Source organism: Uloborus diversus, chromosome 6 (assembly GCF_026930045.1).
Source record: "Uloborus diversus isolate 005 chromosome 6, Udiv.v.3.1, whole genome shotgun sequence".
NCBI lineage: Eukaryota > Metazoa > Arthropoda > Arachnida > Araneae > Uloboridae > Uloborus > Uloborus diversus.
This window is the reverse complement of record NC_072736.1, coordinates 65,099,926-65,636,889: the sequence shown is the minus strand read 5'-3', so window position 1 is coordinate 65,636,889 and position 536,964 is coordinate 65,099,926. Positions and strand designations below refer to the sequence as shown.

Sequence of the window (536,964 nt, the reverse complement as noted above, 5' to 3'; positions counted from 1 at the left end):
AAAATAGTAAAAATATTTACTTATGCACACAACTCAATTTCAAATGATTTCATTATTAGTCGAAAAAAATATCTTTTTTAACAAACATTGAAATGTAAAAAAAAAACAATAATTAATTTCAAAATTTATAGTATATAACTTGGTTTTAAAATAAAAGGATTTTAAAGTCAAAAAAAAAAAAAAAAAATATATAAAAAATTTAAACCCTTCGTATAATCTAAAGCGACAGCGAATAATAAGATGACAAAAACAAAGTTGATTTTCATTTAACATTCAATTTTAGCAATTAAATCGAAAACGCCAAGTAAAATACCTTTTAAGCTCTTAACAGTATCAATTAAAAAAAAAAGAAAAAAAAATCTTGAAATCGTGATTACAGTGCGCTAGCTACTTCAAGACAATGAGCAAAGGCAATGGAGCTAAGTCTTTAATGGCAACTTCCTCTTTGCCTGCAGAAAATGAATAGGAAAAAAGGGTGTTTAATTTTGCAAACCAAAAAAAAAAAAATTCTTCATTTGATCAATTTTCCCTGAATTTTTATTATTTTTTCGAAATTCCCTGATATTTCCCTGATCAATAAAGTTCCCTGACTTTTCCCTGATCTCCCTGATCTGTCGCCACCCTGTGTGAAGTATAGCGGTGGCTCAATTATGGTATGGGTTGCGATATCTTGGCGTGGTCTTGGGCCACTTGTTATTCTGCATGGGCGTGTCAAACCTAATCACTATCTGAGCATTCTAGAGGATCATGTCCATCCGTTTGTCCAGACTGTGTTCCCTGGAGAGCGACCGCTCTTTCAAGACAACAACGCCCCCATACACACTGCCAGATGTGTCCAAGAATGGTTCGAAGAACATGGCAGTGAAGTTGAACATCTCGCCTGGCCCCCTCAGTCTCCGTACTTAAATATTATTGAACATTTATGGGGATATTTAGAGTCCAAACTTCGTTCCCGATTTCCACCTCCATCCGGACTTTTGGAATTAGAGATCATTCTGCAGGGAGGAATGGCTTAATATTCCTTTAAATGTTGTCCATGACTTTTATGCATCTATCCCCCGTCGCATTCAATCTGTTCTTCAATCAAAGGGTGGTCCAACCCCCTATTAATAAAGATTTTTCCTTATTTCACAGGTGTTCATATTATTTTGTCCCCCATCTGTAGACTTAAGATAATCTTCCATGGCCACAATGCAGGGTTGGCCGGATCGGACCCGATTGGGTTGGACCCAATGGGTTTTTTTGAAAAAACCCATTTAAAAAAACCCCATTATTTAGCCCACTTTTGGGTTTTTTAAATTTTCTGAGAAGTTTAAAAAAATTAATTAATTTAATTTTTTTCACAATTTAAACTTCTTTTTTATTTGTTCTTCACCACAGACAATGGACATAAAAATTGAATATTAAACTTTAATAGTATTTCTTAACCCTTAACGGCATTAAAAAAATGCTTCAAAGATTTTAAATAAATATATTTAACTTTTTTCTTTAACTGGTCAATAAATAACTCAAATTATCTTCACAGAGTTCGTACGGGTCATGGAAATCCTGGAAAGTCATGGGAAAAAAATAACAGAATTTCAGACCTGGAAAAGTCATGGAAAATTGAAATTTTCATTGAAAGTCATGGAAATTTATTTCAAGTCATGGAAAAATATCTTGGAAAAAGAGAAAGGAACAGTAACTAAAGGAGCATTAGAAATCTTGAGTGATTTAACAGTATAGCACATAAAAGCTATTAAAAGTGGAAAATTGAACGAATCAAAAATCAAATCTGAATTTTGAAATCTTATTGCATCCACTTCTGTTGCAGCCGCTTGCCGTTTTTTGCGATGTGATTTTACTGCCTGGCCATCACTTATTTTGAATTTTCTGTTATTTTCAACACTTCTATGTTTCATATTCTGTTGTAGCAAAATTTCACGTTCTTAGTTTTGCCACGCCCACTCAAAAAAAGCAATTCGATTGCATGCGAGTTCGATACCATCATTCGTAAGGACTTTATTACTAAATTTATCAGAGTTTATCTTAATTTGTTGAATGTTTTAGAAAGTAAAGATCTTAAGTCAGGCGATAGAATACAGAAGAAGAGGAATTCCAATGCTCTAAAACAGTAGTGCCCAACATACGGCACGCAAAACTAATCCATGCGACCTACTGCTACGTTCAATGTCGTGAATTAAACGTGTTCTGGAATTTCTGAACTTATTAATTTAAATGTGTTTGAAAATATGCAAATTTGTAAACAAAACAACAATACTTTTGAATCAGAAGATTGATTCATTACTGAATGGTTTTTTTTTTTTAAAGAGATCTGGTTTAGAAACATGAAGAGCTAAACTATGTGGCTTTACTTTAAAGAACCAAAATACTGTTAAGTTACGTGGATGATTAAAGGCACTGTTGACACTAAAAGGTAACTTTTGAAGCAAATTTATTGAAACTTAGTGATGACTCAAGCATCATCATATTCGCTTCACTGCATTTTGACTTTACTTAAAGTTATATGATGAAGACAAATAAGAATAGTTTAGTTTTTAAAGTGTGCACTTATATTTTTCCATTACGAGTAAGTGCTTCAATGAGGCTGTGGCATTCATGTAGACGTTTTGCTAATGCTCATTTCCAAATATTAATAAGTTTGAGATTAACTAGTGCTATTCTTTTCACGTGAAGAGGTCATGAAAATTTTCATTGAAGTCATGAAAAAGTCTTGGAAAAGTCATGAAATTTTTTCATCCAAACAGAGTATGAACCCTGTCTTCACTAAGTCCTGTCACGTCTGATTTTCTTAATATTTGTATATTGTACACAGGTAACTACTCTAGCTAAAAGGCTTTCATGTGAATTATTTTCTGCTAACCAACACGTCACAAATCTAGAATAAACAAGGTATATTTTTTAGAAATTAACAGGTTTTACAAACGGTCGGACAGAAAGCAGAATATTATGTACAGTATTTTCATTATCTTATGAAAAAGTTTAATATGTCTTACTCTGTACACAGAAATAGAAAAACAGGCAACATAAAATTCAAAAAAATGTCTTGATTAAGCTGGAATTCAGTAAAAAGGGATTTTTAAACTACCTGAGGTTCTACAGAAGTTTCGCATAAAAAATAAAATAAAATTAAAAAAAATCAAAAACGAACAAACAAACAATAGATTTTATCAACCGAGAAGTAACTTTGCCTTAACTGTTGGTAATCATGGGAACTAAAAAATCTGAAACTTCACCATCCTTGGATTTCGTTGTCTTTTATACTTTTCTTGAGAAAATGCTGAATTTTCCAGCTTTTTTTACCCGAAGACAATTTTTGTGCTTTATCCATATGCTTACGCTACAAGATGCTACAAGTACCCCACATTTTCCCTAAAAAAAAACATATTTCTTTTAAAAAACCCAGCTTTAGTTGGGTTTTATTTAAAAAAAACCCAAAAAACCCTGGGTCCATGGGCTTTTTTTAAAAAAACCCGGGTTTTTGCCAACCCTGCCACAATGAGAGGCAGAACTTGTGAAATGTCAAATATGATTGTTGGCCCCAGTATTGGGCCTCAGGCTCAATACTGGGAATCGCTTGGCTGCAATCAATGGAATGTGCCTTTATAGAGGATTCCCAAGGGCCACTTACTAGCATTTTCATGTTGAATCGAAGAAAATTATTTTTAGGTAACTCAGTGAAGGTAATCCAGATAAAACACCTATGAACACTAGAAGGTTAATCTAGATCTTTCAAATGCTTTTGTTTAGTACATTTTTAGTAAAGAAATTCATTTGCTTGAATACCCTGTGCAATGAGACAGATGAAATTTCAACCACTACCATTTCTTTTGTTTTGCAAAACTTCCAGATCTTTTTCACTGGCAGCTTTCTATGTGCAAGTTTTTGCGGAAGTATTGCAAAGCCATTAAGATATTGAGAATGCAATGCAACACCAGGTCTCGAATATTGCATAGGGTACCCAGGGCCCATGCCAAATTTTCTATTCCTTCTAAAATAGTTGTACCAGTGCTGTTTTTCTATAAAAATAAAACATACCAAATAAAAGTTTTTAAAAATGTACATTTTTTTGAAGTTCATCTCATTTCAGGCTAAATTTGCTGTATAGCTCATTTGTTATTATGCAGCACATTTAGAACTGGGCCTCCAAAAAAAAGATTTAAAGATTTTAGTAATTGTTCATTTATAATACTAATGTTTGTCTTGTATAATATGTATAGTTGCAACAATTACTATTTCAAAAAATTATGTATCTAAAACTTTTGTTCGAAATTAAAATTGATGCAACTAAGAAACGATTTTGGAGATATTAATGTGAAGCGGGGCGGCATTTCAGCATTTCATTTGGGGGGGTCGAGTTTTTAATTCTGAGTTACCTCAGTACGGGATAAAATACATTTTGGAAAACAGGATGGAATTAATAAAATTGATTTGATATTTATAAAATATAATGTTATTAAGAGAATTCAAATCTTAATTACTACAGTTTTAACTTATTTTTTTAATAAATTATATCACAAAATATTTGGATACTATACAGTTTTTACCATTAAGAAGTTTTAATGTACGATTTTTAGAATCTGGCAAGATTGTTACTTCATTCCATCAATATGCAGTGTCGTACGTTTTTGCCAGTTCAATTGGAGATGAAGGTCCTTTTTTGTCCCATTATGCTCTGAAGATAATTTTTATAACCTCTTAATACACACAAATCCTTAACAACTAGCTGAGCTAATTCGAATAGATGAAAAACAGTTGAAGCAACAAAGTTATGATAGAAAACACATCGCCTAGATTTTTCTTCTTAAAATAACCCAGGCAACTTTGAAAATTGTTCTAGTCTTCGTTTTTAAGCATTGAATAGTATAGTTTCTATTCGCAAAACGACTTTTCCTGCTTCGTGCTATGAATTTTACTTATAATTGAAATATTTTATTTCTCTTTTTCAGTAACCTATCACTAAAAATTTATCATAAGTTCGTGTTTTAATTTTGCTAAAAACTGAATCTATTATCTTATACAAAATTTTAATTCAATTTTATGACATCATATCATCATGTAGATTTTTGCTACTTGCTCTAAATTCCTTTGTTTTTTTTGTTTTTTTTTTTTTTTTTTTGTGCCTTTTTAAAATTGTTCTGCAGTAAGATTTTTTTTCACTCCTGTTAAGTTTCACTTCTGGTTAAAATATACATCAGCGCAAAAACCATGAATTGTTTTAATGTTAGATTTAGCTGAAGCTTGGACAGTCCGAAAATTCAGGTTAGCGGATCGAAGATGCTTTGATAGAGTAAAGCATTATCAAAAATTTTTCACAGTACAAACAAAGTGAATAAAAATTCAAACAAAGTCATGCATGCGATAGGGCATCAACTTTACCACCACTGAAAGAGTCTCTTTCAACTGTTCAAAAATTAACAAGGAGGGCGTTTTCCGCTTTAACTCTTGAAGACCATCTTGGGTCACTTACAGGTGACGAGGTTAAAGAGTACCCAGAAAATGCATTTGTTGATGTTGCGAGTTTTTTCAAAAAAAAAAGCGACTCTTTTGTCTATGAAAGTAAGCATTGTATTGAGTTGCTGAAATGTATTTCTAATTGGAGGAATTGGTTTCACTCACTAACTAGACATACATTTGAAATATGAGCGTAACTACGAATACAAAATACCAAAGAATTTCTTGTAAAATCGTGCATCCCACTCACATTGGATGCATTATCATGGCACTGAGCACACAAGTATGAAATATTTAGCCTACATGAAGAGATTACCTCTTTAATTTAAACAAACTTAGATCCTCCATCACTTTTTTTTTTTGTTATGGCTGCAAATTATTCACGATTTTCTAAGTTATCATTCAAATCTTAATATATAAAAATCTATGTCCTGAGATAACATATATATATATATACATATATATATATATATATATATATATATATATATATATATATATATATATATATATATATATATATATATATATCAAACAGCCGAAACCGCTGAAGCTTCAGACTTGAAATTTGGCAGGCATGTCCGCATGATTACGAAAGTAACCACTAAGAAAGGATTTTTCGAAATCTCAATTAGTTCGGGAGAAATTAATTAAAACCTTAATTTCTGCGAAATTAAAACCTGTCATTGAATTCAAATCTCTTATTTTCGAAGGCTTTCCTCCATTCAAATCATTATTCAGTACTTCATCTCAACTTTTGGTCGATAGCGAACTATAAATTTGATATTGTTTTTGTTTCTCACATGGTTCTTCGAGGTTTTTCTCAAGTCAAATCATAATGCCTATTGCTTTCATTTTTTCAAAACTAGAAACGAAGTTTTTAAGAACATCATCACAGGCGGACTATCCTTTTGAATTTAGAAGAGTGCAGTTTCCTGTTAAAGTAATTAATAAGTCACAAGGACAGACATTAAAAATAGCAGGGACCGATTTAAGAGAAGACTTTTTTTCACACGGCCAATGTTATGTAGCTTGCTCCAAAGTCAGTTCATCAAGCAACTTAATAAATTTAGCACCAGAAAAAAAAAACTAAAAATGTTGTATACAAAGAAGTTCTTGCTTAAACATAGGTATATCAATAAAATGTGGATGGCCTGTGTTTGCAAAGATAATCAATACTTTAAAAGGATCGTTAATAACAGTTAAAGATCGGTTAAGGACAAAGGCATATATGTAAGGAGTCCAGGGGCCCCGGGTCCTCCCCAAATTAGAAAAAGTTATGGGTAATAAGTAATTATTATAGGGGATTTTCGAAACTAGGTGCACCAAGCACTGTTAACCCCTGCTAATTCCATTACCCGAGCAATGCTGGGTACGGGAATGCTAGTAGTGAATAATACTTGCTTGTGTCTGGAAATGTTTCAAGTTTCATCATCTGTTATGGAGAATCCACAGCTGGCGTTTATTTATTTGTTATTGTTATTTCTGGTTGTAATTTCCTTTTGCATATGATTACTCATTTGCTATTTACATCAATTAAATTTGCCCATTTCTTATCATTCTGCATAAAACATTTGGGGGTGCAACCGCCCCCTCTCGCTCCCCCTATTTGCCGCCCCTGATGTGAAGGAGTGAAATAATTACAAATAGATGAGAAAGTGTATGACTTTAAATCTATACTAGTGTCATATTCCGGCATCTGCATTTAGAAGTAAATCACAGCTGTTGAAGATAGAGAAAGTGCTAGTAAGTTACTTCTTTTTTCTGCACTACATTTTCATATTATTCTCAGCTATAAAGAAAATTTAACAACATTAGAAAAATAACTTACAAAATAGAAAAGCAAAAACATTTGAATTTTTTTTAAATTTTTTTTATTTGTAGTGTGGGTATAACAATACTAAAGTAGTAAGTTGGGGTAATTTAGATTAAAAACAGAATATCTAATCAATAATCGGCAATTTATACTTATTATGTTTTGATTTGGGAACAACATAATCATAATTATGCCTAACTTGATAAGGCTCAAATGGATCATCAATGTAATATTTTCTTTTCTTATGATAATTGGTTATCATTTTGTCAAACATTATACACTGAGCTCTTGTACAAAAAACATGCTCCTTTCCATGATATTTTTGATAGTCGCTTTTGCGCCAAAGACGTTTATGACATCCAGCTCTACGACGAATCCAAAGACCCGAATTTAATCTGTAAAACCTTGTCAGGACTGCTTGAACAGACTTCCTTTTCCCAGTTTTCAAAGAAAATTTTGTCACGGTTCTAGAGCTATTGAAGTTATTGACAGCAACTGGCAAAAGTGACCTGTAATTATTTATATTTAACATTATTTTATGAACTGGAACATATATAAATATAATCCAAGTATTTTCAACAGATATGAATACCTAGACCTGTACCTAGTACAGTGGACGCCGGTTAATTGAATCAGTGGTTTATTGAATCAACCGCTTTACTGAATCAAACTGCCAAAAACAGAACAAAATCCAACTTTATTGAATTAGCCACTTTAAGGAATCAAAACTGTTTAGAACAAACGTGATTCATATAAGCAGCGACCACTGTAATACAGCAAAGATTGTGAGCACTTGTTTTTTAAATAAATTGCCAGATTTTAATCTTTAGCACAAAAGCAAAAAAAAGAAAGAAAAGAAAAAATATTCTAATTTTGACCTCTTGAATTCAAATTATGTTTTTCGCAATCTGTGTGTGTATGTAGGCGTGTGTTTATGTGTGTGTGTGTGTAGGCACGTGTCTGTGTGCAGGTATGAGCATGTAGGTAGTTGTGTGTATGAGTGTTTGTGTGTATGGGGGGGGGGAGAATGTGTATGTGTGTGTAGGCGTTTGTGTCTGTGTGCAGGCATGAGTGTGTGGGTGGGTAGTTGTGTGTAGGTGTGTGTTTGTGTAAGCATATATATATATATATATATATATATATGTGTGTGTAGGTGCGTGTCTGTATGTGTGAAAGTGTGGGATATTGACGCAACGTGGACGGTGGTGCTGCAGAGGGTGCTGGCAGGAAAATAAAATCATAGGACATCAAAACAGTCAAATGAAAGCAATAATCAATCGTGATTGCTCACAAAGTCAGTAAATGATTTTTTACTTCCTGGATCTTGAAAAACTACTAATTTCTTAAAGAAACTTTTGTGTCTTAAAAACAAGGTGAACTTGACTTAATTTGCCTTAAGAAAAGGAGTGATAGAAAAGCTGTTGAACCTCATCAATAGTTCAAGTTTAGGAGATCATTATGGGATTTTTGTAGTCTCATGCAAAATTTTGTTTTGGGGTGTTCTAGGTTTTGATCAATCAAATAGATTTTAGCTCAATGGTAGCTAGCAGCAATGGCGATTCAATTTTGACAGTAATTCGATTTTGCATTCCATCAATGTTTCTCAGTTAGAAACTTGCCAATTTTGATGAAAAAAGTCACCTCATAGGATTTATTCAGATCAAACATGTACACTGTACAGTTGACATTTGTTATAACGACCCTTAACAAAATTGGTCGCTATAACAAGAGGTCACTAAAACATTCCTTCAATGTTAAAAGAGAAACAAGAAACTTAACAAAATAATAAATAATTGCAAGTATTTTTTTTAATTACTTTTACATTTGAATATTGTCTTATTTAAAAAAAAAAATACTTATTGCGAAATAACACTGAACATTAATTGACAAAAATTAGTATTTTTTTTAAATTAGGAACCATTGTTGTCGTTTGAGATATATTGCTTCATACTGTCTGTTGTTAGTACACAACTCTGATAAAGCTTTCACCATTAAATAAGTCCTTTCAATCCAAATATTCAACCTTTACTTGAGAATTACAAAAAAGGATGAACTCAATTTTGGACATAATATTGGAATGTGCAGTTCACTTTGGATGCTCTAACGCATGTTAAAATAATATTACCTCTATGGAATCACAAACGGGACTTTATGTGTCAGCATAGGCGGATTTAGGACCGAGTTCCTGGGGAGGCAGGATTTTTTTTTGAGCAACATTTTAAATTGCCCCCCCCCCCCCCACCCATGTTTTTGGTCTGTTTTCCTGCGATGCATAAGGCCATGCTTTTACTCTTTTTTTCTTTGGTGTGTCGTTTTCATTAATATGTGTTTTCTTGCTGTCCTTTTTGAATTGACCTTAAGAGAGGTGCCTGGTACCAAGAGAGTGATGCAAGGCTCCCTTTTAATTGGGATAAAGAATATCTCCAAATTTAGGGGGTCCGGGGGTTTCTTCCCCGGTGGAAATTTTATAAAATGGATGTAAAATTGTGCATTTTGAAGCCTAATAATGGTTAACTGGAAAAACAAAAATCTCGGGAAAAAATAGACATTTTTTTTTTTTAAAGTTTTACGATTTAAATGTGCTTTGTGATGTAAGTTAATACTTTAAAAGAAATGCTGTACAGGATTAGAAAATATGTAACATGAGAGTAACATACTACTTATTAGAACAATTCATAATTTATACACTTGATAAGAAAGAAAATCGAAGCACACTTTGCTTAGGAGTTCCAAAGACTTGTCTAATTATTTTCAAGGTTTGGTTGGTTAGATTGGATGTTTTAGCCCAAGAGCCCTAGTAGGTTATACTGTGCCAATTTTTTTCAAGGATTTTAGAACATTTAATAATTTAAGGCACTTCATTTTCACTTTCCAATCTCTGAAATTAAGCACTAGATTATACAGTTGTACAGTATTATTCAAACTTCGGGGGGAAAAAAACCAGAAAAAAAAAATTAATTTGAATTTTGTCATCTTAAATTCAAATTATGTTTTTCGCAATCACGAATGTGTGTGTATATGTAAGCGTGTGTGTTTGTGTGTGGAGGGTATGTGTGTGTGTAGGCATGTGTGCTTGTGTCTGTGTGCAGGCATGAGTGTGTGGGTAGTTGCGTGTATGTGTGTGGGGGGTATGTGTATGTGTGTGTAGGCATATGTGTTTGTGTCTGTGTGCAGGCATGAGTGTGTGGGTAGTTGTGTGTATGTGTGTAGGTGTATATATGTATATGTGTGTAGGTGCGTGTATGTATGCGTGTAAGTGTAGGATATTGACAAAATGTGGAGACGGTTTTCGCTAGAGGTGCAGGGAAGCCTCAATTCGAAGGGAAGCCTCAAATGTTGACTGCCTCAATCAAATCAAAATTTAAACAGTTAGTCTCTGAATCAGAGACCTCCTCCAATGATATTAAAATATTTGAAGCTTGTCAGTTTTTGAAAAAAATCAAATAATGGGGACATCCCCACTAATATTGTATTAATTTCTGTTTTCGGGAAAAGCATACCGGACTACATTAGATTTTTTTTCATGAATATTAAAATAAATCTATTTATCGATAGACCTCGGCAATGCCAGAGGTGTTTCCAGTTCAATCACACAACTTTAAAGTGCAAAATGAGGTGTTGTGCTTAAATAGTGGAATTGCTCATAATGAAGAAATTTGTAGCAGACCACCAAACTGCACAAACTAACAAAGATCACCCAGCAAATTTTAACTCGTGTCCAATAAAAATTAAAGAAAATCAGATGTTAGTTTAAATGCAGAAACAATTTGACATTTGCAGAGGCGCGTTGCAGGTTTTAAGGAAAGTCATCCACTTCCACTTATGTTTCAATTGCTAGCGAAGCGGATGACTTCATAACAAGGAAGCAATTTGATGAGGGTCTCAAGATCGCTATTAATGTTATGGAGGCTAGACTCTGAGAGGAATTCTCAGGGCAACTCCAGGCCATGCAACTGTCTATTATAAGGCTATGAGTGACTGTTTAAATAAAGTCTGAGTTTTAGCTGACTGAGAGTAAAGTCTGACTGTTTAAATAAAGTGAATGAAAATATAACAAAAATCATTACGCCAGTGATAAGTGGCAAACTTGATGGATCTGAAGAGGACTTGGATAATAGTGACAAGAAGCATGTTAAAAAACATAAAGTCTTTGAATTCTTCTAACATTTGTTGTAATATCTCTGCCATGGAATGTGAGGGCACCTCCAAGGAGTTTTCTCATGGACAGCGGTGGTCAGGTTTGTTGGTTTCGGGTGCTGGCGCCCTTCAAACAATCTTAACAACATTATGGCAAAAGTTCTTGATAATAATAGCACAATGGTCAAGATAAGCTCGAATAAAGGAAATCTTTGGTGGGATAGCACCTGCAGTTTCGTGCTTGGCCAGAAAAGGAAGTTTTTTCGTATTGCTAAAAAAACCATAGAAAAAAATCATGGTTAAATTTGTTGGCATAAAATATTATTTTATTTTTATTCTCAGTCCACAGCCGATAATTTAGAGAAAATATTTTAAAGTTAATTGTTACCCACTTTAAGCCCAGTCTGGTAAAAGTAGAATTCAACTAGTTGGTGCCGACACTTCAATCGACAATTCCCCCACGCCATAATTAATGGCGACTGTTTACTAAAAACCATTGAAGATTGCATGTCTCGATGTGTCGATTCAGAAAAAGTTGAGTTGTCACCTGATTGATTCGAATTAATTCCACTTGTTGTCCGCACGTGCCATGGAGAGGAGTACGAATATTCGCGGCAGTGGAATAAACAAATGAGTGATAGTTGCAGTAGAAGTTAGTGTGGTGACGTCATCGAGGCATGAAATCTCATTGGCTGATGAAACATATATATTGAGGCGAGTGGCAACACTCTCTCTCTCTTCTCAACAATCCCCAGTTTTGTTTTGATCGTGAAGCCTAGTTCGGCTCACGTGTGGGGTCGGTCTTCCCCGCGGTGCTAGCGCGGTTTTTAGTGGTGTGTAACTGGTGATGAATATTCACCTTGCTTTTCAAGTATTGGAATTTTCCAAGTCCTGGAATTAGAATGAGTCCAGGTGAAGAAACACTTGTGTTGTGTCCGGCCAATTGATATTGCCGGGGAAGTGCATTCCGAAAATTCTACCGGGTATGTTCGCCGAATCTTCGAACTGTCTAAAGTTGCCTACCTGCTAAGGGCGTTCCTGAATTGTGATCCGGAAGACTTTTTGTGTTCCTGGATGAGAATCCTCCGGACTGGCCAGCGACTTCATCGACAGATTGGTGACATTTTTCTTTTGCTTATTGGAACAACTTTTGTTGTGATATTTTGGGGGTGTTCTTTTATGGGGATATTGTATTATAGTTCTAGTCATATTTAATAAATGTATTTTTCTGAAACATGTTTTTTACTTGTCTCCAACTTGACATTACACGGCCAGTTAATGTTGGCTTAGTTTAAATCTCTTAAACTTCGGATTTTTAAACTTAACTTTAATTATGCCAACAAAATTATAAGAGGAACGCAGCAAAGTTAAAAAAGGTATGCAACAAACTAAAAAGAAATTTTTGGAACAAAACCATAGAAATTGCAGGAAAGAAAAACTCAATCTATAAAATCCTAAATAGATTAAAAAATCGGAGTATGGATAGTCTGAACTCGAATCTCTCTCTCTCGACTGCTGGGGGGGGGGGGATTCTTTTACCGTCAGCTTAAGCCAATGCTTTTGCAACGTCCTTTAAAAGATTGACAGTGAAGGAGTTTGTTCCTTTAGATTTCAGTGGCAATAGCAAAGTCAACAGACCTTTTACCATCAGTGAACTTGAAGATGCAATCCACCATAATAGGGAGCCTTCTCTCGGCCCTGATAACATTTATCCAAAGGTCCTCAAAAAAATAATTTTTTTGAATTTATCTAAACTTTTAAACATCTTGAACAGATTATGGATAAACGGAGATGTGCCGGATGCATTCAAACGAGCACACATTATACCTATTCATAAAAGTGGAAAGGCACATAATAACATTAATTCCTATAGACCTTTTTCTCTAACTTCTGTCCTTTCGAAAACTATGGAGAGAATTATTTTAAGCAGGATTGTTACCTTATGTCTAAAGGCAAAGATTTTCCCTGATTATCAGTTTGGATTCTTGACATTCACAGGGGTCTGTAAAGGATTTTTCACAGGGTCCATTTTTTGTGACAAATTAAATAATTTTGTGAAAAATGAATAAATTTTGTGAAAAATAATTAATTTCGCAAAAAAAAAAAAAAAAAAAGAATTTTTTTGTTAAAACAAAATTTTATAATTTAGAGATGGCACAAACTGCATCAATTAAACTTAAAGTTGAGTGTTTTCCTCTTCTACGTCGAGAATATCATTCTGGAGTGTTTTTCTGATATTTGGCGGGGGGGGGGGGGGGGGCATCGCTCTCTCAAGTATCAATATTTATCTACCATTCTACATTTTGTTAAATTATACCATAAATATTTCTGTCCAGTATTTGAAATAATTGTAACAAAAAAATAAATAAATAAATAAAATTCAGAATGTGGTTCAGCATTTAACTTTGTGACCCAAGACACTCTTAAAAAACACAGAATTTCGTTTAAAACGTATAAATTCCGTGATTTTAACAAAAATAAAAAGTTAATTTAATTGTTTACCTCTTAACAAAGCGTAATAAACATCCAAATTCGAAAAATCGGATTCCGATAGCGGATGCAAAGAGATCACAATTCTCAAAGTGAAGGCATCAAAAGTATAAAAACGACTTGTAAAAGAAATATTTTTGATAAAATTATTTTAAAATTGCATTTTAGAGTGTGATAAACATTTCATTAACATCTGTGGACACAGTTGAAGCAAAAAAAAATAAATAAATAAATAAATGAAATAAAATAAACCATCTATTCAGCATTTTAATTTTTGACTCATAACAGAAAATGGAATTTTGCTTTAAAAACTTGAAATGAGAGTTCTAACAGAAATAAAGAGACTTTTCATTTATTTGCATCCTAATAAAGCGAAGTTAGCTCGAAAAAAGAACAAAATATGACTCTTATATCAGATTTAAAGGATTGCATTTTTCAAAATGTAGACATCTAAAGAAAAAAAACGGCAATTAAAAGAGTTTATTTAAAGTTAATCATCCTTGTTAGCATCGAAAAATCAAAACCCATATAATTTTCTCCCAAAATAACAATTAAACATCGCACCGCACTGTAAAAACGCAAATATTGACAAGCTAGTAAAATGAGAATATTTTCTAATCAAGTCATTATAAAGGTTCAACGCCAGATGCTAAGTGGTGATAATTTTGAAGTTGGTAACCCTATCTGAAGCGATCATATTTTTTCCCCACCCTTACTATCCTTTTGCAGTTCTAAGTTCATTTTGCAGATATATTTTATTATTGCTTATTAAATCATGGGCGGGGGGGGGAGAAAAGTGCTTACCAATGCCTTCTCAGAAAAGTTTATAACAACACCGCTGATAATTAGCTGTGATAAAACAAACAAACAACCATTATATTTATTTGGCAGTAGCAATTATTTATCCCTTGCAGGAGAATCGCAAGAGTGCCGATTTTTTTCTTTCAAAATTAGCCGATTTTGTATAAGCTGATCCCTCTAATTTGACTTCAAAAAAGGTTCCAAAAATTATCGGTTTAATACACAGAAATATGCATTGTTTTGCTTTCAGATTTGCTCTTTCAATTAACAATTTGTGAAAGATCCGATCTTGTTTATCAGAATTTTGTGAAGGGTCCGTTTTGTTTGATCGGGATTTTGTGAAAGGTCCGTTTTGTTTGATCGGGATTTTGTGAAAGGTCCGTTTTGGTTGATCGGATTTTTGTGAAGGGTCCGTTAACAGACCCAAATATCCTCTGGCCAGACCCCTGATTCAGAAGTTGCGATGTGGTGCTCTCTATTATCCATCATAAAATTTTTGAAGCTCGGTCTCAGAAAAAATTTGTAATTTTCATTGCACTGATTTAAAAGTTGCATATGACTCAGTATGGACAGATGGTCTTGGGTGGAAACTATTGCAGATGGGGATTAATGGGAATGTAGTTCTATGGATTTATAACTTCTATCTACTAATCTCCAATAGAATCTTTCAAGTCAAATGAAGGAAGATGCTGTCTACAGAGATGTGCATCAATAGAGGGGTCCCGCAGGGATCTGTGCTGAGTCCCTTCCTGTTTCAGGTTTATGTTAAAGATCTGTGAAACCTCAGCTCTAAAAAAGTCAACTGGTTAGTATACGCTGATGATATATTTTTTATTATTTTATATGACGATATATTTTAATGAGCTCGGGGACAACTTATCAGACATGTTCGAAGAGACCCAAAAAACACTTGGGAATATACAAAAATGGTGTAAAACCTGGCATATGGAAATTGTTCCAGAAAAATGTGTTGCATTAAATTTTTCTAACAAACGTCTTGAGCCCGATAGAAACTTTAGAAATCTTTGGTTCTCCAATCCACTGGAAGGACAAGATAAGGATTCTGGGAATTTATTTTAACCAAAATCTCACGTTCAAGTGCCATTTAAAATACCAATCTAAAAAGATCTTCAAAGTCACTAACGTTTTAAAAGTTGTAGCGTCTAAGAAGTGGGGTGCAAGAACTCAACATCTGTTAAATATTATGAAGTGCTGTGTCATAAGCGAAATGGATTATGGATGTCATCTTTTTATTGCTTCCTCGAAATCGGACAAGAAGCAACGTGAAATGATGTTCCATGAGACGCTAAGAGTAGCCGGAGGGCTTCCCCGTTTTACCCCCATTCCTATCCTCCTGAAAGAAGCTGGCAAGCTGCCTTGTTCGATTAGACACAAAATGAAAGCAGAATGTTTCTTTGTCAAACAAATCTTTCTCGCAAATTTCTCAGTGGCTAGGAAAATGATGCTAGCTTACGCTCTAGGTAGACTGCCAGTGATCTCTGAGAAATTACCTCTTGCGCCTCTTTGCAAAAGCTTGTGTAATGATCTCAATATTTTCCCCAGTCAATTCATTCCTTGTTATTTTCCTGTGGCACTAAATTCTGATGGTTTGAAAATTCATTGTAAGGATTTACCCTTTCAAGGGAAAAATATGACGACTCAAATGGTAAAAAGTATGTTTCAGTATTACAAGCACACTTTAATAGTGACTGATGCATCCAAGAACACGCATTCGGTGGTGATCGGGATCTATCATGTCACTCGGGACAAGAAGATTTTTGGAAAAATCCCTGATGCAAATTTTATCTTTACTGCAGAAGGTTTGGCGATTTGGGCAGTGGAGTGATTAAATTGTCATTCTCACTGATAGTCTTTCGATCTTGAAATCTCTTAAGAATATAAATCAGAAATCTCCTCGAATTAGTTAAATGATTGTGGATATGATTGCTTGTTGTATTCATTCAGGTAGAACGCTGGAGTTAGTTTGGACTCCCGCTCATAATGGAATCTATAAGAATGAGGAAGCAGATGAGTTGGCTGACAAGGGGCATAGGAGGAACAAAATACTCTATTGGGTATCTCCAGAAGACACAGTTAATAATATTAAAATCAAGTCCAAAAGAGATTACTCTCAAATTTGTAATTGTTTCCATTATGCAAAGGTTTATGGTCAGCTGTCTTCAGATACCAGGGAACCAGGAAACTTCCTTGAAATAGAAATGAGGATGTAATCATTTTAAGACCCCGCACAAAAACTTTAAGTACTAATTATAACTTACATCAAGTTAGAATTATTGCATCTCCTCCGCGTGGGGTGTGTAAGGTTCCTGACACGGTTGATCATATGATTTTGGATTGCCAAAAATATGAGTCTCAACGTGATGATTTTAGAGCAAGTTATGGCTGTTCCCCATATCTTTCAGTTCTGTGTTTCGGTTTTCCTCCATTTTCTGGACGATGGATTTCAGCGGTGATGAAGTTCCTTCATGTTACTGGGCTTGGTTTGATCTTCCCAGATGGATGCTTCGTTTCTCGGTTGCGTGCTTTGTGTTGTCTCTATACTTTGGTGAGTGACTAATTATTTCCTGATATGGATTATTGGGGCAAAGTCGCATTTTTCAGAGAAGCAAATGCCTCATACTCAATGAAATGAAATGTGTTTGACATCTTTGGCATGTTTCCTTGACATACGGCAGACATCACAGAGAATAAAGATTTGAGGGAGAAAATAGAAAGAATAAGAAAATGGGGATCGTTATAAGGCCTAAAAATAGCAAAAACGAGGAGAAATCTTAAAAACCAACAGAGCAAGCTGGAATTTCGGCAAAATCTCATCCTTGTAAATATAAGTGCTCATTTTAAGACTAATACCTTAAAAGTTACCCTAGTATTGCAAATTTACTCCTCTCATAAAAACTATTTATACGGAAGCACCTTAATTATTATTTATTTTGAAAAGCTGCTAATTAAAAAATTGTAACTTGATATCAGTTTTCACGATATCAAGTCAGTTTTGTTTCCCTTATACTTAACGTACATACAAAAAGGTTAACAATCAAAAGAAAATTTGATCTTTGCTAATTATATGATTTTTGTAGAGTAGCAATAAATATTCTACACAAAAAGCATAATTCCAATATCATGTAATTTTAGGCCAACAAACAAATGTATGAAAACTTAAACATGAACAGGGTTCATACTCATTTTTAAAAGTAAAAATTAAGGACTTTTTAAGGACTCTCTCTCAAAAAAAAGGACTTATCGGGAAAATAACTAGATAGCTTTGCGTATACCATTTTAAAGTTTTCCCGGGGGGGGGGGGGGCAAATTATATGATACACATATTATATATATACACATGCACAAGTGCATCAGTTTCCAAAAAGCAGGGAGAGGCCCAATCAACTGGGATGTCCCATTATCAGTGAATAAAATTTTAAAATTTCACATCATAGTGATCCAAGAGGAAAATGAAGAACCCCCCCCCCCCCCCCCCAAGAAAAAAAGAGTTCTTAAAATCAAGCAGAAATGAGATGAGATCATGAGTGCCCTTTGAGTCCATGACATTCCAAAATTCAACAAAAAATGGCGAATTAACCAGTTTCAAACATAATACGAAAGTTTTTCCTTATTAATTAGGCTTGAAATGATTGGGTAGTAATTAATATAATAGATAGCACATATTGTTCTTAAAAAATAACATTTAATTCTCAAATTTCAGTCATAAAAAAAGATTAGGAAAATGGGGATAGCTGTAGAAAATTAGTTGCATATTAAAGCATTATCATTTAGCATACATGATTAGAATGAGAGGCAAATTGAAGGAAAATAACTAAAATCTTTTTTCTTCAAGATATTTAAACTAGTGTTTTGTTATTATTGCTTTTGATCTGTTATTGTTACTAAAATCCTATTTCGAACAAATTTGCTATATCATACTATTTCTCGCAAGTTTGTTTATTTCTATATAAATTTAAATTTTGAAAGAGAGAAAGCAATTTCTAACTCCTGAGTCCTTGAATAAAGCGGTTGATGGAGCCAGAGTTCAATCTTGGCTGTATCACTCAATAATATAAATATTTTATATATATATATATATATATATATAATTGATTATCCTTTTTCCTTGCAATGGAACTCATAGTTTGGTTTAAAAAACTTCATATTATTTCACGATTTAAAAAAAAAAAAAATGAAGTTGCTTTATTTAATCTTTAAATTCCAAAAAATTTTACAGGCTGTAAAGCCTAACCAAAACCTTTAGAGATTCACCATAAATATATTGAAAGCTTTTTCAAATACATAAAAATAGTAACCATGACAAGTTTAAATACAATCAGAGACTGGGAGTTGGACCATATTTTTTCGATAGTCTTTTGCATTTTTTCTAAAATAAATTTAAGAAATAAAAATATTATTGAAATAATGAAAAAAATAAACAGATATAAAGTAGCATATTGTAAAAAAACCTTCCAACATTTAAAAAGATTGAAATATTTGCAGGATGCAAAAAGATTGCAATCTCAAACAAGGCAAGCAATTTTCGGCGAAGCACGTGTTTAACGTGGTCGGCATGTCTCCAAAACATATGTTTTCGGCACATATCGCGGATTATAAAGATTTGAAGGGGTAAAAACGAAAAAAATAAGAAAAAGGGGACCAAACTTGATACAGTGGTTAAAATATTAAGGAAATTTTCAGAAAATTAAGGACTTTTTAAGGGTTTTTTAGGGACCTTAATTTTGCTTGATGAAATTAAGGGTTTCTTAAGGGTTTTTTAAGGAAGTACGAACCCTGATGAATTCTTTGATCATGAAAAGTTCTACTCACTTTGAATCTAAATTAGAAAAAAGACTTCTTGGCTTCAATGGGATATTGTATTTATTCACACATTGTGAAAAATTCGTAAAGAGATATTTCTGGTGATTCAAAGGGTTGATTGCTGCTGCAACATCTGTAATTAAAGTGCAGAAACATTAGAACTTAGCTCATATTTGGTCAGTTAAGTAATGGTAACAGATCTTAAGAATATCAAAATTACCTACTTCATTGAAAAGTCACACATATAAGGTTAGTTTCTTTTATTTATTTTTTTTTCTTTCTTTCTTTTGCTTTTTTAATTTCACATGTTATAAATTAAAAAAATTAAATTGAAAATTGCAAAATAAATTCTTTCAACAAAGTAGAACATTAAATTAAGAAATAGCAATGTATGATAGCACAAATTTGCAGATTATTGCAGACACATGTTTTTGAGTTACAAGGAGCCCCTTTTTCACTAAAATAAGTGAGCTTATGAATGAAAGTGTTTTTATATATACTCTCACTTCCTATTAATAAACTGTTTGTCATTTTGTGCCATTTTTCAGCATTTTCAGCCTAAAATCTGTCTTAGCCACTGTGTTAGAGTGAAGCATATACCTCAAGATAGAAAAGAAGAAGATCTGTCTTACAAAAAGAGCAGGTAGTAAAAAGAAGAATAATAAAATTTTATTACCAATTATTTTGGTAAAACATACATTAGTAAGTAATATGAGATTCATACTATCTCATTATTTCTATTATACACTGTTAGAACCAGATATGCCTAATAGATGCAGATTTTCACTCTAGGGTGACAAAGCGGTGCCTCAGGGTTCAATACAGGTTAGGAAATGCATTAAAGAAACTTTTGGCACCTTGCTGGGTGAACAAGGCTAATAAAGATGCCAAAAGACTACCAAATATCTGGGTGACTTGTTTCAGTATGCGTTCTGACATTGTTCAACCACTTCAATGGCGGACAAAGGAAGTTGCTACAAAACTGCACTTTCACATTGTATGAAGTATAAAATTGGATTAAACTGAACATTTCTTGAATTACTCTTCAAAATCACATACAAGTACAGGCATTTGATCATAGTGTAGCTTTTAAGACTTTTGAACATATTTAAAAGCGTTTCAAAATACATTGACTACTTCTTGTTGTTCAGTTTACCATTATGAACACTGTAACGTCTTGCTATTTCTATCATACATAAAAGTTACGTAAAACTATCTATCAATACTTTCTAGAACATTGGATAAGCAACATTTAAACATTCTAGCAATCAACCCATTAATGCCGGTTTCGAAAAAAACAATAAACTGTGATAATTTTATTAGTATTTATTTATTTTATGTCTAGTAAGTGCATTATATACAAATTTAATTTTTCCCGTTAAATTTTCTATTTTTATTTTTATGGTAGATTTTTCTACCAACCGGCGTTTGTATGGTGTGAGCACATTTTGTTTGCAAATTTTACATTTATTGTTTGATTGCAATAATTGCATTGATTACCACTTATAATTATTATTACCACTTATAATTATTTATAATTGTAGAATATTACTTACACTTACATAAAAGAGTTTTCTAATTACAATTTCATTTATTTCAAAAAAAAAAAAAGAAATGTGTTTATTTTGTAAAATAAAATTTTATGAAATATGAACTTGAAAAAATCGATACTAAAAATGTAGTAAAATTTCGAATTGAATATATTTTTAACCGAATATTTATGCATCACAATCTTCTCGGAAAGAATAGTGAGTCCTCTTTTCAAAAAGTCTGGAACATTCGTCATTCTTTTACAGCACTTTGCAGAAATTGCCCCCCCCCCCCCCAAAAAAAGTGACCTCCACATTTTTTTTTTTTTTTTGCAACAATTTCTAATACCGTATTCTTTTACGGATCAAAAAGGTCTATCCGACAGATGCACTTGCTATGTGTTTCAATAACTACGATATCGGAATAATAAAATTATTTTTCTCAAAAGCATCTCATTTACTGCTTGATTCACATCATGTCCTGAATACTTTATTGCTTGTAATTGCTACTGCAGTACTGCCGTTCCATTTTACAGCATCATCTTTATTGCAGCATTACCACATGCTGTTCTTTGTTGTTTGTGTGTGTGTTTCTTCATTTCATTTCTTGAACCCAATGGAACATACATTTGTATACTCTTTCAATGTATAAGTTGAAAGAATATCATTTAGCACAGGAATAAAAGTAAAAAATTGCCCATAATGGCATGCGTTTCCTCTGGTACTTAGGTTCTTATTATTTTTCCATACTATACCAATATACTATACAAATACTATACCAATACTAATATTTTATGCTATACCAATTCGTCTAGGTGACGCAATATGGTACCGAAAAAAATAAAAGTCCGTATTACGAGAATAATACCCACAGCTTATATTCAAATCAAATCGAATTTCCTCTTATCAGCTTTTTGCGTCCATGACGTCCATAATAAATTAACAACAATACTAAAATACTTAAAAAATCTTTTAAAAATATCACTTATTTGTACAAATTTTAGATTAAACACTTCATTTGGCCGAAGCAAGACAGTGACTACATATTCGCCGGTTGGTACAATTTTCTACCATTGAAAGTAAAAGAGAATTCATAACACGAAACAAAGATAAAAACAACGTTTTAAAAGTATATCTGAATCAAATACACTGTTACAATTATGGTACAATTTTTAAACCTTTTTGAAATTACTAAAATACATGCAAAACTTGCATTTTACTTCTTGACGGAAGACGAATGCTTTTGGAGTTATGATTTATTCAAGTTTTAAGCCTACTGTTACGACCGTTTTTAACAAAGATACAGTAAACATATTTTTTTTCCCTTTTTGTGATTATTTGCTATGTAAAATGTACAGCTATTGGGGAGATAGCATCATGTGAGGACGAATTATAATTTTTTTCCCGGTTGGTATATTTTTGTACCAACCGGCATGAATGGGTTAAGAAGATTTAGAAATACACCATTGGTGTTCCAAATAGACATAATAAACAGAAAAGCAAAGGGAAAAAAAGTTTAAAAAGGAAATATTCTCTCTATGTCTTGCTTTTTTTTTTTGAATGTCATGACTTCCATATTGTGCTAAAACGTTAATATATTTCATTTGCATTATTGCATGAAGTGAATGTGGTATCCTTTTATTCATACTTTGCCTCACTTCGGCCAGCATTTTTGTTTCGTCAGTTGATCAGTTAGAATGAAGAGATCGTTAAAAATTTGTTTTGATTTTTAATCAGTAAAATAACTTCACATTGAAAAAAAAAAGTAGGACGTTCAAATGTTTAATCATATATATCAGTATTCATATGTTACTCTTGATTAAAATTTTGAATTTGATTTTTTTCCCTGTGACAGCCCCAGATATAATATAACTGAATATTTTTGATCATTCCTGTGAATGATTTAGAGACGTACCGAGTACTCGGTAACTACTCGGTACTCGGCCTACTCGGCCAATTTGCCGAGTACTCGGTACTCGGCCAAATTCTTATCAGATACTCGGCTAATACCGAGTAGTTGCAAAAAATTGAATATTGTCCAAGACAGATACTAAAATTTATAAAAAAGAGCAAGCATTATATTCTGCAATCATTTACAATTAAAATTTATAAGTCAAATTTAAATTTTGAGAATAATGAAGTTTGTAATGCTTTAATGGAATAAATCTTTATTTTAATGTCCCCAAAGTTAATAAAACTTATTCACTAAAAATTACGCAAAAAATGTAAGTATAGAAAATATGGAATTTTTATATTAAAAATGGATTTTTGCTACAAACAAAAATTAGTTATAAAAAATGTAAAAATACCTTTGCTTAAAAAATAAAACAACCTTAAAAGTACAGTGCAGGAACTCTGCAGACACGTGTTTTGGCATTACAAGGAATTCCTTTTTCAATGCAAAAAATGGGGGCTCGTAGATTTAAAGGCATCCGACAAAAGTCGTATTTTTTTGTTGAATATCTTTAGATTCTTTAGCTCACATGTTATGCACTGAAAAAGACGTTCCTTGTAACGGGGGGGGGGGGGGGGGCAGAAACACGTGTCTGGAGTGTTCCTGCACATTTGTTTTATTTGCTTTTAAAAATTATTTATGTTTGGCAGATTAGAACTATAATTGAATGGTATACAGTGAAACCCCTCCTAACGGACACCCCTCTTATGCAGACAATTTTTAATTCCCCAGTTCCAATGCAAATAACATTATTAAACCCCTGTCCTGCGTACACCTCTATATTGCAGAAAAAAAATTTGTCCTGTTAGTGTCCGCATTAGAGGGATTTTACTGTAATTTGTTTTAATTCCAACTTGATTAATCATACCTTTTATTTATTTATTTTTAATTTGAAAAATTATTTTTTTGTAAAATTTTTGACACAAATAAAATTGTATATATATAATGCGTAATTAAATTTCAGCAGGAATTTAGTTTTAAAAACTATTATATGGACAAGGAGGTTTATACTACTATTCCAATAAGTTCAAAATTCATCACATGTGTGTCGGTGGTTCTTCTTAAAACATAATTGGTACTTGGAACTCGGCCGAGTAGTGAAAGGCCGAGTACTCGGTAACTCGGTACTCGGCCGAGTAATAAAAGGCCGAGTACTCGGTACTCGGCCAAAGTGCTACTCGGTACATCTCTAGAATGATTCATAAATAATTTTCGGTACGGATCATGTCGTAGTAAATGTTAATAACATATTAAAATTACTGACCGATACAAGGGGATATACAAAAGTTAGTGTAGAAAAGACAAGTTTAAGTCATGAAAAATTCTAAACTATGTTGGAAAGTCTGAAATGTGATCAAATACCTTAAAGTACAAGTTTTATCAGAACGTAATTCAATGTGAAAATTGTACCAAGACTTTGATTATCACAAATCAAAATAATAAATAGAGTGCAATTAATTTCAGGATCAGAGGGGACATGATTCAGTTGTTTAAATTTATCAAAATGAATGATGTTAAAGGATTAAATTTTTGCACCGAAAGCAGGACGAGGGGTCATTGTTTTAAGCTATTCAAATCTCAGGCTAACCTGGAAATAAGGAAAAACTACTACTTTAGTACCGTTGTGGGCACTTAGAACAGCTTTTCGGAAGAGGTGGTTAAGAACAAAGTGGGGACTAATAAATTGACTAGGACCAGCATAGTTGAGCCAAGAGCCTATTGCTGGTCATCATTTGTATTTGTTGTATTTGTAATTCAAAGACACACACAACATGTTGGAAGTTGTTAGGATCTGTAATAGGAAGAAGTAAAGGTGTCATTTTTCTCTCCTACAGTTCCATCTTTCACCCCCGGTGGATGTTGGGTTGAGGGTCTGTTTCTCACTCCAGCTATGGGTGCAATTTTGGCTCTCGATTAGGAGCTGCTGGTGTGTACAAGCGTTTCACATCTATTTCGAAGACAGGTGAGGTATATTAAAAAAGGGGGGCAAAATCTATGTAGGACGTAAGTGTAAACAATATGAAGGGGGCCCGTAAAAGTCATTTGTGTCTGGCCCCAAAATCTCTGTGCACGCCACTGAATGCAACCTGTAGTTTTAACAGTGTACCTACATTTAACCTAAGTTTGCAAAATTGAGTAAGATTTCTATTAAAACCATACTTTGACTCTCTAACCATTACTATGCACGAATTTCCCCTCAAGGGGATAATTTGGGAATGTGAATCTTAAGTTTGCCCCTTTTATGCAAATGGGTCTATTAACATGAAATTTGTAGCAAACTATTACTTACAATGCTAAGCTAAAACAAGAAAGAGAAAAGTAAAGTTATTACAGGACTAGAGAGTTCAAAGAGCGTTTTTTTTTTTTTTTTTTTTTCACCCTACAGCATGAAAGTTTGAATTCGTCTACTATTACGGGCTTTTACTATCCCCCCAAGAATTCAACAGTGTATACGTACAATGCATATAAAACGCTATCGTAGCTTGAACTAAAACCGCTAGAAGCCTTCATTTTTACATCAGGTAAGTCGAAAAATAAAATCGAGTGCAAACGCAATAAATCATGCATCGAAACAAAATTTAATAATATGAAAATTATCTTACTCTTCACACAAGAAGAAGCTGCTTTTAACAAAGTAAGCATTTTTCAATCTCTAAATGAAATCACTATATCATGATTTAAAATAGTACATAATATATTTTCCGATTTTTGTAAGCAAAGCACGAAAACTACAGAGTGGAGCTTTGCTTTATTACATTACATTATACTAGACACTCAGGCTCAAGTGTTGAAAGTGATAAGAGTTCTAGAATCATAGTTGACAAGTTTCTTCTCTTCAATATTAAAAAAAGCATTACTTATGGACCATGGGCATAATCGAGTTCTCATAATCGAATCACTCGACTATTCAAGATCATTCGAGAACTCGATTACCACGAATTCTCGATTATCGTATCTCGAGTTCTCGATTATCACTTTCCGAGTTCTCGAGAGCGATGGACTGCTCGAGTTCTCGATTATCACTTTCCGAGTACTCGAGCGATCAGCTGCTCGAGTTCTCGCTTTGAACTTCTCGAGTTGTCAATCACTCGAGCAGTGTATTCTTCAATCGATTTGATAATCGAATGAGCCTCTTAATAGTTGACTTTGGACAGGGGTGTCCAACTTGGGAATGGCGCAGACTGCGCTATTGACATTTTAGGGGGGATGTTTTAAGGGGTATTTTTCTCATTATTTGGGGGTGGGAGGTCTGTGTGATATTGAGGGGGGGGGGTTGCCCTTGACCTCAAGGTGGGTGGGCACCCCTGAACTGAAAAGTGTTTCAGTTGCAGGGGCGGATCCGTCATTTAGGGGGTCAGAAGGCTGGTTTTGAAAAGTAAAAGATTTTACTTATGAAGGGGCATGGTTTTTGTTGTCTTCCGAACAAAATTGGTGCCCACAAAGGAGGTGGGTTATAGCGCAGATTGTGCCATTGAAATTCTTAATGGACGTTTCTCTTTTTTAGGGAGTATCCTACTAGGGGGGGGGGTCCTAATTTTAAAAGGTGTGCCAGCACACTTGTGGAATAGATACTCTTTTGCGATCTAAATTGTGTTATGGTCAAATAATTGCCTCTTGAATGATTCATTCGAATAGTGTAAAATTGAATGTATGCTGTTGAATGCTTGATTATCAAAGATTGTTTAGGATGCTTTGGTAGTCTAATGATATGTTTTGAGCGAAAAGTGTTAACCCCTTCCCGCTCGCTCCTGTGTCTATCCCAGTAAGCAAAATATCTTGCCTCAGTATTGCATAAAGGTTGACATGCAAGAAAAATCATCTTGCATTAATGCTGCCTCAATGTTGTTATGTTACTCCATTTATGCTGTCAGCAGGCTGCCACAATATTGACTGACAAGGTGTATCCCAAGTAACACTGAAACGTTACGTCATCGTTACATCACTTTGCAATTAGTTGAAACATCGTTACCGTTTCCCACGCAACGTGATATCACGTTGCTTTATCGATTCGTTACAAAAAATGTAATTTTGAAACGTTACATCACGTTGCAAATTTCTTAAATTTGTAACGTTGACAAACAGTTGCAAAAGAAACGTTACTTATCGTTACTTTTCGTTGCACCTTGCCTCGTCTTCGGCAACCTCCGAACCCTAGTGGCCATTTTCAGTAAACAACTTCTGGCTTGCTATGCCGCCATTGTTTTGCTGCTTCGCAATCGCGATCTCTCATCACTTTTAGCGGTAAGTACTTTGTATTATTGTTAGTGTATTATTGTTGATATACTTATTTAATTTAAAAAAAAGTGTTATCACATATTTTTGTGAAGTTAATGAACCGCCGTTGGTCGGAGTTTGAGTATTTTTCCCACCGTTACTTTTATTTATAATATTGTTTGAAAGAATAATGTTAGATGCTCTTATTTGAGTATTTATTCATTGATTTCCTAAAAAGATGCTGAAGCTTGGGGATATGTTCCATTAATAAGCTATAAAAGCGATAAATGGTACCATTTTTTACTCCTTTAATCGGCTTTTTGCAGAATGATTTTGACGAAATAATTATAACAATTTTTTGAGAAAAATTTTGTCATGTAACTGAAATTATCTTTAGTAATAATACTGCAAATTTTTGTTTCTAACACTGATGTAAGAGGATTTTTTTAAAACTTTCATGCCTTTCGAAAAATATTTCTGGAGTTCTTTAGTAATAATAATAATTATTTTTTCAAGGATTTATTTATGAAAGAAGTTTTTATTTAATTTGTAGTAATATCGTTAATTTTGACTATTAATAGAACTCCACTTGATGTAAATTCAGCTATGCTATGTTATGCTCTGTTTATTTTTAAATGTCAGGACTGCTCTTACAAAATATTGTAAATGAAGCAACAGTGTGAGAATACTCGAACGCCTTTAACGGCATGAGACATTCTATAAATTAAAAAAAAAATTTTTTGAAGATTTTATTAAAGTATATTAACAATAATTGCATTAACAAAAAATGCAGAATACTTACTGTATCAAAAATTTAGGGTTCAATGAACCCACCTCCACTCTCACCAAGAAAAAAAAAACATTTTTTTTTTTAAAAGCTTGAATAAAATTTTAATACAACGTTTAAAAGCAACGTGATGTAACGTGATAAATAAAGATTAATGTAACGTTTCTAAAATCGTTGATGTAACGTTACTGAAACCGTTGATGTAACGTTACTAAAAACCGTTGCATTTGCGTTTTGCAACGAGACATATTTTTGCTCTATCAACGTTACCAGTAACGTGATATCAACGCTTCAGAGCAACGTGATGTAACGTGATTTATGTTACTTGGGATGCAGCATAATATCAGGAAAATATCAAGGTAGGCTGCTTTTGTAATATTGCATACGGATTGATATGACAGGATAATATCAAGATGTTGTCATGACAGCATGAAATCAGGGTCTAGGCAAGATGATCTTGCTTTTGTAATATTGCATACGTATTGATATGTCAGGAAAATGTCAGGATACATTGACATGATAGTATGAAATCAGCACGTTTGCAAGGTGTTTTATCTATTTATTTATTTGTGTTATTTTCACTTTAAACTCGAGAATTAAATTTCATTCTTTAATTATTTCTGTTATTCTTCAAGATAGTTTTCTAGCCTAAGAATATTTTCTTAAAGCTGACATCTGATCGGAAATTCATATAAAATTATTAATAGTACTCGCAATTCAATTTAAAAAAATGAAAGTTTCTTCGTTTTGCATACTTGACTTATTTTTTAAATTCATGCTTCTAATTGTATTATGAAGACATAAAATGCCTAGTTAGGAATAATTGCGGAAGTTTTTATAACGCATTTAGGAGTAAAGAAAGCAAAATAATAAATAAGTAAATAAATACAATAAAGTACATTTCCAAATGGATGTCAGCATTGAAAATATCCCATTGACAAAACACATGAATTTATCTTAAAGAATAACATAAATAACCATTGAATAAAATTAATCTTACTCATGAGATTGAAGTGATAATACGAAATTTTGGGCTTCATGTCCTTTGTTTCAAAGTCTAGGGACGAAAAAAGTTATTTTCGGCCATTTTTAACATTGATCGCACATCGCTTGCGATAGGACTTGTTTAGTACTATATTAATAAATCAGTCATTCATAAGTTATTCCTAAAACAATACGATTCCACACTAATAACTACCCTACTAGCAAAATTTCTTGCATCAATCTTGACAGATCTTGATATTATGCTGACGGCGTCAATATTGACGTGTTTCATACTGCATAAAGCTTGCATAAAGATTAAAAAGCAATATTACAATAACAACACGTATGCAACATTGCATTCATCTTAAAATATCAATATTGATATTACCTTACAATAACAACACTGCATACATGTTGACGCCGTCAGAATGTATTGATTTCATGTTGTTGCCGTCAAGGTAATTAGTACACAATAGAACAGGTGGACCTTCGTTGATACTTGCGCATGCGCACAGTTCTTTCTACCCAGCGTCCCTTGCATTGCTGGCACATCGACCTACGATTCAGTCGGTTCAGAGGAGCTGCACGTGGCGTTGGCGTTGCGTTCTTAGGCTTCGTTAAGTTGGTTGTTTAGTTATTAGTGTGGAATAGTATTGTTTTAGAATAACTTATGAATGACTGATAACTGCATTTGTTTATTAATATAGTACTAAACAAGTCATATCGCAGACGATGTGCGAGCAATGTTAGAAATGGCCGAAAATAACTTTTTTCGTCCCTAGACTTTGAAACCAAGGACATGAAGCCCAGAATTTCGTATTATCACTTCAATCTCATGAGTAAGATTAATTTTATTCCATGGTTATTTATGTTATTCTTTAAGATAAATTTACTTATTTATTATTTTGCTTTCTTTACTCTTAAATGTGTTATAAAAACTTCCGCAATTATTCCCAACTAGGCATTTAATGTCTTTATAATACAATTAGAAGCATGAATTTAAAAAATAAGTCAAGTATTACGCAAAACGAAGAAACTTTCATTTTTTAAATTAAATTTCGAGTACTATTAATACCTTTATATGAATTTCCGATCAGATGTCAGCTTTAAGGAAATATTCTTAGGCTAGAAAACTATCTTGAAGAATAACAGAAATAATTAAAGAATGAAATTTAATTCTCGAGTTTAAAATGAAAATAATACAAATAAATAAATAGATAAAACACCTTGCAAACGTGCTGATTTCATACTGTCATGTCAATGTATCCTGACATTTTCCTGTCATATCAATACGTATGCAATATTACAAAAGCAAGATCATCTTGCCTAGACCTTGATTTCATGCTGTCATGACAACATCTTGATATTATCCTGTCATATCAATACGTATGCAAGATTACAAAAGCAAGATCATCTTGCCTAGACCTTGATTTCATGCTGTCATGACAACATCTTGATATTATCCAGTCATATCAATACGTATGCAATATTACAAAAGCAGCCTACCTTGATATTTTCCTGATATTATGCTGCATACACCTTGTCAGTCAATATTGTGGCAGCCTGCTGACAGCATAAATGGAGTAACATAACAACATTGAGGCAGCATTAATGCAAGATGATTTTTCTTGCATGTCAACCTTTATGCAATACTGTGGCAAGATATTTTGCTTAGGGGGTAAGCAACCAACTTAACGAAGCCTAAAGAAATGCAACGCCACGTGCAACTCCTAACCGACTGAATCGGAGGTCGAAGGAGAAAGATGTGCCAGCAAAGTGAGGGACGCTGGGTAGAAAGAACTGTGCGCATGCGCAAGTATCAACGAAGGTCCACCTGTTCTATTGTGTACTAATTACCTTGACGGCGACAGCATGAAATCAATATCATCTTGACAGCGTCAACATGTATGCAATGTTGTTATTGTAAGGTAATATCAATATTGATATTTTAAGATGAATGCAATGTTGCATACGTGTTGTTATTGTAATATTGCTTTTTAATCTTTATGCAAGCTTTATGCAGTATGAAACACGTCAATATTGACGCCGTCAGTATAATATCAAGATCTGTCCAGGTTGATGCAAGAAATTTTGCTAGTAGGGATGCCGTGCTGGGGTTTCGACCTCGATTTCCCGCTCCCGTGATAGCGCCGTGCTGGGGTGTGCAATATTAACGCGATGAAACTATTAAAACCAATTCATTTATTTAGCCCGGAATACATTTTATTTCTCTCTTTATACACTAAAAGGCAGTACCAGTCCATTTTAAATGTTGTTGCAGATTTTAAATGTAATTGCAGAGATGAAGAAAGGAAATTTGGTTCTAACTTACCAGATTGTGACGTTCGTATCTCAAGCTTTGAAATTTACCACACAAGAAAAATTGACTTATATTACACAAAATATTAAGAAAATTATTTTTTAATGTATAAAAGACGTATTTCTTAAATTTTCGCTGCTTGCTTGTTGACTTTTCACAAAATTTTATTTTTTTTTAAACTTTCAATCTAAAAAAATTGAAAATGAATGCACATGTTGTTCATACACTTATTTTTATATCATTTTCTTAAATAAAAAAATTGACACTTTTATGGCCGCTTTCTTGAAAATTATCCGATCGTTAAGGAGTTAATGGATGATCACATGGACGGGTCTGTGGGAGACATATGTTGTGTGTCCCGGTGGTGGAAGTAAAGGTTGGGAGCGCTAATAAGGTTCTAATTTGAGAGGCATTAAAATTATATTTCAGGTAAAAAGGGGGAGTACTTTAGCTGAAAACCTGAGGGAACATCTTCCCCCTTACGTCCACCTTCGACTATACCATTGGGTAATGATACAAGTGTAATAGGCAATAACAAACGCTTTAAAGCCCAAATATACAGATAACTACACATGTTTCGGGGTTTCAAGGAATCCTTTTTTCAATGCAAAATAGTGAGATTGTGGATGTAAGGACATTACTGGATGTCTTTAGGGACCATTCATTAAGTAAGGGTCCCGAAGGGGAGGGAGTTGGAAAAATGTCTACATGCTTTGGTGGGGGGGGGGGGGGGGGAGGGTCAAACCCATTCTTATGCAATATTTTCCAAGCCGATGTTTTACATCTGAAATCGCGCGGTCAAGTGGTTTGACAGGGATTGTATATTTCATTTGCGTCTAGAAAATAAAAAAAGGAATTAGGATGAGCTGTTTATTTTTTTTTAAAAGAATGAAGAATAAAATGTAATAAAAGTATTGCACTATTGTATGCCATGTTTTATTTTTAACTAGTATCGCATCATATACAAAAAAATGTTGAAATAACATTCAGTCTAGATTCCAACTTTTTAGTAAATATTTCACTACACAAAAAGGTTTAAGTGAATTTAATTTCGATTCCATTGATGCTAGATTCGTTATTTTATTATTTTGAAAAATGAAATGGAATCTTACGAAAGAATAGGGGGAGGGGTTTGAAAAACCTTACGTACCCTGACATGGAGGTAGGCGGTAGGGGGGGGGGTCACAAATTGCCAAAATCATCCTTACGTAACTAATGAATGGCCCCTTACATGCAAAAGCTTACTATATTTTGTTGTAAAAAGGGTACCTTAAAACTCCAAAACATGTTTCTGCAGTACTCTGTATATTTGGGATACAAAAAGTTTGTCAATTCATGTTACTTCTCAGCACAAAGGTATTTATTTATTTCTTAATATAAAACAAGTGGTTTACTTCTCTTGTAATTCATTCCTATGGGTGCAAATAGGGGGGGGGGTGACACAAACTGCAGGGTTGTAATTTTTAGGGGATTTTGTCTTTTTTGGGGGTATTGCTCTTGGGGAAGAGCTTCATAGGTGGTGCGCCTTCGTTAATGGGATAGATAGATTTGGAATGATTTTAAAATCGAATGATTGATTTTCGCTTGCTTTATTCGAATGGGGTTATAGTTGAATGTTTGGCATCGAATTTTCGATAATTGAGAGATTCCTTAGTAATTGAACAATATTTTTCGAACGAAAATTGTTAATTATTGTATGAGCGGATTTATGGAGGGGAATGTGTTGTGTGAGTGGCGGGTACAATGAGGGTCATGCCCCCTCCCCTCCAAACCGTCGACAACACTATCCGTACCCATTGTGTCTAAACAATTTATGCATAAAATGTAAACGATGACAGTATCTTTTTAATACGTTAATTATTTTTAAAGAAAATATTTGAACTTCTACTTCGTTACATTGCTTATGAAATTAATTTGCAAAGTTTATCCCCAATTTTATGCCTTATTCCTGACCGATTTGGGGCTTTTTTTTTAAATCCCTGAAGCAGTTTCAGACATTTTTCGCACCTAAAACTGGAATTTCGTTCATGGGGGAGGGCTTTTTTCAGCATTACCCCCACCCCCCTTCAAATGATTTTCTGTATCCACCCCTGGTGTATCTGGTGGTGAAATCTTGAAACAAAGGCTAGAGAAATGCTTTCATACTGTTTTGAACTTGACAGTTATTAACATTAAATATGTAAAATTTTTATCAAAAAGTGAGGGATAATGATAATATGGCCCGGTCTTTGGGCGAGACTAGCAGGTTTAAAATTGAGAATTGATAAACTTAAAAATATATTGAACCGGTATGGTACAAACCGTGTAATTGAAAATTTAAAGTGGTCTTAGCTCTTTTTTGGATTATAATTTCTTAGGGGGAGGGGGTATTGTCATAAGAGGCGCGCTATTGCGCACAGGGACGGACAAACACCCGTCATTCTCTTGAGAAACCGCGGTCTGCGCCACTGATCCCCCTCTCTTGTACTCTATCTCACGAGGACCCTTGTATAATATATTCTTGTTGTAGAATGTTCGGTTATGGAGCGCCTTGGATGATTTGAAAACCGAATACGTAATCTGATTTTCAGAGAAACTTGGTAATCAATTTCAACCCTTTTGAGGATCAGCGAACGGAAAATGAGACATAGCTACGAAACCTTAAGTTCCGAAATGGACCGTCGCGAGCCGAAGCATTTTCAGCAGTTTTGCCTCTCTCACATACAACTTTACCAAAAAAAAAAAAAACTCATAAAATCAGCAAATCCATTGACTCCAAATTTTTAAGTAATAAGGGTAAATATATATAAAGGGTAAATGTATAAAGGGTAAATAATATACCAATCAACATTTACAAAACTGTAAGGAATATGACATTGAAAATATAAGGAATATGACATAAACAGAAGTGGGTAAAACAAGCGAAACACTTAAATTTAATTACGCAGACGAAAATAAATGCTACGCACACAAGAAGTCACAAATATCTTGTGTATGGAATTAGAAAGAAAAAAAAAGACAATAACCTGTATAAAATGTAATTTTTATTAAAAAACTGGGCTGATGAGTGGAAGCAATTATAATTTCACACGACGGACTTCAGTATTTCTTTTTAATGCACTTAGAAACATTTCAACTTCGTTCCCTACACTTTTATTATTGTTATTGCATATTCCCTCAAGTCAGCGAATGAAAAAAAAAATAAATAAAAGAGAGCGAATCAAAAAAGAAAAAAAAAATCATGAACTTCAAGCCACACTTGTACACTTTTCAATGTGCCGGGAATCTCAATCCTCTGGAAAACGCAGCCAGAAATATTTTACCCTCCCTCCCCATGTATTAGTCAGATAAATATAATTCCACTACTCTCAACAAGAGCGCCGAAAAAAAAAAAAAAAGCAAAGCAATAAACAAGAAACAACGAGTTCTTTTGTGCAGATAGCAGCGATTCCCTTACTTGTTTACATTATTAACTTGGAGTTAGAGAGCCCGAAACCATTCGAAATAATCACGTGATTACTGAAAATCATTAGTTTAAATGCATAACCGTTTGAATAAATCACTCAGTCGCCCAAATGCCGAGCTCCTAGTTTCTGACAAGCTAACAGGGAATCTCTTCGAACCTGCATCCTCCAAGGATTGCGACCGCTAAATGAAGACTAAAATCTATCAAATCGGCCTCCTAAAACAGGCTTGCATTTCGAACTTTTCCAGAGGGTAAGGGGACAAAGGGTGTACATGCTCATTTTATCGGAAAACAGCAAAAAACTAGACCCACTTAAATGTAAAAACTAGAATTTATCAAGGAATTTGAGGGGGGGGGTATTGCCTCCCTCCAGACAACCATAAATTGAAGTTTCAATAGCTACCTATGCGTCATGAAACTCAAGCCCGTTATTTCGGACTTTACAAGAGAGGAGGAGAGGTTTAAAGAGTATCCTACGTTGCATATTATGCCGAATAACAGAAAAAACTTCACTTATATGATTACAATAACTTCTAAAAGCAGGGAGGATTTGCCCCTTATTATACCTCTAAATGATAGGCTAAATGGCACATTCCTATCTCGAGCACACCCCTGCCAAAACAATTCGGGAATTCGACTGTTCGAAAAGACGAGTGTCCACCTCCCCCCCTTTCGCAGGGCGATGGCACACCCTCTCAAATATTACGGAGCATCCATCTAGAAACAGCTCTCCCCCCCCCCTCCCGAAATGAGATTTTAAAAAAACCTCTAAAAAAACCACTTCTAAAAATTTCGGTTTCGCAGGCTGCGTCATGGACCACGCCCCTCTCAAAAATGAGATAAAAACACTCTGAAAAACCAGCCAATGGAGCAGGCTGCACCATGCCCCACCCCCTTTAGTGGGCAACCCTGTAGCAGTCAACTCAATTCTGGAAAAGCTCAGAAAATGAACTACTTGAGTACTCGATTCAAAAGATCTCGAGAAGTCAATCGCTCGAGTACTCAATTCCAAAGATCTCGAGAAGTCAATCGATTGAGTACTCGATTCCAAAGATCTCGTATATCAATCGCTCTAGTTCTCGATTTCAAAAGATCTCGATTATCAATCACTAGAGTGATTGACTTAAAAAGATCTCAATTATCAATCACTCTCGATTATCAGAAGTACTCGATTCCTGGGATCTCGATTATCAAAAGATCTCGATTATGCCCATCGGTATGGCAACGGTCAGTGTCAGGTGGGTGAAGGTAGAGTCCCCTATATAAAAACGTATAGCGACTCTAGTTGAAGGTGGGTATAAAATCTAAAATCTTTTTTTTCTTTTAGAAAAGGCTCTGAAATGAGACAATTAAGTTTATTTTAATGAAACTTTGATACATTTTGCATACATGGATTCAGCATATAGCATAACCATTCAATTTCAACAGTATTTTCTCTCACCCAAACAGCACCGGATTAACATCTATTTACGTTCCAAGGCCAAAAATTAGAGATTATGCCCCCCCCCCTCCCACATATCTGAACTGTATTGAAATCGTACCCCTCTCCCTCCCAAGGCTTAGCAGCGGGCCAGTGCCAAGTGAAGATTTCGCGCTCCGATGTGTGTTGACCAAATGAGGGATGGATTTCTTTCTTTGTTTTCGTTCGATGTTAAAATGGGCAAGGTGGGGGGGGGGGTTACCCAGGGAATTTTTAGAAATTGAAGCGTTGGAAATGTAGTTTTTAGACCACCTAAGGCAATTTAACGGGAAGTAATGGCATTCGAAATTCGCCCTGGAAAGTTTTCGAAACTGAAATACATAACATACGTAATTGCAGGGGAAGCTGCTGTACCCACGGAAGCTTGTACCTATGGATGTTGGTCGGGAAAGTCCGGGTATCGTCAAGAGAGATCCTAATTGGTGTTCAACGTATGTGTCACAGCCCTCTCCAGTACCCCAGGAAGTTTCAACACCATCAAACGAACATTTAAGATTTTATCGCATTTTTTCCGTTTTAGTAGGACCTAAGTAAAAAAAAAACATGAGCAATTTCTTTTTTTTTTCGTCCGTCGTGGATAGTATTAGTTACTTTTGTTGTAAGTATCATGTTTCCCTATATTTTGAAGGTTTTGTATCTGATTTTTAATGTTGTGAAACTGTTGTCCTGTTGATGTGACTGGCTTGCAAAATGAAAATGGCGTACCTTTGTACCCAAGGACAGACAACCATGTGTACCCATGGACGGCAATTTTTAGTCTGCTTGGGTCACACCTGAGTCTTATAGTGTGAAATACCTCAAATTGGTGCCTTGTAATCAACGTCCAAAATTTGCTTTCAACCATGATGATGAATTTGAACTAGAGCTTGAGGATATAGCGTTGAAGTAACCCACACCTGTTGTAGGATCTACAGACCACCAATCCCACCTGTTTTCATTTGAAGTGGACTTTTCTAGATTTTTGTTGGTTTAACCTAAACTGACTTTTTTTGTAATAGGTTAATTTCGTTAAAGGTTTCAATTTGCATATATATTGAAGTTATTACGTTAGGGAAATAGAGAGATACTAGTTGGCCCGTGCGGAACTCTGCACTGTGCTTCGAATCGTGTCTTAAGGCATTTCGCTCTTTAGAAACTTCAAAGAATGAACATTATGAAGAAGAATCAAAAAAAGTAAACATAAAAAAGTAAGCGCACAATAGAAGGCATGTAATTTGAAGACATGCGTAACAAAACCTCGTTAAATACAACATTGTGATAATTTGATCATCGCTCATCTTTTCGTTGTACGTATTTTCAATGCAAACATTGAAACTTTTTTACTTTTGTGGGAAAGTAGGCTAAAAATTATAACAGTAAATATAACTTCTTCTACCAACATTTTTTCTCAGCCCTTAAAAGTCAACTTTTTAACATTGATTCTGTCCAATATTCCATTTTAAACTTAACTCATTCAAAACTAAATTTATTTTTCCAAAAAAGTAAAGCAGTGTTTTGTTTCTACAGTTTGAAAAACTTGCAATATCTGTGCAGTACATCATCCAGGGGAATCCTCATTGGGTGGGTGTGTAGGGATTGCGGGGGGGGGGGAGTGACTTTCTCCACCCTCACATACTTGAAGTAATATTACACATTTATAAATTCCTGAGCATATATTAGCTTTGCTTAACATAATGATCTTAAGCTTTTCTCCTTCTACCTGGCAAATATTTTTGGTGGTTTGGCACATACACATAGGTCAGTTGGAAACAAAATAAAGTTGATAAAAATAATTTATTGTGGAAAATATCAAAAATGTACATTTGCTGCTAAATGTTTTAACTCATTAAGTTACATTTAGTTTTGTTTGTATTATATTTTGCTGCTGCATATTGAGTTTTCACCACTTGTCAACTTAGTGTGTCTTCTAAAAGTTGACATTGATTTTTTAATGTGGCACCACTGTAGGTGCTATTATCACTTGCATTTTGACACCTAAGTTTTTTTTACCATATGGAGGCACCTGGGCTCTTATCGAAGATGCGAAACTGCACTAGGATTCAAATTTTCTCAAAAGTATTTAAGTCCAAACGAATACTCACAGGATTTTTTATACGTTACATAATCATACGGCATGTATACTGAAGATTTTTCTGCATCTTGAAAATCCATTGACTGGAGCTGTTTTTGTACTTACAACTATGAGCACAAAAAAGAGGCCAATGCGTAACTATGCCACGCCACTCTGTTGGTAGTATGGCTTAGTTACATTTGACATAGCAATTAACTAGCAATAAATGTAACACAGCAATTGCTACTGGTCTTCCATAGTGTCATGGGTGTTTTTAATGAAATTTATGATTTAGCAATTTTGCAAACTTTACACTGTTTCACTACCTCCTGACAAATTCCCTTCCGGTTATCTGAATCAAAAGTTGGCACCTATTAATGCTTTTGTGCTATATGCTTGGAACATTTATTTTATGGAAATCTTTACATACTGAGCTGTCTTACTGAGGCTTTAGATTGTGGCTATTGGCCTAATATCATTGAAGCTTTTTATAATGGATTAATTTAGTTCCTTCCTTCAGAAAATGGTTCTGTCTCTACATCTGCTTACACTATTGTTTTGTCTTTTCATCCAAAAGTTAGTTAAAGTAGCTAAAATATTGAAAAAAAAGTTTGGTTTAGACATTGCATTTTCTTCTGTAAGACTAAGCTTACTAAATTGAAATGTCCTATTGATTGTCATAGCAACTAAGGTATTTAGAATATTGCTTGCAAATGTGGTTTAACTTACATTGGTCAGTCTAAGCATGCCCTCCCCTCAACCGCCATCTAACATTGCATGAAAACTATGTTAAGCATAAAGAACTCATAAACTCTTGGATGTCTCAGTATTGTTCAGATTTTTCTCTGCTAGAATTATACGTTAGTAAATGTTCCTTGGTCAGTGACTCTGATTTTCGGAAAATATATTCATATTTGGAAAAATCGTCATTCTCCGGGCATTTTTTCAGTAATCCATTTTTCCTAATATTTGAAAGCAATTTTTATAACTGCTTTTTCTGCAAGTCTTTCACTCCCCTTCTTTGCTCTTAGACTTTTTATTGGTTGTTTTTGTTCCTTGTTCTGTGCTCTCGGTTGATTTCTAAGTCGCAGGCTTTTTTGATCCTTGGTTTACAGCTTAGTTATTTTCATTCCCATGTCCTACATTCACACTGGGTAATATATAATTTGACCTATTCGGTAAAAATACTGTCCTTGAAACAGCTATTTGCTGCATTTTCAGACAATTTGCTTTATTTACGCTGCTATCATATTTTGTTCATACTTCTTTTATGGATTTTTTTGTGTTTCGACATTTTTTACTCTTCAACATTTTATCTTCAATCTAAACACTTTTCTTTCAACTTTCACATTCCATTTTTTCGTCATCTGTAGTGTCCTTAGATTCAAATACAGTTGAGGATTGTTTTAGTTCTGAACGTGGCAATGGTTTCACAAAAGTAGCAGTTCTTTTATTTTGATGAGAATAGTCGGATCTCCTAGTGGCTCTTCTACTGGAAACTCGTTGAGGATTCAAAGAAACCTTTGGAAACTTCTTCACCTTTTTAAACCTTAAAAAAAAAAAAAAAAAAAAAAAAAAAACATTAGAACCATGTTTTAATCTATGATTTTCATGGAAAGAAAATAAATAAAGCAGCCCTTAGCAGAACAAGTCAAATCAAAATTTTATACATAGTTACTTGGAGACATGCATAGGAGATTGTGATGATTTTAAAAATGTCGTGCTCATGGCTACGATTACAGTTAGAACAGCATATAGAAAAACTGCAAATGTTATTGGAATGATTGGTATGTGATGAAAATTACTGTCATAAATCATTTGTAAAGAAGAGAAGTATAGAGGACGGATGCCAACATGAGAGAAGAGGATTTTTGACTAACTTTGCATAATTCAGGATTAGGCAGCAGTAAGAAGCATTAATCACAGAACACATAAGCTAAGCATTACTCAAGATTTTTTTTTAATATGGAGTGTGGAAAGAGTGTTTTTCCAATCAGGTGCTTGAATGTGCCAAAAAGTACACCAATTGTTCCAAAGTCATTTGTGTTTTTTCAATATGCTGATCACTTTATGAGAAGAGATATTGGTTGTTGCCATTTAAAAATTTTTAAATTCTCTAACTGTAACATTAGGGCCGTTTCCATAGACACTTTCGACCCAGGAAAGAACCTGCTTTTCACCGCATTCCAGTTATTTGCGGGGCATATGTGGAATCTTTCTACTCCTGCTAGCTTCTGGAGTGAAAGCAGTGTTTTTACCCAGAATGCATTACCTGAAACAAGTTTGTCTAGTAGCTGCTAAGGATGCTGGGTAAAAACCGCTTTCTCTGGTATAATGGGAGAACCTCTTTTTACATGGAAATGGGGAATTTTTCAATCGGTTTTAGCCAGAGTGGGGATTTATCGGGTCGAAAAGTGTGTTATGAACGCGACTTGTGAGCGCTGTATTGTTTAAACTCATCACGATCACCAGCACACTCCTTGAAACAACTATGTGTGAAATTTTGGTTCGATCGGTTCAGCAGATAGAATGCAAGGGTTATTTAATTCATAATCTTCACATGTATGAGAATTGGTGGAATATACCTAAGGTTGAAATAATAAATCTGATTATTATCAATTATAATCTCTGATTTTTAATAATAACCAAGTATTTTGGTAAATATGGTAGAAAATGCACAATTTTGATGCATGTGGTTGGTAATCATATTTCATTGAAACTTTAATCCAAATGTGACGTTAATTTAGCTGTAAGCTGTGATAATGAATCTGTCATTGTAGACATTAGAAGATGTGGAATAAAATAATATAGCTACGTAAATTGAAGAATTCAGCTAAAAAGCAAAATACTAATCTGTAAACAAACATTAATTACATCAAGATTTTCATTAGGGAGACACACACAACTGGATATCATAACGAAAATGAGAGTTTTAATAAGGATTTTTTAAAAGCTAAGGAGGGATTTTTCATGTTAAGAAAATAAAATATATTTAAATTATATCCCACACAAAAAAGGATCAACAAAAACCAATTATAAAGAACAAAAGGAAAGTTTTTCAAGAAAGTAGCATTGGTGTTTATCAATATACATAAATATACCTTACAATTATTTCCATGATGATTTAACTTTTCTTTGAACAGTTGCTCCCAAAGTGGGCGCCGTGACACCCTGGGGTGCCATAGGGAAAGGCAGGGGTGTTTTGAAGTGCCCATGGTCTCAATATGCTTATATACAGTAGAGATAGGCTAGGGTGTCACGAGAAAATTTTAATTCTTCAAAGGGTGCCGTGAGTTGAAAAAGTTTTGGAACTGCAGCCCTAGAGACAAAATTTACAGAAACAATCCAGTATTATGGACGGGAGGGATTTTCAAACTTTTTACACATGTGCTCAACTTTTCTAACAAAAGTACATAAAAATTTCTACAATCACTGTTCAAATGCGTAATTCCAGTAAAAATAATAGTAATAATAATAATAATAAATAAATAAAACTTCAACTTTTCTTTCAATGAATATTTTCTAAATATCTTTCTTGCTTTTTAATTTATATGTACAGCTTTAAATTTTTTTACAAGAATTCATGGTTGAAGCAATATTGTTTTCATGTTTGCTTTTTCTGTTTTGTACAAATATACTTACTATAGCATTAGGCCTCGTTTGTCTGAACCTTCTCTTCAGTATCTTAATATTTTCTCATTGTTTTCATTACAGAAAAAAAAAAAGATCCTGAATGCAGTGGCTACTAATAAAAAAAGTTTCAACCAATTTCAAAATGTCCAACAACCATTAACTAAAAATTTGACTTTTCAGGTTGAGTGAAGTTGAAAAGATAGTAATGGTGGAGGAAGGATATAATAGGGACAAAATTAATATAAAAGGAAAGGTTTACTAACAAAGAAAAGGGCAGAACTAACAAATTTAGAATTTTCAAGAGGATTTCAAGGTTTAATTTAAAAAGAGATTTAAATCAATCATAAGGAAAATCATTCAATTTAAATGGTTGACACTCAGAATATGACTGCTGTAAACTTACTAAATTTAACAAATCTTACACAATTACAGAAAATAGTTGTTTAAAATAACCCATTAATGAAATATTACTACAATATTACTGCAATGAGTGGGCTTGTTTTTGAGCACAAATTTTCTCAAACCATGTTGTTCTGGAAAAGATATCTCTGTGAATAGTGCAGGTGCTCAAAACCCAATGCCATAGCGATGTTGTTTTGTAGCTTTTAATTTTCTGATGCCAATTTGACAGTTTTTGTTCAAAAATTTTGATAACAGCTGCATGCCTTCTAACAATAAGTGTAAGCCTCTGTAGTTTCATACAGATGTTATACGTTTTTGCTGGAAAGAAAAGGAAACACAATATGTATACTATATATACATACAGTGGTGTACCTAGCATGGGTGTCACCCGGGGCAGTAATTTGTAGTGTCGCCCCCCCCCCCCGCTACAAATGCAAAAAAAAAAAAAAAAAACAGGTTTTAACATTCTATGTTAATATGAAACCATGAAATTCATACAATTTCAGAAACAGCCATGCATTTGAGGCAGTGAGAAGCAAGGGGATGCAAGTGGCAAAATTACAAATTTGGAAACCAGTACACATGGTAGGTGAATCTCTCCTCTGTCTTGGGGGAAAGAGATGGTACTAGTAACCCTGGTAGTTGCTGCTATACAACATGATCTAGAAAAAAATTTAATGAAAGCCTACCTAGGATGTTATCTTCAAACGCATTTTACTCAAAACTTGAAAATGTCCACTTACATCCCTTTGCTTCTCACTGCCTCATTTGAGTTATACAAAATTTTAAGTGGGAGAATGTGCAAAAGACAAATAAAAACTTTGAATGCTTTTTATTTAACTTCCCCAAGGTGCATGCGTGCAGGCCATCGAGAGCTCAAAAGAGTAAAGGTGTGCAGGAATTTGAAGGCTTCTTAATTACTTCCTCAAACACAGGGAAATATAATTGAGTTCAGTTTTTTGGTATGATAGGAAGTCACTACTAGATTGACAATCTGAACCAAATCCTGAGTATAATATTCATTCCATGACGTGGGGTGGGAAAAAGGGGGGGGGGGGGGTCCAAGGTTAGCTCTCCAGGAATATTTTTGAATTTGTAGTCTTAAAAATACAATTTAGCTTAGTATTTTTCAAAAATTTGAAATTCCAATTTAGGTGTCATCCCCCGAACGGGGCGGATCACCCCCCTTGCCCTCTTGTAGTGACGCCACTGATATATCTTTACTAATAATAAAGCTGAAAGTCTCCCTGTCCGTCAGGATCTCTGTGACGCGCATAGCGCCTAGACAGTTTGGCCGATTTTCATGAAATTTGGCGCATAATTAGTTCGTAGCATGGGGGGTGAGCACCTGGAAGTGATTTTTTGAAAATTCGATTTTGTTCATTTTCTATTCAATTTTAAGAAAATTTCACCAAGCAAATTATCACAACATGGACGAGTAAATCTGGAATTTATCATAATGTGGAACCGTAACATGGGCAAGCAAATGAATATAGCAAATTTTCGAGAACTTTATCATTCATTATTTGTAAATATACAGGCGAATCAAATGATCTTTTAATTTTCTACCACAGGCAAAGCCGTGCGGGTACCACTAGTATACATATAAAAGACAAAAAAATCTTACCAGTATGTGGTATTTTTCTTTATAAACCTTCTATGTTTCAAAAACTTCCTATATCTTATGAAACATTCTCGGAAAATAACAGCATGTCTTTCAACTACTTCTGTTACATAAAAATCTCTCAAATCTTTTACACCCTTGATGCAACCCATTGCAACTGGTAATGCAGCATTTAAAGGATCCTAAAATTAAGAATAAGATAAATGCATTGCGTTTTAATTTATTACCTTTTCTATAAAATATTAAAATGGCTAAATATTTCACCTTTTCATTTTCATAGTGCTTAAGGCTCATACACAGATCAGTAAGAAATGTATCAAGTATAAGAGTCAAGAGTTCTTGTACCTCTGTAGTGGCAGCTAAAAATTTAAAACATTCATCAGTTTTTATGAACAAATTGCATAATTGATTTTACTTAACACCATTACAGACTAGATGTTAAGTCGTGGATTTCCCAAATTTCCCTCAGCAACTGAACTTGCATGCAGACACAGTTAATTGGATTTTCTGTTTTAAGATTCCACGTTGTTTGTTTATATTTAAGCTAACCAAAAAATCAATAAATACGAGTAGAATATTTTCACAGAGGAAAATATTCTACTTGTAGGTTAGGATCAAAGAATTTTTTTTACCGAACAATGTTTTTCAACTCATTCATTTGAAGCCATTGTTGAAGTCTTCAATATTAAACTACAGAATTCTTCTGTCCCCAACAAGACAACTAGTGATGTTCCCATCAATTTTTCTGAGGATATACTTCCTGTAATCCATTATGCACAATATGTGTATGTGATCATATACATATATGTCCAGAAATTCATGAGGGTATAACCCAATGGTAATAAGAGTTCAGGGTTTTCCAGGGAGAAGAAAAAAAAATGGCAAAATTAAAGTTTCATATTTTTCTTATATTTTGAAAATTAACTTTAATTAACTACTACTGTAATGATTAATAACTACTCTTTGTGTGCTGCTACAAGGGCGCTTTGGTAAAAATTGTAACCGGTAGCTATTGGCATTCTTAGCCGATCATCATTGCTTTAGGAAAATCTTAAAATGCGATGATAGAATCTGAATTTATAAATGAAAATTTTTGAAGCTTGAGGGTACACGCTATATGTCTAAAAAATGTTTGAGAGTATGCGGCGTATATGGAATATACCCTATGGGAACATCACTGAAGACAACAGTTTTAATCAGTATCCTGCTTTTGGAAAACTGGAAATATTGGAGACTTGAGAAGAAGTGACTGCCCATTTCTACTAGGCCAGTACAAAATGGACAATATGTAGGGCAAAATCCCAAACTTGCCTTCAAAGAGTTAGAAATCTGGTATCATAGACATTTAACATATAGAACTAATCACAGAGCTCTGAAGAAATTGAAATTTCACGCTTACCGTGTTTGGTGTTATTCAAGAATGGAAAACTCCTAATGAAATTAAACGATTAATTTAATGCCACAGGCTAAAGTCATTCTTGGATGAAGTAGTACTGAAAAACTTAATTTTGTGTTCTTTACAGATATAGAATATTTTCATCTTACAGAATTTGTAAATAGACAGAACACAAGAATTTGGTCCACCAAAACCCACATGTTTATCAAAAACCACTTTAAATTAACAATTACCCTTGTTATATCGCACTTGTCAGGAGGCAAAAAAAAAAGCGCGATGTATCCGAGAATGGCACATAACCGAGGTCATAAAGAGGAAAAATTCAATCAACGTAAAAAGTAATGAAATGTGCATCTTCAAAAATACTACTCTATCGTATAAGGATGATTTTCTTTAAAAAAAAAAAAAAAAAATTTGTCGACCAATTTTTATCTTTAAAAAAAATAAATAATTTAAAATACATATAGATTTTTTGTTAGTGGGGGATTGCAAATTGAAAGTAGTAACTTAAACTTCAACTAATTAACAGGGCCGGATTTGGAAGTGTGAAGGCCCCGGGGCAACGAAGGAGTGGAGGCCTCTAATCAGGGTTTAAAAAGATGATCATATTTTCGAAAATATTCGATACTTTGATATATATCCGAATAGTTTGATATATATATGCATATATCCAATATTTTCGATCAGCACTTTAATAGTAAATACATCCTGAAGTTACTATTTATTTTTTTATTATTATAATTTATAGGGGAGAAAAAACGTAAAATTTGCTGACCCGTGAAAGTTAGGATATTTTGCAAAAATTTTATTGTGGGGGCCCCTTTGTTGTGGAGGTCCCGGGGCAGTAGCCCCACCTGCCCTCCCCTAAATACGGCCCTGCTAATTAAGTGTATGAAAAACATGCCAGGTTTTTTCATTGATTAAAAAAAAAAGAAAATTATTTTTCTGAGAAAGATAACCTTTATTCCTTTGATGTCAAATGTAAAGATACATTTAAAAAAAATTTTTCGGGAGACAAGGAATAAGCGCAATACAATAAACTCCCGATTATTCGCGAGAGGATTATCCACAAATCAGTCGACTGTTGGAAACTTGTATTTTCGCAGTAAAAAGCAAACGTCAATAGCTGTTTTTTGGTCGAAAAATTGCAAAATTAAACTTGGTTGTTTTTGTTTTATTTCTCCATTTTTTGTGCTTTCTCCATCACACTTCTGTAGTTCAAAAATACAACAATTTTATTGCACTGTATATATTTTTACTGTTTGTAGAAAATACTATGCGTCAATACAGCTAATTTTTGGAGGAAAAAGAATTTTTACCTTATTTGTCCCTCATTTTAGCCCTTTCTGCAGTTTACCCACGATTTTTACTATCCGCGGCACTTGTGCCACCCGATTCCACGGATAATCGAGAATTTACTGTATATCTGAATGAGAGATATAGAAAGGCATAATGTAACAAGGGGTTACTATACTATTTTACATTTGTATTTTTGTCAACAAATAAAAAGATTAACCCACCCGCTCATGACAAGGTAAGTATGATAAAAGCTAATTATTAAAAAAATATGCACAACAAAAGTAATGACAGGTAAACATGCAACTTACTACAATCCTTCAAGTGAAGCATTGTTAAGATAGTGTTCCTCATCTCTTTTTCCCGTTCACGTTTTTCAAAAATATTTGGTTTAATTTCACTTGCTTGTTGAAGCTCGCTTACTGGGCATGGCGAATAAAGAACTTTAAAGTGAACTATCCCATCAGCAGTTTTTTTCTCAAAGTATCTTCTCAAGAAATCAACGTAGGAACGAGGGATGTCATGTGGAAATTTTGGAAAAGGAAGATTCTTCAGAGAGTTTAGCGCAGTAGCTAATTCCAGATCCTTTTTCTTAGCAAACTACATAAACAAAAGATTACAAAAATGTAAATATTTTTGCTGTGAACATTAAAGCATATTTTTTTTAATATCAAACATGACTCTTCATTTGGAAAAAACACATGCACACACGAAACCACAACACATCTTTTATTGTATCAATTAAAATAAATAGTGGCATGGAAAAGTAATATGCACTGAAGAAAAGAGAATTCCAATTTGAAACATGAAAAAGCAATCAACCTATATGAAATTGACAAAACATAATTATTATTTTTTAGCTATAACAATATAAATATGATGTTACAATGTTTTAAATACTGAACGTATAACTATTAAAAAAAAATTTATAGTCATTGACGATAATTTTGAGCCATTCCAGTGAACTTTGCTTCACTGCAAATTTTTTAGTAAATTTAACAAAAACAGAAAAAAAATGTAGAAGGCCCTGTGTTGTACTCAATTGATAAGGTTATAGAATAAGATTTCCACTATTTATTTTACAAAAAAAAAAAAAAAAGGTGATGAAAAATCAAGTGTCACTGATGGTCAAATTAGCCAAGTTATTCACTACACAAAATTTGTTTACAGTCACAGAACAATCCCCACAAATCCTGACAGACTTGTTACCTTCACTGTCAAGTTTGGGAACAACTACAATGGGTGTAGCCAATTTAAAATTCCTTTAGGAATTAAAGAGTCCAATTCTTTGTCAATTAGGCTTCTCAGCGCATAAGGAATTAGTCTGGATTTGCAAAACATTGGAACAGTCTTCTCCTTCATTGCAATATTTACAGGTTCCCCTAATATACCGCTATAATCATTAAAGTCAAAACAATCCGGAAACTTTGATTTGTACCATTTAAGAAAACTATCTTCATTAGAAAAATCAACTTCATTAGCATTAAAATTACATTCATTGCTTATATTACCCGTAAATGCAGGCTTGAAGTTATCAATATTTTTATATTAAGTTGTTCTATCCAAGAGCGACCCATTAAAGTCAGTCTATTTGGCGGCTTAGTGTTTCTTTTTGGTCTCGGTGTTTTGACAGTTGGAGGGTTTGGCGAATATGCATTTGTACCAACATCTATCTTTTCTGTTTTAGCTTCTGGCATGGGCGCCCATATAGGGGGGCAAGTGGGGGCTCGAGGCCCCCCTTAGAAAGTAGAACTTCTTTGCTTTTAGTACTTTTTCTTTTTAAAAATGTAAAAAACATTTCTTTTCCAGTTATTAATGGAATAAGTTATTAAAAATTTCTAATTTTAATGACTCTAATCTGTCCTGAAATCAGTTTCCATGGGGAAAATACCCAGATAAACCATGGGGAAAATATCTGAGCCCCCCCCCCCACCCCTACAATTTTGCATATGGGTGCCCTTAGCTTCTGGAGATTTAGGCGCGGTTGCTTTGTCTTCTGCAACTGAGACCGATTTTGGAGTTTTAGATATATCTTTTCCAATAACAGCATGCTTTAAATTAGTTGGCTCAGTAGGGATCGAAATAAAGGGTAATGGAGAATCTTCTGGCGCTTCTTTGGCTCTTCGGAATCCTCAGTAACATTTTTTTGCAGATGATCATCGTGAACAAATCGTATTTGCTTATTCACATCTGCTAAATATGCATTTGCACTAATAATTTTTATAATCTTTCCAGGAAACCATTTAATTTCATTATTTCTAACAGATTTTACCCAAACTTTGTCATAAATATTGAAATGTCATACAGCGGAATGCAAATTTGTACATGATTGCTGATGTTCTTGGTAGTCTCTTTCACGGGTCAAATGATCAAACCGTAGTTTTGTGATTTGAGGAGTAAATTTAAATAATAGTTCAGCAGGAGATTTTAAAGTGACAGAACATGGCGTGTTTCTGTAAGAAAATAAAGCACAATCAATCCCATGTTGAAAACTCCCATATCTTCGGTTTGAAAATGTTTGTTTTTTTAACATGTTTTTTGTAATATTTATTCTTCTCTGCTGCTTCATTTGAATTAGGATAATAAGGTGGAGAATTTCAAAATTTTATTTCATTCGATTTACAAATATTAAAGAATTCTTCTGACTTAAATTGACCTCTGTTATCTGAAACCATTTCACTTGATAAACCAAAACAAAAATATATTGATCGTAACTTTGTGATAGTAGAGTCCATACTTTTGACTACCGCAACTTCAGTCCATTGAGAATATGAATCTTTTACAATTAGAAGATTATGGTTTTCAAATTCTGCGTAGTCAATATGTATATGCTCGAAAGGTTTGCCAGTCAAAGGCCAATTGCTTGATGGAACTTTAACAGCACTTGGTCTTGTCATTTGGCAAGGAACACATTTGTTGACATAATTTTCAATTTCTTTATCCATGTGAGGAAACCAAAAATATCCTCGAGCAAGATATTTCATCTGAACTATACCAGGACGTTCTACATGTAAAAGAGCCAAGTACTTTACTTTGTAAACATTTGGGAATTACTAATCTGTTGTTAGTAATCCTCATGTGAAATGATGGTCTACTAGTATTGCTAAAAAAAATTTTAGTAATATTATCCACTTTTTCAATTCAAAAAATTTAAAATATTTCATTTTTTAAAAACCCTAAGTTTTTTTTCTTAGTTTTATTTTTACTTAGTTTCATTTATTTATTTAATTAGTTATTTATTTTTTGCACATATTACAAAACCGTCTTTTGCATATGTGCATATGAAATCGCTAATTTTGACGTTTAGTGCAAATAAACGGTATTTTAAAAAAAAAATGCATATTACTGCGTTTTTATTTTTTTTTTTCACTTCTTTCTTCATGTAAGTTATATAAAAAAAGGAAAAGAAAAAAAAAGAGCAAATATTTTTTTCGTTTTCAGCACATATTCTTTTTAGCTTTTAGTAAATATTTTAAGTATTTTTAGTGCATATATATGCATGCATTTCTTCATGATTTTTAGTGCACATAATCCAGGCTCTAATCACTTTCCTTGTCTTTTTTTCCTGTGAAACTTGGTGAGAGTTATTTTTCTTCACTGTTTGCAATTTTTATTTTATTACATGTTATTGTCAGTTTTAGGAATTGTAAGACAATCTGATGAAACAAATTTCGACTTCAGAAGGAGCAATTCAACGAATATTTGTTTCTGTAAATGTGCTCAATTTAAAATAATTTTTGTTTACATGATATTCATGCGTCCTTGCATGTTTTATAAATTTAAAAGTTTCTTATGCACTTACAGAGTGATGGAGGACTGTCAATATGAAACTTTATAATATTTTTCTTAGAGTGATTTTGTGTATATTTCAAAATTTAAGAAATGTTTTCATTACTTTTTTTTTTTGCATTTTCCAATCAAAATTTTTGTTTTTCCTAATATTGCAGTACTGTCATTATTTTGATCTGTTACATTTTTATGGGAGCGATATAAACCAGGAGTGTTTTTTAAAACTCATATCTTCCCACCGCTGTACGCATACGAGGATTTATTTGAGGAGGGGCGGGCAAGCCAAACATGAAGGTAACTTCGCAAATTGAAGTATAAAATTATTCAGCGTTGGTAGTTTTGAATTTATTTCTTGCGAGGAGGGGGGGGGGATCATGTGTCACTCCTTAAATACACCCTTGACCCCCCTCCGAATTCTTAAAGTTCCCCGCCCCCTTAAATACGCCCCTGCCCCCCCCCCAAACTTTCAAAGTGCTCCCCTGGAGCAAAAAGTCTGAAAGAAACACTAATTGCCCATGATGCCATTCCTTCGAGAATATCTGACCTTGTTCCTTCTAGAACACCTAACGATCACTTACACGTGCATTGGAATTGCCAGTCATGTTGACTGATCAGGTAAAGGTTGTATGCAAAGTCATTCAGAGATATAAACGTGGCTGTTGCCAGTTGATGCTTCACTTGCACAGCCAAAATATCTTTGCAGAGAAATCTGGCAAGCCAATTCTCTGTTAGTTGAGCAGGATTTGGCTGTTTGCCTTTTTGTTTTGCAAATGATGTTAAATTGTTAGTAACACCACGGCTGTTACTAACAAGTTATCACATAACTTGTTAGTGAAGACTTTGTTCTTTTAATGAACTAATGACAAGTCAATTTAAATATAACTTAACTATTTGAAAACTAGGTAAAAGAGATTTTAAAGAGGAAAAATTCAATTGATATACAATAATAAAAGTTTCAGCAATTTACAGAGGCAGATTCATGTATAGAAGGGCTCTTCGCAATGCATTTTTGGAGTCCCTTTTAACGTGTAAACATTTTTTCTTGTGCAGTTTTGGATTCTTTTTTGTAGCCCTAATGTTTTGTGGGCACGTTGCAATTTTGCAACATTTGCAACATGGAAAATCTGCCCCTGGCAATTTATTAAATATTTTGTGACATAACAATGATAAAATCAACAATATTAAAGCACAAAATTTTAACACTTCTTAGGCAAGTGATGCTCTCCAGGGAAGGTCCAAGGTTATTTCTGAATTAAGAAAAAAAGATTACTTGTAAGCACAAAACACATGAATGCAATGATTCTGTGACTTTTGTGTTTTAAGAATAATGATTTTATCACTACTTTTTCTGCACAAACATAGACGCCTCACTTCCAATGATGCAAGAAACTTTGATGTTAATGAGCAATATAAAAGCTTCTGGTACTTACCTAGATTGTGAAATTATTTGACAGAGAAAACATCAACTTCAGAGAATTCAAACAATTTCCTTCCATTAAGTTAACCAAATAACAAACACAAAACTAAAATTGAACATACCTAGTGGCTGATTGTTTCACACATAGCAACTGCCATCAAGTTACTAAATACTAACTAAGTACACAAGTTACTAAGACTAACGACACAAATGCACAAACGCACTTCGACCTGGTCAAAGCATGAGGTGTAATTTGACTGATTTGGCCAACAGTTTATGTAGTGAATATTTTTGATACAATTATAATTATATAAAATATTTTATTTTCAATTATGCACAATTGTATCTTATAATAAAACAGGGAAGAAATTATGTTTAGCATAAAAGTTTGTGTGTAGTGAACACTAGGAACTAGAAAACTGTGCAATAATAGTATATTCAATTTAACTGATATTTGCTAAGAAATAAATAAGCTAGATTACTTATATTTAGTTAGTTATTGTATGAAAAACTTTTATTTGCAAAATGAAACTATTAAAATTTATGCACCTTAGTGTAGATTTAAAAGTAGGTATGTAGAGCAGATCTAAGAATCAGTAAGTAGAGTAGATCTAAAGCTAAATATTTTAGGCCTTGTATCATAATTTCAGTTTGAAACTTAATTTACTAACCTAGTAGTCCTCTTTTCTAATAAGTTGATATTGTTCTTAAGATAAGGAAGAAGACCAAAACTAAATGTGATCATAATAAGAATCATAGATCTAATTTTGATAGTTTTTAGAAAACAAAAATATTAGAATAATTTCAATACCTTTTTTAAAAATTATCTCTACAAAGGTAGGCTTGCCAGACATCCCAGTTTGACATGGACAGTCCCAGATTTCAGACAAAACTCTGGGGTCCCGGCCGGTTTACTACATGTCCCAGAAAATGATAAATTTGATAAAATATGACCAAAAAAGTCAAAAAATAAGAAACTGAAGGATTATTTAGGATAGTTAATTTGTCATTTGTAAAATTGGCAGAAAAGTTTTTATTAGATTAGCTTTCAAAGGTTTTTGCAACAGGATTAAAAACATTCTAAAAGTTCGGGCCAATTGAAGTTACATGAAAATATATTAAAAATTTTCATTCCTCATTTAAATAGTTTCTACTAAGAAATAAAATGTTTGAATTTATTTGCTTGTTTCATGGGTTTGGGTTCACCTCCGGTTTTGATTCATTGTTAGTAACATTTATTCATAGTATTGAGAAGAAACTACTCACTAATATAATCTAAAAACGAACCAAGAAAGTGCACCCTTCTGAATACTTGCGAATGGAAAGGGGGGGGGGGGGGTCCCACTTCTGATGTCCCAATTGAACATTTCAGAAATCTGACAAGCCTATACGAAGGCAAATTTCAGAGACTTTGAAGATTTTTTGTCACAGGTTTGTTTTAATGTAAAGCTTCTTGGTGCATAGTGCCCTTAAGATGTGTAAACTCGCCCAAAATAGTAGCCTCTTTTGACTAACCTAATTGCAGGCTTGGGATTCGCTTAATAATGTTACATAAGGAGGCATTATTTGAAGTTAAATTGGATCAAATGTGTGTGTAAAAATTTCATATAGTACTTAATTTAATCAAGTTCTAAACCAAAAATATACAAGTGCAGCAAAAAAGTTCACTTACCTAGACCCTTATGTTTTTTTTTTTTTTTTTTGAGTGCAAATCGATGCTTTGAAGAATGTTTCTCAATATTAGCTCAAGTATAAAGTAGATTCTTGAAATAATTTCAATTACACTTGGCAGCAATTATTTGAAGCACTCAATAAGTGCAGCATAATTGGCAACTTATCAATATGAAGAGCTTAATCTTGGACAAAAGTGTAACTATGTAATACCTGTCAGATAGACTCACCCATGGTAAAAACAACTTAATGGCTATTCATATTAGAGAAAAAATTACTTTGAATTGCTCGGGTATTGTCGCAAACCCCATTTCTTCAGTTACATTAATTACATTTCTTTAAATGATGCATCATTCCTAATGATTCTATCACATCATGTCTCAAGTTTCTATGGCTTGGCGGTCAAAGTTGAGCTCAAAAAGCACCTTGGAAAAATTTATCTTGATAAAGATCATGATGAAAAAAATTATATGTACACTTTTAAAAATGAATTCAATTAGAAAATTAAAAACAAAATGCATACTAGGAATAGTCAGCATGATGGTAAAAAAAAAAAAAAAAAAAAAAAAAAAAAAAAAAAAAAAATCTAGAGTTAAAAGATAAAAGAAAAACCCTGTAAGGATAAAGAACAAATGAAAAATTTTGATGCAAAACCAATGCCAATTCCATGCCTAATGCCTTTGGAAGATTGTTCCTTGGAATCGGGAGCATTTAATGAATGGTTATTTAGCTTTATTGCATTTCCAACATTCAGGAAATGGCTTACAAAGTTACAGAATAGTTTAGTAATTCTCGGAGTCAGATTTTCTCTCCCTCTTCTCTTTTCTTTATTTGTCCAAATGCAAAATACAGTCAATTCGTGATAACTCGAAGTCTGATAACTCAAATATTACTATAACTCAAAGTTTTTATCATGTCTTGATCCCTTTGTCTTTAATTCCTTCCTAATTATTTTCAATATCTCAAAGGTAATTTCCTTTAACTTGAAGTTTTTTCAAAGATGATTTGAAATTTATGTCAAAAGAACAAAAAAAAAAAAGAAGAAAGAAAAAAAATAAAAGAAATACACTGCCAGCTCAGTCATTTCCAGCCAAAGACTGCAGTTTCGTGCTTATCAGTACTCATCAGCCCGTCATAGGAAAGTGACTGAGCTGGAGATGGGAAGGGGGGCTCTTAAGGAAGCCAAGAGTGCCAAAAAAAAACTGGTAGCTAATATAGAATTAGCACAGACCAGAAGAGTGCCCGAAGCAATGGTTCGGTTCAACTCGAAGATTGAAGGCAAGGCATGGCATATTCAGTAAATTACCACCCAGTAGCCAGGGCTAAAGCAGAAATACATGAAATACACCGCCAGCTTAGTCATTTCCAGCCGAGGACTGCAGTTTCGTGCTTATTAGCACTCATCAGCCCGGCATAGGAAAGTGACTGAGCTGGAGATGGAAAACCTCTTAAGGAAGCCAAGAGTGCCAAACAAACTGGTAGCTAATATAGAATTAGCACAGACCAGATGAGAAGCAATGGCTCGGTTCAACTCGAAGATTGAAGAAAAAGTAGTTCTATGAGAGAAAAGTTCCGTCACCTTCACTTGCAATTCCTGCACAATAGACCTCTAAAGCAAGGAGCCAATGTGCGATAAAGGAGTTATGCATGTGGAAATGAGTATAGCTTGTTTCCTTTTGTTGTACTGCACTGTTTACACTACACTTAGACATTGCTGGACTGAGAATCCGCTTTTAAGCTGTCAAGTAGTCAACTGATTGTACCTTTATTCAAAGGCTGATCTATGTTAAGATGTGTTCCCCTTCATTCTTTAGTTCAATCATTTGCTGATAAGTTCCCAAGAGATAAAGAAAGAGTTTTCTTTACTATTAAAGATGTCTGAGCGAAAGCTAAAAACTTTGGATTTGAGTAAAGTAAATCTTATTTATGACATTGAAAGGAATCCAACAATGAAAAAGAAAGATATTGCAATGAAATATGGAATACCTCCAAATTACTCGGTCAATAATATTAAAATAAAAAAGAGAAACTTCAAAAAACTGGATTAATCCCTGAAACCGAATTTGAACGAATGAAGATGTGCACCTTTCCTGATGTAGAATCAGCTCTATTCAAGTGGTTTCAGCAGTATTGAAATCAAGACCATGCCATTCCTATAAGTGGATTTTGCTGCGTGAGAAAGCAAGGAATTTTGCTATATTACTGAACATAGAAAATTTCTAAGTCAGTGCTGGATGGCTGGAGAAGTTCGAGACCAGATACAACTTCGTCTTCAGAACTTTCATGGAAAAACTGCTTATTGAATTTTAAAACTTTTAATTTCCGTAATTTTGCCTGTTATATTTACATATTAATTACAATATTTTACAGTTTTTAGTATTAAAATGTCGAAAAACCAAAACTAGCGGTAAGTTGAACTTCCAATAAGTCGAAGTTTTTCGTTGGTCCCTTTAGATTCGAGTTATTGTAAATCGACTGTATATTGAAAGATTTTTTTTTCAACTTATATTTTTTCTTAGATGTACTTTCATAACAGGTTAAGTTCTATACAAAGTTTAATTTAAAACCGCTTTTTTTAACCAAAAAACCCATTTTTTTAGTTTAAACCAGGTTTTTTTGGTTTAAACCGGGTTTATTTGGTTTTATCACTATTTGTAAGAAAAACAAATTTTAGGAAAATCATGAAGAATTCATGAGTTAAGGAATGTTTAATATTTATACTAATACCCAATTTCTTCGTAATTAATTAAATAATTAAGAGTAAAATCTTGTAATTTAATTTCCTCATACTTGGAGATTTCTACGGAAGAATATTGTTTGAAAATCTTTAACTATAATAAAAAATACAATACGTAAATGGATCTTGGTACAAATAATCAAAGAAATAATTTACTGTAATAGTTCAGACATTACTAATTACAAATAACCAAGAATAAATTCTTGCTAATTAATTTTTTAAAAAAGTAAAATTAAAATCAAGCATTCTTTAGCATCAAAAGTGTTTTGCAGTATCTACAAATGAATCATAAGTCTGATATACATTATACAACTTTAAAAATCAACAGATCAACGCATATTTTGTTTAAAGATTTAAAAAAAAAGTTACAAATCATGTAATTTATTTACCTTTTGTATCAGTGACAAAAATTATAGAAACAGGACAGGTAGGTTTTAAGAAAATCATTATGTTTTCCATTGTAGACATTAATTCTCCTGGTTTAATGCATTTAGGAATACAATTTTTTTTATGAAATAAAAAAAATCTTTTTAATTAAAAGCCTCAGTACAAACTTAAATGAAAATACTCTTTTAAAATATTTTAACAATGAAGACTGTCATAAAAATTTATGTTTATTGATTCTTCCACCATTCATACATGAGACTTTGTTTATTATATTAGGATAAAAAAAGTTCTTTGAAAGGTGTAAATTTGGAATTAAATTTCTTTCATAAAAGGGCAGAGTTTCGTGAATGTTTTCTGTTTTCATAATTTTATACATTTTCTTTTCTTGCTCTGACTGCATTGTCTATCAGGGATGCAAAAAGTGTGCAATTTTATGCCTAATCTAAGTGTTCTTGGACTTCTTTAGTTTTTTTTTTTTTTTTTTTTTTCCACTCTTATTTAAATATTCTAGTGTTAAGAAATTTTTTCTCTATGCATCACTTCAATGGTACATAATCTATTTCAATAAATCTTAACTAATCAAGTAAATTAGGTAGTATATGAAGGTTTGGTTGAAATATGCTTTTAAGACCATTTTGAAATGTAAAAGACTGAAAAATAATGATAATTAAAATTATAAAAAAGCTTCTTGGATTTTTTCCATGTAAAACTTAAGTTGGTCTGCCTTGTATATTTATGTACCTAATAGGAAAGCTGCATAGATGAAAAAAATAAATAAATAAAAACTATTTAGCAAACTTGCATCACCCAGGGTTGGCTTTCTGCCGGCAGAAACTAGTTTTTGCCGTGCCAGTGGCAGAAGCTGGTTATAACCGGTAAAAACCGGCAGAAACTGGCAAAAACTTAAAAATGTCTTTAATAAATCAAGTAATAAATAAATGATATTTGTTTAAGTAAACTAAAAAACTAAACATTATTTCATCATTTAAAAAAATAAAATCCCGTGCTAGTGCCCTTGATTTAGTTCAGAAAGGGAACTTTCCAATTGCAGATGCTTGTAGTATTTGGATTAATTTAATAAAGGACAAAAAATCATACAGGGGTGCTTAGGAAAGAGGAGTGACATGCAGAACTAAACAGGCATTACTGATTGTAATTTGCTCACTCATACGCTTCCTCTAAATTGTTTGTGATGAAATTATCATGTCATGTGCTTCAAGAAGAAGGTGCTAGAATTTTACTTGCCTAAATTTTGTACCTAATGTCACAGCTTTACAGAACAAATTGGCCCCATTTCTCAAAACTTATTTTTTCAGTCAAATGTTTACCACAATCCCAGTTACTACATGGTGGACCAGTTATACAATAGATAAAAGTTTCATGAACAGTGCTTGCTCCTTGATGCATTGTCTGCTAGCTTTTCTGTTTTCAGAATATTCTAAAATTTCTCATTTGTGCGTAGTATTGAGAACCTGTTTAGATTTTTGAAACCATCTTTTCTAAGAGGTAATTGCAGAGTCCTACAATGTAACATTTCATTTTGAATTGTGATAATTTCGTAATAAACTTACTGTACTTTGGTTAACAATTAATTATTTTTTCCATGTATTTTCTGTTGTATATCAAGAATTAATTTTTCATTTTGTGAGTTTTTGCCAGTTTCTGCCTCAAAGTGGCAGAACGTGGTTTTTGCCATGCCGGTTTAAACCGGTTTCTACCAGTGGTTTTAACCGCCTCGGCAGAAACTTGCCAACCCTGGATCACCTAAAAAAATATAACTTTATTAAATCTGTAATTTATCTACAAAGCTATGCTAGTTACTTTTCATTAATTAGATTTTACTCTTTGCAATAATATGTAAAATTTATGAAAACATTTAGGAGAAAACAATGAAATTTTTCAAAAAAAAAAAAAAACATTTTTGAAAAAAAAATCACATGATTTAAAAAAAAACACCTTGGTTTAAACCAGTTTAAACCAATGTGGTTTAAACCAAACAACCTATAGGTAAAAGTTCAACTAAAGAAGGAATAAAATCAGCAACAGATAAATAAATATTTGACCTGGGGAATAGAATAAGTTAAGCATTTTCTAAGAAAATACCTCCAAGAAAGATCTTTACCATTCTAAACATTAACAAGAACAGTATTAGCAAGTGAGAGGAAATGCAAATTGCTGGAAAAAACTCTGCAAGCTTTTTCTAGTTGATTCGTCTGATCAGGGTTCTTGGCATAATGGACAAAAAACTACACCACAGCTTTTTCTGGTATAGGGGAGGTAGGGCATGTTGGTTCGCTTTTTTCCTTATCATTTTTTATTTTATCCAAAAATTTAATGAGCAGTTCGATTTTCTACAATAAGTTTCACTAAACACTTCTCAACACCACAGATTTTTTGGGAGTGTTGAATTAATAAACTTTTTTTAGATTAATTTTTTAACCGAACCTTTTAAGTGGACCAACCTGCCCCACGGGTGGGGTACGTTGGTCCGCCTGGTGAGGCACATTGGATCGCATTAACTCAAACAACATTTGTTACAATTTTAGTGACAAATACTATCAAACTTTATAACTACTTTATTCTTTTTTGTGTGTAGAGTGAAAAATATAAAGTTAGAGATCAATATAACAAATTAAATTGAATTTTAATAGATAGATCATCTTTATTTAAAAACAGTAATAAGTATTCACCATTAGTACACAATTATTTTTTAAAAATCAAAAGAAAAAAGTTCTCTGACCTAGAAAAAAAATTCCACGTAACTAAAATATATGCAAAACTAATCACTGTGATGAACCATGACATGATCAATGAAAAAAAAATTTAAAAACTATATGGATATTTCACTTTTTGGAGAGTGACCCACTTACCCCAGTGTCCGACATCCCCCAATCAACCCTACTTTTGAATTTACTTGGTAAATTTTGTTTCAGTAAATGTAACCTATAATTTACATATTTATAACTGTAATCATTTAAGAGCAATAGTTTACGTCCAATATGAACAATTTACGTTTCACACCGAAAATTTACGTCCGACACCAAGCTAAAAAATATTTTTTAAATAATTTTATTCCATATAATATCATTTGAAAACTATGAAATATTATTCAATCATAAGTGTGCTTTAGAATTATGCTGTTTTTAAAATTAAAATGTAAGTCAATTCACAGACTTTTAATAGCTTTTAAGTGAACCATCAATTTTACAATTTGTGTGTTTACGTCCGACACCAACTCTTTAAATTTCTTTAATTTATAATTTAGGGATTTATTTTGAAAAACTAACATAATTTTTTATTCAGTGGGATGTAGTAAGTATCTTGTAAATAAATTTGATCATTTTGGAACAGTTTATATTTGGTAAATGAAATTAAAACTGAGAAGTTTTTCTTCATTTTTTTACGTCCGACACCATGGGATTGCTCTAAATTTAAAATTATGGTAGAAAATAATCGTCTTATTATGCTTTATCCTATTTGCTTTTATTTTATGAAGCAAAAAAAAAATCAACTAGCAGGAGAAAATTATCACTGAAACTCAATAAAATAACAATTAATTACATTTATAATATGCTTGATGAATATACTTTGATTTTATGAATAATATACAATCATAGTAGCACTGAAATAAAAAAAAATTTACCTGCAACATTAGTCGTATCTCATCTTTAGTATAGTTATCCAATTCACGTAGAAAATGCTTCAACAAAAATATATGTTTAATTATGCTATCTTTAGGTAAAGTAGATTTGGATGAGCTACAAAAAAGAAAAAAAAAACTATTTTAACAATATCGTACATTGGACAAAAATGAAATTTTTAGTTTTAGCTAGTTGATCATTACCTTGGTGGAAAACAATCCATGGAGAGTTCATTTTTATCATCACATAATTTATGTTTCTCTGTACAGTCGCTTTTCGTAAGAAACGGCTCCATTTCTTCAGACAAGCTCATTTCTTCAGCTTCTGATGGAGAAGGTATCTCACCCCACATAAGTGATTTCTTGTTTTCTTTGGACTCAAAATTTTGAATTTCATTAACTTTACTATTTGAAGGGTTAGAAATGCATTTCATTTCCTTTTTCTTCTTTTCAGAACCTAAATACATATGCCAATTCTTCTTAGCAGTAAGTTCTTGTTCTAAGCAAATATAATCAAAATTACTATCACAGTTCTCTTCAGTGTGTTTTCCTAAAGGTCTAAGGAGAATTTTCCTAAGAGGAAGAACGGCTCCTTCTTTTTTATGTTCTGAATATGATGAAAGCCTTGCCAAATCAGCATCTTTAGAATTATGATGAACTGACTGGGACCAGCAAAATATCTCTGAATCTTCAGCGGACGTTGTAATATTCTTATCAACCCCATCTCCAAAAATACCTCCAAGGACAAAGTTACCTTTTTTATTAGGCATGTCTGAACCACTTTCATTGGATTTAACAGAACTGGCTCCCTCAGCTAAGTTTGAACGATCCTCCTTAGTTCCACATTCAAGGTTAATGTTCACGGTCTGATCTTTATTAGAAATATTACCAGAACTAGTATGGACTTTCTTTAAATTTTTGACCAAGTTCACATTAGCATTATTAGGAACAATTTTGATAAATTTTTTTCCATCGGAAATTATACAAGGAACCCTTATACAAGGAATACTTCGACCAATGGGAAGAATGGCACCACCTGAATGCTTAACACAAATACCTACACCAGCATGTCCCTTTTCACCATTATTAATTTTAGTATTCTTATCCATACTAGAAGTATTGCTAGAAGAGATAACTAGATTAGCATGTTCTTGCTTACTACTATTATTTTTGACACTCTTATCCATGACAGAATTATTCGTAGAAGAAATATGTAGCATAGCACATTCTTGCTCTACGATACTCTTATCCGTACTAGGAGTACTGCTAGAAGGGACATCTAAATTAGCATGTTCTTGCTCACTACTATTATTTTTGACACTCTGATCCATGCTATTCGTAGAAGAAATGTCTAGTAGAGCATGTTCTTGCTGAGCACTAGTAGTTTTAATACTCTTATCTGTACTAGGAGTATTGCTAGCAGAGACATCTAGATTAGCATGTTCTCTCTCACTACTACTAGTTTCGACACTCTTACCCTTGCCAGAACTATTTGTAGAAGAAATGTGTAGTATAGCACGTTCTTGCTCACTATCATTAATTTTGATAGTCTTATCCGTACTAGAATTAGCACTAGAAGAGACATCTAGATTAGCATGTTTTTGCTCAATACTATTAGTTTTGACATTTTTATCCATTGTAGAACTACTAGTAGTAGAAATGCATACTCTGGCCTGCTGCTCAACACTATTAGTCTTGATATCCATGCTAAAATTACTGTATGAAGAGCCATCTGTATTAGTAAGGTTAAGTTCATTGTTATCGATTTTAGAGACGTTATCATCAAAAAGGGTCTGCTCCTTTTTAACACTGCCAGATGAGTTATGAGGAATACTATGTTGTTGGTCATTAAGAGTGTCAATATCAGCACTACTATCAAGTCTTGCCACAAAAGATTTATCAACAGCAATGCCACTATCATCTTTTAGAGAATTATCATGGCTAACAGAATCTTTTACAGCATGAGTAATGTCAGTTCCTGCAGCAGCAGAGACATTTCTATTATTAATATTGCAATACAATATCGCACAATCAGAATTACACTCATTTTGAGTTTGACTATCACTGTTTTTATACTGAGCAGCAGAGACATTTCTATTATTAATATTGCAATACAATATCGCACAATCAGAATCACACTCATTTTGAGTTTGACTATCACTGTTTTTATACTGAGCTACATTAACTGAATCATTTTTACTCACAATAGGGGAGTTTCCACTTTGCTCAATGCTACTCTTTAGATTTTCTATTTCTTCATCTAAAATGAAAACAATGTCTCCATTATAATTATCTGCATTACAAAGCACATTAAAAATAATAAACAAAAAATTGAAAAAATTTTAAAAGTTAATAAATGGAAGGAAAATGATCATGTTTAAGTAAAAGAAGCAGTCCAAAACTTTGTACGTGAGTAAAAATATGACAATGTGGATACGTGTATGAATAAAAGCATTTAAAAAGAGTTAAAAACTCTGCAAATAGCTGTTTTGGGGTTATAAAACCAAACCCCTTCTTCAGTGCATAAAAGAACGAAGGAACAAAAAGTCCAACAACTTTCAAGTGAACAGGGGAAAAATAAGACATGGATGAATAAATAGACTGAAAGTGGCATGGAACCTGAAACGTTTTGTCAGCAGAAAATATCATGTTTATTAAAATGCAAAAGAAGTTTTAGCTTGATTTTAGTTTCCTTTAAAATACTGATGGACAAAGATGCAAAACACAGAAGTTCGGGTCATTTTTTTCCCCTTCCTCTTCTTTTGATGGCACTGTCTGATGTACAGATACAGCCAGGAGAATACTAACCATGGTCTAAAAAGCAAGACAGCACCAATCATCATCTTCTAAATACTTCATAGTCACGATTATTCATAATTACTGTAAATACAGTGCTGTTATACATGTGCTGTACTTCATTAGTACAGGGCAGGTTTCAAAAATATCATTTTTTGAAAATATCGAAAATATCCGATATTTTGATATATATCCGATAGTTTCAATCAGTCAAAACTCAGTAAATGCATTTTCAAAACACTTTATTTTCTTATATTGTTATTGCAGTATGTAGACTTAAAACTAAGGTTTCTTTCATTCATTTCACATCAATTTTAATGGAATTGATTTAGCATTAGCCGTTTTACTCATTTTCCTTCTGTTAGCTAGTTTTACACAGTTATATGATTCAGAAATAAAAAATATACATATTAGTTGGTGCACAGTCATAAGACATTTTCTTTTTTTTTCTGGCTAATGTTTAATACAGTAGGCGGCGCTTAATGTGATCACGGTTAATGTTATCATTCGCTTAATGTTATCAGAATCACGAAGTCCCGGAACACTCGTATATCAACATGTGTCAAGAAAGTTGGATATTCTAATCAGCGTCTTCGTTTATTGCTATCACTTTCTCATAAACTTTCAATTTTTTTCCTGTTTTTGTTTTTCAATCAACAGAAATACAAAGGCAAACCCTGGCAACACTAACTTTCCCTGTGGCATTTTGTGGTGTTCAATAGCAATACAAACTTTTTCTAAGAAGAAAACAACAGAAAGTTATTTCTCAGTGACCACAGACTCCCCTCCTAAGATGCCTTTCATTTGCACATGCAAAACTTGTCACTGGACATGTCCGTGGTTGCAAGTGATGATATTCTCCCACTTTTAGAATTAATGTAGCTTCCGAGAAAACAAGTTCCCTTCTACCAGTTTCTACCAGTAAAGCAAAAGATTTTTTCTTCCTGTCCAGTCACCTTAAAAACTTCAATCTAAATGGTCAAACATTTTATCCGTAGAAGAAAAGTGCAAGGTTAAGGAAGAAATTAACATTTTAAAACGCTTTGACAATTTACTCATGCTGAGTCAAAGAAATGCTGCAGCAAAGCTAAAAATTTGTCAGACATTATTTGGTAAGGTCTAAAGAATCGCAATGAGATTGGAAACAAAGCAAAGCTAAATAAAAATTTAAATAACAAGCGAAACTGTGATGGAGAAGATGGTGAAGTTGAATCTGCTTCGAAACTGGTTTACGACCATCAGGGGAAAAGATGCAGCTGGGCAAACGGGCGTATTTTATTTTACCTATTACCAAGGTTTTAAAAATTGCATATTTTAATTTTCCCTTTCATGACTCAGCTATTTTCATTCTGCTAATTTAGTGACTTATAATTTAAAACAGCGTTATTTGAGTCATTGTAATTTTAATTTGTGGTCTAAAAGAGAAAAGCTCCTTAATTGGAAAAAAGAAGAGATTATTATTTTGTGTTTCCTGGATTCTTCTCAGTTATTGTTATCAAACTATATTTGTCCCAACATTGGGCAGCGTCTACTGTATTAAATTAGGCACTTTCAATCTGAATTAAAATTTTTACATTAATTACTAATAATGTTATGAATATAAAATAAAAAGAGGAATAATATATTACTTTGTTATATTAATGATGTATTAATTCATCATAAAAATATTGTACATAACTTTTTGGTTATTTTCAAAAATAAATGAACAATATTACACTATGATTAATAAAATTTTTATGTTGAAAATACCGTGGTTGAAAAATCAATTATCAAACATATCAATACATCATGATATTTTCAAAATAAATATCGGATATACACTATATGATCAAAAGTATTGGGACACTTTCAAAAACTCACATTTTTAGATTTCTCTTGCTCTAATTTTTTTCACTTAAAAAGTATACTTCAGCTATCATTTTCCAATAAAAATTAAGACTACTATTTATTTAAGGGGCTAGCAATAAGTTGAGGAAACAAAAAAAGTTTGTTGATTATTTTTCATTGGCTGGATTTTTCATAGCTTGGAATAAGGTATAAATTTCAGAAATAAGTTAAAAAACTATAAAAAATTTATAGTTTTTTAACTTATAATATTTTTGGGAAAGTATCTCTTATACCCACGGAGATCTAAGCATTTCTTTGAAAAATGCAAATTTTTTTTAAAGGTTTTCGGCTCCTATCGCACAGAGTTTTACGTCAAACGTTACAAAACTTTCAAAATATTTGTCAGCATATTAGAAAAACATAATAATACAATTTGAAGTTAAATATTGAAAATTTAATAAAATATGAACGTTTAAAGCATTTAATTTTTCACTGTGTATGCGCGAAAGATAGCTGTTTATAACTTTCATAATCCAAAGCTCAGATATATTCTACAACTTATAAAAAAAATTCCAACTCAATATTTTTAAAATTTAAAAAGTTATCTACATCTAATGAGCTGAATTTCTATAACTCTTGAATAGGCGACGAATGGTAATGGGTCGTTCTCAAACTGGCACTGTTTTCCTGTTGTTGTTGCAGAGTGATTCATGATAAGAATGGATTATTAGCGAACGATCCCTCACGATTCATCGTCTAGCCAAGAATTGTCAAAATCTGGCTCATTACATCGTTGATAACATTTTACATTTTAAAGATATCAAAGGTGGAATTTTTTAATGAGTTGTAGGAAATATCTGGACTTTTGACTAAGAGTTATAAATTGCTATCTTTCGCGCATGCACAGTAAAAAATTAATTGCTTTAAACGTTCATATTTCATTAAATTTTCAATATTTAAACTTCAAATTTTATTATTATTTTTCTCTAATGTGCTGTCAAATATTCTGAAAATTTAATAAGGTTTGTTGTCATAATTCTGCGTGATAGGAGCCGAAAACCTTTTTAAAAAAATTTGCATTTTTGAAAGAAATGCTTGATCTCCATGGGTATAAGAGATACTTTCACGAAAATATAAAATTAAATTCTAGATAGGTTTTTAACTTATTTCTGAAATTTATAGCTTTTTCCCAGTTATTTATGATGAAAAAATTATCAAAAACCTACTTTTGTTTCCTCAATTTGTTGCTCGTCCCGTAAATGAATAGTTAGACTTAATTTTTGTTGAAAAATGGCAACTAAAGTATACATTTTATGTGAAAAAAATTGCATAGCAATTAGTCTTTTATTTCTCGAGAAATTCGTAAAAATGTGAATTTTTGAAAGTGTCCCAATACTTTTGGACATATAGTGGTATTTGGTATGTCAGCTAACCTTGGTACAGGGAAATCTAAAAGTTGTACACTATTTAATTTAACAAACACTATCTATGTAATATATCTAAATTGTCCAACTTAAGAAGTAGAGGCTGGAAGCAGCTCCTCTATCTATGTAGAGAAGCTGTTTATCAGGCTCTACTTCCTAAGTTAGACAAATATCACCTAAAATGACATCTCTAGGGACTTCAATTCCAAACAATGTTTAATAGGAAAAACCCATCCTTTCTTTAGCCTAGCGTAGCCAAAAATTGATTTATACTGTCTCACAAAGCAAGACATTAAAACATGAAAAACAAAAAGCTTCAATCGGCACTAACTGAAGTTAGAAAACAAACTAAATCACACATATAATATTGTTAAAACTTTCATAATAATACTTCACTTGCAAGTAGATGATGAAAAGAAAACAAAATACTAGGGCAATTAGGGCTACCGTGAAGTGCAGCAATGAAAGATGCTTCAGTTAAATTTAATCGAGACTATTATTACTAAAATGTACACACTATATTATGTTGCAACCAAACATGGAAAGGAGTTCCAGTTACAACATCAGACCTAGATAAAATTTAAACTGTTTGCAAACTGAAAGGCGGGTCATGACAAACTCCCAAACCTTGGATAGTATTTTTGTCCATTGTAAGAAATTCTGCTGTAACGTCAGCTTAAGAAAAGAAATGACTTTTTCTTGCCAACGGAACCGTCAAGTTTAACAAAAAGATTTAAATACATTTTTTTCAATCAAAATTAATCGATTAGTAATTTGAAAATCAATTTTCAAAAGCTAATTTTCAAACTAATTTCATGCTAATTTTCAAAATTGATTGGTTTGATAATAAATTGGTTCAGTTCATGAATTATTTCTGGTCAATTCAAGGCTTTTGATTTATACTCAAAAAGTTCTAGAATAGTTTCACAACTTAAAATAAATGATTCCCCCCTTCTCCCACTAAAATGTTGGTCTGTATCTGCTCCTCCTAAGTTGCATATTGCCGCAAACAGAAAAAATGAGAAGCTGAAAGCAAGTAGAGAACTACTAAGCTACCAGCATGGTTTTTCCATTATATTTACACTTTAGTTTTTCAGGATTATTAAAATTGGGAGCACCTCAAAATTGACAACCAACATTGGTCTCTTGCCAACAATATTTGATCAAAAAAATATGTTTAAAAATATCAAAATTGTCTGCAAACTGAACATTTTGTATGAATAGCATTCGTTCATTCATCTATATTATTTAGGAATGCACAATACTAGTACAAAACTAATCAAAAATGATAATACAATGCAGATTTAGGAAAGAAAGCAAAATGCTGAAGCAACAAGGATTAATTGAAGCATAAAACACCACTCAGTTAAATATCATTTGGATACCAAAACAACATACAAGAAAAATATAGGGACCAAACTGAAAAAAAAAAGGTAGCTTTTAGGTACTTTTTGAAACAAGGTACTTATGGGACTGTGGTAGACCCAACAATATAAACCAGGGTTGGCCGGATTGGACCCAATTGGGTTGGACCCAATGGTTTTTTTTGAAAAAACCCATTTAAAAAAACCCATTATTTAGCCCACTTTTGGGTTTTTTTAAATTTTCTGAGAACTTTTTTTTTAAATAATTAATTTAAATACTTTTACAATTTAAACTTCTTTTTTATTTCTTCTTCACAATAGGCAATGGACATAAAAAAATAATTTTGAACTTTAATAGTATTTCTTAACTCTTAAGGGCATTAAAAAATGCTTCAAAGATTTTAAATAAATATATTTAACTTTTTTCCTTCAACTGGTGAATTAAGGAACTCAAATAACCTTGACTAAGTCCTGTCATGTCAGATTTTCTCAATATTTGCAGATTGTACAAAGGATACTACTTTAGCTAAAAGGCTCTCATGTGAATTATTTTCTGCAAACCAACATGTCACAAAACTCGAATAAACAAGGTATATTTTTTAGAAATTAACAGGTTTTACAAATGGTCGGACAGAAAACGGAATAGGATGTACAGTATTTTCATTATCTTACGATTTTCTTACTCTGTACACAAAAATAGAAAAACAGGCAACATAAAATTCAAAGAAATGTCTTGATTAAGCTGGAATTCAGTAAAAAGGGATTTAAACTACTTGAAGTTCTACAGTAGTTTTGCATAACAAAATGAAATACAATAAAGTAAAATACAAAAAAAAATGTCGAAATTAAAAACAAACAAATAAACAATAGATTTTATCACTCAAGAAGTAACTTTGCCTTAACTGTTGGTAATCATGGAACTGAAACTTCACCATTCTTGAATTTTGTCGTCTTTTATACCTTTCTTCAGAAAACGCTGAATTTTCCAGCTTTTTTTATCAAGACAATTTTTGTGCTTTGTTCATATACTTATGCTACAATATGCTACGAGTACCCCACCTTTCCCCTAAAAAAAAGACAAAAAACCCCACATTTCTTTTAAAAAACCCAGCTTTAGTTGGGTTTTTTGGGTTTTATTTAAAAAAACCCAAAAAACCCTGGGTCCATGGGCTTTTTTAAAAAAACCCGGGTTTTTGCCAACCCTGATATAAACTTTAACTTTCTGCTAAGAAATGAACTTTCACTTCCACCAAGAAATAAGAACTTTCACTTCCACCAGAAATACTAACTTTCACTCAGCAATGCGGCAGAAAAACAGCCACCATTAATGTGTCAATAGCAGTTCCTCTCAGCGCGTGTTAACTTGTGTCGTGTCCCTGCGCTCGTGCAGAGCGGCTGGTTGAATAGTTATGTTCGTGTTTACTATTTTAATTGTTCTTTAACATTTTAGCATTTACCAGTTATTAATAAATGTTTTAATGTTTAACCAAGAATGTTCATCGTCTCCGCCTGACAGTGCTCTACATGCAACCATCAAATTGATAAGTAAAGTCGCAACCAAAGAAGCAACTAAATAAGCGACCGGTGGGGTACAACCAAAGGACCAAACACAACTCTAGTAAAATTTTTGCTCACTTTATAGCTACCGGCCAAAAAAAAAAAAAAAAAGAAAGAAGAGCAAAACTTAGAGAAAAATAGAAAAAAGGAAAAATTAATTTGAATTCTGAAATTTTGAATTCAAATTCTATTCTATGCAGTCGCGAGTTGCGACAGGACCCTACCCCCATTGGTTACTACCCTACTCACTTGTTTCTAGACACGGCTCCTGTCCCTCCAAGTCTACCTCTCCTCTTGAACGGAGACGTGTGTATTAGTTGTGTATGCCTTTTTGTGTGATTAGACCTGTGTGTATGCACGTTGGCGTGTGTGTATGTGTGTGAGTGGGTATGTGTATGAGCATGCATGTGTGTAGGACGCAACCGACTAGGAGCGGCTACGGGGGGACGGAGTCGCACTTGCAGGAAATATGTTTCAAAGCAAAAATACTTGCCTGACGTGTGGGGGCTGAAAAAGGCATGGACACCAAAGACGGTCAAATGAGAACAGTAAGCAATTGTGATTGCTCGAAAAAAAGAGATTAACATGTTTTACAGCATGCCCACACAGATCTCGCATCCAAAATCAGGGAAATTTTAAAAGAAACAGCACTTTTCAAGTCAACAATAGTTACTACAAAAGATCAATAAAACTTGCATACAAATATATATGGCATTAAAAAAAATCTTATCCTCTTTGTTGTTCAAAATTTTTTATGCAACTTTTCAGCACTATAAAATGATTTTAAGTTTAAACCAGTATGTTATGATGTTCGTATTTAAATGATTTCAATCATTCAATTTAGTACAGTACCAACAAACCAAACCGAACAAATTAGACATGCATATAAATAAGAGAATATGCCTGAAATTGAAGAAACAGATGAAATACAAGCACTTAATATTCAGGAATAGAAATACTCTGAAACACTGAAACAATAGGTATTTAATGGCAAATTATTAAATACCAGACACATTATATAGTCATTTGTTGATAGAATGGAAACATTTGCGTAACAGGCAAAAAAAAAAAATACGGAGGTTTATATTTTTTACACTTTTATGCCAAATGAAGAAAATTGGAAAAAAAAAAAAATTTATTACATGCTTCAGTAAATTATTGCTTTTAATCAGATACACAATCTAAATCTTCCATGTTATGGATCAAAAATAGCACTTTCAAGTTGAATATCATAATTTTTTAAAAAATAATTCGGACAAATCAGAATGAGAGCTCAAACTTCCAGGACACAAAAACCTGCGTCTAAAAGTCAGGACAACTGGAACCCTATTTATAAATCTTCAAAAGATGCATTGGAAAAAAATTTACTAGGGACAAAATGATCTACTGTAAATGCCCTGCAACCCAGGGCTTGATTTTAAAACAATAGAAGGGAAGGAAACCTACAGCCTTCAGAAGTTATTTTAATGCCTGAATTGTGTCTAATGGGGAAAAATGTAGATAAATTGAAAAGTTCAGGAGCCAAGCTTCAGTAAATTACCCAAATTACGCCCTGCTGTACATAATTTGTATATATATATATATTTTTTTTTTTTGCATTGTAGTGTTTCCCTGAGACAAAAAAATAGGCAGGGTGCTTCCAGATGAAAAACTTAAATCCAACTATAATTCCCCTTTTGAATACAAATTTGGACCAGAATTTTTTTTTTTTTCATTTTATGTGTAAACAGTGGTCACTGGTTCATTGAATCAGTGTTTAATTGAATCAACTGCTTTAATGAATCAAATAGTCAAAAAAAAAAAAAAACAGCTTTATTGAATTTGCCACTCTACTGAATCAGCCACTTTATGGAATCAAAATCGTTTAGAACAAACATAATTAATTAAATGTATACAAAATCCAAGTATTTCTCAATAGTAATATTTTTTTTGGTTGCCATTGTAATTATTTTTAAAAATATTACAAAGAATCTTTTCAATGTTCAGTTTGAAAGATTATGTTAAAAACATATAGAAAACTCAGTCTTATATTCAAATCAAATTATAAGGACAATGAAGGAAATATGTTTCAAAGCAAAAATACTTGCCTATGTGGTGAAGTTTCGACAAAACTTCAAAGGGGCAAGGAGGGTGCAATGAGAAATGCAAAAAATAGGGCAAGGCATATGAAACTGGAAAAGCTGCAGTACTCACTAAAAAATACCTGGGAAAAGGGGAGGGACCCTTCTACTGTTGCTTTATCATAATCAGTGTGATAAAAAAGTTGCTATAACCTGATTTTTAAACAATGGTATTTGATTTTCCACAGTACAGAATGCACTTGAAGTTTCAATAATTTCTAATCCAATAGTTGCTCCACATAAAATTTGGCAAAAATTAAGGAACATAAGACAAAGTATATATTTTTAAAATCTTAAAAATAATAGCACATTCAGAAATATGTAAGATAAAGGTCCATTTGATGACCATTAAAGTTTAAATCATACTTTTGTATCATTCCAACCCAATCATCTCAAGCTCATTCTATGAGCTTTCAAAATATACCAAATTCAACTTTCTAATTTCATTAATTCCAAGTTTATGGTATGTCAACTACGATAAAGGGTTATTGTCAAATTGAACTAAGTCAAATCAAGCTGCTTTCCATTTATTTAACTGTGTATGTGCGATAAAGATGTCTAGAAATGATCTGTTTAATGAAGCAAACACTAATCCGAGTGAATATTGTCTGCAAGTTAGAATTAATGAAGAAATGAAAATGTTCAGAGAAATGACAACTTTTGGAAAAGCAGCTCTGATAATGTTTAAACTGAACACTGCAAAGTTTACATTGTAAAATATAGCTATCATTGCAATTCAAATGCTATGTCTTACTTCTAGTCAGATTATATTAACACTTTTATTTTTTTATTTCACTAACCACTCAAGGCAATGTAGTACAAACATTATTAAAGTATTATATTACTGTTTTACTCATTAATTTTAAAACGAAAAAATAATTTCAGATATTCAAGCTAATGGATGACCCGGTTGATTTTCCCCCGTAAAAGGTGATATTTAAAAAAAGAAATTGTTTCCAATTACCAAAAAAAGCTACACTTGACTTAATTTTGTTAGCGGCCATTAAAAAATGTGCTAAACTAAAGGTACACCCAGTCCAGTACTAGCTTTTTTTTTTCTTATGAAATGTAATTTATATTAACTATTGTCAAGTATGTCATCTGTACTGATCACTATTCTTTAAGAAATTGTTAATCCAAGTAGCCGATTTGAAGTGTCACACCCGTTGCAACAAAAAGAAAATTCCTGTTTAGTAAAAAAAATTTAATTCATCATAAATATCATGTATTACATTTCATTTTCTGAATGTCTTTTATTAGAAACAAAATTCTAGTCATGAAACATTGAAATATTCACAGGAATTTCTAAAAGTATGATTGCAGGTGAAAACGCATGTCTCGCCAACGTCACAAGATTTTAAAAATTTCTTTAAAAATAAATGAAAAGTTTTGCAGTTTTGCTTCAACTCAATTATTCAAGCAAATGCAATGTTAAACATGATTAAAATACTTTGTTTGTATTTATTAACTGATTTAGTGCTCAAAATAACCAGGAAAAATAGTATCTGAATGTCACACCCGTCACAATGGAATTGCCCGGAAGCAAAACAATAAAATGTCCGCAGTATATCCAGACAATTTCAGAAGATAGAGGGTTAGAATCTGATACGAAATAATATACCATCTGGTGAATCGGGATACACCTACAAAATAAGTAATAATTTATAGGACTCGACCGATGCATCGGCGCCGATGGTTCAGCAATTTAGACATCGGCATCGGCGGCCGATGCTAACTTGCAGGAAACATCGGCCCATCGGCCTTAAAAAAACATCGAAAAGCCGATGGAATTGGCCGATGTTTTTGAAAAAAAAAGGACCTTTGTTGTTTTACTTTTCAATACAAAGTAAATTGAGTTACCGTTTTCATATAAAATCGTTTACTTAAATTTCAGTATGAATTTCTATTTTAGTCCCCCCTGAAAGACTTTTTAATACTGCATTCAGGTACCGAACAAGTTAATTGTTGCGTTGTTTCTTGCAGCTGGATGTACGTATGTACCTCTCATAAGTCATAACTCAAAAATGGTAAGCTGTAGAATGCTAAATTTTCGCATGTGGGGTGTGCGTGCGTTCCAGTTGTGCACTTCCCTTTTTGTTTTCGATCGGGTGTTCTACAAAGCCTATTTACTTATTTTTGTGGCTATTAATTACTTATTCAATGCAAAACTAATTTAGCGTCTCAGACTGACGATCATTTGGTGATATTTTGCGGCATTGGAGACCATGGAAACAAATATGAGATGGCGGAACCGGTTTTGTTTCATTTGTTAGATTCCCGTTGAACCGATGGTAATTTTAATTTTTCGATATTTGTAATATGAATCAAAGTATTGCAATTTTTTCTGTATCACCTCGGCAGAGCTACAAGTTTGAGGCCCGTCGAAATACATTCTGGTGCCCTATTTCTCTATCACAGAAGTTGTAAAATATTTATCATAGGCATTTTTGTAATTCCTATGGTTCCCTTATGGTTATGGGGCCTCTCGCGCAATTGCAACATTTGCTATATTTTAAAACCGCCACTGCACATCAAAACAAACTCGGGTGCAAGTATTAAAAGGGTTTGTCTGCTCAATGTTTATGATTATTTTGAACTCTATTTTTACGACTATTTTTTGAATTTCCGAGAACACTTGCGTGCCACTCCTCCCACTCCCTCAATTTCTGAAACTTAACTCTAGTAGTACTTCTGAGTTGTTTAAAACTAACACCATTCATAAAATTAGAGATTTTTTTTTTCAATCTTTATCTATTGTCAGGGGTGATTGTGGTCCGGTATTTTACCGAATTTCCGGTATTTTCGGACGTATTTCGGGTATTTTCATGTCTGAAAATACCAGAATTATGTTCTTTTTTTCGTTATGCTTTTATCTCCCTACCTCCGCAATTTATTTTAAATTATATAATACTCATCAAATGTACCTGCAAGAGCCTTAAGGTGGACAACTATCCCTTAAGATATACAAATGTCAAGATAATTTGTATAACACCAGCTCAAAAGTAACTTTGTAATCCATTAAAAATTTAATTAAATGTGCCCATAATATTTTGACACAGAACTATTTAAAACTATGGCAAAGGTGCACTTAAGTAATAGGGGCTAAAGATACCCCCCCCCCCCCCCCCGTTCTGTTTTTGAAACTTTCAGGTATTTTTTGATGACCTCACAATCACCCCTGTAATTGTTTAGGAAGAATTTCGAGCATTGGTGTAAGAAATTGATTAAAGACGTTTTGAATGGTGACATAATTCGGAAATTAAAGGGATTTTTGAATTTTTTCTTCGGAAGTGCTGAAATAGATTTAGAAATTCTTCCGAGGCGTTGACGTTAGCGGTTCTGTACGATAAAAAGGGGGCCGAAGTTAGGGCCAAAGTTTAATGTTGTGAATTACTCCAAAATAAGAGGTTGACCCCCCTAACCCTCCCTCGTCGTTTCAAGCATTTCTTAAATATTTAACGATAATTTATTTTGATCGAGAAATGTCATTTTGCATATTTCTTATACTTGTTTCACCTATATTTCGTAATGAGCCATCCTTTTTGCATTATTAATAGCGATCGATTTTTTTTTCTGTTGTAAGTAACTATTGTTATGTATTTATGTAAAATCAATGAATAAGTTATTTTTGTTTTCATCATATTTTTAATAATATGTTGTAGAAAAGTTTCAAGGATTTTCTATCATGCATTTTTTTTAAATTTCAGAAAATTATTGTTAAATTGAAAAATTGAATTTGAACTTGTTTCTAGTGCTTCAAAAAAGATTAAACAATCAAATTGTTCAATATTACGTGTGCAAACATCAGATCAAGTAGTATATGTATTCAGTGATTAACTTGGTGTAAATATTGAGTTTGTTTATTTTGGTTGCATTTTAAGAACCTCGCTCTTTTCATGGCTATTTCTTTTTTCCGTAAAATTTGTGTCACTGTTATAGCTTTTATGAAAAATGCAAACTTTTCTGTTCATAAACTTTAAATAAGTATAAAAATATTCCTGTTAGGATTTAATATTGTAATTTATCTGTTACCTTTTTTGTTTAGTTTGATGACTAAAAAATGTCTACGTGCACTCTTTCCACTTTAATTGCGTAATTTTTTGACGGTTTCATAGTTTTATTCTTATTATTATTTTTTGAATGATTAAACAACATAATTTAATGTTTTTTAACTATCTTTAGTGTACCTAAATCCATGCATTATTACAATATTACTTAAATCTTAGTTATATGTTCGATTAAAAAAGAAAACAAATTAATTAGTTATTAAACAGTCTCGTTGTTTTTCTTTCTCTTTCTTTTTTTTTTTTGACTGTTGTTTTTTGTCTTCCATCATACAGCAGTCGGAAAAGGAGAAGCACAACTACACCCTGTACAGATTGTACGTAGTACGATCCAAAAGTTCGTGGGACAAGCTATACTATCAAACCTTACCCAGAATAGTTCACATTACCGAAGCACATCCACCTTCAAAAGGTCACCTTGAGGTACTATGTATTTCTGCCAGCGTTCATATAACTTTTAGAAACACTTCTGGAAGCCACTTTTTCGCTACCTTCTGTGATGCAGTTTTATCTTCTCCTTACGGAAGAAAGCGGCGCCCATGCAAATGTTTTTTTTTGCTGAGAACAGGTAAAAGTCACACAGAGCTAAGTCCGACGAAACGTTACGTTATTTGTTGGTCATATCAGAGTATTGACCAATCGAACAGTGCATCCTCAACATGAAAGTCGACTTCTTCCCCACGATGAAGTTAAAGCAGCAGCCCAAGATGCCTTGCAGAAGGTTGCGACAAATGTGTTCCAGGAGTCCTTCTAAAAGCTATATGAACGTTGGCATAAGTGCATAGTCGTTCAAGGTGACTATTTTGTAGATATATGTACTTCGGTAATGTGAACTATTCAGGGTAAGGTTTTATACAACTTGTCCTCGAACTCTTGGATCATACTACGTGCGTATGAGTTTTCAACTTACTATTTCATAACGTTTTTGAGTGATGCAAGTTTTCACGCATTAAGACATCACAAAAGAATTTGCGATAATTAACTAAGGAGGTGTTCAAAATGGATATTTTGGTCATCTATATGTTCCTATGTACATATGCATGTACACATGTGCCGAAAAAACTTGTGAAGTTTAAATTGGGTAATCGTAAAATAGAAATTTAGGTCGAAATCCGACTTTTTTTTTGTGATTACAATTCCTCATTCGGAGCAAGGAAGCAAAGTGAAAAGAATTAATGATCCTTTAAATCCCTGAAAATCTTATCAATTTATTTCTGTTAGGTTTTCTCTTTTTCTTTTTTTTTGCCATCGGCCTATGGCATCGGCCATCGGCAATCGGCCATTTGGAGGAAAACAATCGGCAATCGGCCATCTTTAAACAATCGGCATCGGCCCATCGGCCAAAAAATGCCATCGGTCGAGCCCTAATAATTTATGAGCAATCCCTTGTAAGGTGTGTGAGTTTGACATGAAATGACACCTAAAAGAAATGCCATTAGTGAATAAATAGACAAACAGGGTATAAAAAATCAAATACCTGACAGGAAATGCGTGGAACGTAAATGCGACTGCCAGGTGTTATGGGATTCAAATTCTTTTTCACAGTAAATACAAGTGTACCACGTATCAGTCATCTTAACCAGTTTTAGTGAAGAGTTGATTTCAATCCAAATTACTCAAGCTCAAAGCTTATATATAGTTTCGAGTTTGTGTACTTGGACAGCATGGCCAAAAACAATTCAAAATTCCTCTAAGCTTAAACCTTGCTTTAGCTCAAAATGTTTCGATTGTAAATGCATTATAGTACATTTGGCGCGACTGCGCAGAACAAACAAAGATAGGAAGGATAACAGATATAGGCTCGAGGCTTCTTCTCTTCATAGAGATAGGAATTAAGGAATAATAATGAAGGTGTGAATTCGCAACTCCAACGCTTGGCAACTCCAACAAACTATAGGGAGCGCTGCAGCCACTGTCTAATGGCCGATGAAAAAACTAAAACAAACTCACGCTGTAACATATAAATTGCTTCTAAACTTAGGAAATGATAGATATTTTTGTTCGCATGCATGATTTTTTGTTCTTTATTCATTTGAAAAGATTTTTCAAAGTCTTTTAGTTATTCTGACCCATGTAGAAAGAGATTAGAAATCAAAAAGTATTACGAAAGTAAAAAATTATGCAGAATACACAGTAAGTTGTTCTGAAGCAGCCATTTTCACGATGTTAATTTGGAATTCATAAATTTTTGGTTCGCTTCGAACGGCATTTTCATTTTGTACCGTTTTTTCTATACATTAGTACATATTAAGTTCAGTTTCGTGACATTTCCGGCATTTGTTGACATTTTTGTCACATAGTGCACATACGTGTCCTTTGATTAACCTGACTGTCAAGAGTAACGTTCAACACTAGATAATTTATTTCTATGACTATATGATTGGATATCAAAAGAAATCATGCATTTAATTCATTCGTCTTGGAAATGACTTGGAAATTTACCTGATATGCGAAATCTTGTCAAGATACATTATTCTTTCACACAATTTTCAAACCATAACCCTATAAAAAGATTTTTGGCGAACTTTTATTTTTTATTGTTCAAATTCTTAACGTTCTTTCTTGATTTTTCAATCTGTTCTGCGATAAATATTTTCAAGAAAATTTATTTGCATACTGTCTATTTCAGTAGGACAGGGGTGCCCACAGGAGGGGATTATGGCGCAAGTTGCGCCATCAAAATTTTTGGGGGGGATTTGTTTTAGTACGTATTTTTAAAAAAGTTTTTTTTTTTTTTGGAAGATGAAAAGGTGAAACCTTTTAAAGTTATTCAATAAGAAATAGTTATATGCTTAATTAATTACTTTTCGTCCTATTCTTTCCGAATACCTATATATATTTACCTATATCTCTCTTTCAATGAAGATAACTAGGACTTGATGAGCCAGAGTGTCTGCTACAAAAAGGTTCAGAGGATTTGACTCCTTTTTGATTTGCTATATTTTTTCTGAAGCTGATGTATGATGACTAATATACATGTGAGAGAGATGAAAGGGAGGGGGTCAGAAATGGCTAGAATATATGTTACTGTGAAAGACTTTCACCGACATTGAGCTTAACACTAAAAGAGGAGAGCGAACTAATCGGTCCGTTTTTTGTCCAAGCGAGTATGGCAAAAGAATCGCACTTTTAACATTTAAACTCAAGTTTTATCATGTAAAGCCTTTTGCCGTGCATTTTTCAAATCCTTAATATGTTCAAATCGTTGTGGCAAAAAAAGCGGTCTTTTTTGCCATTAAACAAGATGTTTTATAATACAATTGGTTTTGCCAAACTCGCTCGAAATTCAGACCGTGAGCCTCAGTGTAGAAGAATGGGAAGTTCTCTCTCCTCTTAGTGTTATAGCTCAATGTTCACCGATGATTTACCGGTAATATCCGGTCTTTCACTCCGTATCAGGGGCGGACGAGGTCCCTCAAGAGGGCGCCAACCTTAGCCTCCAAAGGGCGCATAAAAAAAGAAAAGTGTTCAGGCTTGAGGGCGCATAGGCGGGAGGGCACATCGGCCCGCGGGCCGATGGGTCAGTCCGCCCCTGTTCCACACTGTAAAATATTCGGAACTCGAGTCTTCGAATCGCTTGTATGCCTGTATGGGTTTTTGGCATCTTACTTTTCGATTTCGACGAATTTGAGGAACTGTAGGACGTCAGAAGAAATGCGTTTATATATGAGAACTGTAATTAATAAGAACTTGTTAAAGTGTAGAATAACCCTTTAGCAGAGATTTTAAAACAATAATATGAATGAATATTAAAAAATATTAACTTCATATCAAACGATTTGTATCTGAATTGTTGTTTTCACTAATAAGGTTATTAAGGGAGGAAAAGTAACAGCACCGAACAGTGTGTGCATTTTAGGAAATGCAGTCGCACAAATCAAGGTGCAAATGAAAAACAAGAACTCACTTCCAGCCTAAACAGAATTAATTAGTGGCGCCTAGAGCTCGCCATATGCGCGGAGTGTTTTGGCGCTTTTATTTCAACCTAATAATAGATATAGCAAAATGAAGTTTATCTTGCGTTTTTTAACTCCAAGAACATGCAGTTACTTTATGCTCTAAAACCAATAGCACCCAGTAAGCAAAATATCTTGCCTCAGTATTGCATAAAGGTTGACATGCAAGAAAAATCATCTTGCATTAATACTGCCTCAATGTTGTTATGTTACTCCCTTTATGCTGTCAGCAGGCTGCCACAATATTGACTGACAAGGTGTATGCAGCATAATATCAGGAAAATATCAAGGTAGGCTGCTTTTGTAACATTGCATACGTATTGATATGACAAGATAATATCAAGATGTTGTCATGACAGCATAAAATCAAGGTCTAGGCAAGATGATCTTGCTTTTGTAACATTGCATACGCATTGATATGACAAGATAATATCAAGATGTTGTCATGACAGCATAAAATCAAGGTCTAGGCAAGATGATCTTGCTTTTGTAATCTTGCATACGTATTGATATGACAGGATAATATCAAGATGTTGTTATGACAGCATGAAATCAAGGTCTAGGCAAGATGATCTTGCTTTTGTAATATTGCATACGTATTGATATGACAGGAAAATGTCAGGATACATTGACATGACAGTATGAAATCAGCATGTTTGCAAGGTGTTTTATCCATTTATTTATTTGTATTATTTTCACTTCAAACTCGAGAATTAAATTTCATTCTTTAATTATTTCTGTTATTCTTCAAGATAGTTTTATAGCCTGAGAATATTTTCTTAAAGCTGACATCTGATCGGAAATTCATATAAAGATATTAATAGTACTCGCGATTTAATTTAAAAAATGAAAGTTTCTTCGTTTTGCGTAATACTTGACTTATTTTTTAAATTCATGCTTCTAATTGTATTATAAAGACATAAAATGCTTAGTTAGGAATAATTGCGGAAGTTTTTATAGCACTAAAGGTAGCAAAATAATAAATAAATAAATAAATACAATAAATAAGTACATTTTCAAATGGATGTCAGCATTGAAAATATCCCATGAACAAAACATGTGAATTTATCTTAAAGAATAACATAAATACCATTGAATAAAATTAATCTTACGTGAGATTGAAGTGATAATACGAAATTCTGGGCTTCATGTCCTTTGTTTCAAAGTCTAGGGACGAAAAAAGTTATTTTCGCCATTTTTAACATTGATCGCACATCGTCTGCGATATGACTTGTTTAGTACTATATTAATAAACAAATATAGTTATCAGTCATTCATAAGTTTTTCCTAATACAATACTATTCCAGACTAATAACTAAGCAACCAACTTAACGAAGCCTAAAAGAATGCAACGCCACGTGCAGCACCTCTGAACCGATTGAGGTCGAAGCAGGAAGAATGTACCAGCAATGCGAGGGATGCTGGGTAGAAAGAACTGTGCGCATGCGCAAGTATCAACGAAGGTCCACCTGTTCTATTGTGTACTAATTACCTTGACGGCGACAGCATGAAATCATTATCATCTTGACGGCGACAACATGTATGCAATGTTGTTATTGTAAGGTAATATCAATATTGATATTTTAAGATGAATGCAATGTTGCATACGTGTTGTTATTGTAATATTGCTTTTTAATCTTTATGCAAGCTTTATGCAGTATGAAACACATCAATATTGACGCCGTCAGTATAATATCAAGATCTGTCAAGGTTGATGCAAGAAATTTTGCTAGTAGGGCATGAATATTCAGGCGTATGAAATTATTCTCAATTTCAGTCCAGTTTAATCCTAAAACTAATAACTATTTCTCAAGGCGGAGTGTCACAATTACTGTTTTTCGTAACACTGCCATCTCGAGAAGAGACGAACTTATAATCGACTATTTTGCAATTGTACGTCGCGTAGAGGGTATGGTAGATTAAATTCAGTGAAGTTTTTTTATTTTAAAAATGCTCTAAAGATGCCCAGAGCACTTAAAACCTTGTTAAAATATAAGTGTTTGGAAATACTGTGCAACACAGTTCATAGACAAGATAAATGGATTGAACATTGTCGTAAAAAGCATGCATATAAATTCAGAAACAATATTAATATCAAGTATAAAGTTGTGACTGTTAAGAAAGGCAATGGAAATTGGGAAAAAGTGACAGAAAGCACAGGTGCAGGTTCTATTGTTTCATCGGTGACAAACATACAAGGTGAACCATCAACGTCAAGGTAAGATTGATATTAAACATTCTTTATTACAGCATTTTAAAACTATCTTATTCTAACTAAAAATTTCTAACTTTTAATACTTTAAATATAATTTCTAGCTTAAATATTCTAACTTTTCTAAAATAAAAACATGATTTACTTACATACAAAAATATAAACTATTTTTCTAAAGAAATATACAAATCGCTTAACATCTTTATATTAATGACAGTTCATAACTTTACGTGAATAAAGAAGCATAATGTGGCATGGCTCGCAGCGAAGAAATATTATATTGTTATTACGCTTGCATTGAAATAGTGAAGCAAATCCTGTTTGATTAACAGCAAGCATAAAATGTTTCCAAAAACCTCAGAATAATAGTATGTCCAATGGCAAAACTGGAGAAGGAGTGGTTAATTTTCATAACAGAAGTTTTTCTAGTTTTCTCATATTCAGCAAGCAAATGTGAGGTAATAAGTTTGAAGAGTTTAAGGAACTTTTCAACCTCAAAGTGTATCCTAAAAATAACGCGCTATTGTTGCGGTATGTTGAAGATCCCTTGAGATCTTTTAAGACTATATAGTCTGTATATACGTCCATCCGCTGCCACTAGTTATTGGAATACCGATATAACAAATACCGGTATTTCGAGCTATTTTGAAATTTTATAATACCATTATTAGCTGAAGTAAAATACCATGTTTTCGGTTTTTGCTCAAAATGAAAAATGATTTTTGATTGAAAAGTTTTCAATTTAACTTAGTAACTATCTACTGTTATTTTAAATGTGCTTATTCTTTTCGATGAGACAGTACCAAACTCAGCGAATAGACGTTCATACAGATAATAGCATAATAAGAACTCAAAAGTCCTTTAACAGGCCGTGCAATTGACCTTAAAATTAAACTTTTTAGTTAACCTTCATTGACAGATTTGGTAGCTTTTTTCTTTTTTTTTTTGTCATTAAGTATATGCCATTTTATTGAGATCTTTTCTTTAATGAATACACTGACGCAGGCCCGTCATTTAAGGGGGTCATTAGGGGGCAACTGGCCCCCTCTGACTTTTAAAAGTTAGTGCATTTACAAATAAGTAGGTATGATTTATGATTTTGGTTGTTTTTTGGTTTTATTTGCATTGAGAATACACTCTTTGACCCCCCCCCGGAAAATGACGGGCCTACACTGACATATGATATTTAACTGAAATGTTATATATATATATATATACTATAATTTTTTCTTTAAAAACGAAGTGTGCAGATGATTTTTTTCATCGGCTAGGCGATGTGGAATACCATGTGAGAACTTTGGATCGTTTTTACTTCCTCAACCAAGTGCGACGAAATATAAATGACTTGTTATAATTTAGAAACACTTACGAAGTAATAACTAATAGAATAATAGGGTGTTTAGAAAGCGATCGGATGAATATTTTATTCATTTGCCAGGTGGCGACTGATAATTTGCACGATTAACGCGCAATCATACGTCATGACTGCTGGCGATTATCTGTTAGTTGATAGACAATCGGGCTGGCGATTTTTTCGTTAGTTGAAAGTAAACCAACTGGTGCCGGGTTTCAACCTGCCTCTTTGGGCGTAAAAGGTCTACATCAAAACACTAAAACACCCTGCTAGCTGATATCTACGAAGTGAGCACTGGCTATGATGTGCCCTATATTATTTTTCGAAAGGCTCGTTATTATTTTTCTCCACGAAAAGATTTGTTAATAAGATTTCTAAAAAGGGCTTAAGGTTTCTGAATAAGGATTCTTTGAAAGTAACATGCCGTATACACTGTATGAAATTTACAAAACGTCTGAGGTTGTTTACCAGCAACGTTCCGGAATATTACTTTTTTTCCACAAGATTACGAAACAGTTTCCTGAATTGTTGGCAAGTAGCCAGAATGCACGTTTTTAACTGTTGTGAAAAATACTTTTAGCTAGCAGTGTCGAATTATCAGCATTTTTTTAAGCGTTCCGCATTCAGCTCAAACATGATCCATCCAGAGAAATTGAGCTCCAAGTCTATGGATACTGAATCTTCGCCAGAATTGAAGCAATAAGCTGTTAGGTATTTGCTTGTAATTCTGGATTTGCTTTAGCCATATTTTCAAAAATGCTTAATGAGATTACCGGGTAAATCAGGATGGTGTTAAAGTTATTATAAACATACATAAGCTTTCTATAAAGGTTGCTGATTTCTTTCAAAAACGCGATTGGCTTTCATTGGAAAGGAAAGCAAGTTCTTCAGAAAGATACCAAGTTAATTACAGGAAGGTTAATGACTCTATGTGGAAACGTTCCTGTTTTTGCCAGTTACGTTACTGGCAAAACTTAGACACATTAACTGCTCATTATTTTCCAGGAACGTTTCCGATTTTTTTTTTAGTCTAGTAACATAAAACCATGTAATGATTGAGGTTGTTATCTTTTGACTATTATGATGCTGTCCTGGTCTTCATGTCTCACAAGCTGTGTCAACCATCCTTTGCAATTTAGCTTTGTTATGAAGAGGTGAAATTAATAGATTCAGGAACTACTTGGGGCTGAAAGATTTTCTGGCGCACATGTTACAAAATGTTGGTTGTTTTACTTACGAAGATGATAATGATATAGTTCACTTGAATGCTAATTTAATCTTGTGTTTTTAGTTATGTTCCCGAAAATGTTACTGAACATCTCGAAACGCAGTCATTTTCACCAAGTGTGGTTCAAGAGACAGATTTTGAAAATATCATTGAAGATGAAAGTCTGGAGGAAGTTATTGATGAAACTGCGCTAATATGCAACGAAAAATTACCATCTAGCAGTTTATCTGCAGATAACTTTTTAGTTTCTCCCACTAGTCAACAAATGAAATCCGTGATAACTACTGAAAATTATTCTTATGATACACTGAAAACTACAAATGATCCAGCTTCATATGCCAACATCAAACTGTCAGTCGAAGAAATTAATGTAGCTTTAAATTTGGAAAATCAAGATATTTCTTCTTTTACTTTTCCTTCAACAGGGGGAAGAAAATTTAACCCAATATGGAAAAATGAATTATTACCAAATAAAAGTGTGAAAAATAGAAAATGGCTGGTATATAGTCAAGAAAAAGATGCTATCTTTTGCTTACCATGTACTCTGTTTGCCTTCCCTCATGAACAGTCAATGTGGGGAACAACAGGTTATAGAGGATGGACAGAACATCGAGGGGATCGTGATATTATTTTACATGAAAAATCGAAAGGTCATTTAAATTCTCAAATTGCAAGAATACAATGGATCTCGAACAAAAGGATAGACTCGGGGTTAGCTGAGCAGTCAGATAAACTAGTGCGTCATAACAGAGAAGTGATGTCTGTTGTCATTGATTGCTGCCGATATTTAAGTGAAGGGATGCTTGGGTTTCGAAAAAAGCACGTAACCGAAGGAAAACTCATGGATCTGTTCCGACTCCTTAGTAAATACAGTCCAGATGCCAGGGTGTATCTTGAAAAAATTGACAGAGCGAGAACTGAAAAAGCAAAGCTGGGTTTTAATTTCTTGAGTTATAGAAATATTTATGATCTGGTAAACATCATGAGGGACATTGTTGTTTCTAAAATATTGAATAATGTAAAAAGTACAAACATTTATTCCATTATTTTGGATTCAACTAAAGATGTTAGTAAAAAAGAAGTATCAACGTTAGTGCTTCGTTACATTGAGCACACTGATCCACTTGGGGCCTTAAAGGAAAATGTCCATGCTGAAGAGCGGCTTATTAAAGTTTTCACTAGTTCAGATGCCACAGGACGTGCCCTTTTTCAAGAAGTAATGAGATGCCTGAACTTACTTGGACTTGATCCTAATGGAATTGTTGGTCAGAGTATGGATGGAGCGGGTAATATGCGAGGAAAACTCATTGGTGTAAAAACTCTTATCCAGAAAGAATTTCCCAAAGCACTCTATATATGGTGTTCTTCGCACAGATTTGCGTTAGTAATAGAGAAATGCATGAATATTTGCCCCCAAATGAAAAAACTTTTTTCTCTTTTAGAGGAAATATATGTCTTCATGTCCGGATATAAAAAGCATGATCTCTTTACTAAAAACTTAGAAGAGGGTCCCTCGAAAAAAATGCGACTGAAAAGAGTTTTCACTACAAGGTGGTCAAGCAGAAATGATTCACTGCAAACAGTCGTCACATGCTACGACACGTTAAAAGAGACCTTGAATGCGTTATCAAATGACACAAAATTTGATGATGACACAAAGGCATCAGCAACGGTCTTGTTAAAGCAATTGATGGATTTTGAAGTTATGTGCTCTATGCATATTGCCTCAGCAATTTTCAAAATTTTATCACCAATCACAATCATTCTAAAGTAATTGATTACGGTCAGGGGCGTAGCTAAGGGGGGGGGTTTGGGGACAAACCCCCCCCCCCCGAAACGTTAGTCTCAAAAAAAAGAGAGAAAAAGAGGGAAGAGAAAGAAAAAAAAAGAAGAAAAAGAAAAAAAAATCAAAACGACTTTTTCCTGAGTAACAAAGGTCAAAAATTCATTTCGCTCCCCCCCCCCCCCCAATGCCATTGAAAATCTGCTCCATGTGTGACCCTCAAGCATAAAGACGCCTTCCTCTGCTGCGACAATTTTTTGATAAATGAGTGAAAGTTGACACTTCGCTTTAGAAATGAGATTGATCTGTTAAATCCACGTATATGCAGCCTTTGTTTGTCATTGATTCTGCAAATTGTTAAATATGTTTAATTTTATGAGCCGCGCAGTGGGAATATTGCATACAGTCGAATCTGTATATTTCGAATTTCACATTAAAGAAAAAAATCGAGATAAAGACGTTTTGAAATACAAAGGCTTTAAGAGACTTTTTATAGAAATTTGAAATATGATGGTGAAAATTTGAAATCGATACTAAAGACAACGTGGGCTCTTGATTAAAATTCCTCTTTATTAGTTTTGTTAGGTATTTATTCTATTATTACATTATTTAGTGCTTTATTGAGAGTTTAAGGAATCATTTTGACAGTAAAAGAAACTTTAAGCATATCTTTTTCAAGAAGAAGTCTTTTATTGCTTTTTGGTCCCTGATTTTTTTTTTTTTTTTTGGATTCATTATTTATGCTCTTGAGGTTAGCAATTGCAGCAAATCTAACTTGGTCAGTATTCTACAATTTTTCTTTTTTCATCACTTGAAAAAAACTTATACTTTCTTTTCACTCCTATCATTTCGGTTTTCTAAGGAATCACAATTTTAAGAAAGAGAGCTACCAAAGAACAGTACTAATCCGGATAACAGAGCGAAATGGTTTTTAACTTGAATGATCTTTAAACATGAAATTGAAATGTTCATCTTAACATTTCAAACCTGTGAATTTCACCCCTTTACTCTTCTTCCAAGAAAGTGCGCGAAACGACTGTCCTTTGGTTAATATTCCTGGAAAGCCTATTCGTGGAACGCATTTCTCCCTTTTTTCCACTGCCTCCTCAGCTCTTGAAGACAATTCCTCTGTTTCTGAGTTGAAGAAAATGTTTTTGTTTGCTGCTTTAAAGATCATTGGGCTTTGAATCCGAAAAGGATAGCATAACCGGAATTCGAGACGATAGAGGTTTTTGTTGGTCTGATCTCGTGTGTGTCATAGGTCATAGTCAAAACGACCTTTGCTAACCAGAGTATCCATTGCAATCACATTGATTTTTCATCCAGTATTTACTGCATATTCTTTTAGAAACGTACAGTCTGTTTAAAATAGTACATTCTAAGTGAAAGTTGTTGCATAATGAAGCGAGCAAGACCGATAACAAGCTTTTTTCAACCAAACAAAAAATAATAATAATAATAATTAAAATGACGAAAAGGATTGCTCTAAAAAGAGAAAGTTAACGTCGTCTGAAGAAAACGAAGTACAATCTGCAAAGCAACATCAGTCCCATCGGACCCTTCTGAAGGTAATTTTATTTTAATTCAAAAGAAAAACTGCATAGCATTACATGAATAAAATGTTTAAAAACGAGATGAATCTAGATTATTTCTATTAGCTTGGTTCGGATTAAAAAGTAGAAAAAAAAAGACTTCTGTTTATAATACCCGAAAATTGCTGTTGCACTCTCAAATAGATAATATTTATGTAAATTCTAAAGCGGCTAATAAAATTAAAAGTAAAGACTGAGAGGAGAACAGATGGTATGCATTTGAGCGAATAACTTTCTACCGCCTATATTTCTTCCCTAACTTTTTTTACTCAAATTTTATTAACTGCTTTAGATTTAGCATAAATGTAAATACATAAAAAGCAACATATAAATATAACGATATGAAAAGCAATTTTATTTTTTGTGGGTTATAATTCAAGAAGTCTTTTTTTATTTTATTTCATACTTTTAGTGCAAACCAAGTTAGTAAAAATAGTCTATATATCTCATCGGTGGTCAGACTATATATATATATATATATATATATAGTCTGACCACCGATGAGATTGAAAGTCAAACATCCAATTTACAGGCAGAAATGGAAGTATCTATTAGCTTTCAGGGATGCCAGCTTTTGTAGATGTGTGTTAGCCTCTAAATTAATCAGTCACACTGAAATGAACGGAACACGCTCATCAGATATTTGATTTCCCTTTGATTTGGAAAGACTGGTTTTGACAAGAGAATGCTAGAAAATTTCACTTTAAATTAAAGGAAAAAGAAAAAAAAGTTGAATTTTCCACAACATTAAAAAAATAAAAAATTCCTTGCTTTTGTTTTGTTTGACACAAGTATCGGAATAGGGTCACCCCTTTCCAAAGTATGTAAGATACACCTCCCTCTCATTTCTTTAATACTAAAAAAATTTATATATATATATATATATATATATATATATATATATATATATATATATATATATATATATATATATATATATATATGTAAAAGAAGAAACCCCCCCCCGAAAGTCGGGTCTAGCTACGCCCCTGATTACGGTAGTGTAACAAAAATCTTTGCAGATACCAAAAGTAAGCTAGCAAAAATGAGATGTGATATGGAATGGAAAGAAGTAGTGATGGGCATAATCGAGTACTCATAATCGAATCACTCGATTATTCAAAATCATTCGAGAACTCGATTATCATGAGTTCTCGATTATCGTATCTCGAGTTCTCGATTATCACTTTTCGAGTTCTCGAGCGATGAACTTCTCGAGTTCTCGATTATCACTTTCCGAGTTCTCGAGCGATGGACTGCTCGAGTTCTCGATTATCACTTTCCGAGTACTCGAGCGATCAACTGTTCGAGTTCTCGTTTGTCCTTTCCGAGTGCTCGAGCGATCAACCGCTCGAGTTCTCGCTTTGAACTTCTCGAGATGTTGAGTTCTCGAGATCTCAATCACTCGAGCAGTGTAATTTTTGATCGATTTGAGAATCGAATGAACCTCTCAATATAGTTGACTTCTGACAGGGGTGCCCACCTTGGAAGGTGGGAATCGTGGCGCAGACTGCGCCATTGACATTTTTAGGGGGAAGGGGTGTTTTAAGGGGTATTTTTCTTATTTTTCGGGGGGCTCTGTGATATTGAGGGGGTGCGATCTTGACCTCAGGGGGCACCCCTGCTTCTGAAGTGATTTAATTGCAGGGGTGGATCCGTCATTTAGGGGGTCAGACGGCTGGCTTTGAAAAGTTAATGATTTTATTTATGAATGGTCATGGTTTTTGTTGCCTTCCGAAAAGATATGCATTGAGACCCTTTAACCCTTTCCCCAGAAAAATTTGGAGTGACGGGTTGAGCTGAGGTGCCCACAGGGGAGGTGGGTCATAGCGCAGACTGCGCCATTGAAATTCTCAATGGACGTTAATCTTTTTTAGGGAATGTCCTTTTTGAAGGGGGGGGGGTGTTTTGAGGGATATTTTTCGCTTTTTTTTGGCGATGGGGTAGTCTATGCGATATTGAGGGGGGTGCCCTTGTCCTCAGGGCGGGTGGGCACCTCTGCTTCTGAAGAGTTTCAGTTGCAGGGGCGGATCCGTCATTTAGGGGGGGTCAGAGGGCTAGCTTTGAAAAGTTAATGATGTTTCATTCGAATAGTGTTATAATTGAATGTATGCTGTCGAATGCTTGATTATCAAATGATTATTTGGGATGCTTTGGTAGTCTAATGATATGTTTGGTGGAAGTGTGTGCGCTAATAAGGTTCCAACTTGAGAGGCATTAAAATTAAAATTATATTTCAGGTAAAAAGGTGGAATACTTAAATTGAAAACCTGAGGGAAGTCTTTCCCCTTACGTCCACCTTCGACTATACCATTAGGTAATGATACAGGTGTAACAGGCAACAACAAACGTTTTAGAGCCCAACTATACAGATTACTGCAGACACGTGTTTTGGGGTTTCAAGGAACCCTTTTTTTTCAACGCAAAATAGTGAGATTGTGGATGTAAGGACATTACTGGATGTCTTTACGGACCATTCATTAATTACGTAAGGGTCTCGAGGGGATGAGGTTGGAAAAATGTCAACATACTTTGGGGGGGGGAAGAGGGGTTCAAACGCATTCTTACGCAGTATTTTCCAAGCCGATGTTTCATTTGCGTCTGAAAAATAAAAACGTATTAGGATGACTGTTTTTTATTTGTTTTACGAAGAATTAATTATGTAAAACATAATAAAAGAATTGCACTATGTATGGCACGTTTTATTTTTAACTACTATCGCATCATATACAAAAAAATGTCGAAAACACATTCAGTCTAGATTCCAATTTTTTAGTAAATATTTCATTACACAAAAAGGATTAATTTAATAATAGTGAATTTAATTTCGATTCCCAGTGATGTTAGATTCGTTATTTTATTGTTTTGAAAAACGGAATGGAATCAATCTTACCTAAGAATAGGGGGAGCGGTTTGAAAAATCTTACATACTTTTACATGGTGGGAGGGGGGTCAAAAAAATGCCAAAATCATTCTTACGTAACTAATGAATGGCTCCTTGCCCGCAAAAGCTTACTATTTTGTTCAAAAAAGGGTACCTTAAAAACTCCAAAGCACGTTTCAGCAGTACTCTGTATATTTGGGATACAAAACGTTTGTTATTTCATGTTACTTCTCGGCACTAAGGTATTTACTTATTCCTTAATAAAACAAGTGGTTTACTTCTTGTGTAATTCCTTCCTATGGGTGCAAATAAGAGGGGAGGGGGGGGGGGGAGTTTTGACGCAAACTGCGGGATTGTAATTTTTAGGGGATTTTGTCTCATTTGGGGTATTGCTCTTGGGGAAGAGCTTCATAGGTGGTGCGCCTTCGCTCTTGGGATGGATAGATTTGGAATGATTTTAAAATACAATGGATGCTTTTCGCTTGCTTCATTCGAATGGGGTTATAGTTGAATGTTTGGCGTCGAATTTTCGATAATTGAGAGATTCCTTAATAATCAAACGATATTTTTCGAACGAAAATTGTTAATTATCATATGAGCGGATTTATGGAGGGGTATGTGTTGTGTGAGTAGCGGATACAACGGGAAAATCATGGGGGTCATGTCCCCCACCCTAAACCGTCGACAACAGTATCCGTACACATTGTGTTCAAACACTTCATGCATAAAATGTCAACGATGACAGTATCTTTTCATCTCATTAATTATTTTTCAAAGTAAATATTTGAACTACTACTTCGTTTCATTGCTCATGAAATTAATTCGCAACGTTTATTCCCAATCAGGTGCCTTATTCCTGACCGATTTGGTGCTTTTTATTGACTCCCAAACAGATTCAGACATTTTTCGTACCAAAAACGGGAATTTCGTTCATGGGCGTGGGGGCTTTCTTCAACATGAGCCCCCTCTCCCCCTAAAAAATGGTTTTCTGTATCCGGCCCTTTAGTGATCCGGTAGTGAAATCTTGAAACAAAGGGTAGAGAAACGCTTTCCATACTGTTTTGAACTTGACAATTATTAAGATCAAATATGTACAATTTTTATTAAAAAGTGAGGGATAATGATAATATGGGCGGGTCTTTGGGCGACACTAGCAGGTTTAAACTTGAGAATTGTTAAACTTAAAAATATATTGAACCAGTAAGTAACCAGTAGTGTAATTGAAAATTTAAGGTGGTCTTAGGTCTTTTTCGGATTATTGTTTCTTAGGGGGAGGGTGGAGGGAGAAATTTTCATAAGATGCGTGCCATTGCTCACAGGAACGGACGAACACCCCTGTCGTTCTCTAAAGTTTCAGAATCAAATAATAGCTTCTCAAGTGCTTTTTTTCCGAATGGGGTTACTCAGAGAGCACACTTTGTCGAGATAAAGGTTTTAAAACGATTGTTAACGCTGTGGCAGTCATGTTAAAACGTTTGTGAAACGTTTAAACGCAATGTGTTTAAAATGCAGTGGCGCCCATCCCCCCCCCCCCTGGCGATGACATTCATCTCTCAAATGCGACGGAGAACCGAACGAGAGCCCCATAAAATAAGACTAAGTGCCCTCTCATAAGTTACCCTCTCCTCTTCAAAACTTCAATGGCATGGTCTGCGCCATGAACCCCCCCCCCCCCTCTGCCCTCTCAATCGTGATGGATCCTTGTTTAATATATTGCTTGTTGTCGAATGTTCGGTTATCGAGCGTCTGGGATGATTTGAAAACCGGATACGTAATCTGCTTTTTAGAGAAAGTTGGTAATCAATTTAAACCTTTTTGAGGACCAACGCACGGAAAATCAAGCGCAGCTATGAAACTAGGTTCCGAAATGGACCGTCGCGAGCCAAAGCATTTTCAGCAGTTTTGCCTCAACTTTACAATAAATAAATAAATAAATAAATCTCATAAAATCAGCACATCAATTGACTCCAAATTTTTAAGTTGAGTGAATAATATACTAATCAACATTTATGAAAATATAAGGAATATCACATTGAAAATATAAGGAATATGACTTAAATAGAAGCGAGTAAAACAAGAAAAACATTTAAATTCAACTACGCACGCGAAAATAAATGCTACGCACAAAAGTCATAAATATCTTACGTATGGAATTTGAAAGAAAAAAAAACTGTATAAAATGTTATTTTTATTTTTAAAAAAATGGACCAAAGAGTGGAAGCTAATATTAATTCCACACGACAAACTTCCATATTTCTTTTTAATGCACTCAGAAATATTTCGACTTTACTCCCTACACTTTTATACTGTTATTACATATTTCCCAAGTCAGCGAATGAAAAAGAAAAATAACAAAGAGCGAATCAAGAAAGAAAAAAAATAATCATGAACTTCAATGCAATTCAAGCCACACTTATAACTTTCAATGCGCCGGGAATCCCAATCTGCTGGAAAACGCAGCCAGAAATATTTTACCCGCCCTCCACAAGTATCAGTCAGATAAATATAATTCCACTAATAACAAGAACATAAAAAAAAAGCAAAGCAATAAATAAGAATAAATGAGTCCTTTTGCGCAGAGAGAGCAACGATTCCCCTACTTGTTTACATTATTAACTTTGTGTTTGAGTGCCCGAAACCATTTGAAATAACCACGTGATATCTGAGAATCATTAGTTTAAATACATGACCGTTCGAATAAATCACTCAAAATGAATGTAAAAAAAAAAAAAAAAAATCGATCTGTTACAGAAATTGAAATGAAAGGGGGAGGGGGTGATACCATTTCAATCGCTACGGGGCGTCCCCTGAGGGCTACCAACAGTCAAGGGCACATTGCCAGTTTTCTAGCCGCTATACCAATAAACCTATAAAAGTTTATACTAGTCCGAGCCGAGTCGCCCAAATGCCGAACTCCTAGTTTCTGACAAGCTAACAGGGAATCTCGTCGAACCATCATCCCCCAAGGATTGCGACCCCTAAATGAAGACTAAAATCTAACAAATTGACCCCCTAAAACAGTCTTGCGTTTCGAACTTTTCCGGAGGGTAGGGGGGCAAGAGTGTATCTGCTGATTTTATCGGAAAACAACAACAAAAAAAAAAAATAAATAAATAAAAATAAAAAAAAAAATAAAATAAAAAAAAAAATAAAAAAAAAATAAACCCACTGAAACGTAAAAACTAGATTTTTTCAAGGAATTGGGGGAGGGGGGCAGGCCCGTTATTTCGAACTTTACAAGAGAGGAGGAGGGATTAAAGAGTATCCTACGAGTTGCATATTATGCCGAATAAGAGTAAGAATTTCATTTATATGAGTACAATAACTTCTAAAAGCCAGGAGGGTTCGCCCCTTATTATACCCCTAAATGATAGGCTTGATGGCACATTCCTATTTCGAGCGCACCCCTGCCAATACAACTCGGGAATTCAACTGTTACAAAAGTCAAAGGTATCCACGCCCCTTCGCAGGGCGATGGTGCACCCTCTCAAATGTTACGGAGCATCCGTCTAGAAAGAGCTCCCCCCGCTCCCAAAATGCGATTTAAAAAACCCTCTCAAAAAATCACTTTTATAGAAATTTCGGTTTCGCAGGCAGCGCCATAGATCCCCCGCCCCCTCCCGAAAATGAGATTTAAAGAACCCTCTCAAAAACCCAGCCCTAAAAATTTTAATGGCACAGGGCTGCACCATGCCCCCACCCCACCCGAAAATGAGATAAAAAACACTCTGAAAAACCGGCCAATGGCGCAGGCCGCATCATGCCCCCTCCCCCTTATAGTGGGGTGCCCCTGTAGAAGTCTACTCAATTCTGGAAAAGCTCAGAAAATGAACTACTTGAGTACTCGATTCAAACGTCTCGAGATCTCGATTAAAAACATCTCGAGATCTCGATTTAAAACATCTCGAGATCTCGATTTAAAACATCTCGAGATCTCGATTTAAAAGATCTCGAGAAGTCCATTGCTCGAGTACTCGATTCCAAAGATCTCGAGAAGTCAATCGCTCGAGTACTCGATTCCAAAGATCTCGAGAAGTCAATCGCTCGAGTACTCGATTCCAAAGATCTCGAGAAGTCAATCGCTCGAGTTCTCGAATTCAAAAGATCTCGATTATCAATCACTCGAGTGATCGACTTGAAAAGATCTCGATTATCAATCACTCGATTATCAGAAGTACTCGATTCCCGAGATCTCGATTATCAAAAGATCTCGATTATGCCCATCACTAGAAAGAAGTAAAAGATTTAATTCTAGCCTTTGCTGATGAACATAATATTGAACAAGCATACCGTAGAAGCAGAAAGCGTAAAATGTTTGCTGACGAAACAGCTGTTGATGAAAACATAGAGGATCCTCTAATAAGAATGAAAGTGGAGGTTTATTTTTATGTGTTAGACTCACTTATTAATCAACTAAATGACAGATTCTCCGATGCTTCTTTGGCAATTATTTCGCAAATGGTGGTGTTCTCGCATGACGGAATTTTGAAAATTGCTAAAGAAAATGAAATACTAAACCAAAAATTCTTACCATCAGTAGAAAAGTTATGTGAATTTTACAATCTCGAGAGTGAACAAATAGCAGAAGAGCTTGAAACGTTTGCAAACGTTTATAAAGTAACTCACACAGAAATTGATGTTTCTGACTTGCTTATAGTAGAAAACAAGCATGACTGTGGACCACCAGACAGGGAATCGGACATTTCTGGAGCTGGAGAAAAAAATGTAACGGAAATCGGTAAAGATGCAGATGATGATGAGGACTCAGACTGTGACGAATGTCTTACGTCGACTGATCAGTGGATAAAAAAAGGTTTCATTAGGCCTTACAGGTGCCTCCAACATATGTCGGCATTTCCTCAACTCACTTTGTTGTACCGCATCCTGCTATCGTTACCTGTAACAAGCTGTTCCGCCGAGAGAAAAATGAGCCGTTTGAAAATTATAAAGAACAGATTAAGGAGTAGTTTAGGAGACGATTGGCTTTCAAGTTTATTAATACTGTCTTCTGAAAGTGACATTCTCAAAAAAATCACAAATGAAGAAATTATTTCTAAGTTTGCTATGTCAAATGCACAGAGAAAAAAGCTTCTTTTGCTAAAATGTTATACATAGTGCATTTCGTCCGTTTTAAAGAATTTATTTCTTAGTCTCAGTGAAGATTTTTCCTACCAAGAGGGCATACATATGTTCTGTATACTCTGAAAAAATTGCTGGTTTTTTAAAAGGCATTTAATATTAAAATATTATTCTAATTTTGCATAAAAGCTGCGCCTATTATTCCAAACATTACTATTAAAAATGTCTTAAGTTTTAAGCACTCAATTCATTTTTTCAACTTGTAATTATCAGATTAATGATGTTTAAGTATTTTAGTTCTTTATTTTTTAGGTTAATTTAACCAAATTTAAGTTTTTTTTTTTTACAATGAATGTAGAAGTTATTTGGATGTAAAAGTTTATGCATAAAAATGATTGTTAAAACACGGTATAACATTCAGAATTTCTTTAAAACTATGATTTTTACAATATTCAAGTTCTTTTCGTCTTCAAAGTGTATGTAAATAGTATATCATAGTCTATACCTGTGATTGCTGTTGTAAATATAAACTTCATTTTTCTATTCGTCATAACTCTGCTTGTTTCATTCAAATTTATAATCAAATTTCTGACATATTATAAAATATGCAATGAAAAGTTTTTTTGTCGATTCTTCGCAAAATAGATTAAAAAAACATTTTTTGATCAACTCTAGTAAATACTGTGATAATAATCATTTCATTCGGTTTTAAACATTTAGGTTGCTTTTCAGTGTCTAGGTAAGATAAAAAGAGTGTTTCATTCATGTAAGATTTATAATATCATATTGCTTCTTTTAATACTATGTTGGGAATTTTCATTTCTAACGTGTAAGTTATATTATATTATTAAGGTCCGGTGAAAACCTCCATTCAGTTTGATCGCCGGGCTCCCCTCTCCCCATAAAATTTATCTAATTTATCTCCAATTCCGAGCTGGACAACTTCAAAGGACAGGCCATTAGTTTCGGGCAAGGCTGATATGGTCTCTCGTTGGCCCTGATTCTATTATTCGTTGTTGTTTGTACATGTAATTTTTTTAAAAGTTTTAATTCTACTTATTTCATGCAAATTTATTTTTAAATTTTACTTGCTTCTTACTGCGTATAAAAAACGAAATGGACATTTCTTTTTTGTGGGTTCAGAGAAGAAAATATTCGAACCAAATTGATTAATTTTTCGACAGAAACAATTTGGTTGTTTTTTTACACATTTTTGTTGCTTTTCAATGTTAAACTGTAGTGCAAAAGTCAAATTAAAATTGTTTTATTCGTGCGAAATTCATAATCGCTTGAAGCACCGCTCTATCTCTCTCTGTTTGTACTATATTATAAATATTTTTATTTACAAAATATACGTAATGTCATCTTTAAATTTCTCGCTGTTGTTGTAAATACAAATTAATTATTTTTGTATAGCATCCAAATCCATGTCTTGATTTTATATCTGTTTAACTGTTTTTAAGTACGAAGCGTAGAACTGTTTTTTCCCAATTCAGTTTATAACTTTATAATCCAAAAAGGGATAAAATGTTAGTTTATTTATGTAACACTGATAACCATTGAAAGCGAATGTTTAACCATATTATAGTTTTCACAAAGTGTAAATAATATCGTTGAGTTAATTTCTTGCTCTTGTTTGGATATTTACTAATAATTTTATTCGTTATTTTATTCTTAGTTATTCTAATTCTGTTACTCTCATCCAGATTTATTTATCATCTGATTTTATTAATTTCTGTCGCATTATGAAATCCTAAATGCGAACATTTCAGGGAGTTCAATTTGGAAATTTAAGAAATCAACAAAAGTGACATCATTGAGTTAATTTCTTGTTGTTGTTAGAAATATCAACTAATAATTGTCTTAGCTACTCTTATTCTATTTATCTCATCCGAAATTATTACTTGATTTGATTAATTTCATCCCCATTATAACATGCCAAATGAGAACGTTTTCATGGATTCAGTAAAAAAAAAAAAAAAAAGTAACCAACAAATGTTTTTGGTTGGTTAACTCTTGTAAATATTACGATAGTATTTACCTTACGTTTTACATGCCGTCACCTCAGAGCAATAGTAAGACATCCAAACCCAGAATTAACAATAAAATATCTTACTGTTGCTTTGAGGCGTTTGAGGCGACGTGATGTGAGTTCTTAAAGCATTCAAGTTGTCTTTCAATGTTTAATTTTACAATAGAAGGTCGAGTTTAAATAATTGTTTTATTTATGTAACACTCATTGACCTGTGAAAGTAGTTGTTTATATCATATTGTAGTTATTTTTATTTGGCAAATAGCATAAGCAAGATCATTTACTTAATTTCTTGTTTTTTGTTGTAAATCTTAACGCATCATTTTTCTGATGCTATTTGTTCCATTCATCCAGAAAAGGATTATTGATCAGTGTAAATAAATATTGCGTGATAATCATGTGATTAGTATTATATTTAGTTGATTCTTTTAGTGTTTGTTATAAAATCATGAAAGGTAAACATTCATTGACGTAACGCAGCACTTTTATAAAACAATAATAATAATAATTTAAAAATAAATAAATAAATAAATAAATAAAAATGAATGGGAAAAAAAATTAAAAAAAAAGAGGGTGCCGAAAATTTTTGGGGGGGATTTTGCGCCATTGAGCTTGGGGGGCACCCCTGCAGTAGGATACTGTAGTAACAAAGGTTATTTAAATCATTTATGTGGAATTAGGCTAAGGAAAAGTGTCCAGTCAATGCTTTCATCGAATTGAAAAACTGATATTTATTCAAATTCACTCAGAACAAGATAAATAAAATGTGTACTCACATTTTATATCAGATATTTTTGATGTTACGCTGTTGCGGATGACGATTCCAAATGATGAATTACGCAAATAAAAAAAATACACATAACAAACTATTTGTTTTGCCCAAAATGAACACATGGAACGCAATGTTTTAGTTTTGTCGGCAGTTTTGTAAATCTCCGCAAGGTAGCGTATTCGAGCGCTGGAGTTGCGACTCGAATACGCTAATTTGCAACAAAATTACAGAAAAAGAAAAAACATTGCGTTTCACGTGTTTCTGTTGAGGCAAACATAGGCAATTTGTTATGGGTTTGGGTATTAACGTATTCCATGTGTCTTAGATTGCTTTCAGCAACAGAAATTGATTTGTCCCTCAATCAGTGGCGGATCCACAGGGGTGGGGGTAGGGGACGATAGTCCCCCAAAAGGTTTGTAAATTCAAAAAACTTTCGGGAAAAAGTAACTTAACTCTCCCCCACCCCCAATATGTCACAAAAAATCGCCTACAACTGTTTTTTTACAAATTTAATTCCAAAAATTTTCTAGGGGGGAGAGTCCCTCAACTCTCTCTCTGCAATGTCATCGAAGATCGTCAAAATTTTTGAATGTTTGGGGCTTTAATTTCGAAAAAATTGCAGGAATCAAAATTTTTTTCGAAAATGTCGTTGATGAGTGCCTTTAATTACGGTTTTAGAATTTCAATTCCGAAAAAGTTTCGGGGGAGAGCCCTCGATCTCGAGTCCTTCCTCGAACAACAATGAAGACCCACTATCATTACGTTTTTGAAGTTTCAATATTGAAAAGTTGAGGGATAACTCCTGACTCTATCCCTTCCCTTATAGCAACGAAAGATCAGTAGCGGATCCACGGCGAGAGGGGGCGATTGGGGCAATAGCCCCCCAGAAGGATTGTAAATTCAAAAAAAAATTCGGTCAAAAGGTCACTAAACTCTCTCCCCCCCCCCCAACACATCACAAAAATTGCCTACAACTATATTTTTACGAATTTAATTCCAAAAATTTTCCAGAGGAGAGTCTCTCAACTCCTTCTGCAATGTCATTAAAGTTCGTCAAAAATTTTGAATTTTTGGGGCTTCAATTTGGAAAAAATCGCTGGAATCGATTTTTTTTTTTTTGAAAATGTCGTTAATTACGTTTTTAGAACTTCAATATCGAAAACATTCCGGGGAGAGCCCTCGATATCGAGTCCTTCCTCTAAAATCAATGAAGACCTACTAACATTACGTTTTGGAAGTTTCAATATTCAAAAGTTGAAGGATAACTTCTGACTCTATCCCTTCTCTTATAGCTACCAAAGATGACTAACCATCGCATTTCAAGGCACCAATTTCGAACAATTTCCAATTTAAAGTTCCAAACCTGTTCCTCCTCCCTACGTCATAAAAGATGGCTAACAACTGCGTTTTTGAGACTTCAATTTCGAAAATTTTCTGGAGAGGAGCCCCCATGTCCTTTTTTCCTCATCTCTCAACATCATTCAAAGATCGTCTAAAACAGCGGTTTTGGAACTTCTACATCGAAAAGTTTCTGGAGAAAAGTTCTGAATCCCATTTCTTCTGCTACGTCATCAAAAATGGCCGACAACTGCGTTTTTAGGACTTCAATTCCAAAAAATGTTTTGGGGAAAACCCCCTCCCCCCTAACTTCCTGGTTTTTAGCATTACTTAAGATATCTAAAATTGCGTTTCTGAAGCTCTAATATCATAATTAACCACCAAAGTCTAAAAATGCGTTCCTAACAAAAATTTTCGGCGGAGAGCCTGCAAACACTCATACTTATGCGCGAGTATTAAACAACTCAATCCATAAACAAATCCACAACTATCTTCAAATTTTATTTACAAATGCAATTTTTGTATTTTATAACGTTCGGTACGAAAACTGGTAAAAAGAGGAATCAACTCTACAACCTTTCTTTTGTAAGGAAAAAAGTACAATTGAAGACCTGAATTGCTACTTAAAAAACTTCAGGAAATCACAAACGAATCAAAAGTTGAATGGTTTAATGTAGATTAATAGATCCAAAATATTTGAAGAAACTCCTTTTTTTTTTTTTTTTTTTCAATTTTTCATTCTCGGTATTCGAAATACTAATAATTTTCATTCAAACTCTTTGAATGCCGCTGCTCATGAATCAACACCATCAACACCCCAAAGCATGGCCCACACATTTATAACAGGGCCGGTTCCGCTTAGTCTAGTGGTGTAGGCTAATTGTTGCTAATAGAAGTACTAATATAAGATTTTGAAAGCTTTTTTTTTCGTCCCGGGCCCTTTTTCAGGCCGCGTCGAACCCTAATTTCTCTGGCCCCCTCCCGTTTCCTCAATGTGGGAGCCATGGACCCAGAGCTCTAAAACTAGAGAGAATGTTGACAAAGGTAGGAAAGCATTCGCACTTGTGGTTTTCGGCTATTTACTTTGGCCCTTGCTTATAATGGGAGAAAAAGTAACATGCTTCGAAACACTTTTTTTGCATAGAGTGAACAAATTCCATTTTTTCTTCTATTACTACGCTTAAAAAAAAATGTTAGATGTGAATTAAATGTATTAAGTTCAATAAGAAATTGCTTAAAGTGGCCCACTCGGCAGTTGGCCCAGTCGGGGATCCCCGACTAGCCGATCTGGCCAGTCCGCCCCTGTACATATACATATAGATACACATACACGCATAAAAATTAAGGGCGCCCATATGCAAAATTTTAAGGGGGGGGGCTCAAAAATTTCCCCATGGTTTAGCAGAATTTCCCCCCCCCCCATGGAAACCGATTTCAGTAAAGATTAGAGATATTAAAATTTGACATTTTTAATAACTTATTTATTAATGGCTTGCTATTTTATACGTTTTTGCAAAGAAAAAAGCACTAAAAGCAAGGAAGTTTTCATTTTCTAAGTAAGGGCTTGCCCCCCCCCCCACTTGCCCCACTATATGGGCTCCCTTGATAAAATATTAACATAGATGTTTTTTGTCTCGATTTTTACCGATTCCACTGTTGGACTGTTGTTATTTTTATTGATATTTATTATTATATTTTTTATTCAAATTGCAGTGATAAGGATAACAGAAGAATATCCCTTTAAGTCGGATGTAGAATATCCATAATTTCAGGGGATCCGGGGGTTTCTCCCCCGGGAATTTTTTTGAAAAAGAGATTTAAAAATCCGTATTTTGATTCCTTATATGGTGTAATTGAGGCTACAAAAATATGAAGTAAAAGAGGCGAACAAAGTCTTTTACAATTTATGCATTCTTTTGCAAATCAAGATCAATCAAAATAAAAATTGCTTGCCCGACAAATCGTTGACATTAATCGACACAGAGGGAAAACGAGAGAGGAGAAAAGAGACGCACGTCGTCATTTGCTCATATCTGCTTTTAGTGTAGTTTGTTTTTGATCACTTCCCCAACACCGCGCCCCCCTTTCATCAAATGCCCTACAGTAGAAAAATTGTACAAAATGGTTTAAAAGAAATAGTGTAGAGAATCACAAAATATAATAGTAGGGGAGATAGCGACCGAAATTTTACGACAATATATATAAGGCCAGAATTTTTTTAAATATTAGATTAGTTTACTTAAAAAAAGAAAACGAGTCTACCAAAAAGTTACCGTTGCAATAATTAATAAAAAATTTTGCAATATGTTGCAAAAACTTGTGAAATTGTCTTATATATATAAGGCTGAAACTCGGTAACATTATTGATTACGTATAAACATAACGAAAAATATATGTCTACCGCGCCCAAAGTGTTGCCGTGCCGTGTCTACCACCCACGCAAGGTGCGAAAAAATCAGTCAATTTTGACTTAAATATATAAGCCTAAAATTTTTTTAAATAATTGTTTATAATGTATAAAATATAAAAACAAAAGTCTACCAGTTGTGTTGTGTTGCAAAGGCATGATAGACGCCACGGAATGTCGACCTCGTACTTCTATGTACCGTTTATCGGGCCGCTAGCATTCGCTCAAAAAAGTTTGCTTATCGTCGCGAAATTTAAATAAATAAAGCTGATTTATTTCTTAATAAATAGTTTAAATCCTGTTTTTATTAAAATTTTTAATCTACCGTGACTAAGAGGTTGCTTAGTCTTTGGTAGACGTTGCTTAAATTATAAAGTAGTTGGAAAAGTATGAATGATTTAAACATATTAAAAAATAATTTTAACATTTAAACAAAATTAAAAAATATTTTATTAAAATTAAAATTATGTACAAAATTATAGTGAAATTTATTTTTCATTAATAATGTCTTGACCTTTTAAATTATGCCTCTTTTATTTATTTATTTTTTATGGTCAAGTACTTATGAAATAAAATTTTTTGCATCAATATTACATAACAATAAATAATTAAAAATAATCAAATAAACAGTACTTTACATATTAATTAATCTTTACTAATAATAAAGCTGAAAGTCTCTCTGTATGGATGTCCGGAGGATGTCTGGATCTCTGTGGCGCGCATACTGCCTAGACCGTTAGGCCGATTTTCATGAAATTTGGCACAAAGTTAGTTTGTAGCATGGGGGTGTGCACCTGGAAGCGATTTTTTGAAAATTCGATGTGATTCTTTTTCTATTCCAATTTTAAGAACAAAGTTATCATAAGATGGACGAGTAAATTACGAAATTATCCTAACGTGGAACCGTAACATGGGCACAAGCCATTTGGCGAGATACGAAATTATCATAACGTGGAACTGTAATATGGGTACAAGCCAATTGGTGAGAAAATTCACCATACATTCTTTGCAAATATACAGGAGAACCAAAAGACCTTTTAATTTTTCTATTACGGGCAAAGCTGTGCGGTTACCACTAGTAATCTATAAAACTGTAGCAAGGAACATAATTTTATTTAAACGAACTATTCATCAGGTGCATCGCCGCTCACGTCTGACTCCCCCAAATAATTTTCGTTTTCGCTTTCGTTGCTGAATTCATATTCAAAATGTCTTACGCTCAACTTAGCATCATTGTCAGTTCAATAATCATCATCAATCATTGTGAATGTCGGCACTATTATTAGCTGTCTCGGTAAAATCATCAATATCTGTAATAGAAAACAATTGATAAAAAAAAAGAAAGAATTTTATTAAATGCCAAGTCTGATTGAAAAAGAAAAAATGATTACCTGAGGCAAAAGGCTGTGCTTCGAATGTAACATCTTTTATTACTTGCGGTAATTGTTTTCAGTAAACCATTTAAAAACTTTTCAGTTGTCCTCAATTTTCCACCCACAATCAAGAAGTGATAAGCTTGTCAGATTTTTTAAATAGAATTTGTCCGAATTTCCGAAATGCAAGCTGTTCTGAGGAAATGTTCACGAAGTTCAGACTAACATAGGGTTAAGGATGACGGATCAAAACTCTTCACGTTTTCGAGAATTACTTTATCTTTTTTCAAAATTTTTATAAACTTTTAAAAACGTAATGGTTCTTGCATCATTATTTTTTTCCATTTTATTTTGTCTGTACATTCGACGCACAACTCTTCCGAAATTTCGAGTTGTATTCGAATTTGCGACATGCATTTTACATTGTGCAATGGCTTACTCAAATTTGCTAACGCTCCTGTGTATTCTTCCGATTTTGTAAGTAGAGGGAAGGCTGGACTTTTCCTTTTTGGAAAAAAGCCGGATTTTGATCGCAACCAGTCATTGCGTGTAAAGCAACCAAGGCGGAACAAACGGTTTCTCCTAAATTCTTGTAAAGTTCAGAGACATTGATACATCTTAATGATTTTCCAACGCTAACTTCCATCCAGACCTTTATTTAAGAATTCAAAAACTTCATGTTAGCCAATATTATAACTAATACATCAGTATCTGAACATCGTAGGTGGACGTCATATGGAGGCTGCAGCTCTTCAAAACTTACAAAGATGGTAAATCATTTTTGTGTCGGATTCTTCGCGGTCTGGGGCACGATTGAATATGATCTACTATTTTTACAACTTTTCTGTTGATGGTTTCAAATCTATAACACTGTTTGTAGTTAATATACACAAATTTATCTTCAAAATAAATCGCTTTGTTATCTCGTTCCCAGTTTTTTAGTAAATATTCTAGCAAATATTCTTTAAAAGTAATATTTTTTAATTGATTCAAAAAGTCAGAGGGACGTGTTGCAGAGTCTCTTATCTGAATTTTTTGACCTCTGTGAGTTCCGCTTAATATATCGTCGCCTCAGAACAACAGTAAAATATCTTAGTGTTATTTCTGGGATTAGATATCTTATTGTTGCTCTGAGGCGACGATATGTTCCTTATCCTTTTATGGAAGGAGACGAGGTACGTGTCAAAAACAATTACTACGAATACTGCTGAACATACTTAATAATTTTCTCATTATCATAGCATAAGATGATGGAATTTCTTTCATTAGCTGTAATAAAAAGAATCCATCATAGATGAGAAATTTGGGTGATTCAGAATTGATGTTTTTTTAACCACTTTTTTACACTTGGCCTGATTGTCATGGAGTAATCTGAGGCGTGCTTTTGCTTATATTTCAGCAACTAGATCACTAAGAGACTTCTGGATTTTACTAAATGATTTGCTTAATCTTAAAATACAACTTAAGGCTGAAAATTTAAAATTCTGAAATAACATCATTATTTCGGTTAGGATGGAAAATAGCAAATTTGATGTAATTTCCCCATTAAATGTTTAAGTATAAAATCCATTGTTACAAATTTTGTTGCCTTGCAAATGTAATGTTAATAGTAATCATAATGAAAATTTTGAATCAAGTCCTCTCTGAAGCAAGAATGAAATTTATTCACAGTCGTTGCTTTCTTAGGGTATTTATCCTCATCCATGCATCTATGCCAATAATCGATAACGGGGCTAAGTAAAAAGACGTATTAGGATCTTTATCCTAAGTTACTTATATGTTGTGAACCATTCTTTTGCGTATACTCAGCAACTAGACCACTTACAGACTTTCATTAAATGATTTGTTTAACCTTAAGGTACAACTTAACGCTAAAAAATCAAATTCTAAAGTAAAATTTTGTTTGAAAATGAAAAACTTTCAAATAACAGATTTTTTTTAAAAAAATACTAAGCACTTTTCATAATGCACTCAAAAGGACAAAATAATTTTCTGGATCAGAAGGGACAATTTAAGTATTCCTGCAGTTTTTAATTCTTTGAAGAAAAAGATTTCACAAACGAAGAAAAGTGCGCTCAAGTCATTTTAAACCAAACTTTCCCCATTAAGAAAAAGAAAAGAAAAAAAAAAACGTGTTTCAACACTCAAATTTAGGATTGAAAGCTAGATAATGATAAAACATTCTCTACATGACTAGAACCGCACTTTTCTTCGTTTGTGGTGTCATTTTCATGGAAATTTTTGAAAACTACAGGAATTCTTAAATTGTCCTTTCTAACCCAGAAAAGTTATTTTGTCCTTTTGAGTGCATTATGAAAAGTGCTTATTATTTTTTAAAAAATCTGTTATTTTCCAGTAAATGCAGTAAGGCAGATTTTTCAGTTCTGCAGATGGCTATTATCTGTTGACCCAATTTAACATATGCTAAAGAAATATAAACATCAGCAGCAATGCTATCGCCGCGAAGCACTGGATCAAGTTTGCTCCAAAATGGCGGATGCGTCGGCTCCTCCACTATAGGGGCCTTACTCAGGCCCAGTCCCCAGACCCAAGGTTATTATAGGCGTGTCCTTCCCCTTTCCCCTCTTCTTTCTTCGCAGTAGATGAATAAACAGCTTTACTTCCCCATTTAAGAAATGTATTTGAAAAGGTGGTGATTCAAAATATTTTTGAAGAAGTTAAAAATATATATATGAATAATGTAACAAAAGTATGAATATCAATTTAAATATGATAGAAAATTGTAATCATAAAAAAATAATAATAATTGAAAAATTTCCATTAATAAAGAATGAAAAGATAAAATAATCATACTTTTCCAACTACCTTATAGTTTAAGCAACGTCTACCAAAGACTATGCAACCTCTTAGTCACGGTAGACTAAAAATTTTAGTGAAAATAGGATTTAAACTAATTATTAAAAAATAAATCAGCTTTATTTATTTAAACGAAACGGGACGATAAGCAAACTTTTTTGAGCGAGTGCTAGCAGCCCGATTAACGGTACATAGAGGTACGAGGTCGACATTCCGTGGCGTCTATCATGCCTTTGCAACACAACACAACTGGTAGACTTTTGTTTTTATATTTTATACATTATAAACAATTATTTGAAAAAAATTTAGGCTTATATATTTAAGTCAAAATTGACTGATTTTTTTCGCACCTTGCGTGGGTGGTAGACACGGCACGGCAACGCTTCGGACGCGGTAGACATATATTTTTCGTTATGTTTATACGTAATCAATAATATTACCGAGTTTCAGCCTTATATATATATATAAGACAATTTCACAAGTTTTTGCAACATATTGCAAATTTTTTTATTAATTATTGCAAAGATATTTTTTTGGTAGACTCGCGTTTTCTTCTTTTAAGTAAACTAATCTAAGATTTTAAAAAATTCTGGCTTTATATAAATAATGTATTAAAAACTGTCGCTATCTCCCCTACTATAAGAACGAAGAGTAATATTTTGGCCATTTGGACAATTCATACTTTATTTTCTGGATAAGAGACAAAATTAAAGAACATTTCAAGGATTTTCAAAAACATAAATAATTTTCAAAGACTCTAGAATAGTTGAAATTATTAAAAGCATTTTATTTGCACTTTTCAGAAGTTGATTACACAGTCTTCAAAAATGATTATAACTTTGTAAGACACACCCGTTTTAAGTTAAAAATAATTGCAACGAAATATTTCCCAAAACAAACAATTTTTTTTTCGATCACAAGTAGTGCAGAAAATAAAATAGAGTAGAGTAAGTACTTTTTTTTCATGCTTAAGATATTAACAGAATGCAGTAGAAGTAAGATAAAAACAAGCAATTACAAAAGAACTTCCAAAATACTGAATTCGGTATTAAATAAATGGCAAGACATGGAACATGTCAGTCACAAAATTGATCTTGAAAATATGCTACAAAAACGCGAGAATCATGATTTTTGCATTTTTTACTCAGGATGTATCAAGGTGCTGAATTTGGCACATCTTGGTAACCAGATACTAGCCTAATCGGAAACTAGTTGCTCGGCCCTTGGGGAGTCCCCAGCTCGAAATCGGTGCAGTGTAAGTTTTATAAGAGTTTTAGGGGGAGGAGGGCAGGGGCGCAGTGGCAGATTGGTTGAAAAAATCGGACCTGGCATTAGGAGGTGTAGCGGCCCCATAGCTCTTATAGATATTAAATTTTACCTAACGATTGGGATATCGCTTAAATATGAGGAAATTATTCTTAGCAACTAAATATGTTTTATTTAAACAAAATTTAACAGATATGAGCACTTCTTCGCTTTAATGGTGAACAAATTGATACAGTATTAGCTAAACCTTATTTTGGGGGGAAGTTGTGATTGTAATTGTCCATTTTAGTATTTTTATAATGCCCGGAACTTGATTGAATATTTCCTTAATGACAATACTGCTTGACTAGTATGTCCTTTTCTGAAGTCATAACAAGTAACTTAATTGCCCTGTTATATGAAACTGATCTAGCGATGTGATGGGTGAAAGACTAGGGCCATCTTAGAACGTGATGGTTCCCTCGACACAAACATACATTACTGGGCCCTGTCATAAACATTCCCTTTTTATACTGCCATATCCTGGCGACCCCCAGACTCGATGCGAGGTCAAAAACTTGGTGTGGAGGGGTCGGGTACGAGTTTGGCAGACCCTTAACATTTTTTCAAACGCATGTATCAATACAAAGAGAGAGAGAGTGGACTTAGCTTTCTGGCTTCTGGGAGTCATTAAAGTATTAGCAATATAAACTTAATGGGAAGATTAACATTGAGTCTGAAATAGGCGGTCCGGGGGACCTCTCCCGGGAAATTTTTTGAAATTGCAGTCTTAAAAACTCAATTTTAGACAATACTTGTGATGTTAGGGGAGCGTAGGTTCAGAGTTTCTCCTGCTGCAATTTTTCTGAAGTGGAAAACCAGAATTTTAAATTATCTTCGAGTATATGGTAAGAAGAGCGGTTCCCGGGGCTCTCCTCTGAAATTTTTAACTTTGGTGATTTTAAGTCAAGATAGATTCCAAGGCCATCCTCCAGAAAATTTTTAAGTCTTAAAAGCCTTTTTTGGTAAAGACTAGGACACCGGCAGTTACTCGAAAATTAAGTTTCTAAAACGAAATTTTTGCTAACCTTCAGTGATGTTAGGAAAAGGAGTTTTCAGGAGGCTCATCCCGGAAAATTTTCGAAATTGAAGCAATAAAAACGAGATTTAAAACGTTCTTCATTGATGATGCCGAGAGAGAGGAGGGGAACGGGCACTTTCCCAGAACATTTTTGATACTGTTGATTTAAAAACACAGTTTTAGACCATCTTTGGGAATGTTAAAAAAAAAAAAAAAAAAAAAATGGGAGAGGTTCGAGTACTTTCCTCCAGCAAATTTTCGAAATTGTATGCTCCGCAATGGTATTTTAAAATTGCATAATTTTAAATAATTTTACAGGAAAAAATATTTTGTCACTTTTATTCCAATTGTTATATACAGGGTCGCCGAGAGCAAAAGCGGATCCGAGAAAAAATGACCCCCATAGGTCAATTTTTTCACAAGCCGTCTCCTACACCTTTTGCCATTAGGATATTTTACCCTCTTCACGAGTTCAGTTCCGAGCTGGGCCCCTATTCTCCAACTAAGCTGACATGACCTCACGTCGGCCCTTGTTGTAAGTTGCATTTTATAGCAGTAGTAAATTGTCATTTATAAATAAAAGCGTCAAAGAGACCAAAATAATTTTAACTTTTTACAACCGCTACGGTTTTTCTGTTTTTTTTTTTTTTTTTTTTTAATCTATTCATTTTTTATTTCTACCACTAAAAATATATTGGCAGCCCCAAAGCCCGACTAACCAAAAGTGAGGCCCTAGGCCCACATTAGTTTGGAGGCCCCCCTGAAGACTATGCAGTGTTTGATTTACATTTTTAAAGCACGAATGCGCTTTTGGAGGCCTCTTTGTCTAATCACACAACTATTATGTATAAATCACTTATGTGCATCCCCTTTGGGCCCCCTCATAATCGTGACCAAGTAAATTCGTTACTGGCAGAATGATTAAAAATTCTCCTTTAAAGAAGTTTTTTCTAATTAATAATTCATAATTTATTATTATTTTTAAAATATATGTATTTTTTACATCTGCTATGCAAAATTCTTTAAAAAAATGTGGGGTCCCTTAGGAACATGGGTCCCCAGGCCTAGGCCTAGTCAGCCTGTGTGGTAATCAGGCCCTGGGCAGCCCCATTTCCGAACCCTCCCCCCTTTTGGTGACGGCCCGCCTCCCTCCACCCGCAAACTTTAGCCAATGCGTAAGAAAAGCTGAGGCTGTGTTTTGCGGATTTGCGTTATCCTAACACATGCGTGCAACATTTACATTTTGCTGTTAGTAGACAGGCCCGAAAGATTTTGCTGTTAGTTGATCGGCCCCAAGCATGACCGGCCCACCGGGCAAACGCCCAGTTGCCCGCCGGCTGTATCCGCCGCTGCATGGGCGTGCACAAAGGGGGAGAAGGGATACCTGTTGACCCGGACCGCGCCAAATCTGGGCCCAATATTTTTAAAACTAGGGTTGAAAATAGGGGTAAACAATATGGAGGGGACCCGAAAAAATCATTTGTGTCGGCCCCCAAAATTTCTGTGCACGCCCCTGGAGGAGGGCAAGTCGACCAAACTGACAAGGTGCCTGCCTTGGCCATGGACGGCCCTGAATTAAATTGGGAAAGAGAGCAGGAAGTCCTAATTTTGGGTCTAAATTTCAATTATGCTTTTCAACAAATGAGAACTAAAATTCGCAACTCCAACGAACTATAGGGGGCACTGAAGTCACTGTCTAATGGCGGACTTAAAAACTAAAACAAACTCACATGGTAACGAAGAAAATGCTAAAAGTGTTGTGATTTTTGTTCGTACGTATGATTCTTTCGCTTTATTCTTTTTAAATTAATTTTCAAAGTCTTGTGGATATTCTGGCCCACGTAGAAAGAAATGAGAATTCAAGAAGCATTACTAAACGTCAAAGATTAATGCAAACTACGTAGTTCGTAATTCTAAGCAGCTATTTCCACGATGTTGAATTCGATATTTATCAATTCTTCATAAAACTAAATAATAATTGTGGTCTGACAAAAATAACAATTAATGCTAGAAAATTCAATATGACATTACAAATTATTATCGAAAGAAGATGATACTTTTTTGCCTTGCTTCGCTAGCGCTTATTGTTTTGCATTTGTAGCTGAGATATTTCTCTCGAATTCCCGAATCGGTTAATTTAAAAAATTTCTGTTTCGATTTTTCTGATTTCTGAGTTACGATTTAATTGTGTCATGTTATGCAAATCATCAACAAAATTCTCACGGATATATGGTGGTAGTTTTCTTTTCAGTTGATTGACCATTATTTCTTTTCACTTATCGAATTCTGTAATCTTACTACCATTTTATTCCACTCAAGATAAAAATTAAAAATGGTTTAACTAAAAACGCGAAATCTCGCCAAGGCTACTTTGCTCGCACTATACTAAAACTATAACCCTAAACAAATTTGGCGAAACCTTTCAGCTGAGAATAAAAGGAATAAAGAAAATTCTTTCTCGGTTATTCATTTTGTTCTACGATAATATATTCAAGAAAATATTTTGCATACTGTTCATTCCAACTAAATGCTGCTGTAAAATATGGTAAGTTTAATTAATTTAAGATTAAAAAAAACCCCATATTCTTACAAATTCATACAAAACAATAATTTTTTTTACCTTGTATAACGTTATCCAAGTTTGTTAATCCAGAATTTTCGCTTTCACCAATTATTAAGGAAATAATGAAAACTTACATTATTTTGAGAAGATCGAGAATACTACTAAGGGACGAATTAATTTCTGTAGCTGAAAGCAAACTAAGACACATCGATTGCGTTAATAAATACTCAGAACAAACTGCCTGTGTTTACGTCAACAGACACGCGTGGAACGCAACGTGGCAATGTTTTAGTTTCATTTGCAGTTTTGTAAATCACCGCAAGGTAGCGTATTCGAGCGCTGGAGTTCCGAATTGCTTTTTCTGTATTTCTTCAAATTTTCACTCGTTTACTAGTAACAAAATTAAAAAAAAATTGTTATTTTCCTTTTCTAAGATTAGAAATTAAAAAAAAAAAAAAAACTTGCTTCTGTTTTACGGTACAAAACATTTCGGGTTTCGGGGGGAGGGGGCCCGTCGGGCCACCCCTCCTCTGGATACGGTCCTGGTATGTGGCATTCATTGCCAATATTACAAAAAAGTGACTATTTAATTAAGAATGTATTAAAATACAAGTTGTTCAAAGCGCTGATCAGAAGTCGTTCACCAACAACTTTTGAGAAATCCTAAACTGTACTTTCAAAGATAAAATGATTTCGCATTGTACTTAAAAATAAAGCCTATATTTCTTTACACCATTTTTGTAACAGTGACTTATTCTTTTGTTTATCCATTAAATAACAACTGTTATAGGTTTTTTATTCAGCACCTGCAGGAATATGATGCTGGTACCTTAGCCTCAATTTAACTTCACTTCTCTTCAATACTTTTTCACTATCGTCTGCTTGCCTTTTGAGTTTGAGCAGCTGCTAATATTTGGAACGTTCCACAGCTGATAGGAATGACGTTCGCTGCTGTCACCTCAACTGATATTCATAGATGTTTCAAAAAACTGAAAGTGAAAATTTGAAATATGACGAATTAAATACCGATTGTTAAATACGGGCGGATCTTAGAAAATGAAGCTAATCGGTATTGAGTCACTCATTTATGTGTGTTAGTTTTCCTCACGTAGGTTGAAGCTTGAAGCATCTACACCCTGTGTTTTTATTTTTGAGGAAACTTCTGAAATCAGTTGGCTATGGATAATGTTAAGAAAAGGAGCTCGGGTTTGTTGATTTTTACTTTGGGTGATAAAGAATGACTTAAATATGAGGTAAGTAGTTAGCATATGACACTGTGTTTGTTTTTGTGTGATAATTTATATTAATGATAACGTTTGAGATAATCAGGGGGAAAAATCTTTATTGAAAAATATACACGGAGTTTATTATTAATCTTGTTGCTGTCAATTTGACAAATTCATGTTCAATAAACCTTCATTGCTCCGGACCCTTTTACACCGGACTTCATTTAATCTGGACAGCCATTTAGATGTACATACTGTATAAATAAAAGGCACAATAATGTATTTTTGTAGATTGTATATTATATTTTTGTTATTTTCTGTCATACAGTTTTGTATTTCATTCTCTTGAGTTTTAAGTACAATTTTTACAGTGCACAGTAGTTTTCTCATGAGCCTTGGCACAATTTATAGGTTATTTCGTTTTCTCCGCACTCTTAATAATTCGGACGTCCTGTATTCCCTATTAGTACGTATTAATGAGGTTCTACAGTATATGAAAAAATTATTCATTTAAAAGTCAAGTTGCGAGTTTCTAAAAAATTAAGAGCATGAACAATATAAATAAATACACTGAATAACGATTAATTGAAAGGGAAGTAAAACATATTAATTCATTTAGAACATAATTAAGCCATTAATATTGTAAAAAGGAAAAGAAAAAAAAAAGGAGGAAAATATCAGAAATGAAATAAAATAATTAGAAATTATTTCGTACTTTTTAATGTGGAGTGATGCTAAAGATAATAGCAAATCAGATACTCTCCGTTCAATTCAGTCAATTTCTTGATCCGAAAACTTTTTCATCACCAAATCGTTGCATTTTATGTCACTTAAACGCTTTGAAAATACTACTTTTGAACAAAACATGTAGTGTTACATAAGCGCAGCGAACGATTAAACTATAACAGTTTTGGGGAAACCTTTAAATAGAAATGTATTGGTTTAAAATACGATTCTGGGGGGGGAGGAAGATTTCGCCAAAACAAATCTTTTCATTTCTGCAATTAAAAATTTCATTCTTATTTTTTTTAACACGTAAAATCCAACTTTTACAAGTTTTCTTTGTGGTAAATTTAGAAATTTATCAGAAGAAAAAAAAAGTAAGTATTTCGAAACTAGAAAAAAAAAAAAGAAAAAAAAAAATAAATACCTAAATTTAAAAAAAAAAAGAAGAAAGAGAATGAAAGACATACACAGAAAGATATTTTAAGGACTTCAATTCGCTTTATATACTAGCGTGGTACCCGCATGGCTTTGCCGTAGTAGAAAATTAAAACTGCATTTGGTTCGCCTGTATATTTACAAATAATGGATGATGAATCTCTCGCCAATATGCTATGTCAACTTGTTCGTCCAAGTTATGGTAATTTGCTCGTACATGTTATGATAATTCGCTCGGTAAAATGGGCTTAAAATTGAAATAGAAAAAGAACAAAATCGAATTTTTGAAAAATCGCTTCGAAGTGCTCACCTCTATGCTACGAACTAATTTTGTACCAAATTTCATGAAAATCGGCTGAACGGTCTTGGCACCAAAACGGTCAAATGAACGGTCTAATGGAAACGCCTCTTTTAGTTATTATCATTCGAATAAATCCATGGAATATTTACTTATCAAGATGTCCGATGGTTTTACTCTGTTGCAGACCTTAATATGCAGATGATGTAACTAGGGGTTCCCTCCCCTCCCCCAACTGCGATAGCATCCCTCAATTTTTACCAAGCCCCTCTTTTTTCCCAAGAATTGCGACCCACTAATAAAAAGACTTAAATTCTTCTAAAGTAATTTCTCCAAAACTTTCTGTGGTATAACCTGCCTCATGACACACTTCGCCACCCCCGCACACACATATGAGCATCCTCAGGGGCGGCATTTCAGCTTTTCGTTTGGGGGGTCGAGTTTCTTGAACATGAAATTCCTCAGTACGGTATAAAATAAATATTGGTAAACAGGAAGAAATAATAAAATGGTTTTAATGTTAAGAATAATTAGGTTTGTTAAGAACAATCAAAATTTTTGCACGAATGCGCTTTTGGAGGCCTCTTTGTCTAATCACACAACTATTATGTATAAATCACTTATGTGCATCCCCTTTGGGCCCCCTCATAATCGTGACCAAGTAAATTCGTTACTGGCAGAATGATTAAAAATTCTCCTTTAAAGAAGTTTTTTCTAATTAATAATTCATAATTTATTATTATTTTTAAAATATATGTATTTTTTACATCTGCTATGCAAAATTCTTTAAAAAAATGTGGGGTCCCTTAGGAACATGGGTCCCCAGGCCTAGGCCTAGTCAGCCTGTGTGGTAATCAGGCCCTGGGCAGCCCCATTTCCGAACCCTCCCCCCTTTTGGTGACGGCCCGCCTCCCTCCACCCGCAAACTTTAGCCAATGCGTAAGAAAAGCTGAGGCTGTGTTTTGCGGATTTGCGTTATCCTAACACATGCGTGCAACATTTACATTTTGCTGTTAGTAGACAGGCCCGAAAGATTTTGCTGTTAGTTGATCGGCCCCAAGCATGACCGGCCCACCGGGCAAACGCCCAGTTGCCCGCCGGCTGTATCCGCCGCTGCATGGGCGTGCACAAAGGGGGAGAAGGGATACCTGTTGACCCGGACCGCGCCAAATCTGGGCCCAATATTTTTAAAACTAGGGTTGAAAATAGGGGTAAACAATATGGAGGGGACCCGAAAAAATCATTTGTGTCGGCCCCCAAAATTTCTGTGCACGCCCCTGGAGGAGGGCAAGTCGACCAAACTGACAAGGTGCCTGCCTTGGCCATGGACGGCCCTGAATTAAATTGGGAAAGAGAGCAGGAAGTCCTAATTTTGGGTCTAAATTTCAATTATGCTTTTCAACAAATGAGAACTAAAATTCGCAACTCCAACGAACTATAGGGGGCACTGAAGTCACTGTCTAATGGCGGACTTAAAAACTAAAACAAACTCACATGGTAACGAAGAAAATGCTAAAAGTGTTGTGATTTTTGTTCGTACGTATGATTCTTTCGCTTTATTCTTTTTAAATTAATTTTCAAAGTCTTGTGGATATTCTGGCCCACGTAGAAAGAAATGAGAATTCAAGAAGCATTACTAAACGTCAAAGATTAATGCAAACTACGTAGTTCGTAATTCTAAGCAGCTATTTCCACGATGTTGAATTCGATATTTATCAATTCTTCATAAAACTAAATAATAATTGTGGTCTGACAAAAATAACAATTAATGCTAGAAAATTCAATATGACATTACAAATTATTATCGAAAGAAGATGATACTTTTTTGCCTTGCTTCGCTAGCGCTTATTGTTTTGCATTTGTAGCTGAGATATTTCTCTCGAATTCCCGAATCGGTTAATTTAAAAAATTTCTGTTTCGATTTTTCTGATTTCTGAGTTACGATTTAATTGTGTCATGTTATGCAAATCATCAACAAAATTCTCACGGATATATGGTGGTAGTTTTCTTTTCAGTTGATTGACCATTATTTCTTTTCACTTATCGAATTCTGTAATCTTACTACCATTTTATTCCACTCAAGATAAAAATTAAAAATGGTTTAACTAAAAACGCGAAATCTCGCCAAGGCTACTTTGCTCGCACTATACTAAAACTATAACCCTAAACAAATTTGGCGAAACCTTTCAGCTGAGAATAAAAGGAATAAAGAAAATTCTTTCTCGGTTATTCATTTTGTTCTACGATAATATATTCAAGAAAATATTTTGCATACTGTTCATTCCAACTAAATGCTGCTGTAAAATATGGTAAGTTTAATTAATTTAAGATTAAAAAAAACCCCATATTCTTACAAATTCATACAAAACAATAATTTTTTTTACCTTGTATAACGTTATCCAAGTTTGTTAATCCAGAATTTTCGCTTTCACCAATTATTAAGGAAATAATGAAAACTTACATTATTTTGAGAAGATCGAGAATACTACTAAGGGACGAATTAATTTCTGTAGCTGAAAGCAAACTAAGACACATCGATTGCGTTAATAAATACTCAGAACAAACTGCCTGTGTTTACGTCAACAGACACGCGTGGAACGCAACGTGGCAATGTTTTAGTTTCATTTGCAGTTTTGTAAATCACCGCAAGGTAGCGTATTCGAGCGCTGGAGTTCCGAATTGCTTTTTCTGTATTTCTTCAAATTTTCACTCGTTTACTAGTAACAAAATTAAAAAAAAATTGTTATTTTCCTTTTCTAAGATTAGAAATTAAAAAAAAAAAAAAAAACTTGCTTCTGTTTTACGGTACAAAACATTTCGGGTTTCGGGGGGAGGGGGCCCGTCGGGCCACCCCTCCTCTGGATACGGTCCTGGTATGTGGCATTCATTGCCAATATTACAAAAAAGTGACTATTTAATTAAGAATGTATTAAAATACAAGTTGTTCAAAGCGCTGATCAGAAGTCGTTCACCAACAACTTTTGAGAAATCCTAAACTGTACTTTCAAAGATAAAATGATTTCGCATTGTACTTAAAAATAAAGCCTATATTTCTTTACACCATTTTTGTAACAGTGACTTATTCTTTTGTTTATCCATTAAATAACAACTGTTATAGGTTTTTTATTCAGCACCTGCAGGAATATGATGCTGGTACCTTAGCCTCAATTTAACTTCACTTCTCTTCAATACTTTTTCACTATCGTCTGCTTGCCTTTTGAGTTTGAGCAGCTGCTAATATTTGGAACGTTCCACAGCTGATAGGAATGACGTTCGCTGCTGTCACCTCAACTGATATTCATAGATGTTTCAAAAAACTGAAAGTGAAAATTTGAAATATGACGAATTAAATACCGATTGTTAAATACGGGCGGATCTTAGAAAATGAAGCTAATCGGTATTGAGTCACTCATTTATGTGTGTTAGTTTTCCTCACGTAGGTTGAAGCTTGAAGCATCTACACCCTGTGTTTTTATTTTTGAGGAAACTTCTGAAATCAGTTGGCTATGGATAATGTTAAGAAAAGGAGCTCGGGTTTGTTGATTTTTACTTTGGGTGATAAAGAATGACTTAAATATGAGGTAAGTAGTTAGCATATGACACTGTGTTTGTTTTTGTGTGATAATTTATATTAATGATAACGTTTGAGATAATCAGGGGGAAAAATCTTTATTGAAAAATATACACGGAGTTTATTATTAATCTTGTTGCTGTCAATTTGACAAATTCATGTTCAATAAACCTTCATTGCTCCGGACCCTTTTACACCGGACTTCATTTAATCTGGACAGCCATTTAGATGTACATACTGTATAAATAAAAGGCACAATAATGTATTTTTGTAGATTGTATATTATATTTTTGTTATTTTCTGTCATACAGTTTTGTATTTCATTCTCTTGAGTTTTAAGTACAATTTTTACAGTGCACAGTAGTTTTCTCATGAGCCTTGGCACAATTTATAGGTTATTTCGTTTTCTCCGCACTCTTAATAATTCGGACGTCCTGTATTCCCTATTAGTACGTATTAATGAGGTTCTACAGTATATGAAAAAATTATTCATTTAAAAGTCAAGTTGCGAGTTTCTAAAAAATTAAGAGCATGAACAATATAAATAAATACACTGAATAACGATTAATTGAAAGGGAAGTAAAACATATTAATTCATTTAGAACATAATTAAGCCATTAATATTGTAAAAAGGAAAAGAAAAAAAAAAGGAGGAAAATATCAGAAATGAAATAAAATAATTAGAAATTATTTCGTACTTTTTAATGTGGAGTGATGCTAAAGATAATAGCAAATCAGATACTCTCCGTTCAATTCAGTCAATTTCTTGATCCGAAAACTTTTTCATCACCAAATCGTTGCATTTTATGTCACTTAAACGCTTTGAAAATACTACTTTTGAACAAAACATGTAGTGTTACATAAGCGCAGCGAACGATTAAACTATAACAGTTTTGGGGAAACCTTTAAATAGAAATGTATTGGTTTAAAATACGATTCTGGGGGGGGGAGGAAGATTTCGCCAAAACAAATCTTTTCATTTCTGCAATTAAAAATTTCATTCTTATTTTTTTTAACACGTAAAATCCAACTTTTACAAGTTTTCTTTGTGGTAAATTTAGAAATTTATCAGAAGAAAAAAAAAGTAAGTATTTCGAAACTAGAAAAAAAAAAAGAAAAAAAAAATAAATACCTAAATTTAAAAAAAAAAAGAAGAAAGAGAATGAAAGACATACACAGAAAGATATTTTAAGGACTTCAATTCGCTTTATATACTAGCGTGGTACCCGCATGGCTTTGCCGTAGTAGAAAATTAAAACTGCATTTGGTTCGCCTGTATATTTACAAATAATGGATGATGAATCTCTCGCCAATATGCTATGTCAACTTGTTCGTCCAAGTTATGGTAATTTGCTCGTACATGTTATGATAATTCGCTCGGTAAAATGGGCTTAAAATTGAAATAGAAAAAGAACAAAATCGAATTTTTGAAAAATCGCTTCGAAGTGCTCACCTCTATGCTACGAACTAATTTTGTACCAAATTTCATGAAAATCGGCTGAACGGTCTTGGCACCAAAACGGTCAAATGAACGGTCTAATGGAAACGCCTCTTTTAGTTATTATCATTCGAATAAATCCATGGAATATTTACTTATCAAGATGTCCGATGGTTTTACTCTGTTGCAGACCTTAATATGCAGATGATGTAACTAGGGGTTCCCTCCCCTCCCCCAACTGCGATAGCATCCCTCAATTTTTACCAAGCCCCTCTTTTTTCCCAAGAATTGCGACCCACTAATAAAAAGACTTAAATTCTTCTAAAGTAATTTCTCCAAAACTTTCTGTGGTATAACCTGCCTCATGACACACTTCGCCACCCCCGCACACACATATGAGCATCCTCAGGGGCGGCATTTCAGCTTTTCGTTTGGGGGGTCGAGTTTCTTGAACATGAAATTCCTCAGTACGGTATAAAATAAATATTGGTAAACAGGAAGAAATAATAAAATGGTTTTAATGTTAAGAATAATTAGGTTTGTTAAGAACAATCAAAATTTTTGCGACCAAAGCTTTAAATTTATATTGTAACAAGTTATCTCAAAAATATATCGGTACTAGATTTTATTTTTTAGTAAAGTTTTAGTCTGCTATTCTTGGGGTCAGGAACAACAGAAAATTTTGTAACTATACTTAATCAATATCCAGTGTTTTGCCTCATTTCCAGTATAGCTAAAGATGAAGGTCTTGCTTGCCACATTGCACTTCGAAAGTAATTCTCTAACCACCTGAGACACAAAAGTCATCTTTTGCTTCATTAAAAAGTATAGTCGTAATTCACAAAACAATTTCTCTTCCCTCATGCTATAAATTTTTCTCATTGGTGCTGTGGCACAGAGAAGGGGGGGGGGGGCGTGACCCCCCCCCCCCCAGAGCCATTGGTTTTAACATAAACGCAAATTCTAATGCAGTAGTTTATGCATATGAAAGGGCTGTTTTGATCAAAAAAATCCCCTTCAGAAGGTATTTTTCATCAAAAACTCCCCTTCAGAAGGTAATTTTCATCAAAAACTCCCCTTCAGAAGGTAATTTTCATCAGAAAATCCCCTTCAGAAGGTATTTTTCACCAAATCCCCCCCTCCAGAAGGTATTTTTGATCGAAAACCCCTCCCAGAAGGAATTTATGGCTGCGCTAGTGTATAAGTGTAATATTTTCTTTCTCGTTTTCTATAACCAACTTACATAATATTGAACTTAAGACCAAAGATAAATGTATCTCATCAAATCCTGCTTCAATTTCTTGAGAAACTGAATTGATTGTTTTATTCAAAATATTAATTTAATATTTTGACTGCAACTTCACGTGAGTTGTGTCACCTCTTCTGCATTGGCATTCAGTAAAAATTGTTATAGAAAGCTCTGTCACAAAATTCCGCACTTGGTTCAAGTATGCATTAGTGCGAAAATTACTAAGTTTCAATTGTCAATCTAATAATTGAGATTGAAATTTTTAAAGAGCCTCAAAATATATTTATTGATATGAAGCTTTTTTGACGTGGGATGTTTTTCAAAAATAGCATATCTTTACAAAACGTTTCTATGAAAGCATATAATATATCAAGTTGCTAAAATGTGTTTCTAGTACAGGGAATTAAAACACTAACTTGCTAAACATTAAATTATAATATGAGTATTAAAATTATGTAAAATGACACGGAGTTTAAGTGTAAAAATGGCGCAGTCTCAACACAGTACGGGCATCTCATACAAGATGAACCATCATAACATAGATTACACAATTTTGAAATATTTAATCCATATGAAGAGATTACTTTAGTTAAGGCAAACCATTATTCTCTATCAGTTTTTTCTGTTCTAAAAATGCAGCAAATGATTTTCTAAGTTATCCAAATTGAATTTATCCATTTTTTTATTACTCTCAGGGGAAAATTTGGGGGTGCAACCGCCCCCTCTTGACCCCCTTATTTGCCGCCCCTGAGCATCCTTGCTGTCGCTATTATTAGTAGAATAAATTGCTGAAATATTTACTCACTAAGAGAGCCGATGACTTTTTTCTGTCGCAGATACTTATGTAATAGGTATTGTATTTATATGCCTTGCCCCCCCCCCATTAAATGTTAAATTTACCGACCTAAATATATCGATATATCGAAAATATCGATATATCAAAAATATCGATATTTGGAGAGCGATATATCGCGGTATTAAAATTCTAGTATCGCCCAGTCCTACACTACGCACTAGAAAATACTCGGATATTTTCATTTTGAGTGCATTGAAGGATTTTTTTTCTATTTAATTTCTTTTCCTTTTTCGTAATTATTCATTATTTCTGTTTGTTACTTGTCAATTTACCCTTTGAAAAACAGAATGTGCTTAATTTAGGAACAGAAACTCAGCATCTAGAGGGTCTTAAAGAATAATTAATTGGACATCATTCAGGTGCAATTGTAATCAAGAATATGAAAACGTAATTTCTTCAAAGTTTTATTGAATTTTCGGTAGCATCCGTAGTGGAAAACTGTGACCTTAACTGTGCTTTGGATTTGTGTCCACCTTTCGGAATTTCGTTAGCGCGTGACAGAAGATTGTTATTGTTGTTCTGCACTCAATGTATTCATAGCATTAGTCACGATGATGACGGAACAATCAGTCATGATGAATCGATTATACTTTCATAAATCACTAAATAATCTGTATCGTTCGTGATATCTTGATATTTATCACTTTCTATTTAATCATAATGCTTTAAATCTCACGCGAGATACATGGTAAGTTAGAATTGAAAGAGAAATCTTTTATAACCCTTCCGGGCTTTTTTTTTCTTTACATTTTAGTAATGTATGAATAGTGAGATCGAAATGTGAGGGTAAAAGGTTCAAAAGGAATGAGAGCAATGATGCAGATCATATAATTTCCGCTAGAACACATCGAGCTTACATTTCCATTTCATCAATAATAACCATTAGAAGAGATAAAATGAAGGGAGTGCGAAGACTTTTTTTCGTGAACCAAAGACCCCCAAGTCACGTGATAGATTTCAATGCAAAGCATTGAAAGAAATCAAGTTTCTTTTGCTAGTTTCATGAAAAACGTGTCCCCTATTCGTCCCTATTAGTCACGTAACTTGGAGTCGTAGCCTCAGCTTTTGCTAAGCCAATGATTGGTCTTGCTCCCTCTATTTACTAGTTCCTGCTCTGAGATAATAACCGTCTGAATGAAAGATGAGCGTTCACAAAAGTAAATGTTGTCTGAAAATGCAATATTTAAAAAAAAAAAAATGTTGATACAAAACTAGTCGTTCTGAATGAAACGAATAGTAAATTCATGTGGCCCTTTTGGAAAGACACTTAATGTTTCTAGAAAAGTTATTCAATAAAATGCGTGAAAACTTGCGGATAACAGCAAAGTTGAAGTTGCCTCAGTTGAAAAGGAAGAACTTCTGAAATATAATGGTGTCATTTCCAAAATTTTAAGAGTATTTTTTCTCTGATAGAGCATTCTTAAAAAACATAGAATCTGACCATTTTTCAAATAATTTGACTAAGTTTCATATTTTTTAAAAATTACTAGCGCTTTCATTGTTTACGTTTCTGTCGGATGACATCACAAATGATGAAATGCTATTCACTGCTGCCATTCACAGAGCAAAATATTTGATTTGCATCTTTACGCGCATGTATTGGCAACGATATGGTTGATAGCAAGCGTAGAGATCAATATTTAATTCGCTTCTTGATTATCAGATTATCATAACGTGTAAACGCGGTAGAACGATGCGCCAAAGTGCATCATTTGTGACGTTTTAACGACCACGCCTTGTTTGAAAACTCGGACATTTAAAAAAATTAATTAAAAAATAACTGTTGGGAAAAATAAAAGTACTATCTCGGTCCATGTTTTTTTTTGCTTATTCTATCAATCACAGTGACTTAAAGCAGTATTTTTGACTGAAGGAAACAACCCCATTCATACGACCTTTTCTAAAATTTCATCTACACTTTTCGTATTCGAACGAGATTTAGTGTAAGAGATAGCTCAGTTAATTTCCGAAAGGAATGAATGGAACAATTCTATCCGAGAGTTCGAATCGATTCTTTTATTTCCTACTAGCCGCCTGCGGCGACCAGCTGGTTCGCCTTTTTACGCCATTCAACTTTCTATGCAAGCAGCCACCTACGGCGGCTGTTTAGCCAACTTGTCATTTACCTTTTTACTTCAAGTTTGCCGCCTTCGGCGGCTGTTTAAATACATTTGGCAGCAGTATTAATCAATCCATCTCTATCTTTTTTTGTGCCATTCACATTTTTTACGCCAAGACTGCCGCCTTCGACGGCTATCTACCTTTATGATCTATCTCTAAATTTTCTTATCTATCTCTATTTATTTTAACCTTCCTGCTCATTTCGTAATAAAAACAATGATCACGCAAAAAAAACACTTTTTTTTATTCAAGTAGAACAAAAAAAAAGTTATCTCCAAAATTCCCCGTAGTGTGCAAAAAGTAACAAAGTAAAGTAAGTGACAAAGAAAAAAAAAACTCTCGCTGTCTTTCTTGAATTAAATGCGCACAACTATGAAGTGTAACGTAATATAGATACAGGAAAACGTCCGGTTCAGTGGAAGGGGGGGGGATAAAGAAATAAATGCAATCCCTAAATAAAACAAAACAAAAAGAAAAGAAAAAAAGCAAGCACTGCCGGAAAAACACGTAGTCATCACGTCATAAAATGTAGAAGTAAGCTATATAGTAAAAAAAATAACATTGTTTCCGATTAAGATTCCGAGGTGAATATCGAATCGAAATCAAAGTAGTGACGTCAGAGGCAGAAAAGATTGAAGAACGCTTTTTTCGACCGATGCTTGGAAAGACATGATGTGGTTAGCATTAAAAAAATTGTAAAAAAAAAAACTATTGCCTATTTTTAAGAACGTTTTTCTTCTGAAGAGGGCGAAATGTTTTTACTATCACCAGCTTAAATCTTAGAAATGAGGCTTTGATACTTCTCGCAGGATGATATTAGAAAAAAATAAAACCCAGAAAAAAATGTAAATTCAAGGTTTTTTTGAAAAATTCATAAAAAATACAAAAAATGCTCTAGCTTCAAAATTTTTTCATTCATCATATTTGAAATTAAATTTCCTACACTATAATACAAAAAATATTCGTGTGGTGCAATTGGTTCGGGGTCTGTGAGGTAAAAATTGCAAAAAAACACATAAAACATTAAATAACTTTTTTTCTAATTAAAATATCAAAAATCGAAGCCCGAGGTGCACTTCTTCGGCAGAAACTGTACCTGTATACCAAATTTCATCTTTCTAGGCCTTACCGTTTTCCCGGAAAGCGCGCCACACACACACACACAAACATCTTATTTTATTATATGTATAGAAGATATGTATAGATTACAAATATAAATACAAATGTGACGATCAGCAACAGGCTCTTGGCAAAACTAGGCAGGTCCTAGTCAATTTATTAGTCCTCAATGAAAATCAATGGCCCTCTTAAAGCTATCCTTCCCCTTGCTCATTATCACCTCTTCCGGAAAGCTGTTCCAAGTGCCCACATCCCTACTAAAGTAGTAGTTTTTCCTTATTTCCAGGTTAGACTGAGATTTGAATAGCTTAAAACAGTGACCCCTCGTCCAGCTTTCGGTGCAAAAATTAAATCCCTTAACATCATTCATTTTGATAAATGTAAACAACTGAATCATGCTCCCTCTGATCCTCCTTTGCTCAGGCTATACATACTAAGCCTATTAAGGCTGGTAGCATAATCTAAATCTGAAAGTCCCCTTACTAGTCTAGTTACCCTTCTTTGAACCCTTTCCAATACACAAATATCTTTCCTCAGATAAGGTGACCAAAGCTGCACAGCATACTCCAAATGAGGTCTTACTAAACTCCTATATAAAGGCAGAAGAACCTTCTTAGATTTGTTTGAAATAGATCTATTGATAATCCCAAGCATTTTGTTGACTGCCTGACTAATGATTGAATCCTGTAAAAGATAACTCGTACGCTTATTTCCATGACCTAAGTGTAGCACTTGACATTTCCCTACATTAACCGCCATACCCCTCCCACTTATCCTCCCACTTAGTAAGATAATCTAAATCCTCTTGAAGCTGTTTTACCTGTTCTTTATTTTCTACAATACCCATAACTTTTACATCATCAGCAAAACAATTCATACTTCCAGAAATATTATCATTGATGTCATTCATGAAAATAATAAACAAGAGAGACCCTAAAACTGAACCCTCAGGAACCCTGCTTAAAACATCACTCATTTAGAATGATTTCCCCTCGCAACTACTCTTTGTTTCCTTCCAGTCAGCCAATTTCGAAACCAAAATAAAGTTTTTCCTCCTATTAATATATCAGCTAATTTGCTGAGAAGAGCAACATGCGGTACCTTATTAAAAGCTTTTTGAAAATCAATATAAACAACATGCACACACTTTTTGCTATCTAAAGCACAGGTAACCTTGTCGTAGAAGTGCAATAAATTAGTAGCACACGATTTACCTTTCCTGAACCCATACTGCAAACTAGTCAACAGAGTATTAGTCTCTAAGAAATTCATGACATTAATTTTGATCAAAGTTTGGAAAATCTTACAAAACACTGAAGTCAGACTTACAGGTCTATAATTCCTAGCATTACTTTTAGACCCTTTCTTGAAGAGCGGCGGATCCTCTGTCACTGTCCCTGAGTTATAAGAAGCATTGAAAATATTTAAAATAACATCCACTAATTGCTCTGCACATTCAGCTAAAATTTTTTGGTAAATATTATCTGGTCCCGGAGCTTTAGTTGCTTTATTTTTTATTTTTTCAAATTAAATATAACCTAATCCTTGTTAAACACAAAATCCTCAAGCTGCATAATAGCTTGGGTCTGCTAGTGTCAACTCTTGAGATACAGTTATCGTTAAACACACTGGAAAAAAAGTTATTAAGAACATTTGCAATGTCCCTATCATTTTGGATTAAATTTCCATGCTCATTAACCAATGGCCCAATTTGACTATTTCGAGCTTTCCCAGAATTAGCTTAAGCAAAAAATCTTTTAGGATTCCCATCAATGTTATCAGCTAGTCTTTGCTCCAATTCCCTTTTCCGAAATCCGTACCAAATACTTAAAATTTCGTCTTGCCTTAACAATACTGGAGCCTATCTGCACTCTGACCAGTTTCCTTAAACTGAAGAAAAGCCGCTTTTTTATAATTTAGAACTTCTTTAATCTCCCTGGAGAACCACATAGGTCAAATTTTAGTACCAACACCTTTTCTCCTAAATGAAACATAATCCCCAACCGTTTTTGCCAGTTTTTCCTTAAATTCCGTCCACTGCTGATCTACGTCGCTATTTTCCAATCCTGACGAAAAAAAAACCTCTTTCAAGCTCTGTTTAAGTGCAACAAAATCAGTGTTTCTGAAATTGGGCACAAGCATAAAATTTTCAACTTTGTACCCTTCAAATTCAATCCAGAACCTAATGCTGTTATGATCGCTATCTCCAATATGGTCCCCTACACACAATCCCTGAACAGAACTTCCTACTTCACAGAAAACTAGATCCAAAATCGCTTCCTCTCGAGTCCCCTGAGTTACAACTTGATCTAAGAAACAATCACCAATTACTTTTAAAAATTCCTCTTCTTTGCCATTACCAGGATAAAAATTATTCCACTCAATACCCGGAAAATTAAAATCGTCCATTATGATGACGGATCCCTTACTGGACATGTCACAAATAATGCGAAGCATTTGTTCATTTTGTCCCTGGCTTGAACTAGGTGGCCTATAAATGTTTCCAAAGCGCAATTTTTTGCCCTTCTTGCTCATCAACTCCAGCCAAACCATATCAATATCAGTAGATTTATCATTTATGACCAATTTATTGCAAATGAAATTGTCTCCAATATAAAATAAAACACCACCACCTCTTTTGCCTACTCTATCTTGTCTAAACAAATTATATCCAGCAATATGTAATAAATCTACATCAAATTCGGTAGCCCGTGTCTCTGTAATTCCAATAACATCCAACTTCTCATCTATAATTATGCTTTTCAATTCTTCCATCTTGTTCCTAATACCGCGAGCATTGGTATAGTAAACTTTAAAACTGCAAAAATTGCTTTTATTTAACAACCTGAAATTTCCTAAATCACAATTGTTATAATTACTACTCTTGTTCGACACTTTATTTCCATTTCTGGTAATACTCAAAAAATTATCGTCCTCTCAATACCTGATGCTTGAACCATGCCCCCCCCCCCATTCAAACTTAGTTTTTTGACTCCGAAGCCCCTAAAATCAAACCACTAACCATTTTGACCACTGTAGAGCTTAGATGCAGGCCATCCCCGTATTGAAAAAAAAAAAAAAAAATCTCGCTGTTGGGGAAAAAAAGAGAAAGAAAAATAACTAAGGGGCGGTCCACAAAGATGTCACACTTTAAGGGGAGAGGGAGTTTCATGAAATTGTGACTGTTTGTGACAAGTGGAAGGCAAGGGGTAACGAAAAGTGTGACATCAAGTATTTTGTAAAAGAGTATGTTTTTGAAAACTGGCGTGTGATAAAGAGGGAGGGGATAATAAGGTTAAGTGTGACCGTGACACGCTGTGACAAAAGAGGTGTGGGGATCAAAAATTTTGAAAAAAAGTGTGACAGCATTTGTTGACAGCCTCTTTTTATATCATTTTAAAATAAAAAAAATGCGTAAGAAAAAATTTGTTCGAAATTAATCTGACGACTAAAATTCCTATAACAATTTTAAAAAAAAGCTTTGTTCTGAGGCAGTGCCCATAGCAAGTGAGGTTCTACTGAGGCGTGACTATTGCTGGTTGAAAACAATTTTGAAATAGAAATCATTCATATTTTTCTGCGGTCGGAAAATTAAGATAAAATATGCTTGTTATTTCACAAAAAAAAAGATAATAAAAACAAATTGTACTCTGAATGTGGGAAAATGAGCCTGAGAAATCTGTAAAAGAACAAAAGAGAGAGAGAGAAAAAAGTTCATCCAAAAACTTTAAAGTTGCATTTTAAAATTCCTAGGGGTTGTTTACTAAGTATTGCCAAGCCTGTTTTTTTTCCTTTTTCGATGCAATTTTTTTTTTTTTTTTTTGAATTTTTTATTGGAATAACTTAACGTTTCTCGACAAGGCTTTGCCTGTGGTAATAATTTGAAAAAAGTTACCTGCAAGCCGGTTTTCACTGCAACAACTTTCAGCGTAAGAAAAATTTTACGAAATACAAAAAAAAGTAAGTTTTAAAGCAGCAAGTATAACTTTAAACTAAAGCATTAAGCATGCTCGTACCAAATAACGCTAGAAGCGGTGTTGAAAAACAGATAAAATGAAATGTGTGAAAGTTAAAAAGCATAAAAATCTAAAACATACTAAAAAAAATCAGGATATTTTTCTACAGGATCGTCAAAAAGCTTTAAATTAAGATTTAGATAGTTTTTAAGTCGGATTTCGAAAATTTTTGGGCGGTCACAGTGACCTCCCATGACCTCTCTTCGGGGCACACCTGACAGCAAGTCTCTTTTTAATTTCCCAAAAAAGTGTTTTTTGGATTTCTTTCCTTTTTAAAACTGGTAATTCAGATTACTTCAAGCTTCATTTCCCCACTTCCGCGCATAGAAATTGAGACATTAAAGATAAAATAGGGTAATTTTTATACAACTATTTCTATCATTCGGAAAGTTGTTTTTCACTAGTCGGGAACGATTTATCTAAAATTGAATTTCCACGGTCTTTCATAATATTTAATCAAACTTTTATAGCTTGGAGCAAGATTTGACACAAATTCAATTCTTCTCTGGGAGGAATAAATAGCAAAAATCTATTCAAAAGTTCAAAATAGATTATTTTATTCCTGTTTTAAAAATACTATCGACATCTGAAAAAGGCAAATTAAACAAAATTTAAAAAAAAAGTAATTCTCAAATATCAACAAGTTTTGTAACATTTTGAAAAATAATGCATTGAATGAAATTTCTTCGAAGTTCCTTCAGCGATTAGAATTTTAATAATAGCTTTAAAACACTATATCCTTGAGTCGTTTTAAAAATCGAACGTTACTTGTTAGACGATGTTCTTGACTTGTCAGACGATGAACGCATCCCCGAAATCAACTAGTGAGAAAAGAAGATGGAAATTAGCTTTTTTTTTTATCTTTATGTAGTTTAAATCATATTTTGGTTAAGTCATCACAACTATAAGCTGCATAAACATTAACTAAAATCTTCGGTAGTTTTTCTATGGAAACAGAGCTAGAAAAAATCCAGACAAAGGAATGATTGTACTTTGAAAGTTTGCTTGTAATAGTAAAATATCGTTTCAAAGTATTTCTAGCATTTATTATATTAGTAAGAATACTTTAATCCAAGCTCGCATTACCCAATAGGTCAACCTAGGCCCTGGCCTAGTGGCGCAAGCCGAAAAGGACGCACGTCGCAGAGGGGGTAAAAATAAACAGCTTGCTGGGGGGGGGGGGAACCGACACGTTAGTATATGGAGAAGCAAAAAAATTTATCAAGAAAAGATTGCAACCAGCGCTACAGGCATAAAACAGCAATTGGAGGGGGAGGGGGGGGGTTGCTTAAGTCGAGGTCCTTTTTAGGTCAAAGCATATAAGTTTCAATGTCTCTGATTTGAACAATAATTTCTTAAAAATATAGCTTTGACAAGAGACGGACGGAGAGCTCTCCAACAGGGCGCCAACCTTGACTCCTAAAAGGCGCACAGTTTCGAAGGTGTAAAAAAAAAAAAAATGCACGCGTTCTTGGGCGAAATGGAAAAAAAAAAAAAAAAAAAAAAAAAATCCGAACTCGCACAGGTTTGAGGGCGCCAAAAGAAAGGAAAAAAAAAAAAAAAAAGAAAGAAACTGAAGGCGCACCGGCCCTCGGGCCGATACGCCGGTGGCGAGCTAGTTCGCCCCTGGCTTTGCCAAGGTAAAAAATTTATTAGAGGTAAGTCAGACACAGGAAATTTAGAAAAAAATACGACCTAGAAAATATTCAGTTATAAAACTCATTACTGAAACTATTTTTCTCTTGATTCTTAAAATGCGTGAGTAAGTATGTGTTTTGCAATTAATAATTAATTAATTCATATTTATTTATGAGTGCCAATCATCAGGGGCACCAGAAATTATTATTTTTTGGGGAGGAGGAGGGGGAATTGTCAGTTTAACAAATGAAACTTCAAATCTTACCGAATGACAAAATACGAGCATGCACAGCACGTATCAACATCTAACGAAAATAGAAATCAGAAATTAAGACATCCTTACAAACAAAAATAATATTATGTGGTCTCCGAATTTTCCGAACTGTCGGATATTTTTTGTTAAATAAGGAAAGTTTGGATGTAGGTAGCAGTGACCTCCCGTTAGCCCCCTTCGGAGCGCCTCTGGCAATCATATCACCTATTTTGCACAAAATTTTCACCTAAGACTGCTTTAATTCTTTACACGGACATGCATTGCATGCAAGTTCCTAATAAATATTTTTTGTAAATAACTTTTTATACTTTTATTTATAATTATATTGGTTATCGAGGCCAATAGAGTTCGGATATGTGAGGTGGGGCGTAAGTTTGGCCTGGGAGCGTAAATGAATCTTAATACGGCCCTGCTTTAATCTATTATTGCTATATTTAAATTACTTTTGCTTTGCCATTGGGTAAGGAAAAGAAATACAAGCAAGTATTTAGGTCAGCGTTTCTTAATTTCTTTGATCAGTGGAACCCTTTTAAATGTTCACCTTTTTCGTGGAACCCTTTTAGTTTTTACCCGACTGCGCGTGCGCGACGCAAAGGAGGGTAATGTGTTTATCAGTCTATGTATGTATGTATGTTCCTATGTGGCGTTCTACAGGCTAAACGCCTTGGCCAATTTTGGTAACTCTTACTTCAATCGATTTATCTTAACCTTGGGAGTGTCACTAAACACATGACAGTAATCAAAAATACCATTTCAAAAGCCAGTTGCCATTTTGTCAGTTTGGAATCGGCGCACGAAGGGTGTCGCACGCCGGTGGCGTGCGACAAATGCAGGTAGTTTTCGATGCCTGAATTTTTTTGTTTACTAAGTCTACTAATTGGGATCTCAATGGCCGAGTGGTCTAAGCAATTGCTTCTCCCACTTGAGGCGGTGAGTCAAGACACCCTCGCTTCGGATGAACTTTCCCCTCTTTCTGATGTAAATTCTTTCATGTGTTCCTTATATGTATTCTGAATTGTAATAAAAAATATATTATGCGTCACGAAGGCAAGACACTAAGATTGTTGTCCTCATCAAAATAAACCCATGCAATAAGCACCAAAAGTCTACTAATTGGATTTTCATCTCTAACATGTTGCATTTGTTTTTGCCTTGATTCAAGGGACTGAGTTTCGTGACGTGTACTTTCTTTTTAGTTTTACGGACGACGTTTCCGATTTCGCGTCATCATGAGTTATACAGACTGTTTATATAGCTTTGCTGTGGTTGACTTAAGTTCGCTCATTTTTGTCGAAGATCAAGCACATGTAGCTTTAAGCCAAGTTAGGTCCCTAGAGGGACTAATTATCAGTAGTTTAGAAGACTGCAAGTTACTTAATAAACCTCATGATACAAACAAACTCTCTCAATGAAATGACAAGATTAAGAAATGTACCGTCTTATAATCATAATGACTAAGTCAATGAAAATTAACTAAAAAGTGTAAAATAAAAAATTATTAAATAAAAACAAAAAACCCGACTGCGTAAACCCCCCCCCCCCCAAAAAAAAAAAAAAAAAAAAACTAAAAAGAATAATGTATAAGACCAGTAGTTTATTATGTTATTAGGTACTACTGAATAACTACACCGTTGAAATAGTTTTATAATCATACACAGGTAAGACAAATCATAAATTCAAAAGCAGAATAGAAGGATCAACAGTCGGGGCCCATTCCTTTCTAAATCAAGGAACCTCGTAAAATTTGAATGGGCCCCGACTGTTGATCCTTCTATTCTGCTTTTGAATTTATGATTTGTCTTACCTGTGTATGATTATAAAACTATTTCAACGGTGTAGTTATTCAGTAGTACTTAATAACATAATAAACTACTGGTCTTATACATTATTCTTTTTAGTTTTTTTGGTTTTTACGCAGTCGGGTTTTTTGTTTTATTTAATATATATATATATTTTTTTGTCAATAGTTTGCAGTGGCGTAGCCAAGGTTCTGTTTGAGAGGAAGCCCAGGTTCTTATCCCAAAGAGACTATCACATTAACTATTAGTCGTTAAAATTGATAATTAAATAAATTTCATTATAGACCATGGTAATTATTGCTAACTGCTAATTATTATGTTTTAATTTAAAACACCCAAACACTCCTGTTTGCATAGGCGGCAGATGCCCCAAAAAAGTGGTGGTCAAAGGAGGTGCGGGAGGGGGCAGGTTTGGTGGGCGACACACCCTTAAAACTAAATTGTTTCTTCAAAAATTGGGCTATTAAATTTTTGCGTCATTATAAATTCCTTCTTCCAAAAATTCGAGAAACGGACAAAAAAGCTGGACCAGATGGCCATAGAAGATTTCCTCATACAAAATAAAAGTTGAATTTCAATTTTTACGAAATAATAACATGAAAAACGCATAAAACAAGCACTTATTAAGTCAATTCTTTCATTAAACACGTAAATAAATCATCACTATAATTATTCATTCGACCCTTATTTTTGAACTTAGAAAAGTGGAGGGGCTAAGTCCCTAAACTGCTGAAAGTGAGAGGGCAATTGCGAACCTTGCCCCCCCCCCCCCTCGTACGAGCCGCCTATGCTTATTTGTGATTCTGAGTATCTTTAAAAGGGATAAATAACCTCAGAATTTATGCATGAGTTATATGATTAAAATATTTTCTTAGTTAGGAAAAGAAATACTAATGTGTGTTTTACCTACAGTAGTGTTAATAAATCACTGAAATTTATACAGAAACAGTTTGTTGAACTTAACAATCTCTTAATTTACAACATTTTAAAAAGTTATATATAAATCAGAGACTTTGATGTCACTGTATGTTATGTTGACTTAAATTTATCCTCACTCGTTAATTGTTAAAATTGTGCTTTCAACTGCTGCCATAGATACTGGGAGAGTGGCTAGTACTAATAGTAGAATATTTGAAATTTAAGTCAAAAATCGTAATTTCAGTCAATATTTGGTAATGATGGAGGAAAGGGAATTTGGGGTGTCCTTCAATAAGTTTTTCAACATTGAAGTCACTTTTATACTATCTTTGGTGATATTAGAGCGTCAGTAGCTTCTTCCGGAATACTTTCGAAATTGAATTGTTTAAAAGTGAGAAGGAGTTGCTTTATGACTGATCGTGCAAAAATTTCGAAGTTGAAAATTAAAGGCACAATTTCAGGCGACGAATAATATTATTCCTTTATTGGCTAACCCTGATGGGTAATAAATCTCAGATTAGTATACGAAAGTAAACGTATATTTGTTTTTATTTTTGGGAAAGCGTTTTTATCGATTTTTTAAGTGACAAATTCGAGAGATGTGGACATGAAAGTCTCATTGAACCCATGAGAGAACTTCGTGGAACCCTGGGGTTCCGCGGAACACAATTTAAGAAACACTGCTTGAGGTTATCCAAAACATGTTATTCACATTTGACACTACCTTTTTAAGGGTGGGAGGTAGAAGGAGTTTTTCTCTGGTATTTATACACTTGTATATATTATGCTTCCTTCAGTCTCAGAAAAGTATTGAATAATCAGAGATACTCATAGGCAATTATAGACAACGTTATTTCACAAGCCTGTTTTCAAACAATGTATTTCAAATTAAAACTTTTGATCCTGGAAAATGGAAAAAATAGCAATTGGAATTTTTGAAATATGTTTTGTAATTTTTTTAATACAAAATGTTTAGTAGTCTAAATGAAAAGAATCAAAATAATGTAGGTAAGCATCTCTTCTTTTCCTACCATTTTTTTATTTCCGCCATAGATTTGTTTTTAACGATTTGATTTTTCTCTCCCTTGTTTTTGTACTCCTTCAAAACAAATTTTACTCAATTAAAAATTTGAGGGAGCATTTTCATGCCTTGAAAATTTATCGAGCAATACCTGTGACGGACATTAACACTTGATGGACTAGGTGGGAAGTTTCCTCACTGTCGTGTAAAGGGTTAAACAAATTCTCAGCTTATATGAATGGTGTAATATTTTTCAAAGCTATGTAAGTCATCGGAATCACATTTCTACGACACGGTGCTTACCCAGTGTGTAATCGGTGGACGAAAGACAATGGACTGGAGCGCTGCAATTGTCTTTTTGGCTAATTGTTCACATATCGGTTCACTGTCATCAGGAAAGTTACACAAACGCTTCCACCATGATGAAAGCCCCTGATAACCGCTAAGGGGCCATTCATTAATTACATAAGGGTCCTGGGAAGGGAGGTCAGAAAAATCTATACATAAACCTTACTTTGGGGAGAGGGGGGAGTGGCTCAAACCTATTCTTACGTAATATTTTCCAAGTCGATATTTGATATTAAAATTCGCCAAATGGTTTGGCAGAGGTCATGTTTCTTTTGCACCTGGAAGGTAAAAAACGTATTAGGATGAGCTGTTTGTATTTGTTTTACTAAGAATAAATGGCCTTTATCTTTATCTTTACTAATAATAAATCTGAAAGTCTCTCTGTCCGGAGGATGTCTGGATGTCTGGATGTCTGTGACGCACATAGCGCCTAAACCGTTCGGCCGATTTTCATGAAATTTGGCACAAAGTTAGTATGTAGCATGGGGGTGTGCACCTCGAAGCGATTTTTCGAAAATTCGATGTGGTTCTTTTTCTACTCCAATTTTAAGAAAAAAAATATCATAAGATGGATGAGTAAATTACGAAATTATCATAACGTGGAACCGTAACATGGGCAGAAGCCAATTGGCGAGATACGAAATTATCATAACGTGGAACCGTAAGATGGGTACAAGCCAGCTGCCGAGAAAATTCACCATACATTTTTTGTAAATATACAGGCGAACCAAAAGACCTTTTGATTTTTCTATTACGGGCAAAGCCGTGCGGGTATCACTAGTGTAAAATGTAATAGAAGAATCGCACTATGTATGGCATGTTTTATTTTTAATTCGTATTGCATCATATTATATTTTTGAGCAATAAAACTTTTTGATTTACGTCAAACTGGGAATTTTAGTGTAACTGATCCTTTTCGGACAACATTTTATTATTTTAAAAAACAAAATGGAGTCTTATGTAAGAATAGGGGGGGGGGGGCGGGGGTTGAAAAATCATACATGCCCTTGCATAGGGCGAGGGGGGGGTCAAATTTTTTCAAAATCATCCTTACGTAATTAATGAATGGCCCCTAAGTGCTATCAAATCCACAACAAGCGTTCCCCATCGGGAATACAAACACGAAATCAGAAACCTTATCCCCCGTAATTAGATGCACTCTCTGAGGATGCTTGTTTGTGCCGTGAATGATGAACTTGTGAGGCATAGGGGGTCACCGGTTAATTTGGCTTGTTTTCTCTCTCTCTCTCGGCAGCCATCTCCGCGTGGAACTGCAGAGTCTGAAGCGACGTTTGGTCGGTGGATATGGGTTCGACCTGACCCGCTTCTGCGCCGGGTGCTGGGTGCAGTTCGGCAGGATCACGAGACGCGGCTACACGTGCAGCGTGTGCAAAACGAAGGTGTGCAAGACTTGCAGGCATTTCGTGGGGGCGAGGTATTGGATTTGCATCCTGTGCCACCGGAAAAAGTAAGTCAGTTTTTTAAATTGTCTTTTAACCTAAGAAATGGTACTTTTTTAATAGTAAGTTGGATGAGTATAACGTTTTTGCCATCAACTATCTACAGGGCGATCTGGCAGTTGGTGTCCCCCCCTCCCTTATAGTAAGTTGGATGAGTAAAAGTTTTTTCCATCAACTACCAACAGAGCAGTCTAGCAGTTAGTGTCCCCCCCTAGCAAGTCGGATGAGTATAGTGTATTTTCCATCAACTACCTACCGGATAGTCCGGTAGTTAATGTACTCCCCCCCCCCTTTTATTTTCAACATTATGCTACTTGCGGTTGAATGTTTGTTACACACAGTTACCTTGCTGTAAAGAGTCATAAACATCGGTATGAACATTATCCATGTCGTAACTCAGTTGAATTCTGCAACCATGTTCTCGCAGATGTTTTACGGAGAAACTCACACATGGTTGATTGTACTACCATGGAAAGGTGCAACGCTATATCTGCACGAATGAATTTTTGAGATTTTTGAAGAAATGGCTTTTTATTTCATACTAACAACAGGGAAATGTTGGAATTGAACGTCTTTTTCGTTCTTTATTTTCCGCGGAAACAAAACAATCAAGTTTGTGCAATAAAACCCCAATTGTTATAATTCAACCCCGCCCCCTCCCAAGGGAAAACTATGTTTGCCTCACTACCTCTGATCATTCCCATTTCAACCTTGTTGAGGACTGTGGACTGAGTTAGAATGCTGAGAAAAATAGAGTAATCTGCCTTTTGAGACAAACCTGGAATTTAATGTAGTATATCCAAAACTTCTTTTCAACATTTAAGTGCAATGTTTTCAGAATTCCATTCGTTATTCTCATACCTTGAGGCTCGAACCCAGTTTGCTTGGTTGAAAGGCAACGGTTCGAACCCCTTGATCACATGATGACGGCACCCATTGCAGAAGATGCGAGTGGGATAGCTCCTTTTTCATAATTCAAAGCGTAACCCTTAGGTGGTGACTCTCACCCTTTTATTCACAATCACGCGTTGTTTATCTCTTACCCTCCTATCGGAATTTACTCTCTGTTTTAAGATAAAATATATAATAGCATTGAGAAGATGACGGAGCGCTTCAAGAAGAAACAGGGGTGATTGTGAGTTCATCAAAAAATACCTGAAAGTTTCAAAACGAGACCGGGGGGGGGGACTTTGACCATTATTACTTAAGTACACCTTTGCCATAGTATTAAATAGTTCTGAGTCGAAATATTGTGTGTACATGTGATTAAATTTTTAATGGGTTACAAAGTTACTTTTGAGCTGGTGTTATACAAATTATCTTGATATTTATTTGTACATCTTAAGCGATAGGTGTCCATCTTAAGGCTCTTGCACGTATATTTGATGAGTATTATATAATTTAAAAAAACTGCGGAGGTAGGGAGATAAAGGCATAACAAAAAAAAAAAAAACCATAATTCCGGTATTTTCGGACATAAAAATACCGGAAATACGTCCGAAAATACCGGAAATTCGGTAAAATACCGGAACACAATCACCCCTGCAGAAAAGCTGACATATTCACACTCAGTGCATCACATACCATGAAAGCACAGTCACAGTTCATATTTCACTCCTCCAAAACAAGTTTTAATCTAAAAAAAAATTAATGGAGCATTTTCACGCCTTGAAAAATAATCTAGTGATACTTGTGATGGACGCTAACACTTGCTAAACTAGGTGGGAAGGTTCCTTACTGACGATATTGATATCAATATGTATTTATATTAATATCAATATGCAAGGCATATTGATATCAATATCGTCCGCGTTGTGATTCACATTACCAGCCTATCCAGTATTTTTACTGTTGCAGTACCAGTTATCCCACTCGTTCTACTGTGGTTGCTGGCTGTGCGATGACGCGCTTTTTGTCTATCGTCTCTGCTAGAACCCCTATAACTGGAGAGGCCGACACATCCGCCATGTTGGAGCAAGCGCACAACAGGGAAAGCTACCTTTATTGGCAATCATTCGCTAATCAGGTAACGAGAGAGTCGGAGAGCTAAGGTGAACATTGGCGAAATTTTGGAAACAGTTGGCGTCGTTTCCAGTCTGCCAGTCACTTTACAGACTATTAATTATCCATTTCTTTTTTTTTCTGCATCTGCTGGAAATCTGAAGAGCTGAAATCCTTTTTTGGAGCTGTTTGCACAATTAACAGTCGAACAACCGCCCATTTGAATCAATTTAACACATGCTAAAGGAATGTAAACATCAGCAGCAATGCTATCGCTACGAAGGACTTGATCAAGTTTGCTCCAAAATGGCGGATGCGTCGGCTCCTCTACTATAGGGGCCTCAGTCTCTCCTAGAGCCGCTCTATAGATAGGCCGACGCATCAGCTTAAGTTTAGCCATTTTGGATCGGATTTTTCATTGTTGCACTATTAGAGTTACTCATGGTTTACTACAGCAAAGTTTCGGATTTCTCCAAGTTTGACGAAAATAATATTTTAGTTAATGAACAATTCACGTGCTGCAAATAATTGCTCACAGTGAACAATCTCCAAACGCGATAACTTGCCAGAAAAACCATCACTCAAACACGCGCTCCGATCCAAAATAGCTGATCTTAAGCTAATGCGTCGACTCGTATATATAGGGGCCTTAGGTTGCATTATTTGGACATAACCTCATTTCTGACATTAAAATCTGGAACACGTGCTGCTTTGTGGTTAAGCTTTCAAATGAAAGTTGGGGTTAGGTTGAGAAAGGTACGATATGGGATAAAATTTAATTTTTTGTGTTTCCTCTGCATGTCAATACCAAGGCTAAGCTAAAAAGTAAAGTACAGGAAAGAAAAACACAGGAATTTTTCAAATTTTCAACGACTGTAAAAATTGTGGGATGCCATGTTCTGCACAATTTTTGCTTCTTTCAAAACTCCTACTGTGTCTGCAGTTGCTTCAAAGGAGTATGGATATAAGAAATCTGAACTTCGAATCAAAATGTTTAAAAAAAAAAAGTGAGATAAGAAAAAAAATCAATATAAAACGGTGAAATGGGGGAGAAAAAAATAATGTGATATGAGTAGAATATGTGGACCAATGAACAAGTTCTAGGGTGAATGCCTTATTTTATGGCTATTTCTGGAAAAATACAATGTTATCACTTATTTTAGATCCATTTCCGGAGAGCGAATAAAGATTGCATTGATTTTTTTGACAGTAATATCATCTGTATTAAAAGAAGCAGTTTGAAAAACTAAGTGTCTTAAAATCTGATCATTTCTCCATCATGAGGCTTTGCTTGCAATTTTTTAATTATAAAAATAAGTATGAAGAGATGTTAAGGAAAGTTATTTGTGCCGTATAACACATATTAAAGAGCAAAAAAAAAAGTTTCAAAATGGAATATAAAACCATATTCATAGCATTGTTTATTATAGAATTATGAGAGGCACTCTTACTTTTACAGGGCGGTCTTGATTAAAGTTACACTATTTAAGCTTATGCAGAGCTCGTTCTAATATACGTAGGAGGTTTGACTGCGATGGGGAGGTCCTGGGTTCGAATCTCGGCTCGGGCATGGGTGTACTTTCTCTCTCTCTTTCTCCTGCCCTTGTCTTTTCTTTGTGTGAATGTGTTGTTCCACTTTGAATGGTTGTCTACCCTATAAAAGGGTCCTTATGGAATGAGTGTGTACTAGAGCTGGGCGATATCAGAATTTTAATACCGCGATATATCGCTCTCTAAATATCGATATTTTCGATATATCGATATATTTAGGTCGTTAAATTCAACAGTTTATGGGGGGGGGGACTGCAAAGCCTATTACATAAGTATATGCAGCGGAGAAAAGCCATAGGCCATCTTGGTGAATAAATATTTTAGCAATTTATTCTAATAATATAGCTACAGCAAGGACTCTCATGTGTTTGTGTCAGGGGGGAGGGGGGGATTATGAAGCAGATTATACCACAAAAACGTTCGGAGAAATTACTTTAGAAGAATTTTAGTCTTTTTATTAGTGGGTCGCAATTCTTGAGGGAAAAGAGGACTTGGTAAAATTGAGGAGTGCCATCGCAGTCGGGGGGAATGGGCACCCCTAGTTACATCATCTGCATATTAAGATATGCTACAGAGAAACGCCATTGGACATCTTAAAAAGAAAATATTCCATCGGTTTATCCGAATAATAATAGCTAAAGCAGGCGTGCTCATAGAGGGCGGGGGGGGGGGGGGAGGTCTTGATGCTGGAGTATACAATTGAAATTATCAGAGAAGTTATTTTAAAAGGAGTTTAGCCTCTTCAATAAAAGGTCGCGTTTTGGGGGAAGCGCGATAAATTTGAAGGGGGGGGGGGGGATTTATGGGAATAACAATAGCAATAGCAATATATAAGAATAATAACAGCCCTTGCAAGGGGAAGGGAGGTCATGACGGAGACAATGCCATTAAATTTTTTACACAAGGATTTTAATCCATTAAAAAGATGGTGGCGTTTTTCTTTTGTTTGGGGGGGGTGATAAAATTGAGGGGAGGCACCACACTTGGGGAGGGAAATTAGCACCCCAGATACATCGCATACATTATAAGATCTGCAATATAGAAAAGTCATCGAACATCTTGATAAGCAAATGTTCCAGCAATTTAGTCGAATAATAATGCTTAGAGCAGGTATCCATTCGGTGGGGGGGGGGGGGGAGGAGGGGAAGGATCTTGAAGTTGACTATGACATTGAAATTAGCAGGGAACTTTTTTTAAAAGTATTTTATTCTCTCAAGTAGGAACTTTTTTTTTTGGGGGGGGGGGGGGGCTAGGTAAAAAAAAATGAGGGAGCCATCGCACTTATTGGGGATTGGCAGCCCTAGCATTATGTTCTATATACTAAGATCTGCAACAGAGAAACACCTACGAAAATCTTGAAATGTAGATATTCCAGCAATTTATTCTAATGATGAAGCTGGGATGCCCATTTGAATGGAGGGGGGCATGAGGCTGACAATACCACTAAAACTATCAGAGGAGTTATTTTTAAGGTTGTTAGTTAAGTCCGGTCAGACGATATATCGGACAGATTTAAATCTGAATATCGCTACCGCGGTAATAATATATATCGATACATTACGGTATATCGGTATATCGCTCAGCCCTGGTGTGTACTGTAGAAGTTGGACGTATACCAAATTACGGTACAATTTGAAAAGTGAAGCAGCGTACCCTAAACTACTAGTCTTGCTGGCATACGACAACAACAACTACAAGGGCGTATTTACCCAAGCTTAAATTTGGAAAAATCTCACAATATTACCTTTCCGAAATAAATTCCTTTATACGCTCTTGGAATGTTCAATGCTGTGGTTAGAAAAAAAAAAAATTGGGGGAACTCATTTTGAGTTTTATGTTGACTCACCAATATAAAAGGTGGTTTAAAACCAATTTACATTACATTTGCCATTAGTTTTACAATAAAAACCAAATGTTTCGGGAAGCGACGTTACATCGTGCTTCATAGAACGAGATTTTCTACCATGTGTCGGTATTTTCTGTACAAATTTCCATAGATAATGAAGACTTGTTTGCAGTTTACATTTCATTTTATGAGGCTTCTCTCCTTGTTCTACCAATCCTCAATTTCAAATTAAAGATCATCAAGTAATGGTTGGAAATTTTAAAGGGAAATTAACACCTTTAAAATGCAGCTGATTTCAGATGACTCAAGTCATCTAAGTTTTGTTCAAAGTCAGAAATCTTCAATGTGCCAATATTTTTGTCTTATTCATCTATTGCTATGTTCCGATTTTTACTGAAAATGTTTATGGGATTTCTGTTGATACGTAGTTATTACTAGTCTTCTGTAACTTATCGGCAATGGCGAAATAAAAGTTTTCTAATGATAACAATTTCATATTTTGTGCATTTAAATAGTGAAATATATCACGCAGTTAATATTTAAGCAATTCAGTTTATTTAGAAGTGAAATGTGAAGTAAGTTTCCAAGTTAAAATGCTTTACGTTTGAAAAAGCTGAGAATCCTTGGTGTGTTTTACAGATAGTTTGAACTTCCATATCCTTCTTTAAGAAATATTATTTAAGTAATAGAAAACTTTGCATCGTTATGTCGCACAAATTTGCAGAGCTGCGATTTGCAGAGTTGCTTTTGCGCTGTCTGCAAATTTGTGTGACTAACGTTGTACTATTTAGTTTTACTTCTCTTCGCAAAGTTTTTTATTTATTACTTATAGCATTTAAGTGCTTATTTATTAAATTTATTTTTAGTCATTATTATTGCTGTTCTTCTTTTATTTCCTATAACTATTTGCGTAAAATATTGTACATAGAAAAGCGGTTTAGTAATGTTGAAATCTGTTACTTAACACTTTAATTGGTTAGTCAAAAACTAAAAATGACCTAACTGAACTCATAAGACTGACTAAATAACGAATAAATACTTTTGTGCTTGAAAATTAAATGAATGAATTACCAAGGTTTTAATGCATAAGAATTGCAAATTACTGCAAAATGTGCAATTTTTGTGCATTAAAACGCTGGTAATTCATCATTTAATTCATAAGAGTGACGTTTACCATGCGTGTGTAGCGTATGTACGGTGCTGTACACGCAAGTTGTTTTCTTTGCACTAGCATTACATTATGAGTGAAACAACTTTTACAGAATAGAATGATGATATTTGGCACTAACTCTCGAACCCCATCAAGTTGTATAAAGTACAACAGCTCTATATATATTATCGTTCTGTTTTATTAGGTTTTAAATAACGTTCTTTTTTTATTCGATTTTGAAGTGAAATTTTCAGACAAATTTCCCATTTTGCTATATAAAAAAAAAAAGAAGAAGAAGAAGAAGAAATCCTCACGTGAGTTGAATTAAACCAGTCGAATGGTTTTACTTTTTTTTCTAAGATTAATTTGTTTAAGAGCTAATAAAATTGACGTTCCTTTTTTTTAAAGGACTAAACATTTCAATATTTCAATTCTCCCCTATGACAGAATAAACTCGTTTCATGGTTGCCAATATTTACACGACATTTCTTTTTGCACACTTAATGAAATTACAGGATGTCTGTGAAAGATCTCTACCATTATTACTTTTAATAACATAGCAAAAATACTGACAGGTGAAATGAAACACAGTTTTCTGTAAAAAAAAGGAAAAGCTGTAAACATTTTTCTGGAATTTATTCCCCGAAGTATAGGGAGCTAGTTGCTAGTCAATTAAGCTAAGAAAAGAAAATGGAAACTGCGGAGGAAAGGATGCAGTATTTGCACATAACATTGACAAGTTGCTCTGAAGAAATATGAGAAAATGCATTAACAAACTTATAATGTCCGGGAATAAAATGATATCTGGCCCACGTTTTGGTTTAAAGTCTTGAAACTAGATTTCAGACCCTAATAAAAGATTTTGACCATAATTTTAAATTTTTTGTTATTATAATTTTTTTTAGAAAACTTAATTTGTAAAATATTACATGAATCTGAAATTAACTTTTATAAGCTATCAATTTAACCTTTATATAATTAAATAAAATAGCTAAAATTGAAACAAATAATTAAATGAATAATAAATAAGTAAATAACGCATGAAGTTCAACGTGAAAATAGCGTGCAAAACATTTGAGAGTGCGAGAATAGGGACAATTATCTGAAAAGGATTTTTTTTCACCTTTACCAGTAAATAACTTAACAACAAAAAATGAGAACAATACTTCACTACATCCGGCACTGCAGGAAAGTTTTCAAAAAATAAATAATCATTTATTTGTTCTCAACACCCCCGGTTATTTCGAAAACAGTTATTGTTGCTACCTAGCTACATGGGATTTCTTTTCTCTTATCGTCAAATCTATGTTCCTTATAAACATTTAACCTCTTTAGTCAAACCCTCAAACAAGTGACTTGGAGGTTGAGTGAATACAGTGAAATAGAAACTACGTTTTAGATGATGTCGTTAGATTTATGTTAAGGAAAACACCATAGGAGGTCAACCGGCTCAATTTGACATCTACAGAAATGAATGCGAAAATTTAGGACAGCGACCCTCAAATGGAATTCGCTTTTGGTAAAAATTAAATTAATACTACTAGTTTGTTTTTATAAAACAAGGTAGGGTAACGGCATCAGTAACAGTTGCTTACTATCCTTACTTGACCAAAGTTGAAGTTGCTCTGATTTTTCAGCTTACCATGGAGAAGGTTGTTTTATAATATTTAGGGTAACGCGCGGGCACCAGTAACAGACGTGCTTAAGACATCGCTGGCTGTCAGGTTCACTCAATTTTCTGAGCCTTTTAATGTATTTAGACTTTTTAAACTATTTGCTCTCATGCAACTGCATCTCATCTAACGTTTGGCAGCTTCTGGATCCTCTGAATTAGTTAATTCTATTTTTATTTGCTCAATTTCGAAAAAAGGTACGACCCCCCAGTAACAGACACCGAAAAATCTGATGATACTCAAAAACATACAGAATGAGGAAAGGATGGGTAATGGAAAAAAATCCCTTTTTTTATTGAAAACGTGCAAAAATTTTTTATTTTTATAACTAAAGCTGTAGAACTTTATTCATTTCAAATGAACACGATACACCAGCTGACCTCATGGTGACTGTTCATAACCTTCCATCACTGCCTTGTAAACACCAACTGGTTCATAAAAGTCACTGTGATAACACTATGTGGTTGCACCATATTCATGGGATACAGCAATATCAATTTTACCCGCCTAAATTTCTTATTATTTAAATTCAAACTTATGACTGTCTGTTACTAAACTGACCCTTGTTTGTTACTGTTACCGTTGGCCTAAGGTAATAGTGTTAACAATTCTAAGTAATTTCACTTTGACAATGTATTGAAAATTTTCAGCTTTAAATATGTTCACTAAAAAACTGAACGATCAACTTTTATTTTATTTCGGAAAGTTTCAGTGCTATGAGTTGCTGCGATGACACTTTGTTAAATATTTAAAGATATTTGAAGCAATTGCATTTCTTAGTATACTAAAAAAACTGGCTCCTGTTAAACAGTTTTTACATCAGCATATAGTAGATTCTGCAGAGGGCAAGTAAACAGCAGTATCTGCAGAAATGAGTTTTCAAGATATTTGTAGAAACGCGTTTTGGATTCAATACTAACAGTAGGGAAATGCTGGAATGAGGCGTCTTTTTCGTGGACACGGAACCCCCTCCCCAACAAAAAAAAAAAAAAAAAAAAAATAATAATAATAATTTTGACATCTCGAATTCAAATTATGTTTTCCGCAATCACGAGTGTGTATGTAGGCGTGTGTGTTTATGTCTAGGCATGAGTGTGGGTATGTGTGTGTGTATGTATGCGTGTGTGTTTGTGTGCAGGCATGAGTGTATGGGTGTGTTTGTGTATGTTTGTGTGTGTGTACATCTGTCTGTGTGTGTGTGTGTGTATGCGTGTGTGTGCATGCATGAGTGTGTGGGTATATGTGCGTGTGTATGTATGCAGGCGCATGTGTATGTCTGCGTTTGTGTGTATGGGATATGGACGCAACCTGGAGACGGTTTTCGCTAGAGGAGCATCATCGTGAGGCTGGCCGACGGTGGTGCTGCAGACGGAGGCGGGGGGAAGATGAAATCATAGGACATCAAAAACGGTCAAGTGAAAACAATAAGCAATCGTGATTGCTCAAAAAAAAAAAAAAGAAAAGAAAACGTTTTTTCCCCCGTTCATTTTTTTATTCAGCGGAAACCAAACAAGCAAGCTTGTACAATAAAGCTAACGTAAAATACATGACAAAAAGGTACAAAAATGAAAAATGAAAAATTTGCATTTACGGCCCATTATCTGCCCACGGCAGCATTATTGTTTAAGTTCAATTTTTAGATGCATTACAGATTGCGGTATACAAAATAATTGGGGTAGAAATTTAGCTTAATAACAGAGGTATAATTCTTTGCTAAGTGATTGTACCGTTGTGATCGATTGGCGAGATTATTAACCAACCTCCAGGGTACTTATTGCTCGTCCTTCTTTTACAGCGTACATTTCAATATTGGCCGCCTGCCTTGTCTAGTGGTCAGAGAAGTCTGACTGTGACAGGAAGGTCCGGGTTCGAATCCCGGCTCGGGAATGGACGTACTTTCTCTCTCCTGTCCTTGTCCTTTCTTTGTGTGAATGTGTTGTGCGGTGAATAGTCGCCTACCCTATAAACGGGTCCTTATGGCATGCGTGTACTGTAGAAGTCGGACTTCACACCAAATTACGGTGCAGTTGGAAAAGTGAAGCAGCGCACCCCAAATTGCCAGCCTAGCTGGCACACAACAACAACAACATTTCAATATTGTTAGATTTGAATTAAATAGATGGGTTCCATCAAATCCGAAGTTTGAAGCATGAGTGCTGTAACATTTTGTTTTCACTTTTGCTTCTTCTTACCATGTTCTTATTGTTACTTTCTTTGTATTATTCCAAGTCAAGTTGAATTGCAAGAACTGAAGTCATTTGTTCTATTTAAACTAAAGTTTATGAGAAATGCTGTAGTTACATTCTTTTTAACTGCAACGGCTGACATAACGTTATCGCGTAGTTTCCTCTAATGAAAATCAAATATTTTACAATACAACTGATCTGATGCATTCCATTCATATGAAACTAAACATATTATTTTGTATTATTCTTGCCGCTAAGAATCTAAGTATGAACAGGAGAAACCTACACTCATTCCCCTTTAATAAAATATAAAACTCAATTCTTGCCATCTTTCTGTAGTCTCCGTATATTAAATAAAAGTAACGTCGAATAAATTCTGAAAGGAAGTCTGTGGCGGATCTGCGTCCAGGAGTCCCCATAGCACCTACAACCTTGAAATTTAGTACAAAATTACTTCAAGCCCCGGGGGTTTGCACTTGGAGTTTTTTATTTTAAATTTCGATATGTTTCGTTTTTATAATATTCTTTATGTATGTCGTTTTTATAATTAATTTTTAAGCTAAAATTTCATGTAACTTGTCTATTAAAGAGATGAACGATTTCCCACGCCATGTTTCCATTCTATGTTGTTCGAAAGAGACTTTTTCTCTGTATAAAATAAAGCTTGTTCCAACTTTCTCAATTAATTAGAACAGCATATATAAAGGTTTCTATTTTAACGGAAAACTCTAGGCTCAACTCAATTCAAGTCCTTAGCTTTAGAGCAAAATATATAACTAGAGATCACGAATTTGAAAGTAACTTTTCAAACGTGCAAAACTGCCGTTTTGCAGTGCTCAGGAGGCCCTTAGCACCAGTAGCTCGCAAGTCAGTACAATTCAGTATAAAACCCGTGAAATGGGTGCTTTTTGCTCCAAACGGAACACACTACGCGTTTTTAACTTGATTCTTTCTAATTGACGGTTTAAATCTTTGCGAATCAAATAAGATTGCGAAGCAATTTTCGGGGATTGGCGAGCGATGACGAACAGGGGGTTAAGCTCCATAGTTTATAAAATAAAAGTGGAAAGTTTTTCTCAAAGCTTCTTGAATAAGTGAATATGAGTAAAGACAGAAATCATACCATTTAAGGATTAGGGAAAAAATGAAATTCCTTTAGGAAGCAAATTACCTTCTTTTTCGTTTACGAATATAATCTAATATATCCCTCGAGTTTAAGTAAGCATGACAATAACCAATTTAGTTACTGACTCATTTCTCCTAAATGTAAAATTCCTTACAGGAATGGTGAGCAACGCATAAACTTCACTTAAGTGTTTGGATATGAAGCTTTCATGTAGCTTTGGGTCATCCATGTACCATTGTTTGTAATTGTCCGTGCAGAACGAATGGATGAGTAGAGAAAGAAAATAAATGGTATTCTCTCTCTAGTGAAAAGAAGCTATATAGGCGTAGAACATGAAACTTTTACTTAGAAACAAAACAGTATTTTTGGGTACTTAAATTTTATTTCCGTGAAGAGTCACCGGAAATTAGTATCCGTTGTATATGGAAAATCAAAGTTGTCTTCTTCAATGTATGGCAACATTATTTATGCTGATGCAACCCAGTTGAAATTTTGGAAGATATTTTCATAAGTTTAAAAACTTTCGTTACTGCGAGAAGATTTAACTCTAAACTCTCGAGGTGGGTTGTCTTACAGCCCAGGTGAATTGTTAGAATCGAACTTTTTATATTCAAAAGTTTTGTATTTTTACATGTAACATGGCCTTATATGTACTGGGGCCCCCGCACCTGTTCGCTTCGCAAGCCAAACCTCGTTCGCTACCTGCAGCGACTAACCCCGCTTGTGGTGAGTGACACTTGATGATTTTAAGGTTTTTAGTTGCATGTCCTCAGGAGATTCATGCGTGTCAAGACATCCCTTGATCTTCTCAGGCTATCCTCAAGACTGGATGTCTGGTCCGTTATCTTCGGTCCCTTAAGGTTTAGAAGGATGAGAATACAAAAAATTTTGAAGATGTTTTGGCTTTAGTTCACTAAATTTTGTGGAATGCTCAAGAAATGCCACATACCTCACCATTTATGTTACGAAAAAAAAAATCGCCTCACCAGTTCAGGGTTTAGAAAAAATTCTTCTAGATCATCTTCTAGAATATGATAATACTAACGTCTTAACGATGTTGTATTTACCTTGTTGAATCTCCATAATTTTTTATTTTAACGGTAGTACCTGGACGACCGAGCCTCGCTCGGCTGTAAAAGAATTATTTTTTGTCAAATTGTGTTTTTTTAAGGTTCAATACTTTTCCAAATATACTTGAAAAGCTTCACGTTAACGAAATATTATGTACTCGACCTTCTTATAACACTAAAGTACCAAACAAAGAAGATTCTGAATGTAATTAAATCAACATTTTGCTTTAAACTATCTGTTACGTTTGTTTCCATTATACAATTTTCTTGTCAGTAATTAAAATATTTTGACCTTAGTTTTGCTATGGTGAAATCGGTTTTTAACCGAATACTCCCTTTCATACTATGATGCGTTTCACAATTTTATCCCAATCGATTTTTTTTTTTGAATAAGTACTTTTAGTTTTTGCGCCAGAAAATGCTACATACAGCATGATATCCATCAAAACTGATGATCCACAAACCATTCCAACAAATGATAACAACTGTCTTAACAAAACATAAACAATCTCCAGACATACACTTCTTCGAAATAAAATTTAGATGCGTGATTTAAAAAACATGTTAAACTATTAGAAGTGTAAAAAGAAAATAAATGAATAAAATAAAATAAAATAGGATGGTCAAGCAATAGTTTCACTTAAAAAAGAAAAAAAGCCTTACATCGACTTACATAATGCTTTTGAATTTGTTTTTAGCCAAGTGTGTTTGAAATTAGCCAAAGTGGCCAATATCAGCCAAGCCTGGCAACCCTAAGCAGGTATAAAATTTTAAAGCGAGAAGAGACAAATTTTCATTGTTATGGTTGCAAATCGTCTGCCTGATGCGTCAACTCACAGTTTACTTCAAGGCTTAACTCAATTTGACTTTATATTAAAAAACTGTTTTTTTGTTAAAAAAATCGCGTTTTTACAGAAAAAACACTGATGTAGATAAACTTAGAATGCAAAACAACAATTAAATCCAAAATTTCATCCAAATCGTTAGAGCCGTTTCCGAGATAAGAAATATATATATACCCACAAGAATTGCTCGTTTAAAGATATAAGATGAGAGGAGAATTTGTAGCACAAGAAGATGATTGTAGGCATGGATAGTTAGCTAGATTGATTACTAGACAGTTAAATACAAGTAAATGTACCACATAACTTGTTCACATAATCCTGACCCGCCATTTTACACTTTTTAGTCTGGACACATAAATGTAGAATAGTCATAACAGACCTGGAGATAGTATGGTAGACCGGGGCACGTTTGCGCATTGAGTACGTTTACGCAGTGCCCTTTTTTCAAAACGAGTTATAAATGGAGAGCCAGCAGTCATACCAGATTGATGCTACTCCCTAGCAAATATTCTCACAAGTTTTTGAGCATCAGTCGAGCTTCGGTTAGGCATGCGGATAGAAAAATCTGTTTTCTACCGAGCCAAGTAAATTTTGTGTTGAACGTTTTGAGGCTTATTGTGAATAAATAATACTTTATTAAAAACAAATAAATACATAAAAAATAGCAGAATTTCATCATTTTTTTTTTGAGAATTGTATTTATATGGAGAGAAAAGTTATTAAATTTTGTTGCACGTTAAAAATAAATCCAAACTTCCAGACGGGGCATGTTTACGTATTTTCATCGGGGAACATTTACACATGTTCTCACTGTGTCTTACTACGCTATCAAACTTCTAAACCTGCCCCGACGCTTTTTTCGCTCTATACTGTCTCAAACCTTTAGTATTTTCAGGAAATTTAGTTTTGAAAATCACCATTCATGTTTAATTAAGTAACAGATTCGTATATTATTGCTTAACAATCATATAGTGTTGTCTTCATGCCTGTTCAGCTTTAACTTTATACACTATTTAGCATGTAATACGTTTTCTTTATTTTAAAGATGGTAAGACATTACGTTTAAAACACTAACAGAACCACATTCGGTGTCAAAATAATGAAAAGGCTTATCGATAATCCAAGTATTTATCCCACTAGGCCTTCCACATCGTCATATATGGACTACCCCAACTGAGACCATTTGAGAAAATAGGACCAAAGCTTAGGAACCAGGAAAGGATTGTGAGAATCCTCTTTTTTTCCTAACTGATACTCCGATTAAAGAAGCCCTCAGACAAGAGCAGTTAGAAGCTACAAAGAAAAAAAACTAAATGGGCAGAACAAAAAAGGGGGGGGGGGGGGGAATTACTTTAAAATTTACATCAAAGAAAAAAGTTTGAAACCAAAACCGGAGACAGGGAATACTGTGTAAAAAAGGAAATTCATGAAAGATGCTGTTTACGAAGTGGAAAATTGTGCTTTCATCTATTGTTTAAAAGCACACAACCAATCGAAAAAGGGACAAGACAGGGTTCAATGTCTTAGATGTCAAAACTCAGTCAAATGACAATTATGCGAAAAGAAATACTTTATTTTTATTGGTAAAACTAACAGTGATGAAGAAGATGATTAAATGGTTTCTGTTTTTAATTAGCAATAAACCGTATGATTTTAGTTTAGCCTATAAAATGCTCTTTAATTATTTGTGATTTTCTTATTTTCAGTGTTTTAAGAGAAATAAAACATTTCAATTTGGTTTTATATCTATATTACTTATTCCTTGGAATCATTTTTATTATGCGTAAACGTGCCCCACTCGATGCGTAAACTTGCCCCGTGTTCGAGGCAAGTTTACGCCGATTTGAACTGAAAAAAACTTTTTTTACGATTAAAAACACAAGCTGAGCAACAACTGAATATACAAATTTTGACTTCATTAACTGCTTTATGAAACCACAATGTCAAAAACTTCATAGGTTCAAACATACAAAATAGAAAATTCATTGAAAAAAATCCTCGTAAACCTTCCCCGGTCTACCCTAAACCTTTCATAGAAACTGAGTTAAAACAGCTAGATACCAATTGTACATAATCCATGAAATGACAAGTATGTATATAGAAACTCACAAATTAAGGAACCTTTATTTATACAAACGTTGGCAAAAACTAAAAAAGTATAGAGTGCAGTGATCGCTACTTAAGGGAAATGCTTCTTCAAAACGTTATCCTGCCTCCCTTTTAAAATTCGTATCGTATTGGCGGAAACAACAAAAGCACATATAAAAAAAACATCATATACAAAATCAAGGTTTTATAAAAACTACTTTTAACTGATTTATTCTCAAGCACTAAAATGCTAGCAAAACATTTATTACGTTACTCATACGGCTGCTTTTTGAAATATTTTTTTTCCTAAAGCATGAAATGTAAATAATTTGCCAATATTGATTATATACGTCACTACGCACTGGTATGTAAATTAGCTTTGTGCCAATATTGTGGCAAGACAGCATTAAATTCAGTTTTTGAATCAATGTATTAGGTTTTTCACATTTTTGAGATTTTAAACTTTTGCTACTGGTGATTGCAGGGCCGACGAGCCGCCATGTCAGCCTAGTCTGAAACTAGAGGCCATCCCTTGTGGGGGCAACTTGGTATCTGATTAGTATAAATTTTATAAGTGTTATGTGGGTCCCGGCCAGGTCCGACAGGAGGCCATCTCAGCCCGGGGGGGGGGGGGCGACACTGACGCGAAAAAAAGAAAGAAAAGGAAGAAAGAAAAAAAATGGGTGGGGGGGGGGGGGTTCTCCGAATAAGAGAAAACTTAAAGATTAAGTAAAATTTACTCTTTTGGTATTTACTGTTGTGGCACTTAAAATAGAGTTAATTATTTTCTAGTAAGCAGTTTTGATTTTTTTCTTTGCTATCCCCCTTTTTTTTTCTTTCCTACCCTCTTTTTTTCTTCTTTTCTCCCTTTTATTTTCTTTTCTTCTTCTCTTTTTTAGGGGGGGGGGGGAGCGGGCGGGAGGGGCCTGGTGACATAACTGACAAGGGGCCCGCCTTGGCTCTCTGCGGCCCCGGGCTCGGCGAACAAACTGACAACAGATTGCTTTGGCTCTCGGCGGCCCTGGGTGACTGATATATTTCCTAACCTTCTCAAGAGCAGCAATCCATAGGATTGGAGCTCCTGATCAAACATCACTCTTTTGTGTTCATACTATTTATACAGGTATTTTTTGAATTTCAATTTGGAAATTTTCTGCCAATAAGAGTACTTAAAATCGGTTCTGAGCTCGTTGCTCTTTCGTCAACGGAGTACTTATTTACTTTATACGTTACTTTTACTTCATATTCTATGCGCGTCACGTGATTCAGTCAATGAAAACGTTGTGCATTCTGTTTGACCCTGACAGTTCTTTATCGAATGACCTCCACCTTTTATTCGCGTTCCTTCGGAAGAGACAACGGAATGCCGGAAGTTTAAAAAACCCTCGAATTAGAAAGGCTGCTCGGTTAACAAGCCATACCGGCGAACACTGACATTTTTCTCTTTCGAAGAGGCTCCGGCTTTTTCTTCATTTTAAAGCCTTTGTCCTGTGTGGCCTTACAAACATAAGTCGTTCACTGATGTCTGACAAAACTTTGCATTCACATCATTTGGCGAAATAATATAGCTGTTTGTCTTTGTGAAAATAATGTGATTTTAATCGAAATAATGTCTTGAGCACCTTGAGGCACTGAAAATGTTAATGATAAGTTCAATTTCTTGAAGGAAAATATCGGTAGCATCGGATAGAATGTAAACTATCTTCAAAATTTCCAAACGCTTTGTACATACACTAGTTATTTGCATGAACTCATCAATTTTATCGTCTTCTTCTAAAAAACAATGTATGCTAAGAAATAAATAAATTATATGTGCAAGAAATTGGAATATAAGCTTGTATTGCAACGAAAACTTGATTTATCGTTTCAAATTTCAAAAGAAAAGTGTTTCCCGAAATTTATTTTGATCATCACCTTTTCTGCTCAATCTCGAGCGACATTCAGTATCGGGGTTAGTGCGTCGTCATACTAGCGATGAGAAGAACGGTTTGAATTTCTTCGCTGATATCTCGTCCTCATATATATATATATATATATATATATATATATATATATATATATATATATATATATATATATATATATATATATATATATATATATATATATATATATTTTATATATTAATAGCGAATGATCGAGTAACGCTCCTGACGTCACCAACAATGAAACTCGCTCCACGGCATGATAATTTGATAATATGTTTTGGTAATATTTGACATGCAAGGAAATGCTTTATTTAGAGGAGGCTGAAGTGGATCCGGTATCTTAACTGTTTTATTGGTAAGACTGTCATTTTATGAGAATGAAAAAACGGAAAGGTGGTCAACGATGAACGATATCTACTGGAGTTTAGGGTTCATCCACTAGAGTGAGAGTTAAAATTCCAACTATCAACATATCACCAAACGGGCAACAGCTTCGTTCAAATGTAGAAGCAATTTTCACCCGTCATACCTTGACTGTCGATTTTCTAGTTTTCTAACAAAAACTTTTTTTTGGGGGGGGGGAGGCGGAGAGAGAGAGATTTTCCTTATGTGTTAGTCAAATTCGTCATAAAATTGCCAGTCATTAATTATTTTTATTAGTTTATTTTTATTTCTCCCTATGCAACGTATTAATTATGATGGGGGACTTAGTACGGTAAGTAAGTAATTGCTAATGGAATTTGTGCAAGATTTGTACTGGGAAAAAAATTAATATCAAAAATAAGTAAATGGATGACAATAATATTTCAAACATTTCAAAAACAAAATTGAAAACAAAAATTTATCTTTATTAAATTATTCTTCCTAAATTGATTAATAATTATTTTGAAGGAATAATTTAATTTTTTAAACGTTTACATGTATTTTGTTCTTTTTCTTTCTTTCTTTCTTTTTTTTCAAACTGTTTTATTTTCATTGAGATATATAGTGATATTAAAAAAAAACAAAAAAAAAAAAAAAAAACGCTCTTTTAGGTCAGCAAACAAAATAATTTTTGATTTCTTTACCTCCCTTCGATGGGGAGTACGCTTTGTACGCCCATGTTGGTGGCAATTAGCTGCCCCCAAAACTTTAAGAATGTTTTATTTGATCACAGGTGGAGAAATCGTTTGCCATCGACATTGAAAAATTAATGAACTGGCTGTAACACCATAATTAAAACACACCACTGTCTGGAACACTTTGAAAAAAAAAAAAAAGATGAAGTTTAACGTTTAATTCTAATTTATTTTTGAAGAAAAGCTTGCATCGTTCTAAAGAATTTTTCCAGTGTCCACGGAAATGCAACTAAAAATATTAAAACTGAACTCAATCTAATCATTCAATTGAAATGTAAGACAAAAACAAGGTTCTGTTGTTCCACGGTTTTTATATTTAAGTCACGAAATGAGTTATTATTTCTAAATTCTTTTCCCATTTTGATTGATCTAATTTGCTTCAAACTCAAAGCAAGGAATAATAAGTTATTAACTTTCGGCAACACTGTATAGTGGAGTGAAAAAACCCTATTTTTTCCTGAAATTCATATTGCCCGAGTTACTGCCTTAGGTTCAGTTTTAAATTGCTTGAAAATTGCTATCGTTTTTGGTTCAAAGTATTATATTAACAAATTGAGGTTCTGAATACCAAACAAATGTTTACATTGAAAAAAAAAAGAAAATTGATTTTCCCATTCAATTGTATTTGATGTCAGGCCCATGTAATTTTCTGTATTGTTATAAATTTAGTGATATCTATATCGTTAAATAGATTGAATTAAACTTCAAGGTTTGTTCATCTTCTTCAATAATTGTGACTGAATTTCTCCACATACAGAACTCAGCAACAGCCAGTGAGTGTCAAGGCCTATCGTGCCCATCTCGGTTTTCTTTACCGAACGTTCCGGGGTGGAAGGCAGATGTTCCGGTTAGGTGGTCAACTGAACCTAAAACTGAACAGTAGTTTCAACGAAACTTCGAATAGCGACAACCCTATGATTGAACCACATTTGCTTGGGAAACCCTACACCATCGGTTTTCTAATATTTTTGCCTACGTTTTTTTATTTAACTTATGTGGAAACTCGATCAGGGCAAATTACTCATTTCTGGGCCCCTTTTATGCCCCTGACAACCCTGAGTAGAGACCGGAAAAGGGTAGGCCATCCTACTTTAACGCTTTCTTTACAGATTTTACTTTTCATTTGTGATAACAATTTTTGGAAACTCGATGAGGGCAACTTACTCATTTTTAAGCACTTTTTATCCCCTGGCAACCCTGATTAGTTCACACGCAAGAGGTAGGCAACCATACCTAAGCGTTTCGTTCCTTTATGACAACAGTTTCCGGAAACTTGGATAGGGGTAAATTATCTCCCTCTTTGGGCACCTTTTAGCCCCTGACTACCCTGATTAAGGACCCGAAAAAAGTAGGCAACCTTACTTAAGCGTTTTATTTCCATCTTTTACTCTTCATATATGATAACAATTTTTGGAAACTAGATGAGGGTAAATTACTCGTTTTTAGGCACCTTTCACCCCCTGGCAGCCCTGATTAGTTCACGTGAAAGAGGTAGAAATTCTTACTTTCGCATTTTATTTGCAACTTTTACTCTTCATCTATGGTAACAATTTTTGGAAACTTGATGACGGTAGGTCAAGCATAGTGGGATCTTATTAGACTAAAATTTGTTTGGAATTCGGCATTAACTTTTATTTCAATATCAAGTTATTAACCAGTACATAGTACATTTTAGTTATAACTAACACAGAAATTTTTTTTGTTCTTTCACGGTTGTTAAAGAGAGAAATTAAAGACAAAATTATGAAAGTACTTTTACTCATTTTTTGAATCCCTGAAGGGAGATTTTAAACAGTTCTCTTCATATTTGTTTTGAGAGTTTCTCAAATTTTTATAGTGTATAATCACTTGTAGTGTGTCATGAAGTTCAAATTCAAAAAATTTAAGAGATTTATTTAAAAACACAGTTTATTAAAATGAGGAAATAATTTATTTTGTCAAGAGAGAAAGAAAAAGTGTTTTTATTTTTTTATTATTTTTTTTAAGTTGATTTTCTTCCAATACTCCTTCTCCACGAGATTTAGGTTTGTTTTTTACCGATAGAGGGCAATAGTTGAGCAGCATGACTCACCTTTCATACCAAGGAACAAAATTCGTGAAACATATTAGCAGGTCACTAAAAAGTCCCTTCTTTTTCTTCTTCTTCATTGCGTGAAAATATTTAATGCAAACATAAACGAAAAGAAAGGAAACTCTTTTAAAAGTATTGTTCACATCCGATAGAAAACAGATGATAAAGCTAATTTTTCGAAATAAGAATTCGAAACTGCGTTAGTTGCGCGTATCATCAATTGTCCATAATTTACTTTTTGAACGTCGTTGGTGCAGTCATTCTCTTTTAGATATGAGAAACGTATTAAAAATAACATTTATTTAAAAAAAAACTATTCAAGGATAAATTTCAAATTATTTTTTCCAATTTCGGATATCTTTTCCAGCTTGAGTGAATTTGGTTAGTTTTATGTTGCATCACTAAAAGAGTCGCAACGAGCAGAGTTGATTTGTTTATCACGTCTAAAAATTCCATTTAAGTAAACAATCAGAATTTCATTACATTTTTGTAATTGATATTGATTGTATGGGAAACAACATAATTAACATAAAATGAAAAGAATTTTATTGCTCTAAAGTTCTCCAAATGTTTGAAAAACGCAATGAGGTAAAATATAAAATGAAATTTAACTACTTTCAGTTATTTAGAAATTTCAGTTTAGGAGACAAAACATTTCTTTTCTTTTTTTTTTAAATTTGTTTCTGACTTATTAATGTTTTCGCAGTCAAGGATTGAAGCGAGGTGTTTACCCCATGAACATAGTTTTGCTTAATACATTTCAGTTTACCTTTTCGTTTTTCAATTTTATATTCATAAAAAGAACATTGATGAATCATGATATTTGAAAAGTTATACCATCATACATTAAGCAATCGTCCAAAAACAAGCTATTTATGCCGTTAGAAATGTACGAAATTGTAATATCAAATATAATATACGATTAAAAAATAATAAGTAAAGAAAAAGAAAAAAAAAAATTATTTATTTTAGAGAGACAGAATGAAATTGAAAAACTTGCTTTAATTGAATTCATTCAAATGTCTTAGACGTAAGAAATTCTTAAGTTATATATGATTTAAAGAATAATCATTCCTAATTACTGTGTTATAGCGTTCAAACTGAAATAATAAATAACATTAATAAAATTTCCAATCTGAAAGAAATTGCAAATAAATAAATAACGGTATCATGTAAGCACAATTTTAGTGGAACACGAACAATGGATTAAATAAATAAAACACATCGTCTTCCCACTTTCTTTTCTTTACTTCTTTTGCTGATTTTGAGCATCGCTGCATAGTTTCTGCAAGCGATTTCTAAATTTTACTGTGGGAAATATCGTTAAAGGAAGGACTAGTTTTTAGTAATACTCTAGATGCTAAAAGAAAAATATTCAGTCACATCAAATGTAAATTTAATTTTTTATTCTTCTGAAAGTATGAAATAGTGCATTTAAGATGTTGCAGGATTAAAGGATTCAATCGGACTACACTAATTTTACTTAAGGGGTCTAAGGACCTTTAAACTTCAAAATTTTCGATTTTCCGGAAAAAATATATGTTATGCACAGTTTACTTCTTAACAATTTGATACCTTATTTATTACTATACGCCAAAAACTTTTCGAGTTATTGTAAAAATGCCTAAACTTTCTCCATAGAGATTTATGTTAACAGTAGCTGTTTAAGCCTCTTTTTCTCAGGAGCCGGTTTCTTCGGTTTTCTCGTTTTGCGCGCATGATATCTCAGAAAGTTTCTTATATATGTCCGTAAAACTTTTAATGTATGTTTATCTGGTTTATATTTATGACCTGAACCTAAATTTATTTATTTTTTGAAAATTATTTATTTATTTTTTTGAAATTTGGTAAGTTAATATCGAAAATTTCCAAAATTTTGGGTAAAAAATATTTATTTTTAAATATTAACTTTAATTTTTTAGTTGAAATTTAGGTTCAGATCGTTAAGATGTATCAGACAAACATGCATGAAAAGTTTTACGGAAATATATCAGAAACTTTCTGAAATATCATGCGCGCAAAACGAGAAAACCGAAGAAATCGGCACCTGAGAAAAAGAGGCTTAAACAGCTGCTGTTAACATAAATCTCTGTGGGGAAAGTTTACGCATTTTTACAATAACTCAAAAAGTTTTTGGCGTATGGTAATAAATAAGGTATCAAATTGTTCAGAATAAAATTATGCATAACATATGTTTTTTCCAGAAAATCGAAAATTCTGAAGATTAAAGGTCCTTAGACCCAATTCATTCTTCACCTCCTTTCAATGATTTGAGAATACGGATAGATCCGGATAACAAAAATCCGGGAAAGAGAGCTCAGTTGCAGTTTAAAAGTATTTTTGCATTAAATATACTTATTTTTTTTTAATCTAACTTCTTAAAAAAATTTAAAAAGTTTCTGCGTTAGCGGTGGCGAACATCCACGGAATAGATTTTTTTTTTCAATTAAAATTGGGATTTCACTAAAATGTTATTATCATTTCAAAATGTACATTCTGTAATGCAATTTTTTGCTTAAAAAGCAAGTCTTTGCAGATTTAAAAGTTAATTTTTTCTCAAAATCCTCCTTATCACTGAGATTATACAGCAATTTTCTTCCAATACTATCAATTTTTCGGACCTGAAAATCGATTGTTTTAAACGGAAGTCAAGAACGGGCTTGGATTTTCATTGATAGTGAAAAAGCAAAACATTTTATAATCAACTTAGCATGGTAGGTGGAGTAAGTCAGTCAGTCTTTAAAACTCATTACATGTAATTTAGTTTTGTTATTCAAGGCCATTCATTATTCTGCTACTGGTGACAATCGAGGTCAATACGATTAAATTAGATTCTTATAATCACAGCTACTTCTCGGTAACTTTTTTGTTGGTAAATATGAATGTCCTTAACTATTGTCTTTCTAAACATGTCTACAACTGGGAGATATAATTGAAGATAACATTTTACAAGCAGCAAAATAAATTGGTTTCTTATTCAGATTAACACTGGGGGCACTAGTTTGTAGTGACCGATTGCAGTTAGTTCGTTCAAGGTAAATTTTATAAATTCGAAATAAAATGCAAACAAGAAAAGATTGAATAGGGTTTTGTTTTATTTAGTTTTGATGGAGGGTCTAGAAGCTGCGTTTTTTGCCAATCAGAACGCCAACAGGTGTTATCTCAAAGCAATTTATTCTTTCATTGAAGCATTGATCCTGGAATATAATTATAACAGATGTCAACAAAATGACGATAAAATTATGAAAATAACTTTAAAAGATTAAAATAAATGTTCATTGATTTGTGAAACTTTAAAGGTTTTATTTCCTTTCTTTGCAAAGTCGATGCAAAAAGTTGGTTTATCCTATTTTTCGCCGACATTTAAAATTTCCTAACCTCCTTAAATGTATCAAAAGGTAAGGTTGAAACTGGAAAACGAGGGGGGGAGGGGAGAGAGAGAGAAATTTTGTGTCGGTAATAAGTAGGGAACACATAAAAGCTATTGTTCTCATACGCGGCGGTTTCCAAGTTTATTTGAGTTCCTATAAGCTCGTTTTAGAATTCAAAAAGCAATATAGAAAGAAGAAAAAAATATTTTGACCTTCCTCAAATTTTGCAACTAATGACATTTTGCAAATTCGCTCACCGGTGACAATTGTGACACGTCTCAAAATTTTGAAAGAAAAAAACCTTGATTACACTGTAAAACAAATACAGTAAAACCTGTCTACAACGATACTGTTGGGACCTTAAAAAAATCGTAATAGACAGGTTATCGTTATAGACAGTTTGATTATTCATGCTGACATTTTGCAAGGGAAAAAAAAAATTATTGTTATAGACAGGTTATCGTTATAGACAGTATCGTTAAGCGCAGGTTTCACCGTATTAACGAATTTTCTGTTCCCCAATGTACTTTGGGTGTTTCTCATAGATTTCAAGGTGCTAAAAAAGAATATGTTTGCAAAAAGTTTGTATCGCCCTCCAAATTAAGAAATTTCACTTTTTAAGTTTTTTAAGTTCTGGATTATATTGGCTATCTTATAGCAGTTAAAAGTTTACTGCACTTTTCTTTTAGATGCATTTTGTCCATAGACACATGGTTTTTCTTTACCCAGAACAGAGATAGAAAATGTAACAGAAAGTAAAAACCGAATTCACTTTGATAAGTTTTATTTTTGCGACTTTGAGGAGATGGCGCTAGGCGTTCCGTATCATTTCGGTTTCGCGCAAGATCACGGCAGTTGAAGTTGGCTTTCGGAGCGTGTAAATGCCCTGCCATCGGTTCCCATATCTTATTCTTGCCCATTGAAAGAATCTTACGAAAATATGAAGATATTGCTTCATGAAATTGGCAACTCACATCAGAATTGGAGCATTTGGGCAGTTTTTAAAGAGTGAACACCGTTTATACGTTTCTCTTTTATACGTTTTTATCAAATACAGTCGACTCCCGCTACAACGCGATCTGACTTACGCGAAATGGCTATAACGCGATTTTTTCACCAGTAAAGAATTTCAGACCTAAAGCGATATTCCTCACCCGCAACGCGAAATTTTTCGATGGGGAATCGTGGTGTGTAAGTATTGGCTTTGTAATTGGCTACTATAATTTTTTTATCATTTTTTTTTCGTGAATAGACCTTCATCTCTTTCGCATCACTGAGAGCGGAAATTCCCACAACGAACTAGTCTGAACATCGCTTATACAAATAACTACTCCTTATTTTCCATTTATTTTTTCATTCTAAATGAGAAAGTTGATCACATATAATGACATCTAAGAGCGCTGTTTCATCTAAAGTTTGTGAAGATAGGAAGGAAAAGAGAAAAATTTTTGACAAATAAAGGAAAACTTAAGCTTCTCGATGTTAAAGCTTCTTGAAAAGCTGAATCTCAACTAAAAAATGTGTCGAAGGTAGCACGACAATTAGGTATGAGTGAATCATCCATATTCCTTACATACACTTAAAAGTCAAAAAAAGGAAACCCGTAAAAGTTTACCGAGTAATATCTTAGTAATATGCAAAAATTTATGAAAATGGAAGCTGCTCTTGTATTGTGAATTAAAGAAACCCGGAAGAGGGGTGTTGCCATGGATGGAAACGTTATAAAGGAATTAGTGAAGCAACAATTTAAAAAATATATTAGAATAACGGTTTGATTACGCAGTATAAATCATTATCTTCATTTTTTTGAGTTACAAGTACCATTACTGGATCTACTGTTTAGTGCAATTATAGTGCATTTGCTTTTCTAACTGTATACTGTACGCACCGTATACTGGTTTATTTTATGTCTTTCTTTCCCATTGATTATTGATGTTGTGCATCGTAGCAGTATTTAATGTTAATTTTTTTTTTTTTTTTAATATAAGTAAACATTCAGTTCTTTATCTAAGAAACAGTAATGTATAGTTAAGAAATGGTTTTTAACAGTTGAGGGGGGTGTTTACAAGTGTCTAAAATAATTGGATACGTTTATAAAAGTTTTTACACATACCCTTTTCCACAACGCGAAATTTCGACTTACGCGAGGGGTCTTGGAACGCATCCGTCGCGTAAGTCGGAACTCGACTGTATACGTTTTTAAATTTGGTCCCTGCAGAGTTTAATGCATTTTAATGTGTCCTACTATACGTTTTTTTCATTTGTACGCTTTTTTCGTACAGTCCCTTCAGAAATGTATAAACGGTGCTTTACTTGCCATTCTCATTGGTCTGCAATTCGATTATACAAAATACTGCTATTTTCGTGCGAGTTGAACAGTAGAGCAAAATATGAAAATTATATTAAAAGAAATGGCCAGAGCGCAAACAATTACTGCAGGTGAAAAAAAATGCAAAACTTTTCTCTATATATATAATCGATTTAAAAAAAATAAAAAATCTCCCACCTTTGCACTTAAAGGAATTGATGAAGAATTTTGTTAAAGCAATGGATAAAAAAAGGGGATGGGTGGATTTCAATATTTGCAGGAACAGTTCCCATCACTCATTTATGCCAAAATTAAGGAGATGATTTTCATTGACCCATAAATAAGAAAGCTTATGAAGGAACAACATTTTGAAGCTAAGTGATTTAGAAAAAAAAAAAAAAAAGCATGGATTCCTTTTTAAAATGTTGCGATACAATTCTTAGGAAATAATAGAAGTCCTTACTATGAAAAAATAATTAAAAACATGATAACAAATTACAAAAAAAAAAAAAAAAAAGAGTGTTCAATGTCATTGAAAGTTTATTTTTTGGCATCTCACTTAAATGTTTTCCCTCAAAGTATATGGGAGCTGTGAGCGACGAACATGGGTAGCGCTTCCACCAGGATATTTCAGCAATTGAAGAGACGGTTTACAAGACGGTTATCAAGGACGGTTTACTTATATGCTTGGGAATACTGTTGGAATCTTATGAGAGAAGTTTCGAATAAGGCCAATAATAAGGCATTTATAGCTGCATAAGGAATGAAATTTTGGGCATTTTTCACGATTATCATTATTTTTTTCATCAAAAATCTCTTCCATTCTTCTACAACTTTTTAACAATATAGATTTTTGTGTTTTATATTAACTTTAAACTTTGTTATTATTTATATAAATGTAAAATGACAAGAATATTGTACACATGTTAAATAAATGTTATTAAATTCAGAATTTTAAATTTTGGATTTTTCGAAAATCTGTGGGTGATGGAATATTTTTACTGTCATATTCTTTTTCAGCACTCTCCAAAACATAAAAGTCACAACTTAGTTACTGAGGAACAGAAACCTTGTTTAACAGTGTAATTAGTGATTCAAAATCTAAATTTAATGCCCTTTCTTTCCACAAAATTCGCATGAAGTTAGTTTACATTAACTGATGCCTGGATACAGGGTTCCCATTAGAGGGGGGAAATGGTTAGAAAATCTCACCCTTTGTTGGAAATTAGAGTGAGAGTTTCAAACAGGTTTGGCAAGTTTCTGCCGAGGTGGTTAAAACCACTGGTAGAAACCGGTTAAAACCGGCATGGCAAAAACCCCTTTCTGCCACATTTGTGGCAGAAACTGGCAAAAACTGAGAAAATAAGAAAAAAGTAATTAATGATACACAATAGAAACTTAGCATAGGAAAATAAAGAAATGTTAACCGAAGCACAATTTAATTACAACATCATTCAAAATCAAATGTTACATTGTTTGCACTCTGCAGCTGTCTCCCAGAAAAGGTGGATAAAAAATATAAATGGTTTCTTACTTTAATGTGCATAAAGAAGAAATTTTAGAATACTCTAGCAATAGAAGAACTAGACTGCAAAGCCATCAAAGAGCAAGCAAGATTCAGGAAATTTCCATCAACTATATGCTTTTTTTAAACTGGTCCAGGGTCCACCATGTAGTAACTGGGGTAGTTTAAAAACTTGACTGGAACAATTTGGGAAATGGGGTCATTTTGTTTTGCAAAACTGTAATATTAGGTACAAAATCTAGGTTAGTACTGGCAAGTAAAATTTTGGCATTTTCTTCATGAGCACATGATAATTTCAATCCCAAGCATTTTAGATGAAGCATATAAGCTGATAAAAAATGACAGTATCTCCCTGTCTAAATCTGTGTGTCACTTCTTTTTCCTAAGCGCCCTTAAGATTCTCCTCCTTTGTTATATCAATCCAAATGTATTATTCATCTGTAATTAAACTGCCCTTTTTCTGAACTAAATCAAGGGCAATAGCAATAGGTATTATTTTTTTTAGATGATAAAAAAACAGGGAAATCCCTTTTTTGAGGAAAATGGGTTTGAAATGAATGGGCTCCTAAATTAAGAGCACACTTTTTGTTTGAATAGATGCTTGAATTAAGTTGTTCAGAGCTTGCCATATGATATATAAATCTTTTGAAAATGGTGCAATGCAAGTTTTGAGATTCTACTTCTTTGCAATTTATTCTTTGATGATCGGTGATTTTGGTTTAACCTTTAAATTCCAGATTCTTCAGTCACACCAGTAGGGAAAAATAATTATTTTTTTGAATTTATTTTTTGAATGGCGCGAAGTAGAAGAATGCTATTAGAAGTCGAATTTATTTCGATACGTTAACTCACATGTTGCTCTCGCTCACTAATTGCTTTAGTTTTGCTCGACTAGTAGTGTAGAAATTTCAAAAAAAAAAAAAAAAAGAACGAGTGCTGATTTTAAAATGAAAATTGTGGTACAAATGAAATTCCAATTAATTTAGTCAGAAAATTATTTTACTTTAAAAGCAGTACTTTGTTATTGTTATTAATTTTATCATTATTGTTATTATTATTACTATTATTATTATTATTATTGCTATTTTTGTTGTTATTATTATTATTATTTCTATTATTGTTATTATTATTATTATTATTGCTATTATTGTTATTATTATTATTATTACTATAGCTATTATTGTTATTATTCTCATTGTTCTTCTTATTGTTATTCTTCTTCTTATTATTATTATAATGTTTCATCTGCCCATTTTCTCCTAAAATTCTCAACGACATTTTCCTTGCGTGCAGCGGATGTTTTGTTTGAATCGCTTCGCTGCAAATTACACAAAGTGGTTTAGATTCTCACGCTTCCCCAGTAAAATTAAAGCCCATTTGTAAGCAACCCGTCGCATTTTCGCGTTTTCCTGCTAATTTTACCTTTTTTTTTCGTTTACTTTTATTCAAGTGAGAAGGTAGCGCACAAACAAACAACTTCAGGTATCAATAACCTGTGTTGTTTTCAAATCAGGTGCGTAGGTTGAAAAATTAACAGTTGGCTGAATATCACTTTGCCCTCTCGACTAAATGGCCGGTTTCTAACCATCGATCCATAGTGAAATTACCGTATAAAAGCTCTTGAAAGTCATTTACACCCGAAGAACTTCCCTAAACAAAGTCAGCGTCGCATATAACTAAGAGAAAATAAATTCATGCGGTTTTAAGTTTCTTTTTGAATGATTGTTAGTGCGAATCTGCTACTTTTTTTAACAGCCGCTTTTCCATTATACGTGTTTAATTTTCAATAAATAAAATTGTATAAAAATGCATCCATTTGCTCATTTACCAGGGTAAATTATAATTAAGAAAATGTATAACTAAATTATAATGAATGAACGCAGAGCCGACCTCGTCAAATCTTCTTTTTGGCAGTTTACGTCCCTTGGAGTTCGTGGAGAGAAGAGATAACGTGTACTCAGTATTTGGGGGATTAATAATAATTATAATAAAAAATATTAATGCGAAGATAATAATAATAATGTATTATTAGTAATATGGGCATGCGGTTCTCCGATAAAACCTCTTACAGGTTTCGAAGACCTCATTCTTAAAAGCTGTATGTCTTAAAAACTGTGCATTCAGTAAGCTCCCCTTCAAAAATCGCTTTTTTTTTTTTTTGCCTTTTGCTAAAGAGCTGAAGGACAGCCTAACGTGATTGCCTCCTATTATATATAAAACTTTGCCGCTTGCCAAAATGATGGTTTGAAGGGTGATAGCAAAAGCTACCTTCTTCTCACAGGAAGACTAGAAAAAGATCATTGCAAGCTGAATCGCTATTCATCAGTGAAGAGAACGGTATGTCCTTGCTGTGTTCAAGAATGACGTGCTAGGTTCTACGATAAACAGACTATAAAGTGCAAGGAGCTACGTTACTGCACACTACAAGCTTCATGATCCCGTGTGATATTCTCTGAGGGAGGCAAACCACTAGGGGTCCTCTTTGCTGGGTGTTTCTATACTATTTTCGTGAAAAAAGTTTTCATGAACAAAATAGCTTCTTGCGAAAAAATCTTGTAATTGTTGCTTTGCCTGTGTTTTCGTGCACTAATGGCAAGTAGTGATCGGCGCTTTTGGGCATCTTTTTCTAGTGTTTCTGGGGAAAGTACCACTTGCTTGGAATCAGTTCCATAACCTGGATACTGGATACATTCTGCGGTGCCATTTGTAGCTATCGAGTCACATCCAAGACTGACTAGCTTCAAGCCTTCCGAAGTCTCTCTATTTCATTTGATTATCAAAACTATTGCGTAAGCCACAATAACAGAGTTAACCAAACATACCAATAATACCATAAATAAACCAATAAACAACAACTTTTCGTTTATCAAAGCAAAGCGCAATGTGAGATTCTATTCCACCCGTTCAATCAACCGGGATTTTTTGATTCAGAGCCGAGAACGCGAAAATTTAGGCTAAATCAAAAATAAGCAAAAAACGGTCGTTTATGTAGAGGCAATATTTTTCAGCCTAAATAACGCAAATAAACTTCATACAATATACCGATAGCACGGTTATCCCACCCAGAGACTGCAGTTTCGTTTTTGTTGTGAACTCATGAGTCTGGGATAGTGAATGATCGAGCTGAAGGCAGATGTCATCTCATTGAAGCTGCCAGTGCCAGCAATTTGGTAGACAAAGTATACTTATCTCACCAACAAGAGTCCTTGGTCATTGGGCGGTTCAACTCGTGTAAATTGAAACCAAAACTTGGGAATAAACAGCAAGTTATACCGCCCTTAAGCCAGGGCTAAGGCAGAACTACATGCAATATACCAGCAGCATATATTACATCCAGAGACTGTAGTTATTTATATTTTTTAAAAACCATAAATATTTCACAAGAAGAATGATGCCATGCTCAAAAATCTGACATAAATGTTCACTGTTTTGTTTATTATTATTATTTCTTTTTTGCTTATTTTCTTACGTATGGAATCATCTTTTAAGTTTAACCTTCAGTTCATATAATTACTTTTGGAAAACAATACATATTGTAAAATGGTAATAGGTGTTGCTGATATTGTTACTGTAACAATGCTAGTAAGACTAGTTAGGCATACTCAAACAATGGCGAAACTAGATTTTGATTATTGATTGGCAGTACAAAAACTCGTTTTTTATCCATTGGAAGCTTATTAAAACCAACATATGGATTTACTTTGTGGAAAATGTTGCAAATTCGGTAAATTGTATTAATATTGAGAACGAATTTGATAATTCATGTTTGATAATTTATGTATGATATGTTACTTTATTAAAGGCAGCAAAAATATTTCTTAATAGCTCTTGCTTTGTCAGCATTTAATTTCCCAAAAACTGTACAAACAAAATATTCTCTATATACGAGATGGTCTATCTGCATTTTGGATGAGCGTCTACATTTGCTTCACTATTGAAATAGAACATGACTCAGGAACGGAAATACAGAATAACCAAAATTCCTTAACACATTCTAAAAAACCTAGAAAAACAACAAATTATCGTAAGACAATGAAATTTGCATCATAATACTCTGCAGGGTCAAGAATTTTTTATGATATCGTAAAAAAATTTTTTAGAAGAAATAAAAAGAAAAAAAGAAAATAATAATAAATGTATAGATAACTAGTGGTACCCGCACGGCTTTGCCCGTAATAGAAAATTAAAAGGTCTTTTGATTCCCCTGTATATTTACAAATAATGTATGGGGAATTTTCTCGCCAATTGGCTTGTGCCCATGTTACGGTTCCACGTTATGATAATTTTGTAATTTACTCGTCCATCTTATGATAATTTTGCTTTGGAAAATGTTCTTAAAATTGGAATAGAAAAAGAACCACATCGAATTTTCGAAAAATCGCTTCGAGGTGCACATCCCCATACTACAAAATAACTTTGTGCCAAATTTCATGAAAATCGGCAGAACGGTCTAGGCGCTATACGTGTCACAGAGATCCTGACACACAGAGACTTTCAGCGTTTTTATTAGTAAAAATTGCTGGTATCGTCATAGTAAGAAAAATAAACGTCATGTGAGGTGTTTAATAATTTGTTTGTCAGAAAGCCATATCTTTCATTACCAGAGTTCAATATGCGTACCATTTGTGTACAAGAGATGAACTTGAGTACTTTTCAAATGTTGGTTCGAGCAACATACAGCCTGAGTAAAAACTTTAGGGCCAGTAAATTTTTTTGTGAAAACTAGAAAATAAAACTAAATTAATTTTAATACTGTTGTATTATTAATGTTCATTTGTAAGAAATAACACAACAGACAGGATTTGTAAAGTATGCAATTACCAGAAAAACAGTTCTATATTCATAGTTAGTATTTTAGCTTGAGTAAAAACTTTAAGGACACTAGCTTTTTTTTAAACTACAGGCTTATATACTGGAATAAATATCACCGCAATTAACAATATTATGGAAACCCTTCAACTCGTAGTTTTGTCTTTAATTTCTTCAAAATTTTGGTTTTCTTTGGGAAGATATTGAAAGGTAAGAAGTTAACTGTTCATGCAAGAGAGACATTGAAGTTTTTTCTTTAGCGGGGATGATTAGGCGTACTATTGCGAAAAAAATTGGAAGATTTAAGATTGAAGTCAAAAACTTTTTTTAATTGAAACACAGTTATGGTAAGAAAAACACCGGGAAAAGACCTAAAGCTTTGTCTTCGCGTGATGGAGGAAGACTTTGCTAACTTTCCTCGTCTGGAAAGTACTCAATCAAGAAACTTATTCAAAAATTATGTTTGAATGTTTGTCAAAAACGATGCGTAACGCAATTAGAAAGTGTGAAGGTTTTATTTATGCAGCAAAATTGCCTAAGCCTCAGTTACTAATCAGACACAACATAGGGCATTTAAACTTGAGTCAGGAAATCAAGACATCGGGTAACCAATGGCTAAAAATAATTTTTTTTTTTTTTTTGACGAAAAGAAGTGAAATTTGGATGGACCAAACAGATGGAAGCACTAGTGGCATGATTTACGAAAAGAAAAGGAAATATTCTCCTAGCGCCAATTAGATGGAGGCTCTAGCATGACTTGAGATGGCTTTATTACAATGGTGTGGACTCAGTTATGTTTGTTTCATGTAAAATAAATTCACAAGCATATCAAGATGTCCTCACAAGCCATCATTTACCAAATGCTGAATTTATTGCTGGAGAAAATTTGAAATATCAGCAAAACAATGCATCCATCCATTAGAGCAGCGGTTCCCAACCTTTTTCTCTTTGCGAACCCCTTGGAACAAGCAAAAAAGTTCGCGAACCCCCTGATGTTGAAATTAGTAACATGTAAGAAACAATAAAAAAACAGCATGTTTGCTTTCCATTTTTTGCAGCATTTGATAGCAATAAACAAAAATATAATTGTGAAATATCATTAAGTGCAAACATTAATAAAAAGTTAAAACTACATCTACAAGAAAAATTATAAACAAGAAGTTTTATAAACCAACTATTTTTCTTAAGCATACTTTAAATTGGGGAAAAAATCCTTAATGCGATATTTGTGGCTGTTTGATGGAACAAAGAAACTGAAAGTTTGGTTCAATGTCTGACAGTTTGAGTCTTAAATCAGGCTCTGCATTCAATCTGCTTCGGTATTTATCTTTGAGAAAAGTATAGGAGGAAAATCCTTTCTCGCACAGATATGTCGTACAAAATGGTAATAAAATTCGAATTGCTTTTTTGGACAAAACGGTATAGTCATTTCTTACACTGAGCCAGAAGTCAATTAACGAGAGCTCTTTAAAGGTAGTTTTCAATGAATTATCACAGGATAACTCGATGAGCATTTCCTTTTCAGGTAATGTCAGGGTGTTCGCTAAGCATGGATTTCCTTCAAAAGGATTGCGTATCCAGTTGTTTGAGAGAGGGGCGTTACGCCTATTAGGAAAATACTCGTCAAAAGTTAGTTCAAGATGTTGCAGATGTTCACATACATTTCTTTTAACGCTTTCATCAAGTTTCATTGAGTTTTCTGATAAAAAACTACTAAGAGAAGTGAAACAAGAAAACTCACCCATTTCCAGGCATTGGATCCAGAAATTCAATTTTTTTACCATAGCTTCAATTTTATCATATACAACGAAAATATTAACAATTGCACCTTGCAAGGATAGATTTAATTCACTTAATTTTGAAAAGATGTCAGCTAAATATGCAAGCCTTTGCATCCAAAGAGGATCGAATATGCAAGTGGACAAGTGAAATGGATGATCAACAAAAAATGCTTGGACTTCTGACTTCAATTCAAATAAGCGTGTCAAAATTTTGCCACGGAAAAGCCATCTAACTTCTGTGTGAAGAAGTAAAGTAACATGAAGGCTTCTCAATTCCTCACAAAGCGCGTGAAATAGACGGCAGTTTGTGGCACGTGATTTTATAAAATTAACAATTTTTACCGCATCATTCAAAGTAGCCGATAATTCTGCGGGAATACGCTTACATGCTAATGCTTGTCTATGAATGCAGCAATGAGTCCATTCAATTTTCTCGTTAATCTTCTTTACTCGCACCACAAAGCCAACAAATTTTCCTGTCATTGATTTTGCACCATCCGTGCACACACCCCACACACAAAGACCAATCTATTCCATTTTCTTCAAAGTAACTGTTGACCAGTTCGAAAATTGCTTCTCCAGTTGTGTTGGTTTTCAAAGGTTTTGCAAATAGTACATCTTCTTTAATTGTATCGTTAAAAATATACCTAACATAGACAAGTAATATTGCAGCGTTTGCTACATCAGTCGACTCATCAAGCTGGATCGCAAAATTATTCTCTTTTATTCTATTCACAAGTTCTTTCTCCACATTACTTGCCAAATCAGTAATTCTGCGTGATACTGTGTTGTTTGATAGCGGAACCAGGTCAATTTTTTTTGCTGACTTTTCTCCCAGCATACACTTAGCAATATCTTTAGCACACGGTCCAATTAAATTTTCTGCAATTGTATGTGACTGTCCAGATCTTGCAATTCTATAACTGACTCGATATGAAGCTTCAATTGCCATTTTACTATCTTCGTTGAATTCTAACAGGAACGTAGAGACGCTACACTTTTTATTATATTCCAATTTTCTTTTAAAATATTCGATAGGTTTGTCCTTGTGTGTCGGATGCTTTGTTTCTAGGTGTCTTCTCAGAAGTGACGGTTTCAAACTGCTGTTCGCTAGAACTTCGTTGCAGAGAAGACAAAGCGGTCTAGGTTCAGACTCTTCTCCAGTAAAATATAAGCCCATTTGTAAATAGTCACTGTCATATTTTCGCTTTTTTCCTTTCTTCTCCCCTAGTTCACTTTTCTGTTTAGCCGGGGGAGGCGGCAGTTCATTACAGCTATCTATTTCAATATCCTGTGTTGATTCGAAAGTTACTGCTGAAGTTGAGGGTTGATCGATTGACTGCTTGTCCATTTGTCGCTCAACCAAACTACCAGTTTTCAACCATCGATCCATAACAGCAGAAAGTTATTAAATCATAAAAATTACCAACACGATTATAACTTCACAAACAGAGTAGCAAGTTCACGTAGCAAAACCAATTGCAAACAAAATCACTTGTTTTCAAGCATCTCTAAAGTATCTCTAAATACGTCTGTTAACAACTATTTCCCCAGAACTATGAGCATGCTGATGTTATAAATTTTTGAAAACGAACAGATGGGTAAAATCCAGTAATAAATTTTAAGTTTGGAGCCTTTTGCTGTCATGTCTGCTATTCGATGACTGAATTCGACGGAAATTCCCGAGTTATATTTCAACCAGATTAGAAATAATACCCCTATGATGCATTGTTTGAGAATTCTTTATTTTTTTCGACATATGTATATTATGTATATTGTTTGATTGACTCCACGCGATGGCGCCTTTTTAAGGTCATCGTGATCCCCGCCACAGCTTAATACCAACGTTTCTGCATGGCGCCTCGCAATAAAGAAGGAAGGATATCTCTTTTTGTTGTCTATCGAAAAAAAAAATGAGAAAATTTCTTTTTAACCAAGATTATAAAACGGCTGAAAGTTTTTTTTTTTTTTTTTTTTTTTTTTTTTTGAGCTTAATACAAGAGTCTGGCGCGTTTTCAAATTAAAAAAAAATTTAGTAACTATGTGTGCAAATTGAATATTTTATAATTTTTTACCAAACTAGGAAAAATCCGCCATTGCACCGAAATTTTCGCGAACCCCCTTCCTGCACCTCGCGAACCCCTGGGGGTTCGCGAACCACCGGTTGGGAACCTCTGCATTAGAGTAACAGTGAAAAAAAAAATGGTTCAAAGTCAACAATGTTGAAACTATGAAATGATCAACTAAGTCTCCAGATCTTAGCCCAATAGAGAACTTATGGGGTGACTTAGCAAGATCAGTTTATGCAAATGGAGACATTTTACTTCATCAAACAGAAATGAAATTTGCTATCTATGATGAATGGCATAAAATAGACCCCGAACGTTATCAAAAATAGTTTTATCAATGAAAACAAAAATACTTAAAGCAATTTCAAGAAATGCCTTCTAAACAAGCTCAAAAATATTTTTATTTTTGTCTTCATATGCTTTTCTCTTTGTTGGCCTTAAAGATTTTACTCAGGCTCAAATATTGATCGGTAATATTTTCTAATATAGAAATACTTACAAACGAAATTTTTTGACTTTTTTACTTGTATTTAAGGTTAATAATTGTCGCTCAAATGATTTTTTGATAATAAGTTTAAGATGTGTCCAATTTCTTAAAAAAGCTTACTGGCCTTAAAGTTTTTACTCAGACTATACGATACGAACTCTAGTAATGAAAGGTATTGCTCTCTGTTGGATAAAATGATTAAATACTTACGTTACGTTCTTTTTTCTTACTGTAGCGATACGGTGGGGGGTTTTTTTTTTACAATATAGTTACACTTTTTACTTTTTTCACCTTCTCTATTTTTTTTCTTTTTCCTTTCTTTTTTTTTAACGATGTTATAAAAATTCTTAACCTGTGAAATATTACGGATTTCGCAAGCATTGAAGTTTTTTTTTTTTTTTTTTCAATGGAAAATATAGGGTCAGCAGTGAATCAGGCACTAAAAATGGCATTAAAAGTGAGCTTTATTTAGTAAAAACATAATGTAGGACACACAATAAACCAAAAAGCGTTTACTTCTCAAACTCAAAAAACTCTCCTCCCCCTCCCCTCAAAAAATAACGTCTAAAAGAGGTCCACCATACTTTTTCTCGGGATGCACTGAGTAAGTCTTCTGCTAGCTTAGCTCATTATCTTCTGCGGCATCTCTAAATGAATCCACTGAATTTCTACCTGAATTCAATTTTACAGTTCCTGACTGATGTGTCGGATTCAGGAAGAAATTCAACAATTTTCTGTCGAGATGCTGAAACAGGTAAAGGGTGATGTTGTCCGAACTCTGACCCAGTGTTCACAGAAAGATCATTGACAGCTTAAAGACAGTATTTATGGAATGTACAAGTTTATTGAATATGAAAACTACGTGCTTTTTTATGTTTACCGTGTTTTCTTGCGCATTTTTAAGTAAACAAAAACAATCATTCGCTTTTAATGACTAATGAGGCTCTTAGAATCTCTCTATAAATTGCCGGTCCATGTATGTGAGCCCTTGAATAAAATAAACTGAAAATTATCCTTTAAAAAAAAAAAAATTGACCATGTAATTGAAATCATGATGAAATTGTAAATAAATTCAGTACGACCATAGACTAATAATAAGAGTAGACCGAGCTATGGCAACCCTTTTGCTGCTCATAAACCAAACCATGTGACTGGTGGATATCCTAGCAACAGCGGGCATTAATCGTAGCAGACGATCAACGCCAGCGCGAAATAAAATAAATAGAATTTATGGAACACGGAAGAATGATCTTTTATGGAGTCCGATTTGTAAATTTGTTATTCTAAGTTGTAAATATTTTGTTAATATAGTGAGTTTTTCGTTTAGATAGTATTGTGCATTTTCTTTAGTCAATTTCAATAACTCTCAAAGCAATAAAAGATGCAAGCGACCAAGAAGAATCAGCAAACGGTAAGATTTTTACCTACAGTTTCAATTTAAGATACCGATTAGTACATTTTTGCGTTAACGCAAAACGTTTACGCCATTTCGTTCACGCCAACGCTGACAGCTCCAAATGAAATAAAAGTTACCGAAAACTGATCGAAAATTATTACTAATGTCAAAATAATGCATAACTAAAAGAAAAACAGTTCAATCTCTGCACCTGGAAGTTTTTTTTAATGAAAACACATTGTCGTAAAATTCATGTCGAGTGCCAAATTGTAGATAATGCTGCCATCTAGCAACCATGCTGCCAAAGTCTTCGCCAAGCCCTTCCACTAGTCACATGATACATCTATGAACCAATTTTCTTCATCAGCAAGAATGAGAAAGCTCGGTCTACTCTTATTATTAGTCTATGAGTACGACTACCCGAGAATAGTTAAATCGCTCTCGAAACGGAAGCGCCATCAAAAATTCACGGTCAATGCTGATTCGCCGTTGTAAAGGCGAATCCTGCTTTCGTAATAGTTCATAAACGTATAAGCGTCATAAAGAGCTGTGTTTTCATTTGCGCAGCTGAAAGTGTCTCAGAGTGATGTATGCTTGGTACACACGTACTCTCGCACGCACATAGCGGCCCGTCAAAAACAACAGCGCGCTCTGTCGTGATTCTGAGCAGGTGAATGTTATAGCAGCCTGCACACGATTCAAAGGGCAAGGCGGCCCAAAAGACAGACGAGCCTTGAAAAGTTCTGATTCGGTTTTCTTTATTGAGTTCATAAATGGGAGGAATTTCTTTTCTACTTTAATGGATTAAGCAGCGATTTTATGGGCGAAGTGCAAGTACTTTTACTCTTTGTTCATATTTCCTTTTAAAGCGTATGATAAAGGTAGCGTCCGGTTATGACTGCTGATCCAGCTGGAAAGGAGAATTTATTTCATTCTAAAAAAAAATAATAATAATTTTGCTTTCTTTTTAACTATAACTTTCACTTTAATAACTTTATACAGTCGCATGATTTTTAGCAATTGGAGTTTACAAGAACAGAATAAGTAAATCCGCTATACTAAAGGGAGTGGTTCACCATTGGTTAGTGACTGATACAGTAAAACCTGTAAAGTTGAGAACCACTGTAAGTTGACCACTTTTATCAGGTACAAAAAGCCCTTTGTTTTTTATCATCACTCTCTCTCTAAGTTGACTACTAAAGTACTGTACCACAAGTGGTCAACTTACTCAGGTTTCACTGCATTATAATAGTGCTCATCCTCTCCAAGAACAATGGCACCCCGACTCCCAAATACCATATAGTCTCCACCGCCCCAAAAAAATAGCAAAATACTCATAAAAACAACCCCCACAAAAGAATCAATTTCGCACTATGGCACAAGAATCAATAAATAAGAACTAATCTCAATTTGCTGACTGGAACGCCAAATTGTGACGAATGATGACTATTTTACCGAATGGAGCTCCAAATTTCGCTGAGAGATGATAAATTTGCGGAATAAAATTCCAAAGTTGCCAGATGATGGTAATTTTGCCGAATCGTAAGACAAAATTTGCCGATTAAGGAAGTTTTTGGAAGGTCACCGTGACCGCTCCTGACCTCCCATCGTGGTGACCCTAAATGGCACAAGCATCAATAAGCAAAAAATAACTCTGTACCTCAGAACCAAACTGACCTAAGTCCAAAAATTGCGATTTTCAGTTTATTAGTCCATCGTATGTGGAATCCTATTCCAAATTGTATCCCATTGTATCTGGAATTCGAGTCATTTGAACGTAATACTTTAAAAAAAAAAAATAATAATAATAATTTGAATTTTGTCATCTTGAATTCAAATTATGTTTCAAATTATGTGTTTGTGTGTGTGTAGTTGTGTATGTATGCGCGTGTGTGTAGGATATGGATGCAACCTGGAGACGGTTTTCGCTATAGGAGCAGCATCGTGAGGAGCCGGTCGAGGGTGATGCTGCAGAGGGCGGCGGTGGGAAAATAAAATCATAGGACATCAAAACAGTCAAATGAAAGCAATAAGCAATCGTGATTGCTCAAAAAAAAAAAAAAATCTTTGTCATTATTTACCAGCATTAAAAGAGCTCGCGTAACCATCTTTTGCATACGCCATACAACCGTTTTTCCTTCCCCTTGTAAAGTCGCGATTATGTGATTTACGCTGTTCTAACTCTGAGGTACAGAACTAAACATTGAATAGGCTGCTAATTGAAGTTAGTATAAGAGTGTTAGTTTCTTTTGGCTATGGCTTCGTGACAATAAATGCCCTATTTGCGCACTTTTTCGTTGCCATGCCCACCGGTAGAACTGTTACATAACTAGTATCGTGAGCTCATCGCTTTGGCACCAAGGTGAGAATCGTGAAGAAACAATGCTTATGGCAAGAACTCACGCATCTTCAAGATCCTCTGCCTCCCACTGATGGGCGTCCACGGAAAGGAAAAGTGTGTCACTAATCTCAGCTCGAGTTCACAAATAACAGCACTCGGGCCACACTTGACAGATCTTTGGGAGGCACTTCTTTCTCTGTACTGTCACTTGGAAAGTCCCGCCAACCTCTTTCGGGCTTTGGAATTCTCAAAACAGCTGGTGATGCTCACTTCCTCTTATGAAAGTGGAATTCAAACACTGAACTGTGATCTATGGCGAGATAAAATCTGTTTTAAATCGGTCAATGGCGAGGGAAAATAAGGAACGGAAAGAAACTCTTGGGTGAAACCTTTACATATTTTGACCCTTTTTTTTTGGTTAATAACAAATGAAGTCACGAACTTTATCATTCATAATAATTATAATAAATTAAAGTCGATTGCGAAATACGTCAACAAAGAACATTTTTATTTTAGTTACTTTTTATGAAAAAATTGCAATTAGTATAATTGCGTAAATACATATGACGGAATCACAATATTAAGTGACAAAATAGAAAACCAAAGCGAATTTCCTTGCACACACGCACACAATTTTCCGTTTCTTTTTCAATCATTTAAGAGATTTCTTTTCTATCGTATAAAATTAAACCTAATTCATTTAATTTAATTAATGAATTAATATTTGAAAAAACTGTATTAACATCAAGTGTCATCCACTACTATATGTTCGACGTATTCTTTTTCAAGTTTAATGTTGCTACTGTTTTTTAGAATACGGTAATAGCTCAAAATATCGATGAAAATTGCGTACATGTACTTCGGGGTTATGAAGTACTTTTTTTTATTTGTGGCATGATAATTATTATCATGATAACTATATAAATATCATAATGTTGTAAAATGAATATAAGTTTCGTTCCTACTCATTGAAAACGGTAATTTAAAGCGCGGGCTCGTAATTTTAGTTAAGTAGCATTTATCCTTGAACGCGCTGCTTCGGTCGGACCTATGAACATGAATATCCAATCAAAATCTCCTTGATTTCATAGTTTCGCTCAGATAATTGAAATTTAATAGCAGTTTCATGTTAGCTGTTCGGAATAAAATTTTACGATGTCAATTTCCTTTGATTTTGAAACATGAACAAAAATATTTTCGAATGACCAGATTCTGATTTGTAAATTGTTCAAGGATTCACATTATTCACTCAATTTTTTAGAAATAAACATCATAAATGCCATCAAAATCGCTTAAATTTCATCATTTCTCACCATATGTTATGTGTCAAACAATTTCAGTAGGCATACATACGGCTTTGTTATTTTTCGTCTACCCACTCGGTGTAACTCGCGACCTTCGCATTACTTTCAGTTTCTTCCCAGTTTTATCTTTCTCCTCGCAGTTTTCTCCTAGAGTGGGCGCTGTTACCGAAAGTGTTGTATCTGTCCACCCTTTTAGCTAACGTGAGGTCCGTTAGGAAAGTTTATCTTCAGTTCTTGACACCGATTTTGATTGCTGTTTCTGGACGCCTCCCTTTAGAAAAGTGCTAGTGTGTTGTCTTGTATTTATCAGGACAGAGGAGAACGTTACCAAGGGGTGGGGCAAACCTTGTCGCCTGGACTGGGCAGCAAATGTCTGGAGCAAGGAGTTTAAGAATAAAAACTCAATAAATTCTTTTTGTCCTCACCCTTAGCATAAATATATATATACATCAGTGGCGTCGCTACAAGAGAGCGATCCGCATATATAGTTCAGATTTTTTTTTTTTTAATCTGGACACTTTTGATAGTTGATGTCTTCAATCTTCATAAAAATTTCAGGATGTGTTAGTTGTACTATGATAAGAAAAAGTGAAGTTTCTTTTTTTAAAAAACTGATTTGTTTGTCCTTAAGTAGGGGTCAAAATTTAAGGTTGTGAAAAAGAAAAAGCTAAATATATGATTGCTTTGCCATAAAATCTATGAGTGAACCAAGCCAATTCTTTTAAATGTGGATACAGATTGATACTAGGTACATGCTAGCATAAATATTTTGGTGGCTCACTCATGACTTTGAGGGCAAAGGTCAATTGAAACTGCTATTTTTTTTCCTTTTTTACCATTGTTTAGGTCCGGATATCTGCTAAAGTCGTGAGTAACCCTCGGAAATAAGTATATAATTAACTACTCACCACAGTATAGTATTAAGAAAAATATAAAATAGTTTTCGTTTCTCTTGGATTTAATAGTTAACCGGTCTCAAAGTCGATGTTTTCTTAAAAATGGCCAAGTTTAGAGATCAATGACTTTGTTCGCGACGGGTCACAGCTGTAGTTATAGTCTGAATGGTGTAGTTTAATGTCCATGTTAGTAAACCATGGCAACTAATCAACGTTTTTAATTACGGGGTCTCAAAGTTGATAATTTGAAACAAAAAAATCAAAGTTTTAGGTCATTTACTCTAAAACGTCTGAGTCAATAACTTTGAGCAAGAGCTGTAAGGGTGTACACTTATGCGGTCCTTTTTCTCCCCAACCGTAATTTTATGAGTACAACGCCAGGAAACACAGGAAATGCACATTAAATATACCTCTTAAATAAAAATAACCGTCAAACAAATTCCGAAAAAGCACCTCCAAAATACTATCAAAGCAAAATTTTGGTAACTTTGATAAAAAGTCTCTAAGCATCCCATAACCGAGTGGGTACATTTCGGTTACATTCACCGGCGTTCAAAATTTGTAAGCATATTGGTGCAACTCCAAATTTATTCTTGATGTAGATTGGTCACGAAAACTCGCTACGTGTGTAGCGGTTCTGTGATTTAAAAGAAAAAAAATTCAACTCTCTAATTTGTTTTAAGAAGCTGCCCTTTTAAACCTATTATATGAAAACAAAAACAAATGCATGAAAAATTGTGAAGATAAATATCTAAGCTAATTAAACATTACAATTACATTACATTAAACATAATAAAATTTACATTAGAACCACAGCTTCAAATTAAGAAAATTCAAAGTGACGATATTTTTTTCTTCTTTCTGAACGATTACATGTAGCACATTTTGAAGGCGCAAAAGGTTTTAAGAAAATTAAATAGATTCTGTAAAAGTTTTTTACTTGTCGGCACGCTGTCACTGCAGGAAAAATAACGTATTCTTTATACACTAGACTGGATGGTACCGAGGCATGATGGGGTGCCGTAGAAGAAGGAGGAGGAGTAGAGGTGTGCCGCGTGGTTTGAATAAACAGATCGAGTGAGATGCCGTGAGAAAATTCTAATTCTTCAAAGGGTGCAGCGAATCGTATAAGTTTGGGAACCCCTGTGTTACACTGACTTCTTCATAAAGACTGTAGTATATTTGGGCAGCTCCTAGTATTCGATTTCGATAAAAGTGTCAATTTGTCTATGTACACTCCCTTTGATTTGGTTCTTAGTAAGTGGCGACACCATTCAACCACATCATTATTGTGTAGGGTTCATCCCAATTGGGAGCAGGGGCGTAGCTAAGGGGGGGGTTTTGGGGACAAAACCCCCCCCGAAAAGTTAGTCTCAAAAAAAAAGAGAAAAAGAAGAGAGAAGAAAAAGAAAGAAAAAAAAGAAGAAAAGGAAAAAATTTCAAGCGATTATATATATATATATATATATATATATATATATATATATATATATATATATATATATATATATATATATATATATATACATACATACATACATACATACATACATACATACATACATACATACATACATACATATATATATATATATATATAAAAGAAGTAACCCCCCCCGAAAGTCGGGTCTAGCTACGCCACTGATTGGGAGTGTTCCGAAATTTTTAAATTATTTTTTTCTGAAAGAGTGGGGTGGACCGGGGCACGTTTACGAGGATTTTTTTCAATGAATTTTCTAAATTTTATGTTTTTACTCAGGAAATTTTCGAGATTGCAGTTTGATGAAGCAGTTAATGGAGTCACAATTGGTATATTCAGTTGTTGCTCAGTTTGTGTTTTTAACCGTTAAAAAAAAATCATTTTCGAGTCCAAGTCGGTTGCGTAAACTTGCCCCGGATACGGGGCACGTTTATGTATACTTATTTTGACACCTAACGTGGTTCTGTCAGTGTTTTGAACAATTTTGAGACAGTTCGGAGCAAAAAAAGCGTCAAGCACGTTGAGAAGTAAGACACAGTGAGAACGTGTGAAAGATGCTCAGACGTCAACGCGTAAGCTTGCCCCGTCGTCAAATTTGGATTTATTTTTAACGTGTAAAAAAATTTAATAACATTTCAGCTCATCCCCCTCTACATAGTATGAAATGAAGTTCCCCAAAAGCGTCTGTGTGTTTGAACTCGCAAAACTCGAGAACTACCCGGCCGATTGCGCTGAAAGTTTCTCAATTTGTTCCTTTAAGTCCTGAAAAGGTTTACAGACCAGTTCGAATAAAATTCGATGAATAGTTCTTCTTTTATTCCAACGTCCAATTTTCACATAAATTCTCAAATATGGGGGTGAAAAATTACTTGCATATATTAATATTACATATCGTTAGAAAGGGTAGAATTTTTCGCGTTCTATGCAATTTGTTTCAATGTTCTAACTTTATTACGGCGGGAGTTATTTGCGTTTTTAGCTGTAATATTTTTAGGCTTAACTGAAATTTAGGCACTACTTTCTTCATTAAATAAATCAATAACAAGTGAAGGAATTGTCCCACAGCTTTCTTTTTGACGCCATTGGAAAAAGCGACTTTTTTTACTCCAGATGTAACTCGACCTATGGTCGAAAAAATAAGCTTTTATCTCGAAAGGAAAAAAAGTTACAAGCCTTTTTAAATCAAGTTTAAGAAATCTCGATTCCATTCAAATTGTGAACCATTTTCTTTCGCATTTTAATTCCTTAAACTTATTTTATTTTGTGTTTCCATGGTTACGCATTTTAAAATCCATCTTTCTGGATTTAATTTCTTAAAAGTATTTTAATATCTTTCGTCATTGTTTGGAAGGGAAATCATGATGGTTTTTTATTTATTTTTTACGCCTGATTGTTGAATATACGTCACTTGACACAATTTTTACTTTCAAGGTAGACCGGGCAAAGCCGGGCAACGCAGCTAGTACAATTATAACTCTCAAAAAAGGATAAAATTATGATAATTTTTACATATTTGTTCTTTTTAACTAAGCATTATTTATTCACAATAAGCTTCAAAACGTTCAGCTCAAAATTTACTCGATTAGGTTGAAAACAGGTTATTCTTTCTGCATGTTAGACCGAAACTCGACTGATGCTCAAAAACTTGTAAGAATATTTGCTAGGGAGCAGCGTCAAGCTGTTATGACTGTTGACTCTCCAGTTATAATTTGTTTTGAAAAAAGGACACTGCGAAAGCGTGCCCCATACGTAAACGTACCTCGGTCTGCCCTATGCTTAAAAACATAGGATTTAGCCATTCTTTTTTTAAACGGCAAAGTTTAATATTTTTTAACAAGTACCTGGACGACCGAGCCTCGCTCGGCTTTAAAAGAATTATTTTTTGTCAAATTGTGTTTTTTTAAGGTTCAATACTTTTCCAAATATACTTGAAAAGCTTCACGTTAACGAAATATTATGTACTCGACCTTCTTATAACACTAAAGTACCAAACAAAGAAGATTCTGAATGTAATTGAATCAACATTTTGCTTTAAACTATCTGTTACGTTTGTTTCCACTATACAATTTTCTTGTCAGTAATTAAAATATTTTGACCTTAGTTTTGCTATGGTGAAATCAGTTTTTACCCGAATACTTCCTTTCATACTATGATGCGTGTCACGATTTTATCCCAATCTAGATTTTCTTTTTAAATAAATACTTTTAGTTTTTACGCCAGAAAATGCTACATACAACATGATATCCATCAACACTGATGATCCACAAACTATTCCAACAAATGATAACAACTGTCTTAACAAAGCATAAACAATCTCAAGGCATACACTTCTTCGAAATAAAATTTAGATGCGTGATTTAAAAAACATGTTAAACTATTTGAAGTGTAAAAGAAAATAAATAAATAAAAAATTTGAATTTTGAAATTTTGAATTCAAATTATGTTTTTCGCAATCACGAACTGAGACAGGACCCTACTCATTGGAGTTATTGTTTCTAGAAACGGCTCCTGTCCTCCCCCCCCCCAAGTCTGCCTCTCCTCCTGGGCGGTTACTTGTGCATAGTTGTGTGTGTGCGTAGACCTGTGTGAGTGTATGTGTGTGAAGTCGTGTGTGTGTATGTATGTGAAGTCGTGTGTGTGTATGTGTGTGTGTAGGACATGGACGCCTCCAACCAGGAGAAGCGGATAGCTCAAAACCGGAGCAGCCGCGCCGCGCCGCCAGCAGAGGACGGTGGGCGGTGGTGCTGCAGCGGCTTCTGGTCCAAGTTGAAAAAGACACGGACACCAGAAACCGTCAAATGAGAACAATAAGCAATCGTGATTGCTCAATAAAATAAAATAGGATGGTCAAGCAATAGAAAACTTAAAAAAGAAAAAAAGCCTTACATCGACTTACATAATGCTTTTGAATTTGTTTTCAGCCAAGTATGTTTGAAATTAGCCAAAGTGGCCAATATCAGCCAAGCCTGCCAACCCTAAGCAAGTATAAAATTTTAAAGCGAGAAGAGACAAATTTTCATTGTTATGGTTGCAAATCGTCTGCCTGATGCGTCAACTCACAGTTTACTTCAAGGCTTAACTCAATTTGACTTTATATTAAAAAACTGTTTTTTGTAAAAAAATCGCGTTTTTACAGAAAAAACACTGATGTAGATGAACTTAGAATGCAAAACTACAATTAAATCCAAAATTTCATCCAAATCGTTAGAGCCGTTTCCGAGATAAGAAATATATATATACCCACAAGAATTGCTCGTTTAAAGATATAAGATTATTTTAATCGGTGAGCAGATTGAAATTCATTTTTATGCTTCTGCACATGATATCGCAAGTGATGAAATGCCATTCACTGATGCCATTAGCTGCTATTATTAGCTACTATTAGCTAGTTTAATTGGTGAGCAGATTGAAATTCATTTTTACGCTTCTGTACATGATATCGCAAGCGATGAAATGCCATTCGCTGATGCCATTAGCGCACAGTGCAAATTATCATAATCTGGCAACGCGGTTGACAGCAAAGCGTAAACATTTAGCATGGCAATGTTAACGCTTTGGAGTAGCACACCAAAGTACATCACTTGAGACGCCATAAAGACCACGCCTTATTTACAAAATCGGACACTAAAAAAAAATTTAATAAAAAATAACTGTTGGAGAAATAAAAGTTTTTCCTGGCTCCATGTCTTTTTGAGCAGTCACAATGCTTATTGTTCTCACTTGACGGTTTTGAGTTCCTATGATCTGATTTTCTCCCGTCTTCCTTTGCAGCACCACCGTCGATCGGCCCCTCCCGATGTTGTTCCTCTAGCGAAAACCGTCTCCAGGTTGCGTCCATATCCTACACACATACGCATACATACACATACGCATACCTACACACACGCACACATACGTATACACACTCATGCCTGCAGACAGACGACACAAACACACACACACCTACACAGACATACACACGCCCACATACACTCACACACGCTCGCGATTGTGAAAAACATATAATTTGAATTCAAGACGTCAAAATTCAAATAATTTTTTTTCTTAATTTATCAATTTCAGTGACTAAAAGTAGTACTTTTAACTAAAGAAAACAACCATTTCCGTGAGTAGGTTGGGTGATAGACCCGACACTTACGGTTATGCAGCCAATACGCGATTTAGACGTAAAACTCTTAATGTCATATCTGATGTCAAGTTTCCTGAATCCCTTTCTAGCCTAATTAGCTCACTTTTAATTCTTTATTCCATGTTATCCGACTATCGACTATTTCCCACCAAATGATTTTTTTCTTGTTTTTAACTTTTTTGTGTGGAATTACTTCGAAGTATTACTTTTGATCAAATAAAAATACTTGAAACTTGGTAAATTATTCTTGAATTTTGCTTTTTAGATAAAACTCAGGAACAAAAATAATTGTCAACGATGGCCGAATTTCTAGCTTGTTATAATTAATGAAACGTGTGATACCGTTGGCTAAAAAATTACCAAAAGAGAGAAAATAATCTTAGAATATATTAATCAACCTAGTATTAGCATGATTAGTTAACTGATTTAAACTTATCAAAATAATATTATTGATACAAAGTTTGCTTTTGCATTTCAAATATACATTGATGAAAGAGTTACGTAAGACATCTTGGACAAATATCTTATTAAGAGGCAAAACTTACTATCTAAATTCTGAAACTTGATGTGTACTACACTCCCCGTTCATGTCTGAATTGCTATATTTTCTCCAAAATTTATTTTCCTAAAAGTTCGTTCTAGGACATAAAATTTTTTTGTCGTTAAGTTTAGCAGTTACCTTTGACCTAATTGGTTCTGAGAGAAAGCAATGATGAAGTCAACTGAAGTCAATTGAACTGATATTACGTTTAAAGTAGTAAAGAAGTACTTATGCATTACAACTGTTTTAAGGCTGAGCTTGTAGGTATTACTGATGAAAACCGACAATATCACGAAATATTTTATATGATGGATGTAAACTGATGGCTGCGAAGTATTATTTGCATAACTGATGCAAAATGATACCAAGGAAAAGAAAATGAAATAAAAAATTAACGGAATTTCTTTTCTCTCATAGTTCAGATAGTTTTTCTGTTTAATGCCGCATACCTATTTCTTGAATGGAAATATGATTATTATTATCAAACGTTGCAACGTTAAGACAAGAACTACACCATAAATGGATTCAAAAGACGATATCTGTGGTGTTCTCCCCTTCAACTAAGACTTCGCCATCTTTTACTGGCGTTCATTGTCCTCAACAAGTTCCATAACTGTGGGGGTTGAATACAAGGAGGGTTCACCACAGGGACATCCCACGATGACCCATTTCATTTGTTTTCAGATTATTCCACGTGGTCGCCTTGTCTTTCCATCAAGAACGAATGGATTGGATAAGCACCTTAAAGGTTAACTGCAAAGGTTGAAGAATGCATCAACCAGGATTATTGCAGAAACTCAGAAGAGATTTGAGGCCGTCAAGCAGGGCTGAAGAATTTTTCACAGAAAAGATAAGAAAACGTTTTGCCGAAAAAAAAAAAACTGCTTCGCTTGTGTCATCGGTTATCTTTTATCTTGCTGCAAACTAAAACTGCCTGAAAATTCATAACATGTTGCCCATTTGGCGAAACAAATGGCGTCCTTTTCGTGATTAATGTAATGATTACATGACAAGTTCATTAACTTTTTGGCCATTTTCGAGAGAAAAATTATCCATATAATAGATAAGGGAAAGGATTAGTTGTGGAAATAGAAGAAAGAAATTGCTTCAAAAAAGTTATTTTCGCTCGGTTGAATCACTTAACTTTTGAGCAATATCATACTTCAGAGTTGGAATTTTTAGTAATGCAAATAGTTTACCTCAAATCCGATTAGATTTTGCAAATGTCATACGCGACTGCAGAATAATTATGAAATTGAAATATTTAAATGAGACAAATACCGTGATAGAATACACAATGAAGTTTAAATTAAAACCATGACCTTGCTGAATAATGTATATCTGTAGGTTAATAGTCGGAATTTCTTCGTTTTTTAAAGCTCTCTGCTACATGTCACTATTTATCTTACCGGTAGACTTTCAACTTAATCCATACTTAACGGACTCTTTGTTTTTCAGTCTGTAAGATGATTTGTGACGATTATGTTTCTTAATCGTTAAAAAGTTAATACGATACAAATTTCTTACAACTGAGCCATTGTCCAAAGTTTGGGAACTGTAAAAGCACTTATTTTTGCGAAAAGGAAGATATCAGTGATTTCTAAGCTAAAATGTCACGAATTTTATGTGAACACGAAAATTAGCACAAAAAATATTTCATGAGGCTTAAATTTTTGCGATTGTAACGGACTCGCGAAAATCGCGAAAACAAGTGTTTTTAGAATATTCATATTGGGGGTTGTGCAGTGATATTCTTCAATGATGTGCCTTGTTTTGACAAATCTAAATTTACGGTTATTAAGCAAATTATTAATCACTTTTATAACTCAAAATAATCTATTTGAATGAAACAAAGAGTAAGTGTGTGCAAGCATTGTACTTTTGCAAATCTACATTTTAATCGGATCTTTACAAATTTTTGCTTTTTTGCGCAGACTAGTTGGGTATTAGCATATGCATTTTTAACGTAGATATGCACAGTTAAACGGAGAAAATGAATTCAAAACCAAATGTTGCGTCGAAGCATTACATCTAAAGAAATTCACAATTAAAAGGAACGTCGGAAATAACTATCAGTTCTTCAATCATGTTATCGAAAAAAATACATGCACTTTAGTTATCACACAGTTCAAGGCAGTAAAAATGCTAAATCAAAGAAGTATAGTTGTTGAAATGACGAAATGAAGATCATGCAGTAAAAATCAGGCCATTCCCAGGAATATTAGCAAGTAAATTGTAATTTTGAGAATTTAAAGCTTGTAAAGACATCTTCTAATTGTTCCTTCAAAAGATCGACGTACATTTAATATTCGACGAGGCAAAGTTTTTCGCACATTCTTTTTGCTTTAAAATTTTGAAAATAATTTAGAATAAAGTGGTTTTCACTCTACACATTTTTAAGCCAACTAGTAAATCGTAATGAATGTTTATATTATGTTTAACTGCCTTCGGCGGCTAGGTTGTTCGCCTTTTCGTGTAATTCGCTCTTATGTCATCGTGTATCGTTATGTATCATCTTGTAATTCGCTCTTATCTTCGCTTGCCTTCCACCTTTTTACGCTCAAAATGCCGTCTTCGGCGACTGCTTAAATAAATTTGGCCAGGGTAAAAGCATATTGCAACCAATATCATTACCTCTGCACGTCTATTTATCTTATTTATCGATATCTGTGTCTACTTTTCTCAAATATCTACCTGTGTATCCATCTATCTCTATATTTATCAATCTGTCTATACTTATCAATATATGTTCTATTATTTTTAAGAAAACATTTCCTAAACCTGCCTAGGTGCATTTATTTTTGTATCTATCTATCTCTGCAAGAGTGAAAACTTTAGCCTGTTTCAAAATAGTTGCAACCCATAACAGCGCACATTTTTTAAAAGAAGCTCGCCATATACCAACTCACAAACAAACATCTTATTTAATTAATATCCGTTTTTGGCGGCTAGATTATTTTTTGCAGCCCTCTTTAGTGCGATTTGATTTCTATGCCATTCACTTTTTACGCCAAGATTACCACTTTCGGTGGCTGCTTGAATAAATTTGTTAGAGGTGTAAAAACTATTTAAATCGACATCTATACACCAGTAGAGAAATGTTGGGCAAGGTAAAATAATTAAGACAACTTAAATTTTTCAAAATGAAAAAATTGGAAATTGTTTTTGAAAATTATAGTTCCTAAAGAAAACGCAATGTGTTTTATGATAAAGCTTGCATTGAAACATTATTTTTTATTTTTATTAGTAAAACTGTACCTTCAGAAAAAAAAAACATTAAAAACTTTCACTTTTTTTTCATGGGGCTAAGTGAAAAATAAAATATTTTGGAATTCATGATTCTTATGAAATATTTTGTATTTGATTATTGAAAATATATTTGATTTAAAGAATGAGTAAATACAAGAATGAAACAATAAACGAATAAATAAAAAAAATGAATGAATTGATGACAATATATGAGACAAAATAAACGAGCGACTAAAATAGTGAATAAATAAGAAAATAAGTGAATGAGCGAAGAAATAAGTGAATTATTAAAGACTGCTGTTTTCGGTGGCTAACTTGAATAAAGTTGGCGGTTGTAAAAAAATAATTTCGATATGCATCTATTTGTAGGTACATCTACTTTTATCTATATATCTCTGTATCTTCTTATCTGTGTCTCTATCTCTGTGTATATCTATCTCTATCTTAATTCTCCATCGATTCATTTCTATAGCCATCTCTCTAAATTTATCACGCTATATCATCGTCTATTAATTTCAAGAAAAATTCTCTTTATCCGTACATCTACGTATATCTATCTCTGTATACATATGTCTCCATGCTTATCTATCTTTATAAGATTGATCATCGTAAATTGTTTCAACAGTGTTGCAGCGCTAGTTATATTGCCTAACAATATTTTTATTCAAATGCTTGAAATCTCTAATTCCTTCTAGAAATTTTAAACGCAATACCAGCGAAGTTCACAACGTTAATAGTTGAATTAATTAGTTAAAATGATGAAAAAGAAATGAATGAATAAAAAGTAACTTAGAAAGGAGCAGTGGGTTCGAAAAAGAGAGCACAAAGAACTGCCAAATGAAACGAAGGCCGAAGTAATTTTTTTTCTTTTCTCATGACACATTTGTGTATATTTTTCCTGTAACTGGTTTGTGAGAAGTACGTACTTACTTACAACTAATTAAGAAGATGATTTTTGAATGAAAGGAACCTGAAAGTAAATCTCTTTTTTCAATTTCTGCTATTGGTGGACAATCTTCGTATATTTATACATCTCTTTGAAATCTTGCAACTCAATTTTCTGAATTCTTTAGAAATTTGGAATGCGACATCAGAACCGATGGGAATGCACATATTCTATAATCAAAATAATTAATTAACTATTAATTAATAGTTTATTTAAATTTTAAACAACATTTTTGCATAAATCCTCTAATATGAGGCCGAAAAATCCTCGCAAAAACAAAAATAAAATATCTATAAAAACCCCTCATTTTTCTGCATCAGATAACATTTGTTCAAATGTTCCGAAGTAATTAGAATGTGAATTATAATTGTTTTTGACTAATTTCAAGCTAAAATGTAGGTAAGCCTGCATGGGAATTCATTGTTGATCATGGTCATTGTTGAACAATGCTTTTGTTAAAATTTGCATTAAAGCTTTCTGATTAGCAGTATCTCTAACTTTTGCAGCAATATAAATACGCATTTTACTCACGGAGCAAACCTGACTATCGTAGGAAGTTACTTATTTTTGAGCAATCACGATTGCTTATTGCTTTCATTTGACTGTTTTGATGTCCTATGATTTTATTTTCTCACCAGCCCCCTCTGCAGCACCACCGTCAACCGGCCGCCTCACGATGCTGCTCCTCTAGCGAAAACCGTCTCCACGTTGCGTCCATATCCTGCACTTACACGCATACATAGACGTACGTACACACACACACACACACACACACACATACGCACACATACACAAACACATACACACACATGCATACACCTACACACACATACACAAACACATACAAACACATAGACACACTCAAACACATACACACGCATACGTACAGACAACTACACACATACACATTCCCCCCACACACACAAACACTCATACACACAACTACCCACACACTCATGCCTGCACACAGACACAAACAACATGCCTACACACACATACACATACCCCCTACACACAAACACACATCCCCCCCACACACATAAACACACACGCCTACATACACACATTCACTCGTGATTGCGAAAAACATAATTTGAATTCAAGAGGTCAAAATTCAAATTTTTTTTTTTTTTTTCATTTTTTAGTATATATTACTTGTTTCTTTTGCTGTTTATAAAAAATCAAGACATTCTATCAGAAACTAGGAGCTGCTGATGTGTGGCACTCAGGTTAACATATTCACTCATTTTTAATTTCTGTAATCCTATCTTGATAATTTTGCTTCCTAAGTTCATATACCCAGACTCTGCATAAAAAGCGGAACCCGAATGTAACGAATCGCTCTACTTCTAGTGCAGAATACTTTCGACCAGCTAGCATGCAAGCCGAGTTAACGGTGAATAACTGCTAGGACAATACCAAGATAATCGGCTGAGTGCACAAAAATTCCGACTGCATTTCTGCTCTATCTGTTTCCCCAAGGCACAATAATGTTTGATTGTTAAAGGAAATGTAACCGTAACGGTTCTGTTTTTAATGGAGTTTAGGCTTACCACAAAAGAATTCCCCATTTGATCGAACATAAATGCATACCGAGTCACAGGGTTATCAGGAAATTCTTTTATGTTAATTTTTTTTATTTTCATTTCCTCTATAAATTTATATCAATTATATTCAAAAATAATAAAACTTTTGTTGCGTTTTTGTGGGTTGTACTTAACAAAAAATTTTACATTGATGCCACGCCTTCTTTTTTCTGTTTCATCCAGGATAACCAACGATCAAAAACCGAATCAGGAGAAGTAGAGCAAATGAAGACCTCGGTGCAATAAGGGAACAGGTTCACTTTTCAAAAATTCTGAGTAATTAGGAAAAAAAATTAAAAATTCTTAAAAAACATCTGTCTTTATATTTAATACTAGTGGTACCCGCACAGCTTTGCCCGTAATAGAAAAAATTAAAAGGTGTTTTGGTTCGCTTGTATATTTACAAATAATGTATGTTGAATTTTCTCGCCAATTGGCTTGTACCCATGTTACGATTTCACGTTATAATAATTTCGTACCTCGCCAATTGGCTTGTGCCCATGTTACGGTTCCACGTTATGATAATTTCGTAATTTACTCGTTCATCTTATATTTTTGTTCTTAAAATTGGAATAGAAAAAGAACAAATTCGAATTTTCAAAAAATCGCTTTGAGGTGCACACCTCCATGCTACAAACTAACTTTGTTCCAAATTTCATGAAAATCGACCGAACGGTCTAGGCGCTATGCGCGTCACAGAGATCCAAACATTCATACAGAGAGACTTTCAAGTTTGTTATTTAAAAAGAAAAGAAAAGAAGAAAGATAAAGAAGTAAAGAAAAGAAAGATAAAGAAAGATAATTTTCAGAACAAATTCTTTCCCATTTTATTAAAGTTCTGCGAAAATTGGGCTTAAAATTGGAATAGAAAAAAAAGAAAATTGAATTTTCGAAAAATCGCTTCGAGGTGCACACCCCCATGCTACAAACTAACTTTGTGCCAAATTTCATGAAAATCGACCGAACGGTCTAGGCGCTATGCGCGTCACAGAGATCCAGACATCCTACAGACATTCAGACATCCTCCGGACAGAGAGACTTTCAGCTTTATTATTAGTAAATAAATAAAGAAGATAATGCTAGAATTTGCCTTTGCAAAACCCATTTCAATGATAGTTTAACGAAATTGGATGTTATTTATGTATAACTAGCTTTTACCCGCGGCTTCGCTCACGTTGATGTAGTATTTTTCAATCGATTCAAGTTAATGGTCAACACAGGGAGAGGTCAAATAGTTACCAAAAAATGGTTTCTCCCCAGTTTCGCCGACATTTAAAATGGCCTCCCCCTTTAATATATCAAAAGATATGTTGAAAACTGAAAATCAAGAGAGGGGAGGGGGGAGGGTAAATGAAATGTCAGCGAAACTGGGAAGACACCCAAAAAAATACACAACATAAATCAGGAAAACGTTCAGAAGTTATAAAGAAGTTAATTTGGGTAATTCTCAAAAAATTCCAATTCAAGTTAGATCAAAAATTCTTAAATAAAGTCAACCATTTCCGTTATAATCCCCATCCCCGTCAAATGGTGTCCAGCGCTACACCTGCTATCTAAATTATTGTATAGCTTCTTACCGGAGAAATCGTCTCAAAATGGGGTCAACAGTCACTACAAATCCAGATTCTAATAATGTCCCTTTAGAGTGAGAACATCAAACCTTTAAAATCCCCCACGTGAAGGAAATCAAATGTTTCCTAACAACGTAAACAGTCCTGATTAAAATACCAAAAAAGTTCAGAGTAAAAATACCATTAAAATCAGAGTAAGCATAACAGTTTTTTTTTTTTAAGTTCCCATTTAAATGAGGACAATAATACAAAAAACTTCTCATTTTGGAAAGAGAAACATTCCCTAAAGTCTCTATTAGAATGGTGATATCAGCGTTTTCAAATAACATCTCCCTCTGAAGATCTCCTTCATGATTAATTCCAAAAATCTTCATAAGTACAGGTCCGATAGCATCAGAAACAAATAAAAAAAAAATATTAATTTGAATTTTTGGCATCTTGAATTCAAATTATGTTTTTCGCAATCACGAGCGTGTGTATGCGCGTGTGTGTGTGTGTATGTAGGCATGTGTGTTTGTGTCTGTGTGCAGGCATGAGTGTGTGTATGTATGTGCGTAGGGGTGTGTGTAGGAGTGTGTGAAGTCGTGTGTTTATATGTGTGTGAGCATGCGTGTGTGTAGGATATGGACGCCTCCTACCAGGAGAAGCCGATAGCTCAGGACCGGGGGACAGCCGCGCCTGGAAGACGGCGGGCGGTGGTGTTGTAGAGGGCCTGGTTCAAGCTGAAAAAGGAACCGGAACATTAAGGACGGTCAAGTGAGAACAATAAGCAATCGTGATTGCTCAAAAAAAAAAGAAAGAAAGAAAGAAAGAACAATACTCCCTATTGTCGCTATTAAAGTAGGGATATTAATTCCACAAAATTCTAATTAGCGCCATTAATCCTTAAAAACACACACAAAAAAAAATTAAACAATTCATTAAAATTTTAAAAAATTCGCCAATGCGCTAACGTAGTCGCCTGGTGAGTCTGGAGATATAAAATGGATTTGGTGGATAACTCACATTTTAATAGCAGTTTTAATGTTATTTGAGCGTGTTGTTTCACTAATTTGGTGGATTAATTTTATCTGCAATACCCTATACATAGTATTTAATGATATTTTTGCCAAAATTAGGTTGCCGAAGATTTTACATTTTAATGCAAATATTGTAATGGCTGTAGCGCCAAGATTTTTGAACACTCGTCCCGACTGCGTTATCATAACTCTGTCTATCAAATAAGTTTTTAAAATGTCATTTTTTTTTGCAATTAAATTCATTTTCTTCAACGAATGCAATCTAATTCATTATCTATTTTTGCAATTAAAAGCAGCGTAAAAATGTAAAATAATCCAAATCCATTATTTATCGGAAAAAGGACCACACTGCCATACATTCGCCAGAGACTTGCCAAGTTTATAAAACTGCGTAAAATACTTGCTTAATCTACATTCATAAGATATAAAATTTAATTCCGAACAAAAGATGCAACACTAGAAAATGTCTTACATGTATTTGGCCTTTCCTGGTAAAAAATAAATATTTTTTCGACGGTAACTGGGGGTAGGGGGGCAGGCTCTATTTAATAACTTTCTTTATTTAGTTACCAGATCGTTGTACATAGCGAAAATACCCGGCGTTGCCTGGGTGTGTAATAATTGTGAGAAACAATCCCTAATTTTATTCGTTTTCTTCTGTAACTGAAATAACTCAAAACACACTGCTTTGACGTGATTAAAAATCAAGCTTTTTCCTTACCCAGAAAAGTAAAATGGCAATAAATACGAAGAACAAAATAGCACTCTTTTTTTTTAAACATATTCTAAAATCGTCTCTATATTGCTATTGAAGTACAAACTTAAAAAATGATGTAGCCGCCCGTAATCCCTTACTGCGATTTAAAATGTTACGAAATTTGCGGTAATCGTCTTGGGATGCCTTGGATAACTCTCCCCCCGCCTACTTTGTAAAACTGTGTGTTACTAATTTTATCGAAAAGATAGTGTCGCCAAATACTGACTAACTTGTGGTGACCATGAAATGATGCCATCCGAAATGTTTCCAAAATAGGTAGTAAAGTTTGGCAATTATGTTTGAAATTGTGCGCAAACTTGTGCTGTTTATGGATTTGATTAATTTAGTTGGCGGATCATTTTACATGTTAACAAATGCTATTCGCAACTCCAACGAACTATAGGGGGCACTGCAGTCACTGTCTAATGGCCGACTTAAAAACTAAAACAAACGCATGTGGTAACGAAGAAAATGCTAAAAGTGTTGTGATTTTTGTTCGTATGTATGATATTTTTCGCTTTATTCTTTTTAAATTAATTTTCAAAGTCTTGTGGATATTCTGGCCCACGTAGAAAGAAATGAGAATTCAAGAAGCATTACTAAGCGTCAAAGATTAATGCAAACTACGTAGTTCGTAGTTCTAAGCAGCTATTTCCACGATGTTGAATTCGATATTTATCAATTCTTGATAAAACTAAATAATAATTGTGGTCTGACAAGAACAACAATTAATGCTAGAAAATTCAATATGACATTACAAATTATTATCGAAAGAAGATGATACTTCTTAGCCTTGCATGGCCAGCGCTTATTGTTTTGCATTTGTTGCTGAGTTATTTCTCTCGAATTCCCGAATCGGTTCATTTAAAAATTTTCTGTTTCGATTTTTCTAATTTCTGAGTTACGATTTAATTGTGTCATGTTATGCAAATCATCTACAGAATTCTTACGGATATATGGTGGTAGTTTTCTTTTCAGTTGATTGACCATTATTTCTTTTTACTTATCGAATTCTGTAATCTTACTACCATTTTATTCCACTCATGATAAAAATTAAAAATGGTTTAACTAAAAACGCAAAATCTCGCCAAGGCTACTTTGCTCGCACAATACTAAAACTATAACCCTAAACAAATTTGGCGAAACCTTTCAGCTGAGAATAAAAGGAATAAAGTAAATTCTTTCTCGGTGAAACATTTTTCATTTTGTTCTACGATAATATATCCAAGAAAATATTTTGCATACTGTCCATTCCAACTAAATGCTGCTGTAAAAGATGGTTAGTTAAATTAATTTAAGATTGAAAAAAACTCATATTCTTACAAATTCATACAAAACAATAAACTTTTTTACCTTGTATAACGTTATCCAAGTTTGTTAATCCAGTTTTCGCTTTCACCATTTTCAATGAACTCATATTTTAGAAGGAAATAAGGAAAACTAACATTATTTTGAAAAGCTCGAGAATACTACTAAGGGACGAATTAATTTCTGTAGCTGAAAGCAAACTAAGACTCATCGATTGCGTTAATAAATACTCAGAACAAACTGCCTGTGTTTACGTCAACAGACACACGTGGAACGCAACGTGGCAATGTTTTAGTTTCATCGGCAGTTTTGTAAATCACCGCAAGGTAGCGTATTCGAGCGCTGGAGTTCCGAATAAAGAAAGAAATATTAAAAGAAATGGCGATATTTTGGTTACATGGGGAAAACCGAGAAACAGTATTCGCGTAGTTTTTAGCTTCAAAAACAGCGACAATTGAAATGATTCCGAAAAATAAGTTTGGCGAGATTCCTGCTAGTCGATCAAGCACCCAGTCAACACAAATAAATTTAAAAAAACCCATTAATTGCTTCAAAGTTGCGTAAAACTGGGAAATAATCAGCCAAATCCATGTATTATTTGCCTATCTTGTGCAAAAAATCTTACTTTAAAATTTGATTTGAGAAAAACCTTGAACAGTCAGACGAAAAGCAAAAATAGTCAACAATACAACAATTGTCGCTATCGACAGGGAGTTGAGAGTTGAGATGATACCCTAAATACTATATTGTGTTGAGGAAAACCTTCGAACATGGAACTAAAAAGCTCATAACTCGTTTTTTATTCTACTTAGAAATTTAGAACAGGTGCCATCTTCGGCAGAAAAATCAGAGCTATCGTTGGACATATAATGTTAATATGTGCAAGTATTTTCTCATCCTCATATTAGAGAATTTATACGAAAATATGGTTTTATCGCCCCATAGGGGGGTTTGCCTTTTATAACGGAGTGAAAACTACCCTATGTGTTATTCTGATGCATAAACTATTTTATTGTAAAGTTTCATCAAAATCCATTCAGTAGTTTTTGCGTGAAAGAGTAACAAACATCCATACATCCATACAGACAAACTTCCGCATATATAATAGTAGTAAGATTATTTGTTACGTTTTGGAGCTGTCCCGTTTTTGATCGGGGGAAAAATGCAAATAATATTTGCCTCTGATTTTTTTAAAGCTACTTTTGTGATGAATTAGTTTCAAAATTTTTCAAAAAAATCTTATGTGGACACCACACAATTAATCAAACTCTAAGAGTTGACCTTTTGTCTAAAATGACCACTAAGTTGACCGCAAGTGGTCAACTTACACAGGTTTCACTGAATCATGATGTATCAACAACACAGTGGCGCACGTTTTGGAGTTAAAGCCCCTTATAGAGCTCGAACACATTCATCTCTCCCGTACAAATCAAGGGAAAAAACACTATTTAAAATTTTTTTTCAACGGGATAGGTTTGAACAAAATATCTTTCTTATTTTGATGATCATGAAGCAGTCACAAATTACTTTCCAGTTCTTAAATATACAAGTAGTATTTCATGTTGAGTATCACTACCGGTATAAGAGAGCTAAAATAGCCTCAATAAAGCGTAGAGAATATCATGGTCACTCAGCATTTCCAGCACTGCACAAATCTTTTTTAGGGAAACCTAGAGAGAGAAGGCTTACTGTTTGTGTGTGTGTGGATTTTCTGAGGCTCTTTCCGAACTCACATCGAAAAAATGAAACCGTTATGGATCTAGCATTTGACATTCATAAAATAGAGTTTTCAAAGAGTAGAGTTCAAATAATCTCGCGAAAACTCCCATAAAAAATAAATATAAGATTAAAGTAAAACGAACGACAATAGCTTTTTTCCACTTTTTTTTGTTATGAAGTCATAGTGATATCAATATGAATTATCAATTATTTTTAAGCGAGTGTTATAATTACTAAAATGTTGGGAGGGGGGACGCGTTAAAATCTTTTAAATATATTAATTGATTTATTTTTAATTTAAATTATATTTTTTTTTCGGTTTATATTTCATTTCATTTATTTATTAAGGTGGTGTGTGTGTGTGTAGGTCATTGGTGTAGCACAGAACTTTTCAAATAAAGTAATAATAATAATTATAATAATTAAAAATAAATAAAAAAATATTCAAAAGAGTAAATAAAGTTTGAAAAAAAACCTAAAACATAAAAAAATAAATAAATAATGTTTTTAAAAAATAAATTAAAAAAAATAAAAAGAGCTAAAAAATAAATAAAAAAAGGGAAAGAGTGTTGAGAAAATTTTGGGGGTGGGGGGGGGAGGAATTTGCACCATTGAAATTGGGGGGTGGGGGGTGGCCATCCCTGATTAATGCATAGAAACTCTGTGATTAAATATGTTGAATATTTTCGCATTATAAATCAACGTCAAAGAAAGTGTAGCAGTATAATTTTCGATTTTGAAAACCTGCCATTTAGATTATTTTTTCAGTGGCGCAGCGAGAAAGCTTTTCTGACTTTGGCATTGCAACAACATAAGGGGAAAAAAATGTAGTTTACAAAATTTCTCGAATACGATCATTCATAAAATAAATCTTGAAATTAAAGGATTTGTATGTCCCGTACTTCTTAAATGGTTGACTGGAACTTAAAAACAATATATCATAATAGAAGAAGTTAGAGAAGGTTTATCCCGTCGTGGATTAACAATGGTTGACAATAAAGTAAATAAATATAAACTCAGTATCGTTTTCAAATACTTCATTACCAAGCATCAGTGGGTCTTCTTATCTCTCTTCCTCATAAAAAATGAAAGACCTACGCCATTTTTGAATGAAACAAAACGTGTCTCAGAGACAACCATTTGTTGTTGCAATGAGTAATGTTTTTCTGAAATTACATTCAAGACATTTTCAGCTTAATTTATGATTTGTAGAACATTCCACCTACGTACTACTGTCTTATCAGCATCAAGATTTCTGCAACAAGAAACTTATCTGAGGGGATTGGAATTGTGCTTTAGGGCTGTAGGTGTGGCGGTAGGCGGGAAATCCCACTAGAAATCGATAAAACCATATAATAGAGACGCCCTAGCTGTGACACCCCACAAATCAACTTCATTTAACTTCAGATAACAATATGACTTATCATAGGGATTTTTAAACATCTTGCATGACAGACTCCTCAATCCACATTCTTAACATTCAAAAATATTATTGATAGATCTAAATTCTAGAATTTAATCTACTATTATTGCTTATTTTAATATATACTAGAAAGTCGCCCGTCAAGGTATGACGGTTGAAAATTGCCTCTACATATTAACGAAGCAATGCTAGTTTGGTGATATTTTGATGGCTGAAATTTAAACTCCAGTGGATTAACCTTAAACTCCAGTAAATAGCGTTCATTGTTGACCACTTTTTCGTTTCCTCTTTCTCCTAGTATGACAATCTTACCAGTAAAACAGTGATGTTACCGGATCCAGTTCAGCCTCGTCAAAATAAAGCATTTCCCTGTATGGCAAACATTACCAAAAAATATTATCAAATTATCATGACGTGGCGCGAGTTTCATTGTTGATGACGTCAGGAACGTTACTCGATCAATGAATTCGCTATTTTATATATAATAGAAGTTTATTTATGTGTGTGAGTGTGTGTATGTATGTGTTCCTTATACAAATTCGCAGTTCAAGTCGGGTTTTGCCAAATTTCTACAGAGAACCTTTGACGCTAAGGAATTTACATAGGGTAATTTTCGTCCCGCTATGGGGCGCCTCTAAAGCGGGTTTTAACAATAAGAATCCACAGTTCATATTTGTCAAATTTCGCACAGAGGTTCTTTAATGCACAGGAATTGTCAAAGGAGAGTTTTCTTCTTCCTATGGGGGGGGGGGGGATACTCCACGCGAGTGTGTTCCTCGTGCAAATCTACTGTTTACGTCGGATGTTTGCCTAACTTGCCACAGAGGTCCTTTGATTCTCTGGAATTCGCTGAGAGGTTTTTTCGCCTCTATAAGGGGCGAAACCCCCTGAAGAATTGCTCCCCTTAGAGGGGATTTTTCTAGAAAATCTGTAAAACGGAATGTTTACGCTTGTTAATTACAATGACCGGATTTTTGGAATCAAAAAAATCCAAAGAGGTCTAAATTTAACCTTTGAGTCATAAATTTGCTTTTTTTTACCCGTTGATGGGACATTGTGTACACTATTTTTTACTTCCTTTTACAAAAAAGGATGTATTGTATTCGCGAAAAAAAAATCACTCAAAATTCGGCCTTAATTTCCATTTTGCTCACGCCCTAATTAATGTTGAGGTTTTTTTTTTCAACCCGACCACACGCGGATAAGTGCCTAAGAACGCATAAAAACTCGAAGTATCCATTTTGACATTCCCCGAGTTAATTGCAACGAGTTTTCTCGTGACGTCTGTATGTACGTGTATGTATGTGAGATGTGCGTATGTATGTCGCATAACTCAAGAACAGTATGTCCTAGAAAGTTGAAATTTGGTACGTGGATTCCTAGTGGGGTCTAGTTGTGCACCTCCCCTTTTGGTTGCATTCGGATGTTTCTAAAGGGGTCTTTTGCCTCTTTTGGGGGGGGGGGAACTATTGTTAATTTCGATGTATATTCAAGTGGTGGTATAATTTGGCGGACACTTGGCGATATATCGCCAGTCTTTTGGTCGCCAAGTTTTGTCGTGAACTTCACGACAAATTTGGCGATTTTTTTTAAAAATCTTGTTTTAATTTGGTCACTGGTGGTGATATTTAGAGAGTGAACTTTTGAATCACATTAAAATTGTCAACAATGGGAAAATTACATTAAAATTGAAGTAAAAGGAAGTCATGTGATGCACACATCAGCTCGGTTTTTTTCTTTTATCTAAACTTGATTGCTGAACATGCGTCACTTGAAACAACTTTTATTTTTGACGTGCAACGCAAGGACACGCAGCCAGCATTTAAATGAAAAAGCCAACAAGAACTGAGTGATGTGAAAGCAAGATCCTAAACTAATATTTTGGTTTCCTTCTTTTTTGAAATTGTGCTTCTTACTTTATTTATTTTTAATTTTTTGTTACTAAAGACAAACACGACAGCATTCAGAAAAAATGTTCGTTAACGCAGCTTCACATATAGGTCATACAGGATGCAGTGTTATATTTGTCTCTATTTATTTTGAAAAGACTATTTTTTGACGAGTATATACATTAGAAAACAAATATCGTTTGCAACCTACCCAACCACCAACCAGACTGCTTTTCATTCTGTGCACCAGCAGAAAAATGGCATGGTGGCTGATTGTTAAATAAATTCGCTCTCTGGAATTGCTATGTGTCTTATTCCTTAGGCAGATTAAATTATACAGGGTTTAGTTCTGCAGCTTTAAATATACATTCTAAATGTATAAGGAATCTGCCTAAGGAATTGAGCAAAACTTTTAGGGATGTTAGAGGGGAGGATAAGAAGTAAGAATCACATATGGAACATATGGTCGCAAACGCAACGCTGACGCGCTACATGCACACAAAGTCAGAAACTGATGGATGCAAAACAGGTCTCAAGTTTATTACACAAAGATGATTTTACGCAACACTTTGGATTTTAAGAAAGGTTTAGGGCAGTTGTTAAAAGTTGCGGCCTGTAATAGCTCTAATACACGCGTCGCAACAATGGCGCAGCGATAATGAAAGTTTGTCAAAATGGCTCAATCTTACAACAGCGAGTTCTTTGCCATTACGACACATGTATTACAGATGCAGGACGCAAACTCAACCAAACGGTTTAAACCTTTCTTAAAAACTGAATTGTTGTGTACAATTGTCTTTATGTTATAAATTTGCGATCTGTTTTGTATCCATTAGTTTTTGGCTTTGTGTGCTTCTAGAATTGCGTTTGCAACCATATCTTCCACATGATTCTTGCTTCTTATCCACCCCTCTAACACTCCTGAAAGTTTTGCCGAAGAGTTTAGATTTATCCTGTAAATATATAGTACGGTTGGAGATTGACTGCAATGCAAATTGAAACCGCTTTCCTACTACATATGTTTTTACAGGACTGGATTTACATCGGTTTTCTTGATATGCCGAAGTTTTCTAATCGTTCCAACTAGTTTCTCGTCTTCGTGCTCAACTAAACCAATCTTTGCAGTTAACTAGTCTCTTAACTAATTTCTCTATTTAAAGATATTTGATTTCAAAGTTGAAGTAAATGAGCTACAAGCTTCTGTTCCTAAGCTAGCACTTACTAAATTTTCCTGATTAAACCGAAGGTCTGTTACTCAGTCACTAAAATTTTACCTGAAAGGCATCACACTACAAGTTTTTCAGGAAAATTGTTTTCATATGAATGCATTTTGCTGAAAGGGAAGTTTTTTTTTTTTTTTTTTTAATAAATACTTTTAGAAGATTACAAATAAATCTGCAGAATTTTGCTCGTGGAAGAATGCTAATATTTCTCTATTTCTAATCCTTTTCTTATTCACGTTGAAACACCTACCGGTCTGTAACAGGAATCATTCCCGGTTGCAGTGAAGGGAAAGTCTTGTTGTTTCCGCATGTCTACGTATGGATCCGCCCCCAACTGCAAATTGCCTAACCGAAAACTGCTCGGTATAATTCGGATGCTATGATGGAGAAAATTATTATCTCCCTGCTTCAGCGGCTGAACTGATTGGCTGAAAATTGTTGGGTATGCTGGGAAAGAATACCTGGTGTCTGACAGATTGTTAGGAGGTAAAGAGTTGTTACGACGTCACACTTCCACTAGATGAACCTTAAGTAGCCAAATCTCTTGTAGATAAAAATGTAATTCGTTTTCTTTAGTTTTAAAGGTTGGAAATTGGCGGACTTTGTTTTTATTGCCTGGAAGTTGGTTTCATATTTGAAAAAATATGTTAATTAGAGGAACAAAGATTTACTAATTCAACAAGGGCATTATCAGTTTTAAAAGTTCGTTTAAAGCCAATTAGTTAATGTTTTAGTATTATTATTATTATATATTTATTTATTTATTTCGTGAGATGTAAACTATTTATTATTTTAATAGTCGTTTTCAAAACTGAGTTTTCCTTTATTTTTCAACTTACGTTAAGATTGACTTATTAAAGATACATACCTGTACCTCAGAGTCAGACTAGCGTAAGACCAAAAATTGTGGTTTTGTGTTTATTAGTGCATTGTATGTAGAATCTTATTCCGCACGGTGCAATGTGAACGTAATTCTAAAAAAATACTTCTTAATTTTTTATCAGTGTTAAAAGAGCGCTCGTTTCTTCCTTTGTATGAGTCAGACAAACGTTTTCCCTTTCTCCTGTAAAGTAGCGATTATGCGACTTGCGTTGTTCTGACTCTGAGTTACAGATATTTCAGTTAATGGCTACAAATCATTATTTGTACCATGTAGTCAAATTATGCAATTGAAGGGATACATTTTTATTTGCTTCAATATTCATAAAATTGCATACGATTGAATGTAAGTGAAGGGTTTGCAGCAACAAAGAGTTAACTCCATTTTTTGATGGTTGGGAGATTTCCTGGAGTTAACTCCATGTTGCCTCAAGCGACTGAAGCAGCTAACTCATTCTAACAAATAATTTGAGAACTATCAACCGGACATAACTCCTTGTTGAAGTAAAGGACCAAAAAATGGAGTTAACTCTTTGTTGCTGCAATCCCTTCAATTTTATGCCCCGTTTCCTAAACACGTTGTCCACAGTTAGAAGTTGCTCAAGACCTTGGATCTACTTTAATTTTAACCGCGTTACTGTAAACACAGAAGAAAATCTGATGAGACATTTCGAATATGCATTCATTATTGCGGATTTACATGTTTACATTAATCGCGCCACTTTGAGTAAAAAAAGTCATGGTGCTATTTAAAAATTGCAACTTGTGAAATTCTTAGTCGTAATCGTAACAACATTACAAAATTTCTCTTTTTTACATCCTTTTACAAAAAAGGAAATATTGTATTCGCGAAAAAAATTTCACTCAAAAATTGACCTTAACTTCCATTTTGCTCACCCCCGAATGAATGTTGAGTTTTTTTTTTTTTTTTTCGACTCGACCACACGTGGATAAGTGCCTAAGAACTTATAGACACGCGAAATATCCATTTTGACGATTCCCGAGTTAGTTACAACGAGTTTTCTCGTGACGTCTGTATGTACATATGGATGTACGTGCGTATGTGCGGATGTGCGGATGTATGTCGCAAAACTCAAGAACGGTATGTCCTAGAAAGTTGAAATTTGGTACGTGGAATCCTAATGGGGTCTAGGAGTGCACCTCCCCTTTTGGTTGCATTTTGGTGCTTTTAATAGGGTCTTTTGCCCTTTTTTTGGGGGGGGGGGAATCAGTGTTAATTTCGATGTAAACTCAAGTGGTGTTACAATTTGGCGGATACTTGGCGATATATCACCAGTCTTTTGTCGCCAAGTTTTGTCGCCAACTTGGTGACAAATTCGGCAATTTTTTTTATTTTTTTTCAATATCTGGTTTCAATTTGGCCACTGTTGGTGATATTTAGAGATTGAACTATTGAATCAGATTAAAATTACCAATAATGGGAAAATGACATTAAACTGGAGTAAAAGGAAGTCATGTGAGGCACACATCAGCTCTTTTTCTTTAGAATAGCTCAAACTTTATGTATTACAGCGAGCTCCATTCTTTAGACAGCTGGACAAATCGACAAACCAAAATCCGAGAGTCAAAATTGTGTTCTGGGTAAAATTTTTGATGTGATTACGTTTTTTATTGGCTTAAGCTTGAAAATATGACTGTTTTTCTTTAAGATGAAAAAGAGCGTTTTATAAATGTGTTTAATACATCTTTCGTGATGTACTTGAGTCAGCGTCTTTAAAGCTAATAAGTTACATCAATACCGCAGTTTACGATCGACTTGAGTTTTTAATATTAACTTATAAATTAAACTGCATTCATTTAAAAAATGTTTTCTATTTTTTTTTATCACGGTATGTTTAAAACAATGTGTTTTAAAACTGTTGCGAGATCTTGTGTGTGTGTTTTTTTTTACTTGTATTTGACTTATTTTATCGAAGTTGTTGATGGTTAAAGCTGTAGTTCTGTGTTACATTTAGACTTCGAAAATCGCGTTCTATATTAGTTTATATGTTCTCTCTCTCCTTCCTTGTTCAGACTATATTCATGCGAACAATGTTCTTCATTAAATCGATATTCTACTCAAATCCGTCATTTTGGGGGTAACCAATGGTGTGCACCCACTGTATATACTCCAGGCTTCAAGGATTCCCCCAGACGAACGCAGATATACCCTATGTCCTCATCAATTACGACTTTAGACACCATGGATTCAGGTATGAGATCTGGTAAGGTCTCATACCTACCCCATTGCCTACATAACGTACCACCCACTATACTCTGACGAAATACAAATCATAAATCAAGCCAAACATCCATGGTGGGTGGAACTTAGCGTGACTCAGGCTACACCACGTAAAGTTTCCCAGTATTATTGCTCTCTATTATTTAGGGTGTATGTATTTGCATATACAGTCTGAGTAAAAACTTTAAGGCCAGTATAATTTTCTTTGAAGAAAGAAAAATGAAATTAAAAGGATTTTAATATTATTGTATTATTAATTATTAATGTTCATTGGTAAGAAATAACGCAACAGACAGGATTTGTAAAGCATTCAATAACCAGAAAAGCAATGGTTTATTCAAAGTTAGCATTTCAGCTTGAGTAAAAACTTTAAGGCCACTAGCATTTTTAAAAAACTGCAAGTACTTATACTGTAATAAATGTCACCTCAGTTAACAAGATTGTGGAAACCCTTCAACTTGCAGTTTTGTGATTAATTTCTTCAAAGTTTTTGTCCTACTTGTGACGATATCGTAAGGTAAAAAGTTAACTGTTCAAGAAAGAGGGCAGATTGAAGCTTTTTCTTCAACAAGGATAAGTAAACGTAATATTGCGAAAAAATAGGAAGATCGAAGACTGAAGTCAACATTTTTGTTTGATTTAAACACAATTAGGGTTAAAAGAAAACCCGGGAAAACTAAAAGCTTTGTCCTCTTGTCATGGAAGAAGAGTTTCGAAATTATTACATTATCTGAAAAGTACTCAACCAGGAAACTTATTCAGACGATAGGTTTAAATGTTTGTCAAAAACGATATATAACACAATTAGAAGGTGTGAAAATTTTATTAATGCTGCAAAATTGCTTAAACCTCATTTTTTGGAAATGCACAATATAGAGCGTTTCAACTTTAGCTAGGAAATCATGACCTGGGATAACCAATGAATACAAATAAATTTTTCTAAGGAAAAGAAGTGAAGTTTGGATGGACCAAACGGACGGAAGTACTATTGGCATGATTTACGGAAAGAAAAAGAAATATCTTACAAGCGCCAATTAGATGGAGGCTCTGTCAGAACTTGAGAGTATTTTGCTTACAATGGTGTGTGCTCAGTTGCGTTTGTTTCATGTAAAATGAACTCACAAGCATATCAAAATTTCTTCCCAAGTCATCTTTTACCAAATGCTGAATTTTTTGCTGTGGAAAATTGAAAATATCAGCAAAACAATGCATCTATCCATACGAGTAACAGTGCCAGAAATAGGCTCCAAGTAAACAATGTTGAAACTTTGAAATGACCAACTAAGTCTCCAGATCTTAACATAATAGAGAACTTATTGGGTGACTTAGCAAGAAGAGTTTATGCAAAGGAGAGACATTTTACTTCATTAATGGAACTGAAATCTACCATCGAAGATGAATGGTAAAAAATACACCCCGAATTTTGTCAAAAACTAGTTTTATTCATGAAAACAAGAATATTTGAAGTAATTTGAAGGAATGACTCCCACCACAAGCTTATAAATATTTGAATTTTTGTCCTCATATGCTTTTTTCTATGTTGGCCTTAAAGATTTTACTCAGGTTCAAATATTGATCAGTAATATTTTCTGATAATGAAACACTTACAATTAATTTTTTTTGTCTTTTTTACATGTATTTAAGGTTAATAATTATCACTCATATGACTTTTTGATTCTAAGATTAAGGTGTGTCCAATTTCTCAAAAAAGTGCACTGGACTTGAAGTTTTTACTCAGACTGTATGTGAGTGATGTTTTTTTTTTTTTTTTTTTTTTGTTTAATGTGAAATATAAAGTGCTTTTAGTGCATATCCTTTTCGTCCCAGCCAGTGACTTAATTGTGGTGAATTAAGCAGAGATGGGCGCCACAGGACCAGGTTCTATACCTGAATCCACAGCATCTAGAGTCGTAAGTGGTTGTTAGCTGTTCCTTGAGAACAGAGGGGCGTTCACGCACCCCATCAATTGCAGGAAATCCGTGTAGCCCCAGTTAATGTGACACGGTACGTTCACTCCATAACGCAAGTCCTCCCTGTGTGCAAGGTCGTGCTCCACGACGGCGCCAGAGCCAAAAAGGCGCCGTGCTCTACCGTTCAAAAATGCTTCAAATGAAGGGAAAAAATTCTTTAGCCAAAAAAGCAAAATTGAATTCTTCATTTTATCTAGGGCCGGGGTGGAGTTATACTGCTCATTGAAACAATTAATCCTTCTCGCTGGGAATCTAAAAGGAAAAAATATTCTCTTGTTATGTCTTAACATGCTATTCAAGAGTACAATCTTTTATACTAAAAACAAGCGACTTTAATTAATGCATACATTAACGTTTTTCTTCCTTATGTGGAGCAGTGAATGCTATTTCGTTATGTCTATAGTACACAATGTTGAGCATACGAGGCGCAAGGAATTTGCTATGCCCCATTTTGGTTCTTGCGGTGAATATCTTGTATTATAATTTGTGCAATTACAGTCTTTTTATAATTTTTAACTCGTGGTAGTTCATTGCTTCGTCTTATCGTACATAAAAAATACAGTAAACATATTTGCCTATTATTTAGTTGGGCATAATATTTATATATTATATTGTAGACAATAATTTAGGTTAACTTCTTAGTTAAGAAAAGTAACGACTCGACCAGAATTACTCGATTCCCCCCTCCCCTCCATTTATTTCTTCAACTATTTGTGTATTAAATTTAAAAAAAAAACTTTGGAGAGGATATGCAGTTGTTTCAGACATTAAATTCAATGCCTTTTGTAAAGGTTCCGTATTTTAGAATTTTTGATTTTACCGGAAATGTGTGTGATTTCAGTTTCATATTTTAAGGGGCAATATCCTCCACTTCAATTTAGAAATATATTCAGTACTCTGTTGTCATGTTTTGACAGGTATAGAATTTTGAATAATCGATTAGAGATTAGAGAGATGTTTAGAGCCGCGTTAACTTAGATGTTTAAAATATTTTCTTTTTCCAAAAATGCATTAACATATCAAAGGCAGGGTTCTTCAAACCGGACCCAACCCGAAAAAATCTGCCGGTTTTTTTTCGGGCAGGCATACTTGAAAAAACCCACTATCTCGGTAAAGTAGGTTTTTCTCAATTTGCCACATTTTGAAACATTTACTTCAGAAACAAACTAAATAGTAATCAATATGAAGTCCAGAAAAAGACACCTTGTTTTCTGTACAGTATACCAAATATTAGAAATTTAAGCTGCATAATAGCCGTTTCCCATTTTTTTAGAATACTTATTAGAGTAAAATAAGCAATAATTATTTCAATCAAATTCCAAGATTTTCTTTCCTTTTTTTTAATTGTTGGGGGGAAAATGCTTTGATTAACTTTTTTTTTTTTTTTAACAGCAGCTCAATGCAAGGTTTCCAAGAAAAAAAAATAAGATTTTAAAAGTTAATTTCGATCGTCCCTCCCTTAGTCGAAATAACTTCGAGAAATCAAGTAAAAACGTACACTGTGTTCCAAAATTAAAAATATATACATTATTTTTCTTTTGATAAATTAAATGCCAAACGAATTTTTTCCCCTATTACATTTGTCTACAAAACCTCACCCCAGAAGACTATATTTTACTGGAACGTTACTGCATAAAGGCGCTCAAAACACATTTGCAGGACGGCGCCGATCAAGTTTGGAGCGGGCCTGCGTACCCTTTACCTGCCCCTCTTTTGGAAAGTTTCGAATTTACAAACCTAAATCTACTCAAAAAAAATCAACTTTCATTCTACGAAACAGAAATTGAAAAGCATACAGCAAGGTTAGTCAACTCGCATTGCTTTATATTTCATGTGGAAAAAATGAACATATTCTTTTTGCGATTACAACAGTAAAGCGTTCTTTACACCGCGATTCGCACCGTATCGCGATATCAGCAACAAGTAGTAATCACCTTCCAAAACGCCCGTAAATAGAGCTTTCCTGCGAGAGTGGGAGTATCTCATCAGGCCCACTTTCGCAGACAGAACCGTAATTACGGTGCAATGGCATCACTGAGGTGTGGGAGTTCCTGCTTCGTTGAGCTATGGCTCTCGGAGCGGGAATGTTAAACAGAAATTGATGAATTGAATTTCCTGCGACGGAAGAGGTCATTTTGATTTGTATTTGAATCGTTTTCTTCCATTTGAGGCTGTGAAGGGCGCAGATTTTATGAGGCGATATTGAGATATTTCCCAGAACTCGAATGGACAGTTTAAAAAAGAGAGAGGAAGAAAGTGATTTGGAAGATTTGTTATTAGCTCTCCAAGCCAGATACGAGATGATTTGATTTAATCAGATCTCGGAAAGGTTACGCGTAGGATTACATTTTGGCGAATGAAAAAGATCCGAAGTAGGAAAAAAAAGGAGTTATATTGAGTCAAAAATATGGATTGAAACTTGCAGATAATTGCGTTTCGTGAATGAAAGGAACACAACCTAATGTGGTAAATTCCACGCAATTGTAATTAAAGTATGAAAAAATATTTTTTGTTTATTCTTTCTTTCCAATTTATTTTCTGTGACGAAAGAAAGAATTAAGAATTTCCTTACATCGTTGAAATATGTATTTTCAATTTCAAATACTTCTGCACCGTTGCTCAGTTTTTTCTTGAACCTCAGTTAACTTCTTTTTTTTCTTTTTCATCAATCACGAATTGCTTATTATTTTTATTTGACCTTTGAATGACGTTCCTATGATTTTATTTCCCCCCCCCCTTCCTCTGCAGTACCACCGTCGACTGGCCCCTCCCAATGCTGCTGCTCTAGCAGCTTCTCCAGGTTGCGTCCATATCCTACAAGGGCGGATTCAGGGGAGGGTCAAAGGGTCAGCTGACCCCCTGTGAGAAGAATTTCATTATGATTATTATTAAATTTCTATTCTTTAGATCCGAAAAAATAGTACATGGAATCAATGTCAACATTTTTTTTTTTTTTTGCTCGGTTCTGTAAGGTAGTTCTTAAAAAGAGCGCGTGCGTCATAATTCAAAGAATTGACTGAATTTGTTTACTGAGGTATTGCTATTTTGATTTCTTTGTTCATTTTCAAAAGCACAAATTTCCCTAATGAGCTTAACTTTTTCCCCAATTCTCCTCCCCCTCAAACCATATGTTGTGCGCGTCATGTGTGCTTTTTCCTACTATTTATAGATGTAATCTCATATAACCTAAGCTTACGGTAACATGACCAGCATATCTGCCGAAAGAAATGTGACTTTTGATGAAAATTTGATGGAATATGATCCACGGCTCAGGCTGCGGCATTGAAAATTTAAGGGGAGGGGAGGAGAGGTAATTTGAATGGGTTTTGACTTGGAGCGGGGGGGGGGGAATACTCCGTAGCATATGAGGCGGTACGCTCTCCTGCATGGAATGATGGGCAACCCTGCTTAACTGCTCCTTTTTTACGTACGAATAATAACGATATTCATTGAAACTTGATCCCCCTTACAAAAATTTCTGGATTCGCCCCTGATAACCTACACACACCCACGCATAGTTACACACACGCATGCCTACACACATGAATGCCTACGCACTGTCGCATACATACACACACATGAATGCCTACGCACTGTCGCATACATACACACACATGAACGCCTACATACACACGTGCGCACATACACACACACGCACATACACAAAGACACACTCCTACATAGCACACACACACACACTCGTGATTGCGAAAAACATTATTTGAGTTTAAAATGCCAAAAATTCAAATTTTCTTTTTCTTATTTTAATTTCAACTCTTTTTGTTTTTTTCCTTCTTTGTTTCTTTTTCTTGTTTAATGATTAACGAAACTATTTTATCTCTCTGCCTCTAGATCACCCCCATTAACTATTTTCCTCATACATAATAAATTCCTCAAGTCGTTATAAATCCATATTTTATGCAAAACTGTACAAGGTATAAAGGGTCGAATATTATTAGTTCATATGAAGAAATAGGATAATATTGTGAAGTACTACAGTAGACTCCCGTTTTACGTGGGTTTATTTTGCGCGGTTTAGGATTTGACACCTTTATTTTGTTTTACGTGGATGAATTTCGGTTTTACGCGGATGCGGCAATGCAAACAGATAAAATTCTTCCGTCTTTCATAATCCTAACTCCTAAAGATTGCAGATTACACGTAATCAACTGCATTTTGGCGTGCTAATAATCAAACTTGGGTCACTGAAGACATTTTATGCGATCGGTTCCAGAGCTCTTTCCAGAAGTTAAGTCATTAAACTCACACAGTTCAGAATTCACTGGAAGAAGAGCTTTTAGGAGTGACAAAAGAGACTAAAACCAACTAGGATACCGACATAAGTGACGCAATATCAAAAACGTTCACATTGAAAATTTTGAGCCATTCCTAGACAATAGAAATGATGAGTAAAAATGACAACAACGAGTATAAAGTACAAATAGAGTAATAAAATAGTGTTAAAAACTCAGCAAACAGCTGTTTCGGAGCTGTCATATGCAAGAGCCCCTTCATCATTGCAAAAAATAAGAACGAAAAGGACACTGATGAAGGGGCTTGCATATGACAGCCCCGAAACAGCTGTTTGCTGAGTTTTTAACTCTATTTTATTACTCTATTTGTACTTTATACACGTTGCTGTCATTTTTACTCATTCCCTAGAACAAAGTTTTCGACTGCCTTTTTACAATAGAAATGATCTTTCTGATTTGTTATTGAAGGAAGATTCTTTCATGGAAATCACGCAAGTGCTCATGGATGCGTTAATGCTCTGCAAAGAATTACAGAGAAAAGTTCTTTATAAACAGAACATGAAATTAATTTATGTTTTTTTTTATGCAAGTTGTGCATAAATGTCGCTCATCACTAGAATGAAGTATTTTGTTGTTTATGGAACCAAACCCCTATTTTGCCACTAGTATTAGGTCTCAATTTACGCGGTTTCGATTTACGCGGCATTTCCGTGGAACGTAACCCCGCGTAAAACGAGGGTCTGCTGTGTTTAGAAAGTAGTACTGTATTTAGAAAGAATTTTTTTTTTTAAAGGAAGAACACATAAAAGGTGATCCGATTTGAGTTTCATAACATTAATATTTGAAAATGCGAAATTATCTTAGTCGTATGATTCGTTCGAAATAATTTTGCTTTTTTCGCTAGTTTCGGGAGTTATATCGGCTATAATTTGGCAGAAGTCAGTTTTTAGTCACTCCAACGTTACCGGTTTGTTGATATGAGAGCCATGTGGCTAGTTCTTTTGTCCAATTCGTTGTATGGTACATTTGCTATATTCTTTACCTATAGTCCACCCACTACATCATCAGGAGCGGAAAAAACTCTTTTTAAAAATGTTATTCTGAATTTCTATGAGTATCGTCATTTAAGGTAATGACTAACTTAAAAATGCTGCAATGAAATGAAAATATATTTCTCCTCTTTTCTTGAAATCTCTGATTTAAATTTTTATGCAGTATATTATTTTCCCAGAAAAGGCTACAAAAGTTGAGACTCTTAATTTTTGTTATTGTAATCAATGTAAATATTAGTTATATTCAAGATTTTACAAAACCCGGGCGCCAGGTCACAAAGGTGACTGAAAAATACCTTTTAATTAGTTCTTTCAGAACAAGAATCTTTCATAAGTCATGTTACTCTGAAATTTTCTTACAAACTGTAGAAATATGTTAATTTTTTTACGCCTAAAATGTTTTCCTGGCGTCTAAGATTCTACAGTTTACGTCGATATCTGGTTTTATTTTACTTTTGCCTGCAACACTATCGTTGACGTTTTTTATTTTCACTTTATGGATCTGCATTCTCTCAGTGGTAGCTCGTCTGAAAGCCCGCTTTTGATCGTGACTTTATTAGATAGTTTACTGAGCAGCAATCCTAGATAATGATGCAAAGTATGTTCAAATTTAAAAGCTCTCCGTCTCGTATTTTATTGCACATATAAATACCCACCAGTAAGCATATGCAATCTAAAAGCAGTTTTATTCCTGCTTCCGCGTGTTTTCAAGCATGAAAATAAACTGTAATCAAAACAAAGTTCAACAAGTAGTCTATTTGTCCGAAACGAACTCGATACGTGATATCTTCTAATTCGAAGTAAAAAAAGTAAAAATTGGGAACTCACCACGCATAAAAATTTATGTTTAAAGACGAAGAATTCGAGTCTGCGAAGGTCCGTGCTGGAACGTAGATGACACCTCTGTTTGAACTTGGCCATTGTTTATTTACATCGTACGCTCGGAACTCAGCTCTGTGTGTGTGTGTGTGCAGGTGAGCAAGGTTCGTCTTCATACCTAATGGCTGACGATTAGTGAATCTCGTGAAACATGCGGTCACATATGGAATGGTAACCAATATTGTGGCTGTCGTATTCTTTTGCTGGTAGCAGATCTCTTGTCAGCAAGTTTCCACGAATGCTATTTGGTGCTTGTAAGTACATTCAATTTCCTTCCTCTCTAGTTAATACTTTATTCGGGGTATCAATTTTGTATATCGTATGTAGAATTGGTCAAAACCGCTAAAAGAAGAATATTTAGTAGAAGTATATCCTAATACATGTCATTACCGTTACTTAAAAATGTAATGTTTTAAAAGATTTTCATCTTATTGAATATCATTCAAAAAAGCTCTCTGAACTTTTTAAATGTACGTTCCTTTGATATTGTGATTTTTTTTAATGATTATGAAATAATTGTGTAAAAGATTTCCGAAGTCTGTTGGACTTAGTATTTTCTAAAATGAAAAATGATCAAATAAGCTTTGTACTGCAATATAATAAAAGTGAAAAGCCAACGTACATAAAGCACAAAATCTTAAGAAAATACAGCATGTATTTTGAAGGCTGCAATGGAGCTTCTTCATCAGTGAAAATAACTGACCACATAACACGAAAGTCGTAAGATAACTGTATTTTCTTGAGAATTTGTGTTTTATTTACGTTGGTTTTTCACTTTAATCTTGGTATTTTCTTGCTGTTTTATGATCTCTGGTCCCAGATCAAAACAAGTGCAATGGTTATGTCACAAGGTCCTAAGACCTTCTGGAGGGGTTTTTCGGTCAATAGTACCTTCTGGAGGCGGGTTTCTTGATCAAAACAGTCCTTTCATATGCTTAAACTACTGTATTAAAATACGCATTATGTTAAAACCAATGCCTCTGGGGGGTGTTTTTACTCCCCACCCTTGCTGCACCACTTTGCACAGTTCATTTTCAAATAATCTCGTTTCCAAGAGTGGTTGTTTTAGGAATTTCTTAATTATTTCAGGCAGTTTTTAAAAAATGATTTGTTTTTTTCCGCCTTTGTTTTAACGTTTCAATTTGACAGTAGGGAGTAAGTTAAAAAGATTCGAAATAGATTCAAAGCTGTCATATTCCAAATTTATTTACTTTTGCAAAGTCGATGTTGTGTTATTTTACAACTTCTACATATTTTATTCTTATGCGTAATATCAAACAACCAGGTCTTTAAAATGTAGTATTCTCTGTCTGTTTCTACATTTATAGCATTTACATCGAACATAAAAATGTAGCCTTTTACCGGTGGCGTTCCTAGCATGGGTGTCGTCCCCCCCCCCCACACACACACGCAAACGCAAAAGAAAAAAAAATGAAATTTTATGTGAACATGAAAGGATGAAATTCATGAAATTTTTAGAAACAACTACATTTGTGTTATGACGAAATTTTAAATGGGCTAATATACAAAAGACTAATAAAAGGGCTGGGGGTTTTCAACCGGAATATTTTCATATTTGTAGTTTTAAAAATGCATTTTAGCTTCTTATTTTTCAAAAAGTTGCAATTGCACTTTGGGTGACACCCCCAGACTGGTGACACTCGGAGCGGACCGTCCCCCCCCCCTCGTAGCTACGCCACTGCTTTTACTAATCCAGTTCCTCCTTTGTTCTCCCTTTGTCTATGAGTGGATATTTTTTAACTACCTCGTTTATCCGGACTAACTAATCTTGAATCTGATGAAAAGGAAGAGGGAGGAAAGATGGCTTTGAAATTTAAAAGTTTACATTAGAAGCAGACAGTTTACCTCTTGTTTACCTCTGCAGTTTCTTAAATTTTTGATTAAGTTGCACTGCGATGCACTAAATTAGAAGTGAAGTTTTAGTTACTTTTCTAATACAGACTAAGGGTTAAAAAATCGTTTTAGGTTAACATTTTTATCTGGACATTACTTTCGAAATTGTACTTGAAAATTTTTTACAAGAAAAAATACAAGAAAATACCATCTACAGTTTGGTCAAACCTAACCTGGCAATATTTATAAAGCTACACAGAAACAGATTCTAATCACAGCATTACGACGCTACCAGGTTACGATTGCCCCAACTATAGTCAGTTTGTTTTACCGATTTTAACTGTAAAATCTTAAAGATGTGAAACAAAGCAACAGCTAGTTCTGATTAGTAGTACGATAATAAGAATAATAATTATCATAATTATTTCTGAAAAATCGCCCGTCAAGGTATGACGGTTGAAAGTTGCTTCTACATTGGAACGAAGCAATTGTTCGTTTGGTGATAGTTTGATGGTTGAAATTTTAACCCTAACTCCAGTGGATGAACCCTAAACTCCAATAGACAGCGTTCATTGTTGACCACTTTTTCGTTTCTCCATTCCCCTGAAATGACACATTATTATTAATAGTTCGAAATTCTAGCATTTAATCTACTATTATTGCTTATTTTAATATATACTAGAAAGTCGCCCGTCAAGGTATGACGGGTGAAAATTGCCTCTACATATTAACGAAGCAATGCTAGTTTGGTGATATTTTGAAGCTGAAATTGAAACTCAGTGGATTAACCTTAAACTCCAGTAAATAGCGTTCATTGTTGACCATTTTTTCGTTTCTTCTTTCTCCTAGTACGACAGTCTTACCAGTAAAACAGTTAAGTTACCGTATCCGGTTCAGCCTTCTCAAAATAAAACATTTTCCTGCATGTCAAACATTGCCAAAAAATATTATCAAATTATCATGCCGTGACTCGAGTTTCATTGTTGATGACCTCAGCGTTACTCGATCTGTGAATTCGCTATTATATATGAAGCAGTGAGAAGCAAAGGGATGTAAGTGACAAAATTAAAAATTGGGAGATAATCAGTGCAAATGATAGGAGAACCTCTCCTCTGTCTTGGCGCAAGAATATTACAAGTGGCCTTGGTAGGTGCTCAAGGACGGATACAAGGGAGGGGCGTTGGGGGCGATCGTCCCTCCCTTGAGAGACCCTGCACCGGAAATTTTTCCGAATTAAAGTCTTAAAATGCAAATGCATGTCCTTTTTAATGACGTTAAGAAAGGAAATATGGTTTGAATCAACCTTAAGCAAAGTTTTGGGAATTAAAGTTTCAAAAAGACTATTTTAAACCATATTTGGCGATGTTTGAAAAAGAAGTTTGGAAGCCTTCCAAGGGTCTTTTGCAAAATTTAACTCTTAAAGCGCATTTTAGACGATTTTTGACGATGTTAGGGGGAGGAAGGCTCGAAACTTTCCCTAGAAATTATTACGAAATTGAAGTTCTAAAACAGTTTTGGAGTACCTCTTTCAATAGTAAAGGAAAAGAATAATTTCGAGACTTCTTTGGCTAAATCTTTATATTTTAGTTGTTTTAGATAACTGTTCTCCCCCCCACCCACTTCGAAAAATGTATAAATCAGATTCGTAGTAAGAGGTCAGTCAAAAAATTAACCGCCCCCTCCTTGAAAACTTTCTGGATCCGCCCTTGTAGGTGCTGCTGTTCAGCATGTTTCAGAAAAAAAATTCTATGAAAGCCTACCTAGGATCTTATCTTTAAACGCGGTTTACTCAAAACTTGAAAATATCCACTTACATCCCTTTGCTTCTCACTGCCTTATGTGAGGATTACTATTTGTTTGTATAATTGGTATTGTTATTATTATTGTCATAGAAGCAAGAAGAAATAATAATTTAAAACTGGGATCGACCTCGATGTCACTATTTTTAAATTAACAAACCGACAAAATCCAAGAAATGCTTGACAATAAAGTGCGTTAGATCTGATAAATAAGTGTCATTGTTTCACATAGGTAATTTCTAACGCAACATCTATATATATAATTCTCTTACGTGCCGGCAAATGAAGGGGTGAATTTCTAAACCTCTGTTGGCAACACTTCGCCGATAAATCATGTAAACAAACTTCTACGTTGTTTTGAAATCTTGAATCACAGAATACTCAACGAACTTTTTTTTTTTTGAGATGAGTTTGAGTCGGGCTGTGGCCCATTTCAACCTTAATCAGCAAAGAAAAGCTCAAAGAAGGCAGGAAACCGTTCTTGAATCCAATTTAAGACGAGCCATTTCCAGAGTTGTATTCTCTGATTCGCTGCCGATAATTTTTAGCGGCTGGGGAATTTTCAGTCAGCAGTTCCTTCAACAGATCAGGTGCGTCACACAATGCCGGTAACCGCACCTTTCCGTCATGGCAACATTTAGTATATTTATTTGCAGTATTACGCTCTTTCTGCCAATAAAGAGCACCACAAAATTCGCATTCTTCACACATTGCTCCACAATCATGTTCATCGGCAATGTTGTTTTGAACGCGTAGGCGCTTTGAGCGTCGTCTATTCTCTGCTTCAGTACGACAGTTCAGTTCAAAATGAATAACCGAGAAAGAATTTACTTTATTCCTTTTATTCTCAGCTGAAAGGTTTCGCCAAATTTGTTTAGGGTTATAGTAGTTTTAGTATTGTGCAAGCAAAGTTGTGGCTCCCAAACGGGACATTTTTAATTGTGTATATGAGGAAGTTTTCTCAGATTAGAATATATAAGAGTGTAAATATGTAAATATATAAGAGTGTAAATAATGTAAATACATCCCTCGGGGGAGCCTGTAACCCCTAGAGGGCGCGTCCCCAGGTGGCGGATAGGGGAATGCCTTCATTGGTTTTCCAATGGGTGGTAGAAGGGAAATAAAATACCTTCCGCGGACCAACAGGTAGAAGTGCAATCTCTCCAAAGCAATGACAGACACTTTTGTATCTATAATGGTAAAGTTGTGCACATTGCCAAGGCAGTCATCTTACATACAGCAAAGTTAAACTGTCGAAAATCTGGCTAAAGCAGACAAATTAACATTATGAACGTAATTTTCATATTGGTTAAATGGATGGTGACCTAAATGCAATTACCAACTTTAATTTTTACGGAAAATTTTAGCTAGGCTAATGTATTGGCATACAGCGAGCGAGCGAAGCGAGCATGGATCGCGAAGCGATCCACAGGGAACTGCGTAAGCAGTTCCGGGGGTTGGCGAGCGATAGCGAGCAGGGGGCGATAGCCCCCTAGTACAATTTATTATATTTTTAGAAAGCACCGAATATGACATTTCGTTGTTTTTAACCTTGATCTTTGACATAATACAATCCACTGGGCTCTTTTAGCTACAGACACTGAATGAACTGAATCAAAAGATTGTTGTATGATATGAAGGATTGTTAGCGGGTTTAAGTTCCGATGCATCGCCTTTATGATGACCTAATGAGATACGAGAAAGTTGCAGAAGAGATATCTTCAAATCCTATGAATGATATATACTAACCTCGAGCTGTTCAGTCTTCGCGATGTATATGGGACATCCAAGAAGCGATAGTAATAAAATTTTTATTAGCTGTTTCCGGAAATATAAAAGTGTCCTCTTTTCTTCTTAAGTCAGTAAACTGTCGTATTATGGGGAGAATATGTTAGTATGATTACAGCATGTAAACCATGAAATGTATGTAAGTATTATCATTGACGATAATAAAATCCTTGGATAAATCTACAATGAGATGGAGGGGAACTCAAACCTGTAACTTTGCTACTTTATATTTTTACAGCATTTTTACTGCAATTCGTGAGTGAAAACTTCATTTTAAGATTCAAAATTGCTTGTGTTTACTCCCAGAAATCATCAATTTGCATCGCGCTCCCTGTTCCAGATTGAACTCTGATTTATTTACAAACTATGTCTTGTAGAAGAGTTTTGAGCAGTGTTAGAAACTTGGTGATATTCGGCGGGGTTACGATAACGTGGTCGACTTGGTAAGAAAAGATATAATGAAGTTGGAGGACTGTTTATAATTACTTAATGCCTTTTTTACTTATTTGGTCGATTATTTTACATTTGAATGGAACGGATTATGTTTTTTGTGGTCTGACTTATTTAGTTGGAGGAATTTTTACATCTTATCGGAACTTTTGTAGTTCGCTGTGACTCCAAAATTTTTGAAAAATCACCCCAAACACGTTGCCGCTACTCTCTCTCTCTCTCTCTGCCCGTGTTTCCTAACGTCGCCAAAAACTATCATAATCGAAAACCTCTGTCGGATTTCTAAAACGATGTTCTGTAATGTACGCTTCAACTTGTGCAAAGCCAATAGTTGAGAGATAACAGTTCGGTCGTTGCATTTCTGGCAATGATTGTTTAATTTTTGCTACATCGGCAAAGCCGATCGACATATTTTTTTTACTGTTGTTCATTTCCAACTAGAAAATCGCCCGTCAAGGTATGATGGGTGAAAATTGCTTCTACATTCAGGGCCAGATTAACACTCCGTCAGTCCGTGCCCCGGCACGGAGTAAAATATTTGAGGGGGCGCAAAATTACCAAATCAAGGTAAGAAAATATCACAACAAAGTTTCTGTAAAAATGAAAAATAAGGAAGGGAAAAAAAGGGGGGAAAAATTAATAAACAAAATTCTAAAAATAAAAACTATCTAATTCATATATGACTAAACAGTTTTCAAAGTTTCTTCAAAAAGAGAAGGAAAGAGGGGGGGGGGATGCGTTAAAGAAATGTAGGAAAACGCTTTATTAAGCGATCACGGGAAAGCATCCATAAAAACCTAGGTAAAAAATTGCTCATTTGAATTCATAAAAGTTGTTTTGACATCTATAAAACATATTTTTTTAATGCAAAAGAAAGCAACAGAAAAGCGCCTTTTATTCACAGATGAAGAGGGCGCACCGTGAAGCCTCCCTGTTATTGCCTGAATATTGAATGAACTAAAATATGTTAATTCTTTTTTATTTTTGACTAGTTGCATAGATTTAAAAACTATTTTATAGACGCAGAATTGTTGGCAGGGTTCTCACAAAAAGAAGGTGTAGGGGTGGTGTAATCCCACAGTTTTCAGAGGAGGAGTCTCCCTCATATAGTGCATATCTTTCAACATTGGCGCATATATGTTTTTATTTTGGAGGGCGCCAAGATTAGGGGCTTAGCCCCCTCACCAACTTTTTTTTTTGTCATAATTTGAATTTTTACAGGGGGGAAGCAACAGTGCCGGATCTTCAGTTTTTCTAAGGTGAGGCAAAGACTTGATACTTTTGTCTTATTTATGATTCTTTATTTTTTCTTTCTCACTTTATTTATTTTAACCGTAGGAAAGGGGAAAATTCAAAAAACTAAGATACGTTTGATACTGAGAAATTCTTTATGTGCAACAGTGCAACTTATTACTTTGAAGCAAAATATACTAAAAGTTTCTAGTCTTAAAACACATATTTTAATGCATCTCTGGCAACGTTAGAGGAAGAAAAGACGGAGGTAGAAGGGCCTCGGTGGAAATCCCTTGGAAATTTTTCGCAATTGAAATTGTAAAAGTGCCCTTATGGTCAGTCGTTCGGGGTATTTAGCGATGGAGGAGATGTCTGTATGGAAGAGAGGGGCAGGCTGGAAGAAATTTTCAAAATTGAAGTAAAACGTTGCAATTTTTGGTGCCTATAGGGAATAGGGGAGAGTTGGTTTTACTCCGGAACTTTTTTGAAAACTGAAGCTAATTTTAGGCTATCTTTAATGACGTTAGGGGATCAGGGCTCTTTTGGGAAGTTTGCTGAAACTATTCTAAATAAGCAATTTATTTAGGCTATATTAAGTGACGTTAAGGGAATTGGGAAGCCTCGAGGGAACTCTCCCGAAATATTTCGATACTGAAGCGCAACTCAGGAAACGTTTGTTAATGATAGAGCAGCATTTCTTAATTTTTTTTGATAAGTAGAACTCTTTTGAATGTCCATTTCTTCGTGGAACCTCTGTTATCCTTAATACTCGTAGTACAGTTTGCATGCAACATTCTCTAGGAATGGTTTATTTTCAAGAAAAGCGCATTTTTTGTTTTAAAAAAAATTTCGACTTAAAACACTAATTTAAAAGTAAACTCGAATTTCTTTGAAAAATATCTACAACTCGTTTCAAAAAAATTTTAAAGTATTTATTTGAATGATATGAGTAGTTCCTATTTTTACTATGATACATCCTTTAATATCAGGCTTTCTGGAAAAAAGTTGCATTCTCAGATCAAGTTCAGCACTTTGTCTGAGGTTTAGTTTTTGTTCACAGATAAGTTGAAAACATAAATTTAGTTGCAAGTAGTAAAAATATCAACAAGAAATTTTGTGACAATTGAGGACATTTATCTTTAAAATTGCACCAGAATTTCATTGGATGGTATTATTTTGAATTTCTGGTGAAAGGGAAGATCATTTGCCATTTCAATAAAAGAGTCGTTTTATAGAGCTGACATAATTGAAGGTCATACATTGACAATAAAATGGCTTTTTAATCCACTTTTAATATTTTCTCAGCGGAAAATACTCATTAGACACTTAACTCAAACCTAATCTTTAAGTGACTAATTCGACCGTTTTGTAAAAAAAATAATAAATAAAATATTGCAAGTTTTGTGGAACCTTTCAGTAATCTAAATGGAATCCTGGAGTTTCTCGGAACACAATTTAAGAAACGCAATTTTAATTTATCTTTAGAGACGTTAAGTAGTAAGGGGCGGTAAGGGATCTCCCTCCGAAATTTTTCAAAATTGAAATCTTAAAGACGCGATTTCAGACTATCTTTGGTAGTATCGTTAGAGAAAAAGGAGTGATTCATAGGCGGATTTACGGGGGTGCCAGGGGGTGCGCCGCACCCCCAAAATTTTTGGTTGGGTTTTGAAAAAAAATTAGTTTAGTATATTTCACTCAGAAACGCAGTTGGGGGAAACAAATTCATAGCTGCTATACTAGTAAATTTACTTGAATCCAGTGTATCACCACACGTCGCTTGTGCAAGAAAAACATAACTGTGCTCATATTAAGAATTAAATTAATTTTATCCATTTGGAAAAAAAACACTTAATAAATAATTTTATGCAAATAAAGAAACTTCTCAAACAATTTATTGTTCAGTGCTGTGTTATTGTATAGAATAATTGCATATTCTGTAATTGGGTATTTATTTGTATATCAATACAAATTCTTCTATTTTAAAGCAACAATGGCTAATAAGGTAAAAAAAAAAAAAAAAAAACGTGGCTATTGCAAGACTCTTGATCAATAAAATCTACACCGAAACCAACCGAAACCCAACAATTTTAAGGTAAATAATCAAAATTTTGAAGGAGGACTTCCGGACATTTTGCTGCAGTTGTGCATCCAAGGAGGAAGGGGCACAAGACTGGTGACCCTCCCCACAAAATGCTGAGTCGATGTTTTTAAAAAAATGTTCTTTATTATTGAAGAGAAGAAAAGATCTCATTTTGGAAAAACGCAGTTATTTTACAAAAAAAAAAAAAAAGAATGTTGGGAAAAAATCTTAATTTCTCTTTCAAAAAGAAACATTGACATAAATTTTTTCAACAGCTTCAGATTATTGGCGGCGAATTGTCTTTCATATCTCCCCCTCCTTTTTTTTTTCTATTTCTTTTTCATTTTTCCTATTAGTCCTCAAAATGTTTCTTCTCCAAAGTCCTTTCTCCAGTTAAAATTATTACAGAGTACCTCAAATTTCGTTTCTTGGGCTTCACTTTCGCAAAATTTCCAAGGAAGATCTTCTAATCACCTAAATACATCGAAAATCGTTTAAAATTGCGTTTTTGGCGCTTCAGTTTTGAAAAACTGCAGTGTCCCTAACGTTACCAAATATGGTCTTACACTCGTGTGTTTAAGACTTTAATTTTGGAAAATATTCGAACAAGGGCCTCTGACCCCCTTTCTCTATTATCATCAAAGAGTGTTAATATTTTGGTTTTGAAAACTACTATTTCGAAATATTTAAGTGGGAGAATCCTTTTTTTTTAATACCATGGATTATTGCAGAAGAACTTCATTTTTAGGACTTCAATTTCGAAAATTTTCCAGGGGAGAGCTCCAGAACACCCCGTCCGGTAACAGCATCAAAAATTGTCCTCCGTAGTATTTTTAAAACTTCAATTATGAAAAGTTAAAGAGGTAGCGTGGGGGAGGGGAGGGGGTTACGTATTTCTATCTGCTTTTCAAAAAATCGATTGGAGACAGTCTATGAGTCTCATTCATAACCCAGACTATAAATAAGGACTATAATCACATTTATAAGACTAAAATTTCTGAAAATAGCCTTGGAGCCACACGTACCTTTCTTGCCTCTAAAATATCACCAAGAACTGTAAAACTGCGTTTTCAAAACTACTATTTCAAATTTTTTCTGGGGCGTGAATCCCATTCCAAACCAGTAGCTAGATTCACCCTGTGCTTTTAACATCGACTTTCGTTTAAGACTTTTTCTGCAGTTTAAAATGTTAAGAATTGCCCATCCCCTAATCTTACTTAATATGGTTTACATCGCGTTTTTTAGACTTAAAAGTGTGTCCCGCCTTAAAATTATTTTCTGATTTCGCCACTGCCTTGTTATTCCGGGAATACCTCCCCCCCCCCTCCTCAGATCCCTGTTACTGTTGCACCCCCAAATATTTCGGCCTAAATCCGCCTATGGAGTGATTCGGAGACCCTCGTCCGAAATCGCTTCGAAACTGATGTCCTAAAAACGCATTTCTTTAGACGTTTTTACTATATCAATTTCCCATTGTTACTCCAACCGAATAATTAAACATTACTTTTAATTTCTTGTGTGTGAGGAGAGTTAAGGGACGTAGCATTTGGCAAACTCTTATTTTCAGACAGACTAGAAGAAAGGGGAAATGAAAGAACGATAGGGGAGCGTAATTTGCCACACAGTAATGGGCATCCTGAAAGTTTGTAGTTACTGCGAACTTCCTATTTCTGTACGAATAATTACTCTTATGAGTCATATTGAAAGTTATCTTTTTTAAGCATATTTAACGCAGTTCTCCTGATTTTCGAGCTTATATCAGACCTAGCTGTCTGATGAACTGAATATTAACTTGGTAACGCTTTAGCTGTTTTTGAGTAGTTGAAATACTGACTAAAAAAAATTTGTAAATTATTTTTTGTAAAATCCTCTAAATAACTTTTGCTGATCGTTTTTTGAAGCGAGACGCTTTCAGTCAGAAATTGTTATAAATATTTACGTTTAATTATCGAGTTACCGCTTGCCATTTTTTGCATGTTTGTTAAAAAATGTAAAAGTACTAGATCTCCTTTTATTTGAGGGGGGAACATTGTAGTTCAATAGGGGCGCAGTTTTTCACTTTAGCACGGAACGGTTCAAAAGCTTAATCCGGGCCTGCTACATTGGAACGAAACCATTGCTTGTTTGGTGATATTTTGATGGTTGAAATTTTAACCCTAACTCCAGTGGATTAACCCTATACTTCAGTAGATAGCGTTCATTGTTGACCACTTTTTTGTTCCTTCATCCTCCTATAATGACAGTCATACCAGTACAACAATTAACTTACCAGATCCAGTTCAGCCTTGTCAAAATAAAACATTTCCCTGCATGTCAAATATTAGCAAAAAATATTATCAAATTGTCATGCGCGTGGAGCGAGTTTCATTGTTGATGACGTCAGAGCGTTACTCAATCAGTAAATTCGCTATTATATGTATGAGGACTTCCAATAACACGTATTGCAAAAAACAGGCTTCATTCGCACTTTGCCGCAATAATGCTCTTGAATATTGTCCATAGGCAAGTCAGTACTAGTACTTAATTGCATTTGGCATTTTGGCGACGATTAAGCCTATCTTCGCGTTCAGCTGGGCTTTCTGTTAGACGACTTTTTCCTTCACTGGTAATATCTTTCATGTCTGCATTCCTCTGTCTGAGCAAAAGCGACCCTTGACCGAGCATTTCTAATTATATTTTCAGCTCTATTAAAAAGTTACTCGAAAGTTTAAAAGCAAACTAATTAAATCAAAATAAACTCTCCGAGTTTTCGATTGCGATTTGTTTGCATTCAATATTACCACTTGACAATAAGAAATAGGATCAAATCCTGTGTTACAAAGCTAGATAGATAGACAGATAAATGTATGTTTAGTTACAGAGAAATTATACTTCCTTTAATTACTTTGGTTAAACGGGTTTTTTAAATCTTACTTCTAATAGCCGCTTACAAAACAATAACGTAACATTGATTTTAAGTAGTGTTGCAAAGGAAAGGAAAAACCGAGTTTATTCCTTGAAATAAACCTGGTTTTATTAGAGAGGAAATTTTGAAAATGCCGGGAATTTTCAAGTTATTTAAAGAAAGGAAAATTTATCTATATTTTAACTTTTTACCTACACGATTTTAAAATTAAATTGCTTTTTACTGTTGTAAATGCAAATTACGTGACTTTTTCCTAAAACCTTTGTGCCAAAAAGACTATTACAAGCATTATAACTACCCTTAACTGACTAATATTTAGTTTGTTTGCAATTAATTATCTAATTGATTGATTTGAATGTTTAATACTTCTATGAACTCTACTAATCTGTAATTAAACATTTAAATGCTTCATTTATATATTTAGCACTCAATCATAGCACTGAGATAATTCATATCATTTATAAAGCTTATCACATCGGCAAATGTTGCTTCTGTAGTTATTTTTCGGCATCAACCAAAATTTGAATTCCTTCCCCCCCCCCCCCCCACACAAAAAAAAACTTCCTTAACAAGCATATTTTTAGGTTTAATTCGATTTCAATTTTCAATAGTTTGCTCTATACTGTGCACATAGAAAATTTTTTAGCAATATCATCTGAAAAAATCTTACACAATCGTATTTTGAGCGCAGAAGCATTGGTACTCATTTAGGAGGGGTTAAAATTTTAGAGGGAGAGTTTTTCACTTTTTTGGGGGGAGTCTTGCTTTAGGGGGGGGGGGTCTTTGCGATATTTAGGGGGTGCGCCATCGCTCTTTTGGGGGGGGGGGCACCTCTGGTAGTATCAACGTGGAAAACCTTAAATTTGTTTACGGTCTGGGTTTTTTTGCATCTTTAATTTTAAGTAAACTGGTGGTAGGTGTCAGTGAGCGACTGCGCGAAACTGCAACGGGTCCAAGCATTTCACAACAGTCTCACCCTTCCCTATGAACTCATTATGCGTCGCTCACGATCATAACCCACTAGTCTAAACAAAACGGGTTTACGAAAGGTTAATGATGACGACGGGAGGTCAATCTCGTCGTCGGGCGATCCATGCATCTGGTTTCTCACATCCCCGGGCGCCTTTTGATTGGCCACTGCCGCCTGGTTGCTCTTGGTGCTCTCTACGCGTTCATCAACTGAGGAGGATCGTCTGACGGTGAACACTCACGGCAAGTGTAGGACATCAATCACGGTGGAAGACTAAACTGATACATTAAATTAGGTATTTGGTAAGAATTTATGAGCGGAAGTGAAGTTTTTGATGTGAGATTTACACGCATGGTTTACATCAGATTTCCCAACTGGATAAATGTAAACTACGAAGGTGCCCAGTGGCGCAGCGAAGGGGGGGGGGGGGGTTGAAGATGACATTGGTTTTAACATAAATGCAAATTCTAATACAGTAGCTTATTCATATGAAAGGGTTGTTTTGATCAAAAAAACCCCCTTCCAGCAGGTATTTCTGGCTGCGCTAGTGAGGGTGCCCAACTAGGGGTTCATGGTGCTGCCTGCGTCATTTAAATTTTTAGGAGGGGATCTTGCGGATGTATTTTTCTCTTTTGGGAGGCTTTCGTTCTTGGAGGGTTTTTGTGGTATTTCGGTGGTTGCTCAGTTTTACACCTCCTCTCGCAAAAAACATGATTACGAACGATCGAGAAGCAATTATTAAGTCTCTTATTACACCTTAAAAATCTGATATTTTAGAATCAGAGTTTCCGGATTAATACCTTTTCCTTTTTCCTGGAAAGGAACTGAAAATATGATAATAATTCAAATGGGAAATATCAGATGACCTATGGATTTGGGCTAACCTTTCATTCGAGTTTCCTAATTGATTTCGTCCGTAATTCTTGTATCATGAAATCTAGCATTATGTTGCTGGTGGATTACTTTTGATTATTCGAATCATAATGTCAGAACAAGTTACGAGAGGATGGTTTTCTTAATGGATGCAGAAAACTGGTCAAGCTGATCGCAATTAACACATGTAGTAAAAACTACTTTACCTACAATAAGACGCTCAAATTGACCATATCACTAATGTTTATGCAAAGACATTAGAGAGTAAACCTTGTTTGCACAAAAGTTTCCATTTTCAGTTTTTCTAGTTGGTTTCTCAGTAAAAAGCCTTTTTCTTTTTTCCGGGGTGTACATTTTTCCAGAATTCATTAATCGTCTTTATTTTCATGGAGTTTTTATAGTGGTTTAGGAGACATGCTAATGAAGGCACTCTCTTGTTACTAATTATATGTTGAGTATCTGTATACGTTACGCCAATCGCTTAGTCATTAGACTTTTTTCATTCTATCAATTAAAATCACACCCAAAGGGCCGTGTGTTGTGCGCAGCTACACTTTTCCAACCGTACTGTAGTTACGTAGTTTGATGTGAAGTTCGACTTCCACAGTGCGCACATGCCATTAGGCTCTATTTTTAGGGTGGGCAACTATTCACAGCATCACAATACATTCACACGAAGAAAAGGACAAGGACAGAAGGGAGAAAGTACATCCATGCCGGAGCCGGGATTCGAACCTAGGGACCTCCTCTCTGACCTCTAGACAAGGTAGCCGACCCATGAGTTGTTGATTAAGACAGATAACGGCGTTTAGATCAATAAATCTTTGCTAGTAATGGCTATAGTCTGTTGCTACAGGTGTACTTTGCTGCTGTTATTTGGTGTGAATTCACCATCAAATATAAAAGAGCATAGAATGTAAAATAAGTTTCTCCAGATTTATGCTTATTTTTATTGAAAATGCTGTACATGGCACGTTTAAAAGAAAATGCATTGATTCAGCTTTAAGAAGGAAGTAAGGTTTTCTGCTATTACCTGTTTACACTTGAACTTACAATTGAGCCATACGACTGCTATACTACGCCGTTTCCCATCAAGTAAGGGGTATGTCAAGAATTCTAAATGTAATGTTCTGCTTTTATTCCCTGTATAGAGATTTTACTTGTCGCGGTTTGTAAAAACATGCAACGAGAAGGCTTTTTGGTTAATGTAAACAGGTCATCAGTGCTGTTTATTACTCACTGAAAATTTCCTTAAAAGCGTTGTAAGTGTATTTAGTTACGAAGAGCTCAATTTTAAGTCGAATCAAAGAAATCCACCTATGAATCAGCAATCGAAACGAGTTGTTGTCAAAGGTATATGCAATGTAAAAGTGAGCTTGCTTATAGTTTCGTATATCTCGGAAGTAAGCTTGAAAAATAATTTTCTGGCAGCAAGAACGAAAACAATTGTCCTTGCCTATGCTAAATAACCAATGCTAAGTACTAGTCTCTATTTAATGCATTTAAGTGCATCACCCATCGTACTAATTTCCATGTTTTTACAACGTGTTGGGTAAAAACCTTGATTTAATGATACTCCTCACGATATTATTGAGTACAGTCGGATCCCGCTACAACGCGATCCGACTTACGCGAAATGGCTATAACGCGAGTTTTTCATGAGTAATGAATTTTTTAGTGCGGACACAAATTACTCGCCTACAACATGAAATTTTTCGGAAAAGAGCGGTGGAGAGTAGCCTAAACAACGTTTTGCTTTAGTTTATACAAATAACCGCTCCAATTCTTACCCTTTTTTTTTTTTCAATTTTACATATGAACGTTGATAAAATACATTCTGAAAACATTCTGATCGCGCTGCATAAACACTTCTTCATTTTTTAATTATAAATATATTTACTATATCTGTACTGCTAAGCGCTATAATAATGCTGTAGTGTACATACTGTATGTACCATACTGCATTATTTTGAGTTTCTCTCCCCATTAATCATTGATTTTGTGCTAAATTACAGAATTTTGGGTCAAATAATAACGCTTATTTTAAAAATACAGAAAAAGTCGGTTCTTTGTAAAAAATACTGCAATATATAGTTAATAAATGGTTTGAAACAACATGAAGGGTGTTTACAAGCGTCTGAAACAATGGGGTATGCTTATAAAAAAATTACTAAACATACCTTGTTCCACAACGCGAAATTCCGACTTACGCGAGGTGTCTTGGAACGCATCCCTCGCGTAAGTCGGGACTCGACTGTATATCCAAGTTGAAATTAAACAGAAAATAACTTAAGTAAATCGCAAGAAAAAGCGCCACGCCTGAAAAAAAAAAAGCATCATTTGACACTCACCTTGTACAAGACTACTGGTAAGGCAGAAATACGTAAATTACACCGCCAGCTCAGTCATTTCCAGCCGAGGACTGCAGTTTCGTGCTTATTAGCACTCATCAGTCCGGCATAGGAAAGTGACTGAGCTGGAGATGGAAAATCTCTTAAGGAAGCCAAGAGTGCGAAACAAACTGGTAGCTAATATAGAATTAGCATACCAGACGAGTGACCGAAACAATGGTTCGGTTCAACTCGAAGATTGAACGCAAGGCAAGGTATATTCAGTAAATTACCGCCCATTAACCAGGGCTAAAGCAGAAATACGTAAATTACACCTCCAGCGCAGTCATTTCCAACCGAGGACTGCAGTTTCGTGCTTATTAGCACTCATCAGCCCGGCATAGGAAAGTGACTGAGCTGGAGATGGAAAATCTCTTAAGGAAGCCAAGAGTGCGAAACAAACTGGTAGCTAATATAGAATTAGCATACCAGGTAAGGCAGGGCCGTCATTTAGACGATCAAGGAGGGAAGGGGGGTCAATTGACTCCCCTCTAAATTTTAAAAACATAATGCAATTATGCATGTATTTTGATTTTTTTTTTTTAGTAAAATGCATTGAATGTGTACCCTTTGCCCTCCTTGAAAAATTTTGAAGTAATAGGCCTGCTAGTTGATAAGGAAAAACTTTTTAAAAATAAGGAATTGAGCAACTTTTGGAACCAAGCTGTTTGTTAACACACAAAAGAATCGTTATAAGAAAATGTTACATTACAAGTAAGCCTTTTTATCGTTGGTGACAGGTTTCCTGCGAAAATGTGAATGTATAATTTTTGACTCTAAGAATTTGTCTAAATAAATGACTTATTGGTTACGGCTTTTTGTTAATTTATCGTCAGCTGTGCATTTTTAAATTTAATGTGCTATTTCATTATCGTCTTTAATGTATAAAATTCTTCTTAATGTCTTTTTTATTTATCGTCTGCACTTTGTATTGTTTTTTGTAATGACAAGAGCTAACGAAATGTTACAGAACAGTTTAGTTACTGTGATGGAATTGCGAATGTGGCTTCTTTCTCGCCCTATGCTGGCGGAGAACATAATTTTTGCTGTTTACATAATTGTGCAATTAAAAGTCTTCTTTTATAAAAAGTGAAGAATTTCATTTATTTACTGAAGTAAAGAAATATATTTATTTATAGAATTTCCTGAAGTGAAAAGGAAGAACACTTACTGATGTAATAAAAATTATTTTCTAAATTTTTCATACATAATTCAAGCTGGGGATATAGACCTACGCGAATGCTTTCAGTCCAAAAGAACTGCAAAAACTTTCATCAAAAAGAATCCAAAAATAGTAAATGGGGCATCAACAAGGTTATCAAAAAGCTAAATTGGGTTGAACACAATGAAAGAATCAGCTCATCCACGAACATAAAATTTTTCACGGGACACGCTTTTCTCAAAATTCTTCACGAGGTGTAATATCCCAAGCAGTAAGGGGAAAACTGAGGTAGCGACAGCAGAATAGATTAGATTATTATAACGCAGAGTGGAACGAAATCAAATTGTTTTTCCTGGATAGCCGCGACCAAGTGATTGCCTTGCTTACACCGAGCGTAGCGCATGATTTGTTTTAAGGAAGACCAGAATCGTGCTTTCCACGTACATTTGCCCTTTCCGCGGTTCTTCAGATGCTGGAGTGTGACTATTAACCCGTGAAAGGATGTTTTTGGCTTAGTATGTAATAAGAGCTAATGTCTGTGCACTATCTGCCTGTAACACTTCGTCGGATAATAACAGTCATTTTCGAGATGTATTGTCTCAGCCTGGTTCATCTGCTTGATGGTCCATTACGGTTTGCAGTTAACAATATTCAATGACTTCATTATTTGATCGCGGCTTTGGACAATGTTCTCAAGTGTTTTCACTTCAAAGCAGCTGGGAGATCTCGATGTTGGGGGATATTTCGATAATTGGGAATCTGGCGATCTTTCTTCATTGGCGTTAATTTTTGGCTCCAGCGCCTGCGCGAGATGTATTTTTCTTTGCAAATATAAACAAAGAGATCGGAAACATCTATTCACATAGGGTTACTATAAAGCAGCAGGGTTACCAAAATAAAATTATTTACGCCAAAAATGAGACGACCGCACCAGATTCCAAATTATCGAAATATCCCCCGATGTCGGTTTTAATAGATGCTCGTAGCTGGAATTTCGCTAAGGAGGATCCAGTATTTTATTTCCCAAAATCGTTATTAACAAAGAAATAATAGAGCAAATCTCACATTTTCCCGACCTAGGATGCGACCTTACTTATGAAAGTGAGATTGACACCCAGAAAAAGCTACACAAAATTCACACTGTGAACAAGATCCTTAAGCAAAAGACAAGTAAAGAAACGCTGCTAAAATTCTACAAAGTTATGGCAATACCTGTTTTGCAATATGGGTCAGAGACCTGACCCTAAAGAACTAAGACTTGAACAGAATCCAAGCGTCAGAAATGAGGTATCTCCGATCAATAAAGGGATGCGCAATTGCTAACATAATATGCAATGAAGACATTAGAAAAGAATTTGGGATATTTAGCGTATGTGTGTGATAGAAGGAATACCACACCAAGGGGAAGAGTTATGTACAGCGCATGCCGAGTACAAAACTCCCTAAAGCTGCCCTCAGTTATGCTCCTAAAGGCAGACGAGACCGTGGCAAACCTAAAACAACGCGGATGGATTAATGAGACCGGAACAGGCACATTGCCTAATCCTTGGAGCTGATGATGATGATGAAATGTAAATAAGAAATTTAGCGTGGTTAGTTACCGAAACACAGATAAACTTCTTCGGAACGCCAGAGAATTGACAATCGAACCAGGTATCAATAGATTCGTAATTTTTCGGATATCATGTTTGGGCAGTTTTCTTTTTTTTACGACAAAAATTAGCGGATATAAATTAAAGGGTAAATTCTCAAGGAAGGCTCTATCGCGCAAAGGAAAGCACTGTGGTACGAAAGCTGGTACTTTGACAAAACCTACCTTCGGTTCTTCTTTCTTCATGGATATGTTTTTTCGTCTTTTAAAGCAAGGGCTCTTTTTGTGCGGCTTGTATTTTATTTCTATTCTTCTGGTCAAAGCAGAAGTGATTGAATGGTTTGATTTGATGGTATAGTGAAGGAGAGCTGTAGATTGGAAATTGAATGTTTCTAGAGGTGCACCGTACCTAGGGAATGTTTCTAGAGATGCACCGAAAATTAATGTACTGCTCCTCAATTAACGCACCTCCGCATTTGGTAAGAAAGGGTGAAGCCCCAAAAGTACACCGCCGAACGCGTTGTACACCAAATCACCGTAGGCGGCTAATCTAACCGTCCTGGAGGCTAGTCTACTATTAAAATTCGCAGTAGTCGTTCAACAAAAAAGCTACGAATAACAACCAATAGAATGTGTGCAGAGTGTTGAAACACTGATAAACTATGGACTACATCCACCAGTTAATCTGCTATTAAAATTCGCAATACTGCCTTGTTAAGCGCATAAGTCGTATCTGCATCTGAACTCAAGATGAGAAATTACCGTTTGAAGTTGTGTGCCACCATGTAGGGAAAAAGTGGGCACATGTGAACAATTTTTTTTTTATTTCTTTATTTCTCAGAAAATATTATCAATTTCTCACAGAAAAATGTCCCCATGATTAGTGTTTTCTTTGTACCACGGTTTTTTTTTTCAGATTTTTGAAAAGATTATTTCTATACTTAATGTAATTTTTAAAAAAAAGTTTACAATTGTTCATATGTGCCCCTACACGGGGGCACATGGGAACACGATTGAAAAATGCAAGACAAGTAGACAAGCATAATATTTCAACAAAAACTCGTAATAATGAAGCATATACGTATGTACCAATTACATTCAAGGGTTTGTAACCTATATTGTGTCAGTTTGAACTGTACAGTAACTGTCATTAAGATTTTTTTTTCCCCCGAAAACTAACTCTGCTCACTGTCAAATTTTAAAGTTTCATAGCATGTTCTAATCACTGGATCGGCAAGAAAAAAATCTTCTAAGACTAAACAATGCAAAGAATATTTTTTATGTAAAGTTTATTCTTGTTATATAGTTCGTTCGCTTCATACAGAATATGATGATGAATTTTAAAATTATTCTAAACTTTAGTTTTTAGTTAAAGAAAAATATTTTGTCTTTATTTTCCTTACAAATATTATATAACACTAAATTTTTGGCCAAGTATTTAGCAATTTAAGAATTAAAAAAATAAAAATGATAAAATAAATAACTAATAATTAAAGGAATAAATAATTAACAATAAATTTGCAAACTGCTGGCAGCAAAAAAATAATTTTAAATTTTTACATCGCTTTTAATACTTATAATAAGCGTACACCAATATTTATATTGCAGAGAGAACATGGAAACTGTTTACATGTACCTCTACATGTTATGCTCACAATTGGCCCCTCATCTACCTTAGAACTAATTTTAAAAAATAAAGAATTTTTAGTTTAATTACAAAATTTAAACATTGGCATAAAGTTACGAGATTGTTCATATAATGGTTTTCAATAATTAAATTTAGCTTATTAGTTAGTTTAAAATATTGTAACGGATTCGGTGCGACTTCCACTTTCTTGAAATGAAGACACAGTTCTTGATAAAAACACAGGAGCTTTATTTACACTATGTACAGGGGAAATCGTTAACAACTGCTAAAATAATCATCAGCAATTAAGCAAATATCACTCAACACCGTAAACTCAACGGTTACACTCGTATTTACTTCCAAATACGAAAACAACACAGCGAAATGCCTCGCTATAAACAGAGCTAATACACACTCTCAGTACAAATTCTCAATCGAAACTAAACTTCTTATCACGCGGGACCCTTTTATAAACATCGAAAGAAATCTCTCAAATATTCCAAACGCTTCTGGAAAATAGTAGACCGTTATCAAATTTTATCAATGAACAAAAAAAAGAAATAGGGGGATCGTATACTTTAGCCGAATGAAAAGGGGTTGTATATTCATTACGGGAAACTATTTACAGGCTACGTTACTACAATAATTACTATTTACAGAATTTGTAACAATATGCTTTTACACGAATAAGACAGTGATAAAAGTGCATCAGCATCTGCTGAAACAAAGAAGCTGTCACCACAGGAACATCAACTGGCACATTGCTCTGAAAGCTCGGTTAAAAAGTAGTGCTGGTACTGCCCTTACTTGAGAACTTTTTAAAGATTTTTGCTTGACGTTATCCTAGTAAAACATACCATGTTCACATGTGCACCCTGATCACATGTGCCCTTTTCCAACTCATTCGATACGGATGCAACTTTTTCAGATTTTTTTTAAAAAATACTTCCCGTTCACAAATGACCATAAAATATTGTATTTTGGTAAAATATGTGACAATATAACTTGGTGGTCGCAACTCAATTTTGATAAAAGTGCAGGTACGACTTTTGGGTTTAGCACGGCAGAATAGTAGTTTAACAAAATGATTTAAGAATACCAACCAATAGAATGTATTGAGTGTTGAAACACGTATGAAATGTGGACTACAGTCGTCGGTTAATCTGCTCTTTCAATTCGCAGTAGTACTTTTTAACAAAATAAATAGGAAAATCGTCAAATGGAATGTACAGAGTATTGAATGCTGCTGTTGTGATGTCTATCATTTTGTAATCATTTGTATTTTTTAATAGAGTTAGATCTTTGTATCACATACACGCAACTACAGTTTGCGAATGAAGTCTATACCAGCCTTTTAATTGCAGAATGGTTGCGGTTATAATTTTAAAGTATAAAATGTGTATGTGCTACTAAATGAGACTAATTACGATTGCTCCCGGTGAAAAACAGCGTGATTGGTTTGCTACTGACAGTACTTTGCAATCATGAACAAGAACAGACCTATCAAAACGTACATCTTTATTTTCGTTCATATTTCTTGACGTTATATTATAGGAAATTGCTGACAAACAAATGAGCATTGCAATCATTTTATCGTAAAATGTTACCTTGAGCAAATCTCTAGGAAGATTTATTAAACATCACAAGTCAAGAAAAAAAAATCAAGAAAAACTGAGAAATATCAAAATAGTCATAAAACAACACTAATTAACATCAACGTTAACCAACTTTTACGCTCATGAAGTTCTCTTACGTCTGTATTTTATGAAGTCGTATGGACGAAAGTATTTAGATGACAAATTACAGAAAAGTATCAAACTTTCCTGCAGAATTGAATCACAAACTTGAAAAACATTTTAAGTTGCAAAAATAGTGAGTTGAGGTTCTCATCTTTAGGTACACTTTTAGCATCACGGACTGAGCTGGTGAAATACTAGGGCAAGTTGTGTTAATCGTAACTATTTCTCTAACTTTCTTCTCTAACACGCGCGCAGCAGCAGAGGTCGATGAACGTAATCGACCGAATCTTCTTTTTAAAATTCAGTTTTGTTATTTCAACATTCATTTCGTAAATACGTTTGCAGTATTTCACCATCATTTATTCAAATGAAAAAAAGCTTCATTTCATGCGGCAGAGTTTTACTTTAGATCAACGTTTCTCAACCTTTTTTGACCCCCAGACCGGCAAAATCTTTGGAAAAAATATTTTCAGACCGGTAAGAGTTTTTTACTTTTCTTTTCTTTTCTTTATTTATTTTATTTTATTTTATTTATTTATTTATTTATTTTGTATAAAAAAAAAAAAACTTTTTTCTCAAAGTGTCAAAATTTTATGAAAAAAAAAAAACATTCACACCAGAGAAATTCCCCGCCTTTTTCATCTGTCCTTAAATTTTTTCGCAAATAAATAAATAAATAAATAAGCTTTTGACTCGCGATCCGCTGTGGAAAAAGTTAACGGGCCGCTGAGGTTTTTTTTCCATTTTTCAAAACAAATAAATAAATGAACAAATAATAATAAATGAATAGATAAATAAATAAAACTTTACTTGATATTAAAGATCTGTCACAAAACATTTAAATGTAAAGATTGCAGATAGCTAATTATTGTAACACATGAATAAGTTAGTAAGTATTTGAGAAAAATCACAAATAATTTTGAAAATTAATCACAAAACTCATGTAAAAAACGTCGTATAGGATTTTTTTTTTTTTTTTTTGTGGAGTAGAAAAGGACCGGAAAATTTTACTGTGGGCCGTTGCTGGTCCGTCGGAAGTCCTGTTGAGAATCGCTGTGCTCTAGATAGCTGAAAAAAATTCTTCATTCAAAAATTTTCAAAATTTCATTCAAAAAATTAAGTGTTTCCAATGTTCAGATAACCTATAATTCAAGAGAAGACCAGTTGATGATCCATCCTTTACGTTCCATGATTTTTAGTCCTTTAGCGTATGATTCAACAGCTCTATCTGCCATTAATATCTTTGAAGCAATGAATATTATTCCCATTTAAACTAATTACAGTCAAACTTGCTTATAACGAGCACAAAGGGACGCAATGTTTGCTCGTTATAACCAAGTTCTCGTAAAAAATGAGTTCGTAAAAAATCGTAAACATTCACCATAGTTGCTTTTTTCTTCTTCTTTTTAATCACTGTAGAGTTCTAAAGAAGTTGATTACTTTGCTTTGAACCGTCTGAATGACTCTTTCTTATGTCATTGTTCTTGGGGAATACACATACACATATACATAATTTTTAAATATTTCTTTACTCCACAGTTTAAAAAAAAAGTTCTGTCATCGGTTGTTCTCATTAGTTATGATTTATCACTAAGTTTGGTTGATTTTGGAATGATAAAGAAAATTTACCAAAAAAAAAAAAAAAAAAAAAGGATAAGCTGAGCTAGGCTTATCTTTTACAGCTGGGCTGGAAATAAATGGAAATTTTATGAATCTCAGAAATATTGCTCGCTTTAAGCGAGGTTTACTCGCTAAAAGCAAGTTATGCTCCCATTGAGCTAACATTGTACCAACCAAGTATTTCTGATTTTCTCGCTAAATCCGGGTTCTCGTTAAATCAGGGCTTATTAAAAGCGAGTTTCATTGTATATACATTCCATGTGTCTATGATATCAATTTAAACTAAGACTTGATTTCTAACACTTTTGCTTTAATGCCAACTTTAAACATAAAAATAATAATCCAAATCGACTTATAAAACACGTTAAAAGAGACAACAAATGCTTTCAATTGACTAAAAAATAGCGTGCTTGAGACAACATTCATATTTGATTTGAATCTGAAAGTTGTATGATAAAATAATAAGAGCTATTTAATTTATTTTCTTTTATGTTTGTCACTCTGTTATATCAGTATTAGGAGTCACGCGCATACTATTGTGCCGTTATCAAAGCATTAAATGCGTTGCTTCACAATTGCACGCAAGCTGATACTGACCTAAAAAAGCGATGTTTCTTTCTGTACTGTTAAACAGTCTGGAATTCATTGAGAACGCATTCAAATAGGAGTGTTAAATCACACACACACACACGTACATAAAAGGCGCACGAGACGAGACGGCTAGTTTCTGACTTTGAAATCTAAATTAATTAAAATTTAGCAGTCCGAAAACGAAATATAGGAAAAAACAGTGATGCTAAGTATGAATTTTAATTTTGAACCAGGCGAAATCCTTAAGTAAAAATCTTCAAAATAAATTAAAAATGCCACAGTAAATCAAAAACATTTATTGTAAATTCAGATACACAGGAGCTGCTTTTTACTTCATGTCACAGTAATAAAAAAAAAAAATCATCAATGAACAAAACTGGTATGTTTTCAATACATCTGAGTTCGTTGTAGTTACAGTTTTCGATTCGTAGTCCAAAGTAATTACAAATATTTTACATTATTCTTAATTTTATTTTAAAAGATATTTTACAATTTGTAAGCTATTTGTCTTTTGCTTTTATTTTAAAAAATCTTCCAAATATGATAATAAACTAATTTTTGCGCAAATGCACAAATCATTTATACGTTTACTGAATTGTTACTTTTAATGACCTCGGTTATATCGCGCTTTCAGATATATCGCGATTTTTTGTTGTTTCTCGACAAACGCTAGGAGTTAAGTAAGTATCATTAATTATATGTTTTTACAAAAAATAGAATCATAATGTAGCAAAAGCTCTCTTAGCCTAAAGCATCACCCCTTGTTCCATCGGATATTGGTTGCCAAATAGAGGTTTCTTCAAAACTGAACAAAAGGGAAAGGATATCTATTGTTTTAACAACTGAGTTTTTAACCTTACAAAAAGTCCAGTAAAGTCTGAGACATTTACCTCGTCTAACGGTAGATGTATTAGATATTATTAGACATTTCATTATTGAGGAAATTTCAAAAGCATGTACCCCATCTTATTACGTACGAACTTCCGATTGAACGGCAAACGGAAGTCATAATTTTTGTAAAAACGCGTCTCTGAAGGAAGTGATGTGAATCAAATGTCTAGAATTTAACGCTCGCTTGAACGGATTGCTTTTTCTGTTTACTTTTCAAAATTTTCAGGTGAAAACATGTAATTTTCTTCTTATGACTACTTCTTTTGAGAAAACAGAAATAGCCACACACAGCAATTAGTTTGGCCACGTCGATCAGAAAGATGAGCGGGAATAAAAACTATCGTATAAGCAATTATTTTCCTTTGAAGAGTTAATTTAAATGCATAGTTAAAACATTATTCATTTGAGTCGAAAACAGTTTGTTTTTTCTTAAGATCATAAATTCGTTATTAACGTTAAATATTTAATAAAGAAAAGAATAGGTTATTCTACCAATAAACAACCGCACAAAAGTGACTTGATTTCATTTATGAAATCAAAATTATTTATAAATGATTTTTAGATTATAACTTCGTTTTACGCATTATTTCTTTTTACATCCTTTTAATTTTTCATATTTAAAACTTTCCTTTAATAGTCGAAAGTTTTTAAATTGATTGGACAACATGGAAAATAGCATTTTTCTTACATACTATCGGTATTTTAATTAGACTTTATTCCTTGCAAGTATTTATAAAATAGCAATTCAAAGTAATCAAAGGTCAATTAATAAGTATAGAATATCAACGGATTAGCAAACAAATATGTTTATTTATTTATTTATTTTATTTTATTTTAGTTTATTTTATTTTGTTGCGGAAATAGGTTAACTGTATGAATCGTACGGTGGAAAGATAACCAGTTACAAATAATCATTACGATTTTTTTTCTCGAGTTTTAATAAACTCAACCGCAAGATTTTTGAATCAATCAATTACAAATTCGTATGTTTATGTATCACTAGTAGACTTTGAAAAATCACAACTGCAAAAATATGAAAAGTAGCCTTGTATAACGTAAGTAATGGCTTTGCACTATCTCATCGATATGTTTTTGTAAAATATTTGTAAAGCACACAAGATGAATTTTTCTGTTGAAAACATCTAATGCTACACCTAGTCTCAAAAATAGATATCGAGACAAAAACTATCGAAAACCAAATGGAGAAAAAAAAAAAACTGAGCTACATTAAGTCTTGTCTATCTCTGATCAAATTTGAAACCTGAAAAAACCGAATGAAAATTATGCTATCTTCCATTTAATTTTGACTTAGGAATTCGCTGATTAAATTTATTCTTTCGCTACGACAAAGAATTAAAAATTACAAAGCGAAGAAATTTTCAACACTTAGTAATGTTTATTTGTGTTGTTAGTGATTTTGCAAAGTAAAACGTTTCTAATAAACCTTTCGAGGCACAGAATGTTATCAATAAAATCTATATTGCGTTTGTTTTCTTCTCACTTAGGAAATTCTTCTTCCAAAATGGATTGAAACTTGAATTCCTAATACTCGCAATGATAATTTATTATCTTCGACAAGCTTAAGTTCTTTCTATTCGTTACGTAAGATTTTTTTTAATGATTTCTACACTCTTGTTTGTGAAAATTGCAACACCATGAAGGAAGTATCATAGTTGAATGTAATTTAATACACAATTTAGTGGTAATGGTACAAATAAATGATTACATTTTCAAAGTGGTTAAAATTTCAACTATCAAAATGTCACCAAACAGTAAATTGCTTCATTCAAATATAGAATCAATTTTCACCCCTCATACCTTGTCGGGAAATTTTCTAGTAATAAAATAAAATAAAACAGACACAAAGTCTCGATAAGAACGGCTTACGGTCATTAAACTCATCACTCGTAAGTAAACTTTAGCGTCTTTTTAAAGTGTCGCCGCATTTCTAAAATTAGTTTAGTATCTGATTTTAGCATCTACAAATCGAATTCTTCGACTGCAATTGACTCAAAAACTTCCCAGTTTTATCCTCTAGTGCATGGTGGTTGAAAGGTAACGTTAATGAAAGCGTCAACTAGAAAATTTTACACTGACCGGTTGCCCAGTTTAATTGCCGTCAAGGAATATGCTTCACTGCTCCTGGGAGCTTACAATGTGTTAATTAGCTGTTAAAACGTTGCTTTTTTTTTTTTTGCTGAGGTCGAGGATGATGTTCAGGGTTTTTATTTATTTTTTATTTTATTTATTTATTTTTAATATTATATTGTGAGTTCCACAATAACAAGCAAAATGACTATTCATTACTTTTTTTTAATTGAATGTCAGTCCTCCAAAAAGTACAAGAAAAGATTCTTTCACTTCGGTATCCTTATAAGTTTTACATAAACTAATTTTAAGAAAATGTTAAATCAAGTAATAGAGAACTCGGATATTTTGATTCAACATTTTAATGTAAAATAACTTCTAATTGTTACTATTTTTTACTGCATATGTTTCAAAGCATTGCTTTAACTGACATTGCAATTTTAGAAAAAAGGACTACAAAAGTAGCTTTCGTGTACAGTAAGGGCCGCCGAGAGCCAAGGTGGACCTTTTGTCAGTTTGATCACCGGGCCCCCCTACCGTCATAAAATTCGTCAAATTTATACTACTCTGATTCCGAGTCCACCCCCCTCCTTAATTTATCCCCCTTACAAAATTATCATCATTCGGCAAAATTTAGAGTTCTATTCGGCGATATTTGGAGTTCCATTTGGCAAAATTATCAGCATTTGGCGAAATTTAGAGTTCTATTCGACAAATTGAGAATTTCCACCTTCCCAAAAATTTGTTCGGGGCTCCCCTGAATCAGGGGCGGATGCGCTCTCCAGCTTGACGCCTTTTTTTTTAAATAGTTGTTGAAATTTCTCTAGCTTTTAATCCCCTACCCCTTTTCCCTTTTTGCACCTTTTTTTTTTTTCTCTTTGCACTTTTTTTTTTTTCGAGATTGGCGCCCTCTCGAGGGACCCACTCCGCCCCTGCCCCGAGCGTCCCGTTTTGAGGAAAAAAATCAATGGCCGTCCTAACTATGCAGTCTTTTGGGTACAATACGTGCATTACTAAGTTTTTAAGTAAGTGAACTACAGTACTGCAAATTCTGTAGTCAGTGTAGTATAGAGTCTTCTAGTAAGTGAACCACAATCTTCTATAGCTAGCCTGCGCCCCGTCTTTGAATAAGGAAACTATTCCGGATGCCGGCACTCATCCGAGCACTTCCGGCATGTTCCTTTCAAATATGATTGTCCCCTCCGTTTTTCCGGCATCTAAAACTTAAAAACTGCCGCGTCATCTTCGCGGCTTCTAGCTTTCTGTGTTCCTGCTATAAAGTCTTGCCTGTTAAGTCATCTTACTCACCGAACTAACGGAGTTAGGACTTAATACGGCATAAAATAAAAATGCGTATTTTAATTGAAGAAAAAAAGATAACAACATGAATTGCAAAGTCTAATCTTGCAAAGTAACAACATCTAATAAAAAACTTGTCCTAGTGTGTGTATGGTGTTTTTGTTGTATATAATGACACTTCCGATCGTAATGTTTTTTTGGCGACTAAAACCTAACAGGAAATAAATAGAATTTGAAATAGTAACAAAAGAACTATAAAAAAGAGCGTCAAAATGAGATGCAAATCAGTCAGTGCATACACCTGTAACTCTTAGTCTGTATTTATTTTTATTGTAATAAGCGTTTTCAAACTGAAAGTAAAGTGATGTACCTTAGCGATTAATGGTTCTTATGTATGATGTACATAACTCCAAAGCATTTTCGTTTAATTACGTCCACTTCATGCTGAAAACTACTGCTCATTGCACAGAGAGAAAATAATTTTATATTTTTTTTTAATCAAAAGCTTTATATTTATAGTTGACACTGTGCATGAAATTTAGGTACTTGAAACTGAAAATTTTGCGAGTTGAAAGTACCATTAAATTTAATGAAATAGATCTGCTTTTAAATGCAAAAAAAAAAAAAAAAATTAACTTGTGAATAATACGTACTAATGATTAAGAATCGTATTCTAATCACAAATTTTAGTTGTCAAAAATTTTACTTCAGCAGTGCATCAACCAACATTCAAGTCTATTGGTGCACAACTGAAGTCAACTACAAAAAGCCGCCTTTTTTTTTTTTTGTTTCTTTACCAAAAAGAGTGCGACAGCAATTCTGCAGACGGCATTTGTTAGCAAAAAATTCTCAAACCCATAAAGCAGATGTCTTCCGAAGAACCTCGTGCGTCTGGCGGGCACGCTCGCCCCATTGTTCGGCTTGCTTTCTATTGTGTAGTCGGTGGTCTTCACAGATTTCCGGTCGTCTTGCATAACTTGATGTATATGATTGCACTCGCAGGAAGTGCTCGGATCTTTCTTTTGCAGCTACCAAATGCTGCAAAAGGTGTTATTATCGAGTACGTATCTCATCGTGGGTCTCGATCTCATTCATTTCCTGCAGTATGCGAAACATCCCTAGTTCATGCAGTTTCCAGAAAGGTGTTTCTCTTAAAACAACATTTCTGGATAGTTTAATGCAGTTCCATATTGATTACTACCATGATGGACGCTCTAAACCCATAGAGAACGCAATTTTCTCGGGGATTTGTTGCATTGTTTCGACATTTATTTTGACACTATTAATGTTTTTGACACATTATATAATTTTGGCGCAATAAAAAAATAAAATGAACTTCTGTTTCTGGAGTTTTCGCAAAACTTAATTCGAAACTAACTTCCGCCATGCGGTGATAACAGATATATGGAACCAACATTAATTGCGGAACATTTATTAAAGCAAAAACATGAGCTAAATCAAAATTTAAATGAACGAACATAAGTTAGAATCATAACAGAACATAACAGAAATTTCTATATAAATTCACAGGATAGATGTACCGAATGGCTTGACCAACACTGTTGCCGTTTAAAATGCATTAAACTTTTTCCATGGGAGTCTACTACGTTTACAACATTAAATTTAGAATAAAAAATAATAAGTAGACTGATGTAACTTATGTGAAATACTTTCTGAATAGTTAGTTTTACTCGAAAGGGGAGGGAGGAATACTTTAAGGATCGATCACAATAAATGTATCTGCATCCAAACATGAGTGCGACTCCAATTTAATAATTACGTGATTTGTTGAAACGTGATTTGATCTGCAACAATATACAGATGTGAGTGCTTCTTAACTGCAGAAAATCTGTCATATGACTTAAAAATTAGCAAATATTTCACAAAAAGTTTGCTTATCACGGGTGTGAATGCTTTAACATTACAACCTACATTCCTTTTCTTGAGAATATTTTGCTCTTTAAAGACATAAAACAAATTACTTCCATGTCATATTTCAAAAGCTTCAAATATTGCAGTTTTAGACCTCAGTTAACGTTTCATTGAGTCAGCATTTACTTGCTAAAATGCAGTTTCTGCAAAATAACACAAAATTATAGATTGACATATAAAACTTTCCTAAACATGTTTTAGATTTGAAATTTTATGCACTATAAGAATGCTGAAACTTTTTTTTCTGCATTGTTTCATCACTTTGATTCATCACTTTACACATATATTTTCGCAATAAAGTTTGCTTCATTGTTAGTTTTAAGACTTACAGTTTAATTTTTATGTCTTGCAAAAGTGCTGAATTCGAACTGCTAAAATGAAATAGATAAATGCATGAGCAGGAGATGAACACGCGATATTTTTTTTCGATTGGAAAATGATCAATGAAATCTGTTCATTGCCTGAAAAGTTACGAAAGAGAATCGGATAGAGCCGATTGGGACACGCGTTTCGCATTACTATTTAACTGTTTTTTTTTTTAATAGACTATCGTGTATCCACTGAAATGACTTCTTGTCAAACAAAATTTAGAAACACCAGATAGTGACACAGCTTTTTTATACTCAATCCTGTTTTTATGTGGTAGATATTGACCGCATAAAAAAAATCGTTCAGAACTTCATGAGTAGCTATAAAATAGTTTTCGCCATAAAAATTACTGCTAAATTGCACAAAAAAAGAATTTAAAAAAAATCACACACACACACACAAAGAAAAAAAAAGACCGCACCAAAATAAGGCTTGAGTGTACATAAGTTTTCAAGGTGAATAACATTGGGGAAAAAATTATATAAAAGTAAGAACATCTAAGAAAAAAAGAAGAAAAATATGCTTTCACAAAAATACAATAACAAAAAGCTATCCATGCCGCCATTAAAGCTATCACTTTTTTAATTATTATTATTTTCAACTTATGAACATTTCTCAATTTTACTGATTCGTATATAAAGATGCTTGTTCTCAATAGCGCTCAATATAAAATACAATACAACAGCTCAACCAGTTTTCTTTTCTTTTTTTTTTTCCCCCAAGTACATTTTAAAATCAAAAGAGGTACGCTTGATTTGAATATTTTACAGGCTATAACAACGTTATTATTGTGAAAGAAATCATTTTTGTTCAAGAAGTTTTAATATTAAAATACAAATAAATTAATTAATTTAAAAAAAAAATCAGATGTTTCAATCAATTTATCAAAAGCTGTTTTTAAAGCGAAACTTTTACTTAGGTATTCACGAAAAACAGTAGATGATATGAAAATATTTTTAACCTCTCTACAAGCTGTTATCTCGCATTGAAAATCGGAAATAGGCGAAAGAAATTTAGTCAAGTGTATTCTCGGACTTTGTATTTCAAATAAAGATTTACCATTTTGGAAACTGAAAATAATAACAACAATAATATGTCATTTTTCAGATATCACATTTGAATATTTTGTTTTTTTAAATAAAAAAAAATCAACCATTTTAAATAGCAAACAACAAAACGGTACTCATCTTTTAATGTCCAGTAATTGTGCTTGTGCATTCACACACAATTAATTCTTTCCATATGAGAATTCGCGTCTCCTGAAACGATTATCAAGACACAGTATTGAAAACGTGAGCTATTTATCAAGTTAACTTCACATGTTTTGCATACAATTCCCTTTATGTAATTCATAGCCGAAAAAAAGGAACATTTGAATATTTTGTTATTTTTTTGATAAAAAAAATTCAACCATTCTAAATAGCAAACAACAAAATGGTACTCATCTTTTAACATAATATCCAATGTGCATTCACACATAATCAATTATTTCCATATGAGAATTCGAGTTTCCTTAAACGATTATCTAGGTACAGTATCAAAAAAGTGAGTTATTTATCAAGTTAACTTCACAAGGCTTTGGATACAATACCCTTTATGTAATTTATAACCAAAAAAAAAAAATAATAATAATAAGACCATCAATAGAAGACACAAAGATACTTTACAGCACATTTTATCTCTCGTTCATTCGCCTTTTCACGAATTTAATTACAATTTAAAAGGGAAACTACAGGAAATGAAAAAGAAAAAAAAAACAATTCTATACTTTCAGCTTCAAAGCAACAACTCTCTACTGTTCCTGCTTTATTAGCAGATTAAAAAAGAATGCGTTCGCTGGAATGGCATTATTATAGAGTATGTGGAACGCACTACGTAGCTTTCGTTTAACTCGGTGCTCAGCTTGATTGGGTTAATAGAGCGATGTCTTTAGTAATTAGCCTATATCTTTAGAAATCATATACTGAAGGATTGTGGCAGAAAGATTTTTATGGACTGCACAGCAGAAAAATTGTTCTTAGCTGCGCGTGCGTGTTGAGAATATCGTGCAGGGGGAAATTCTGTGATTCTCTCACGCTATATGACCGTGAATAAAGAGTTCTTTTAAGAAAGTTAGAGAATGTTTTAAGAGCGCACGCGCACAACAGAGAATAAGGTTGGACGCTAAAATAAATTTTTAAAGGGATAACTCATTTCGTAAAATAATCAGTAACAGCTATCCTTACGGGGGATTCTGAAAAGAGGAGACTTTTTTGAAAAATAGAATCTTAAAATATTATTGTTAGTAAAATTTTTGGAAAAAAATAGGATTTGCTCATAAAGTGTCCTGTAAACTTGTTGTCAGTAGAGCTAAATATTTTAATTTTCACTTAAGAAAAATGATAATAATTTTTCATGAGTCAATTATCATTGACATGGACAAGAAAATCCATGCTAATGAAAAATTGAAACTTAATGAGATTATAAACCACACAATAATTTCAAAACAAAATTCCTTTCTGTGACGCTTAAACATACCAAAGTTGTGTGCAAATCAATAAAATAAAAATCTTTAAAGAAAAATTTATAATAAAACTGATTATCCATTCTTACGACATAGGAAAAGCCATGCTAATGACAAATTGGAACTTAAATGCGATTATAAACCATATAATAATTGCTACACAAAATCCCTGTCTGTGGCATTTAAAAATACCAAAGTTGTATGTAAACAAGTAAAATAAAAAAAATTACGACAGATAAATTATAAAAATTATTATCCATTCTTATGTCATTAGAAAATCCATGCTAATGACAAATTGGAACTTAATTAAGATTATAAACCACACAATAATTGCAACACAAAAATTCTTTTTGCGGCATTTAAAGATACCAAAGTGTTATCCAAATCAGAAAAATAAAAATAATTAATTACAAATTTATTCTGAAAATTACTATCCATTCTAATGACAGATTTGGTGTGCTCGTCTAATGTTAAACTTTAGTTCCAAAAATACCGCAAGTGTTTTTATTTGCACATTAATCCAAAATGGCTGCCTGTTTCGAAAGCAAAACTTGTTTTTTTAGACTGTTGTGTGTAAAACTGAAATATGGAATAATTACCAGCTGTTGAAGCATGTACAAGCTTTAAAAACGAAAAATTGGGGACAAATTTTAGTTCTTTTGCTAAACGTTATACAGTAGACCCTCGTTTTACGCGGGTTTATTTTACGCGGTTTAAGATTTAACACCTTTATTTTATTTTACGCGGATGAGTTTCGGTTTTACGCGGATGCAGCAATGCAAGCAGATAAAGTTATCCCGCCTTTCAAAATCCGAACTCTTAAACATTGCAGATTACGCGTAATCAACTGCATTTTGGCGTGTTAATAATTAAGCTTGGGCCAATGGAGACATTTTATGCGATTGGTTCCACACTGAAAAAAATCTCGGAAAGCTTTTTGTTTATTACGGAAAGCTTTTTTGTATATTCAGAATCCAACCGCCATCCGCAGTTTTCTGCTCTTATCAAATACCTTTCCCGTTTAGCAAGAAAGTAAGTGTTGACGCCTGCTCAGCTCACACGGCAATTCCAGTCCTGCACCAAATCCAAACTGAAATTTGAATTGAATGCACGTAATGAAAACAAAGAATCTTATTGCACAAGAAAAAAAAATCGGTAATTTTTTTTTTGTCTGAAAGAAATTTTTTTTTGACAAAATCCTCCCGTCAAATGCATGTGTCTGATCTAAAACAGTTTTTTTCTTCTCTCTGGAATAGTAAGAGGAAGTGCTGACGTATGCGCGAAGTAACACTCACTAAGGCCATTAGTAGAATTTTTGTTCCTCGCATGAATTCACTGAAAGATAATTTTAAAGTCTTTTTTTTTTTGCTAAACTATCGTCATGAGATTGAAGCTGAAGCTATGTAATGGTTTTTACTTATTTTAAGTACGAAGTGCGACTTCTCGACGCAAGCTAGCGGAAGGAATACAAACTGAAATTAAAACCAAATAACTGTCGAGCGGACTTCATGTAAATTTGTTGCGTCGCATAACTTGTGTAAGTAATTTACTTTTTTCTTGGATATTTCTCTTCTTTCTACAAAATGGGTAATTTTTGTAGGCAGAATTTTATTCTGTCATATGAATTACCTTTTTGGTAACCAAAGCCTGCAAAAGTCCACCACCGACGAATAAGTAAGTCGCTTTGCAACTCTATTACCTTAAAGTGATTAAGTTCATATAAATCTCATTAAAAAACTAATTTCCTGGGTATCATTTCTTCGTTATGAACTGTTGCGATTTGAAAATATTTTACATTATATAGAACTCATATTTAAAGCGCATATGTGTCTAGTTTTATTCTTTAAAGTTTATGAATTGAAGAACATAATAAGTCTAAAATAAATGTTATTGAGTACTATGTTTTTATGTGTCAATCTCAGCTAATATTTGGCTAAACATTTATGTATTAAACATTATGAACTTTTACTCTGTTCTTTTAAAGCGTTTTTAATAGATAAGTGAGTAATTTTTCGGTTCAAATAAAGAATAATAATAAATCAAACACACATAAATTTACGAACATTCTAGAAAGTCAGCTAAATTATTTGCAATGCTAAAGCATGAAAGTTCTCCCTTATTTCGAGAATCACCCTTACCTGCATGGAACTAGTATGTTGTGGCCATCACGAAACTTTCTTCTATTTGCAACTCCAACGAACTATAGGGGGTACTGCAGTCACTGTCTAATGGCGGACGAAAAAACTAAAACAAACGCACGTGGTAACGAAGAAAATGCTAATAAACCTAGTAAATTTTGTTCGTATGCATGATTTTTTCGCTTTATTCTTTTTAAATTTTAATTTTCAAAGTCTTGTTGATATTCTGGCCCACGTAGAAAGAAATGAGAATTCAAGAAGCATTACTAAACGTCAAAGATTAATGCAAACTACGTAGTTCATAGTTCTAAGCTGCTATTTCCACGATGTTGAATTCGATATTTATCAATTCTTGATAAAACTAAATAATAATTGTGGCATCACAAGAATAACAATTAATGCTAGAAAATTTAATATGACATTACAAATTATTACCAAAAGAAGATGATACTTCTTTGCTTTGCTTGACTAGGGCTTATTGTTTTGCATTTGTAGCTGAGTTATTTCTCTCGAATTCCCAAATCAGTTATTTTAAAATTTTTCTGTTTCGATGTTTCTAATTTCTGAGTTACGATTTAATTGTGTCATGTTATGCAAATCATCTACAAAATTCTTACGGATATATGGTGGTAGTTTTCTTTTCAGTTTGATTGACCATTATTTCTTTTTACTTATCGAATTCTGTAATCTTACTACCATTTTATTCCACTCATGATAAAAATTAAAAATGGTTTAACTAAAAACGCGAAATCTCGCAGAGGCTACTTTGCTCGCACAATACTAAAACTATAACCCTAAACAAATTTGGCGAAACCTTTCAGCTGAGAATAAAAGGAATAAAGTAAATTCTTTCTCGATTAAAAATTTTTCATTTTGTTCTACGATAATATATTCAAGAAAATATTTTGCATACTGTCCATTCCAACTAAATGCTGCTGTAAAATATGGTTAGATAAATTAATTTAAGATTAAAAAAAACTCATATTATTACAAATTCATACAAAACAATTAAATGTTTTACTTTGTATAACGTTATCCAAGTTTGTTAATCCAGAGTTTTCGCTTTCACCATTTCTCAATCAACTCACATTTTAGAAGGAAATAAAGAAAACTAATATTATTTTGAGAAGCTCGAGAATACTACTAAGGGACGAATTAATTTCTGTAGCTGAAAGCAAACTAAGACACATCGATTGCGTTAATAAATACTCAGAACAAACTGCCTGTGTTTACGTCAACAGACACACGTGGAACGCAACGTGGCAATGTTTTAGTTTCTTCGGCAGTTTTGTAAATCACCGCAAGGTAGCTTATTGGAGCGCTGGAGTTGCGAATAGTTTTCTTTTTTTTTTTTTTCTGATCCCTCCCCATGCTTGACAATATGCAATATTCCCAACAAAAACAAAATTACACATGCAAAAACTGGACGACCATCCCAATGTCTGAATTATTGCATTATTTTATTTGTTAACAAACATAAGATGGCAACAGTTAAAAATTTTACATCATTGAGATAATATTTCCGATCATTTCCACACAATTAAAATCACGAGAAATACGCAGACGACAATCTGTTCGCAACTCCAACGAACTATAGGGGGCACTGAAGTCACTGTCTAATGGCGGACTTAAAAACTGAAACAAACGCACATGGTAACGAAGAAAATGCTAAAAGTGTTGTGATTTTTGTTCGTACGTATGATTTTTTCGCTTTATTCTTTTTAAATTAATTTTCAAAGTCTTGTGGATATTCTGGCCCACGTAGAAAGAAATGAGAATTCAAGAAGCATTACTAAACGTCAATTATTAATGCAAACTACGTAGTTCGTAGTTCTAAGCAGCTATTTCCACGATGTTGAATTCGATATTTATCAATTCTTGATAAAACTAAATAATAATTGTGGCCTGACAAGAATAACAATTAATGCTAGAAAATTCAATATGACATTACAAATTGTTATCGAAAGAAGATGATACTTTTTTGCCTTGCTTGGCTAGCGCTTATTGTTTTCCATTTGTAGCTGAGTTATTTCTCTCGAATTCCCGAATCGGTTAATTTAAAAATTTTCTGTTTCGATTTTTCAAATTTCTGAGTTACGATTTAATTGTGTCATGTTATGCAAATCATCAACAAAATTCTCACGGATATATGGTGGTAGTATTCTTTTCAGTTGATTGACCATTATTTCTTTTCACTTATCGAATTCTGTAATCTTACTACCATTTTATTCCACTCATGATAAAAATTAAAAATGGTTTAACTAAAAACGCGAAATCTCGCCAAGGCTACTTTGCTCGCACTATACTAAAATTATAACCCTAAACAAATTTGGCGAAACCTTTCAGCTGAGAATAAAAGGAATAAAGTAAATTCTTTCTCGGTTATTCATTTTGTTCTACGATAATATATTCAAGAAAATATTTTGCATACTGTCCATTCCAACTAAATGCTGCTGTAAAATATGGTAAGTTTAATTAATTTAAGATTAAAAAAACCCCATATTCTTACAAATTCATACAAAACAATAAAAATTTTTACCTTGTATAACGTTATCCAAGTTTGTTAATCCAGAATTTTCTCTTTCACCAATTATTAAGGAAATAATGAAAACTAACATTATTTTGAGAAGCTCGAGAATACTACTAAGGGACGAATTAATTTCTGTAGCTGAAAGCAAACTAAGACTCATCGATTGCGTTAATAAATACTCAGAACAAACTGCCTGTGTTTATGTCAACAGACACACGTGGAACGCAACGTGGCAATGTTTTAGTTTCATTTGCAGTTTTGTAAATCACCGCAAGGTAGCGTATTCGAGCGCTGGAGTTCCGAATTACGATTTATCTTTCTTATTGTTGCATTAATAAAACTATTTTTATTCGCAAAAAAAAAAAAAAAAAATCAACACCTCTTGGAGCGATTGGCGTCAAAATTGAACCAAAGCCTGTTTACATATGGATTAACATATATTCCAAATTTCAACCAGAACGTAGTATTACTTCTTGAGATACGGCACTCACAATGGAAAAAAAGAACGGGCGATTGCGCTACTCCCTTTCTATCTGTTGACACCAAAATAAAATCAGCTCTTATACCCACTAAGGGCTACTTGCCGATAAATTTTTCTTTCATTCCGATCATTATTTCTTGAGATACGGCAGTCACAATTGACGACAAAAAACGTTCTATAGCTCAACTCCCGTTTGAGTTATTGACACCAAAATTGAATCAGCACCTGTTCCTGTTGATGGCAACATATGGATCAAATTTTGTTTGATTCCGCCAGTTACTTCCTGAGGAATAGCAAGCACGCGTAACTCAAAAAACGTCCCATTGCTCCACCCCCCTTGGAGGAATTCGCGCCAAAAACCATTGGGCACAAGTTCACATAGGGGCACATATGTGTACCAAATTTCGCTTGATTTCATGCGGTAGTTTTTGCTGTAGAGCAGCCACAAAAAACTGGTCACACACAGACGTGACACACACACACATACACACACACACACACACACACACACACACACACACACATACACACAGTCAGACAGACATTTTCCGAAAATAGTCGAAATGGACTCAGCACACCTCAAAACGTTCGAATCCGTCAAAATTCGAAATTCGAAAATTTGCACGAATCCAATACTTTCTTCTATATATTAGATATAGAAGAAAGTAAACAGACGAACATTATCTCATCGATCTATCTATCTATCTACTATATATTAAAATCTGTTCGCGTCTGTCTGTCTGTCTGAAGATCGATCTTCTCGAGAACCGCTGCGAATCGAGAGTCAAACGAGATACCGATCAATTCGAAATTTTCCAAAGAAAACAATGGGACCAATCTCGTAACTGTGCGACTTTAATTAGCGGAGATATTAATTAAAACGTTAATTAACATAACATTATTCGGGAATTTTATTTCTTTCCTGTTGCCATTTTGAATTTGCATGAGCAAGTAAAATTCTAATAATTGTTTTAAAAGAGATTTTTTTGGCTGCTGTCCAAATCTTAAAACAACGTTTCCATCTAGAATTTCATTTTAAATTAGTTTGAAATTGGTTGCCCTATTCGGACATAGCTTTTATTTTATTGTCTGTCTTTTTTTTTTTTAATTCAACGTTCTTAGCTCTTTTCAGCATATGAAAGTTGTTTCTTTAGTTATGTTTATTGATTGTAGTGTAAGTTTATCATTCACCGGCCTCATATTTTGGTACATTTAGGATGTGTGACTAATTATTTTATTTTGTTGGACTTTTTCCCGTCACATGGGTGAGTTTTCGAATTGTAATAACTCTTTTTCCTTCCTGTTGAAACACAGTTAGTATCGTTAAAAGAATATGTTAAATTAAGATTGTTTGGATTTCTTTAAATGAAACAGAGTTGAACAAAAATTATTGTTTTTAAGGATTTTAACTAAAGCTAAATTGGAATCTGATGACTTGGTATTAAATTAATGCTTATTGGTAGTTATTTAGTCTTGGTGCTTTAGTTTCACGTAATCAACCAAAAAGTGTGTGTCATTTTATGTAAAAAGCTGATTGTAATTGTACATAAATTAGTTTATCAGATGTAATTCATTTTAACGTGAGTACAGATTATAGTTGATAATGCATATATTTTCTTCTTTTGTGCTAATTGAAAATACTCTTAATTTGTATCATTGATAACTATGATTAACGTTAAAGAGATTTCTGTCAAAAATATGCTCTACTGGTGTTTTGCAAACTTTGCATTACGCGTATTTATTTACTCCTTAGCGCTTTAGAAACTGATGTCAGAGTAATACAAAAACATCAATTGGACATCTCTTTCATTTTTTAAGTAACCCGTGCAACGCTGGGCACACAGCTAGTACATATGATAAAATAAGATGTTTAAGACGCTTAAATTTCATTAACATTTTGTCATATCCCTTAATATTTTAATTAAACAGGGGTAAGCACATTTTTTAATCTTTACATTTGATACAAAGATACTTCTGACACGGTTATATTTTTATTGAACAATTTTGCTATTCAAAATTTGATTCATTTGCATGCATCACGTGTGGGAAATCCAAAGTCAACCTGTTGCAACTTGCTTATGAATTAGTTCAAATTTTTGGTATATAAAAATAAAGTTAAAATAAATTGTAGTATTTTAAAAGCAAAGGTTCCGGTGTAAAAAAAATGTATCTCATTTTTTGAGAAAGAATAATTTAAACCATTGAAAAAAAATATGTACTGGACCATCCCACGAAAAAGTAGTCATTTTGTCCCGCACTTGAGGTTTTATATGCTTCATTAAAAAGTAATTATTTAAAAAAGTAAAGACGAAATCTTTTGTATAGGAAACCACACATTCGTTTGTAATTTGTTAAGCAATAAAATTTTTATCATTACCCTTTTAAATTATTATTTTTAACGAAATATACGAGCGGGACGAAATTACCGTTTTCCATGGAATGGACCTATAGGATTATTTCTAACTTTTTTTGCCATTTAAAACCTATTTTATACGCATATCTTATAAAATTATAACTTCAGCTCTTCTAACGTAAACTACGACACTTCCCGCATAATCATTGGCCAGGAATGCAATTCCATTTTTTTAAAAATAATTCCTACATTTTTAAAAACAATCAAAACGTTTTCACGTCTTTATCCCAGAAGACCATGGACACTACATACGCATCATTATCCATGCGTTTCCATCAATATTTGATCAATATTTTGTGGAGCACAAAATGCTAACATCATTTTGCAGTGTGGAGAGTTCTCTCTTAAAACTTTAAAAGATTTTCGTTTGCCTTCTACTTTGCTTCATCAAACCCGACCAGAGTAAACAAATTCAGAACATGAGAAGTTCATTGTTGTTTCTGAGAACAGAAAGAACAATGCACTGAGGCAGCGAGGGGAACACACATGCTTCGTTTCAATGTGTTTAACGAGCCCCTTCACGCGACCTTGTTCTTTCAAGGCTGACTCAAGGATCCTTATTTCGTGAGAATGCCGGAATGTTTCAGGGTGGAGCAGTCGTGATCCAACTGCATAAATGGACACATAATTGACGGAATTTAGGGAACGTTGAATAAGTGCCCTTCATTTGTTAGGTTCGTTCACAAAAAAATTCTCATTCCGTATAATTTTTCCTGCAAGAAACTATTGTTTCAGGCAGCATTTATGAAAGACTTTCCGGAAATTTGGAGGAATAAAATGAATTCTTCAATTTATGTTTCATTAAGAACTAATTTAACACACTCACTTAGGGCAGCGTTTCTTAATTTCTTTGATAAATAGAACCCTTTCAGTGTCCACGTTTTTCGTGGAACCCCTGGTTTTCTTCCGCTTAAATGCAGCGTTCTAAAAAACTTGCAATAACTTTGAAAATAATTTCAAATAACGTTTATTACAGGACTGCTCAACCCCCTAAGAACAACCCCCTACATAACGCGAAGAACCCCTCCAAAAAGGAAAAAATATCTCTCAAAGCACCGCTCCCCCTAAAAATTTTAATGAGTCAGTCTGCGCCATAACACCCCCAGGGTGAGCGCCCTTGTTTATTTCCATCAAAAAGCAACTTCGAAAGTTAACAATAGGCTGTATGTATGAAAGTAGATTCCTCATGTCTGGTTTAGAATAAAGTATGTTGAGATAGTGAATCACCGTTTATACGTTTCTCTTTCATACGTTTTTATCAATTATGCGTTTTTCAAATTGGTCCCTGCAGAGTAATACATACTAACGTACCCGTATTTTACGTCTTTTGAGCAATCATGATTGCTTATTGCTTTCATTTGACCGTCCTTGATGTCCGGTTCCTTTTTCAGAATGGACCAGGGGCCTCTGCAGCACCGCCGTCCACCGGAGGACGGAGCTGCTCCCCTGGTCCTTGCCTCCACTAGCAGCACTGTCCACTGGAATCCCCTCCTCTTAGGCGGTGGCGTCCATGTACTACATATACACACTCCTACATATACAGATATTAATATATATATATATATATATATATATATATATATATATATATATATATATATATATAATGATCAAAATTTGATGTAAAATATTCTACATTTAAACAGCGCAATGTTGCAGCTAAAGTAGTTAAATGTATTGAAAATATAGTAAAGTATGTAGTTTCACATACACGGGTAGCACAGAAATAAGTGTATGTAACAACGAAGATAAACAACAATAACAACAACAAAAATGAACATGGAACGTTAAAAATAAACTAGGAACATTGAAAACAAGAATTGATGAAATCATGGGTATTAAACTGCTGCTACGTTTACGAAGAGCTGGAGCAGCTGGCATATTAAATATTCTGCAAGGTTTCTGTGCGGGTCAGTACCATACATGCAGCAAAATTAATTAGAAGTAAAAATATATGTATTTGAATTGACGAACTTATATGTGTAGCTACTTATAAGGCTTAATATAGTAAGCAGGAAGATTATAAAACGTTATAGATGCTTATTTTTTGGATAAATGCAACTACTACGTAAAATTTATTGCATTTATCCAAAAAATAAGCATCTATAACGTTTTATAATCTTCCTGCTTACTATATTAAGCCTTATAAGTAGCTACACATATAAGTTCGTCAATTCAAATACATATATTTTTACTTCTAATTAATTTTGCTGCATGTATGGTACTGACCCGCACAGAAACCTTGCAGAATATTTAATATGCCAGCTGCTCCAGCTCTTCGTAAACGTAGCAGCAGTTTAATACCCATGATTTCATCAATTCTTGTTTTCAATGTTCCTAGTTTATTTTTAACGTTCCATGTTCATTTTTGTTGTTGTTATTGTTGTTTATCTTCGTTGTTACATACACTTATTTCTGTGCTACCCGTGTATGTGAAACTACATACTTTACTATATATATATATATATATATATATATATATATATATATATATATATATATATATATATATATATATATATTATATATATACATATAATATATATAAGATATTAATATCTTTTTTATTTATTCACTCTTTTCATGCAGTCCCTTCAAAAACGTTTAAATGGTGCTTCAATGTATTTGCTTTTGTTGATACAAAGTTCAGAACCAAGTTCCAACATTAGATGAAAATGGTGAAAGTGCCATTAAATATAAATTCATAAAAGTTTCGTTTAATGCACTGACATAATCGGAACGCCATACATTGACAAAAAAAAATGGATTTTTAATACACAATTCCTTTTGATATTTTCCCTACTGTTCATTCGAAAAGTGCTCATTTAAACCTTCACTAAAACCTCTATTTCCATGGATTTTTTAAGCGAGTAATTTCAATTTTACCAAAGTCGAAGTTTCATTTAGCCCTAGAAGGATATTCACGGAACTTCGAGGTTCAGTGGAACACAATTTAAGAAATGCTGACTTAAGGCAAAAGTTTTCAACATCTTTCCGTGGAGTCCTCGAGTTTCCTAGAACTTTAACAGGGATTAAGCAAAGGATCACTATTTGCCAAATCATAGAGCCAAAATTAAAAAAGGAAAAAAAATGAATTTTTATAAAAGGATATGCTTAAAGTCGGTTCGCTTGCAAAAACAAACATAAATAAAAATTTTATTTGTCGCATTAAACTCACTTTGACTTCTCGTTTTTTCTAACGTATACTATGCGCTTACGTTAAAAGTACATTAAGAAAATTACATACGTCAAATGTTGAAATACTTATCATTCACCCTAGTAAAAATAGTTAACTTTAAAAGTTGTAATGTAATTTTTAGTGTAATGTTTTTTATACTATATTGAAATTTTTGCTTTAGGACTCACACTTCTCCCTAAACAGTCGTTTTTATGGTCAAAAGCGAGCTTTTTTTTTCATTTAAGTAGTGGCTATTAATTAAAATTTAATATATTATGAAACAAACAAAACTGCTTTGTGAAAATTGCAAGTTTCTATCATTAAAACTTTTAGAGAAAAAGTTATATAAAGTTTCACACTTTAACGTCTCGCTAAAACAAGGTATCGACTAACCTTAAAATGATACAAATTGAGAAATATATATAGTCATAAATGGAAAAAAATTAAACTCTTAAATTATCATAGCTGGAAATCACATCATCAGAAGTATCTGAGAAAAAATCTTACTCTCCATATCTTTCAAACTATTTACCTTTGTTATTATTATTATTTATTATTATTATTCATGATACTTTCATACATTTCTTTTTAAAAATATAAACATACTTAACGCTCCCACGGGTTCTGATCTTGGAAGTGTCATGGCATAGCATTTTCCTTCAGAAATTAAACATAATTATATCTCATTGAGAGGTAATTAGAATCATAATTTTCTCCTCCGATCGTAAAGAATTAATCTCCGATCGTAACGCGGAGGCGAAATTCCCACTCATTGTTTTGATGCTGAAGGCTGAGTAATTCATGACAAACAGGATGAAGACCTTTTGTGGAGAACTGATGCTAAAAAGTAACTAAAAAGGGTCGATGATGTGAAGCATTGCCTAATGTATAAATAAACATAGGTATAGAATCCGTGATTAAGTAGAGGGTCGATGTGTTTTTTTTATGCTGATGAAGTTTTTATGAAAACAATTGCGTGGAAATCGAAAGTAATTATAGTGTACAGAAGTATGACTGGAGATGTTATTGTAAATTATTGCAATTACACGTGAGAGCGTGGTGTTTTTCTTCTGTCAAGTTATGAATTTAATGGATTAGAGCGCATATAATAATTAGACTGAGTTTATTTTTTGATCTTTCATCTTGATTTCTGTAAGAAATATGTTCTGTCAGACTTAGTAGTTGAGCATTACTATTACAGTAGATTCTCAATTGAATGAATATCAATAGACTTTTATTTACAGTAGAACCTCGTTTAACTGGGCCATAACCCCATGGCCCAGGAGTGCCCTGAACTTAAATTTTTGGGAGAGCGGAAATTCTCAATATCTTTACTAATAGTAAAGCTGAAAGTCTCTCTGTCTGGATGTCAGGAGGATGTCTGGATGTCAGGAGGATGTCTGGATGTCCGGAGGATGTCTGGATGTCCGGAGGATGTCTGGATGTCCGGAGGATGTCTGGATGTCTGGATCTCTGTGACGCGCATAGCCCCTAACCGTTCGGCCGATTTTCATGAAATTTGGCACAAAGTTAGTTTGTAGTATATAGCACCTCGAAGCGATCTTTTGAAAATTCGATGTGGTTCTTTTTCTATTCTAATTTTAAGAACAAAACAATCATAAGATGGACGAGTAAATTACGAAATTATCATAACGTGGAACCGTAACATGGGCACAAGCCAATTGGCGAGATACGAAATTATCATAACGTGGAACCGTAACATGGGTACAAGCCAATTGGCGAGAAAATTCACCATACATTATTTGTAAATATACAGGCGAACCAAAAGACCTTTTAATTTTTCTATTTCGGGCAAAGCCGGACGGATACCACTAGTGCTAAATAAAGCTCCAAATTCTGCCAAATGATGATAATTTTGCCAATCGTCATTAGATGAATAAGGGAAATTTTGGAAGGTCACAGTGACCTCCCATCGGAGCGCCCTTGTCTGGCCCCAGTTTATCTGGATCAAATTTCTAGAGTTAAAAAAAATATTCATTCAAATACAATAATTTTAAACTGTGACAACAAGAACGGAACTGTAAATATGCCAAATATGCCACTTTTTACTTTGATTAAAAGAAGAACTCCAGCATAGGTCATAAAATAAAGTAACTAATTTAGTTAAAAAGTAAGAAAATAAAGTAAGTAATTTAAAGTATAGTAATTTAGAAAGAACAGGGTGCACTTTGAATGTCATTCTGACGCCTCTGCAGCTGAGATATAAATGAAAGTTTGTGAGAAGCGATTCTATTTGATTTTATTACAAAGAATTTCTTTTCTTTTCTTTTTCTTTTTTTTTTTTTTTTTTTTTTGCTGTAATAATAAAAGTAACTAAAATTAGAAATTAAAAAAAATCCCGACTGAGGCGCAAATGTAGAATCAAGAGGGAAAATTGAAAATCCTTTTACAAGCCTTTTACTATATTAAACATCAATTACAAGTATTTTATTTGTTAACAAATAGAAACTGGAAGCAGATAAAAATTTTCAATCATTGCCATAGACAATAATAAGAGTTATTATTAGTCTATTACATTATTAGTCTATGATCATTGCGTTTAGTTTCCTTGTCGGCCAACAATGAATTCAGTTAATGAATTAAATGCCCTAGCAGCGCCGGTTACCCGGCTAGTAGTGAACTAAATTCATGCTTGCTCCAGAGAAACCTTGGTTCTAAACTTTCATTATGTCTTTATTGTAAACAAGTGGCACCCGCATGGCCCGTAGTAGAAAATTAGAAGGTCTTTTGATTCGCCTGTATATTTATAAATATAGTATGATGAATTTCTCGCCAATTGGTTAGCCCAAGTTACGGTTCCACGTTATGATAACTTGGTGATTTACTCGTCCATCTTATGATAATTTTGCTCCGGAAAATGTTCTTAAAATAGGAATAGAAAAAGAACAAAATCGAATTTTCGAAAAATTGCTTCGAGGTGCACACCCCATGCCACAAACTAATTCTGTGCCAAATTTCATGAAATTCAGCCGAACGGTCTAGGCGCTATGCGTGTCACAAAGATCCTGACTGACAGAGAGAGATCCGGACAGAGATCCAGACAGAGAGACTTTTTGCTTTATTATTAGTAAAGATAAAGAAAAGATAAAAGTAAGGTTTCAAAGAAATTCTGGAAGGGAGTCTGTGGCAGACCTGCGTTCAGGAGACCCCATAGCCACCTACAGCCTTGAAATTTTGTACAAAATTACTTCGAGCCCCGTGGGTGTGCACCTGGGGTTTTATTTTTTAAAATTCGAATTAGTTTTTTTTTGTAATTAATTTTTTAAGCTCACATTTCGCGTAAATTGCCTATTAATACCTATTAAAGGGGTGAAAAATTACTTGCATATATTAATATTATATATCGTTGGAAAGGGTAGAGTTTTCCGCCTTCTACGCAATTTGTTTTAATGCTCTAACTTAAATATGGCGGGAGTTATTTGCGGTCTTAGCTCGAACTTTTTTTAGGCTTAGCTAAAATTTAGGCGCTACTTTCTTCATTAAATCTATCAGTAAAAAGCGAAGGAATTGTCCCAGTTTTCTTTTTGACAAACATGGAAAGAGCGTCTTTTTTTTTAACTCGAGATTTAACTCGACCTTTGGTCGAAAAACTAAGCTTCTACCTCCAAAGGGAAAAAAGTTACAAGTCCTTAAAAATAAAGTTCGAATAATCTCATCTCCATTAAAGTTATTGATGTTTTATTTGGCGTTGCCATAGTTACGTCTTTTCGATTCGCGTGTTTCTTCTTCCTTGCTCACAAACTTTAAGGGTTTCGATTTTAACGGAAAATCTTTGGCTCAACTGAATTTAAGCCCCGAGCTGAAAAGCAAAATATATTACTACAGATTACGAATATGAAAGCGACTTTTCAAATGCACGAAACTGCAGTTTTGTAATTTTCAGGAACCCCTTAGCCTTTACGGCTCTGCAAGTTGGTACAAGTTATTTTGAAACCCGGGGAAGGGGTGCTTTTTGATCCAAAGGGAGCTCATACTGCTTTTTTAATCTGTTCCTCTCTAACTGACGATTTAAATATTTGCGAATCAAATAAGATTGCGAAACAATCTTCGGGGGTTGGTGAGCGTTAGCGAGCAGGGGGCAGAGCCCCCTAGTGATTACTATTAATATTGCTGTTGTATAGCAACAAATTTTTGTTACAATGGGTTTTATATTTGATCATTTAATGGGGAAGTTGCATGAAATTTACCGTTTTCCATAATAACTCTTTTTTACTACGTATTTTAGAAATAAATTATAGCCTGTATTTCTTCTTGAGAATTTAACTATCTATGGTGAAAAAATGGTCAAAATGGGTCAAGTAGTTTTGAAAATTACGCCGTACATACTTACATACAGAAGTAGCCATTTATGTATATAGATTTGTAGCGTGAAGAAAAGCATTGAGACAAAAGATCTGTTGCTATTGTTTTTCTACTTCTTTTTTTTTTTTTTTCTCGAATATGAAAAAGTAAAATTCTGTTTTTCTTTTTTAAGGCTTTTCTTGTAATCGGAGAATTTAAAATGTTTCTTTTTTGATTACTCTTTCGCAATATACCGCAAAATTTTGCTGATTTTTTTTTTCAAGCCTAGTTGTTGAACATGCGCCACTTGACATAACTTTTATTTTCGAGGTAGACCGTGCAAAGCCGGGTGACACAGCTAGTTATTTCATTAATTTTGTTTAATGAAAGGTTGAGAATTTATTATGACATTTAAAAGTGTTGAAAAAATTCATTGTTTGACATTTTATGAAGGTTAAAATTTCAGAAAATAAAATAATTCGCTCACATTGTTATAAATCGAATGTATTACTTTCATTCGCATGGCAGTAAATGTTCATATTTTTATTCTGAGCATTAACTTTCTACTTCTTATCTTTACAAGCACTGATCACTAAATTGCTTCGATTTTCACGGAGGAGGGTCACGGATTTAGACAGGATCCTAGATATAGGTCAATTCCTACTAGATATGATCCCAGGTAAAGCGGTTTGATTGCATAAGCCCTAGTCTGGAAGCAACGGGGGTCCAAAGTTGATAATTTTGGACCCAAAAATGCAATGGAATTTCCTTTGGAATTACACACATTTCGCCCCTTTTTCCTGGTACTGTACTGAGGTATGAGCCATTTTCAATCACTTACCTTTGAATTGATTACATTAAATACTAATTTTTAAAAAGTGGTTCTCAAATTTGAATTGGATAGTATTTTAAATTTCGGTAACTTGAATGCCAAAATAACATAGTTACAGGATATTCATCGTTTGCAAATGAAGATAATTATTTTCATTTCATATTAATACTCTGCTAGTAAATATTATTTGTCGTTTGCTAATGGAAACATGTACTTTAACTAGATATTTATCTTCTGTTATCAAAGATGTTCCACAATGATATTTGAAAAATGGGATAAGAACTCTAATTTATTGTGCATGGCACATAAAAAAACAAAACAGTATTACAAGATCGTTCCGACTTTTCAAGAAACTCAAATAATGCCCATAAAAAAATAGGTGGTTTCCCTTCCACTCGTTGTATGTACTAACAAAATATGCCAAATTTATTCGGATGTGGAACATATTGTTGAAGTCGGAAATTCCAACGGAAACGCCATTGTATTTCTGGGGCCAAACTAGCAACTTTAAACCGTCGTTGCAGCCAAACTAGAGCCTATGCAGTCAAACCGCTTTACCTGGGCTCATATCTAGTAGGAATGGACCTATATCTAGAATTTATCCAAATCTGTGACCCTCAAGGTCGTGCTGTTTAGTCGTGAGCTCACTAATTTAAGGGCTAAAGTAAAGAATAGGGGTTTCTCAAAGGTGCAATGGATTTATTAAGAACCGATGGCTGTTGAAAGCAGGTTCAAAAGTCCCATTTCTAGTTTTACAATTAATCCTTTGTGATTTTTTTTCTTTTTGTAATTAAGACATTTTTTTTCCTTTCCTCTATATTAGTGGTGCCCAAACGTTTAGTGCCTGCGGGCTGCATCTCAAATTAAAATCATTTCTGCGGGCCAGAACACAAATAAAATTGCAAAATATTTCAATATTAAATAACATGAGAAAGCATAAAATGAAAGAAGATTACAAACACCTATGATTGTTGTTATCAATTACTTCATGCCTGTTTTATTAAATGCATCTGTTTTTCAGAAACGAATTTCTGAATATTTTGCTCCAGATTTGTGACATTTTCACTAATCGTGCTTTTTGATTTGTAACAAGGAGCACAACAATGAACTACATCGATCAGATTCACGGGTTGTACACTGTAAACAAATTTGTGTAACCTTACTCCATAAAATCGGTGGCAGCTTAGCTGCCTCCACTACTCTGGAGTGACTTTATTGATACAACTGGTGTCAAAAGTTATACATCGCTGTGAAAGGTTACAGCATTGTAATGTAATTACAGCGTAACGTCTTACTCATTTCTGCGTAAGGTTACATCAGATGTTTCGGTACGTTTATTCAGAGAAATTGCTTGAAAGTTTACTCATTACCAAAAATTAAGCTTTCATCTGATTTTCTGGAGCGATTTAACAAAATCATGCTTTTTAACAACCAATGTAAACCAGATATTTTAATATACAATATTTTGTTATTTTAATATACAATATTTTGTTATTTTAATATACAATATTTTGTTATTTTAATATACAATATTTTGTTATTTTAATATACAAACGAGATATTTTTATTGCACTAAGAGAGGAAATGACCTGAGTGGTGTCAGCAATTGACTCTCATCGACTCTCAAAGCAAAACTTCTACCGCTCGGCTACCTAGGTCGGTTTACGTTCCGCTAATAAAAGTTTACCTGCTCTGCGCCGATTCTGATTTTTACACATGTGCTATGAGTTCTACTGAAACCATAGTGCAAGGTTCCTCCAACAATGGGGTCATTTCCAAAATTTTAAAAGTATTTTTTTCTGAAAGAGCATGTTTGAAAACATAGGATTTGACCATTTTTTAAATAATTTGTTTAAGTTTAATATTTAAAAAAATTACTTAAATCGGTGCGCTTTCACTGTTTATGCTTCTGCCGATGACATCACAAATGATGAAATGCCGTTCAGTGTTGCCATTCACAGAACAAAATATTTAATTCGCATCTTTACTCACTTGTATTGGCAAGGATATGGTTGATAGCAAGCGTAGAGCGCAATTTTAATTCGCTTCTTGATTATCATAACGTGGAAACGTGATAGAAAGATGCGCCAAGGAGCATCATTTGTGACGTCATCCTGACCACGCCTTGTTGTAAAAATCGGACATTTAAAAAAAATAATTTAAAAATAACTGTTGGAAAAATAAAAGTATTTTCTGGGTCCATGTTTTTTTTTTTTTTTTTGTGCTTATTCTATCAATTTCAGTGACAAAAAGTGCTACTTTTGACTGAAGGAAACAACCCCATTTTAGTTTTTTAAAAAATGATGCTACACACTTCAGAATTCGTGTAAAGTTACACCCATTAATATTGGTAACCTTACACATTTTTTTTACAGTGTAGATAGGGCACCAGTGCTCTATGTAAAAGATAAATCTTTTTCCTTTTTTTTTTTAACTTATAAAACTTAAAATCATTAATCATACAGTACCTACAGAGGTGAAAAAAATTACCCGCTAAAGGTAATTTATTTTATCTATTGTTAATAAATATAAATGACAATGTTTATTTATGGAATCCAATTTGCATCAGACTTCATTTTAAACGTAATAAATGACACATAATGTTGATGTAGTATTGTTTGAATAATTAGGAACAGTTGTTCGCTTAATGTCTTGCTCTCTGTATTCTTTAAAGACATAATACGAGTATGACATCATAATTATGCATAGATTGAATTCATGCCATCGAAATCACTCTGGAACAATGAAATCAGGACAAAGGAAATAAGATGGAATCCGTTAACGAAAAGGATTCTTCCTAACGCACTACTCTGCTTTTTAGGCCTGTGATAGCATCGTAATATTTTTCCTCCGCCCGTTGACGTCTTTCAAGATGTTAACTGCAACTTCAACTCTGCGAAAAGGAAGTACCCCATCACGTAATCATGTCAAAAAACATTTTGCTCACTGCAAGGTCAAACCAATGGTGTGAATTTAAATTGTTCACGAAATTTATAGTAAGTTGTCGTGCAGAGGATAGAAAACAATCTACACTGTAATGAAAAGATTATTTGATATACGTCAACGTCGTGGCGTGGAAGAAATAATCTCTTTAGCTCTGTTTAAGCTAGTAGACAGTTCCTGGAATTTATCCTTTCTCAACATCATTTATTCTCCAAGTTTCCTTGTAGGAAATCAAGGGTTCCACCGAAAGTGCTCCACCCTCTCAGTGGATATAAGATGTGTACAGGCTGTGCCGATAAAGATTGTGAAATTCTGAAAGCAGCAATATTTCAAAAACCAATTTAAAATATTAGCGAAAAAATATGCATATTTCGAGTGGTATTAAAATAATATGCTATTTTCGTAAAACTGTATGAAAACATTCAAAAATGAAAATGAGAGGCGATAATCTAAATTCGATGAAACTCTTCAAAACTTGGTTAGTCTGTGGTTTCTTGTTAGGTTCACGATATTTTCCAAAAAGGAAATCAAATATTTAAATGATTTTAATTATTTAATTTTTAAAGAAATTACCGCTCGCTGAAATTCAGCCTAAAAATGAGAAAAAAAATTAATTCATGATAACAGTATTAAAAAATAAAATGGATAAAAAAAAATTAACACAATTTCAACTGGTTCGACGGTTTTTTTAATCATTTTTTCTAGTTTTCTTGATATACACACAGAAAGAAATCGCGCTATCCTGTATATAACGAAATAACTGCTTTATAAATTGTTTGATGTAGAATCATTATCATCCGATTAGTACTGTCAATATTCAGCTGTCTGCACCAATGATTCCACAGGAAAATATTTGGTGGACTCACTCCCACTAAGGAGCCAAGTTAGAGGAACTCCCAAAATACGCCACAGTTATTTTCTGCTGGTGGAGTTTCATACGGGTGAGTGTTCATGGTTCCATGTTCTAATATTCGTTCGTGACTGAGAGGATACCCATAAAAAAGATGTAGCACAGTGTAGCAGTACATCAAAATTATTTTTTAAGGACATAGGTATTGGAAATGAGCTTTAAAAGGTCTTAACATGCAAACTAAGATGTATCCTTTCAAAACAATCGCTTTATATAGTTAAATCAATTTTTTAGTTAAATAACATAAAATGAGTGTGATGACTGACATAAGCCAATATTTTTCAAATCATTCAAACCCTTAAGTATCCCTTTAATAAAATTTCATCACTTAAAAAAGGAAGTGGCTCTTATACTTTCAGAAATATGAAATGAAACTCTCTGAGTCATGGTCATTTTAAATTCGAAATCCTCAGCTGTGTTCAAAATATTGCTATTCTAAACAATTAAACTAATAAACCAAAACAATTACATCCTAGACAAAACAAAAACAATCATAAGATAAAGCATAACACTTGTTTTGAGGCTTCATGTTTGTAATTTTCTCTTATCTTGTAGGGTGGAAAAGTTATCACCTTGGAAACAAATGTATGCCTTATCACTAACTTGAGCTTTGTGGCTCATTATTATTTTTTTCTTTTTGTCAGAAAAGAAAGTTTTCACCACTAGACTATTTTTTTATGAGAGCTTTCATTTTAAATTAGAACATTTAATTTAATACATAAATAGATATAGATATAAGTTGTAGTGTAAAAATTGTGCATTCATATATGCTTTGCTGAAGTAGTTAAAAACTGATTATTTTCATAATAAACAACTTCATTCTAAATTTTTGGGGGGAAAACAAAAATGTGTTAGTTTTAGTTTCTCTTAAGATGCTATTAGGAATCTGAATTCTTAATCTAAGGGCATTAACAAGGGGGAGGAGGGGTGCTGAGCAAAATTAGTGTTCTGAAAAGCTTTCTCGGAAGTTTTTTTGGTAATCTCTGTAGGAATAAAAATGTTTTTCAAAAACTGACGCACATCCTCTTTTGCTTTAGGAGAACAGAAATGCCATGTTTAAGTGTTGTGCTGGATAAATAAACAAATAAGTTGTTTCTCCTAATTCTTAATTCCTGCATAATTTGAGTTACACATGACTGCCTCACTGCTTTATTTGCTGGATAATTTATGCTGTTACTGCTTAATCTTCAACATCTTTACCAGCTATACACATGACCTGGAATGACGACACATTACAGCTTCTGGAAAGGTTTGTAATATAAGGCAGTGAAAAGCAAAGGGATGTAAGTGGGCATTTTAAAATTTTGAGTACAGCGTGTTTAAAGTTTTAGGTAGGTTTTCATTGAAATTCTTTTCTAAATCATACTGTGCAGCAGAACCTACCAGCAGGTACCCGGAGCTAGAGCAAAATCGCTCTGGAGAACTAATCTATGTTCTCGCTGGAGCTAAAAATCTTTTTTTGCTCCATGGATCCTCTAGTTTTCTAATATTCTTTTTCTTTCCCTTCATCTTTTAAATAAACCTGAAAATTACAATTTTGAGTTAGCACCAGGGGCCGGCTGACATTTAAAAATTAGTTGCCACTTTTTACTTCCTTTCACAAAAAAAGGAAGTATTGTATTCGCGAAACAATTTTCTCTCAAAATTCGGCCTTAATTTCCATTTTGCTCACCCACGAATTAATGTTGAGTTTTTTTTCAACCCGATCACACGCGGATAAGTGCCTAAGAACGTATAGACACCCGAAGTATCCATTTTGACATGCCCCGAGTTAATTACAACGACATTTCTCGTGACGTCCGTATGTGCGTATGTATGTCGCATAACTCAAGAACGGAATGTCCTAGAAAGTTGAAATTTGGTACGTAGACTCCTAATGGGGTCTATTTGCGCACCTCCCTTTTAGGTCGCATTCAGATGTTCCAAAGAGAGTCTTTTACACCTTTTTGGGGGGAAATCAATGTTAATTTCAATGCAAACTTAAGTGGGGTTATAATTTATGCAAACACTTGGCAATATATCGCCAAGCTTCTGCGACAAATTTGGCGATTTTTTTAAAAAAAATCTGGTTTTAATTTGGCTGTTGTTGGTGATATTTAGAGAGTTTACTATTGAATCACATTCAAATAGCCAATAATGGGGAAATAACTTTAAATTGGTGTAAAAGGAAGTCATGTGATACACACATCAGCTCGTTTATTATTAGTAATCATTTGATTCAGAAAATGAAAAAAGAAAATAATAAATGTTGCGTCAACATTCTCGTAAACGTAAATTTAAAGTATGCTCATATAATTTAAAGAGCAAAATATATTTAGTATAATGTTTAGTCAAGTGAAAAAGACTGGAAAGCAAAACCTTTTTCTTCAAATTCCTTACGTTTTTATTTATAAAATGTTCTTTTTTATGTTAAAAATTGCAAATCAAAATCTGAAACTCAATACCGCGCATGAGTATACAATAAAACTGCCTCAGTCATAGCATATCCGTAACTGCTGGAGCGAAGTCGGAGCCGCAGTTCACTTTCGAGAGGCAGAGTTAGAATGACGCAAATGACGTCACCCTTTGAGGGGGTTATTGAAATTGTGAGTTTGTGGTAAAGGGAAGAGGGTGGGGGGAGAAAGAAATGTGACATCACTCTTTTTTTTCATAACAATATGCTTATAAAAAAAAACAAGGTGACATGTGGCAAAGAGAGGGGATCAGGTGAAGTGTGACACTTTGGGACGAAGGATACAGGGGGTCCAATTGGTTAAAAGAAAGTGTGACATCATTTATGGATAGTCTCATATCATTGCTATGATTTCTTTGCTTGTTTAATACTTCTATTAGAAGCTCTGCAAACTGACCGCCTTGTCTAGTGATCAGAGAAGTCTGACTGCTGATGGAGAAGCTCAGGGTTCGAATCCCTGCTTGGGCATAGATATGCTGTCTCTCCCCTCTCCTTGTCCTTTCTTTGTGTGAATGTGTTGCTGCTCGGTGAATGGTTGCCTACCCTATAAACGGATCCTTATGGCATGTGGAAATCAGACTTCCTACCAAATTACGGTACAGTTGGAAAAATGAAGCTGCGGGCCCCAAATTGCCATCTGAAGCAATCAGAAGCTCCAATGGTTGCAGGTTTCAAATTGCTATACTAAATTCTACTTAAATAAAAATTGAAGTCTCAAAAAAAAAAAAAAAAAAACGATGACTATCATTAACGTAACAAAACATTTATTAACGTATAAAACAAAGTGAATTCTAACCATAAATGATTCTTGCTGGTATTAGGCGGCTCCTTTCGCAATTAAAAATTAAAATTATAATCCAGATCTGAACCTGAATTGAGGTTTTTTTGAGTTTTAAATTTGGGTTTGCCATACAACAGGCGAGATTTTTCATCACCAAAAGAAACTAAAAGGGACACTTAACACCAGCCTAGCAGGCACAAGACAAAAACACAAGTTCTTCAGCTTTCTATTCATGAGAAATTCACGATGTTTTTGAAAAGAGAGTGTAACTGAGAGGGAGAGAGAGAAAAGAAAAATAAAACTTGTAGCTTATTTAATTTTATATTTTACCATAATACGGGCATGAAATGGCTGATTATTTCTCATGCAGTTTTATTTTTAGTGATCGGTTCGACACACATCTGCGACTTCATCTCATCTACAGCCGACAATACTTGACCATCAAATTTGCATTCAATTGGCAAATAAAGAGAAAGATGTCCATTTCGATTTCGATTCTCAGGCTATTCGTGAAACGACGTTTCTCTACCTTTGTTCTACTTCTTTTCTTTTCTTGAAAAACTAAACTAAATTTTAATGGTCAGTGTTTTTTTCAGAAACGTAATGGATGAACGCATCTGAAATAAAACGCATTTAAAATTTCTTAATAGATATTACAACTTCCGTTAGTGACTTTATTGCTTCTATTTGCATAAAAGAAGAGACTTTCTCACGCGAACTGTTATTGTATTGTGTTTTATAACTGCTGCTTCTGAGTTTTAGAACTGCTGCTAAATGTCGAGAATGCATTTGGTATCAGGATTTACGGAAAGTAATGTGTCATGCTGTTCATGCAGAATTAGTTATATGGACACGAATGTACCACACAGGAACACTTAAAAGCACAGTGCTGTAGTTGGGGGGGGGGGGGGGGACGTGGGCGAGATATAGGCGGCTGGTGTGTCAAAACAGGAGCGAGGGTGTCAAAAGAAGTGTGAGGAACAGGAGGAAGCACGTCAAAAGTTGACCCCCCCCCCCTTTTTTGTGCAAAATTGAGCTGTATTTTATTGGATTTTCAAGGTACTGATTAAATGACCTCAAAAAAATGTGGCCTAGAAAATAGGGACGGATGACCGCCGTAGATTCCTCTCCCCCCCTCGCCAATTAAGAAATACCACTAGAAAAGTTTATTTATTTGGAATTTTTATTTTAAATTTTCGTGAAATAAATCAATCTGTAAAAAATTATTTTTTAAACAACGTTAATTTTTAACGTTGAAAAGGGAGAGGGCAATGCTCCTTTACTTTTTGGTAGTGAGGGGGCAGTAGCCCCTCTGTACGAGCCGCATATGGTGGGGAGCGGTGTTCCTTGAAAGATAAATTGGTTAAACAACCTTTTTTGAAGAAAGAAAAGCTGTTAAGTAATTTAAGCTGCCTTTTTTTGGTCTGACAAAAATTCCTGATTCACATCATAAAAGGGGGTGCATTACTCCAAATATTTTTTCCCAACAGCAACACTGCTTGAAAGCATCTTTATATTATAAAATATTTATTTCTCTGTTCTCAATTTGTCCGCTTTTGAGTTGGTACCAGTGGAACACTTAGAAGAAGCTTCTGGCCGAATCTAATAATCTTTCTGGAGTTGGAGACACTAAATGAAATTTGTACTATCATTAAAATCGTCTTTTTTGTTTTCACCAATCCGGGTTGTCACTACATTTGTGCAAGACATTGCCAAGTCCATCGCCAAATGCTAATTTCGTTACATGTAATCGTATTAAGTGATAAGTCTAAATGTTATCGATTTAATCTCTACCTGATTGAAGATATAACCGCAAAATCATGTGTTCTGAAATTATGCTCGTCTACTATCACCAGAAAACCTTGAATTAAAAGATTTGACCAGCAATATGGTAATTTCTTTTATTTCTTTCCTACAGCTACAAGTTTCTGACATAACGCCATGCCAGATTCATATTCATTTCTTTTCTTTCCCCTCCTGGTATTAAGCATTAAACGTGCCAAGACTGACAATTGTAGCCAAAAGTCAATGCCACACCTTCTGGCGTCACAATTTTTGTCTTCTCTCCGCATATCTTCCAAAGCTACTTATTTTCTTGATTTTCATGCTTGCTTACTTCTTGCGTTCAATCGAATGTTATTTCACTTTCAAGGCCGTAATCATGTTTGTTGTTGCGTTTAAAAAGATGCCGGATTTCGCTTGAACTGTAAAATGAAAAATATATAATGAATAGAACTGTCTTATTTCTGACATTATGGAAATACCTTAGAACTATCGACTCATTTGTTGTTGTTAACTTGTCGTTCAACTCGTACGTTGAAATGCAAATGTGCATGTCTTTCCAGCATGTTGCCATTTTTTAGAAAGTACTGTAGAATGAACAATACACACATTTAATAACACATAAAATCTTTAAATGTATTCACACGACATATGCATTTCAGGAATATCAAAACACTTTTTTTTTCTTAATTGTTTAATTGTGAGGTATTTTGTGATTTAAAAATAAATTTACAGTTGAGAAAACGGCAATGAACAGGACAGACTTTATTTTTACTTCCTTATAAGAAGTAAATTTCTGCTAAAAATATTATATTCAAGAATTTTTTTTAAAAATTACCAATCCTTGCCCTTAATTTCCAATTTAAACCCTCGTTACTAGTTCTGACTATTTTTTTTCTTCACGTTTGCATGCACCAGGGGCGGATCCAGAAAGTTTTGTAAGGGGGAGGGGGCATAGGCGCCCATATGCAAAATTGTAAGGAGGGAGGGCAGATATGTTAACCATGGTTTAGCATTATATTTTCTCCATGGAGGCAGATTTCAGGACAGATTAAGAGTCATTAAAATTTGACATTTTTAAATACTTATTCATTAATGACTGGAGAAGAAATATTTTTATATTTTTGCAAAGAAAAAAGTACTAAAAGCAAGAAAGTTCTAATTTCTAGGGGGGGGGGGGGGCTCGAGCCCCCTTGCCCCCTATATGGGCGCCCTTGGGGGGGGTCATGTTTCAGTGGCCAGTAAAGTGGAAGAAAAACAAAGAATAATTTGAACCTTCTGGAAAATGTAGGATAAGTTACATTTCATTTAACATTTTTTTTTTTTTGACATTCCATAGAATTACCTATATATGTCTTACCATTACCTACATATACATTCTAATAAAATAATAAAAGTAAAATATAAAATTAATAATCCATCAATTGAATGGATCCCTAGAAGAAAGGCATATGTTACAAATTAAAAACTTCATTTTTTAATGCGTAACATTTACTCTTCTTCTAGGACGGGAAGAACTAAATATTAATGAAGATCAAATGTAAAATATGTCTTTCTTCCAATGTAATTTGTAGTATATTCCCTTTTTCTATTCAACTGTATGATATGCTATTCGTATTTGAATCAGAAAATATTTCAAATATATGAAATGACGCATTTTTTGTGTTGAAAAAAATTCCGTTTCATCGAAAGCACGAAAGGCACAACATTGTTGCATTAAAATTTTTATACAACAACGTTGAAAGAACTACAAATATGCAAAACATTGCAGACACGCGTTTCGGTTGTGCATTGTAAAAGGAACCCTTTTACAATGCAAAACGACGTGAGCTTACGGAGAGCATCCATTTAAGCAACAAGTTCCGCTTTTCCTTTTATGTACTTGTACCCCTTTAAATATTCCAGCCAAATTTGAACTAAACCTTTTCCTTCCTTTCATTATTTCAATTTTGAAATCGAATTTCTTTTCCTTTTTTCCAATTACGTCCGCAAGGTCAATCACTACTTAAACTTCTAGTTTCTACAAAACCTACAAATCAGCTAAAAAAAAAAAAAAAGAAAAACTGCCTTTCTCTCACAGACTTACTTGTTCCGCTATCAATTCCTCGCAATTATGACTTTGTTTGTTTTACTAATAAAAGTTGACTAAAATAGGTCAACTGTAGATAATCGGCAATGTGACTGATAGAATTTGTTAAAGTAACAGCTACTTCAGGGGTTCACATCCTCGAAAAAAACAATGGTGGACCTCCCCCCTCCTGCCCAAAAAGAGAAAAAAAAACTCCTTGGAACGACGTCCTCTAAAAATTTCAGTACCGCAGTCTGCGACATGACCCCCCCCCCCCCCCCAACCTCAGTGTGTACACCTTACTACATTAAAATAATAAATTTAATCTAATTTATTGTTTTTCTGCATTTGAAAAAAGAAAGAAATCTAAATCTCTGTGCGCTTCTTTAAAGCAACCCACTTTAGGCTTTATGTATACATAATTCACCGTAACTTTCTGAGCTCAATATCAGATAACGTCCTTGGTTCAAAAACAGATCACCTCCATTAACCTTTTAAGCCACAATAAAGGACTTTTTTCCCTTTTTAAGAGCCTGGATTAATCCCACTTTCGTTGGTCGGTAGGAATATCTACAGGGATAAGATAAGAAAATATACATTCAATCTGTGCTCCAGACCTCGAAGAGCACTCATCCAGCATAACTTTTGTCTTCGTGAATGGATCTAAGATATGAAAAAAGGTCTTTCAGTGGGTGTTTTGATTTTTTGTGCTCTTTTGTTTGCAAAAGGCAGTTGTTCCTGTCGACTCAGAAAAAGCACAGAATTTCATCTGAGGTGGGGGCAACCACTCTTCTTAAATAAAAATTGAGACTTAAAAGAAAAAGGCGAAATGTTTGCCTGCAGATGTTTCGAAGCATGTGTTCATGAAGAATCCAAAAAAGCATGGTTCAGAATGGTTTCAAAAATAAAGTATCATTTAAAGTGTATGCAATAGTTTTCATTTTATTAATGATTAATCCTCTACAAAGCATTTTTTGGGAAGTCTGTATGTGTGTGTATACGTTTTTTGCATTTCGCATAACACAAGAGCAGCTACCCGAGGAATTTTGAAACTTCTGACGTAGTACCTGAACAACGTTTAGTTTCCCACCGTTCTTTTTGACAATAATTAGATGTTCCAAAACGATTTGTTACTCAGTTTTTATCTTTTTTTTCTTTTGTGGAAAATCAATGTGACTTTTATGTAGTTTTTCCTTCAAAAAATAGATTTGCTCCAAATTATCACTGAATCCATATTTATAGTTAAGTGAATGTTTCGTGCCATTTGACGTGTTGACGATGCATCTAGGAACGGAAAGCTATTTGAATTATGACACATCATTGAGTCTCTCAATGGTCTAAGATTTGAATATCAGGAGGACCGTAATGAAAGCATTATTTGGAATAACTTTTTAGTTTGTCATAACAAAAAGATGCCATCTTTAAAATTCGAGAAATTGTCATTGAAATTTGACAAAAAGTGTAATAAATTACTAAACATTAAAAATTTTATTGCTGAAGATTGATGAGGGAAATCTTGTTAAGTCGCAGAGTAAGTAGTTCCTAGAATGCGTTTCGTTAACAAAAACAACAGTCTAAAAGTTTTGGTTGTGAGGAAAGAGTAGGTTAAAATAGTTTTGTCCTAATCGACCTCTAATAAAATTACGTTAACCGTTGATTCACACTATCAAGCCGGAATTCTAAACTTAGACGGATAATTGTTTGGTTGCAAATATTCATATGACGGGTTTGATTTACCATTTAGCCTGACTAAGGGGCCCCCTAACTCTGGGGTGCCCCACAAATTGTGGACTATGTAGAAAATTATATCAGAATACGGTTTTTATTTGTTTGTCCCATTGCGGTGTCCCTCTATACGAGTACAATCGTTGGCTTGCTTTACTTCCAAAGTGAACATTCCATATTTTCATCGAGGAACTGTGCTATTAGGTTAGTTATGCTACGAATTATCATAACTCCATAATTATTTAACTTGATATTTGATTATTTTTAACGTGAATGGCTTGCTCTGACTCAAAACTTTAAATAATTTTTAATCGGTACACGTATCATTTTGTTGTGTCAATGCCATTTCATTGTTACGAAAAGTAAAAACTTGCAGGAGGAAAGCTTGTTCAGAATGTCTTGAATAGTTTTATTATTATTATCCAAAATCTGCAACATCTTATTTGCGCATTATTTCATACAAATCATTCTGTTCGAAGTTTTAATGATGAATAGCACATTCACGCCACGCATGGTGAAAGCAGTACAATGCGTGCATTGTTTTCCTCAATTTTGACGAAAAAATATTCGATTTATTTTTGTATATTCGTTCACTTTTGTTTTCAGAATTTATGATGCTGTTGTTCTTGGCATTTGCAAATTATGACTTGCCTTTCAAAATAATGAAATTTATTTCTGATTTTCCAAAAATTATTTTTCAAAGTACGTCTTGCTTTTTCCCTAACTTTTCATTACTTTCAAGTGGAGACCATCGCAAATGGAAGATTTAAAAATAGGCGGGAGTATTAGTTTTTGAAATACAAAGTAAAATGAATAATCATGAAAAATTGAAGTTTAATATTCAAGATTTAAAATTTCTATACTGAAGAATTGCAAGGGACTTAATCACTTACGCAAGGCTTAAGATCTCTACATAGTTCTAAATGCATGCAAAGTAAGATGCAGATTTAGGTGAGTCGTGTTTTTGATTTTGAGAACAGATTTAAAAATAAATATCAACCTTGTTTTTACTGCTGCATGAACATCGATTTGTATTAGAACTCGGAGCAACATAACTGTAACTAAAACTTCGGGACCTATTGTTCTGACCATCAGGCGACGAACACAAAACATATGCAAATTCTTCGGTTGTTTTTATTAAACAAACAAAAACAATTGGATGCAGCTTTATTCGGTTTCAAAATTAAACTGCATTATGGTCAAGTGTTATCAGCTGTTGCTGTTGTCGTTTTATTTTCTTCTTCTATTATTATTAACGCGTAATCGAACATTTTAAAGATTGTTATTCATGTGATTTATTTCGTTTTGTTGTTTTTTTAGATACAGTTGAAAACTTTGTTACATGCTACATGATGCACTATATGCCAACACATAGAGATACACGTACACGCACACATACGCACAACTAAATTAATGCATTATTATTATTGCAATTATTATTATCATCGCTATTATTATTAATTATTAATATTATTTTCATATCCACCCCTACCAAGTACCTTCTTTCAAGCATTTGTTCAGAAAAAAAACGTCTTTGTTAATATATAAAATGGAATTTTTTTTTTTTTTACTATCGACATTTCTTTTCCTTGTTGCATTCTCATTGATGATTTTTTTGCACGAACATCAAGGCTTCTATTACTCCACAATTCGAATGAAGAATCAGTCATTAAAACCTATCTTATCTTTCAGGTACTCTGCTTGACTTACATCTGTCTTCATATATTTCTCTCTTTTTTTTTTGGTTTTGTATTGTTAACCGTTAATGAAGAACTTTATGGTTCAAAGATTTTTCTTCCTGACCTTCAAATCTTTCCGTTGTTTCCTCACTTACGATTTGTCTAATAGACCCCTGTTTTTGATTAACTTTATCTGATCACGCAAGCTCAAATGGAAGATTTTATTTGAACAATATTTAGAAGATTTTTACTTCACAAATCAGTTTAAAATAGTTTTCAGGAGTAGTTTTCAGTATTCATTTTCAAACAAATCAATATATCTTTAAACAACAGCTAGTTGCCAGTGTCCCCCCCCCCCCTCCCTTTGGCGACACGCAACACAAGTTTTTGATTGCTAATGAAGTTTTGCAATAATTGTCTTTCAGACATTTCACGTGTCGAAATACAACGTTGACAGGCAGAATTTTACATTGAAAAATTTTTTAAGCCACGTTCGGTGTGCTAGTGTCTAGTAATTACCAATAAGTGTTTAAAAACCTAAGTAGCTTTAATTTAAAATAACATTTTATATATACATCCTCATAATAAAAACTGCACAGGACTGTTTAACTGAGTACTCAAACTGAATGGGTGCTTTTGTCAGGCCAAAGGCGAGAGAAGTTTTCTTAATCCTAAATTATTTTTGTTTCATGTTTCTAATGAATTCCATGTCTTAAACTAAAAATCTCTTAAAAGTACTTTAATGTACCACTTCTTGAAAAATTGGCCCTATAAACTGAATTTTACCACAGAGAATTAAATTGGTAACAACTGCAAGTTCTGGATAGGAAATATTTCTGCTGCAGGGATCCACTGCACTTCTCTTTTAAGTTCACTTTCAATAAATGTGAACGTAACTCGAACATAAAGCTCACTCCAACTGCTATCATATATTTGAAATCGACGTGGTCACCAAATTATGAGTAATAATCTTTTTATTTTGATCGATTAGGTAGAATAGTATCCATCATCAAGTTTTTGATGTCAATCTTTTCATTTTGAGCACATCCACAAGGTGGAATAATACTGGCGCCTTGTCAAAATTTTGCTACAGGCGAAAAAAATGCCAAATTTCTTTCTTATAGGAATTTTCTAATACTCGGCAATAGATTGCTTTAAAAAATAATATCTCGTCATGATGATTGTATTTTATCGTTCCCTTTTGTTCTTCTAGATACTGTCCAAACGATTCTTGGCATGATGATGCAAACCTCAAGAAATACAAGGCGAGCCAGGGAAAGAGTGGAACCTATCTGCTTCGCTTGACAGACTGGTGTAAGTAATGACAAAACCTCCAAATCATCTTTCAACTTCGAAGCTTAAAATTTCAGTCTCCCAGCGTTGAAGCCCCACGTTTTCTGTCGGAGTAGTGATTTAAAAAAACTTTCCAAGCGGGAAACCGTAAAATCAGGGCAGTGTTAAAAATATTGCCGGATATTGTTTGAAAAATGAAGCTTATCCAGTATCAGCAGGTCTAGTTGGGGCTAACCTAACCTGGCAGCATCGTAACACTGTGATTGGGATTTGTGCAGTAGGATGGGCCGAAAAAAGAATCATTTCGCGAATCAACTTCTAATAGCAAAAAAAAGTTGTGTATTGCCATCCTAAACGTGGGAAAAATAATGAAAAAAATTAATATTTATGTCTTCAGATGGCAGCAAAATTTGAAAAAAAGGTAAAAAATGCAGAATTTTCAAATATTTTTATAAAAAACCAAATGTTTAAAATTTGTGTTCTAATTTCATTTGACTGCTTCCTTTTAATAGTCTTTTAATACATCTTTGAAAATATTTACATTCCTTTAGTTTTTAGTTCGCGCATAAGCCGCAACGTTACGTGAAATTAACCAAAACTCGACGTTTGTAGCTTATTTTGTATATTGCAGTATTTCTTCTTTTAGATCCCAGGTATGTATTTTTTACTGTAAATGTGCACTGTACAGCTCTTTTCTGGAACTGCAATTATATTGTGTTGCATTAACAACCCAGAACCCATTCCAAGTAGGTGGTTGCACCTTGTAGTCCACACTGCAATTCTCAAGAAGACTGGGCTTATTGACAAGACTTATACATTTGTAAAGTAACTTTCATAATAACTATATGGTTTTAAACAAGCTTCTACATTTAGATCAAGATGTAAAGTTGGACTTACGACTCAGTTTTGGCAATCGTGTTTGAAAAATATAAAGGTTTTCATATAAATCCATCTCTTCTCCGTCTAATACCTGAAATGAATTTCTGCAGATTCAATGAACAGTTTCACAATCCATTTCACTGCCCGTGTGTGATATGGGAGTTTTAAGAATACATACTTAAGCAAATGTATAGTTTCTTGAAAGGATAAAATATCTTTGTTTTTCACATCATCATTGATGTGGAGGAAGTAAACACGTTGACCTGTCAAATAACTGCTGTAGTTCAAAGCTTCAAATCTTAAGGAAGACATTCACTTACTGCTATAGAAGTGTTTCTTGGTTGGTAACCTTTTACGTTGTACAGATATAGATACCCTACTGCAATCTAACTCCTTTATATTTCGCCTTTAGTGCTTTGTCATAACCAATAACAATTTCTCAGAAATAATAAAGTAAGCATTTCTTTGAATCACCGGATCCACGATGTTTGGAAGATTATCACACATCTGACTTGTAGATTTTGTAACTTTAAATAAGTGTACAGGTCACCGAAGGTTGTTCTTTTCTTTAAACATTTTAATTATATCAAAGCATAAAAGTATAATTTTTAAAGATATTATTTACGAGTGCTTTCATTCCACTAGTAGTTTAGTTCAAGTATTATACAGCCCCAGCACTCCGTTAGCACACGTTAACGAAAGCTAATGACTAAAACGTCTTAGTTTTGAGGGAGCGAGATCAAAGTCACATTTTCCTTTTTGTATTACATCTATACTAATAATATAAAGCTGTAGAGTTTGGTTGTTTGAACACGCTAATCCCGGGAACTACTGTTTCGAATTGAAAAATTATTTTTGTGTTGAATAGTCATTTCATTGTGGCTGGCTATAGGCTATATAATATCACGCTATAACTAATAAGATGGAGCAGCATTGAAAAATGTTATGAAAACAGGAAAATTTATGTTATAATATAAAACACTTGGAACACAGAATATGCGTACCCACGGTGGCTCGACCTGAAAGTGCGATCTGACTTCGTGATCCAGTGGGCTTAGGTTCGAGTCAGCCATGATGCAAATCTTGAGGGTACTTTTCAGAGAAAATCTTAAACAATGCTAAAAATGATTTTAAAAAAAATATACGTATCATTGTCTTATTTTTTTATTAGTTAACTGATCTTATTAGTTAACTGAAGAGTGTGTTTGTTTGAACGCGCTAATCTCGGGAACTACTGGTTCGAATGAAAAAATTCTTTTTTGTGTTGAACAGTCCATTCATTGAGGAAGGCTCTAGGCTATATAACATCACGCTATAACTAAGAGGAGTGCAGCAACAATAAAAATGTTATGAAAACGGGAAAATTTATATCTGCACTAATATTACAAAGCTGAAGAGTTTGTTTGTTTAAACGCGCTAATCTCAGGAACTACTGGTTCGAATTGAAAACTTCTTTTTGTGTTGAATAATCCATTTGTTGAGGAAGGCTATAGGCTATATTTTAAAATCAGATTGACCGAAATATTTGTAATTGCAAATAAAATGTTTAATCAATTGTTTAGTTCTATGGATTCCTAATAGATGGCGGGGTAAGTTAACTCTTCGAGAGGGCGCTGGCCGACAGTGTCGGTAGCTGCGAGGAACCATGCCCACGCTACGCTGTTGTGATCAGCGAACAGATTGTTGAATGCGGTTTTTTTCCCGATGTTTAGGTATATAATTTGATTTTGTAGGATTTTTCTATTGGGTTTTGTTTTCCTTATTTCTTCAACGTTTGTTTTTGTTCTTATAGTTGAAGATAGTTGCTTATCTAAGTAAATAATTTGATTTGACAATTGTGATTGTTCTTTACAACGTTTTTATTATAGTATTGTTTGTTTGGCGAAAGACTTTAAATTGCGGAGGGGGGGGGGGGGGGGGGGGGGGGGGGGGGGAACCGCTTCACTCGCCTAAAGGGCAGGGTTACGGTAGCGTTGTTTCTTGGCGCATTAAGCGAAAAACTATGTAGTTGAAGGATTATTTTGAGTTTTAAAGCTACTGTTAATATTTTTATGTGCTTTGGCGAATAATTTTAAATTCCAAAGAGAGTTTAATAGGTCTTTTGCAAAGGTGTGTACGCATTTTAGTTGAAGAAAAATGATCATTTTACATCAAAAAAGGGGTGGGCGGCGTGGATTTTTTTTTTTTTTTTTTTTTTTTTTGTTCAACGGATTCCCTTTAAGGGGCTGTGCACATATAACGTTATCAATTTTTCACATATTTTTGACCCCCCCCCCCCCCCCTCCCCTACGATATCAAACGTTATCATTACACGACCCCCCCCCCCCTCACTCTATGATATCGTTATCAGGTACAAAAAAATTAAGTTTTTAATTCTATATCCCACCCATTAATTTATAAAATTATTTGTGTACAGTCAATATCAATACCATAATTATCAGTAATGTTTTTATAAAATCGAGGTATAATTAACAAAGGTATTAAAAATAGAATAATTTTAATATTACGACTAATATGTGATAAATTAAAAAATGTATTTGTTATAATTATTTTATCACGTATAAATTGACATTTAAAAAAGGAAATTTAAGAATTTACAATAATTAAGATAAGGAAAAATGAACAAAAATTAAGTGGAATACAGTGATGAATAATGAAATAATGTCACAATTCTTCCCATGTTGGTTCCATTAGTTCTATTATAGGTATCTCGTCTGAAATGTTTGGAAGATCACTTTTCAAATCTGCACTGCAATCACACTCATCTTTATCAATCCACTGTAGATCATCATCATCCCTAAAACAAGCCAAAAGTTCTGTCCGCCTGCGAGCAGCAATACGCTTTGGTTTCATTTTCTCAATGATCATGGCTTTTCCGCATACTTTTGAATGATCTTTTAAAGCCTTTAAGGTGCAATGATATATATCACACTTCACACAAATGCGTTTTTTCAAGATTTCGTCGTTTATTGATGGCAAGAACAAATCATATGCAATTTCACTAACATTTGAAGATGTCTGCTTCAGCTTGGCAGCATCCTGCATCAATTGCGCGGCACACAAAGGAAGATATGCTCCTCCCTTTTGAATGGTCAATCCCTCACTGACTGGAACAGGAACTGGCAAGAAATGGTTCTTTAAGATTGAACCAATATTTGATCGTTTTGGTGTACAGCACGATCGATCGTCACATTTTACTATTTGACACAAATATGTGGAACATCTCATATGTGTTCTTTTCCAACTCTGACAAACTTCTGAACTTATACGTTCACTTCCAGGTGCCTGATACTTTGCTACTACAGGGTAGTCATCAATTACTGTTGAATTCCATACTTCAGAGAGCACATTTGCAGCTGCTTCGAAGTTTTTCTTCTCTTTCTCGACATCAACAGTCTTACCACTCGAATCCAAGTGATTTCCGAAGTGATCATGTGGCAAAACTAAACCTGAGAGTTGGCGGCTAAGGGGTGCCATTCGCCTCTCTACTGCATTGTAGGCCGAACGACCAGGGGCATTTGTGGCTAGGAATACGGCATCCAAATCAAACTTTTTAAAAGTCTCAATTGCGGCAAGCTGTACTTTTTCATACCGAGGATTTTCGTCGGGGCCACCATCACTTGTGATGATTAATACTGGTTTTACAGTAGAATCTTCCCTTCGAACTAATTTTGAAAATTCTGGCAGAGTCATCACATTGTCTAAGTCAAATGCATGAGTTTCAGCAGTTGAAGAATCGTGTTTAGCAGAGCGAATCGCTATATAAGTTGGACCGGAATATGATACTCTTGTCGGATCGCATGGTTTACCATCTTTAATTACTAGTCCGGCATAAACACTTGGTATTAGTTTGTGTCTAGCTGCTTTCACAAAATCATGGTCTGGAAGTCGAACACGATAGTCTAAGTGCATTATCAATGGGCTTTGATTTTTAGCAGCTGTAATGCCAATTGGTACCCTACATTTATCATCAACTGACAGAAAGACAACATCTTGACTGGTTAACGTTGCGGATAATTCTTTCAGGTGATTGATTGTCATTTTACAAAACTCGCTGTCTGCGTGAGCTCTTCTTTGATTGTTTTGTGGTTGGCATAAACGGACCGGCACAGTAGTAACATGGCGCTTTCCTTCGACTGTAGAATAATTTCGCGGCAGTAATCGCAAGTAAGTAGCTGTTCTACTTAGCATTAATCCGTGATTTTCCTTCAGTTCGTTGTGCAAGTCGTCTAATGTCATACATGAATTAAGGGCTTCACAACGTCGTCGTCCATCTGCACCAGCTCCCTGCTTCGCCAGTTCACAAATCACTTTCAAAATCTCTGGTTGGTCATTTTCCAGAGCTGGTCTCCCTATTTTCTTAACTAACTTCATATTATCTTCAGGATATTTCTCTTCCAATGCCTCAAAAAGTTTTCTCTTTTTTTCTCGCGCTTTCCTATTGGCTTCAGCTACATTTATTAGCCGTTTTAATTGCTTTTCTAGATTTTTCACATCATCTCTGGCCTTTTGAATATCAGAGTGGCTCACTTCAGCGAGCCCAACATCCCTTTGACGCAAAATCAAGAAAAGCCGATCTTTCGCTAGGGCAATTTTTGAAATCAGTGTCTTTTGTGCTGGTGCTTCTCGGGCATTGTTGATGGGCTTCTCAGATGAATCTTTCGGAATAACTTCAGGTTCGGGTTTCGAATTCGTTATTTCGCTACTTCCAGAACTGGTACTGTCATTCATAGCTGTTGACGCTGCAATCTGTGCTTTCTTCTCCGTTGAAGGTACCTGTGTAAAAATAAATGTTGTTTAGTGAGCGCCTTTGGAGTGAATGTTATATTTTCAAACAAAATATTACATTCACTAAAAAGAATTATAATAAACCCTTGACCGAGATATTAAGAATACCAATCGATTAAAAAAATTCCATTCGAAAATTCGCATCGGTTCGAGAGTTATCGTGCGAAGAAACGTCCGTACGTCCGTACTAACATTACGATCTTAGTATACACTACGTGATCCTAATAAAGAAAAATCTGACAAGTGTAAGAAAAGTCAGAAATCCATTTTATCAAATATTCAGAAACTGCAATTCAAAACCAACAATCAAAATCACTATGCTAATCTTTGATAAGTTCTAACTTTTGTTTTGATATTTTTATTTTAAAAGGATGACTAGCCTGTTCCGCAGTTGTAAAGGGGACTAAATAAAAACGAAAAGTACAATTTACATTTAACAAATTTCTAACGTATATAAGAATGCAGAATAAAAGAAAAATAATCATTTTTCTAAAGCAAACACGATTCAGTTTCGATTTCATTAGAAAAAATGTTCTGATGAAAAAAAAATCTTCCTGTCTGCTAAGGAAAACAAAAAAAACAGAAGTTCATTGGAAATGACAAAAAAAAAAAAAAAAAAAAAAAAATATAAAATCATAACTAAAAAAATAAATATTCTCTAATAAAAAAAAACTTCAAAAAAAATGTAAAATCAAAAATAGAATAATCAACCATGGTCAAAAAAGAAACTAAAAAAATATAACATTCATCTATAATTCCAAACGATAAAAAAAAGCAGATGTGTATAAAAGAAAGGAAACTGAAAAAAAAAAATAAATTAAAAATTCTCCCCGCTAAGAAAAAAAATCTCCTCCATAATGCTCCAATTTTCTAGTGAAACGGTTTTAGAGTAGAGTGGACGCAATAGTTTACATCCCCATGTTAATACCAACGCATGCATTATCAAATTTTTAGAAAAAACTTACCTTTGTCCAAAAGGATAAAAGCCCTGCTCTCTTTTTCTTTGCAATTTTGTTCAATTCTTCAAGCTTTCTCTGTAAAACAGTGTTGAATTCTGGATCAAACTTGTGAGCATTCCAAAATATGGTTGCCTCTCTCTGACAAACTTGTTTTGTTTTATCTGGATTTGCAGTTTGAATGCTTTTATGTAGTTCTAAAAACATTTTATTTTTATCCATTTCAAGAGATTTAGAAAACGTCTTCACACAACAAGAACGATTGCATCGATGAGTGTGACTCCACAAGTTGCCGTCTTCATTCCTTATCAGTTCGCAATTCGCATAACTTCATTGGTCAATAGGTAGAAAAAAAAAGCGAGGGAATGGAACAAAGGTGACATTGGGCGACCTTGGTCGATAGAACAAAAAGATGTATCCCAGGCGAATTCTCGGAATAACCGTGGGGGAGGAGGATTTGGCTCTGGAGTGCAGGTGTGATATTTCTGGTGTTATTTCAATCAATCGTTACTGTATGTGTTTTGTGCCTTAAATTAGAAATAAACTCGCGAATATTGCACGAAAAATACGAAAATTGCAATATTATACGAAAATTTAAAAAAGTGATAACGTTATCAAACTTAAAACCCCCCTCCCCCTCTCGATATCATACGATATCATTTGGCTTTACCCCCTCCCCCCCCCCTAAAATGATAACGTTATATGTGCACAGCCCCTAACTTCTTAGCACGGGCATCGCCGTGCGGGTTCTATTAGCTAACAATATCCATCAAATACTTTTGCTCGCTTTTTAAGTCAGTTTCCAAAACTTCATTTTTTTTCCTTACCGTGTTCTTTCTAAGTTAATAATATTTAATTTTACATAAACAGTTGATGCTTTACCCATAAATCAGTAAATGTTCCTCTTTTACACTCCGACTGTAGTGAGTCGGTAGGGTGTTTTGAGATGAGACAAGATATGGATTAATGTGAAAACCTTTATGCTAGCTATCCTCAATGTAAAAATTGAGTCACAAGTCCAACTTCAAACATTGATCAAAACGTAGAAACTTGTTTAAATACAAATAGATGATTGCGAGTTACTTTACAAATATATAAGTCCTGTCAGTAACCATTCTTCTTGGGAACTGCAGAGTGGAACACAAAGTGCAACCACCCACTTTGGTGAGTTCTAGGTTGTTAATGCAACATAATACAATTGCAGTTCCTGAAAAGAGCTGTATAGTGCACATTTACTGTAAAAAATATATAACTGGGATATAAAAGAAGAAATACTGCAATTTACAAAATAAGCTAAAAACGTCGAGTTTTGGTTGATTTCACGTAACTTTGCGGCTTATGCGCGAACTAAAAACTGTAAAGGAATGTAAATATTTTCAAAGTTATATTAAAAGACTATTAAAAGGAAGCATTTATATGGAATTAGAACAAAAATTTTGAATATTTGGTTTTTTATAAAAATATTTGAAAATTGACCATTTTTTACCTTTTTTTCAAACTTTGCTGCCATCTGAAGACAAAATTATTATTATTTTTTTATATTATTTTTCCCATGTTTAGGGTGGCATTATACTACTTTTTTTTTTTTTGTTATTAGAAGTTGTTTATCAAAAATTTCCTTTTTTCGGCTCACCTTACTGTGCAGCCTTCACAATGCTGCCAGGTTAGGGTTTGCCCAACTACAGTCCTCAGTTGTCATTAAGGAAGTTTGGACGACCAGAGGAAATCCCTCTCACAGACAAAGGACAACTAGACAAAACAAATAGAATGTCTAAACGGCTTCAAACGGCTATAAAACAAATTTATCTTTAAAAAAATAAAAATCTTTAAATAAAAAATTTTTTTTTAAAGCTTGCATGAGTTTTGCAGATGAAAAATTATTTTAATCTGTTAATAGAAAAACATATTAAGCGGACTTTCTAAAAAAGAGTAGCGTAAAATCCGGAAAATTTTAACATTATGAGTATAGCCTTTCTCAGAGACTAGCGAAAAATGTCGTCGAAAGCGGGACAGCGTAAAATCGGGGTTCCATTGTAGTATAATTTTAGTATACCTTGAATTAATGATATTTACTTGTTATTACTATGCCGATCCAGGAAGAAAATTCTTTCTTAACTCAGTTTTCTTTCTTTTTTTTTTCATTTGATGGCACCTTCGTTACGCTCTCGACGCACCTCAATAGTTTAACCGTTAACATCACTGTGTTGCGTTTCCGACTCGCGGCTAATTGCAAAGGAAAACAATTGGTTTGGTATGTGTGCTATCATCTTAAAGAATATCTCACCTTTCGAAAACTCTTTTCACATTAATTAAATGGAAAATATTTTCTTTTTTATCTTTACATTCTTAAAGAAAATCAATATAACTGAGGAATAAACTTGTAATAAAAACTAGCATGCTGCACGAGTTTCGGAGTTACAACTTATTGCATATTCAATGCAAGTGAATGAAGTTTTGCGAGAAATAGTGGCATTATTTCATAAGATATTTACAGTCGAGGATTGCATTCTGTTTCTCCAAATGCTCCTTTATTGACGTTAAAACAGCTACTTCCAGTTTGTTACGCCAAAACATGTGTACATCTTCAACAACTAAACACTTTTCCGAAACAATATTGCTGAAGAAGAAAATGTTAGTTGTAACAAAAAATGACTGCGCAATTATAAAAATAAAATGAAATGTTTTGTAGTTAAAGAAGAAATAAAGAGCGTTTGGTTAAATGGTCAAATGATTAGTCTATATATCTTAAAAATTCATCCAAAATTTGTTAATAAGTTTTGAAATAATTTGTGATTTTCTTGTATCTCTTTCAAACAACTTGTAAATTAAGTTGGGTACATAGGAAATGTGGAACAAAGTGAAAAAGTTGAGATGAGTGTGCTTTTTCAAAATGAATAAATTGCAAATCTGACTTGAAAATTAAAGTTTATAAATAAACAACATTGTATTTTTCAATAAAACTGATCGACTGATTTAGTGAAAGTGCGATTTAAATTAAGTAGTTGCAAATAATGTTCATGTTTAAATAATTTTAATTAAAGAGATATTGTTATAGTTTATATCCATGCCGAAACTAAGCTGATTAAAACAATGTTTCAGACGCTACTTTCTAGTTTTTTTAGTGTTTAATGTATAAAAACTTGTTTATATATGTGGTAATGTTTTTCTAACCCATTATATAGCAATTTTAGGATAGAATTTATAGAATTGGTTTATTATGAAAATTTAAGGGGGGGGGCATAACTATTTCGTTATGAGAAAGGGGGGCACGCATATAAAAAGTTTGGAAACAACTCTTCAATCGTTGCCAAACAAAACAAAAAATATTAAGAAAAAAAAAAAAAAGCAAAGTACCCTCAAAACTTATATAGAGAAATGTCCAATGCATTGCTTTGAAAGTAAATCATTAGAAATAAGAAGTGTTCGAGATATAAATAAAGTCTTAGAAACAGGACTGAACAAATAAAACTAAATGAATTTAATTTACTGATTTATGCAACAGATCTTCTATTTTGAACTTCACTCAAATCATTCATTGAAAACATGCGGGGCGCTATCTAACTTTCAGGCGCTTACTAGTGGTAAATACACTCACGCTGAGGATCACCACTTAAGACTCAACACGAAACTGAAGAATGCATATTGCTACTTAAGTTTAGTGAGATTAACAAACTTCCATTCAAAGTAATATACTTCGTCGTAGTTAACTTAATAACGCATTAAAAGTTGTTTTTTCTCATTTCGCTTTTGTCAGTAATCACAAAATAACAACTGAGTAACTTCCGTTGAAGGTTGCCTTTGTGACGGAATATAACCCTTTGAGTACTTTTCACATTGTTTTTTATTACAGTTACTGCTTCGAAAATGTAAACATCATTGTATAGAGCCCTTAATATGCTTATTCGTCCTGGTTGAGCAACTTCGTCCTTTTCCAAATAATTTGTGCACGCCACTTCTGCAACATGAGTCATTTCATTTTCATCCATTAAAACAGTCAAAATTGCTTCTTTTATACCTGCATCCGCGTAAAGCATATGGGTTCAAGAACTTCTTTAAGAACTGAAAGAGCCTACTTTTCCGTTCTGCATTGATTTATTAACAATAGCTATCTCTCTCTCTCTCTCTTTGGTTTGGCTTAGAATGAAAACTTTACAACAGTGATCTCAAACCAAAATAAATCTATTTTGCACAAAAATAAAACTATTAGCTGTAATAATAACAATAGTTAATACATTCTCCAAAACTATTTAGGTAATGTTTAAGGTTAAAATACTGCCAATGTTTTATAGGAAACTTTGAAAAGGAGATATATTCACCGATGCAGCGTGGGAAGAGGGGGGGGGGGGTAAAGACAAAAACACCCCCAGAAGCCTTACTTTTATCATTATTGACAATCCCAACACAGGAGTTTTGCACATGTAGGGACTACTTTAATCAAAAGAACCACTCCAGAAGATAATTCTGACTGCGCTAGTGGATCCATTTATTAATATACTATACGAAAGGTCCTATCCAAAGGTGAAGAGAGGGTAAGCGCTTGAGTAACTTTCGTATGAAAAACGTTACAACGTTATCTTAGCGCTTCAGAGAACGCTTGTTTTGATTATGTTCAATATGGGACTCACCCCGAAAATATTTTCTGGCCGGGTACGGTCTCGTATGCAAGGGTACTACCGTAAGAAAAACAAAATGCAGAAATGAATTACAGGGCATATTCTTTCGAGCAACTTGTAAATTAAGTTGGGTACATAGGGAATGTGGAACAAAGTGAAAAAGTTGAAATGAGTGTGCTTTTTCAAAATGAATAAATTGCAAATCTGACTTGAAAATTACAGTTTATAAATAAACAACATTGTATTTTTCAATAAAACTTGCATTGAAACGGTATTTTTTATTTTTGACAATAAAATTTCGATAAAAAAAGAATTTTTTTTTTTTTCATGAGTGTGTGTGTGAAATATATTCTAGCCGATTATATAAAATATTTTTGATCGAAAGAATCAGTAAATTAAAGGTTGACTAAATAAATAAAAAGATACTGAAAAAATAAACGAATAATGAAATAAATTATTTAATTAATGTATGAGGACAAATAAGTGAGTGAGTAAAAGAGTGTATGAATAAAAACATAAATGAATGAATGAATAAATAAGTGAATTACTAAATTAAGGTTTCTTAATAAAGTAATTAATAAAAAATACTTGAGAGATTTAATAAATGATTGAACAATTAAATAAAATTAGCTACTTCACTTTGCCCCATCCAATTTGCCACGCATGTACTTGTGTAATCGTAAAAAATATTTAAAATACTAATAAACTCAATATTAACTAAATAAATACTGCACTGAGTATTAGTAGGTCTCAATTTATATTTCAAATGTTAATCACAAGAACTTTATCATTTGATAATACTAAAAATAATTTTCGACTTACAACAAAATATTGCAATATTAGTATCAATTTTCGAAAATTGATTGAATTCAGAAGGATTTTCAGAAGTAATTTTTTTTTTTGACTGAAACAGACTACATATGCTACTACGCAGTTAAAATATTACTAAATAGGTGGCGTCAAAAACAGAGTAAATATTTCCCCATTTCACTTTGCACCGCTATTTCACTTTGCCCCACATTCCTCCACTATCTGAAGGAGTCAAGTATTTCAGAGGAAAATATCAATACTGCTTAATGAACAATTTTCCTGATGTACAGTGCTGGTAAAAAAAAAAAAAAAAAAAAAAAAAAAAAAACATCACCCCCGCATTTTCACAACAGTGGGATTATGCGAGAAGTTTTGGTCAACCGATTAACGATGAATGTATGTGAAATTCTGCAAAACTTATGAAATAAACATTTAACAGCAGGAATCCGATAATTGTTTACGTAAATTGGAGCTGTTTCCGGGCCAAGGCAAACTGCTGACCCCCTGCTCAATTTTCCATTTCTGACCTGCGTGTGAGTTTAGAGAAAAAAAAATTACTTAACCCCATGTCAATTTAAGTCTAATGGCAGAATAAAGGTTTTTAAATTGCTACTTACCAGTTTTGTCCTATGGCACGGAGCAGAATCATCCTGGAAAATGAGGTTTGGAATTGAAGTAAAGTGAGTCCGGATAGTAGGAAGCATTTCTCCTTGAAAATGCCAATATACACCTCAGCGTTTACTGTTCCTAGCACAAAGTGAAGCCCACCAAACTCCCTGATCAGAAATACATCCCCAACTCATCTAGGATACGGGATGCTTGACTGTGTGTTGAATGCAGTCGGAATGATATTCCTCTCCTTTGCGGCGCGGGTGATGCAATTTTTTTTGCCATCACTGTAGTTATTATTTTTAAGGATTTAAAAGTTTCATTTACTATTCTATACCCAAATATTTTTAAATTTTTATTTATTTATTTTTTTTTTGAGCAATCACATTGCTTATTGTTCTCATTTGACTGTTTTGGCGTCCTTAGATTTTATTTCCTCCTCCTCCCCCCCCCCGCCTCCCTCTGCAGCACCACCGTCGACTGGCCTCACGATGCTGCTCATCTAGCGAAAACCAGGTCTGCAGGTTGCGTCCATATCTTACACACACACACACACACACACGCATACATACACACCTACACACACACCCCTACACAAACCTAGACACACACACCTAGACACACACACATGCCGACACACTCATGCCTGCACACAGACACAAACACACACGCCTACATACACACAAACACGCGATTGCGAAAAACATAATTTGAATTCAAGATGTCAAAATTCAAATTAATATTTTTTTTTGGCTTTAAGAAAGTTTAGATAAAGGGTTTTTTTTTCGTAAGTAAAACGAGATAATATGTTTGATTGTTGAAAAGTCAATCGAGTAGAGTTCTACAGTTCTTCCTATATTTGCGAGGAAGAACTGCTATCTCTATCCCCAGTAATTTCAAAACGAACAGTAGTGTAAAAGAAATATAAGAGTAATTAAAATTAACATTACGAGTCTCTTAGCCGTGGATACAATAAAAGTAATACGAGCCGCTTCAAGCGCAACATGTCCTCGATCCTAAAATGAAATGAGGCTGAAAATTTATTTTCGAGGATGCAACAGACATACCGCATTAGTTACCGATCTGAGTCAGATTTCCGGGAGCAGGGTTTCTTAACGAAAAGTAAAAGTCTATACATAAATAAAAAATAAAAAAATCATTCTGACGTCATATTGAATGACGTGAATGACGCCACCAAGGAATGCCCTGTCACACCTTTGCCGTAAGAAGGAATGCCGAATTATCTGCAAATGAAGAATTCGTTCTCTGAAAGAGAAGAAAGCAGTAGAACTTGTATAGGTTTAATAAAAGCGGCATACTTTTCAGAAGTTCTATCTCTCTCCTTTCTTTCTTTTTTTTTTTTGCTTTCTTAAATATAAGATAGTGACCTGGTTTCAGTAGGTTTTTTTTTTTTTTTTTTTTTTTTTCGCAATTCAAATAAACTACAGGAAGCACTTCAGTCTCTCGCAAAATTGAAATGTTTTAACTCTTTGGCTGATTTCTTAAATTGCCGCCAAAGTGACATATTCAAGCTCTTGAACTGCGACTTCTGATACTTCTGGAATTATTTTTAACTAAAAAACATACCCAGCTTTGCCTGGTTCAGCAAAAATATTGAGAAACAATTTATACTTTCCTTTATTTATTTTTAGCTGTGCCTTGCAGTTTCACCCGTGTTAATAAGACAACAATGTATTTAAAAACTATTTTAAGTGCATCACGCTATGATATACAGTGGCTCCCAAAAATGTTGGTACACCTGCAACTTTCAATGAAATAGGCCCCTATCCCATTGGTTAGAATTAATATTTCGGAATAGGTATTTTATTATTTGATCTATGATCAATTTTTAACAAAACTACATGAAAAATTTCAATAAAATATTAAAACTTATTTTCTTTAAAATCAAAAACCAAAAAGTGCCGGAAATTTTATCTCACAAAAGTCTTAGTACACTTTAAAAAATGTCTATATATTATTAAATAATCGAACTGTTTATTAAGTTATTATTTTCAGAGTATCATTCAACATCCACAACAGCTCATGAACGTCTGAGAATAGATTTCAATGTTTTTTCTTTTTTTTTTTTTTTTTTCTCGTAATTTCTGAATAAACATTCAACCGCACTTCGAGTTTTACTGTTTCTAGCTCTCTTTTCGTTTCAAAACCGTACTTTCGTAATCTAGCCCTCCAGATATCTCTAAATATGTTACATTAAGTTCAAATCTGGAGATTGAGGAGTTATTTTCTAAACGTTCGGACAATTTTCGAGGAACTAGACGCAAACGTTGAAAACCGGGTGCTTCTTATCGTTATCTTGATAAAAAACGAAGTTGTTTCCGATAACCAATTTTTTGCTAAGAGTTTAAAATTGTTTATTTTAAATATTTAAATGAACAGCATGATTCATTATTTCATCAAAAAATTCCTAACTACCTAGTCCTGATTCTGATATGCACCCTCACACATGAACACCTTAACCGTCCTGATTAACTGATCCAACTAAGTTCTTAAGATTAAATTCCTCATTTTTTCTTCTATTTACAATTATACAACAATTTAACCAAAAATAATGAATTTATTTTCATCTGTAAGTAAAACGTCATTCCAAAACGTTTTGAGCTTATTTATCATTGGTTTTGCGACAAAAAGCGTAAGCTTTCTGTTTCTCGCAAGACCAACAAAATTTCTGTGGGAAGAGGTCCCATTTAATCCAGCTAATCAGAGAACTTGGAGAACAATTTTAGATGAACATTAAATGTAAAATTTTTCATTAAACTCTGCAGAAACTTTTACATCACTCAAATGTGTATTTTTCATAAATTTTTTAACTGTAAATCTCCGACCACGCTTTGTCAACTTTTCCGGTTGACCTTTTCTTACCTTGTTTTCCGTTCAATTATTTTCTTTTAAGCATTTTATCAAGCACTTTACCATATAATGGAATAAATTAACGAATTTAGAGACGTTTCAAACCAATTTACCGCTACTGGGAGGAAAAAATTTAAATTTCGAACGGTGTTGTTTTTTACGATCACCAGCCATTTTAAAGTAATAAGCAAAATATTAAGGAAGAAATAAACAAAAAATTAAAGCCAAATGACTTTTAAGGGTCAAATGATAAATTTAATCATGAATTTATTCGAAAATATTTGAGTTTACGATGACTTTTGTGGCTTGATATTTCTCTGTCTCTTCGTTTTTTTACCCATTTCAAAAAGAAGATATGTGTCAATATTTTGAAAAACTGCTGTGTTTTATTTAGAATGACATAGGAATCATGTAAAAAAATATTAGACCTCATATTCGACTTCAGTTTCGCGTTATTTTGGTTTTACTAAAAAATTTCAAAGTGTACGAACACTTTTGGGAGCCACTATACATATGATATATATATATATATATAGTAAAAAATTACAAACCCTTATCCACATCGATGTTTTCCGTTAAATAGGAAAATCTAAAAAAAAGTTTTTTTTTCAGTAAAAATATAATTTAAAACCCTTGATTTGTAATTAAAAATAATTTTAAAATTAGCCAATCATTAATGCTGAAAATCTTCCCACCTGCAGCCGGGTTCGAACCCGAGACCCTAGGGTTGCTGTCCCAGCGCTTTACCGACTGAGCTATTAGGGCAACAAAAGTTCGAGATATTAATGCAACAAAAATACATCATGAATATTATTGATTGAATTTATATTAATTACTGCTCCACCACTATTAATCATAGCGTGATGTTATATAGCCTATTGCCTTCCTCATTAAATGGACTATTCAATACAAAAAGAATTTTTCAGTTCGAACCAGCAGTTTCTGAGATTAGCGCGTTCAAACAAACAAACTTTTCAGCTTTATATTATTAGTACGGATAGATATAGCAGACAAAAAATATCCTCGGAAACTATCAAGAAGAAATTTTCGCAGTTAAAAATTGTTTAAGTTTGTTATGCATTGAACATTGATGTTAAATAATTTCTTTTTGAGAATTAGCAACAGAATTGATCTATTTGTAGAATCAACATAATTCTTAAGTAATGAGTCTAACTTGAATATAAGTGTTGCACGGTTTGTTTCAACCATTTTCAAAGTCTTATAAAAATGTAAACATTGAACTGGTTTTAACTTAAAATTGAAGTAACTATTTTTCTCTCTCATTGCTACTTTCATCATCGAATGTGCTTTGACATCATAGGAGCATTTAGGGGGACATTTGAGGAAGAGAATGATACTCCCAAGGAAATTCCTGTTACTTCTTTACTGTAAGAAAGAATTCTGAATTAATTACAAATAGGTACAAGAATGCGTTTTCTGAAAGAGAAGAAAGCAGTGGAACTTGTATGGGCAGAACAAAAGCCACATTCTTTTCAAAAGTTCCATCCTTTTTCCTTTTTTTTTTCTTTGGTTTCTTTTCTTTTATAAATACTGACCCAGTTTTTGTAGCTTCTTTTCCTTTCTTGTGCACGTGGAATATTTTTGAGAGCAGACGATTGTGTACTGTGAAAATATCAAATTAAAAACTTTTTTCGCATTTAAAATTATCTGGTTTCGAGATGAGAAGTGAAATATTGAAGTTTGATAATTTCTTTTTGAGAAATGGCAACTCAAGTTATTTATTTGTAGAATCTACAGCATAGGCGGCTGGTGCAACAAAAAAGTGGGGGTCAAAGGAAGTGCGGGTAGGGGGGCAGGTTAGGTGGGCGGTGCCCCAATAGCTGACTCTTTTTTATGGATTGAAGTTGAACGCTATTACTCTATTATTGATTAAATGACCTCCAAAGAAATAGGGACGCGACTTTAAAAATCTGGATGGATGGCTGCAGTAGACTTCATTCTTCCCCTATTTAAAGCTCCATTTTACTTTTTATGAAATAAAAACTTGAGAAAAGTATAAAACCCACACTTATTAAGTCAATTCTTCGGTCTTTAAACACGTAAATTGATTTTTTTTTTTTTTTTTTCATTTTTTGATCCAACGTTAATTTTGAACTTTGAAAACTGGAGTGGCAAAACTCCGATACTTTTAAAAGTGAGGGGGCAGTTTTCCCCTTGCCTCCCCCCTTCCTCATACGAGCTGCCTATGATCAAGAGAATTTTTGTTAAGTAATGGCTCAAACTTGAATATAAATGTTGCATTATTCCTTCGATCTTACTCCCTAGCTTGTAAAAATATAAACATTAAATTTGTTTCAAATTAAAATTTTAAGTAGTTATTTTGCTCTCTCACTGATATTTTCTTCGAGTGTGCTCTGACTTCATATCCAAAGACAAGAATGACGTCACAAGGTTTTCTTTTCTTTCTTTTTTTTTCTAAAATACTGACCTGGTTTTAGTAGTTTCGTTGACATTTAGATGAAATAACGTGAGTAGGTGCGAAATGATACTAACTTTTAATTTCTTTCAACCTTGAAGATGTGTCAAGCATTTATTTGAAACGTGATTGGCATTCTATTGGTAGTTTTACATCCTCTTCACTTTCTCGAATTGTTGAAAAATGTATTGATCACTTATTTTACGCATCTGCTTTGCACACTGATTACGACTTGCTAAAATGAAGGTATCAATGTCCATTAAGAAGAAGCAGGAATGGGAGAGCTCTCATATAAAACAACTTTTTCAATGTCATTTTTTATTTATACACAACATTTTTCAAGTTTTTCTTATGACATAATTCTTTTTCTACAATCTGTATTTGCAAATATTTAAAACAGTTGATTATAGTATTTAGCCATTACTACAAAACTACCTAATACAGGGGTTCCCGAACGCTTCCGATTCGTGGCACCCTATGAAGAAACGGAATTTTCTCATTGAAACTTTCAAGGCAACGGATAATTTTAATTCGGTATTAAGAATGATTGTTGCAAATTTGGAGCCTAATAGTAAGAAAGTGATTTCCAAAAGACAAATGATAACTTCGTATTGATAAAATGGGCATGGAGTAAGGATAACATTTTTGGTTTGTAATTTTCCTTCCTTTTTCGTGCTTTTCCCATGTTATTTTGGAAGGGAAAAATTCAAATGCACTTATAAATACATGTTTTCTGGCTCGTGAGACTCATCTTCACATAAGGTTTGACCCTCGGGTAAACACTGCCCTTGTCCTTTGCTCTTATACACATGTATTGATACTGTAGTTGGGTTTGAGCGCTCATTTTAAGAACATCTAAACAATGATACCACTGTTTGGGAAATATTTTCTTTAAAAAGAAATTATAATTGGATAATTTTGAACGAGTTGTTAAAATATTTAAATTACCTATACTCATATGTAACGAAAAAAAAGTGTCCTAGATCTAGTAAATATGACGCTAGCCACCACCACCGAGATTGGTGCGCTAGCTATTTAAGCTATTTACGTAGAAGTGGCAAAGTTGATAATCATTTCTACTTTCTTATTGAGCCCAATAAGGTGATGATATCGTTAAAGGATATTAAAATTGTGCTTCCTCTTGTACATATTATATCAAGAAAGACCAAACGTCAGCCAGATGTCTCTTCGTTCCCAAAGAATATTATAAAGAAAATTAATATTTGTTACAAAAGTTTACTTTTCTCTTATTGTTTTTTTTTTAATATAAATTATTATTATTATTTTGTTTCAACAGTATGCCCCTTATCCTGTAACAGAGTATCCCATGTTCGGGGCTACGATTGACTGATTTAGTGAAAGTGCGATTAAAATTAAGTAGTTGCAAATAATATTCATATTTAAATAATTTTAATTAAAGAGATACTGTTATAGTTTATATCCATGTCGAAACTAAGCTGATTAAAACAATATTTCCGACGCTACGTTCTAGTTTTTTTAGTGTTTAATGTATAAAAACTTGTTTATATATGTGGTATTGTTTTTCTAACCCATTATATAGCAATTTTAGGATAGAATTATGGAATTGGTTCATTATGAAAATTTTGGGGAGGGGGGCATAAAGATTTCGTTATGAGAAAAGGGGGGCACGCATATAAAAAGCTTGGAAACAACCCTTCAGTCGTTGCCAAACAAAACAAAAAATATTAAGAAAACAAAAAGAAACAGCAAAGTATCCTCAAAACTTACAGATAGTTATAGAAATTTCCAATGTATTGCTTTGAAAGTAAATCATTAGAAATAAGAAATGTTCGAAATATAAATAAAGTCTTTGAAACAGAGTCAACAAATGAAACTGAACAGGACTGAACAAATAAAACTAAATAAATTTAATTTACTGATTTATGCAGCAGATCTTCTATTCTGAACTTCACTCAAATCATTCATTGAAAACATGCGGGGCGCTATCTAACTTTCAGGCGCTTACTAGTGGTAAATACACTCACGCTGAGGATCACCACTTAAGACTCAACACGAAACTGAAGAATGCATATTGCTACTTAAGTTTAATGAGATTAATAAACTTCCATTCAAAGCAATATACTTCGTCGTAGTTAACTTAATAACGGATTAAAAGTTGTTTTTTCTCATTTCGCTTTTGTCAGTAATCACAAAATAACAACTGAGTAACTTCCGTTGAAGGTAGCCTTTGTGACAGAATATAACCCTTTCAGTACTTTTCACATTGTTTTTTATTACAGTTACTGCTTCGAAAATGTAAACATCATTGTATAGAGCCCTTAATATGCTTATTCGTCCTGGTTGAGCAACTTCGTCCTTTTCCAAATAATTTTCGCACTCCACTTCTTCAACATGAGTCATTTCATTTTCATCCATTAAAACAGTCAAAATTGCTTCTTTTATACCTACATCCGCGTAAAGTATATGGGTTCAAGAAGTTCTTTAAGAACTGAAAGAGCCTACTGTTCCTTTCTGCATTGATTTTATAACAATAGCTCTCTCTCTCTCTGGTTTGGCTTAGAGTGAAACCTTCACAGTAAGAACAGCGATCTCAAACCAAAATAAGTCTATTTTGCACAAAAACAAACTATTAGCTGTAATAATAACAATAGTAATACATTCTCTAAAACTATTTAGGTAATGTTTAAGGTTAAAATACTGCCAATGTTTTATAGGAAACTTTGAAAAAGAGCTATATTCACCGGCGCAGCGTGGGAAGACGGGGGAGGCGTAAAGACAAAAACACCCCCAGAAGCCTTACTTTTATCATTATTGACAATCCCCCAACACATGAGTTTTGCAAATGTACGAACTACTTTAATCAAAAGAACCACTCCAGAAGATAATTCTGGCTGCACTAGTGGATCCATTTATTACAGGGGCGTAGCTAAGGGGGGTTGGGGACAACCCCCCCCCCCCGAAACGTTAGTCTCAAAAAAAAAAGAAGAAAAGAAGAGGGAAGAGAAAGAAAGAAAAAGAAAAAAAATCAAAACGACTTCTTTTCTGAGTAACAAAGGTCAAAAAGTCACTTTGCTCCCCCCCCCCCCCCAATGCCATTGAAAATCTGCTCCATGAGTGACCCTCAAGCATAAAGACGCCTCCCTCTGCTGCGACAATTTTTTGATAATTGAGTGAAATTTGACACTTCGCTTTAGAAATGAGATTGATTTGTTAAATCCACCTATTTGCAGCCTTTCTTTGTCATAGCTTGTGCAAATTGTTTATTATGTTTAATTTTATGAGTCGTGGATTGGGAATATTGCATACAGTCAAATCTGTATATTTCGAATTTCGTATTAAAGAAAAAAATCGAGATAAAGAGGTTTTGAAATACGGGGGCTTTAAGAAACTTTTTATAGAAATTTGAAATATGATGGTGAAAATTTGAAATCGATACTAAAGCCAATATGGGCTCTTGATTAAAATTCCCCTTTATTAGTTTTGTAAGGTATTTATTCTATTATTACATTATTAAGTGCTTTACTGCAAGTTTAAGGAATCATTTTGACAGTAAAAGAAACTTTAAGCATATCTTTTTCAAGAAAAAGTCTTTTATTGCTTTTTGGTCCCTGATTTTTTTTTTTTTTTTTTTTCATTCATTATTTATCCTTTTGAGGTTAGCAATTGCAGCAAATCTAACTTGGCCAGTATTCTACGATTTTCCTTTTTTCATCACTTGAAAAAAACTTACTTTTTTTCACTCCTATCATTTCGGTGTTTTCTAAGGAATCACAATTTTAAGAAAGAAAGCAACCTAAGAACAGTACTAATCCAGATAACAGAGCGAAATGGCTTTTAACTTGAATGACCTTTAACCATGAACTTGAAATGTTCATCTTAACATGTCAAACCTGTGAATTTCAACCCTTTACTCTTCTTCCAAGAAAGTGTGCGAAACGACTGTCCTTTAGTTAATCTTACTGGAAAGCCTATTCGTGGAACTCATTTCTCCCATTTTTCATCTGCCTCCTCAGTTCTTGACAATTCCTCTGTTTCTGAGTTGAAGAAAATGTTTTTGTTTACTGCTTTCAAGATCATTGGGCTTCGAATCCGAAAATGATAGCATAATCGGAATTCGAGACGATAGAGGTTTTTGTTGGTCTGGTCTCGTGTGTGTCATAGGTCATAGTCAAAACGACCTTTGCTAACCAGAGTATCCATTGCAATCACTTTGATTTTTCAGCCAGTATTTCCTGCGTATTCCTTTGGAAGCGTACAGTCTGTTTAAAATAGTACATTCTAAGTGAAAGTTGTTGCATAATGAAGCGAGCAAGAACGATAACAAGCTTTTTTCAACCCAAAGAAAAAAATTAAAATGACGAAAAGTATTGCCTTAAAAAGAGAAAGTTAACGTTGTCTGAAGAAAACGAAGTACAGTCTGCAAAGCAGCATTAGTCCCATCAGACCCTTCTGAAGGTAATTTTATTTTAATTCAAAAGCAAATCTGCATAGCATTACATGAATAATATATTTAAAAATGAGATGAATCTAGATTATTTCTATTAGCTTGGTTCGGATTAAAAAGTAGAAAATAAAAAATACTTCTGCTTATAATCCCCGAAAATTGCTGTTGCTCTCTCAAATAGATATTTATATAAATTCTAAAGCAGCTAATAAAATTAAAAATAAAGACTTGAGAGGAGAACAGATGGTATGCATTTGAGCGAATAACTTTCTACCGCCTATATTTCTTCCTTAACTTTTTTTATTCAAATTCTATTAACTGCTTTAGAATTAGCATAAATGTAAATACATAAAAAGCAACATATAAATATAACGATATGAAAAGCAATTTCATTCTTTGCGGGTTAGAATTCAGGAAGTCTTTTTTTATTTTATTTCATACTTTTAGTGCAAACCAAGTTAGTAAAAATAGTCTTTATAGTCTGACCACCGATGAGATTGAAAGTCAAACATCCAGTTTACAGGCGGAAATGGAAGTATCTGTTAGCTTTCAGGGATGCCAGCTTTTGTAGATGTGTGTTAGGCCTCTAAATTAAGCAGTCACACTGAAATGAACGGAACACGCTCATCAGATATTTGATTTCCCCATGATTTGGATAGACTGGTTTTGACAAGACGCTGCTAGAAACTTTCACTTTAAATTAAAAGGAGAGAAAAGGAAAAGAAGTTGAATTTTCCATTACATTAAAAAAAAAATCTTTTGCTTTTGTTTTGTTTGACACAAGTATCGGAATTGGGGCCTCCCTCTTATTTTTTAATATTAAAAAAATTTACACACACACACACACACATATATATATATATATATATATATATATATATATATATATATATATATATATATATATATATATATATATATATATATATATAAGAAGAACCCCCCCCCCCCCGAAAGTCGGGTCTAGCTACGTCTCTGATTTATTAATAGTACCTTGACGACTGAGCCTCGCTCGGCTTTAAAAGAATTATTTTTTGTCAAATTGTGTTTTTATAAGGTTCAATACGTTTCCAAATATACTTGAAAAGCTTCATGTTAACGAAATATTATGTACTCGACCTTCTTATAACTCTAAAGTACCAAACAAAGAAGATTCTGAATGTAACTAAATCAACATTTTGCATTAAACTATCTGTTACGTTTATTTAAACTATACAATTTTCTCGTCAGTAATTAAAATATTTTGACCTTAGTTTTGCTATGGTGAAATCGGTTTTTAACCGAATACTTCCTTTCATACTATGATGCGTGTCACGATTTTATCCCAACCGAGATTTTCTTTTTAAATAAGTACTTTTAGTTTTTACGCCAGAAAATGCTACATACAGCATGATATCCATCAAAACTAATGATCCACAAACCATTCCAACAAATAATAACAACTGGGCAATTCCACGGTGTCAGACGTAGAATTTGCACGAAATTTACCAATAAAGGTTAATATTTTTCAGAGTTAAAATGGATGAACTGAGCCAATTTTTTTCTCAATACTTGTGTATGTAGGAACAATATAAAAACTTATAGAATTTCTGAAAAAATTCAAGCTATAAATATTAAAAATAAAAAACCTCATGGTGTCGGACGTAGATGAAAGGGGAGCTGAAAATTGACGTACGTAGAAAAAACCCAAGTTTCAGCTCAATGAACTGTTTTCAGATTTTTTGAACTACTTGAATGTTGAAAAGTAAAGCTGAAATATGAATAATTATTCCTTTTCCACCAAATTAATTCACGGATAAATAGCACAATTATTTTTCCCCTTGGTGTCGGACGTAGAATAGTTAGTGTCAGACGTAGAATGTGCAAAGCAGACAACATCCAACATGAAATAAACATCTTAAAAATCTTTTAACTTTTAATTTGTTTATGGAATTATATATTATGGTATTTTAAAGCATAAAAAAGGGGAACATATGCATAAGAGGAGTCTGTGCAGAATTTTCCCCAGAACTCCATTTTTGTGAAAAATCAAATAATTTTGTGAAAATTGAAATAATTTGAAACTAAAAATTTTATGCAAAAAGAATGTAGGGGGGGGGGGGGGGTCATGGCCCAAGTTATGTCATAGAACTTTGTCTACAAGGAATGTTTTTCAAGACATTTCTTTGTTTTCCTGACAAAATATAATTCTTCTGGGTGTTCTTGAAGGATTTTGGCGGGGGGGGGGGGGGGGGGGGGGGCTCGGGGGTCTCATTGCTTTTGGGGAGATGTACACCCCTAATGTATCAATATCTGTATACCATTCCAGGAAATTTGTATTTTAAGTCTTCACTCATAAAATAAGGAAAATACTATAACGAGAACAAGAGAAATTAGACGCATTTTGTCAAGTTTTTTTTTTTTTTTTTTTTTTTACAATCTCTATGTGAACAACAAAAAACTCAATCTCTAGGGTGAAAAGAAATGAAGATTGATTTGTAGAATTTTAATGAAGAAAAATCTAACTTATTAACAAATAATAAGAAATTTGGATGTTGGTTACAAATTGTTGAAAACGAAACTGAGCATTTCTAGGCACAAACAGGAGTTATTGTGAGTTCACCCAAAAATACCTGAGAGTTTTCAAGTGAAAACTAGGGAAGGGAGGAGTGTTATTTTTGAACTGAGAACCCTAATGCTTCTTAAATATTCATAATTTTATACATAACTACTTTAATTGCTATTGATAAACATATGAGACTCATTTCTTATTTTCAGATATTTTCCCCAGTCAAAATATTATGTATATATTCTTTAAATTTATGTTATGTAAAATATAAATATAAATACATAATTAGGCATGAATAGCATGTATGAATTATTTAATTTAACCAGGAATTTTCGTATACTTATAAACCCAGTTTCAGTTAGGAAAATATTGGTGTCGGACGTAGAATTTATCTGACCATTCATTTAAGCATAACTAGTTTTTTGAAATTTAATTTAAATGATTATTTTTAATTGCATATAAAATCTTTATTTGCATACAAAATATTTTGTAAAAATCTCCACTCAGTTTTACATAATAAAAACTTTCAGCCAATTTGGTGTCGGACGTAGAATTACAAAAATGCCTTATATGAAAAAATCCCTAAAAATTAAGTTTTGCAGTTAAAGTGCAATTTTTTTGTATATAACTCTTCTAGAGAGTTCTGAGAAGCATATTTTAGAGAGAATATTTGAAAAATGCGACAATGTAAGTATCAAACAGCCATTCTTAAGTCGTATAAAAAAAGTTACTCGTAAGAACATGATCATAACAACCTGATTTGAAGCCTCAGAACTCTAATTAATTTTGCTTTTGTTGCATATTTTTGTTATTTCCATACACTTCAGATAATTACCTTTCTATTGATACCAAAATTGTGAGAAAAAGATTATTTTAAAATTCTGCCACCTTTTCCCCTTTTCTGTGGAATTGCCCAACTGTCTTAACAAAACATAAAGAATCTCAAGACATACACTTCTTCGAAATAAAATTTAGATGCGTGATTTTAAAAACATGTTAAACTATTTGAAGTGTAAAAAGAATATAAATAAATAAAATAAAATAAAATAGGATGGTCAAGCAATAGTTTCACTTAAAAAAGAATAAAATAATAGTTTAAAAAAACTAAAAAACACGCTTTCGTAGCAAAATGAACTAAAAAGTGAAAAATTATCTTTGGATGATAGTAGTTGACCAATCACTTAATTTTAATGTAATACGAAAAGCGTGGGGTGCTTGCTGTCTATTTACATTTTTGCTTGGACAACAAATGGCAGAAATTCAAGACAACTGATAAGAAGCACCCCACGCTTTTTTGTATTACATTAAAATTAAGTGATTGGTCAATTACTATCATCCAAAGATTATTTTTCACTTTTTAGTTCATTTTGCTACGAAAGCGTGTTTTTTTAGTTTTTTAAACTATTATTTTATTTTTCTGTTTTTTAGTCTTATGTTGGAGAATTATCAGGCAAAATTGCAATTACTTCTTTTCGTAAAAGTTGAATTGAAATTATTTATAAAACGAGTGCGAGGCAATATCTTAAAGTTAAGACAAGGGCACCCCGATGGAAAGCTATTGTGAGTCATCGATGTATGTTTGCGGAAATCATATTTATATTGCTTTGAAAATTTGAGATGCATTTGAATAAAAGTTTTGTTCAACAATGGTCTGATCAGCAATGAATTTCCAATGAAGGCTCACCTAAATTTTGGTATGAAATTAGTTAAAACAATTGTATTTCATGTTCTAATTACCTTGGAACATTGGAACAAATTTTATCTGATGCAGAAAAATTAAAGGTTTTTATAGATATTTTTAAATAATTTTTGCAAGTATTTTTTAATGTATTTTTTTTAAATTTTTCCCTTTTCACATTGTCGGATTTATGCCAAAATATTGATTAAAATTGGAGGAAACTCACAATTAAAAGAGTTAATTAATTAATTTGAGTATAGAATATTGCATTGTCATCGGGTCTGATATCGCGTGCCAAATTTCAAAAGAATCCGATCGCAGGAAGTGGGCGAAATTTGAGCTGCAAGATTCCATTACAAGATACATACATACATACATACATACAGGTGAAGCTAATAAAAGCGTGTTAAAAAAAATATTAAAAAACTGTTTTTTGTAAAAACTCGCGTTTTTACAGAAAAAACACTGATGTAGATGAACTTAGAATGCAAAACTACAATTAAATCCAAAATTTCATCCAAATCGTTAGAGCCGTTTCCGAGATAAGAAATATATATATACCCACAAAAATTGCTCGTTTAAAGATATAAGATGTAAGAAAGGTCCTACTCAAAGGTGAAGAGAGGGTAAGCGCTTGGGAAACTTTCGTATGAAAAACGTTACTTTAGGGCTTCAGAGAAGGCTTGTTCTGACGTATGTTCAATATGGAACTCACCCCGAAAATATTTTCTGGCCGGGTACGGTCTAGTATGTAAGGGTATGACCGTAGAAGAAACAAAATGTAGAAATGAATTACAGGACATATTCTTTTCAATATGTATCATTGAAACTAAACAAGTAAAAAAATGAGTAGCTTAACAACAATTTTTATGCATTACTTTATAAAGGGACTTACTTTTAATCGAAACCTATTGAGATTGAAATTCTATTTTCTTTCTTTATTTATTTATTTATACAGAGCCACAGAGCCACGAAGGCCCCTTGAAGTTTTTTATTCAAAAGGATAGAAATTTGATTTGCTTTTCCATCGTTGCACAATGGGGTCGTTTCCAAAATTTTAAAAGTATTTTTTTCTGAAAGAGCATGCTTAAAAACATAGGATCTGACCATTTTTTAAATAATTTGCTTAAGTTTAATATTAAAAAAAAAAAAACTTTAATCGGTGCGTTTTCATTGTTTACTCTTTTGCCGATGACATCACAATGATGAAATGCCATTCACTGTTGCCATTCACAGAGCAAAATAGTTAATTCGCATCTTTACTCACGTGTATTGACAACGATATGGTTAATATCAAGCGTAGAGCACAATATTTAATTCGCTTCTTGTTTACCATAACGTGGAATCGCGGTAGAAAGATGTGGTAAAGTGCATCATTTGTGACGTCATAAAGACCACGCCTTGTTTCCCGAAAAATCGGACATTTTAAAAAATAATTTAAAAAATAACTGTTGGGAAAATGAAAGCATCTTCTGTGTCCATGTTTTTTGAGCAATCACGATTGCTTATTGTTCTCAGTTGACTGTTTTTGACGTTCCTATCATTTTATTTTCCCACCGCCACCCTCCGCACCATCACCGTCGACCGGGTCCTCACGATGCTGCTCCTATAGCGAAAGCCGTCTCCAGGTTGCGTCCATGTCCTACACACACGCGCATACATACACAACTACACACACACATGCACTCACATACACATACACACAACTACCCACACATTCATGCCTGCACACAGACACAAACACATATGCCTACACACACATACACATACCCCGCCCCCCCCCACACACAAACACTCATACACACAACTACCCACACACTAATGCCAGCACACAGACACAAACACACATGCCTACACACATGCACATAACCCGTACACACAAACACATACCCCCACACACAATCACACAGGCTTACATACACACACTCGTGATTGCGAAAAACATAATTTGAATTCAAGATGTCAAAATTCAAATTATTATTTTTTTTTGCTTATTGTATCAATTTTAGTGACTAAAAGTAGTACCTTTGACTGAAGGGAACAACTCCATTGTAAGCATATATACAACATCCACTGACTGTAGTTTTGCCTTTGATTTGGGTTCATCAGTTCCAAATATCCATAACAGCTACATACACGGGTACTTTCCTGAAGTTAACGCTTTCCAGCTTGGTGAGCTCACGGGGGGAGGGGGGGGTGAAACTAGTCTCTGGATGCTGTAACTGAGGTTCAGTATGTACTACAGAAGATGATTGGTTTTATCATTTTTTAAAAACGACTTTTTTCCTGATTTTATGAACAACATTTTACTTGCCCTTATTGCAAAATTATAATTTGAGCTGTAAGAGTTTTCTGTTTCACGTTTAACGGCTTAAGAGTCTCAACTCAACAAGCTATAGTATGCCAGACATACCTTACACAGCACCTTAGGGAAAAGCTATATTCCTGGCGTTCCTTTGATGAAGAATCAAGTCCCATTAGTTTACATTTGCAAAATAACAAAATTTATTCTTAGTGTAGATCCGCTTTGAAACGCTTATTTTTGTCAGTGACCTTGATTAACTAGTTCACCGTTTTAAGCCGACCCCGTAAGCCCTGTAAGGCGTATAATTTGTTTTTAATATTACCAAAAATCAACCTGCTTCAGAAGATTTAAAATATTTCCCCATTTTTCATACAAACGAAATTTTGAACACGAACTGTATATTTTAAAAACATATGAATATACAGAAGTTATTCAAAATAATAACGCTTGAAAAAGTTGAAAAGATAATAGCGCAGATATGCATGACGGATCGTCGTTCCTTGTTTGCTTACGGATTTGATTAATTATTAATTTGAATTACATGGAAAACGTTGAGTTTTATGGATCACATTATGCGAGTTGCTATTTTCCTCTCCATAAAAAGTATTTTTTCTCAGAAATTTCACATTGATTAATTTAATTTTTGCACATAGAATAGTGGTTTATTCTAAAATACTTAAAAAGATTCCAAGAGCTCACTGTACAGTGTACATGCAGAACAGTTGATGAAACTTTCCCGTCCGGGAATTCAAATTCTTGTAAAACGTAATAGTGATTTATTGCAATGGGGTTGTTTCCTTCAGTCAAAAGTACTACTTTTAGTCTCTGAAGTTAATAGAATAAGCAAAAACAATAACATAAACCCCGAAAATACTTTCATTTTCCAAACGGTTATTGTTTAATTAATTTTTTAAAATATCCGATTTTTCAAACAAGGCGTGGTCTTTATGACGTCACAAATGATGAGCTTTGCCGCGTATTCCATTGGCACACTGAATGTTTGGCCTTGCTGTCTTCCGCGTTTCCACGTTATGATAATAAAGAAGCGAATTAAATATTGCGCTCTACACTTGCTATCAACCATATCGTTGCCAATACATGTGAGTAAAGAAGCAAATTAAATATTGCTCTCTAGTTTATGGCAAGAGTGAATGGCAATTCATCATTTGTGATGTCATACGTAGAAGCGTAAATGAAATTGCACAGATAAAAATATTTTTTTTTAAATATTAAACTTTGTCAAATTATTTAAAAAATGGTTAGATCCTATGTTTTTAAGTATGCTCTTTCAGAAAAAAATACTTTTAAAATTTTGGAAACGACCTCATTCAGAAAAATATCTGTTTAAAATAAGCGAGTTTAAGAAATGTTATACACATATGGTAGAACCTTTCAATAAGAGACACTAAGGAAGGTGACTGAACATTTTGTTCTTTAAATAGAGGTGTGCCTTCTTCGGAGATATTTGAGTTGATGCATGCAACGTATTATCTCAGTATAATTTTATAATGAACGTAAATTATTAGCCTTCAAGACTAGGTTCTGAAAATATAATTTAGAATCAGAATTGTTCAAATCACAAGATTTTACTTGGAACTATTCTTCTTAAAATGAAAATTTGGTCAAAAATTTGGCAACGGCAAAGTTTCGTAACTTACAGAAATTGTTTTAAAGTAATTCGATGGATTTGTTTGATGTTATTTAATATACAATGCGACGCAAAAAAAAAAAAAAAAAAAAAAAAAAAAAAAAAAAAAAAACAAGAAAAGTCCACATATCAAATTTTCTATTGAACGCTTGTTATGCGCCGTGAATTATGAGACTTCATGAATTTATTGCTGAAAGTGAAAAGCATGCATGCATATTTCAGCAACGATTTTAGAGTGCATTCTTGCTTCTTTGTACATAATAATGGCAAATTTTCATCAGTTAATTTTCAGACAAAAAATGAGCCTTGAACTCAAGGGAATTAAATGTTTCTTATTTACGTATTTGTACATTAAGTTAAGTACATTTTCCTTGTTAATGCCCTTAAATCAGATACAAATGCATGGAGATCCCAATTCAAATGAATGAAATGTTCATTCAGAAAAAATGTTCCTCAAATAGAAGTGTCCATTTTTGAAGTTGTCCTTTAAAGGATGTACTTCTGTACATCATTGCATTTTTAAAGAAGGATAATTCCGTTTGTTTTTGAAGATTTGCTGAAATTTTATTAGCATTTTCTGAAATTTTATAAGTAATGGTCTGAGACATTTAATAAAAAATATTTTTAAAATAATTCGAATGTAATTAACTCCTCCAACCAATTCTTAAAAAGAGTTATTAATTAAAAATCTAACAACTATTTCGTTTAAAACACAGACCTCAAAACTTTCATTTAGGAAATGCTAAAACAGAAGGAAATCACATTGTGTGCAGTAAAAATTCCTTTTATTCATACCGATGAATGACTTTTATAAATAAATATAGCTTTTATAAAGGCAAAAGTTAACAATGAGTAGTGTGTGTGTGTTTTTGCTTTTATAAAACGATCATTTCGTTCCGTTCATATGCGTACAAACTTCAAAGTAGGACATGATTCGGTTTTAAATAATAATTGTTGGATTCAATTGTAGCTTTCTAAGTAGCTTCCAAACTTTTCAATTAATAATTTGGAGCGTTTATAAGATTGTCTTTCGGCTAAAACTCTAATTCGTAGCAGTACATATCAGTGGCGGCTCGTGCCTTAATTTAGTGGGTGGGCCCGCAGTTATGTTTATGGGTCATTCTTCAAAAAGTGTAATTTTTCTGTCACACGGCTTTTACAGTAAAAACGTTAGGGAACAATTCATTTAACGATGATTTTTAATGTCATCAAAAATATATCTATTTAAACCTGGCAACAATTTTTTAATTTCTTTTTTTTTTTAGAAAATTTTTGGTTCACAACCTTCGTGGCGTGTCATACACCTTGTGTGACTGTTTTTGTTGCTTAATAACTTGTTTAATTAAAAGCAGTGATGTTCCCATCAATTTTCCTGAGGGTATACTCCCAGTAATCTACTAAGTACAATTTGTGTAACGTGAACATATACATAGTATCATAATATGAAAATTTATGATTTTTATTTTTGTTATTTATGAGTAAAATAATTGGAACTTAGCTGGGCCATTGTTTATGGTTATTTCTAGAAGGTAACACTTTCTTGTAAGAATGGAAAAAAAAAGAAAACAAAAGGTTTCGAAATTGAAAAATATTTGCGTTCAAAAGTTACGTTTTCTGGAGAATGACCCTTATATGTTTACACAGATAAAATGATGAAAACAATGGTTGGTAAACTAATGCTGAGGAACATAAAATGATACTTAAATCAGTAATACAAACTTCAGATAGCCCTACAAAATTATACCACTTGATTTAATACTCCCAAACCTGTTTTTGTGCGGTGGATAAAAACCTCATAAAAACAAATTGTTCGTTTTAAAGATAACTTCGTTCATTTTAAAAAAAACATTTTGTCTGTTTCATAAATAATTTCGTCAATTGAGTCCCAATCTGCTTGAAATTTTCATATGTCGCGGGAAAAAAAATCACACAAAAAAATTGTACAAAAAGAAAGACCGCACAAAAACAGGTTTGTGTGTACATAGATTATACAGGGTGTTCCGTTTTAACCAACAAGACCTTCTTTTTTGCAACTGTTTGTCCAAGATGCATACTTCTAATTGCAAAAATGTTCAAAATCAGATGCAAGGGTAAGGAATTGAAAGTTTGAAGCAAAAATAAGAATGAGTCAAATGATACAAAATTCAATTTTTTTTATACGGGCCCTAGGTTCTCTAACTTATATTCAGGGAAGTCATCACCATTAAAATGTAATTCCAGCACAAAAAGTTTGACATTAGTACGACCAATGTTCACCCTGATATGAAACGCAGCGTTTCGTGACTTACACCACTTCACACTCACTGTCAATAACACCTTTTGAGGGAAAATATAGCAGTTTAAAAAGGCTTAAAATTTTTGTGTGCAAAACTGGTTTTTCAAATTGATTAATGTTTTATAGTGTTTTCGCGTATCACAGCATAAAATTTGCATTTGTTTTTGAATAGCATTAAAAAACATAAATACTTTGTTTTTTAACTTTGACAACCTATCATTCTTCTGAAAGGACGATAAGTTCCTATCTCATTTCTATCTGGTCCCTTAAAACTTTAAACTCGAATATCTCCCTGAGTTTTGGTCGCATAAATGTCAAATTGTTTCTGTTAGTAATATATTTCAATTGAGATTATTTCCCTAAATATAAGTTAGGAGACCTAGGGTCAGTATAAAAAGTTATTTTTAGTTTTTGACTCTCTTTTTTTTTTTTTTTTTTTTCGCTTTAAACTTTTAGTATCTTAACTCTGCATCTGATTTTGAACATTTCTGCAATTGGAAGTATGCACCTTGAACAAACAGTTGCGAAAATGAAGGTCGTATCGGTTAAAACGGAACACCCTGCATATTTTAAATGAAGCACTCGGCTTCCCTTAAGCGATCGAATTGATAATAATATTAACAGCAGTAATAATAATAATATGTTGTAATAAAAATATTAATCTCATCAACTGTGCCATTCCCCTCCCTCCAAGAGGGGTGGCACACCGTGAAACATTAAGGAACCAGACTCTCAAAAAGAGAAAGACCCCTTACCACTAAAAACACACTTGTGAAAAATGGTTTTGCTTGGTGAATTAAATTATTTTCAGGACAGGCATAAAAAGGTATTCAACAATACTAAAAAAAAAAACTTTAATTACAGTATACGCATCTTGACATAACAATTCAAGCAACTTTAAAATTAAAACATGGATAACTGACAAATAGCATCTAAAAGGTCCGTCTGAACAACAACAAAAATAAGTAAATGAAATAAAAGAAATAAACATAATATTTCTATTGCTGCATTTTTTACTAATCGACTTTCAAATTTAACTTATGTTTTATCATCATTATTAAATAATAGTTTTGAGTAAGAGTGGTTGAAAAATTAATTACGGTCACACATATACCCTTAACAAAATATTTAATCGACTAGTTATAGGCACATTAGCTTGAAAGGATCTTGAATATTTTAATTAATGTCAAAACTATACCTATCCTATATGATAGAAAAAAAAAGCTAAGGTACGTACCAATAGAACTGCGATCTGATGAAAAAGAGTAATGCAATTTCTACAGTGTCTCTCGACCTTTTTTGACATGTGGGCCTGCAAAAGCTTTTCAAAAAAATTCACGCGGACTTGTGCTGTTTTCTTGTTAACTTGTAAAAAAAAATGTTCGCGAACCATTAAAAACTAATGAAAAAAAAAATACGAACAGCTTAAGTTTTTTCCCCCTTCCTTTTTTACAAAGTAATAATAATAATAATAAATGAATAAGTAAATATATAAATAAAACTCTATTAAATAACTGCTACACAAGTATTTAAATGTTAAGACAAGAAGTAACTATGGTCAAAAAAATGGACATAATTTTTAAAAAAGCTACTGAGAAATCATAGAAAATTATGAAAATTAATCTTAAAACTGACGTAAAAGATTAAGTGTTGGATAATATTATCATTAGGTATTAGTATGAAGTTTCCTTTCTTTTCCTTTTTTTTATTTTTTGCGTGGACGACCAAAAAAATCTGAGGATCAGCCTTTTTTTTTTTTTTTTTCCGGTGCGTCAGACATCGGGCTGCTCTACTATTCGAAAAGAAAGTCCTTACACAGAAATTTTGAGAATAAGCATCTCTAACTCCAAAAACAAACAAATAACTAAAAAAATTATGCATGCGTTGTAAAACAAATGTACGGAATCTCATGAAACCGGCAATCTCCATGCCTTATATATATATATATATATATATATATATATATATATATATATATATATATATATATATATATATTAATAAAAAAAAAAGAAAAAAACAGAAGCGGAACGGTATGATAAAAGGTTTTCCCTGACACATGGGCATGGGCAGCCGATTCTCTGCCCTTTTACATGTTATTCTAGTGAGCGACGTTTCTAGACTCTTCTCCGCTGACCTCGACTCTTCCCTCCAAACCGCTATAGACAACTACGATTTCGTTTGGGCTCGGCGAATTTTGCCCACCCTTGAGTTGCAATGAATTCCTTCGGGTGTTATCACCCGCCGTTTTGCGCTTTCTAATTCAGTCATTGCGATTGGCTAAGGGCAGAGGCGTGACTCTTAGTTTCGGGGGCAGCTTCACGCGAGCCCGCAGCTCCCAAAACTGTGCACAGCGCTAAAATTAATGGGATTTAAAAACTTTCTGGTTATGTTTAGAGATATGCGGAGAGGGGGGTGGGCTAGATGTTTAAAATCTGTTGCGCGCCTTACTTTTTACTTTTTTTAACTGAAACACAAAACGATATTTTTGTTAATAATGTATTTTATCAATTACAATTTTTTGGGTGGGCCGGGCCCACCCTGCCCATAGCGACGAGCCGCCCCTGGTACATATGTTCCATACTAGAATTACTGTTGCTGCTAGATATTTAAGTTGGTTAAATAAAATAAGTATTAATTATTTTGGTAAATAAATTTATTTTTTTGTTGCAGCCCTGATTTTTTTTTAAAAATATCAATTAGTATTTTTTTTCCATGCTGATAAAAAGAACAAATAGCTATGATAAAAGAATATACGTTATTGTTGCCGTTTTCCCCTCGTTTAGATAGAGGTAGAAATTAATCCATCCAGTAGGAAACTGGGCTATGAGATAAGGAATTCAACCGTTAATTGCCTTGACAGTTGCTTTCATACTTAGCTGACCAGTTCTTTATTTTCTTCAGCATTGTGAATGAGATTGTTTCCAAACCTAAGAGTTGCATTTCAGAAAAGGTTAATGCTGTACGTAACACAGCTTGAATTATGATTGATTAAACGCAGAAGGAATAGTTTCTTACTCATTTTCGCATTAATTCCTAACTTAAGGCAGTAAGTACTTCAGGGGTGGGTTTTTAAAGTTGCAACCATTTCCGAATTTTTTTTTTCAAAACTATTCCAAAAAATGCTTTTTATAATACTTTTTTTCTGAAAAAATATTATTGCTATTTTATTTTTATTCATCTATTTATTTATTTTCAATTTCACTTCAAAAAGGAAATTATAATTATTGAAGAATGGCACAAACTCAGTGCTTTATCTGCAGTTTCTATTTTTATTGTAGTTATTGCAAACATCCTTTCTTTCAAAACAATAGTGTTTTATTCCAATTTGTGTACCTGACGCTAGCCAAAACATCAAAATTCTTGAAATTTGAAAGTGCCAACATATCTTATAATTAACAAAAAATATGAATTTAAGAAGCATTACTTGGAATGCGCGTATAATAATACAAGTATCTATTATTTTGAGTTGTCAAAAAGTCATTGAATATTTAACGGGGGTGAGGTTATATAGTGTACACATCAGATTTCTTTCCTTAAATAACTAGTCATTTTTTGAATTTACTGATGTTGATGCCCTTAAAGCTTGATGCCCTTGTTTCAAAAGTCTTTAACAGTTGATTCTTTCGGCTTCTTTCTCAAAATTCAAAACTTCGTTTTTGTTTCTTTCGAAAATTTTCTTCTAAATTTCAGAAGTTTTGTGTCTTTTATTGTTCAAGTAATTTTATACTTTTGGTTTTTTTCACTCTCTATGATCTACAAAACTATCGTTTGGCGCAGTGTGGCCTATTTAGGCTCTTGCGCCATTAAAATCAATAGAACCAACCAACTAAAGCAGCACTCCCTCATTTAAATAAACTATTATGACAAAAATCAGTGGAAAGTACAAATAAAACCAAATTTTACTGGGCATGTAGATTTTACGAGAAATGTGTTTGGTGAAACCCTCCCCGAAACAAAAGTCTGGTTGCGACCCTGGTCCTAACTTATTACTAAATTAGATTTCACAAACAATGTTATGCTTGCGAAACGTTTCTTGCTTTTTTTTCCTTTGTAGCTTTTTAAAAAAAAATAAAATCTTAATATTTTGTTTGAATTTAGGCTAGTGTTTACTGGAAGTAGGTTAGCAAAAATGTATTGGAAATACAATATAAATCTCAGCAAAAATAGATAAACTAGTTAAAGTTAATACGGTAAACATTCTTTCTCGATAAAGCGCTGATTTTCAGGATTCGTTACAACGGTTCTCTACTTAACATTTTTAGCGAACTGGTGTAATTTCGTTTGAGTTTTCAATTCATTCACAAAAAAGAAAAAAAAAGAAAATATAAAATACATAGCATAAGCTATGCTTCAAGCAATATCTTTCGGATATTTGCGGAATGAAATTTACAAACACGATTTAAAAAATGCTAGATTTGTTCAAGCAAGTAATTTAAAAAGACGAACTTAATAGCATGTATATTTTACAGGACCGAAAAAAGAAAATAAATCCAAATTGGTTAGTTTGAAAAGTGTTTTGAATGAAAAATTTAAAAAACAACAATTTCCCATGATTCACGTAGAAGCCTACTCTTTCAAGACCATTACGAAACGATGCTACTTTTTTTTTCTTTTTTTGCCATTTGAAAGCTTTTAATTCCATTGAATTCAACAATGCATTCAAAAGTTTTAGAAGTTATACGCATAATCCCATTTTAAATTTTGAGTCATTTTATCTAATAAGTTGGGTTTAGCAATGGGATTCAAATCATTTTTAAAAACTGGAATGTTTTGAGGTTTTTTGTTTCGGAAAACTGGGAGGAACAGTGATGAATTACCTAATGCCAAGCTAATTCATGAGCTTGAAACAGAAGAAAACTACTTTTTTGCTTCAGATATTTTCTTTTAAATAAAAAAAAATATTTTTTTGCTAGAAAAATGCTCTGAAAAAATATTACTCATTTTGGAAACGATATTTTGGAATTGAATTTAAGAACTTCCCATACATTTTTCTTTCTAAATGCATAATTTTTCTTTCTTCCGCAAAAAAATAGTACCTCCTACCATCCTATTTTATTTTATTTTTTACGGGGAAAGGATTTTTTTTTATTTTGCAAGCATTTGTCGTTGATTTTTTAAAATCTTATCACTTTTTTTTGTCTAAAAAAAATCTAAACGTCAAGTTCTTTGCATGGGCTGTTTTCTCAGCATAATGAGAGAGAGTCTGTAACATAAACACATTTACAGGATGTATTGTAAAATAAACAAGTTTATGTGGTGCATCAAGGCAAGATGAATACTGTAAAATGAACAAATTTACTGAATATACCAAGACAGGGGTTGTCAAAATAGGTGCCACGGCACCCTGGGGTGCCATCGGAAGAGCGGAGGGGTGCCGCGAAATGTTCATGTTATCAATATATACGTTAGATGAGTTTGGCAAATAAGGTCGTTTAGACTAATAATACCATCCCAGGTTATCAAATGTGGATATTGATATTAAATACTCTTTCAATTAGTTATATAATTTGATAGTACTTTGGGGCGCTTTTAGCTTCGACTCTGCTTGAAGTAATCTTTACCCAGAGTTTTCCTTTTTCGGGCCCATGTTCTTAATAAGGCTTTTCTTTACAAATACTGTTTAGAAACCAAATTTAAATTTTCAATTGGTTTACTTTTTTTAGTTTTTATGTGTCATCTGTTGAATATGCAAAAGCTAGATTGATATTAGGTTTTGAACCTTAGGGTTGCCTTATTTGGCACCCTTACGAACTTGCCTCAAATAATGGAGATGGATTGAGGTGCCGTCAAAAAACTCTTATTCTTCAAAGGGTGCCGCGAGTAGAAAAAGTTTAAGAACCTTTGCATCAAGACATTATTGTAGATGTTGAATAGACGAAGATTTTAAATGAGGTTAGAGTAGTGGCAGACTGCATGGAATCTAACACCTCGATTTTTAGTATAAAAGAAAGTTGTTTGGAAGTTTCGAATTACTTTCACAGGAGAATTTTCCTTCGGCTATCGATATGTTTTAAACTTTAACTTAGTGTATCGGATGTTATTTAATAGCACTTGGTAAATGCATAGGATATTTTGAATCGTGTATTTTAAGCAAAACTTCTACTACGAGCTCTAACTTAAAACTAATCACAAATATTTTTTTTTCTATTGCAGCCTCCCGTGGAGTCTTTGATATTCATCCGTTGAAAAACATCAACACAAGAAGAACTTACTCTTTCTGTGAAGAAAGTTTAAGTAGATACGATAGTGAAAATCAAGTAACTGCGAGAAATGTGAAATCTAAATCCGAAGTTTTTCCCGATCTTTTCAAAAAAGATAATGCTTGGGAAGTACAACTTGAATCAGCCGACAGAAATCAGCTTGTGCCACTTCCCATGATGAATTCTAAATATCAAAGAGAGAACTCCAATAAAAATAAATTGAAATATACCAGTGCAACTTTAAAACAAAAGAGGAGGGCATTCAGGGAATCGAAACATACTTACAACAAGAAAACAGTTAGCTCAATCGATTATGAAAATAATGATTTTTCTAAAAGCAATGCATGCAGAGCTTCGTCTTTCGTAAAGAACATTAATTTCAACGAAAGTGATTTTTTGGATGAAGAAGGATTAAAAGGATCTCCCAATAATGCCACGCACCAAATACAATTCTCAGGGTATAAAGACCGGTTGACAGAGTCAAAGCACAGCACGAAAACCAACAGCAAATCAAGCGCGAACAGTGGAATGAAGAGGGAATCATTGAATAACAAAACAAATTGTAATCATTTTCCACTCCAATCCCCCTCTCTGCACCGCAATGATCCCCACATGCGATTTTCGGTAAGAGGCAATCGAATATTTAACAGAAAGAAGACTTATAGAGCATATCTCAGCCCGAAGGAAGATGATCAAGAAAGCGGTAAAAAGTTATCTTCTTTGAAAGGTAAAAGCTCGTCATTGCCTTGTGAGCTCCCGCTCACAGAATGTCACGATTACGAGTTTTGGAACACAGGGTTTGTTCAATGCCGAGTTCGGAGACTGGAAGAGGACTTGTCGGCCAACTGGGATAACGGATACAATTTGTGGAATTCGAATTTCGAAGTGCAAAGTCTCTGCAGTTTGGAACTGGATAGAATTCGTCCGGACAGTGATGACTACCGGATAGCTTATCTCAGCAGTACATCCCAAGAATCCAGTTTGGACTACGTCGATGACAATTTCAGTTCTTTTGGAATGGGAACACTGGATGTTAAAGTACACAAAAAGTACCGTCTGCCGGAGGACGAAGACTGGGATTTATCGATTAGCTCCAATGATGAACAGGATTCATCATCAGAAGAAGATGAATTCTATTTTTCTGGAAAAGATTTAGCGAATGGAAATTCACATTTCGTTGCAACTTCGCGTTCTTCTACCGAAACGAATAATTTCTCGAACGAACCGAATAACTTCTCTTCATCATCAACTGGAAAAAAATGTTGTGATTTGTCACGTGCCTCTGACGACTTTGCTGAAGCTTGTAGTTCAGATAATACAAAATGCAAAGATACTTCTTCGGAACTTTTTCATAAGGAAGAAAAAACTGAAACTGGTGTGAATTTCGTTAGTGCACTGAATTCATCTTCAGAAACAGATCAAAGTTTGAATAACGTTAGTACGAGCAAAAATATACAATTTTTAAGCAATAAATCATCGACAGAAAGTAGTGAAACAAGTTTAAAAAAGGTTTTAAATTCTGATCATGAGACTGCATCAATGAAAGACACAACTGTGAAAACATCAAAGATAAGTAAGCATAATTTGCATGGCAATACAAAAGTTATTCCTTTTGAAACTCGTATGAGTCACACTGCAAACATTCGACCCGAAAAAAATAAAAGATGGAAATCAGCTAAGAGTGCAGATTTTGAAAGTATATTAAAACTTCGGCAGAATTTTCAAATAGATTCCTATGAGCCTCTTTGCACTCCATTTGCCGAAATATATTCCATAAACTGTGGCATCAATCCTGTATTTCAGATGGCAACATCACTAGATGAGAAAAACATTTCGGATGAAATATTTTTGAAAGATAGCTATAATTCGACAAGTTATCATGCCCATCATAGTGATAACAGTAACAAAAATACCCTCTACAATACGAACATAGAACTACATGGGACAGATCAAACATGTGACTTGAAGCCACCTGCTTTAAATATTTCCTCATCGTTTCCAAGTACAGTTACGTTGAGTAAAAAAAACGCCCATTTTCTTAAATCTGCGGAGACGGAAAAAAGTCCGTATAAAAACCAACGCTTTTATGACCATTATTTCACATATTTTTTGTCGGAATCTTATGAAATCAAACGGATTGATTTAATTAGTTGTTTGAAACCGAAGATTAATACTGATTTTTTAACTAAAGTCAAAATTGAATTGAGTCACTTTAACAATATATTGCCGGATGATATAAATATAACAGGTAACATTGCGCTGACTCCAAATACCTATTGTGGTATGATAGCAGAAAAAGAAAGTTTTCCGAAAATGATAAGTTCTATCTTGAAACAGTTTTGTAATAAATTTGCTTTTATACAATTTTATGACAAAAAATTACAAGAAAGGAATTTCCTTAAGTTTGAAAATCTAAAAGTATGCACCAAAGTGCATCTTATTGATCATATAAACGGGACATTTTCGTGTTTTGTGTGTTCAAGAAAAATGAGAATTGACAAAAATGCTCCAAAGTGTCGTAGAAGGATTCTAGATGATGAGAGACGGAAAAATACGTCAAATCAATTTTTTGTTAAATTAAACAGGTCGAAAATGCCGTCTTCCTTTTTGGAACGGTGCCGCTTAAATCGCAGTAGCTATTATTGTGACAGACGAAATGCAAAATTAAACGCTTATTTTGTCTTGAAGAAATTTCTACGAAAAATAAATAGGAATAACATGAAGAAAGAATTAACGCGTGTTTATTTCCCTGTTCAGAAGATATATGCATCTAATCCAACACAGAGAGTAGTTATGCAACAGTCTTCCCTCGGAAATAAACGTACACGAGTAAAATATAAAAATTCTAAAAAAGCAGAAAAAAGAATCGTGCAATATAAAAATAAAACGAATAGTCGAGAGGGAAAATGTCGATTATCTAAACATTATATAAACGCTCCAATCAAGAAAGAATTTGAGAAGTATAAGAAAAATACATCATCCCTTGCGCACAGGCGTTTCACGTCAAATCAAACTCAATCTTCAAAAATGAACAAAGCAATGAACGTGATTTTGCTGCAATTTCGCCTAAGCGAACAATCCCTAAAAACACAAAACCAAAACTATTCGATTACGAATAGCAGCGACCATTCTAGCGAAACCGAAATCGCAGCGCGCATAGATCAACAGAAGGGCAAAACTTCAGAAAGTGGTTTTTTCCCTGAATCACCACTCGCCGCTACGTCACAAACTGGTAGCACAGCATTCGTTGAATATCTCGTCCCTCCACAGTGCACGAGTGCGCGTAAGCTGAGCCAGTTCTCTCGTGGCTTCCGCTCCCCACCTCAGTTGAGCCAACAAAGTGTGCCAGCTGTTCAACGGGTCTCTCGTGAGCGCGAAATATGCCTCCCAACAACGGCAGATGCTGCGGTCACTCTACACCCAACGGCTGATTGCGACCGAGATTCCTGCCGCATCGATTGCGGGAAATGGCTTACCCCGGGTATTGAGCTGTGTTTTGGATATCCTCTAATCTCGGATTACCGTGAAAGTGAGAGGACTGCGTTGCTGGATTACTGTGACACGAGGGATTACCTGCGTCCTGGATGTGTGCCAACGAGAACCTTTGAGCAGCTGATCTGCGACTTTGTGACAGTTTCCCGTTGTACGAGTGATTACTGCTCCGTTGGTGTTTGTTGTGGTGAAATAAATGAAAAAATGGCCGCCTGCGACAGTAATGCTCGTCTTGTTAATAAGGCGACCAGGACTCCTGGAAGAAATATATCGAAGTTGAAGCAGTTTTTTGATTCTAATAATGTCGCCTTTTTCGCCGGTGGCAGTAATTCATCGCGAACGAACAGTGACGTGAGCTCTAGTCATGAAAATAATGTGAGTGTTGTGGACAGTACTCCAAATGACAGGTGTTCTGAAAATATTAAATCGCCTGATCCCACTAACTCTGTTATTCCCCCTGGTGTTTTAATCGATGCGTCATCTGTTAGTACTTTTAAAACACACTCAGACTCATCCTTTCAGTCATTGCAAAATTCCACCTCAGAAGTTTTATTTAGAGGTAACTCTTCATCTGGTGGTCTTTGGAAAAATGTAAACATTGGTGCCAAAACTGAAAATGAGGGGTTGTGGACATCTCCAAATTATGAAAGTCATCACTTAAATGATAATTTTGAATCAGACAGTGATGTAAATCAGATATCAAATGCATTTGTTGCGTCTACCGCAGAATTAAATTGCCTCATTGCATCTTCACGTGCTGAATTATCAAAGAAAAAGGAACCTGTCCTTTCTGATAAATCAACGCTTGAAAATTATTTCACATCATTTGAAAACAGTAAACCCAAAAATTGTGTGCCATTAGAAAATGTAGAAACATCTGATGCCAATTGTAATTCTTCAGAATTTAATAATTCCTTTGACTGTGATATTGATGAAATAACTTTTGATGATGAAGATGCAACATACAGTGATACATCTTCTGATGAAGAATTAAAAAATCATCCATCTGCTATCAACACATATTTACCTTCGTATGCACTCCATACAATAATAGAGGAAAGCTGTGAAGAAAGTGAGAGAGGCTCTCGAGGTACCACTCCTACAAATAACCCATCAGCGTCGAAGCTAGAGCGATATTTCAGTTGGGATATTATAAATGATAATGAACATAATTTGCAGAAAAAAGATGATGATGAAAGCACAATTTACAGTGATTCTTTATCGGAAGGTTCAGGATCTGCAAATGGTGATATCATGAAGGAAATTGATCCCATTCAACTGGCTTCTTCTCGTCTTGAAAAATATTTTACTTCCGGTCTCGTAGGAAATGAAAATTATTTTTACCCTGATGATGCTGAGTTTTTAGATGATCATCCAGTTAGTGATTTTGAAGAAGATAGTGTTCATCAAAAGATAAGTAGATCAGCTTTGTTAAATTCTTTAGAAACCAAACCAAGTTCAGATAGTCAGCAGCAATCCAAAGTGGATGTGGTATTGAGCCAACAAGATGTGAATGAAATTTCTGAAAAGGAGATTGCTTGTGATAATATTCAAACTGATAATGATAAAAATCCTGAAAATTTAACTGATAAGCAAAATATTTTAAGTATGGAAATGTTGTCTACTGACTGTAGCCTAAAAGAAGGAACATCTGATGATGAGCTGCTTAAAAAAGATGTAATATCACATGAGCTTAAACCAGCAGCAGAACCGATGGACACTTCTTCCTCTTATGAATTAAATGCCAATTGTGATGGTATTCAAAATGATATTCATAACATTAATGCAGAGTCATGTAAACAAAAGCAAATTGTCTCCAAAGAGCAACTCGCTAGTGATGTCCAAGCCATCATTAAAAAGCTGTTAGTGTATTTTTCTCATTCCACATCAGAGTCTTTCCAAGAAAAAACTGAAACAGATTATGTATCTGCATGGCAGATATTAGAAACTGAAATAGAGCGTCTCATGCAGTCCATTTCTCCAACAGCTTCATTAGAAAACAATAGCTGCAATAATAGTACTATTGATAGCAACAATAGTGATTATGGCAGCGACACCATCGAATCATTAGACTGTATGACAGATGATGATGATAATACAGATGCCAAAAGTCGTGTTAATGCCAAATATCCCCTCTCAAGCTTTTTAAATTCTACATACAAAGTTCCATCAGAATATGATTTACGTAGTTTTCACATATCAGATGAAACTTTAAGCATATGGAAAAGGTTAATCCATTCCCTTCAAAGAGATAATTCTTTTATAGCTGATGACAAAACAAATGATGTAAATTCTGAAGCTCGTCTGTATATAAGGGAACAGATTATTACGCTTATGCATACTATGACAGTTAATGAAAATAGTTGTATAAAAGAGCTGGATAGAGATGTTGAAAATAAGGACAGTTTACCTTCACCAATTCAGGAAAAAGATTTTAGTAACCTTAATGAAGCATTTAATACTTGTGTTAATAATAATAATATATTGCCGCACCTTTTCCAATCGAATATTACTGATAAAAGTACAGAGCAACCAGAACCATCAGTTGAAGTGCTTTCTGTTAGCAGTAATGAAAATTTTCCTGTCGACTCTACTTCAAGCTGTAGCAATACAATTCCAATGTCTGAAACATCTGATGAAGACATATTGGATAGTTTTACTCCAGAATCTGTAGATGTACCTGATTTATCTGTGATAAGTAATTCCAATGTATTCCTTACAAATTCTTCTCATAGCATAAAATTTACTGGTGACAAAATAGCAGTTGACGAAGTTGATTTGAAGCATGGAAATAGAATTTCTGAAGCAAAACTCTGTAGCAAAGATGATCTGAATTTTTCTGTTTTTGTTGACATTGAACTTGGTGAAGAGGCAGCTTCTATTACTCAACGTAAACCATCTAAAAAATGTTCTAAGAAAATGTCTAGTGAAGGAGTTAAGACATCATCATGCCATTTATGGGTTGAGGATGAATCAACAGAATTTGATGTAAAACAAAGTGATATTCAGGAAATACCTAAAGCTTCTAAAAAAATTTTTGGAAAAGATCATCATCAATCTATTTCAACAATAGAGTCAATCAAGGAAGCTGACACCCCAAAAAATACTCCGAGCCAAAATAAATCTCAGCGTGACACAGGTTATTTCTCTTACAAATCATCTGATGACAGCTTGTTGAACTCCAGCATTCCACCAGGTGATTTTGAAGTTCCAAATTTCAAGTCTTTAAAACGATCTGTGAAAAAATTTCCTTTGACTAACACCTTATCCAAAAGCACCAATAATATTAATCAAACGTTTTCTTCAGTTGAAGCTAAGTTCAGCACACTTCAGTTAAAATCTCACAAAACTAAAGTTTCTATGAATCCTAACTCTACGTCATCTCGTCAATTTACTTCTTTATTTTCTCCTTCTGCTGTTTTCAAGAGATTGACTGGATCTAAGAGTAAGTAGCATCTAAATAATTCCTAATTTTATTTGTAAATTAATTTGTAATGCACTTTTATTAGTGTCACTTGTATGTATGTATGTAGTGGAATCTTTCAACTACGTTTTCAACCACTTACTGTGCTCAGATATTTTAAAATTTGGAATGCAACATTACACCTGGTGACAAATCAATATTTTATGATCCAATTAATTGCTAATAATTAGTTTTACAATTTTAAGCAAAAATTTCACATGATTATGTGGGTGAAAAAATATATGCATGTATTAACATATGTCCATAAAAAGCCCTGGTTTTTCTACATAAGTTGATATTTCTTGAAATTTAAAAACTTTTTTGATAATTTTTTAACAGAACTTTGAGGTGGGCATACGTGCCCAAGGCCCGGGGTACGTTGGTCAACATTACCAAAGCAACTTCTGTTAAAATTTTAATGATACATATTAGAGACGTACCGAGTACTCGGTAACTACTCGGCCTACTCGGCCAATTTACCGAGTACTCGGTACTCGGCCAAATTCTGATCAGATACTCGGCCCATACCGAGTAGTTGAAAAAATTGAATATTGTCCAAGGCAGATACTAAAATTTATAGAAAAAAGAGCAAGCATTATATTCTGCAATCATTTACAATTAAAATTTATAAGTCAAATTTTAAATTTTGATAATAATGAGGTTTGTAATGCTTCAATGGAAAAAATCTTTATTTTAATGTCCTCAAAGCTGATAAAACTTATTTATGTAAAATTATGCAAAAAAAAAGTATAGAAAATATGGAATTTTTATATTAAAAATGGATTTTTGTTACAAACAAAAATTAGTTATAAAAAATTATGAAAATACCTTTGCTTAAAAAATAAAAGGAAATAAAACAACGTTAAAAGCACTGTGCAGGAACACTGCAGACACGTGTTTTGGCATTACAAGGAATTCCTTTTTCAATGCACAACATGGGAGCTTGTGGATTTAAAGGCATCCGACAAAAGTCAGTTTTTTTTGTCGAATGTCTTTACATTCTTTAGCTCACATGTTATGCACTGAAAAAGATGTTCCTTGTAACGGGGGGGGGGGGGGGGGCAGAAACACGTGGTCTGCAGTGTTCCTACACATTTGTTGTATTAAAATTATTTATATTTGGCGGACTAAAACTATAATTGATTGGTATAAATTTGTTTTAATTCCAACTTGATTACTCATACCTTTTATTTATTTATTTTTAATTTTAAAAATAATTTTTTTGTAAAGTTTTTGACACAAACAAAATTGTTTATATAATGCGTAAATTGAATTTCAGCAGGAATTTAGTTTTAAAAACTATTATATAGACAAGGAGGTCTATACTACTATTCCAAAAAGTTCAAAATTCATCACATGTGTGTCGGTGATTCTTCATAAAACATAATTGGTTCTTGGTAACTCGGCCGAGTACTCGGCTACTCGGCCAAAGTGCTACTCGGTACGTCTCTAATACATATTATCCCTTATTTGTAACTATTTTCTTTTAGGTTTATAAGGTAAAAGCATCAAGTTGAAAGTTAATAAAACATTAAATTAAACCAGGGATCTCCAACCTACGGCCCGCGAACAGATTTGTCCAGCCCGCGGGAAGCCTACAAACTTTTTTTTTCTTTCGGAACAGAAACAGTCTTGTTGGAAATATAATTGAGACAATATTTTTTTTTCCGATAATTATTTTAAAAAAATTTTTACAGATAATTTTAATCGTTTTTTTTAATCAGTTTTTACCGTTAACTACGAGTGCAGCACCCATCTCTCTTTTTGCTCTTTCAGAGAACAAATCTCTTTTCTCCGCGTCACATTCTCTGGAAATCCCCAGGCATTGGACATATCCTGCAGATTAATGTGATCGGGGGCAAATTTTTGGAAAAATACGTGAAACCATTTCTAACTTTAGGCTTAATTTTAAACACCCAAAAGGTGTTACTACAGATGGTAGAAAAAATATGTGGGGTCTTAATATCAGAGTAGTTGGAAACATTTCCAATTTTATAAAAATAGTTGCATGTGTTCAACCCATGTTTTTTCACTGTATTATCCATCAACAAGCCTTGTGTGGGAAATACTTGAAAGAAGTAATGAACGTAGCTGTCAAAACAGTTAACTTCACCAAATCAAGTTTCCTCAAACACCGTCAATTCAAAAATCTTGCTAAAATTGACAGCGTTTACCCAGATGTTCCGTACCATTGTGAAGTTCGCTGGTTGAGTAGAGGCAATTATTGCGGCGGTTTTTTGAACTTCGAGAAGCGATTTTTACTCATATGACTCAACAGCGTCATTCTGTACCTTAACTTTCTGACAGTGTATTTGTATGAAAACTCTCTTATGTTGTTGATCTCATGACGCATATTAAATTTCTGAATTTGAAATTGCTAGGTGAAAACTCTTTAGGTTGTGACTTGTACTACCATGTCAAAACTTACAGACAAAAACTCATACTTTTCGAAAAGCATTTAGGATCTATAAAATTTGATTACTTTGAAACATGTAAGAACTTAAATGCACTACGCACTGCTACCTTTCCCAAGGATTACGTTTTGGAAGTCATGTCTCAGCTACAACATGAGTTTGAAACCCACTTTGAAGAAATTACTCTTTCAAAACCTTTTTAAATGTGATATTTACAAGGTGCCTTCTGATATGCAACTGAAAATCATCAAGTTAGCAACTAATGACTTACGCAAGAAAGCTTTGTAGAATGCCACAAGAAAGGTAACCTACTACTTTCATTTTACAATTCTCTACCAGAAAAAGATTTTAAGAACTGAAAAAATCATGCTAGAGCTATGTTTTCTCTTTGTGCATCCACTTGCAAATGTGAACAGACATTTTCAAAATTAAAAGTACCCTAAATCTAAGTATAGATCTTCTTTATCAGTAGAACATTTTAAATCCCTCTTAATGATCGAGCTACGAAGTCCGTCCCTGAAATAGACTTAAATTTTAAGCGGTAAACAAATGCAATCTTCTCATTAGTTTTTAAATATTTTAAAAGCTTTACACGTGTTGAGGTCTCATTTATTTCCAAGTTTTTAAACTTCATTAATTTAACAAAATAAATTTGTAGTACATTGCAATAATTTTGTCTTGAATCACTCATTCGTTAGCCTTTTCTTTTTTTTAAAACTTCACTTTATTTTGTGACAAAGAATACTTTTTATTTCAGTTTTCTGTACGATTCTAAGTTTTACAAGACTCCCTATCATTATATTATTAGAGATTTACGGGCACTTAAAATATAATTTAATTTAGCGAACAGCAAATATGTATAAAGAAATATATCAACTTAGAAGCAAGCCTAGAAATGTTCAAAAATCACTACTGAGCGCTTCGTTTAAAAAAAAAATCTATTTATATTAGCGATGTATGGATGGAAGGGGGGGGGGGGTAGCATTAAATAGACCATGTGAGCAAAAATATTGTTGGACCGGCCCGCCTCGTCTCCAAAAATTTACAATGTGGCCCGCGAGTGAAAAAGGTTGGAGACCCCTGAATTAAATCATGTGTAAAATTAACCATCTACTTTTGCTCTATTTATGTAAGAACAATCGACATTTTAACCAACACAACTTCAGTCTTCATCAATTTCATTACTGGTATCCCTAAAATATTTTTCTAATTCTAAAAGATTTTGATTTTGAGGGTTAACTTAAAGTGGATCACTTTACCCCGTGTTCTTGGTCAAAAAAAAAATGCTGTCTTAGTTTTTCTTTATGACAAAACATAAAGAAACTACAAGTAATTATGAATAGAAAAAGATTTACTTTAGGAGAGGAATTGATTGCTCCATTCTCATGAAAACCGTTTTAAAAACAAGTTTTGCAGAATAATAAAAGTTAAGGAAAGAATGAAATTACCAAAATAATACTTCTTGAAATAAAATTTGTTCAATATGTAACTGTACCGTGTAATTTCATTGTGTAGAATTTGTTGAATTATAAGTGTTATTTGTCTTATAAATTAAAATAAAAAATATTAATGGTGTTAAAATTATTAAGACCAGTCCAACATGCCCTGTAGTCCAGACTTCACCTATATAAACGTTCATGACCAGCAGTTAAAAGGTAAAATTGAATCTCAGTTTTTTAAAAGTAATATAAATACAATTCATACTAAAAAATGTACACAGTAACGTGCTGTATTTTTTTAAAGAAAAACATCTCCCTTCAGACCAGTCATTTGGGGGTCAGGAGAAAACAATTGACCCTGGCGTTGATAAATCATTGTGTTTGATTAATGGGCGGGGTTTTCTCATTTTGCAATATAATATGCATTAAGATGTAGTTTTATAGTTTTGCTTCTATTGCCTTTGAGACATTAAATTTCATTTTCCTTTTAAAAGATTATCTTTTTTGAAGCATCTTCACTTTCTTTTCCGGGGCTTATCACTCCTTTTTTTTTAAATTAAGAACATCTAGTAGTTGTTGTTATACTTTTATTCTTAAACAGTGTGTAAACATTGGCATCACGTAAGTTACAAAAACGTAATGTTAGTGGGTCTTCAGTGATATTAGGGGAAAGACTCGAGATTGGGGGGAAAGGGCTCTCCCCCGGAATTTTTTCGGAATTGAAGTGTGAAACATGTAATTGAAGGCCCTCATTAACAACATTTTCGGGAAAAAAAATTTATTCCAGCGATGTTTTCAAAATTAATGCTGCGAAAGTTAAAAAGTTTTGACGATCTTCGATGACATTGGAGAGGGGGGGTTGAGGGATCCACCCTGGAAAATTTTTGAAATTAAAGTCATAAAAATACAGTTGTATGCGATTTTTTGTGATGTTTTTAGGGGGAGGAGAGAGAGTTTGGTGAACTTTTCCGGAAATTTTTCAAATTTACAAACATTTTGGGGGGGATCACCCCCCCCCCCACTGCTGACAAGCAGCACCAAGAGAGTTACATAATGAATTACTTCATGAGTTATCTAAAATGTAAATATAGCAATAAAAAAAGTGCTATGTTACAGCTTTCTTTAAGTTAGCCATACACATTATGATAAAAATTTACAAAAAGAGTTACCTTCTCATTTCTGCGAATTGTTTTATGGTTCAGGAAATACAAACATAAAACAAAAAGGGAATCAGCAAAATTAATAACATATATTTTACTTCTAATTTAAAGCAACTATGAAATTTATAGCAACTTCACTAACCTATTCAAACAACTCTTAGATAAACAAATGTCTAACCAATAAATCTCTTTTAGACCGATTCCTCTGAACAACAATAAAAATAAATAAATAAATAGAATTATTCCACAGATACATTTTTTATTTATCGTTTGCCAAATGTAACCTTCTTTTTTTCAATCAATCTTATTTTTCAAATGTATTGGAAATAAATCCTTCTATTCTACGGGATGTATTACAAGTGCATGAGAAATAATGCTAGGACAGTGAATTTTTTAGGACCAGGAGTATGACAAAATCCATGCAATTTGCCTGTTGCGTAAGCCCAGCATTTTTCCGATTCTAACCTCTTAATTCAACTACACACTATGAGTAGAATTATTATTTTTCTTTTATTTAACACTGAAATTTTGTTCAGGAAAATGGCATCAAAAATGTCACACACCCATTTTTGAGATTCAAAGTTTTAGTAAGAACAGCAGACAAATCATATGAACTTAATACTCAAGGAATCTAACAAAATATTGATAATAAGCAGTGTTGTTGCACAGCAAATCAAAATCCTTTTTTAATCTATTATAATTGAACTCATTCTTAGGACAAGAGAATGACATGAAACCTGGGGACAAAGTTTAAACTGACGTACGTTGATGAGTTAAATAATTTAATTTATTTAAAGAATGCTCTTTTACACCTTTGAGTATGCTTTATTTTTCACTACAAATTGAATTTGTGGAATGTCGATATAAAATTTTCAAATAATTTAAGTCTATTTGAAAAACGGATGGGACATGCAAGAAGTGTGACTTTCTGGTTATTTACAAATTTTTGTAGAAAAAACTAAATAAGTTATTGTTTTAATAAGAGTAGAATAAGATCAGATAAGTTATTTCTAACTATTAAAAAAATGAAAACACTTTGAGTTGAACATTTTTTGTGTTGGCTACTGGGACATAATATTGTTAGAAGTTTGGAGAATAACCCAGAAGTGCATAGTTGCTCCAAGTGACAATTTTGAAGGTGAGTGTGCTTCGTATATATGAACTATTACGGGTAAGGTTTTTCAACTTGTCCCTGAACTTTTGGATTAGTAACTAATGTCATATACCCCACCCTTGGCAACTTTTTCCTGTTGGCGCCAAGAAAACGATGTATGACGACATATGTCATACATCGTTCTTGTCAATGCTTTTTTAGCACCTTCAGGAAAATTCAAGTAAAAAAAACATGATTAAAACATTTCAGAACACAATATACATTCAAACAACACAAACCAGAGCTAAAAAACATCTCGATATACGCTTCCAAAATACCAGAAACTAGAAAGTTTTTGTACACAAGGGGAAAATTCTAGAAGTTATTTAAAATGCTTAACCTAACAAATTACTGTAACAGTTCACCAAAAAATATGTACTAATAGAAATAAAAGCATTTTTCCAACATGCATTTTATCGAACAAAAACTTTTCTCATACTCTACTAAAAGAGAGCAAAGCGATTCAAATTGCTATGTTTAAAGCGGAGAAAGGCCCCAAAACCAATGACAAACATAAAAATATCAGAAAGTAAATTGTGAGCAGAAATGCTAACTAAATTACCAAAAAGTAGAAGTCGACTATTTTATATTTTTAATAAGACTATTCCAGTCAAAAAAAAAAAAAAGTTATTCAAATTTTGATGTATGAAAAGTAAAAATGTCTCGAAAGAACACTTCAAAACAATACAAAAATACCATACATTCATTTGCTATCCAGAAATACTTTCAAAAAACCAAAAATATCTAGGCATAAAAAATTTTGAAAGTGAGATTTTTTTTTTTTTTTTGAATTCTAAAAAAAAGAACTTTTTTATTGTCTAAATCCACACATTCAGCCTGAAACTACTAATAAATGAGGAACTTAAGTCAAGAACGAAAACAGAAAACACAACTTTCAAACAATGGCACCTTACAGAGACACACCCCTTGTTTGACATTACTTTTAATTCACAGCCAAGTTTGAAGAAACTGGCATTTTCTAATATTTACACATCAAAACACACTGCTGAATTTGATAAAAACACAAAATAAACTTTCCTATGAGGTACATTGCACACACAAAAAAGCATCGCAAGCTTTCCAGCGTGCAAAGAGGCTACACGTTTGAACAGATCTAAGATTGCGTTTGGGTTGCCAAACATAGGTTAGTTTCTCCAGGGATGACATGTTTAAAAAAATTATCGCCTCATTGGCGAAAAAAGTGATTTTGTGAAAAAAATCGGATGTCGCCAAATGGGGAGGGGGGGGGGGGGTATATCACATCTGTACCTTGGATTGAACCTCGTAGTTGGATTCATCTGTTGGAATGAGATCCCAGAGTTCAGTGTTTGCTGTTGCTTTGCTTACCCCAGGTTTCGAGATAGGGTGATTACCCAATAAATTGTCTTATCATTTTACAGCATCCAAGTTAAGTTTTGCATGATTTTTAAATATCCATTTTATCCACTGGGGTCTGCTGAAACTCTGATCTTTATCACCCGCAGCTGGTTTAATTCATATTGAGTAGTGGATAGTCTATCATAACTCAGCAATCTTCGGATAAGCAGTGTATGCATTGCGGCAAATGACAGGGTCAATGCAACTGCAAATCCAGAGTAGAGGGTCATGACCCCCCCCCCTTAAGGGACCAAATAAAGCCTTAAAGCTGTATTTGAAGGACATATTCTGAAAAATTCACCCCTAAGTCCTATTATGCCTAAAAAATTGCACTTTGCTCCTTTCCTTCTCCTTTCAATGATGACCCTCTCCAAAACCAGTAATTGGAAATTCCCTTGGGTCAACAATCTTCTATAACAGCACTTTTTAATTTTTTCTTTTTAGTGTAAACTTTTTTAATGCTCGTTGCTTTTGTTAAACCCTTGGTTTAAATTAAATGGTAGCTTCTATTTACATTTACAAACAAAGGTTGGCTATTTGTGCTGAACATCCCCTTTGAGGAATTTCTTACTATGTTTATGTTGGAAGTTGGCATCAAGAAAATAGGGATGCGTCGTTCATGAACAAACATTTCTGAAAGACAAGACTCCTTAAAATAAAGGATGCAGTACAATTGGATAAAAAATCAATGACCATTCTTTTGAACAGTGAACAGTTTGGAAAATCCTACTGAGTATTAAAATAACTTTTTTAAAATTACTATCAAAATTTTAAATCTCCCTCTTCTCTTTTTCTTAAATTTCCTTTTTTTCAACGCAGTATAATATGTGGTTTGCGTATGAGTCGATCTCGTATATTATTAAATCACCCTACTTTTAAGTGGAAAATCGGGGAAAAAATCAAAAACCCACGTATAAGATGAGTCCCTACTTTCTGAAAAAATCGGGAGTGTTTTGCCGCTAATTTTGAATTTTAAAAAAAATTAAAAAGAGGAAAATTATGTGTAATGAAAATTTTTATGATAAAAAACATGCAATTTTTATTCTTTTGCTTAAAAAAGGTTCACTTTTCTGATCACGAGTTGTTGTAAAGGGTTCAACTTTGCTGTTACAATTTTTGTTACTTGTTGTCTTTATTTTGATTTAATATCAATAAAATTTTTAGCATCTACATAAAAAAGTTGGACTAAAATCGAGAAAATATTAATGTTTTCGAGTGTTAAGATTTGTTGAGGGGAAATTTTCAGAAATTCTGCCCCGCGTATAAGTTGACCCCCTAACTTTAAACCTCATTTTCTGTTCTAAATTTCTCGACCTATACATAAATATATATGGTATTCATCTCTTGGCTTTACGACTTTGTATCCCCAGCACACCCTGTTAAAATCTTTCTCAGGCTTTCTTGCATCAAAATGCTTTTGAAAATTGCCCTTTATCCTTTTTCTGGACATCCTTTTGTTGTACATAACATCCCTATCAACTACCACATAAAAAAAACTTAGGCTTTGTTTTGAGCTGGTTTGACAACTTCTAAATTCCTAATTTTATATTCAACAATATCCAGCGAGTTTTTAATCAGAACTAGTAGATTAGCTAAATATGTCTCCTTTTTTTCCCTAATTCTTATTAAGAGTTCTGTTTTAGTTTTTACTGTGGACATTTCGGAGTACATTTGACGCTCCCTAATATTTAGGCAAGTCCTTTAAAAAAATAATAAAAAAAAACTATCTGATATCTCAGTTGAGCTACCAATGCATATTTTAGTTATACTTTGGATCAGGGGTTGCCAACCTTTTCCCCTTTGCAAACCCCTTCCAAAATCTGAAAGAAGTTGGGGAACCCCTTGTGAATAATATGTAACAAGCAAAAAACAAAAAATTGATCGAACACATAATAAAATTTGGAAGAATATTTTTAATCTTATTGCTCAATAGTTCATGACAGGAACAAACACTTGATTACAAAATATAAAAGCACAAAGGTTTCTACAAACTAAAATAATAGCTAGAAAATGAATTTAAAATAAAGTCAACAAAGAACAAATTCAATCGAGATTCAGTCAACTTGGAAAAAACTATTAATGGGATAGTTGTGGAATAAAAATACAAAGTCTGACTCAAATATCTGACAGTTTTACATTATGTTCAGCATTTTATTTACTTCTCTGTATTTATCTTTTTTTACATAGAAACATTGTCCAAAATGGTAATAAAATTAAAAGTATTTTTCTGACCGGGGGGGGGGGGGTAAATGTCGAAAGCAAATGTCTATGAGTAAATCTGGTGTGACCAATATGAAGACAGGGTATATTACAACTTATTTATCTTCTGGTGATCTTTGATGACTTAAAACCTTTTGCCAAGAGCTAAATGGAGTACAAAGCAAATTAATAAACAATGAATAAAATGCACTCAACCAGCATGTTCAAATTCTGCCATTGCGATATTATTCTCGCGAAACCCCAGGGGTTCGCGAATCACCGGTTGGGAACCGATGCTTTAGATCATAGTTTGCGATTGTTTTTCTAACATCAGGAATATTTTATTTATTTTATCTTTTTGATAAAATACAAAATAAACAGTTCCCACTGCTTATTAAAATTACATTCGTTCTTAGGACAGCAACATACCCACAATTTTAAGGTTTAAATATATAAATGTAACGACCAGCAACAGGCTCTGGGCCCAGCTAGGCTGGTCCTAGTCAATTAATTAGTCCTCAATGAAGATCAATGTCCCTCTTAAAGCTATCCTAAAAAAGAAATGAATTATTAAATTTCTGTATTTTATTTTAAGTCAGTTATCATTTTAGCTATATATGAGGCATTTTTCATTTATACAAAGGCTTTAAAATATTGGCAAATGCAAATTCATGTAAACAGAACTTGAAAGTAAAGATTCAACACCATTTGAAAATTCATACAAGTTTTTGTAAGTTTCAACGTTACCTCCTCTTTGTTCTAAAATGCATCGTATGACATCACATGCTTTTCTAACTTCTGTTGAAGAGGATAAATTTGCACACTGTAGTTTCGATACCTTCCAATACCGGCTCCTACGTTTCTTGATGTGACACATAACTTTGGAATTACTATGTTTGTTATAATTTTTGACATTTTCTAACTATTTTACAATTTTTAACATGAGCTCTCCGAAATCTTGATTTTATAAAACGGCTTTATGATTTTATTAAAAGCTGGTTATAACGTATTTTGATATTGTAATGAATCTGTTCTTCCTGAATTGAGTTTTAAAAGCAGCCGATTGTGTAATTCATGGATTAGTGGTTACTGTATTCAATTTTATATTATACTGAACTGGAATCAAATCTACAACTTTTGCAATGGAAAATATATATCCTGCCACTCTGCCATCATGAAATAAATATCTTACAAAAGGAACAGAAAGTGCTTTATAGTCCATCTAAATCTAAATGAGATATTTTTTTGATAAAATTTGTATTGGCACATTTTCTCTCTTTTTTGGGGGGTGGGGGTAATTTTAGTTGATTTTATTTAAAAAAATATTATACTGATTCAATAAAACATTTTTAATGTATGTGAGTAAAAGAGATACAGTACAACCTTGATATCTCGAATCTCTCGGGATGGGAAAATGTTTCGAGATATCGAGTTTTCGAGTTATCAAGGTTTTAAAAAAATTACACTAGTAACTCTCACATTTGCAAACACGTACGCTAAATGCATTTACATATGTACTATGGGACTACTTCGAATTATAATCAATAAAGTAGTCTTCAGTATTTCACTAGATTTGAAATTTTTTAACTATCGAAAGTGCACAGATGATATTTTGAAATGAACAACAATTTCAACTCGGTTTCTTCACCTAAAAATTCAAAAATTCTAATTTTATCTTTAACCAGTAATCTCACATTCAAAAACTTCTCAGCAGCCATTTTGTTGGAGTTAAAAAAGCTGAATGATGAAAATGAGGAACGCATTTTCCGTTTTCAATTGAAAACTGACGAAAAATCGAACCCTTTTCCTCAAAGTGGACAACATGTTCGAGAGAAATGCACAAAGATTCTGAACTCGGGGAAAACACAGCACCTCCTTCATACCAACACTCCCCTATAGCAATTGTCTCTGGAACTGGTTTTACTACAAAAATTGCCAAAGCAAAACGACAATTGAAAATTGCTTCTGTGCAAAAATTTCGACATATCAAAGGTTTTGAAAAATAAATTTCGAGATAACTATGGAAAATACATTGAGGTTTTTATAGAAAATGCTAGGGAAAATTTTTGTTTCGAGACATCAAGGGTTTTGAGATAAGGAGGTTCGAGATATCAAGGTTTGACTGTACTCTGAAACTTTTTTCATGAATGAAATCTTTCAAATGAACGAGTTTGATGTACAGGTAAAGGAAATGAGTATTTCTCTGAAGAAAGAATCATTGAACAAAACGACTTTTCCCACCTCTAGAAGACCAGCAAACAACTGAATGAAAATATTGTACAGTATACTCTCGATATTTCAAAAACCTTGATATGATGAAACATTATTTTCCCCTTTTATATTGCGCATTTTTCTAATGTTATTTTTCATTCTTATGTCGAAGAGTTTTTAATCAAACCTTGTTATATCGAATATTTTTCAAAGTCAAATATAATTTTTCTGGAAAAAACGCAGTTTAGTGTCTTGAACTCAAAAAATGTTTCCAAAAATTTCTCACCCCCTTCATTATTTCTCTCGGGTAAGAATAGGAATGATTCGAAGAAGCTTCTCTTTTGTCACTTTCATTCTAGAGCCCAGGGGTGTCTGAAAATGTTAGTCCTAAAACTTTTCGCCCCCTTCTGACTCCATTTCGTTGGCCCGTTTGACTTTATTTCTACCTTAAATGGGAGAAGAACGAACCCCCCCCCCCCCTTAAGAAACACAGGGAATAGTGCAATTCTTGATCCAACTTCTTTTGTTCTGGGACACTCAAAACTCATTTGAAACCAATACACAACTTGGTAGTCAAAATCTTTGATAAGTTTAGCCGTGGGAAATCACTACATTTTGCTACTTCACTAATGCGTTCTTTATTATTTTTTATTTTGTTATTTTTGGCTCATTTTAAAAATTAAAATTTTTGTTATTATATAAGACTTTTTTCCAACTTTAATGACATGTTTAAACTTATTTTTAACTATTGTAACTAATTTTTAGAATATTATTTTATTTTGATTATGACCTTGTTTGTTATCTCCAAAACTCAATGTCCATTTTTTTTTTACCGCTCCTTCAACTTCCTGATATCAAGAGTATACTGTACCTGCAAACATATTTGGTGGTAAAGTCCCAATAATGATACAACCCCTCCTCCTCCCTCATAAAAAATACCTTAAAGTATCATAGTAACTGGAGTTTGCAGTAAACATTGTGAAATCTGGAGTTAATCAGCATTAAATATTCGTATACGTAAGTTCATGTCCTCGGGAAAGTGACGTAACATCCAACATATCATGCTATCTGTGTGTAACAATAATGAGATTTGATTGTATTTAATTTTTAATTGTTTCCTTTTGTGGAGCCTGTAGTTTTCTGGGAAAATAATGCATCATTTTTTACACACTTGTTTCCTTTAAGGTAATGATACTACAAGCCCAGAATCTTCCATCCCAGCCAAATACCTAAAAAAATATGCAAGATCTTCCTCTATTGATAATGAAAGTATGTTTGGAGCCATATCCATGCCTCAATTGAATTGCCCGAAAACTGGTGATGTAAGTTTGTTTTAAGATGAAGTAATTTTCATTTGTACTACATGCTATGTGTTCATGTTGTATATATGTTTTATTAAGCTTCTGTATAAGAAAGCTACACTTAAAAAAAAAAAAAAAAAAATATATATATATATATATATATATATATATATATATATATATATATATATATAGAAATTATTTTAATTGGAGGTTCATATTTTGAAGTGCTTTAACCCATTGATCACTAAACATGAACTGAGCCACTGAGCAACCATGCCATTATAAAACTATTCAAAAAGCTACTCCCAGCCTCTAAAAAGAAAAAAAAAATTGTTTAAAAATCCCAATCAGAAAATATATTTTAGAAAACATGAGTGAGCTACTGTATTTGACAGTTATCTCTTCATATTCTTTAACTTTTATGACAACAATATTTTTAAAATTTCTTTCTGAGCCACTCGTCATTCAATGCAAAGTGTTAGCAAGTCTGGCAATCAAATTCATGTCCATAAAAATAGCAGGTAATATATAATGTGCATGTTATGATAACTATCTGATCCCAGAACTACTACAGTGGATGCCCGTTAATTGAATCAGTGGTTAACTGAATCAACTGCTTTAATGAATCAAATTGCAACTGAACAAAATCCAGCTTTATTAAATTAGCCACGTTATTGAATCAGCTGCTTTATGGGATCAAAACTCTTTAGAACAAACGTGATTCATATTACCAGCGGCCACTGTAGCAGATCACAGGGTTTCCTCTATGGTCATATTTTTTGCAAAATGCGAAAACCTTATCCAAGTTACAAAAATAAAACTGTATTTTTGCCTTTATGCTCTAATGACGATGGGGGCGATCGCCCCTCCCTTGAGGGACCCTACATTGGCAATTTTTCGAAATTGAAGTTCTACAATGCAATGTGTGTCTTTGACAACATTAAGGAACGAAATGGGATTCGAATCTCCCTCCTGTTAACTTTTTGGAACTCAAGTTTCAGGGGCTGTTTCATACGATCTTTGGTGATGTTAAGAAATCAAGCTTGGAGTTTATTTAGCAAAATTTAAGTCTAATGATGTGATTGTAGACATTTCAGGTACAGTTAGGTGAATAAATGACTTTCCTCCGGCAATTTTTTGACACTAAAGTTCCAAAAAAGCGCAATTTTAGATGACCTATGATCATGTTTGGGCGAAGAGGTTTCAAAATAGTGACCCCGGAATTTCTACAAAATTGAAGTTCTAAAACGCAACTTTAGAATAAATCTTTCAAAGGAAAAGGAAACAAATAAGTTTGGGGGACTCTGTGGATAAATTTCTATTTTTTATTCATGTCAGAGACAAACATATATAAGCTAAAAAATAAACTGCCCCCTTCTTGAACCATTTCTGGATCCGTCCATGCTCAAGGAAAACGGTAAAACCTTAATTTTTTAACTTTACAAAATAAAATGTCAGCAAATGTTCTAACATTTGTATCCAAAAAGTATTGAATGTGCAAGAGACAAATGAATAAATGATGACCAAAAAAGCTTGAACTTGAGACTTAATTTCAAACAAACACGTTAAATTTCTGCCATTACAGTATTATTTTCGCAAACCCCCATTGGACCTCTCGCGAACAACTAGCGGTTTGTAGACCACCGGTTGGGAAACGATGTTTTAATAGAAAGTTATAGGCAGTTGGACATGGATTTGAAAACTCCAAGTTTAGTACATTGCTATTTTTGTAATTATCATCGGCAAAATGTACCGTATTACCTGACATTATCCAGCATGATGGGAAATTTGAATTTTCCGGCATGCTGAATAATTCGAGATTTATTTTGCAACAAAACAAAAGTAAATTTCACCATTCAGTTCCAATAGAAACGCAAACCACTGTAAGGAAAAAATAAATCCCGAAAGTAACCTTCTTTCCAAAAAAGGAAAATGTGTATTGCACATAATATGTGTTTGTTATTTATGGTAGGTCATTATTAATAGATTTAATTACATGCCAATTAAGTAATCAATTCAGAAGCAATCATCGTTATTCGTCGCAATTTGTTCATAAGTTTTTTAAATAAATTATTTTAGGTTCCTTTTTGAGAGGTAAGTTTTTTTTTTTTTTTTTAAATTAAATAGCTATGGTAAATTCTTTAGCACTGGTTTAGGGGCCGTAACTTAGTGATAAAATGTTTGCTTACTTAGTTTTAATTTAATATGTATAAAATTATCAGTTATTGATCAATATTTTCCTTATTAAAATAACAAATGACATGGTTAGTAAATATTTTTTAAAAATTAAACTGTTTATAAATGCTAATAAGATATGTATAGATCTTATGTTCATTTTTCAGCTGAACGTATATTTTTTATAGTATTATTTTTTTTCCTTAACCTCTATTTTTTTTTTCCCCGGCATGCTGGAAAGGACCAGGCAAGTGTAATTGAAAATCTGCTGACCCCTAAATTTATTTGCATGCCGGATAATGCAGGGTAATATGGTAATTTGCGATACCTCATACTATGGCAGGTTTTTTTTTTGTTTTTTTTTTGTTCATCTTGATAACTAATTTAATAATTAAACACTTACTGAGAAGTTTGTTGCCATTTCATGTGGACACCTTTTAAAAACATTTAATTGTATCTGTTTTAATTTGTTATTTTCAAATTGTTTTTGTGTTTTTCTATTTTGTAGTCATATTCAGCAATTGGACTATATTCAGACAATGACAAAGACAGTACAATCACAATTGATGATGAAGGATACAGCAAGCCATTTGCATGCAGTCAAAGTGCTATTTCTCTTGGGGTAAATAAGCATTCATTATCTTTTTTTTTAACATTAGGGTACATTTGTATATACAGTAAATTCTTGATTATCCGTGAGCTGATTATTCATGGCCTATCACACTTTATTTTGTGGGGGCGGTGGGGGGGGGGGGGAGATAGTTAACTGAATGTGGATAACTGCACACATTTCAACTTAACAAGTGCAAAATCTTCTATTAGACATTCACATTTATTTCTTCCTCCTCCTTTCTATGGTCATCAAAACCTGAATAACATGAACCTGATTTTCAAAACTACCCTACTTACTGATTTAGATCTACGGTACTATCTACAGTTTACATCTACTTCCTAAATTACAGAAATATTTTCTATCTATTCTTCAAATCTTTTTATGCATTGTGCTGTAATGTTTGCTTTATCATTTAGTCTCACAGTGCAAGCATGACAAGTGTCTACAGTGCCGCTGGATGTCATTATGGTTATGTTACTGTAAGTGGGGATGTTCTGTTTGGATTGAATTACAATCAAAAGTCTCAGATGATGGAAGTTTTTGTCAAGCAATGTAGGAATTTAGCTGCTGTGGACACTCGTCGGAACAAGTCAGATCCGTAAGTTTTGGATAATTAATTTTTTTTTCACTTTTTTTTTTTAATTTAAACATTTTTGGTGTATGAATTAATTTATAAATAGTAATGTTGCATGATGACCTATGCACTTATATAAATACGTTGAATTTTTATAAAATGTGTAAAATTATGGTGAAGCGAAACTTATGATTTATTTTTATTGAAGATTTGATTTGCTTTCCTTTTATTTTTTGTATTACGTCATTTTAAGCCACTCCCCTTTGTAGTCAGTTGTATGTTTGCTTTGGAAGTGAAAGGATCATCTGTGTTTGTTGAGGCATATGCCTTTTGTTTTGATATATTTCGACAATAATTATGTAGCTTTAGATTTCGTTAATAAACTTATTTTAATTTTAATGGCTTGACTTCATTGCCCATTTGAACCACATTTGCCTTCAATGGAAAAATAATCTAGACATTGAATTTAGAAAACATGTTTCCCTAAGCACATATTTATGCATGCGTGTCAACTTCTAATAGCAAACTATGGCAAAAAAAAAAAAAAAGTGGAAATACAATGAGTTCCAGTAAAACAATTGTGCTTTTTGTTTCCCTATCTCTTTCCCTCTTTATTTATTCATTTATCCAATTCTTTTTCATCTTCTTCAAGCACAGACCAATGTCTCATTCCCTATGTTAGTTTTTCAAATTTTCTGAAGTGACAAGCTCTAATTGAATGTTTGTGGGTGAAATTTTGTGAATAATTTTCAATTCAAACTGTTCTTTCCTAAAATTAAAATCTTGACTAAGCAAATTATATGTCCATGCATACTTCAGGATTAATCAACTGTTAGAGAGTAGAAAATGTTTCCCTAGAATTGATGGAGTATGGTCAGTAAGTTACCGCCCCATAGCCAGGGCTATGGCAGAAATACATAAAATACACCGCCAACTCAGTCTTTCCATTGGAAGACTGCAGTTTCGTGCTTATTAGCACTCGTCAGCCCAGAATAGGAAGTGACTGAGCTGGAGGTTAGCACAAAACTGCAGACCTCAAATGGAAAGACTGAGCTAGCGGTGTATTTTATGTATTTATGCCTTAACCCTGACTGTATGCTAAAGCAGAAATAGTTATGGCGAAATTTTGTAGTTTTTTCACTATTGTTCCTCTGTGGTTACCCATTTGTTATACAAATCCAAACTATAAATACTTGTTTTTTGCTATAAACAAACATACATGTAGTTGCATTTACTAAATGAAATTTTAAAAAATGTATTGAAATGCAAATTGCCAAAATTAATAACTTTTGTGTTTCGGACTTCAAGTAAAACTTTATGAAAAGAATAGCAGTGTATTAATCCAGATTGAATTATGAGTACGATAAATACTTTTATGTTTATTGATGTTGATAAATTATATTAGAATTGAAATTAAAATAAAACCCTTATACTTTTCAGCACAATGGTAATTATTTATTTCTTGTATTAGAAATTTGTTGAAAATTTTATCTTAACTTTTGTTTCTCATTTCAGATATGTGAAAGTTTATCTTCTTCCTGACAAAACAAAGGGTGGCAAAAGGAAGACCAAAACTAAAAAGAGCACTCTTAGTCCTGTTTTCAATGAACTTCTTAGGGTAAGGATCTGTGCTTGTACTATTATTATAGATGGTCTTAGTCTTGTTCTCCAGAAATGTATTAATAAAATTACAAGATGAATATAAGTAACCATGAAAGAAAGAGCAATAATTTTTCTTACAAGAAAGACTTTTTCTATAAAATCGTTAACGCCTCACCTGTGATGCTCATAATGATATAAGACTACATTATAAAATGGCATTTTATGCTTCTTTTTTTTTAACTTTTAAATAATTTGACGAATGGCATTTTTACATTGAACAAAATGTAAAATTTTTAAGATCTTAACCATCTTTGAGACATTTAAGTAAGTTAGGTTTGGGAGCTTAAAGTGGAACAATACCTTTTCTTAATTTAAAATATCCTAAGTTAATTCTTATTTATTTTTTTCAGTTTCCTGTATTGAAACATGAATTAGAATCTCGTACTCTATGGCTGTCTGTGTGGAATAGTGATCTTTTTGGAAGAAATGATTTCTTAGGCGAAATTACTTTGCCTCTTGGTTATCGTCTATTGGACTCACCTACTCTTAGGTGGTATCCTCTTCAAGAAAGAGTAAGTAATTCCTGTTACTATCAGTTTTGTTAATGACTCATTTTGTAAGGAATTATCTTAGTAACCCAACCATTTCAATAAAACTCGATATTTGGTTTTACTATTATTGAACCTAGAAAGTAATGAATTTTGAAGGTATGGCTATTTATATGCTCTAGTAACATTATGATGAAATTCAGTTCGGAAGCATATGAAACATTACTGGAAACAAAAAGTTCATAGATTCCTTTCATACGTGTTTTCTGAACAATAGGACGAAGTAAGAGCATAATCTATTTTTTTTTTTTTAACAACTACTAAACAGTTTTTTCCACAAAAAGAACTCTTTTTTCATATTTATAATCTGATCAAAACACTTCTCAGTGTTACATAAAATACACCGCCAGCTCAGTCATTTCCAGCCGAGGGCTGCAATTTCGTGCTTATTAGCACTCATCAGCCCGGCATAGGAATGTGACTGAGCTGAAGATGGAAAACATCTTAAGGAAGCCGAGAGTGCCAAACAAACTGGTAGCTAATATAGAATTAGCGCAGACCAGACAAGTGACCGAAGCAATGGTTCGGTTCAATTCGAGGATTGAAAGCAAGGCATGGTATATTCAGTAAACTGAATATACTTCTCAGTGTGTCAAATGTTTTCAAATTTTGTTATATCATAACGATAACAATAAGTATCATGTCATTCTAACTACTACCAATATGATAGATTACTAAGGTGATTTGTTACTTTCTGTTAAAATTTGACATTAGTTTTTGAATTGTGATCAATATAATTTAAAATTTCGTGGAAACTATTGATTATAGCAAGATCACTTTTATATCAACATCTCATAGTGATATTTTGTTATTGGTGACATCAGTGAGCTGCTTGAACACAGACAGACCTAGATGATAGTATCAATTTGGAACTTGGGAAAAGGGGGTTGGGGGCATATTCAATATTTTGTAGCAGGTTAAAGCATAAAACATATAGCTTTTTCCATTTGCTTGTGTAATAAAAATGTTTTTCCTAAGCATTCAAAAATTATGGCTCTCTGCAAAAGAAAAAAAAAATGTATTCATTTGATGTTTTGCAATACTAATTTTGCTTCTTTTTCTCAAAACACAGATGGAGTCTCTAACAAGTCCCTTGAACTACAAAGGAGAGTTATTTCTCGCCTTAAAATATGTGCCAAGGGATTTAAGTTTGGAGTCTCGATTCCGGCCTGCTCCTGTCATCTCGCTAAGAGGAGCTCTTCATGTGCTCGTTAAAGAAGCGAGGAAGATCTCTGGTAACAGGAGCAATGGCACATTTGATGCCTTCTGTAAAAGGTGTGTTTTTAAAGTGCTTAAATAAATACATTAAGCCAATTGGAAAATTCCTAAGCACTTTTTAAATTATTAGAAGTAACAAAATACATATTTAAAGTTGACCTATTTATCTTTTTTCTCTCTCGCTCTCTTACTTACTAATTTGTTTTCTTCTGTAATTTAATTTATTCAAAGTGGGCATGTACCCATTTATTTGCATTTGTTACCAGAAAAAATGCATGTACAGTAAAACCCCTCCTAATGGACACCCCTCTTATGTGGACAATTTTTAATTCCCCAGTTCCAATGCAAATAACATTATTAAACCCCTGGTCTGCGGACACCTCTCTCTTGTGGACAAAACAATTTGTCCCATTAGTGTCTGCATTAGAGGGATTTTACTGTACATAATTTATCCTGGTGATAAGTGGAAAAGATTGAATGCTGTTTTGAAAAATTATTTCACTCAAAACACTGACAGCTTACCATTACACAGTTCTGAGAAAAGGCATGTTAGGAGGATTTGTCTTATTCAATGAGCTTATAATGAACTAAATCAAAAACATTAAACTGATAGTGCATACAAGAAACATTTATCTAAATGTAAATATACAAAAATTCTGAAAATAAAAATATTGTTAAAAATGGAAAAAGTATGAAATGGCTTAATTGGCAGCATGGGCACCCATATGCAAAGTTGCAAGGGGGAGACTTAAATATTTTCCCCGTGGAAACTGATTTCAGGACAAATTAGAGTCATTAAAATTTGACATTTTCAATAAGTTATTCATTAATGGCTGGAGAAGAAATGTTTTTACATTTTTGTAAAGAAAAAAGTACTAAAAGCAAGGAAGTTCTAATTTCAAGGGGGGGGGGGGGGGGCTCGAGCCCTCTCCCCTATTTTTGCGCCCTTGATTGGCAGAGATTGACCATTGATCTCTCTGGCTACTGAATTCTATTTTATGGTGGTCCATGTCAGTTTAGTCATATTGAACCAGACCACCAATAGAATGCTGCCTATGATTTTTGGACCTTCATGGAGTAAATCTTGTGCCATAACCCTGTTATAAGAGATCTTCAGGCTAAAGAGTTTATCTGAAGTCATGATTGTTTAAATTGTATGCTTAAATCCTAAATTAGTTGTCTACTAAACAAAATTTTAAAAATATAGAATTTACTTAAAATCAAACAACATATGAAGAACATAACCATCATATGTACATTAACAATCATGTTGTAAATTAGCTTTTATAGTGAAGACAAAAATTTTAAATTAAGTCATAAAAAATTATAAAAATGTATGTGCAGTATTAACAGCTAAATTAGCCTTAGTTCATTACTAAAGTGTAATAACATGCTCTGTGTTATTCCCCTAAACCTTCTCAATTCCCAATTTTTCTCATCTATTTGTCTCTTGCCATTTGGTCAAAACAAAGGTTGTGTATAGAATGTTTATACAAATACTTCTGTTAATTTTTTTTTTTTTTTAAACTTTTAGCACCGGCAGCCTTTAACCTCAGTGCTGTAGTCTAGGGGGGCACAGGGTGATGACATCCCCAACGTTTAAAATTTTTACACTATAGTTGAGGCAAATCTATTCTGACAGTGTCATAACACTGTAATTAAGATCTGTGCAGCCTTCCCCCCCCAGGTTAAGTTCTCCCCAACTATATCATCCCCTCTCACTTTTTTAAAATATTTTAACACATTCGTTCCCATTTTTTAACACGCTTTTATTAGCTTCACCTGTATATATGTATGTATGTATCTTGTAACGGAATCTTGCAGCTCAAATTTCGCCCACTTCATGCGATTGGATTCTTTTGAAATTTGGCACGCGACCTCAGACCCGATGACAATGCAATATTCTATAATCAAATTAATTAACTCTTTTAATTGTTAGTTTCCTCCAATTTTAATCAATATTTTGGCATAAATCCAACAATGAAAAAGGAAAAATTTTTAAAAATACATTGAAAAATGCTCACAAAAATTATTTAAAAATATCTACAAAAACCTTTAATTTTTCTGCATCAGACAAAATTTGGTCCAATGTTCCAAGCTAATTAGAACATGAAATATAATTGTTTTTAACTAATTTCATGGTGAGCCTTCAATTGGAAATTCATTGCTGATCAGACCATTGTTGAACAAAATTTTTTTCAAATGCATCTCAAATTTTCAAAGTAATATAAATATGATTTTCGCAAACATACATCAATGACTCACAGTAGCTTCCCATCAGAGTGCCCTTGTCTTAACTTTAAGATATTACCTCGCACTTGTTTTATAAATAATTTCGTCAATTCTGGATAAATATTTCAACTGTATATAAAAATGCATATGTTGTAATTGCAATTTTACCTGATAATTCTCCAACATAAGACTAAAAAACAGAAAAATAAGATAATAGTTTAAAAAACTTAAAAAAAAAAAAACACACTTTCGTAGCAAAATGAACAAAAAAGTGAAAAATAATCTTTGGGTGATAGTAGTTGACCAATCACTTCATTTTAATGTAATACAAAAAAGCGTGGGGGTCTTCTTATCAGTTGTCTTGAATTTCTTCCATTTGTTGTCCAAGCAAAAATGTAAATAGACAGCACCCCACGCTCTTTTGTACTACATTAAAATTAAGTGATTGATCAACTACTATCATCCAAAGATTATTTTTCACTTTTTAGTTCATTTTGCTACGGAAGCGTGCTTTTTTTTAGTTTTTTTAACTATTATTTTATTGATTTCAGCATTAACTTATTTTCAAAACTGAAAACGTCCTCTCAACTGTTTTAACAACTACATCACTGCTTAGCTGTTGTCTAGTTAATGCTGTGGTGACTCTGGTAATGCTTGTGTTATGGCCTGCAGTAGTGCACATTCATCTTCGTTTCTCTTCTATGGAATGCACATCTAATATGCTCTCCCATCTATTCAAATGATTCTACCATTCTTGGCAGTGTAATTCTATCTCTAATATTGCCAGTGGCAGATTTGTTGTGCTGCTTATCTTGTTCTCATCACTTCCTCAGGTTAATCATTTCATTTCAGTATTTCACATAATATATATGTAATTAACAATGTGTTACATAATTATTAAAATGAAAGGTTTGTTTTAATTATGTGTGATTAGTTAAACTGACTATTATTCTAATATTAATTATTATGTACAGTAACAGGGGTGCCCATGGGGGGGGGGTTATGGCACAAGTTGCACCATCTAAATTTTGGGGGGGGGGGGGGATTTTTTAAATTGTTTTATTTATTTATTTAAATTGATTTATTTTTAATCTAAATTGATTTTTTGATTGATTTTTAATTTAAGTTATTTATTTTATTTCAGTTTATTCTGTTTATATTTTATTTTATTTCAGTTTATTCTGCTTATGTTTTATTTTATTTCAGTTTATTCTGTTTGTATTTCATTTCCTTTATTTAGTTTGTGTATGTCTTTGGCATAGCACATAATGTTTCTGATAAAATATCAATAATAACAATAACTAAAGATAAATAAAAAAATAAACAAATACATTTTTTGAAATAAAAATATTAAAAAAAATTAAATAAAAAACAGATCTACAAATAAAATATAAAGGGGGGGATATTTATTTGGGGAGGGGGTATTTGCGGCATTGAATTTGGGGGGGAATTGGGAACCCCTGTACAGTCAACTCCTGATTATCTGTGAAGTTGGGTGGCACAAGTGTCGCGGACTGCAAAAAAGTTAAAATGAGGGACAAATAAGGTAAAAATTGTCCTTCCTCAAAAACTTACCTGTATTCATGCATAAAACTTTCTTCAAGCAGTGAAAATATATACAGTACAGTAAAAATGTTTTGTATTTAACAGAACTTAAGATCAATAAAGAACAGTATATATGATGAAAAAAGCACAAAAATAAATAAACAGAACAAAAACAACTGAGTTTAAATTTATAATTTTTAGACAAAAAAACAGCCATTCGTGTTTGCTTTTTACTGCGAAAATACATGTTCCTAGTTGTTGATTGACTTTTGGATAATAAGGAGTTTTCTGTGTTCTGCTATAAAATTGCAAAATGTTAGTTTTTTAAGCAAAGCAGCTTGATAATCCTCTGCCATAGATAATTTTAGATAAAAATTGTTTTGACGTTTCTTAAACTTGCCAAACTAAAATATTTTCTTAACCAAAAAAAAAAACCAGTTTTCATTATTGCTATTATAATATAATTTCATGTACTGATATGTTAAATGTTCTTTGTTATAGCTGTCATTTTTCTTCTCTTTTATTAGCTATCTCTTGCCAGATAAGAGCAAAAGCAGCAAGCAGAAGACGCCTGTAGTGAAAAAGAGTAGGCATCCCAAGTGGTACTACACAATGATCTATGAAGACATGAGCATTGAAGAATTGAAAGAAAGAAGTTTAGAACTTACAATTTGGGATCATGACAAGATTACAAGCAATGAATTTATGGGTGGTGTTCGATTAAACACTGGATTAGGTATGATAATTAACATTAGCTCCATTACACATTGTAGGTTCTTCATGCTGTTGAAACCTTCCTTACAAGAGTGTATTTTGAAGAGGGAACCAAAGGGGATTTTGGTCCTCCCCAAATAAATTACTCTTTGTGAATGAGGATTTTAATAATTTCATTCTTATGTTTGGAAAGTTCTCATAGCACTTGGATAGAAAATTACATAATAAAAATAAGTAAAAACAAGATTTAAATATACTTTTCCACTTTATTAATTTTTAACCAATATTCGAAACTAAAATCTCTGTAAGCCTGCTTTGTATGAGTTTGTAAAATTAAAATCAAATTTTTCATTCATATTTTTATATTTTGTAGAGATTGAACTACTTTGTCCGTAACTGCTTCCCCTTTCTCAGTGTATGAAATGTTTCAGCATTTTTCCTTGGGCGAATTCTTTTCCTTACCTCTAAATTATCATCTCCATCTTTCGTCATTGTTTTCCCTATTTCATTTTTAGCTCTTTGAAAAATTGGTGCTTCCCAAAGATAGTCAACAGTCATGTTGTCTTCATCAATATAAATATAGGGAATTTTATAATTGTTTTAGTATTTCCATTATCGCCCATACAACCAACCAGCTTGTGCACTTATTATTTGCTAAACAAACACAACATCCAGAAATCCGCCTTTAAGAAGGCCGATTTTTGTGAAAATGCAAAGAGCTTTTATTCCTGTAAGTTGTAGGAAGTTTAGCCTTTTTAAGTCTGGGAATTCAGCATTCATACCAGAATCATTTTGTTCTCAAAAGAAGTCAAAATGCTAACTTCTGTTTATTATTGACCATGAAAAGTTTAAATTCTCAGGAATTTATGGCACATAAATTTCAGAGAAATCACTTATCCAGCAGAAAATGTTTATCTCTGATTTTTAGGAAAAATGTTTTTGGTACAGTTGTTGTGCAGTCGATCCTCTTTGATATGACTATGCTTAAAACAAATTACAGTATGCCCTCCTTTTACGCGGGAGTTACATTCCACGAAAATGCCGTGTAAATTGAGACCTAATACTAGTGTTAAAGTAGGGGTTTGGTTCCGTAGATTACAAAATACTTAATTCTAGTGATGACTAATTGTATGATAAGCCTAATGTGTACTTATATTGACTTTTATGCACAACATGCATGAAGAAAACAAATTAATTTTGTGTCCTGTTTATAAAGAAGAGCTGGCTATAACAGTCTTTTGGCAGTCATTAAGAATTTTTCTCCGTAACTCTTAGCGCATTAACGCATCCATGATCACTTGCGTCATTTCCATGATAGAATCTTTCTTCACCAACAAATCAGAAAGATCATTTCTATTGTCTAGGAATGGCTCAAATTTTTCAGTGTGAACGTTTTTGGTTGTGCTTCATCGACATAGGTATCCTCATTGGTTTTAGCCTCCTCCGTCACCTCCTAAGAGCTCTTCTTCCAATGAGTTCTGAACTGTGTGAGTTTAACGACTTTACTTCTGGAAAGAGCTCTGAAACCAATTGCATAAAATGTCTCCAGTGGCCTAAGCTCGATTATTAGCATGCCAAAATGCAGTTGATTACACATAATCTGCAATCTTTAGGATGTTGGATTTTGAAAGAGGGAAAATTTTTATCTGTTTGCATTGCCGCATCCGGTAAAACAGAAACTCATCTGTATGAAATGAAATAAAGATGTCAAATCTTAAACCGCGTATAATCGAAACCGCGTAAAATAAATCCACATAAAACATGGGTCTACTGTACTGCTATGACAAACTACATTTGCTATCTCCTCCTATTGTATTTACACATAACGCTGGGGGGGGGGGGGGGTTCTAGTATTGGGGGGGGGGGGCAGTATCGCTCTCTCAAGTATTAATATTTATCTACCATTCTACATTATGTTAAATTATACTATGGAAATATTTCTGTACAGTATTTAAAATAATTGTAACAAAAAAATAAAATTCAGACAAGGGTTCAGCATTTATCTTTTTGACCCAAGACAATGACCCAAGACAATCTTAAAAAGCACAGAATTTCTTTTAAAACTTATTAATTCCGTGATTTTAACGAAAATTAAAAAAAAGGTTCTATTTATTTACCTCTTAGCATAGCGTACTAAACATCAAACATTCGAAAAATCGGATTCCCATAGCGGATGCAAAGAGATCGCAATTCGCAAAGTGAAAGCATCAAAAGTATAAAAACGGCTTGTAAAAGAAATATTTTTGATAAAGTTATTTTAAAATTGCATTTTAGAGTCCTATGATAAACATATTAATATCTGTAGACACAGTTGAAGCAAAAAAAAATTAAACCATTGATTCAGCATTTTAATTTTTGACTCATAAAAGAGAATGGAATTTTGTTTTAAAAACTTGAAATGAGCGTTCTAACAAAAATAAAGAGACTTTCTATTTATTTGTATCCTAATAAAGCGAAGTTAGCTTTTATAAAAAAAAAAATATGATTCTCATATCGGATGTTAAAACAGGGGTGCCCAGGGGGGGGGGGATTATGGTGCAAGTTGCACCATCAAAATTTTTGGGGGGGATTTCTTTTTCCCAGAACTTTTTTTACTTTAGTACATGAAATTTTTGAATTTTGGAAAGAAAAAATATTTAAACTTATTCAACAAGAAATAGATGCATTAATAATACTTTCTTCATGGCCGTCGCCAAGAGGGGGGGGGGGGCTACAAACTTTAGTTTTTCAGAAGTGGGGCCACCTATTTCATTTTAGCGATGAAAATGAACGAAGAAAAAGGAAAACTCTTCGTTGTTTTCAAAAATTAAACTAGTAATTATAAATGAACAATTGAAATAATAATGACAAAAAGTATTTTTTCTGTACAATTTGAATAGAAAATGTAATCTTAAAATACAATTTGGGAACATCCATGATTCTCTTTTATTAAGAGTCGCGGAAATGTATGCTTCAAACATTTTTATTAACCAAAAAAAAAAGTATTCAGTACAGTACGCTCTTCACCTGGCCGCAGAATGGGTATGTCTGCCTAGTCGGAAACTATGGGCTCGGCTGAAATTGAAGTATTGTGCTTAGAGTAAAATTAGCATAATGGAAGGGAGGAAAGGCGACAAACCTAACATGGTCGGCTGCCCTTGGTATTGTCTCTCGGCTGCCCTGGTTATACAAAACTATGCTTCATGGTTCTTCAGTTAAAAAAATAAATAAATTTTAAAAAAAACATAAATAGGACAGCTTCATTAGAACAGCCCATAGGATAGGGTTCGCCGAAACATTCCTATAAGTTTTTTTTTTGATGAAAAATATTGTCCTAAAAATCATTGCTAAATGGAAAAAAATTTATGGGTTGCCGAAATAAATTTGAAATAGAGAGAGAAAAAATAACAGTCAAATGCAAAGAGAGATTCAATGTATTGTAATGAATACTTACACCAAAAGTTGTAAATTTTTGAATGTAAAAATCGTAAGTAAATCACAGCTTAATCAAGAGATGCAGGTGGCATATTTAAAATAAAATGAAGTGGAATATAGACCTAAGGTATCGCAGAAAATTACCACAACTTTTCAAAATATTAAAAGTCCTTTTTCCAAGGCCACAAACGCTTATATTGCAAGAAAGCAAAAATATTGGGGGGGGGGGGAATTGATAGTTTTATTATGGAAAATCCAAGCAAATAATTGTGTTTGGCGAAGGAAAAGTGGAAGAAAATATTACCACAATATGTTTATCAGTAATTAAAATTGACAATGAAGATACGAGGGAAGTAGCCAAACTGAAAGGAAGAGTGGGGAACTCCAAACCCATCTTTTTACGTCCCTAAAGCTGCTTGGAAGTGAGTTTTTTTAATTTAGGTTTTGAAAAAATCCCGGAAAAATATTCTCAAACCCCATCCTATAGATGGCCTACACCTGAGTATTTAGGACTGCAATTTCGAAAAACCATGAGAGTGCTCCGAATGTAACCTCCAAGAAACGCCCTCTCAATCAATCTTTCATCCTCATTCAATGTCGATTAAATTTCATCTTTTGGACTTCAATTTAAAAAAAGCTCCCTGAGTTGTCCCGAAACTGTCGTCCTCCAAATATTACCGAAGATCCTCTAAAATTTCATTTTTAAGGCTTCAATTTAGAAAATTTTTCAGGGGAGAGATCTCCAAAACCTTCTATTCCTCTAACAGTATTAATAAATCGTCCACGATTGCTTTAATTAAATTTCACTTTTGAAAATTTTCTGGGGGAGGACTTCGAATCTCTCCACCCATTAACATTAACAAAAATCTTCTAAAACTGCGGTTTCTACGGATCAAAATGTTTTTCGAGAGAATGCCCCTCTCTCTCTCTCGTCAACATCATCAAAAAATGTCTTAAATCTCGCTTTCAGTGCTTCAATTACAAAACATTTCTGGTCGCTAGCCCCTTCAAAACTCCCCCCACCCCTTTCATCGAAGGTTGGCTTAAATCACGGTTTTGAAGCTTTGATTTCAAGAAACTGGCGGTGCACTAAATTTTCAAAAAAAAAGTCTACAATCGCATTTTTAAGACTTCAAAATTTAAAAAAATTTCGATGGGGGGACCGCATCTCTCATCTCCTTAATATCACCATTGATCATCTAAAGCTGCATTTTTCGATCTACAATTTTCAAATTTTTCCCGGGGGAAAGCCCCCGGACCCCCCATCACGCATCATAATCAGAAATAATTCACAACTGGGGATGTGTGTTTGAAGTTTGCATTTTGAAAAATTATAGAACGATGACCCCGACTCTCTGCCTCCCTTAACATTACCATAGATCGTCTAAAGCTGTGCTTTTCAAATAACAGTCTTGAAAATTCCCGAGGGTGAGCCCCTGAACCCCCTCTTCTGAACATAATTAAATATAACGATTGTGTTGGGAACTTAAATTTGAAAAAATTATCGGGAGACGCTATCCTTGAACTCCTCTCCCCCTTCCTCCCAAACTTAAAATATAGTTTAAAACTGCGTTTTTATGTCTTCAAATTGCGAAATAATGCAAGAAGGTAGCCCTCCGACACCCCCTAATTCTGACTGAATATTATCCTTACGATTATTTATATTACTAGTTCTAAAGTCTAGTAATATGACTATCCCTGCTAAACCAGAAGCCAAATCTTCTCTCTCTCTGCACATTCAAACATGCATTTGAAAAAATTAAGGAGCTGCCAAAAGCGTTCCCAACGCCAATTTTTTGAAATAGCGACGGCCCTGGTACTCTTTTCAAAATTTAATGACTGTGTCTCTTTTTCAATGAAAGGAGCATCACAGACGGCATGGAGTTGGTGTCCATTTCAAAGCTGGATCAGAAGATTTCTTTTCAATATCTTATAAATTTTCTTTAAGTAGCACAATTCTGCATGATGAATGCGTGTGACGGTGATGAGAGGGAGGGAGGTCAAAAATGTTTTATTGTTTGTAATAATTCTGACCAGAATGCTCTAGTCTTTCATTGATTCATTTGCAGCTTGACAACCGTCAAGAACTAGTTTTGAAATCCCTACAATCGACAATTAATATATTTTCTTCATTAACTAGCTTAAACTTGTGAAGAGTTTTCTCTCATTTCACGTTACTCCAGGGTTGGCAAAAACCGGGTTTTTTTTAAAAAAAAGCCCATGGACCCAGGGGTTTTTTAAATAAAACACAAAAAAAAAAACGCAACTGAAGTTGTGTTTTTTAAAAGAAATGTGGGTTTTTTGTCTTTTTTTAGAGAAAATGTGGGGTACTTGTAGCATATTATAGCGTAAGTATATGGACTAAGTGCAAAAATTGTCTTAGGGTAAAAAAAGCTGGAAAACTACTTAAAATTCAGCGTTTTCTGAAGAAAAGTATAAAAGACAAAAAACCCAAGAATGGTGAAGTTTCAGATTTTTTAATTTTCATTATTACCAACAGTTAAGGCAAAGTTACTTCTTGAGTGATAAAATCTATTGTTGGTTTTTAATTACTACATTTTTTTCTTTTTTGCATTTTACTTTATTGTATTTCATTTTGTTATGCAAAACTACTGTAGAACCTCAAGTAGTTTAAATCCCTTTTTACTGAATTACAGCTTAATCAAGACATTTCTTTGAATTTTATGTTGTCTGTTTTTCTATTTTTGTGTACAGAGTAAGAAATAGTAAACTTTTTCGTAAGATAATGAAAATAGTGTACCTGTTCTGTTTTCTGTCGACCATTTGAAAAATCGATTTATTTCTAAAAAAGATACCTTGTGTTTATTCGAGATTTGTGACGTGTTGGTTAGCAGAAAATAATTCACATGAAAGCCTTTTAACTAGATTAGTTTCCTCTAAAATCTACAAATATTGAGAAAATTAGATGTAACAGGACTTGGTCAAGATAATTTGAGTTATTTATTGACCAGTTAAAGAAAAAAGTTAAATACATTTTTTAAAAATCTTTGAAGTATTTTTTTAATGCCGTTAAGAGATAGGACTCGACCGATGCATCGGCGCGGATGGTTCAACAATTTAGCCATCGGCATCGACGGCCGATGCTAACTTGCAGGAAACATCAGCCTATCGGCCCTAAAAACATCGAAAAGCCGATGGAATTGGCCAATGTTTTCACAAAAAACGACCTTTGCCGTTTTACTTTTAATACTAAGTAATGGGAGTTATTGTTTTTATATAAAATTGTTTACTTAAATTTCAGTATGCATTTCTATTTTAGTTACCCCTGAACGAGTTTTAAATACTGCATTCAGGTACCAAACAAGTTAATTATTGCGTTTTTTTTTTTTTTTTTTTTTTTTTTTTTTGCGGCTGGATGTACGTATGTATCTCTCATAAGTCATAACTCAAAAATGGTAAGCTGTAGAAGGTTAAATTTCGCATGGAATGGGGGGTCTGTGTACGTTCCAGTTGTGCACTTCCCTTTCTGTTATCGATCAGGTGTTCTAAAAAGCCCATTTACGCATTTTTTGTGGCTATTAATTACTTATTTCAATGCAAAACTAATATAGCGTCTCAGACTAGGCGATCATTTGGTAATATATTTTGGCTGGATTGGAGACCAACTTGGAAACAAATGTGAGATGGTGAAACCGTTTTTGTGTCATTTTGTTAGATTCCCGTTGAACCGACGGTAATGTTTAATTTTCGATATTTGTAATATGAATCACAGTAATGCAGTCTTTTCTGTATCGCTTCGGCGGAGTTACAAGTTTGGGGCCAGTCGAAATACATTTCAGAGCCCTATTTTTCTATCACGGAAGTTGTAAAACATTTATCATCAGCATTATTGTAACTCCTATGGTGCCCCTATGGTTATGGGGCCTCTCGCGCATTTGCAACATTTGCTGTATTTTAAAACCGCCACTGCACATCAAAACAAACTCGGGTGCAAGCTTTAAAAGGGTTTTTCCACTCAATACTTATGAGTATTTTGAACTCAATTTTTTACGAGTATTTTTTGTATTTCCGAGAATACTTGCGTGCCCCCCTCCCCTTCCTCCTATTTCTGAAATTGAACTCTAGTTGTACTCCGAGTTGTTTTAAAACTAACACCATTCATAAAATTAGAATTTTTTTTAAAAAACTTAGGAAAAATTTTGAACATTAATGTAAGAAATTGATTAAAGACGTTTTGAATAGTGACATAATTTGGAAATCATAGAATCTTCTGATTTTTTTCTTCGGAAGTGTTGTAGTAGGTTCAGAAACCCTTCCGACGCGTTGGTGGTAGCGGTTCTGTACTAAAAAAATCTGGCCGGAGTTGTGTGTGTGGGGCCGATGTTTAATGTTGCGAGTCTCTCCAAAATCAGAGGGTGATCCCCCCCCTCCTCCCTCGTCATTTCAAGAATTTCTTAAATATTTAGCAATTTATTTTGCTCAAGAAATGTCGTTTTGCGTTGTATTTCTCATACCTGTTTCACCGATATTTCGTAATGCGCTATCTATTTTGAATCATTTATAGCGATTGAGTCTTTTCTATTGTAAGTTACTATTTTTATGTATTTTTATAAAATCAACAAATAAACTATTTTTATTTTCATCATATTTTTAATAATATGTTATCGAAAAGTTTCAAGGATTTTCCATTATGCATTTTTTTAAACTTCAGAAAATTATTGTTAAATTGAAAAAATTAATTAGAACATTTTTATAGAGCTTCACAAAAGATTAAACAATCAAATTGTTCAATATTAGGTGTGAAAACATCAGATCAAGTAGTATATGTATTCTTTTATCTTTTATTAACTTGGTATAAATATAGAGTTTGTTTATTGTAGCTGCATATTAAGAACCTCATTTTTTCCATGGCTATTTCTTTTTTCAGCAAAAAAAATTATGTCACTGTTACAGCTTTTATGAAAAATACAAACTTTTCTATTCATAAATTTTAAATAAGTATAAAAATATTCCTATTATGATTTAATATTATAATTTCTCTATTACCCTTTTTGTTTAATTTGATGACTAAAAAATGTCTACGTGCAATCTTTCTACTTTAATTACGTAATTTGTTGACAATTTCATTTTTTTTTTGAATGATTAAACAACATAATTTAATTTTTTCAACTATGTATAGTGTACCTAAATCCATACATTATTACTGAAATCGTAGTTATGTGTTCAATTTTAAAAAAAAGTCAATTGGTTATCTTTCTTTCTTTCTTTCTTTTTTTTTTTTTGCTGTTCCTTTTTTTCTTTTATCATACAGCAGTCAAAAAAGGAGAAGCAAAACTACACCCTATACAGATTGTACGTAGTACGATCCAAATGTTCGGGGACAAGATGTATAAAACCTTGCCCAGGAGTAGTTCACATTACCGAAACATCCACCTTCAAAGGGTCACCTTGAGGGACTATGTACTTCTGCCAATGTTCATATAACTTTTGGAAACACTCCTGGAAGACATTTTAATGTTTTTTTTTTTTTTTTTTTTGCTGGGAACAGGTAAAAGTCACACGGAGCTAAGTCCGACGAAACGTTATGTTATTTGTTTGTCACATCAGAGTATTGACCAATCGAACCGTGCATCCTTAACATGAAAGTTGCCTTCATCCCCACGATGAAGTTAAAGCAGCAGTGCAAGAGGCCTTACAGGAGGTTGCGAAAAATGGCTGCCAAGAGTGCTTCTAAAAGCTATACGAACATTGCAGAAGTGCATAGTCGTTCAAGGTGACTATTTTGTAGATAAATGTGCTTCGGTAATGTGAACTATTCACGGTAAGGTTATACAGTTTGTCCTCGAACTTTTAGATCATTTTACGTATGTATGAGTTTTCAACTGACTATTTCATAACGTTTTTGAGAGACGCAAGTTTATGCGCATGAAGATATCATAGGAGGATATTTCGGTCATCTATATGTTCTTAGGTACATATACATGTACAGATATGCCGAAAAACTTGTGAAGTTTAAATTGGGTGATCGTAAAATAGAAATTTCGGTCGAAATCTGATTTTATTATTATTTTTTTTTTTTTGTGATTACAATCCCCTATTCGTAGAAAGGAAGTAAAGTGAAATGAATAAATGTTCCTTTAAATCCCTGACAATCTTAGCAATTTATTTCTGTTAGATTTTTTTTTGCCATCGGCCAACGGCATCGGCAATTTGGAGGAAAACAATCGGCCATCTTTGAACAATCGGCCAACAATCGGCATCGGCCCATCAGCCAAAAAATGCCATCGGTCGAGTCCTATTAAGAGTTAAGAAATACTATTAAAGTTCAAAAGTCATTTTTTATGTTCATTGTCTGTGGTGAAGAACAAATAAAAAAGAAGTTTAAATTGTAAAAGTATTTTAATTAATTTTTTAAAGCTTCTCAGAAAATTTTAAAAAACCCAAAAGTCAGCTAAATAATGGGTTTTTTTAAATGGGTTTTTTCAAAAAAAAAAACCCATTGGGTCCAATTCGGCCAACCCTGCTTTACTCCCATCTTCTCTACCATTTTTAAACTGATTGCTTCAATTTATCATTAGATGATTTTTAGTAAAACTTTCAGTGATTTTGGTTTTCACTGATAGAAGCAGAACAGTCTATTCTTAACGTGTTGAAATTATTTTCGTAAATCATATTTACTTTTTTCTTTATCTGATCTATATAGAAGGGTATTTGATTTGTTAAAATTCTCGAGTTCAGATTTTCGATGTGTGCAGAATAGCTGAATCCATTTTTGAGAATTTCCGAAAAATATCTGTCATGGTATGTGTGATCTATCTTTTTTGGCTATGCGACTTCAATTTTGGAAAACTTCCAGGAGAGTGCAATCACTGAAACGCCAGAATTACACCCTCTTTATTATCAAGAGTCATCTAAAACTGCATTTCTAGTAATGCAATTTTGATAAATTTATAGGAGAGAGCTCCTGATTCCCCCTTCTTTCCTTAACATGATCAAAGACAAGCCTAGAATTGCGTTTTTGAAATATCAATTTCAAAAAATTGCCGTGGGAATGGCACTGAAATTTACCTTCCACTAACATTATCAAGATATATCAAAACTGCATTTCTAAAGCTACAAGTTCAGAAATTTAAGTGGAGCACCCCTCTCCCTCTCCCCACTCTTGTCAAAATTATTAAAAAGACGTCTTAAATTTGGTTTTTTGGGCTTCAATATCGAGAAAATTCCGGGAGAGCTTCCGAAAACTCTTTTTCTTAACGGCACAAAGGTCGGCTACAATTGAACTTCAATTTCAGAAAACTGCTTGTCCTCCAACCATAGATAGCGTTTTTAGGACTTTAATTTTGAAAATTTTCCAGGGCCCTAGGATCTTTTCTTTCCTAAACATTACCACAGATAGTCTAAAACTGCATTTTTAGAACTATAATTTTGAAAGGAAAGTCCTCAACACAACGGTAGACTATTTACAATTGCGCTTTTAAAGTTTCAATATTGAAAAATTACCGAGATGGGGCCACCAAACCTTTTATTTTTCTAACATCACCAGAGATCGTGTAGAATTGTGGTTTTAAAATTGCAATTTCGAAAAATTTCCGGGAGAGAAACTCCCCGGACCCCCTATCTATAATTGACAATAAATTTCCGTTTCACGGTTCATGTTATATACATCTAGTAATGACTCCATCCCAAGCCAGAAAGTTGTCCCTGTAATTGAAAAAAAACCCTGTGGAAAATTGTCCCTGTTTGAAAAAAAAAAAAAAAAAGGTGTAGCAAAATTCAGGGATAGCAAAAACTTGTTTACTCAAGGTCCATGTTTTAAAATTATGGAAGGCAAGACGGGTCAACAATCCAAGAACGTTTCAGTTCAAATGGTATTTGTTGACCTACCCCCCCCCCCCCCCCCTCTGTGAATTTGGCTGGAAATTACACACTCTAAAAATTGTTATGTTTAACCCAATTCGAAAGCGAAAATTTTGGGGGGGGGGGGATTTGCGCCATTGAGCTTGGGGGGATGGGCACCCCTGTGTTAAATGATTGCATTCTTCAAACTGTAGATATCTAAAGGGGAAAAAACGATAAGTAAAAGAGTTTATTTAAAGTTAATCATTCTTGTGTTAGCATTGAAAAATCAAACCCATATAATTTTCTCCCAAAATAACAGTTAAACATCGCACCGCACCATAAAAACGCAAATATTGACAAGCTGGTAAAATGATGAGAATATTTTCTAATCAAGTCATTATAAAGGTTTTTCCCCCACCTTTACTATCCCTTTGTAGCTCTAAGTTCATTTCGTTGATATATATTATTACTGTTTATTAAATCATGAGCAGGGAGAAAAGTGTTTACCAACGCCTTTTCAGAAAAGTTTACAACAACACCATTGCTAATTAACTGTGATAAAACAAACAAAATTATTTAAAACCAAACTTATTTTCAGCTGTTAATATCTTTCCAAGAAAGAAACAACAAGCATTATATTTATTTGGCAGTAGCAATTATTTATCTCTCGCAGGAGCATCACAAGAGTGCTTTTTTTTTCTTTGTAAAATTAGCAGATTTTGTATAAGTTGATCCTTCTAATTTGACTTTAAAAAGTGTTCCAAAAATTATCGGCGTTATTTTGCTTTCAGATTTGCTCTTTCAATAAACAATTTGTGAAAGATCTGTTTTTGTTTATCAGAATTTTGTGAAGGGTCCGTTTTGGTTGATCCGATTTTTGTGAAAGGTCCGTTTTGTTGATCTGATTTTTGTGAAGGGTCCGTTAACAGACCCAAAATATCCTCTGGCCAGACCCCTGTTGAGCTCATTTTTACGAGGTTTGACTGCAACACTCTGGACTTAAGTTTAACATTTGCTGCTTTATTGGTGTGTTGCATTCTAAAAATTACTAATTTCAATATTAAATTTTAACAGGTTTGTACCATGGAGTTTCTGTTGATTGGATGGATGCTCGCAGAGATGAATCTTCATTATGGAATGCCATGCTTGAGAGTCCAAATATGTGGGTTGATGGCTGTCTTCCTCTCCGTCCAACTATGCAATTTCGACACAGTTGAAGGATAATCTATTTTTTTATAAATCAGGGTCAATCTTTCATAATGGTGCTCTTCAGCATGTACTAACTATGCTTGAAAAGTGTTTCATTTTTCTTCCCCATGAAAATAAGTTGAGACCTACAGAGCTTATGAAAAGTTATCTTATTTGTGTGAAATCAAAGCATTTTTTCTACTGAACTACTTTTTTTTCCAATGCTGAAGTTTCAAAAGTAAACTAAATGTTATCATTTTATTCATTTAAGGCAATAAAAATGCCTTTGAAAGATTTTTGAAGCAAGAAAGTATAATTTGATTTAATTTGAGTTGCCTAGGGACTAAACCTAGTTAATGCCTCTTATTTTGATAAGATTAATTGACGTAAAAACGACACTTCCAGTTAGCTTTTGCTTCGTTCTTTTTTCTTTTTTTTTAAAGAAATGTTTTAAGCTAGTTGCGCTAATCAGTGTTAATTCATAACTTAGGAACTTTCTCAAGTTATTTTTATATGATCATTTTAATTTTCCTGTCACATTATTTATTTAGTTTCGAGTAGTTTAAATATATTTTAAGAAATTTATCATTTAAGCATTTTAAATGTACAAATGATGCTAGACACACTATTCAATACACACATAAAAAACCTTATTCCATTCCCCTTTAGAAAATGCTGATCTTCCGTAGTGTGTTAGCTTTGTTTTTGCGTAAATTGTGTTATAAAACGTTTTATGGAAATAGTTAACTATTCCTCTGTTATTATTTTTATTTATTAATTTTTTTTTGGTGATTTGTGAATTTGAAGAGTATTTCACCATTTTCAATTGCTGTACAAAGGACACAATAATACGTTTTGGAGTCCTATTTTTTTTTTTTTTTTCCAATTTTACATAATCTACATAATCATTAAAAGTCTATTCTAGCTTCTCACTGTTGGTGATGTGAACTTATTTTATATTTTGACTAGATTTTTTTTTCTTTCCAATTTTACATAATCATTAAAAGTCTCTTCTAGCTTCTCACTGTTGATGATGTGAACTTATTTTATATTTTGACTAGATTTTTGACATTTAAAATTTATAATTCCTTACTTACAAAATTTGATTTCATTTAATTGATAATAATTCATATTATTATTTTAAATGCCTGTTTTATTAATCAGAATGGATTTACAATTTGATTTTAAAATTTGATGTACTTTTAAAATTAAGGTACAAAATATGTATTGCACTACAAACATTTCAAAAATTTCTTATAAATGTTTTTTAACTATGAATGCTTTATGTTCCAATTTTTTTTCTCTGAGGATTTAGTTTTTGATCAGTGGTCAAGTAGTTAAAACATTTCACTAAAGTTATTTACGATTGTCAATGTTAGTAAGGAAGAATACTTGATCCTTTAGCAGTGTGTATTACATTTTACACAATTATTTACAATTGAATTGATTTTAACTCTGGTAAAATGCTGATAAAAGGAAGAATGTCTTCTCTTTGAAACCTGTAGGGAAGGGGGGATATTGGCTTGGCAGGTATGATCCCTATGCTTTAAAAAAAAAAAAAAACTTTACATTTTACTACAAAATTTAAAACGTTTTACTTATATATCATAAAAAATATTCTGCCATTTTATAAAAGATTTTTTATCAATTTGCTGTATTTTGTAGAGCAAATTATTTTGTGAATATTTGTGAAAATTATATTTTGAATTTGCTTCTTCTTGTATATTTTCAACTTTTGTACATAACTGTTTATGAATTCCATATTTACAATGCAAAATGAAATGCAAAAATGTGGCCTAAAATTTTAACATTCATTTGCATATGTAGTAATCCGTCCATTTTTCTATTAATGTATTATTTCCATCTGAAATTCATTTCATTTTACATTTTTTGTAAAATTCATTTCATTTGTATGATATTTACTCAACTGAATTCCATTTTTGTATTTATGCTTGTGAAAAGCTTATTTATAAATCTAAATGTTTTAATGAAGGACTAGTGATCTAAGTCAAATATGTAACATTCGTCATTCATATTATACTTGTATTTTTATTGAAAATCTGTATTACTTAATTCGGTAAAATGTATTTGTATCTGTGAGCATAATGCCATCAAATGTATTTTATAATGCTTGATATTTACCTCATCACTCATCATGAAATATTTTTGTAATATTTAATACTTAATTACTGTAATTATCTGCAATTAAAAAATTAAGTTATGATACAATAAATTGCTTTTAAATGTGCTACATTGTGATCTAAGTATTTAACAATGACACACATATAATTTAAAAAAAAAAAACACTTTTTCCCTTCTTTTTGTGAATAATTTTATTAGGCACAATAAATATGTGGAATGTGTGACAAAAAATAAAATGCAATTCACAATGCAACTAAGAATCATTGTTAAATGCTCCTTTAAAAGGATCTATGGCTATACAATCAGACTTTTGATCCATATTTCAGACTAATGTTACAGAATCTACAATTATGTTCCATGCTTCTAACAAAACATGCACAAATCTATTTACAAATGTATAAAATTGAAGAAATCAGACATGCAGTAAAAATCAAAGCATACAAGTTTCTCTTTAAATATTGCTGTATTATTAATTGAATTTTAATTCGGTACAAAAAAATATTTTAAATATTCATACAATTTCATTCAAAATCAAAACCGCACAAGCAATCAAGACAGGTTTTAAACCGAGTTTCTTGTGTGAAATTTTTTTATCTAGCTCTCAGGAAAATGCAATTTTAAGAGTCACATACATCATTTTTTGCTGGTGCAGGACGTGGTTTAAAAAATAAAATCTAAAAACAGTCCTTCAAACCCATGCAAAGAAAACTGAAGTTAATTTCTTGTAAATGCAATTATAATTTCAACATCAAACATTGTAAATGAAAATATTCCATGCAAAAAGCTAAATTGCTTTGGTGACTAGCCTCTTCAGTCTTAAAATCATCTATAGAAAGTATTTGAAATCGTTTATTTTTTTGTTCCCGACTTAGTAATATTTACACTATTTACAATTAAAACAAAACCCAAAAGAATTCTTCCCCGTAAAAGCAAACATTTTCTAAAATCAAGAAACAAGTTTTCTATATATAAAAACATTTCCCTTATGACTTATTACATGAACACCTAAGTCAGAGTTGATTTTAATTGCTTCTTGTAACGAATCTGTGAAACGTGCAGTATTTCAGGTGATTGAATTTAACAAAATGATAGTGTTCTTAGTTGGGTTTTATCAGATTTTTGTATTTTAAGTCATTTTAAGGGGTTGGCGAGCAGGGGCAGAGCCCCCTAGTCATGTGTTGACACATGCAGATAAAATCAATTAGCCGACATGAAACCGTATGAAAATATACCTCATATTGAAATATAAATTTCCTATTTAGTTTTATTTTATCTATATTGAGTTCTGTTGGGCTTGAAAACATTTCAACTCAGCTTTTTGTACAAACTATAAATAGCAAGGCAAATTCCCCCCCCCCCCCCCCCGTAAGTAGGTAACTCAGTTAATTGCTATATGGTCTTGACATTGAAAATATTTCTCTCATGTGTTTATTTTGTAGAAAAAACACTCATATACATAATATGAATATAATAAAGCAGTTTATGAATCTTCTTAAACAACTAATATGAAATTTATAAAAAGATGGATCATGGAAATTTTAAATAAATTATTTTATTACAAATTTAATCCTACTAATATAATTTACAAAAAAGTTATTTACCTTTTTCAAGGATAGTATTTGCAGGTTATTAAAACTTGTGAGGGAAGTATCTTTATCGACAGCTGTAAAGGAATTAAAGCATGTTTCTGCGGAAACTTCCTGGGGGGGGGGGGGAATCTTTTATTAATAAGTAAACACAAATACATAATTGATAACAGGAAACTGCATCTGATCCAGCTAGGCTGGCCCTTATTAATTTATTAAATCCCAATTAAGATGAGCTTTCCCAAGAGCTTTCTTTAAGCCAGATGCTAGAAGAGCAACATGTGATGCTTAATAAAAAACATTTTCAAAGACAATGTAAACAATATTGTTTGTATTCTTGTCAAATTATTTTCAAAATTGAATTTTATTTTTTAATGGAGGAATGTTTCTGAGAAATTTTAGGTTTAAAAAAGCATGCTATACATCAGAGCAATTTAGGCTAATGTGGGCACTTGAAGACAGAACTTGGAAGATTGACTGCTTATTAGTTGAACCACGCTAATGAAACTTCTGGAATGGCCTTTGACTGAACTCCCATTGTGAACACTCTCAACCCTCTTGCATCCAGGAATTATCTGCTTTTTAGGTAAACCTTAAATTATAATAGAAGCATTTAAGAATTTCAGTAATTGGAAAATGCCATTTACATAAAGCTTTTGTTAAAGCTATGTTGTCGTACACAACACTAAGATGAAATAGTTTGAAAAAATAGTGTTTCACTGTGCAATATAGTACTACTATAGGGCATTCAGTCTTAATACTCTACTATAAAGCTCTTCAACTTTTGTAAACAGGATTGTTATCTTTCGAAATATTTGTTATAAATAAAATGTTGCATGCTACAAAAACATTAATACATCTGTTTTTTTTTCCTATAATTATTTAAAAATTTCCTACAATGTGTGATACAACATTATAGGTTATGCTCTTTCCAATTCATTTGAAAAATACAGTGTACATAGACATATTAAATTTACAACATTTTTGAAATTGCAAATATCAGATTCTTGCACTTTTAAAATTATATTTTTACAAATGATAGTATTTTTTTTTTTTTTTTAAATCCCCAAGTTGATTGCTAAACCCAAGTACTTGTAGCTTTAGCTACCGGAGTTGTACATCTTGGAATTATTTCAGTGTTTCTGCTATGTAGTTGTCCTTTATTCGGTAAAGAATTAGGCATAAGGCACTTATCTTCACAAATTGATTCCATTTCCTCTGAGCAATCTTCTAGAATTGGAGGATACGCTGAATCATAGCGAGTTAGATAAGGAGATCTAGTCCTCATATTCCTTTTTATTGGAATAGTACCATGCCCAGGTGAGTAATTAGTGTTCAAATTATAATTAGTAGGAGACTTTACACATGAATTTTGTTGTTGCAGTTTGAAGCTGTGACTTGGTGAACCAGTTGGACCACCAAAACTTTTCAAAATTGGTGAATTTTGAGAAGTTTTGGGTGGAGAAACTTTAAGCAACTCTGCTGCAGATGGACGAGGACTACTTTCATGACTTCCAGTTCTAGTCTGTAAAAGAAGCATTTTGAAATCATGCATGCTAGTTGGTTTAGTTGTACCAAGTTTATCTTGAAACAATTGTCTTTTGCTAAGATTGGAAGGCATACTATTGCACCATTTTGACCTATCTAGATTGGCATCACTTCGCCTGGATAAAATTCCTGTCTCTATAGGTTGTAATTTTGATGAAGAACTTTGACTTAATGCCGGTGAAACTGATCTAGAAGACAGGGGAGACATTGATAATTCTGATTCAGATTTTATATTGTGTTTCTTTTTAGAACTATGAATTATAGCGAACAGTTCAGTAGCTGACATGGATTTAATGCTCCTGCTTGGACTGTAAGGTTGATTGGATTTATCTAGAGAAGTAACTGATTTATCACTGCAAGTTTGATTTTGGTTGTTTGAAATTAAAAAGTCTTTCTGAATGCTAGCTGGTGAAGTAATGTCTAATGTAGATGGAGGTGATTCGCTTGAAGGTATTAAATCTGGAGGTCTTAATGATTTACCAAATCCCTGAGTATTCGTTTTTGGAGTACTAGAGACATCACAGAGTGTGGTTGAAACAGGTGGAGAAAATTTTGAAATTGATGAATCACTAGAATAAGACGATATTCTACCAGGCCATATATTTGCATTTGAGTTGGAAGGAAACTGTTTGGCAGTGACAGTCATTTGTATACGAGGGTTTGGCACATAGTTTATATGACTTGCAGAATTTGTAATTGATTGATTAACAGTAGAAATTTGAGGACTTCTTGAATAATAATTCTGCTGAGCGGAATTGTAGCTGTAGCTCTGATGAGGATTGGACATCAAGTTTGGAGCGGAACAATTTGTAGGGGAGTTGATCGGTGACTGGAACTTTGGTTGAAAATTGCTGTCAGCTGGTGATCTATTTGATGATTGTTGCTCATTCCTGCACACTGATGAAGAGGGAGGCGAGATCAGATGCGATGGGAAATATGACCGGCAAAATCGGCCTCCTCTTGAAGGCCTGAAGTTAAAATCTTGATTTCTTGGATGAGATTTGAAAGATGAAAATGGTTGATTCTGCGCAGCGGGATGAACAAATGATGGTGATGTTGATGGACTAACTGGAGGTGAATTTGAACAATTTTGGAGGTTATTGGTAATGTTAATTGTTTCTTTAGTATTCATCCCAGATGTTCTTTGAACATCTTGCAAAGGCTTGATCGATTGTAAATCGCCACGATTTTGACACAATGGCAAGGTTGCAAATGTTCTCTCATTGTTATTAACTTTGTTGCTTCCACTCACCGATCTTCCTAACGAATTGGAAGAGTACACAACTTGTCCTGTAGGATCTAATGTAACCCTTGCAATTGAACGTGGTAAGGAACTTGTAGGACTGCTAGGAAGTCTTCCTATGCTTCCCTTATTAAAAATAGGAACAGATGATATAGGAGAATCTGGAGCTTTGAAGGAAACATAAGATGTCACATTATCAGTCTTATCAGGTGTTTTGATATTTGGTTTATCAGTCTTTAGATTTGAACCAACAGAGTGAGAAATACTTGATTGCTTAAGAGGAGTTCTTTTGATAGTTCCAGTAACACTACTTGATGAATCACTTCTGGAAATTGGTGTAACTGTGATGCGTTGTGCATATTTTAAAGGAATTAAAGATTTGTCTGAATGAGATGATGATGGTTTTTCTGTTACGATTATGTCATCACTAAAAACATCGTCAAATTCACTACAATTACTCTTGCCGTCAGAGCTGTCTGTTCGAGCTACCGAGCAGGTGTCACTAAAGTCGGGGGAGAAAGATGAAACAATTACTCCTGACCTTGGAGTTGAAGTAGCAATAGTTTTAGGGATGTTAGTAGAAAAACTGGATGGTAAAGGTGTTTCACTTCTGTACATATTGATTGAAGGAGGAAAATTAAAAGATTTCATTTGATTTTTATTTAAATCATGCACAGAAGCTATTTTTTGTTCTTCAGTCTTATTAATTCTTCTGAAAGTTCCAGTATTTTCTTCATCAGTCTCTTTAATATCGTCATTGGCTTTGTCTTCCCTGTGTATTTCTGCAACAATAACATTCACATTATTCGATTTGAGAGTTTTGTTTCTCAATTCAGCAATCTCATCGTCACTTGTTTCAGGTGAAACGGCGCACATGGATGGATAACGTTGAGCCGAGATGGTTGTTTTGAGACGAATTCGATCTCTAACTTCATGCTCAGACTCTGATGCAGACCCATTTTGTGGATGAGGGGAAGAAGATTTATCACTATCCTCAAAGTCTTGGTCCGTTTTCAAAACTTCCTCTTTCCGGGAAGTGTCTGCACCTAGCCTACAACTTGAAACTCTAGGTGGGGGTGGTGGACCTGGCTGTCTTTTGAGGCTTCCGCTGTTTGACGAACATTCAGTTGCTTCTTTCGAAAGATAGCTGTTTATACTACTATTGCCAATGGTACTGACGGAACTCTGTGACTCCTGTCTTTGTCTAAAACCCACAGCATCAGCAGTGCCATCAGGTTTTTGACTCGACAATGGATTGCACCACAATCCACTGTCAGTGTGCATGGAGGTGTAGTATCCATCGGTATCTACAGAATAGACAGATGAGTCTCCATCATCGCTCACTCCACGACGGCCAGCGTATGGAGATCGAATGACAGGTGTACTGAATGAGCCATGAGATGTGAAATCTGGAGTGGGTGTATTTGAGTGTCTATTGGTTCCAGAATCCCCTGACCATGGAAAATTTAGGGTTCCAAATTTTTTCTTTTTTGATGGAGAATTAGATAGTGATTGCACAACTAGAATGTCATCTCGTGATCTGAAAGTAAAATGAAGCAACTGTTAAAGATAGCACATAATGCGTAGATCATCTAAACTCATTAATATCCCCCTTATATAAAATTAATATTGAATTTAACTTTTGTTAATTTTTTCCTTGCCACTCCAGTTAATCAGGCAGAGGGCACAAGACTTAAAGCTATACAAACAATTCCTCGGAGGCTAAAACCAACATTTTTAAATATGTCTACAAGAATCAAGGGGGGGGGGGGGGGATTCTTGTACACATATTTAAAAATATTATTTTAGTCTACAAGAATCAAGGGGGGGGGGGGGTATTGCTTTTTTTTTTTCAGCTTTCAGCAGAAACCAAATGCCAGCAGTCTTGTACAATAAATTTTAAGTACAATAGATGACAAAAAGGTAAAAAAAAAAAAATAATAATTTGCAGATACTGCACTTTACCTTCCCTTGGCAGAATAAGCTCATAAAAATTCACCTATATATACAAGCACTTTAAATGCCAAAACAAATTTTAATATTTAGGCATCAGTTACGCCACATTTGTCTTCCCCTAGACTGAGACATTCCTTTAAGATTAGATATCTTAAGGATATTATTGGTAGACTCAAAACTTTGTACAATCTCACAAATTATGAACATTAATGTCATTGATCGACCTCTTCAAAAAGATAAAAAGGCGTTATGCCGTTCCCGTGGGCGTAAAAAGGCTGAAGTTCTGGCAGGGTAAAAGTTTTGAAAAATCATATTTGCTCTAAAATTTTTCAAAATTGAAACCATAGAAATGCTATTTTAAGCTGTTTGGTCACATTAGAACAGTGGTTCCCAACCTTTTTCAAGTAGCGACTCCTTTTTCACCAATTAAACAACCTGCGACCCCTTACATGTCCTTTCCGGAGAAGATCAGGTCATAAAAAATCCTTTTGTTTTAGTGTCTCTAACTTTCACTGAAGTGAACAAAAGCATTTTCTTTTAATATGGCTGTTGCTAGGTCCAAAAATAGGGCGAATGGTGTTTGGCAGCCACTCAATTATTTTCAAGCACATAGTATATAGCAAGAGAGAGTAAGAGTCCATATTTTCGGACGGGGGGGGGGGGGGGGGGGGGTCATTACTAGCATATGAACAATCAAATTAAAGAAATTGCCTTATATAAGCGGAGAAAGAGAGTTAACAATATGAATCTACAGTCGTAAGTTCAGTATTTGCGAGGGTTCGGCCCCAGAAAATGTTCAAAAATGCAGTCCTAAAATTGTGCAGTTTACAAGATCTCTGGTGATGTTTTGAGGATGAGGGGTTAAAGAACTTTTGTGAATAGTTCAAGTTTGAAGCATGCAGAGCATCCTGGGGAAAGCACAATTTTTGTTTTCGGAGAAGCTGAAGCCATAAAATCTTATATTGTCTTAGTGTCTCTAACTTTCATTTTAGTGAATGAAAGCAATATTTTTTAACAAGGTCGTCAAGATATCAAAACATGGGGGGAGAGGGTTAGTCAGGAACTCTATTTTATCAAACGTATGTATAGCAACAGAGAAAGAGAGGGAGGAGAGTAAAGATCTCTGCTTGGAAGGGAGAGGGGGTTCATTATTAGCATACGTGCAATCAAATTAGGAGAATTTCATTATGAGCGGAGAAAGAGAATTAACCATATGAACCTACTGTCGTAAGTGTAACATTCTGGAAGGTCCTCAATTGGGAAAGGTTCGAAATTATAGTTCTAAAATTACAGTTTGCACAACAACTGGTAATGTTAGGAGGAGGAGATGTTCAGAGACTTTTATGAATGGTTCAAACTCAAAGACTGCTTTTAAAATACAAGAATTTTTCAAGAATTTTTAAATTCTTGAAATTGAAGTTATAAAAAGGAAGTTTTAGACAATATTTAATGATAGGAGAGGGAGCGGAGGATTGGGGATGCTCTCTAATTTTTTGAAAATGAAAAGGATATGTCCTAAATAAGCTTAGTTGTAGACCATCTTTGATGAAGTTTAAGGAAGAGAAGGGGTTCGGGAAAGCCACCAGGAGAATTTTCGAGTTTGAAGTTCTAAAAACGCTATTACAAGCCATTTTTATAAACATTAGGAAAAAGGTTTGGACTCTGAGTCTCTCCCCCAGCATTTTTTCGGAATTGAAGTTCCAAAAACAGAATTTTAGAAGAGTTTTAATGATGTGGGAGGAGAGAGGAGTGGGGGTACTCCCACTCCTCTCTCCTCCCACATCTGTTTTTGGATTTAACTTTTTGGAAATTTAAATCCAAAAACTGAATAGACGACAATCTTTAAAGACTAGGCGAAATGTTCGGAAACTCAATCAGAGTTCTTTTTTAAATTTACGTCCTAAAAATCAAAATTTATGCCATCTTTGATTATGTAAAGGGAACAGACAGGCACTCCTCTAAATTTTTTCGAAATTAAAATCCTAAAAACGCATTTCTTGGCTAATTTTGATGAAGTTAGAGGATGGAATGGGGTTCGGATCTATTTCAGAAATATTTACAAAATTAAATCCTAAACAAAATTAAAAGGAGATTTAATTTACAAAATTAAATCCTCTGTCGCTTTTACAACACGTCTTTCAGGATAAGGATTGGGGTTTAGACTTTAGAGAATCCTTCATCGAAATTATTCAAAATTAAAGTTCTAAAAACAAAATTTTAGATTATGTTATAGGGGAGGTTAATTTGGGAATTTTGTAAGGGAATTTGAAGGGATTTAAGTCTCTAAACAAAAATGTGAGATAATCTTAGAAAACGTTGGGGGATCAGGTACTCTGGTTTCTGGTATTGGGGGGAGGGGGTGCAACCCCATAGCACCTCCTTGGATTCGCAACTGTGTTCAAGTATTGATGCTGCTCTAAAATTATACTATTTTTTCTCTTTGTATTTTAATTTTTAAACTATGCACTGAAAATATTCAAATTTAGGGATAATGTCACGACCCCCTTAAAAATGCTTTGCGACTTGCTTGGGGGTCGTGACCCACAGGTTGGGAACCCCTGCATTAGAGGAAGAGAGTTCAGGATTAATTATGAAGAAAAAACATAGGAGAGCAGGTATAAAAAAGGACCTCCACCATGTCTAAATTGCTGCACTAATATGGAGCTATTATAACCTGTTTAGAACCTGCGCATCACTGCATTCCGTTTTATTTTTCTTTCATTTGGTAAAATTTATATCTGCTTGCCATAGTTTGCAAACTTGTTTATGATACTGGGTAAAACTGCTTTCTGAGACACCACTACTTTTCATGAGCATGGAAATTCGCCAACCCCTGTTTCCCAATTAAGAGTTGGAATATGCTGGTTATGAAAGGGCCTTGTGAATGTGTCTAATGAGCCAGCACTTTTAGGTTAATTTACCTGTTATTATCAGTTACAATTTTGATTTGCTATTGACAGAAACTCTGGTAATTTAACATCAATATATGTAATCAAGTAGACAAAACAATGCATAAAAGCTATGCACTAATACACTAAAACATAATACGACACAAAAGAGTTGTTATTTTACAAAAGATAACGTGCAGAAAAAAAACTAAATTTAAACAGTATCAACTATTGAAAATAGATAAAATATACGCATTTGTCAACGCCTTGAAACATGAATCCTTCTTTAGCCAATAGACTGAAAATTGAGTTAAGTCTGATGCGGGTATAGTGCTTGAAACATGAATCCTTCTTTAGCCAATAGACTGAAAATTGAGTTAAGTCTGATGCGGGTATAGTGCTGTAAAAGTGCGATTAATATGTTTTTATTGAGTGATAATTTACCTGTTATGAGGATCATGATGTGTTGCATCAGACAGCACGGAATCCTTCCCGACCGAGTTCCTGGAGGGGCTGCTTATACCGTCCACAGGCGATGCCATCTGCTGGTGGTCAGAGTCAACAGATGCCCTGGTGCTGCTGCTGGCACTCCAGTTTCCGCTGGAGGACCGGCCATCATCCTGTTTACTGGCTGCGCTGCGAGAGGAATTACGCATCTTGACTGCAGCTATGGATATAGCAGCAGAAAGACTGGAGATAGGGTTGAAATTGCAAGCTCTGGAACGTATTGATGAACTGATTTTTGACTTCTTGACTGTGCTAGCCTGAGAGAAAAAGTTTATTAGTAATCTGTTTGTGTATGTGTGTGTGTGTGTGTGTGGCAAAAGAAAAAAGAAGCTTAAATTTAAAAAAAAAGAATGAATGAATCACGTACTAAAATAAAATTACAAAGCATAACTGGTTCAATTGAAAGATTATTATTGTTGTAATTTTTACTAATGACCTTCAAAATGGAGTATAATCAATAATGTAATATTAATGCTAAAATAGCTCCATGATTCAATGTTGCAAGCATTATTATTATCATTTTGTATTTAATATTAAAAATTAACTTAAAAATTAGCTGCTTATCTTTGTGCATTACTCTTGAAAAAGGGAAAAGATATCTTGTTAGCCTAGTATTTATTTTTTGATATAACAATTTATTCACACGACCAGCTTCTAATTTATTTAAAAATGAATGATTGAATTCTTCTTTCAAATAGGTTAGCAATGTAATCAACATTCCTCACAAATTAAGAAACTACAAATTCATAATTTGCTTTACAAAAAATATTATTTCAAAAATCACTTAAAAGGACCAAAATACCAATCATCACAAAAGATAAATTTAAAACTTGTTTCCTGGCTAACCTTGTTTTTGTGAGTAAGTGCATTTACCTCCCAAGTACAGATATAGTGAGAAGGCTGTTCAAAAAACAGTCAATCTTTTTTTTTTTTTTTTGTGAAATTGTGAAATCCAGTTGGATATGAATCAAGTACACTAGCATGTCCTGGGTTTGAACCTTTGTGTATATGCATAATTTTTGTTTTGTCTGTTGATAGTTCCAGTTGCTGGCAAACATAATTTGACTCAGTGTGTATGGCTCTCGTCAGATTTTTTAATTTCAAGGAAAATGAGCAGCTCCACTGCATCAAATTTTACCAGAAACTAGGCAACAACTAAGTGGAAACAATTAGAAAGATAAAGACAGCTTTCAGTGGCAACTTCTCAGCACACTTGATTTTGATGTTTTCTGGTAAGAAGCTAAACTCCTGTTGTTCAAAAAGCTCCTAACTCTCCTGATATGGCCTCTTGTGACTTTTGGCTGTTCCCCAAACTCAAGACATGATTGAAAATTATGTTGCTGCAGTAATTTCATCTTTTTTACTTGAAATGTAGGGCAGTTAATGTAGGGAAATGTCAAGTGCTTCACTTAGGTCATGGAAATAAGGGTACAAGTTATAGTTTACAGGGTTCAGTCATTAGTCAGGCAGGAAATGTTATGGATCTGGGTATCTTAATAAATCAGGACTTCAAGTTTAGTCAACAGTGCAGCATTGCAAGTAACAAAGCCAATAGAATGCTGGGTTTTATCAATAGATCTATTTCAAACAAATCTAAGAAGGTTCTTCTGCCTTTATATAGGAGTTTAGTGAGACCTCATTTGGAGTATGCTGTTCAGTTTTGGTCTCCTTTTCTGAAGAAAGATATTTTCTGCATTGGAAAGGGTTCAAAGAAGGGTAACTAGACTAGTAAGGGGACTTTCAGATTTAGATTATGATACCAGACTTAATAGGCTTAATTTGTATAGCCTGGAGCAAAGGAGAGTCAGGGGTAACATGGTTCAATTGTTTAAATTTATCAAAATGAAAGATGATAATGGATTAAATTTTTGCAAGGAAAGCAGGATGAGGGGTCATTGTTTTAAGCTATTTAAATCTCAGGCTAACTTGGAAATCAGAGAAAACTACTACTTTAGTAGGGTCGTGGGCACTTGGAACAGCTTACCAGAAGAGGCGGTAATGAGTAAGGGGGTGGATAGCTTTAAGAGGGCCATTGATATTCATTGGGGACTAATAAATTGACTAGGACCAGCCTAGCTGGGCCCAGAGCCTGTTGTTGGTCGTCACATTTGTAAAAATTAAAATGCAAGAAGGGCACTGCATTTTACTTTCTCTTCGTCAGCAATTGACATATTATTGACAGATGGGAATAAATTTATGGATGTGCAGGAAGGTTCGAAGACATCTCAGGAAAGTGCACTTGATTCTTATTTGTCATGTTTTCTTACAAAAAAAAATGTCGGATATTTTTCTAACAGCCCTTATATTATGAAACTTGGGCCGGTCACTTTGAAATTTCTCAGAAGGGAGGGGGGATTGGAGTATGCACATTTGGCAAAATACAAGAAGAACCATGTCCACTAACATATAAATAAATTAAGTTCTCAAATCCAAGGGGGAGCAACAGCCCTCTCTTGATTCTCCTAAATGATGGGCCTGGTGAAACTCTTTTACTTAAATGATTATTCAAACTCTAAGTCGATCTTAGAAGAGAGAAAAAACAAACCAACCTTGCTGGGAGAATTTTCTTTATCGTCCTCAGTTGCTGAATCCTTAGACTCTTGTTTTAAGGAATCTAAATCCAATTCATCAAAGAGAGAATTTTTCCGCCTGGAGTTGTCCAGCACGGATCGTGACCGTCTTTTAGACAAAGACTTGAATATTGAAGTTGAAGAAGAAGCAGAAGTGACGTCAAGCGTTTCATCTGTCTGGCAAGAAGAGTTTGTGACATTGCGGATGGCCCTATCGAGTTCACGGTTTTCTCCTTCACAGAACGTGTGCCTTCTTTTTGATTTCCTTTTACTTTTCTTTCGCTTAATCACAAAGTCCACCTGGGAAAAATAATGCCATAAAGATTCACAAAGGAAAATTTTAAAAGATATTGGTTGCATTTTAAAGTCTGTTTTGTCTATGTAATACAACTCTTGATTGCAATTATTGGATATTTTGTGCAAGTACTTTCAGTTTTTCTTTTCTTTTGAGTCTCTTAGTTAATTTTGTAAAAATTCTGTAATTAAGTTAAGCGAACTTTCTCCTATATATATATATATACACTCTAAGAAACTAATCTATTGGGGAAAAAATCATAACTATAACAAAATGTGAAAATATACATACACACAAAAAGAGCATAATACAAAAATAGAAATTTAACACCACATTTTTTACCCTTTGACAGATCTTTCAATGGGTACCTCTCACTTTTTTTCAGTGGTATTATAAAAAATTTTAACCATATTTTTCTTATTAAAATAACTTTGCTTTCCCCCAATGCATAACCTTTTCTTTTCTTCAGTAAAAAAAATACTTCTTAAGAAAAAAAAATCAGCTCAACTTCTTTTTTGAGGTATGCATGGGCCCTGTGAACCCCCCGTTCCCCCCTTAAAAAAAATATAAAAAAGGTTTTTTGTGAAACCAATCTCGTTGGTACAAACATTTTTTAAATTGTTCTTTCAAAAAAAAAAACGTGAAAAACTTTCAGTTAAAAATTAAGACAAACAGAGAGAAAAGTTTTATAACTTCTTTATTATATTCTGACCAGAAGGTTAGTAAAATATTAAAAGAGAATTGGGTCTATAACAGTGGTTCCCAACCCATGTGCCGCGTGTTATTGGGCTGCGGACACTGGTCGAGAATCTGAACCAAGATAAATCTTGGAGTCTCAATTTCCATTATTTATGAAAATTCATTTATTAGAAGTACCGTCACTCAAAAGTTCTCTCTGGCTTATAGCCACTACGGAACTTAAAAATAAAGAGTTTTTATATTTCTTTGGTACTTTCCACTGTAATTGAAGATGAAATCTAATGAATCGGAAACACCTTAAAAGGAAATTGCTTAACTTAGTATTAGTCATTGAACTAGAAGAAAGCTCTATAGTTAAATGGTACTAATTTCAAACTTCAAGTTAAAAGTGCTCCTCCTTTGTTGAACTTGCATGACCATCCAGTGAATTGAGACACTCAGTGGCGCACACAAGGGAGGGGTCCAGGGGGTCCAAACCCCTCTCAAAGGTCTTGCTTTTTTTCACGATTGATTACGATTCTATGTATTTAATACGTAGATTAATTTCAAACAAAGTTAACAATAATTTCAGTTCTAATAAGTGAAAAAAGAAAATCCTCATGTTAAAAGATTTTTAAAAGTGTTGTGCACTTTTCCTATAAGAAGCAGGATTATAAATAAATACACTAATATTCATGTTTTTAGTTTTGTAATTACAGATTAAAATGAGATTTTCTGAACTTGAATCCATTTTTTAATTTTCAGAAAAATAAAACCGTAAATTATTTTGCGTTCTGGCTTTTATTTAAGTATATTTCATTAAATAATACTAATTTTTTTACTCAATAGTTTATTTTTTACTGTTTTTTGTTCTCGGGAATCGATAAAATCAAGTCAATACGTTTGAAATTGACGGCGTATGGGGTATGATATGAGAATGAGGTTTTCGACCTTAGACCCTCCCCTTGGAAAATTCCTTTGTGCGCCACTGGAGACACTTGAGGGGCTTTTCGACAACAAACCTATTTGAATGAGATTTTTTTTGTAGTTGTTTTTTTTTTATTTATTTATTTAAATATTATAGAAATGCATTGAATATTGTGAGTTATTTGAGACTAAAATTATCTAGTTTCAATCCAGATATCAACTCCCTCATAGAGGAAAAACAGGGTCAAAACTCCCCCATCCTTGATGACTTGTTTTTGAGTTTTCTTACAGCTATGGGAGATAAGTAAATGCAATAAAATTATTTTCCTTCTTAAAAATTATTTTGAAAATTGTTCTTATACATTGAACTTGTATCAGTGGTGCAGCATAAAGGGAGAAGGGATTGAAATGTCCAGAATTCTTGTTTTCAACTCACTTTCAATCCTAATGCGGTATATTATTTGCACTTAAGGATAAGTTATAAGCAGATGCCCCCCCCCCCCCTCCGAAAGTAAATTTTGGCTCTGCAAGTAATTTTTTCATAGTAAGTGGGCCTAAATGCTGTTTTCTACCAAAATGGTGGGCCGCACAAATAAAAAGGTAGGGAAGCGTTGGTCTATAACATTAACTTTTATATCATGTTATGACCAAAAAATAATACATTCCAATCAAAATTTAAATGTTATTATTTTAAACTTTAAGGCTAAATTAAAAAGTTAGAAGTTCAAAAACTCATTGAATCGCAACATTTTTTCCTCGCCTGTTGTTAGTGCCCTTTCCAATAAATTTTGAAATTGTAAGTAGCTATTGCATAATTGCCAACTGCTGAAAGACAATAATTAAGAATCTTAAAATTAGGGAGACTTTGTATGAATAAGTTTAGAGACAGAAATTTAAGTGTAAAAATAATTTTATAAATAAGTATAGATTTCTTAAATTAGGCCTGTGCAGGATTCAAAATTCAGAAATTGAGATTTACTATTTTTACTTTTTAATTTAAAAAGGAAAAAAAAAACACTAACACTTTTTGAAAAAAAAAAAAATCTAAAAAATAGCATAAGTTTTTGTTTCTAAAAAGTGACAATGAACATTACTTTTGCAGCAAGTAAAAATTTAAGAAGTTCAAAGAAAAATCGGTGACATTATTGCCCGCTCTTTTCCCTTTTTTTTTTTGAGCAAAAGGTAGATTTTAAAACGAAAGAAAATGAAATCAACATGTTTCAAAAAATATTGGACAGATGCAATTTTTATATTTGTGTATGAAAAGGTTTCGTTTTTGCGACCACGATCGTTTTACCGAGGGGATGTTTCTCGAAATTCAATCACTGAAAAATCTCCTTTTAAGGGGAATTTCGTTGTTTTGATGAAAATTCGGAAGATATTTACTTCAGATTTCAGGAGGAGGCATCGAAATTCATAAGGTCGTCTCTAGAGTTAGTTAGCAGCTATGATACTGTATTAACAAAACTTTTTTTTTCTTTTTCTAATAATAAACTTACGTGAATCAAAGATCTACGAAGCAGAGACATCTTCGTAAAACTTGTACCACTCGTATCAACCGGAACAATAGAGGACGGATATTCCATTGAGACCATCATGGCCTGCTCTTCTGGAGAAGGCAAACATTCAAATTCCAAGTTCCCATTTTGTTTCGTGATGTAACCGACAGATGGCGACAGCATAGGTGGAAGAGAAGACGTGCCAGACTTAATGGCATCTTGCTTAGAAATCGCAAGAGAAAAGTTGGCAGGCTGTAAAAAACGGATTTATATTATTAATTCAAATGGCTAAAATACAATAGATTGCAAAAAAAAGGGAAATGTAAAAATTCTAGTACTCTTGAAGTTGTATCACATCAATTTCTGTGCGTTGAATAAAAAGTTGGGTATGGGGGAAAAAAAAAACATGTTTTTTCTTTTAGCTGTGAACGTCTAAATTGGAATTGTTAAAAAATGGGGCCCAGGGGCGCTCCGATAGGAGGTCACCTCCAAAATATTTCTTTATTCGGAAAATTCTGTCTGACGATTCGGCAAAATTTGGAGTTCTATTCGGCAAAATCCTCTTTAACGGTCGAAATTTGGAGTTCCATCCGAAAAAATTATCATCATTCAACAAAATTTGGTGTTCCATTTGGCAAATTGAGAATTTCTGCCATCCCAAAAATTTAAGTTCGGGCTTCCCTGATGGGACTGTCTATAAATGACGTCATACTTTTATTTTAACATTTTTGACCCCCCCCCCCTCCCCTTTTATCACAAATAGAGACATTTTAAGTGTCAGACTTTACTTCACCCAATACACTCCCCTTGTCACATATCACGCTATTTTTCACAAACATATCGTTCTAAAAAATTGCTTGATGTTGCACTTCTTGTTATCCCCCCTCCCTCATTGCCACAATTTTACAAATTCCCTCCCCCTCTAAGAGTGACATCATTTGTGAACTAGTCCTAATAAGAAAGTACAGCAAGGTTTAATTTGCATAGGCTCCAGCACTTTTCAAATTTCACGTAAAGTTTTACATTTTAGAAAGAATTCTGGAAATTATAGCATCAAAAATATGTTTTGAAGACTACAGGACAGGACCAGACGCAGATACAAAGGGGCAGACTCATGCCTCCCCTTCCCCCCTGAAAAAAAACGTCGACAATTATCCGTCCTTATCGCGTTCAACCAGTTTTTGAATGAAATGTAAACGATTTCAGAAATCTGCTCAATTCATTTATTGTTTTAGAAGTAAATATTTGAACACTCGTGGTACACCGAAAAAAAAGTGTTCAGATTATAGGAGTGTTCATTATAGAGGGAGACTGGATAATCCATGCATATGTGTATTCCATTGCGTTAATTGATTAGGTTCAGTATTTTGCTTAGTGAGCTATGCAAGTTACTGAGATAGAGGTGCTGAATTTTGGATTTTTGGCTACTGCAATGTCAAATTCAACTCAGTAGGACCTTAACTCTTGCATTTATTTATTTATTTATTTTTTAATTTAAAAAGTTTAACGTAACATTCAACAATAAAATATTACTCTACAGCTATCGGTACCTGAAAAAAAAAGGTATTTTTAATGTGTTTTTCCGAGTGTTTCTCAGCCTCATTTTGCTTGAAGATAATCATACAATATCAAATTCAATTCAGTAGGATCTAAACTTTTGCATTTATTTATTAATTTTTTTAATTTAAAAAGTTTAACGTAACATTCAACAACAAAATATTACACTGCAGGCATCGGTACATGAAAAAAAAAGGTATTTTTAATGTGTTTTTCCGGGTGTTTCTCAGCGTCACTTTGCTTGAAGATAATCATACTTTAAAGGTCTTGACTAGCTGCATCGCCCGGCTTTGCACGGTCCACCTCGAAAATAAAAGTTATGGCAAGTGACACGTGTTCAACAATCAGGCTTGAACAAAAAAAAAAAAAAAAGAGTAAAATTTTGCGACAGATTTCAGAAGCCTTTAAAACAAAATCCAGAATTTTAATATTTCATATTCGAGACAAAAAATGGCAACAGATCTTTGGTCTCAATGATTTTCTTCAAGCTATAAATTTTAATAAAAACAGTGTTGCAGAAAGTTGAGAGGAAATATCGAATAATAATTTGAATGGAGGAAAGCTTTCGAAAAATAGGGATTTTATGTCGAAACCTAAGTGTCATAATTAATAGTTTTTAATTGATATCTCTGCTAACTATTATCGGAGGATTATGTTAAATAGTCAAACATAAAGACGGGAAAAGTACGAATCCATCGATACCTTCTTCGATGGTCAGTTCACTGTCGTTCAGGAAAAGGAACTTGGACATAGATACATAGATACATACATAGATACATACGCTCAGTTTTTAATTATATAAGATACAATGGTTGAATGCTTGAAATATACCTCAGTGGCAGAAACTTCAGGCTCATATTGCTCAGCCGAACGATTTCATGTAACGCAGTAACATCCAGGAAATTAATCTTTCTTCTTTCACTCTTCATTTTCTTAATGTTCTTCAAACATTTTGATAAAATAATGAATGTATTTCAGGTTTTCCAATTTGACTCATGGGAATTCTCGAGTACCGATTGTGAACATGTTCAGTATATAGAGAGGTAATAATTGAACGGGGATTGAAAATAGCGTTCATAATACTGGGGTGCATATTATAGGATATAGGGTGTTCAGAGTACAGAGAGGTCAGCCTATGTTAAGCCTATGGAGTTTCCCCGGACCATCGAAATGTGCTCAGATTCAGAATATCGGGATGTTCACATTAGAATTAGAGTGTTCACTGTCCAGATAGAGGGAGTCCACTGTATTACTTCTTTTTATTTCTTACTCTTTTCATTTCGTTCGTCTTTAGAAACGTTTATGCTCTGCTAAGTGTTTTATTGTTGACCAATTTGGTGCTTTTTATAGACAACCAAGCAGTTTCAGGAATTCCTTGCAATCAAATCCGTAGGTTCATTCGGGGGGTGCATTCTTTTACACGACTCCTCCTAAAATGGTAGTCTGCATCCATTCATGGACAGGACTCGCACTTCTTTTGTTAGAAATTTAGCCCTTCAAAACAAACCCAACAAATGCTCTGTGCATTCTTTTTAACTTTTTATGCAGCGATCGAGCACGTTCATTGCATTGAGAAAGTACATTTTACTAAAATGCAGTGCTCCCTTTATTGTATCATTTTATTCTCATTTTTCAAATTTTTATAAAATACCAGTCTAACTATAAGTTTTTTTTTTAATGCAACATTCTAAACTTTAAGTTCGATTTTTAACGTTTAAGTTTGTCAAGAATTCATTTGAAATCAAAACTTCTACCATATATTTTCTTTATCAAAAATAAAAGGAACTATGGTATTTCAATTTTTAATTTATTACTACTACTAATATCAACAGCCAGGGGCACGTTGAACTTAAATTTTAGGAATTTCTCAATTTACCGTATAAAACGCCGATTTTTTTTTACCAAAAGAGAAAATAGGAGCGTGTACACATACCTATCTACTTACATCTAATATGAGACATTAGAAATCATTAACGATTTTTTTAATTGCATTATTGTATTTAAAAAATTGGTCGAATCATCAAATAAAATTAACCAAATAAAGAAATTTTTTAGAGGTCACAGTGACCTCCCATCGGATCGCCCCTGTCAGCGTCAGCAGTATCCTCATATATATAATAGCTAATGATCGAGTAACGGCTCTGACGGCATCAACAATGAAACTCATTCCACAGCAGGATAATTTGATAATTCTCTGGATATGCTGGGAAATGCTTCATTTTGACAAGGCTGAACTGGATCCGGTAACTTGACCGTTTTACTGGTAAGACTGTCATTTCAGAAGAATGAAGAAAAGAAAAAGTGGTCAGCAATCAACGCTATTTACTGAAGTTTTTGGTTCATCCACTGAAGTTAAGGTTAAAAATTTCAACTATGAAAATATCCTCAAACACGGAAGGACTTAGGTTCAAATGTAGAAGCAATTTTCACCCGTCATATCATGACGGGTGGTTTTCTAGTAATTAATAAAAGTGACGGCGTTGTAGCTCGGGGAACTGCCCAAAAATGTTTGAACATGCGTTATTCTCTACCGAAATTTCAAAAAAAAAAAAAAAAAGTGGCTAAATTAAGCGATTTTCGACGAGTAGTAAGGAGATTTTTCACACGCTTTGCAGATGGTTAGGTATACGATATACCTACGCGGACGGTGAAATCTTGTACTTCCAATATCTTGCCTAGTCTATAAATCTGTCGTTGTTATTAAAATTTTCGGCTCACTTCACAGGGGCACAAGGGCAAATAATTTTTGATCTAAAAAAAAAAGTTAAAATATGTTCCATCGATTGCTAACTATTTCCACTTTTTCTAGACATTTTTCGTGTACTTTCTCCCCCGGTTCTCCCCGGTTTCTCGCGTCCCTAGTTAGTCTACCCATGGCTACCTGACATCAGCCTGCCCTGTGGCAGGCACCCTAAGCAGGTAACCACGATTCACCAGTCGATCGAAACCTTACCTTCCTGATTTCAATGTCGAACAGCTTCTTCTTCTTCCGCGTTCCACCGAGGACCGGAGTGACCATAAAGAGGTCGGAGGAACTGAGTCCGTCCGTCCGGTACCGGTCAATAGTACACATGACGGCGACCGGGGAGACGCAGGCCGCGCCGTACAGCTGGTCGATGCACGGCGGACGGGTGCACGGCAGGAAGAGTTGAGTGCTCTGGTCATAGTGGGTGTTGTAGGGCTTCTTGCTGCGGAGGACTCGGAAAGTTTCGTTCAGGTCTGAGACAGCTATGGAGAAAAGATACATTTAGCACTTGAACAACAAACATGGTTAAAATGTATAATAGAAAACCAAAAGAAGAATGTAGTAATAAGACATGACGTTATTTGTGGCTCTTTCCCGCGTCGAAAAATTGTCATTGGTGTTGCCATCTGGTGATAGGTTAACAAGTTAACTTCTTTTTGTTGATCGCAAAATTACACAACATTGACTTATTTTTTGAACACCAAAGTGGTCAATTAAGGAAGAAAGCTCTACATTTTTTTTTAAATTCAGCGAAGGGAGGAGGATTTCTGTTTAAATCAATACAATTTTTTAAAATGATCTTTATAATTATGTTTTATGTCATACTTTTACATTAATTTTATAATGACTTATAAAAATCTCGTACTAACTTGTACAGCTAGTAAGTTTATTGATTTAAATAAATTCCTCCTCCCTTCGCTAAAATAAAAATGAAAAGCTTTCTTGCTTAAATGACCACTTTCGTATCCAAAAACTAGTTCCAACACAATTTCAGTTCATATTTTTTTTTCGTTAATTTTGCAATCACCTACAAATAAATAGAATTTTACTGGTAGATGATCACCAGATGGCAGCATTTGCGACGCGAAAAAAGACTGAAAATAACAGTTCGTCTACCACGGATCAACGTTTTTCGGAGGCTAGAAAATGGCTGAAAATGTTTTGGCTCAGCGTTAGAAATTACTGCTGGTCCACTGGTCCCAGACCAGTAAAACATGCCTCGGACCACCATAAAAAAATAATTGGTGGTCCCTGGGACCACCAACTGCTATCTATTTTTGATCACACTCTGCTAGAAAAAATTTAAAAGCATTTGCCAAGCCAATGTTTAGCTATTTATTAGTCAAACAGTTGGTTGACTTCTTTTACAATTAAGTTTTTTTTTCTTTTTCAAAAGTTTTATATAGTTTTAAATCACACATAAACATTTTACTCAATATTTATCACACTTGGATGGGAAAATAACGTCCTGAATCTAAGTAAAAATGATCAAATTAAATTCAAATTTTTGGTTGCCTATCGTATATTTGGCAGATTTAAATGTTTATTGCCAAACTTTGCCAAACAAAAATTTTAAATTTTGAAACATTCAAGTACATTAAAAAAATCCTTATCAGTAGAAAAATGTGCTTATCTGTTTTGGATTGTTTTTTAATATTAAGTGTTCACATTGTTATTTAATGTTATGTTTACCATTTTGAACAGTTAAGTCTTTTATTTAATGTTTAATCAATGAGCTAAAAATAAAACAGTTATTTTTAAGAAAACTTAATAAATGTAATAATCATAAAGTGTGAATAATTTTTGGTATAAACATATTTAGTGTTTAATTTAAAGCAGACCAGTGAAGTTGTTGAGGACCAATACATATACATTATACATGTTGACTGGTCCGAAGGACCAGTTGGATTTTATTGGCTAAAATTTTAAGGTTTAATTACAGCCCTCCCCTTCCGCTCTCCGATAAAGTGTTTGGCATAAGGCTCATCAATATTTTTATCGGACCATGGTAAGACCCAACGCATTTTATGAGATTCAGAATTTAATAAAGAAAATAGTCTTTGATTTGGTACAAATGTTTGAAATATATATTTTTTATCGGTCAAATCTTTTCACTTTCTTCGGGTACATCTCAAAAGAAAATGATAACACCATCATAAAATAACTGCGGAAAACTTGGAAAAAAGAAAAACACAGTGCCCCAAACAATTCTTTCAACTCTGTCATTTGGTACACACTCCGAAACACATATCTGACGAAATTGTTTCGTCAAAAATTCTCCGAATGAACTTTTCGTCATCAAATCGTGAGATTATAGCACGATTTTCTAATCCAGCGAAAACAAAAGGATTGTGAAAAATGACAAAATTTTCTTCTATGGAAAACTCCTAGAAAGTGGGCGATACATTTCTGAGAATGTAGTTAACAGTTCTAAAAACGTATGCAGAGAATAAATAGTATTTAAAAAAAAATAAAACAGCAATATTTTAAAAACACTGTTAAACACGAATGAAGTTTTTGAACTTGGATTTAGCGAATATTTTTCTATATGCCCCAAGTTTCTCGTTAAATACCGTCATATCCATAGCTACTACGGGCTTCCAAATAAATGAAAAGCAATTATATTTACGTAGAACAACTATAAAAGTCGGGTAGATCTTTCTAACTTTTCGGTTCCAAACGTAAACTTGGTCCTTGTTATTCATCGTATTTGAGTTGTAATTTTTCTTGACTTTTGACTCAAAAATCCAATGAACAGCCATTTTGAACAAAATATAAAAATTAAACTTTCAGTTTTTGCTGATGAACGTTTAATTTTTAATAAAAAGAGTTATTGGAAAAACTTAATGCAAAGAATAATACATTTTCCATTTTTCTCAGTTGTTTTTTAAATCTGAATTAATTAAAATAAATTCTTTTTCAATATGATTTTCAATTTTTTTTTTTTTTTGGTCTGAATAACTTTCTAAGATTACTAGGGCAGTCAATTACAATCAAAATCAATTAACGGGAAATATCACTTCACATGAAACACTCATTTGTTTCCGTGAATTAACAATTACTTAATAAACTTATGGAATAACCTGAAATCTGGTTATGAAATAAATATTATGGTTTGATGAAAATGAACTTCGACTGCATTGAGAATAGTCCTTCTTTTTGTGTCGAAAGCTCCCCCCCCCCCCCCTCTATATATCTTACTAAAGAACCGTGCGAGTTAACCTGGAGAAGAGAAAGTAAAAGAGCAAAACTCTTTTACCATATTTGGCATTCAACAATCAACAAGTTTTCCTCAGAACCACAAATCCCGAAAATCGAAGAAGAGGATTATTACACCACAGGGAGTGATAACGGTCTCCGAAAGTCGCCACATAGGTCACCACGGGGTCATCCCAACAAATTTTTATTTTCTTGGAAACGGCCTATATCTCAAGCACCCCCTCCTCCCTTCAAAGAAGAGCCGCGGCGAAAGATGAATGGACTCTTGGTGAGGGGGGGAGAGGGGGCACAAAACGTGACGTCGCAGGGTGGGGAAGGTCGAGTTCAGAGGAATGAACAGAAAGAAAACTGGGAACTGGGTGGTGAAAAAACCAGCCCCACAGCCAGGGGCACATTCCTTGGCTTTTTGTCTATCGCTTTTGAAGAAACGTATACAAACCATTGAAAGTTTATTTCACTTTCCCAATGCGCGCTTTTGTTAACTGACAGAAAAGCACAACAGAAAATATCATCATATCAGAAAAACAGCACCCTGTGAAAATAAAGTTATAGTGTTAATTATACAACGGTATACCACAGGTACCATTAATGCCTCCCGCTAATATCCTTTAGGAATTAAATTAATTATTTTTTTTCGAAGAAGTAATATTTATGGCGCTTCAACTTTTTTTCAAAATTGCCTCCAATTCTAGTTTAGACTCACGCATACTTGCCGTTTTTGAAAGAAACATTAACAGTAGTATTTACTTGGAAAAAAAAAGAGAGAGAGAGAGAGGAAAACAGTAGACTTAATAGAAAATGATTATGTAGGTGATTTGATAAGGGATTGAACAAGTGAACGAAATGAACTATTTCACTTTGCCCCGCATTATTAAAAATACAAATAAGCTTAATACCAAATAAATAAATACTGCACTGAATAGGTGCATAGGTGGTTCATACGGGGGAGGGGGGCAACTGCCCCCCCCCCCTTTTTAAAAGTAAAGGGGCATTGCCCCTCCACTTTCCTCAGTTCAAAATTAACGATCGATCAAAAAATAATACATTGATCGATTCACTTGTTTAAAGAAAGAACTGACTTAACAAGTGTGGGTTTTATATTTTTGTAAAGTTATCTTTACTAATAATAAAGCTGAAAGTTTCTCTTTCCGGATCTCTGTCTGTCCGGATCTCTGTCACGCTCATAACGCCTAGACCGTTCGGCCGATTTTCATGAAATTTCGCACAAAGTTTGTTTGTAGCATGGTGGTGTGCACCTCGAAGCGATTTTTCAAAAATTCGATGTGGTTCTTTTTCTATTCCAATTTTAAGAACAAAATTATCATAAGATGAACGAGTAAATTACGAAATTATCATAACGTGGAACCGTAACATGGGCACAAGCCAATTGGCGAGATACGAAATTATCATAACGTGGAACCGAAACATGGGTACAGGCTAATTGGCGAGAAAATTCACCATACTTTATTTGTAAATATACAGGCGAACCAAAAGATCTTTTATTTTTTCTATTACGGGCAAAGCCGTGCACAACTGAATGCTATCTGTAACTAATTACATTACTGGTGTTAATTTATTTTCCGAAAAAAAAAATTTAAACACCGCGATTACGTTATGCAAAACAAGTCGTACGTCATCGTAGAATAACGGGGTTCTTACTTGTACACACTGAAAACTATTCAACACAATTTACTAACACAGTAATTTTCCGCGTCATTCATTGCACACATAGAGAACTATCCTGCGGTTGAAATGTATTTCATTTGTACTTTTTATTCAGAAGTGAGCAAGATTTGCAGTAAAATTCGGGTCAGCTAACGAATAAATCAACAGCCTGAATAAATCGCCGAAGTTGCTTTTTCATAGGTACTTCCCTCAACTGCGGAAAAACATCAAACATCCTGCCAGATTGAAATAAATTTAACCCAATTCTTATTGTTACAATATTAACAGCAAGATAGAAAGTGATAAGAAGGATAAGCTTAGCTTTATCAGTTTATATCGTATCCTTATACAGTAAACTCCCGATTATCCACGGAATAGGGTGGCACGGTAACCGCGGATAAGCGAAAACCGCGGATAATCCGAACAATGGGTAAAAAACAATACTACTGTATACAATAGCTTAAAAATATGAATAAAACTCAAACATACATTTCAGTTATAGCTAAAAACATTGCTGCATTGCATCGATTAACATTGAATGTAAAAAAATATACGCATTTAAAGCTAAAAAACTAACAGTAACACAATCATAAGTTAAAAAAATATTTAATGACCGTTAAAAAAATTAATAAAATAAATTGTGAAAAGACCCGCGGATAAGCCGACTGCCACCGATAATCGGGAATTTATTGTACAGTGAAATCCTGATTTTGCGTTTCTCCAAGGAATGGGTACAAAACGTAAAATACGGGAAAAAGTAAAACATATGAAATACATAGTAAGCAGCTGTTGAAGGAGCCCGTTGGAAACAATGTAAATCTCGGGGGAAACGTAGAGTCGGGGGACGTAAAATTTAGGTTTCACTGTATTTATATCAAAATCATTTTTGTTTCTTAATTTGATTTAGTTTATTTTGTTATTATTTATTAATTGATTTTTTCACTTTTTTAAATTTAATTTTAATTATTTTTTCATTTATTCTTTTTATTTAAGAATTTATTTATTTATTTTATTATTATTTTTACTATTTTTGGCAGAAAAATAAACAAATAAATAAAACTATTTTATAGTTCAAGTAATTATTTAATTAAAATTTTCACGGTAAAATCATCATTAAAAAAGCGTGAGTTTTTAACGATTACTACACATAGAGCTCCGTGCAATATGCTTCTCCGCAAACATGACGGAAATAGGGTCCTCTTCGTGTTCCTTTGGTTCCCTTCAAATAATTGTCCGCTTCCTCGCAGTTCCTCACTTCCACAGATCACGCCTCTGATTCGCTTTTCATTCAAGTGCCGGAGACTAAAATATTGAAGAAAAAGATAAGCGGAAGAGGTTAATCTCGCAAATGCGGGATGGTACAAAAAAAAAAAAAAAAAAATCTTCCTGCTTCAACGTTAGTCTATTCCCAACCTAGGCCCCTGCATTTTCAAAACGCACTCTCGCTTTTGCCTTATCAAGAGCTTTAGAAGAGGATAATGGCTGAAGCCTTAAAAGTTCTACAGCCAAGAGAAGTTTTCTTGAGAGTGCCGAATTTTTGATTAATTGTAGGTAGCTAATAATAGGTAGCAAAAAATTTTGACAATCAACTGAACATAACACAGCCCTGTCGTGAAATGAAGCCATTCATGCATGCTTTATCTCAAGAACGGATACAGACAGGGGTGCCCACAGGGGGGAGATTATGGCGCAAGTGCACCATCAAAAGTTTTAGGAGGAGAAGGGATAATTTTTTAATTTTTTTAAATTTACTTTTTGATTCATTTTTAATTTAAATTATTTATTTTAGTTCATTTTTTAAAATTTAGTTTGTGTGTGTGTGTGTGTGTGTCATTGGCGCAGCATAGAACTTTTCAAATAAAATGTTAATAATAATTAAAAATAAATAAATAAAAAATTAATTTGAATTTTGACATTTTGAATTCAAATTATGTTTTTCGCAATCACGAGTGTGTATATGTAGGCGTGTGTGTTTTTGTGTGTGGGGGGGGGTATGTGTGTTTGTGTAGGGGGTATGTGTGTGTAGGCATGTTTGTTTGTGTCTGCGTGCAGGCATGAATGTGTGGGTAGTTGTGTGTATGTTTTTGTGTGAGTGTATGTGTAGGTGTCTGTATGTATGCGTGTGTGTATGTGTTTGTGTGTGTGTGTATTTGTGTATGTAGGTGTATGTGTGTGTTTGTGTGTATGTGTGTAGTTGTGTATGTATGCGCGTGTGTGTAGGACATGGATGCAACCTGGAGACGGCTTTCGTTATAGGAGCAGCATCGTGAGGAGCCGGTCGACGGTGATGGTGCGGAGGGTGGCGGTGGGAAAATAAAATGATTGGACGCCAAAAACAGTCAAGTGAGAACAATAAGCAATCGTGATTGCTCAAAAAATATTTTAAAAATTAATTGAATAAAAAAGGTTTTAAAAATAAACTAAATAAAAAATATTTTAAAAAACTAATTAAATAAAAAATATTTTAAAAAAATAATAAAATAAAAAAAGAGAGCTAAAAATAAAAAAGGGAAAGGGGGTTGAGCAAATTTTGGGTGGGAATTTGCGCCGTTGAACTTGGGGATGAGGGGAATGGCACCCCTGGACACAGACTAGTATTTTAGGTGGGGTCATACTGAAAAATTTGAATGCGAAAAAATCCTGGAACTGTTTGGGTATGAATAAAGAAGTGCCAAATCGGCCCGGAAAAAGGAGTCTAGTAAAGCATAAACTTTTTAAATTGATTTCAGAAGCGATGAAAGGAAGTATTATTTCAAATCTTTACCTAAACAAATAATTAATTAATTAAAACCATAAAAGCAAACTTACAATTCATTCATAAAGTATTTAAACACAATGTGTAATAATATATTTGCATGATATTCTGCATCCATCCCTCTTGCATGCATTTGTTAAATTGAGAGCATATAGACTAATGATGGATGGATAATTTTGTCAACGGTTTAAATCCCCCTACCCCTTCATAATCCTCTCCCTGTATCGGCCCCTGCTAAATCATCTCCAACTTCTTGTATGTTGTTTAAAATTAGGAAGCAAGGTTCCCCCCCCCCAAATACTGATGCATGTAAAGTTGTGAAGTCGGAGGGGGGGGGGGAACCTTCTACTCCAAGTAGCAAAATTTTGTACCGCTCTCTGAGACGCGGATTTAAAAAACTTAAAAATAGTCTGCTAAGTAAACCAGCATTAGATTAGTTGCAACACTTGTTTTCAATTATCCCCAAGGAATACTCCTCAAACTCACTCATGCTCCAAGAATTTTAAAATCTACAACTCCAACCCTTTTACCAAGTCCTAAGCAGTCCGACTCCGACTACGGGGAATTTCAAAGCCTCCGACTCTGATTCCGCGGCCCCGGTTGTAGGTGATTGATGTAGGTCGATGACTACGGTCCCAGTCGATTGCGCTTAGTGTAAACATCTACTGTTGCACTAGTTTTCGGAAGAATTAATCATTAGGTCTTATTAACGTACAAGAAAACCGCTCGTCAAGGTATGACGGGTGAAAATTGCTTTACATTTGAACGAAACAATGGCCTGTACAGCGATATTTTGATAGTTGAAATTTTAACCCTAACTCCAGTGGATGAACTCTAAACTCCAGTAGATAGCGTTCATTGCTGACCACTTTTTTTATTCTTCATTCTCCTAAAATTACTGTCTTAGCAGTAAAACAGTTCAGTTACCAGATCCAGTTCAGCGTTGTCAAAATAAAGCATTTCCCCGCATGTCAAACGTTAGCCCCCCCCCCCCCCCGAAAAATCAAATTATCATGCCGTGGCGCGAGTTTCATTGTCGGTGACGTCAGGAGCGTTACTCGATCTTTCGCTATTATATATATATATATATATATATATATATATATATATATATATATATATATATATATATATATATATAAGGATCAATGCTCTTTGGATGGAGGCAGTCAAATAACGAAAAAAAAAAAAATATATAGTTTTAAAACCCCACTAATGCATCAATCATGAGATTTTAATGTGACTAAGTTCATTTTCTGATATATGAACGAACAAATAAATTACCTAGGAACAAATTTCTTTTCTTTTTTTTTCTTCTATTATCTGTTCTCTAGTTATCTTGAAACACGTTTGAAATGTATTCAGTAGATGTTAGAAGGAAAAGAGATTAATTTTCTTAAATTTCAGAACACGGTAACGATGGAAACAAAGCAAAACCAACTTCAATTTCTAACATTTTGAAATCGGCAGATATAAGTTTAAAATCGATTTCGGAAGGACAAACGTAATTTTAAACACTAATCAATTTTTATTTTATTCCGAGAAATATTTGAATATTTATTAAAACTTATATTAAATCCAGGAAATTGGTAATAATTATTATAAATGCTACTCTGAGTATGAGATCAAGGAAATTACCGAAAACCTAATTACAATATTAGATTTCTAGATTTTATTTTTCATTTAAAAAAGACTTATCACGATGCTAAACAGTTCTAGGAAAATGTTAAATATTTTCCATCAGCTAACAAAACCTGTTTGGCTGAAAGATTTTTATCACAAGCGAAAACTTAGAGAACCCTTTTTCCCGAAGTGTATTTGACCATCTCTTTTGCAGAGTTTTGTAAGTAAAAGCAAACAATTCTTTTTTCCGTTCCAGTTCGGCGATAAAAATCTAACGATGCTGTGGAAGAAAAGAGAGTGGGGGGAAGGGGGGGATCATATGAAAACATGTTCCGCGAAATCAATCTGAAATGCTTCCCAAAACATATCTCCGCGCTCAACAGAGCGAAACGAAAATAGAATCAAATCGGAAATGACTAAATTTGAGAAAGAATGTCCACCTGTTTGCTCATCTTGTGGAGCAAGAAATTTTGCAGAGTATTATTATTATTTTTTTTTTTCAATAAAGGATTGACGGCTCATAATCAACGTCCATGTTAAAATTTATTTTTGAGTCTCAAAGTTTCTTTTTTTACGACAGATTCGTTGAAAATAATGTTTAATGATAACTGAATTTTTCAACGTATGGGCTTATTGTAAAAATTAAACTTAACGTCAATATTTTGCACTCTTAAATATTCGTAACTTACCTTTATGATAAATTTGACGCAAGCAGAGCACATTAATTATTTTCATAATTTCCAAGCAATACATATACTACCAGGGTATCCAGAGGTGCTTAGGACTCAAATTTTCGGGAGTGCCGAAACTCTCAATTTGCCGAATGGAACTCCAAACTTTGCGGAATGATGATAATTTTGCCGAATGGAACTGCAAATTTCTCTGAATTATGATAATTTTGACGAGTGGAACTCAAAATTTCTCTGAATTATGATAATTTTGACGAGTGGAACTGTAAATTTCTCTGAATTATGATAATTTTGACTAGTCAAACTCCAAATTTCGCCGAAGGATGGATAAATTTTTGGGTTGAATGATTGATTTTTGAATGATGAAGGAAATTTTCTGAAGGTAATGGTGCTTTCCTATCGGGGTCTCGCTGTCATGTACTGCAATTAATAAGTAATTATCATAAACTCTGCACGGATTTTCTAGGGTTGGGTATTTTTCAGTACAAAAACGTTAAGAACTTTTGAAAATGCTTATATGGCCCAAAATCAACCGAAATAAGGAGCTATAAAAATGAATGTGAAACAACTACGAATTGAATGAATATCTTACATCAAAAACCTCCTAATCAGAATATTGGAAATTCAGAGGAATGCAATGAAAAAAATAATTAAAAAACCAATAAGATAATATGCATAAATGCACTGCATCAAAAATTATCAGTGTCAAGGATTAAAGTTATACTAAATCGAAAAAAAAAAGAAATGTATTATGAAGTTATATTTTTGTAATTTAATGTTTTGTGAAATTTAATGTAATGTGAAATTATTACTGTTACTTTATTTATTTTAATTTATTTATATATTTTGTTTATTTATACTCTCGTACAATTCTTTTTTTTTTATGTGTGTGTATGTTTTTAATATATTGAATTTATTGGGGAAGGGGGTGGGAGAGGAAAAAGAACATTCTTTTCTGGTGATCAACTTTGGTGAGAGTAACAAAACCTTAAAAAATGGGTTTATAATTTGTAAGTGTATATGAAGAAATACAGATTGAGCAATAAACATATTTAAAAAATAAACAACGCAAGCGGAGGGGGGGGGGAAGCTGGAAAGTGCTAAATATTTTTCATTGCGGAAAAGAATGTTTCTCGAATCGGGAAGATGAAAATACTGATTGTAGAATGCGCAAGATTTACAAGACCTTGATTTTTTTCTGAACAGACGATAACATGCATAAAATAAATTTATATGTTCGTACAAAATATCGATATACTCACTCACTCAAATTTTGCAGAAATTTTTTATCGCGAAGAATCAAAATTCGTAAATATTAACACCGCAAATCTTAAGAAACGATCAAAAATATTGAGAGAACTCAAACCAACTTCCGTAACGGAGAAGAAAAAATAAATAAAAGTTAAGAAAAAAGGACGTCAACGGACATGGGAAACTACGGACGTGCTTTGAGGCAGTCCGTGGCTATTTCCCCCACTAACAACGAATGCACGTTTTTTAATGCATGCACCAAAGCATCGGAAGTAATAAATGGACCGTAGCATTCGGAGAAAACAGAGGAAACTCTCGTTTTCGAGGAAAACAGTCAACAGAAATATCAGTTTCACGATTTTTTTTACCAACAACGTTCACTAGAGTGAGGGGAAAAGTTATTGAATAGGCGGACATTTATTCAAAGCACAGATGTCATTTTGAACGGTGAACTTTTGACAGTACACTGGTTGAAAGTGGTTGAATCCACTAGCAGAATTGGTTACAATAAAACAGGTAGTGATTGATGGACATAATCGAGTTCTCATATTCGAATCACTCGATTATTCAAGATCATTCGAAAACTCGATTATGACGATTTTTCGATTATGAAATCTCGAGTTCTCGATTATCAGGTCTCGAGTTCTCGACTATCACATCTCGAGTTCTCGATTATCACATCTCGAGTTCCCGAATATCACATCCCGAAATCTCGATTCAAAACAATCGAGAAGTCAATCGCTCATATCTCGATTGTCAATCGCTCGAGTTCTCGATTTCAAAAGATCTCGATTTTCAATCGCTCGAGTTTCAATCGCGCAAGTTGCGCCATTAAGCTTTTTTTTTTGGGGGGGGGGGGGGAATTTAAAAATTTGTTTATTTATTTATTTAAATTTATTAATCGAATTATTTTGTATTGAAGTTATTTACTATTTTATTTTATTTTATTTTGTTTTGTTTTAATTTCATTATATATATTCATATATTTCTGTTTTTATTTATTTAATTATTTTGCGTGTATGTGTGTGTGTATGTTTGGTGTAGCACAGAATTTTACCAACAAAATAGTAATAATAATAATAATTAAAAATAAATAAATAATTTATTAAAAACGAAAAAAAAAATTTCGAAAAAAAGAGGTCGAAAAATAAAAAAGAGCAAAAGGATTGAGTTTTTTTTAGGAGGGGGGATTTGCGCCAGTGAACTTAGGGGGGGGGGGAATGGGCACACCTGTATTTCCAAGAATCTTTTACTCATAAATGACTTTCAATCAAATGAGAAAAATTAAGAGAGGCAAAAAGAATTTTCAAAGCGTTTGTACAAAAATGCAATGGAGAAAGAAAACTAAGAGAAAAAAAAAACTATTTTATACAAAAAAAAAAAAAAAAAACTGTGCGAAAAATAAATAACTCATTCCATTTCATAGCACAACAGAGGTAGCACGAAAATGATGTAAGCCAAAGAATGTAAAAAAGCAGAAATATAAATGCAATAATGATTTTTTTTCCTCTTTTTATGCATGCAACTATATATCTAGACGAGCAACATTAGAAGAACAAGCAAAACCGCGTTAAACGAGAGAAAAAAAGGGTTAAGATCAAGTCACGGCTGAGCGAAAGAGGTTATTTCGCCAAGTGAATGATTCATCATCTTGCAGACGATTAGAAGAATCACCCTCTCACTTGCGATAGTAATAAACAAAGCTCGAGAACCGGAATGACCTTCTGGGCAGAATTCAAGGTTATGAGTTATGACAGCAACTGGAAAATCCTAGCTTTTTAGCTTTTCGCAAACTTGGAAAGAGAGATTTTGAGCTTTTTCTTTCTCATTTCTAAAAATAGAGAATTTTAAAAAAATTGAATGAAGCACCGATGGAATTTCCAAAACAAGATAGTTTTCATGATTGGTTCGAGGAATTAAAAAAAAAAAAAAAAAAAAAATAGTGTGTCGTAAGGAAACGCGATAGAAACTTCTTTTTTTTTAAGCATTCTGAACTGTTTCTTCACCCGCACGTTTTCTCTCATGCCATGCTCATGTTCTTTCTTTGACTGACATATTCACACCAAATATAGATTATAAACAATGAGAAAATTAAACAGTACTCGAAATCCGCTTTTTAACTGTTGCCAAAAACAATGAAAAATAATAGTAATTATGTAGTTAATTTTGTTTATAAAAGTTAAGAAACTAATTTCAAAGCTGAAATTTCGCAGTGTGGATGATGCATTTGAACTGATGACTTGAAACAAAGAAACCTGGATAATTTATAAAGTTTCTGCTTTGTTCCAGATGTGTGTCACTTGGGGTGACCCCCGCCCCCCACTTCCACCCCCACCCGAGTGATACTACTGAGAGAGGAATATAATCCTTGTAGAATGCAGTTTTTATTGCTAAGTAAATATTTATCTGCTTTAAGGTCTCTATGGTTAAAGTCTCTCACGTCTCCAACGCTGCAGCAAAGTTTTTCTGCTTAGTACCATTTACTTACAGTCATTACGAACAATGATATATCATTAAATGAAGGATAAAAGTTTCACATAATTACTTTATAATAGCAATTTCATTACGAAGAACGCATTTCATTGAAGGTCAAGATTAAAGAAAACAATCTTGACCTTCAATTCTCATAGGTGTATAATGAAAACTTAAAAGCAAAGGCACATGACTACTATATTACTTATTTAATATACTATAAAAGTACTTATTCGCAAGATTTTCGAAATCGAGAAAATTTAAGCCTTCGAAATATTCTAACTTTATATAGAGTAGGGTGGGGTAAAATGGGTCATTTTTGACTTATTTTCACATTCAAAGTCTTTTAGAAAGAAAATCGATACATTTTCATGTTTTCTTTTAATTGTACTTACATTTGCATTTTAAGAAGATACATGGTGGAGCTCGTTTTGGTTCCTTTATTCAAGTCATGTTTAATCGATACATCAGTTTTCAGCAGCAACCACAATTATCTTTCAAATATTCGATCCCGAAAGCCCTCGGTTATAAAGAACTCCTTTTATAACCCCTTGGAGTTCACTATAAAGGTGTTCAACTGTTATAAAAAAAGAAATATAACTTTTCCAAATTCAGTATTACGCATGCGCCTCTGTTTCCCTTCCATGCAGCTAGTATACAGGGGGTTCCGTTTTAACCTGCAAGACCTTTATTTTCGCAACCGTTGGTCCTAGATGAATACTTCCAGTTACAAAGATGTTCAAAATCAGAAGCAGAATTAAAATATTGAACGTTTGAAGTAAAAATTAAAATGAGTCAAAAAACAAAACAAAATTGTACTTTTTATATGGGCCCCGTTTCACTAACTTATATTTAGGGAAAATATCTCAATTAAAAAATAATTCCAACAGAAAAAGTTCGAAATTAGTACGACCAATATTCATCGAGATATAAAACGCAGCGTTTTGTGACTTACGCCAATTTTTACTCGCTGTTAATAACACCTTTTGGGGGAAAATATAGTGATTAACAAGTGTTAAAAATTATATATGTGCATATAGTGCGGTTTTTCAAATTGTTCCAGGTTTTGTGGAGTGTTTTTGCGTATCACGGCATAACAGTTGCATTTATTTTGAATAGCAATGAAGAATTTAAAAAAAAACTTCGTTTTTCTTACTTTGACGTCATGTCATTCTTCTGAAGGGGCGATAAGTTCCAATCTCACCTTCTGTATGGTCTCTTAAAACTTTGATTTGGAATATCTCCTTGAGTTTTGGTCGCACAAATGTCAAGTTTTTTTGTGTCAGTAATAGTTTTCAATGGAGATTATTTCTCTAAATATAAGTAAGGGGACCTAGGGCCCGTGTAAAAAATTAAATTTAGTATTTTTTGACTCTTTTTTATTTTTTCTTCATGCTTTCAATATCTTAACTCTGCATCTGATTTTGAAAATTTTTGCAATTGCAAGTATACATCTAAGACTAACGGTTGCGAAAATAAAGGTCTTGCAGGTGAAAACGGAACACCCTGTAGGAAAAAGGAACAAATAAATAAATAAATATTGCATGCCTGTTCCTAACCCACAGCTTCTCCAAATACATATCGTGCTTGGAAACAATAACTTCAGCTTAACTTTCTCTTGATTATTGAAAAAAAAAAAAAACCCTCCGGAAGAGTTAATAGACCATTATCTTAAAATAATTGATATTTCAAAGCGAAACTCCTGTGCCATAAGAAAGAATGCATTTAAAACAAATCCCAATAAAGAATTCAACTCAAAATGATTATCGAATATGCCACATCCGTACCACAATACAATCCGAGATTTACTGTCATATTGTTTTCCAGAAGAAAACATCTAGCTTGAAAAGGGAAGATCAGGATTTGTGTTTTTTTTTTTTTTTTTTTACATTGTTCGAATAACTTAAGAAGCTGCATATTTCTTAAATAATAATTTCAGAGCGTTCTTTTTTTAATAAAATAAGTAGTTGTTGTGCCCGGCTTTGCTCGAGTTTTGACTGCAACATATCAGTTGTTAAAAAAAAACCAGCCGTAGTCAACATCCTTACTTTCTCCCCCGCCCCCACCCCCCCCCCCTTCAAGCCACAAAAATGACAACTATTTTACGTCAACCACAGAACACAAAATTATGAAAACGTGCTAATTATAAATCAATCGTTCTTATAAGCTTGTATATCTGTTTGAAAAAAACAGTTCATTGTTTTTACCGGTATGGTCGGGCCATTTAGTTTTAATTGCTTTAAGTTGAGTTTGCTTTCATCTTTCAGTTAAATTACAACAAGCTTTTTCAAGATAAAAAGGAAAAAAAGAAATCAGGTTTGCATCAGGAACGATGAAAATGACAACATATTTTTGAATATTGTTTTGTCATAAATTATAACGTTTTATTTTTCTCAAATTTAAGAAAAAAGAAATGTTCATTAAATTTTTTTTTTCAGAAATACGAGTTGCGGTTTCTATTGTCCTTCAAGATAAAAGTTTTCATCAGGAATAAGATTTTTAAAAAATATCGTTGTCATTCATTTGGTCACTTTAATGGCAGCCAATAAACAGCAGGCATTTTATTTAAGCTTAGTGGCTGTTCATAAATGATTTTACGCTTATTTTCTCAACAAATGTGACCCCCTCCTTCCTGTGTCACACTTTGTCAGACTCCCTCTCCCCCCCCCCCCCCCGTCGCAGACTGTCCCAGATTCACTACCCTCTCCCGCTTTAAAGCCATTATGGACGACCCCTTATCAAAATTGTATCATATCTAAAAAAATATTAGTTGACTAGTCATGCAAAAACAAATTGTGTATTTTCGTTCATATAGAAAAACCTTCATTTCATTTTGAATATTTTCCCTTTGTCTCATCCGTCTTTTTATTTCTGATAACGCTCTCAGGTTTGCAGACAAAATAAAACATCCGCTTAAAAATTCGTGACATAAAGAATTAAAAAAAAAAAAAGACTGAATAAATTACACTGAACCCTGGCTTTGTAGTAGACCTCCCAAGCTCACGCCATTGCGAGAAAACTCGTTTTATGCAAATCATTTCTCTAAAATTTTCTGAAAAAATAAAAATAAAAAGAATAGATATTAATTTGCAGCGAGGAAGAACTGGAAATAACACACAGTAGGTCGTGTTTGCTGCTTCAGTAGTCTCTTCTGCTTTTCAGAAGAATTTACTGAAAGTCAAGGTAATAGAGGAAGGGGAAAAAAAAGGTGATATAGCACTTGTTTGCTTAAAGCAGCTGCGTGCGAACAGCACAGCATAGAAGCTAGAAGAAAGAATGAATTTTATATCCGGATGCTTTTTGTGACAAATCGGCTTCATATTCAATCCTCAAGGTATTCAGATCTCTAAATCGAAAAGAAGGACACGTGATACGACTGGGAGTGGCATTATTAGGTCAATGGCGCTTTAAGTTTCACAACAGGGGGCCCTTTTGCTGTTGTGTCTTTTTGGGAAACTTTCAGAAAAGAAGATGAAAACGCGAGTTTATAAGAAATGAAAATTCTAGAGCAAAAATGTCTACATATATATTTAGCGTGTTCACGTTTTGTTTGCAACATTTGCATTTTCGCAAGCAGTTATTCCTTAGTAACATACTTCCAATTCCAAAAATGGTCAAAATAAGATGCAGGGTTCGGATATTGAAAGTTTGTTAGAAGGGGAAAAAGAAGTAAGGGAAAAAATTCGAAATCTAACGTTTTACATGGCCCCCAGGTCCTTAAAGCTATAAAGTGCAATCCGTAGTAAAATGGCTTAATGAATTTGACTGTTTTCCTCAAATTGTAAAAGCTTTTGTGATGCGTTTCGTAGCACAGTAACCCCTCGTTATGTCGCTGATTCGAATATATCGCGCTTTTTCTTTGTCTCCCAAAAAATCATAAATATACACATATTTCTAAAATGCTCCTTTACATTTGGCACCACAGAAGTTTTTTTTTTTTAAATATTTTCTTCTTTGCTTAATTAATGAACAAAACTGGCATATTTTCCACACTCTTAGTTCGTTATAGTTCAAGCTGCTACTTTCGGTTCATACTCCACCATAAAACAAAAAAAGAAAAAAAAAAATTAAATACATATTTTTTTAAAGAAAAATTTGAAGACTTAATTTTCTTTTGATTTTATTAAAAAAATCATCTTTTTATGTTAATAAACTAATGTTTTAGTGGAGGCACATGCAATTAATTTTACGTTAATTAACTGTTACTTTTTATGATCTCGGTTATATCGAGCTTCCCGACAAGCACGATATAACGAGGGGTTTTCGTTTTATTTTCAATAGCAATGAAAAGAATAAACCGATACTGTTTCTCTCTCTCTGTGTCTCTCTTTTTTTTTTTTTTCAATAATTGCCTTTAGCGGTGTTCTTCGAATAGAGCAGTAAACTCCCATCTCATTTTCAGCATAGTCCCTCAAAAATTTTGAACTCGAATATCTTTTTGAATTTTGGTCGTGAATGTTTCGAATTTTTTGTGTAAGTGTTATTTTTTTTAAACTTGTGATTCCCTAAATGTAACTTTAGGGACCAGGTGGCCATATAAAAAGGTAGGTTTCGATTTTTTTAATTAGGCTCATTTTTCCGCTTAACTGTAGCAAAAATAGAGGTCTTGCACGGTAAACGCGGACCCGCTGTATGAAGCTGTACACACACACATTGCTAAACACATATTGCTAAAAAAATTCAAGGCGTGAATAATCCTTGACATTTTTTAGAGTGAAATTCATTTTAGAGGAGTGAAAAAACGAAAACAGTAAATACCATAATAATATTGATTAGTTATATAAAAAAATAGATTTCTAAGAAGAATGAAATGGAAATTGGTAGGAAAAGAAGAGATGTGAACTATTTTGATTTCAACATTCAGTAATTTTGACATGGTTTATAAAAAATAATTAAAAAAAAAAAAGAAAACATTTAAATTACATATTTTGGAATATAAAATTACTTCTTCTTTTTTTCCCTTGAGATGCTAAATTTTTCTTTAAAGCACAAATCGGGAAAATATGCGTGACTTAATTTTTGAAGCATATTTTCGGTTTTCAAATACGTAAAATACAGTCGAACTTCCACACATCGAAATTTTCTATCTATCGAAATCTCAGCAAATTTCTTGCTCATTATATAGAAAACTTTTTTCGAGACATTCGTAGATTTTTTTTTCCATTTTAGACTGTGTTTGCCTCATGAGAAATGAAGGTTAGAGGAGAAAATTACGTTCACTAAAGGTTGCTACGGAACTCATAAGAAATCTGGGGTTGAAGGGTGTGTAGTTAAGTCGTTGTTCCGTTCTGAAGTTTTTTAAATTCCCTCAAGTTTATTTCAAATCTTAGCTGTAACCAGTAACACTGTAAAATCAGTTTCAAATTATCCCTTTGTTTGTTGATTATCATTTCTAGTCTTAGCTTCAGTAAAAATCATTCAAGTTAAGTAGATTGATTTTTTACTTTTCTCTCGATCTTATTATTAAAAAGAAAATCCCCTAATGTTGCGATCAAGTTGAATTGCCGAAGAATATGAAGATATATAGTTTGCGTAAAAATGTCATTTCTGTTAATTTTTTAATCATCAACTTTTATTTCATCCGATACTCGTGTAAATTATAAATTGGATTTTATACACGAAAATTAGCTTTTATTTTAATGTTTTGGGATACTTTTATGATAAAATAAGATCGTTTCCATGTATCGAAATTTCTATACATCGAATTTTTTTCTGGCTATTCGCTACTTCAATATATGGAAGTCCGACTGTACATTTGAAAAAGCGATTAAATTGTCTATACATATGTATATTTCTTGTATACAACTTATACAACACACATAAACACACAGCCCTCTAAGTTTTACAGATTGTGAAAAAACAAATTCCTTTGTAAAAAGTGCAACTACTCCCCGTGACGCCAAAGTGAACTGCGTGTGATCATTTTGCTGCTCTGGTATTAGAAAATGTTTCCAAACCCACCAAAATAAGATACGTTTTCGTATGGTTACAGTTTTGTTCTTAATGAAATTGAATTTATTCAACTGAAGAAGTAAAACATCATTAAAAAAGGTTTTTTTTTGGAGGGGAGGGGTGTCACTTATGGTACTTACATAACATTTACTTATGTAACATTTACTTACATTTGCCACTTATGGTAAATACATAAGCTTCGCATTTTCAGTGTAACTACTACAACACCCGAATCTACATTTTCCCCTTATTTCACGTTTTTTTTTCATCAGGTCCCAGTTTCTCCGTAGACTAATAATGTTAATTTAACCCCGATTGCAAGTTTGTTATTCTTGAATGTCCCACATTTTACGTTCGTCCGCCAATGAAGATGAACAAGAAGAAACGGAAGTATAGTACGTCCCTTCTTTCAATATTGCATTAAAGAGCTAAAAAAGATCAGGGAATTGCTTGACCAGGGAATAACTTGCGAAGAATTTCAATCCTGGATGATGCTGCATTTACTTTGAACTCAAGTGATTAAAAAACGATTTAGTATTACGGACTATTTTCAACCTAACGCCCGAATTCGCAACTAAAGGTGTTAAAATGATGTAAAATGATATGTATAATACTGTTCTTCTCGTAAAATATAGAATTATGCCTTTTAAAAGAGTCATCTTTGCTATTCTTAGTTTCTTTTTATTTTTCTTTCTTTCTTTCTTTCTGTATTTCCCGTATTTTTCCTTTCCCCGCATTTTTTGTTTCTTTTAACCTCAGTCCCTCGGCAAACGTAAAATTGGGGTTTTGTTGCAATATAAGAAATGACATTTTAATGAAGTGGTTTTTTTTCAACCCGTCTGCACCAAAAAAAAAAAAAAAACATACCCTTCACTCTTCAACAGCTAGTTTTAATGACATTGTTTCAATTTTAATTGTGTTTGTGCAAAAAAAGTTGTAGTGGTAGGTCAAAAAGTTCAGCGATTAATACGATTTCACATTCAGCATATTTCGCTTGACCGCAGAACACCTTGGAGGGGGGACCACCCTGTTTCAGAGCTATCATGACCGAATCGACAGCTGGCTTTTCCGCACACAAAAGGCGTACGTTGCAAATCATTGTCGTTCTAACTATTAACCGAGGGGGGCGCAGATGTTCTTTAGGGGAAAAGGGGGTGAAGCTACAGATGGCTTGCTCCTGAACCTCCAGCGAGGCTGTGAGCGAAAGATGCAAGATATACGCTTAAATTCTTGCCTAGTTTTCTCCTTAATATATTGCGATTAAATTGGTGGTGAACAAAAGGAAACCTAAGTTCCAAATTGAACATTCGAAGTTCGATTACAAAAATCGTAATGTCTTCAACAAGGAAGATAAAAAGCGATAAAAATGTCTTTTTAAGTAATGAGATGATAACACCAAAGTTAGCGACAGAAAATTATCAGCTGGTAGCTGATATCGCTGTCTATGCGAAAGACATAAAATTCGAGATTTGCGTTAGGAAAAAAAAACACCCTTAAGAAGAAGAAGTTGTCTTTCGTAAATGATGAAAAGTTCAAGAAATCTCAACGTTCACAAAAGAAAAAAAAAGAAAGTTTGCATTAAAGTATCTTTTAGAGATGTGCGTTTTCCATAATAGAGACGTTCGTTTTCCATTTTAGAGACATGCGTTTAAAATAGTCAGTTCTACCGATTCTAGCCTATTTGTCATTGTTACCTATAGACTTCATGTCGCATTTGCCGCCCCTGTCTCTTCCTCTCAAGAAAAAATACAAAACAAATCTACCTTGAGATAAATAAATACCTTTGTGCTGAATAGTAAAGTCAAACCAAACAACGTAATTGAAAGCCCAATTGAACCCAAACTAAAAGGAGTATTTTCAAAGTTAAAACGATAAAACTCATGCAGAAACGCCGACGTTTTATCATTTTTTTAAAATTTATTTACATTATTTATTTATTAGAAGGGCAAAAGCAGATACTGGGCTAGGGAAGTTCATTGATCCTAAAAAATAATCTACTTGTACAACTTGTTTGGTATTACTGAATACTACAACAAATTAAATTTTTGTTCTTTCTCCCTTTCTGTCTCTTTTTCCTACTGTTTTCAGCGAGACATTTTAGAGTGGTTTACTGTAAAATAAGAAATTTAAGCTAAGCACAGCTTTAAGTAGTATGCAATTCGAAATGTAAGTAACTTTTTTTTTCGTACTAAAATGATGTAAAGCAAAAATCACGTTCATATAAACGCCTTTGCTGTGAAACGTGTGTCACCACGCAAGGTGTGAAAGAAATAAATATGAAAGTTCATTATAACGTTTTTCAATACAAAGTAAAAAATCTGCAAGGAAAAATTTATGTTGTTGAGTAGTTTTGATCCAAGATGAGAATGTGTTAAAAGAAGAAATAGGTAAATAAAAAATACGGCGACTACAATAGTTCTTGTAAATGAGAATGTTAGTAAACCTTACCCAACTACCTTTGTTCAAAATAATGCTTTTTAGACGATTCTAAGGACAACCCTCGCCCATCCTTCATCTTAGTAACGACCTAATTAAAGACTCAAGTTATTTCTTCAATGGAATTGAAAATACCATGTTCAGATGCTTGTGCTGAGCACAAAAAAAAAAAAAAAAAAAAAAAAAAAAAACAAAAAAGAAGAAGAAGAAGAAGAAGAAAAAGGAAAAAGTTTTAAGGGAAGGGCTGGATGTTGTTCTAGTATTTTCTTTCTATTTTTGACCTTAACCACACAGGTTAGAAGCGAAACCGCCATGTCGGGCGGCACTTTAAAAATTTACCATTTCAAAGGATCAAATAACCGCAGATACGCTTTTCAACGGTTGCATCAAAAGACTAGACAAGTCACGAATGCTACGTAATACAGGTACACGAATAACAACAGTCGGTTAAACGGGGGAGGGGGGAGGAATATGAATGAAAAAGGATATAAGCGAGCTGAAAGTCGTTTCGCAGCTCGACTGCGTTGACTTTTGACTTCCTCGCTATCAATAGATGGCTCTAGATTACCTGCGCTGAATATTAATGAGACATTCTTTTCTCCGTAAAAGGCGATGCCAAACACACAATGAAAAAAATAAATAAATAAAAGAATTCCACTCCCAAAAAATATTTTCCTGCTTCCAGGTTTCAGCTCTTTGTCGCTTCAACACGTTTCTGAAACATCTAGTTAAGAGCAAGAGCTGAATCCATTGTCTTCTAATTACGGAGCGATTATGTTGTTAACATAAAGATCCTATCGAATGCTTTGTCGGAGTGGGACATCTAATCCTATTAGAAACTAATAACTTCACTTGGTCGAATGCTTTGGCCGTTCTTTCTTTTTAATGATTGATTTCTTCCTACTGTGCGTCTGAAGAAATGTAACAAATCGTTACACGTGTACACTGACACGATTAAGCTGCCGAAATGAATAAGATGTCTCGGGAAGATGAGAAGCTTTTGAACAATGGCATATGAGCTCCGAAAACGGTCCTTGAGTCCGCTAATTGTATCCTAAGTAAAAAGTAATTGCCTTAATGGTTAATGTACACATATCGAGTCACGCAAACTAAATGCATCAAATGCAGTTATAAATTGTGAAAAAAAACCCCTCAGAACTGCGAAATGAACCAAGTGTGGTGGATAGACAAACTGGGAAAATTGATGTTGCTACAACAGGTGTGCCCTCCTTCTCAAGAGCACTCCTACCCCCCAAATACCAGAGAAAAACCTTAAAATACGCCTAAAAACACTCCCCACCAAAATCAACGGATCGGTATGCACCGCGATCCCCCAGGTCCTGATTATTAAATAGACCAACTAGGCCGTGGCCTAGGGCCAAGGCCTGATCACCCAAAAGGCTCAGGAAGTTTGAGCTTCCCCTCAGAATTAACAGGGAGCCCAAAAATGACTTATAGATTTCAGCTTCTGCTTTTGAATATATTTTTAAAAGTATTCAAAAACATTAGAACTCGCTCAGTAAAATTTTTTAAAGAATTTTAAAACGGTTCATAAAATGCCCCGGTTCATAAAATGTGGTAGCAAGTTATTTTTATCTGTGGAGTTTGCCCCAACGTGCTACAATATACTTTTATCACGCTTGATAAATTTTATAGTGATAAATCTGAAACAACTAACCACCCTTATCTGCTGTGAATGGGAATACAAAAATATGTTATGTACGAAATAATGGTTTAATATGCCGGCGGGGGGGATAAACTTTAATTGGAAATAATAGCTATAGCATTAGTGACAGGGTTGGCAAGGTTTTGGACACTACGGTAAAAACCCTGGTTTTTACCGTCCTGTCCAAAACTCTTGTGTCCAAAACTGTCCAAAAGTGTCCAAAACTATGTTTTTAGAAAAATTGTATTTAGTGAAAAAACATTAAAAACAGAATAAAATGTATTAAAGTAATGCTTTAGATTGAACATTTATTCAATAAGAACATTCAACTTATTTGTGCAGCTGATTTTAATCTAGTAACATAGAAGTTGAATTCTTGAATACAATTTCAATTTGTATGTATGAGTCTATTTTATTTTTTATTTATTATTTTTTTGATATCAGTAACCAAATTTCCCTATGTTTATGCAAGTGTGCTAATGAAGGCATGATTGGCAAGGTTTTACCATCCTGTTCAAAAATTTTTGTTTCCGAAAGTATCCAAAACTATTTTTTGAAAAACTATTTTGTGAGGAAATATCAAAAACAGAACAAAATGTGTCAAAACTATTTTTTGAACTTTTTAATACATTTATTCAATGTGGATATTCAAATATATATATATATATATATATATATATATATATATATATATATATATATATATATATATATATATATATATATATATATATATATATATATATATATATATATATATATATATATAGTATATAACTTATTTATGAAGCTGATTTTAATCTAGTTACGTAGAAATTAAATTCTTCATTAAAAATTTCAATTTGTATGCAGAAGTTTTTTTTTCATTAACCAAATTTTTCGACATTTGTGCAAAAGAAAGTGTTCAAAATATAGTTCAATAATTGACTTAAATGCAATAAATTACAAATTTTTGTAGTTACAGAATGTATTATATTAAAAATATGAACTAAAAAAAAAATAGCAGAAGAGTTTTATAATTAAGTGTTTAATCATCAATTTCTTGTTCTTTAATCTATGATTAAAAAATTTATTTTTATTAAAATATTATGTAAAAATTATTTGCAAAAACCATTAAAAAAAATTGCTTTTTTTTCACTTCAATATTTATTGCGCATTTAATAACATTCCTTTGAGTTATAAAGGAACTGAAATTAGTTGTCTTGGTAGTGTTGTGTATTTCTTTTCATAACTCTACCAACTGTTACATAAGGAAGATTTTATGTACTAGTTACTGACATTTCTTTAAGTAAAATATTTTTTAAATGAATATTTGGAGAATAATATTATCAAATACTCATTAATTAAACTTCATTAATATCTATATTTATGCATTACGAATATTGCATTAAAACCAATTGATTAGATTACACCCCTTTAGCTTTAGCATAGTTTTGGACAGTTTAAGACAGTTTCGGACACTTTTGGACAGTTTTAGACAGTTTTGGACGGTAAAAACCACCTGTCCTGTCCTAAACCAGTTTTGGACAGTCCAAAACCCAACCCTGATTAGTGAGTTTAGTTTCAATGTGCGTAGAATTTTTAGAAAATATGTACTGAAAACAAAAGGCGGGGGAGCAGTGAAATGAGACTTAGCTTCCCCTAACTTCTTAGGTTAATCGAGCCCTGCCTAGGGCCCCTGCTTTTTAGGAGCCCCAAAATGGTTAAAATTGTTTTTGCTAATGGCGAAAATTGTAAGCTTTGCTCCAGGAAGCCCCGAAAAAGTGTCTGGCTTAGGGCCTCCCGATGTTTTAATCGGGCCCTGATCCCGTCTCCACCTGTTGGGGCGCCCCTGGTTACCATTATCAAAAGATTGTTTAGGCGTTGACATGCGGTGTTGGGTGAAAATATGGTTATTGCTCAGAATATATTGTATATCCAGGAGTATAAATAATGCACTGCACATAGACTACGTCTTACTAATACATTCCAACATTCAAGGGTTCAAGGCCTGAATATTGCAATTGTGAGGTAGAATGCAGTGTTTTTTTCGAACTACTTTGAGAAAAACTCAACAAATTAATGTCCTCCCACCCCCAGAAGCTGTAAAAATTTGATTTAAATGGCGAGTAAACTATCATTTCTAAATTTTATTTAATGAGAAATGTTTTTTCTGCTACCGAACAAAGCCTGCTATTGAAGTGACAAATTAAACTTTTTCCAAATTTGCAGTTACTTAGCTGTAGTACTCAGCCGACGATATCATTCATGATTTATGAACTGCAATGGTGGTTGGAAAATGACTGACTCCGACTCCGACTCTTGAAATTCCGCAGCCCCGATCTTAAAGGCCGAGTTCTCTATTTTCTTATTCACATTGATAAAAGAAAATTGACGAGAAAGCATTTGTTATTATTATTATTATTATTATTAATTTAGTTAGTTCTAATAAGGTAAAATGGTTTCTACTTGTTATTCTTGGTATTATTAAATGAACCTCGTCGCTGTATAAGCTCCATAATTTTCTTCATGCATTCATTAGCGATATAAAAGGGCTTAACGACCTAAACTCAAAGTAGATTCGATAGTCAAAACAGTTGTCCTTCATATAAAAATCGCAATTTTTGCTTCGTTGATGTCTGACTTTGTATCTTGCAAGAAAAAAAAAAAAAAGATTTCACATTCATTTCAAGTATAGGTAAATTTTGGCTTTTTATAAAGCGCATAAGGCAGCATTATTGAATTTCTGGATAGCCGTACCATATCGGGACAGCTCGCTGTCACTAGAAAATGATTTCTTTTGCGTTATCAAATCTACAACTCTGTTCACGGAAAAGATAGACCAGAACGAAAGTTAACATGAAGGTTGCCAGAAGGCTTGCCACTATGCCACTTTTGGCGATTTTCTCTGAAACAAAACAAAAAAGTTAACCAATACTATTCGCCTTCGCCATCCGCTTGGCACCAATTTGTTCTTGTCCAAGCCAAGCACGTGACTGACGTTGCCAAATGGCTTTTTTTTTTAAATTATAATAATTATTAGGATTATTTGTTTATATCTAGTCACCTCTGTCGTGAACGCAGTGTTACCAAAGAAAGTTCTATTACACCTACACCTTTAGCTAACAGAGTGCAATATCATATAAACACAAACAGATGTAAATAAATTAATCAAAACTCCTACGTAATTAATAGTGTCTCATTTAAAATTATGAATTTCAGTTTAACATTGGAATGCCTTTACTTATTTTTTTTATTTGTTAGTGTTGGTTGATAATTTGTTTTCAAAATATTGTTTGATGTTAAAATGAAATAGTTTTTGAAAGGGAAATGAGGGCGTGATGAGATATTTTATCACAAGCAGGAAATATATCGCAATTTAATTTTATCTACATTCTTGACCCTTTTAAACACTTGAAAATCCTTAAAACTCTTTCTTAAACGTAAACAAGAATCTGTTTTATTTTTATTTCGGAACATAGTAAGCACTTTTTATTGCTCTTGTATCAGTGTTCATCTTTTGAAGAGAAGTGATAACGATGCGTTGAAATGAAGAACGTGTTTTCAAGGATAGAAAGTAAATATTAATCTACTAGAGAGCTTATTTATATTAAGTAAGCTTTCAAAATCAAAATAATGTTGATAATAGTAATATAAAAAGAAAAATACTGCGGTGGAAAAAGCTACGAGTAACTATACTTTTTTCTCTCAATTTGCAGCAAACAATTTAAAATCAATTGATAAAAAAAGAACATTTTGTTATTGTATTAACTGATGGCTGTTGCCTGATTTTTCCTACTTAGAATCTTGTATAAAAATTAAAAAAATAAATAAAAATTAAAAACTAATGTTTCGGTAATTTGGTGTATGATATCTTTAGCGCGTGCTTCAGAAAGCAGTAAGGTAAAATATTGCTCTGAACTTTATATTTAATTTATCACTGGTCAGAAAGAATTAAGTTATCTCGAGAATTAAAAATTATTGAAATTTTAGTCATTTGAAAATTGCAGATTTAAAAAGAAAAAAAAAATGCATTAGTAGTCAATCTACTTTTGCAACAAATTTAACTAATTTAAAAATGTTTCAAATGGAATCAGGACCGGATCTGCGTACCCCAGAATGGGATACTACCTATTGATCATTATCCCTCCAGAAGTTTAGCATGAACAAACAAACAAATAAATAAATAAATTATACAAACACAAGAATTTATTTGTTAAAGAATTATTTTCAAAATTATTTCAGAAAAATCAAAACATAAAGGGTTCTTTCAAAAATATTTTCAACAATTCCATACATTCACAAAAAATATGATCTTGAAGATGAAACAAGTTGTATTTTTCTATTAATATTAATTCATTTCATGCAGCAATTTATTTAATTTTTAAATCAAACTAAAAATATCCATAACTTTGCACTAAAATGATTACTAGAAACGGTTCGTTTTATTAATATCATGTGTTTATTTGAACAGCCGGATTGTCAACAAAAAGGAAGGGAAATAATCAGACAGCCGAAAAACTGGGAATCTTTCACGGAATCGAATAATACCCTCACGTTAGCTGTTGACCTTCGGAAACGTCGTAAAGTTTTATTAGATTTGAGCCATTCTGGGCTGCCATTGTGACAGCCAAGGCATTCCGAGATATATTTGCGCATGTTTGGCCCATCAGTCTTGATCCCCTCAGAACGAACAATTTCATGCCATTCCAGCTGAGAAAGCAAACGACATAAAAAATAAATAAATGAATAAATAAAAAAAATAGAAAGAAAGAAAGAAAGAAAGTAAAGAAAAAAGTAAAAAGAAAAATCGATTTTTCTCACAAGGAAACTGGTGCAAAACGTCATTTGAGGCATCTTACGATATTATTCTACCCATGACACATTAAATAGTACTTTGGGCCAAAACATTTTGTAATTCTCTAATTTAGATACAAAAAAAGAAAAAAAAGGAAGATTTAAAAAGAAAACATCAAGATCTTTAAATTAATGTGACACATCATTCCATTTATTATATGAGCACAATTTAATAGCTAAATTATTGCTTTTTTAAAAAAATGTCTCTTATTTTGTTTGCAACATAGTGCAAAAATGTTTATTCATTTATGTAGATAATAGTCGAATGGTGGTACATTGGGGAGAAAATGTTTTCTTTCCACGAACTAGTTTTAAAGGAATTCTAATGCTTTATCAATTTTTTTTTCTTGTGGTATCTCTTTTTTTTTTTTAAATATTGTTTCAAATTTTACTAGTAGGAAAAGATATATTGAAGTAAGGCAAAGAACATGACCATAATTTTTAAAACTGCCTACTCACAATTTTTTGCAATTTGTTAACATCCTGGATTCTAGAATTTCAGAACAACCGACTTGACCGTAAAAGAGTCTCGCTGCCAGATCCTTGGTCCAATAATAATCCAATTTGCTAACGCTGTCCATATTGTGCAAATTCAAAACTTTGGGAACAGTTTGACAGTTTAGACTCGACAAAACGTTTTCTTGATCACTTACTTATCCTTGTAAAATTTCTATCTGAGGACAGCGCCAAGAGCTGAGCCCTAGTCAGTTTTGTCGTTAGGACTGCCCCCCCCGCCCCCCTATTAAATGTATAAAAATTATACCACTCCGATTCTGAACTAAAAGTTCAAAGGTCTGGGCCCCTAGTTTCCGATTATGGCCTCCCGTCAGGCCTGCTGGTCGATCAGTTTGTAACGCAAAATCTGACTCAATCTTTCCTCAAATCATGAACAAACAACGGCAGCAAATCAAGCCCAAATGCATGAACTCAACTGCAGACGCATATCAAGTATTTGCGCACAGAAAGTTGCATCAGAAAGTAATTATAGTTAGCAATATTGAACTTAACGAAGCCTAATAGTTTCTTCTTCTTCCACTATAGAAAATGCATTATTTATCTTGTACTTTATCTGATTTATTCTGAACTAGTGGTACCCGCACGGCTTTGCCCGTAATAGAAAATTAAAAGGTCTTTTGGTTCGCCTGTATATTTACAAATAATGTATGGTGAATTTTCTCGCAATTGGCTTGTGCCCATGTTACGATTCCACGTTATGATAATTTCGCAATTTACGCGTCCATCTTATGATAGTTTTGTTCTTAAAGTTGGGATAGAAAGAGAACCACATCGAATTCTCGAAAAATCGCTTCGAGGTGCACACCCCCATGCTACAAACTAGTGATGGGCATAATCGAGATCTTTTGATAATCGAGATCTCGGGAATCGAGTACTTCTGATAATCGAGTGATTGATAATCGAGATCTTTTCAAGTCGATATCTCGAGTGATTGATAATCGAGATCTTTTGAATTCGAGAACTCGAGCGATTGACTTCTCGAGATCTTTGGAATCGAGTACTCGAGCGATTGACTTTTCGAGATCTTTGGAATCGAGTACTCGAGCGATTGACTTCTCGAGATCTTTTGAATCGAGTACTCGAGCAATGGACTTCTCGAGATCTTTTAAATCGAGATCTCGAGATGTTTTAAATCGAGATCTCGAGATGTTTTTAATCGAGATCTCGAGATGTTTCAAATCGAGATCTCGAGACGTTTGAATCGAGTACTCAAGTAGTTCATTTTCTGAGCTTTTCCAGAATTGAGTAGACTGCTACAGGGGCGCCCCACTATAAGGGGGAGGGGGCATGATGCGGCCTGCGCCATTGGCCGGTTTTTTCAGAGTGTTTTTTATCTCATTTTGGGGTGGGGTGGGGGCATGGCGCAGCCTGTGCCATTAAAATTTTTAGGGCTGGGTTTTTGAGAGGGTTCTTTAAATCTCATTTTCGGGAGGGGGTGGGGGTCCATGGCGCTGCCTGCGAAACCGTAAAAGTGGTTTTTTGAGAGGGTTTTTTAAATCGCATTTTGGGAGGGGGGGAGCTCTTTCTAGACGGATGCTCCGTAACATTTGAGAGGGTGCACCATCGCCCTGCGAAGGGGGGGGGTGGATACCTTTGACTTTTGGAACAGTTGAATTCCCGAGTTGTATTGGCAGGGGTACGCTCGAAATAGGAATGTGCCATCAAGCCTATCATTTAGGGGTATAATAAGGGGCGAACCCTCCTGGCTTTTAGAAGTTATTGTACTCATATAAACGGAATTCTTACTCTTATTCGGCATAATATGCAACTCGTAGGATACTCTTTAATCCCTCCTCCTCTCTTGCAAAGTTAGAAATAACGGCCTGCCCCCCTCTCCCAATTCCTTGAAAAAAATCTAGTTCTTACGTTATAGTGGGTCTAGTTTTTTTGTTGTTTTCCGATAAAATGAGCAGATACACCCTTGCCCCCCTACCCTCCGGAAAAGTTCGAAACGCAAGACTGTTTTAGGGGGTCAATTTGATAGATTTTAGACTTCATTTAGGGGTCGCAATCCTTGGGGGATGCTGGTTCGACGAGATTCCCTCTTAGCTTGTCAGAAACTAGGAGTTCGGCATTTGGGCGACCCGGCTCGGACTAGTATAAACTTTTATAGGTTTGTTGGTAGCGGCTAGAAAACTGGCAATGTGCCCTTGACTGTTGGTAGCCCTCAGAGGACGCCCCGTAGCGATTGAAATGGTATCACCCCCCCCCCCCCCACTTTCATTTCAATTTCTGTAACGGATTGATTTCTCATTTTTTTTTTTTTTTTTTTTACATTCATTTTGAGTGATTTATTCGAACGGTCATGTATTTAAACTAATGATTCTCAGATATCACGTGGTTATTTCAAATGGTTTCGGGCACTCAAACACAAAGTTAATATTGTAAACAAGTAAGGGAATCGTTGCTCTCTCTGCGCAAAAGGACTCATTTATTCTTATTTATTGCTTTGCTTTTTTTTATGTTCTTGTTATTAGTGGAATTATATTTATCTGACTGATACATGTGGAGGACGGGTAAAATATTTCTGGCTGCGTTTTCCAGCAGATTGGGATTCCCGGCGCATTGAAAGTTATAAGTGTGGCTTGAATTGCATTGAAGTTCATGATTATTTTTTTTCTTTCTTGATTCGCTCTTTGTTATTTTTCTTTTTCATTCGCTGACTTGGGAAATATGTAATACAGTGAAACCTGTGTAAGTTGACCACTCGCGGTGCTGTACTTTGGCGGTCAACTTAGACAGGTGGTCAACTTATAAAGGGGTAATGATTTTTTTTTTTTTTTTTTTTTTTGTCATTTCTTGCACCATGTATTCATTTTTTAACGAATTCACCCTTACTCTTTCTGTTTAACTCAAACACTAATTGAAAATACTATTCAAATATTTTTGTCGTTTTTTCCTTGTTTTCAACCATACTAGACACTAATTCTGGAAATTCCATATGTGCCCAGCTAATTTCCTCTGGCTTTCTCCCTTTTCAATTAATTTTCATATTTCATACTTTTTATTAATCTCAAGTTCAGTTAACTTTCTTTTTGTAGCCTTTTTATATAAAACTTATAGCAAAAAGAGCAACAAGCTCGACTCTCTCAGTTAATAAAGGCAAAATTAAAATGTCCTATTTCTTAATCCCTTGCACCAGAAATATGTAACTTTACTATTTAGCAGGCCCACATCTGCGTACCCGCAGTGCGGGGGTCCACGTCCTTAAGGGGGCTAACGCCCTAGAAATTAAAAAAAACTAGCACTAAAACTTGTTAACTTTACAAATAGACACTGCAGGCTACTAGGGAGAGGCCCTACATATTTTGTTGCAGGGGGCCCAAAATTTATAGATCCGGGCCTGTTCCTTAGCACAATTCCAGTGTTGCCACAACATATTGCAACTGAAAAAAAACTTGTACTTTTGTACTGACACCTATCTTCTTTGAACAGAGAGTGGGCTATCTTAAATAGAGAACAACGAATGAAAAACAAGTTGCAGGAATAAAGAGCAGCATAAGATTTATGTTTGCGGTTTTATTTAGTTAGTAAAACGTTAGTAAAAGCTAGTAAAATGCTAGCAAAAGCATTAAAATTTTTCTTGGAAAGCTATCAAAAAAAAAAAAAAAAAAAAAAAGATAAATAAATAAATAATAAAATATAAAATAATTGTTAAAGAAAGTTTTAAAAAATAAACCAAGTGGTCAACTTACAAAGGGTTTTTTACAATACTTCAAACCAAATTTGGTGTATATTAGCGGTCAAGATAGACAGGTGGTCAAGATAGAGAGGTGGTCAAGTTATAGAGGTTTTCTTTCAATATATAATATAGGACTAATTCCGTTCCTGACAAAAGCGATCAACATAGACAGGTGGTCAACTTTACAGGTTTTACTGTAACAGTATAAAAGTGTAGGGAGTAAAGTTGAAATATTTCTGAGTGCATTAAAAAGAAATATGGAAGTTTGTCGTGTGGAATTAATATTAGCTTCCACTCTTTGGCCCATTTTTTTAAAAATAAAAATAACATTTTATACAGATTTTTTTTTCTTTCAAATTCCATACGTAAGATATTTATGACTTTTGTGCGTAGCATTTATTTTCGCGTGCGTAGTTGAATTTAAATGTTTTTCTTGTTTTACTCGCTTCTGTTTAAGTCATATTCCTTATATTTTCAATGTGATATTCCTTATATTTTCATAAATGTTGATTAGTATATTATTCACTCAACTTAAAAATTTGGAGTCAATTGATGTGCTGATTTTATGAGATTTATTTATTTATTTATTTATTGTAAAGTTGAGGCAAAACTGCTGAAAATGCTTTGGCTCGCGACGGTCCATTTCGGAACTTAGTTTCATAGCTGCGCTTGATTTTCCGTGCGTTGGTCCTCAAAAAGGTTTAAATTGATTACCAACTTTCTCTAAAAAGCAGATTACGTATCCGGTTTTCAAATCATCCCAGACGCTCGATAACCGAACATTCGACAACAAGCAATATATTAAACAAGGATCCATCACGATTGAGAGGGCAGAGGGGGGGGGGGGGTTCATGGCGCAGACCATGCCATTGAAGTTTTGAAGAGGAGAGGGTAACTTATAAGAGGGCACTTAGTCTTATTTTATGGGGCTCTCGTTCGGTTCTCCGTCGCATTTGAGAGATGAATGTCATCGCCAGGGGGGGGGGGGGGGGGATGGGCGCCACTGCATTTTAAACACATTGCGTTTAAACGTTTCACAAACGTTTTAACATGACTGCCACAGCGTTAACAATCGTTTTAAAACCTTTATCTCAACAAAGTGTGCTCTCTGAGTAACCCCATTCGAAAAAAAGCACTTGAGAAGCTATTATTTGATTCTGAAACTTTAGAGAATGATAGGGGTGTCCATCCGTCCCTGTGAGCAATGGCACGCATCTTATGAAAATTTCTCCCTCCCCCTCCCCCTAAGAAACAATAATCCGAAAAAGACCTAAGACCACCTTAAATTTTCAATTACACTACTGGTTACTTACTGGTTCAATATATTTTTAAGTTTAACAATTCTCAAGTTTAAACCTGCTAGTGTCGCCCAAAGACCCGCCCATATTATCGTTATCCCTCACTTTTTAATAAAAATTGTACATATTTGATCTTAATAATTGTCAAGTTCAAAACAGTATGGAAAGCGTTTCTCTACCCTTTGTTCCAAGATTTCACTACCGGATCACTAAAGGGCCGGATACAGAAAACCATTTTTTGGGGGGAGAGGGGGCTCATGTTGAAGAAAGCCCCCACCCCCACGCCCATGAACGAAATTCCCGTTTTTGGTACGAACAATGTCCCCACTTGACTGCACTATTTCAAATGTAAAACATCAACTTGGAAAATATTGCGTGAGAATGGGTTTGAAGCTCCCCTCCCTCTCGGGACCCTTACGTAATTAATGAATGGTCCCTAAAGACATCCAGTAATGTCCTTACATCCACAATCTCACTATTTTGCGTTGAAAAAAGGGTTCCTTGAAACCCCGAAACACGTATCTGCAGTAATCTGTATAGTTGGGCTCTAAAACGTTTGTTGTTGCCTGCTACACTTGTATAATTACCTAATGGTATAGTCGAAGGTTGACGTAAGGAGAAAGACTTCCCTCAGGTTTTCAATTTAAGTATTCCACCTTTTTACCTGAAATATAATTTTAATTTTAATGCCTCTCAAGTTGGAACCTTATTAGCGCGCCCACTTCCACCAAACATATCATTAGACTACCAAACATCCCAAATAATCATTTGATAATCAAGCATTCGACAGCATACATTCAATTATAACACTATTCGAATGAAACATCATTAACTTTTCAAAGCTAGCCCTCTGACCCCCCTAAATGACGGATCCGCCCCTGCAACTGAAACTCTTCAGTTGCAGGGGCACCCCCTCAATATCGCATAGACCACCCCACCGCCAAAAAAAAGGGAAAAATATCCCTCAAAACACTCCCCCCCCCCCTCAAAAAGGACATTCCCTAAAAAAGATTAACGTCCATTGAGAATTTCAATGGCGCAGTCCACGCTATGACCCACCTCCCCTGTGGGCACCTCAGCTCAACCCGTCACTCCAAATTTTTCTGGGGGAAGGGTTAAAGAGTCTCAATGCATATCTTTTCGGAAGGCAACAAAAACCATGACCATTCATAAATAAAATCATTAACTTTTCAAAGCCAGCCTTCTGACCCCCTAAATGACGAATCCACCCCTGCAATTGAATCACTTCAGAAGCAGGGGTGCCCCCTGACGTCAAGGGCGCACCCCCTCAATATCACAGAGCCCCCCGAAATATAAGAAAAATACCCCTTAAAAAGTCTGCGCCATGATCCCCACCTTCCAAGGTGGGCACCCCTGTCAGAAGTCAACTATATTGAGAGGTTCATTCGATTCTCAAATCGATCAAAAATTACACTGCTCGAGTGATTGAGATCTCGAGAACTCAATATCTCGAGAGCTTAACATCTCGAGAACTCAACATCTCGAGAAGTTCAAAGCGAGAACTCGAGCAGCTGATCGCTCGAGCACTCGGAAAGGACAAACGAGAACTCGAGCAGTTGATCGCTCGAGTACTCGGAAAGTGTTAATCGAGAACTCGAGCAGTCCACCGCTCGAGAACTTGGAAAGTGATAATCGAGAACTCGAGAAGTTCATCGCTCGAGAACTCGAAAAGTGATAATCGAGAACTCGAGATACGATAATCGGGAACTCATGATAATCGAGTTCTCGAATGATTTTGAATAATCGAGTGATTCGATTATGAGTACTCGATTATGCCCATCACTACTACAAACTAACTTTGTGCTAAATTTCATGAAAATCGACCGAACGGTCTACGCGCTATGCGTGTCACAGAGATCCGGACAGACAGAGATCCTGACAGACAGAGATCCGGACAGAGAGAGATCCTGACAGACAGAAATTCGGACAGAGAGACTTTCAGTTTTATTATTAGTAAAGAAAGCTAACACGTAAATCTATTCTTGGTTTCATTAACTCCAAAGATATGCTTTGAGAATAAGATGGGAATTAATTTTGAAAACTTTCTCAGCCAAATAAATTAATTTTCGCCAACAAGATTCGTAATTTACAGAAACGAGAGATCAAATCTTCTGATGTTACATCGCAATACGAAAACCATAAATATTGTGTGTAGTCGGAATGAGGACTTAACAACCAGCTGTCGGGGTATATTTAGTACCATTTATCTCAACAGTTACAAAGTAGAGTGGTTCCATTGCTTCAGATGACTACGTTTTTTTTTTTTACATTGAAGTTGGAAGACATAGATGGTAGTAATAAATGTTTCACATCTACTTAAGTAAAGTATCTGGCTAGCACCAGTATGCTCAAGACAAGACATTATATTACAATCTAGGTGTCATTTAGCCTTGAGGCTAAGCCACCTGTCTAATTTCTGCTATAAATTTCGAAAAAGTAACAAGTTTCGAGTAGCTCCAAGTAGAAAAGCTGCATTAAATAAGTTCGCATCTGCGTTTGCTGGTCAAAAATTATACAGTAGGCGCCGCTTAATGTGGTCACTTTGGGACAGATACAATTTGATAACAATACCGAAAAGAATCCAGGAGACACAAAATAATGATATTTTTCCAATTAAGGTGCATTTATTTTGGCTACCTCAAATTAAAATCACAATGACTCAACTGAGTTTTAAATTATAAATTATTAAATTAACAGAATGAAAATATCTGAATTATAAAAAGTTAAAGTAAATTATGCAATTTTTAATCACATAGTAATAGGTGAAGTAAAATATGACCGTTTTCCCTGACATATGTAAAACAGTTTCAAAGCACATTCAGCTTTTCTATCTTTTCCAGCATGGTTTTGCTTGTTGTTTAAATTTTAATTTAACTTCGCTTTGTTTTCAATCTCAACACAATTCTTTTACAGCTTACAAAGTAATGGCAACAATGGAGAACCTACATCAATGCCTGCAACATGTCCAGCGGCTGAATTTTTTTAGATGCAAAAGAAAGTTATCTTAGGGGGAGTCTGTGGTCACTGGAGACGAAATTTCTGTAGCTTCATTCCTAGAAATATTTTAAACTGCTATTGAAAACCATAAAATGCTATACAGAAAGTTAGTCTCGTCAGAGGGTTTGCCTACGTATTTCTGTTAATTGAGGAACAAAAACGGTGAAAAAAACTGAAAGTTTATGAAAAAGTGATAACACATACAATGAACTAAGACACTGATTACAGTATCTGACTTTTTTAACGCGTGTTAACATACAAGTGTTCCGGGACTTCGTGATTCTGATAATATTAAGCGAATGATAACATAAAACGTGATTACATTAAGCGGCACCTACTGTATTTATTTTAAAATGAAAGTTTCTCTTTGAAAAAAAAATCAACACGAACTTTGATAATGTTTTTTTTTTTTTTCACAAAGCTTTTATACTTGAATAGGAGATTTGAACAAGAATGTTCATAAAAAGCAGTCGTTGAATTTTAAATTCCATTCTAGAACAATATTTTTTTTAATGAAAGATGATACTTGAACAACAGTTTTCGCACATAACAATTTAGAAAAGTAATTTTATGAAGTAACGTATTGTTTAATACGCTAAGAGTTTCAGCACATTGCCATTTTTATTTGTTTTATTTAAACATCCTATAAGTGACATCTTGCTAGAGGCATTATGTATATATATATATATATATATATATATATATATATATATATGTAAGAACCGCCGCTCGGTTCTTATTACGATTCTTGATTTTCGCAAGTTGCAGTGTTGTGCCGTGATAATCTACCACGTAGGAAGAGGACAAAGCTACATTCACAACATCTTTATTTTTACATAGAATATACCAGCAGGAACTTCTCTTAACTAACCAACTTGTTTAGTTGTGCCACGATTTTTATATAGAGAATATCATTAAAAGATTACAGATAATTATCCCTCGATCATGTGAGCTCACGTGATCTATATAGGAGGAGCAGATTGCAATAACGAAATATTATTGAGCTTTGCACCGTAGACAGAGGCTGGCATAAGTCTGGAGGGAAAAAAGGTGTCTGGTAGGTACTTTAAGGGAAAACACATCTGAGCCTAGAACATGGTCGACTTATGATCATTCTTCCCCGTGGCCCTTCATCTGTTCCTTCATTTTATATTTGCTCCCGATACGTTTTCATTATAATACAATTTTTGTACAAAATTATGCAATGTGGCAACGAAATAATATGTTTTCAAGCGTTTTTTGAGAAACTTCAAATACCGGTATTCCGGTATCACGTTTTAAAAATACCGAGTACCGGTATTGAATTTTTGGTCCGGTATTGCAATCCCTAGTAGTACCATGTAATCTTTCAAAAGTGGAAACAGAGACAAGATAAGAATACCAGTAGTTGTTTAAGACATTCATAACTAATTGTGGAGTACAATTGTGAACAATTGGCAGATCCTAATCACAGCATAACGGAGATTACAGGATAAGTTTGTCCCAACTATAGATATCTGCTAAACCGCTGTTAAAGAATACTCTATAAAACGTTCTAGATTATTGAAAATTTATTTTTTAGAATTAAATAATAATACTGTCACCTATTTACATTTTGTTTCAGGGTTGTAGTTTTGGCCAGACAAAACTGATTTTAACCAGGTCACTGGCTAAAATCAGCTAAAACCGACCAAAACTGGATTTAACCACCATAGAACTGGTCAAAACTAAATTACGTGAAAATACACTTCTAATTTGCACGTATGTGAGAAATGTGTGTTTTGCAACTAATAAATCTGTTAGTTGGAAGTTGTTTAATTAAGCATAGCAATTTTAGTTAATCAAATTTAATATTAGGGAAGTAATTTACATTATTATAACAATAGTAATGAACAAATTTTAACTTTCTTCAAAATTAATAACTGAAATTGCTCAAAACTAAAACAAAAGACATAAAGAATACAATACAGCCTGTAACATAAACATAGTAACTTTTCAGTACTATGCAGTGTTGCCTTTTAATTTTCAAAAGTGTTTTCCCCCTATACCTTTCGTTTTGTTTTTAAAAAAGGTCTATGTGTTTATAAAAGAAGTTCTTTTTTTTCTCTCATTTATTCTTCAAAATTACTTGAAATACTTTGTACATTTGTGTGTGCGAATTAAAATCGATTTATTCAGCCTTACAATGCTTCACTCTTATTATTTTTTTTAAATGTTACTGCATATTTTTCATGCAAAACCTTATCTTCTAAACATGCTGTAATTTCTACAAACTGTAAAACATACCATTTAGATAAATAATGCAAGATGATTGATTATGGTTTGTTTTACCTTTCTTTTTAATAATTTATTGTTTGATTTTCATTTAAAATTTGATAATTACCTAAGTGGCCAAAACTGGATAAAACCGGTTTTATCTATGGTTAAAACCACTACTGGCCGAAACTATTACAACCCTGTTTTGTTTACTTTATTGTGTTCTCATTTTTAATCATATTTACACATGAAAGTATTCGTTTTTATTATTCTTGTGCGTTTAATTTTTTCCATTGCTTCATCTGCATTAGAATGACAAGAAAATAGAGTTTTGATCAGGATTATGACTTTCAAGTGTCTGTATTTACTATATGTCCTCAAAAATTGTAATTCACAACAATTCGCCAAACATTCACCTTTTATTTTGACTAAATGAACAAGTCCTGCATTATCGTGCAATAGATTACCATTAATCGTCTAATAAACGAACATCGTGGCGTACTTATAGCCAGGAGCGTGAACAGGGGGGGGGGAGAGAGAAGGGACACCTGTTAGCCCGGGTTCAAGCCTGAAGGAGGCCTAATATTTTTAAAATTAGGGGTGAAATATAGGGGTAAACAAATGGAGAGGGCCTAGAAAAGTCATTTGTCACGGGTCCCAAAGTTTCTGTGTACGCCCCTGCTTTTAGCATCAATTTGACACCACTCAAGCTGCACTATAAATGATAATGCGAAACAATCCTATGTATTTTTTTTCAAAGCATTGTCTTTTACTGCAAAAGATAAAGTCTGTTTATTTGAGCATTTATTTTGCTTACTACAGTGGCTGCCGCTTATATGAATCACGTTTGTTCTAAACATTTTTGATTCCATAAAGCGACTGATTCAATAAAGCGGCTAGTTCAACAAAGCAAGATTTTGTTCTGTATTTGACGATTTGATTCATTAAAGCGGTTGATTCCATTAACCACTGATTCAATTAAACGGCGTCCACTGTACTCAAAAGTACCCGGATTTTTGTTCATCTGGATTGCCTTTGACCCCAGTAGTCCGAATTAACGAAGTTGTTCTGTGTTTTTATTAATCCCATTTTTTTCAGAGAAAATCCCGATAGAAAGTAACAAACAAAATAAAGAGTCCTTCAAGCATGTCTGGTTCCATTAAAGAGTTCTGTTTCCACCCAGCAAATCTGTACACAGCTGCATGGCTCATTTCATCCCGTTACGATACAGTTTGCAAGTGGGCAGAACTGTTATGAAGTTGATGATGCAGTAGTAACCAGTAAGTGAGAAAGGTATGTCGCTTTCCTGTTGCATGGATGTCTTTCCCACTTGTTTCTCGTTCTCCTGCAACATCCACCAGTCTGTTTCTTTTTCAATGAAACGGGCTTAATCAGAGGTGCCCCCCCCCCCGTTAGAGCAAGGGTGCGCCCCCTAAATATCGAAAAAAAAAACCCAATATAAGAAAAATGCCCCTCAAAACACCCCCCTTAAAAATTTCTTTTCAAAAAATACGGCCGAATTAGCAGCCTGTTGTTTATGTTATTCCACGTTATTTTTTTAAAGACTCATTTAAAGCTTTTCAAAGCGTTCAAAAAATAAAAAAAACCATAGAAGTACAATATTCTTTAAGATGGGTTTTATAAATGCTATGAACAACATTACGTAGCTACATTCCATACAAAATTAAAAATATACAATTACCGACACAATCAAAATAATTGATACATAGCAGGAAACATAACTTAATTCAAAAGCGAAACTGAGTTAAAATTAAGAGCAAGAGCAAAATTTTCGTTTCCCCCCCCCCCTCTTCAGACGAGGGCTGTTCGATGGGCGTTACTCACAAGAAGCCAAACCTAATCAAAATCCTACTCCACTGTATTTATAAAAACTCCACGCACATATATTACAACACCTTTACTCTTTTTATCAGTAAGTTTCTCAAGACTGCCTAATCTTAGAGGTATCATAAAACATGCTCCAAGATAACGCTTCGTTATCCAAAAAGGCGCGCCACTTCCATTTTCCTCTGTACGACAACTTTAATCACAATTTATAACTTTCACGAGATGAAACTTTTGTATTCCAGAAAATTATGGTTCGATTACCATGTTTAATTTTAATGTGTAATACCTTTTTGCAATTTTGGGTTCAGAACACCTGTTGATCATTCTTCCCATTCACAATACAGTTTTTAAAGGAGTGTAGTTTTGTGGAATATCTATGGCATGTAGATGACTTTTTACACGGCATGCGAACTAATATTTTCTATGAGAAGAAATCTACGACGTTGGGATCTATTTTACAAAGATGATTAATTTACTGGGGAATCTGCATCGCAGGAAGTTTTCGCATGTTTGTACGCAGGACGGAAAGTGCAGCTTTTACATCTTTGCTTTATTCAATTGTTGGAGACAGATGATCTGTAGGCACAGGAAATTTTGGTGGTATAAAGGGATAAATATTAAGCGTTCCGAATTTTGTGTCCTGCAATATTCGAGCTTTTTCTTTATTTTATACTTAAGGAGAGAAATTTAACAAAACTTCTTTTTTTTTCTTTTTCTCTCTCTCTCCTTTTGCTCGTATGTGCAGGGAAGAGAGGTGTGATCATACCTGTGATGTTCATACCCTTTTAATAGGGCGTAGGTCATACATCCATTATATCTTAATTTTACTTTTACTATTAGTCGTATCGTTTTTTTCTTTTTTTTTTTTAATTTACATTCTTCTTATTTTAACGCCTAAAACTATTCACGAAAAATTAACTGTTGCTAATTGTGCTAAACATTTCAAAGAATGACAGAGCCATTTCATCTCCATTCACAATTATTGACAAATAATTTTTTACATTTATACAACCATATTCCTTATAGAATATGGTTGTATAGATGAAATTTAATGGAAGAAAGCCTCCAACTTCTTGACACTGTGCAACTAACACTGTTAAATAAATCAAATAAAAACACTGTGCTTTGAAGAATTAAAAGTGCAGTTTTAAATTAAATCATATTCCTCTTTGAGTAATCGATAGCTATTATGTCAAGAATTCTTTTAAAGGGGTCAATCCAAGGAACAGAAAAGTATGTGGAGCAAAGTCAAATCGTTTAGTTGAGTTACTTTTTTTTCAAAATGAACAATTTGGAAATTTCTTTTGAAAGTTACATTACATAAAGAAAGAATAATGGATTTTGTAATAAAACTTGTTTTAAAAAATTATTTTCCATTTTTAGCAGTAAATTTGTAGATTCAAAGAAAAAAAGAAAGAATTTCATTTTGCTCCATGAAGGAGAATAGTGAAATATAAAATACTTTACGACTGAAATATTTTCTAGTAACTTTGGAATGAATAAATAAATGAACAAATGAATGAAACAATAAATGAGTGAACAAATTTATTTCTTAATAAAAAATGAACAAATTAATTAACTAATAAGATATAATAAATTAATGACTCAATGAAATAGTGAATGAATAAGAAAGCGAGTGAACAAATGAATGAGTAAGTGAATTTAAAAATGACAGAATGTAAATGAATTAGTTTCTAAATGAATACGTAAGTTATTTAATAAATGAATGGATTAGTAAACGAAATGAACTATTCCACTTTTCCGAGCATGCAGTTGACAAATTGTATTTAATATTTAAAATCAAAACAGGCTTAATATTTGGTAAATAAAGAATGCACTGGACATCAGTAGATCTTAATTAATATTTAAAATGTTAATTTCAAAAACTTTAACATTTTATAGTAATAGAAATTATTTTTGGTAAACAACAAAACATTACAATACGGATATCAAATTTTGAAAATGATTAGTATAATTATTACATGCTTCGATCTTTAGAGCAATTTATTTTTTTACTGAAATCAACTAAACGTTTAAGAACACATTTAAAATTTTGCTAGACAGAGGGCGCTGTAAACTGAAAATATTTTATTATTTCACTTTATAACGCTATTTCACTTATACAAAAATATTTAAGTACGGCAAAAGCGTAAATGTAGCCATCTACCTCAAAAAAGAAAGAAGAGAAAATTGAAAACTGAGAATACAAGTAAAAACGCAAAAGAAATATAATCCTAGATTAAATAATGCAACTGTGTGACGTAAAGATCAAGATTGACCCAGTTGTTCTCGTATGCGATCTTCGGTAGCATCAGTCATCCAACCATCACGAAAGGCTAACCACAACAAAAGTGCGTTAACGAAGTTCCCAAATAAAACAAGCAAAAAATAAGAATTATTTTTTTTCGACCGACTTGACACATTACCGTATCTGTGAATTGACGCTTCAACACGAATCACTCATCCCAACCATAAAACGAAAAAAAAAAAGGAAATTAAATGAAAATTACAGTGAAACACTGTTGAAGGATGATTTGCCACTAACGCAGCGAACAACTCGAAAATTATAAATTTGTTCTAATATGAAAGTCAATACATGAAATGAAAGTCAATGTTTCATTCTGTATAAAATATTTAGTACAACAAAAATTCTCACAATACAGAATGTTTAAAAATAAACTGAATATCGAATAGTGGTAATTAGAATTCATCGTCTAAAAAACCTTTGTTTAAGATAGGCCAGTTAGTAGGTCGGTATTTTCCCTTTTTGTTGTAAAAACGCACATTCTACGGAAAAGCGGACATTTTGTCTTGCACGTGACAGCTAATATATTTCAATAAAAAATACTAGAGCAAATTTTGTTTTCAAAGCAATCACAAATGGGTGAGTTCTTAAACAAAAAAAAGAAAAAAAAATCGTCCTAAAACTTTTATAAATTATTCTGTTTAATGAAACATATTCTGCCGTGTGCAGGTAAACGGCAATATCCGCAGAAATGAGTTTTCGAGATATTTGAAGAAATGTTAACCATCAATGTTAACCACCTTGGTTATATTTTCCATCTTTAGAAATCTTGGAATTAAACTTTTTTTTTTTTTTTCAGTTTAAACCGAATAAGCAAGCTTGTACAATAAAAGTTAACGTACAATAGATGACAAAAATACAAAAAAATTAAAAGTGAAGAATTTGTAGTTACTGCCCTTTACCTGCACACGGCAGTATTAGCTGTCATTTCAGGGGAAATATAGTCGATTTTCCGTGGAATGGAACTTTCTATGAGGCTAAAATCTGAAGTCGACAATCGTAGACACACATAGGAAATTCTTGATTTCATTTACAGGTAGTAGAAATTACGTATCTTTGCGATGAACGAGGGTGTTTTTCCACTGTAACAAATTGACAGTTTTGAAAAAATGTATCACTGGAAAATGGCACAAATCAATTCGAATTTTATCTGTTGAAAAAATACATCAAGCCCCACAGCTAAAAAGCTGCAAAATAATTTATAATTCATTCTCATTTTCTTCAAGAGCACTACAGAGCACTTGAAAATACAACTTCATAGATAACGATTTTTTAAAAAAAGGATAAACGATAAGTAGCATGGAACTATCATTACTTATGTTTTGTCATTGGAGTTGACATAAAACATAGTTCAATTTTTAAAAATGTATCAAAAACTAATATGACGATAGATAATGATAAAATATCATTAATTACAAAACGGTCCTCGAGGCATAAAGCTGTAAGCGCAATGTCGGACAATTTTTTTCTCAAAACGAAAGCAAATGCAAGCAACCGTGCTTTCTTAATTGATACCCTCACGTGTAACAAAGATGACCTAGAATCTTGCAATCAATCAATCAATCCTACTTCACTTGGTTTATTTTTAAGATCGAGAAGATGTTTTGGACAAGGATATCTCCATTTGCGTTGCGTTTGCCCCGATTCCCAATGGCTGTTTTTTCGCATCGATGAAAACAAATGTGTTGAAATTTCGATAATGATGCGATAGATTCACTCCTAAACTCACATTCCGCATGCTTGTAGATCAGGAACGATTGTGATTATTCTACTATTTAGAAAAAAAAATTAATTTGAATTTTGACATCTTGAATTCAAATTATGCTTTTCGCAATCACGAGTGTATGTATGTAGGCGTGTGTGTTTGTGTGTGGGGGTATGTGTGTTTGTGTGTAGGGGTTATGTGTATGATGTGTGTAGGCATGTGTGTTTGTGTCTGTATGCTGGCATAAGTGTGTTGGTAGTTGTGTGTATGAATGTGTGTGTGTGGGGGGGTATGTGTATGTGTGTAGGCATATGTGTTTGTGTCTGTGTGCAGGCATGAATGTGTGGGTAGTTGTGTGTATGTGTGTGTGTATGTTTGTGTGTGTGTGTGTGTGTGTATGTAGGTGTCTGTATGTACACTGTAAAATTGCTTCATTTAATTTACTAATGCTTTTCCGTAAATTTACTGTACAATTTCCCCTTATAAATAGAAAAGTTCCGTTCTGGATTGAAAACGGAACTTTTCATGGAATTACTGGAAATTTTCTTTTACTTTAGCGCACTAACAGAACATGTCCGTATGCGATCGTTAGAGGAGCCTTTATCCTTGAAAAAACGGAATATCTCCAGCGTAGAAAATTTTTTTTTTTAGTACAGAGAAATGGCAACAAATGAGTGATGGCGGTGAAGCACGTTGTTTATTTCGTGCATGGAAATGTATGTATACTGAAATCATGGAGTCTCCATGACTGAAATATTGAACATTTTTCGAACGTTTTCCTCTTCTCCATCAACATCAAATTGTTTCGATCAAATACGGCATTAACTGAAATGCTTCGAGCGTTTGTTCGTAGGCTACGGTTTGTTCATCTTGCAGCAATGGCGGATGCCGTAGCGGTCAGAAATCGCTCTCGCCAAAGAGGAATTTTTTGGTATCTTCTCATCCGGGATTGATTGCTGGTGAGTGTTTACATATTTACTACAAATAAATACTTTTTGAATTCTGTAACGATGATTGCTGCTTAAAAATAAGTTTTTATCTAGTTTGAACATTCAATTTCCCGCAGACTTTTGTTTAAACTTTAAAACATCGTGACAAGTTTTTAAAATTAAAAAACTTCCAATAATATTAAAAACTTTTGTTTGCTAAGAGGATATTTTACAAAATTGTTTCGCATAACTAAGTAATTGTTAGATAGGACACCATTGAGTCTTGATTGTTTTATTGTTAATGAAGAATATTTTCTGCCTACATGTAAGGTTATAAAGATATTGCTTATTACTTAAAATACTACTGTTTTTTTATTATTATTAATTTATTTTAATTTCTATGAATAACAACTATGTCTGTATAAACTTGCTTCTTGCTATTGATTAGATTTCAGTTAACAAGTTGAAGCATCTACTTTTAATTAACTACTTGGGTTTTCAAGAAAACTTTTAAATATTGATTCTCTCCCCGCCCCCTCTCTTTCAAACTTTTAAATGCTTGTTATCTATATTAATGAATATAATACATAATTTTTTAAGGAAATGAATATTAAAAAATGTATTAATCATTAAAAAAACATTATTTTGAGAACTTTGAATCATATTATTCTAAAAGCACTTTATTTAACATTCCAGATGCTGTCCACTTAGCACCCTCTCAGCGCTGGAACCTTCCAAAGTGAGCCGGAGAATTATTGATGGAACGTGGACTCAAACGAGCAATTGAGTGAACAGAACTCCTTGAACAGAAAAGGGAAGTTCGATGCAAATTGTAAGTATAAAACATGTTTTGTTACATATGCATTAGGGCTGGGCGTTGGATCGATACACCGTCAAACACCAGTGTAAATTCTGCATTGTTAAATCGGTTTCAAATTTTTCTCTTAACCAATGCAGTGGTTCAGCACCAACTACAAATCGAAGCGCCAATGTATGGACACCGGTCTAAGATCATAGTCGTTGTAATATCTTTATTGTTTCAAAACACCACTGGAAGCGGCACCCTGAAGGGAGGTCACTGTGACCTACTAAAAATGCTCTAAGTCGACAATTTTTTCTGATGATTCTGTAAATTTGGACACTTCACTGCAAAACTTTGAAAATTTTAAATAGTGATGCTTAATGTCTCTTCTCATTAGATGCACGTTTGTGTTCATGCTCGCATTTTATCATTCGGTAAAATTCAGAGTATCATTCAGCAAATTAAAAAATCATCCCGTCCCAAACATTTAAAAGCGGGGTTGTCTGTAAAGAAGTATCATAAACGAACAAACAACTTTCACTTTTCCCAGGTGTATAATATGCGAGTTGAAATTTGACTCAATTTACCAGTGCACCAATGAGAGGCCATGTCAACCTGATCAGTCAGAATCGAAATAATATAATTTTTACAGTTTTATGTGGGGAGGGGTTAAGGCGATCAAACTAAGAAGGGCTAACCTTGGTTCTCGTTGACCTGAGTTCAACTATAACATATACATTGAAAAAGTTGTCTTCTCGTAGTTGAAATTATTTCCGCACCAGCTGCAATTTTATACGATTTTGTGGAATTGTGCATTATTGCATCCTTCCACATAAATGCAAAAGGAGATTGAAAGCACAGTACAGGGACAAATTATAAACATAAAAAAATAATGAATTTTTTTGTGGGGGGGGGGGGAGAATATAGTAGAAAAACATCCAGGTACAACTCCATTATATTTATTGTGATTCACAAATTCATGATTCCTTTCATAACAGTTCTTTTGAAGTTATTGATTAATATGCTCGAAACAATTCTTATAACCTGCAAAAATATTATTTTTTCATGGATAAGTTTTGTTTTGTTTCTTGAGAGTCAAGTAAGGAGGTTCAGTACAAAAATTGAGTTAGCAAATAAAATGTTACTTACTATAGTTGGGGCAAACTTAACATGGAAGCATTGTGAAAGTTAAGCACATCCAAAGCTCAGTATTACTTGGCTGCCAGGTTAGGTTCGCCTCAACTACAGCTAGCCGAGAATTAGAAGAGATCGAGAATATTTTTTGAGCTATTGGCTGGCACGTTCAATTCTAACGTATCTACTACTCCACACTGCCACTTGTAAAATTGAAAGTATTAATTAAAAAAAATTATTGCATATATATATATATATATATATATATATATATATATATATATATATATATATATATATATATATATATATATATATATATATATATATATATATATATATATATATGCACGGGTTTTGACAAATTAACTGTTTCTAAAGTAAGATGCCTAATTTTTGTCCAAATTTCGACACAGTGCTGTTGACTACTTTTTTAGCTTTCCGTCAGCGTATTACCTCGTTGTCAAGAAACATTGTAGTCGAATATCCTACCGTAGGTAATTGTGATGTTTTCATCTGCATGTTAATGACATGACACTTGGTAATTTACTCAATAAAAAGTCCATGTGTTAAATATTTTTGATATAATGCATTGATACTCTTATTCTTGTAATTTAGGTTTGTGACATTAATTGTGAAAAATTGGAATCGTCGAAAGATTGCCCAGTTGTACATATGATTTGATTTCTATATATGAGTGCAGAAATAACAATGGTATTGATGATGACAGCAAAGCAAACTATTAATTTGACATTGGTGCAAGCAAATAATGTTAAAAATTGTCTAGCACAAGATCTGCAATAAATGATTTTGTACTTGTAATAAATGTTTTGTCTTGTTGAAAACAATGTTAACTATTCACAATTGATAAGTTTCAATAATTTGATAAAGTTAAATTTTATGGCAGTTATTGTTAAATAAAACACCGCACAGTTTTCTTTTTTTTTGCCGGGGGGGATGGAGAGAGAAGGGTATTTTTGTGAAGGACTGATTTAAAAAAGAAAAAAAAACAGTTGGTATGATTTGCGTTTATTTCATATGTTTTGCAATTGTTTGTTGATAAAAGATTTCAATATAATAAAATGCAAAGCAAATAAATTCCCAGATAGCTGTTATATCTTCCCTCTATACCTTCAAAAGATAAAGATAGTTTCTGCATAGTAAAAATGTGTTTCCTCACTTTTAGGATGTTTCACAAATTTTTGGAAGTCAATAAAGAAATTCGTGTAAATGCTCTAATAAAACTGCTTTTCTATCTATCTTTCTTTCTTTTCTTTTTTTTTTTGCTGTTTTTCAAAAAAAGAAAAAAATATATGGGCATTTAAAATCTGCAAATGTTAATTCATTATGCTTTAATTGCCCAGCTATATTTTCAAAATAATAGTTTTTTAAACTGAAAATATACGTGCATAAAACGGGAAATATTTATATGAAAAACATCAGTCATTTATATGGAAAACATCAGTTCATGAAACGGAAAATATCTACCTGAAAACATCAGTTCATGAAACGGAAAATATTCCGATTGAGAACGGAAAATGTGCGTGATAAAAACGGAAGGTGTTAGTATGAAAAAATGGAAAGCATCCGTGATTAGAACGAAAAACACCACTTCTGTAAAAAAAAAACGGAAAATGATCGGCAACTCTGCTGCCAGTACATTTTCCGTTTTTTGAGTCAATTTTAAAATACAGTGTATGCGTATTTGATATGTTTGATATGATATGTTTGTTATCGTGATTGCTCAAAAACATACTGTCAGTATTTCATAAAACATAGTTAACTTTTAATACTTAAGAATAAAAATGGTTCCTTGTGATTTTGTGGAAATCTGTAGTAGCGCTTTGTAAATAAATAAATAAATAAAAATATGGCGGTCTTTTTGATCTTACAGTCTAAAAGATCCAAGATTCTTGAAATATTATAGTCCAAATGTTAATGTACGATGATTTTAATAAAATTAAGTACCGGCCACTCTAAGAAAAACAAAATTTAGGGAGAAAGGTAGAAATTCAAGTTGACAAAAATGGAAGTTTCAAAAATTCAGTCCTTCCACAAATACTTGAGAAACAAAATCTTGGGTCCAGTTTTGTTAAGCACTTTAAAGAGTTAGAGCTCCGGTGTTTTTAACTGGAATCAGTATCTTGTTCACACCTTTATATCTCTGCACCTAAAATGCAAATTTAAAGAAGTAAAAAATCTGAACCTCAGATTGTTTTTAAGTGACTATAGAATGATCAGATTTTTATAGAATCTTTTTTCAGGAACATGAACGAATGATTTCCTTTTCACGTAATATTTTAGTGTTGCCTGTACTGTGTAGTCACAATAAAACGTAAATGTTACAGAAGCAAATTCCTACTTTTTTTTTATCTTAGCTCTCCCCTCAATGCTTCAGTTTAGCTTTGGTATACTTTCAGACAACTCATTCATAATATCATTAGGCTCCGCCAAGTTTAATTTGAAAAATAAAAATCTTATTCTTGACTTTTTAACGAACATCTTCCGGCCCCTAGGGGTTTGAAAACCACCTGCTGAAAATCATTGATTTGTATTATACAGTATTGTAGACATTGTATTTGTACTGCAGGCCTCGAATTAACACTGATCCGCTGGTCTGGGGCCACGAAAGCATCCATCGAACGAGCAAGACACAAATTGTAGTGGTCCGAAGGACCAGTAAAATTTTATTCCTGTTTTCTTTTCAAAAATTTCAGCTGTCATTTTTTGAAACTGTTGACAGAAATTTTGTGCCTTAAGTTGCAATGTTAAAGTTTTCTTTACAAAAAAAGACATGAGTAAAATATTTCAACAGTGTGATAACATTGTTTTGGTCATCGTATAGCTTTCCCTCTCAAAACAGCAAAACTACCAGTATCGGTCAACAAAAAGATTCCTGTTTCCGTCTCTTCCACAGTCGCTCAGCCATGTCTATGGCTATTGGAAACTGCTAGTTGACTCCATGTGTCATGTTAGTTTTATTTTACAAAACTTAAGACTTTTTTCTTTGATTGTTTAGTATTTAAGTCCAGGAACGCAAGAATGGACTACTAAAGGTGGACGGACCAGTGAAATTTTGTAGTCACTGGTTCATTGGACTTTTGACTTATTTTTCTCAATTGCTACCCCTGCATCAGATTGAATGTTAAAATTAAAATGGAAGAAAAATATGCAAAACGAAAACAGCAGCCAATGACAAAACAGAATAACGAACAAATCATTGAAACTTTCAATACTCTCTAAAGAACTGCAAACATAATAGGAAGAACAAAACAATTATTTTTCCACTCTCCACATCAATAACATAATTCAAAAATTTTTTGCAACTCAACAATATTAATTGCCACAAACAGTAGATCTGAATAGTAGTTGAACTTCTAAAATGTGACATTATTTGCATGATAATTACACATGCCTACACGCACCGTGCACAAAAACATGGAAACAATTCTTTTTCTTCTTTTAAGACCTAAAACAATTTCATCAAAAATTTTCAGACAATAGCCGAGGCACAGAAATATTTCTTCGCAACCTTCAGATTCGCCTAACAACTCAAAAAGAAGGCGACCGTAATCCAAGTTTTATGCTTTTATTATGCACCAGAATTCATTTCTAACAAAGAAAAATGTTTCTACGTTCTTTTTACATGTTTTGAAATTGGATGCATTGTCTTATATCACAAATTTTCGCTACGGTTACAGACATTACTTAGCACATAATCTTTTGCAGATTACGAGCGATTTTTATTCATGAATTATTCAACTCATTTTCCTTCCACGCTCCAAGCGATTTTGCTTTCAAATAGTTCTAAATGAAATGAAAAAAAAAAAAAAAAAACTTGTTTGGATTGCTAATACAACAATGTTTTTTTTACATGTTGATTAAAAAAAAAAGTTCTGAAACAATTAAAGGTCAAAATATCTATTTGGTGAAAATTACCAAACTACAAAAACTGCTAATATTTTGAAGCTGTATGTGTGAAATGCGACACAAACGAAAATTTCAGAAAACCTTTTAATGGAAAAAATATTATTTCGTAAAATAAAACTTCTAAAGCCCGAGATACGAAGCATTGTAACTAATTATCATGACATGTCAGTGCCTCTAAGTCCTCCAAAACACGAAACGGTTAGTTGAATCAACTTTTCGAAAAAGCTGCCTGTAAACGAGTTGATTAGCGTTTTTCGTTGTCTTCACACTAGAAAACTTAGTCAAACCAACTTTTGTTCTAATAAACCGAAGTTATTCTAGCAGATGCTCAGGAGCGATGCTAAACCCGAGTCGAGTCGATTCAACTGGTTTACTCGAGTCACTTGTCAATGTCCCGATGAGTTGAATCAACAAAAAAGTTGATTCAACTCATCGGGATGATAATAGTAGCGACATATGTGCCTGATGAGTTGACTGTCGTGTGAAAGATGCCGAGAGATTTCTTCACTTGTCTACCTGCTTACACATACACATCTTGACAACCGCTCGTCCGAAAGTTGACTGAACTAAGTTGCTATAATAGGCAAAATCATTTTTGTCTTCAATCGGTGGAAGAAAAATAACCCAAAGCAAAACCTCAACTCAGAAGTTAAGTCATGGTATTCATTGTCCCTATAACATTTTAGTTTATCAGACACTAAATTGTTACAGAACATTTTCTGAGTTCCAACTCATCTTAGGTTTAAATCTACATTTCATGCTGTTTTTCCACAATCAAATAAGTGGTTATGTATTTTTAAAACATAAAAAACGGCGGTAAAATGTCTCAGTAACAAATGAAACATATCTCTTCAGTTCTTATTGCTTCAAGCAAACGAAAGTCAACTGCATCAATTAGCAGAAACTGAACACAAACCCTGAAGGTTATAGAAGAAATGATTGATTTAGCAACAGCCAAAATGACGCTCAAATTAAATTGAGCTGCATGAAAAACAATCATTTTTTAAGTATTAAAACCATACATACTCTTAACTTTCACTAAGGGCTGATATTTCTCTTTTAATCACCGTAATTAAGCAAAGGACTAATTGCTCGCTTTGATAGCGTTGAAATAATCTTTCAAACATAAAAAAACACAAATTAAGACGAATTAAAAACTAGTTTGACTACGTAGACATCTGTTTATGTATACCACTCTCGTGACTTAACATCGGCTCAACTATAACCGATTTCCCAATGAATAAAAACAAATTAAATAAAAACCTGCCATGGAAAGTAATAAGATTAAATTTATCATGGGTCATCCAATCAAGGCACCCCGACAGGAGGATACGGGAGGTCACTGTGACCTCGTAAAAATTTCCTAATCAGGCAAATTTGTTTCATGACTTGGCAGATTTAGAGACAAAAGTGCAATATTGCTATTTTTTTTTCTTTTTTCTTTTTCTTTTAATGATGCATAACGTATATTCACGTTAGATGTAGGAATGTGCAGGAGCTCGCAGTTTTCACTCGATGGAATTCGGAGTTTCATCCGGTAAATGGCGAGTTTTACCGCTCTCAAAACGGTGCACCCCTGCATCAGGGGCGGATACAGAGTATATATTAGAGCGTGCCCCCCCCCTCAATGAGCGAAGCTACGATTTTGGGCGCGAAAAGTTTCTAAAACTGCTTGGGTGTCTATAAAAAGCACCAAATTGGCGAGGAATAAGGTCCCTCTAATGCGACATAAAGGTCACAAATAAATTTCATTAGCAATGAAAAGTAGTATATTTTAAATATTTACTTTTAAAAACAAATCATTAATTGAAAATATGATAAAATCGTTTACATTTTACAAAAAATGTGTTTGAACACAATGACGACGGGTAATGGTTTGGGAGGGGTCATGACCCACATGACCCTCCCCTTCTATCCGCAACTACCCTGCATTCAGTCGACGTTTAACTCTCAGTTGACCCTTTTCAGTTACCCTATCTTGCCCTACAAAACGATATATTCAGAACCGACAATCTCATAGTATTAGAAAACTTTCACCAATATTACGTCTTGATAAAAGGCAGAGTTCACTAAACTACAATACAAGGGGGGTACGGAGCCGAAAGGCTCTCTGCAACCCCCGTAAATAAATCTAAAACTATTCATTGAAGTAAGGATTCTAATAATTTCAAAATTTAATTTCGAAAGTTGTCATAATACTGGATTGGATCCGTCCCGAAATGAACTCCTATACACGCTCTTGCTAAACTATGAGCATGCTCTTCTGAGCGACATAATATGTTGTGGAGGGGGGGGGGGGAGCAAAAATTTCAGACAGATATAACTTAAACCGATTCTATCTTTTCGGAGTCAATTTTATTACCATTTTGTGAAATAGAGCGTACCACAAAAGAACAAACGATACAATAGAAACAACTAATTCATTTTTGCTTAAAATAATCCACCCTCATTTAAATAATCTCGTACTCGTTGGCAGTCATTTATGCAATTGTTGAAAATTACGTGTCAGATCATGAGATGATGAAAACGATACTATAAAAAACAATTGATTATTCGTTAAATAATCCACCCTCATTTCAATAATATCGTAGTCGTTGGCAGTCATTTACGTAATTGTTAAAAATTACATGTCAGATTATGAAATGATGAAAACGATACTATAAAAACAATTAATTGGTTTTTCTTTCAACCCTCATTTCAATAATCTCGCACTCGTTGACAGACATTTATGTAACTGTTAAAAATCACGTGTCAAGGCATGAAGTGATGAAAACGATTCTAGGAAAACAATTAATTGATTTTTCTTTTAATAATCCACCCTCATTTCAATAATCTCGCACTCGTTGGCAGTCATTTATGTAATTGTTAAAAATCACGTGTCAGATCATGAGGTGATGAAAACGATTCTAGAAAAACAATTAATTGATTTTACTTTTAATAATACACCCTCATTTCAATAATCTCGCACTCGTTGGCAGTCATTTATGTAATTGTTAAAAATTAAGTGTAAGATCAAGATGATGAAAACGATTCTATGAAAACAATTCATTGATTTTTCTTTGAATAATCCACCCTCATGTCAATAATCTCTTTTCGTTGGCAGTCATTTATGTAATTGTTAAAAATTACCAGTCAGATCATGAGATGATGAAAACGATACTATGAAAACAACTGATTGAGCTTACTTAAAATAATCCATCCTCATTTCAATAATCTTGTACTCGTACTATAGAAACAATTAATTGATTTTACTTTAAATAATTCACACTCATTTCAATATTGCATTGGTTGCAGTCATTTACGAAATTGTTAAAATATACTTGTCAGATCATGAAATGATGAAACAACTGTTACCATCAGTAACGCAGCTCGGAATTTCCTCTGTAGGGAGTTTGAAGCTCGAATTTTCTCCGAGGGGTGGGAATCGCAATATTCCTCATCTATACAAATAATGCCACATTTGGATTAGATTTCTTGAAGGTTGGTATTGAACTGGATATCACTATCCTCTCAACCGAAAAAAAAAGGATGAAAAAAGGAAGTAAAAAAATTAACGCATATGGGTCGACAATTGACATATATTTTTTGTTCCTTCTCAGAAACCGGTTTTCTGGGCTTCTCTCAACAGGAAATTAGTTTCGGAAGGTATTTTTTTAAAATTACTGTTTTCTCGTGGAACGATGATGAAATGGCAGTCTTCGAACAGTGGGTGGATAATTGGCAACGAACGTATTCGGTACTAATTCTCTTTCGAGAGAAAAGGGGAAAAAAACACGAGTAGGGGGGGGGGCAAACGAATTGAGTAGAACATCAAATAAATAGCGGTGAATTCTTGTTATAAAATTACTTCCGTTTCTAGAAACTTTCTGATTTTCTAAAAGCCATTAGGCTATTTTATAATTCCAGAGACTGAAACCTTACTATTCTGGTTAAATAGTGGGTCATCGTACAAAAAATCACATTTTGTCCTGCTAATGATAGCTTTATATTCAACTAGCGGTACCCGGACGGCTTTGTCCGTAGTAGAAAATTAAAATGTCATTTGGTTCGCCTGTATATTTACAAATAATGGATGATGAATTTCTCGCCAATTCGCTATGTTCATTTGCTCGCGCATGTTACGGTTTCACGTTATGACAATTTGGGTATTTACTCGTCCACGTTAAAATAATCTTAAAATTGAAATAGAAAAAGAACAAAATCGAATTTTCGAAAAATCGCTTCGAGGTGCACATCCCCACGCTATAAACTAATTATGTGCCAAATTTCGTGAAAATCGGCCGAACGGTTCTATGCACATCACAGAGAGGCATCCGGACAGATATCCCGACAGACATTCATACAGTAATCCCGACAGATATCCGGACAAACTTTGAGCTTTATTATTAGTAAAGATAAAGATTTTAAATATATTAACAAAAAGGGGGCGATGAAAAATATTTTTTGTTTACTCACACATGTGTGAGTTCTTTCAGAGGGGGGCGGGGTGGATTATTATTACGTGTTTTGAAAAATCAAATATAGAACTATCACGTGCAGGACCATACGGGCTCGTATAGGGGGACAAGAGGGGTAACTGCCCCCTCACTTTCAAAAGTAATGAAACCTTGCCAATCCACTTTTCTAAGTTCAAAACTGAGTCGATCGAAAAATAATAGTGTTCATTGGTTTCTGTTTAAAGAAAGAAGAATCGACTTAATTGGTGTGTTTCACATTTTTCTTGTGATATTTCATAAAAATTGAAATGGAATTTTGAATTGGAAGGAGCATACTATGGCCGTTGTTGACCACTTTTTCGTTTCTTCATTCCTCTGAAATGACAGTCTTACCAGTAAAAGTTTAAACACTGGATCCAGTTCAGCCTTGTCAAAATAAAGCATTTCCCTTCATGTTAAACACTGCCAAAATGTATTTTCAAATTATAAATAACTTACTGAGGTTTAACGCTTCAACAATGAAATAATGTCGTTACGTATCACGCATGCTATGTCACGAGTTTTATTCTTGATGACGTCATTAGCGTTACTCGATCAGTGATATTGGCTATTATTTATATGAGCATAACGTTCCTCGTGGGATGAAATAATCCGCTGTAAGAAAATACTGTCATCCTCATATAGATAATAGCCGATGATCGAGTAACCCGCCTGTTTCAACAATGAAACTCAAGCCACGGCATGATAATTTGATAATATGTTTTAATAATGTTTAACATGAAGCGGGTAGAAGTGACCGACTTGTCACATATAGGACATTTTCCACAAAAAAAGGACAAATATAGGACACATTATATGAATAATTTTGCCATGAAAGAAGAAATAATACATATCATATATTATTTAGTTATTCTTATCAATGATTTTGTTTAAAAAAAAACCTCAAACAATATTATAACTTACATCTGAAATGACTTTCCTGTAGTTGAAAGAATAATTTTTGAAAAAGCAAAGTGTACTTTATAGACTAAATAACTAAACAAAATTTGAGCAAAGATAATTTTATTATTTCCTCCTCACTCATGACCCAAGTACTAATTCCACTGTTCTTTGATTTTATATCTCAGCTGAACCCTTTAGCACTTGTATTAAGAACAGAGCTTGAGAAGGATCCTTCTGACGTTTTTCAGAAATTTCTTTATGCTTGAATGTTTCAGTATGCTGCCTCCATTGCGAAAATCCACTATTGCTTATGGGCACTCAACATTTGCAAAAATGGCAAAAAGCGGTAAAATCATCTTTTCTTTTAGTGTACCATGCACCAAAATTTGTACTATTAATGTCCTCCTGGTCCAACCACTCCACACGAAATTTTGTTAAGCGATGCGATTTCGCCATTATAATTCCACTTATTACAACAAACTACGTTTTATCATCATAAAGAACTAACATTCCACGATCCCAAAATTCCACAAAAAGAAAAGATTTCAAAAAGATTAGAACATTCCGATCAGAAAATGCACTGAACACAAAAATATACCAACGAAAACGAAAACCATGATGGAAAACAAAACAAACGGATGTTGCCCCCCAAAAGCAAAATTCTAAAATCAACTTCATCCTTAGTTCTCGAAACTTCGCCCACTATACATTGACGTCACATTGCTGTAGCTAATGAGAGAAGGTGCCTGTTGCAGAATTTAGTCAGTTGAGTTTTTTAATTTGAAATTCGTTTGGGCACGTATTTTTAGCGAAAAATCCGATGTTAGAAAGTTTATTTACTGTTCTTTTTAAAAGATATATAGGGTAAAAAAATGGGAATATAGGAAATATAGGACATTTTTGAAAAACATAGGAAATATAGGACGATTTTGTTGCTTTTTTTGAAAATATAGGAAATATAGGACTAAGTCGACCCCTGCATGAAAGGAAAGGCTTTATTGTGACGAGACTGAACTCGATCCGGTGACTTAACTGTTTTACTGGTAAGACTGTGTCATTTCAAAGGAATGAAGAAACAAAAAAATGGTCAACAATGAACACTACCTGCTGGAGTTTAGGGTTAATCTACTGGAGTTAGTGTTATAATTTCAACTATCAAAATATCACCAAACAGGCAATTGCTTCGTTCAAATGTAGAAGCAATTTTCATCCGTCATACCTTGACGAGCGATTTTCTAGTTCAGAATAAAAATGCTGTTGATTTTAACTTTTTCAAACGAATTAGCTCAAAAAACGATTTTTAGATGGCACCGGAGGCAGGTGCTCCTAGCGCAACAAGCAAAAAGGGGGAGGGAAAAAGTGTTCTACTTTAAGAAGGTTATATTTCTGAAAAAATAAAAATGGAGACGAAAAGTATTCGAATACCGAGTTGAGCAAGGTGATTCGTGGTGGAAAAGGGTTGTAAAACAAAGAATTCGGTTCTAGGAGGAGGGAGAAGAAAGAAAGATGGGCAGGAGAAGTGAGAAAAAACTTCACTTCATCCTGTTGGGAACCGGTTTAGGGAAATCCGAAACTTTCCCCCATTGACCCCCGAGTTCAAACAATTTGGAACGGGTTCTCCCAACAGAATAGTGCAACACAAAAAAAAAATGGCGTAAGAAAAAAAATATTCTTTGAAAAAAGAGATTCTTTTCTAAAGATCTTACTACATAGTTCTTTCTACATGCATATTTTTATGATAAACGAAGTATTTTCTTATTTTCTACCTGCGGAAATAAACCTGTTATTTCAAGTTTTTTTTTTTTTTGGCTAAGCCACGACAGTTTCCTACGCAAGTTAAAGTTAAATAAAGCTTCACCCCCCCCCCTACAGTATATATTTTAAATTTGTCCAGTATTTTTAATTTACAATTTAATAAATCTTCAATACTCAAAATGTATGTTTCTCTTATCATGCGATAAAATTCCTTACTTCACATCCCGATTAATATTATATTTCTATTTTTAGTATCAAATCATATGTTCATTGAAATGCCTCAAACCAGAAATTCTAATTAGGCAAATTTGGATCTAATTTCGCAATTTCAATCTTCTCGTCATTTCATTTATTCACTCATTTATTTATTTATTTATGTATTTATTTTTAGATAACGCCGAGGGTCTTTTCTTATTAGATGTAAATATGTTTGCTAGCTCGTATTTACTCATTCTGTAAAATTCAGTTTAACTCTGCAAATTTAGAATTTCTCCCTTTGCAAAAACCTAATTTCGAGGTGGCCCAGATCAGATGAAATAAAATGTACAATCGGAACTCTCTCTAATGGGATATTCTGAGCACATTTTGATGGTCCCGGCGAAACTCCATAGACTTAACACAGGCAGACCTCTCTGTACTCTGAACACCCTATAATATGAACACCCCAGTATTATGAACGCTTATTTTAACCCTTTTCGTGAATTACCCCTCTGTACACTGAACATGTTCACAAGCAGTACTCGAGAATTCCTATGAAACAAATTGGAAAACCTGAAAAACCTTCACAATGTTATCACAATGATTGAAGAGTATTAAGAAGATGAGGTGAAGAAAAAGAAAACCTATTTTTGTGGATAATGCTGCATTACATAAAATCATTCAGCTGAGCAATATGAGCCTGAAACTTCTGAGCTGCTAAACTGCGTATTTCAATAATACCACCATTGTATCAAGTAGTATTCAATACCTTTAAAGTAAAATTACCTACAAGCAATATGAGGCTGAGAATCACCTGGAAACCTTTTCACTTAAACAATTCGATGGTAACATGTACCTTGCACGAGAATACACAATGCAAATTAAATAGTACTCTTTATTTACATGTGTTGTACACGATAACTGCATTGTAATATTTTATACTTGAATGTTAAGTAAAACGGTTTACATTAAAGGAGAAAGAAAGAAATGCAAAACTTTATGAGTCCCCGCCAATTCTAAATTCAGCACCTCTACTCAAAAATTAGTATACAGTCGAGTCTCGAATTACCCGAGGGATGCGTTCCAATACCACTCGCGTAAGTCGAAAGTTCGCGTTGTGAAAAAAGGTATCTATACATTTTTTTATGAACACACATAATTATTTTATGCATTTGTAAACACATCCTCAAATTGCTTTAAACCATTTATTATATACAGGAGGGAATTTTTACAGTATTTTTCAAAAAGCTGTATTATTCTACATAAAATATTGTCACGATGTACGTAATCAATGATCTATGACATAGAAAGACACACACACAAAAAAGAAAAAAAAACAAAAAAACAATACGGTACATACAGTATGTAGTAATAATTTGACGCAGCCGAATAATAGTGCTGCACAGAAATTACAGTAACTAAATTTATAACTTAAAAATGATTAATGCTCTTCGATCAGATTATCAACCCTCCCCTGAGTACGCATGCGCATCGGGATCCTCGTCTAGATGAAGAAAGAATGATGAACTGATCTTTTGTTTTCTGTCCAAACTGGTGTGCCAATTTTTTTTACGTTTCGGCTACGCGAATTCCTCGTAGTTACTTCGGTAGCTACGAGGAATTCGCGTTAGCTACGAAATTCATTACTGGAGAAAATTTCGCGTTTTGTCATTTCGCGAAGTCGAATCGCGTTGTAGCGCGAGTCGACTGTAGCTCACTTGGCAAAGTACTGAACGTAGTTCATTAACGCAATAAAATACATATGTATGCATTTCCAGACTCCCCATATAATGAACACCCCCATAATCTGAACACTTTTGTTCGGTCCCATAAGTGTTCAGAATAGAGAGAGTTCACTGTAATACTCGGCAATACCCACTTATGGGGACAAAATGTCTGATCAGTTAGGATCAGGTGCAAAAGCATGGGAACAAAAGCACGAGTAAACTTAGATTCAATAAAATAAGGTCGGGATATTCAGCATTTCGCAGTTGGGCACCTCACCACCAGCTGTTTACAGTCGGCACCCACGTTATTAAAGCCTTACCATGAACGAAGGCTTAAAATATTGGCTCTGTCAGAGGCATTTGATTTTTTATGATTATCTGCATATTGCCTGTGGTGTTTCTCACAGGCATAATTATCTCAAACGAGCTGACACAGTACGATATACAACCAATTATGCCTTATTTATGCAACTGAGTTATTTATCTGCTTTTTTGACAGCTTGTTTAATGGTGGTCGTAATTAAATGTTACGATCGTTACTGACGATTGCTCTTTTTCAAGTACAAAGGAAATGTAACAATGTTTCTAGAAAGAGGAAAATATATTTCAGCTGTCGAGTATTTCGAAAGTAAAAACAGAACTGGTAGAATAAAATAGTTGACCTACGTTTTTCTGTTGAAAATCTATATGCAATTTCAAACCGTTACTCTTAATAAATTGAAAACATATACATTGCTGGAAAAACTCGGAAATGCTATAAATTCGAGAATATTTTCAAAGTAAAACGTAAATATGTAACATAATTTTGTTCTCTTGGATCTAAAAGAAAGAAATAACGCGAAACCGGTTCCCTATCAAAATCTTGTATAAACTCACACATCAAGTTTGTTCGAAACACTTCCAACGAGAAAAGCAGCATAGGTTTTACTAAGAAAGCCTCGTAAATTGTCACACCTTAAGTTGGCTCGTTACCCGCCGCGAAAAATATGAAAATGGCGCTAAAAATACAGAGCACGGAGGCACTTTTAGGCAGGAAGTGAAACTCAAAAGTATAAGTCAACACCTGAATATCTGTCACCAAGGGAGGGAAAATTGAACCAGGCCTTTTCCCGTCGTCAACACCCTGCTAGCAAAAGGGTCTCAAGACCCATAAATTTTGATGCTAGACACTCCGACATTATTTTGTGTTATATCTCTAGTGTTTGACGCAAGAAAGCCCAGGAAATTATGTCACAGCATTCCAGTGACCGTAAAATGTTATTCCAAAAATTGTAATTCTTGCTAAGCGTTTCTTCAGAGGCTTAAATCCATGCACCAAAAGATAGAAAACAGAAAAACAAAGTTAAAGGTTTTTCAGTCTAGTTGGAATGCTTTCATGGTCAATCATTCTTAACTGCACGCTATATGCAATAAAAAGAGTATTGTTACAAATTCTGTAAATAGTAATTATTGTAGTAACGTAACCTGTAAATAGTTTCCCGTAATGAATATACAGCCCCTGTATATTCGACTGAAGTATACGATCCCCCTATTTTTTTTTTATTGATAAAATTTGATAACGGTCTACTATTTTCTAGAAGCGTTTGGAATCTTGTGGAATATTTGAGAGATTTCTTTCGATGTTTATAAAAGCGTCCCGCGTGATAAAAAGTTAGTTTCGATTGAGAATTTGTACTGAGAGTGTATTAGCTCTGTTTATTGCGAGGCATTTCGCTGTGTTGTTTTCGTATTTGGAAGTAAATACGTGTGTAAACGTTGAGTTTACGGTGTTGTGTGATAATTGCTTAATTGCTGATGAATAATTTAGCAGTTGTTGACGATCTTTCCTGTACATAGTGTAAATAAATTTCCTGTATTTTTCGTCAAGAACTGTGTCGTCCTTTCAAGAAAGTTTGAAGCCGCACCGGATCCGTTACAGTATTTTGTGAGCAGAAAATTTTTTGTTTCCTTTTGAAAAAGAATGATAAATAAAAATACTATTTATTTATTAAAAGTATTGCACACTACAAAAAGAATCCAGTTACAGTGGCAACAATAATATTTAAATAGCAATTAAAACAAGTTATACATTTAAAATATTGAAACATAAAGACTTAAAATTGTAAAATGACAAGTTAAAAATATCTAAATCACGACAATGAATGTTAAAAAATTTGTAAACTTTAAAAAGACAAAAATTATCCACATAGTTCCGTCTGGTAAAAAAAAAATAAATAAATAAAAACGACTCCTAAGAGTCCTACTTAGGGCAGCAAGTTGATGGAATTAACGATAGCTGAGCAGTCAATTAAATTATGTAGAACTTTATAGAAAAAAAAAAGTTCACTGCGTGATTTACGAGTGGGAACATTATAAATATTACATAAATGAAAGCCAGAATAAGTTTTAAAATCTTGATTATTAGTTCTGTAACATAAGTAATAAACAAATTTGGATTGAACCTGCTCAAGAGTTATGGCTTTATTATTGTAGTAGGGATCCCAAATAAGACTGCAGTACTCAAGTTTCAAGTATTCATAAGTTATTTAACCACCCAGCATTTTAAAGCAAAAGAGAGTGAGAGAGAGATTTTCATAAGTTTACATAATTATGCTATGTGTAATGTGAAGGAAAAAAATCAACAGAATACGTTCTTATTTCTAAGAAAATCGTTTGCATATGAGAAGTATGTTTTTCTACTAGATAATTGGCCAAACTAGTTCTGTTTAATAAGATTTTTTTTTTAACACTAGATAATTGGCCAAGCTAGTTCTATTTACCAAGAATATTTTTCGCAGCAGAACTTTTTTTTAAAATGATAACTACTCATTTGAAGAGGTCATGATTTCAAAATGCACAGTCAGGATATTAAACCCTACTTTCGTGATTTCGTAGAAACTATCCCATGGTAAATGAAAATTTTCGTTCTTTTGCTCCACAACAAAAGCTTAGAGTTAGAAACTTTAATGTTTTTTTCATTGCATAGCAAATCATGACCGATGTAGATCACAGAGATCTTATTAAGATTAACATCTGTATCATGCAGATGCTTACAGTGAAATTAAGCGTAAATGAGCATTTGAAACAAGTACTTGGCTTGAAGTTTAAAATGCATGTAACAAGAATGAACGGCAAGCATTGAGCATGTGGTATTCGATATGAAGACAGAAAATTCAGTGATATATCAAAAAACTGAACAGAACATTCATTTCAATTTTTTCTTATCATTTTTCGACTTTTCTAATGATTTGCTCAAACGTACTTCTAACTCTAGAGTACAGTATAACTTCGATTCAACAACACCCGATTAAAGGATTTCCTCAATTTAATGATACATTTCACTGGTCCGAATTTGACTGCATTGAATGAATATGCTCCTCGATTTGACGATTTCCTTCATTTAACGATAACCTTTTCCTGTCCCTTGACAATTCAATGTCTGTGCTCCTCGATTTAACGATTTTCTTGATTTAACGGTAACTTTTCCCTGTCCCTTGACAATTCAATGTCTATGCTCCTCGATTTAACGATTTCCTTGATTTAACGTTAACTTTTTCCTGTCCCTTGACAATCAAAGATATCGCTAAATCGAGGAGCATATTCATTCAATGCAGTCAAATCCGAACCAGTGAAATGCATCATTAAATTGAGAAAATCGTTAAAACGGGTATCGTAAATCGAAGTTATACTGTATTTTCCAAAGTTATACAGTAGGAAGTTATACTGTATTTTCCAAATTCGCAACTTTCCATTTCTCATCTAACTTGTAAAACACGGTTAATCTATCCGGTTGTGCACGTAATGTTGTAGCTTTCGGGGTTGAGAAGAAGACATAATGCACCTCCCCCCCCCCCTTTTTTTTTTTTTTTTGCTGCCTGAGAGGTATAAATTGTGTTACTTTATTTCTCTTTCTATAAAACCTTTCTTTTAATTTCAGTAATTTATGCTTCTTTCTCCCCCCCCCCCCCTTCTTTCATTTTTTTTTCTAAATAATACGACACGTTATATGTGTTTTCCAGATTTCTACAGTTGCTTAGTAAATTTGTCAAATCTTCATGTAGAAAATGGAACTAACCAACTACGATTTTCTCTATTACACACAAAGCATTGCAGACGACATTACGCCATCAACTAATGATTTTCGAACATGTTGGCTGCTAAATTCGAAAAGAAAGAGATGCATCCTTCGTCCATATTCCATGCACCCTTATCATTGCCCAGATAAGCATCCCTTAGCAGTTTAATGAAGAGAACTAACTCCGTGATTTGAACCGCCCACTTCGAGCTCAATTACAACCATCAGATTCTTAATCGTCTTTTGCTGGCCTTATTTCGAGTCTCTGACAACCTTGCAGTAAATCACAGACCTCAGGGCCGCTTTTGGGAAGAGCGAGAAGGAGTTAACAGACGATTCGCTCATAAGGCCAAGGATTCGTGGATGGAGAAGAAATAAATGACAGCAAATAGAGAGAGATTGGATAGGAAAACCAGACACCCGGTCTATTAAATGGATTTAACAGAGCAAGTCATGAAATCATTTTTCTCCACAGCTAGCCCCCCCCCCCCCCCCTTCTCTCGTTGGATTCATTGTTTTCTATAGAAATGGCTGCTGCCCTAAGAAGTGAATTTTTTTATCATTTTAAAAGTTTACTCATTTTTCCAAGCTGCGATAAGAAAAGTATGCTACTTTTTTTAAAAGTAAACACTTCAGTTTAAAAAGGTCGGTTTATTGAATGTATTTAAAAGAGTAGGTCATGAAATAGTTCTTTCCACTAGTTTTCCCTCTCTCAATAGATTTATTCGTTTGTTCCGAAATAGCTGCAACCTAAAAGAGCAAATGCAAGCAAATGATTTTTTAATCTTTTTTTAAGTTTACTCATATTTCAAGCAGTGATAAGTATAATACGTCTCTCTGGATGTAAACATTTTAGTTTTAAAACGCTGATCTAACTCTTTTTAATGAAAACTAACTGTATTAAATTAAATGGATTTGATAGAGTTAGTTATTAAATCGTTTTTGTTGCTGTTTTTTCCCCTTTCGTTAAATTCATTATTTTCTACCGTAATAACTGCAGCTTAAAAGAGCAGTTGCAAACAAATATTTTTTTATAATTTTTAAAACTTGCTCATATTTCCAAGCGTTGATAAAACAAATATATATGGTTCGTTGTTTTGGATGTAAACACTTAAATTTAAAAACGACGGTAAATTGAGTGAATTTAATAGAGTAAAACATGAAATTGTTTCTTCTACCGCCATTTTCCCATTCTTACTAATACTGCGGTGGATAAAGAGCAGTACCTGCAGAAAAGAGTTTTTGAAAGATTGGAAGTAGTGATGGGCAATTTTGATAATCGAGATCTCGAGAATCGAGTACTTCTTATAATCGAGTGATTGACAATCGAGATCTTTTGAACGCGAGAACTCGAATGATTGCAGTCGAGATCTCGAATGATTGACTTATCGATAATTTTGAATCGAGATCTCGGGATGTGATAATCGAGAACTCGAGCTGTGACAATCGGGAACTTGAGATGTGATTATCTAGAACTCGAGATACGATAATCGAGAACTCGAGTTGTGATAATCGAGAACTCGAGATCGGATAATCGAGAACTCGTGATAATTGAGTTCTCGAATGATCTTGAACAATCGAGTGATTCAATTATGAGAACTCGACTACGCTCATCCCTAATTAGAAGGAACGCGTTTTGGCTCTTAGAGCAGGAATTAAAATGGAGGGAGCAAGTGTCCAATCATTGGCTTAGCAAAAGCTGACCCAAAGGCCCCAAGTCACGTGACTCAACAACGATCAATGGTTGGCACGTTTTGCCAGAAACAAGCGAAAGAAACCAGATTTCTTCCAATGATTTGCTTTAAAATCTATCATGTGATTTGGGGTCTTGGTTTCATGAATGAAAGTCTTCGCTCCCTTCATTTTATCTCTTCTCAAATGTGGAGAATCAACGTTTCTTCTTTTTCCTTTTTTGTGCTTTACTTTCAGCGGAAAATAAATTCGCAAACGTACAACAAAGTTAAAGCACAATAGATGACAAAAATGCAAAATTAAAAAAAGGGGAAAACTTGCAGATACGGCCCTTTACATTTCCACTGCAGAATAACAGCTCTTCAAGTAGCAAATGCAAGCAAATAAATTTTGATGATTTTAAAAACTTGCTCATAGAGCTATCTAACGATCGATAAGAAAAGTATGAAACATCTTTTTGAATATAAACATTTTCAGATAAAAATGTTGAACGTAGTGTCCCGTGACACAAAAATTCAGTAAACATTTGAAAAATTAACAGCTCACAGAACTTACAGTACACTTAAAATGACATTGCAGTTTTTTTTTTTTTTTTTTTAAAGGTTTAAAATAGTTGCAAAAAGAATGACCACCCAATTACACTACATATGTTTAAAATAAGGTGGTACTTTTTGTATTATGGTAAGTATGGTAGTAAAGATGATTCCCTCCCAAGAAAAAGACCACCATTTGAAAACATCATATGACAGGACAATTCAGAGACAGAAAGGGAGAGAAGATAGAAATTTAGAGAGTTGCAACTAGGGTCGTTTGGGAGGTCACCGTGACCGACCACCTAAAAATTTCCTTACTCGGCAAATTGTGTCTGATGACTTGGCAAAATTTGGAATTCTATTCGGCAAAATTATCATCATTCAACAAAATTTAAAACTCTATTCGGCAATTTGAGAAATTCCGCTTGCCCAAAAATTTATGTTCGGGGCGCCCTGGTCGCAACCAGATGTGGTTAATTTCGAATGAAAGAAGTGCCCTATGGTCTTCAGACTTTATTTTCATGCGTAAAAATAGTTTGCATACCGTCTCTTATGTAAAAATTTACACTCATGAACCTGAAAATAAGTGCAAAGCAAGAGTCCCCATACAAATTAAGCGCTGGTCGCAACAGATTATTTGCCAAATAGAAAATTTCTCAAAATAGACGTTTGTTACATAGAAATCTAATCATACCACCCTTTTCAAACCAATTCTCAATCTAAAACAAAAAGTAGGTTTTGTTTGTTCTAAACATTTAAGCACCAATCATTCTTAAATTTTCTCTCATAATTTTTTAACGACATATTAACTGGTAGATGCAAGTTCAGGTTGGACCACACCGAAAGAACAAATTCGTGACTTAATTATGAAACTTGTAGTTGCATTCCAATAAAGGATTTGCTGGACAAAATTTCGAATTTTTTCTTGAGGCCCACAGCAGTTAAAAACTCATCTTCAGCCATTGCGAAACAAGAGAGATGTCTTGCAGGGATGTAGGCTTGCGCGTTTAACAATCAGTTTAGAGGTCACCACCCACATCAAGCGCATACCCGCTGAATTTCTCAAAGGCATCATTTGAAGACCTTCATCCCAAGAAGGTTCGTACCTGAAAAGCCAAACCTTTCGGAGAACCCTACATGAGGCCCCCTCCTCTAGTGGCGATAAAGAAAAAAGAATAAATAAACCGATTAGTTTTTTTTTTCTTTTTTTTCTTTTTGGAGTTCAACGACGGGCATAAGGAATCTGCCTCTTCCTCTTTTCTTGGTTCTTTCTCTGGAAGGTGTTTTGGTTTTTACCACGCTGCATTTTTATTTTAAGGATCTAGTGTATTGACATCTTGGAGAGAAGAGCGCGGCTTTTTCTTTGAAACGCCCAGTTTAGAAACACAATTATTCGGAGAAAGGAGGAAGCAGGGGAAATGGAAAGGGAACAATGGAAGAAAAATGCAGGTTTGCGTTCTCTAATGCCTATGCTTTTTTTTTTTTTTGCAGTTGAAACAATAATGTAAAAGCCAAACCAAAAATGATGTAAATGGTATAAAGATTGAGATAAAACCGACGGCAAATTATGTCTTTCGGAGAAACGGAGAGCAAAAAGTATTTTGTCTTATTAAAGTTGTTTATGGCGGATTATTTTGCACAAAAAACGTTGCAATCGAGCTTCCATTTTATTAATTTGTTGATCGGCAGATTACTTCGCACGAAAAATTGCAATTTGGCTTCCACGTCATATACAACTCGTTTGTTGATGGATTTAACGAAAATTTTGCGATTGTATTTTTATTTTGTAGACTCTTTTAATGGTGGATTTTTCTGTACTAAAACTTACGATCGGGCTTCAAAATATATAATTTGTTTATCTGCAAATTAATGTGCAAGAAAAAATGAAATCTGAATTCCATATGTTCAATTCGTTTATCGCAGGGCTGCAAAGTCGGAGTCGGATTCAGGCTGATTTTGGGATAAAGGAGTCGGGAGTCGAAGGTTTAAAATTTCAAGAGTCCGGTCGTTCCCCCCCCCCCCCCCCAAGTTCTCAACTCTCCCAGTGCTTGCGGAGTTAAGAATCGGAGTTATGCTGACTTTGGGACAAAGGAGTCGGAGTCTAAGGCTCAAAAATTCCCGGAGTCGGTCTTTTTCCTCCAAATCTGCAGCCTGGTTGATCTGCGGATAAAGCGAAAAATTGCGATTGTGCTTCTTTATTGTTGACTTGTTTATTGGTGGATTAAACTAGCAATCGGGACTTCTGAGCTGAATTCGTTTGTCGGCGGATTATCTTGTACAAAAAATTGTGATCAATATTCTATATTGGAAAGGCTTAATTTGCATGAAAGTCGCGGGCGACTGCGGAGTCAGGATCAGAGTCGTAGAGTCAGACTAATTTGGGGGTAAAAGAATCGAAAGTTTCAAAATTCCAAGGGTCAGAGTTAGTCATTTTCCCTTCGAGTCTAACTTTGCTACAGCAGCGAAGTAAGAGTCGGAGTTGGATTAATTCTGAGGAAAAGGAGTTGGAGTTGGGAGTCAAAAGGTTTAAAATTCTATGAGCCGAAGTTGGAGTTGGTAATTTTCCCTTCTGAGTCTTTAACTCTGCCATAGAGTCGGAATTCGATCACTTTTGGGATGAAAGAGTCGGAATGGAAGGTTCTAAAACTTCAAGAGCGGTATTTACTGTCCGACTCGGCAGATCAGTTTACGCAGGGGTGCTCCTCTCCCTCCCTAAAAGCGAGGAGCACCACCCTAAATATCGCAAAGAACCCGCAGAAGCATGAGCCCCCCCCCCCAAAAAAAAAGTGAAAAATACCCCTTGAAATACCCTTTTCTCTAAAAATTCAAATGACCCCCCCTTTCCCACCAGGTGGACACACCCTGGTTTGTTCTTTCTTGCAAGAACTTGGTTTCTCCTTTGAGCGCAAAATTAAAATTTTAAAAGGTTAATCCACGAAACATATTTCTCCCATAAGATTGACTCTGGTAGATCATAAACATAAGTAGAAAAATTCCGTGTTCGAAATTTCATCACACTGTGTAAGACCCAACAGGGGTTTATTATTTTCCGATGTGAAGTGAAACAACGCCATGTGGAAAGAATCACTCTCCTATGCGGCACTTGATATAAAGTGGCAATAAATTGGCGAACAAGGGCTGATTCTTCCCAGGCACAGCCACTTCATTCAAGCACAAAAGTGGCAATAATTTTTATTTTGGTATCACGTGGTTTATTACTCAACTCTTCTTGAGTATTAGGAAAATGGAAAGTGGGTAATAATAATAATTCTGAAGATACCCAAGAAGTTTTCATTGATCTATAATGGTACATATTAAAAAAAATCGATTAAAAAAGGTAATACAACGAAACTTAAAGCTTTCTGTATAAAGTTGGGGCTTAGTAATACTTTCAATGCTAAGCACAAAAGTCGTATCTACACTTTTTATCAAAATTGACTTTCGGTCACAAGGTGGTTCCTATTCTCATATTTCACCTAAATACAATGCTTTATGGTCATTAGTCAATAAGAAATATTTTTAAAATTTCTGAAAAAGTTGCATCTGTATCAAATACATGGAGGCACAAAACATTATTCGGCAATTTCTCATTTTGAACTCAGCTGCAGAGACGAGTTTTGTGCATAGCACCGCAGTTTTAGTACTAAGTCTAACAGCATGATATTCTAGAACTGTGGTACGTATATGCTGCGCCTTGTAACAGGTATCCCCTGAACACACACAAGACTAATTTTTATTCATAATATTTTTAACAAAAGAAATTGTGTTTAAAACTTTTTTTTATTGAATCTACTTAACCTGTATTAATAATTTTTTTTCCCTGCAAATCTTCGTGGTAGGTCATGACCGCAGAAAATATATTTGTACTTGATTCCAAAATCTTTTTTGAAACACGTCAAAACACCCAACTTTTCCTGAATAAACTGTTCCATGTGCATTGTAATTCAATTACAGAACTCTTCAAACGCATTTTTAACAGCCCGAAAGTTTCCCGACAGGCACCAGGTGATACACCTTTTGGACCAAGTAAAATTTCAAGAAATATCGTTTTGCCTGTAATAGATATAGTATGATTGAAAACTGTTTAATAATGTAGGCAAAGGTTAAGAGAATATCAGGTAAAATTTTGACAGTAATAGATCAATAACAAAAATTAGAAAAAATAAAATTAAAAAAAAAAAGTCCCAGAGGGAGTCATCTCTCCTATTTATACCTTTCCCCTGAACTTTCTGTCTCTTTCTAACAAGAAACTTTTGTTGCTGCACGCATGATAGTGTGGGAAGGGGGGGCACTACGCTTTACATCTCTTGTTTATTCAAAAGAGAGGGGGGGGGGGGAACGGGGGAAAAATATTTTTCTCGAATTTCTCACTCCCACTTCTTTTCAATGCGGCGCCATGAGCAACTGACTAGTCTGTCAAATTGTTAATTCTTAGTTAATAGTTAAAAACATCAATTTATCCAAAAATATAAGTTTCATTTAATTACTTACTCATGCATTAAATCTTAATGGTATTGTAAAATAACACAAAAACTAATACAATATGCATTCTAGCTCAGTTTATCTTTTACAAAAAACAAGCGATTTCGTTTCCAATGCAATTCAATTAAGGCTGAGATAACTTAAAAACTTTTTAAATTAACGTTTATTTTGAATTTGTGGGAAGTAAAGAATAAATAAAACAGTATTAGAGTAGAATAATTAAAATAAAAGAAAATTTAGTTCTTTGACGGTCCTCGACCCGGCAAAGTGAAATTCCAAATGAAACGAAATGAAGAATTCTAAATAACAGCCAGCAGTTTAATGACCGGACGCAAAACATTAAAAGAAAAAAGTTTGGAATTCCAGACGAACTAAAAAGAGAATTTAAATTTTTCTGTCTCAAATTTAATTTTGGAGTTCAAGATAAAGTAAAAGCTAATGCATCCAGAACGCTATGTTAAATAAATAAAAAAAAGCGTGAACAAGAAAGGAAAAAAAATCTGAATCAATAGAACAATGACTGTAATACTGTAAACATATTTTCCTATTTGTTCGAGAACATGCAAAACAATAGAATGAATCGATCAAAAGCCTTTCAATGATCGGATTGGAATTCGACTAAAAAGTAAATTTAACTTTTCTTTTCCAGTCAGTTATTATTACATATTGTTTCACGTTTTGTATTTTGAATGAAAATTTGGCATCATTAGAATATTGAGGAGAAAATTGCAATTGCGGTTTTTAAAATATTACAGGGTTTTAATTTGACACGGTTGTTTTCAAAAAAAAAAAAAAAAATCAAGCGTTTAAAATGTTAAAAAAAACTAAGTACATAATGCACATATAATATTTTTATTTATTTATTTTTTTAAATAGAATTGATCACTATTAGGGACTGTGATAGTGGTCTCACGTATGATGTCACACGTTTTTCAACAAAATTGCCCCCTCTCCCACTGTGTTACGAAGTGTCATACTTCCCTTCACCCCTCTCTTCCCCTCGTCACGTGACGTTTTGTCATGCTTATGGCATTTCTCTTCAAAATAAGAGATTATGTATCCATTTATTGCAGCCCCAACTCTGTATTTCAGAGCCCAACTGAGGTAAGTCACATAATCACTACTTAACAAGACAGCGGAAAAAACGGTCGCTGAACTCGCGCTCTTTTCACACTGGTAAATTATTACAAAGGATTTTTTTTTTTTTTTTTTTTGAAGGATTACGTTAAGTTCGCTTGATGCGTAATAGATTCTATATACAATGCACTAATAAACGGAAATCGTAATATTTGGACCTACGTTAGTCTGGCTCTGAGGTACAGAACTTATAAATAAGAATCCTCATAGAAAAATAGCGAATGATTGAGTAGCGCTGACGTCACCAACAATGAAACTCGCGCCACGGCATGATAATTTGATAACATGTTTTGGTAATGTTTAACATGCAGGGAACGGCTTTATTGTGGCAAGGCTGAACTCGATCCCCGTAACTTAACTGTTTTACCGGCAAGACTGTCATTTCAGGGGAATGAAGAAACGAAAAAGTGGTCAACAATGAACGCTATCTACTGGAGTTAAGGGTTCATCCACTGGAGTTGGGCTTACAATTTCAACAATCAAAATATCACCAAACAGGCAATGGCTTCGTTTAAATGTAGATGCAATTTTCATCCGTCATATCTAGTCGGGCGACTTTCTAGTTTAAAAACTAAAATGAAAACAATTCAGTCAAGTTTAAGGTTTTAAAAACCTTAAAAGCATTCCAAAATTCGGTGATTTTTTTTTTTTTTTTTCACGTTTCCTGTCAAACACTAACTTTTTTCACTGTTCGCATTGTAGTTCCTGGTGGTAATGCATTGCATTGAAAAAAAAAAAAAAAATCAGGCCACAGGTAGATTGATCAATTGTATCGACATAAATGCACTAAGACAATGCAATTTTAATCAGCTCGTGCTGGAAATTAAATAGCGTCACGTACCGATTCATTGTAATGGAAATGAAAACAAGGGAATACCTAAACAAAAGATGAAAATAATCAATAAAAGTGTTAAGTAAAATTTCCCACGCCACCTGTTTTTACTGACATTTATGACACACTCTTCATTTCCTATGCAGTGCAACAGGTACAGTGACCTCACAGACAGGATGAGGGTGCTGCCATACGAACAAGATGAAAGTTGAGTTGAGCTCTTTACATAAAGCGGTTGCCCGATGTGTGTTTTACTTTCACTGTAGTGGAGCTTTCGAAACAATGCATCGTAACGTGCAGTAGACAGAGGAATTGTTGTAACTTTCAGAAACAAGTTGCATAACTCCGTAAAGACAACAGGTTTTAATTATTATAATAAAAGCGCAGACAGAAAGTGTGATTTCTTATTTCGAAATATTTTATTAACGTGTACAATAATGTTGTATGAAATAGGTAATTTAGTCTTGACGAATTCAAAGATTTCTATTAAATTCATGGTCTCGAATCATTTTTAAAATCAAAAATGAGAAAAATCATAGAATTTTATCTGTAATTAAGTGATGAAGAGAGAAGTTAGAAAATTTAGAGGGAAAAAATTACTAAAATTAATGCCGAAGTAAGAAAGAAATTACTGATAAAGGAGGAATTACTAAGCAATTGTAAATCGTCAAATACTTCGGTGAAAAAACAAGAAACTACTTTTTTAGACATAGCATAATATCAGTTGTTTTCTCCCCCTATACTCATAAAAATGGCATAACTGTTTCTTCACAAGCAAAATAAACGTAAAAAAAAAAAAAAAAAAAATCCCCATTATAAGTTACATTTTGTGGAATAACAGAGCCGCCGAGAGCTAAAAGTCAGTTGTACAATTCTGATTTATAAAGAAAATTAGTACAGAAATAATTTCAGAAATTAAAAGTTTGTTCCTTATAAATTTATTAGTTTTTAATTAAAACACATGAACAATGCGTATAGTCGGGGCGATGCCTAACAATTCTGAGTTTTTTGTATCAGTTTTCCTAGAAGCACTTAAATGTACAGAACATTCCTTTCCAGCAGTATATTTCGGTTTACTTGAAAGATATAGGTCACGCATTGCACGATGCACAGATAATTAATGACGTATGAGGAACACAAACACTAGAGCGCTTTGTGAGGCGAAAATTCCACAATCTCCAGATTTCCTGAAGAAGACGTTATTTTCGGAATATAGAATACGAAACTATGCAATCTACAAAGACGTCGTGCTTTGGAGGAATGTCAGGGGATGTGAGTAATTAGAAGAAAACAATCTGTTTGCTCTCTCTATACGAAGACGGAACCATAAATGGTAGAATTCATCTTCATCGAACTAAAAATGTCAAACTAATATGACAAAGAAGTTGTGTTCCATGTAACAGATACTAGGCAGTTCCTGTGTGTTGCAATATTGATTCAGGTTAGATGGAGCGTGTAAAAAATATCATTCATTTTGTGAATATCTAAACAAGATAAAGAATGGCACATTTAAATGGCAAAAAACATTTTGTAGGTCAGTTAAACCACAGCTTTTGTGCAGTGTTATTTTTTTAAATAGCTAAGAGCTTTTCGAACATTAAATGTACAGTTGATGATAATAAATAAGGAAAAGTAATGCTTCTCCCAACCCAATTTAGTCGCAAAATGTTAATTTCTTTTTGTACAAAACATTTGAACTGATGATATGTGTGATTTTATTTGAACATTTTTCATATATTTCAGTCTGCTGTGCTACGAATAAACAGCATAAACTAACCAAGCACCCCCCCCCCCCCACCTTTAACCAGCTCCAAAGGAGTTTCAAAAATCCAGGTTTCGCACTCTGCAGCCACCACCCTTTTTGTACGGATTCTTCCACCAAAAATTGCATAAAAACTATCTTCTGGCGATATAGAATCATTAATTCATCAAAAAGCAAACTGATATTTCTGTGAGCTCTGGATTTTCGAAAGTATAATTTGGTACGGATTTAAGGAGTTGAAAAGGGAGTGCCTGGAAGAAAATAATTTTAATTGATAACTGCAACGTGGAATCGTTGAAAAATTCGTAAAACAAAATCAGCAATTTTAACAATCAGCAGTAAACTAAAGGATTCAACTGCAGTAACTAACTTGTTGCGGAGGGAGTTGAAGGAATTCCAATAATCTTTTCCTGATAAGACAATGGTACAAAACTAGAAGTGTGGCTGAAACACACATTTTTTTTTTATAACTAAATCCAAGCATAATCATCTTTTATTACAGCATACAGTATCGGTGAATTTAGCAGGGATGCGGAGTCGGAGGGAAAATGACCGACTCCGACTCCAAGAGTTTTAGAGCTTTTGACTCCGCCTTTACTCCAAAATCAGTCCAACTCCGCAAGCACTGCATGCTCTGTTGCAGGCTCTGAAGGCAAATGACCGACTCCGACTCTTGGAATTTTAAACCTTCGACTCCCGACTCCGACTCCTTTACCCCGAAATCAGTCTGATTCCGACTCCGCAGCCCTGTGGTTTAAACATGTTATACTATCTTTGCCGCCTTTACGTTTCACAGCATGAAATTTATTATCATAGACAGACTTTTCTAAGGAATTCTTTGTAATAGATTGTGTCCCATGGAGGCTGTTCTCTGTACATTTTTAGTCTTTCTTGTAACAAGAGTTCCTGCAAGGGGGGAGGAGGTCATGCACCATTGGAATATTTAGAGGGTTGTTCTTAGGGGTCTTACCTCCTTTTTAGGGGATATCGTTTGTGGGAGGGGTTTGTTGTTGCTTTGAGGGGGGGGGGAGGTGATATGTCTCCAAAAATAAAGATGCATAATTTAACCAGCGGCGGGTGTTAACAAGCATTATTCACAAAATTAGTAGCACAGAAGAAAATCGTGAGAAAATTAATTCTGACTGAGAATGGTAAATTTTCATTGATGACTGGCACTATTTAGTGAAATAAAATCGGCAGGGTGTCAGACTCGTAACTGAACGGTCCCCGGTTCGATTCCAGCCGGTCGGAGATAATCTGTGTTCGTTAATGGTGACTGGCGCACGTTAAATATGTCGTGGTCACAAAGTCTTCCTAGTGAATCAATACCTCTGTGGGTATGGGGCCAGGGTTTGCTCGGCTTCCGGTCTGAATCAAAAAATCAGAGCTGTCTTCAGGGCCCCATCCAACTGGTTAAACCACAAATAGTGGAAGGTGAAATAAGAAAAACAAAAGAGGACTCTCACAGAGTTTTTTAACTTGTAAAAACGGAAGTTCGAAAATAATGAAAGGAAAATACGAGTGGAGGTGGGGGGGGGGGGGGGGATCCGCATTTAGTTTATGTAAAGTTTTGCTGGCAATTACTCGATGTGTAATTGCTTTTATAAAAGCAACACAATTGCACAAGCAATTTTGCTGAGTCTTTTGCTTCAGCTCAATTTCTTCGAGAGAAAAAACAAGAGATTTTTACTAACAGAAAATATACCAAATTAGCTGCGTCTCCCGGCTTTGCACGGTCTACTTCGAAAATATAAGTTATGTCCAGTGACGTGTGTTCAACACTTAGGCTTGAAAAAAGAAAAAAAAAACATCTAAAATTTTGCGGAAGATTGCAGAAAAATAACCAAAAAAGAAACATTTTAAATCCCCCTCCTCCCCCGATTACAGGAAAAGCCTTTAAAACAAAAGTCAGCATTTTATTTTTTCATATTCGAGAAAAAAATGGCAACATATCGTTCTTCTGAACGATTTTCTTCATGCTACAAATGTTAATTAAAGCAGTTACGGAAAGTTGAGATGAAGCACTGTAATTTGAATAGAGGAAAGCCTTCGAAAAATAAAGATTTTACGTCGAAATCTAAAACTCATAATTAATAGTTTTTAATTGATATCTCCACTAATTATCATCGGAGTATTATGTTAAATAGCCAAACATAAAGACGGGAGGATTACGAATCCATCGATACCTGATTCAATGGTCAGTTCACTGTCGTTCGGGAGAAGTAACTTGAACATAGATACAGACATACATACATAAGTACATACGCTCAGTTTTCAATTATATAAGATAATTAAAAGATATTCCAAAAAAAAAAAAAAAAAAAATCACGTGGCTGTCTCATGTTTTTGAATTATTGTTCAAAAGCCTGAGCTTTCGGACCGTGTTTGCTGAAGTGTCACTCTTATTGATAGAGGAAATCTTTTTTTAAGTCACGTGGCTCACCTTAAACTGAAAAAGACAACGGCGTGAAGACAAGCGTGAAGCTGAATTTGCGTCCCGTAACATGGATTCTTATCTGTAACCGTGACCACGCCTCTTATTATGTATTCTGCTCTCGAACAGAGACAACACAGCTGAAAAAAATATCAGAAAAAAGAAAAGAAGATATAAAGGGAAAAGAAAATTGAAACTTATGTATTGCGGAAAATATGATTAATGAAACTCTTTGCGAATTGTCTCATTTTCTTCTCCATTGAGAATTTTCATCGTTTGTAAGTTTTACAAACTTAGTAATTCATTCGCATCAAGGTAATTATTTCAGAGTAAAAATGCAGCACTTTTGCGCTTGAAAAGGAATTTGACCAAGTAAGGAAAAATCTGATTAGTCACAGCAATTGAAACCATGGAGCAACAAAAAGACTCACTATGCGAAGTATTGTACGAAAGCGAAGTACTGTACAAAACTGTACGAAAGCGAAAAGCGCCGTGGAAAATACGCAGAAAAATGCGGGACAGTGATAACTTGAACTGCGATTGACGAAGGACTTGACGATTCCATTTAATTAGATATAGGTGATGAAATAATATTTACTTTTTGCTAACATCGTGCTACTTCATCCTTATAGTCAAAAGTTTCAATTCTCGCCACAAATTCTCAGTTTGCCGAATAGAACTCCAAATTTTGCTCAATAATGATATTTTTCCGAATTATCAAACAAAAATTGCCGAGTGATAAAAATTTTGCCGAATCTTCCAGCAAAAGTTGCAGAGAAAGGAAAACTTTGGAAGGTCAAACTGGGCAAAACTTCAAAACTGCTGCCCTTATCCTTTTTCTTTCAAGTTTTTACATCGAATTTCAACGAAAATAACACATTAATAGGGTAAATTTTCTGCCCCCCAGAAGTTGCTGTTTGAGCTCAGGGCCCCCATTTGCTCTTCCCTAATTCCGGCACTGGTCAAAATCAAAGCTAAACGACGTAAATAATGCTTCATTTGTTACTGGCGAAAGGAATGAAAATTGGTGTAATTTGCGTCACTCACTCAATGTTGGAGTCAATAACTTCAGCAGATAATCACTGTAGGGTTCCCCATTCCAACCATTACACATGGATTAAACAAGGTCCCCAAATTTCTCAGATTCGTGGAGCCATTTAAAAATTTAGAATTTTCTGACAGCATTCAAGCCTAGCTCCATTATATACATATTATTGTAGTCAGGGTCACTTCGCGGCACTTCTCATTTCTTTCTGCGGTACCCCAGGCCCTCTAATCAACCAATAGGATGGAGCACGGAAGATAGAGCGCAGTTTGTTGAACCAAAGCAGAAGCCAAGAACCCCGCATGAGGACCTAATTTGGAATAGGAATTTGTTGGACTTTGTGACTACAACAGATTTAAAGTGCAGATTTAAGAACAGATTTAAAGATTTAAAGATTTTAACAGATTTAAAGATTTTAAGTCAGGGTGAAGGTTTTTCGACCAGCCGGCATCGAACCTACGACCCTCCAGTTACGCGTCCAACGACTTACCGATCAAGCCCCCACGGTTTCTCAGCACATGTGCAATGTGTGTGGAACAAACATGCACAGAGTAATAAACGATTAAACTCTCTTTTGGTATTTATAAATGTGCTACAATTATTCTTTATTGTCGGAGGAGACAAGAAGTATATTTACATTAAGCAGCACATTTCCACTTTATTGCAAGAAAATACCAATTAAGTATTCATAAAAATACAATTCAACTGTTTTCCATTACATGTTAAGGATATAAAAATGCTATTTCATTTCGAAATGTTTATATTTAACTACTCTAATACATCATAATTAACATTCATATAAATATGCCACAACTTCAGGACAGCCAAGCTAATCGTTCGTTCAAATATACAAAATGGAAAATCTCATTAAGATTCTTATAAGTTTTCCACTTACAATTCATCAATCACACATTTTTTTTTTAAATTTTCTGTTTTTATTCAGGACAAATATCATTCATAGTAATCCATCAAAACTGGAAGATATGCGAGACTGGAACAAAAGAAGGATCAGAATACATTTATAACCTTTCTTTTAAAGCAGAAAAAAAATTTTTGGCTAAGAAAATTCTCCCAATGGGGTCGTTTCCAAAATTTTAAAAGTATTTTTTTTCTGAAAGAGCATGTTTAAAAACATAGGATCTGACCAATTTTTAAATAATTTGTTTAAGTTTAATATTTTTAAAACATTACTTAAATCGGCGCGCTTTCAATGTTTATGCTTCTGTCCGATGGCATCACAAATGATGAAATGCCATTCTTTGTTGCCATTCACAGAGCAAAATATTTAATTCGCATTTTTACTCACGTGTATTGGCAACGATATGGTTGATAGCAAGCGTAGAGCGCAATTTTAATTCGCTGCTTGATTATCATAACGTAGAATCGCGGTAGAAAGATGCGGAAAAGTGCATTATTTGTGACGTCATCAAGACCACGCCTTGTTTCAAAAAGCGGACATTTTAAAAAATTAATTAAAAAATAACTGTTGAAAAAATGAAAGTATTTTCTGGGTCCATGTTTTTTTTTGCTTATTCTATCAATTTCAGCGACAAAAAGTACTACTTTTTACTGAAGGAAACAAAACCATTGTTTAGATTTTTATTACTTATTACTTACTTTTGCAATTAAAAAAACTGTAAATAGCTATTTTATTTTGAGTTTGAAAAGTTCTTAAACCGCGAGTAAAACTTGTTTCTTGAAAACAAGAAAACTATATAAAAATAATGTATAGTTTCATTATGCTATAAGTTAAATGAACTGGAAATAGTTTTATCCTATGAAAATAGACTTTTCGCGGCTAATACGTAACTACTCTTGCGCAACCAGATGAAGTTATAAAAGTTCACTAATGTATATTGTATATTTATTGTATATCTCTTACTACATTTGGTTTGGTAAAATAGCACTAAAACAAATATAGATAGAATGACATGTAGTTCATGGAAATTTCAAGTTGTTCAAAATTACAAAATGTCTTAAGATATTCAAGAGCAAGTAACCTTTTTAGTTTTATATAGAAGATTTGTTTTAAAATATGTACAAAGTTGTTGGATCGAATTAAACATCATATTTTTATATTTTCTATAATCACGAAGTAGCCAACCAAATTCTATAGCCACATCAAAAAATGACTCCAATGGCATTAAAATCCTATTTAAAACGTCACATTTGCTTGAAGTCACTGCAATTGAAATTACTTAGATTTTAACCTAGATTTTTTTTTTTTTAATAACCATGGATTCTGTGGGGTTAACCCCACCCCTTACTGCACCCCTGCGGGTTGGCATTTATTCGCTTTGGGTGTTTTGTAATGAATATATTCATCTTGTTTTTTATTTTGTTTGAAGTAGTAGGAAAATAATCACGATTATGAACGTGTAATTTCGTTTATTTTTATTCGTCCCCCCCCCCCTTTCTTTCGTTTTTCTCTCTTGGAAGATTTTACAGGTATCATTAAAACCAACCTCCATTGTTTTACATTAGAAAAAAAATAAACGGTTCATGAGAAAGTATTTCGAAATAGCTGATGATGATGAAACTTGAACTTGACAGATGGCAAGCGATTCTAGAGTTTTAAGAGAAATATGATACATTGTAACCTCAGCTTATAATTGCTCAGCAAATGGCATTTTGATATGGCTTCTTCAATTTGAAAAAAAAAAAAAAAAGTGACAAAAAGGGTCTAGTGAAGACGAATGAGTTGAATGAAAGATAGGTGTTAAAGAAGTTTCTAACACCAAATTATTGCGGCATTTTGAGTTCTAACTTATCCATTTTTAATTTATGGATTACCCTATTGTTTGTTTTACAGATTGTTTTAAGATTTGTTCTTCTATGGATGGAATGGGATTCCTGGGGCGGGGGGGGGGGACTTGTACATCTCAAGAGTCTGTGAGGTAATGTTCGAAGACCGCTGCTCTACACGTATACGAACACCTATAAAATATTGATCTGCTTTATATATTTTGAGATTCGTTTTTCTACGGATGGGATTCCACGAAAAAAATTTAAAAAAGTTTCTCCTTGAGGATACTAGAAAGACAATGCTTGAAGACTGCTTGCTGCTGACAAGCACGGGTCTAAAACCTATGACACGCGGACTACATCCGGCCCGCGAACAGATTTTGTCAGGCCGGTGGGAAGCTTAGAACCTGCAAAAATTTTTTATTTGATAATATATATCCTTTCAAGCATTTTTAAAGGCAACCCAGGAAATCTAAAAAACAACCACTAAACGTTACGTAAAAAAAAAAAAAAATAATAATAATAATAAAATAAAAATAAAAATAAGTAAAAATCGTAGGTGTAGGGGGGGGGAGTAACGCTAACTACACTATTTGAACTGAAATATTGTTGGATTGTTGGCATGCGTCGCCTCCAAAAATTTACCATGTGGCCTTGAGTCACAGCTCTAGCAGAACATTTCCTTTTAAAAAAGTCAAACACTTTTCGTACTTTCTTGTCCAGAAATCGAATATTAAGCACGTTTTTCGTACATCTTCATAAAACGAGATATATTTATTCCGTGATACATAAGTGGAATCATTCGATGTTATCTGATAACGATAGAGCTGCTCAGTATTCCACGACGTTTTCGGTCTATTAACAGGTCTCTCTTTTTAAACAGTCTTTTCTTCTTCCGGTGCGTTGCATAATTCTTCGAAACGCTGTCCAGGAAAAAAGTGTGTGCGAGGTCAGATGCAGGTAACGTGTGTTTGTTCGGACATTGGTCTAGAATTATGGGTCTCGGACACTATTCTTTACGCACGCACGAGCTCGCTGGAAATGACGTCAAGAGGATGGCTGGATCATTAATCATCTATTGAGGAATTTCGGGTGAAGAACAAAAGTTCAGACACTAAGAAATTAACAGTTATGTTCACAATATTTTCTAAAGGAGTTTCGTAAGTGACTTAAGTTATTACGATTGCAGATGAAGAGTTGTAAAATCTGATGGTCGTAACCCATCGAATTTTGTGTATTTTACGGCAAAACAGCCCAGAATCCAGGTGGCCATAAATATCACTTGAGTTCAAGGGTGCCCCGATGGGAAACCACGGGAGGTCACTGTGACTTCCCAAAAATTACCTTATTCGGCAAATGTTGTCAGAGGATTCGGAAAAATTATCATCATTCTGAAGCTCTATTCAGCAAAATTATCATCATTTGGCAAAATTTGGAATTCTATTGGGAAAATTGAGACTATCCGCCCTCTTAAAAATTTAAGTTCGGGGCGCCCTTGCTGAAGGGTTTGGGGGTCGAAAGTGGGTTTCAAGCCACTTTGCCATGATCGGCCATTCTGCCGGTCAATAAACAATGTCCACGACCCGCTCGGAATTCGGATGCAAAGCGTGGGGAACTCAAACCTTTTAATAGTAAGCAATTCTTAATTTGTATGCATGTGCATAAAGAATTGCTAACGAGATCCGCCCCCCCCCCCCACCCCTAAGAAAAAGAGAGGAGTTCTGGCTGCTTGCCTGTAGTTTAAAAAGTATCAAACCATCTGCTGCCATTTAACTTTGTTCCGCGATTTGGAGACATGCAGCTTTGAAGCACAGTGAGTTGCATTTAACAACTATTAACAATTCAAAGTAGTCCACTTAATTAGTCATTGCTTCCTCTTTCCGGAGTACGAAGACAAAACATTCTCTCGGAATGAATCGTGCTTTTTTTTATTTGTTTAAGAGGCGTAACGACACAATGGAAACATGACTGGTTAACAAGAGAGAAAATCTTACATCCGTACGAGTCCGATACATTATTCGTAAAATGAAGATGAATAATACCATATTTGATTTGTTGTTTCGTTACACCATCGATAATAAACTGGCACTGCTCTATGGCTGTACCTTTGCATACTTCAGTACGATTTGTGAATTAAAAAAAAAAAAAATGTGAAAAATAAATCCTTTTTGTGAAATTTCAAAATACAAACGAAAAGTTATCCATCAATGTAGATTAGACTTCTGGTTTGCGTAATCATTTATTAAACGAGCTGATGTGTGCATCACATGACTTCCTTTTGCATCAATTTAATGTTATTTTCCCATTATTGGCGATTTTAATGTGATTCAATTGTTACCTCCCTTAATACCACCAACAATGACCAAATTGAAACCAGATTTAGAAAACAAAATCGCCGAATTTGTCGCCAAGTTGGCGACAAAACATGACGACCAAAAGGCTGGTGATATAGTGCCAAGTGTCCGCCAAATAATAACAACACTTGAGTTTGCATCGAAATTAACAATAATTTCCCTCAAAAAAGATGCAAAAGACCCTTTTAGAAACAGTCGAATGCAACCGAAAAGGGAAGTGCACAACTAGACCCCACAAGGAGTCTACGTACCAAATTTCAACTTTCTAGGACATACCGTTCTTGAGTTATGCGACATACATACGTCACGAGAAAACTCGTTGTAATTAACTTGGGAATCGTCAAAATGGATACTTCGGGCGTCTATATGTTCTTAGGTATATATGCACGTGTGGTCGGGTCGAAAAAAAAACTAAACATTCACTCGGGGATGAGCAAAATGGAAATTAAGGTCGATTTTTGAGTGAAATTTTTTTTGCGAATACAATACTTCCTTTTTTGTGAAAGGAAGTAAAAATGAGTCCGTTAAAAGTCCAATTTTGGTCAATCGAAATTTTGCGAAGGGTCTTTTTTAAAATTAGAATTTTGTGAAGGGTCGTTTTTAACTAATTAGAATTTTGTGAAGGGCCCTTTTTAACTAATTCTTTTGCGAAGTGTTTTTAAAAGGACCTACATTTCCTCTGGCCAGACCCTTGAATGTTGTCTCCTTCAGAATTAATATCCGAAAGTGAACGTAGGCAGGCGTGTGCACAGGGGGGGGGGGGAGAGAAGGGACACCTGTTGGCCCGGACCCGAACCTGAAGGAGGCCCAATATTTTTAAAACTAGGCGTGAAAAATAGGGATAAACAGTATGGATGGAGGCCCGGAAAAGTCATTTGTGACGGTCCTCAAAGTTTCTGCGCACGCTCCTGAACATAAGGTCTCCCTATCAACAAGCATTAAAGATAATGTCTGTATTTTATGGTTAAATGCGAAAATAGGGATACATTGATCTCAACGTACAACTCACTGAAACGTTTACCTTGTATCCGTTAAAGACAGGTGTCCGCAATGGAGGGACGCACAACAAGTGGCGTTTCATTGCATAACGAGTTCAAAACAGCTCTCCCGAAAGAGAGATAACAAGAGTTGTATTAAAAATGGAACACATGCCTGCGATCGTTAATAAATGCGTCATTCACATTAACTTTTAGTAGACGCAGCTGATTAAACAGATATTACACGCCTCGAGTCAGAGAAACATTCGTTTATTTACTTTTAGGAAAGAAAATATCTACATATTTTTATTTGCCGCCGAAAAGTTTACCTAATTGACTTTTAATTAATTTCGAGCTTTTGAAATACTTATTGGCAGTGGCGGAGATTCTGAGAGGGGAAGGGGGCAACCACCGCCCCCCCCCTTTTATGGCTCTATGGTTCATTCATTTATTTTATTTTCTAATACAAAGACAAAAACTAGAAATTATAAAAAAGCATAAATGTCAAAAATTTTTAGATCATTATTATTTGTTTTTACTTAGTACATCTGTTTACGGAACATTATTTAGCTAATTTAGCACAAGCAGTAACTTTAAGTTTATGAATTCATTGTTCAGATATTAGTAAATCAGTTGTTTTACTTAAGGCTGTTGTCCCAAGAGATTGGCGCCAAGGGAAAATCAATCTACTCCCGTAATCAAAATCAACAGCAAATAGCCTCCCGATCTTTGTTGCATACGACGTGATTTTCAGTCTAGAATAGATTGAGATAATATTGTAGAAAAATTTTGCGTTTTTTCAATTTAAATTAAGTTTAAATGAAAATCTCGCTTGGCGACGGTTTCAGAATAGTAACCATACACGCACTAAAAACTGAACAAATTTGCGTCCTACTACAAATCCTGTGATAATATTAGAAAAAAAGCAGTTATCGATGGTTCATAAGACTTTGAGGGTCTTAATGATTATTTTTAAATTTCATTTTCATCAATTTTTATATTTTAGAGTGTGGATGTTTTAGAAACTTGTCCAATTTTCGGGCATTTAGTTCCAATCTTCTCATGCAGTGTCGCTAAAGTAAGAAATCTGAAAAATACCCGTCTCTCCCACTTTTCCTAATTAACTCTACCATAAATCACTTTAGCTTTCTCCCCTTTTTCCCAACGCGAGCCACTTGCCTCAGGACTCACTTGCCTGGCCACTTGCGAGCTCCTCCTTTCTTCAAAGTCTGATAACGATGTTTCCCGGGGGGCCCAGGGAATCGACTCCCCATCGAAAAGTGGTTGAATTTTTATGAGATAAATGAAAAATCATAGTGTATTCTATGGTGATCAGTGGCGTTGCTACACTTTCTGCCGCCCGGGGCGATTCCTCAATTTGCCACCCTTTGGTTGAGAAACAGTCAAAAGTATTTAAAGGAAAAATAAGAATTTAATTACGAAGAAAAATAAAGAATATGCTCTGTCCAGAAAAAATTCTAAAATTAGTCCTAAAAATGCATTTTAAACTTTGGTGACATCAGGCAGGAGCTTAGAGGTCGGCGCTCTGCGCAGGAAATTTTCCTAATTTAAAGATCTAGAAACATAGTTTTATGGTTTCTTTGGGCTTGTCAAAGAGGGTAATGATTTCCTTTTGGATCCGTTCTTGGGTGCCTCCCTTAATGTTGAAAAACTCGGAAGTCGCCGCTTTCCTAGATCCGATACTGCTATATTACAGAATTTGGATGGTTTTCTTTTTCACTGATACAGGAACGATTAAAGATACTGATTCAAGAGGATGAAAAGTTGTGCATCGAAAGTCATTACTTTCTATGTGAATGTGAAAGGTTTACTTAGACTTCAATTCATTAATTAAAAACCTTCTGCTTAAATGAATGTCTCAGTTTGAAACTCATTGTTTATAGGAAATTTGCTGATATAAAGCAGTAAGATTAATCGCAGTTATTATTTGAGTTGTGTGTAAGTACTTTTATAAAATAAACATAAAATTCATTCTGGTCTGAATAAAAGTTTTGTAATAAGTGACCAAATAAGGGGAGTCAGTACCCATTATACCATCAATGTTGATTTGCACAGGTTCATGTACCTTTTTCTGAAAATCTATTAAAAATACAATTATGAAATTTTTTCAGTACCTTAAGTAGACTTTTTTCTCTATACTGAAATAAAATTTTATAGAAAGAAAGCTTAGGTTTTTTTTTTAAATTCTAATGTGTAAGTTACTGTATTTGTTTCCAAAAATGCCATTTTGCAACACGAAATCAGCCCCATAAAAAATACTTTTTGAAAATGAGAAAAAATTTAATTCAGTATAGGCAGTTAGATGTATGGAATAGGTAGTAAAAATTTCAAAGCCTAACACCATTTAATTTATGAGAAAAAGGAACATTTAGTTTCAAAAATACCATTTCGAGACATTGCGATTTAAAGGAGAAAATCATACCTCATCAAAATAGCTTTTACAGTCGACTCCCGCTACAACGCGATCCGACTTACACGAAATAGCTATAACGCGATTTTTTCCCCGGTAAAGAATTTTAGACCTAACGCGAATTCTCCGCCCGCAACACGAAAATTTTCCGATGGGAATCACGGTGTGTAATGGATCTTCATCCCTTTGGCATCACTGAGAGCGGAAGTTCCCACACCGTACTAGTTTAAACATCGCTTATACAAATAACTACTTCTCATTTTCCATTTTTTTTTTTTTTTTTTCATTCTATATGGGAAAGTTGATGAAATATAATGACACATAAAAGCACTGTTTCATTTAAAGATTGAAGATAGAATGAAAAAGAGAAAGTTTCTGACAAATAAAGAAAAGCTAAAGATTATGTGCTTGAACAATTATAAAATGCGTCGGAGGTAGCACGACAATATGTATGAGTGAATTTTCCAAATCTGCAATGCAATTAAAAAGCAAGAAAAGGAAATCCGTAAAAGTTCACAGAGTAGTTTCTAAGCAAAATGCAAAAATTATGAAAATGGAAGCTGTTCTTGTATTGTAAATTTAAGAAACCAGGAAGAATGGAAACGTTATGAAATCACATAATAAATATCACATAAATCATCACCATCTGCGTCTTTTAAAGTTAAATATCATTCTTGTATCAATTGTACAGTTTACAGTACAACTATAGTGCACTATTTCAATTGTTCATTTATAATTACTATTTTAATTTTTTAAAACAACGAAGAGTTTTCCCTTTTCTTCGTTAGTTGCATCCCTAAAATGAAATTGTCGGCCGCACTTCTGAAAAACGGAGGGGGGGGGGGGGCTACGGTGATGGCTCTGAAGTGTACGCGGAAAAAGTATTATTAATGCATTTATTTCTTGTTGAATGAGTTTGAATATTTTTTCTTTCCAAAATTAAAAAATTTCATGTTCTAAAGGAAAAAAAACCTTCAAGAAAAAAAATCCCCCCCAAAAATTTCGAAGGTGCAACTTGCGCCATAATTCCCCCCCCCCCCCCCCTGTGGGCACCGCTGCAGTTTACCACTTTTATCGGCTGATTTTTCATCCTAAAATTCACACATTGAAACTAGCAATGGGATTCCTTCGAACCATGCACTACGTAAGTTAGTTCTTTTTAGGATTGCCTCTAAGGGATTGTACACAATGCACTGTGTAGTTTATGCAGTAAATATGCATCACACCGTGTGATGCATCTTTTCACACCTCTCAAGATAAATATATACATATCATACAAAGGGGAAAATGCTACATTTAGCCAGAAAATAAAACAAAATAATACACGAGATTTATTCACTTGAATAATAAAAAAAGACGGTTCATCGGATACACAGTAAATAGAAAAATATCATAATTATGAAATGGACTTACTTAATATTGACAATTGTTTCACATACAATTTGAAGAGCAGAAAATGATTCACTAAACTGGAATTGATAACTAAATGCTGCTCGTAATTCATTCACTTCAATAAAAAAAAAACGGTTCATCGGATATAAAATTAATCGCCCCGGGCGCCAGAAAGTGTAGCTATGCCACTGATCACCATAGATCATCTAAAACTGCATTTTTCGAACTAAAATTTTCAGATTTTTTTCGGGAGAGAGCCCCCAGACTCCCCTTTACGTGTCACAATCACGAATAATTCACAAATGGGAATGCGTGCTTGAAGTTTGCATTTTGAAAAATTATAGAACAATGATCAAGAGTCTCTTCCTCCCTTAACATCACCATAGGTCGTCTAAAACTGTGTTTTTCAAATAACAATCTTTAAATTTAACGGGGGTGAGCCCCGTACCCCCTCTTCTGAACATAATTAAATATAACGTACGATTGTGTTGAGAACTTAAATTTGGAAAAATTATCGGGAGAGACTATCTTGGACCTCCTCTCCCCCATCCTCCCAAACTTAAAATATAATCTAAAACTGCGTTTTTATGTCTTCAATTTCAAAATAATGCAAGAAGGTAGCCCTCCGACACCCCTTAATTCTGATTGAATATTATCCTTACAATTAAATTTATAGTACTAGTACTAAGGTCTAGTAATACGACTATCCCTTCTGAACCATAAACCAAATCTTCTCTCTCTCTCTCTCTCTTTCTCTGCATATTGGAACATGCGTTTGAAATAATTAACGGACCGCCGAAAGCGTACTCCCCCCCTCCCCAGTTTTTTGACCTAGCGACGGCCTACTGACGATTCTTTCCAAAATTTAATGACCGTGTCTCTTTTTCAATGAAGGGAACATCACAGACGGCATGGAGTTGATGTCCGTTTCAAAGCTGGATCAGACGATTTGATTTCTTTTCAATTTTTTCATAAATTTTCTGGAAGTAGCACAATTTTGCATGTTGAATGCGTGTTTTAAAAATGATGAAAGAGAGAGAGGTCAAAAATGTTTTATTGTTTGTGATAATTCTGAGCAGTATGCTCCAGTCTTCCATTGATTCATTTGCACCTCGACAATCGTTAAGAACTAGTTTTGAATTTTGCGAATAACATATTTTTTATCCCTCCAATCGACAATTAATGTATTGTCTTCATTAACGAGTTCAAGCTTATGAAGAATTTTTCATTTCACTTTACTACCATCTTCTCTACCATTTTTAAACTGATTGTTTCAATTTATCATTAGATGATTTTTATTAAAAGTTTCAGTGATGTTGGTTTTCGCTGATGGAGGTAGAACAGTCTGTTCTTAAAGGGTTCAAATTATTTTTCGAAAATCATATTTAGTTTCTTCTATATCTGATATGTATAAAAGGAAGGATACTTGATTCATGAAAATTCTTGAGTTCTGATTTTCGATGTGTACTGAATAGCTGAATCAATTTTTCAGAATTTCCGAAACATATCTGTCACGGGGTGTCTGATTCATCTTTTTTTTGGATATGCAACTTCAATTGTAGAAAAAATTTTGGATTTTGAAAAACTTCCAGGAGAGCGCCCCTTACCGTAGCGCCAGAATAACACCGTCTTTGTCATTAAGAGTCATATAAAACTGCGGTTGTAGTACTGCAATTTTGAAAATTTTTTAGGAGAGATCCCCTGATTACCCCCTCTTTTCTTAACACGATTAAAGACAAGCCTAGAATTGCGTGTTTGGTGTATCAATTTCAAACATTTGCCGGGGGAATGGCACCGAAATTCAATTCCCACTAATATTATCGAGATCTATCAAAACTGCGTTTTCAAAGTTACAAGTTCGAAAATTTAAGTGGAGCACCCCTCTCCCCCCCCCCCCTCCATTCTCGTCAACATTATTAAAAAAATCGTGTTAAATTTGATTTTCAGGGCTTCAACTTCGAGAAAATTCCGGAAGAGCTTCCGAAAACTCTTTTTCTTAACGTTACAAAGGTCGGCTACAATTGCGATTTTAGAGCTTCAATTTCAGAAAACTGCTTTTCCCCCAACCATAGATAGCATTTTTAAAACTTTAATTTTGAAAATTTTCCTGGGGTGAGCCCTAGGATCTCCTTTCCCAAACATTATCACAGATAGTCTAAAACTGTGTTTTTAGAACTACAATTTTGAAAACAAAGGAAAACCCTTTTTCAAACAACGTTAAACTATCTACAATTGCGTTTTTAAAGTTTCAATATTGAAAAATTTCCGAGAAGGGCACAACAAACCTTTTATCCCCCTAACATCACCAGAGATCGTCTAAAACTGATTTTAAAACTACAATTTTCCCCCGGACCCACTATCTAAGGGACAATAAAATCACATTCATATTGCATAGATTCATATTGTGTAAATCTAGTAATGCTTCCATCCCAAGCCAGAGAGTTGAATGAACTCTTCCTGTAATTGTTCATGCGTTTGAAAAAAAAAAAATTGTAGCAAAATTCAGGGGTACACAAAACTTGTTTACTCAAGGTGCACGTTGGAAAATTTGGGAAGGCAAGGTGGGTCAACAATCCAAACAATATTTCAGTTCAAAATGCTATTTGTTAGCACTACCCCCCTCTCCCCCCATGAATGTGAATAGAAATTAAACACTCTAAAAACTGTTATATTTCACCAGATTCAAAAGCGAGAAACTTTTTTTTGGGGGGGGGGGGGATTTGCGCCATTGAACTTGGGGGGATGGGTATCCCTGTGCAGATGGGTGAGTGCTATCATCTAGTAGTGCAAGGAAAGTCAGTTTCTACAGGCGGTTAGTTTTAAATTCGAATGTAACAGCTTACCCCGGTCTCCCCTACTGCTCTTGGGAAGTTATCAAGCGATTCACATAAAAACAATTTAAATAATATTTACAATATGTATATTTATTTGCAATTATCAATTAATAGAGCATAGTTTTTTTTTTTTTCAGTGTCCTATAGTTTCATAAAACATGTTTTCTATCATTCTTTGAAGTTTTAAAACATTTCCTTGTAATGACAACGCACATGAATTACTTAAAAATGATACAGACTTGAGTTAGACCTATAAGGGAAAATATAATGATAGAAAACGGGGAGATAAAGAGTAACCGAGATTTTTCTCGAATGCTAAGCATGTTAGTATGTTTCACATGAGACAGCATCTTTATTTTCAGAGAAAAAAACTTTTTTATTGTTTCATTGTTTGTTCAAAAAGACATTTTGAATTTAGAATTAAAAAAGAAAAAAAAAAGAACACGATTACATTCCGAATGAATTCTGTTACTTTTTGAAAAAAAGTTACTTTTACGAGCTCTTTTGATCAAAACTGTGTTTTAATCAAACCTAGCTTAATTATTTAATATCTATATCGTTGAATCTTTGATAAGCACTGAACTTTAATGTCTTGTGCGTTAACCATTTTATCAGTTGTCATCTTTATTTATAGCAGCATCTTTATTCTATTATTTTTTTTTTCAATCTACGAATCAACGATTTGAATAATTTACTCTGTTATTACGTTCACTCTCTTGTGTTCTTACCACTCCTCACTGTTCAATGGTATTTCATTAGTAAATTGTAGCTGGATTACTTTGCAAAAGTTTCCGCTTTTGAAAACTGCCCATTTGAAAAAAAACATATCATGTTTAAAAAAATTTTGATGACTCTTTTTTGTTTTTCGGTTTTTAATGTTTATGAACATGTTTCCATTTAGCATGTTTCCTTTATTTAAAAGCAGTCAGCCTTTTTCGCTCGTCATTCATTTTTATTTACCTCCGAGACTTAATATTAACAGAAAACAATTTTTAAATATTAATAATGTAAAAAAGAAAATAAACGTCAGTCACTCAAGAAACCAGCCCTGAATAAACCTAAGTATAACACTAAAATCATAGTCAAACTCCAATCTTGTTGCGACTTCTGGATAAACGCAACGACACTTTCTGAAATTAACACCTTCTTTTCGTCTTCACTTACTATTTTACGCTGATTAATTACCATGATTGAAAAACATTTGATTTTCATAAGATGTGTGAAAGTAATAATTATTAAATGATGAGAAAAATTATCTTCGAAAAATGAAAAAATACTAATATTTTACTTTTAAGACCAAAAAAAGAATTAAAAAAAATGTGTGGTTAAAGCAAAATTTGCCGCCCCTGAAAAATTTGCCGCCCTAGGCAGCTGCCTACTCTGCCTATTGGGAAATTGGGCCCTGGTGTCAATACCTTTCAGAAAAACTAATTCCTATAACTGCATCACAAAAATCACTCCGAAGCTAAAATTTGACCATTTGCTCCTGTAGAGAAATGTTGAAAGAGCAAACCGGTCTTCGTCTTTGCATTTGCCTGAAGGGAGAGGGGGTTCGGTTGCCGTGACAGCTATTAACGTCTAATTACTTCCCTCTGTGGGAAGCTGTTTAGAAAGGGACCTTTATTCCCCCCCCCCTTTAAAACCGAGTGAAATTCTGCGCCATCTACATTTGAAAGTTGGCAAATGAAACTAGAAAACTCTCCCTTAAACAAGTCAAACCTGTTCAATGAAATTATTACCAAGTGTTTGTGACACCTAAAAAAACTTTGGGGTAAATAATGTAAGTCTAATTCATGTCTAAAAGTGTTTCTTCGGGACAAGTTATTGTGTACATAATTCATCAAAATCTTGAGAAAAACATGAGTTAAATGAGTGAGTTAAGTCAAAAATAGTCCTAGCAAAATTTTGTCCCCTTTTTTTCCATTTTTTGCTGCCACTAAAAGTCCTATATAACTTTTAGCTGTCGTTTTTTTTTATTTTTTTTTTTTGCCCCCCCCCCCCCCCACTTTTTAGTCCGAATCGCCGCTTCTGTTTATTAGTTTTAGCTTACTTTCTTGAAAAAGAAAAAGAAAGAAGAAAAAAATGAAAGAAAGTTAATTGCATCTCAAAAAGATTTCTAAAAAATTAGTATAAATAAATATTGAAAAATTAAAAATCGGAAAGTAGGGTTTTGAGATATGTCGGGAAATGTGCGTCTGCCAGTCTGTTTAAAGAATGGATACTGTAAATAGACCAAGTTAAATGTGTATTTTTGAGCTTCAAGAAATGATTTTTTTTTTCATTTGAAAAATTCAACTATTCAGCCCGTGTTCCAATAACATGAACTGCTGCATAATATTGTCGTTCATGGAGCATTCACCTACTGTAAATATTTACACCGAAATGCGCAGGTGTTGGGAATTTTTTTTTTTTTATTTTTTCAACATACGTGACGGTAAAAAGAAAGAGTCGATAATATTGGAGCTAATATCCTCGAGCATCTATGAATTAGCAGTATAAAGTCTTCAAAGGGGAATGACGAAGAATTATTAGCTGGAGGAATCAACTTTTATTGTTGCATGTCTTTTGATTTTTTTTTTTAAAGTAGGAAAAGAGTGCAACTATTTTTCAAATATTTATTATTTACCACTAATTTACAAAAAGCACCTGATATTTTTAGGGGTGCACAACTTGAGGTTGGTGGTGGGGGGGAGTCATTACGCAGACAGCGACATTAAAATTTTTAGAGAGGTTGTTTTGGGGGTATTTTTCGCTTATTTGGGGAAAATTCAGTATTATCTTCTCTTTCATTCGGAAGGGGAAGGGGGGGCACCATAGCTCTCGGGGGGAAGGGCACCCCTGGATATTTTCAATATCAGGTAGCATGTGTAATTGCGGCTTTGTTTTACGTATTGTAGAAGAAGCAATAATGCACCAAAAAGCATGAAACATTGCTTAATTTCTTCCAATCTAAGCAAAATTTGTGTATTCGACGTTCGATATTGGGTTGTTTCCATCAGTCAGAAGTACTACTTTTAGTCACGGAAGTTGATAGAATGAGCAAAAAAAAAAAAAAAAAAAAACATGGAGCGAAGAAAATCTTTTGTTTTTAAAACGTTTAATTTTTAAACAACTTCTTGAAATGTCCGATTTTTCAGATAAGGAATGGTCTTTATGACGTCACAAGTGATGAACTTTGGCAGGCACTCCACTGGCGCGGAATGTTTACGTTTGCTGTCCACCACGTTTCCAGGTTATTATAATTCAGAAGCGAATCAAACATTTCGCTCTACGCTTGCTATCAACCACATCGTTGCCAGTACATGCGAGCACAGATGCGAATTAAATACTGCGCTCAGCGCTAATGCCATCAGTGAATGGCATTGCGTTACTTGTGATGTCATGTGCAGAAGCGTAAAAAATGAAATTGAATCTGCGCACCGATTAAAATATTTTTTTAAAATTGCTTTGTTAAATTATTTAAAAAATGGTCAGATCCTATGTTTTTAAGCATGCTCTTTCAGAAAAAAATACTTTTAAAATTTCGGAAACGACTCCGTTATCTTTTTGCTCCTTTGCAGCTAAAGAAAATGAAAGTTTAAATAGACTAACAACCTAATGAAAAGAAGTAACAAGAAAAATGAAAACAAAACCATTTGTTACACAGCAATTTTTTACAATCATATTTAAGGCGAATTTTAAGTTATCAAAAATATCTCAGCGATCTAAAACAGAAACAAGAACATCATTTGTACATCGTCAAAACAAAAAATTTACAAAAGTCGCACGAAGTAGGATTACCTATTAGGAAATTTCGAGATTCATTAACAAACATATCGTGAGTTTAAAACGTGACCATTTTTTCCGAGCTTGAAAAACCAAGATCTCATCTGGTAGTTTGTTTTCCCCCTGTACGTTGGTTTCTTGAACAGCATTTGAACGTCTTTTAATTTTCCTCACTCACAGTTTTTTTTTTTTTTTTTTTTTTTTTTTTTTTTTTTTTGTTAGCCTAATTAATGTGCAGCACAAAACGCTTTTCTTCCCAGAAAGAGTAATATTACCCTCACGTTATACTTAACTATGCTTTTTTTTTAACTATGCTTTTTTTTTTTTTTTTTTTTAAATTCTGGAAATACCAGAAGCGATCACGTATCAGTTTTCGTTTCAGATTAAATCATTAAAGTTATGTATATTACTGGACATATAAAACAATCATTCCCAAGACTGAGTTAAAAAAAATAAAAAAAACTGTCATATTATACTTTAATGAAGAAATACTTTGTTTTGAAATTCAAGAAGTACCAGAAACGAACAAATGTCAGTTTTCGTTTCATATTAAATCAGTGCAGTTACACATATTGCTAGACATGTAAAGCGATTATTTCCAAGACTTCGTTTTGAGATTCAAGAAGCACCAGAAACGAGCAAATATCAGTTTTCGTTTCAGATTTAATCATTCAAGTTATACGTAATGCTGGACATATACAGTGGCTCCCAAAGTGTTCGTACACTTTGAAGTTTTTTAGAAAAATCAATATAACTCAAAACTGAATTCGAATATGAACTTCAATATTTTTTCACATCATTCCTATGTCATTCTAAATAGAACCCATTGGTTTTTCAAAATATTGACGGATCTGCTTTTTGAAATGGGTCAGAAAACGAAGAGACAGAGAAATAACACGCCACAAAAGTCATCGTACACTCAAATATTTTCGAATAAATTCATGATTAAAATTATCATATGCCATTTTATTAATATTTTTGCATTGTGTTGACCCTTAAGAGTCATTTGGCTTTGTTTATTTATTCCTTAATATTCTGCTTATTACTGTAAAATGGCTGGTATTCGTAAAAACCCACAACCACCATTCAAAATTTGAATTTTTTCCCCACAGTAGTGGTAAATTGGTTTGAAAGGTCTCTAAATTAGTTAATTTATTTGTTTGTATAGTAAAGTGCTTGATAAAATGCTTTAAAGAAAGGAATCGGACCGAAAACAAGGTAAGAAAAGGTCAACCGGCAAAGTTGACAAAACGTGATCGGAGTTTTAAAGTTAAATAATTTATGAAAAATACACATTTGAGTGCTGTAAAAGTTTCTGCAGAGTTAAATGAAACATTTTACATTTAATTTTCACCTAAAATTGTTCGCTAAGCTCTCCGATTAGCTGGATTAAATGGGACCTCTTCCCGCTGAAATTTTCTTGGTCGTGCGAAAAACAGAAAGCTTACGTTTTTCGTAGCAAAATTAATGATAAATAAGCTCAAAAAGTTTTACAATTACGTCTTACGTACAGATAAAAATGAATTCAACATTTTTGGTTAAATTGTTTTATAATAGGGAAGTTTTCGATTTTTCAATTTTATTTTTATATGACAGAGTAACATGCATGAACATCATAGGTGAAAAAATTTTTGCGATACGATAAGTAGTTTTTTTTTTAATTAATTTTTAAAGTTCAAGCCCTTGTGACGTCAAATGGCATAGGAAGTGACGTCATGCGTCGTCCGATAGGAGAGAAACGCTAGCGAACCGGTTCCCATGTCATGGGAGAAACCGAAGAACGTGCTTTCGACTTCGATGATCTGGAACATTAAACCTCTCATCCTCTCTTAAATATTCGAATATCATCATTGATATTGCTTGAGGAAGATTATTTAGATTGTGCTTTAACGAATCCGGTATCCATAGTGTGTTCAAAAGGATTATTGAATTTCTAAAAAATAAAAATATCAGCGCGCTCAAAATGTCCCTAGCGAAAACAAGGGATCTTCGGCGGAAGGATGCCCATTCGCGCCCTGTGACGTAGGCTCGTGACGTTTCAGAAGAGCGCACTTTTGCGCGTGGATTTTTAAAAATTCATTAAAAATCAACCACGGTGTTTTAAAATTCGGCGATGGTGAATTTTTTAGTTTTGAGGCTCAATTAACAATATCCAATAGACAAAATATGAACATTTAATAGGTTGCAACTTCCCTATTGTAAGTAGAAGAAAAAATTTGGAAGTTAATCTTAAGAACTTAGTTGGATCAGGACGGTGGAGGTGTTTTCGTGTGAGGGTGCATATCAGCATCAGGACTTAGTAGTTTGGAATTTTTTGATGAAATAATGAAACATGCCGTTCCTTTAAATATTTTAAAACCCAATTTTGAACACTTAGCCAAAAATTTGGTTATTGGAAACAACTTTGTTTTTTATCAAGATAACGATAAGAATCACACGGTATCCAACGTTTGAGTCTAGTGTCTCAAAAATTGTCCTAAAGTTTAGAAAATACCCCCTCAATCTCCAGATTTGAACTTAATGCAACATATTTAGAGATATTTGGTGGCTAGATTACGAAATTACGACTTTGAAACGAAAATAGAGCTAGAAACAGTAAGACTCAAAGTGTTGTTGAACACTTACTCAGAAATTACGCAAAAAAAGAAAGAAAAAGAATGAAATCTATTCCCAGACGTTTAAAAGGTGTTATGAATACTGTATGATATTCTACTAATTAATAACTTAATAAAAAGTTAGATTATTCAATAAGATATAGACATTTTATAAAGTGTACGAAGACTTTTGTAAGATGAAATTTCCGGCACTTTTTGGCTTTTGATTTTTAAAAAATTAAGTTTTAATATTTTTAAAAAACTTTTCATGTAGTTTTGTTAAAAATTGATCATAGATCTTGTAATTAAATACCCATTCCGAAATATTAATTCTAACCAATGGATTGGGGCCTATTTCGTTGAAAGTCGTAGGTGTACGAAGACTTTTGGGAGCCACTGTATAACAATTATTCCGAAGACTGAGAAATATTTCTGTTATATTATATACTTCAGTTTTCTTTCTTTTAATTTTTATATCATTGCTTAAGCTGAGAAATACCTTATTTTGAGATTCAAGAAGAACCAGAAACGAACAAATATAAGTTTTCGTTTCAGATTATATCAGTACAGTTATTTAAAAGAACTAAAGTCTAGGCGTTATGATGACACCTGAGAATGTTTTTCAGGCGTCAAAATGAAAACTCTTGGTGTCGTTTTCAATAAACACATGTGCAGTAGCAAAAAAGTTTCATTAACAGAAATACTACACCTATATGTTCAGGAAGATGCGAAGACCAGAGAGGCATTTCCACGCTTCTTTAGCAGATGTTAATGCTCTCCCCAAACTTAAACTTAAAATCCTTTTGAAAATTAGAACTAAATTTTAAATCACACCATTGGATATTGACAGAGAAATTGCAATCACACTCACAAGTCTCAAGGAAGATACATCATAAAACTATAAACATTTTTCTTAAGAAATATTTAGATTGCTATAATTGAAAAGATGTCGAATTTACACTCAAGCATGTCTTCGATTACCCAGCTGTCGTTGCTGCAAGGTATAATCTAAGCCTCCCTCCCTCCCCCCAAAGAAGACCTATGTTTAGAATGTGCAATCGAAATAGCGAAGACACTGCAAGCGCAACACTAGGAGAGATCCGAACTTTTTGGGGAGGAAATTCTCAATTTGCCAAATGATGATAATTTTTCCGAATGGGACTCCAAATTTCTCCGAATGATGATAATTTTGCGGATGGAAGCCCAATTTTCTTTGAATGATGATAATTTTGCCGAATGGAACCCCAAATTTCGCCGAATGATGATAATTTTAATGAATAGAACTCCAAATTTCGCCGAATGATGATAATTTTAATGAATAGAACTCCAAATTTCGCCGAATGATGATAATTTTAACGAATCGAACCGGAAATGTTGCCGACTGATAATAATTTTGCCGAATAGAACTCCAAACTTCGCCAAATTATGATAATTTTACCAAATAGAACTATGAACTTTGCCGAATGATGGTAGTTTTGACGAATAGAACTGCAAACGCTACCAAATGCTGATAATTTTTCCGAACCGTCAGACAAAATTTACGGAATAAAGAAATGTTTGGGGTATCACAGTGATAGATAGGGTGGTGCGAAGGGACGCCCCGATGGGCGTCCCTGCGCACCACCCTATCTGATCTCTAGGGCACAACAACAACAACAACTGCCCATTTTATGTACTTAAAAAACGTCAACATTGAAGATATGTTCCTCATCTTTCGTTCACGTTCACATTAATAGTAGGTTTGAAAAGGATTGAATGAGTCGGGGGGGGGGGGGGGGGGTGAGAAAAGGTTAGATAAAATTCAAAATTTTATAAAGTTTAGCGTCTAGGATGGAAAGTCTGGGCATAAAAATGAATTTTTTGGTCGTAAAATGTGCCTATTGCTTCGTATTTCTAACTCTGTTCTAGAGCAGATGGTTTGATAGAGCAGCTGTGAACCGGGGTTTTATATTATAAAAGACATCTTTAACTTTCCTGCAAACAGTGAAGTAATTAATGAACGTATTCCTTATTTTAATGATTGAGGCAATTAAGTACAAAGCATTCAAAAATGAACTAGTTCGCCTATGTGTTAAAACATTTCTGCAGCAGTTATAAAATAGCTCTAAAAATTCAATGATTAAACAATTGCAATACTACTTTAGACAAGGCTAAAATATACAGCATTGGAAATTGGTTCTAACACAATCGCCTACGCGCAATCAGTGTTACACTACTACCGGAATGCCGTTTCAGTATCAGTACTGCTTTTCTGTAAAAAATAAGTTTTCCTCAAATGAAAAATTACGTTTAATATTGTTTCCGCCCCAGTTTTCATTTAAGCAATAAGCATTACATGATTGTTTTTCTCCCTTACTTGCTACTTGTCAAGCAATGGGGTTGTTTCCTTCACTCACAAGTAGGGAAATGTGAGGCAAATGGTTAAGATTACTGAGCTTTTTCAAAATGAACAAATCAGAAATTTGTTTTGAAAATTACAGTACATAAAGAAAGAACATTGTATTGTATTTTATAATAAAGCTCGCGTTGAAACAGTATTTTTTTTTTTTTGTTGGCAGTAAGTTTGAGTCTTTAAGAGAAAGTGGGAAAATGTCACCCTTTTTTGTCATGGGGCATGAAAAATAAAATATATTTCTAATGAAATATTTTCTAATCGATTGTAAAACATATTTTTGATCAAAAGAATCAGGAAATAAAAAGTTAAATGAACAAATAAAAAGATAACGAAACAATAAACAAGTAAATTAAATTAATAAATCAATTAATACATGAAGAAAAATAAATGAGCGAGTAAAAAAATGAATGAATAAGGAAATAAGTGAACGAATGAATAAATATGTGAATTACTAGATGAAGGAATGCAAATGAATTAATTAATAAGTGGAAACGTAAGTGATTTATATTAAATGATTGAGTGAGTAAATGAAACAAACTATTTCACTTTGCCCCGTATGTACTTGACTAATTATACAATTTATTTAAAATACAAATAAGCTTTAACTGAATTAATACTGCTTGAATATTAAGAGGTCCCAATCAATATTTAAAATGTTAATAACAAGAAACTTATTTTATTGTAACAAAAATAATTTTTGACTTACAACCAAATATTACAATGTATCACTTTTTTTAAATTGCCAGGATTACCAAATGCGGTACTTTTTTTCTGACTAGAATAGACTACATATGGTACTATCTAGTTAAAATAATACCAGATAGGTGGCTAAAATCAATGTAAATATTTCACCATTTCACTTTGCCCCCCCTATTTTACTTTGCCCCATGTTCCCCTTCTACTTTTATTCACTGAAATTGATAAAATAAGCAAAGAAAATAACATAGACCTAGAAAAAACTTTTATCTTCCCAACAGTTATTTTTTCTTTAATTTTTTTAAATGTTCGATTGTGATAATTAGGCGTGGCCTTTATGACGTCACAGTGATGTACTTTGGCGCGCAACTTCATTGCTGCCCCAAATGTTTACGCTTTGCTGGGAACCGCGTTGCCAGGTTATGATAATTTGCGTCGTGCACTAATAGCATCAGTGAATGCCATAAGGGAGCAATAGCAATAAGGGAGATTCTAAACAAAAACCAACGAAAAAGAAAAAAACCCACATCCAAAATTAGCTTCAAAGATGAAAAACGAGTTTTTTCTCTTTCGTTTTACAGACTTACAGGAATGTGATATACAACCACAATTTGTGTCGAATAATCACAACTATAGTCTAAAGCCTATGCCTTTGCTGAATACCCAATGACTACAACTGAAATAAATCCTACTTAGAAGCCTACAAAACGGCCCTCCTTTCACTTCTGTGACAGAGAATAAGGGAAAGGTAAAAAAAAAAAAAAAAATGGCACGCCGAATGCTTCTTTTTTACATTTTTGATACTATTTTTTACTAAAAAGTAGCGTTACTAATCTCGGAAACCCCGTATGTTCCCCCTCAAAAGTCCTATTTCCGAGACAAACCGGTTGTCTTTTAGATGACACGTGGGGTTGTCTGAAGTTCGTTTGCTTTGCTGTTTATAATTTTTTTTTTTAGCGCGAATCAAGGTGCAACGGGGGTGCTCGAGTCACGTGCTGATCATTACCGCACGGCAGACGTTTCTGTTTTTGTCGCTCAGGGAAGGGGAAAAGACAACATTAGTGACGATGATATTTTAGATGTGGATTATGTTGCATTTCAGCTGCTATCTGTCCGTGAAAGGAGATATTAGGAATAAGAACAAATGTATGCTTACAGTAAAATTTCCTCCAATAACAATCAAGAATCTAAATTTATTTGCATTAAACAAGCATTTAGGGCATCTACTCTTGAAATTTGCTTGCACTGAACAAGTTTTAGGGCATCAAGTCTTGAAATTTGCTTACACTAAACAAGTTTTAGGGCATCAACTCTTGAAATTAGCTAGCACCAAACAAGTTTTAGGGCATCAACTCTTGAAATTTGTTCACACTAAACAAGTTTTAGGGCATAAACTCTTGAAATTTGCTTACACTAAACAAATTTTAGGGCATCAACTCTTGAAATTAGCTTGCACTAAACAAGTTTTAGGGCATCAACTGTTGAAATTTGCTTGCACTGAACAAGTTTCAGGGCATCAACTCTTGAAATTTGCTTTCACTAAACAAGTTTTAAGGCAGTAACGATCGAAATTTTTTTTGCACTAAAGTTTCAGATCACTAATTCTCAAAATTTACTGCCACAGAGTTTTAGGACCATGATAATGTACATTGTACATTCAGCTTCCAAAAAAAAAACCCGGAAATTTTAAGACGTTAATTTTGGATTTTCTTTGGCGCAAAGTAGCTTTAGAACTAATTCTAGAATTACAATGGCACGAAAGAAGTTAAACACTAATTCTAAAAACTCATGGACACAAAAGCAGTTTTAGGACAGCATACAGATATTCTAGAAATTCATTGGTGCAAAAAAATGTTTTAGGACTAATTCTAGAAATTCATCGGCACAAAAGAAGCTTCAGGACTAATTCTATAAATATACTAGCACAGAAGGGGCAGTAATTCTCAAAATTGACTTGTATAACCCCAGTTTTAGGCCAGTAACTCTTGAAATTTATTCACAGCAAAGAGGTTTCAGCAACAGGCTCAGTGACGGAAGATTGAGCGTTTATAAGTAGACGTTACGCAGCGAAGGGATGATATTTGTACAATCACGAAAAAATGTTGTTGGTAAAATAAAAATAAAAAGTGACCGTGAAGAGTTGCACCTCGGCTCCTGCTTTTTTCAGAATTGTCCATTTTCGTGAAGGGGAAAGGAAACTTGAAACGGAATTTGTAAGTGCGTCATTGGTTCTCGAGTTTGAATACGTCACCTTGGAATTTAAGAAATTAGCCAAAGAGGTAAAGCATTTTAATTTTATGGGGTCAAGACATGTCTCATTGGACAGGCCACATCCTATGTTAGTGGGTGGGTCTTGATTTCACTTCTTTCAGCAAACATTGGTCAGAGATACCAACGCCTATTATACATAATTAATTTCAATTGAAAATAAGCGAGACTAGGGTTGGAATAAAAAATAGAAAGCTAATCATTTTTACTTTTTGCGTACTCAATGCAGTTACTGCTGCAACTAGAACTTTTCAGGTAGAAATAACGAAACCAAATAACGAAAATTTACTAGGAGAGTACTTTTTTTTTCTTCATATCGCCAAAATGTTGCTCAAATCCAAAATATGAAGGAAGAAGCTTTCCTTCTTCCTTCTCTACCTATTTTAAGGAATGGACTTGTTTTCTCAAAAGATTGACAAGGGTCATTTGTTCGCGGTTGGACAATATTATGATTAAATAATAATGAGTAAATGAATTTCTATTGAAAACTAAAATGCTTTATAATTTGTTGGGGATTAAAATATATTTCCTGATCGTTATTTTTGCTGTTTGTCGCGGGTTTAAAACTGCAGTCTGAAATTCACATTTCGTCAATTCGTTTTTAAAATACTCCGCAGCGTATTGCAAACTTGAAATTGCATAAACAGCAAATTTTCTGCGATATACACAAAGAATACGCGAAATGAAAATTTACTCCGCAACTACGCGAAGTTTTCCTTACTATGGCAATTCACCAGTTTCGTTTAATAATACCCTCATCAATCACTGTTCTTCAGGAATAAGTAGTTTAACATTTTCTTCGTTTTCGACACCTTTAAAAAAATTAAATTAAATATATCCATATATATATTTTTTCTTTCTTGAAAGAAATCTGCAATATACGGCAGTAATTCAAGAGAGAAAAAAAATCAAAGCATGAAAGAAGATAACGATAAATTCATGGCTTCTAGAAGGTCAATGAACTATTTTATTGAATAAAATGTATTCGAGAAGACCGAAAACTTAGACAAGAAAGCATTTTTACAATTTACTCAACGATCTTTACTTTTTCATTACAATTCTCTTCAGAATGTTTATAGTATTTTTATTTTTTCGGTATGAAATAAATGAAACTTCGTTCCGAACTTTAAAAGAAAACGTAAATAACTGGCTATTTCCTATATAATTGAGGTTTTTAAGTTAATGAAGCAGGAAATGAAGGGAAAGAAAGGGGTAAATTGTCATAACATTTTTTGAGGATAACTTATTCTGGCTTCCTTACACATACAAAGGAAAAGAAACAGCTACCAAAAAATTCTAACTCAATTTATTTCAACCGTTTTCCCTTTACCCAGTGCTTCTTCCATTCTTCAACTTCTTTGAAATTTTTAAATTAATAATTTTCTTTTCTATAGCAAATAAAATGAAATTCAATTTTTTAGCATTGCCATAAATAGCGCATACAATAATTAAATTAAAGAAAATAAATGTACAATATTGCAGACGATAGCAAATAGATAGATAATGAATGTAAAGCACAGCAGACAATGACATATCCTACGTTCGTGGTGTGGTCTTGTTTTACCTCTTTCAACAGCAATAGAGTAGTTTCCATCAGTCAAAAGTACTTCTTTTAGTCACTGAAGTTGATAGAACAAACAACAAAAAAATAACATGGAGCGAGGGAAAACTTTCATTTTCAAAACGTTTAATTTTTAATTAATTTATTTAAATGTCCAATTTTTCAAACAAGGCATGGACTTTATGACGTCACAAGTGATGAACTTTGGCACGCTGTTCTACTGGCGCGCTGAATGCCTGCGCTTGCTGTTTACCGTGTTTCCCCGATCTGATAATCAAGAAACGAATTAAATATTGCGCTCTACGCTTGTTATCAACCATATCGTTGCCAGTACATGTGAGTAAAGAAATAAATTAACTATTGCGCCATGCGCTAATGGCATCAGTGAATGGCATTTCATCACTGGTGATGACATTTGTAGAAGCGTAAAAAATGAAATTGAATCTGCGAACGGATTAAAATAATTGTTAAAATATATTAAACTTCGTCAAATTACTTTAAAAATGGTCAAATCACAAAAAAATATTTGTAAAATTTCGGAAACGATCAAGAGACTGCAGTGTCTTCTTTTGTTTATTTATTTAAATTGTGATTAACAGTAACACTGAAATTTTCAGTTACCAAACCGTTTTTAACATCACAGAAGTTAGAGAAATTATCAAATGAACCATTTTTAAAAATTTGCCACATAACATGATTGACAAGCATTAGGAATTTAATAGTATGTGTGTTACGCAGGAATAAAGCATTCGGATAATCACCACAATTTATTTTTAAATATACTTCTTTTCACCTACCATCGGCCCTTTTCTTCAACTGACTCAGAGCGATCAAAACCCGCAATAAACGAAAACACATTCTAAAAACTAATTCAATTCTTACATTTTTGAAATTTGCATGTGCATACATGTTAAATTTTACAAAGATGGCACCTAGATTTTTTTATTATAAGGCGAGCACAACTAATTTCAAATAATATTTCTAACACTGATCCAATTTTTCACTTCGGAGAGAGTTTTGCACCGATTTTTGAGGGAGTGAATTTAAAAGGTAATGAGTGAGACAAAAAATTCCTTTTTTTTTTAATTAAAAAAATTGCTTTTGAGTTATTAACTATTTAAGAAAAGTTAAGAATTATCACAAAAAAAAATCTTGAAATATGATTACATGACTGCAAATGTATTCGGGTCTCTTCAATTGTTTGCACTGATTCATTTTTCTGATTTTTAAATTCATTTAGCATCATTTCGTTTCATTTTAGGTATCTATCAAAGTAAAACGAAATAAAGCTACGTAAATTGGAAACCCAACACGCATACAACATTTCACCTTGAAGTTTATTTTTTGGCTTTTCTCCAAGTATTACCACAGCTTCACTTCACGTGCTATGTATTTTGATGAGCGCACAAAAACGCGCGAAATCGCATGATTCCGCATCATTTGCAAGTTATGCGATAGGTCAGCTTCGCTTTACTTTTTTTTGGAAGCAAGTATTTATTACTCAAAGAGACGCAACAGATATCTGCTAAAATTGGAATTAACTTCACTAATTTGTCAACAGATATAAAAATATCAGGATGTTATAGTTTTGGCTTTTTGGGCCAGGGCCGACGAGAGGCCATGTCAGCCTTGCCTTGTAAGAAACTAGGTGTCCGGATCCAAAATTTTATAGGTTTTACAACGGTGGGGGGGGGGGGGGCAAACAAACTGACAAGGGGCCTGCCTTGCTTGTGACCTTCGACATGATAAATGAAAAACGTTAAAGTTTTGGACATTTCTATTTAATTATTTATGTTATTATTTTTCACTCAATCAGGGGGTCCCCGGAACTTTGAAAGTGGTTCCACTACTGATCGCTTTTTTTATTTGCTCAATCAACGCACTAAAAAAAACACCGTATTTATAAAGGATTTTTTTTTTTTTTTTTTGTAAAAATAAATGTAAAAAATATTTTCTGGAAGAATTTATGATTAAATTCTTCCAGAAAAATAATTTTAGTTTCAAATAAAAATAATTTTAAGTTTAATCATAAACTTAAAATTTCGTATAACCCAATCAAGACTCAATGTTTCTTTTGCGAACTAATATTCAGTTTTAATATTTTAGAAACATCGTGAGTATAAGTGATACTTTCACAAAAATGTATAAGATTATTGCACATATAACTAATTGCTGAGATGTACAGCTTATTCCAAGCTATTTACGATAAAGGATAATCAAAAAACATTTTTGTTTTCATTAATTTTTGCTGGTCCCCTAACTGTAAAGGTGATTTAATTTTTATTGAAACACATCAGTTGAAGCATGCCTTTCATGTGACAAAAGTTACAGAACAATTGTTCGCTTATTTCTCGAGGAATTCATCAAAATGTGAATATTTGCAATTGGTGCAGTTTTTTTGTCCGCCCCTGTACCTCGCTCAATTTTACGAAAGAGAGGGCAAAAAAAAAAAAAAAAAAAAAAAGTAAAATCTGTGACCTACTTCCCCAAATTAATTCTAATTTGAATTCCGAAACTTTGAATTCAAATTATGTTTTTCGCAATCACGAGTTGCGACAAGATCCTACTGATTAGAGTTATTGTTTCTAGAAACGGCTCCCCTCCCCCCCCCAAGCATGTCCCTCCTCCTGGGTGGTTACGTGTGTATAGTTGTGTGTGTAGGCTTACGTGTGTGCACGTAGGCGTGTGTATGTGTGTAAATCATGGGCGCAAGTTTGGTGATGTGTTCAAGACGGAAAATATTTTCAGTCCCCCCCCCCCCCCCCCGCCCGCATGCGGGCGTAAGGAAAAATTTGTATGTATAAATGTTGCAGATTTTAACAATGCCAGTTTTGGAATCCGTTTGATTTAAATTTTAAGCCTTAAAATTGTAATATTTAAGTGTTTTGACATCATAATTCCAAAAAATCTAAAATCCGGCAATAAGGGGGGGGGGGGGGGTCTGGGGGCTCTCCCCCAAAAATTTTTTCAAATTGAAGTCCAAAAAAACGCTGTGGTAGGCCATTTCGGTAAAGTTCAGGGAAAGGAGGGGTTCAGGGACTCTTACATCAATTATTTCAAACTGATAGTCCCAAAATCACAATATTGGGCAACCTTCAAAAAATATTAAAGAAAGAGGGGGGAGGAGACGCTATGGGCTTTTCCGAAATCGAAGATTTAAAAACGAAATTGTAATTTAAATTTCATAACGTTTATACGCTTTTTGAATGCACTATTGAAGGGATGGATTTCAGGAACCCTTCTTCGGCAATATTTCGAAATTGAAGTTTCAAAAACGCAATTTTAGACGATGTTGGATAATGTAAGGGGTAAAAGCGTTTGCAGCACCCCACCATTAGTTTTTTGCCGATCCTAAACATTTTTGTTGTAGCAATAAAATCGCTTAGGACATAAGATTTTCACTTTTGCAACATAAATCTGTTCTGATTCGAAAGTCTACCCAAGGTAGCGCCAACAAACTAGAAAAGAAGGAAAGGTGGGGGAAGGGTAAGGCCGACTGTCGAATGTCGATGTTAATTCGTGGTTATGGAACGGTCCAGTAATATTAAAGCATATTTTTCAAACACTCAATTTTTCTTTTTTCATTAAAAATTAAAAGAAAGTCATTGAATTGCTTTCCGTCCCGACCTCCGTCTCGGAAATTTTGTCAAGACGGAAATCCGTCCTGAGACGGAAGGTCTTGCACCCATGGTGTAAAGGCGTGCGCACGTAGGGGAGTGTATATGACCATGCGTGTGTAGGACATGGACGCCACCGCCCAGCAAAAGTGGATTCCGGTGGACAGTGCTCAGGACCAGCCGCGCCGCCGCCGGTGGACGGTGGTGCTGCAGCCCTGGTCCAAGCTGAAAAAGGAACCGTAGCGTCAAGGACAGTCAAATGAAAGCAAGAAGCAATCGTGATTGCTCAAAAAACTTTCAGGATACCACCCCCTAACCCCCCACAATTCTTTTGACACCACTTCTTTGGCGTATCAGTTGCCTATGATTAGATGTACATTAAAACCTGTTAAATTGACCACTCTTGTAAGTTGGCCACCTAAGTTGACCGCCTTTTTCAGGCACGGAATTAGCCTTTATCGTATAAATCAACCTCTGTAAGTTGACCACCTGTTTAAGTTGACCAATAAAGTAGTGCACCGCAAGTGGTCAACTTACACAGGTCGTACTGTAAAAGGTTAAATGCACGTGGGGTGACAACAAAACTTGCACTTCAGAAAGAAAAAAGGAGAGCAGTTTTCTCGCCAAGCTAAGCGAAGATTTTCCTACTGAAAAATACCAACACAAGAATAAAGTGCTCTCTGGCAGTAATCGAGAAGTCAAGAGAATATGAGTGGTTCTGCAACCTTAAGCCCTGGATTGTAGAAAAAGGTGCAACACGTCCGCCATCTTGGGGCTAACCGATGCTTCCTTCCTATGTTTACTATGGTGAAGTAGTGTGTGTTTTGCTTCTTGATTGAAATTTCTTATTAACTGTATGTTGATCAACAAGCAAAAAGCACTCCAATCAAGAAACAAAACACGATACTTCATTATAGCAGACATAGGAAGAAAGCGGCACTTAGCACCAAGATGGCGAACGTGTCGCTACTTAAGAAACGATCTAGGGCCTTACCGCAACCAATCCCCGTTATTTTTGACGCGAGATGACTGTAGCATGGGGCCTCGCGTTTACGAGATTAAGGATCACACATAGTCCTGGCCCCACAATGTAGTCCCGTAAAAGTTTTTAGGTCCAGAGATTTTCTCTTTAGAATCTTGATCTGTAGGTGTTCTTATGTGAGAATATCTTGGGTAGACATGTTGAATCCTGCGCGAAATAATTTTACAGGCCATCAAAGATAGCGGCCATTTTGGTTCACTTGCTCATTACGTTTTTCGCAACGGGCGTACCAACAAATTTATTTTTAGTTTTGAACTGCAGTTTTTGGAGTTAAGGAAGTCAATTAATGTATTAATTATGTCATAAAAGCCGCTCTAGCTGTTTCCACAATTTTACGTGGAGATATCTCCGACATTTGTTGTTGAATATTCTGGTTACTAAAAAGGGTACAAAAATTAATAAATAATTTAAAATGCTCATTTTAAACTCCTGTTTATCACATACATGTTTCTTCAACAACACAATAAACGAAAAATACAAGATAAGTTACTTTTAAAGAAGGTTACGATCTGTTTTTGCATTGCATGTTATTGCACTACGACGGACGTCTGTATCATTTGATGCCGCAGCCACTCTTTTTGAGCAATTTTTATCAGCCCAGTCTATGTTGTGGAAAAATTCGTAGATCTGCATCTTCTCTTGAGTTATTCTAATTAAGCTCTTCAATGATGTGTCTCAAATCTCCTATGAAAAGTATTGCAGATTGCTTCTTCATTAACTGTTAAACCACTAGCAATAGCTGAAAATGTAGCATTTTTGGACATTTCTTCTATTTCCTTGCGTGCTAGTTACTGTAAATTTTCCTTATTTGATACTGAAGACCAGAATTTTTCTACCTGCATCGGTACTAGTGTTTTTCTGTCAATTACAGCAATGTTTGTTCTGCCCTTAGTTGATTCTCTTCTCATCTTTTCGGATTATTTCACAACATGCTGCAAATAACTATCGAACACAGGATGAAGTTCATGAAAAGAGCATACAGGAATGAATCTATGCAGAACACTGCTGATAACTTCGCCAAAAATTTTCTTTATTTAGCGGATTTGTGGCATGAAATATATAACGAAGGCAGTTTTTATTGGGGATACTTTGCTAAATAAAAAATGTTCTGGGAACGGATATTTCTGCAATCTAGCTTGGTAGGTGAATCACCACCACTAGGGGCGTGCCCAGGGGAGGGGGGGGGGAGAAGAGAAAACTGTTGGCCCGGGCCTGAGCCTGAAGGGAGCCTATTATTTTTAAAACTAGGGATGAAATATGTGCTTAAACAATATGGAAGGGCGGCCGAAACATTTGTGGGCATTTGTGAAGGGCCCCAAATTTTCTGTGCACGCCCCTGACCATCACATAATGTGTTCGTTGGAAACAAGTCATGAGCTAAAATATTTTTATTGCATTCTCCCCTTTCTTTCGCTATTTCCATGTCTCTGTGCCCTTGTTAAAGTTGATTCTTTCCCATTAGCTTAGAAGTGATATTTTATGAAGAACTTTGTGCCTCAAAGCATGGTAGGTTGACTTTGGAAAGTAAATCAGACAATTTTTGAAACAAAATGTATCCAGTCTGAACTGGCGGTACGGTTCTGATCAATGATTCATGATATTCATGATACTGAGAAGGCGAATCCTGACACTACCATTCACAAGTTGTTTAGTGAGAAAGTTGTAAAGTTGCTCTGTTTCAGAAATATCATAGGTATTTACATGTTGATAGATAAAATCAACAAGTCTTTTGACATTTTCATCAAAATACTGGCTACGATTGCCTACAAAAATAAGGATGCGGGACACTCTCACAGTGATCCATTAAATGAGAACTAGTAAGACCACGAAACAAATTGCATATCATTAAAATTTCATGATACTCTAAATGCCACTCCGGCAACTTTTTCTCGTCTGCCCTGCAATTTCTCCGGCACTTTTCTGTGACCGTTGAATCGTTTGTTCCAATTTCATCTCTGGCTTCACAGCATTGAATTTTAACAGCAAATTTACCTTAAATGAATTTTTCTTACAGGTAGGGACACTCATTTTCTAGCGCCCTTATCCTCTCTACGTACCGTGTTTCATATAGTAAATAAATGATGCAATCAAATACACGAAAGACTGGAAACAGTAATTCAACAGTTTGAAAGTATGATTTGTAATTTTCTTCGTGATCAGCAATAATCAAGTGTTTTACAAGTGATACCAGTGAACGAAACACTTCCCAACCCTTGCACAGTTCTGATTTGTCACTACATCCTTTAACAAAAACTCAATCTCTGTTTTCAAGCTTTCAATATTTGTGCGTAGCGATTGAATCATTATTGGACTTTTTTCCTCGTCTTTGGAGCCAAGAGCATCCTAAACCGTCTTTACTCGCTTAGCAGAACTTCTCTTGTAGTCTAAAATCAATATCTTATAGTGATTTTCTCAAGATTCTCAATGATTTTCTGCAGTCTTCACAGCTTCTTGTGAGCTAAAAGCAGCAGCAAGTACTTTTGGAGATAAATGACTAAAAAAAACCAACAAAAATGCATTCTTTCTTTAGGAAGCACAGAAAAGAATCCTTTCATTATACGTTGTTAGGAGAAATAGTTTTGTTTCATTAATAAAAACCAATGCATTTTCATCTACATTGAGCATTGAGCATCAACTCTTTTATTTCTGAAAGAATAAATCCATGCCCAGCATTTAATAGAGTTTTTAATATTTCATTTGCCTTTTTAAACAGTTCAAATTTTGAGGATAGATGTTGCGCAGACTGTGTATTGGTTTCTCACTCATACTTTCGAATATAAGAACTTATACAGCTTGGATTTGCATATGAATTCGCAGCAGAAACGTTCATATCGCTGTTAAGATCTGCTACTCTGTCAAAAACTTCGTCTTCATTTGGACTTCCTTCAGCACTTTCTGATTTTTCTAAAACATTGTTTTCACTTTCAAAATAACTTGTCTGTGCATTTTTTTCTACCATTTTTTTAGCGTTTTTCCTCTTGTGTATTTCTTATAGCACTAGTTGCTGCAATGACACACTATATTTTCTTGCCGCGTTTTCCAATATTGCGTCTTTGTGTATTTCAGCAGCTTCCCGAACTTGTTTTTGTCGAAGAACATAATTTTTCTCTTGATTCCTTTTTACAAACTACATATTCGTTTGTTAAAACTGTCTTCAAGATGTCTTCAATTGCCTACCAAAACTTTTTGAACTCGGTTTAGAAATATCAGCCATTGCTAAAATAGTTATTGTCACAGAAAAACATGAAACAAAAAGTTTTTGGAACTGCGGAATATTTTTACTCGAAAACAATTACTTTGATAGCAGACGATAAATAACCTTGAACAGCGTGGAGCGACGGGGGGGGGGGAATCCCTATAGCTACTGGTTTTAACATGAATGCAAATTTTAATACAGTAGCTTATGCATTTGAAAGGGCTGTTTTGATCAAAAAATCTCCTTCATAATGTATTTTTGATCAAAAAATCCCCTTCGTAAGCTATTTTTGATCAAAAACTCTCCTTCAGAAGGTGTTTTCAATTAAAGAATCCCCTTCAGAAGGTATTTTTGATCGAAAAAAAACCCATTCAGAAGGTATTTTTGATCGAAAAAACCCATTCAGAAGGTTTTTTCATCAAAAAACCCCCTTCAGAAGGTATTTTTGACCAAAAAACCCCCTACAGAAGATATTGCTGGCTGCGCTGGTGACCTTGAAAAATATTGATTTACACAAAAGGTTTTACACTTTGAAATCGTTCGGTTTCATTAAGAGTTATTATTTTTTGTACACTTTTAAGTAACTAGAATGTTAAACAAAAAACGTCAGAGATATCTCACGTAAAAATTGTGGAAAAAGTCAGAGCGGTTCTTATGACATAACTATTACATTAATTGACTTTCTAAGGCCCAAAAATTTCAGTTCAAAACTAAAAATAAAATTTATAGGTACGCACGTTGCGAAAAACGTAATGAGCAAGTGAACCAAAATGGCCGCTATCTTTGATGGCCTGTAAAATTATTTCGCGCAGGATTCAACATGTCTACCCAAGATATTCTCACATTAGAACACCTACAGATCAAGATTCTAAAGAGAAAATCTCTGGACCTAAAAATTTTTACGGGCATACATTGTGGGGCCTGGAATAACAGTCCCAATTGAAAGACGACGAGGTCTCTTCGCGACTAACGGGGACTGCGGGATTGTAATCATTATTGCTGTAGTCTAGACATAACTGGAGACATCAAGGCCGCCGAGAGCCAAGCGGCCCCCTTGTCACTACTTGCCGGACCCCACTCCATAAAACTTACACAATTTATGCTACTTCGATTCTGAGGTGGCCCCGCAAAGGCCGGGCCCCTAGTTTCTGATCAGGCTGACATGAATTCTTGTCGGCCCTGAGAGACAATAGAGACATCAATGGGTTATGACATGACATACACTTCATAGACGGGTCATTCTTCAAAAAGGGTAACTTTTCTGTCACACGCCTTTTACAGTAAAACCTTTAAGGAAAAATTCATTTATTGGGTTGTTCGGAAAGTCATTTCGTTTTTTTTGGGGAACATGAAAGACAGATTTCGTATAATGAATAAATATTTTATTAAATTATATATTGGCCATTCTGGTCCAACACCTTTTGCCATCTTTCTGGCAGTAACATAATTCCCCTCTCATAAAAGTTTTGGTCCTTGCTGGCAAAAAACTGGTTCAGGTGGTTTTTGACATCTTCATTTGAGGTAAAGGTTTTGCCATCCAAAAAATTTTGCAGGGACCGGAACAAATAGTAGTCGGAAGGCGCCAGACCTGGAGAATATGGTGGATGTTGCAGTACGTCCCATTCAAGCTGTAAAAGTTTTTGGCGGGTGACCAAACTTGTGTGAGGCTCCGTAAGGACATGGGGCACCCACACATCGAGCTTCGAGGTTAAGCCCATGCCTTTCAAATGGCCATAAACAGTCGAATTCGACAAATTTAATCTCTCACCGATCTCTCGTGTGGTTATTCGCCGATTTGCATCAACTAATGCCCTTATCGCATCTTTCTCAGCTTCGACCGGCCTTCCAGACCGTGGTGCATCTTCGACATCAAAATTGCCGGATCGAAATTTTGCAAACCAGTTCTGGCACTGGCGTACTGTTAACACGCCTTCTCCATACACATCCGTCAATTTTTTTTTCGCTTGGACAGCATTTTTACCTTTTCTGAAGTAAAAAAGTAAAATATGACGAAAATGCTGCTTATTGCTCTCCATATTTAAAAGGGCACCAACCAAAAACTACTGCGTAGAATTAATAGAACTTTTTCACACACTAGCCTTGCAATATCAGCTCTCAAGACATATAATGGTTATGCGGCTTAAGTGTGAAGTTGGTTTCGAAAAAACGTAATTAAGTCCTCTGACGGGAAAAAACGAAATTACTTTCCGAACAACCCAATAACAATGATTTTTAATTTCATCAAAAATATATCTACTTAAACCTGCCAGCAATTTTTTAATGATAATTTTTATTTTAGTATATTTTTGGTTCACAACATTTGAATTCTCACCTCCGTGGCATGTCACACACCTTGTGTGACTATTTATGTTGCTTAATAACTTGTTTAATTAAAAGTATATACCTTTTTATTTATTATTCCTATCACAAGTGTCTCAAATACTAATTGTTAAAGTGCATTTAATTTTTTTATATTGTGTTTTAGTTCGCTTTAGTAGGACAAGGAGTCATGTCAGACCAATAAATTTTCACCTCCATTACCTTCACACAAAATGCCATTTCTCATTAACACGTGGCAATAATGACATCAAATTTTGTTTTCCATGATACAAGGGAGTCCCCTTCTTTATTTTCAGTCGTAGTTGAAGTTGTGAGATTTTTGTCGAAGCAAGAAGATACATTTTGCTTTAAAAACTATAGTTATTCTGACTTCTCACCTCCGTAAACTTGAATTTCAGGGATGTAAATTAATGTAAAAAAAGAAGTGAACATGCTTCCATATGCTTAACATGTGCAGATTGTAACAACGAAGAAAAAAAAAATCCCTGAAAAATGTATCTATTAGGCCTATATTAATGGAAAATTCCTCACCTCCGTGACAGACCTTATGAATGCCATTATTTTTGAGGGGAAAATAAATGATTTAGGGGAAATACATCAATAATTAGGCATTCTACCAAAATCATAAATTGCCAGTGTATCCTCAAATTTACTAAATCTATTTTTTAACATACATTTGAAACTACTTATTAAGCCGTACTTTAATTAAGAGAGTTTAATATTATATTCCCACTAATCATTAAAATAGCCGATTGTTTGCACAATTAACAAAACTACCTCTTGATATAAAATTGGCCTCGATTTTTAAATATTAAAAGTATTTTTTTTCTGTGAACAAGGCATTTTTTAATTTTTTTTATTTATAAGTAAAATAATTGGAATTTAGCTGGACCATTGTTTATAGTTACTTCTAGTAGGTAACTATTTCATGTAAAAATTAAAAAAAAAAAAAAAAGAAAGAAAACAAAAGATTTCTAAATTGAAAAATATTTCAAAAGTTACATTTTCTGGGGAATAACCCAGCCATGACTTTTTGTTGAATATTCAAAGCATGCCCGTCGTTTCGATTTTTTTTTTTCTGGTAGACAGAGAGAGGGAGGGGCAACTGCATGCTCACTGTAAATTGCACCAAAAAAACATTAAAACCACTCCACTTTCGTGTAAGTACATCAATTTTCCAAAGTCAGTGCGGCAACTGACCCCCCTAAATGACGGGCCGTAATCAAAGAATAACTAAATTCAGTCGATTAAAATATGGCCTATTTTGTTCTTTATAAAGAAGATACTATCCAGCGCTTTACGTATACATGTTGCATGAGTTGAAAGAGACATTGGACAAAGAGAAATCAAATTATTTTATACGATTAATAAAATAAAATTTTAAAAGTAAGCAAACCAGGTGGTCGCGCAGGGGCGCAGATAGCTATTATTACAGAACGTTTTATAAATAATCACGCCAGCTGGTTTCCAATTATTGTTTTTCTTTTAATAGTAAGTAGAGTTATAGAAGAAATCGAATCAACTTGGCAAAAGCAAAACAAACAGCAGTGATCCCCCCCCCTCCACCCCTTCAAGTTCGATGGCGCACTTTCTCAAATGCAAGCGAGCAATACCCCATCCCCAAAATAGTCAAAACCCTTCCAAAAAAAAAAAAAAAAAAAAAAAAAATCGCCCTCTTCAAATTTAATGGCTCAGTTATGACCCCTTACTCATGAGCCTGCCTGCCCTCTGGTATGTTAATTACCGTACTCAGATTGGAAATAATATGGTTTAGGGTTTGATCACCGTTCCAACTGCACTCTTGATTGTAGAAAATCCGGTACTAACTTTGATTCCACATCACGTACCATTCAAAAACATTCATGAGCAATTGATTTGAAGCTCACGACATGGAAAATCAGTGGAAAATCAGTGCCCATTTTTATGTGTCGACCGTTACGGAAAAATACTATTACCCTTACGCGTAGATCGTAATCAATGGCGAAAATGAACGCAACATCCTGAAGGACATTCGTACAGATGGTTATATTGTTGAAAGGTTGGGGTTCTCAAGAACACATCCTGCAAATTGTTGCGTCGTTCTCGTTAGCACCAGTGACCGAAACACATGACGCAAGAAACCACTTTTCTAATAAAGATTGTTACTGAATGCATTGCGAAAACAGGGTTTGAGGAATCAGCTTTGAATAAAATGATACGGTGAAGCGAAAAGAAGAAAAATATCTTAATGTTGATAAGCAAATGGCGGATTTCGGAGCATGTTTAATTCGGGGAAGAAAAAAAAAAGATTTTTGTTTTGAATATTTTCATCGCACCCTTATCTCTACACTGAAAAAAATGAAAATTACAATTTCATGCATTATTGAGCATTATATGATCTTATTCTTCTACAAAAGCACCTATTTTCGCAAGGCTTTAATTTTTCTCGATTTTCGTCGTAATCGCAAAAATTTTAGTCTCGAGAACTATTCTTTTTTTTTTTAATTATTATTTACTTTTTCTTCTTTCACTTTCTCGCGAAAAAATTTCGAAACTTTTCAGTGCGCGAAATCACCGATATCTTCATGTTCACGAATATTACAGCAAACGAAATTATTTGCGTTTATAGTATTTGTCAGAAGAATTTTTAAAAAGTGGAAAAATGATAGAATAAACGTGAAAAATATTTTTTTTCCTTCAACAAATTTTATAATTGCAAATGAGGCATTTATAAGCGTCGTCTTTTTTCTTTTGCTTTCTTTTCACTCTCTTTTTTTCTCTCCCTCACTCTCTAATCACAGAATTTTATTATTATTTTTATTTCATTTTTTACAATTTCGATCTATGTTGTTTTGAAAGATCTTTGAGCAGGCGATTGGCTAACACGCTTTCTAAGAGCTTTTTGAACATCACTTAAGAGCGGGTTTATACAGTACATAGTGCGTAACTTTCAATTCAAATCAAATCAGCGGAAGACGCCATGTCCTGGCTTTTTGACAAGCTACCACGTAACGTAATATTTCATTTTGAAAGGGGGAAGTTTAAAGAAAATGCTAGCTCAAGAATTTTACTAGAAACATCTCTTGTAAAAGTATATGAGAAAAAAAAAACTATCAACAAGAACAAGGGTTTCTCAAAATCACTCAAATATTTTAAATTAAAATTTTTTTTGTGTACAGGAAGCCTAATACCAAAAATTAATTAAAAACTCAGGGTGTCTATTCCAGCTCAGCTTTCAATTTCCCTGACTTTTCCGCAGACAACATTAATTGTTCCGAAACTGAACTGTTTTTAGATGAATTATGTCATAAATAAAGGTTCAAAATACTTCTATTTTGTATGTAACATTTGTCATTTCTATTTATATATTAATTATTATTCCAGTTCACTTTTTGATTTTAACTTTTTTTAACAACAGAAAAATACTATAAAGATTGTAACGTCAGCAGCAGAGTAAAGAAAATAGATTCAATACCAATGATTGAATACAGATTATAACTTAATAGAGAGTTCTGAAAACATATAAATGAAAATAAAAAATACATACGGTCCTACACTTGGAGTTACTAGTTCAAAAGCCAAGTTAAACTGGATTTTCTTTCTGGCGCCTAAGAATTTTGTCGATCTCTGTACATAGGTATTGTATACAAAACAAAAATTTATAGATGTGAAATACACTCTTTTTTTTTTCGCCATCAAAAGAGAGAGAGAGAAAGAAAGAGAAAAGAATAGAAAATACTTTTAACATTCCCTGATAATTTTGTTACAATATAAAAATTATAAGCTATAAAAAAGCAATTGATAATGTTCATCTGAAATCCAAATGTTATGAAAATACTCTAGTTAAATAAAAGAAAAGGCAATTTTATATTTTTCTCTTTAACCAGGAAAAATTCCATTGTTTCCTCTGGAAAGAAATATTTCCCTAACTTTTTCAGAAATAAAAAAATTTCCTGATTTTTTCAGGTTATTCATGCAAGTAGAACCCCCTTCGAAATTTTCCTAAAACATTTATACAAAAAAAAGCTTTATTTCAACCACTTATTTCAGAAAAATTTTCGAGCAATGATAGACACAGAGCTAAAATAAATACGGTAAGAGAAATGAAGTTATGATTATTTCTGTCAAAGTGCATTCAATATTTATCACTTCATCTCACCGACAAATTAATTTGGTTAACTAATCTTTAACATAAAGACTAAGAAAATGTTTAGTTACAAGTTAAAAAATGGTACGTGCACAATCAAATTAGCTCTAAACCTGCCTGATATTTGAAACACTTATTTAAGAAAAAAATCTTGAAGAATAATTACAATGTCATCTTAATCTAGTTTGTTGACAATAAAATTTCTGCAATGCAGGAAGGAATATTAAATTATAATTGTTTTTATCCCTAAAAGTAAACCATTGTTACCTTTCAGACTTTGAGTGAACCTATAGTTGGGGCGAACGGCAAACCTAACCTGGCAACGTCCCAATGCTGCCAGACTACGTTTGCCCCAACTATGGTTTTTTTTCCAAAACAAGGGGGGGGGGAGGAGTGGGGAATCTGAAAACAATTTAGAAAAAAAAGTAGAATATTTAATAAAGCAGGTACTTACGAACTTGAACAGCTCTCGCATTCAATTGAGAAACCACTTCCTCACATGAGTTTATTTTTTCCCGAATCCTTTCTATACGGTCTGACACCAGACGACATTCTGATCCAATTTCATCAAAAATTCGATCAGCGATTTTGGCAACAGATGCCAGCTGCTTCAAGCAATTCACAAGCGAGACATTAGTCGTGAAAGAAAATTCACATGCATATTTTTCCTTGTCAGGCGGCAACGGTTTACGACTAAGAAACACCGGTTCTACAACCCATTTGGGAAACGGCATTTTCCTTTTATTTCGGTGTCAAACAGGGCATTCCATGTATCCATTCCATTTGGCCCGCCACAAAAAGCCGGCTGCGATGCAGTTATCCCCGACGCGCACGCACACTACGCTAAAAACCTACGCATCCATGTGAACTGTGGAGCGCCTCTGGACTGAATGAAAGTTTTTCGCAGAGAAGCGCCGAATTGCGAGTCCGTGATTGGGTGCCTAGGGTTGTCGTCGGAAAAGTTTGAAAAGCGCCAATTGTTGGCGAAGGAATAGCAGTAAAGCTATTTGTGCCGGTATTCGAGATTTTGGTATTTCTTTAAAAAAATTAGTTTTTTATTTAATAATTTTTCTATGAAATTTTTAAACAAAATCCGCCAGTAAAGACCTGAATTAACAGAAAAGTTTTTGCATTTTAATCGCTTCAAAACAGTTTTCAAACGGCGCTTAAAAGGTTATTAAAGCTCTGTCAGCGTAAAGCAATAAATAAAACTCTCCAGAAAACTGTAAATCTGTTTTCATCGCAATGCTTTTATCATGCAGGGGAAACAAACGCAAAATCCGATCTCCTAGTTTATTATTATGGATTACAATTAATTTTTCAACGTTTTTTGTCATACAACATAAATATACACGTTATACCCAGGGGTGCCCACCTATAGCGCCACTGAAATTTTTAGGGGGGCTATATAGAGGGATATTTTTCTTTTTTTTGAGGGGTTTCTCACTCTTTGGGGGGGGTTGTGGTATTTGTGGGGGTGCGCCCTTGTACTTCGGTGACGAGCACCCTGTTATATTACAACCCCGACCCTGGATTGGTCCATAAACTAACCAGATGCAAAGCAGAGCTAATCAGAAGAAATTTTTTAATCAGAATTTTTAACGTAGTTTTGATGTATACATTCAATTTCAATGCATAAATTATAGCCCAAAAAATATTATAGTTGATCCCTTGCATTTTGATCCTTTCACCTGCCCCTTTTAGTTAAGAACCTTGTTCAAATTTCATTCCTTTTTTCAAAGCTAATAAATTTAATTATTTTTCAATTATTCCTAGTGAAAGTGGTTACTTTATATGAACTTTTTCCATGGTTAGAGATCATTTAGAATTATTAAATACTTTTAAGGAATTCCTTTCTGAATTTCCTCAGTACTTAAATTAAAATATCGGTACTTTTCCAAAACAGGTACGTGTACGACTTAGTGCACCAAACAGCTTGGCGACTTGTTTACTTTTTACCTCTTCGGCAGTGCAAAAATAACTCATACATTATCATCGTGTTACTACCCTTTTCCTAAATTTAAATTTTTACGGAACTTATATGCTTCTTAATGAGTAAGTAAATTTCTTTGACGGATTGTTTTATATTTTAATAGAGTTTTTAATGTTGTTTTATTCTGCTGGTTGGTTATTTGAATAGAACTTTTTTTTAGTTTTTTCCTGTTATTTAATGGCTTGTTTTTAATATTATTACTATTTGGCGGATTATTTTGCATTTTAATGGTTTAATTCAGCGGTTCTCAAACGTTTCCGACTGGAGGCACCCTTTGAAGAATTAGAATTTTCTCACGGCACCCTTACTTTTTGAGATACGTGCATAAGGCTACCCTAAGGTTCAAAAGTTAATAATTCACTCCTTTATAATTGATAACCAGCTGTATTCAACGGTCTTAGTTTACCAATTCTTAGTTGACTAGTTTAGTGAGTCAGTTCTTAGTTTACCGTAAGAAAATACCTAACATGCATTTAATATAATTTTCACATTTACTTTGATTTGAAATAAATCGAAAACAAACAGCATATTTTTGAAACCGATAAAAGTTCCGAAAAAATTGTGAAAATTGCGAGAAAATCTTCGTTTAAGTCTGGAACGCGGAGCCACTTTTTTTTTTTCAAATATTTCTCTCAGACACCGAAAGTCCGACAGTAACAACCCCCCAGAAAGAGCATCGTAAATCGTTGAGGGTTCCGTTTTAAAATTACCTGTGTCAGCGCGTAGCATTAATCACTGCATTGTGGCCCCGCGATATGGGGAAAAATTCCATCCCATTCCTCATGTATGGGACTAATAACACCTAGTTGATACAGCTTTGAAGATTTATGCCGTGAAAGTATTTTTAACGGATGTAAAATTTGTGACCATCTTTATTTGACGTTACATTGTTGTTCTAGCCAAAAAAAAATATGAGAAGACTAAGGTGGTGGCAAAAAAAAAAGTTTCTCCTAGATACCAGGCACCTAAATATTTTTAGACTTGTGGATAGCAATATACCGGAAGAATTTTAGATTCCTATTTCAGCTGAAAGAGGGTGCTCATCCCCTTCCCCCAAACTTCATCAGTATGGGGAGGGGGGTTAAAAAAATACATGAACTGAAAAAACAACGCTACATATTATAATACTTCACGAGTATTATGCATATACATTGCAATAAAATAATTCTTTACCAAAAAAAAAAAAAAAACAGCTGGGGAAATTAAATGTTTCTAAATTTGTGACATTTTCTATGCTTCGGTTTATGTTAAATTGAGGGGTCGTTGAGCACCGTCTTAAAATTTGCGTAAGAAGCTAAAACTTTTACAGCACACTACTATTTGTTAGTCTAAAAAATTAGGTGGTGTCTTGAACTTTAGCTGAAAAAAAGATTTTTTGAACCACCCTAATGAAGACGTTAACATATGAAACTTTCGTGGAATTATTAATCCACGGCAGTGACGTCTAAGAAATTTTTCATGTGTTTTTTTTTTCTTTAATGTATTTTACGCCCATTCAGATAAAGAGAGATAATAGATAGGTAGAAAAAGGAAAATATATATATATATATATATATATATATATATATATAGACATAAGATGATAGACAAATAGATATAAACAGAGGTATTAATACATTGATAGATATGAATAATTGGATAGATAGATGTATAGAAATACATAGATAGATATACAAATATTTATAGACATAAAATGATAGACAAATTGATATAAACAGAGGTATAAATAGATAGATAGACATAATTGGATAAATAAATATATAGAAATCAATAGATAAAGTGATATAGTTGGATAAATACAGATAAATATAAATACATAGATAGATAGAAATATATATATAAACAGAGATATAAATAGATACAGAGAGAAAAATAGATATCTACTCATTTATCTGTAATCGATAGATAAATAAACAGAAACAGGTAGATATATGAAATAGATGGCAAGATAAATAGATCCATAGATATAATGTGTGAGGGGGTAAAGCCCTATCCCCCCCCCCTTGCTACGCCACAGGTTCACAGCGAAGAGGAGTATGCACTGTGATCAAAGATATAGCAAGTTTTTCTTTCTTTCTTTTCTTTTTCCTTTTTTTTTTTTTTTTTGTTAAAGTCGTAAGAATACTTCTTGACATTTTTTGATGGAGGATTCGTTTTGAAGGCGTGAAATGCGAAAACAATGAAGATCAATGAATAGTGTTCAAAGCTTTTAAAAACTAACTTTCTGAGGATACACTGGCAGGGGATGAAGAGGCATACCAGTTTGATTTTTAACAGTTTGGAATAGTTGACAGTTTGTGTTTAGGAAAAGAAAACATGTAAATATGGTATTTTAAAACCTCCAGTTGCTTTTCTTTTTCCCTGCGTTTTCCACATGCTAATTTTTTGTTTAAAATTCAAAGCGTGAAAATACGCCTGACTAAATTTTTGAGACGGATTTCCGATTTTCGATGCGTGACGCTTGTTTGTAAAGGAGTTAAAAATATCCCCGACCCTCGCTGAGGCACAAAAGGGGTGATTTTTTTAAATTCAGTACGCTTTCTAAGGAAAATGATTTTAACTATTGTGTACTATGTGTACTTATATGAAAAAAAAAACCCGCAAACAGTACACGGTATACATGGTAAGAATGTGTCGTTCATGTGCGAACGAGTTTAAATGACCGACTCCTTAAAACAGTGGCGTAGCGAAGGGGGGTTTTAGGGGGTGAAAACACCCCCCAGAACCATTGGTTTTAGCATAAATACAAATTCTAATACAGTATTTTGTACCACTAGTTCTAAAAATACCTTCTGGAGGGGATTTTTTGATCAAAAATACCTTCTGAAAGGTTTTTTTAAAATTAAAACAGCTCTTTCATATGCATAAACTACTATATTAGAATTTACATTTATGTTAAAACCAATAGCTCTGGGGGTGTTTTCACCCCCAAACCCCCACCCCACCCTACCCCCCTTCGATGCGCCACTGATGCATATGAAAGGACTGTTTTGATATAAAAAAAAAACCTTCAGAAGGTATCTTTGATACCCCCCCCCCCCCCCAAAGAAGGTATTTCTGACTGCCCTAAGATGAACGGTGCGATATAATCTACTAAACAATGAACGACCGTTCTTTTGAGCGATGATATTTATATTTTATAGCTCCCTCTTTCTTTCTCTCTCATTTTATTTCTTAATTTATTTTTTTATTTATCTTTTGAAATTAATCATCATTTTTTTTTACACATTCAAAGTCATTTTTTGCTTTCTTTTCACCTGTGACCATACTACACTTTGAAATACGACGCTGTATTTCGATTTAGAATTTACGCACTATTTCACGTAAGTTCATATTTTGTTCTTTATTTGTACAGTAAAACCTATAAAGTTAACCACCTGTCTTCGTTGAGCCCTTTTTTCATTTATGCAGAATTAGTCCTTTATCATATAAATCAACTTCTATCAGTTGACCACTAAACAAGTGCACCACAAGTGGTCAACTTACTCAGGTTTCACTGTATTACTATTTTTGAAGCATTAAAAATGTTTTGGAGGACGGTATTCGTTAATCTTCTTAAAGATCAATTTTGCTAATTTTCTGACGTCACGTCAATTTTATTTTTTTGCTTCTTTAATAAAATAAAAACAGAATAGGGTAACGGCACCAGTAACAGACAGTTGTAAGTTTAGATTTAAGGGGTTACAGTAGCTCAAAAATGATAAAACGATGAAAATTTTTTTTATTCCTTTTCAAAACTAAAAACCAGTCCAAACACAGGGGAAAAGTTTCATTGCTTTAGTTCAAATATTTAAAAAGCTATGAGTGGTTTTAGGTCATGCTCGCTATGTATTCTTATGCAAAAGAAAAACTTTAAATTGATTTTTCTCGATGATATTTTTTTTTTTTTTGTGTGTGTGTTTTCATGTCATAAGAATCCCTAAGGCTTTTTTTCTATTAAGGATAATGCTTTAAAGTAAAACTTTTTGCGATTAGGATAGTATATTTAACAAAACTGGGCATTGGGATAAGCATTTTATAAATTACTCAAATGTTTAGAACATGTTAAACCTTTAAAAACCATATTTTTTCTTTAAAAAAATACACTTTTTTACATAATTAAACACAGAAAATTTTCTTATAAACTCAAAAGCAAATTAATGCACAGATTTTTAAAGATGATGATTGTGATCGTGTAACAAAAAGTTTTTTTAATATCAGTTTGAAAACAAAAAAGCCCTAAAAATTTTAAAAAATTGAAATTTTTAAATTTTTTTTGAATTTTTTAAAAAAAGTAGGCAATATTTTAGAATTTCGAAGGTAAATTATTGATTACGAAACAAGTATGCATGTTATGGTTTCAAAGAAAAAAAATTACTTAAATTTAAAAAAAAATGTTTGAAAGGTACTGTGACCCTTTAAATAATAAGAATTTTAGGCGGGAAAAACTGAGGTTGCTGCGAACCATGAATACGGCGCAACCATCTAGTGTTTAATCAAAGTGAATTTTATGAGCCAGTTGGTATTTAAGAGGCAGTGGTGGAAGATTATAAATAGACCCCTCTAGGTCAGGTGGTTTTTCATGTTCAATTGAATTTAATGAAGTTTTAGATCTAAAAATAAAGAACTTTCGCACATTTTGAAGAGAAATGGGAATATGTCCATTATTCATCCTTTCCTCATCATCTTTCCACTGTTACTGGGTGCCATCAGAAATGTCGGAGGTTGTTACTTGGGGTCGGACCCTTTTTCGAAATTGAACAAATAAAAATAGAATTAACTAATTCAGAGGATCCAGAAGCAGCCAAACGTTAGATGAGATGCTGTTGCATGAGAGAAAAATAGTTTAAAAAGTCTAAATACATTAAAAGGCTCAGAAAATTGAGTTAACCTGAGAGCGATGTCTTAAGCACGTCTGTTTCTGGTGCCGTTACCCTAAGTGAAGTCATTACAGAGTTGGATGGAAAAATGTTCATTGCAATTTTTTTCTTTGTAATTTCTTTGTCATTAAAAAGTGTCCCCACACCCCGGGTTCGCCAACACGAAATTTCTTTCCCTCCTGCTTTTCAGTTTCAATCATAGGGGAGACTGGGGATACTTGATTCCCACTTTAGTTTTCAATTTTGTTCTCGGCAGCAAATTATCAGTTTTTTTTTTTCAAAAAAAAAAAAAAAAAAAAAAAAACGTGAAGGAAGATAATTTTTTCTTCTATCTGACAATATTTTTTTAAGTTGAAATATTAAGTTGAACAGATAATTTTCCTAAAATAATTTTTTTCAATAACTTTACAGATGGATCATGTATCCCCACATCAAGGCATACATGATCCCTTTGTAAAGTTCATGGGGGATACTTGATCCCACTGAGAAAATACATAAACTTTCCGTTAGATTAGCTTTATTTATGAACTTTAATTTTCTACATAATGTTTGTAAAAAATAACACTACTTCTAATTTCTTTTTAAATATATTATAATAAAGTGAACACAAAATAACATTGTTTTAAATTCCACTAGGACATTTGCAAAAAAAAAAAAAGTACACAACTTAAATGAACTTATGATTCTTTTGCCCAGTAACTTATTCTCTAATACAGTTGTGAACAATATAAATTTCATAAATAAAACTAACACTTTTTTTTTTTTAAAGTAGCGCAATGAAATTCAAATTACAGCAAATAAAAAAAAAAGAAAAAGGACGACAAGCACAAAAATCAACTTATTTGCTTCTTGTCTTGCAATAGTAAAGTTAAAGGTTTTATCAATTGAATAATTTAAAAAAGAAGGATGAAAAATATAAGTATCAGCATACTTATAGAAAAGAATAGAAAGCCTAGCATATATTTTCAAAACCTGAAGAGTCAAATGCGAACAATTCGTTTGTTGTAGTTCTTAAAGTTCAGTTCAATCCATCTCGATGTATGCAACTTAACACATTCATTCCCATTTACTACACTTTTGTCAATTTTTCAGGAAAAATAGATTGATTAAGCATGTTACCTTTTCGCTTTAGGGAAAACTTATTTCAAACTCTAGAAATCCAACTTAGCATTCGATCCGCTAATGGGTCTACGTAACGGGTAACTAACTTTTTTGATGTAAATCTAACGATAGCAAAATCATTTTTTTTTCATTCAAACAAGGATTTGACATTTATTTCAACTTCTTCAAGCTCATTTGGCTGATCAAAACATATCTCATCAGTAGAGTTAGTTTGTGTTTAGATGTTTGAGGTGTTATGTGGGTTACAAGTGCGAACTGATAATTTTATTGTTTAGCATATTTACTGCAGTGATTAATGATTATATAAAACTATAACTCATACTATGATAAATTTTATTATGTTAATATGGTTTTAAATGTTTATAGTTAATGTCAACTAAGTAAACAACAGTTATATTGTTTTCATTGTGTTTATACTGTCATATGGATACTTGATCCCTGGGATCATGTATCCCTCTAAACGAAGGGATCAAGTATCCCTAATATGCAATTATTACAAACATACTTGTTATATTATTAATAATCAGTGGCAGTGGCACACACAAGAATTTTGCAAGGGGAGGGTCCGAGATCGAAAGTCTCATTCTCATATCCTACCCCAATTCGCTGTCAAGCATATTGACTTTATTTAATCGATTTCCGAGAAGGAAAAACAGTAAAAAATAAACTATTGAATAAATAATTAACATTATTTAATGAAATGTGCTTAAATAAATAACCAGAAAGCAAAATAATTTACGCTCTTACTTTTTTTATAATTAAAAAATGGATTCAAGTTCATAGAATGTAATTTTAATCTGTAATTATAAAACTAAAAATATGGTTATTACATTGTATTCATTTATAACCCCCATTCTGCTTCTTAGAGACCATTCATTAGAGGAAAAGTTCACAATATTTTTTTAATCTTTTAACATGAGGATTTTATTTTTTCACTTATAATTGGAACTGATAGTGTTTCCTTTGTTTGAAACTATTCTACGTACAAAATACATAAAATCGTTATCAATCAGGAAAAAATATCAAGACTTATGGGAGGGGTCCGGACCCCCTGGACCCCCTCCCTTGTATATGCGCCACTGATCAGTGGCAATTTACTAAAAATATGTCTCAATTATAAAAGACTGTCTATTCTTTAACATTACACTTCAGTATTTTTTTTTTTTTTTCAGTTGTATATATTGGATAATGTTAACTTCAGAATGCTTTCCTAAAAAAAAGTTTCCCCTGACACATTCACACAATCATTTCTTATGCTAAAACAAAATGGCTGAAAAAAACCAAGTGTTGCCAGATATCATGTACAAGTATAACTTTAACATAATTCTCAGGTTTCAAATCTCTATTTAATGATTTTGGTACATTTTTGGCTATGGGATCATGTATCCCCAGGGATCAGGAATCCCTTGTCTCCCCTACCTTGTAAAATATTTATGGGGGAGGAAAATTTAAGCGAAACTGGTGGTAAATCCATTAAAATTCTCTTTTAATTGAATAGTGTACTATTTATCTTCTAAAAGTATAAAAAGTGTGTCGATAATTTTTATTTTACACTAGTGGTACACGCACGGCTTTGCCCGTAGCAGAAAATTAAAAGGTCATTTGGTTCGCCTGTATATTTACAAATAATGGATGATGAATTTCTCGACAATTGGCTATGTTCATTCGCTCTTCCATTCCACGTAATGATAATTTCGCAAGTTACTCGTCCATCTTATGATAATTTTGCTCTGGAAAATGTTCTTAAAATTGGAATAGAAAAAGAACAAAATCTATTCTTCGAAAAATCGCTTCGAGGTGCACACCCCCATGCTACAAACTAACTTTGCCAAATTTCATGAAGATCGGCCGAACGGTCTAGGCGCTATGCGCGTCACAGAGATCCAGACATCCAGACATTTAGACATCCTGACATCGAGACTTTGAGCTTTATTATTAGTAAAGATTTAAAAAATGATTTCAATACACCGATCACCTTCGAAACACCATGTTCCAAATGTAGCCCCAAGCTACAAGTTTGAAATTTGAAATTCTGTTATAAAAATAGTTAAATTTTATCTTGTAAAAAAAAAATTGCACGTGAAATGTGTTGAAGATATCAGTAAAATTCAATATAATAAAAAAATTCAGCCATATCAACCAAATCAAAAAAGAAAAATCATGAAGGCCACAGTTTGCTCACTTAACCTTATTCTGCGTTCAATGAGGTTTTCGTAAAAATGTTATTACTTTCGTCTCTTTCTCAACTACCCTACATTCCACCATCAACCTAACCGAAAATCGTAACCACCGGCGCCGCATTCACTGTCAGCGGTCAAAATTCCACGCAGTTGGCGTTTTCGCATTTTGTTATGGATCGGGTTGTTTAGCATTGAAATGCATCGCTTCATGTCACCTATTGAAAGGAAGCTGTAGGAGGGACTGTCAAATGAATCGCAGGGGCAAAGACCTGAAAGGTCGAGGTTCAAGGTCGGGGACCACCCACTTCAATGGGCTGCTGCGTAATAAAAGCGAATATGAAAAACCAGAAATATGCGTGAGTACAACTTTTTAACTTGATTCATAACTTTGTTATTGGAAGGGGTGTCGGATCTAGGGAGAACCAAAACAACTTCATTTTCTCTAAACATGTGTGTGTGGGGGGGGGAGGGACAATTCACTCTATTTCTAAGGGTGGGGGGGGGGGTTCGTTGCAAATCGTTAACTTCTGCCACGGCTGGTAAAACTTGAAGATCCGGCACTGAGGGTATTCATTAAATTTAAATTATTTTTGTTACATTTTTTGAACAAAACGAATTATTCGTGAAACTTTTGAGAGAGGAAGAGAAAGAAAAATTTTATTCATTTTCTGTAACCCCCTCTTTCTATATAAATACATGGCCATAGTCGGACCCCGATCTACGTACCCACAGACCTCGCAGTGTGTGGGGGGGGGGGGACAACACTAAGGGGCCCAAGGTGAAAGAAAACAGTTTTTTTACGTAAATTAAAAAACCTATACTCAAATTTTAAAAGGTGAAATATTTTTGTTAGGTTTCAGAAAATTGAGGAAAAATAGACTTACAACACACATTACGTATGAACAACAGCGATTCTTACTTATGGAAATAACTTACTAGGAATAATAAATAAATAAGAAGATTTTAACTAATGAATTCAAAATATAAGTAGAAATATTAAAGCAGTTAAAAGCAAACAACTCACTCGTTAAAAAAATTGTCATTCGGGCTAATAGTCCAGTTGGCGTTTAAGGACCCTGCTGCTTTTTTGCAAGCGGGCCCAAAATTTGTAGATCCAGGTCTGGCTATATACCTACGTTTCTCTTTTTTTTTTTTTTTTAAATCCGCAGACCGATAAAATTTGAAAACAATTCGCGGATCAGTGAGTTCTTTTTTTTTTTTTTTTTGACCAATCACGATTGCTTATTGTTCTCATTTGTCTGTTTTGATGTTCCTATGATTTTATTTTCCCACCGCCTTCCTCTGTAGCACCACCGTCGACCGACCTCACGATGCTGCTCCTCTAGTGAAAACCGTCTCCAGGTTACGTCCATATTCAACATACACACACCTGCACACACATATACACACTCATGCCTGCACACAGACACAAACACTCACGCATACATACACATACCTATACGCACACACACATACCCACACACTCATGCCTTGACACAAACACACACGCCTACATACACGCACTCACTCGTGATTGCGAAAAACATAATTTGAATTCAAAATGCCATAATTCAAAATTATTTATCTTTTTTTTTTTTTTTTTTTGGCAAAAGAAGAGGGTGGAAAACAACACCCTATTACCACATTTGCGGAAATATTTGAAACTGCATGGAGAAGAGATTGTGAGAGTTCCGCGTGTGTTTCTATAAAATGGTGTTGGCGCCATCATTGCTTGAAGATAACACTGTAAAAAAAGTTTTCTTTTAAAGTTTAACGATCTTACATTTTTCTCTCCAGCAGGTCTGCAACTGAAGTTTTCAACTAAGTTTTACTTGTCACGTAGAAAGTGACTGAAACCCTTTAGTTATGAACTGTTCCTTCCCATTTTTTTTTATATGACTGTTAAATACCCCAAACTTTGCCTTCAATACTTCAATTCACGGGTCGAACCGCACCATGCTGTTGGTACTCGCTGGTGAGACAAATTTACTTTATCTACCAGTTTGTTGGCACTCTCAGCTTCAGTGAGATGACATCTGCCGCCAGCTCGGTTATTCACTCTTCCAGACTGATGAGTTCTAATAAGAAAAAAACTGTAGTCACTGGATGTAATAACCGGGCTGTCTGGTACTATATTGCATGTTCACAATTTAGGTGTTTTCATTCACCCGATAAATACTGCACCGTAAAAAACTAAGTTTTGCATTCTTCCTACTTTTTAGGAAATTAAATTTTGATGTAAATTACACTTTTGTGCGAATTTTACATAAGTTCAGCACATAACTTAATGTCTTATATGATTTTGCTTTTTAAATGTTTTCAGATGACATTTAGAAGATTCGCCGATCGCATTTGACCGACGGGTCTCAGATTAAGTTTCGTTGGGGTGTAGAACGTCTTAAGTTTCTAAACGGATTCTGTATAATGCAGGTATCTACTTACATCAACCACATGGGGAAATAAATGGGGGTTTCTATTTTCTCCAAAGTCTCCGGGGTGAAAGGAAACATGACTTTATTCGTCAACAAACAGTCAAAAAGTCAAATTTTTCATACTTAGTTAATCTCGGAGAGTAGCCTTGGACCTAAAGCACAAAATGTTGTCTCAATTTATCCAAAAAAAGGGAAGAATCAGGGGCACCCCGATGAGAGGTCACGGGAGGTCACTGTGATCTTCCAAAACAAAATCTTATTCTGCAAATTTTGCTGATGATTTGGCAAATTTGGAGATAAAATGGCCAGTGGCGGATCATGCGATTTTGGGGCCCCAGGCGCAACCTATCCGGAGGCCCCCTTTAATTGAGACAATGAAAGTGATATGGTTTCCTATATTAACAATGCAAAAAATCATATTTTTTTTAATCAACAAGCTTTGGGGGGGGGGGGATTATTCTTATTTAAAAAGGAAAAACAACGATATTTCTGACAAAAAAAAGTTTTCTGCGAAAAATTTTGTCTTTGTTTTTTGGTAATTTAGGTAGTGCAGGGTGTGAGATCCGAACCCCAATTTCAGACCATCTAGCAAAATCGCAGCTTTCCCCTGTTTTTCAATGCGCATCATTCAGTGGCGCAACCAGAGAGAAAAACAATCTTAGGGGCGGGAGGTTTTTTTTCATTTGGCCCAGAAAAAAAGAGAGAGGAAAAAGAGAGGGGGGTCCGGGGGAGAATTCTCCCCCGGGAAAAATTTTAAACTCGTAGTTTTAAAAACGCAGTTTTAGACTTTCTTTGATGATGTTAGGGGGCACAAAGGTGCAGCTGCAGGCAGGTCCGGATCTGCGCACCCGCAGACCCCGTAGTGCGGGGGTGCACCTGGTTTTTTTACGGCCCAAGAAATTGAAGAAAAAACTGAAAAAATCTAGCACTCTAAGACTTATTAACGTTACAAATATACACTGCTGGCCTCTGAGGCCCTACAAATTTTGTTGTAGGGGGTCCGAAATTTATAGATCCGGTCCTGGGTGCAGGGGTCTCAGCGGAAAGTTGTTGAAATTGAAGTCCTAAAAACACGATTATAGGTTATATTTATTGACGTTAGGGTAAGGGATGGAGCTCAGGGACTGCCTTTAATCGATTTTTTTTCAAAACAATAGATAGAGATCAATTCCTCCTCCCCCCCCCTTCCCAATTTTCGAAACTGTATAGTTTCAAAAATACAACAGTAGACAAACTTTACGGGATATTTAAAATGTGATGAAAACCTTCGTGAGAGATTTGCTTTTGTTTCTTTCTTGAAAATTGTACAGTATAATGAAATCCATACTTAAAGGATAACTTAATAGGCAAGACCGGTTATAGTTTAGACACATTTTACATTTTGATTTTTGTTATATTTGTTATTTTATATTTTTCTTTACGAGGGTTACGTACCAAATCAAAATTTCATCGGATGCAAGCACTATTTTCTTATTAAATAATGATTTCAAACCTTTGTAGAGATAATGTATTCGCAACAATAATATCTTAAATTTCTTCTCGAAATTTATTAACTATACTCAACGTGAGTCAAGTAGATACACAAAAGAATAAACTGTTGCGCTGAAGTAATGAGCGAAATGAAGTTTTTAAGGGTTGTTTTGAAAGAAGATTTTCACAAAATATTTTGTTCGAGTGAGATGCTAAAAGTAAATTTGATTTAGTTAATGTAAATAAATTATGGCTATCTTCTAAATATTATATATATTATAAATATTATATATACGCTCTTTTAAATATTTCTGGAGTAATTTCATTCATTTGAGGGTTTTTTTTTTTTTTTTTTTGAGCAATCACGATTGCTTATTGTTCTCATTTGACTGTTTTTGGCGTTACGCTGATTTTATTTTTCCGCCAGCAATCTCTGCCAGCACCACCGTCGCGTCGACCGGCCTCACGATGCTGCTCCTCTTACGAAAACCGTCTCCAGGTTGCGTCCATGTCCTACAAACACACGCATACACACACACGCCTACACACTCATGCCTGCGCACAGACACAAACACACACTCCTACACACATACACACACTCATGCCTGCACACAAACACATATGTCTACATACACATATACGCACACTCATGCCTGCACACAGACACAAACACATATGTCTACATACACACACACGAACGCCTACACACACAGCACTGCAGACACAACACGCACACACATGCATACATACACACACACGCACCCACACACATGCGCCTACACAAACATACACGCTTGTGATTGCGAAAAACATAATTTGAATTCAAGATGCCAAAAATTCAAATTTTTTTTTTTTTTTTGAGCAATCACGAATTGTTTATTGATTATTTACTTGACCAAAGTTGATGTTGCTCTGATTTTTCAGATTACCATGGCGATGGCTGTTTTTATTATTTATTTACAGAGCAAAATTTTCGTAGTCATAGTTACAAATCGTCTGAGGCCAGGGGCTTCAAATAGGGAGGGGGGTGAGAGGGGCGGTTGCACTCCCAAATTTTTCACTCAGAATAATAAAAAAAATGGTCAATTCATTTAAGATAACTTATAAAATCATTTGCCTGCATTTTCAGAACAGAAAAAACTGATTTAGAATAATTATTTTTCTTAACTAAAGAAGTAGTCTCTTCATATGGGTTAAATATGTCAAAAATGCGTAGTCTATGTTATGATCGGGCATCTTGTATGAGATGCCGGTACAGTGTTGAGACTGCGCAATTTTTACGCGTAAACTCCATGTCATTTTACATAAATTTTAATGCTCATGTTATATTTTAATGTTTAGCTAGTAAGTATTCATTGACTCCTTGTACTAGAAACATTTTAGTAACTCGATGTATTATATGCTTTCTTAGAAACTCTTTGTAAAGCTATGCTCTTTTTGAAAAACATCCTATATCAAAAAATACTTTCACGTCTACAAATATATATTGATGCTCTTTACTTGACAATCTCTGAGTGACACACGATGGTATTCAAGAGTTAAATCTATAAAAGTCCCCTGAACGAATTACTGGAAAACGACTTTTTCAATGATAGGAAATCTGATGTCATTTTGATAGGTATGACTTTGTTTGAATTTTCGTTTACTGTACTTATATTGTGGAGCGTTCTTTTGAACAATGCTACACTCTATCACAAAACTTTCAATCCGTTAATCATAATTCATGGATTGACAATTGAAACTTAGTAATTTTCGAACAAAATGATCAATTCAGTTTCTCAAGAAATTGAGACAGGATTTGATTAGATACATTTATCATTGGTCTTAAGTTCAATATTACGTAGATCGGTTACAGAAAACAAAAAAGAAAATATTACACTTATAAGTTAAATTTATAGCATGAGGGAAGAAGAACTGTTTTGTGAATTGCGCGACTATACTTTTTAATGACGCAAAACAAATACTAGCCCAATTTAAAAAGTTTTCTTGGTTATTTTACAGAGAAGAATCTGAAGGAAATGTGTTTTTTAACATAACTTTCTTGCTTCCATTGTTTTTTGACTGTTTCAATCAGGTCAGTCATTTGAAAGATGACTTTTGTGTCTCGCTCTCAACATCAAAATTGCCTTATTATTCTTAACATTAAAACCATTTTGTTATCACTTTCTGTTAACCAATATGTATTTTATACCATACTGAGGAAAATCCTGTTCAAGAAAATCGACCCCCCAAACGAAATTCTGAAAATACCGCCCCTGTCTGAGGCTTAGCTCAAGCAGACTTGGCATTTAAAAAAGGCTTTTTTTGCGTAAAATTAAGTTTTTCAGAACAAAAAACTTATCTAGATGAAATTAAACAGCAAAAATTCATCTAAATACAAAATTTAAAGATAACTAATTCCCATCTTTTGAAATTGATAAGAAATAAAAATACATAATGTTATACGCTGCAAATAATCTTTATTATAAGTGTACCTACTGGTCGATATGGGCTATTAATTCTTCATCTGTATTACCGCATCCGAATAACCATTTCTTTTTTGTGGATATGTCTTGTATTACCAGGGTGTACAGAAATTTTGGGACCCATCACAAATAAAACTTTTACGGGCCCCCTCCATATTATTTGCCCCAACAATTTGGGCCCCCATCAGGCTCGGGCCCGGGTCAACAAGTGTCCCTTCTCCCCCCCCCCCCCCGTGTACTCCGCTAATGCGTATTACCAATTCTAGAAAATCCAAAGTCATAATATGACGGGTGTAACGTTCTTGACCATTTCCATTATCTTCCATTTTTAGAAACAAGAAACCCAACGTGTAGGTACTTATCGCAATTCATGATTGTAAAAAGCGTAATTTGAATTCAAGAAGTCGAAATTCAAATGCGAATCCTGGATGCTCTTTTTTTGTGTGTGTGTGTGTGTGTATATATATATAGGGGGGGGGGGGGGTCATTTCTAAGCCTTTCTGGAAAAAGAAAATAACCATTAAAATTTGTGAGCCTAAGTATAATTCGGTTTCAACTAGATCTAAACGCAATGTATCAACTTGATCGAAACAACACCATTACGTTAACTCAGAAACGTGGGAAAAAAACATCAGCGAATATCAGAAACTTCTGTTAGGAAAAATCATGTCTTCTATTCAAGGAACACAAATCTTGGTTTAATATGATATAACTACTTAAACACCCTACGCGACAGTTGAAAACAAACTATAAAAATTTACTTTTGTGCGCAAGAAAGCATTTTTTTTTACGGAAAACTTGCAAACAAAAAAAGACAGCTGTGGAATAATCATAACTTGGCGGCAGGGCTGTGGAGTCGGAATCGGGCTCATTTTAGGGTAAAGGAGTCGGAGTCGTTCGAAAACATGTCGACTCCGACTCCGGGTTTCATTTTTTTTCTTTAATTTTTCCTGACTCTCCTTGCATTTTTTGAAAAATTAACTACTAATTAATTTGATTACATGTATAAATACCTACTAATAAGAAAATAACTCATTGTGGCAACCAACTGGCTTGATTGTTTATCGAATTTTCTGTAACAGCTACCTACGCCGTCTCCTAGTTTGCTTATTTTCTAACTTAATTTAACTGATAGCAAACAATTTTGTTGCCTAACATTTTCTAAATAATTACTTTGAAATAAAAATAATATATTTTTTACCTCGATCTCTGTTATAAAATAGTAAAAGGAATGCATGTATCGCTTGAGCAAGTCGAGAAACTTTTAAGGTGCTTGGTAAATTCAAAAGAGTGTTGGTACGAAAGCACAAATACAAAAGATCCGATAAAATATAGGGGATAATGTTGTACCTTGGAACACTTTTCATATTTTAATTTTTAACGTCAATTATTTGAATCAAATTTAAAATCTAAAAGTCACATTAAAATAGCCCAACATACTTCTATAGAATATATATTTTTTAATTCAGACAATTTGAAAATAAAATGTTGCCAGCCATTTAAAGTATAACTTCCAAGCTACCCCAAAGTTCAACATCCTATTGTACCTTGGGACACATCCTGTTGTTCTATGGGAAAGTCTTCATGATTCAGGAAACAGCCTTTTTATACTTGAACCAATTTTGCACCAGAAAAGAAAAAGTTGTTTAAAAGACTACATATAAGATTAGAACATTGTTCCATGTTCCTAAACATATCTTAATTATTAAGAATCATGCATATGTTGTACCTTGGAACGTGTCCTAAGGTACAAAATGTTTGGCTTTCCTAAGGTACAATCACCAATTTAATGAAAACCAACATGATGGTCAATCTAGAAGCACTATAAATAATTTGCTTATGAGAAACTAATGAAAGTACTTCTCTTTTATAACAGAATAAAATTCAGTTGACTAAATTTACAAATACATACAAAGACGGAAAATGAAATGAAAAAGAAGAAAATATTTACTTTTGAGTCATGAAATTCGCTTTCTCTCACAAAATCGTCAATTTTACTCCTTTGATGCTGATTTTTACTATGGCACCATTTAGGGTGAAAGGTTACTATTAGAGATTATAAAAACATGGCTGCTAAAAATAGATTCTTAGAAATGAGCAGTGCCCCAAGGTACAACACTCCCCCCCCCCCCTAAATGTTTTTTTTAATTCTAAAAATTTTATCTAAGAAAGCTTGGTTAACACTGAAAAGTACAAAATAAAATTAGTATATGATTTATTGCTTACAACACTCAATAATTATAATTAATCCTAAAATCTTCATATTAAGGTTCATTCTGAAGCCGTCAATTAAAATATTAAAATTAAAAATTGAGCCAAGAAATGTAGGTATCTAGTTAAAGCTATTCGTACAAAGCTGTATACCGCCGCATTTTGTGTAAAATTTGCTCCAGACGTACATGTACACGACCTCTCTCTGCAATATAGTGCAATATTTTTGTTGAAATTTTTAAGATGAAATTTAAGATTTATTATTGGGGAATTTTTTCAGAATTAAAGAATCTCAATTTTTATAAACTCTGAAATTAAGTTGAGGTGTCACCCACCAGATGAGTGCCACCCGGGAGGGAGGGGGAGGGGCGCCACCTCTCAAGAAAAGTTTTTGACTTAGCAAAAAAGTTTTTTTTTCTTTCAAAACTCTTTCTCTCACTCTTCTCAGTGCTTTCAAAAATTGAAAACACATGATTTGATCAGCATCTGTTAAACATTAAAGGGGAGCAAATTAATCTTTTTCATTTTTTTAAAAAATGGGACTTTTTAGTAATCTTACTTTAGAAATCGCACCTATCGGATAATTTGATTTTCATATTGAATTTCTAACGTTGTATGCATCTTAGGTTTACAATAAAATACAACGCGAAAATTTCATTAAAAAGGAATTAATATTTGAATCTCTATTTAGGAGTTTTCCCCCCTTCCCATAAGAGGGATTTGAAAAAATAAATTTAAAAAAATAAAAAAGCCGCAGTCGGAGTCGGATGTTTCAAAATCTGGGAGTCGGAGTCAACCATTTTCCTTCTGACTCCGCAGCCCTGCTCGGCAGCAGGAAAAATTCAGCATCGTAAAAAGAATGTTGCGTAGGAGCATTGCCTCAAAAAGAACTTTTCCCGACTCTTTTGAAACAATTTCGTTTTTAAACTTATGATCAAAAAGGAAAACGCATTGGAGAAAAAAAAGTGTGATTGCTCACCTAAATCCCAGGGCTGTTTTCACTTACAAGACAACACTCACTGACTGAACTACTGAATTGGATTGAAATGTACCGGACAGAAAAGTTCTCGCGGCGATTTTCCAAGGTCAATCCAACCCCCCTGTCTTAGTGCCATAAAAATGCCTTTCCTTTTGTTACTTCTTATCTAACACCCCACTTTCTCACGGACAAAATACGACCTTGAAGAAAAAAGCGGGAATTCTCCTATCTCAGAAAAAGTGCTGAGTTACGGTACAGTGCGAAATATGCTAGATGAAGTTTTCCGGAGGAAAGAAACAAATATATATTTTGAAACTTTAAACCTTATACACATGCAAAAAAAAAAAAAATTGTCCAAAATTTCTCTTCTGGAAAAATTTAAACAAAGCCACCAGAAGCCTGGGGCCCCTTTAGATGCAGGGGGAATTATTGGGAGCAATCAGCCAGCATCTAAAATCCATGACTAATTGTCAATTTCCAGTAGTTTTGAGCATTTTCCACTCAAAATTATGATTTTCCAAGGCATATCCACAAAAAAAAAAAAAAAGCAGTTTTTTCTTCCAGAAAAATCCAAACGAAGACAACTGAAGTCTGGGGGCCCTTTAGACGCAGGGGGCCCTATTGGGAGCAACCAGCCCGCGACTAAAATCCATGACAAACTGTCAATTTCCAGCAGTTTTGAGCATTTTCCACTCAAAATTTTGACTTTCCATGGCAAATTCTCAAAAGAGAGTTTTTGTCCCAGAAAAATTCAAACGAAGGCAGCTGAAGTCTGGGGCCCCTTTAGACGCAGTGGGCCCTATATTGGGAGCAATCAGCCCGCGCCTAAAATCCATGACTAACTGTCAATTCCATGGGTTTTGAGCATTTTTCACTCAAAATTATGACTTTCCATGGCAAATTCTCAAAAGAGAGTTTTTTATCCCAAAAAAAATTCAAACGAAGGCAACTGAATCCTGGGGCTCCTGCAGACGCAGGGGGGCCCTATTGAGAGCAATCAACCCGCGCCTGAAATCCATGACTAACTGTCAATTTCCATAAGTTTTGAGCATTTTCCACTCAAAATTATGACTTTCCATGGCAAATTCTCAAAAGAGAGTTTTTTTCCCGGAAAAATTCAAACGAAGACAGCTGAAGCCTGGGACCCCTTTAGACGCAGGGGGCCCTATAGGGAGCAATCAACCCGCGCCTAAAATCCATGACTAACTGTCAATTTCCAGCAGTTTTGAGCATTTTCCACTCAAAATTTTGACTTTCCATCTTTTAGGAAGTGACGCGGCTCCGAGGCCCCTTGTTTTGCTGGAGGCCCCAGCTAGCGCCTCATGCGCCTATTCGGTGATCCGCCACTGAAAATGGCAACATTGAAACTTTTTTTCCTTTTCAAAAAGCTTTTAAAAATTGTTTTTAACGATGCCTAATGTTCCTCTTCATTTGATGTTGCGCATTTTTGTCACGTATTTTATCAATCGACAAAATTAATAATTTTAACCTTCCCTAAAATTTTAGCTCGGGCGTTCCTGGGAAGAACCAAGGATCTGAAGTTGAAACAGTGAAATTATACATGAAATACACCGCCAGATCAGTAGTTCCAGCCGAGGACCATTGCTTCGGCCACTCGTCTGGTCAGTGCTAATTCTATATTAGCTACCAGCTTGTTTAGCACTCTTAGCTTCCTTAAAAGTGTTTTCCAAATCCAGCTCATGCACTTCCTACGCCGGGCTGATGAGTGCTAATAAGCACGAAACTGCAGTCCTCGGCTGGAATTACTGAGCTGGCGGTGTATTTCACGTATTTCTGCCTTAGCCCTGAGTATTGAAATTATGTTTCCCTTTAACCCAACTGATCCTATGTACTTTTTTTTTTTTTGCCGTATCTGTTCATTTTCTTATTCATTTTTTTTCCCTTTCTCCCGCTGAATGTCAAATGAATATAAAATATCGAAGAAGTGCAAACAGTGGTAAAATCGACATAACTTGCAATCATCGGTCGCCAAGTAACGACGATAAAGTTATAAACGTGGCTACCTCGCTTCTGCTTTTTATTTGCGCTTCAATTTCAGCCTTCTTGTATCACTTTTGCTGGAAGACCCATATGTCGTCGTGCAAATGTCTTTTGAGCGCCTTCATGCAGTGCTGTTCGAGGAAAATATGATTAACACATGGAGTGAGGTTTTGTAGACAAATATAATGAGGGAAAAATAACTTAGGCATTTAGTTTATTTAAAAAAACAAAAACAAATAATAATAATGTGCAAACATGTTTTGCTTTGTTAAAATGTACACTTAATATATTTATTGAAATTATTTATTGAGTTTTTTTTTTTTTTTTAAATAGCATTGAAATCAAAATTATACATATGTATATAACATGCTGAAGACATCTAATACTAAATAAACTGATTGACTCTATCGGCTAAGAGTTACAAAACAGTGACGCAATCAGAAATTAGTTTTAGGGGAGGAAGGAAAACAATTATTTTTTTCCATATGAACTTAGCTTCAATTTTTCATCAGCCTAAATATGCAATTTTACACCATCTTTGGAGATGTAAGGGGGGAGAAAAAATTAAGGGAATCTCTCCATTCTTTTCCGAAATTTATGTCTTAAAAACGCGATTATAGATCATACTTGTTGCCATTAGGGAAGATAATAGAACTCAGAGAGTTTCTGATCGATTAAGCGTCCCCTCCCAATATTTCGAAATTAAAATCCTCAAAGCAAAAAATTTTAAACGTTCATAATGGTATTATGAAGAAAGGATCAGAGGTTATACTCTCTTACTTTTACGCACTCTTACTTTTTTCTGAAATTGCAATTTTAAAAGCTCAAATTCGGTCGTTCTTTGGTGATATAACAGGGCTTGGGACAACCCTCCTCGAGCATTTTTTGAAATGACTTATAAACGCAATTGTTGACTTTTCTAGTAACTTTAGGGTGTCAGTAATTTTTCGAAATAGAAGCTCCAAAAATGCAATCAGAGACTATCTTCAATGTTGTTAGAGCACGAGGTGTTTGGTGGCTCTCCTCAAATTGAGGACGATCTGTAATGATTTTTTTTTTTGGAGGAAAGGGGAACTTCTAGGGCTTGGCAAATGAAAATATTTCATCTCGATACGGGATAAAACAGGGGGAAATAAAATAAAATAAAGAGAAATGTGGTTGGAGCGTAATTAGCTAACAAATAATCAACTACATGGAAACTTTTAATTAAAAAATTTATTTTAAAAAGAACTAATAATACATACCAAATATAACTCAAGATGGTGGTGATCCTCTCTACATTTTTTATTTCAAAAAAAAAAAAAAAAAAAAAAAACCTAATTTGAAGAATACATTACAATAAACGAATGAAAAATCTTTCTCTGGTTTTCCGTATATACCCGAAAATAGGAACATTGCAAATATTTAATTTTGGAACAGTGTATATTTTTACTTCATATCTCAAAAATATTTCGAGCTAAGTAACCAAAATGGGGAGTAGCAAATTTGTTGCGCCGCGCCCCCTCGTATGATCACCCAGAGACACCACCACCGAAAAAACATTCACGGCTGCACATTAGGGAGAAAAATGCTAATTTACGCATTAGTTAGATAGGAGTCAAGTGTTTCTAATTTACGCATTAGTTAGATAGGTGTCAAGTGTTTTCAGTGCTTGCGCTATGGAATAGCATGTTTTGACACAGCAAGACAATAATTTTCCCTTTAAGATAGGCAGCGAAAGAGCAGTATAATTTCACCGCCACCATTTATATAATGAAAAGTTCACTTTTTTTCGGTTGGAGATTTTTTTTCCCTATGGAACATTTTTGATCAGTAGAGCTCGGGGCCTTTTTTGACTCTGGCGCTGTCGCGCTTGCACATAGGGACGGCGCGGCCCTGAGGGCAGATTCAGCTTTTTGGTTTGGAGGGGGTTATTATGGGGAGGGGGGCGTTAAAGTGCTTGTTGGGTGTAAAGGGGGGGGGGAGGATTTTTCAAATTTCAAGCCTCCAAAATTCAGGTAATACGTATTGGTCACTTAGGGGATGGGCCAGTCTGGATCTACCCCTGTCCCCCCTATTGGTCTTGGTTCATTAAATTGGTGTGTTAAAAATTTAACTCTTCAGACTTGACTGTTTCGAGGGACTTTATGGAAAAAGAAAACACTGGTCGTGTTATCTTAAATTTTCTTAATATACCTTCAGATATGAGGAAACTGACACAACATGACCATCCAGCCAGCCTCCAGCATTCGTTTGAATTTTGACGTCTCGAATTTAAATTATGTTTTTCACAATCACAGATTGCGATAGGACCCTATTCGTTGAGTTTCTTGTTTCTACAAATGGTCTGAATATGGAAATGGAGAATGGAATGGAAATAGAGAAGAAATTCGAATCCATTACACTATGACTAGTGATTTTCTAGAATAGGAAATACGAGGCATATCCATTTAAAAAGAAACGGTGATTAGGATGCGATATTAAAGATAAAGATTTTATGGCCGATATTCACCAATACACTTACTATAAAGATTATTTACAGCGTACAATGTTACGTATTTAATTAGTTCATAGCATAGGGGTGAGCCCCTCGAAGCGATGTTTTAAAAATTCAATTTTGTTCTTTTTCTATTCCAATTTTAAGAACATTTTACCGAGCAAATTATCATAACGTGTACGAACAAATTACCATAACGTGGACTAGCAAATTACCATAACGTGGACGAGCAAACTATCTTATGCGACCATGAGCGAGCAAGTAAACATAGCAAATTGGCGAGAAATTCATCACCCATTATTTATAAATATACAGGCGAACCAAATGACCTTTTAATTTTTCTACTACGGGCAAAGCCGTGCGGGAACCGCTTGTTCTTAATATTTAGGCTGATTCTGATGCAGCCAATAAAATTTGAATTAAAAATTGAGTGATGAAGAAATATAGGCATTATTATAAAAGCTATTCGTACAAAACTGTATACTTTTTATCTCTTTCCTCAAACTTTTAGCTTAAAGTTTATTGCCTACTTTAGAATTAACCTAAATATAAAGATGTTAAGATTAACTACAATTTTGTATGTTGTAGTCAAGAAAACATATACCTTTATTATTTCATGCTTCGTCGTGGGAACCAAACTTATAGAAATTGTCTTCAGATTTAAGAAAACATCTTTTCATACTTTATTTAAAAGTTTTTTCAAAATTTAAAATTTATTTGAGGAAAAGCTTTTTGAAATTTAAAACACATTTACCTTTACATGACCTTATTTAAAGGGGTAAAAACTTATTCACTTGTGTTGTTATACAAACGTATTGTGCATAAAGAGAGAATAGAATCTGCTCTAAATATTGCAAGTTCGTATACTCGAATTAAAAAACAGTTTTGAACTGGTATGTAGCAAAAAAAAAAAAAAAAAAAAAAAGCTTTTAAAAACGATTTTAAACTTATGACTTGAATTGATACAAAGATAGCTTCAAAAACCTGTACTATTTGAAAAATTTCAAATGTTCGAAATGGGGTTGTTTCCTTCAGTCAAAAGTAGTGCTTTTAGTCACTGAAATCGATAGAATAAGCAAAAAAAAAAAAAAAAATAACATGGACCCAGAAAATTCTTTCATTTTTCCAACAGTTATTTTTTAATTAATTTTTTAAAATGTCCGATTTTTCAAACAAGGCGTGGTGTAGATGACGTCACAAATGATGCTTTTTGGCGCATCTTTGTACCGCGTTTCCACGTTATGATAATCAAGAAGCGAATTAAAATTGCGCTCTACGCTTGCTATCAACCATATCGTTGTCAATACATGTGAGTAAAGAAGGTAATTAAATATTTTGCTCAGTGAATGGCAAGACAGAATGGCATTTCATCATTTGTGATGTCATCGGCAAGAAATGTAAACAATGAAAGACCACCGATTTAAGTAATTTTTTTAAAAATATTAAACTCGAACAAATTGTTTAAAAAATGGTTAGATCTTATGTTTTTAAGCATGTTCTTTCAGAAAAAAAATACTTTTAAAATATTGGAAACGACCCCACTCACAAATCTGTCATTGCGTAGCTTTGCGTAGCTTTGAATTTGTTTGTTAACTTTATTTACAAAATTAACTTGTAACTACTTTTATTTTTCATTGTTTTCGGCAACAATTAAAAACCGGAATAGTCTAGGATTGTGACGGAGAAAGTAACTTAAGAAATAGTCTTTAAAATTAATAAATAATTTACAAACAACAAAACACCCCAAAACCTCTTCCTTTCATTAACTGCAAGACTTGATACTGCCGTACTATGCACAAAAGTAGTACCTGCAGTTTTTATCACAATTGAGTTATGGTCACCAAGAGATTCTTTGTCACGTATTTTACCTAAATACAATGTTTTATTGTCTTTCGTGAGTAGGAAATATTTTTTAAAAAATTCTGAAAAAGTTGCATTTTTATCAAACACATGGAGGCACGCAACTTTGAACGGCAATTTCTCATATTGAACTCAGATGCAGACACGACTTTTGCGCTTAGCATGGCAGTATACAGGGAAGAACCGTTTATATGGTTTTGAAGGGACTGTATTTAAAAAAAAAAAAAAAAAGCCGTAAAAAGGAAAAAAAAATTAATTTGAATTTTGACGTCTTGAATTCAAATTATGTTTTTCGCAATCACGAGTGTGTGTATATAGGCATGTGTGTTTGTGTGTAGGCAGTGGCGTAGCTAGACCCGACTTTCGGGGGGGGGGGGGGTTACTTCTTTTATATATATATATATATATATATATATATATATATATATATATATATATATATATATATATATATATATATATATATATATATATATATATGTGGGACGCCGAGCTACTGGTAATAACTATGAAAATGCTTGTATTCACTTATAGAAGCACTCATTGATGACATAATTTTAGCTACTAAACATTTAATGATAACTAAACTACACATAACTAATATTTACAAAATGATTACAATGCAGGAGTGCAGCCGTCTTGCTGCTCGTCTTTATACCACGTCTTACGTCTTTCGTCTCCTCAAAGTTATTCACTAATCAAAACGTTTTACCGCCCTTGGCGCTGTTCGTTTTGTCGCCGGACTCTACGTCGTCATCTCTTGGCGAGTTTTACATACAAGAAAGCTAAAATGTATGAAGGGCTGTGCAAGTGTACCAGGGTGTACCAGAGTCGGCACCACAAGTTCGGCCGTCCTGCACTCGACTGGACCTCCAGGCGAACCTGAAAATATAGTAAGCAAAAAAAAAAAAAAAAAAAAAAAAAAAAAAAAAAAAAAAAAAAAAAAAAAAAAAACAATTAAACTAAAATTAAATTGGTTGCAAATGTTTTTCGTCTTCAAAAGTTCAGTCTTTGATTTTGCTCGTCCTAAAATTTTTCGTCTTCACAAAAATGTTCGTCTGCAAATGAAAACTGTCCGTCTTTAAAAAATATCGTCTTTGTCTTTAAAAAATATCGTCTTCGTCTTTAAAAAACATCGTCTTCGTCTTAAAAAAAATATCGTCTTTGTCTTTAAAAAATATCGTCTTCGTCTTTAAAAAATGTCGTCTTCGTCTTTAAAAAATTTCACCTTCGTCTTAAAAAAAAAAAAGAACTTCGTCGTCGTGCGTTTCGTCTTTTATCATTTGCTTCGTCTTTCTTTCGTCATTTGTGTTTTCTCTCATCTTTTTCGTCTTCTTTTGGTATTCGTTTTTCGTCTTTAAATTGAAAGTATGGACAGTTGGTTACAAAAAGTCGGTGTTCTTTTCTTCTATTTTTTACACTTCTTTGCTTCTTTTAATCTTTTTTTTTTTTTTTAATTAACATTCCGAAAAGTTGTTCCATGGTTTAAGGAATTCTGCGCATGTTGATGTGCAGTTTGGTCCTTCGTGAGTTCCTTCTTTGATGACATCAAACGTATTTCCTCCTTTCACCTTCGTTATTCTGTACGGGCCTAGGTACTTCGGTTTAAGTTTTAGGTGAGGTCCAAATTGCGTTCTTTTGATGGCGACCAAATCGTCAACTTCGTAAGGCTTCGGTTTTTTCCTTCGTAAATTGTATGTCTTCTTGTTTTCTTCCTGAATTTTAAAAATTTGTTCCTTTGCATGTTTTCTCATATCTTCTCTTTGAGCTTCAAAACTGGCTTGAAATTCAAATTCAATAATTTCTTTCAGCTTTTCAAGTCCTCCAACCTTCATCTTCGTTCCAAAAAGTAATTCAAATGGAGTTTTATCTATGCTTCTTTGATATGTTGAGTTAATGGCTTGTTGCAGTTTATTCGTGTGCTTGTACCATTGAGCAGGGTTTTCCAAGGACAATTTAGAAAGAATTGCAATAATTGTTTGATTAATTCGTTCGACTTGGCCATTTGCTCTTGGTAATCCTGTCGTTATAAAATGATAATTAATCCCCTCTTTTGCGCAATAATCAGCAAATTCGCTAGAAGTAAATGCTGGTCCTTTATTCGAGATTATTTGAGAAGGGTTTCCAAATACAGTCTTTTGAAGCTCTAATTTGGCTATGGTTTCAGCAGACGTTGTTGTTTTTGTTGGGTAGATCCATACAAACTTAGTAAAGGCGTCAACTACAACAAAAATGTGTTTGTAATTTTTGTTAGTACTCTCTAAGGGTCCAATGTGGTCAACATGATACGTTTTCAGTGGGACGTCTTCTTTATGCAATGGATGCAAAAGACCTTCTTTTTTTCCCTTTTTATGGTTCAGAAGTATACAATGGACACAATTTCCTATTATTTTTTCTATTTTCTGTCTCAGTTTTGGGATAAAATAATATTCTTCTATTTCCTTTTCAGTATACTTGATACCTGAGTGACTTTTCTCGTGCGCATTTCTTATTATCTCTGTTTGCATATTCTCTGGCACAACCACTAATTCTTTACCGTCAACAAATTTATATAATATTCCATTTCTATCACAATAATCTTCATAATCTGAAATTTTAAGTAATTCCTTAATTGTTTTAATTTCAGTATCTTTATCTTGAGCTGATTTCAGCTGTGGCAACAAATTATCGACTGAAATGCAAAACACGTCGATAGGGGAGCGGCTGAGAGCGTCAACATGTGGCATCTTGCTTCCGGGACGATGTTCAATGTCATAATTAAATTCCTGTAGTAACAAAGCCCAACGAGCTACACGGGTACATAAGTCTCGTTTTGACAACGTTTTCTCAAACGCGGCGCAATCGGTTACAATTTTGAAATGAATACCCAAAAGGTAAACACGGAACTTCTTTATCCCTTCGATGACGGCTAGGGCCTCAAGTTCATAACTAGAATATTTCTTTTCGGCATCAGTCGTTTTTCTACTCATGAAATAGGTTGGATGAAAAGTCTTTTCATTTGGGGGTTTTTGCATCAAAATTGCAGAATACCCTTCTAGGCTAGCGTCCGTATGAAGTTCAGTCTCAAATTTAGGGTTGTAGATTCCCAAAACAGGTGTGTCAGCTAACAACATTTTTAATTGGTTGAACGCATGTTTTTCTTCGACTCCAAAATGAAATTTTCGATCCTTTTTCAAGAGATCACTTAACGGCCTAGCTATTATGGAATATTTCGGGATAAACTTCCTAAAATATCCTGTTAAACCTAAAAAGCTTTGAACCTTTTTCAAATTAGTCGGCTCTGGAAAATTAAGAACTGCTTTAGTTTTTAAAGTAGATGGGAAAATATTTCCACCCTCGATTACATGTCCTAAAAAATCAATACGTTTTTTCAAGAAATGGGACTTCTTAAAATTGACTTCAAGTCCGTATTCGCTTGCAGTTTTTAAGACCAGTTCAAGCCGTTCAATACCTTCTTCGGGAGAGGAAGACAAAATGATTATATCATCCATATAAGGCAAAACAATACCCTTATTAATTAATTCTCGAAAAATAGTGTTGATATATCTTGTAAAGATCGCCGGAGAGTTACATAATCCGAAAGGGACTTGCGAAATTGGTATTTTCCTTCATGCGTTACAAATGACGTATATCTTCTGCTCTCTTCACTTACATTTACATGAAAAAAAGCGTTTTTGAGGTCAATAGTACTAAAAATATTGGAGCCCTGCAGTCTCTCCAAAATATCTTCAATTAGTGGAAGGGGAAATCGATCTTTTACTATAACCTTATTTAGTTTTCTATAATCAATGCATACGCGCGGTGTCCCATCTTTCTTTTTTACAATAACCACTGGACTGCAATACTCGGAGGAACTGGGTTCCACTACACCTTCTTTTAACCATTCGGCAACCTGAGCTTTGACGATCATTTTTTCTGAGAATGCCAACCTACGGGGATGATGAGATATAGGTACGTCATTTTTTACCAAAATTTTTAACTCGACATTAGTGGTTTTAATTTTTTGAGGCACATAGTTGGAAATCAATGTCTTTACTTTAGATCTTAAATCAAGAGGAATATCAGGGGAAATATTCATTTCAACTTCTTCAACACATACATTAATTGGCAAGACAGATAAAACATCATAATGTTCTGCATCTTTGGGTTTAGCTTGAATCGTAACACCATTATCATCAATTAATGTTATTCCTTGCATCAAAACATTTAGTCCGATAATTACATCGCAAGCCCTTATTTCGTTATTCACCACAACTACATCTGCTTTACATTTAAAATTGTCAATTTGAATATCACTCTCAAAAACTCCAACTGGTTTTACTTGACATTTACCGAATCCTGACAAAACAGTATTTAAAGGAAGTAATTGAAATCGTTTACCAGGAGAATTCAATTTTTTGAAAACTGATTCCCGGATTAATGTGGCTGTGACCCTGAATCGACAATAGCATTTTTTACCACTGAGTTACCAATTTTTACTTCTTTAATTAAATTTTTCTTCTTTGGAACATTTAAATGAGCAACGTCTGGTTTCTTATTAGGGCAATTAGAAGCTTTGTGCCCAAAATTTTCGCAGTGAAAACATTTAAGTCCCTTATCCTTGTGTACACAATTTTTCGAAATGTGGCTTTTCAAACCGCAATTGTAACAAATTTTTTCTTTATAATTTCCGTTGTTAGTGTTATATCGCGTCTTCTCATTATTTTTTTCATAGTGTATCTTATTTTTATTGTTTAAATCTCTTTTGAAATTGGAAGTATACCCACTCTTTTTTAAGCGATCATCATTTGACATTTTCAGCTTGGTTCTGTGGAAAGGTTTCTCATTTCTAGCTAAATCATTTTTCATTACTTCGTATACTTTGAGTTTTTCTTTAAAATCATTTATATCGCGCGCTCCATAAAGAATTGTTTTATTTTCCGGTTTATCTTGAATTCCCTTTATTACATAACTGATAAGAGATATGTCATCAATACGTCCAGAAAGAGCCAATTGTTTCATCTTTAAAAAATATTCTTGCGTAGTCTCAGAATGTCGCATTTTACGCTCGCTCATTAAACTATGAAGCAAAGCCGAATTAACTTGTGTTGAGTATTCTCTGATTAGCGCTTTCTTTAATTTTTCATAAGAATTAATATTTTGTTCGGTTTTGATAAATAATGCGGCATTTCCTCCAAAACAGCGTTTAGCAAAAATAAATTTTTGAACTTCAGTAAGGTTAAATAACTTAGAAACACTTTCAAAAGTTTCTACCCAAGAAGAAATGTTCTCATGCGGTTCTGCATTAAATTTCGGCAGGGAGTGTTCAATATCAGAATAATGTAAAAGATAGCTCGTAGCCAAAACATTGCCTGAATCAGAATAATTAATTACAGGCGGCGGTGCTACTTTGTTTTCAATTCCAACAGATAAATCGTCACTAATAACTTCCTCGTTCTGACCGGACTGCTGATGATCCGAGAATGAGTCATCTTCTGATTGGGAATGTTGTTCGTCAAGCTTTGACAGCGCAGCAATATCTGTCAGAAAGGAGAGAATGCTTTTTGCTAACTCAGATTTATTTCCTTCCAAGGGAATGTTCAAAAAATTTGCAATAGTTATTATTTCGTTAAGAGAAAATTTTTTCTCAATGTCTTTTAATTTATTTTTGAATTCATCTGATTCTGGGTTGTATTCAAATCCCGTAAAATTTCTTAAGCGCTTTCTATTGGAACTGTCCCCGTTATCAGAAAATATAAACGGTGGAGAAGCACTATTTTTTCTCGCTTAAAGTTTCTGAGCGCAAAGTCAATGTTTTTAATCTCTTTCAACTGCATATTTGAAGAAAATAAATTCACAATTCACTCACCCCTTTTCCGGATGCTTGAAATCAGATTATCCAACAGAGAATTTCAGATAGTTCACAAGGCACAGTCACATTTCATTCAGTTCTTTCTCTCTTTTTTTTTTCGGAAACAGTATCAATTAGTTTTCCGGTTAATCACACTTGCAAACATTATACTCCAAAAGAATTTTGGTGTAGGCGTTCCTCATATCGATCCTTAATCCCACTTCTGAATTTTTTGTGGGATGCCGAGCTACTGGTAATAACTATGAAAATGCTTGTATTCACTTATAGAAGCACTCATTGATGACATAATTTTAGCTACTAAACATTTAATGATAACTAAACTACACATAACTAATATTTACAAAATGATTACAATGCAGGAGTGCAGCCGTCTTGCTGCTCGTCTTTATACCACGTCTTACGTCTTTCGTCTCCTCAAAGTTATTCACTAATCAAAAAGTTTTACCGCCCTTGGCGCTGTTCGTTTTGTCGCCGGACTCTACGTCGTCATCTCTTGGCGAGTTTTACATACAAGAAAGCTAAAATGTATGAAGGGCTGTGCAAGTGTACCAGGGTGTACCAGAGTCGGCACCACATATATATATATATATATATATATATATATATATATATATATATATATATATATATATATATATATATATATATATATATTTATTTATATATATTTATATATATATATATATTTATATATATATATATATTATATATATATATATATATATACATGTATAATCGCTTGGAATTTTTTCCTTTTCTTCTTTTTTTTTCGTTCTCTTCTCGCTTCTTTTTCTCTTTTTTTTTAGAATAACTTTTCGGGGGGGGGGTTGTCCCCAAAACCCCCCCTTAGCTACGCCCCTGTGTGTAGGGGGTATGTGTATGTGTGTGTAGGCATGTGTGTTTGTGTCTGTGTGCTGGCATAAGTGTGTGGGTAGTTGTGTGTATGAATGTGTGTGTGTAGGCATATGTGTTTGTGTCTGTGTGCAGGCATGAATGTGTGGGTAGTTTTGTGTATGTGTGTGTGTATGCTTTTGTGTGTGTATGTGAAGGTGTCTGTATGCATGCGTGTGTATATGTGTTTGTGTGTGTGTGTCGTTGTGTATGTATGCGCGTGTGTGTAGGACATGGATGCAACTGGAGACGGTTTTCGCTAGAGGAGCAGCATCGTGAGGAACCGGTCGACGGTGATGGTGCGGAGGGTAGCGGTGGGAAAATAAAATGATAGCACGCCAAAAAAAAAAAAAAAACAGTCAAGTGAAAGCAATAAGCAATCGTGATTGCTCAAAAAAAAGGTAATGTTAATATGTATTGGACTCTGCAGTAACCAATTTAAAAAACGAATAAATGACATAAACGTATAAAAGAGAAACGCATAAAAGGTGCCTCACTCTGTGTAATTATTTATAGACCTTTCCGTATTCTGAACTTCAGAATACTATTTTTTCTTGATTAGATACAGACCCATACCATTAGCATTGGATCGGGGCATTTTTCGAAATAATTACTTAGGGCTTTATTTTTATTATTTTTTAGATAATGCATTATTTAAATGGATGGTTGTACAATAGCTATATAAATAAAACATTAGATGAAAGAAACAAAATATAAACCCACAAGTTTCTTAGTTAAGCAGCAGACAAGATGATTTAAAAAAAAAAAGTTTGAATTTTGAGACCTTAAATTCAAATTATAATTTCCGCAATCACGAATTGAGATAGGATCCTACTCGTAGGGTTTCTCGTTTCTATTAATGGCTTTTATCAGAAACACAATTTGAATTCAAGACGTTAAAATTCAAATGAATGCAAGGTTCTGGATGCTTGATGTTATGTGCTGGATGCTGGAGGTTGTGTGCTGGATGGGAGAGCTGGAGGTTGTGTGCTGGATGGGAGGGCTGGAGGTTGTGTGCTGGATGGGAGGGCTGGAGGTTGTGTGCTGGATGGGAGGACTGGAGGTTGTGTGCTGGATGGGAGGGCTGGAGGTTGTGTGCTGGATGGGAGGGCTGGAGGTTGTGTGCTGGTTGGGAGGGCTGGAGGTTGTGTGCTGGATGGGAGGGCTGGAGGTTGTGTGCTGGATGGGAGGGCTGGATGTTGTGTGCTGGATGGGAGGGCTGGAGGTTGTGTGCTGGATGGGAGGGCTGGAGGTTGTGTGCTGGATGGGAGGGCTGGAGGTTGTGTGCTGGATGGGAGGGCTGGAGGTTGTGTGCTGGATGGGAGGGCTGGAGGTTGTGTGCTGGATGGGAGGGCTGGAGGTTGTGTGCTGGATGGGAGGGCTGGAGGTTGTGTGCTGGATGGGAGGGCTGGAGGTTGTGTGCTGGATGGGAGGGCTGGAAGTTGTGTGCTGGATACTGGATGTTATGTGCTAAATACTGTTTTCGAGTAAAAAGGATTGTGTAAAGTCGAGAAGGTCGTTTATAAACAATTCGATTCCGAGGCCCATGGATGCCTGCATTCTAAGCATAGAAAATTAAATCAAAGGACGGACGTTATTCAACGGTCAAGTAAAAACAATAAGCAATTCGTGATTGCTCAAAAAGAGAGAAAGAGAGAGAGAAGAAAAACTGAACACTTTAAAATCTTCAAACATCTCTGAGTCCTGGGTTTTAACCTTTTGTTTCTTTTCTCCATATTCCTTAGTATTCTTAGTGTTTTTACAGTACTGCAGCTAAGAAATATTAAC

The 536,964-nt window shown here is 33.9% G+C and overlaps 4 protein-coding genes and 1 pseudogene across 4 annotated transcripts; 2 read left to right on the top strand and 3 right to left on the bottom strand.

Moving 5' to 3' along the window:
• Window positions 1-7,322: 7,322 nt before the first annotated feature.
• Window positions 7,323-25,767, bottom strand: LOC129224330 (39S ribosomal protein L35, mitochondrial-like). The gene is made up of 3 exons (XM_054858768.1): window positions 25,606-25,767; window positions 19,529-19,652; window positions 7,323-7,779 (listed from the first exon to the last, which is right to left on the bottom strand). Exons 1-3 carry the CDS (start codon window positions 25,643-25,645, stop codon window positions 7,398-7,400), a joined length of 546 nt encoding a protein of 181 aa, XP_054714743.1. The 5' UTR covers window positions 25,646-25,767; the 3' UTR covers window positions 7,323-7,397.
• A 12,250-nt stretch (window positions 25,768-38,017) lies between these two features.
• On the bottom strand, window positions 38,018-47,192 carry LOC129224547 (uncharacterized). Its single transcript, XM_054859022.1, has 4 exons — window positions 46,946-47,192; window positions 44,207-44,301; window positions 43,946-44,124; window positions 38,018-39,832 (listed from the first exon to the last, which is right to left on the bottom strand). Exons 1-4 carry the CDS (start codon window positions 46,986-46,988, stop codon window positions 39,622-39,624), a joined length of 528 nt encoding a protein of 175 aa, XP_054714997.1. The 5' UTR covers window positions 46,989-47,192; the 3' UTR covers window positions 38,018-39,621.
• Window positions 47,193-127,659: 80,467 nt separating this feature from the next.
• LOC129225327 (U4 spliceosomal RNA) lies at window positions 127,660-127,815 on the top strand (annotated as a pseudogene).
• A 7,571-nt stretch (window positions 127,816-135,386) lies between these two features.
• Window positions 135,387-361,769, top strand: LOC129224791 (uncharacterized). Its single transcript, XM_054859340.1, has 14 exons — window positions 135,387-135,394; window positions 135,452-135,664; window positions 277,893-277,993; window positions 316,972-317,052; window positions 317,746-318,404; window positions 320,289-323,955; window positions 337,112-337,248; window positions 339,914-340,027; window positions 340,435-340,616; window positions 342,108-342,210; window positions 342,605-342,766; window positions 343,875-344,077; window positions 348,325-348,533; window positions 360,803-361,769. Exons 1-14 carry the CDS (start codon window positions 135,387-135,389, stop codon window positions 360,943-360,945), a joined length of 5,982 nt encoding a protein of 1,993 aa, XP_054715315.1. The 3' UTR covers window positions 360,946-361,769.
• Window positions 361,770-364,191: 2,422 nt separating this feature from the next.
• Window positions 364,192-503,261, bottom strand: LOC129224513 (actin remodeling regulator NHS-like). Its single transcript, XM_054858977.1, has 6 exons — window positions 502,841-503,261; window positions 383,266-383,540; window positions 378,756-379,007; window positions 375,336-375,656; window positions 372,724-373,043; window positions 364,192-368,975 (listed from the first exon to the last, which is right to left on the bottom strand). Exons 1-6 carry the CDS (start codon window positions 503,118-503,120, stop codon window positions 365,723-365,725), a joined length of 4,701 nt encoding a protein of 1,566 aa, XP_054714952.1. The 5' UTR covers window positions 503,121-503,261; the 3' UTR covers window positions 364,192-365,722.
• Window positions 503,262-536,964: the final 33,703 nt, after the last annotated feature.

What these genes read in the sequence shown, in the direction of transcription:
- LOC129224330 (XM_054858768.1), bottom strand. Translation starts at nt 25,645, where the DNA reads ATGCTTACTTTGTTAAAAGCAGCTTCTTCTTGTGTGAAGA. An exon ending in AGCTTCTTCTTGTGTGAAGA is followed by an intron (nt 19,653 to 25,605) that starts GTAAGATAATTT and finishes CTTTAATTACAG; the next exon opens with ATGTTGCAGCAGCAATCAAC. An exon ending in TTTTCTAATTTAGATTCAAA is followed by an intron (nt 7,780 to 19,528) that starts GTGAGTAGAACT and finishes AAATAATTACAG; the next exon opens with GTCACTTTTGCCAGTTGCTG.
- LOC129224547 (XM_054859022.1), bottom strand. Translation starts at nt 46,988, where the DNA reads ATGAGGAACACTATCTTAACAATGCTTCACTTGAAGGATTGTA. An exon ending in AGCACTATGAAAATGAAAAG is followed by an intron (nt 44,125 to 44,206) that starts GTGAAATATTTA and finishes TCTTAATTTTAG; the next exon opens with GATCCTTTAAATGCTGCATT. An exon ending in AAGAAAAATACCACATACTG is followed by an intron (nt 39,833 to 43,945) that starts GTAAGATTTTTT and finishes TTTTTTTTTAAG; the next exon opens with GTTTAAAAAGGTGAAGAAGT.
- LOC129224791 (XM_054859340.1), top strand. An exon ending in AAAGTGCTATTTCTCTTGGG is followed by an intron (nt 340,028 to 340,434) that starts GTAAATAAGCAT and finishes TTTATCATTTAG; the next exon opens with TCTCACAGTGCAAGCATGAC. An exon ending in TTTGATGCCTTCTGTAAAAG is followed by an intron (nt 344,078 to 348,324) that starts GTGTGTTTTTAA and finishes CTCTTTTATTAG; the next exon opens with CTATCTCTTGCCAGATAAGA.
- LOC129224513 (XM_054858977.1), bottom strand. Translation starts at nt 503,120, where the DNA reads ATGCCGTTTCCCAAATGGGTTGTAGAACCGGTGTTTCTTAGTCGTAAA. An exon ending in TCGACATTGAAATCAGGAAG is followed by an intron (nt 379,008 to 383,265) that starts GTAAGGTTTCGA and finishes CGTTTTTTACAG; the next exon opens with CCTGCCAACTTTTCTCTTGC. An exon ending in AAGAAAATTCTCCCAGCAAG is followed by an intron (nt 373,044 to 375,335) that starts GTTGGTTTGTTT and finishes TTTTTCTCTCAG; the next exon opens with GCTAGCACAGTCAAGAAGTC.